The sequence below is a fragment of the Schistocerca piceifrons genome, chromosome 5, assembly GCF_021461385.2.
Source record: "Schistocerca piceifrons isolate TAMUIC-IGC-003096 chromosome 5, iqSchPice1.1, whole genome shotgun sequence".
NCBI lineage: Eukaryota > Metazoa > Arthropoda > Insecta > Orthoptera > Acrididae > Schistocerca > Schistocerca piceifrons.
The window spans coordinates 311156085-311732800 of NC_060142.1; the positions used below are offsets into that span (position 1 = coordinate 311156085).

At 40.9% G+C, this 576716-nt stretch overlaps 1 protein-coding gene across 1 annotated transcript; it reads left to right on the plus strand.

Moving 5' to 3' along the window:
- Positions 1 to 58666: 58666 nt before the first annotated feature.
- Positions 58667 to 406529, plus strand: LOC124798964 (neuronal acetylcholine receptor subunit alpha-7-like). Its single transcript, XM_047262499.1, has 12 exons — positions 58667 to 58754; positions 70359 to 70540; positions 71199 to 71243; positions 89523 to 89632; positions 95899 to 96079; positions 98464 to 98539; positions 101542 to 101736; positions 103801 to 103887; positions 106281 to 106364; positions 189599 to 189708; positions 406008 to 406212; positions 406354 to 406529. The coding sequence occupies exons 1-12, from the start codon at positions 58667 to 58669 to the stop codon at positions 406527 to 406529; spliced, it is 1539 nt and encodes a 512-aa protein (XP_047118455.1).
- Positions 406530 to 576716: the final 170187 nt, after the last annotated feature.

Consider the following 576716-nt stretch of genomic DNA (forward strand, 5'->3'; position numbering starts at 1 on the left):
ATGAAGCTGGGCATCTACGACGCCTTTTTGCCCACTGATGTACTGTGTTCATCATAAGAATAAACCCTATGTAAACATTACACCGTGTATTCCTCCGCGTTTGCTTGAATCTCACTGGATTTCGTTTCACGTGGAGCGGAAGCCAAGCTGTGTCCAGTACAGCCAAGTACGATCATAAATGTATGTTTTATGCAGTGTTACACGCACAAAGACTGTGTGGTAATGCGGGACAACAGCTTTACCGCCGCATTTAATTTGGACAGCACTGGCCAGCCAGCTGGTCCAACTATCCTGCAATGATGTGAGCAGCTGCAGTTCAGACGGAAAAAGACAAGAGCAGAGAAACAGTATAGCTTCGAATGTGTTTTAAATTTTATAGAGAATCAAATAATATTCAGCAGAACTCCTTCACTACCGCGCGCTTCTTAGGTGACAGACGGAAAGCATAAAATGCTCTCATTCTCACCTAACATGGTATTCTAATCAAAAACAAGAGTGACGAAAATTCCTAACAGGGTAATTTTTCTGAGCGAGCTATGTGCGATGCAAAAGCAGGAATTTCACCGTATTGTTGAATACTGAAACCACTGAAGTTATTGATTACAGTCAATCGTCTGGTAATCCGTTAGTCCTCTCTTATTCGAATCCGAGAAGTACGTTTCAGTTCTGGAACTGTCAGAATCCAGTCGCCGCATCATCTTCTTTTCTTTTATGACGTGCCGCTCTACATCCCGCCAGCGATCGGCGGTGACATGTGAAAAAGCTGCGTACTTTAGTTCCAGTACGTCTAACAGATTAACGGTCATGTTATTCTCGCGACAAATCCCTTAACTTGATTCCAATCAATTCTGTTGGGTTCATATTGTAATGGTACAGTGGCAAATGTAAAAATGCAGCATTTATATGGTGTGCTCGATGCTGTGAAAATAATTGATTTTCATGTTTCTACGACACTTATCACTCTGGTTCGTGTGAGACTACATCTGTGGTGTAAAACAGTGGACAGAGTCCAAATAAAGAGTATTTGGTCTTTCATGTATGCCCCAAAAATTAAATAGTTATGTTTTCTTACTTTAGGCAACCTTTATTAAAAATCTTTCATAATATATCGATGATTAAGAACGTATATTTGAAATGGAAACAGGAATTTCGCGTGCAGTACGTAGTTAGAAACAAGAAGTAGTGCATTATTCATAAAAAATGATGATGAATTTTACAAGTACGAGATGTAGGTATTTCAAATCGAACGAAAAATAAAGGATAACCAAGGTGAGACTTAAAACAGTGAACCATGAACTGCACCACCATCATCAGTCTGCTACGCTACCGATTCCGCTAAACACCCAGTATATATTTCTATCTCAACTGTATCAAATACAGTCCCTCGGAAAATTTAAAACTCGATTTTTTTCGGTAAATTTATGAAAAACATTAAGGACAACCTATTTCTCTGCAGTTTTTAACCGTGTCCCACACGCCTGTTTCTTTACTGAGGGGAAGCAGCCTCAACCATTTTCATGCTGCGTATTAACAGCGCGACAATCAGAGCGCAGCAGTACAGAGGCTATGAATGTACACGATTTTTGAAATAAAAACTACATATTGTAGCTAATGCGTGATTAAAAAAAACGTTGATGGCTGCTACTACATTAGAATATCTTAAAGTTTCATTTAATGTAACTTAGTAATAAGACATCTAAAACATAAACAGGACCTACTTCCAAGAGCGTAACAACACCAGTGCACGTGCACGGCTTCTGACCAATCGTCCAGTTTGTGTTTGTTTACATCACGTTTATTCTTAGTTATAAGTCTCTTTTATGTTGAAATTTTCCTCAAATCGTAATTTTAGCGCAAAACAGGTACGCAGTGTTAGACGCGGGTTAAAAAACCTTTATAAAGATACCGCGTTCATCGCTGTATAGTTTGTATGTGTTGAGGAAAAGGGATGTTGACTTGAGGCATAGTATATACTGAAGAGCTAAAGAAACTGGTACACCCGCCCTGTATCGTGTAGGACCCCTGCGAGCACGCAGAAGTGCCGCAACACGACGTGGCGTGGACTCGACTAACATCTGAAGTAGTGCTGGAGGAAACTGACACCATAAATCCCGCAGGGCTGTCCATAAATCCGGAAGAGTACGAGGGAGTGGAGATATCTTCTGAAAAGCACGTCGCAAGGCATCCCAGATATACTCAATAATGCTAATTATGGCTAGTTTGGTGACCAGTGAAATTGTTTAAACTCAGAAGAGTGTTCCTGGAGCCATTCTGTAGCAATTCTGGACGTGTGGGGTGTCGCATTGGAATTTCCCAAGTCCGTCGGAATGCGCAATGGACATGAATGGATGCATGAAATTACAATGAAATCCATACCTTTAGCTGCTGACAGGCGTTGATAAATATCAACGGGGACAGTTGAAAATATGTGCCCCGACCGGGACTCGAACCTCGGATCTCCTGCTTACTTGGCAGACGCTCTATCAGTCTGAGCCACCGAGGAGACAGAGGACAGTGCGACTGCAGGGATTTATCTCTGGCACGCTCCCCGTGAGACCCACATTTTCAACTTACTGTCCACACACTGCATTTGTAGTGCCCCTGCCCACTATACTCATCACTCGCGGCAGTGAATCTACCGATTTCCGTAAGAGTGAGGGCAATGTGAGTGCATTCGCAATGAAGAAGACCATTGGCCGGTAAGCCTTATCTATATGAAGATGGTATCAGTTCTTTCGGACATGTCCTGCTGACATGCATGGTCCGTGGTTTCATGAGGTAGCCCCACACTAGTGCACGTCCATCTGCTCGACACAATCTGAAACGAGACTCGTCCGAATGTTTCCAGTCATCAACAATCCAATGTCGGCGAGTGTGTACTGCAGCACATGCAATGATCGCCCTAAGAAATATATGGGACAAACTGGTGTGTCATGTCAAAAAAGATCGAAAGAGCAGATTAACTTAGAGAAACCGAATCTGCATCAACAACGCACTCCAAGCGGGTCACAGCATTACAAACCCGTCAAAAAATTTAAAAATACTCCATAAAAAGAAAAAAATGATGTATATATAAGGGAACTAAAAATCATAGATACAAAAAAGTAAATGCACAGTTCACGTTGAATAATTAGTTATCATTAAAGCACCATAGCTTTCTGGCTAATTTGTATTACTTACACGATTACGTACTAGCATGTAATAAAATTCAGTATTGTTCTGGTTCGCAATGGGGCTTCTAGCCATTGAGTACGTAACTTTGGACCGTCCACAAGGCAGTCTCCGTTCCGACAACCTGTGAGTCCATATAAGTCTCTTCTGCGGGCCGCTTCCACCCTTCCTAACACCGGCTTGCCCTGCCGTCACACTGGTAACAAAGTGCCACGTTATACCACTCCACACAGTAATTTGCATTGAGCCCCCACTAGTCGTGTGAGTAGTGAATATTTTTGATTGTTAATCCGGCCTTAACAATACAGCGTCGCCTCACCATAAAATATTTTTTCTTCTTTTACATGCAGTACACGTCCATCCGGTCAATACAATTTGAAACGAGACTCGTCCGACTAGGCAACATGTTTCCAGTCATCAACAGTCCAGTGTCGGTGACGATGGCCCTCACCATAAAATATTTTTTCTCCTTTTACATGCAGTGCACGTCCATCCGGTCAATACAATTTGAAACGAGACTCGTCCGACTACGCAACATGTTTCCAGTCATCAACAGTCCAGTGTCGGTGATGATGGTCCCAGGCGAGGTGTAAAGCTTTGTGTCGTGCAGTCATCGAGGGTACACGGGAAGGCCTTCAGCTCCGAAAGCCCATATCGATGATGTTTCGTTGAATGGTTCGCACGCTGACTGTTGACGGCCCAGCTCTGAGATCTGCAGCAATTTGCGAAAGGGATGCACTTCTGTCACGTTGATCGATTCTCTTCCGTCGTCATTGGTCCCGTTCTTGTAGGATCTTTTTCCGGCCGCAGCTATGTCGGAGATTTGATGTTCTACCGGATGGTCGTACGCGAAAATCGCCACTTCATCGCTACCTCGGAAATGCTGTGTCCCATCGCTCGTGCGACCACTATAACAGCATGCTCAAACTCTCTTAAATGTTGATATCCTGCCTTTGTAGCAGCAGTAACCGATCTAACAACTGCGCCAGACACTTGTTTTATGTAGGCGTTGCCGACCGCAGAGCCGTATTCTGCCTGTTTACACGTGACTGCATTTGAATACACATGCCTGTACCAATTATTAGGCGCTTCAGTATGTAATGTTCAGAAACAAGAAACGAATACTTTGTAACGGATGTATGTCACTACAGGACCGAATACATATGGTCTCTACAGTACTTTGAGAGCGCAACCCCTGGCCTCTGTCACCTCGCGCCGGCTGACGCGCCTGTCCTCCCCGCGCCGCAGTGCACGCACAGCCTGACTGTCGGGTGAAATGAGGCGCGCTTGAGCCAGATGGCCTGCGACGTGGCGCCGCGCTGCGCAGTGTTTACGATGGCCGCTGCGTCGCGTGTCCGCTTGGCTGCGCCGGCCAGCAGACGCGACGCGTAGCGGGGTGGGGCGAGCCCAGGGTGCGCGGCCGCCACTGGCAACTCACTGGACCGCGATCGGCCTTTGTTCTCCACTGCCAGGGCCGCCGCCTTTTCGTCCTTGATGTGGTCGCGCCCTAATGCAGCGCCCAACGCGAGCCTTTGCTCTCCTTCGGACCCGACTAGTGCTAGTGCAAAAAGACGTCTGTGTACAGACTTCTTCGTGGACAGTATGGCTTCAAAGGCGCAGTTACAAGGAAGGCTGAAGGGGCATAAACGTCTTGACCTCTGCCCCAAAAATAAAACACTTTAGTAGACGTTCACATTCTGAGCACGTATTTACACTACTGGCCATTAAAATTGCTACCCCAAGAAGAGATGCAGATGATAAACGGGTATTCATTGGACAAACATATTATACTAGAACTGACATGTGATTACATTTTCATGCAATTTGGGTGCATAGATCCTAAGAAATCAGTATCAAGAACCTCCACCTCTGGCCGTAATAACGGCCTTGATACGCCTGGGCATTGAGTCAAACAGAGCTTGGATGGCGTGTACATGTACAGCTGCCCATTCAGCTTCAACACGATACCACAGTTCATCAAGAGTAGTGACTGGCGTGCTGTGACGAGCCAGTTGCTCAGCCACCACTGACCAGACGTTTTCAATTGGTGAGAGATCTGGAGAATGTGCTGGCCAAAGCAGCAGTCGAACATTTTCCGTATCCAGAAAGGCCCGTACAGGACCTACAACATGCGGTCGCGCATTATCCTGCTGAAATGTAGGGTTTCGCAGGGATCGAATGAAAGGTAGAGCCACGGGTTGTAACACATCTTAAATGTAACGTCCACTGTTCAAAGTGCCGTCAATGCGAACAAGAGGTGACTGATCGTGTAACCAATGGCACCCCATACCATCACGCCGGGTGATACGCCAGTATGACGATGACGAGTACACCCTTCCAATGCGCGTTCACCGCGATGTCGCCAAGCACGGATGCGACCATTATGATGCTGTAAACAGAACCTGGATTCATCCGAAAAAATGACGTTTTGCTATTCGTGCACACAGGTTCGTTGTTGAGTACACCATCGCTGGCGCTCCTGTCTGTGATGCAGCGTCAAGGGTAACCGCAGCCATGGTCTCCGAGCTGATAGTCCATGGTGCCGCAAACGTCGTCGAACTGTTCGTGCAGATGGTTGTTGTCTTGCAAACGTACCCATATGTTGACTCAGGGATCGAGACGTGGCTGCACGATCCGTTACAGCTATGCAGATAAGATGCCTGTCATCTTGACTGCTAGTGATACGAGGCCGTTGGGATCCAGCACGGCGTTCCGTATTACCCTCCAGAACCCACCGATTCCTTATTCTGCTAACAGTCATTGGGTCTCGACCAACGCGAGCAGCAATGTGGCGATACGTTAAACCGCAATCGCGATAGACTACAATCCGACCTTTATCAAAGTCGGAAACGTGATGGTACGCATATCTCCTCCTTAAGCGAGGCATCACAACAACGTTTCACCAGCCAACGCCGGTCAAGTGCTGTTGTGTATCAGAAGTCGGCTGGAAACTTTCCTCATGTCAGCACGTTGTAGATGTCGCCATCGGCGCCAACCTTGTGTAAATGCTCTGAAAAGCTACTCAGTTACATATCACAGCGTCTTCTCCTGTCGGTTAAATTTCGCGTCTGTAGCACGTCATCTTCGTGGTGTAGCGATTTTAGTGGCCAGTAGTGTAGTAACAGGCTCGTCCACCATTGGAACGCGGGACAACAGCTAGTCTACGCGGTATGGATTCGACAAGTCCTTTCTACATTTACAGAGCGTGGTATCAGATATCTGTAAGCAAGTCTCACAAATTACAAGCCAACGCGGAGCTAGCATCCGACAGGGCCACAGATGTGTTCCATCGCGTTAAGATTTGTCGAATTTGGTAGCCAAGGCATCAAGGCATTTTACCATTAATAAAAAGCGTCAAAACGGTCACAGGGATTAGTTATCACAGGGTTGCTATATCGAGATTGAATACTGTAACCCCCAAATCCTCCAGAAATAAGCGAAAAATATATCTGTTCAAGAAACCGGGTAAAAATTCACTTGGCGCCTTCGTGAGAGATAATCTGCACTCCTTCTAAATTAACAATATAAATGGTTTTTACCAAATGAATTAACAAACGACCTAGGTGATCCTTGGAACAGAAAAGTGTCAGAACACTGTTGCAGAAACAACGAAAAAAAGCCAAATTTAAAAGGACACAAAATCTCCAAGATTGACGATATTTCACAGAACCTAGAAATTTAGCGCGGACTTCAATGCGAGGTGCTGGCAACAGTTTACACAACGAAACTTTGTCTCCAAACCTGGCAGAAAATCCAAAGACGTTCTGGTCGTATGTGAAGTATGCTAGCGGCAAGACACAATCAATGCCTTCTCTGCGCGATAACAGTGGGAATACTATCAATGACAGTGCTGTCAAAGCAGAGTTACTAAACAGAACCTTCAGAAATTCCTTCAGTACAGAAGACGAAGTGAATATTTCCGAATTCGAATCAAGGACTGCTGCTAACATGAGTGACTTAGAAGATGATATTCTCGGAGTAGGGAAGTTTCTTAATCACTTAACAAAAGCGAGTCTTCCGGTCCAGATTGTATACCAGTAAGGTCCCTTTCATAGTATGTTGATACAATAGCTCCATACTTAACAATCATATACAGCCGTTCGCTTGGCAAAAGATCCGTAGCCAAAGACTGGAAAGTTTCCCAGGTCACACTAATACTCAAAAAAGGTGGTAGAAGTAATCCACTTAATTACAGGCTCATATCAGTAACGTCGATATGCTGCAGGATTTTGGAACAGATATTGTGTTCGAACATGATGAATTACCTCGAAGAGAACGGTCTATCGACACATAGTCAACACAGATTTACAAAACATCGTTTCTGTGAAATGCCTTTTCAAATTGATTCCGTATTTCTAGATTGCCAGAAGGCTTTATGACACTGTACCACATAAGCGGCTTGTAGTGAAATTGCGTGCTTATGGAATATTGTCTCAGTAATGTGACTGGATTCGTGATTTCCTGTCAAAGAGGTCGCATTCGTAGTAATTGACGGAAAGTCATCGACTAAAACAGAAGTATTTTCTGGCGTTCCCCAAGGTAGTGTTATCGGCACTTTGACGTTCCTTATCTACAGAAAAGATATAGGAGACAATTTGAGCAACCCTCTTGAGTTGTTTACAGGTGATGCTGTCATTTAGTAGTTTCGACTGGTAAAGTCATCGCAAGATCAAACCAAATTGCAAAACGATTTAGAAAAGATATCTGTATGGTGCTAAAATTGGCAATTGACCCTAAATAACGAAAAGTGTGAGGTCATCCACATGAGTGCTAAAAGGATACACGATAACTCAGTCTAATCTTAAGGCAGTAAATCTAAAAATCGAAATAAAAACAGATTAGATGTAATGGAAATAGAATCTAAAAACTCAGATATAGACAGATTAGATTTTAGGTTTCATTTCCGATATGTATCCTAAATAAAACTAGAAAACAGAAGTCTAGACCGTTCCCGGAGTTTTATTCATAAAATATACTTGCTTTATTAGAAATGTTAAAGAATCTAGCCTTTCACCACGCCTTCCACCATGACGAGCGAAGTGTAAGACTTTAACCGTTGAAAGTGGCCTGATGATCTTTAGCAGCTCAGAAAAGCATTTCATGCCTGTTCTGAAATAATTCTGGTAAACGTTGGAGCCCAGCTCCTTCGGCAATGAAATATGGTTGCAATTATTTCCTTGAGAAAATCATTTCCAATAGCATTCTCTGATCATTACAGGCCTGTCCGCCCCCGGTAGCTGAATGGTCGGGGTGACGGATTGTCAATCCTCTGGGCCCGGGTTCGATACCCGGCTGGGTCGGGGAATTTTCTCCGCCCAGGGACTGGGTGTTGTGTTGTCCTCATCATCATCCTCATCGACTGCAGGCGCCGAAGTGGCGTCAGATTGAAAGACCGGCACTCTGCGAACGGCCTGCCCGTCGGGGGGCCCTAGCCATACGATTAAATAAATAAATAAAATAAAATAAACGGGCCTGTGCAGTTGTGAAACAGTCAAGTCAAATCCAAGGTTCTGCGTCTTTGTTAAACCAAGCGGCATCTCCAAGGACCTAGCAAACAGCTGCGAGCGATATGAAGAGGACGGTGTTGTGATCCCTGAGTGCAGTTGATCCGGCCGTGTGGAGTCTAATTGTAAATTGTAAGCTTTCACGGCCGGAATCGTCACAAATAATAAAATATTCCGGCCTGTTATGCCTTAGTCGAAGGGATTTCACTTTAAAACCCGACGATTCGTCCCCATCTGCGGAGGACAATTTCAAGGAGGATCGTAGCTTTGTTGAATGTCCGATTCACACCCCGGTTCGCTAATGAGCCAGTGAGCGAAGCTGTGAATCAGACATTCAACAAAACTACGATCCTCCTTAAAAATGTCCTCCGCAGATGGGGACGAAAAGTCGGGTTTTAAAATTAATCGTGTGGAGTTTGCATAAATAAACAGATATATTACATAGGCTAGATATTACGAACTGAGGCGTTTTCGTTGGTATATTCGACCTCTATGCACTGCAGCAGCTAATTAAAGCACTACCAACTTCTTTACCTCTCTACCAGATGTCAGAGGCAAGTAAATTCTTTGTTAGGAGACACTCAGCTATATTTCATATCAACTGTCTGTTACAGTGCTTCGAGAACAAATTCTTAACGCAAGGTTTTATAAATACAGTGTCATGAGTTGATGTGATGCAGGTTCAGATTCACTTGATTCATGCTAATATATATTTCCAATGATTTTCCTAAATCACTTATAGTGACCGCTAGGATGGCTTTTTCAAAAAGCCAATATGGCTTATTGTACTTTTCCACATCTTTTCACCTGGAAGAGCTGTATTTCTTTCGTCCTTTCTTACACCTCAGTAAGCCAGTGCTACTTCATGGACACATAATAACAGGGATTTGAACGAAACTGACCATAATTCAGCGGGGAAAGCTAAGGTACTGCACACTCCTTGGTCTCGACCTCCGTGCCATCCCTCGATTTCATTTCCTTGTGGCTAGCGGAGGCGGCTCTCCAGCCACGCCCGACGCCCCGTTGCACCCTTGCATCTAACATTGCCCGTCCAGCCAACGAAGGGCGGGCAATCAGTGGCTGCGTGCCCAAAGCTTTCGGGGCAGAGCGCGCTCAGTTCTGCCAAGAAAACAAACGGGACAGTTATCATAAACGTTTACGACGCCGGACATTACTGCGACGTCGCCCACTAGAATACGGAAGAGCCGAACGTCCGCTTTGGCCGGCTGGTCATTCGTTGCCCGGACTCCAGAGGGAGGGAAATCTGGGATGGCGCGGTCTCCCCAGCGACCGGCAGAGCAGCTCGATTTGGGAACAACAGTCGTACGAAATGGGCAGGAGAAAGAGCTTAGTATTTACGACAGTCATCAGGCCGAACGGACGTGCGTCGTTATCTACGAGCTGTCTGCACTGGGCAGGAAGTCGATGGATAGTTTACGAGAGCAGACAACAATACACTCTGGAAGAAGAGGTGAAGCAAAGCCTGTATTATAGCCCCAGGAAACATATTACTTTTATACTTTTTAGATTTATTTGTGTTGTTGGTGTTATAGTCTTCAACCTAGAGAATAGTTTGATGCAGCTCTTTGCGATAAAAAATGAAAGCCGCGCGGGATTAGCCGAGCGGTCAAGGCGCTGCAGTCACGGACTGTGCGGCTGGTCCCGGCGGAGGTTCGAGTCCTCCCTCGAGCATGTGTGTATGTGTTTGTCCTTAGGATAATTTATGTTAAGTAGTGTATAAGCTTGGGGACTGAAGGCCTTAACAGTTAAGTACCATAAGATTGCACACACATTTGAACATTTTTTGAAGAAATGAAAACAAAAACAATGTGTCCAAAATTTGTAAAGGTCAAAATTTGTATTTCATCACGGTTGTTACAAAGGCTTGTTTGCGGGGTGGGGGTTGGGAGGGTGGGGGCGAATGCCCCCTTGAAAAATTTTACTAAAAAGTTAAGACTTTATCATAAATTAGTTTAAAATCATGCTGCAAACTTTCTGAAAAACTACATGTTTCATTTAACACAAGACACTTTTCATTCGTTTTCCTAAGAATTTGCTCACGATGGCTGGCATCCGGCTTGACTGTAGAAAATATTCCAGCGTGGAAAATGCGCCATTCACAGCCTGACCGTAACAGCTTGCCAGTGACACTGTTCGTTGAATACACAGGAGGAATTGATGAGCCACAGCAATTTGAGAGAAGACGAGACCAAAGGAGGAAAATTCTTATTAAGAAAAATAACAGAAAGACTGGCTTTCTCGAAAGTAGGTGGACAGAACAGGAAGATATAACATTCCCCCATTTGTATAGTCGCATCACAGTCTCAGATATAAGTGAAATACAAATAATGTTCAGTGCACACTTCTGTACTATCTCACAAATCCGGCATTGCCCGGATATACATTTTGCCAATTCTCTGTTAGAAACGAAAAGCAAAGAACTGTGTTTGTAGTGTATTATCCCGGACAGTTTTTGTATGCTGAGCGCAGTCGTTTCGCGTGTCTTCAACACGATTTTGTATACGTCTCTACGTCAACGTCTCTTCATACACTGTGTGATCAAAAGTATCCGGACACATGGCTGAAAATGACTTACAAGTTCGTGGCGCCCTCCATCGGTAATGCCAGAATTTATTATGGTTTTGGCCCACCCTTATCCTTGATGACAGCTTCCACTCGCGCAGGCATGCGTTCAATCAGGCGCTGGAAGATTTCTTGGGGAACGGCAGCCCTTTCTTCAGGGAGTGCTGCACTGAGGAGATGTATCGATGTCGGTCGGTGAGGCCTGGCACGAAGACGGTGTTCCAAAACATCCCAAAGGTGTTCTAGAGGATTCAGATCAGGAATCTGTGCAGGACAGTCCATTACAGGGATGTTATTGTCGTGTAACCACTCTGCCATAGGCCGTGCACTATGAACAGGTGCTCGATCGTGTTGAAAGATGCTATCGCCTCCCCGAATTGCTCTTCAACAGTGGGAAGCAAGAAGATGCTTAAAACATCAATGTAGGCCTGTGCTGTGATAGCGCCACGCAAACCAACAAGGGGTGCAAGCCCCCTCCATGAAAAACAGGACCACACACCACAACATCACCTGCTCCGAATTTTACTGTTGGCCCTACACACGCTGGCAGATGACGTTCACTGGGCATTCGTCATACCCAACCCCTGTCATCGGATCGCCACATTGTGTATCGTGGTTCGTCACTCCACACAACGTTTTTCCACTGTTCAATCGTCCAATGCTTACGCTCCTTACACCAAGCGAGGCGTCGTTTGGCATTTACTGGCGTGATGTGTGGCTTATGAGCAGCCGCTCGACCATTAAATCCAAGTTTTCTCACCTCCCGACTAACTGTCATAGTACTTGCACAACTGCATGACGCAGTTTGGAATTCCTGTGTGATGGTCTAGATAGATGTCTACCTTTTACACATTATGACCCTCTTCAACTGTTGGCGGTCTCTGTCAGTCAGCAGATGAGGTCGACCTGTAGGCTTTTCTACTCTATGTCTCCCTTCACGTTTTGAATTCACTATCACATCGGAAACAGTGGACCTAGGGATGTTTAGGAGTGTGGAAATCTCGTGTGCAGGCGTATGACACAAGTCACCTAACCACGTTCGAAGTCCGTGAGTTCCGTGGAGCGCACTATTCTGCTCTCTCATGATGTCTAATGACTACTGAGGTCGCTGATATGGAGTCCTGGCAGTAGGTGGCAGCACAATGCATCCAATATGAAAAACGAATGTTTTTGGGTGCGTCCGGATACTTTCGATTACGTAGTGTAGCTGTATAGACGACGATTGTTTTCGCCTACAGCCGTTTGCACTACGCAGCTAAAAGCTGTGAAAAGGGCTACCGAGTGTAAGGAATTCAAGTTGAATGGACTGTAGTAGTATCGTAATAGTAAAGAATAAATGTATTAAAACTTCATGCCTGATCAACACTTTTTCATGCATCTCATTGTTTACGAAGTAATATCTCTTGAACAATGTGTCGTACAATAATATATTTGTGAAGATACATTCAGAGGCATATGTGGATACTGTCTGCAGACAAACTGCGACAATTTTTCACGCATTTTTTGTTTATGACGTCGATCTCCAGAACTAAGTGTGGTACCATGATATAATTTTGTAGGTGCATTTAGCTGCATATGAGGATACTGTACGCGAAATTTATCGCGAAAAGAGTTAGTATCATGGAAGTAATAAATTTTAACATCATACACGATGCGGCAGTTTTCGAAGTAACTGTGATACGTAAATGTTTCGTACCCCTACAGTGACTGTTGCCAGACAGTATGGGTTGTGTGTACCGAGTTTGGTTGAAATCGGTGTAAAGGTTTAGGAGGGGATGTGAAACACACACACACACACACACACACACACACACACACACACACAATGTCTAAGGCGCTGCGCGGCTGGTCCTGGCAGAGGTTCGAGTCCTCCCTTGGGCATGGGTGTGTATGTTTGTCCTTAGGGTAATTTAGGTTACATAGTGAGTAAGCTTATGGACTGATGACCTTAGCAGTTAAGTCCCATAAGATTTCACACACATTTGAAAAAATTTTGTTTGAACACCCACACACACACGCACACACCTACATTTTCCTAACATGTACGGATAATTTATGAAGCTGTCAAAGTTGTGGAAGTTTCTTACTGTTTAATTCTTAAAACTCAGATTATTATTATCTTTTTGAACAAATGCTTTTCATATGATGCATTTATCTGGAATGCAATTTCTTCGACGTTATGTTAAAGCGATGTACTAAGCACTGACGTGAGCAAATTACATGAAATGTTCTAATAATAGTAATAACAGTATCTTTTTATTATTTTTATACCTAAGGCTTGTTAAATGTGAAGAGTAGAGGAAGTTATAGTTGGAAGGGGTAGGGAGCAGTAACTGTGGAACTCCACCCCCCGCTCCCCTCCCCGGACCCATGTGTATTGTTATCAGTAATTTAAAAATATACTTTTGTTCGCTCCACACCTATTTCCACTGTTGTGCCGATGTCAAGGTTTATTATAGTCAGTACACATTCTTTCGAGTGCCGACAAGCAACGTAATCTGTTTTACCAACGCCTTTATTAGGTACTGTTAACAACAGCATTACTTCTGGACATACACCATTGAACCTAGCCAAAATGAATATGTTGGCTGTACTACAATGCTTCTAATGCACAACAGGCCTGTAGTGAATACAGCAAAGGTTAAAATTTTTGACGACAGCCCGCGTGGAATAACGGTTATACCGTACAGACAACTTACGGAAATGTAGCCGGGTGACGTCTGCATTTCCGTAAATTGTTTGAGCGTTTTATACGCTGATAGAAATTCATGTTTCACAATGACTTTTTAACCTTTATCAAATTCTTTATGACTGTGGAACCAACAGTACAGAAAATGAAATTTTATCAAAATGTTAATCTCCTGTCTACATCCATATGTCTGTAAATAGTAGACACTGTTGATAACAGACAGAAAGCGATGGAAATGTGGCGAACGAGGACCAGCCGCACAGGGGGAAAATCTAACGAAAATGTTTTGAAAGAGATCAGTGAGCAGGGAAAAATCATGGAAAATTATCCAAATAAAGAAATCGAAATATTTTTACATTTATTTAGATGCAACTAATTTTAACAACCTGTCGGAAGTGAAATAATTTGGGAAGGAAAACGAAGGGAAGGTCAGAAAAGACAACAGGCGAATATCAATTGGAAGTAACTAAGTGCCAAAATTATTACGTAATGAAGAAGACAATACTAAATTTAGAAGAGTGGTTGCGGCACTTTTGAAGATGTTTACAGCCCTATACTACCAAATTAACTATTCCTTGATGCCTCAGCATGTGTACAAGTAGTCAGGTCGGGCCATAACGCTGTTTCCTTCCGCAAACCATGCAGTACTCCACCTAACAGAATTCACTCAGAATTATTTGATCAATGTAATATTCACCATACATTTGTAGCATTACATTTCAAAAGCACTCCCGTCTGAATTGTTTACTGTCTACGTTTCAAGTCAATATGAAGCTGCACATAGTTTCAGAGAAAGACTTCGTAATACTTAGATATGTATGTTACGCTACTTTTAAAAGACATCAACGTCGCTTTCTGCTGATAAATTTATTTATATTGGGTACTAAGCCTCTAAATAAAAGATGAAAGAAACTGTGAGGCCACAGTCGGCGAACAATGACACACAACAAGGTTCCTTTCGGAGAATGCTGATGCATTAGCTCCATACTTAACAATCATATACAACCGTTCACTCGAGGAAAGATCCGTACTCAAATACTGGAAAGTTGCACAGGTCACACCAATATTCAAGAAAGGTAGTACGAGTAATCCACTAAATTACAGGCCCATATCGTTAACGTCGATATGCAGCAGGATTTCGGAACATATATTGTATTCGAACACTATGAATTATCTCGAAGAAAACGGTCTATTGACACAGTCGACCTGGGTTTAGAAAACATCGTTCCTGTAAAACACAACTCGCTCTTTATTCACATGAAGTGTTGAGTGCTGCTGACAAGGGATTTCAGATCGATTCCGTATTTCTGGATTTCCAGAAGGCTTTTGACTCTGTACCACACAAGCGGCTTACAGTGAAATTGCGTGCTCATGGAATATCGTCTCAGTTATGTGACTGGATTTGTGATTTCCTGTCAGAGAGGTTACAATTCGCAGTAATTGTCGAAAAGTCATCGAATAAAACAGAAGTGATTTCTGGCGTCCCCCAAGATAGTGTTATAGGCCCATTGCTGTTCCTTATCTATATAAACGATTTGGGAGACAATCTGAGCATCCGTCTTCGGTTGTTTGCAGATAACGCTGTCGTTTATCGACTAACAAAGTCACCAGATCATAACAAACTGCAAAACGATTTAGAAAAGATATCTGAATGGTGCGAAAAGTGGCAGTTAACCCTAAATAACGAAAAGTGTGAGTGCTAAAAGGAACACGTTCAACTTCGGTTACACGATAAATCAGTCTAATCTAAAAGCCGTAAACTCAACTAAATACCTAGGTATTACGATTACGAGCAACTTAAAATTGGAAGGAACACACAGAAAATGTTGTGGGGAAGGCTAACCAAAGACTGCGTTTTATTGGCAGGACACTTAGAAAATGTAACAGACCTGCTATGGAGACTGCCTACATTACGCTTGTCCGTCCTCTTTTAGAATACTGCTGCGCGGTGTGGGATCCTTACCAGACAGGACTGACGGAGTACCTCGAAAAAGTTCAAAGAAGGTCAGCACGTTTTGTATTATAGCAAAATATGGGAGAGAGTGTCACAGAAGTGATACAGGATTGGGGCTGAACATCTTTAAGGGAAAGGCCCTTATCGTTGCGACGGAATCTTCTCACGAAATTTCAATCACCAACTTTCTCCTCCGAATGCGAAAATATTTTGTTGACGCCGACCTACACAGGGTGGAACCATCACCACGATAAAATAAGGGAAATCAGAGCTCGAACAGAAAGATATAGGTGTTCATTCTTGCCGGCCGGAGTGGCCGAGCGGTTCTAGGCGCTTCAGTCTGGAACCGCGCGATCGCTACGGTCGCAGGTTCGAATCCTGCCTCGGGCATGGGTGTGTGTGATGTCCTTAGGTTAGTTAGGTTTAAGTAGTTCTAAGTTCTAGGGGACTGATGACCTCAGATGTTAAGTCCCATAGTGCTCAGAACCATTTGAACCAATTTTTGTTCATTCTCTCCGCGCGCTATACGAGATTGGAATAATAGAGAATTGTGAAGGTGGTTCGATGAACCCTCTGCCAGGCACTTAAATGTGATTTGCATAGTATCCATGTAGATGTAGATGACTGTCAAGCGTGCTGATACGGCAATATATTTCAGAGGGCGAGTAACACAGTTCATGGCCAGATGCCGGGCGGTAGAAAGCCAGGGGAAGCACAGCTTCCCAGATCCGTGTTGTCAGTAGACAGCATCAGAGTAACACCAGAGTCAGCCAGGGGTGCTCAGTGGCTACGAACATGGAGTAGTTGTAGATGTCATCTGAGTAACAAATCCATCAGGGACGCTCAACCTTTCAATAACTGGCTAAGTCGACTGTAGATGATTCGATTGTGGCGTGGAAACGTGAATGAACACCCACTCCAAACCTCAGGTAGACATTACGTGCTGACGGACAGGGACCGTCGGGCAATGCGGGGCGTGGTTGTAACAAATCGCATGAAATCAGCTTCCACTAGCCCAGCTACCACAAAGACTCTGCATAGAAAGGTCGGACAGTTCCTCGTAAGCCATACATTTCTGTTATTACTGCTAAGCGACGCTTGAGGTGACGTCAAGAGCGATGCCACTGGACAATGGATGATGGGAAACGATTGATTTGGAGTGTTGAATCACACTATACCCTGTGGCAACCCGATGGATGAGTTTGAGGTGGCGAATGCCTTGGCAACGTTACCTGCCATCTTCTGTAGTGCCAACAGGGAAGTAAGGAGGAGATGGTGTTACAGCATGCAGGTGTTTCTTTTTGTTGGTAGTGTGTGGTCCCCATTTTTGAGCTTAAGAAAATGCTGAATGTGGAAAGATGTGAACACACAGCACAGCTTTGTGTACTGCGACAGTCGAGGAGGAACAGTTCGGAGAAGATGGTTGTTTGTAGCAATATGACATTTGACCCTGACATAAAACAGTACCAGTGAGGCACCTATTTTTGGGCAATAACATTCCTGAAACGGACTGTCTGCCCTGAGTCTCTTTCAGAACTCAGTGAAACATGTTTGGGATGAATCTGAAAGTCGACTTCGCTCCAGACTCTAGATTACCTTCTATGTTTCGGCTCGTGAATATATATCCAGATCCTATTGGTCAGATAATACAGGATGACAATTATTCCACTATATGAAATAAAAGCGTCATAACTTCTGAACGGTTTGCGTTAGGACGTTCGAACTGCATGGTTGTCCGCGGAGCGTGATGGGAGTTAGTACGTGCAGGCATATGGTTTGGTTTAGCGTCGCAGCTCATTTTCATTTGTAGTGGTCCTTCAATAAGAAAGAATTGGCGCATTTGGCGGTCTGAGACTCCGTATTTCGCGATGCAGAAGTCTCTTCATCCTCAACGGATGACTGTGTGGTGTACAGCGTCAAGTCACGGAATAATCGGTGCGGTATTCCTTAATGGCACGGCGACTACCGAACGATACGTGAAGGTTTTGAAAGATGATTTCATCCCCATATCAAAAGTGACCCTGATTTCGAGACAATGTGGTTCATCAACGACGGAGCTCGACGCCACCGAAGCAGGAGAGTGTTTGATATCCTGGAGCAGTTTGGGGACCGGACTCTGGCTCTGGGTACACAGAAGCCGCTGGCATGGGTCTCGATTGGCCGCCATATTCTCCGGAATAGAATACATGCTACTCCTTTCAAGGAGACAAGGTGGACAAGGTGTACAGCAACAACCCCAAAGCCACTGCTGAACTGAAAACAGCCATTCATGAGGTCATCGACAGCACCGATGTTCCGACACTTTTTCGAAGCATGCAGAATTTCGATATTCGACTGCGCCACGTCATTGCCAATGATGGCAGACATATCGAACACGTCATAACCTAAATCCGAATATCTGTAGTGACGTTTACATGTTGGATAAAATGTGTGCATGCCGTAGTTTGTAACTAATTTACGTTTTTTTTTTGTATAGTTCAATAATCGTCACCTGCTACAATCAGCGCAGTATGGTTAATCGACGTGAAGACGTGACAGAATAGCATAATTATTGGGATGTTGCGTTTGGACGTGCCCATGACATCGTTAATGACGTTACCCGATTTGCTGGTGTACTACCCAACTGTCCAACCTGACCACACCGGAATGATGTACCACTCGCAGCCATATAATACGGCTTAAGAAATTAGTTGTAAAAAGACTCTTCCTCTCTCCTTCCTCGTATCTGTGTCCCGCACCCCGCAGAGTCGGCATGGTTATCGCCTGATTTGGCAAGCTGAAGCTGAATTGAAGGGGAGGCCGTATGCCCTTCCTGTCGCCTCCCCGGTGGATGAGATGATGATGAAGACAACACAACACAACACAATGACGAGGACAAAACAACATCCAGTCCCTGAGCGGAGAAAAGTCCCCGAGCCAGCAGGAAATCGAACCTGGGCCCCTTGGCGCGGCATTCCGTCGCTCAGCTATCGGGACGGACCGTAAAAAGACTCTTACTGACGGTGACCAAAGACAATTTCATCTCTTGTGAGTAACAATCGGTTTCAAACCCGAGAGGAATTTCTGTTGTTAGTGAACGCTGTCCCATCTCAGCCACGTTCTGAGTGAACGTTGCGAAGGAAACTGCATGAAATGGGCAGTTAGAATTGAGTATCTAGCAAAAAAGTTACTGCTCACGGCGCGACATAGCGCTGCACATCTTAAATCGACCAGCACACCAGAAGCTACACACTTTCTGCCTGGAGGCGTGTGGCATGGTCGGCCGAGTCGAAATTCCGCCTCTTTTCGAATAACGCAAGGTGTGAAGTGTGCCGATATCCCAATGAGCCATTTAAACAACAGTCTGTGGTATGTGTCGTTCATTCCGGAGGTGATTCTACGATATTTTGGGGGTGCTTCTTGTACCATAACTTGGGCCCACTTATTTTGTTTAGCATGAACATGAACTAAGATGTTTGTTCCAATCTTCTAGTGTCAAAGAGTTGTCGTTTCTTATACTCGTTCATGCGGAGCATGCTCTGCTTACTAGATTACAATAGTCGTATCCACAGGACTACACGCATACTATGGAAGTGCGACGGACACTCAAGCATTGTATTGCCCCTCGACTGGCCCACTGAAGTGTCAAATCTAAATCCTCTAGAGAATGGCTGGGGCTATACAGGACAACGGGTGAACTGTAACAGTCAGCATTCCCGGAATTCAGTAGATCTAACGAGATTCGGTTATCAGTGAGTGGCTTTAGATAGTTGTGGCAAACCCGTCAAGAAGCTTGTAGCGATCTCCCTTGCCGAAATAAGACCACTGGAAGAACAGAGATGATGTTACATGGAATTAATGTGATATCTTCTAATGTTAACTTTTTCCAGTGTGCTTACGAAATCGATCAAACTTTCGTTCAACGCCAAAATTTTAACAATTAATTTGCACGACGGCAGTGGTTGGCAACGAACGGTGTCAGCCATTTGGTAGCATGCCCTGTTACCTTGCTTGCTCTGCGCGGGTAGAGTCTCGGTCCCACGAAAGAATGTAGGGAAGTGCGCGTGAGAATAATCGATCGTCACGAGCCACTACTGTATACGGCGGAGCGTAGTGACGGTGAAAGCGAAGGACCGACCAATAAATAAGGGCAGTAAAGAGCCTCTGGCCCATCCCCCACGCTACTGCGCGCCAGGGGCTGCGCAGATCACTTCTCGGAATTACGTCACAAATCACCGCCAGCGCACGCGACCCCGCGACATTGCGGATGCTCGGCTATGAACGCCTGCGTGACAAAGTGCGCACAGCCGGAGTGAATTTTCTGATTGCACGGCCCTCTGACTGATACGACCGCGGAGACAACGCCGGCAGTAATAAATTCCGGAAGTGCTGCAAAGCGCTTTGGAGTGCCACTGCGAAAATCGGAGCAAGAAATCCTACCGCCAAGTTTACGAGTCTGAAGTGATACGTCTCCTAAACATATACGAAAAAGCAGGAAAATTTCTTAAATGGCGTTACTACTGGCAAGCCCTGTTCAAGCTTTCAACCAGATGCAAAGTGGAGACTGCATTTGGGACGGACGGTCCTCTAGGTCAGCGTTTGTCAATCGGCTTGTAGCTACACATGGGGATGTAGGTATACAGGATGGATGGTACGACGGTCATAATAATGGTAAGAACCCAAAATCTACTTCTTAATTGTACACGTTATCAATCACCAATTGACAAAAAAGTTAAATGAATGTAGCAAGGAAGTCCATATTAAGCTCAGATGGGCGAGAGAGAGTAAGGCCACCTCCACACGGAACCACTGAGAAACGCTTCTCAGTTCCGCGGCAAAGCAGTGGCGTAAAATGTCGCATGCTCACCCGGCAGTGGTGTGACCTGGAATTCTTACGTTAGTGGTGTATGTGTTTTAGTGCACTCATTGAAGTTTCTTATATATTTTGAATATCGAAATTAATGTTTTAGTCATTTGTAAGTTATTACTAATAGCTATGTTTAATGTTTATTGACATGCAGTGACAACAATAAAACCTAATTTTACTAATTATCCAAAGCTATTGTATCGAAATAACTGAGGTTACGATCAACAAAATATGTTTTATGTATAGACAGTACCACAACAGACTCAGTACGCAAAAAACGTTTTCATGATTCATCATCTGATTTCTCTTTACCAGAACAATTCTTTTCTGCATGTAGACATTTCATCTTTCCCCAGACAAAAGCTGTCATTCACCTCATCTTCATCGTCTTCATCTCTTTCTTGCTCTGATGTGTCGTGATCACTGACAATAACAGCATCTTTCTCATCTCCATCATCAGAATCAATTCGCCCCTCATCAAAGTACATCATCAATCAGTGGTCGCACTTGGTCTCCTTCTGGCTCATAAGGAACGACCCATAACAATATTTGTTATTATTTATACTATCAAATATCATATCTTACGCACAAAATGCAACGAAATAGCTACCTTGACTTCTGCTTCTTGTGTCGGACGAGAGTGCCATGTTGGGGTTTCACAACCCCCAACTTGTTTCAACAGCACATCACGATGTCCTATGCACAACCACAGTTACAAAATCACACTTGTACCACTCTACTGACATCTAGTAGCAGCCACCTGGAACTACAAAGTAGTGTGACATGTCATCTAGCAATTGATTACAGAAATTCGTCATAAGGTGTATACCACACCCCAATCTGCTCGTGACGTATTGGGATTGCTGAGTACTGTTATTTGGTAGTACAGTCGTGTAGGTCATACTGTTGGTTACAGATGGAAGTCAATGCAGAAGATCTATCTGTGAATCTGGAAAACATCCATCGATAAGCAACAGGGAGTATAAGGAATATTCAGATAAACTGTAGAAAATTAAAGTTTTCACCGAACGTTGGAGGTAAACGTTCTTCAGAAAAGATGACGATTGCTGGGCGTCATTTCTTCCCGTTTGTGTTGGATCTGTGGACATGTAATACACAGGTATTCAAACTGTCTTCTGTGTGTGTCTCGACTCACAGCAAGTTTTTGTAAAATCTGCAGCAAATTTTCGGGATACATTAAAGACCGACCAAAATTTCTGCGTTCTTTAACAATAATGCTAAAAATACATTACGCGTATCTTCTAGCTCTAAAGAGACTGTACCTGAAAGCTGTTTAAAAAAAAAATTGTCTCCGAACTAACGCCGTAAGAATGATGACATTCCTAAACCTTATTCACCAACGATTAAAAGAGGAAAGTATTCGGAGCATTGATACTACAGCTAGCTTTGAGGAAATTTTAGTTTTATTGTCAATTAACTTCTTCTGAAGCAATCAATTCTTGAACACAGATCAATCTGGCGATCGAAAATGTTTTTGTTGTAATAAAGCTACGCACAGTTACCCGCCTCGATGACACGTATATGTTTACCATTTCTAGCCGCCACACGCTTGGGTAAATTGATTACCTTTTTAGCAAACCTTAAACTACTCTTCCTCCGAGAAATGGTGGCACCTAGGATTTACGTCTAAATTTCCTCTTTTTAGTTTTCGTATTCAGTAAGAGAAGTAAAAGAGAAGTATCCTCCTCATCAGACTCCACGACGGAAAGGAAACACGGTGGCGTGGCAGCAGCGGCAGTTCAAAGCGACGACAAAGAGGCCGCTTCTCATTCCTGGAGCGCAGCCCTGTGAAGCGCCGTATGAGGACTCGTTGTGCTGCAGAGAAGCGCTTCTCTGTGACTAGTGTGAAGTGGCCCTAATCGTAGCAATAAAGAGTAACTTAGGAGGAGTTAGTCTTTTGTTGTCCGCGAGATCGTTTGGAATGCATACGAACAGTACCTGTGGACTGCTCGATGCCAACGACAAAAGTGAGTCTGATTATGAGTGAGCATTAGGTCATATCAAAAATTCATTGCTAACAAGAAAACAGCAGGTAGTCAGTGTACGCACTATCGTATTTTGCTACTATTATTGGCCTTTCGTTCAAAAAGCTACGCCCGTCATACCAGCGAGTTGTGAGGAAACTCTCCATATCTATTGATCTGCCATTACCTGCCTGGTCCTGGCCCCCGAATAATCTTCTGATCCACAAACGACGGCGGTTCGCGCAGGTCGAGGCCAGAACGGGAAATGCATTGTTGCCGCTTCCAAGCAACGGTTGCATTACAAGCATACGAATGCTTTGCGCTTGATGTAAGCGTGTATCCCGAAAATTATGATTCGCTTGCTTGTGCAGAATTTGTCCCTTTCCGCTAGCATCAGTCATGACAACTCGCAACAAATAGAATAAAAATGTATTAAGTAACTTGCTGCGATCACGTTAAATGGTCGCACGGCATACCATACTCACAGCACAGCGCTCAGAACACTGCTGTACGCTCAGTGGCTGTCGCAGAATGAGTGGCTTAGGTTCGCAGAACGACCCTAAACCCACCACCATCGTTCATGACTCCAACTATACCAACCATGAGTGATCTCTGGCTTCTGGCGTCTCCCTTCAAACCAAGGAGCTTCTTTAACGGGCACCGCCATCTCGCCGACCACACATAATTGTAGTTTGAAAGTCGTTGCCTTAAAATTAACCTGGTCCAAAATTACTCCCGTACAGACGGAATAATGTTGAGACTTTCCGCCGCGCTCTCGCCTCGATGTCGAGGACAACAGAGATTCGGGAGGCATGTGTTTGTATTTCAATTTATAGCTCAATTCCCTATTAAAATAACCGTAGGATCACAGCTCATGACTTTCTTAATATCAGGCGCCACACAAAAAAATTTCACCTGGGCTGTATTATGATTACAATAATTTACTTGACATAATCAGCTGCCGGCCGAAGTGGCCGAGCGGTTCTAGGCGCAACAGTCTGGAGCCGTGCGACCGCTACGGTGGCAGGTTCGAATCCTGCCCCGGGCATGGATGTGTGTGTTGTCCTTAGGTTCGTTAGGTTTAAGTAGTTTAAGTTCTAGGGGACTGATGACCTCAGCAGTTACGTCCCATGGTGCTCAGAGCCATCTGAACCGTAATCAGCTAACTCAGGCAACGTGTCATTTTTAAGTGCTTACTCATGACATGTTGATCTGCCACAGAAGACTCGAACGAGAACAATATTCCATATTTCTGTAAAATCTTTACGAGTAGGGACGTTGTTACTAGGCAATGGTTCGTGAACAGTAACATTCGTGAAATCGACTGGGCTGGCCAGAATCCAGACGTGAACCAAAAGAAACACCTTTCGGTTGAGTCAGAATGTCGACTGCGCTCCAGATTCCAGCGTCTAACATGACTGCTATCTCTGATTTCCGCTCTTGAGGAAAAATGGACTTGCATTCCTCCACAGAATTTGAGACACATCGTAAGTGTTCCAGCAGGGCCTAAGCCTTCGTGAAATCGAAAGGTAGACACACCCTTTATTAATGTACATTAATAGGTGTCCGGGTAGTTTTGATTAGATAGCGTAAGATCGTGCCCCGGAAAACTCACTACAAACAGATAATTATTGCCACTCTGGACCGTACTGTTGTTTTGATTCACTGCAGTGAAGCGACAGGAAATACGCTACGAGGAGCTTAAAATAAGCAACGTAGCTCTTTTTTCCTGAAATCAGGTTGGTTTTATTCAGGATTCCAATACACAAAACCCTATTTTTCAACATAATCTCCGTTCAATGCGATGGTCTCACACCATTTTACTGGGAGAGTCTGTACGCCCGTATGGTATCGTACTACTGGTCGACGTTGGAGCCAGTGTCTTGCTACATCAATAACCTCCCCGTCAGCCACGTATTGCTTTCCGCTGAGTGCATTCTTCATTGGCCCAAACAGATGGAAATAGGAAGCTGTGGGATCCTCGCTGCAGGGTGGACGAGAAAGAACAGTCCAGTGAGTTTTTGTGGTCTCGTCTCGCGCGCCGCAGACTTGTTTGAGGTCCTTGCGTTGTTATGGACGTGATTGCGATCCGTGAGCGGCCGGTCAGCACGCGGGAGATCGGACAACTTCAAGCCATTTTGTTGTGATGATGACAGACGCTTCGCCCAAAGACTCGCCGTGCTTTTGTTCGCTGCCACGTCTCCGTAGACGTTTCACAAGCGCCTATGAATATCTGCGACGCTCTGGGTTTCCGCCAAAAGAAACTCAGTGACAGGTCTGCTACGAACGCACCTCCTTTAAAGACTCTATTTTAATTGCTACGTAGAGCGCCGTTATCTATCGGAACTTCATGAAACTATACGGGTTGAAGTAAAAGTATTCCACTATGTCCCACAAGAAATTCCGCGTTTTTCTACCGAAAATGGCTGAAAAAAACATGTGTCTCGTTACTTGTTGAACGCTCCTCATAATGTCACAGCTCATGAGTTTCTACATATCAGGTGCCACACCCAAAAATTCGTTAAAGCACAATTCACCGTTTCAAATTAGCTGTATTATGACGACAGTAATTTACTTCACACGACCAGCTAACACCGGCGATGTGCCATTTCAAGTGCTTAGTCATAACATGCAGGCCCTTCATTTCAATATGTAACTGCTGCCGAAGCGGTTCTTGTCAGATACAAAATGTTGTCCGTTACAGCGTGACCGTTCTCAATTACATATCCTGTTTGAAGTAAGAACCTGGGGTCGGGGAACCCAGCTTACGGAGATGTGGAAGTAAACTTGTCTACCACTTTGTCTAGCATTATTAAGAAAAGGAAAGTTCCTACTCACCATATAGCGGAGATGCTGAGTCGCAGACAGACACAAGAAAAAGACTGTCTCTGTGGTTTCAGTTGCCTGAGACTGCGGTCGTGTGTGTGTGTGTGTGTGTGTGTGTGTGTGTGTGTGTTAGTGTGTCTACGTCTATTGTTGATGAAAGCCTTAATGGCCGAAAGTTTTATTTATTTGTGACAGTCTTTCTGTTGTGGCTATCTGCGACTCAGCGTCTCCGCTATATGGTGAGTAGCAACTTTCGTTTCCATAATATTATTACATTCCATCCTTCATTTTCCATTGTTTGGCTTTGTCTAGCAATGCTGTTCAGCTTATTGTCCGCCTCCGTAGCGTAGCGGTAGCTAACGTATTACCACGCAGGGGGCCCGGGTACGATTCCCGGCAGGGGACTGGGTGTTGTGTGTCCCTCATAAGCATTTTCATCATCATTGACTCGAAAGTCGCCGAAGTGGCGTCAACTAAAAAGGACTTGCAAAACGGCGGACGAACTCCCCGAATGGGGCCTCCCGGCCAATTATGCCACACGATCATTTCATTTCATTTCCAGCTTATTTACAACTAACATGCCTACAAGTTTACGCTATTGTGCCGTTTGTTTACTTGGATATTCTTCATTTCCTGCAAAGAAACGAGGAGGTAGAGTCTGATTACTAGGAAGTTCTTCCTGGTCGCTGGATTGGAATGAGAGATCCTACACCATGGCCTGCAAGGTCACCTGACCTGAATCCATTGATTACTTCCTATGGGGAGACCTAACGTCACTTGTGTATGAGACCCCAGTGGATACGGAGATGGAAGTAGTTGCCAGAATTGTAGCTGTCTGTGATGTGATTCGAAACACACCAGGGATATTTGTCAGGGTGTATCAGAATCTTGTTTGTCCGTTATAATTATCCGGGCTGTTATGCCGTGGTCGGTAGATGAATTCTGTGTGAATTCCCAAAGTTTCGTCCCCCTCTGCGGGAGACATCTTCAAGAGGGTCTGTAGCTCGATGGAAGGTCCAACACACCCACTGGCTCGTTATTGACTGCCGCTAAATGCAGTGTCCGCGCGCTCCCGTGCCACGGCGTGACGTCACGTGATTCGGCAACGTCAGTGCAATTGGCCGCTGTCCGTTGCCGTCGATCGCCGTTGCCATCACCCAACCATCTTGACGAAGCGGAATATTACCCTAATTTACAAGCCCACCAAGAAGATACAGGAATACCTTAAGCCTGCCAAGGACGCTCGCAAACCATTGGAAAAAAGCTGGGGTGTATAGGATCCCAAGCAGCTGTGGAGATGTTTATGTGGGTACCACAAAAAGAACTGTTTCAAAACTTTTGAAAGAGCACAAAGGCAATTGTAGAAGAGGAGAAACGGAACGATCAGCTGTTGCGGAGCATACCTTCCAGCCAGGGAATCACCATATTCGTTTCGAGGAGACGCAAGTACTAGCGGTCACAAGCAGATTTACGAAAGGCTCTGCAGGGAGGCAATCGAAATCGCTAAACACCCTAATAATTTCATTCGAAAGGAGGAGGGCGTGAAATTAAACGGTATATGGATGCCGGTGTTACAGAAGGTGTGTACCACCCGTCCTCTACTGGGTGATGGCAACGGCGATCGACGGCGACGGACAGCGGCCAATTGCACTGACGTTTCCAAAACACGTGACGTCACGCCGCGGCGCGGGAGCGAGCGGACACGGAATTTAGCGGCAATCAGTAGCGAGCCAGTGTGTGTGTTGGACCTTCCATCGAGCTACAGACCCCCTTGAAGATGTCTCCCGCAGAGGGGGACGAAACGTTGGGAATTGACACAGAATTCATCAACCGACCACGGCATAACAGCCCGGATAATTATAATGGACATGACATTTCCGGCCGTGAAACTCTACATTGTAGTATTAGAATCTTGTTTGTCATGTCATGCTTGCGTTGAGGTTGGTGGCCGTCAGTTTCAGCACATTTTATAAGATGCGGTACACAAGGTACGTTCATTGTGTCAGTGATGGAATGTGCACCTAACTGTAACTAATGTAATGAAAAAAGTACACAGTAATGTGATTTCGTTCATATTATCTCCTTAAGCTGGCATCTCCGATCCCTGGTTCCCTACCTCAAACTGTTCAGTGGAGCATCCTCTGCGTCCTGTTAAATTTTTGCACGGTTTCACGGAAACACCCTGTAGATATCTTGCAGCCTGCATCTTCGAATAGGACCACTGTTTGCTGAAGATAATACCCCTCCGAGTCGTCAGAAAACATAACAATTATTTCACGTAGTCGATGGTGGGCGAATGATTCACAACCACCCTGGGCGCTGCTAGCGATGCGGGTTGGCCCGTCAGGGTAGCAGCGGTTGCGGCGCAAGCCCAGCAAACTCGGCTGGAAATGGGATTGTCGGGGAAGGGAGAGGCCGGCCACACGTTTCTTTCCTCGCCAGGGAGCAGGAGAAGGCGACGGAGTGCGCTCCATTTGAAGGCCGAAGCTGGGCGGCGCGGCACAATGGGAGCGCCGACATTATGGCGGCGAGTCAACACTGGCCACAATGGGCCCTGTTTATTCCATTCTGCGTGGGCGCCAGATGAAGAGCTGCGGCCGCTGATATTGGGTCAGGCTGCAGCCTCAATACGGCGCTGCTGGAACAATACGCCGCCGCGGCCCGCGCCGGTAATTGTGTCCGGTGGCCGGGAGGAGGGGTGACCTCACGGAGCCGCGGAGGTCGTGGTTATAAGGCGGGACCAGCAGCTCAGCACACACGCACCCTGAGCCAGGCCGTCCCAGAAAAATCACGGTCACCTACTGCCGTCCATGCAGCCAGACGGAGGATGGGGGTGGGAGTGGCTGAGCACGGTTTGTTGCAATCCCCTTTCGTCCCTCCCTCTAAAGTTAACCTGCCGTTACCACCACTTTTAATGAGTCACAGATGACTACAAGTTTAAAAATACTGAATAACGATGACTAATGTTTTGTGAAACTATTTGTCTATAAGGAGAAAATACAACAGAGTAGAGAAACGTTTGATGCTCCTCATTTCCTAGCTGTAATTTCGAGCATCATTCAGAGGTGTGTCAGTTGTTTCTCTAATCTATTTTGGATCCCACTTTTAGACATATTATATCAAAGAATAATTGCCAGGAGTCCCTTGCAATTGCTAAATATAACGGAATTGCATATACATCCTGAACTCTTTATCCCTTCTTTCTCAGCCCACCTTCTTATCCCCCTCTCTCTTCATACATCTCCTCCTCCCATCTCCCTGTGCATAACGTACTGCCTCCTCTCTCTGTCCACTTCTTCCTCTTTCCGTCTGAATGTTCAGTAGACTATATGTAAAAATTTGAGGTAAGTCCATCAAGATCTTTTCGAGATTTTTGGTAAAAACGTTTCCCTTTTATATTTTACATACATATTTACATATATAATATATTACAAAAATGTATACCTGTCGGCTTTTGTCCGTCAGAATGTTAGAGTATCGTGTAAGAATATGAAGTAAGTCAGTCAGTCACTCAATATCTTGTGGTAACTACGTTTCCTCTTTTTTTATATGGCCTATGTCTGCCCAAACGTTCATTAGAGTGTCGAGTAAAAATTTGTAGTAACTCAGTCAAGAACTTTACGAAATTTTTGGTAACAGTGTTTTCCCTTTATTTATATATATTACATATGGATGTACATCTTATGTATATAACTGTCAAACTGTTTTTTCCTTACAAAAACATGTTATAGCAAGACCGTCAAATAGAACGCAAAAAGTTATTTATTTTTCACACCAAATTACTGTTCTCGTCCACAATTACGCACGCAACAAACAAAGTCAACTAAACCCATCGAACCGTTTTCAGTTAATGATCTTTCACAACTGATTCTGATTTCCGACTTTTCCGTTGGATTTTCCAAAATTTTCTTTCATACCAACCTTAAGAACACAACAAAGACAAAAATCAACCAAATCTGTTGCGAGGTTGTTAGATGGTGATATTTCATACGTGCGGCAACTGATAGTAATTTCCGACCTTTCCGTTCGATTATCCAAAAATTTTCTTTCGTACAAACCTTGCCCTGACAAAAACCACACAAAAAAATCTACCAAATCGGTCAAGCTACTCTCAGGTGATGATCTTTCATACAAGCGGCAACTGGTTTTTATTTACAAAGATTGTCACGTTTTGTTCAGAAAGCATTAGATTTTTGTCACGTGATTTGCTGTCCTAGCATCTTCTCGAAATGATCAGATTTTCTAATTTGCTTCGAGGGTACCCATTCTGACATTTAAATAACATTCCAAAGCAATTGTTTATGCGCGAAACGGCAAGGTCCTGAAACATGAACTTTTTGACACCTCATTCTCCTTTGTTGTCTTTTGTTCTCTTTGTTGTCTTTTGTTCTCGAAGTGTACTCAATTTAGTACTTGATTGAAGGTAAATGTCACACCAATAACTAGGCGTTGAGGAGAAGACCTCTTTGACACTACATTTACATAGCCAGCAGCAGCTGTTCATGAAATATTTCAGTTTGTGTATCAAAGGCCTTAGAGACATCCAACACTCATCTTTAGCGAGAGCATCAAGGACAACTTTTGAGAATTCCACTATGGCTGACTCCGTATTTTTACCACTTTGGAAACCAAACTGCGATTCGCTGAAAATATTGTATTTATTCAAGTAATTCATAAATCTGTCTTTCATAATTGCTTCTATTATTTTTGTGAAAGGTGACTGCAGGGAAATGGTCCGGTAATTTTCTGTCTTCTGCATTACCTTTCTTAAGCAAAGGTACAACTTGCGACGGATTTTTTTTTACGTGCGTGCGTGCGATGCACCAATTGCGACGGATTATACGTTGCTGCTGCTGCAATGCAATTTCTTTTATAATTTTTGTTCACCTACCTCTTTACAGCGGTAGATCTTCGCACGTAAACTCCTGACAGCAGCTACTTACGATATCACAGATAAGCAGTGTTGAGGAAACTGTAACCTTATAGCTACACGCCGGAGGCAGCTATAAGTAAAATTTGCTGAAAATTGTCTTTGTACTTTAAAGAAATGATTCGGAAAAGGGATGTCACTCGTACTTTAAACATGAAGTTCAAATTTAAACCTTCAATAGATCTTTATTGCCGTTAAGCAAGATCATCAGCCCACATTTACGAAAATTACTAAAGTTTCTGCTCACAGTTATCACCATACCTAAAACAGTCAGAACTTTTACCTTCCCAAAGTCCGAAACCAATTACTTGTAACACAGTCAATGATCGCCCAATTACTTCTGCACACGATATTCAGTGGTTGTCTTTAGTTAAAGTTTATGCTCGCCATAAAATACTCAGTAAGAATATACTCAGTACCGCCACGCTATATAATTCAAAGTTCACTCGCGATTTTCGTCGGAACGAATTATCACAACAATCTAAAGTTTTCATAAACAGTTTCTGGTCAAAACCAGATACCATTAACACTGGACCACAACGCGGAAATCATCCTAAGACTTCATCTTACACATAATGCGAAAAGTCACGCCAGCATAACCGCCTCCAATCAAAGCTAGCTCGCGACTACCCTCTCACTCTCCCACACTCAAAACTATATCTCATCGCTAGGCGGCCAACCGTCTCGCTTCTCATTGGCTGTCAGCACTTAGGACCAATGAGAACTCACTTCTAGGGCGCGGCTCGCGCCAAAATCTAGCAAGCACCAAACACTTCTCTAGGCTCATTGACGTCATCAAATTAAGTAACACAAAACTCTCTAATTAAATAAACAAAACAAAATGAACTATAAGCTTTACTTTACATTTGGAAATTTATTATGTAGTCACGAATGTTCTGGCTGTCTTATACATAAGCATACATACTTGGACATCCGACTTTCACTAGTAGGGCAACCACTAGTGGATTCGTTCCCACGTTACAGAGTTGGAACCCTTGCCAGTTCCTGTAGAGAATTACATGAATGCTTTTTAATAATGCCGAACGTCCCACATAGTCTCACGCACGCATTCTCATTCACACGCACCCTAACACACAATACACATATTTACTTAGAATTCTTGAAATTATTATTATAGAAAAGTTACAGAGGTTTTCTGAAACTAAAAACTTTCCAAATTTATATATGAACACTGAAAGTGTTATCAGATCATCGTACATTGTCACTGAAGGTGGACTATTACATCACTTTATTTATTTAAATTCTTGACTGTCGGACAATTACGTTTTTTTTTTTTTTTTTTTTAATTTTACTAACTTCCAAAATACAGCTATTTTTGATCTCAGACTTTGACATATTGTTTGTTTTCACAACAGAAGGATGTACATCAAATATGACGTTCCTCAGGTAATTCCTTTATTAGTTATTAATATTTTTAGTTTCGTATAATGTAAGTGGCCTGCCAGCGCTACTCCACTGCTTTCACACGCGCAGCTGCAACAGATGGTCGTGACGTCAGTCTGCAGGACACTACTAGTCCGTTACTGACCGTATAATACTCTAACGGCTTACATTGCAGCCCACATACATTCTTAAGTAAAGCTTTTAATAGACAAATGGGCGATCGCGCACTAGTTGCGACGCCACAAACTCTTGGGTGTTTAAACTGCTCTGGAAATGTCCCTGATGTGAAGGATTCATTTATTACATTTGTTAAGGGGCCTAGTAGAATATCTATGCATTGTTTCAGTACACACTGAAACTATCGTCTACACTATGAGAAAAACGGACACTAATTATATCTGGTGGGCCGTCTGAATATACGCGCGCTAACGTCAATGCTAATTAACTCTGGAACGGTGCAACGTATCAGCCTTTTTTTCCTAACAATTACATCCCAACACAAGCTACCCTGCAACATCCTTACAATCTTTTCAGACTGTTTATGACCACCCTGTATGTAACCGAAACACCGCTGACAGATTAGGCCTGCTCCGACTGGCCGACTGCTTCATACAAAGCAGTGCAAGGAGCATCTACAATCGTGAAATGTGTGATGAGCAAGTCGCCAATCCCTCCACCCATTATAGGCAATAAATGACTCATGATGAGGCCGCTGCTTCTTTATTCACGCATTCCTAATTTAGCCTAACAAGGCTGAGTGAAAACCATTCCAGACCTCCCTACCTCAGAACAGTCCGATGAATCGAACCCTTCAACCCTGGTCCTTCCGCACCGAAGGGCAGTGGCGCTAACCATTCGGCTACGGAGGCGGACCAAAAATTGATTGCAAAAATATAAAAGCTTTTACTAATGTTTTTCTTATCTTGGAGAGGGGTGGGGGGTTTATGACCCCATGATGCCCCCTCCGCCTCTTGGACCGCGTCTGTTTCCAGTCTCATTCCACTAATGTTGTACTTGCAGAACTCTTGAGAAATGACAAGACAGATTATTCAGTGTACATAGGCTGTCTACAAATGCGCGATGTAGGGAGACAGCTAGTACAGGACAATCAATAAAGCCAGGTTCCTACACCAATGAAGAAGGCTAAGCAAAAGTTTCTAAGGGTCAAAAGCATTTCCAACCATAGGCTGCCTACTTTATTGTATCTTCCAGTATTGCTTAAACCGCAGAGCGATAGCTTGAGAGACAGGGTTGAGGCCGTCCTGAGCAATTTCCGCGGGGTGCACTAACGACCGTTGGTCTGGTACATCAGCCAGTCATTGTGTGGTTTCTTCTTGGTTTTCCACGATCCTCCCCTACTTCCGACTTAACACACAGTATACAAAAAAAGAGTTAAAAACAAACTCACTCGACAAAATGTTGGTCACTGTCAAAGCACAATGGTCGATTTTGGAGCACTGTAGATGGTGTATAACTGGTACTGGATGGTCATGTGACCATCTACCCCGCACGTAATTCATATAAGTGGTGTAATATGCCAGCCAGTTGTATGGCATCAGCGCAGTAAGGCGGATCGACGTAAAGACGTGGCGGAGTGTCAGAAATGAGCTGTCGTGTTCCGATGGCCCATGATCACATCAAGAATGAAGTCGGCCGATTTGCTGCTGCAACTACGTGGACTGTACCACGTGTCTACAAGGAATGTTGTACATCTCGCACCAATGTAGCACGCTTAAGAGCAATGGTGCTAAAAAGAACATTGTAGTGCAACCTGCATCCTTTCATGCTTGCTGTCTTCCGCGATCCGTGTCGGGATTTTCTGCGACCGGGGACTGGGTGTTTGTGTTCTCCTCATCATTTTATCATCATTCGGGAAATGGCGAGACTGGACTGTGAAAATATTGGTAGTTTTTACAGGTTCTGATAACCGCGTCGTTGAGCACTCCACAAACCAGACATCGTGATCATATTACGCGAGGGCGATGGCATATTCCAGCACGATAGCTGTACGTGTATCAAGACCAGAATCCTGCTATAGACGTTTGAGGAACACGGTCGTGGACTCACGTTGAAGTCAGCCACCAAAATTCGCCTGATCTGAACCCGATGTAACACGCATGGGACGCTATCGGGCGCCAGATTCTCGCCCACAAACCCCCGGTCCGTAACGTACTAGAACTACGTGACCTGTGCGTAGACATCTGGTCCCATATTCCTCCGGAAACCTACCAAGGACATGTCGAATCCATGTCACGCAGAACTGCTGCTGTATTGCGTTTCAAATATGATCCAAGCTCATATTAAGTAGGTGATGGTAGCCCCTTGGCTTGTCAGTGTAACTTCCCTCCCGCATCTTATCCTTGCCAGCTTTCCTTAGGCACGTAATACAAAAAAAATAAAATTTTCGAGTGATTGAATGTCTGTCTTCAATAAAGTCTTGCTGTGGCTTTAAGGGAAGTTTTAAAGCAATAAAAAAAGTGGAAATAAAAACTTTTAAAGACTGACAACGTGGTATCTAAGCACGCAACCAGGTCAGATTTATTCATTGTCACTGATGTCTCCACCTACAAATTCCGTACACTACTACCATATGCTATTCCACGTAGTATGATTAGGGTAACACTATCAGTGGAGGTCCGTGCCTTACACTATCAGAAGGCGTGCTAACACAACCTAACGGTTGGCGCGACTGCTGGTGATAAGAAGGAAATCCGTGCCCAGCACAAATTTTCAATTGTCACGGCGGTACAACCTGTCAGCGTGATCGTCCCTGCCACCAACTCTCCACGTCAGTTTTGGTCATACGAACGCAGAGCGCCGTTGAATTTTGTGGCCACCGACGTGAGACTTCTCCTTTCTCTCATGAAGCTCAGCAGCAGCTTATGCCCCTTATGCCTGTCGGCGCTGCTATAAGCTGTGCCGTCGACGGCTCGCGAAGTGCTGAAACTAGAAGCTGCGAATCGGGCGTTATAAGGGTACGACCAAGGAGCTGAAGGCAGGCAGTAAATACGGCGATAAAAGCAGTGACCTTTCCTGCTAGGGGCGGCTTCAACCGATCCAGACTGTTATCGGCCAAGCAGCTAGCTGGCCCATTCCCGTGATTGTTACCTTTCAAACCGCCTTCTCGCCCGTCCTTGTTGTGAAGACTTCGATACCGACAGTGTTGTCATACATTGTTTTGGTATTCAGTTAGAAGAATGGTTCGACGCAGCTCCACCGCTGGTCTGTTCCACGCTACTCTATTCTGTGTGTCTTCATCTCTGAGCAACTACTGCAAGCTACATCCATTAGAAACTGTTTACTGCTGTGAAGCCTTAATTTTTCTCTACAATTTTTACTCCACACCTCCATCCATTACGAAACTGACCGTTTCTTGTTGCCACATCTTGATGTGTCCTATTAACCAACCCCTCCTTTTAGTCAGACTGTGCGATGAATCTATTTTATTTCCAATTCGGTTCAGTTTCTCTTATTTAGCTATTCGACCTGCTCACTTGATCTTCAGCGTTCTTCTGTATCATCACATTTCAAAACCTATTCTTCTATTCTCTTCTTTTCTGAACTCTTGATCATCCACACATCACTTATGTAAAAAACTGCACTCCGTCCAAATAGCTTCAGAAAAAGACTTCCATATGTTTAAATTTATATTCAGTGTTAACAAATTCCTCTTTTTTAGAAAAGCTCATAAAGTGCGCAGTGTTTTATGTGGAGTGGTCTGACGGTAGACCAGTGATCTTAATGTGTATTTGTGGTTGAAAAGAAATAAACATGTGACAGTAATACACTTAACCACTAATTCCTATGGTTCTTTTAACACATCCACTGATGATGGTGTTGTACTTTCTAGTTAATTAAAGTAGGACGAATTTCTTTAACCCAATGCAACGGGCGCAGGCAGCACAGTATGGCCTTGTGGAGATAGACACAAAGTTTAACCGTGTCTACTATACTTTTTAATCTGTTGCCTGATGCATCTGCAAATGTCCTGGGATGCTTGAAGTAAAATACTGGATTCAATCCTTTGAATTTATTGATTGTTACTTTTACACGAAGGAAATTTGATTTACGTATCAAATAATGTTCTTAAACGCTACTGCCCCTTATGAAATAAAGACTTGGCGATAAGTTAACAGAAAAAAGTGATCAGCGTGGGGATTCCTCTGTGGGAACAAGGGAAGGATTTTGCAAGCTTGTGCGTGATCCAACACGCTGCAATAGAGATAAACTTTGCTGAGGGCGAAGAACAAGAGAGGAAGTTCCTATTACTCAGTCACAGAGATTCGCTGGGCTGATAAACTTACAGTTACGTTAATCGATTTGCACGGGACAAAAGGAGAGCGAGCTAGAAATTTATGTAACAGTTGGAGTCATGAACGATGGCGGTCGAGTTTAGACTCGTCCTGTGCACGTACGTCACGCATTCTCCGACAGCCAATGAGCGATCAGTATTGTTTCGGGCGCTCTACTATGAATTCGTAGCCTCCACGGGCTTTCTTTCACTGTAGCACTTCATTTTGTCTTCTTTAATAAGACGCGTCTAACAGTATTGGCTTTCTTCAGGGCTGCTTCACATTTTTTAAGGCTACTTTCAAGCACGGCAGTTTTCTTATAAAGAACTTCTACTTCTGATTGCAGTCCTTTTATTTCTTCGTCCTTCACTTTCAAATCAGAGAGTTCTCAAATGGGCACTGTATTTGTGTCTTGGTCCCGTTTCCTTTCCCTTGGGGACACAGACGGCAAAGTATCAATTGCTCTCTTGCGCATATCTCTCTTCTGATGACGTAGAGCTCGCTCACGAACATCCTACAGGAACAAAAAAGCATGTTAATTGTTTCGTTTATGATTAATAATTAGTACTAAAATGATACTTTCTCACTAAAAAATAACTCATTTGAGAAGATAAAACTTAACTAGTTAGTACCTTAATCTAATTGATCAGTATAACACAGCAGCTTGCTTACCTCATTGTCAGGTTCATTGCTGTTTTCAGCTGTACGTTAACCTCCGTGCCAGTTGGGTAAATGTTGAGATGGAACTGCATCTGCTTTAAATTTCTTCTTTTGCGGCAACCCTAGGAGTCTGTTCTTTAAATCCCGCACGTAATCCTCAGGAAGAAAATAAATGTAGCAGATACTGGCATTAATAATTTCGTCAGCTCGCTTGCATCGAGATATCCATTCCCTTTGTAGGGAATTCTTGGGAAAACGATGATACACTATACCACTCGTCTTAGTTCCATAATTTTTACAGTTTGCAACTACACAATTACTCGTATTTCTATTCACAATTCGGTCTGCTCGCAACACGCGCCACTAATAAACACATTGCTGCCGTACTCAATGCTCTCTGCCCGGTGACCTCAGCGCGAAGGGTACTGTGGGTAAATTGTTCGCGGACACTGCCGGAATGGCCTACCTTATACGTCTAATTATGTTGTCCGTGAACATTACACGTTATCGCAGCGAATTATTTTGTGAATTTTTATTTCATGTTTTCTGAGTAGTCATCACTGATTGTGATGGTAAGCGACAAATTCTCCATAAGCAAGCGAGAGACATGATTTATACGATGTACAGCCCATGCCGCAACTGTCGCTTGGAACCGGCAACAATGCAATCTCGGTCCATGCCTCGACACGCGCAAACCACCAGCGTTCGTGGATCGCACTACAGTCACAGTTATTGAAGGAAGAGAACGAACATATTGGTCAACTTAAAACGGCGGCTTGAAGAATTTAGCTTACGACACACGTGGAAAAGATTTCAGGGATCTAGTTTAGCAGGGGATACAACCTGTCGGCTTTGACCAATGACGTCAGAATTGGCCAGAGAGCATGTATTACAAAGATGAAAGAGCTGAGAAGAATATTCAGAAACAAAGGAATGCGAGAGAGAAAAACTGTACTTCACATGTATAAGGGCCAGTAGTATTTTCACGTTATTTTGCCAACATGTTTAATAAAACATTTAAACGGGCAATATGTCCGCGGAATAGTTTGTCTCAACGAATACTCATCTAGGTGGCTTTGAAGAGTCGAAATCTGACGTTTACCTTTCCCTATAAGAGATTTTACCGCTGACCAGTACCCCTCTATACTGTTAGTGCAGGCGCCTGTGGATAATGATCTGAATTCAGTGTTCTGGTTTACTACAAGATGTTGATAACCCCTATCCCCTAAATTCCTATATGAAGAAAACCCGTCTGAAATAACAATAGAACCCTCTGCACCCTGATCTTCAATTAACCTAACCAAAACTTCCTTACTTCTATTTGGTACTACTCTGAACACTAGATCGTCATAATGCTGACCTGAAACTACTGCCCCCTACACCCATAATCCCACCGGAGGTTCCCCCCTGTTGTACTTCCTTTTCCCAAAATGCGACTCGTCAATTTCGACCATAACACCCCCCCCCCCCCCCCGAACGGGCCCCTATATTTCATATATTCCCCACAAACTTCCCTAAAAAACGAGTACCAGTCCACTACCGTACGCTTACTCACACGACATTCATGCACACAGAGCCACACACGATATCTTAAACACAAACAGTAAGTGATTTTCAGTGTGTCTCTCAGGGCGAGCTTAGATTTCTCGAACCACGTTCCCCTCCTAATAGATCGCCACAACAGGTCTCTGCTGCACCTCCGTACAAATAAGACCACACATTTGCAAGAAACAAATTGTGGTCAACATGTCTTCGCCCATAGCTTCTCTAAAATCGTCAAGATTCATTGTAACAGACAAATCCATTCCTATAAACGAAAATAAGACACTAAAAATTGTTCTACGATAAAAAAACTAATACTCCAAATTACCTCAATATCATTACGAATAAAATTATGTACCGTTTCAATCAGAAACAACCAATTAATTTAATTAAATCACACGATGAATAATCTAAGGAATACCAAGCGATCGCTTTTAGATTCACATTCAATTATTTTAATGTACAATGATAGCGCTTATCCGGAACAAAGAACTGTTTTGTTATCTATGCCTCGAAGTGAAGACACTACTATCTATGACTAATGTATGACGTCATTGGTCAAAGCCGACGGGTTGTGTCCCCTACTTCACTAGACACGATTTCAGCAATTCGGAAGGAGTTTTGCACACAGAACTGTGACTACAAACAAGCTCTGATTGCGACCTAACTAGCAGTACGCCAGCAAGCAGTCTCACCGTCGTTGCCTCGTGGTACAGCTGCTGCGCGTGTCCCCACCGGCCCACTGCATCTCCGTCGTTTCAAGACTGCAACTCGCCCCATCTTCAACTGTCCACTGTTCGCTCCTCAAGCACGTCGAGAGGATGCGCTTTTTGGCGCATACTCCCGCCAATCCCAGGCCTATACTCGAGGCAGCGTAACAATGTTGCCGACAGAAGCGCTGTTGCCAGCTTTCAATTGCGAAGCGCTAACGGCTATAGGCGAAAACAGTAGCAGTCTACAGATCTGTGACAGCACTGAGGCGTTTCCGTAGCGACGTTTAGGAAACTGCGTTACGTTCTTGTTTGACATAGGCCGCACCCAACCCATTGCAACTGTCAGGGATCAATTTACGCCGATTCAGCTGTACGCATGGGTCAGATCGGTTCGCGGCAAAAGCGCGCCCTACGGATCCCTTGTTCGTCCGTTTTCACTGACATATTTTCCACAAAGATCTCGAAGCTTCTACTGCGAAATTCCAGTAACCAATGAAAACACTCGTCTACGAATTCGACGGGAAAGATCGTTCCACCCACGCGCTCCAAGTCACATACGCCGAGACAGAGAATGTTGGGTTCCTCTCCTACCATTTTCTCCTTGTTCTTTTGATTCCCCCTCTCCTATAGTCCTAAGCATTCCAACAATTCAGACCGCCGTTTGCTCGGAGGAAGCAGAAAATTTGCAATAGCCCATAGCCAAAGTAACAGAGTGAATTTCAAGCAAGACAGAGAATGTTCAGGAAACAGAGGCAGCTGATCATAAACGGAAAGTAGGATTAAATAAAATATTACTTTCTATAGTCACTGGTGCGAGTAGAATATCTTTAGATGGCATATAAAAATGATAAAGTACCGTACCTGCTTGATGCGATACACACTAAAGAAAGACATACTTAAATAAATGTAAATCTTTCACTCTTTTCTTGCAGACATATCCTCACTACTTTGGTGATCGTCAGTTATTTCGCTGTGTAAATAGTAAAAGTCATCTACTATTATTAGATGCCATATTCCTAATGGCGGCAGGAAGGGCATCCGATGGTCCCTTAAATTAACGGTTTCGGAGTCCGACCCTGGTAGTTGAGTGGCCAGCGCGACGTCTCCGCTCAGGGACTAGGTGTTGTGTTGTCCTTACAATCATCATTTCATCCCCATCAAGTCGCCGAAGTGGCGTCAACTCGAAAGACATGCACCAGGCGAACGGTCTACCTGACGGGAGACCCTAGCCACACGGCATTTCTCTTACCGTTCCAGAACTGTAAATAACCATGTCGACTTTGCGCAGTTGCGGAACAAAGGCACGAGGAAAAGAAGAAGAAGCGTGTCAGACATCCTAGTGTGATTCTCCAGCAACGCCTCATGTAATTCAACTACATTTCATTACTTTTGTTTTATGTTTGCTGATGTTCATCTTGTGGCATTTTTGAAGACACTACCCATTCATCAATAATTCAGCTTGTTGCGGTGCGGTTTGTTGTTCGCTCATTAATGTTCACTCACCTTTCGATGATTTTCTGCAGCACACACACGTGCCCTGAAGCTACGAGCAACTGTTTGTCGGCCGGAAAAGCTGTAGTAGAAACCGGTCCGTTGCTCGTGTCAACGGGGTGCAAGAAATTTTCTTCTGGTTCCATGTTTGGCTAACTGCTAAATAAGAGGAAATCATTGAATGAAAATTCGCATACATTGCCGCTCTTTGAATGCACTTTCGACAGCCAAGCCCATACTATTTTCGGAGCTCGAAATACGACATTCACACGTAAGCTCAATCACTCTTTAATAGCCGGCTATCGTTTTACCAGAAAAATGCACACGTATTGCCTGTGGATTGAATGCTCGTTCACTACTCTACAACATTGTTCACTTTGAGTTATTAGCTCTTGGTTACACGTGGTACAGAACGCCACGCCAGGCGATTTTAAGTTATTCAAAAAAATGGTTCAAATGGCTCTGAGCACTATTCGACTTATCGTCTGAGGTCGTCACCTAGAACTTAGAACTAATTAAACCTAACTAACCTAAGGACATCACACACATCCATGCCCGAGGCAGGATTCGAACCTGTGACCCTAGCGGTCGCTCGGTTCCAGACTGTAGCGCCCAGAACCGCACGGCCACGGCGGCCGGCAAGTTATTCAAAGAAGGTGACAATATACACAGAAAATCCAGTAATCGCACATTCGTTTTTACCGTTCGTCCGTAAATACATTGTAACGCCGGAAATGCATATCCTCCTATTTCCATCTATTGTACTATTATTTTTTTCCTTGTTTTGTTACCTCAAGATATGCACTCATGTCGATGTATAATTGGTTTGTTTCGTAAATATTATTTGTATTTTTACGCTGGGTCTTGCCTAGGGAAAACTGCTATCGAACGATTACGTCGATAGGTCGTGTGAAGAATCAAAGTGTGTAGGATCTTTGGTAGTGTTAACTCTGCCGCGTGGAGCGCGGGCAGGACAGTGAGAGTCTGGCGGGAGTAGCGAGTGGAGCAGGTGTTGTGTGACGCTCCCGCGAGTTGCCGCGCTTTCGGGGTTTGGTAGCATGTAATTGCGCTCGACTCGCGATGGTAGTTTCTGACATGGTGTCGCGGACGGGAAGCATTAGCCGGCGCACATCAAGAGCCCGTTTCGCCTGGTGACCGTGTCGAGAAGAAGGCGCGCCAACATCCAGCTTCTGCAACAGCGACGGCCGACAATGAGTGACTGTCGCCACCTCCTCGATCGACGGCTTCAAACCTTCAATCAACCAACAAGGAAGACTAAATCACGTAAAGTTTCAGAACTGTATGGCAGACCTCAGCTTTTCAAATTGTTCCATTTGCCTCGCAAAATTACAGCAACTTAGCATGAACCTTTGTTGCTCATTCTCCCAATTGCATTGCCAAGCAGGGTCCCTTCCTTTTCCGAAATGAACCCGAGTGTCGTTGAAATTCAAACGCCAGCATTAAAATAATATAATTAGATTTCACTGCTTTAATTTCAAAGTTCAGTAGCTGGCTACAATATTTAGGTTACACGAGCACAAATTTAGAGTGCGAGTTTTGTTAGCATATTTTAGCTTACCTGTGACTGCAGCTCAGCTTGGTACGTACTAAATTTTACTATTGTTAATAGTTCAGAATCATTTAATTCAAGTTCAAAGTTAAATCTCTTGTTTCTAAATTGCGTAGAGTCAAGTTGCTTTTGAAATGATTGTTGAGGTAGTCCAAGACTAACCGTATTTTACTGGATTTCGATGTGCTTCAGAAAGAAAGCTCACTATTAACTTCAGTCACTAAATTAACTTTCGATTTTCCGGTTTTATTAATTCTTTTGCTAAATTAAGTCAGAGTGTAGCGAAATTTATTACTTCTGACAAACTTTCAGTTTTCACGCTACACGTGTCAACCTTCAGTTGCCACGCTTCTAGTGTTAATTATATGTGTAATAACCTTTCTTTTTCAGTTACTATAGTAATTTTCCTTAGGACGTGGCGACCGTGATTTCCCCCAAATCTCAAATATCTAATTACCGCTAGTTAATTGTTAACGTAACGGCCGCACATTTACTTTCTTTATTAACTTTACCCCTTTTCAAAATTAATTTCCACCAGTTTCATTTGCATTTTTCCTTTCATTTAGATGTAACCCTTTCCTCCCTCTTTACCGACAGGTTAACTTCGGTGACGATTGCTTTTCCCAAATTTCCATTAGGTACACGCGGTTTAATTTTTCACTGTCATTAAGGTCGATAAGTGAGGGGGGAGGTTACACGTGGCGACCTGGTGACAGGACAATCTTCAAATTTGAGGTTGTTCTGGACACGAATTTTGCATTGTGCAAATCTCGTAACAAAGTACTGGTTACGAAATGGTCGATACGTCAGCGAGAATATTCGTGTGAGGAATCCTAATTAGAGTTGAGATTTTGCATTTATATTGAAAATTATTAAAATGAGTGAAGGCAACAATTACCAAAATTTGGTAGACTTGGATAAGGAACAATCGGTCGAACAGTGGGAAACGCGCACAGCGGTACCCATTATTCCGGGGCAGGCGGCTAGCATGAAAGATGCGACCGCCGAAACGCAACAAAGAGCAGAAATGGAATTCCAGACTTTAGAAAATGTTTCGGAATCGGAAGTGAAAATCAAATCTGAATCCCTTGATGACGAATACGGGGGGACAATGAAAGAGGAAGCCGCTACGGAAGTAAAACCGGTGGTTTCCGAGAATTTAACTGATTTATTGAATGTTTTGATTAACGAAATCAAGAGTCAATCGGCAGAAATTAAAGATCAGGCTGCCAAGCAAGAAGCTCAGGCTGCCGAGCAAGCAGCTCAGGCTGCCAAGCAAGTAGCTCAGTCTGAAAAAATTGAACGAATGCTAGACAATCAGAACAAAGCTATTAATGTTGTTAACAACAATGTTGAAGTTGTTAACACAAAAGTTGATAAAATCAAAGACGATATTGTCGTGATTAATACCGAAATCGGTAACCTTAAACAGGAAATGATAGGCGTTCAGGCGGAAATTGCGAGCATAAATACTCGTTTTGATTCCGAAATTAGCAGAATCGAGAAAAGTGTAGGAGACGCAGTTGCTCCGATCATCGAGAATAAGGTGACGGAACAAATTCAATTAATGAGAAAAGAGGATCAACAGAAGGTGGAAACTTTAAAGGCTTTAGTATCCGAAGTAGATACCAAAGTGACGAAGCAGGCTAACACCTGCGAAGAGAAAAAGAGGGAAGTGGAAACGCTTGCGACAACCACTTGCCAAGTGATTACGAGGGTGTCGGAATTAGAAAGGAAACTTGACGAAAAACAGAGCTATGTGCCAATCTGTGCACATAGTTCGGAGTTGTTGACGAAAGAGGAGCGGTTCGACCCCTTGAAAAAAGGCGGTATACACCCGACGGATTTCATTAAAAATTGTGAAAGAGTTTTACCCAGATCATGGACTAATGAGAGAAAAATTAATGCGGTTATTGATGTGTTGGCTGGTGATGCCAAGCGTTGGGGCCTAAACCTCAACATTACGAACCTGACTTTTGACGAGTTTAAAAATTTGTTTCTGGCTGAATACTGGTCAGAGCAAAAACAGCAAAGTGTCTGGCGCGAATTTGTCGTATCGAGGCCTTTCGATGCGAATTCGCGCGGCACGATGAAGGAATTTTGTGAGGGCTGGATCCGCAAGTTGGAATATTTGCGTGATCGCCGCACGGAATCCGAAATAGTCTGGGAACTCTACATGAAGCTTCCAGATGATACAAAACGCTACGTAGGAAGCAATTACAGGACAATCAATGATTTCCTGGAAAGAGTTGAGGACGAGGACAATTGGCGCAATAATCGCGATACTGGTAGAGGCCGTGGTAACAACAACGGGTACCACAGCAACCACAACAATGATAACTATGGGAATAATGCATACCGCAATCTTGGCAGCAATAACAATAATGGTTCGGGCCGTAATGACAATCGGTACAATGCAAATAATAACAGGAATGACGGAAACCAGTATTATAATAGCGTGATACGGGCTGCGCAGAATAGTAATAACGTCAGAGGGTGTGACCAGCCGCCTCAGCAGTATCCGGGGAGCGTATCTGCTGGGACGAGACAGGGAAACCATTAGCCGCGCCGGTGAGGGGCCGACCGGGCGTGGAGAAATTTTGGCGGCCCAATAACAGGAGAAAACCCAGGTGTCGTCGTTATGAAAATTCCGTATGGAATAATCAACGGCGGGAGAGTGTGCCAGTGTTGGGAGAAAGGAGTGCGCCCACAAGTAGTAGATCAGCTGTAGACACGGCAGTAGGAAGTACATTCACTGTCAGTGAGAACAATTTAAGTAGTGTTCCGGAAATCGATTATAAAGTGGCAGCTGTAATACCCACAGCGGAACTGGAGATTGGGTTTAAGAATGATTCGCAAGTGTTGAAAGAAGATCAGATGTCGGATAAAACATCCGTCATCGAGCGAGGGGATGCAGAGAGGGGTGAGGTCTGGTTAAGGCAGTTCGGTCGCTTATACGACGAACTAAGAGATTATAGGGGCCTGTACGGGAGAAGTATTTATGGGGAGCGCGGGCAGGATTTGCCGCGTCTCGTTCCGCAGGAAGATAGTGATTGTGAAGTGATGGAAAGTTCTGCCCCTAACCGGCAGACTTTACTAGAAATAGTTTATGTTAATGGGGAGCACGAGCAAGATGCGTCGTGTTTCGTCCCGCAAGAGTTGAATGTTGAAGTAGTAACGGAAAGCTCTGGCCCTAACCGGCAGACTTTACCGAAAGTTGTAGTGGTAGAAGTAGCCGACCCATCCGACGCGAACATCCAGTTTAAACATTGCGAGAGTATTAAGGAGAAAGATTACGAAAATTTTAGTGATAGCCGGACACGAGTGGTAGAAAAGCACGTAGATTACAGCGTGTATGAGGTTAGAGCTGACGTTATGCGGTCAGACGGTAGCAGTGTAGGTTGCGCAGATCCAGAGGAAGTAATAGCAGATACTACTGGGTACATTCCTCCAGGTAGATTGGCAGATGAGATCGATCTGGCCAAAGAGGAATCAACGAAGGTGACAATTAGTGAATTGATAGCAAAGCAACACTCACTAGTTGACGAGTTACAGGAAAAGGGTTCGGTATTGGAGGTGAAGCTACAGACTAAGCCTCAGAACAAACGTGTTGAAATTAAAACTGTATGTGAACAGAGGCTGAAAAAGCCGCCAGATAAACCGGATTTAGGATCAAAGCCGGATGGTTTTTTCTGGAATGACCTGGATATAGACGAGGATTTACTGTGGGAAAATAATGAAACAGTCGAGGACAAGTGTAGACAGATAGTAGTGTCTGTTAATATGCACGACCTACAACTAAACGTGTTGATTGACACTGGTGCAGAATTGAGTGCTGTATCTGGGAAAATATTTGAGTTACTGAAAGACAGACCCGGCATCGTAGTTATGCCAGTAACAGGAGTGAAAATTATCGGTGTTACTGGGAAGGCCAGTAAACCGGTCACAAAACAGATTTTTGTCAACTTCGAGATATGTGGGGCACGATTTGAGCAAGAGTTTGTCGTCGTGCCAGACTTAACTACGGAAGTAATTATCGGGTTAGATTGGCTATTAAAGTACCGTGCAGTGATTAACTGCGAAAGCAAAACTTTGACATGTATGTCACTAGATAAAACGATAGTAGTTAGCCTTGACGAGGCAGGAGACGGTGTGCATAGGCAATACCAGCCTATACACATTGTTAACTGGCCGAATGGTATTGATGTAGGTATGAATTTGAACTACCGTAATGTGAGGAAGTTTGGCATTGACAAAAGTGTAGAAAGTGAATTGGAAGAGATAATCAAATTCCCTCCACGGATTGACATTAGTATTGGTGTGAAAAACGATCGTTTGCGAGAAGTAATGAAGCTAAAAGCCGATGCTCGCATACGACGTAATGACGCTAAAGTGCGTTTTGCTAAGTTTGCAATCGGAGACTTAGTACTTGTAAAAGCTCATGAGAAATCGAGCGAGATAGACAATGAAATCTCCAAATTTAAGTTTGTTTATAATGGACCATTGTAGACCTGAAATTGTACCAACCAAGGATTGATTAGTACCACAGATAGGGTAATTTGTACAGTATGTAGATATAGAGTGTAAGATTTAAGGATGTGCCATGTGGCGATGCTTTTGCCTGACCTAGAGGTCATTAAAGAAGTTGTAATTAATAAGTAATTTATGTTGATTAAATGATTTAAAAGTTACTGAATATTAATCAATTTAAAAATCCAAGCTGCTAGTTTAAGTTTCAGCTGAGTCACAGTAGATTAAGGAATGTAAATATGATTTTGTAAATAGCTGTAAGATTCCATAAATATGTGATTTACTAGTCATTGCCGATGTACTTAGACGCTGTTTTAAGTTTCAGGCTAGTACATGCGTGTGATGATGGACAGTGTTGAGTTATCCACTGTGATAGTATTAAGGGACTCCTTGAGATTACTCGGGAGTGAGTTTTTCCTAAAGATTTCAGTGAAACGGACGTTCTGGAAACGCCGTCACAAGGGCGAGTGAGATCAAGCGTGCCGCACACGCGGGCGCAACAATACTGGCGAGGCGAGCCGCTGTCGGCTCTTGTGCCGCTGTTGGCTCTTGTGCCGCTGTCGGCATTCTTTGTACTTGCGAGTACGGAAGGCGGAATTGTTTTTCTTCCTGGACAGCTGAAAGAATTCTACTGTCAATATTTATGTTTTTTTCGATCTGATGTGTGTTATTTTTCTTGTTTAGCGTTTAATGGACTCCCATGACGAGAATATTAATTATGAAAGGGTTATGTAAAAATGTGTATTCTATGTAATTAATAATTAATTTGCGTATTTTGATCTACCTGTTTTTATGACCATGTACTCTGATTAATTTTGTAAGTAGTATTCCATTTCATGATAGTGTTACGGATTTTGACGATTTTGGAATAGCCAAACCATTTTCTATGTCTTCTATGAATTTTAATATGTTGTCAACCTGTTTTATTTTGTGCAAGATGACAGAGTGGAATAAGATTAGGAGTTTCTCCACTCAATTATTATGGTCTAAAAATTGATTTATGGGTAATTAGACGAATGCTAAATTTTGTTGATGTTTTGAGCATATGCATTTCCGCTGTTTCTTTTTTGGGACATTTTCTGAGTCTGTTTACGTTACACGAACATCCTCAGACAATGTGGGGCACGTGTAACGCCGGAAATGCATATCCTCCTATTTCCATCTATTGTACTATTATTTTTTTCCTTGTTTTGTTACCTCAAGATATGCACTCATGTCGATGTATAATTGGTTTGTTTCGTAAATATTATTTGTATTTTTACGCTGGGTCTTGCCTAGGGAAAACTGCTATCGAACGATTACGTCGATAGGTCGTGTGAAGAATCAAAGTGTGTAGGATCTTTGGTAGTGTTAACTCTGCCGCGTGGAGCGCGGGCAGGACAGTGAGAGTCTGGCGGGAGTAGCGAGTGGAGCAGGTGTTGTGTGACGCTCCCGCGAGTTGCCGCGCTTTCGGGGTTTGGTAGCATGTAATTGCGCTCGACTCGCGATGGTAGTTTCTGACATGGTGTCGCGGACGGGAAGCATTAGCTGGCGCACATCAAGAGCCCGTTTCGCCTGGTGACCGTGTCGAGAAGAAGGCGCGCCAACATCCAGCTTCTGCAACAGCAACGGCCGACAATGAGTGACTGTCGCCACCTCCTCGATCGACGGCTTCAAACCTTCAATCAACCAACAAGGAAGACTAAATCACGTAAAGTTTCAGAACTGTATGGCAGACCTCAGCTTTTCAAATTGTTCCATTTGCCTCGCAAAATTACAGCAACTTAGCATGAACCTTTGTTGCTCATTCTCCCAATTGCATTGCCAAGCAGGGTCCCTTCCTTTTCCGAAATGAACCCGAGTGTCGTTGAAATTCAAACGCCAGCATTAAAATAATATAATTAGATTTCACTGCTTTAATTTCAAAGTTCAGTAGCTGGCTACAATATTTAGGTTACACGAGCACAAATTTAGAGTGCGAGTTTTGTTAGCATATTTTAGCTTACCTGTGACTGCAGCTCAGCTTGGTACGTACTAAATTTTACTATTGTTAATAGTTCAGAATCATTTAATTCAAGTTCAAAGTTAAATCTCTTGTTTCTAAATTGCGTAGAGTCAAGTTGCTTTTGAAATGATTGTTGAGGTAGTCCAAGACTAACCGTATTTTACTGGATTTCGATGTGCTTCAGAAAGAAAGCTCACTATTAACTTCAGTCACTAAATTAACTTTCGATTTTCCGGTTTTATTAATTCTTTTGCTAAATTAAGTCAGAGTGTAGCGAAATTTATTACTTCTGACAAACTTTCAGTTTTCACGCTACACGTGTCAACCTTCAGTTGCCACGCTTCTAGTGTTAATTATATGTGTAATAACCTTTCTTTTTCAGTTACTATAGTAATTTTCCTTAGGACGTGGCGACCGTGATTTCCCCCAAATCTCAAATATCTAATTACCGCTAGTTAATTGTTAACGTAACGGCCGCACATTTACTTTCTTTATTAACTTTACCCCTTTTCAAAATTAATTTCCACCAGTTTCATTTGCATTTTTCCTTTCATTTAGATGTAACCCTTTCCTCCCTCTTTACCGACAGGTTAACTTCGGTGACGATTGCTTTTCCCAAATTTCCATTAGGTACACGCGGTTTAATTTTTCACTGTCATTAAGGTCGATAAGTGAGGGGGGAGGTTACAACATGTAACATAATTTTAACGAAAATAAAAATTATTTAATGAAAATTAAGTAATTTACGACAAACTAATTTTCCTTGTTACACAAAAGCTTGATATACCGTCAAATCTTTTACGAATGGTTAGCTAACTCTCATGAGATTCTCAAGATGTTACTGACCCAAGTAAGGTTTAAATGCTGAGTTTTACTGATTTTTCGTATTTCTAAACGTATGGTACATTTTAGGCTGCAATTTACACTGTTGTTAGCTATACTGGATAGCGTTTTGCTCCACTTGCTATACGGCAAATGTCGGATTAATTTTACAATAGCGTACGTAAGCTGGTTCACATGAACGACATCTGCTACGAAGGAGCTATGATTCACCTTCTGTATGAAGCTAACTTCTGTTTGATTCTGTATGGGCGATGTATGGTTCTACGCCACAAGCTGTAACCTAATCCTCGCCTGTTGTGAAACCCAGAGGGTGGAAGAATAGCGCAACTGCCGGTTAAATTCTCAAGAGAGCAATGTGCGAACTGGGAAGCTGCAGCACAAACTTACTGTAACAAACGCGTATATACTGGTCAGGACGTGATAGTATAGAGGTAAAAAGGACTTAGAGGAACATTATAAGCAATGTTTACTCCCGAGTTAAACTGAAGCTGACGTGTGTACAGCCACCAAACGGCGGCATCGACCGCGAGGCACGACTCCCTGGTCTCCTGGGCCGGGCAGGCGTTGCGCGCCGCCTCAACCATCGGCTGGGCCGCTCTGTGTTTGGTCGGCCCTCGCGATCGATGGCGGAAGCCCGCCACAGAGAGGTTTGTGCCGCGACACCAGCTGTGCCTCTGACCCAGATTCTAGCAGCCGCCTGCGGGGGCGGGCTGCTGCCACATCACACGTTTATCCCACACGGGCGGGTCCCAGAATTGTTGGTACCGGAAAATTCTTCCACTAACGAGTAACATGTAGAGGTTTCTCCTCTCATTCCTTGCACGAACATCAAAATGGCAGATACTGAAATAAGTAATTTCTGAATAGAAAAATACCTGTAAGTGCTCAACAGAGGAAAGGCGACTGGACGTGGTAGTATACCTACAAAGGGTTGCCAGGTCTGTAAACTAGGAATTATACAGGGTGGCGCACGAAATGTGTTACCATTTTGGCTCAAATGGCTCTAAGCACTACGCGACTTAACTTCTGAGGTCATCAGTCGCCTAGAACTTAGAACTATTTAAACCTAACTAACCAAAGGACATCACACACATCCATGGCCGAGGCAGGATTCGAACCTGCGACCGTAGCGGTCGCTTGGTTCCAGACTGTAGCGCCTAGAACCGCACGGCCACCACGGCCGGCTGTTACCATTTTGTTTTTGAATATAAACTTTATTGTCAGTACAATCTGAAAGAAACATATACTACAATGAAGAGCCGTCCATGGAGATTTGTTCTAACTCAGCACATGCTCAATATGTCCACCATTTCGTTTCCTAACTTCCTTCAAACGAACAATGAAGTTAGTGATTACCCTACGGCACATGTTTTCCGTAATTTCACTGCAACCTTGAAGAGTAAGTCTTCTGAGCTCCGTTATATCACGTGGACGTTTCGGGAAAATTTTTTCCTTTAGGTATTGGGGGGCCAATTTTGACCGTCAATGAAGCGACCTGGAAACCTGAGTGAAATGATCCGCATGTCGAAATGCTCGTGTACAAACTCCAACACAGTGTTTGCAGTATGTGACATTTATCCATCTTGCATGAACCATTGCGTGTTGAAGGGCAAGGCAGTATCAAGAAGCTGTGGAATGAAGCTATTGCGAAGCATGCTCAAATAACGCTCGCTGTTCACAGTTTTTTCAAAGAAAAAGGGACCAATAAGTCCGTGACTGGAAATTTCTGCACACGCTGTAATCCTCGGAGCATAATGTTGTCGTTCAAGAAGCACTTGTGGGTTTTCAGTGGCTCAAAAACGTACATTTTGTTTGTTAACCACACCGTCTAAATGAAAATGCGCCTCGTCTGAAAACCAAACGTTGTTGAGAGTTTCTTCCCTATCCTCCGCCCACTGAGCAAACAGTAGTCTCTGCTGCTTCTGTTCTTCAGTGAGCTTCTGTGCACAGGTCATTTCGTATGGGTACATATGGGGGTCACTTTTAAGAATGCGTTGAACGAAGCGTCTGGATATTTCCAGTTGCACTGCTGCATTTCTACACGATTTCCCGGGACTTCTCTGTACAGCAACTCGTACCGCTTCAATATTCTCCGGCGAACAAACAGGCTTAGGCCGAGGTCACTTCGCTTCCAGTATTGTTCCTTCCTGTAAAAATTTATCGTACAACCTGTGGATGGTCTTCTTGCAAGGGACCCATTGTGTTTTAAACTGTTGTCGAAAACGCCTCTGAGTCACAACAAGGTTTTTCATATCATGAAAAAGTAACACAATTTCCGATCGTTGCTGTGTCGTCAGTCTTCCATTGCTGCTTACTATTCTCCTAGCGGCAGTATCGTGAATTACACGTCATTTCGTAACTCACTTGTTTTTGAAAACTCTGCTGGTACTGCTGCAGAGATCCCAGCGGGATACCTAATGTGCATCGTAAATTGTTAAAGAAACAATTGATAACACATTTCGTGCGCCACCCTGTATTTAGCAGGACATTTTGTCCTAAAAGTCGTTTTACTTATTTTAAATGGAGAGAGAGTCAGTTAGGTATTTTCAATACTTTATAAATAATCATTTGCAGTCTGTTTTTTGAAAAACCAACCTTAAAAGTGTTTAACCTAAAAAAAAAGGAGGAAACAGATTTATATGTTGGTGATATGATAGTAACTAAGTGCCCAGTGTTCTTAATTGATGTCATATTTCTAGTTCGATTTTATGTAAAAATAAACCAGAAGTTCTTCATTGAGCAAAATAAAAAATTAGTAGGCTATTATTCTCGGATGTAAAACGAAATGTAGTTTAATAACTTTGATCATTTTCTTTAGAATTACGATGAAATACCAATAATATGTAGTAAAGTATTCACATTTCTCGTTTGAACTCACTTTAACAAGAACGTTATTTTTCTTGGAAATAATTTCGTGGTATTCTTAACGGTACAGTTTTAAATTACACAGCAACACCATTATTTTTTTGATTGTGGGGATTTGAATTTAGTGCGTTTCTTTGTCCACTGAGTGTTTACGAAAGAGAATACCCTTAGTGTGGCTGTGGCGAGTGTCAGGTTCCTTCGGAGCACGAAATAATACATCGGACACTACATAAGACCAAAAACAGACACACACGTACATACACGCCTTTGTTGTGCATTCTCTAATTCAGTGCTAAAATCCTAACAAAGGCGAGACATGTCGGACTGGTTTATATTTGGCCAGACACGACGGTAAAAAGTGAAGCACGTCGGGCTAAAGCAAGACAGCTGGCAACCTCCTACCTATATGATTCTAGATGGAGCTGCGAAAGAATCTGCTCAGCTGACTATCGTAGGTAGTTGGAGGGACGAGGCACTGCGATTTGTGCCAGCTCGGACTGATGGAAGTGTGTGTGTGCGTGAGTGTGTGTGTGCGTGTGTCTGTGTGAGCGAGAGAGAGAGAGGGAGGGGGGGAGAAGACCCACCTAAGAGCGGCGCGTTTCGTCAGGGAATGCTTGCTTCAGTCGACGCGAGACCGTTACAGAGTTACCCAACAAACTCCATTGGTAGACGCTACAAGAGGGGCGTTGTGCATCACTGAGATGTTGTCCCCTCTCCCAAATCAACCAACAACCACGGAGAGGTTTGCTATCTAAGTTTCAAGATAGTACTTTCCAGAAAGGGTCAGACAACATGTTACTTCCTCCAACGAAATAGCCACGACGAGAAAATTCGAGAACGTAGAGCTAATGCGAAGGCTTACTGGTAATCATTCATCTCACGCACCATTCGCGAGTGCTGTAGGGAAGGGAAGATCAGTTAGTGGTACTAGACATGCACTCCACAACACGTCGTCAGATGGCTTGCGAAATATTGATGTAGATGAAGTATCCTAGTGACTGGAATAATGCACAGATCATTCCTGTTTTCAAGAAGATCGTTGAACAGACGTGTACAACTATATAATGACGATGCACGGTTATCAGCACCCGTACAAATTCTCAATCATTACTCAGTCCAATCTCGACACTTTCATGATCATGATGAAAGGATAAGGACAACACAAACACCCAGTCCCCGGGTGGAGAAAATCTCCATCCCGGCCCGGAATCGAACCCGGGGACTCTGTGATCCGGAGGCAGCACAACTATAGGCCTATAAGCGACGCAGGTTGGCTGTGGAACATTAGAAGTTTTATGCACGCTTATTACGATCTTTATGGAGGCAGAATATCTTCTCTGTAGGGATAAACATTGACTCCGGCAACTGCAATCATGTGGAACCCAGCTCTTTCAGTTGGCCTATGAAATCCGGAAGGCAGTATACACTGGCTCACAGCTTGGTGTCGTGTTCCTTGACACCCGAAAAGCGTTCGATGCGGTTTTTGCACTGTCAACTAATGAAGAAAATACGAGCTTATGGAGATGGCACCAGTTTTTTGATTGGAGTGAAGAGTTTGTAGCAAATAGAACAGCACTTCATTCTTAAAGGAGAGAAGTCTTGAGGCTTAAAGAGGAATTTCAGGCGTTTTCGAGGGGAGCGTTGTATTACTACTCGCTATTTATGCAGAGTATTTGAGTATTATAGACACAAACGAAAGTGGCGAGTAGGGGATAATGAAACAAACAAATAATCCTAATAAATGTACGTCCGAAAACCAATGGTTTCGCCTGTACGTCGTGTGCACAATTGCAGTCACGCCAATGTTACAACACTGTTAACGTCTAAGGCTACTTCTATTCCGAAGCACGGAAATTGAGACGCTGCTAAAAACCGTGGTCGGTTGATTTTGTGATCCTTCCGGATTCCTAAGTACTTCAACGTTTCAGCAACAAGTGTATCGCTTCTGGCTCGGCAATATCATGGTCTGACACGTCCCCTGATTTCAACTTGTCGGAATTTTTCTTAGGTGGGGACATTTAAAAGCTTCCAGCCCTGTTAACAGCGTCGGTGAACTTCGAAAATGCATTGTGGATCGCTGTCAATGAGTGCAGAACACGTCTGGACTTTTTGAACATGTGGGGGCATCGGCAGTGAGGCGTGCTGCGGCCTGCCTTCTCACGAACGGTGACTATGTGGAAGGCATGTAATGTGTTTGTCCTCAATGCATATCTGCAGTTTAAATCTTCTGAAACTCCGTTGCAAGGTGTTCATGTACTCTGCCGTAACACGTCGTATCGGGGTGACGATTGGTTCCCGCAGCTACGTTTATTGGGATTAGTTGCTTGCTTCAATGTCCTCTACTTGCCTTTTCAATTGTACCCATAACAGTGATACACGCTGTGTACGTGACATATTGTATAACGCCGGAAGCTGCATGAGGTCATAAGATGATGCAGTTGCATACACAGAAGTCACAACGCAGAGAATTGTAGCGAAATGCAAGACGAGCTGCAGAGGATCGGTGCATGGTGCAGGGATTGGCAACTGATCAAAAAAAAAAAAAAAAAAAAAAAAAAAAAAAAAAGTAACGTATAGCGGATAGACAGACAAAACGACCCGTATTGTAAGGCGACACGAATGCCGAACAAGCACTGGAAGCACCCCCATCCATTAAACATCTCGGCAAATGTCTGCGGAGCGATTTCAAGCGGGAAGACCACATAAAACTACCCATGAGATAATGCAGACATCAGACTGATTCTTTGGAAAAATCCCTACAAAGTGCAGTCCAGCCACTAAGGAGGTAGCTTGATTTGGATACTAGTTGTATGCGCTTCTCTGGTTCGGGTTTGAAACTTTGATGTCACTTCATGGCAAGAGTTGGCTAAGAGACAAATATAATTAGTTCTGAAATGTTTTATATACTGGAATTATTACTTTCAGAAAGCCATCTGTAAGAGTCTCTTAGCAGTGCCTAGTAAAAAAGCCAGGTTCTTGAGGTATGTCGGAAAAGCCATGAAATGGACTAACACTGCCAAGTAAACAGCAAACAGAGAAAAGAATTGCGTTGTTCAATCACATGCCTCAGTAGCGTTCGGTGTATCTGTAGAAAATATAATTGGACATTTGCAGATTTCGATACATGAAGGGTCTGCCGCAAAAAAATGGTAGCTCCCCTTTTCCAAATTTTCGGTGAGCAGAAGCAAAACTCAGAATTCTAAACTCATTTGAATCTTTTTTCCCTTTGTAATATCTTAATGGTTGTAATAAATACAGCAGGCTTAAAAAATGTTCAGCTTTCACGAATGGGAATGCGACTGGTGTTCACACAATTTTCACCACAAGTGATTTCTTCTCAGTGAGTGGGCTCGTATAGATCGCTAAACTCATAGCTAAATAGTCTTTCTTCTGCATAATCAAACATTATTCTCCAACAATATATACTCCTTACGATCATCAGAACGAAAAAAATCTGACATGATTGAAAAATAATTCGCTGCTGATAATACGCATTACGTTCTTGTAAACAAAACACAGTAGTCTTTGACGCTACATAGAGTACCGTATCAAATACAATACTAGGGAGTGGGGTTCCATTTTGTACCATGGGACCCATGCGAAATTTTCGCACTTATATAATTTTAAGTAATGACAGTATTTGTAACAAAGTGTAATCATTTGAATAAGTGAAGTGGTGTGAATAAAGAGAAAACATCTTTAAAAACTAACCGAAGCTCATGAAATAACAATCATGAATTTATGGTATATCCTTGTAGGGTATACATTTCCAGGCACATAATTTTGAACAATTTCTCTTTGCAGAGCATTACAATACGTCGATGTAAACAATTTTTGACGTAAGAATGTAATCTTCGTATACTTCTTATTTTTCATTTTCTTTGAGGTTTTACATGAATGTTTGTAGATTTAATTACAGTTGAAAAGGATACATACAGTTGTCCGTGTGTAAAGAAGGGATTTGATAAATTCAATCCTGCTCTTTCAAGCGTTTGTCCCTCCGACTTGGTTATAGTGATCGCAAATGCAATTTTAATGGGCAAGTGTCTTCTTGTCAACCGACAAGGCGTGCTTCGATCAGATGGAGTCAAGCTTATCTGTGGTATTACAACCGATTTCCCGGTGTCAGTCAGCTGAGCATTAATTACAAACAGGGGACCCGTGTAAAACTTTCGCAATTTTATAGTTGCAAATAATGAGTGTATTTGGAATAAGTGTACTCGTTGAGATAAGTTTAGTTGTGGGAATGAAAAGGTCTTTAAAAATAAACTGAACGTCGTGAAGTGATAATCACGAATTTCTGATACGTCCTTGTCTATATCAGTTGTGTGAGTAAAATAACGAGTCTGATTCTTTATCTACAAAAGGTTTTGTTCCTTTCAAATAAAAATATTGTCCCCTTCGAAGCTGTTTTCCTCGGCGGCTACACACTAGTGGAGTTGTACCCAGTTTTGGCAGCAATGCTGATAGGCTTCAACTGGTAGGGCCTGTAACATGTCTGTCACATTTTTCTGAATGTTCCCCAGAGTCCCAAAACAACTTCATTTTAAGACAATTTTCAATCTATGGAAAAGAAAGAAGTCACAAGGACTCAGATCAGGTGAATAAAGGTGCTGTGGAACAACAGGAATGCCTTTTGAGGTTAAAAATTCCCTGATGGAAGTGGCCACGTGACATGAGGCGTAGTTACGATACAGTATCCGCTTGTCTGCATGCCTGGTCTCCCTCGATTCACCTTGTTCCTTGGACTTTCATGGACATCTTTGTAAAACACTTGGTTGATGGTTTGTCCTGAAGGAAAAAATTCTTTATGCACTATACCCGCAATGTATGATTTGCTCATTCGAGCTTTTTTCGCTCCAGTAGATGCCTCAGTGTACCACTCCTCACACTGCCACTTTGAAGATTGTACTCAAAAGTCCAGGTTTCACCATCACCTGTGATCACAGGACTGAATCATTCGTGGTCATTGGCAGTCCTTTCAAGAAGATCAACGCACACGTTTCTTCAAGTGTCCTCCTGATCAGTTGTGAGGTTTGTCGGCAACATTTTGGCACAAACCTTTCACATGTGCTGAACTTGTTGAAGTTGAAGGTCTCCGTGAGCGAGGTTCATCTTCAACGTGTTCTCGGTCTTCCAAAAATGATTTTTGACAGCGAAAATCTTGTGCCCTTGATAAGGAATATTCCCCAAGCGCTTGTTTCAACTTTTCAAAGGTCACACTGGCGGATTATCCAAGTTTGACATAAAATTTGATGGCTTAACTTTGCTCAAGAATTCCATTGTGACATTTTCGTAACGCGTAACCAAAACACCACTTCACTGATGTCCCCTCAGAAATCACGTGTGGCTGTTCGGAGCTGAAACTCGGCTTGACCACCTAAATGCGTAAAAAAAAAAAAAAAAAAAAAAAATCAAATGGCGCTAAGCACTATGGGACTTACAATCTGAGGCCATCAGTGCCCTAGACTTTGAACTACTTAAACCTAACTAACCTAAGGACATCACACACATCCATGCCCCAGGCAGGATTCGAGCCTGCGACCGTAGCAGCTACGCGGTTCCAGACTGAAGCGCCTAGAGCCGCTCGGCCACAGCGGCTGGCTCGTCCGTCTCATTAGTTTTGACACACACCTCGTACATTTCAATGGACATGACTTTGAACAAAATTCCTTACAGAGCATTACAGTAACTAAGCGTAAACGGTGTTTGACGTAAGAATGAAATATTCGTATGCTTTTTGTTTTTAATTTAATTTAAGGGATAGGGGCAGAGATAATGGACTGCTGGAGTTATCACAATTATTTTCTGTGGCAATGCTGTGTACAAATCATGCAGTTAATAAGTACTTCAAAACGAATGAAATGTTATTTGTAATATGTTAATAAGAAAAAGGAGTCTCTTATTTGTGATTAATAAGTTAGCTTAGCCTATGATGGTTAAAACTCTCTTTTATGTTAAAATTTTCCATAGACTATAAGTTTTAGCTCAAAATCTGTAGGCAGTGTCAGAACCATTTAACAATCATTTCCAACGGTACCACAATCACACCTGTACGATTAGTATCTGTTGAGAAAAAGTCATGTTGACTTCAGAAATAATATACACGATCACGACAGCAGACATGAGCCTGCAAACAAACAAACAAATACACTGGTTGTTTCGAAGTGATAATTAAAACTCGTGCAGCCGAAAGTGTTGAAGATGTCGTCTAGCATGAAACGTCACCGGAGACAGCAAGCAATCCTGTTTGAATCCTCCCCGAATATGAGTAGTTCCGGAATATGAGTGATGTCGCACAGCCTCACAATGCGGCGTTTGCTCGTCTGTACACTGCCAGGTTGGAAAATGCGTTATCTCCCCCGTATGGAGGTAGAAGGCATTAGGCTCCACTAACAGTCAGCGTCTTGCGCTCATTAATCTGGGCGCATACTGCGCTGCACTACCCCCACCCCGGCACCCAGCTGCCCCCACCACTAGTGCAGCGCGCTCTTTGCACGCCATTACCTGCCCAATTATCCGCAGCGCGGCGCTGCGCGTGCGCGCTCTAGGAAACGCCGCGCCGACGTGGCGGGGCTTATAAATTACGCAAACAAGCCGCCGGGTCACAAGTAATTTCCGGCTTCAAGTTTAATTTACGCGGGGCCAGGCTGCGGCGTGCTCCCTGGACTGTGAGCCGGAGATAAGGTGACGAGCAGACAGCCGCGGGCGCCACTCGGCCTCGCAGGCTTAACGAGGTCCGCGCTTTGCCGTACCGTGGCGAGCGTGAGCGCCACCAGGCTCCCTGCGGCCGGCGAATGTACTAGCTGTGGCCACGGCAGGACTACCGGGATAGTCTGCTTGAACAAGACTCGAACAGTAGAGAAATTACGGGTTCTGCTTCATCTTTCAATTGCCTGGCGACCTCTGTTGATACTATCTACACGACATGATTATGATTAATCATGGAATTTAATAATAAATATAACTGTGAAACGTGTTTCCGATATCTTCTACAGTACAAGATCGAATGGGACAACTACCGACCGGCAAATCATGACAGTCGGCATCGCTGTGTTACGATCTACACATACCAGTCACTGAATGCTGGCCCCTGTTTTGATTGGAACAAAAGTGGAATTCTTCCTACGCGTCTGTCAGGGGGCCTGAACAAGACGTAATGTAGCGCTGAAACTGGTTACTCAAATAAAATAAGTGGAAATTTGGACGGCTGAAGGTGTTTTGGTTCGACGTTTTAAGTTGAACAGCCGAGGTCCCGCAACCATTTGTGTAAAGATGCACTTACGGATACTATCAGAGCTAAAGTTGGTAGCGATCGGAAGCAAGTGAATGTCGTTCCGATGAGATACACATCTTACGAGTTTTACTGGAACAGCGACTATCGACAGTCGCCGCGCTGTGGCTCTTTAGAAAAGAACAGACAGTACTTCGTCTGGTCGTGCCGCCGTAATTTATTCTAGAGATCGCACTCACAGTAAATAAATGTTACGTATCTCGTTTTTTAGGCATTTTGTTCTTGATTGATTTTCTTCCTTGTTTCATCTGAATGTTGCTACCTTGATTCCAAGCTAATTAGAAGCTGATAAATAATTTACCCGTTATTCTAATACGTTAACAAAGATCGAAGTGCACTGCAGGCAGCAGCGATCGATCTTACGCAATTCCCAAGAAATTTTATGAGACGTATGCGATAAATCGCTCGTGTGTGGCAGCATGACCGCCTGGCTGTAGTTACTAAGCGTGAATTGTGTAGTTCTGTTTCGTTTCGCTGTGCCCACGTAGTATTACGAATTTATGTTAAGATGTATACGTATTGGCCGCGTGGCAGCTGCCTTACCCCTTTCCAACAGGTACGGGGTGCTTCCTAGTGGTGATGACATCGTTTCCGAGCCACCACAGGATGCCTCGCCTGTTGGGCCTGTGGCCGACTCTCCGGCAAGGTCCCGACAGTCACAGAGGGCGGGCCTATTAGTTATAGGGAGCTCCAACGTTAGGCGGGTTATGGAGCCCCTCAGGAAAATAGCGGGTAGGTCGGGGAAGAATGCCAGTGTGCACTCGGTGTGCTTGCCGGGGGGTCTCGTCCGTAATGTGCAGGAGGCCCTTCCGGCAGCTATTGAACGCACTGGGTGTGACCGGCTGCAGATAGTAGCACATGTCGGAACGAATGACGCCTGCCGCTTGGGTTCTGAGGCCATCCTTGGTTCCTTCCGGCGGCTGGCTGATTTGGTGAAGACAACCAGCATCGCACGCGGAGTGCAAGCTGAGCTTAATATCTGCAGCATAGTGCCTAGAGTCGATCGCGGTCCTCTGGTTTGGAGCCGTGTGGAGGGCCTAAACCAGAGGCTCAGACGACTCTGCGACTATAATGGTTGCAAATTCATCGACCTCCGTTATTGGGTGGAGAACTGTAGGGCCCCCCTAGACAGGTCAGGCGTGCACTACACACCGGAAGCAGCTACTAGGGTAGCAGAGTACGTGTGGCGTGCACACGGGGGTTTTTTAGGTTAGAGGGACCCCCCCTTGGGCGAAACGATAAAATACCTGACGGCTTACCAGAGAGGACATTATCATCGTTGATAAAGAACGTCCGTCCTCAGAGACCAAAAACAGGAAAAGTTAACGTAATATTGGTAAACTGCAGGAGTATCCAGGGCAAGGTTCCTGAATTAGTATCTCTTATTGAAGGAAATAGTGCGCATATAGTATTAGGAACGGAAAGTTGGTTAAAACCGGAAGTGAACAGTAACGAAATCCTAGACACAGAATGGAATATATACCGCAAGGATAGGATAAACGCCAATGGTGGAGGAGTATTTATAGCAGTAAAGAATTCAATAATATCCAGTGAAGTTATTAGCGAATGCGAATGTGAAATAATCTGGGTTAAGTTAAGTATCAAAGGTGGGTCAGATATGATAGTCGGATGCTTCTATAGACCACCTGCATCAGCAACCGTAGTAGTTGAGCGCCTCAGAGAGAACCTGCAGAATGTCGTGAAGAAGTTTCGTGATCATACTATTGTAATAGGGGGAGACTTCAATCTACCAGGTATAGAATGGGATAGTCACACAATCAGAACTGGGGCCAGGGACAGAGACTCTTGTGACATTATCCTGACTGCCTTGTCCGAGAATTACTTCGAGCAGATAGTTAGAGAACCAACTCGTGAAGCTAACGTTTTAGACCTCATAGCAACAAATAGACCGGAACTTGTCGACTCCGTGAATGTAGAAGAGGGTATCAGTGATCATAAGTCAGTGGTTGCATCAATGACTACAAGTGTAATAAGAAATGCCAAGAAAGGAAGGAAAATATATTTGCTTAACAAGAGTGATAGGGCACAAATCGCAGAATATCTGAGTGACCACCATCAAACGTTCATTTCTGAGGAAGAGGATGTGGAACAAAAATGGAAAAAATTCAGAAACATCGTCCAGTACGCCTTAGATAAGTTCGTACCGACTAAGGTCCAAAGCGAGGGGAAAGATCCACCGTGGTATAACAATCATGTACGAAAGGTACTACGGAAACAAAGAAAGCTTCATCATAGGTTTAAGAGTAGTCGAATCATAGCTGATAAGGAAAAGCTGAACGAAGCGAAAAAGAGCGTAAAGAGAGCAATGAGAGAAGCATTCAACGAATTCGAACATAAAACATTGGCAAACAATCTAAACAAGAACCCTAAAAAGTTTTGGTCATATGTAAAATCGGTAAGCGGATCTAAATCCCCTATTCAGTCACTCGTTGACCACGATGGCACCGAAACAGAGGACGACCGAAGAAAGGCAGAAATACTGAATTCAGTGTTCCGAAACTGTTTCACTGCGGAAAATCGTAACACGGTCCCTGACTTCAGCCGTCGCACGGACGCCAAAATGGAAAATATTGAAATAAACGATATCGGAATTGAAAAACAACTGCTATCACTTAGTAGCGGAAAAGCATCCGGACCAGACGAGATACCCTTAAGATTCTACAGTGATTATGCTAAAGAACTTGCCCCCTTTCTATCAGCAATTTATCGTAGATCGCTGGAAGAACGTAAAGTACCTAGCGACTGGAAGAAAGCGCAGGTCGTTCCCATTTTCAAGAAGGGTCATAAATCAGATGCGAATAATTATAGGCCTATTTCGCTTACGTCAATCTGTTGTAGAATAATGGAACATGTTTTGTGTTCTCGTATTATGACGTTCTTAGATAATACAAATCTCCTTCATCATAACCAACATGGATTCCGCAAACAGAGATCATGTGAAACTCAGCTCGCCCTATTTGCCCAAGAAATTCACAGTGCCGTAGACACTGGCGAGCAGATTGATGCCGTATTCCTGGACTTCAGGAAGGCATTTGATACGGTTCCGCACTTACGTTTAGTGAAAAAAATACGAGCTTACGGAATATCGGACCAGGTTTGTGATTGGATTCAGGATTTCCTAGAAGAAAGAACACATCATGTCATTCTTAACGGTTCAAAATCTGCAGATGTAGAGGTAATTTCGGGAGTACCGCAGGGAAGCGTAATAGGACCTTTATTGTTTACAATATACATAAATGACTTAGTTGACAACATCGGTAGCTCCGTGAGGCTATTTGCAGATGACACGGTTGTCTACAAGAAAGTAGCAACATCAGAAGACTCGTACGTACTCCAGGAGGACCTGCAGAGGATTAATGCATGGTGCGACAGCTGGCAGCTTTCCCTAAACGTAGATAAATGTAATATAATGCGCATACATAGGGGCAGAAATCCATTCCAGTACGATTATGCCATAGGTGGTAAATCATTGGAAGCGGTAACGACCGTAAAATACTTAGGAGTTACTATCCGGAGCGATCTGAAGTGGAATGATCACATAAAACAAATAGTGGGAAAAGCAGGCGCCAGGTTGAGATTCATAGGAAGAATTCTAAGAAAATGTGACTCATCGACGAAAGAAGTAGCTTACAAAACGCTTGTTCGTCCGATTCTTGAGTATTGCTCATCAGTATGGGACCCTTACCAGGTTGGATTAATAGAAGAGATAGACATGATCCAGCGAAAAGCAGCGCGATTCGTCATGGGGACATTTAGTCAGCGCGAGAGCGTTACGGAGATGCTGAACAAGCTCCAGTGGCGGACACTTCAAGAAAGGCGTTACGCAATACGGAGAGGTTTATTATCGAAATTACGAGAGAGCACATTCCGGGAAGAGATGGGCAACATATTACTACCGCCCACATATATCTCGCGTAATGATCACAACGAAAAGATCCGAGAAATTAGAGCAAATACGGAGACTTACAAGCAGTCGTTCTTCCCACGCACAATTCGTGAATGGAACAGGGAAGGGGGGGATCAGATAGTGGTACAATAAGTACCCTCCGCCACACACCGTAAGGTGGCTCGCGGAGTATAGATGTAGATGTAGATGTATTCAAGGAGCACGGACCACACTGAAAACCGTAACTGATGGTGGGTTGCCACTTATATTATGAAGGAGTAAAAATCTAAATACATTGGCAGCCATAAATTTGTCAGTGAGCTGGTTTTGAAGTTAATGATAAAGAAGCAGAAAAAGTTCATAGTTATATTCACAAAACACTGAGCTACGCCTGGTGATTTTCACTAATTTATAAAACAAGTGAGCGCATTATTAATGTTTGTAATTTCTATTCGGAACGAGATAATATTAAATGGAGATTTCAATCTTATTGTTGAGGGCACGGCTACTGTAGAGTCCAACACCTCATATGATTTAACTCTCCATCAATTTGCAAGAGGCATGGACACGAAAAGTGCTGCTAATGGTAATATTTGTTACGGCATTGAGACTGCTAAACCACTGTGCAAATACTTGTAATTTAAGTAGAAGACTGTGACATTAAAAGAGAAGTGGAGATTCTGAAATGTATTTGCGAAGTACAAACCCGAAATTTTTACACAACGCATTTGCCGTCAATGAAAAGAGTGGTGTATTCTGTAACATAGCAGGCGGTTCCAAGGAAAAACGTCACAAACAAAGTTTAATGAATTTAAACGTTTTTGTTATCTATGCTTTTCGCCTTATTTGGTGGCAAATCTTCCAGAGCTTTGTTAAGCTCGATTCTAATATTGTATCCCCTATTATCTTTCACATCGACTTACAATTCGCCTTCAATTCCGTCATCAGATAGTTCCTTCCCCTCGTAGATGCCTATAAATGGGCTCTTTCTACCAGTCAGTTCTTTCCACTACTTTTAACAGTGTGAATCCTCTTGCAATCTTGACTGAAGCGTTTCATCTACATCTACATTCATACTTCGCAAGACATCGTATGGTGCGTGGCGGAGAGTACCTTGTACCTCTACTCATTTCTTATCCTGCCCCACCTGCAAATAGAGCGAGGGAAAAACAACTGTCTATGCGCATCCGTACGGGCCCCAATTTATAGTAGCTGATCTTCGTGGCCGTTACGCTGAATGTATGTTGTCGGCAGTAGAATCGTTCGGCCGTCAGCTTCAAATGCCGTTCTCGACATTTTCTCTGTAGTGTTTCGCCAAAAATATGTAGCCTTCCTTTCAGAGATTGCCACTTGATTTCACGAAGGGTCTCCATAAAACTTGCGTGTTGATCGAAGCTACTGGTAACAAATCTAGCAGCCCGCCTCTGACTTGCTTCGATGTCTTCCTTTAATCCGACCTGGTGGGGATACCATATACTCGAGCAGTACTCAAGAATGGGTCGCGCATATTGTATACGAGGTATTCTTGTGCACGAGGTATTCTCCCAATATACCAAAGCCTTCTCTACACCCATCCCTACATGCTCGTTCTATTTCATATCGCATTGCAATATTTTGCCTAGATAATTTATCGACGTGATTGTGTCAAGCGTTACACTACTTATGCCGTATTCTCATAGTACGGGATTGTTTTTCGTTCTCATCGGCATTAATTCACATTTTTCTGTATTTGGAGCGTACTGCTATTTATCAAACTATCTAGAAATTTTTTCTGTGTCATCTTGTATCCTCCTACAGTCTCTCAACGACGACACTTTCCCTTACACCACAGCATCATCAGCAAACAGCCGCAGATTGCTGCTCCCCCTGTTTGTCATTGCATTACGCCGGAGATTGTTTTGACCTTTCTGTTCCTGAATCTATCCTTTCTATGACCATTTCTGTTTCTATTTCACCACCTCGCCTGCAACCGCTTCCCTTTAGGCTCTTTTCACTTACTGTTTATTTCATTCCTAAGTGACTTACACGGTTGTATTTCCGCTTTTACATAGCATTTCTGCACTTCTTTGTTTCGATAAACAGTTGAAGTGTTTCTTCTGTTACCCAAGGTTTCTTCACAGTTACCTTCCTTTCATTAACGTGTGTCCAACAACTGCGATTGATCTTTTTCCTCTTCAGCTGAACCGCATACGTGGTGTCCATTACCACAGTATCAGTCTTCTGGTTGGTTCGATGTGGCCCACAACGAATTCCTCTCTTGTTTCAAACTCTTGATTTCAGGGCAGCACTTGCACTTTAAGCTCGCAATTACTTGTTGGATGCATTTAAATCCCTGTCTTCCCTTACACTTTTTACCCTCTACATCTCCCTCTAGCACCAAGGAAATTATTTTCTTCTGTTTTCACACATCTCATATCATCCCGTCCCTTTATCCTTCTAGTGTTGGCCGTATGTTCCTTTCTTCGCCGATTCTGCGGAAGACCTCATATCCTAACGGTCCATCTAATTTTCAACATTCTTCTGTAGCATCACGTCTCAGGCGCTTCAGTTCTCTTCGTTTCCGGTTTTCACACAGTCCACGTTTCACCACCACGAAATTCTGTGCTTCAAACATACATTCTGAGAAATTTCTTCCTCACATTAAAGCCTATGTGTGACAACAGTAGACATTTCGTGCCCTCGCTATCTGTCATAACCTACTTTTTATGTCCTGCTTGTTTCTTCCGTCGTTTCTGCTTTGGCTTCAAAGGTAGCAGAATTATTTAATGCCGTCAACTTCGTGGTTCCAAATTCGGAAGTTAACTTTATCGATAATCACAATTTTGCTGCTCCTCATTACTTTCGTTTTTCTTCGGCTCTCAACCATATTCGGAGACAGTTCTTTCTATTCAGTCCCGCAATTCTGCTTATTTTCAGTGAACCTTATGACTGATTTCATTTCACCCTCAAATTTAGTCCCACTCTTGATCCTTTGTTTCATTTCCAACATTAATTCTTCGATGTGTAGGCTAGAGAACTTCGCACGCACATCCTCTTCAGCAGTTCAGTATTGCACTTCTTTACGCATTGATTGTTCATCATTACTAAATTGTGATCGGCATCTATAACTTCTTCTGCATACGCCTTATAATCATATATCTCATACAAGAACAATTGTTTTTGGGGTCGGCTTGTTCTGTATTCTTCCGGTAGGAGATGTCACCCTAGTTCTGCCGACGGCCTTGGCAGAAGATGGTTCAAATGGCTCTGAGCACTATGGGACTCAACTGCTGAGGTCATTAGTCCCCTAGAACTTAGAACTAGTTAAACCTAACTAACCTAAGGACATCACACACATCCATGCCCGAGGCAGGATTCGAACCTGCGACCGTAGCGGTCTCGCGGTTCGAGACTGCAGCGCCAGAACCGCGCGGCCACTTCGGCCGGCTTGGCAGAAGAGGGCGGATAATAATTCTGTCACTGAACTGTTCAAAACAACTCACTATCTGCCTTGGGTTCCTGATTATGACGAATCCCACTCCCGTTGCAATATTTTCTGTTGTTGATGTGAACCAGTACTCATTTGACCATAAATTCTTCTTTCCATTTCATTTCACCGACATTCACTATAATTAGATCGAGCCTTTTCATTTCCCTTTTCCAGGTTTTGTAGCTTTCACATTCAAAGTTCTGACATTCCCTGTGCCGTGTTGTAGAATGACACTCCTTCGTTTGTCGTATCGTCTATTTCTCATGGCCACCTCCCCTTTGCCAGTCCCGTCTCGGATATCCGAATGGGAGACTAATCCGGCATCTTTTGGCAGTAGAGAAATCATCAAGACACTTTCATCAGTTACAGGCTACATGTCCTATGGACACACATTACTTGTCTTCATTGCAGTGGCTTCGATCGCCCTCTACATCCTCATGCCGTTGATCATTGCTGGTTCTTCCTCTATTTAGTGAAAGTTTCTTATCCCAACGGAAAGAAGACCGCTGCCACCTCTATCCGCTCCTCCGCCCTCTTCTGCCAAGGCCGTCGGAAGAGCTAGGGTGACATCTCCTACCGAAAGTTTTAAGATGCCACTGTTGATGATACCTCCTTAAAATTTAAGCAGTGGGTGGGATCGTACCCGACACGTAAGATGTTTTGGTTGACAGATTCACGTTTTTTTACATTTTCTTTTATTAATGTTGTTTTTTCTAACGTAATGAATTTTCACTTTCTGTTTGTGTGTTACCATGGTACAATTAGGGACTAACAATGAGAAGAAAATTTGGTGGGTCTGCAGAAAATTAGTAAAATGGCTTGCGCAACCTGGTACCACAAAACTTGCACAGACTAGTACATGGTGAAAGGGGAGAGCTCGTTGTGGAAGCGGATAAGGAATATAGTCATGGGCATACAATGTTCGCCATTGTTATGGAAGCAATAAAGCCAGTATATTATTTGGTAAATGTCTACATGGCCTCATTCAAAACCACAACGAATGTTTCGATAGTTGTGTATGGCAGCGGGTATAAAAAACGGTTGCGTGGAAAATTCTGAAAACAAAGATAATGGATGAAATATTACACACATCAAAAAACGTTTCGCGTCGCCCTGGTTCCCAGAACTCCTGAAGATAGACGTTGACTGTGCATATTGTATCACAGACACAGCCCTTGACTGTTCAGAGGCGTCACTAAATCCGCCCAAAGATGTAAACAACCATGCATGAGCAGCGCCTATTAGATGGAGGGGGTCCGATAGCCAATCATTTCCAGTCATTCCACCAGGAAGAAGGTACACGGCTCGTGTTGTCTGTAGTTCAACCATGCCTAGAAGGCCAATATCGCGGTTCGATCGCGTCCGCATTGTTACTTTGTGCCAGGAAGGGCTCTCAACAAGGGAAGTGTCCAGGCACCTCGGAGCGAACCAAAGTGATGTTTTTCGGAGTCGGAGGAGATACAGAGATACAGTAACTGCCTCGCTGAGGCCGCCCAAGGGCTACTACTGCAGTGGATGACCGCTACCTACGGATTATGTCTCGAAGGAACCATGAAAGCAACGCCATCAAGTTAAATAATGCTTTTCGTGCAGCTACCGGACGCCGTGTTACGACTCAAGCCGCGCGCAATAGGTTGCATGATGCGCAACTTCACTCCCGACGTCAATGGCGAGGTCCATCTTTGCAACAAGATACCATGCAGCGCGGTACAGATGGGAGCAAAAACATTCCGAACAGACCGCTCAGGATTGGTATCACGTTTCTTCACCGGTGAGTGCCGCATATGCCTTCAACCAGTCGTGTCTGGAGGCAACCCGGTCAGGCTGAACGCCTTAGACACACTGTCCGGCGAGGTTCCCCTTTTTTCTTTGGTGGCATTATGTGGGGCCGACTTACGCCGGTGGTGGCCATGGAAGGTGCTGTAATGGCTGTACGATACGTGAATGCCATCCTCCGACCGATAGTGCAACCATATCGGCAACATGTTGGCGAGGCATTCGTCTTCATGGACGACATTTCGCGCCCCCATCGTGCACACTTTGTGAATAACTTCCTTCAGCATAGCGACATCGCTCGACTAGAGTGGCCAGCATGTTCTCCAAACATGAACTATACCGAACATGCCTGGGAATGATTGAAAAGGGTTGTTTATGGATGACGTGATCCACCAACCACTCTGAAGGATCTACGCCGAATCGGCGTTGAAGAGTGGGACAATCTGGTCCAACAGTGCCTTGATGAACTTGCGGATGGTATGCCACGACGAATACAGGCATGCATCAATGGAAGAGGAAGTGCTACTGGGTATTAGAGGTACCGGTGTGTACAGCAATCTGGACCACCACCTCTGAAGCTCTCGCTGTATGGTGGTACAACATGCAATGTGTGGTTTTCATGAGCAATAAAAGGGGTGGAAATGATGTTTATCTTGATTTCTATTCCAATTTTCTGTAGAGGTTACGGAACTCTTGTAACCGGGGCGACTTAAAACTTTTTTTGATGTGTGTATGTTTCAATGTTGGTATGATTAGCAGAACTAAAATAATGGATAAATTAGGCATTCGGCCAGGGAGTAACATGATTAAACCCATGACCATCTTGGATTGTCGGCAGATGGCCAAAGTAGAAAGAGACTGAGGTCACTTTTGAGGACTCCAGAGAAAGAAAGAGACTTTAAAAAAAAGAGTACAGATGACAGAAAATCAGATAGTTAAGAAGAATAATCAGCTGTAGTGTACTGAAATGTGACAGTGACACATTCTTTTCTAACTTTCCGGAACTTACATTTCCCTATTCGCTACGTTTTCATCTATATTCACCAAACTTCTCCCAGTTAACGTTTACGTTAGTATAATTATATTATTCCTAATACTGCCTATAAATGTTCTGATGTGGGCACACAGCAGATCATTGAAGACAGAAATGTTTGTACCCCATCAGCTGCTGTATAAACTTTACTGACATGTGCTGCTGGTTTCTATTTATGTGCACCATCTTCTGGCACCTGATACTTGTAAACAGAACACTTAAGAACGTCAATGTATTGCAAAAATTCTAATACTACCACCGATATTTAGTTACTGAGCAAAGAGTCGATTTAGCACCTTGCTTTCCGTTGTTAACTAATTTTAACCACTTCGTCTGTATCTCAGAATTGCATCTTTTGCTTCGCTTGGCAGGTTGTGAAATATTTTTGCAAGGTGGTCCACCACAGCTGCGATTCATTTAATCAAAGAAATTTTTGTATACGCCATCAGCGTTATTGAGATGCGCTGCTGTTTCGATCTAATTGGTCTATTTCCCAGACGACTTGGGGCTAATTCGGCGCCTTGCTTGTTTATTTCCAGAGTCACTCCAGGGGCCCCACGAGAAACGATTGCTGCACACCCTGCTGGACCACTACAACGTCCTGGAGCGGCCCGTCGCCAATGAGTCCGATCCACTACAGCTAAGTTTTGGTTTGACCCTCATGCAGATCATCGACGTGGTGAGTGTCTGTTTCCCCAGTCCCAAAACTAATCCCACTTTCTGCAAGTCACGCTGTGTGATTTGTACTTATTATTTTGATGCCCAAAATATTATACTTTGCTTTGATTAAATTCGCTTGTGTATCTTTTCGTAGCCAATTGTACAACAGCACTTATTACGTTTTGTATCGAGTATACCCGAAATATTGAGTTTTTCTGTTATCATGTGTTCTTCTCAATTCCATAACATGATTTATTTCATAATATTACAAATAACTGATTTAGCACGTTAGTCCTGTTATTTAAATGTGTTACGATGTTTTCATGTTTTACAACTGAATTTTTGACAGTGAATAGAAGATCTGTGTTCTTAAATGCGTCGCTCTCGTGGTCTTTCGACAGACAACGAAACTGCACTGGTTACCAGATGAATCAGTTGTATATATTTTGTATTGATATATCCATGTTACTTAAGACATATTGTCTAAAACTAGTCTGAAAGAGTACTCGAGTTAAATAACAGAAAATTATAAATAAATTAATTTTTGGAAATAATGCTGTAATTTTTGCTGTTTAGAGTACTTCAGCAGACATCTGTCTGCCATCGTGGAGAAAAGAACTTTTCTCTTTTTGCATTTTTCAATATAACTTTAACGATATAATAATTTTCCTCTACAGGATGAAAAGAACCAAATCCTTACCACAAACGCTTGGTTAAATTTGGTAAGTTCTGTGTTGGTATAGGGATGTATGCGATAAGCCTCTATTACTCACGAAACTAGATGGTACAACTTAGTTAAATTGTGAACAAACTAAAATCCTATATTTCCTGTCTAAGCGAAGCAATAAACGTTAAAGCTTATGCTACTGTTAAATCCTTTCAGAGCTACCGTAATGGCAACAGTCACGATCTCCGATATTACTCCTCGAACATTCATGAAAATTCAACAATTCCTTAACAGCCTCTCTTTTTTCAAAATGAACAAAAGCTGAAAACTTATGTTTCATTTGCAAACAAGACAAAATTTAGTTTCGTGTGCATATGTGGCTATCTGTGCTATTGGCCGAACGATTTTTAAAACTGGCCTACAAGTTTTTTAATATGTTTATACAAAATTTTTGATCGACGCTGATCTTCCACGTGAAAGATTTGTTTCCCTGTCCACTTACGAAAACAATATTTGCAACAACAAAAAATTTGGAGGCTGGTAATGCAGGCTTGGCAATAGAAATTAATTTTTGTTGCCAAGTCTCAATGCTTCAGTGTTGTCGAGCTTGTGAGAGATGGTCTTAATCTCTGGAAGTTTTTCAAATTGAAATTCACAGACATTTCTCTCACAAGGTCTATGCGTATGGTTTTGGTGTTTGCATTGTAACAATTGTAAACTAACATAAGCACATTTTCTTCTCATTGCATGTTAATAGGATGAGAAGAATCAGCTTCTAATAACAAACATATGGTTAAAACTGGTAAGTCAATTAACTCAAAACGAAACTTTTTAAACAAGAGGATAAAAAAAGTTGAGGCAAAGCGAAAATTGTAATTCAATTCATATGTGCTGAACGTCAAAAACGCCTGACTTTTCATTAGTTTGTGTTCCGCTTATTCACAACTTTTTCTATCCTCGCTACCTAAATTATTCTTTTAACTTATTTGGGAGATATAACCGTTAGAATGAAGAAAGTCACTTGTTTGGCGTATGAAACCTGCATGGACATATTAAAAGAAACGCCAAGTATTCCACATACGTAGCTTGACATTCTTGTCCGATATTTGCAAATATAATTTCTGTGTCGTATTGTTAATATTTTGCTTCAACTTACGCCATTTTGTAATTATGTCTCGTTCGTTACAATTTCCTGTATACTTAGGCAATGTAGATGCACTTTTCTATTTATTACCATTTTAACGACAATCAGTGGTTAAATAACTTCGTGTAAACCATTAGTATGTGAATTCACTCACAAATTAGAGACTACACCGCAGAACCCGTTTATACCCCTCTTAGACAGTAAATTGGTGCATTAATATGTGTTTAATAAGAAAAAAATTCAATTTTCACACTGATTTCTGTAAAGTCGTAGAAAATATCCGTTGATGCGGTTTGATAAAAAAATGTAATAGGTCGTCAATTTAACTTTACTCAGGTGTTGGGAAGCCTTTTCGTGAACTGACAAACACTACGTTTCATGGGATGGGCGTTAAGAAAAATTCTGAACTGAAAGACAATTTTAAATATCCCTGTAAAAAATAAAGGGTTTCTAAAAGTCTTATTTTAAGAAAGACTTTAAAGAAGACTCGTGTATGCATCTAAGATGAAATGAGATAAACTAACTTTAAATACCTCTGCTATAAACCAAAGAACACAAAGCGATAAAAATAATCAATACATATCTGATTAAAACTGTAGATGTATATTTCTGTTTTGCAAGTTTATCTTTGTATATAGTATTGTAAATATCTGTAGTGTATTACCTGAGGTAAGTAGCAGCAATATGGCATGCATTTGTAGTTCAAGACTAGTCATACACCTACTGCATGGGAGTTAAGAAAGTAGTGTAACTATAGGCCTGTAGTTGCTTAGCCTGCAACGCTTAGTGAAGCTTCGAAGGAGGGACGACCTCTGTTTCCCGCGGTTTTCTGTCGGGAATTAATTAACGTCTTTTCTAAGTAAGATATCCTGCATGTCCGAAATTCCGTTTATAGAAATAACTATCCCCGAATGAACACACTACACCTATCTCAGCCAGCTTCATGTTTGAAGTTTTGGAGACGAGAGTCTACCCGCGTTGATTACATCTCTTGTTTCGGAACAGCGTCATGTTGTAAAATAAGCCTATGTTTCGAGTATCATTGACTATGTCTTTAATGACACTACGTCCGTGCAGCTCTTCATTCTCAACTGGGTCTCAATCTCTCATACAATCATGTAAATAGCGAGCCTTTGTAGTGCGCATTTCGAAGGCTTAGGTTCCTTTCCTCGAACTGTCCGAGGGAAAAAAAGTCTTATGCCGCCGTACGCATGAAAAAAAACATACTTTTGGGCGCTCGATATTGTGGTCTCCACCAAACACATGCGCACACACTCACTCACTAAAACACACACACACACACACACACACACACACACACACACAATATTATGGGGCAAGTATGACTGATAATGATAAAAAGATAAATTTTATTATTAAAATACACAACATAACTTGGATGCCCCTTATATTGCACATGTCTTTAAACGTATCTAAAAAGGTTTACGAATTTGTAATTAGGTTCTCTTAGTTCAGTCCCCGTCAGCCGAACATGACGGTTACGTATGATAACACCAATTTCCGCTGACAACAGAGATCGGTTTAATGTGAGAAACAGGTATATCATTGGTTCTAAATATTTATACGAAACTATTATCGGATTTCGGAGAGTCGACAAAAATCGGTGTTTTATTTGGAATACGAAGATTCATACCGCACTCTGCAATCTCAGTCGACATCATAGGCATGTGAAATCCTCCCGCCCTCGTCTGTCGCAATTCATGGGAGCGGTATTGATTTATGATTCAAGTTACACCATACGCTAACAGCACTTGAAGGGCTGATATTAGTCACGGACGGATATATGCAGTACGAAAAGTGCTGTGTGCACTGTGACTTCTCAAGCGCCTCAGAGGAATGCGAAGACATTGAACAATGAATGGCAGTACACTCGTCTTAGTCACCAATACATTTTTTTTAATTTATCATCTCATTACGCGTTTCGGAATAATCCCATCATCAAACCTGTGGTATAAACACACAATACAGATCACGATGTGGAGAGGTATATACGTACATTGCAACAATGTAGTGAAGCTGAGAAAGGGCGTGTCGTCCTCTGTGTCCTCCTACTCCACTCCGAAACACCGTCAGTACCCAAACTGACACAACCAGTTCGAAGTGGCACAATGTAAACAGTTTTACCAGTAGGTGACCTTAGCGGCAGTACGCGTATGACAATCGCAAACTTATACAACACTTGTTTCAAAGTACTTGCCTTTTTTAACATACATGCTATGCTGTTTATAAAAGGTGTGCTGCTAAATTAACCATCTTGAACAAGGCTGCAGTTATTACATTCCAAGCTGCTACATTCTGAACATAAGAAGTGACTTAAGTCGAAACAGCTCCGTACATAAATTTTATCCAAAACGTTAAAAGCAGTTTTAAGTGGCACATCAAAATTACAAACAGCTCAATAAATATGAGCCTTAAACTGTGGAAGGAAAGGAGAGCAGACAGTTCAGGTGTGCTTACAAGGCAGCACAACCAGTTATGCCCTGGTAACTGGTAATGCTTGTAACATCGATATCGCCCATTACAGTTACACTGCACAGACTGTCAGTAATTGTAGTTAAAACTTCTTACCAAAAAAAGCCGTATTTGCAATGCTTCAGGATGTTATGATTAAACCCACACATATAGCGAAGAAGGGGCTGTTAAATACCCCAAATTCAAACAACTATTTAAACAACAGTATATGACAGTGAAATTGTTAAAAAAACGTCTCTGCAGATTGGTTGAAATTTTGACTGGTATGCACTATTGTGTGCAGACAATTTAACTCGCACGTACTGTTACTTACATTTTTCATTGAAACTGGCGTAGTGAACATGTACAATATTTGTGGGTTTAGTCACAGCAGGCTGAAGCACTGCAGCTATGGCCTTGTAGAGAGGAATTTTCAACTATAATTGTTTTTGTGGAGAAATTGTAATGACCGATGTCGTTGCTGCAAGCATTACCTGGTAACAGGGTATCGCTGGCACTGCTGCCTTGTACACACACTAAGTGTAAGCGCTGCTTTCCTTCTAAGTTATAAGATTCATGTTTATTGAGTTGTTTGTCATTTTGACCTGCCACCTAACATTCCTTTTAACGTTTTGGAAGGAATTTATGTACTACGCGGTTTCACAATCTAGCAGCTTCGAATATAGTATCTGCAGCCTTCTTGCAATGTGGTTATTTTATTAATAAAACATTTATACACAGCATAGTATGGAAGTTAAATAATACATGTACTTGTTTTACAGGCGACAGCGTATTGTGCATTGACTTTGACTGGTACGTTTCTGACCTTCACTGGGTTTTTTAGTGTATGTCTGTTAATATCTTGTCTTGAATCGGATCTTTCATACCACAGTTCTGATGATGGGGTCATCCAGAAACACGAAATGAAGTTATGAATAAGAAAGTATATTGGTGACCAAGACCAGTGTATTACCAATCAGTGCTAAGGATACGCGCTGATCTCCTGAGAGACTGCTTGTTTAAAGTAACGAAACACGGAAATGCTCTCCACCTAATTTTCAAGTGGTAATACTTCAAATAAAAATTAAAAGCTGCTATCATTTGAGCACATCAGCCTTGAGTTCAACTTTTATCTGTTCAACGCAACACACAAAGCTATAAGATAATTAGAGTTTTGTGCAGCTAGTTCCAAAAAAATAGAACTGCACCGAAACACAGTGCGATAAATTGTGATGGAGACCACATACTATGATGGCAGAAAGATAGCACCATCTTGCAACACGATGTAGTCACCAGGGAGATTAAGCATATATTTAACCACAACTTCTACAATGAAGCAGTTACACGGTGAAGCAGAGCCACAATTTACAACCCAGTTTTAATCGCGAATGTATTCCTCCGTGCTGCGTTACTGAATTCTTCCTGCAGACTACGCCGCCGCGATTACAAGGTTGCTGCATCTTGGCGTATTTAACTGACAGCTATTAGGCTGCAGCTGCAGCAAGAGGTTATCCTTAGAGCCGAAAAACACAGCTTTGAAACCTTGTAACGCTAATCATGAACATCGGACGGACAAAACTTTTAATGCCATTTTGCACAATTTGTTTGCGATCGCTTTTCGATTCGAAGATACTCCACACATTTTTACAACACAAACCAAATACGTGACCACCCCGACACAGCCGAAGGGACAGAGAAAGCGACCTTCCGATGATAATCGAAACAGGAACTGCATGGGATAGCGTTTACTGCGGCGATAAACATCCAGTACTTTCATTCCAGTGTTTCAACATGCATCGGCGCACTATTGCCCCCCCCCCCCAAAAAAAAACCTTTATAGCACGCATCTCCGTTAGAAAAATTGTACACATAAGTCGCGTCTTTAGGAGAAAAGAGACGTAAATGAAGACAGTGGCCCTAATAACAGAACGTTTTTGAGTGTATTACATGTTCGAACTTCGGGAGTTACATATACCAAACCTGGAAATGGCATTCATTAATTAAATAGAACCTTTTGACACTCTGTTGATGACTGTGACAAGTATGTTAGGTTTCAAGCGATCCTTCAGTTGAAAGCTTATTCATGATCAGGACGACTGCAATAGGCGGTACAGGGAAGGAAATATCCTTCGTAAGTGCAATGCTGTTGAAAGTTGGGAAATTTTGTGAATTGCACGACTTACGGGAACACAACCAACAAGAAGGCCGAATATATTCGCAAGAACTGTGTTTTTAGCCAAAGAGATAAGGCAGGTTTTATAAGAAATTGAAGAGTCACTGGACCTTACGAAAGTAAATTCGTCACATTCATCAATTACTTAACACTGCATGTCAAATGGTGATAAAAGCATCATATGTACACTGAGATATGTTTTGTTCTTTGAACACTGTGTCCTGAAATTTCCTCTGGTTACTTTCTTGTAACCACGTAATACATACATGGACTGATAGGAGTGGGTCTGGTAAAATTTTACAAAATTACTTCTGCCTCTTCTTATTCAATTCACGGAGTAGATTTACAGTCTGATCCTTCTTCACTGACGCTATTTGTCCATCGGATATCCTAATCCGCTCTTTTATGTTAGTTTGTTTAACTGAGCTTTAACCTCATTCTCTTGATAAGTTGCTCTCATTTTATGCATCTTTGCTACATTTTTTTCATTTACACAGTGTATACGTACTTTGTTCTCTTATAATATTGTTTTTCATTTGATTTCTGATTGTACATCCTTCAATTTTCCTTAAAAATTTCATTTCAGCCGTCTGTTTTTTTTTTCTTAGTAAATGCCCAAGATTCGCTTCCTTATTGTCGTGCTGGGGTAGCCATCACTTCGTATCGTTCCTTATCTTGTCACTGTATGAAACATTCAGTTTATTAGTGGCGTCGTTTTCATATTCGTAACTATTAACACAACCTAATAGCTGAAAGTGTGCCATTCGTTTCACTGATCGTCCCGCCAGTACTATGTCGCACCGTGCTGCAAATTTCCTTTTGAATGCCATTACTTTAGTGTTATTTACTGAACACACAATGCTCACTCTTAATGAAGAAAAGGTGCCTACGGGTGTAAAAGAGCACACCTTTCCAGTTCAGGCGGCTGAACTGTCCTTCAGGGTATCCGAATCATGCCATACAACTTTACTTTACTTCAATGAAAATTTTAGGTGTTAGTTCCTACGTATTTCAGTTCGGATATGTACTGCAAACTGGAGGTCGTTATCTGCCTTGTAAATAACTGTTTGTTTTCTGAATAATTTTCTGTCATCTGAAGAATTATGTAATGAAAACAGCGGGTAATTCGTTAGACAAACTTACTACCCATAAGAGTTACCTGTAACGGTTTTCTTCGAACTATCAAACAGCTGCGGCTGTTTCTCGGACGTATGAGTGTCACGCACAGGTTAATTTCATTCAAAAATATTTATACAACTGCACTGATAAAAACTGAGCTGAAGGAAATTCGTAGATACAAACAGTCAGGCTCATGGATAGCTAGTCGAATTTTCTTGAAGGTTTCAACTTGTTTGAGGTCTCTTCCATCATTTACCATATGTGCTTTTCTAAAAATTCTAGTGTTTAAACGCCCATCATTTTTTCTCTTTCTCCATCTGCTGCTCTTTCCGGTGCCAACATAACTATTCATCGTTGTCGTCATCTGGTAAGGTAAACTTCTTCCCTCTCCATTTGGTTTTCGTACTTCTTCATTTCGTACATTATCCGTCCACTTGTGTTTTAACATACTTAGGTAACACCACATTTCAAATACCTCCCTTCGCCTTCTCTGCAAATTCTAGCAATCCAGTTCTCACTTTCTTGCTATTACTGTTTGATAAAAAGCATCCAGACGCCTCCCAGTGGATATTTAATATGGGGGTGTCCACCCTCAGCGTGTATGACTTGTTCAAATCTGCTGGGGACCCTTTCAGTAAAGTGTCTGAATGTCTATGGAGGAATGGCAGACCACGCTTCCTCAAGAGCCGAAATCAGAGGAGGTAATGAAGTTGGACGCTGGGGTCTGGAACGAAGCCGACCTCCTAACTAATCCTAAAGGTGTTCCATTAGGTTCACGTCAGGACTGTGTGCAGGTCAGTTCATTTCAGGAATGTTATTGCCTCACAGATGTGGGGGTGCTTTGTCATGCTCAGCAAACAGTCAACGCCTCCCAACCGTCCCTCTACTGTACGCAGTGCACATTGCTGAAATTTCTGTTCATGCCGTATTGCGTTTAGCGTCTTCGTAAGCGCAATAAGGCCATCAAATCCTAACCACGGAAAACACCTCCATACCTTAACACTGCCTCCCCCGTTCTTCACTGTTGCAGCAGACTGGGTCTGTCAGTAGAGCTCAGCGACTGTGGACGTTGACTAGCCATTGAATGCCACCTGAATAACTAATCTTTGAGGGTCATTTGAACACCGAGCGAGGTGGCGCAGTGGTTAGCACACTGGACTCGCATTCGGCAGGACGACGGTTCAAACCCGCATCCGGCCATCCTGATTTACGTATTCCGTGTTTTTCCTTAATCGCTTCAGCCTAATGCCTGCATTGTTCCTTTGAAACGGCACCCCCGACTTCCTTTCCCATTCTTCCTTAATCAGATGGGACCGGTGACCTCGCTATTTGGTCCCTTCCCCCAAATCAACCAACCAACCAACCAACATTTGAACACTACCCAAGTCGACTGTCGGTGATGTCACTGTAAAGTAGAATCGCGAACGAACAACTACAACTAAACCAAGATCAGGCAGGTCTCATGTACTGAGGGTCACTGATCGTTGAGCATTGTGGAGGCCAGTTGCAAAAATTCGCATGAAAGTCGGTAGAAGGAAACATTTGTGAGTTCCAAAGAGCTACTAGCAGTCCGGCCAGCACAGTAGCTATGCGCAGGGAATTATAAAGACTGGGTTATTATGGTCGAGCAGCTACTCAAAAGCAACGGTTTTTTGTGGTCAGTTTTAGCGACGGTTGAGGTGGTGTATGGTGGGAAGCCACTGGACAGTAGATGACTGGAAACGAGTGATTTAGAGGTGAATCAGGCTGTATTCTGTGGCAATCCGACATCGGAGTTTGGGTTCAGCGAATGTTTGGAGAACGATACCTACCATCATATCTAGTGTCAACAGTGGAGAACGGAGGAGGTAGCGTTAAGGTATGGAGTTGTTTTCCGTGGTTAGGGTGTGGTGCCCTTATTGCGCTTAGGAATACGCTAAATGCGGTGGGATGTGAACAAATTTTACAGCATTGGCACTGAGTACAGTAGAGGAACAATTGACGATGATCGTTCGCGTCAGCATGACGAAGCACCCCACATCTGTGAGGCAATAACATTCCTGAAATGGACTGGCCTACCCACAGTCCTGACTTAACCTAATGAAACTTATTTAGGATGAGTTACAAGGTCAGATTCGTTCCAGACGCCAATGTCCAGCTTCACTATCTCCTCTGGTTTCGGATCTTGAGGAAGAATGGTCTGCGATTCACCCACAGACATTCAGATACTTCACTGAAAAGGTCCCCATCAGATTTCAAGCAGTCATAAAGCAGTCATACATCCACTAACAGGTGGACCTATAACAGGACATCTGTTAAGACATCAGGGAATGACTTCCGTGGTACTAGAGGGAGCTGTAGAGTGCAAAAACTGTAGAGGAAGACAGAGATTGGAATACGTCCAGCAAATGATTGAGGATGTAGGTTGTAGGTGCTACTCTGAGATGAAGAGGTTGCCACAGGAGAGGAATTCATGGCGGGCCACATCAAACCAGTCACAAGACTGATGCCGCCCCCCCCCCTTTCAGCTCCCACCCCGCAAAAAAAAAAACAAAAAAAACTGCCTGTTGCTTTTTATCAAACAGTGTAATAGTAGGAAAGTGAGAAGCGGACCGCTAAAAATGGGGAGAACGCGAAACAGGAAGTATCAGAAATGTGGTTTTATCTCTACTGACAACCCAATAACACCCACCTTCTTTTATAAAGGCGGCGCGGCCTTTTCTGACTAGTCAGTTCTGCTTTACATACGGATGTCCGGATCTGTTATCAATAAAGTTCTTTTTATTGCAGAAAGCTATCTTTGTCTGCAGGAACCTACACAATTCTTCTTTTGTTTCTGCCATCTTATATAATCTTGTTTACTAGATAGTAGAATTCTTCCACCACTATGTCGTTGAAAATATTGATGTTACCTGAGTCCTCATTCTCCTTTTTACTGTTCTTCGTCACCTCCTTGAGCCATAATCTGTGCTACGTACGCTGTCGTTTCCTTCCTGAGTGATCCCTACATCGGATTAGGATGACTATTCCGATACACGAATCCCAACCCCACCGCAAGAGCGTCGAAGATTTATAAGGTTCTGGACGACTTTTTGGGGTTTCTTCCGAACAAATATTCCACAAAATTCAGGGAATCATGTTAAGTGATCATCGCATTAAAACCCATTAGACAGTCAAGACAATATTCTTTTTCCTGGGCTTACTCCGCATCTTCACGGGCCCAGCACGTTAGTCTGGATTTGGCAACGTTATTGGCAGAGCGTGGCCGGACACTCTTCCTGTCCCTCCCGCCCCCTACCCTTCTGAACGTGAATTGTACGATTATACTCCCATCTGTTTGCGTCTAGTAAGAGGCGCATTCAAGTTCTAAGGCCTCCGATTTTTTTTCTAATTAACTACTCACCTGAAATCGATGAAACTGGCGTTACTTCTCGACGTAATCGCCCTGCAGACGTACACATTTTTCACAACGCTGACGCCATGATTCCATGGCAGCGGCGAAGGCTTCTTTAGGAGTCTGTTTTGACCACTGGAAAATCGCTGAGGCAATAGCAGCACAGCTGGTGAATGTGCGGCCACGGAGAGTGTCTTTCATTGTTGGAAAAAGCCAAAAGTCACTAGGAGCCAGGTCAGGTGAGTAGGGAGCATGAGGAATCACTTCAAAGTTGTTATCACGAAGAAACTGTTGCGTAACGTTAGCTCGATGTGTGGGTGCGTTGTCTTGGTGAAACAGCACACGCGCAGCCCTCTCCTGACGTTTTTGTTGGAGTGCAGGAAGGAATTTGTTCTTCAAAACATTTTCGTAGGATGCACCTGTTACCGTAGTGCCCTTTGGAACGCAATGGGTAAGGATTACGCCCCAGAACATGGACACCATCATTTTTTCAGCACTGGCGGTTACCCGAAATTTTGTTGGTGGCGGTGAATCTGTGTGCTTCCATTGAGCTGACTGGCGCTTTGTTTCTGGATTGAAAAATGGCATCCACGTCTCATCCATTGTCACAACCGACGAAAAGAAAGTCCCATTCATGCTGTCGTTGCGCGTCAACATTGCTTGGCAACATGCCACATGGGCAGTCATGTGGTCGTCCGTCAGCATTCGTGGCACCCACCTGGATGACACTTTTCGCATTTTCAGGTCGTCATGCAGCATTGTGTGCACAGAACCCACAGAAATGCCAAGTCTGGAGGCGATCTGTTCAACAGTCATTCGGCGATCCCCCTAAACAATTCTCTCCACTTTCTCGATCATGTCGTCAGATCAGCTTGCGCGAGCCCGAGGTTGTTTTGGTTTGTTGTCACATGATGTTCTGCCTTCATTAAACTGTCGCACCCACGAACGCACTTTCGACACATCCACAACTCCATCACCACATGTCTCCTTCAACTGTCGATGAATTTCAATTGGTTTCACACCACGCAAATTCATAAAACGAATGATTGCACGCTGTTCAAGTAAGGAAAACGTCGCCATTTTAAGTATTTAAAACAGTTCTCATTCTCGCCGCTGGCGGTAAAATTCCATCTGCCGTACGGTGCTGCCATCTCTGGGACGTATTGACAATGAACGCGGCCTCATTTTAAAACAATGCGCATGTTTCTATCTCTTTCCAGTCCGGAGAAAAAAAATCGGAGGCCTTAGAACTTGAATGCACCTCATATTATCCACGCGAAAGTCTGAGGTTTTCGACTCGTGTACCTGATGTGGGACGTACGTAACAGCACAGTTTTCACCTACGCGGTTGTGGGAAACTGCCCAACCAGGTTGATCAGCACACCGACACACGTCATCGATATACCGGGCGGATTCGATTCGGGACCGTCGCTCCTCCCCGTATCATGGAAGCAGCTATGCGGACTGGCCTGACAGTTAAGTCAGTGGGTGCATAATATCCTAAATGATGTTCTGCCTACGGAGAATTCCCGTGTATGAGGCGTTCGCCTTTCATGGGTTCAGACCGAAAATGATCTAAAATGAATTTAATATCATATGGGCAAGAGCTAATGGACAAGCTCAAAGAATATATGGTGATTTCGTGTGGGTGTAAATTAAACGATTATTCCCAAGAGACAAAAGTGGCGTTAAAAGAACGAGTTGGCAACGGTCAGTCTGCTCAGAAAGAAAATGAAACTCATTTCTTCTACAGAAAAAGTGATGGCATGTGTTTTTTGAAAATCATGGGATATATATTTGAAGAAGTGTGAGAGTGACGATTCCTGATGATACTATGTTACGGATCATTTAAATAGCGAGTTAATACACAAAGGACCAACACTGGCAAGCAAAAACTTGTTTTTGTAATGGCAGTACATCACCCGCAAACGTAGAAAAAGCGCACGTGGAAAATTTTCTTTTCCCTTCTAGTCGAATCCTCGGCTTCATATGCCTTCTCTTTTATAATCTTGGAGTGAGGGATTTCACTTACGGCGAAGAATTTAGTTGTGCTGTAAGCTTGGATTACAGATACTCGGAAACCGATTTTTCTTCTGAAGAAGATAAAAGAAGCTGGAATGTCGGTGGATCCTATCCGTTAGATGCCGAGTAGATTGTATTGAGGAATATTTTTTTTCCAAAAAGAATATTAATTACTGCCAATCTTGATCTTGATGACTGTCACAGCTGACAAATTTTAATTATTATTGGAAACCAGTTCAGCTGCATAATTACACATTTATTGTGTAGGCTGCGCTCTTAGAATATTAGCAACTTGCCGAGGCGTACTAAAGACTTGACATAAATTGTCTGGTTGCCGAATGTAGAGTTGAAGCACAAAGCCAGAAAGTATGACCAGAAACATCCTTCCAATCGCTTCGCGGAATTTTGGCGAGCATACACAGTATGCTGCGTACATTCTGGGCAATTTACTGTACGCATGATGCCATGTCCGCTCGCCTTTCTTCCGCCAGGAGGTCGGAAGGATGTTTCTGATCATTGGTTCTGGTTCTGTGCTTCGACACTGCATACGATAAGCAGACCATTTATATCATGACTTTAGCACAACTCGGCAACCTGCAGATGTTTTAAGAGTGCAACCGGTTGTAGCACAATAAATTTGTAATTATACAGCTGCGTAGTTTTCATTAATCGTTAGATTGATAATTATTATGCCCACTTAAATATCAGATGTCATAAACGATGACTGGGCACAATGGAGTACCATACGAATGATTATATTACAGTGTTTTAATAAGTAACGTACTTTGAAGGCTGCTACCCACACAGAACATATGCATCCTAACATCCTGTCAGAAAATCAGATCCCCGTGCACGTCTCAGTCACTGCTTGAAAATACTGGAATTACTTGATATTCGCGGCGTGCAATGCTTTTTCAGTCTTCTGTTGTTCGGCAATATTTATTCACTATATTTCATTTTATGCTGCCTACATTGAGTTTAAGTCACTTGTTAGCTTATTTATTCAAGTCACTCTAATTTTTTACATGGTAACATTTTCACTACGGACTTCATTAAAAGTGTGCGCTGGACGTATTGATATATTCAGTCACAGAGAGATTAAGCTAACCGGATTTCTATTTTAGGAATTCCAACTTGTCCCCCACGGATAGGAACTGCAATCAAATTCAGTTTCGCTCACATCTTACGTCCAAATGGCATTCCATTTTAAAATTTGTTTCAGTAAGAACACATGAAGAAAGTAAATGCTTTGAAGGATACCCACATACGTAACTCATTCTCAGAATCGTAAATACTGCCGGCCGCAGCTGCTAAACGCTGGAATAGTGCCGGGCACCTTACAGCACTCTGATCTCAAAATGAAGAGTGTTTCAGGTTGAAACATAACCAGTTTTACGCTTACCATTTGCTCTTAAAGTATGCCATAACGTACTCTTCTTATTTGTCCATTTATTGAAATTCACAGTTAGACGCGCCATTTTTTCCTTCAGAATCGTAGTTACTTCGTCTTATTTCGCCGTCATCCAAGCCAACGACAGAGACTATGTTAAGAAATGAGTATATGAGGGCTGTCAGCAACTATATGTGATGATATACCTAGAAGACTTAATTTATCTGCAAAAATGACTACATTAATCTGATGATAAATTAATTGTCACTCCGTGACGCTTATGGTAGAGCTTATAAGCTGACCAATCGGTTTTGGTCCCCAGTTCTAGAACTTTTTCTGACTGTTTTTAGGTTCATTACTGTAGGGTGTTCGTCGATTTCCTGAAGTACATTAGTTTTAAACAAACCTTAGATTCAAGGCGGAAAGAAACAAGTTAACACACTGAAAACACACACATGTTGATCACAAAATGGAAAGTGGAAGTGATATATGCCATGCGACACATGTGGGAGAAAGAACGCCAGAAATCAGCCAGCTGGAGCATTGAAGCTAACGAATACATCTCCAGGGCCACAAGCATGAGTTACCAGCGCTGGAAATCGCCACTGAGGATGCTTCCCAAATAAAAGAAGCGAAACACATATGACAATAAACAAACTGCCTTCATTCAGCTGCATCGACGGAACACACCTCCACGAGTTAACATAAGCTGCAATACAAATACAGTGTTCCTACGAACAACATAAAAAAGTGTTACCACAAAAAGAACTGTTAAGGAACTATACTGGACGAATTTGCGATGCACATGCAACTTGTAAATTACACATGTAAACTCAGCAGTGCCAATTAATTTAAAAGACAACAGGCTTCCGATGATATTTACTGTAATGTGCCAGATAGGATGCTGCGTCCTTGAAACTTGAATAAAAGGAACGGTAAGCATGAAAGTATAAGTACATGTCGCGCCAATAGGTCAGGCTTCATGAAGTGACTGCTACACTCTTTCTTGTACATGAGACGTAAATATTCGTCAATAGCCAGTTCTTCGAAGAATCTTCTTAGAAGAACTGATTGGTATTCAAAGGCGCGGTAATTAGAGATCTTTCTAACACAATCTGAAGTAAATACTATTGAAAAAATAAAATACAATGCCGACATTACAAAACATTTGTCTCGAAATCGCGTTTCCCCTAAAATTGTTAACATACGCTATGTCCGGAACATTTAGAGTCAAAATTGTACAGGGATACGAAATTGGGTTCCTACGCCTAACATTGACGAGCCCATTCGTTATGACAACCTGGTTCACAAAGTAATAGTCCACCTTCTGAACGCAATACAGCAGCGATTCTACATGACATCCATTCGATAAATCCTCGGTAAGAGTCCACAGGCACGTGGCAGTAAATGTCTACGCACAGCTCACGCATCCCTCGTAAATTAGGGGCAGTAGTTTCTGGCAGAGTTGCTGGCGGCCAAATGTGTTCCATCGGGTTCAGATCAGGCAAATCTGGTGTCTAAGACATTAAAGTGAGTGTTCTATCGTGCTTCTCAAACCACTGTAACGCGATTCTGGCTCTGTAACATGCTGATGGAAGATGCCTTCGCCTTGGGAGTAGACGTCAGGCGTTAAGGAACGCATGTGGTTTGCACTGATATTCAAGTATCCCACAGTTGTCATGCTATCTGCCACAGAACTCAATGAAATCCAGATGAATAGCCCCATAGAATAACATTGCTTGCATCGACCTATGTCCGTGGGGCAGTGCGCGTATAGGGCAACCGTTCGTCTCGATGACGGCATATCGACCTTGTGGTGTACCCAGACACAAGATTCACGTGTCCCGGCGACACGTTTCCGTTGATCTACGGTCCAATTTCGATGATCATGTGGCCGTTGCAGTCGCAAATGGCGAAGTCGTTGGGTCAATATAAGAACTCGTAGCGGTCGTCTGGTGCGGAGCCTCACAGCAATATCCTATGATCAAGGCGTGCTCTCAAACACTTGTGCCTGCGCCAATGCTGTTTTCTGTCGTCAGATTTGCCACAAATTTGCGACTATTCCATTTTACAGGGCTTTCAACCCGCTCATCCCCACGTCCTGCGATGATGCATGGACGTCCAGAACACTGACCCCTACTTGTGGTTTCATCGCCCTTCAAGCACTACCCATAGATGCTCAAGACAGTAGCGCGCAAATTGCCAACAAGCATCGCCGTTCGCGTGATGTTCGTTCCCACCTGCTGGACTATAATAATCTGTCCTTTGTGAAAGTTGGTTGTGCCGGTGGATTTCCCAATTTGTGGAACTATTGTCATTACAACGGTTCCCCATTTGTCTCCGCTCCGCTTGTATACCTCCCTTGCGCGTTACGTAAGGATAACGATACTATACAGCATTTATTCTCGCGATGGGCAGTGGTAGTAATTTATATATGGGTGCTCTCAGTCTTTTCGGACATTTCATATGTGGAACATGTTTTGACTCATCAGTGTATAGCAACAACTTAATCTCATAGCAATTTTCAAAGTGACGACGTCAAATGTAAATGTCGTGTGACTAGGGCCTCCCGTCGGGTAGACCGTTCGCCGGGCGCGAGTCTTTCGATTTGACACCACTTCGGCGACTTGCACGTCGATTTGGATGAAAGGACGAGCGGAGAAAATCTCCGACCCAGCCGGGAATCGAACCCGGGCCCTTACGATTGACATTCTGTCGCGCTGACCACTCAGCTACCGGGGGCGGACAGTGACGACGTTTATTGTCTATGAATTAAATGCATTACAATACAATCAGCTGACCGAACTGAACGCTGGGTGGCAAGGAGAGGGAAGGAAGCGCATGCGTTCACGCAAAAGGGGAGAAAAAAATAATTCTGTGAATTTAGTTCATAGGCTGCTCAGCCACATATCATCTGAGGTGTAATTTCAAAACTATGGTAGGCCGCACCAACTTTGCAGCTGAAAAATACGAGATTCCTCCGCTTTCAAAAGGATTTCATTAGCATTGTTCCTCTAATTCGCGATTTTTATTCTTGTGTTATCACCTAACCTTAAAACCTACTACAAATTTGAAAGTCAAAATTATTCATTTGGATCTAAATGTCCGACAGGAAATTCGTATGTAGAAAATCTCTGGATAAAAAGTTCTCAGTTAACTTGCCGCGTCAAATTCACGGTGATTGAGGCAGTCATCGAAAGCTTGACATTTTATCCGTATTTGACGCGGCATGTTAGCTGGGAAATTTTTGTCCAAGGACTCCGTCGCGTGAGACTTCGTAGCCCAACTATACTCCCTCGTACATGGTAATTAGGAGTCTAAATGCTTGTGCACCCATCGGCTAAGACGTAATGCGGACTACTGGGAATGACGCAAGTGACGAAAACGGTTTAGGCAACGAACACTATAGCTATCAGCATTGACTGATAACGTCAGTAGTTATGCGTAACAAATAACTAAAGGCTTCCTATTGCAACTATTAAAGCAGACTTTAGGTGAAAGATTTCCACTAAGTTCCGTTACATCGAAGTTGAAATTTCAAATACAATGTAAAAAATGAATAGCTGGACAAAAGCTAAGATAACGTTTCTTGTAATGTGGCTGGCAAAATAAATCGAACAGCTAGATAGCTACGAAGGCATTAAAATCACGTAACTCACAATCAAAGAGCGTATCCTTTGTCTCTCATCGTTTAAGGTATGTTGCAGGAACATGAACCTACAATCCAGAAACTACCCTCCTGGCGAAATACAACAACTAATGTGCTACATAAACTGTACGCTGAAGCGGCCTTCGAAGTGCTCGTGTTACTGTTCGCCAATTTGCACACTTTGTTGTTTACAAAGGATAATTTACTCGTTCGTTCGTCGTGTACTTCTAGCTTCATTCACGTGATGGCGTCGTATGTTGTTACAGGATTGCGTTGCAAATCGAGGTTTTCTCTTTAATACTCTTTCTGGGCGGAATCTCTTTACGCCAGTGGGCTACCCGAAACCTATTAGTACTCCTCCGATCTTTTCTTCGGGAGTTACCTTGCCATTTCGTTCGCCAATGACTTGATGACCACGAGTAAACAAACATAACTTGTCTTGAAACGTCCTGGTAGATAAAAACTGTGCTGCACTGAGAATAGAACCCGGGGACTTTGTCTTTCTCGGGCAATGAATACGCCTAGATGGATGGTAAGAGTATTGCTTCAGAAAGGCCACGTTCTGGGCACGTTTCTGGTCCGGCACAACGTTTTAATCTGTCACCAAATTTCAAAACGCATACTCCGCCGAGTAGTGAGAGATTCATTCTACATAACTTGTTTAGTTTTCATTAGCCGTTGTTGCAATAGGTAAACTGTCTGTCCCACGTGCTCACCGCCCACCCCCCTTTCCCCGCGAGCAGCCTCCTTCGTTTGCGCTGTGTTTCCTTGCGTTGTTACGGTACCATCGGCTGTAGTAAATGTGTAGAGAAGTAGTTTCATTGCTGACAAGTAAGTTAGACGGGCCGGCGCGGGCCGCCTCGGGGTCACGGGGCCGCGTCGACGTGCGCGTCAGCGGCGCCGTGCTTCGGGCGGCCGGCCCCGGGCCGCCCCCAACCTCCTGCCCGCTCCCTCACCCGCAACCTTGTTTTGTTTCTCTTGTTGGTCCTCAGGAGTGGAACGACGTGAACCTCAGGTGGAACTCGTCAGAGTTCGGCGGCGTCAAGGACTTGAGGATACCGCCGCACCGCATCTGGAAGCCAGACGTGCTAATGTACAACAGGTATGGCAGCGGACGTGCACTCCTCTAGCCCTCGCGCACAACACTCACGACTCACTCGTAGTGATCGAGACTTCGCCGAACTCTGCCAGGACTTTCTTTCCGTTTTATGCTGCGCGCCACCAACACACCTTTTCCATCCATTCGTTTTGACCTGTGAAGAGTGCAAATGAGCTTGCCTCTTTACTCTCAAAATTTGCAAAATCCTGGAAGTGGATAGCTTTAAATATGTTTGTTGCCAAAATACGTTGACACTCAACTTATTCATACAATGAGGTTACCTTCGGGTAGAGTAAGCACACTGGGCTATATATTAATCAGACTGGTTAATCTGGTGCATTCGTAAGCCACGACACTGAAGTGGTGTACGCTTGTGTCAGTCAAGAATCATCGCTTAAGATAAGTCCATGTGGAGGCACGTCAGATTGGCACAAAGGAGCTATCGCGTGTTTGACGTGCCGGTGGCCACGCCCTGAATAAAATTGCTCGTTTTGTTTATGTATCTATGCGGACTTCCAATGTGTCTACAAGGAACGGTTACAATTCGCAGGCATGTAACACGGCGTAAGACGAGTTGTAAAACAGGTCGTCACCTAGAGGGACCAGAGACGAAGAATGTCACGTCTTGTCAGTCGCAATCGGTTTCAAACTCGGCAAAATTGCTGCCGTCAGTGAATGCAGCTCCATCTCAGCTAGTTGCCGACACTGCGAAGCATCCTTCATGCAGTGGATGTTTGAAACCACGTATTATGAACAATGCCGTTGCTCACGGCCGCACAAAAGACTACAAGTCTTCAGTGAAGCGCACAAGACAGAATCAGGACTTCAGATGACGTGTCCTGTAGTGTAATCTGAGGAGTCGCGATTTCGACTCTTTTCAGATGATGCACCGACAGTTGAATGAGACGCAAAGCCGCGGTATGTGAAAGGCGTATTTGTGGCCCGAGGTGGCTCTCTGGTAGTTTAGCGGTGTTTCACGTACCATGAAGTCGTTCCGCTCGTTCAGGTTACCGCAAACACGAAAAAGGATGTTTATTTCAATATTCTCGGTGACGAATTGTTGCCCTTTCTTCTGTATCTTCATGATGAGTATGCCGTGGACACTCCCTCATCCAAGATAACAACCGCCGTGGTCACATGCCTGCGCGCAAACGTTCCTGATAGACGAACGCTCCAACACCCTATGGCACCTCGGCTGGCCTACTAAATCACCCAATCGTAATCCTGCATAAAACGTATGGGACTATTTGGAAGAGAGGGTGGAACGTAGAAATCACCATTCCTGCTCTACAGGATCCGATTAGCGATGGCTTCAGCTGGATTGTCATATCTGACCCGAAATGGGGCCATTTTCAAGGCTAGAGCCTGATTTGGACAGTGAACTATTAGCATGATGTCTCTTAGCGAATTGGCTAATATTTGGCCTGGTGTGCTTAGCTACAAAGTCGAACTTCAGCAGATTTCAGCAGATTTCGAAAAATGAAATTTGGCGAATGCCGATTGTTGAACAAGGCGCATCGAAAACAGTGGGAATAGCTGGTGATTGGATTCCTCAGGTAAGAACCGGAAAGAAATTTTATACCCGCATGAATTTGGAATTGTTTAGTTTCATAGTTACGAGAATGCCATATTAAACCGGGTGCAACTCTTCTCTAAACTTGTCACTTGGTGAATGTTTCGAATGGTTCAATTTCTATCTTACAGATGAATAGTCCTCAGCGCGTTGGTATGGCTTCATCTTTGACAGATGTTGCTTCATATGTCGGTTTGACCGCAATACTATGTAAAGAAATTTGGTAGGTAAGGCGAGAGGGAGAGTTAATTTGTTCCCTATCTACCTATCCATCCACCATTATTATGAGCATTAAGATGCATTCGGATTCACACTGTCGAGTGTACTGCTGCGACATTATCCCTCTTGCCTGCTAAAATCATTCCATCCTAGTGAACATAAGAAATTTATTACAATAATTCATACATTTTTCAAGAACCAGATGAAAAACACTCATTTGCGACAGTAGCCATAAAGACTGTGTCATAACTCGGAAAATAATAATTTCCGGACACATGTTGTTACTGCTTTTCTGCTTATTATTGCATGAGGATTCCGATTCATCGCACTTGCTCACTATTTTCGATTTACCTTGTATATATTCCTAATATTTCGTTTATAGTAAAGAAGACGCAAATGATGTAGGGGAATGACTTATTTACAATTGCACACTTTTCCGATTGGATTAAGACGAAGACCAATGGCAAGATCTGACGTCAGTTGTAAAAATACTGTAAAAGTTAGAGACCTTAGCTATAGAATTTCAGTTTTCTGTTGAGTCAGACAACATTTCCGATCTCCTAGAAAAGTATCATGCTACCTACAATTGTCCTCTGCTTGTTTCATTTCAGTAATATTTAGAAAAAGTTAGATCCATAAAATGGAAGTGCCACAAATATTCAAACGAGGGTTTGCTAGCAACCATGTTTCTATCTGAAAAAGTAAAACGGAACGAAAGGAAAATGGCATGAATAGATAATCCACATGTATTGTCTTTAGAAATGTGAGAATTTAATATAAACGATGAACGTTGTTTTCAGGGTCAAGTTAAAAGAAAATACTACATAGTACTGTAAGGAACGAAACAAGTAAGTTTTGCATATACACATGTGAACTGAGGAGATGAGAAATTCAACTCAGGATGAAAAAAAATCGGTATTCAAGCCAATAGAGATATTCTGGAGAATCGATCAGTCAGCCGACTATCTAATATCGAGAGCAAATGTGTGGATAACTGTATAAAGCAACAAGTCCTTTCATTAAGGACGATTTATATATATATAGCATTTACCCGCTTAGACAAATAGCATCCTTGCTTAAATTCTGCCACCACACGCAATCAACTATATACAGGCTTCATATTAGCTGTAGCTATTAGCATGAGCTATTATTTGCACTTTTCTTGGTCTTTGGCTAAGGAGCAAAGATTTCAGCTGTAACTAGAAGGTTTATTTCATCTATTGTACATAAAACGGAGTTGCCTGTAACTTGTTCTCAATACTCATTTTGTGTCTTGATTTTAATTTCTTGCTGTCGCTGCGACGAACGGTGGAGAGAGAGAGAGAGAGAGAGAGAAAAAATCGGAAGGCGAGGGCCCCGAGAAGGGAAGTACCTTCTTTCCAGAATACCTCTATTGTGTCCTGAGCGAGCGAGAATGTGTGTGAGAGTATGGCTGTAGGATGGACACAGCACGTGCGATCAACAACGGCCACCGTCACCTCGTACCGGCACCTCTGCTTGCCTCTCTTGGGTTTCTATCTGTCTCTATCGGTAGGACTAGACAACAACAATCAGGGTATGTAACGCTTCCTCTCTCTCCCATTGTCATTTAAACGCCATTTCAATAAATTGAAAAGCAACCAGACTTAAATGGAATGTGATAGTGCCATTATTAAAAATAACTTACCTCCTTTTGTGCCCTGAGACAGAAAAAAAGAAGAGATGAAAACAATATGATAACACATTTAGCTGGCATGCATTCATTCACATTTCGAACTTGCTTAATTTCATATACGATCTGTCATTCTCTGAGCAAAATAGTAAACTAGAATGTATTGACTAAAAAAAAAAGGTTAACTTTAAAATTACGTTACCTTTCATTTGCCATTTTATAAATTTCGTGTTCTTCTCATAACAGACACAGTTAAATTAACTGTTGCAGTTGTGCTTAAGGAAAAATTAAGGTAAATCCACTAGAATTCTCTTTTCCATGAAACAAAAAACTACACATTAAAACGTACTTATCTACTTCTAACTAGCAGTTCTTAATCTGAAACAATATTAAAACGAAGTGTCTAAATATTTCGCAGGACTGGCAGGCTGACAGGCATTGAAGACGGTCAGGACGACCTCGTCTCTCACCAGATGGCTCTGCGGACGCTCGGCAGTGACGACTTTAACCTCTAACTAAAACATAACTCTAATACTTGGCTGGCTGACGGCCACCCTAAGTATACGTCACAACTTCTCTGCTTTCTGTCAGACTCCTTTTCTTGTTTTTTCTTTCTTTCTATGTTTTCTGTAAAATAAACATTATCATTTCGCCTGTACAGTGTAGCTCGTTCCACGGGAATCCACTTGCCCTGGTTCCGCACTCTCTGATTGTCGTCTCTTAGTTGATTAAAAGGATTACATTAACGTAGTAACCTGCAACATTGCGAATTGCGCGTCGCCGAATGAACAGACTGAGAATGCCGCGTTTGGCCACAAAGTAGTGTCTTTGAGAGTCCTGTATTACAGGAGATTTTATTCGTAAACTCGTAGAGCTACGAAGTGTTTGTAACTACTGAAAATACGATATGCTGCGTGTGACGAATGTCCATTGAGTAAATCACTACGCATAATTGAGTGGAATTTGAAATGAGCAGAAACACGATAGGTAAAACGGATCACCTCCGTTGAATTCATCCTTAAATTAAACGCCTATCTATGCGTCAAACTGACATTCGAAATGTGAGTCTTCGTCTGGGTTACAAATCCGTCAATCTGGAAGGTGGATGGATTTCTGTGGCTAATGTTTTCCTTTCCGCTGGTGTAGACATAGAGAATTCGACTAAAGTCGAGGTTTCCGGGAGCCAAGAGCGTTCTGCAGCAGTAATATCGTGTTTTTTCTTCTTTCTAGAGTTATAAATCGTAAAGTGTATGCATGAACATATTAAATACTATACAGCGATACGCATATCTATGAAGGGGTGCTCGTCACGATAATATGCTAGAAATGATGCACAAAACATATGAAGGCAGTCATAATGCATGAAGTGTTCATGGCATAGTAAATTATTGTCTGTATCTGATGGAAGTACATGATTATCTTAAACGGTATTTCCTCTACATCGCTATCAAATGAGTCTACATGACTAAAAACTCATGACCGTTAATATTACTTCATAGACAGGGTGCACCGATGTATAATATCGAAGCAGAGCTAGTGTTATTTATACCGAAAACTGCACTCGAGCTGCTAATTTCAACTTATTAATCAGAAATACAAAAAAAAAAAAAACATTTTCGTCTCGATGGCGAAGTATTTTTACTAACGTATGGCTGGTTACAATGCAGTATCCCCCATCACCAAAATGACTGCAGATAGCACGTCAGTGTCAACTGGAGTATCGTAAGTTTGCTCCTTAAAATACTGCGATCAACATTGGCGGTGCTATTCGTAGTCAAGCATTTTATATCTGATGACGGTACATAAGGCGTTGTAACCGATCTTATGTTAATAAAAAAGATTTACTATCCAGACGGTAATAGATTTTTACATTAATAAATAGTATTGGGATCGCAACATCCCAGTTATTAATTAAGGTTGAGATATGAAAGACGTACCCGCATCGGTAGATCAGCAAATCGCCATCCATCGTAAAGTACTTTCGGTGATTCCGTCTGACAGTTCAGGGTACGCTTGTATTCTCTACTTACCTTTCATCGACAGTTATTCTGGTGCCAAAACAAAGCGCGCTCAGTCTGCCATATTCAGCGATTCGCGAATGTCGGTATCAGCCGGCGATGCCTGCGGAATCTAACTGCAATATTCTGTGAAACAAAAAAAAATGTTTCCTGTAAACAACCACAATTATTTAAAAGAAAAAAAAACAAAAAAACCTAAAATAAATACCAGAGCATAACGTCCTTCAACGGGCTGCACTGTAACATGCTTTCTGTGTTAAAGTGTTTAAATTTAATTTAAAATAATTAATATTTACATACATGGAAGTAAAAAAAGAATATTTACTCTTTGTGTGACCTAATAAATAACTAAATCAATCAAAGGGGTAATCCCGAGCATTAGTGCCCGGTGCCAGGTACGGTCTGTCAGTTGCCGTTGTTGTGGGCCACTGTGCTCCCTGCGGGCTGGTGCGAGACACATTGCCGGCACACGCCGCCAGTGTATCTCCTCCCAGTCCGGCTTCTCGTGATACTCCCACATACCATTCTCCAAATTCTCATCTTTTCAACAACGACAAAAAAGTAGACACATTTAAAATACTTCAACTGTTCTGTTTAACAGTACTGCTACTATAAATTTTGCCTTTTTTCTCAAAGAAAGTATTTTTGATTTCTTTTTCTACTCTTTTAACTGTGACAATCTATGCAGAAAATCCTCTCTGAGTTTTTATTTTTATTTTTTTTTTTTGTAAATGAAATTTGAGATCACACTAGATTAACTTACTTTTCTTGCCTGTAACTCTGTTGTTTTCAACTTTTCCACCACAAGTGCTGATGAGGGTTTCGACGGGACGTATCCAACGAACGTTGTGGTCAGAAATAACGGTAGCTGCTTGTACGTTCCACCGGGCATCTTCAAGAGTACATGCAAGATAGACATTACGTGGTTCCCCTTTGATGATCAGCGGTGTGAGATGAAGTTCGGTAGCTGGACCTATGACGGCTTTCAGGTACCCCAACAGCATAGCAGAAATGCCATTTCATTGTTAATTCTGAAAACACTGTTAATAGAGATAATCCACTCACTCTCCATATAGTCACTGCATGTCACGTGTAGAATTTTCTCAGCCTGTACTAGTAAATGTGCAGTAATTCCTCCGCTCAACTTCGGGAAGTGTTGCACTCTGCAAAGAACACGGACACATAGACTAACTTTACAAAAGATATCGCAATGTGTATGAGGCAGAGTTTCATTAAAACTTGACCTCATCTACGGCGACGTACATGTAACCGTGTGTCACTAGATGTGGCTTTGTAGCGTTACGCCCTGAACTGAGAAATGTGTCGTTCTCAGCCGCAAATGCTTCAACAGTGGCCGTGGACGATAACATAAAACGTGGATAATTTTTTTTCGGTAAGAGTAAAACCCGAGATTTCGACGACTGCCAACGTCGTGACCGTAAGGGGCACGGAAGTCCCCTCTCCCCTTCCCCAACGATGAATACTAATGTCTCGCTATTGAATTTAATGACAATGATGAGTTTGCCACTGACAATAGTGAATATAGATTTTCCTCTAGGTGACGATGGCGAAGGCTATAACCCTGAAATTGATGACGATGGGACGGCTTTATTAGACATGGAGCACTAGGATTGGGGAATGTCAGGGCAGGAAGTATGACATGTGCTTTTCAAAGGAACCATTCTGGTGTTTACAATATGCGGTTTAGGGGAACCAGAGCAGACCGAAATTTCGTTCGCCTGACATTGATTTAAACAGTCCTCCGTGCTAACCACTGCATCAACTTATTTCTTGTGATGGTCATGATGATGATGTTTTTACCGGTAACGGTGATGACAAGAATAGAGACACATCAGGAGATATCGGCCAATATTCGCCCTTACTATCTTACATGCATTAACAGATACAGAAACACAAAAACTAGCCCTTCCTCATATTTTGTCTGTGACAGTGCTGTCGCAGGAACAAATATCAAATAGTTGAAGGCCTCCGGTTCCAAACAAGACATTCGGGCAGTTCCCCTCAGTTTGAGACAAATGCTGAAACTAGTACTCTTTGTCTAATATTTCCTATTGGGAGCCTCCTTATCCCAGTCAAAGCTGTCTTGGATTTGTCTGAAAAGAAACAAGAGTTCTACAGCTTAGGTAGGAAATGAATTTTGGGGAAAAATGAAAAAAAATCTGTGATGGTTAAATCACTGATGATTACGATGGTTAAGATCCCTGATATTTTGACGATTGTTTTATCACTGAGGATTATGACGATTTTTACAAGTGATGACAATGACACATATTTCATCCCTGGGGAAACTGTCGACGGTTTTAACAATGAGGATGAAGATTGTTTTGTCACTGACGTTAATAATTATCGTGAGAAGTTGCACTTCCACAATGTATTTGACCAAGCTTAACTGCAGATTGTATTTCATCTGTAAAATATGCCTTGAAAATTACAAACCCCATAATTCTCAAGAATCTTTCAAAATTTGCTATGCTTTTTGTGTCAGTCGAAGCCACATTTCAGATTTTCCGGTTGGCTTCGGGATACCGCTCTTCGGCACAATATTTCACAGACTTATTCGCTGATATTTCGACTTCGGGAGGAGCAGGATTCATACTTCGGTGCGGCCATCGAGATTTAGGTTTTCTACGTTTCCCTAGTTGGATTGAGACAAACATCGGAATACGACTGATTTTCTCTCCCATCCATGTCCGATCTGAGCTTATAATCCATCTCCAAACATACTCGAAGAGACCTTAACCACCGATCCTTCAGTTGTCAAAATATAGTGAACAGAAATATGAAATCGCCACACTGGATGCACACTGGGAAATAACGTCGCGAGAGCCCTAGAAATCACACCGATTTGTTTGTCCGAAACCAGCTATAAGAACTTTTTACAAGCCACCGCACAAATCCTCTGTTGATCCGTTATCTGTTGTAGATGGAGAGAACTAAGAAATGTTATTTGCCACCATCAATCACGACGTAATATCCGTTTCATATGCCACGTGTGTATCACGTGAGTAAAATGGACGAAAACTGTTATGGAGGAAGAAAAACACATTTACTATTTCAATGCAGAGAAAATTCTCGTAACTACATGCAACGTAGATTTTTACAGTAAAAATGAGAATGGTTAAGTGAAAAGGAACCGCACCTTTTACAAATTATTTTTTTTCGGATACCTTGAATGTCCTTAACATTTTGAAGAACACATAGCAAAATCGTGGTTTCTCAAATATCCGTTTTCATGTTTACTGGAAATAACTTCTCTCACACTCCTACTTGTACTTACTAGTAGATCATTTGTCTATAAGAAACCGATGACACCGCCTCTGTTCGAACTGACGCGTGGACTTGCTTTTCACAGCTGGATTTGCAGCTACAAGACGACACGGGCGGAGACATCAGCAGCTTCATAACGAACGGTGAATGGGATCTCCTAGGTATGTACCACTCGACAGTGCGGCTCCCCCACACAGCCAATGTTTTCATTACGAACACCGCTTTGTGAGTACAACCATTCTCTACGAAACAAGAAAACAAAAAAATTAAAAAAATAATTCAATTCAAATTCAGATTGCTTGCTCAGAAAACTTACTTCAAAGGCAGTTCGTACTTGCAGTACGTGAAACAATGTCTGTTCTAAGCTTTTTGATGATTTTTCAGTCCTCAGTTTCACTAACTTAAAATTCCAGACCTCATATTTCAATAATATCAGCAGAAGAGTTTTTTCATTCTCGCATATGTAGAACATACTAAAATTTACAATGCTTACGTTTCAGATAACGAACGAGCGAAAAAGGGGCCCCTCTCTATATATAGTAATGAAATCACTGTAACTGATGTGACCTGTCACTTTTTCACTCGTTCTATTGCTTGAAATCCTACTTAACCCGAACTCAGCGTGTAGTTAGATTCTAAACAGCACTTAGGGACCCATAATTGCAGAACTGTTCCAGAAGCAGGAATTTTTCTCCATCTTGTGGAAACTTGAGAAAGAAAATATGGATCGTTACGTAGTTTACTACGAGCTAAGTCTACTGCAGAAACGATTTTGAAGTTGCTGCCCGCTGAGAAACATGTTTTTTTCCTACTTACTTTCTGTCTCAGTGTCAGTAAGGTAACCGTGAAACCATGTTGTATGGTAGCGTCTATGAGCGAGAGTTGTAACTGCACAGTCTTCGTACTAAAAACAGGTTTACATTAATTTAGTGATGAATACGAAGATCGAGGCACGATACAACTAACTAATCTCTTCTTTTATTGTACTCACGACAAGTTTCGAAAATTCAAGTATGTGATAAAATTTGGTTTATATACCTTCTCTATCAGAAACATTTGGATTCTAGTAATTTTTCTTCGTTAAGTAACTGGAGAGCAGTATATTCTAAATAGTTGTTATTAATTTCACAAACATTATATTTACTGACGTTACCTACTGTATTCTAACGGTTACAACCTGAAATTATACTTTACTGTATTCTTTGCGCAGTACTATATAAAGTAGCCTCATATTTGTAGATAATTGCTAAAGAATCATTAAAAGTCGCAGTTTTGTACCTACTGAACTACTGAAAATAAAACAGTTGCGTATTCACAACAAAATGATGTGACGAATGTGTTGCATCATATTTTATTACACGTGCTTCGAGTCACAACTCGCAACTGAAAACATCTCTCGATCAGTGACACAGCAGTATCAGAGACTGTTTACTGTGTGTGTGTGTAATTTTTTTTCATATCGAGTCAACTATTTTAAAATACTCTTACTCAATTGTTCTATCAGGTTTTATGTGTTAGATACTGATGAATGGGATTTTACATTCGGTTGTCAGAAATATACAATCTACTAGAAACTAAGAATCAGAATCAGTGGCATGAAGACGGATCTGGCTCTGTTTTGTCGACCCTTGCATCGGCTTTCTTTGCCAGGTAAGTAAAAGCCCTCTACCCTCTCCTAGTTCAAAAGATCCTTCCGGAAGGTTCATGTACCAGATGACAACAATGATGATTGCGTTGAAATTCTACCTCTCGGTTATAACAAGGCGATAAAATAATCACGTGGCATCAGATCATTATAGTCTACCAGGTTGTATAATGTTTGCGAAAAAAGATATTGCGTGAGAACGGATTTAAAGCTAGTGACCACTAATTCGGCGTGACATTTGTTCTCTTGTTGTATATTCTTGCTGTGCTCCGTAACTACACATGCTGCGAACGGGTTGAGGAGGAGCTTCAAACAGGCACGTGGCGCCGCAAAGCGGCAGTCGCTCGAACTGCGACGAGTGTGCTGCGCACTGCTCATTTTACGCATGCGTCACGCCGCGAGCGCGCTAACGGGCCCTGTTGTATTTTCAACTTAACGTTTAAGTCATTCAGACAATGAAATTTCACTTACTTTTCTTCTTTAGTATTCTCTGATACTTTCAAGTCATTGCCAGTACATTAAAGAAATTAATTTTGTATGTCTTAATTGTGAGCTGTCACAAAATCAGTAATATCTTTTTCAAATGAATTAAATTTTTGTAGCAATTTTCACATCCATTATGAGAGGTAATATTGGATAGCAAATAGCTCTGTAAAGCGATACTGCTTTTGTTTGATTCAGTTGTTCGATGGCAGGTAAACGCTGGAGCAGTATTGAATGACAAAGCTGTTTGTAGTACAAGTGCGGTTAGGCGGGGCGGTGTCAAACTCCTAAAGCTGCGGGCACAGACAATGAAAAATTTTTCCATTGCCCTCTGTTGATGGCTACTCGCCCAAAACAGGTGCAACACGATGCCGTCCCATCTAGCCTCGCATATGTCTTGTGGTTTTTAATTTATGACTACATATATTGCTCAATCTGATTCTAAATCAAACGAGAAGTAGCTTAACAAATCTATATGGCAGCTCCATTGGTTTGAGGAAAGCCCTGGCCGAGGCAGCGCCAATGGTGTAGTGGTTCAGTATTGGACGCGAGAGAGCTCGTGGAAGGCGAGAAGTTTGAAAACTTGATCACAGACCGAACCCTTGTGAGTAGGAAAATTTTTCCTCCTTTCCCTCCTTACCTAACCTGCCAAAATGCTTCAAAACCTCCGTTATTTCCCTTTTCTATTCTTTCTCTAGTTTAAAAAAAGGCTATTACAAAATGAACAAGAACTTTCAAAGGCTTTCCTAAAACCATATATAAATAAACACATGATGGGGCAGCCCAGAGGTGTAGAAATGCTTGCCCCATTGCTTATCAAACTGTATTTTTTCCCATTATAAATCAAGTACATAAATAAAGAGCAGCATAAACTTTCAGTTATTAAATCAAGTGATTGGAATTGGAATGGATAACATATGAAGTTATACGATTAAAATATTTTGTTTTGATTTTGTTTGAATGCATCATTTATTTGTTCTTCTCTTTCCTAGAGAGCTTCCATCTTTGCTCCTGTCCTTTATTTCTTCATTCCAGGTGTTCCCGGGAAAAGGAACGAAATTTACTACAATTGCTGCCCCGAACCTTATATAGACATAACTTTTATCATTATCATACGGCGCCGGACCCTGTACTACTTTTTCAACCTTATTGTTCCATGTGTTCTCATCGCCTCCATGGCTGTTCTTGGCTTTACTCTGCCACCGGACTCAGGCGAAAAACTATCTTTAGGTAATATTTCTCGCTCAGGTATTCATTCATTTTGTTACGTATTTATATCCTTCTTCAGCCACTCTTTTTGTTTAAAGGTTGGCTTCTTTTTTCTTACCTATGATTTCTCAAAGTTTTTTGTATTCTATGCCCCCCTTTCCCTTGTTTGTGCTATATTTTCAGGCATGCCAGGGGAAAAGAACGTTAAAGAATATGCTTGCTGTCCAGAGCCCTACGTTGACATAACTTTCGTCGTTCATATCCGGCGACGGACCCTGTTTTACACGGTGAATTTGATCGTTCCTTGTGTAATGATCTCGTCTATGACACTCCTTGGGTTCACTCTACCACACGAGTGTGGAGAGAAACTAACATTAGGTACAGTAAAGTTCTCGCAGGAGCTTCCTTTTGTCTAGCATTTGTGAGCAACTGTAACATGGCAAAAAATTGTTGCACTTTTCACAGAGTAATTTTCTCGTATTAACTAAATGCAAACCAATTCATTCAATGCTAATACACATTGCTTGCAACATTTAAATCAACCGTTGTATGTAGCATACTGTACACAGTTCTGTAATGATTAAGGTGTCATAATTATGTTACAAACATTTGCCTGATATCGGCGGGAACATAATTGTTAATGAAAATGCTGACATACTGGAAGTTCCTCAGAATATGTTTCTTATAGTGCGGTTATGTTTCTGTTGAGTTGTATTGCCTGGACATTAGGACGGCACTTTGTTTTCATTTATATCCCATGCTTATATTTTCGTTTCGTTTTGTCCATTGCTTGCTTTGCATGCCCAGACTCTTGGTGGTTGGTTCCTTGTCGATCAGACTAAACAGAAACGATAATGCCGAATCCACAGATACACTGATACCATAACACATTTACACTTAATCGTATATACACTCATACTATGATGCAAGTTGTCTTTGTAAACATTTATCTGTTGCAATTGTATAGGTTCGTTTATTCCCAACAGAGGTTTGTGAAGATCTAAGTGACTTTAAGATGTTAAAAATTGTACTACATGTTGTTCTTTTACAGCGCAGGTGAATATTTTAGATTTTATGAGAATTCCTTTGATTAGACCTGTCCTACGAGTATCACTTTTATTAATTTGTGTAATGTTTAGGAACATCAGCCAAGTAAAGGTAATGTAATTGAGTGTCACTTCATAATAAAAAAAAAAAAACATGTAAGTAATCTGAGCTTAAAAATGTTTTTAACTTATGTTTATAATGTTACTGTAAACATTGTATAATCAACTAAGAAAACCTAAACATGTCATCTAAAACAAATGTAAATTCAATTTTTTAAGAAAAAGTACACTAGAATTAAAATAAAATGGATCTGTAAATGCCAGTATCTAAAAAAAATTGCATGAATGTGTCATTTTATCCCTTATTTTATTTTTGAAAGATTTTGTGCAGTACTTTCGAAGTGTTCAATTCCGACGCATTAATTGTTTAATTTCCGTCTTTTGTAAGGTTTAATTTTTTGTTTTGGTTTTTGCAAATTTGTTAACTATCTAGATGGGAACATTTTCAAGAACTTTCCTTCCGGAAGATCGGCAACTTGTTTTATTGGTAGATGTCATGTACGAAACATCACATATCCCACCGGAAGATAGTGGTTTCTCGTAAAACTGACAATACTAATACATTTTTCCTCTTAAAATAGCTTCGCTTTAAACGAGGGTAAGTTCTAGTACAGTGAATAGTTTTTTCATGTGTTTTCTGGATAGAACGTGTGGGTCGGTTACTATACCCGGCAGCAGTGGGAGACACACGGATAAAAGTCTCATTTTTAGTGATAACTTCTGTGGTACAAGAAGTAGTTATTTCTAATAAAAAAATATACCCTTAATCATCAAAATTAAATGTAGAAATTAATTTTACCTAAATATAAGCATATAGTTGTATTCGGAACAAGGTTACATGGGAAATGATAGCACCTAAAGGAGTGGATCGAGAGTGTCGAGATCTTTGAGCGTTTCAGTTTATTGTTGGGAAGGCACTGGCCTTAGCTTGTGTATGCCGGCCCCCCTTAACTGGTTGTGTTCTTTTCTCCCCTTACAGGTGTTACTATCCTCCTGTCTCTGACAGTATTCCTAAACATGGTGGCCGAGACGATGCCAGCCACCTCCGACGCTGTCCCCTTATTAGGTAAAGCAGGACAGCTGGCGCAGCTGGTGCTTGCGAGACAGAGGGGGGTGGCACTTTTCTTGTCTTGTTTTGCGCTCACTTGTCTTGCCTCTCCCGTACTGCCTTGCCTTGTCTTGGGGATGGCATAGTTCACCCTCGTTCGGTGATCCCTTCACTCCCCTATCCCGTGCGGTCCAACCTTCTCATCCTGTTCTTGCTCTGCTGTGTTCTTCCGGAACGTTTGCTACTACTCCCACTATTCCTCACTACTACTACTACTACTCCTACTACAACTACTATACTACTACTACTGTCTCTACTACTCTACGACTATTACTAGCTATTCTTGAAATGCTGCTGTTATGACCGTCAGCATTGTTTCTCTTCTTATGGCTCTATCCTCAGTGGTTCATTATATTCATTTATATGTGTATGTGTTTGTTTATTCTGTGTATATTTTCATTTTTTTTACACTGTGTGTTTTTTATCTACTCACTTGCTATGCAAACGTCGTTTGTGTGTTGCTCACAGCTTTTTCCAGGAGGAACGAAACATTTTGGTAATGCGTCCTGTGTATTGTTAACAATTAGATTTCTTGTGTGGTGAATGTTGAAAATTTTTCACCTGAATACCTGCAAAGACTGAATGATTTAGCGCACTAGGTGGTTCGATTTGTGCAGAGTTTTTTGAAAGCGTAGATTTGCATTGTCCAACTTTGATTGCCGCGTAGTTAGAGCTGCACACATTTAGTTGAGCGCGCACTCTCGAAGACACGCCCGGATTTAATTGTAAATGTGTGACACGCTAGCTGTAGTTCCCCGTGCCTTCAGTATGACGGGTGTACTCGGTAACGACTGTGCCAGGCCCGGTCTGTTACATGGTTCTGAGACCTCGACCACCAGGCTACACTAGCCTTTTCTCCATTATTTGCATCAGATTCTTTAACTGCAGTAATTCCCAGCATTCTGTGACTCTAACTGTATGCTTTTTATTGCCTTTTTAAAGTACCATCATGTAATTACAAGTTACTTGACTCAACTGCATTTCTAAATTTCAAACTAACAGGAAGATTAAAACAGAACTGTAAGATAAAAAGACTGCTTAATTATTTTGTACCTAAAAAAAACAAATGACAAAATATAAAGGAGCAACAATGGCTGTTGCTTCGAAAAGTGGCTGAAAATATGTTGATACTGTTAAATGTTTGTGAAAATATTTTCAGTCTGTCTTCGCGCTAGTTTTGAACGGAGCCAAAAGTAGTGAAACACGAGACAGTTGCTCCTGAATCACTCGAAATAGGCGCATCATATTTGTGTACATAAATGTTGACGAATTATTGCTACCACTATGGCTTGATCTGAGATAAGTAAAAGTAGTATATACATTAGTTTTCATAGTAGACCAACATAAGCACTCACAAAGAGCCATAGTTGAACGAGAAACATGAACATTAGTAACTCTTCACACCCTACCATAGGCTAAGAATAGCACACAGTTTAGAAGCCTTGAAGAATGTCCTAATTATAACCAGTGTATACAAGTTCCTTTAGAGCTCAACAAAAACCTCTACGGCAGAGCAGCAAGACGGTTAAAGGTAAAGATATGGTGCTGGCATATAATTGAGACATTCTTCTTTGCGCTCCCAGAAAAACAACGCTTTAAAACGTAACACAGACAGGAGCTGTATTTGTATGTTGCAGTCTGATGTATGTGGCTGCTACGGTTTGTCTCCTATCTATCATAGGCACCGGCTTTCTGTGTTTATCCTGCATGAGAATTCAGTATTTCCCTTTCTTGTACAAAATATCGAAAATGTATAACGTATTTGCATTAGCATATAAATAATACAGAAAATAAGATTATACTAATTTTAATGAAGAAATGAAATGTGTATGTAAATTTGGAAGACGTCGGTGCCTATGGCCCTGATCCGTCCGCTTATTTCCTTTTATTATTTACCTTACAATTTCTGTTTGCTTAAAAATACAATGGTAGATGCACTGTATTTAAGTTGTTTGATTTTGTTTTAACATGAAAATCTAACCACCTGAATATTTTGCAGAAATATCGACAAAGTACTTTTGTTTGTTTATTTGGAAAGAATAGTTCTAATTATGAACAGATTCAACTGAAAGATGTAATACATTCGTTGAAATCTGAATTTGGGTTCATTTTTCACGGTCGAAACTGTGTGTTGCTTTTTTATGAAGCAAACTCAGAGAGTTGCATTTCGACCTTTTATAATTATTTTCGACTGCAGTTATCAGTGATATAAGTAACCACCGTTTCAGACCAGTAATGCATTTATTTGGAACCTAGAAAGTTCAAAACAATTTTCAACATTGCCATATTCTTACAGTAGATTCTTGAACTTGGTAACGATGATGATTTTTAGTAGTGCTTTCTCCCCACAGATGTCACCGTTCTTCTCTCTCTAACGTTTTTCCTTAATATGGTTGCCGAGACCATGCCTCCGACTTCAGAAAGACCGTTAATAGGTAAAATAAAATAAACGTAGATATACCTATTTAGCTGTCTGTTTAGTTTTCTAATGTAAGTCCCTCATAGCATGTGATTTTTAGAAAATTTTGTTCTTGGACTGCAGAGGGACAATGGATATAACGTTATCATCGCTGGTGTTGGAAACGTATGACAGGCGTTTTCAAGCAAAGCGTGAATCTTCAGACGCCGATGCAAATCGCACAATTTTATGACGCTCTCATAAAAGTAGTTACCAAACCAAACCATTCCCAGACCTATCTCAAAGGATCTTGTCCGTTAACGGAAAGTTCTACTTGTTTATTTTTCTCTTGCGTTCGTTATAATAGTGCACATGGGATGTCGTACTATACGTTGTCTGTTGGGTATATAACGAACAAATATTTTAATTTTTCACAGGTCACAGTGAGCCTTAAATTTATTTTTCGACTTTAGGTTCTATTTTTTTTCTTTTTGTCGGAAGTTTTATTGTATATTTTTTGTAGCATTTTTATTTTTGTAAGCTCTGTGTTTCATTTATTTGCATAAAACAGCATGTAAAAACGATTGTTAAATACAAAAATCATTTGCTGTTAAGAGAATTTCTTAAAGTCGTCATTTTTAAAATTTTGTCCTAAAAACTATTACTTCAAACAAATGAAACGTCGATGTTTCATACATTAAAAGACGCAAAAAATTCATTGTCAACAGTCCTTGCGTTATTTAAGAAGAGGAAGTATAGTTTAAGTACACTCAGGTATTATTATAAAAAAAAATCAGTCATAATATAAGCTCTGGAAACCTTTAATAAGTGCGGTAGGTTGATTTCTAGATATAGTATTAGGCGTTAATCGTTTAAATTACCAGTTTACGTGCAGCTAAATAAGGATGAAACTTTCCCTCTTTTACGTTGTTTTCGAAAATGTAGTACCGCCGAAAAAACTCGCGACACGCATTAAATTTTGACCCTTATGTATAAACTGAAACAATGCTAGAAGTACTTCGGAGTATGAATAAAATCATACGAGAAGGAACTAAATACGAGTTTCACGTAAAAAAATACATCGTTACTGGACAATGTATTTTCCTAAACTTCCGAAAATAAAATGTGGTTACTGGTCTAAGTAGAAGTAAGCATGAACAAAGTGGCTACCTGCAGGTATCCCGGTACACGCAACAAGTAAAAAAATAGTAGGTCCTGAATTATAAATCGAAACAGGCAAATGTAGGCACCAAAAAGTCATGTTCATGTGAAAGAGAAGAAACTTGTTCCGTGGAAAACCATAGGTGAGAGACATAACTGGAGCTAGTTTCTTAGATGCGTTACATGAACACTGAACATTGTGGTCATAGTTTGATTTAAATTACCCGAAATCAGTTTGCACGTCATGGTCATTTGACCAAAGGTGGATTTCTCCGTCGTACGGGAAAACATCCAGCTACAATTTCACACACGAGACCATACTTCTTATAATAGGAGATCATTGTTTTCAGACAAATGAATTCGTGGGGCTTCCGCAATGTTATATACACGTTATCTCCATATTTAAAATACAATCTATTGAGCAAAAAATACACTTAGGAGAACCAAAAACGAAAGAGACCATTTGCAACTTTCAGTTTATGGTGAGAAAGAAGTGAAAGTTACAACTAAATATCCCGATGACGTCGAAGTCATTAGAGACGAAATACAACGTCGATGGGCTAATTATGGAATTAGGCTGTAGCCTTGCTTAAGTCACCATTCTATGATTAAGCGATTTAAGCAGGATATACCTACATCATAATGGTTTGTAGGGTTTGATATCCCTGGCATCAGAACACGAGTCCATTGTATCAAACGCTACACGGTCTTGCTAGGTGGCATCACGGATCAGTAGCATTCTTCTGTGTATACAGGGTGGTCCATTGATAGTGACCGGGCCAAATATCTCACGAAATAAGCATCAAACGAAAAAACTACAAAGAACGAAACTAGTCTAGCTTGAAGGGGGAAACCAGATGCCGGTAGGTTGGCCCGCTAGATGGCGCTGCCATAGGTCAAGCTGCGTTTTTTTAAATAGGAACGCCCATTTTTATCACATGTTCGTGTAGTACGTAAAGAAATATGAATGTTTTAGTTGGACCACTTTTTTCGCTTTGTGATAGATGGCGCTGTAATAGCCACAAACGTATTAGTACGTGGTATCACGGAACGTTCCGCCAGTGCGGACGGTATTTGCTTCGTGATACACTACCCGTGTTAAAATGGACCGTTTACAAATTGCGGAAAAGGTCGATATCGTGTTGATGTATGGCTATTGTGATCAAAATGCCCAACGGGCGTGTGCTATGTATGCTGCTCGGTATCCTGGACGACATCAAGTATCAGTACCGTTCGCCGAATAGTTAGGTTATTTAGGGATACAGGAAGTGTTCAGCCACATGTGAAACGTCAACCACGACCTGCAACAAATGATGATCCCCAGATAGTTGTTTTAGCTGCTGTCACGTCTAATCCGCACATCAGTAGCAGACAAATTGGGCGAGAATCTGGAATCTCAAAAATGTCGTTGTTGAGAATGGTACAACATCGATTGCACCCGTACCATATTTCTATGCACCAGGAATTGCATGGCGACGACTTTGAACATCGTGTACAGTTCTGACACGGGGCACAAGAGAAATTATGGGACGATGACAGATTTTTTGCATGCGTTGTATTTAGCGACGAAGCGTCATTCACCAACAGCGGTAACGTAAACCGGCATAATATGCACTATTGGGCAACGGAAAATCCACGATGGCAGCGACAAGTGAAACATCAGGGTTAATGTATGGTGGGGCTCCCATTTTATCGATGGCAATCTAAATGGTGCAATGTATGCTGATTTCATACGTAATGTTCTACCGATGTCACTATAAAATCTTTCACTGCATGACAGAATGGCAATGTATTTCCAACATGATGGATGTCCGTCACATAGCTCGCGTGCGGTTGAGGCGGTATTGAATAGCATATTTCATGACAGGTGACTGGTCGTCGAAGCCCCATACCATGGCCCGCACGTTCACCGGATCTGACGTCCCGGATTTCTTTCTGTGGGAAAAGTTGAAGGATATTTGCCATCGTGATCCACCGACAACGCCTGAGAACATGCGTTAGCGCATTGTCAATGCATGTGCGACCATTAGGGTAGGTGAACTACTCGCTGTTGAGAGGAATGTCGTTACGCGTATTGCCAAATGCATTGAGGTTGACGGACATCATTTTGAGCATTTATTGCATTAATGTGGTACTTACAGGTAATCACGCTGTAACAGCATGCGTTCTCAGAAATGATAAGTTCACAAAGGTACATGTATCACATTAGAACAACCGGAATAAAATGTTGAAACGTGAAACGTACCTACGTTCTGTATTTTAATTTAAAAAACCTACCTGTTAGCAACTGTTCGTCTAAAATTGTGACCCATATGTTTGTGACTATTACAGTGCCATCTATCACAAAGCGAAAAAAGTGGTCCAACTAAAACATTCATATTTCTTTACGTACTACACGAATATGTAATAAAAATGGGGGTTCCTATTGAAAAAAAACGCAGTTGATATCCGTTTGACCTATGGCAGTGCCATCTAGTGGGCCAACCATGGCGCCATCTAGTTTCCCCCCTCTAGCTTGACAAGTTTCGTTCTTTGTAGTTTTTTCGTTTGACGCTTATTTCGTGAGATATTTGGCCCGGTCACTATCAATGGACCACCGTGTATATACACGATCACGAAAGGATTTCACAGTATTTCAAACCTTTCTTGTGGGCAGAGTTGTCAGGTATAAAAAAATAATTATTTGAAGTGATAACTTACTCAAGCAAACTTACTGTTCTCACGTCCGAAGCATATCTTTGACTATTGCGAACCTGATATATCTTTGTAGACATTGCGGACTACAGTTAGTCATCCTCGATGGGAAGACATTCAGCTCGGTTAGTAGCTTATAAGCGAAGTGCGTCTCAAAGAAAAGCTTGCCTAGCTGAGAACTAACTTGTGAAAACAGTTTATAACTTTTTATCATAAAAGTTACGACGTTCATACACATACCAGCAAGCATCAAAATGTTATCTGACAGAAATAATACTGGTTTCTTTGAAAAGCAGAAAAAAACGCAAAACTAACATATCACTGATGAAAAATATTAAAGGTGCCGTACGGCTTACGCGGTGACCAACTTAAAAAATTGATTAATAAATTTACCAACAACTATGAACGATGTGTGATTACATCATTTGCATTTCAACTTTTAATTACTGTTAATAATCGCAAAAGAAAAATGTCGTCTACAAAGACAACAAAAACAGATGTAGGTTATTAAACGACTCTCATATAATTGTTGCTATCAAGAAACAATAAATTTGCCTCGGTTCAGAAAAATGAGAAATCAGTTAGATATCCTTTGACTTAATCATCTGAAGTAATTATTAACAGCTCAGAGAAAAATTAACCGGAAATAATTTCAGTATCGGAGAGAGAGAGACGATACGCGTGTTTAGGCATCACCTTCTTGTTTCTTTACTTTTTGTTTTCTTTTCACTAAGAGTTCTTTCACTTAAGTTAAATGGTTGTTTGGTTGAGTTTTGTTCAAATTTGTTGTTTTGTTTCACTGCTAAATGTGAACACACGTTAAAACCTGTAAATGAGAAGTTCCGTTCCGTTTGTTTTGAGTTGTTTGGTTTGCCTAGGTGTTCCCCTCGCACTCTCCAGTCCCAGCCCCGCCCCCACATTCGCACCGGCCCGGGTCCCCATCCCAGGCTACAAACTCTGACGTCTTGTTTGCTGGTGTTTCAGGGAGCGGCGACTGCAGCCGGGAAGCCAGATCCGCTGCCTGCCTGCTTGCGCCTCATCCTCCCATGCCACGACGAAAAGGACTAGCTGCGCTACACGCACACGCACATGCACGCACACACACACACACACACACACACACACACACACACACACACACGCATGGATGCATGCACACATATTGATATCACAAAGTCTCCTCTACAGCACACACGGTGAAATACAAAATTATAGCTACTCACGCATAATTCATTTGTTGTGAAGTGTACAATGCTTGTATGTCATGTAATGAAGTGTTTTAGTAGTACCAGACAGAAAAGTATTCGAAGATTCTAGACTGACGTGTTCACGTCTCTGATGTGTTTAGGGTCTGGTGCCTCCGTTGGCAAAAAAATAACCCTTATAGGATTACTTTGTTCTCCATCTGTCAGTCCGACTGTTAAAAACCGCTTCCCTCAGCAACGGGTAGACGTATGAAGTTAAAATTTGTGTCATATACTAAGGTCTACGGTCAGTTGGAGGTGTAAACAATTGGATCTTGTAAGTCAATGCAGTCTACGGCCATTTATGTCACATATGTCCATACTCCTAAAATCTCTCATCAAAACCTATATGGTGCTTTCCGTTCATCTAGACTCACGAAATTTTGAGAGAAGCAGGGTTTCACATGAAAACTGCCGAAAAAAAATCCGAAAATTGATAATTTCAATTTATACCACATGAAAAAAGTTGTTTTGTCATTTCTTATCCGACTGTCTGTCTGTCCGTCCGTCTATTATGATCCGTTTTTTTTCTGAGGAACGGGTAGACGTGTAAAGTTGAAAGTTCTGTCACATACTAATGTCCTTGGTCTCACAGTAGTGTAAAAAAGTTAAACTCCTAAGTCAAATCGAGTAAAAGATACAGGCATTTGTGACACATACTTTGATACTCGCAAACTCACTCATGAAATTTATGGTCTACGTCTCGTTGACATAGAAACATAAAATTTGGAGGAAGAGAAGTTTCAGAGAACAAGTAAATGAAACAATCAGAAAATGGTTTATATATATATATATATATATATATATATATATATATATATATATATATATATATATATCAGAAAATTATATATATTATAAAGAATATTTCTTTTGCAATTTGTACAAAATCCTCAGAGCGCGAGTCGCACGGGAGGTACCCAATTTTTGCACACTTGAAAACATTTTGGGCCATAGGGAAGTGTCAGCAACTGATACTCGGGACCGCTCATTCCGGCGGACTGTTTCTGTGCGCAACTACACTATTGTTCACTAAAATAGCATTATCAGGATGGATAGCAAATAAAGTAATTTTCCTTAGTGTAAGTATACAGCATAGTACGAGCAATTACTATTAAATTTGGGGGTATATGGGATGCGAAATGTTGTGTACAAGCTGCAGCAACAACTGCTGTAACTCTACTGAATGTCGAGTAGAAATAAGCTTACTTGTTGTCATTCCGTGCATCTACATCTCTATGGCAAAGTCCAACTGAGTTGATGGACAGTCATTTCGTCCCAGTTTCTCGGAAACCCACGACACGATGTTCTCAGTGGACGAATGATATGGAGAACATGGTGACCAGAACGACAGTCTATCGTCGTTTGTACCGAGGTAGGTCGGCACAGCACAGGCACCTTTTATAGGATGATTCTGTGATGAAGTCACAAACTTCCAGCGGTGATGAAAAGGGTAAACGTATCAATTTGAGCTGAGGGGCTCCGGTTGGGAAACTACCGGGTGGAAACCTATAAACGAAAATCGTTCTGATACCTTTGACAGTGGAATACATGTACTGGCACTGTTGTCACTAATACAGGATAGGCAACTTCCAGTGGTAGTATTAAGGCCAAAAACAAGAAAAAAATTGTAGTAAACATGGACTCTAAAATGCAGAATGGTTCAAATGGCTCTGAGCACTATGGGACTTACATTTGAGGTCATCAGACCCCTAGAACTTAGAACTACTTAAGCCTAACTAACCTAAGGACATCACACACGTCCATGCCCGAGGCAGGATTCGAACCTGCGACAGTAGCGGTCGTGCGGTTCCGGACTAATGCGCCTAGAACCGCTCGGCCACATCGGCCGGCCCCTACAGAACTGTTGAGTACCTTAATTAAATGAAACTATGGGTTCCACAGACCTTTTCAAGTCTCATTTATGATGTCTATATGCACACTGAAGTGACGAGTGAAAATTTGTACCAAGGTCGGGATTCAAACCCAAGTCTCCTCCTCACTAGGTCTATGCCCTAACCACTAGTGAGCAGTTTAGATATACGTGTTATTGAGCACCTTTTCATTGTCGATACTGAGAAAGACATATCTTCTACTGGTAGCTCTTAGGTTTCCATATATTTGGAGGAGATAGTATGGACTCTGAAATGCATACCTTAAGAGTTATGGACACTTGTTTAGTAGAAAAGATGTGTTTCACAGTATCGAAGGTGAACAAGTGTTCACTCCTCTTACGGTATGCATTTCGGAGCCCATGTTTACTAGCCTTTCTTCCGTTTTATTCCGTCACCTCGGCAAGTTTGCTGCCTTGCAGTCTTAGTATAACAGTACAGGTGCATGTAATCCACTGTCAGAGGTATCAAAACGATTTTCGCTTATTACTTTCGACTCGGTTGTTTCCAGACTGAGGTCCCTTACCTCAAACTGATAAATTTACTTTTCTCCATCATCCCTGAAAGTTTTTAACATCATCATGGAATCACCCTGTACAATGTCACAGGGACCTCGAACTTAGCTACAGCCACTAGCCTTAAAAAGTCAAAAATGTTGCGGCTTCTGCCTACCTTAGCAGCTGTGCGAACCAGAGATAATCATGTGTGTACTCAGTGGCACCCACGTGGATACATGCTGCAAACAAGCCCCTTTCCTCACTTAAGATACGGAGCGAAGCTCAACGATCTAGCAGGCCGAGCAGGCAGACCCTGTCCTCTCGGGTGCAAGTCGCACGGGGCGACTGAGATCCTGCATAGGTTTGAGTAAGGTTATCCTGAAGCCATCGATCATATTCTCATGATATTCGTAACAATATCGCGGAACGACAGACCACAGTCTCGATGGGACCCAATCTTACCGCTGTCGATTTCCAAGTGCTCCCTTCTAACCGTGGCGTAACACGATCTTCTCACGAGGAAACAAGATTCAAATGCGCTTCACCCATTAGAAACCTCCTACGCAATCTTTCCTCATATACAAAATTTTGATGCGCGTTACTCCATCCAGCTTTCTGTGGTTCCTCTGAAATGCTAATAATTTGCATATCCAAGCATGAAGCACACTTCATGCCAAAATTGCTTCATGGTGTAGCACTTGTAATGGCGTGCAGTGCATTTTGGGGGACTTCTTGCTACTGGCTGTTAATACAAGAAGGCAAAATTTTAGTTCGGTTTTTCCTTACGCATGACTAAGAAGGAAATGGTAATTCTGCGTGAAAAAACTGGTGAGCAGAATTCGCCGGTGCGGCGCGGTAGCTGTAATGTATCCAGGTGTATATTCAGCTCTGCTTGGAAGCACACATGATTTTCTATTGGCATCTTTCGAGTGTCTGCAATATGCAGATGCAGGGTGGGGGTTGCAGGGTGGGAGTAGCAACACGTCTCGGCCACTCCCCAGCCTATAGTGCTTTAAAACGGAAGTCACCATTCAAATGGGCACATTACTAACTCATATGAAGTCAGAAAATCGCAAAACAGAGACTGTGTACTATATGCAACCATCGCATGTAATACTGGAATAGAATTTACTTTCGTCGTAAAAATGATTTTACAGTCATCTGTAATCGAATCAGGAGTAAAACAGAAGTAACAGCCGAGTAAAGCAAAAGTGATACCTGGCGGTCCCAAATTAAGTATTATAGGCCCTGTGTTGTTCCTGATCTAGATAAACGTTTTGACAGACATCTATGAAGCCCTCTTTGACTGTTTGCAGATGATGCTGTCATTTACCGTCTTGTAAAGTCATCAGATGAACAAAATCAATCGAAAAATGCTTTAGACAAGATAGTAAACAGTGTGAGGTCATCCACATGAGTACTGAAAGGAATCCGCTAAATTTCGGTTATACAATACATCACGCAAAGCTGAAGGCTGTAAAGTCAACTAAATATTTCGGAGAACGAACAAACTTCATACGCCGCGATCACAGTGTAGACACTTTTATTGCTCCAAGATGAACGGTTCCCACAGTCTTATGCTGCCATCATATGATCTAAGGGGAACAAAAGATAATACGGGCGATGGAGGAAGAATATAGTTATACAGCGATTATATAAAAAATACAATATTACACGTACCTTTTGAAGCTTGCTATAAAATTGCCATGCTACATAACATGAAGTCAACGCATAAAAGGCGCTCCTCACGTGCACATGCCTGGATAAAAATGCAGTCGATGTAGTATACACAGTTGGTACAGTGGACACAACTGTGTGCTTTTTATTATTTGGGTTTACCAACTTTGTGTATTTTATCGACTGGATTTTTACCAAGACATGAATACGTGGGGAGTGCCTTTTTTGCTATGATTTCGTGTAATGTAACATGATAATTTTATAGCACGTTCCAGAAGGTAGTGGAATAATGTATATTTTATACATCCGTCATATGAATTGTAGTCTCCCTGCCCTCCCCCTCCCCCCCTTATTATCTTTGTTTTCCTCTTAGATCGGACGATGGCAGCTTAAGACTGTAGAAACTGGTCATCATGGTGCAGTAAAAGTGTCTACACAGCAATCGTGGCGTATAAAATGTGTTCATTCTCAACCATTCCGTTCGTCCCGCAGCACAGCATGTATACCTTAATAAATATTTATGGATTACAATTACGAGTAACTTATGTTGGAACGATCACATACATAATGTTATGGGGAAAGGTAACCAAAGACTGCTATTTACTGGTAGAACCCTTAGAAAATACAGCAGATCTATTAACTAAACAGTTGACGCGGCACTTGTCCGCCCTCTTCTGGAGTATTCTGTACGGCGTGGAATCCGCATCAGATAGGGTTGACAGGCAGGAGGACATCGAAAAAGTTCAAAGTAGGGCAACTTGTTTTACACTGTCATGAAATATGAGAGATATTGCCACGGATATGAGAATTGGGGTGGAAAACATTAAAGGAAAGGCATTTTTCGTTGCGGCAGGATCTTCTAGTGAAATTTCGATCACCAACTTTCTCCTGATAGTGTGCAAATATTTGATTGCCTCCCACCTATACAGGGAGAAATGATCACCACATCAAAAAGACAAATCAGAACCCCCACGGAAGGATTTCAGATTTCGATTTTCCCGCGCGCTGTTCGAGAGTGGAACGGCAGAGACATAGCTTGAATGTAGTTCGCCAAACCCTCTGTCAGGCACTTTATTGTGAATTGCGGGGTAATCATGCTGACAGACGCGAAGCTGTGCAGAGAAAGCTGCAAGATTCTTTTCCATTTTCAGTGATGTGTTATAGCTGACATCCCTCGAAACATGCGATGAAAAGCAATATAAGCCTCTATTATAATCTCCGAGCAGACTGGTTCGCTTTTAAACAAAAAACAGGGAGAGTACCAACACCAAACAATAGCGAGGCTCTGCACTTTCACCCTTACGGAGGCCTTGGGATTCAGTGAGTAAGTAAAAGGTAGTAATCGTTCCATTCCGCATCTTGATTTAAATATTGATTCGTACAAATCTCTAGCCGTAGTAGTCTAGTGTAACGTGTCTCCTAGTAAAGTTAGGCGGTCTTAGGATTTGCTGCCACTTACCTCCTCTTTCGACTCTGGAAACGATTTGTTGATGTGGAGAACCAGTGACTGCACCACTGTTCCGAGTCCACGTTAAACACTAGGCTCCCCCGTAACTGGCTGGGTTAGTCAGCTCAGCAGGCGGATAAAGACAAGAATCATACCGCCCCCAGTAGTAGAGCTATGCCTCACGAACCTTAGGGTTTAAGACATTTGTAATTAACTTACCATTTGGGTGTGTACATCTGTGTATATTATCATTACAAAAACGACATTAAAATAAAACAAGTTGTTGGGATCGTCAGTGCGACGTCTGCTTTGAAAGCGGTCTCCACGCTAATCCATCTTGTGCAAGCGCCTTCATACGTGCTTAATTACTGCAGTCTATGCCCTCTTGAACGTGACTGCTATTGTCAAATGTTGGTCTCCCTCTACAATTCCGCCCCATCCCCTTCTCATTTCCATTATCAAACTTACTGTTCCTAGATGCCTCAGGATGTGTCCTGTCAACATATGCCTTTTTTTTTAGCCAAGTTACGCCACAGATTTCCTTTTTTACCCAATTAAGTATCTCTTCGTTAGTTATCTGATCTCAGTCAAATTGTCAGAATTATTTTGTAACTCCACATTTCAAAAGCTCTTATTATTTTCTTGTCACAGCTGTCTATTGTACGCGCTTCACTTGTGTACAAGGCTACATTCCAGATAAATATCTTCAAAATGGCTCTGAGCACTATGGGACTTAACATCTGAGGTCATCAGTCCCCTAGACTTAGAACTACTTAAACCTAACTAACATAAGGAAATCACACATATCCATGCCCGAGGAAGGAGTCGAACCTGCGACCGTAGCAGCAGCGGGGTTCCGAACTGAAGCGCCTAGAACCGTTCGGCCACAGCGGCCCCTTCAAAAAGTCTCCCTAACTTTATATTTGATTTCGAGATTAACAAAATTCTCTTTGTCAGAAAGGATTTTCTTCAGTTTGCACTTTATATCCTCTCTACTTTTGTCACCGTCAGTTATTTTCCTGCCCCAATTGTGAAGCTCTGTTACTACTTTTAGTGTTGCATTTTCTAATTTCATTCTCTCAGCAACGCTTGATTGAATTCAGTTACACTGCACATTGACCTTGATTTACTTTTCTTTATGTTCACCTTATAACCTCTATTCAAGACACCATACATAAATGTTCCTTCCAAGTCCTTTGCCGTCCCTGACAGAATTTAAGTCTCATTGGCAAATTTTAATGTTTTTATTTCTTCTCCCTGAACTGTAATTTCCTTTCAAAATTCCCTTTGGTTTCTTGAACTGCAAGCTCACTGTCTTACTCTCTCCTCAATAACTCCCTTCCTTTAATGTAATTCGACTGTTAAACTTGTAGTCTAGCTTCCGCACAAGATGCAGATAACCTTTCGCTCCCTGTTACTTTCAGAATTTCAAAGAGTGTATTCCAGTCGACATTGTCAAACTATTTCTCTAAACCTACAAATACCATAAATGTATGTTTACGGTTTTCAAATCTCTCTCCCAAGATAGGTCGTAGCATCTACTAGTCTTCCCACTTTTTACTAAATAATTTGCAATTTTTTTTATTTTGCAATCGTAACATATTAGACTCGTCATTTGGTAATATTCCTTCTTTGGGATTGGGATTATTATGTCCTTACAGAAGTCTGAGGGTATTTTGTCTGCATACTTAACTGAACAGTTTTTTCATAGTTGGTTCTCAAAAGCATTTCAATAATTCGGAGGGAATGTAGACTACTCCCGGTGCCTTGTTCCGACTTGGGTCTTTCGTAGCTATGTCAATTCCTTCTCTTATTATCATATTTCTTAACTCATCTTCATTTACTTCTTAATCCCTTTTCATAATATTGTCTTCCATTTCATTTCCTTTGTACAGATTTTCTGTACTTTCCTTCTACCTTACAACATTCCTTTCTTTGCTTAGGGCTGCCTTTTCCACCTGAGCTCTTGATATTCATACATGTGCTTCTCTTTTCTCCACCTGTTTCATTAATTATCTTGTAGGAGGGTTTCTTTTTACAATTCCATAGTAGTCGAATGACTATAGGTGTTAACATTACAGCTTTACTTTTATCCTCTAGCCATCCCCGCATTTCCAGTTTTTTCTTCGAGTCAAACTAATTTTTCAGGCGTCTGCATTCCCTCTTGCCTTGTTCGTATGCTGCATTCGTACATGTTCTCCTTCCATCAGTTACATTCAATATCTTGTGCTCTTACTGGGTCTTGTCGTTTTGCCTGGATGTCCCTCTGATGCCATCACTATTTCACTCCTATCCATTATTTTTTATCGCAGTCCTTTCACCTATTTCAGTCATTCGTTGCCCAATGCTACCTTGGACGCTCTCAACAAGCTCTGGTTGTTAAGACTTACTTATACCCCACATCTTTAATTTCCCACTTTCCTGCAGTTTCAATGTGCAATTCATCACCAGTAAATTACAGTCAGAAATCATATATACTCATAGAAAAGTTTTGTTGTTTCTTTCGTGACATTTATCGAACGAAATGTGTAAGCGATTAAAGTGCGCTTTGTGCAAAATACCACCTTGGGGTTTTCGCTTTTATTCCTTTCTCGGAGTCTATCTTCTCCAACTATTTTTCATTTTCTTCCTCTTCCTACAACTGGATTCTAGTCGCTACTCAAAATTAAATTTTCGTCTCCCTTAATGAACTGAATAATTTCTTACAGCTCATTATTCATTGTTTAAATAACTTCATTATATTTGTCTTAATTATTCTTCTATGTATCTCGGCTACCGTAGTGCGTCCACTATTCTGTTCATAGTATTTGACTCTCATTCGTGTTTTCTTATTCATTATTAGTCCTATACCTGCATTGTCCCTATTCGTCCCTGTCATCTCGTTTCACTGATTATCAGTATGTGTAACTTCAACCTGTCAATTTTTTCAAGTTTCCTAATCTGCCTTTCCACCTAAGGGATTTAACATTTTAGACCCTGCCCATCAGAACACTTGATACGATTTTTTGAAGAAAAATTCCTCGTGGGTACTTTCCGTCCCAAGACAGATTATGGAAACAGTTTACCTGGAGAATATTTTATTAAAGACGGTGCCATCACAGTTATATCATGCAGCAGTGTTGTGCGTCATCGAGATAAAAAAATGAAACAAAACGCTGTTAAAATAAAAAAAACTGAGAAAAGGAAAACAGTCAAATATTTTCTGAAATGATTTGCCCCAAAGTAAGAAATAAAACAGATTAGAGAAACATTTGATGCGCATTTGAATGATGCTCGAAATCTCGAAATCATCTACAGATAATAAGGTGCATATGGAGAAATTAAAGTTCGATGTTTAACTTAGAATTTTGAAGAGTACTAGAGGTACTAGTGGTTTATGTAGGCCATGCAATCTGCTGTAGTGTGATTTTGAGTTCATTCAACGGTGCGTCATATGCGTGTCTAAACTATTTTATTCCTAGCTCTTAGACGTATCATTTCCCAGTTTTTAAACTTTTTTTTAATTTTCAAGTTTTGTTCATAATACATGATACCCATTTGTCCAATTAGCATTCTTCATATGGCTATGAAAACTCGGACAAAATTTTTCCCTCAAATTACTAATTAAAGTCTTCTTAGTTACCTTATTACCTTCAAGTAAATAAACCTTTTCTTTCCAATACTAGACATCACGCTGGTTTATTTGATACCCCATTTATTCACATTCCACTCTTCGTTTGGGTGTGAAATTACTATGATTGGTTCCAAGCGATAATATGTTTTTACAAACCTAGACCTTACGCTGGTAAATGTAATACCCCTTTTGTCCATTTCCTATTCTTAGTTTGGTTATGAAACTTCGGGCAAAAAACCAATGTGTTATTATTAGGCAGTCTCATTTTTGCCCTGCTCATGAAAATTCGGGACAAAATCCATTGTGTTATTACTAGGCAGTCTTGTTTTCGCTGTACTCATAACGATTTATGGAAAAATAATGGCGTAGATTCCCCTTGCTTCCAGTTGTTCTCAGTACCAACGTGGGTATTCCATATTGGCTAATGTTACAAGGACAGATCAGTAAATGAACCCCTTAGATGTGGTGACACCTTCGGTACAGCTACAAGTATCGATCAAGCATGCAAAGAATCCTAAAGCGGCAAAGTCCTTGGGTCGTGGGGACGCAATAAAAAATGTAACATTTATGTATCTTCACAAAGCACATTTAATATGGTTCAAACGTCAAAACTGGTGAGAAAGCTCTACGCCAATAGTCCAGTAGTCACAGTTTGTGAATAAATACTTCGAAGCTGCGACTTCTGACAGGAATTAAGAACGATGATTTCTTTTAGTGTCTAACATTCCTGCAGTCAATGAAAACTAAAACAGGCGAAGAAGGTGAATCCTTGAAAAAGCTGTAGACGTTATAAATGACTATGTGAGCAAGCAGAGCTATCTTCACTAGGCGGATAGTTTACAGGCGCCCTTTACACAACAGCAACTTGATGAAAGGGTGTGTTGTTTCATTAGAGATTCTCATAGGACTTAACGTTTCCGATAATAAGAAGTGAATGCTTATGTGGAAATGCTGCAATGTTTTGAGGCACCTACACTGCAAAATATTGCGCAAGTACACCAAAGCCAGTTTCAACACGCCGATGGACATCGCACAATGCAAACTTGTCAAAGACAGCTGTATGGGAATAATACAATAACCTTTTCTTATTAGTACCTGATGAATTTTCCGTCTTCCCTGAACACTATTGTGATCCTTTCTTAAGAAGCGGTGTCTGTTCTACGCAGATTGAAATAGAATAATAATTCTCACGAAATCTGTGGCATGTAATCTTATCAGGTGCACAAAGGATTTGGGGAGCATATTGTGAGATTACATGAATATTTGCGTAGAAAAGGATTCTGTCTAGAAGACGTAATTTTCTAAATCTGGTGATTCGGATTGTGTTGTGGTCTTCAGTCAGTAGACTGATTTGATGCCCATCTCCACACTAGTGTATACCGCGAAGAGCTTCATCTCGGAATAACTGCTACAACCTACATCTATTTTCATCTGATTAGTGTATTTATGCCTTGGTCTCCATCTGCAGTTTTTATCCCTCAAATTTCCCTCCGTTTCCAAGTTGGCAATTCCTTGATGCCTCAGGATGTATTCTGTCAACAGATCCGTTCTTCTGGTCAATTTAAGGTATAAATTATTTTCCGCAGTGCGTTTCGGTACCTCCTCATCAGGCACTCGACCTACCTATCTAATATTCAGCATTCTTATATAGTACCACATATCACAATCTTCTATTCAAATCTTGTCTAAACTACTAATTTTCCACCCTTCACTTCTGTACAGGGCTACTCTCTAGACCAATACTTTCAGGAAAGACTTTATAGCACTCAAATTTATACTAGGTGTTAAAAATTTCTTCCTTTTTGCAGAAATGTTTTTCTTACTACTTCCATTTCTGCATTTTATATCCTCTGTACTTCGCCCACCATCAGGTATTTTCCTTTGCAAATAACGAAACACATCTACTAATGCTAAAGTCTCATTTCCCCACCAGTTTCCCTCAGCATCGTTCGATTTCAATCTACTACATTCCGTTAGCCTGGTTTTACTGTTGTTGGCCATCATCTTATAACCTCAATTCAAGAGAAAATCCAAACCGTTCAGCTGCTCTTCCAAGTTCAATGCAGTCCCTTACAGAATTACAATGTTACCAGATAACCTCAACTTTTTATATCTCTAAGCTTTAATATCTTGATAACTTTAAGCTTTAATTCCCTTGCAAAATTTCTCGATTCTTTCCTTTACTGCTTGCTCAGAAAACAAACACATCTAAAATTATACTCTTCAAAGCACTGTGAAGTGCATGGCCGTGGGTAAGTCGCATTGTACCAGTTATTAGGTTTTTTCCGCTCATTTCACGTATCGAGCGCGGAAAGAACGATGGTTTAAATCCCTCAGTGCGTGTTGTAGTTAATCTAACCCTTGTCCTCACGATCCCTACGGGAACAATATGTCGTAAGTCGTAATATAATCCTACAGACATAATTTAAAACCATTTCTAAAACTATGTAAGTAGGCTTTCTTGGGACAGTTGACGCCTTTCTTCAAGAGTCTGCCAGTTCAGTTTCTTCGACATCTCCGTGACACTCTCCCACGGGTCAAACAAACTCATGACTATTCGCACTGCCCTTATCTGTATACTTTCAGTATCCCATGTTAGTCTTATTTGGTACAGATCCCACACACTTGACTAATAATCTATGATGGGTCACACTTGTGATCTGCTAAACAATCTCCCTTGGAGACTGACTGCAATTCCAGAACATTCTACCAATAAAGCGAAGTGTACAATCTGCTTTACCCACGACTGAGCCTATGTGATCATGCCATTTCATATGTCCACACAGCTCTACACCCATGAATTTGTATGAATAGGTTCATTCCAACTGTGACTCATTGTTATAGCTTTTCCGTTTTGTGTAGTGTAAAATTTTACGTTTCTGAACATCTAAAGCAAGTTGCTAACTTTTACACCACTTTGAAATATGAAAAACAACATCCAACTGAATATTTAAGCAGCTTCTCTAAGACGGCACTTCATTACAGATAACTGCGAAACCTACAATAAGCTTGAGGTTACTATTAATATTTTCCCCACGGTCAGTAATATACCAAATGAACAGCAAGGATTCTGATACATTTCTCTTGAGCACACCTGAAGTTACTTCTGCATCTGTCGCTGACAATATGCTGCGTCCTCCCTATCAAAATATCGCCGCTCCAGTTACAAAAATGGTTCAAATGGCTCTGAGCACTATGGGACTTAACATCTTAGGTCATCAGTCCCCTAGAACTTAGAACTAATTAAACTTAACTAACCTAAGGATATCACACACATCCATGCCCGAGGCAGGATTCGAACCTGCGACCGTAACAGTCCCGCGGTTCCAGACTGCAGCGCCAGAACCACACGGCCACCACGGCCGGCACTCCAGTTACAACCTTCTCTTGACTCCCCATAAATTGTACTTTTGATAATAAGCTTGCATGTCGTACCGAGTCAAATGTTTTTCGGAAATCGTGAAGTACTGCATCTACCTGAGTATCTTGATCCCATGCTTGCGCATGTCTTGTGAGAAAAAAAAGAGTTGGATTTCACTTAATCAGTGTTTCCGGAAGCCATGCAGGTTGGCATGAACGAGGTGATTCTGTTCGAAATACATCATTACGTTTGAGGTTAGAATATGTTCTAATATTCTACAACAGATCAGTGTCAAAAATTCTGGACGGTAGTTTTGTGGATCACTTCTACTACCCTTCTTGTAGACAGGTGTCACCTGTGCTTCCCTCCAAGTACTGAGTACGGTTTATTGTACGAGTTCTACGACACATTACAGTTAAAAGAGGAGCTAACTCAGCCGCAAATTCAGTGTAAAATCTGGCAAGTATTCCATCGTGCCCTGGAGCTTCGTTTAATTTTAGGTATTTCAGCTGTTTCTCTACGGCACTGACACTAATAGCTATTTCACTCATCTTCTCCGTGGTAGGAGGTTTAAATTGGAACAATTCTTCTGGGTTTCCCTTGTAAAGGGACATTTGAAAACAGAGATAAGTATTTCTGCTTTTGCTTCGCTATACTCAATTTCAGTTCCCCTCTCTTCTGTGACTGACTGGACACTAACTTTCTTGCCACTAACATCTTTTACATAGACGAATATCTCTTTGGGTTTTGTGAAATCACATTTGAAAATATTCTGCTACAGTAGCCATTAAGCGCTTCACGCATTGCTCTCTTGACAGACGAATACATTTCATTCAGCGCCTCTATCTACAGTTCTGTGCTTTGTTTTCACCCATTATCCAGTAGTCTCTGTTTCTTTAGAAGTTTGGTCTCAATAACAGTATACCATGGAGGTCCCTCCATTAATGAACTGTTCTACTGGGTACATATCTAACCAGTGCTTCGTCAAGTATTCTTTTAAACCAGCCACAGCTACTCTTTGCGCTCCTGTGCCACGCTATACGTTTCTAGTTCCTCATTGAGGTATGACTCTGCAGCCTTTTTATCCAATCTTATCAACGTGTAAATCCTTCTACTTTGTTCTTAGGTAATCACTGCTGCCATAGCTGCCCAATGGTCACTGACGCCAGTTCCAATGTGGACATAGTTTCCATCTGTACCTATTAGATCTAACATATTTTCATCATGACTGGGGTTCCGAACCATCTGCTCTAAGTAGTTTTCAGAGGGCGCACGCAATAATGCTTTCAGTATGTCTTGTTGTGGCCACCACTATAAAAACTATAATTTTCCCAGTTGACTGTTGTACGATTAAAGCCTCATCCAATGATACATGTTGAATAATATCGGGGATAAACTACAACCCCATCTCACACCCTTCTCAATCACTGCTTTCCTTTCGTGTCCTTCAACTCTTAAAACAGCAGTCTGATTTCTGCATAAACTATAATCTTTCCCTGCGACCTTTGCGAACTTCAGAATTTCAAAGAGTATATTCGAGTGAAAACCTTCTGGCTGTAAAACGAAAATTACTGTGTCCCTGCTCGTATTAATAAGCTTGTTCATTGATCCATTTCTGTTAGGATCTTCAAAAGCTCATCTATTGTCATTGTGAGATCTTTCGATATTTTTATGTTGATTATGATTCCGAAAGCACTGTTACATAACGCACAATCTCAAAGAGTTAAATGTTTATCCACATGTCTATTTGCATCCTCCCTGTCTTCTGCAAATCCGCGTTTGTCATGTAACTCATAATTACGTTATAGAAGTACTCTGTAGCACAGTACATTCCACCGCCTTTATTAATGCACCTGGGTACTGAATTTTCGGAGGTCAAAAACACTACACAAGTGAGCATTAGCACAGTAGTTTGTACCAATGCACAATGGCAATGGAGTGCCGGTTTTTACTTGTAAATTCCTGTACTTCTAATCTTTGAGCATAAAGTAATGTAACATATTTTTTCATAGTTTATTTATGAATTTCATTATTCTTCTGTTATCGTATAAACATATTTCAGTACAAGGTTATATATCTTTATAAAAACGATATTTGTACAGCTATAAGCTCTCCCTGATGTTTTTTGGACTACCTCTTTAGTCTCTGAGGATGGTCTGGAAATCCGAAATCAGTCACAACGATCTATAAAATAAATATTATTGTGGAGTATAAACACAATGTATTTCATATTTTAATATGTCTGTGCTCCTCCAAGTACTGACAGAATATTCTATAAATATGTCTTTGATCTCTGCTATAGTTTTATAGGTCGAAATTGCCTCTCGTTCCCACAGTTACTGAAACAGTAATTACTGAAGATATGTTCTAAAGTTATTTCCTGCATATGTCAGTTGTTTCCTGCTTATATCAATTGTTTAATAATTATATCTTTAGCACTATGAAAAATTCATCTTTGTTCACATCATGTACAAAAATATCTGTGAAGGGTTTACAAACATGTATTTGCGAATGTGCCTCTTGAATGAAGTGGTATGTCTGAAAACGTTGGAGGAAAAAACTTATGCTGTAGCTAAAACGTGAAAAACGCTTGTCTTGGATTATTTGGTAAGTTTACACTATTCATCTTTTCCACTATTTCGTACATAGTTTCCGCGTCTGACCTACGAAATTCGTAACCTAACATCAAACCTTTTCGTGACAGGAATATACATTTCATCTCATTCAAGAGAACAGATAAAGCACGTATTAGGACGAAGATGGGCCCACAGGGTCCGAAATGCATCGTGTACTGAAAAAAAACACGAAAAATTGTGACCTCAGGCCTTTTTTAAATTCATACCTCGAGTGTAAATCCTATGACTGTGTGTCGATTTTTCTTAAGTCTTGCTTCCATTATTCAACGCAGCGTCACGACTGACTCTCTGATGCCTGTACTTCTCTTAAATCCAGTCTGATAGTTATCTAACAGCTCCTCAGTTTTCTTTTCCATTCTTCTGTATATTATTCTTTTCACCAATCTGGATGCATGAGCTGTTAAGCTGATTGCTGTCTTTGGAGTTATATCAATGATATTTTTTTCGAAAGACTGATGTGGTGTCGATAGGCTCATAGATTCTACACACAGAATTCAACTTGCCACTTCACTTGCCCCAGTCATTTTAGAAATCTCTTCTGCTTTGTTTGAACTCAAGCCTCCCTCCCCCCACAGCCCTTTCAAATTCTGACCTCTACTACTGTGACCTATTTCTTCAACATCAACTCCAATTTTTTCTTCTATCACGTCGTCAGAAAATTCTTGCCGCCTTACAGAAGCTTCAATTAACTGTTTTCTTCTGTCTCTTCTCTCCATTGCGTTCAACAGTGGAATGCTCTTTCTAGAGAGATCCTCTCCTCTTCAACTGGATTAGCCGCTGTGGAATTCTTTATCCCAGTATCCCCATCTTTAACAAACTTCAAAGTGTCTTACCATTTTTCAGTACTTCAGTATCCCACTTCCTTCCACACTGATTCTTCTGGACAATTCTCTTAAATATCAGTTTATTCTTCTTAGTTACTAAATTGTTATCTGCGTCCATATATGGTCCTGCATGAGCCTTACAATCCAATAATTGATTTTGAAATCTCTGTGTGGCGGTGATGTAATGTAGCCGGAATCTGTCCGTATCTCTGGGTCTTTCCCAAATATGCCCCCTCCTCTTTTGAGTCTTGAAGAGAGTATCTGCTACAACTAGCTGACATTTATTTCAGAGCTCAGTTAGTCTTTCCCCTCTGTTATTTCTACTACCAAACCCATACACTTCCGTAACTCCTCCTTCTACTCCTTCTGTTACAAACACATTCCTATGCTCCCGATTATTAGATTTTCATCTCCCTTTACATAATGAATGACCCGTCCATCGTCGTCATAATTATAATATCTCTATCTCTTCATCTTCCGCTTTCGACGTCAGCATGTATACCTCAACTACTGTTGTCGGCGTTTGTTTGCTATCAACTTAACAGGTCGCAGTGACTCACTTTCTGTTCTGATTTCCTGTTCATAACGAATCCTCCTGCCGTTATACTATTTGCTGCTGCTGTTGGTATGACTCTATATTCGTCTGACTAGAAATCTTTATCATCTTTCCATTTCACTTCACTGACCGCTCTATATCTAAAACGAGTCCTTTTCAGATTTTCTAGCTTCCCTACCACGTTCAGATTTCTGACGTTTCACGCTCCGACGCCCAAAATTTTACCCTTTCGTTGTTGACTTCATCTTTTCCTCATGGTCATTCCCAGCTGGAAGTTCCCTCCCGTAATCAGAACTGGGGACTAAACCGGAATCTTTTGCCAATGTAGAGATCATCAAGACACTTTTCAGATTACAGGCCACATGTCCTGTGGATATACCATATGTGTCTTTAATGCAGCAATTTCCGTCGTCATCGTAATCCTCATGCTGTCATCATTGCTGACGTATATAGTATAAATTACGAAATAATTAGTTTCGTGTGTACAGTAGCGAAACATCACATATAGGGCAAGTAGGGTGCAACGTTTGTTACGCTGAATCATCCTTCTGCCATTGTTACACAATATTGTATAATTCTATAAATACACTCCTGGAAATTGAAATAAGAACACCGTGAATTCATTGTCCCAGGAAGGGGAAACTTTATTGACACATTCCTGGGGTCAGATACATCACATGATCACACTGACAGAACCACAGGCACATAGACACAGGCAACAGAGCATGCACAATGTCGGCACTAGTACAAATGGTTCAAATGGCTCTGAGCACTATGGGACTAAACTGCTGAGGTCATTAGTCTCCTAGAACTTAGAACTAGTTAAACCTAACTAACCTAAGGACATCACAAACATCCATGCCCGAGGCAGGATTCGAACCTGCGACCGTAGCGGTCTTGCGGTTCCAGACTGCAGCGCCTTTAACCGCACGGCCACTTCGGCCGGCTGCACTAGTACAGTGTATATCCACCTTTCGCAGCAATGCAGGCTGCTATTCTCCCATGGAGACGATCGTAGAGATGCTGGATGTAGTCCTGTGGAACGGCTTGCCATGCCATTTCCACCTGGCGCCTCAGTTGGACCAGCGTTCGTGCTGGACGTGCAGACCGCGTGAGACGACGCTTCATCCAGTCGCAAACAAGCTCAATGGGGGACAGATCCGGAGATCTTGCTGGCCAGGGTAGTTGACTTACACCTTCTAGAGCACGTTGGGTGGCACGGGATACATGCGGACGTGCATTGTCCTGTTGGAACAGCAAGTTCCCTTGCCGGTCTAGGAATGGTAGAACGATGGGTTCGATGACGGTTTGGATGTACCGTGCACTATTCAGTGTCCCCTCGACGATCACCAGTGGTGTACGGCCAGTGTAGGAGATCGCTCCCCACACCATGATGCCGGGTGTTGGCCCTGTGTGCCTCGGTCGTATGCAGTCCTGATTGTGGCGCTCACCTGCACGGCGCCAAACACGCATACGACCATCATTGGCACCAAGGCAGAAGCGACTCTCATCGCTGAAGACGACACGTCTCCATTCGTCCCTCCATTCACGCCTGTCGCGACACCACTGGAGGCGGGCTGCACGATGTTGGGGCGTGAGCGGAAGACGGCCTAACGGTGTGCGGGACCGTAGCCCAGCTTCATGGAGACGGTTGCGAATGGTCCTCACCGATACCCCAGGAGCAACAGTGTCCCTAATTTGCTGGGAAGTGGCGGTGCGGTCCCCTACGGCACTGCGTAGGATCCTACGGTCTTGGCGTGCATCCGTGCGTCGCTGCGGTCCGGTCCCAGGTCGACGGGCACGTGCACCTTCCGCCGACCACTGGCGACAACATCGATGTACTATGGAGACCTCAGGCCCCACGTGTTGAGCAATTCGGCGGTACGTCCACCCGGCCTCCCGCATGCCCACTATACGCCCTCGCTCAAAGTCCGTCAACTGCACATACGGTTCACGTCCACGCTGTCGCGGCATGCTACCAGTGTTAAAGACTGCGATGGAGCTCCGTATGCCACGGCAAACTGGCTGACACTGACGGCGGCGGTGCACAAATGCTGCGCAGCTAGCGCCATTCGACGGCCAACACCGCGGTTCCTGGTGTGTCCGCTGTGCCGTGCGTGTGATCATTGCTTGTACAGCCCTCTCGCAGTGTCCGGAGCAAGTATGGTGGGTCTGACACACCGGTGTCAATGTGTTCTTTTTTCCATTTCCAGGAGTGTATAACTTTTATGGTGCGCTGAAGGTAACATATACCATTGAACCCAGATTGAATCTACGCTTCGGTTCAACTATCACTCGACATTGTGTGTGTTTTAGCGATTCCTTACACTCAGACACCACATCAGAAATACAAAGCACAAACAATTAAAACAAAGAGGAGAAGGAAACTTACTGGCAGATCTAAACTATGTGCCGGACCGGGTCTCGAATTCGGGACCTTTGCCTTTAGTGGGAAAGTAAGTGCTCTACCAGCTGAGCTACCAGAGTACGAGTCATGAATCGTGTCCTGAAATACATACAAGTACATGACTAGCATTCCTGGAAGAAAGGAAACTTTGGAAATGTGACTTAGCCACAGCCCGAAGGACTGTTTCCAGAATGAATTTTCACTCTGCAGTGGCGTGTGCAGATTTCAGTCTGCCAGGAAGTTTCATATCTGCGCACGCTCCGCTGCAGAGTTAAAAATTCTGTCTGGAAAAAAGAGGACAATCGCAACCAACTGCTATTCCAGATATTCAAGTTTAAGTCATTTTGTGACACGATGGAAATCCGGGCACATAAATAATTGGGTCACAATTATCCAGTCAATAAGCACTCCTTGAAGATACAGTAGAAACTAATGGTCGGAAATGAACATTTAGATTTACACTGTCTACACAACATATATCTTACAAGAACAACTTAATCTCACAGTAACTGTTCAAAAAGACAATTACCAGTTCCAAAGCATTAATTATAAGACAACATACTGAAAGAACTGAACTCTTGGTTCAAAATCATATAGTTCCATTGTTTGCACATATGTTGTTTATGATAGGTATGTAACTTATGATGCACCGGTACTTGCCCCATTCTGTTCTTCGAAAGCTGCTTTTATGGATAAGTCAGCGGGAGCTTATTAATTATCTACTCCGACACGATTGAATCATCGTCTCGATTCCGGCCATACAAACAATTCTTCGTCGGAACATTCCGCCAGCTGTCTGTGATGTATAGACTCGTTTCTCAGAAGTTTCATACTTGGCTCCAAATTTCTACCAATTAGGACAATGAATGATGTGAAACTTTTCTGTATATATTGGTTTTGCTTACCGGGCACTGTACCCAGCCGAGCCGTACACTTAATACAAGCCCATGTAATGAGTACCGCTCCATCATCGTCAACCAGTTATAAAATATAAATTCTACAGTGGACACACCAAAACCCCATGTGTGTTGTTCTTCAAACAAGTGGCACCCTCCACGTTGATTGTTATGAATCAGTATACTCATTCGCGTCTGACAGGTGTCTCTCATTCAAAAGCTTGCATGCCTTAAACAGTCGTCTCTGACCATTAGTTCCTGATCGCAAAACACTTAGCTTAGGATTCACCGCCGTCTGAGTAGCTTTAACTGTAGAGGTTGAGACACGTTGTTGAAGTAATGCTAAGTACACGACATGTGAATGCTCAGTATGGTGTAGAGACTGAAAACCCGGGAATAGTTGGAGCAGAAACTTGTGGACTCTCTTCTCAACGAATTGTAGCCATTTTCAAAGCTAGAGTTGGCGGATGAATTTTTCGTCCAAAAAGAACGGCATCATGAGGCCTGTAACTGTTGAGAAATATAAATAAAACTTTCTGCTTCACTCATTTACTTTGTATCACTACTCGTTTCGATGGTTCACACCCACATTTCTAGCTGGAGAATTGTTTAGTTACAAAGCTCATGAAAAAAACTGTTTTTTACAAGAAGCACTTTAAAAATTAAAAAAACTTGAATTTGTGAGAGTAAATTTTACTTACAGAGGAACTATAATCGTAAAATGTCTGCGTACTGCTACTTGCAATATGTCCTTACCACTGTACATAATGTTTACATCTGCATTCAAAGATGTTATGAAATGTTCAAATGTGTGTGAAATCTTATGAGACTTAACTGATAAGGTCATCAGTGCCTAAGCTTACACACTACTTAACCTAAATTATCCTAAGAACAAACACCCATGCCCGAGGGAGGACTCGAACATCCGCCGGGACCAGCCGTACAGTCCATGACTGCAGCGCCCTAGACCTTTCGGCTAATCCCGAGCGGCAAAGATGTTATACATGTTAGAGATATAAGCTATATGACATCTTTGAAGTGACGCCGCTGAGGAGGAAAGGAGAAAGTTTGTGGCCTTTCCAATCTGTAGTTGATAGCTCGAGAAGATTTTCCGGCCTCTGAAGACGTATAACATCAAGTTAGTCTTCGGCCCCAGCTAAGTTACGCCGATTCGAGGTTCCTGTGAAAATGTAGGCCTCAGACCTCCATGTCTCTCAGTGCGGACATTGTTACGTCGGACAGACCGCGTGAGCAACAGAACAAGATAGTGTGTTCGACGACACACTTATATTATCACTAGGGATAACGGTTTCTAAGATAGTGCAACAAAAAAAGCCGCAGAGATCAAAATATGTAGTAATATTCTGAGATTAAAGCGGCTGTGACAGATACGGGATGAAAACATTTCCGTATACGGCGGTGAACTGAGCAGTACTGTCGTCACAATTGGTACCACAGCTCTAACAGACCAACGCCAACAACCACACGGTAGTCAGTTACCACGACTAAGGTCGACCTAAAACAAATGAAAACTAATGATTGGTTTACGTTGGTTCTCCTCCATTATCATTTTAAAATCAATAATCATGCTTATACATGCACTCAAGAACAACGTTCGAATTAAACATTTGTTTCTATAGTTTGCAACGATACACCTTCATACTACTAATGATGACGGATTCGATGAAAAGGTTTTACACGGATCGTAGCATCCTCAAGCACTCTATTTGGTAGTCAACCGGAGGAAAATGCTTTGTTACCGCAGTGAATGTTATTCAGCTGAGACAGACAAAGTATCAAGATGTCGCCAAAGAACGGAAAACGGAAATACAAAACTAACGCAAATGCGAAACTAAATCAAATGTCTGACAGAAAAGTGTGTGAAAGAGAGAGATCTGAGACGTGTTGGAAATTCTCTAAAGGCGCACAAACAAACTACAAATAAATTAGCAAAACTTGTAGCTGTGTATCATTGCAGATCCACTTGGCAGAATATTAGCAATGGAGGCTACAGATTAGTACTGTCAATGTAGTATGTAATATGGAAAAAATAACTCATCCGTTAATATTATCGACTCTACTTATCTGCTCAGAGTTCAACTTAAGTACAATAACGTACACCAAGGTAATGGTCGTATAAACCGAAGTGATTACACAGGTCTGCAAAAAAATATTTTTTTTAAAAGTTGTTTGAAATTTGATACTGACAATTATGTACTTTACAGAGCTGATTTCAAAAATACAATCCGTTTTTTCTATCACGTCAGGTTTCTCACAAAAAAGGGAGTATTATTGGGTATAATAACAAAATTTAAGCAATTTATCACATTTTTCCAACGTTATAAAATTTTATTTTATTTATAATTCATGTCCTAAACTACATTTCCACTACACTTCCCTTTCTCTTTAAGCTCATAAGTCCTTATAATAACGCTTTCGATTTCTGTTGAAGCTTCTTTTATTGCTTTTCCGGCTGTGGACTCGTTGAGGATCATCACTTTTTATCATCCAGCAGTAGTACGCTATCATGTTGACGTTCCATCTTGCTTAATATCTTCTTTCCATTTCTTTGATGTCTTGGTGGAATCTTTCGCCCTGCTCTTCACTTACATCTCCAAGGTTTGCAGGGAAGTAGTCAAGATGTGAGTGGAGAAAATGAACTTTAATGCTCTTGTTACAGCCCAGCTTCTTCAAGTTGTCGAGCATGTCTGCGACGATTGTCTTGTGGTTTGGATCTCTTTTGTTTCCTAGGAAACCGGTAACAACTAGTTTAAAAGATGTCCATGCTGCCTTTTCTTTTGTCCACAAAGTTGCTACCTGTCATTAGTTTTATAATGTCTGGTCCTACAAAGATTCCTTTCTTTAGCTTTGTCTCGGATAAACCAGGAAACTGTCCACGAAGATATCTGAAGCACTCCGCTTCTTTTGGCAATGCCTTAACAAATTGTTTCATCAACCCCAACTTGATGTGAATTGCTGGAAGTAACACCTCTTTGGGATCGACAAGGCTTTTTCTCTCAACATTTTTAACCCCTACATATAAGGTTTTTCTCAAGGGCCAAGCTTTTTTTATGCAGTGTTGCTTTCTGTCTCTACTGTCCTATTCACAGAGAAAGCAAGGGAACTTTGTATAGCAACTTTGTTGATCAAGCAACATTGAAATCACTTTTAAATCGCCACATAGTGTCCATTTGTGATCTGAATAGCAGAGTTTGCTTCAAACCAGTTCAAGGTTTTCGTAACATTCTTTTAAGTGAACCGAGTGTCCAACTGGTATAGAAGAATACTTATTACCATTGTGTAGAAGTTCTGCTTTAATGCTTCGTTTTGAAGAATCACCAAAAAGTCTCCACTCATCAGGAGCATATTATATTTTGAAACGTGCCGTAAGTCCAGGAACATCACTGCAAAATACCAGGTCACCTTCTTGAGAGAAGAAAGATACAAACTCCTTTTCCCTCGATCGATACCAAGAAAAGGATGTACCCGGAGCCAACATATGTTTATCTTTCAATCTAGATCCTAAAACCTCTGCCGATTCTTTAGAAAGGCCTAGGTCTCTAACTAAATCGTTCAGTTCAGATTGTGAGAATGGAATGGGATCGGTTGTGCCAGGATCGTAGCAATCTCTGTCTTCTTCACTATCACGTTGCTGAGCCAATGGTTCGTGATCATCTATATCATCCAAATAATCTGGAGGAGAGGGTACTGATACTTCAGGTCCATGAGGAACAGGGCGAATGGCTGATTGAATGTTAGGGTAAGAAATATCCTTTTTGTTTTTAAAATTGAAAGCTCGTACGTTGCAAGAACAAAACTAGCAGTCATCGCTATGATTTTGGGGCTCTCTCCAAACCTTTGGTATTCCAAAACGTAAGGACTGCTTTTTACGTTGAAACCATTGCCTCAGTTCTTCAACACGCACTGAACAAACTTTGAGTTGGGCCCAAGGCTTATCTTGATCGCCTAACTTTATACCAAAATAGAGCGAAATATAGTTTTTCGACAAAATCGGAAATGTTTCTTTGTTGCTTTTTGACGGAATAGTTACCACAAATGTAGCAGAAGCAATCTGGCGAGTTTATACATCCTCTGGTAGCCATTGTCCATTGTCCATAAAACAACAACACGTGAACGTGACAGAGTGAAGTGTTACTGTGAACAGAGGGACAATAGCAGAAGCTCACTGCTTGATGATGGCGAGGGAAGGGGCAGCCCGACAGACAGGCACTGACATGAAACTACTGCTGGTTTCTCCTAAGTACTCTTTATTTTACGTTTATCTAGTATAAAAAGGCTAAATAACGGTTTATGGAGATCCTAAAAACCAAATTTCAAATTCACTGGAGTGCTGAAATTTCGAAAAAAGCCAAAACTAGCAAGCAGTTTGTGAAAAAACTGTACGTGATGGAATTTTTTCACTATTTTTTCCGAAATCAGGGTTGAAAACACTGTAAAAATCACTTAATAAATTTGAAACTATTTTTATGTTGCTGATCTGTGTTACTGGTAAATGCAGAATCTTCGTAAGCAGCGTGCCACAAGCTTATTATCCCTATTCTCTACTAATGATTTAGAATGTGTTAGGTGAAACGATCGACTTCTTACATATTTGCAATGTTTCAATAAATCTGTTATAGGTAGGTTTATCAGTGTTATGCACAAGGTAATCCACTAGTCTTGGGACATCAAGTATCTGTGGAAACATATACTATACAGGAAAAAATGTCCAAAAAATGTACTCATATGAAAAGGACAAACAATATTATTCTGTCAGTTCGTTCCTAGATGAGCCCGTCGTCAACTTTATTTCTAAAAGTGGGGATCCTATATATTCCATTACAGCTTCGTATTCTACACACTACACACGCAACTAATTACTGTACTTTAATCTCAACAAACAATGAAAACTAGCCTCAGTCACACTTCGTCGTCGAGGAACAGTCAGATTTCAATCCAGAATGAGATCTGTGAAAATAAAACAATAATTTTTCTTTTAAGCGTTTTTTTCCATCGTGATATTAATGCTACGCTGATGGTCTCGTTCTGTAAGCATCCAAATAGTAGATGCAACAATATATAGATTGAGATGACAAAAGTAGCGGGAAAGAACTGGTGATATCATCGCGTACTCAATGTGTAAAAGGCCAGTGCGTTGGCGGAGATGTCATTTGTACTCAGGTTATTCATTTGACAAGGTTACCGACGTGATTATGGAGGCAAGACGGGAATTACCAGACTTTGAACGCAGAATGGTAGAGCTAGACGCTTGGGACACTCCATTTCGGAAATCGTTAGGGAATTCAATATTCTGCGATCCACAGTGTCAAGAGTGTGCCGAGAATACCAAATTTCAGGCATTACTCTTGCCACGGACAACACAGTGGCAGACGGTCTTCATTTAACGATCGGCAGCAACGGCGATTGCGTAGAGTCTTCAGTGATAACAGACAAGCAACAGTGCGTGAAATAATGACAGAAATCAATGACATATCTGTTAGCATAGTGCTTTGAAATTAAGCGTTAATGAGCTATGGCAGCAGACGACCGATGCGAATGCCTTTGCTAACAGCACGACATTGTCTGCGTCTACTATGCTGGACTCGTGAGTATATCGGTTGCACAGTAGACGACTGAGAAACTGTGGTCTGGTCAAATGAGTCCCGATATGGGTTGGTAAGAGCTGATGGTAGGGTCCGAGTGTGGTTCAGACCCCACGAACCTATAGATCCAAGTTTTAACAAGTCACTGTGCCAGCTGGTGGTGGCTCCATGATGGTGTGGGCTGTTCTTACATGGAATGGACTAGGTCTTCTGGACAAACTGAACCGATTACTGACTGGAAATGGTTACGTTCAACTACTTGGGGACCATTTTCAGCCATACATGGACTTCATCTTCCCAAGCAACAACTGATTTTTTATGGGTGGCAGTGCGCCATGTCACCGGGCCACAACAGTTCGCGACTTGTTTGAAGAACGTTCTAAACAATTCGAGGGAATGATTTGGCCATCAATATGGCCTGATGAATCCCATCGAACATTATTTATCTGACGTAATCGAGAGGCTGGCTCTGCACAAAATCCTTCACCGGCGACGCTGGTGCAATTCTGGACGGCTTATAGACGCAGCATGGATCAGTATTTCTGCAGGGGACTTCCAATGACTTACTGAGTCCATACCACATAGATTTGCTGCACTACACCTGGAAAAAGGAGGTCTGACTCGAAGTTAGGAGGTATCCCATGACTTATATTCTCTGATTAGTCAGAATATTATGACCACCTACGTGATGGCCGGTACGTCCAACTTTGGCACGGGTAATAGCGGCGGCGCGTCGTGGCACGGAATCAGTGAGACCTTAGTAGGTCGCTGGAAGGAGTTGGTACCACATTTGCGTACACAAGTCACCTAATTCCCGTAAATTCCTGGAAGGGGGCAATGAGCTCTGACGCCACGTTCAATCACATCCTAGATGTGTTCGATCGGGTTCAGATCCGGTGAGTTAGGGGCCCAGCAGATCATTTGGAACTCGCCACTGTGTTCCTCCAACCACTCCATCACGTACCTGGCCTCGTCAAATGGCGCATTATCTTGTTGAAATTGCCACTGTCGTCGGGAAACATTATAGTCATGAAGCGGTGAACTTGGTCTGCAACCTTGTATGATACTCCTTGGCTGTCATTGTGCCTTTCACGAACTCAACTGGACCCATGGATGTCGACATGAGTGTTTCCCAGAGCATAATAGAGCCGCCGCCAGCTTGTCTCTGTCCCGTAGTACGGATGTCAAGGAGCTGTTCCCCTATAATACGACTGACCACGGCCTCCCGTCGGCATGATGAAGAAGGTACCGGGATTCGTCGGATCATGCAGCGCTTTCCCACTGCGCCTACGTCCAGTGCCGATGGTGACGTGCCCATTCCAGTCGTAGGTCCGATGTCGTGGCGTTAACGTTGGCACATGTATGGTACGTCGGCTGCGGACGCCCCTCGTTAGGGGTTTTCGGTGCACTTTGTGTTCAGACACACTTGCACTCTGCCCGGAATTAAAGTCTGATGTTAGTTCCGCCACAGTTCGCCTCCTGTCCTGTTTTACCAGTCTGCTCAGCGTACAACGTCCGACATCGGTGACGAGGGGCTCTGCCCAACCCCACGGCGTCTCTACGTGGTTTCACCTTGGTTTCGTCACGTGCTGAAGACACTCACCACAGCACTTCTCGAACACCCGACAGGTCTTACAGTTTCAAAAATGTTTGTGCCAAGCCTTTGGGCTATCACAATCTGCCCTCGGTCAATTTCAGATAGATCTCGGGCTTTCCCTATTTCACACACGGGCAGCACGGTCCCCGATACTACACGCACCGTGCGTGTGTCTGACTAACAGTCGTCCCTCGCCTGGGCGGGTTTATATCGACAGTATTTCGGTGGTCATAATGTTCTGGCTGATCAACGTGAATATATATTAGCCGACAAACCCCGCGTTGCCTGGGTATTTATTTATAGAGATGCGTCCACGCTCGTACTGTACATCGCCTGGCCTTGTGCTTAATGATTATGGCGTCACATCTTCTGAACCATGTGATGTACAATGGCATTATTTTCTACGTACATTCAGCAGCTTATGTGAATACTGTCTGCAAAATTTCTTGCGAATTGAATTTGTGGAAAAGATGTGTTATATGTGCATACTGTCTATAAAATGTTCCGCGAATAATTTTAGTAGTAAAGAAGTGGTAAATTACAGCGCCATGCCTCATATGGTATTTTTACTGCATGAACAGCGGAAAAGTTATAAGTCATAGACATTTTTCCTTTCACTATTTTCCAGGTATGGGCAGCGAATAAAAATTTCGTTAATGTTTGTTGTAAATCGCTAAGTGCTCTCATTCTGAAATACTGGATGCATAAAATTTGGGCATTCATGGGTCGCGGGCTACACTTATTTTTCGCCGCCAGCCACGGCGATTGTCATCTGACAGTAAGGTACGTGTGTACCAAGTTTGGTTGAAATCGGTGAAGTGGTTTTGAAATGACTTCTCTTCCGATTGCCATCTTATCATTCCATAAAATTATTTAGCCTGTTGCCACCGATTTCAATACGTTTGATTGATTCCACACAGCATGTTAGCATATCGGTAGTAATATCCCAGCAAAATTTTCTAACCTGCTATATCATAATATTAATCAAGAATCAGTCAAGATATCGTGAAGTGAAATGGAAAGGAAATTAGTATTTCTGTACAGTTGGTTGTAGGTTAATATCAAAAGCAGCAGAAAATCATATAACGGGAGTAGGATTAGTTATGAATAGGAAAGTAGGACATTGATTGAGTTACTGCGAACAGTTTAGTGATAGGTTTGTTCTTATCAGGATGGACAGTGAACCAACGACAACAACATTGTTTCAGGTGTACATGCTGACGTCCCAGAAGATGAAAAGATAGAGAAAGCATATGAGAATATTGACCCGGTAAATCAGTGTGTAAAGGGAGATGATAATCTAATAATCATTGGGTATTGGATCGCGATAGTAGGGGGAGAAACAGGAGAAAGAGTTTCGAGAAAATACGGTTTGCTAGTAGGAATGAGAGAGGACAAAGGCCAAACTGAGTTATATAATGAATTTCAGTTGGTATTAGGGAGTATACTGTTCAAAAATCACAATTGTAGAAAGTATATTTGGGAAAGGCCTGGAGATACGGGAAGACTCCACCTGTAATACGTCATGGTCAGACAGGGATTCCGGATCCAATACTGTATTTCATGGCGCACGCTGGAGCAGATACAGACTCGGATTGAGACTCGCCGGATCAATGAGCAAAAGGGTGACGTACTGAAATAGTGAGGAATGGCAGGCTACGTTTGAAGATGTTTGACGATATAGGTACTCCGATACTGATTACCAGAGAAGGTCAGTTGAAGATAAATGGGCAGTTACTGAAGATGGATGGACAAACAACGGTACAAGGAAGGTAGCTCTGAAGATACATTGGAAAACGGGAGAAAAACTTCCGTTTTTCTACAAAAGAAAGAAGTCGTAAAAGTTTAGGGAAATTCAGGAATAAAGAAATATAAGTTAGCTAGGAACGAGATAAACTGGAAGTGCTGCGAACCCAAGGCGAAATGTTTCAAGAAAAATTCAAAGAAATTGAAAAATAAATAGTCGTCGCAAAGACTGATTCACCATATGGAGAAGTAAAAACAACCTTCGGTGAGGTTAAAAACAAGGGAATCAACGTTAACAATGCAATGGGAATCGCACAAAGGAGAGAGCAGATAGGTGGAAAGAGTACATTGAAGGTCTGTGAAAGGCGGAGGACTTGCCTGATGACTAGATAGAAGAGAAATGGGAGTCGATAAAGGAAATACAGGGGTCAATTATTGGAGTCAAAGTTAATTAGAGCTTTTATAAGTCTTGCGAACAAATAAGGCAGAATGGATAGATAAAATTCCTTCGGGACGTCTGAAATCGTAGGGAGGAAGTGGAAATGAAGCGATTATTTAAGTTGGTATATAGAATCTATGTATCTGGAGACATACCATCAGATATCTGGAAAAGTGTCATCCACGCAGTCTCGAAGATAGCAAGGGCAGAAAAATACGATCGCATTGTTGTAAAATCAGCTTAACATCTCAGGCATCAAAGCTGCTGACAACAATAATACACAAAAGAAAGGAAGACAGAGCTGAACATCTGTTAGATGACGGGCAGTCTGGCTTTCTAAAAGGTAAGGATACCAGACAGGCAGTTATGACGTGGCTGATAATAGAAACAAGACTTAAGAAAAATAAAGGCACATACGTAGGATTTGTCTACCTGGAAAAAGCGTTCGTCAATGTAGAGTGGTCCAAGATATTCGAAGTCTCAGAAAAACAAGAATAAACTGTACAGAAAGTCGGATGATTTGCAATATGTATTAAAACCAAGAGGGATTAATATGAACTGAAGTGGTCGGATTAAAAAGGGCTTAAGAGGGATGCAGTCTTTTGCCCGAACTGTTCACTCTGTACATCAAAGAAGCAATGACGGGAGGAGGTACAAGGGCGGGATTAAAATACATCGTGCAAGGACACCTACGATAACATTCGCTGATGACATTGCCACTGCTATCTTCAGTGAAAGTTAAGAATTACAGGACGTGTCAAAAGAAATGAGTAGTCTAATGCGTACAGAATATGGTTTGAGAGTACATCAAAGGAAGAAGGAAATAATGAGGAGTAACAGAAATGAGATTAGCTATAAACCTGGCACAAAAACTGAGGACGACGAAGTTGACGAATTCTGCTAACTTGAATGCAAAATAACACATGACGGACGAAGGAACGAAAGAACAAAGAGTAGATTAGCACAGCCAAAGTGTCCATTCCTGACAAAAGAAAGTCTGCTAGTATTAAACATTGGCCTTAATTTCACAAAGAAATTCCTTAGGATTAACGTTTGGAGCATATCATTGTGTGGTAGTGACTCATGGACTTCGAGAAATCCGTAAAAGAAAAGAACCGAAGCGTATCAGGTGCAGTGCTATAGGAGGATGTTGAAAATTAGATGGATTGAAAAAATAAGTAATGATGAGGTTCTCCGCAGAACCAAAGAAGGAAAGAATGTGTGAGAAACACAAGCAAGGAGAAGTGACAGGATGATACGATATGTGTTAAGATATTAAGCAATAACTTGCTTCCTACCTAATGGAACTGTAGACAATGAAAACTGTAGGGGAAGACAGAGACTGGATACATACAACAAATAAATGAAGACGTTGAGCGCAAGTACTAGTCGGAGATGAAGAGGTTGGAACAAGAAAAACGGTTCAAATGGCTCTGAGCACTATGGGACTTAACATCTATGGTCATCAGTCCTCTAGAACTTAAAACTACTTAAACCTAACTAACCTAAGGACATCACACAACACCCAGTCATCACGAGCCGTTGGAACAAGAGAGGAAAACATTTGTGGACGGGAGCAATGGGGTGCTCAGAAGCCCGATGACTAAAAGAATATTCTATGGCTACAGTTATATGAACAAAACTGTGTACAATAAGATTGTTCATTTTAGTGTTGATGACAAAGGGAAGTTTGAAAGCGAACGGATGGCTAAGGAAAACAAAAGTAATTTACCAGTGGTTGGTTGCCTGTCATTAAGTACAAACAGGAGAACTACACAGCTGCTTCAAAATCTCCCTCACTGTCAGCTCTGTGGCCATTCTTCGAATGTGTTACGTAGATGGATTTACAGAAAATCAGGGTGTCCTACTCTAGCTACAGTAGTACGAGAGAACAATATGAGTAACTATCTGATATTCTTGTCTTCAACATGACTATAGTGCAGGAAAAAACACAAATGGAATTGCATCGTGTGAGGCCCAGAGTACTTTACAACAGAATTTGTGAAACTGAGGTCTGTCAGTTAATAATCGTTGCATGAGTAAGTGATATGCGTTGTTGATGACATCAAATGCAATTATAAGGCGACAGTTAAGATATTTTTCCGTTGCAGTATGAATTATAGATGGCAGAGTACTGCTACAAAACGTTATACAGTCTCGGAAGCACATGGCTTTTGCAAAGCACGCCTCTTTATCAGATGGCTTCCACTAACAAGGGAAACGCGCCTCTTCGTCATCACCGATTTCGTCCAAATTTGTGCTGCATGCAAGGCTTGGCTAGAAAGAAAAGTGACAGAAGTAGGAGCTCCAGATGGCCAAGCGTTTAGAAGAAATAGCTTGTGCGGCGCGGGTTGCGCGTGACATAAGTGTTTTACATAGTGTGGTTTCCACGCAGCGGCGGGCATAGTGGAATAATTACAGGATAGTGGGCTCATGGCCCTGGGTTCGACACCCTCCGCAAAAACTTTTTTTTTTTTAATTTTTATATTACTTACACTACAAATAAACCGAAAAAACTCTCAGTATATTGTATTTATTAATACTGTCATAAAAGACATGAAGAGGAAAGGCAAAGGAAAATTTGGGATTGCAAATAGATTTCCAGAACGGAGTTGCAAGGCGTATACGAGAACTTTGTATACATATATCAAAAAGCTTTTTGCATCATCAAGGTTCCCAGAAATCCTGAAGGTAGACGTTGACTGTGGATATTGTATCACAGACACAGTCCCTTTTACTGTTCATAGACACAGTCCCTTTGACTGTTCAGAGATGTCACTAAACCCGCCCAAAGATGTAAACAACCAATTCATGAGCAGCCCATATTAGACGAAGGGGATCCGACAGCCGATCAGTTCCAGTCATTCCACCAGGAAGAAGGTACACGGCTCGTGTTGTCTGTAGTTCAACCTTGCCTAGACGGTCAATGCCGCGGTTCGATCGCGTCCGCATTGTTTCATTGCACCAGGAAGGGCTCTCAACAAGGGAAGTGTCCAGGTGTCTCGGAGTGAATGAAAGCGATGTGGTTCGGACATGGAGGAGATACAGAAAGACAGGAACTGTCGATGACATACCTCGGTCAGGCCACCCAAGAGCTACTACTGCAGTGGACGACCGCTACCTGCGGAACCCTGAAAGGAACGCCATCATGTTGAATAATGCTTTTCGTTATGCCACAGGACGTCGTGTTACAACTCAAACTGTGCGCAATAGGCTGCATGATGCACAACTTCACCCCCGACGCCCATGGCGAGGTCCATATTTGCAACCACGACAAAAAGCAGCGCGGTGCAGATGGGCCCGACAACATGCCGAATGTACCGCTCAGGACTGGCATCAAGTTCTCTTCACCAATGAGTGTCGCATATGCATTCAACCAGACAATCGTCGGAGATGTGTTTGGAGGCAACCCGGTCAGGCTGAACGCCTTAGAAACACTGTCCAGCGAGTGCAGTAAGGTGGAGGTTCCCTGCTGTTTTGTAGTGGCATTATGTGGGGCCGACATACGCCGCTGGTGGTCATGGAAGGAGCTGTAATGGCTGTACGATACGTGAATGCCATCGTTCGACCGATAGTGCAACCATATCGGCAGCATACTGGCGCACCCCCACCGTGCACATCTCGTGAATGAATTTCTTCAGGCTAACGACATAGTTCGACTAGAGTGGTCAGCATGTTCCCCAGACATGAACCCTATCGACCATGCCTGGGAAAGATTGGAAAGGGCTGTTTATGGACGACATGGCCGACCACCCACTCTGAGTGATCAATGCCGAATAGCCGTTGAGGAGTGGGACAATCTGGACCAGCAGTGCCTTGACGAAGTTGTGGATAGTACGCCACGACGCATACAGGCAAGCATCAACGCACGAGAACGTGCTACCGGGTATTAGAGGTATCGGCGTGTACAGCAATCTGGACCACCACCTCTGAAGGCCTCACTGTATGGTGGTACAACATGCAATGCGTGGTTTTCATGAACAATAAAAAGGGCGTAAATGATGTTTATGTTGATTTCTATTCCAATTTTCTGTACAGGTTCCGGAACTCTCGGAACGGAGGTGCTGCAAACCTTTTTTTGATGTGTGTATAAAATTAGATACTTTATTTTACAATCGTTGCTTTACACGTGCTGGGGTGATTTTGGTCATAAAAGCAGGGGAAACAGTAACTTTCCCGGCATCTTGCCGCATTTTTACAGGTTGTACAGAAAAACAATATTTTTACTGTGTTGTCACAATATTCTCGAAACATTCACGTTACTCGGTAGAGAACTACTAAGGAATGAGTTCGTAATGGTGGCTAACGTCATCCCCGTCGTTCGATGGGCCGAGTTTATCTCCGCAGTGGACCTATTCTTCGCGTGCAACTGTCGAAGGCTGCTCGCATATCAAAATTAAGCTAACAGGGTACGGATTCCTATATCAATTAATTAGGATCTCACCTTGTAAAATTATTTGCTGAGTCCTCGTGGACAGTGTAAGTACAATCCTTTCTTGCAAATTTATTTGCAACCCCAAATTTCCCATTGCCCCTTCTTTTCACGCTATTAATATTAGGTAATATTCACAAATATCATATATAGAGCATTATTTCGGTTTATTTGCGGTACGAGTAACTTAGGAATTGAAAATAAAAACGTTGTGGCGGAGAGACTCGTTCTGTACTGTTTCCGCTGCGCCAACAGCTACCGAGAAATGACACAATTGCTGACTACTCACCTGACCCGCTCCAAAAATGCTATTTTTCTGAAAGCGTTTGGATTTCCCACTTCTGTCACTTTCATTTCTGGCTAAGCCATGCGTATACTATGAATTTGGACGAAATCGTTGGTGACGAGTAGCTTTGGTCTCCTTGTAAGTTAAGGTCTTGTGCACGCTGCGGTATGTTCTATATACGAACTGGTCCATTATAGCGCCACCTATGGCATATATACAGTATCGTGATCGCCACCAGGACGCAGTAACAGGCAACAACAACAATAAAAAATTATTACAGTAAGTTAACACCGATAAAGGATGTGCAACCATGAATTCCTTACTCTGCCCCAGTGTCATGTAGAGTTTTACCTGTTGCGGTCGTCTTTTCTGATTTAGTTTAACAGGCAGCCTTAGCAACCGTTACTGGTGGGTGTATAACAAAATATAACTCTGTTAACAGTCAGAATTAGTATCAAGATTATAAATTTCAAACCTGGTCAGTATACTTTCTATCTACTAAATTATGGTACTCATAAGAAAAAACACACTCGCGATAATTACTATGTTTCACTTCGTCATACGTTTCATTATAAGCAGTTATTCCGCCCGGTTAAAAAAAGTTTTTTCTAACTATCGAACCGCGTAAAATTGTAAATAACTATCAAGGCACCCAATGTTTAGGCCAAGGTTGCAGTGGCCTTCTTTTGGGTCTACTGATAGAGAGGACAATGTCACTCTAACCGTGGACGAATCGTCATGGTAGATCCAGGAAAAGGCCACTATAGCCGTGGCCGAGGCGTTGGTTTCATTAGAGATAGCTTTTCCTAATGACGCGGTACCATTCGCAGGAAACATTCGTGTTAACTGACCCTGGCCGCGTAAACCTAAGCAGTTATAATTATATGATCGATTTAAAGTATTACAAGAGTGTCGCTGTCGTAAAGTGAAGCGCAGACGAGTATTTTTCAAGTCACTAAATGCTCTAAAAACGTAAATAGGATCACAAGTTTTAATACTACAGCAGGAAAGACGAGTACATTCATTTTAAGACGAGGCCATTAGCGACGTAACACAAGCTCCGACTTAGGAAAGAAAGAGTCTGTGTTCTTTTCAAAGGAACAATCACCGCATTTCAATAATGGTTTAGGGAAACAACGGAAAATCTAAATCTGGATGGTTGGATGTTGTTTGAAGAGCCGTCTTACGGAAAATCTAAATCTGGATGGTTGGATGTTGTTTGAAGAGCCGTCTTCCCGAACGCGAGCTCCTTGCATTACCACTACGCCACCTCACCCGATGTCATTGTAAAAGAAGTTTGTGTAGCTAGTATGTAACTGAAAGTGGAAGAACAAATGAGGAGATGGGCAGAACATTTTCGAAAACAGAATCGAAAAATCAACCCAATGAAATAAAAATTTCAGACCAAAAGAAAAACTAACACTTGCAGACCAAGGAGTGAAAAACTGACACAAGGAATGCGAAGAAGAAAGAGAATAATATTTTTAATTTCGTACCACAGTAATTCAACACATATTCTTTATTCCTTGTTTCATACCGACCATGCTCATTTGATCAATGAGGACGAGGCTAATTTTCACGCTCAACAGTTTACCAATTCGTTCTAGTGTCGTCTAGAATTACGTCTGAGAGAAGCCATTGTTCTGATCTCTGATATTACGTATGCCATCATGGCTGGCCCACTGGCTAGATGAATGGATTGCGGGTAATACAACTGCATTGCGGACGAATCCTTAGAAATTCAAAAGTATGTGTTGTATGTACAAGGCATGCTGCGAGACACTTATTCACTTGTAATCGGTTGGAAACATCTTCTTTTTCTAAAAATCAATCCGAACCGCTCGTAGAATGGATGTCACACGTGATTTTCTCTTATGTAACGTCCACATTTACAGGTAAATGGAATATTTTTAGATACTAATCATACGCATATAGCTTCAACTATTTTTGAAAAATCTTCGCTGATAAACTGGAGTTTACAGTCAATATGAAGTTAATGAAATTATCAAAGTTTTTTTATATAGGTTTGAAGGGGAACAGCATACCCCAGTTATGATTGTGGAAGGCTATAGGAGCGGCACGGAAAGAAAAAGCATTCCCTACCTCACACAGCGCAGCCAAAACACTCAAATATTTCGTCTAATTGACGCCTTAGACAATACTACACATATTGGGCGACTGCTGTCTGCTGAACAATAGGTTGCCGTGACCTCAAAAGGAAGTGTGTGCACTATATAAATTCTAGCCACACGTTATGTACACTAACGAGGCCTGAAAAAGAAATTAATTGAAACATAAAAGAGTTACATACGGAATATCACAACTGATTTTAGTGCTTAAGGGAAAGGAAATAGACAGGCAAAGAGAATATGTTTCATTTACAGCCTTCGTCTTCGTTATCTCCTTCTTCTAGGCGATCATTTCCAAGGGAGAGGTGATGTCTTAGCTGAGACGCTCCAGCCCTGCTCCAGCCTTTGCAACACTTCACGCCTTGGCAGGTCTTCTTTTAATCTACCCATCATTTCTTAGATATTCTTAAAAAAATTTTCAAATGGCTCTAAGCACCATGGGACTTAACATCTGAGGTCATCAGTCCCCTAGACTTAGAACTACTTAAACCTAACCAACCTAAGTACATCACACACATCCATGCCCGAGGCAGGATTCGAACCTGCGACCGTAGCAGGCGCACGGTTCCAGACTGAAGCGCCTATAACCGCTCGACCACAGCGGCCGGCTTAAATATTCTTAAGGATTTTCTGCTATCCGTTTCCATATCCACAGCAATCTTTAATTTTTCATTATAACCATGTGTTCCCCATATTCTAGAATCTAATTCTGAACCGGTTAGACAAATTTAGGCTGCTGGTACAGATTGCACTGCATTGGGAAGATCTTCATTACCCTGATTCACTTTCTCAAAGCGCTCCCGAGAAATTTACTTTCAAAAATGAGGGGCTGTTTCAGTCCTCGCTTTCTTGTGCCTCAAGTCTTGCAAGTGTACATTAACACCCAGAGGATGAAATGAAGATATTCTTTATGTTTAGTAAAACTAGTCTTTGAATGTCACCAAATGACAATGTGTAGCTGATAGCGCACTGAACTCATATTAAGAGGAGAGAGGTTCAAATAACCGTCCGGCCACCTGGATTTATGATTTCCTTGGTTTTCTTAAATCACTTAAAGCAAATCCCAAAATAGATCCTCCGAAAATACGGCCAAATTCCCTCCCCGTCATTCTCTTGATCCGAGTTTGTGATCCTTTTCTAAAGAACTCGTCGTTGACGGGACGTTAATCCATAATCTTTCATTTCTTTCTTCATTGTGTGAAGTTGTATAACTTCAGGAAACAGCAAATCTTCATCTTAAGTCGACCTCTACAACAGAGGAGTTCTTTGTGTCATTGTTTCGGTTCTTCATTCTTAATCTCATATTTTTCTGAGAATACTGTTGCAAGGAATGCTGTTATTTCGCGTCTGTTATTTTACGAAGCAATTTAAATCTAGATTATGCGAAATATATGAGCGTACGTTAGTCTCTATATTTCACATGTGCCCCGAACGAATAACAATACACGGAGCGTCTTGTCGTTATTAGGATATTTCATGATAAAGGTGCAACGTGTCTCCTCCTTCCACTTCGCTCTCCATAATAATGCGAAGTCTAGCTTTCTCTTTGTATTACCCACTTTGTAAACCGCAAGAGCCAGTGTGATAGTATGAAGACAGTAGCAGAAACTGATTCCAAGAGTGTGAGGTTACAACTAATATCTACTGAATGACTTTTCGATGTAGAAAATAGCCAAGGTTGTGGAATTCAGTTCATTTTGTGTAACTGGTGACTGGTTTCGCGTATCAGGAATACATTCTACAATAATCCAGACAGAAAGAATGGTGTATTCTTCGATAGCACGCCAACAATGTTAGTATTGTTCAGACAAATTTCGGGCTTACAGCCGGTCGTCGTTCAGCTGATCCCACGATATTTCGACTGGGCAACTGCCAGTCATCCTCAGGTGAGTGTCGTTTAATTCATCCCGCGATATTTCGACTGGGTATCTTCCAGCCGTGTGCAGGTGTTGGCTCACCTGAAAATAGCTGGCAGATCCCAGCCGAAATGTCGTGGGGTGAATTAAACGACGACCGGCTCAAGCCCTATATTTGTTTGAACATTCAGTTCATCGAGAAAATTTTAAAATGCACATGTTAATAGTGTCTAAGTCAAGCTTTTAGTGACCATTGGCCTGACAAACACATAAAATGTTTAAGACAAGTTGCTATCCTGTTATTAACCCAGTGTGCTGGAAATACTACTAAACGATTGTTAGCAAAAAGAGATAGCTCTGTGATTCACTCATTTGGGAGATTCTGTATCTATTGATGACGCCGTTCCCCGCAGACGTTGTAAACTTTGGTGCAGGTGTTCTACTCAAGCTCAGCTTTGTATCTAAATGCTTCAGCAGGCAGATATGAACAATAGCAGGCGCAGAATGTATCTAGTTACTTGCGTTGTACTTATTTAGAATGTTCGGTGTACATCGTTTTCCACCTTCCAAACCTCACAAATGAACAGCACATCACGATGGAAACCATGAGTAGTTGTACAAATTTTTGATGCAGTTTGGTAACGGAATTCTGGTTTTTATAAAGTCTCCGGAACTGCTCTTTGTTTTATTTCATATACGCATTTGTGGTACCACTGTCTCTCTAAATGAAACTTACATTCAAAACCTTACAATGCGGCGCTGATACTTTGTCTCACGCTATTGCTCCAGTATGAATACCACTGAGAGTATAGGTTCTCGATTCATTCTGCCGTTCTGGATTTCAAACGCCACTGTTTTGATTCTCACCGACCTTTGTTGACATGGTCGTCACCTGGAAAGTGTATTGCAATGAGCCGTAAGCATAAAATAAAAAGACATACATTTTAAGGTATCAGTATCTGTGCTAGCTGCTGTATCCGAAAGTACCGTATGCAGATTTTTCTTGATAATTTATCTTTAGTTCTCATCCGCAGGCATCGGTATGTTTGGTGCCAGTAGTGCTTGATCTTCCGTCGGTCCTTGAGATCAGACAATACGGTAGTAAATTATTATTTGTATAGGTTCTGCCTTGAGCGGAGCATGTTGCAATTGTTGTGAGTTGCTTAGTGTTGCAAGTGAGAGAGTACCTACACTTGTTTCTCTGGGTGCTTCTTTTTCATGAGTGTTTGTGTGTGTGCTTCTGTGTGTTTATATTTGTGTTCTGTGTGTTTATACTTGTGTTCTGTGTGTTTGTGATTAAATGCTGGTGATGAGCTATTTCGTTTTGTGTGCCAGGTGGGCCTTTCACTTTTGTTTTAATTTTGTGATTCATTTCATTTTAAAATGGTGGTGGCATATACATTCTCCACAGCTGTTGTCTGATTACCTGGAGTTTATTTCTGTAGTTGTCTCCACTGAGTCAGTCCGTGCAGCATGTACTGAAAACCAGCTTGTGCGGTTGTTATAGGGTAGTTTGGGTTTTTGTGTGGCTGTGCTGGTGGTGATGATTTTCCTGAGTATGGGGGACTGATGTTGGTTGTTCAGTCTGTGTATTGTGAGGGCAAGCATATTTAACTTCTTGTAATTTTGTCAGTTTCTATGGTGAATTTTATTTTTGGATTGACTGTGTTTATGTCATTGGCGACTTACAGGATGTAACAGTGTGTTTCATCTAGAAAACATTTTTTGATGCCAACCACACAGCAGTGTCAATATTCTATTCTGTATTGTTTGGGTTTATTAAGGTTTGAAATAGTTTGTTGTCAATGTGACTCAGGAAAATGTTGGCTAAGAAACCACTCACTGGTGACCCCATAGCAATCCATTGTTATTGTCAGTAGAGCTGGTTGTCAAATGAGAAAATAGTTTTGCCACGTGATCAAGTTTAGAGTACTCGTAAATTCTTTTCTATGCCATCTGGTAATGTCATACTGTTGTTCTAATTACTGTCAGATGATGATGGTTTCTCTGGTGGGAATATTGGTGCACGTAGACGTGATGTCAAATTATGTGCATGTGGCTGTTGTGGGTGTGTTGATGTGTTTGATATTATGAATCACCTCTTTGGTGTTGTGTACGCTTCCGTTGTTTGTACTACATCAACCTATTCAAGAACACAAGAGTGAGATTCAACCTCAAGACAGAACTGTGGTGCACTGCACCAATATATACCATTAATGAGCTCATCAACAGTATGTTCAGAAAAAGTGTTTAATATTCTGACCGGAGATACTTCCTGTCAAAAGTAGAAAAGAAGTGCAATAAACATTTGTACAGAAACAATTAATTACTTGTTGAGTTTTGAATCATTCTGTCCTAGGAGAGATAAGTTTTCCGACGGTAAAGGAGTTGCTCAATGTGGATACCACACATTCCTACACATACTTCAGCCCTCCTTCTCCAAAAATAACGGATTTGCACTAACACTTAACTTATTGTAATTTTTCCTCATATCTACGTAATTCTGTAGCTCTCAATTCGTTCGAGCAATCAATCATTCACGATAGGAAACACAGTCATAGCTCAGTCACTCAAAATGATTCTGAAATTTTACTTGTTAGAATGAAATCAGGCGATGATTCTTCTTCTCTGCAGGATCGTACTTCGCGGCAGTCTGCTAATCTGTACAAATAAAATGTCTCGTAATTTTGGGAGCGTTGTGTAACCAGTCGGGAAACCCCAGATCAAGCGGATATTTGGCTTTGGTGAAGTTTAACCTTCCGAAGAAGTAACGGAGCTCTTGGATTATTAAATGCAGGTTCGTATCCAGTCTTTCGGAAGTTCCCTTCTGATTAACAACCACGCAAAATATCGATAAATATCATTCATTCTCAAAAGTCAAATACAGACCTTTAGTATGAAGGAGTAATCTATATATATATTTCCTTTTTAATCGTACAGTTCGTATCAGTTATCTTCTGTGATAAATCTCAATAATCAGATTACAGTTCTTCCAAACCAAGCTCAGGCTAATCGGCACGAGGACAATCTCTGAAGTTTTTTTTTTAACAACCACCAGAGTGAGTGCTACAAAGAATACTTATGAGCTCATGGCATAGCTATTGTATGAACTATTTTTCGCATGGATTCTGTGAGTATGAAGATAGAAAATTAGTAAACGTCATTCAAGGGTAGAATTGTATCAGAATAATTCATCGAATATAAAGAGATATTACAATTGCCCCTCGCAGCGAGCAAAGTTAATGATAATACACTTTGGGAGCTAACAGAAAAAATTTGTTGGGTTGTTTATTCAAAAGAGAGATATTTGGAATTAGTAGAATTTTACTATAGAGAGTATGGGTAACATGTTAAGACAATAAGTTACGAGAATACCTAAGCTGTAGCTTTTACATGTACCGGGGTATACCCGCATCCCGAGTACATAACCAGGGAAGATGTAGATTGGTGTAGTTACGAAAAAGGTCTACCCATTTGGGAACTGACCTTCACAGGGAAACCCTGGAAAACCTGGAAGAATAGACCCCAGCTCAGGTATTAAAGAAGATAGGAAAGCCTAAATCCAGTAATTTTGAAATATATAGAAGCTCCATAGATTAGATCGAAGGAAAAGTGCCTCATAGCCAAAAAAAAATTTACAATATTGCTCAAAAAAATTTTTCGAAATTCTCCTTTCGACGATGTAGCCGGCGATCTCGTCGTGAAGTCGATGGAACAGGAACACTGGGTACGGACACCGGGTAGGCGACGTACAGCGTTTGGTGGAGGCGGCACGGAGGACAGGCGATGGCTTATGCTACAGGATAGAAGCTGGTAATGTGCCGTAGAAACAGGAAGATGATCTCAGGAACAGATGGTCAGGGACGTGAATATGAAACAGGTTTAAAGTGGAATAAGAAAAGGTTCTGACTGAATAAATCCCTGGAAGAGAGTGGATTAAGGCAACGAAGTCCATATTTCATCGTTGAACTCAAAATCGGAGTGGATCCTTATATTCTTCCATCTGTACTAGACTGGAACATCCATCAGTCCTGACAATCGCGAACTTTTTGTAGTCCTCAATACCAAAGTTGTTTTGCATTACAACTGCTGATTGTCCAAAACATTGCCAAATAGACTGTGGGCATTTAAATTTTGTTGTAGCTCATATCGAATGTATTCCTCTCAAAAAAATTTTTAATCTAATCTTCGTTTTGTTATAGTGCAGGTGGAAGTAGAACATTGAATCTGTCCGAGGTTTGCTTTCAATTACGAAATTATGGATAAAATTTAAGTTTACACCTGATGAAAAATTTTAAACGTAGGCATATGACACTGACTCCACAAAAGGAATAATTTGAAAAATTTTCATTATTCTTATAATTAATTGATTTATAGATCCACTTGCAAATAAATATCATTAATGATGACGTATGTTCATTTAACAAATCATCCACTCGCAGAATCTTCTTCATCCTCTTATGAACATTTATGGAAATATATTTCAACAATTATGTCCATAATATGAAACACACAAACTGTTATTCTTAAAATGTTAATTAAAATTCTTAAATTAATTCTCCTGGTAAAGAAGGCATAATGAAAAATCTAAAAATTATAATAATTTTCTCTCGCGCAACCAGAGAGTTTCTTCAATTGTTTGCAACAGTGACATTATCGACTGTTGCTTCATTTCACAGTTCATTTGTTTTCTTGCGCGAACAGCGCACATCATACACACAGCGTATTTACCTACATATCCCACACTGTTCAAGTTTTACACGCAATTCTCACATAAGTGCCGTGTCTTGAGGAAATGTAGATGCACTTTCATTGTATATCACTGTGGCTTCTGCTCATAGTCCACACTTACCAACACTAGTAATTAACAAATTCTTCTACCTATCTTAAATTTTTTGTGCTAAACTATCACAGGAGTAATCTCACTGTCTCTTAACCTATCACAGGAGTAATCTCACTGTCTCTTAACCTATCACAGAAGTAATCTCACTGTCTCTGAACCTATCACAGGAGTAGTCTCACTGTCTCTTAACCTCTAGACAACATAAACTTCTTGATATTTATATACACATTGGACTCATAGTCAAATTCCACTCTAAATTCTTCTCCATATTTGGTATCACAAATCTACGATCCTTCAAAAAATTTCTTAACAGCATTATGCGGGAATATTCCCTTTATTCTTTTCGATTCGGGATATGCCAACAACTATGATCCAGGATTTGGTATATTTACAATAACATATGGTCCGGTATAAATAAGATTCCATTTCTTTATGTTCTTCATCAGTTTCGAGGAATGGATGTGTCGCCTCAATAAAAACTTTTCTCCAAGATGAAACGTCTGAATCCGGTGAATCCGTTTATCATATGTCAATTTCCGTTGTATTGCCTTTTTAGTTAAATTGACAAGTGCGAGTCGAATCTTTTCCTCCCATTTTAAATTCTGGTCTTCATACTTTGGCAGATGGTTTATCCAGAAATTCTTTTCAATCTGACTAAACATAAGCCCTGTTGGAGTAAAGTTAGTTGAGGTATGTGTCAGATTATTAAATATTTGTTCAAATTCTGACAAATAATCAGCCCATGATGTTTGTTCACTGTGACAGTATGTACGCATAAATCGGTTTAATTCTCGGAAAACTCGTTCTATTGGACTACCTTGTGGATGGTAACATGATGTCAAAATTTGTCGAATACCAAGTTGTGTTAATGTTTGCTTCCATTTAAATCCAGTAAAAATTCTGACATTATCTGTAATTATGGATTTCGGTAAACCTACATGCGGAAGATAGTCACGCACCAATCTCACTACAACAGCTCTGGCAGTAGCACACTTTAATGGATATAGTTTTACATATTTTGTAAACACGTCAAAGAATCCAACAATGAATTTGACTCCTCCTCTTGATCGTGGGAGAGGGCCGCAGATATCACACGAAATTAACGCCCTTGGCTCTCGTGGAATAATTGAATGCAGAACATGCTTACTACCTCTACTATCCGGTTTTGCCTTTTGACAGCGTAAACAGTTTTGTATTGTTTGGTGCACTTTTCTCCGAATATTCGGAAAATAACAGTATGCTCCTATTTTATTGACACATTTAATTACACCAAAATGTCCTCATGATAAGTGGGTAAACCAAATTAATATTTCCTCATATTCCTTCGGGATACATACACACCACCGTGGATTGTTGTCCTTCCCGCATCTTAAGAATAATACTCCATTTACTAATTTATAATGATCTAAACTAGCCCTTGAATTTTGTTGTTCCCTTAGCTGAATTATCTTCTACCACCGAGGGTCTTTTCGTTGTAAATTTCCCATATCTCCACAAAGATGTACATAATAAGTCTTGTAGATATTGTCCTCCAACAGTAATACTGGAAAACCCGAAGTATTTACTGGTTCTATTTCCGGCGTTAAACCTTCTGGGGATCTTGACAGTGCATCCGCAATAATATTTTCTTTGCCAGACACATGAATAATTTTAAATTGGTACTGTTGTAGTGTCATTGTCCAACGTGACAGTCTAGGATGTAATAATTTGCATGTTTGCAAAAAGGTTAGTGATTGATGGTCACAATATACAATCGTTTTCGAACCATATAAATAATAGTTAAACTTCTTGAATGCTCAGATAACCGCAAGTGCTTCAAGTTCTGTGGTCGTATAGGCTCTTTCACAGGGCGATAACACTCGACTAGCAAATGCTATCGGACAGAATGTTGGTACCCCTTTTATTTTCCTTATTTGGAAGAGACAAGCACCTAATCGAACATCCGATGAATCCGTGGACAGACAGAACTCACAATTCAATATCAGGGTGATATAATAAGGATGCGTTAACGAGTTGGTCTTTAATGTCTCGGAAAGCTAGTTCACATTCTTCAGTCCATTGCCATGGCACATCCTTCCGTAGAATCCGGTTTAATGCCTCAGAATTCATGGCCCAAGTCTTTATGAAACGACGGAAGAACGATGTAATACCTATAAATCCCTTCAGCTGTCTTTTATTCAGTGGTGATGGAAAATTTCGAATTGCACTTATCTTCTTCTCGGTAGGCAGGATACCTTTCGCATCTATCATATGTCCTAAGAACTTAATCTGTGGTAAAACAAAATGAGACTTTTGTAAGTTTACTGTAATTCCGGTTTTCTTGAAAAGAGCAAAAATCCTTTCCAAAATATGCAAATGCTCTTCCCAAGTTTTCCTGGCTATTAATAAGTCGTCAACAAACACAGTTATACGACTACGTAATTCTGGTCCAAGAACATAATCCAACGCTGAAATAAATATTCCGGCACTAATATTAAGTCCGAACGGGACAACTCTAAATTGGTAACTTCTCCCAGCATAGATAAATGCGGTATATTTCCTAGATTCTTTATCCATTTGGACCTGCCAGTACGAACTTCTCGAATCAATACTAGTTAAGTACGAAACATCCTGCAAATTTTGAATTAATTCATCTATATTTTCCGGATGAGTTCTTACAGGTACTATTATTTTATTAATCTCTCTCGCATCCAGAGCTAATCTAACGTTACCTCCAGGTTTTGGGACGACTAAGAGCGGAGAACAGTATGTACTAGTTGATGGCTCAATCAAGTTCCATTCTAACATTCTATTTATCTCCCTTTGAACGGATTGTTTTAAACGCCAGGGGATGGGATAGTGCGTGTAACAGTAAGTCTCATGTGGCTTCACTTGTAGGTGACGAATATACCCTTTAATAATTCCTGGTTTCTCATCAAAAATCTCTTCATATGCCTCTAACAAATAATGAAGCTGCTGCCTTTGTTCTCCAGTAAGCTGATTTGATTCACTAGCTTTTATCATTGTTGTTTGGTTAAAGTCCTCCTGTTGTATCAAATCCTTTGAAAGCTCTTCCAACGACCGTTTGTAGTGTCAATTAATTGAATTATGGCACCGCGACAATATTTCTCATGCACCGTTTCCTTTCTATTTAAATCCAGTGCTATCTCTTCTCCATTTAATCTAAATTTAACTATTCCTTCCAAAAAATCAATCTGACAATCGTACTCCTGCATACTCCCAATACCAAGAATACAGTCCACTAATAACTTCTCCACTACAAGGAACGTGCATTTTATTGCTACATTTCCCATTTTCATCTCTAATTGTGTTTGTATTTTGACATTGGGAGAGCGTGCTCCAACAGCTCCGATGATTTTGCAGTTCTGTACTGGCAAAATTGGTACCTTCTTCTTCCTAATAATTCTCCGAAAAAGAGCGCCTCAGACGACTTTGGCGGAAGCGGCGGTGTCTAATATCACATTCGTTGGAACTTCCTCTATTTCAACAAATACTTCCGATACCGGAACATTCGATCTGTCATTATGACACGTTATTAAATCCTTTGTTAACTCTTCAGTCAACAGCTCACCATCATTATATCTTAACAATTGTAATTTTACTGTTTCACCCCTAACAGATGGCCTGACCGCTCCTCCTGGGCACGATGCGGTCATGTTTAGTTTCACTGATTGTTGGTCCGGTTGGTATTTGTCTCTTCAGCTACTTCAGTGATTATCGGTTGTTGTGGTGAATTCTGTCTATGTTGTCTTGCTTGATTCATGTAATTATTGTTGTTGTTCTGCTGGTGTTGGTAGAACTGTCCTCTGTTGCCATACATCGGATTATATCGATTAAAATTCCTACTGTTCCTAAAATAGCCCCTCGCTGCACCATTACTAAAGTTTCCATTATGGTAATAATTATTGTTTGCATTTTGTCCATTGCTAAGTCTCCTCGGAGAGTGTAGTTGGTTATGATTATTGTTACTGCTACCATTACTGCCATTCCCATTCGCGTTGCAGCTCGCATTCGCTTCTATTGCTCTTCTTTGATATGATATTTCTCTTGCCCTTTTATTGTTCTCCTCAATTATATCAATATGATCAAGTGTAGTCATAAATGAGTCTATATCCTTATCATTTATATATAACAGCTGATTCCTTATACTGGTGGGTAGTCTGGACTTGAGTATTCTAAGTATATCCGGCAAAGGAATCGGTACATCCCAATACAAAGATTTATTAATGTATTTCTCAAAATATCTCTTTAGAGATCCTCTAGAAAATGAGAAAGGCTCAGGATATAATACTTCTTGCCTAAGTCTTTCTTGTATTCCAGCAGACCAGTATTTTGCTAGAAAAGCCTGCTCAAATTCTTTGTAACATTTACAAGAAGATGTTTGTTCGGATGCCCACAATGCTCCTCATCCTTGTATATATCCAGATACAAAACTAATCTTTTGCCATTCTGTCCAAGATCGTGGAAATAGACCTCTGAAACTTCGAATAAAGACTACAGGATGAACATTCTTTTTGTCAGGGTTAAAGATTTGAAATTGTCTCTGTTTAATCATCTTTTCCTCAAAGGTACTACGATTCCAAAAACCATCCTGTTCGTACTTTTCCCTGTGGCTATCCGTTATATCGAATCTAACTTGTGACGTTCCACTTCTGTCTACATCGGATCTTGACGTGGACGGAATGTCACGCACAGATTGAGAGTTTTGTTTCCTACTTCTCGGTGTTTCTAAATACTCCTGCGAGAGATTTAGTGATCTTTCGATATTTTCTTTCCAACGCGAGAATTCTTCGCCAAGTTGTTCTCGAACTTCCTTTAACCCTTTGTTGAAAAACTTCTCCTCGGAACTCTCTGAAATTGACTGTAAAGCTACTTTCACAGTTTCTTCTACGGTTTCCGAAGGAAAATTTTGCCGCTCTAATGTCATTTCTAAAAACTTTCTCGCAAGTACATTCATTCTAAATGCCACTGTCTCCTGTTTTTCCTTCACTTCTTCAAATTGCTTCTTTAGATTATCTTGGGATTCTATAATTTCTGGTATCATAGCTACGGAACACTTTACGTCCTCTTCAGCTTGTATTACTTGAGGAAACAGTTCTACTTGTTTTTGTATCGTGTCAATTTTGACGGATATATATTCGGTTAGTTCCGCTTTTAATTTACTATTGTTTTCTTGGCATTGTTGGCGGACCTGCTCAATTTGAGCAATAAGATTCTGTTCGGTCCTTTCTGCCTGTTCTTTTATTTCCTGTGTCTGGATATTTAATCTCTGATCTAATTCGGTAAAGGTTGCTCTTAACTGATTTTGTAATTCTGTTTGATTTTCGGCTAATTGATTTTGGAGTTCATTTTGTATAACGGATAAGTCTCGTTTTACCTCCGCTTGGCCTTCGGCTAATAGAGACAACTGTTGCATAATAACAACTAATGTGTCAACAACAGTCTGATCAGCTGTTGTATGAATGTTTTCTGAACCAGCGGGATTATTTATATTGCTACCGCTAGCCACAACAGTCTCAGAATTGCTATCCGTGGCCTCTGCTCCTGCGCAAACAGCTGAAGGCTGTTGCACTTCTCGTTGCTGATTCAATGACATTTTAAATGCCGCTCTAGTCAATACCATTAAATAACTGTCAATATCAGGCTCTAATCACTAAATACAGTTTCAAATTTACTGTCGTAGACACACTTAACTTTCAAATTACTTCACAGATGGCATAAAGTTCAATATCCAGATACGAAAATCACACAATATACAGTTCTACAATCTAACTACTATCTGGAAAAAAGTTCTTTCTAAATTGATTTCAAACTATTTTAACTACAGGATAAAAAAATTAGATTTCTCTGGCCTTGTTCTGTAGTCTCGGTGTTGTCCAACAGTTGAAATCGTTTCTTGGTATCAGCAATCTTTTACTATGGGCACCGAATCTCTCTTCAGATTAGTTACCTCTCGTTCTCGTTGGTTTTCATGAAACAAAAAATACATATATTATATAACAATCCAAGAGAGTCCGGTCACACTGGCGCCACTGTAATTTTTCCTCATATCTACGTAATTCTGTAGCTCTCAATTCGTTCGAGCAATCAATCATTCATGATAGGAAACACAGTCATAGCTCAGTCACTCAAAATGATTCTGAAATTTTACTTGTTAGAATGAAATCAGTCGATGATTCTTCTTCTCTGCAGGCTCATGCTTCGCGGCAGTCTGCTAATCTGTACAAATAAAATGCCTCGTAATTTTGGGACCGTTGTATAACCAGTCGGGAAACCTCAGATCAAGCGGATATTTGGCTTCCGAAGAAGTAACGGAGCTCTTGGATTATTAAATGCAGGTTCGTATCCAGTCTTTCGGAAGTTCCCTTCTGATTAACAACTACGCAAAATATCGATAAATATCATTAATTCTCAAATGTCAAATACACAGCTTTAGTATGAAGGAGTAATCTATATATACATTTCCTTTTTAATCGTACAGTTCGTGTCAGTTATCTTCTGTGATAGATCTCAATAATCAGATTACAGTTCTTCTAAACCAAGCTCAGGCTAATCGGCAGGAAGACAATCTCGGAAGCTTTTTTTTTTTTAACAACCACCAGAGAGAGTACTACAAAGAATACTTATGCGCTCATGGCATAGCTATTGTATGAACTACTTTTCGCATGGATTCTGCGAGTATGAAGATAGAAAATTAGTAAACGTCATTCAGGGGTAGAATTGTATCAGAATAATTCATGGAATATAAAGAGATATTACATGATGATAAAATGGAAGTCCAATGAAATAAGTGAGATGTCAAAAAATACGTAATATTTGACATTTACGTTTTTTAGCGGAACATCTCGACGTGCAATATGTTTAGTTCTGCGAACAGAACCCCATTGTTTTGGTTATTCTACGCTTGCATGGTTAGATAGACGACCAGTAAATGGACATTCCAGTTTGAACAAATCTATTGCGGTACTTCAGGTGTTGCTGGAGAGCAGAATAGACAAATTTTTATTAGTAATATTTTGCCAGTATTGGATTTGAGTCGCTGAGTTGTGTAGTTACATCATTAAATGATACGAATAATCTTGCAGTAAACAACCACCAACCACGTTATACAATTATTTAGTGTCGAATACGTAGGTTGAAGTTTTCAGGCGCAGGCGTTGTTATATACGTCACATGTAACCTTAAGGAAAGTATTGGATTGGTTTCTTTGAACAGCGACGTGCAGCTGAATCGCTAACTTCAGTTAATGCTTTTCGATAGTGTGATGATCTGGTTAACTTGATGACACCGGTAACCGTTGCACCTTTGTCACCAAAAGTTACATGGTGCCCTGTGGACCATTCGTCGGTCGTTAGATGTTTGTGTTGTCGTACGAGACACAGAGATTTGGAAGTGCCCCGTCGTAAACAAACTTTAAACAGAGATTGGAGATAAATATGGAAACACCGCTAGAAAGGCATGCTTCAACATAACTGCAGATGCCAGAGAAGCCTGCAGGATATGCTGTTGTATCTAACCACGAACAGCCCCTGTGCAATGTCCCCTATATGCTGCAAGTGTTAATCGTGGTCAGAACACTGTTCTGTGCAGTTGTGAGTACATTATGTCGAAGCTAAGCAACTTCTAAAGTGGGCAAATTGTTGTTACAAAATACGTGGTGCTTCCGTAACCAAGCTAGCGGAAGTATTTCGTCTTTCAAGAGGAAGCATATAGAACATACAGGGAAAGCGGAATAACGTCACGAATGTGTTCGCTGTGTTCGTGAAAGACGTCACTGAAGTAGATTGTTACGACAAATAAGAGGCCGACAGGTGCAAAAGTCACTGCAGAAGTGAATCCCGCCCTCGCGAACCATATTATCACCAAAAAAAGGTGAAGGGAGCTCCATAAGAACGAATCTGCAGAGAGCTCTGGAATTCCAAAACCATTCATCAGCTATGCGAATGCTCATAACAGGAAAACATGGTACCGAAGCCGTAAAGCCTTGACTACGGAGCAATGGAAGAAAGTAATTTGGTTGAAAGAGTCTTGATTCACATTGTTTCCAATTCTGGTCTAGTTTAGATCCCAACAATGAAACGGCGGGGGTTGGGTGACGGATTTGCCAACTGTTTTACTTCCCCGTATTAGGTGTTTTTGTGTTTTTGGCGTTTCCATATTTTTGTCCACCTCGTGTACATTGTCTTTCTGTTAAGGTAACGTTGTTCAGTAGGTGATAAAAAGCAGAGAAGGATATGGTCCGAGAGTTAGTCACACCTACACTATGTGATCAAAATGCCCCCAAAAACATACGTTTTTCAAATTAGGTGCATTGTGCTGCCACCCACTGTCAGGTGCTCCATATCAGCGACCTCAGTAGTCATTGGACATCGTGAGAGAGTAGAATGGGCCCTCCGCGGAACTCACGGACTTCAAACGTGGTCATGTAATTGGGTGTCACTTCTGTCATACGCCTGTACGCGCTATTTCTACACTCCTAAACATTCCTAGCTCCACTGTTTCCGATGTGATAGTGAAGTGGAAACGCGAAGGGACACGTACAGCACAAAAGCGTACAGACCGACCTCGTCTGTTGACTGACAGAGACTGCCGACATTGGAAGAGATTCGTAATGTGTAATACGCAGACATCTATCCAGACCATCACAGAGGACTTACAAGCTCCATCAGGATCCACTGCAAGTACTACGACAGTCATGCGGGAAGTGAGAAAACTTGGATTTCATGGTCGAGCGGCTGCTCATAAGCCACACATCACGCCGGTAAATGCCAAACGACACCTCGCTTGGTGTAAGAAGCATAAACATTGGACGATTGAACAGTGGAAAAACTCTGTGTGCACTGATGAATCACGGTACACAATGTAGCGATACAATGGCAGGGTGTGGGTATGGCAAATGCGTGGTGAACGTCATCTGCCAGAGTGTGTAGTGCCAAAAGTAAAAAGTAAAATTCGGAGCCGGTGGTGTTATGATGTGTGGTCGTGTTTTTCATGGAAGGGGCTTGCATCCCTTGCTGTTTTGCGTGGCACTATTGCAGCAAAGGCTTACGTTGATATTTTAAGCACCTTCTTGCTTCCCACTGTTGAAGAGCAATTCGGGGATGGCGATTGCATCTTTCAGCATGATCGAGCACTTGTTCATAATGCACGGCCTGTGGCGGAGTGATTACACGTCAATATCATCCCTGTAATGGACTGGCCTGCACAGAGGTCTGACCGGAATCCTATAGAATATCTCTGGGATGTTTTGGAACGCCGACTTCGGGCCAGACCTCACCGACCGACATCGATACCTCTCCTTAGTGCAGCACTCCGTGAAGAATGGGCTGCCATTCCCCAAGAAACCTTCCAGCACCTGTCATCAAGGCTACGGTTGGGCAAACACCACACTGAATTCCAGCATTATCCACGGAGGACGCCACGAACTTGTAGGTCATTTTCAGCCAGGTGTCCGGATTCGTTTGATCACATAGCGTAATTGCTCCCCACACGTTAATACTAAAGGGAATCTGATGCCTTGCCTGCAATATCGCTCGAGGATTTGCATCCGCCGGCCGCTGTGGCCGAGCGGCTCTAGGCACTTCAGTCCGGAACTGCGCTGCTGCTACGGTCGCAGGTTCGAATCCTGCCTCGGGCATGGGTGTGTGTAATGTCCTTAGGTTAGTTAGGTTTAGTTAGTTCTAAGTCTAGGGGACTGATGACCTCAGGTGTTAAGACCCATACTGCTTAAAGCCATTTGAACCATTTTTTTGATTTGCATCCTCCCTCAAGTTATTGTGGTTATTAGAAAATGCTGCTTTGTCTGTATTCTGAGAATAAAATTCAAGCTGTGAACTGCGGATCTTAGAACAGATTCCAGGAATGTGTTCGTAATTGGTGGTCTCGTGGCCTGAGCACCACAGACAGCTCAGAGACAAATATATCCAGTAAGAAATAAGCAACGATTGTCAACAGGAAAACAGCCGACCTTGTAAAGTGGTCCATATTCCAGAAAATTATTTTTTATATTCACATCTTTATAGGATGTTTTGACCAGCACTATCTCCTGCAAGAATAAGGGACATTTTTTAAACATTTTGTATCGAAGCTACATTTACAACCATATTCTGAAAACCAGTGTGGAGAGCTTGGCAGAGGGTGTGTCGCACTGTACCAGTTATTACTGTTTCTTTCCGTTCCGTACACGTTTAGAGCGCGGAAGAATGACTGTTTAAATGCCTCTGTGCACTCTCTAATGAGTCTAATCTTATACTCAGAATCCGCACGGTAGCGATATGTAAAAGGTTATAGTGTATTCTTAGTCTCATTCAAAGCCGGTTCTGGACATTTTGTATGTATGCTTTCATGGGATAGTTTGTATCTATCTTCAATATGTGACACTGTCCTGCAGGCAAACGAACCCTTGAGAATTCATGCTGCCCATCTCTAAAACGCTCTCTAGCCTCTCTCACTCTTGTTTGGTACTGGTACAATATTTTTGAAATATGTTCTAGGAAGTGTTGCACGTGTGATTTGTGAGGAATCTCCTTTATAGGCTAATCGAATTTCCCCATTATCCTACCGATGAATCGAAATCTGTCACCTGTTTTACCTACGTTTTACCCCATGCCATCGATCCATTCCACGTCCTTACAAACTATGGCGCCCAGGTGTTTGTGTGAGTTGACGATTCCATTTTCGAGTCAGTAATTTGCAGCAACAGACTGTCAGGTTTATTTCGTTTTGTTAAGTGTACAGTTTTACATTACTGTACATTTAAAGCAAGTTGCCAGTCTTTGTATCACTTTGTAATCGTACCAAGACAGAATATTTGTGCAGCTTTTTTCAGACAGTATTTCATTACATATAACCGGACTATAGTCTGAGGTTACTATTAAAATTGTCTGCAAGTTCATTAATATACGAAATGAGAAACACGGGTCCGAACATAATTCTCTGGCACACACCTGAAGTTATTTCTGCATCTGTCGATGACTCTATATTCAAGATAAATGCTGCCTTCTGCGTACCAAGAAACCCTGGATCCAACCATAAATTTCATTTGATACCCAGTACCATCGAACTCCTGATAATAAGCATAAGTGTAGTGATTATGTGAAATGCAGGCACTAATCGCTACAAATGAAGATCTTAAACTGCCTCAAGATACTCAACCAGTACGGAAGTTCTCTGACAAAGGATATCCTTCTCCTCCACATTCTTCACAATATTCGTTTTCGCAACCAGGGACATACCAGTGTCAGATTAGGTCTGATATTTGGTATCAATGCAAATATCTGAAACTGTACCGACACCTTAGTAATAGCGAGGCATTAATTTAAAATACAAAGTGAAATATGGAAATATTTCAGTAGCTGTATTCAACTACTTGACTATAATATGAAATACAACCGTACGTAATTAAGCACAGATATTCCAGTCACAAAAATTGGCATTTGCAAAGATTATATGCTACCCATAAGTTCAATTATTAGCCTGTAATGAAACGTTAGAAGCATTTTTTTTAACAACATTAGAAGCATTTCTTTCAGACAAAAACACTGATTTACGATAAGCTTTTTTGGAAGAAAAATCCACTCGTTTTGAATATACGAGGGTAAGTCAATTATTATCCACAAAATAGTTATAAAATTTTATTGTGATCAAATAGGAAACTCACAAGAAAATCTTTTGTCTACATAGTCTCCTTGCGTTTCAACGCACTTGGCCCATCGTTGTACAAGCTTCCTGATGCCCCCATTAAAGAAGGTTCTCGGTTGAGCTGCGAGCCAGAAATGCAGCGCTTCTTTCACTGCTTCCTCCGAGGCAAATCGACGGCCCCGTAATGCCTGTTTGAGAGGATCAAACAAGTGACAGTCAGAAGGTAAAAAATGTTTTTGTTTATTTATAGACGCTGTCGTATTCTTATGACACAGTCATAACCGGTTTCGACAGTAAAATGACCATCTTCAGATTCTAAAGGCGGCATACACTGAACATAGGTTCATGCGTTGTCAGTTTGTCTAAAAACTTTTTTATAAAATGATCAATCACTCACTCCATTGACAAAATGTCATTTTTTTCCTTAGTCGGAAGGGGCAAGATTGGGACTATATGGAGGATGATGCAGTACTTCAAATTTGAGTTTCTGGAGCGCTTCAGCAGTGTGGGCAGCAGTATGCGGACGGGATTTGTCGTGCAAAAAGACAACATTTTTTGACAGCAATCCTCAGCATTTATTTCGAACTGCAGGCTTTAGCCTGGCTGTAAGAATCTCATTGTAACGTACACTGTTTATTGTTGTGCCCCTTTCCCCATAATGTTCCGGTACTGCACCTCGTACATGCCAAAAAACCGTAAGCATCAGTTTTCCTGCGGACGGTTGGGCCTTTACCTTTTTTCTTGCGCGGCGAATTTTGATGTTTCCATTCCATTCTCTGCCGTTTACTCCCGGCTCGTTATGATAGATCTATGTTTCGTCACCAGTAATAATCCTGTCTAAGAAGTTGTCCCCTTCGATAGCATAGCGATCCAAATGTTCTTTGCAGGTGTCTAAGCGCGTTTATTTATGCAACTGTTCAAAAATGGTTCTAAGCACTATGGGACTTAAGAACTGAGGTCATCAGCCCCCTAGACTTAAAACTACGTAAACCTAACTAACCTAAGGACATCACACACCTTCATGTCCGAGGGAGGCTCAAATGGCTCAAATGGCTCTGAGCACTATGGGACTTAACATCTGAGGTCATCAGTCCCCTACAACTTAGAACTACTGAAACCTAACTAACCTAAGGACATCACACACATCCATGCCCGAGGCAGGATTACAACCTGCGACCGTAGCAGCAGCGCGGTTACGAACTGAAGCGCCTAGAAGCTCTCGGACACAGCAGCCGGCTATGCAACTGTGTGAGTTGTTTTGGGACCCATCTTGCACAGACTTTATGAAACCTAAGTCTATTGTGGATGATTTCGTAGGCAGAACCGTGACTAATTTGTAGATGATGTGCCACTTTGTCAATAGTTAATCGTCTGTCTAAGAGAATCATTTCACGTGAACGCTCAATGGTTTCTCCATTTGTGGCGGTAAACGGTCGTCCGGCTCCTTCATCGTGCGTAACACTTGTGGGACCATTTCTGAATTTTTCAGTCCATTCGTAGACACTCCATTGTGGTAAAACACTATTCCCGTACTGTGCCGAAAGTCTTCGACGAATTTCGTCCCCTTATACGCCTTCCGACCACAAAAAACGGATCACTCAACGTTGCTCTTCTTTGGTGCAAATAGACAGCCGAGCAACCATAATTAACAGGACGGCAGCGAACGAAACTAACCTAGCAGCTTGAAAATTGCAAATATATAACAACAAATAAACAAATCATACGTCATCAGCGTTAAATGACAGTACTACCAGAATAATCAAAGATATAACTAAATTACGGATAATAATTGACATACCCTCGTACAACAAAATATGAGAATTAAGAGAAAACTACATGAACAAACTATACTCGAACCTCTTTTTCAAGGTAGTGGTTACGTGCTTCCTTGTAATATCTTGCTGAAAATTTATGTATACACTGAGCATGGTATGTAAATTTTACGCTCTACGTATGTACATTTGAACTTGAAGTAAAGCTAGTATTGAGGGGGTATTATTTTCCTCAACAGCATTCGATACATTCGATATCAATTCTCTGGTATATTTGACATTACAGTACACTTATCAATACAATTATCCAGTACTTGGCGTCGTCACACCTACTGTGGTATTTACTGATATCAGCAATATCGGACGCTCCTGCATACAACATAGCTTCAGTTCTTCTCATTATTCAGGAACTGAAATTTCAGATTCTACAGCATCCCCCACGTGGCACTTAATCCTTTCCTTCGGGTCATCCACTGTTTACACCCCTCCAAGAGCCTCTGTGGAGGTGGAGTGGAGCAGGGTATTTGATGAAATGGTGATCTAAATAGTGGTGCATTTTCTTAGTTCAACAAACAATCAAAACATTTTGTTACGTGCTACAGAACAGTTGGTGCAATGCCGTAAGAAATATAACGAAAACAAGAGTGATAATGATGAAAACTGACTATTTATATTTAGAACTGAAGTAAATACACCGCCAGCCGGAGTGGCCGAACGGTTCTAGGCGCTACAGTCTGGAACCGTGCGACCGCTACGGTTGCAGGTTCGAATCCTGCCTCGGGCATGGATGTGTGTGATGTCCTTGGGTTGGTTAGGTTTAAGTAGTTCTAAGTTCTAGGGGACTGATGACCTCAGAAGTTAAGTCCCATAGTGCTCAGAGCCATTTGAACCAAGTATATACACTGACTGACAAAAAGTGAAACACCTGAAGAGGAGGAAGAAACGAAATCAAACTTCACCGCGTGAGAGGGTATGTTATGTTAGTAAGGCGATTACAATGTCGAATCATACTTACAAAACCTGACAGTTTGAGCCCATTTAGAAGTATGACGTGGTACCCTCTCTGGTCTGGATACACGCATTGATTCTGTTGGAAAGCGTGTCACAAGGAAGCTGAATCCTCTCCTAAGGCAAGATGGTCCACATCTCTTGTAACTGGTCTTTGATGTACAAGCTGGTCCCAGATACGTTTTATCGGGGACAGATGTGGGGATGTTTCTGGCCACGGGAGTATCTCAACATCACGCAAACAGTTTATAGGGACAAGTGCCATGTGTGGAAAAGCACTGTCCTGTTGAAAGTGGTGCCAGATACAGTAGTATGAGAGGTAACACATGAGGACGCAGGATGTCTGCGACGTACAGTTTTGCCGTCAGAGTTCCCTTAATCACTAGCAGCCGTGACCGGAAGTCATACCCGTTAAACAGCTGTGCCTCACCAAAACATTGGAAGAACGGGACCTTTTCAGGTTGCCGTCATACACATCGAAGATGGTCGTCTGGGCTAATACATAACAACCATTCATTTGCCTCGTTAGGTTCCCAATAATAATCTCTTCTGTTACAGTACATAAACTGTAGCTATTACCAAGGCTTTATCTGATTTTAAATTCTTACCAGAGTCAAGCGGAAGAGATGCTGAGCGATATTTCTAGAATTAGACAATGGGTCTGCCAACTTAAATTCGTTTAGTGCTACGAGATAAACGTTATTGTCTAGTACCTTTCAAAACAAAATGTTACATACACAACGATTTTTCTTAGAATTTTTTCTGCTAGCTTTGTTGTTCAGCCATGTAAAACTAAAATAATGAAATTTTCGCAAAGGTGGTGTTTCTTTGCATCTTTCATAAGATCGCAGCGGTTAGGGCATAATTACACATTTCTCAGAACAGTCAACGAGATATTTATAATGTGCGCTTTGCTTCTAAATATCTGAATACAATATCGTTCGGCATGGCGTCTCCCCTACTAAAATTTTCACACAACCGACTTACACATTCCATGACCTTTGCTATCAACACGGTCATTTATATCTCCTCCTAATCGTGAAAGAATTTAGTGATATTAAGAGCAAACCAAGAAATTTTCAGCGATCGCTCTTCAAGCTTGCTTGCGGAAGTAACAGCGAAAGGAAATTTAAATGGAACATGGCCTTACCATCAGTCTGTGACCAAGTCAGTTCTATCTACAGCCTGGTCTACTATTCGTTTTCTCGAGTAGCAGCTATAGCCAAGTAAAACTGTCGGGAAAAAGTACATACCTTGCAAAACGTGAGGTAAAAGATTGTATTTTTGTAACTCGTTCACGTGATTGGAAAGATTGGAAAACCAAGGCTTGCCAACCAAATTTATGTGGCTAAAAATGCTGTAGTAAAATAACCTAGAATATTTCGGATATTTTTCAGCTTTTTTGAAAGAAATCTCAATTTCTTGTGCTCCTAGTGTTTTAAAGGAGCACGAAATTTTCTACAAATTTAACTACTACTAATTTTTCCTGCACCCAATGGGAGGGGCGCAGCAGTTCATCAAAAATTAACGCTTTATCAAAGTACGTGCAAAACGGCAAAACACCAAGATTTTGAGCTCTTTCATTTTCTGTTTATATAGTAGAAATATATGTTACGTTATACAATGGAAGTGAACAACTCACTCTGCGATATGGCCAGTACATATAGTATCGCTGGCATTACATTCAGTACCTACTAACCCAGTCAGGTCAGAATGCGAGAAGCTTTTTTTCGTGGAATAGGAGACTAACTAATTTGTATCAGTGCCGTTCATGTTTTATAGTTGAATAGTTGAATGACGTTCATAATCAGTTATAAGAAAAAGTGTGTAGGAATTGTTATTTATTGAGCAACATTGCAATTCCAGAATGAAATTTTGACTCTGCAGCTGAGCATTTGTTCCTGAAGGCAACGGTCCCAAGGTCGAGTCTCGGTCCGGCAAACAATATTAATTTGCCAGGAAATTTCAACATTGCATTGCATTTATTCCTTGGTGCGCGCAGAGCGATTTTATTTGGTGATTATTTTCACAGTACACTCACAGCTATTAGCATATAACAGTAAGGTTCGTACATTATGGTAGTGGTTTCTATTCAGTATATTTTTGGGGTAGTATGATGTTGAAAATGATTGCGGCTAAGATGAATTTTGTTTCATTTGAAAAAAGAAAGAAAGGACTGAACTTCTTTGGAAAGGCTCAGTGAAGAGTTGGCAGATGATACATGCTCCAACAAGTACGTTAATGAGAGAATGATAGTAGCTATCCATTGACCTCCTAACGAATCAACAGGCATGTCGGTCGCTGGAGAAATGTCTGTTCAGTTTCAAAGACAATTTCCTCTTCTGTGCAAAAGGAAATCCTAATGACTTTTGAACAAAGCAGTTAAAATTGCCGCATACCAAACGAATTATTGTTTACGAAGTAATGAAATAGCAAGTTGTGATGAATTTGGCCAATAAGTGGTGGTGGAACGGATCCAAAACGTAAATGATCTGGTAGTTACAGATGGGTGATATCAGAGCTTATGCTACATAAAGCTGTTTCAGCGTGATTCAGGTATTCAGGTACTAGAGAGAAACGAAGGTGGCGAACTGCAACAGAAATAGATGAAGGGTGGAGTCTATATTTGGCTACCTGAAAACCAATACGCGTCAGTTTCCTATAGGCGGTCTATTAGAGCAGTATCAAGATCTCAGCTTTATGTTCGATCTTTCAACGCTTGTCTTTTCCAGAAACAAGGTGACAATGTATTGATAGCTGAAACAGCTTCAGAGGCAGCAGTTCTTTGATTCAAAAACACTGGGCACCAAGTATTCAATGGAAATTTGTACAGTAAAAGAAATGCAGATTCTCGACAGGAAAGAAATTTAATTTACAAGCAACTGCAAATATCACATTACACAATATAAGATCAGTAGTGTAAGGTGTAAAACAGGAAACCCGCCCCCCCCGCCCCCCACCCTCTGATAACTTTTTATGTGATATGGAGTCTGTTATACCAGAATCTGTAAAAATGCCCTTTGAGACAATAATTTTGAAACACGAACAGTCTCCCAGAAAATGGAAGAAAAGGTGTGTTTCTCTTCTTCATGCGCTCACAAGTGCTTTAAGGAGACGTTCATTTACAGCAACCCTCCTGACCGCTATTGGTGGAAATTTGTACAGGAAGTTTTGCTTAAAACATCTCATTCAGATTTTGTCTGGCCTTGGTTTTACAGCGTGTTGTACTGAAGCTTCCCTATCGGAAATATTTTCATTCCTTCGGCTTAACAACAAAAGACAAAGGAGTGACGGATTTTGTCAGTTTGTGTTTGATAATGCAAATTTTTTATTTAATCACCCTTGACGGAACTGGTATTTTCCATGCAGTGGGAGTTATAATGTGCGTTATTCGTCGTGAACCATGGACCTTGCCGTTGGTGGGGAGGCTAGCGTGTCTCAGCGATACAGATGGCCGTACCGTAGGTGCAACCACAACGGAGGGGTATCTGTTGAGAGGCCAGACAAACATGTGGTTCCTGAAGAGGGGCAGCAGCCTTTTCAGTAGTTTCAGGGGTAACAGTCTGGATGATTGACTGATATGGCCTTGTAACATCAACCAAAACGGCCTTGCTGTGCTGGTACTGCGAACGGCTGAAAGCAAGGGGAAACTACAGCCGTAATTTTTCCCGAGGACATGCAGCTTTACTGTATGATTAAATGATGATGGCGTCCTCTTGGGTAAAATATTCTGGAGGTAAAATAGTCCCCCATTCGGATCTCCGGGCGGGGACTACTCAAGAGGACGTCGTTATCAGGAGAAAGAAAACTGGCATTCTACGGATCGGAGCGTGGAATGTCAGATTCCTTAATCGGGCAGGTAGGTTAGAAAATTTCAAAAGGGAAATGGATAGGTTAAAGTTAGATATAGTGGGAATTAGTGAAGTTCGGTGGCAGGAGGAACCAGGCCTTTGGTCAGGTGAATACAGGGTTATAAATACAAAATCAAATAGGGGTAATACAGGAGTAGGTTTAATAATGAATATAAAAATAGGAGTGCGGGTTAGCTACTACAAACAGCATAGTGAACGCATTATTGTGGCCAAGATAGACACAAAGCCCATGCCTACTACAGTAGTACAAGTTTATATGCCAACTAGCTCTGCAGATGATGAAGAAATTGATGAAAAGTATGACGAGATAAAAGAAATTATTCAGGTAGTGAAGGGAGACGAAAATTTAATAGTCATGGGTGACTGGAATTCGTCAGTAGGAAAAGGGAGAGAAGGAAACATAGTAGGTGAATATGGATTGGGGGGAAGAAATGAAAGAGGAAGCCGCCTTGTAGAATTTTGCACAGAGCATAACTTAATCATAGCTAACACTTGGTTCAAGAATCCTGAAAGTAGGCTGTATACCTGGAAGAATCCTGGAGATACTAAAAGGTATCAGATAGATTACATAACGGTAAGACAGAGCTTTAGGAACACGGTTTTAAATTGTAAGACATTTCCAGGGGCAGATGTGGATTCTGACCACAATCTATTGGTTATGAACTGCAGATTGAAACTGAAGAAACTGCAAAAAGGCGGGAATTGAAGGAGATGGGACCTGGATAAACTATAAGAACCAGAGGTTGTAGAGAGTTTCAGGGAGAGCATAAGGGAACAATTGACAGGAATGGGGCAAAGAAATATAGTAGAAGAAGAATGGGTAGCTCTGAGGGATGAAGTAGTGAAGGCAGCAGAGGATCAGAATTTGAAAGAGAGTATTCCAGTTAACGTTGTCAAAAGCTTTCTCTAAGTCTACAAATGCTAGAAACGTAGATATGCCTTTTCTTAATCTTTCTTCTAAGATAAGTCGTAAGGTTAGTATTGCCTCACGTGTTCCAACATTTCTATGGAATCCAAACTGATCTTCCCCGAGGTCCGCTTCTACCAGTTTTTCCATTCGTCTGTAAGGAATTCGCGTTAGTATTTTGCAGCTGTGACTTATTAAACTGATAGTTCGGTAATTTTCACATCTGTCAACACCTGCTTTCTTTGGGACTGGAATTATTATATTCTTCTTGAAGTCTGTGGGCATTTCGTCTGTCTCATACATCTTGCTCACCAGATGGTAGAGTTTTGTCATGACTGGTTCCCCCAAGGCCATCAGTAGTTCTAATGGAATGCTGTCTACTCCCGGGGCCTTGTTTCGACTCAGGTCTTTCAGTGCTCTGTCAAACTCTTCACGCAGTATGTTATCTCCCATTTCATCTTCATCTACATCCTCTTCCATTTCCATAATATTGTCCTCAAGTACATCGCCCTTGTATAAACCCTCTATACACTCCTTCCACCTTTCTGCCTTCCCTTCTTTGCTTAGAACTGGGTTGCCATCTGAGCTCTTGATATTCATACAAGTGGTTCTCTTCTCTCCAAAGGTCTCTTTAATTTTCCTGTAGGCAGTATCTATCTTACCCCTAGTGAGACAAGCCTCTACATCCGTACATTTGTCCTCTAGCCATCCCTGCTTAGCCATTTTGCACTTCCTGTCGATCTCATTTTTGAGACGTTTGTATTCCTTTTTGCCTGCTTCATTTACTGCATTTTTATATTTTCTCCTTTCATCAATTAAATTCAATATTTCTTCTGTTACCCAAGGTTTCTATTAGCCCTCGTCTTTTTACCTACTTGATCGTCTGCTGCCTTCACTACTTCATCCCTCAGAGCTATCCATTCTTCTTCTACTGTATTTCTTTGCCCCATTCCTGTCAGTTGTTCCCTTATGCTCTCCCTGAAACTCTCTACAACCTCTGGTTCTTGCAGTTTATCCAGGTCCCATCTCCTTAAATTCCCACCTTTTTGCAGTTTCTTCAGTTTCAATCTGCATTTCATAACCAATAGATTATGGTCAGATTTAGGAACCAGGTTTTAAATTGTAAGACATTTCCAGAGGCAGATGTGGATCTGCCCCTGGAAAAGTCTTACAGTTTAAAACCTGGTTCCTAAATCTCTGTCTTACCATTATATAATCTATCTGATACCTTCTAGTATCTCCAGGATTCTTCCAGGTATACAACCTTCTTTTATGATTCTTGAACCAAGTGTTAGCTATGATTAAGTTATGCTCTGTGCAAAATTCTACAAGGCGGCTTCCTCTTTCATTTCTTCCCCCCAATCCATATTTACCTACTATGTTTCCTTCTCTCCCTTTTCCTACTGACGAATTCCAGTCACCCATGACTATTAAATTTTCGTCTCCCTTCACTACCTGAATAATTTCTTTTATCTCGTCATACTTTTCATCAATTTCTTCATCATCTGCAGAGCTAGTTGGCATATAAACTTGTACTACTGTAGTAGGCATGGGCTTTGTGTCTATCTTGGCCACAATAATGCATTCACTATGCTGTTTGTAGTAGCTAACCCGCACTCCTATTTTTTTATTCATTATTAAACCTACTCCTGCGTTACTCCTATTTGATTTTGTATTTATAACCCTGTATTCACCTGACCAAAAGTCTGGTTCCTCCTGCCACCGAACTTCACTAATTCCCACTAAATCTAACATTAACCTATCCATTTCCCATTTTAAATTTTCTAACCTACCTTCCCGATTAAGGGATCTGACATTCCACGCTCCGATCCGTAGAACGCCAGTTTTCTTTCTCCTGATAACAACGTCCTCTTGAGTAGTCCCCGCCCGGAGATCCGAATGGGGGACTATTTTACCTCCGGAATATTTTACCCAAGAGGACGCCATCATCATTTAATCATACAGTAAAGCTGCATGTCCTCGGGAAAAATTACGGATGTAGTTTCCCCTTGCTTTCAGCCGTTCGCAGTACCAGCACAGAAAGGCCGTTTTGGTTAATATTACAAGGCCAGATCAGTCAATCATCCAGACTGTTGCCCCTGCAACTACTGAAAAGGCTGCTGCCCCTCTTCAGGAACCACATGTTTGTCTGGCCTCTCAACAGAAACCCCTCCGTTGTGGTTGCACCTACGGTACGGCCATCTGTATCACTGAGGCACGCAAGCCTCCCCACCAACGGCAAGGTCCATGGTTCTTTCTGAAGAAGAGAATTTTGTTAACATCGAGTATAGATTTAAGTGTCAGGAAATCGTTTCTGAAAGTATTTGTATGGAGTGTAGCCATGTATGGAAGTGAAACATGGACGATAACCAGTTTGGACAAGAAGAGAATAGAAGCTTTCGAAATGTGGTGCTACAGAAGAATGCTGAAGATAAGGTGGGTAGATCACGTAACTAATGAGGAGGTATTGAATAGGATTGGGGAGAAGAGAAGTTTGTGGCACAACTTGACTAGAAGCGTTCGGTTGGTAGGACATGTTTTGTGGCATCAAGGGATCACAAATTTAGCATTGGAGGGCAGCGTGGAGCGTAAAAATCGTAGAGGGAGACCAAGAGATCAATACACTAAGCAGATTCAGAAGGATGTAGGTTGCAGTAGGTACTGGGAGATGAAGAAGCTTGCACAGGATAGAGTAACATGGAGAGCTGCATCAAACCAGTCTCAGGACTGAAGACCACAACAACAACATTCGTCGTGACGTATCATTCCCTGAGAAAAACATTGAAAGGTTGAAACATCGTCCCTCAGCTCAAGTTGTTAGTGAAGGCGGAGCAGCTGACTTACAGGCATTCCACAGAACACTAATTAGAGGACTGAAGGCTATAAAAATGAAATATAGATACATAACTGCTTACAGTGTAGCTGAATGCCGCAAATTGAAACGTTCAATTCCACTATATAACGTAGTGTAACATATAGTTCTACTGCATAAACAGAAACTGAAAAAAGTGCTCAAAAATAGTTTTTTGCCACTTTGCACAAAATTTGAAAAATTGGTATTTTTTGACGAACTGTTGCGTTCTTGGTGCTGGGTGCAGAAAAAACGTAGTAATCAGACTTGTACAAGTTTTTGTTCTTTTAAATTGGAAATACACGTAAAATAAGGAGAAGAACAAGAAACTGAGATTTTCTTTAAAACAACTGATAAAAATGCGAATATTTTAAAAGCTTTTGACAACAGAAAGCTTAGCCGACATAAATTTTGTTGGAAAAACTGGGTTTTCCATTCTTTCAAACCATATAAACGAGTTAAAAAAGTAAAATCTTCTATCCCATCTTTTGAAAGGTATATCTACTTTTTGTCTGGACTATTCGGTGCGCAGTGTTGTGAGTGGTTTCCATAATTTTCGTTAATAAGTCAAGCCGGGGGGGGGGGGGCGGGGGTCGAATCGAAATGTGTAGGGAAGTATGGAACACTGCTGAATACGAGTTCTTATGAAGCCAGTGCCATATATAGTTCTTGACAACTTAAGTTTTAATCTTCATGTTGCTCCAGCGAGAGACTGAGAAGCCTTAGGAAAGTCTCAGGTTTCCCTCACATTACTGTCAGAAGTACTTCCCACGTTGTGCTCAACACCCGACGAGAATGCTGGCGTCTTACATGCGTTCATTTGAGCGTCTCTTACGAAATCTGCCGCAGCCGTTAGCACACTGGACTCCCTTTTTGGAGGATCACGGTTCAAACCCCGTCCGGCCATCGACACTTCGATTTTCCGTGATTTCCCTAAATCGGTTAAGGCAAATGCAGGGATGTTTCCTTTGAAACGGTGCGGCCGATATCCTCCCCTAAACCGCGTTTGTGAACCCTGGGTAATGATCTCGTTGTTGACGGGACGGTAAAGTCTAATCTTCCTTCCTTTATTCTTTCAAAGAAAGTTTGGTGAAAAACATATCAACGAATGACATTGTGGTCGCTAGAGATGGGGCATTTAGGCCTTCCTCTGTTTGACGTTTCTGGCGGAAGTAATCAGCTGTGGCCTGTAACAAGAATTACAATAGTTGTTATATTAAATTATTAGGGAAAACATGGAAATACTAGACAAGGTCCGGCAACAAGTATTTAAACATACCTGAAGCCTTAACTACTGCGTCACCGCGCTCTAATTGTATAATGATCTGGAGTAACTCACCGAGAAACATATACTTCTTAAATGACAACTGGAAAGAACACTTGTAATGTCACTGCAAATGACTACGACATTTTTACATTTACGTGCAAGCCTATTTAGTAACGCGATGTAAGTTATAGCTAATAATGAAATTCAGTTTCATATGCACAGGGATATTCGTAACTGCAACATGAGATGCAAAAACAGATTTGACATAGATTGCGCATCCTCACCTGCGTTTCAGAACATAGTTCTCGTTTTAGGAGTGCAGAAGTCATTACGAGATTTCCACGCGTATGGTAGAAAAAATTGACGTTGGAAATTCAGAAGTAGGCCTATATTTAAAACAGTACACAGTTCTCAGGAATTCAAATGCATGTGTAACAGTTATAGTCCTTCTAAGGAAAACCAACTCTCATACAGTAAAAAGACTAAGGGTTTCTTCTCATAATTATGTTGTTCACACTAGTAAATAAATTGCAGGTGCAGAGTACAATTGGGGAGAAGTAGTATACGTTTCTGATCCCCACCCTGCGAGATGGCCCAGTAACTGTTGATCGTAAATACCTGACCAGTAATTCAGGCTTTGGCTTTCAGTAATTTCTGTAAGTTGATTAAGGTGAATTCCATTATATATTGTCTCTCATGAGAATTTTAGTATTGTACTTTGTCTCTAATCTCCTCTTCGTCGAGACGCTAAATCCCAGCCTAGATTTTTTTTTTAAAAGAAAAAGATGGCAATTCAGTCGAAGATTAAGGAAGATTTAAGTGACATTTGTTTGATCAGTATTATTGCGCCATTATATTCTGCAGTATTACTGACGTGCTGAATAAAAAGCGCAATAATATTTTGCTGCATTTAGCTTGGTTCTAAGAGCTGAACGATCAGACGCTGCTCTAGTGACAACTGCTCTACTTTACTGCAAGCAAAACGTAAACAAAGGTGGTTGAAAATCTGACATAAGGAGTGTGATAAATTTACTCACGAGAAATTATTGAGCGAAATTGAGGTTGAACGAAAAAAAATAAATGATCATCACAATGTTTTTCGCGTTGATGGTCTAATTCGTTTTTGTTTGTTCGTAAAAAATTAAATTAAAAAAAAATCTTACTCTACAGCTGTAGGATACTGCTCTCTGTATTTAATGAGTAACAACCGTTGTGAATCATACTTAATTTGGTATTTAATATTCAGATTCCCTAACATTCCATGATACCGACAGCGACTTGTTCATTTCGATGCTCCCCAATATGAATGATATATTTTCTTGTTTTGAACATATTGTAGCAGATAAAGACACCATCGAACACGAAGAAGCCAGGAGACTGTACTTCAATGAAGCACCCGTAATTGTCGATAATGCCCACAGACAACAAACAGTTTCTCAGGTAGCGCAGCATGCATTATTTCAAACGTTATTGACCTGGATCAAAAAAAATGGCTCTGAGCACTATGCGACTTAACTTCTGAGGTCATCAGTCGCCTAGAACTTAGAACTAATTAAACCTAACTAACCTAAGGACATCACACACATCCATGCCCGAGGCAGGATTCGAACCTGCGACCGTATCGGTCACGCGGTTCCAGACTGAAGCGCCTAAACCGCACGGCCACACCGGCCGGCGTTATTGACCTGATCAAAAATATTGCACAACCTATCAACCAAAACCATAGTTGGTGCAGTCGGCAGTCGGACGCGACCGTAAACAAACGAGAACTTGGGCTGTCTAAGGGGTGGGGAGACGTGTGGGTAATAAGCCCCGCCTCTCTCTCCCAGGCCTGCCATCCTACGTCCCCATTCTGTGCTTCCACGAAGGCAGAACTGAGAAAACGTCGAAGGGATCTTTGGTTCCTTTTCTTGTGGCGAGAGTCACAGTCGAATCCCTTTATGCATCCAGTTTAGTCTCTTCAATCATTTCAAAATAGAAAAAAACAATCAATCAACAACGCGAGGGAAATTGGAGTACACAAGGCATTTTGTAGTAGCTACAGCTCAATTATTTGCTGCGGTTGGCAATGGTAGTTCAGGCCCGACCTCTAGCGGCATCTTACGCAACCATAGTTCAAAACATTCCCTACCTAAAACTGCCGCGATATGGTGTCCACAAAATAGTTGATGGTTGGAAACATAACATCGTTGTTACATGGAGTCTGCGGAAGCCATTTTGCAGATGTTGGCCACTGATGAACTTTGTATACGATTGCAGTTAACCCACTCAGAGTCAATTAAGGCCTGAAGATGGTGAACTGAAGCACAGAAATTGGTAGCCATGAAATAAAATAACATCGTAAGGACGGCTGTGACTGTTCCATTTTATTACATGAACCATACACATTCAGTATTACTGCACATCCGGAAATATAGATTAATAATATTGCCCACCCAGAGGACACTTAAGTGATTGGCGCTGCGTACTGGACTTTTCCCGCGGTTAATAAAACCCATATACATAATGAAAGCTTAAACTGTTTCTTGTGACCGAAACTGACGTCACTCTATACATTGCTTTGCACAGATGAAACGAAGTACAGCCTTCACCATCTGCAGGATTATTTAACCAGAAAAGTATATTGCTGAACTGTCTCGACTGGACTGATACTATTCGGAATATCACTGCAAAAGAGACTTCCTGTAACAATGAGGAAGAACCCGACAGTATCTGATTACAAGATTAGTGGGTACCTATTTGTAGAAGTCACATCGGATTAGTACTTAGCGGTAAATGTTACAAAGCGACATAAAATGGGTCTCTCACGCAAAATCAGAAGTAGGACGTAGGCCTAGATTCATATGAAGGGTTTTTGGGAAGTGCAGTATACCTGGAAAGGAAATCGCATACAAACCACTGCAACGACCAGTTCTGGTATTCCAGTGTTTAGAATCCATATATCAAACGAGCAAATAAAGAGGAATATTCGATATGAGTAGCCGGCTTTGACCAGTGACATAGGAGACATGCGACGAATGCCATAAACAACGTAACGACTATAATGTGATATAAGTCGCGATTTTTTTCACGGGGGTTGCGCATTTGCAGCACTTTTTTTTTTAGTTTCACATTTATTGGCTTAGCTAACTCACAACCAACTGTCATCTCCCAACCTAATCTACATCTTGGGCAAAGCCACAGGTCAGACTGTCATCACAATCATGGTTTTTTTTTTTTTTTTTTTTTTTTTTTTTTTTTTTTTTTTTTTTTCATATCCGTTGGCTCCGCTAACAGCAAAACTGAATATATGCACCAAACTGCGACGTCCCGTCAACCACTAGCATTATGTCGCCGAGGTGGCATCATAATAGGCGTAGAGCAAACTCGAAGACACTGCTAGGATCCTAAAAAGTCGTTATAGCCCATACGAAACTGTAATAGGAATGCTCCGAGAACTTAAATGTGAATCCTTGGAATAAAGATGATCAATTCTCATGAAACACTTAGGAATAAATCCGAAGAAGTCTGCGCGACCATTGTATTGGCACTACTATCCTACATCGAGTAGGGGTCTTGACAATAAGGTGAGAGATATTAAGGCACGTACGGAGTGATGCAGGCAATCTTCTCTCTCTCAATACACGAATGGAAAGGGAAAGAAAGTCGACAGTATTGGTACGATGAACTCTTCGCCGTGCTTTGTACAGTGGCTTGTGCAGCACATGAGTAGATGTAGATGTAGTCCGCAGCTTGTGGTCGTTCGGTAGCGTTCTCGCTTCCCACGCCAGGGTTCGATTCCCGGCGGGGTCAGGGATTTTCTCTGCCTCGTGATGACTGGGTGTTGTGTGCTGTCCTTAGGTTAGTTAGGTTTAAGTAGTACTAAGTTCTAGGGGACTGATGACCATAGATGTTAAGTCCCATAGTGCTCAGAGCCATTTGAACCATTTTTGATGTAGATGTAGACTCATATTGATTGGGTTCTAGGCAAAGGTGAAGACATGTCGTGATAAATATGATTATTAGCTGACATTCTAGTCGTAAAGAACGATTACTACTCAACAACTGTACTATCTGAAACATAAATATAGTAATCAAAGTTATAGCAAAGGTAGTTTATACTTACATTTTCCTTGGTCCGCTTCCACAACCCGTATCAAATCTCTCTTCGACAGCAAGTGTAATCGCAAACATTGCCAGAAATTTATCTGCTAATTGCAGCGCGTCTGCTGAGTGGATAGTGTATAAGAAAATTGAACGATGATTGTCAAACAGATAAAAGCGTTATACACAGCCGGGGTTTAGAAAAAGTACTACTCGTTTCGTTAATAAATATAACCGTATACAGCCTGCTTAATACGACAATGAATCATGGGACATAGCACAATACAAACCGGCGACAAAGAACTTAAATAATCCAGAGATATACGTCTACATTTCATTACGAAGGTCGATAACACTAAGTAAAACTCATTCAGGTTTGTGCGATGCGAAGCAGTACAGTCTGAAACATCGCTCGCTGTAGATTTTTAAACTATTGCACTCAGCGTAATATCTGTTGGTTCTTCTTCTTGTATACAGCGGAAGCAAATTTATAAGAAGGTATCTTGGAAGTAAATGCCAGACTGTCATAGTTTGTTGAAAGTTCTGTCCCGTGCGTGTTGGTAGTCACCTAAGATTGAACCATAACCAAAATTCTGCAAACACATCAGGATATTCTCTGTTCGTCAAAATATTCTACGACTTTCATTGCCAGGTATTTTAAAACGATCAGGTATAGCGTCACGACTGAAATGTCTCCCAAGTTAAGGACGAAAAAACATAGACTCTTTTTTTAAAAAAATAGAGCAGCTTTTCCTTTTTTCACAACTTTACGTACACGTCTTTGGAGTGCGCTCCGCTAACAACAGAACTATGAATATATGCACCGAACTGTCACGTCTCATCAGCTATTAACGTTACGTCGCTGAGGTGGCATCACAATAGACATCAAACAAATTGGAAGACACTGCTAGAATCCTAATATACTACAGAAAACTTTCATGGAACCTGTCTTTGTCGCTGGGGATAATTTCCAGTAGATGTCTTTCTTCAGCTGTGGTATTACACAACGGCGATTCTAATCTGTTTATACAACGGTTAAAACAGTTGTTTGGTGTTATCTATAGAGTTTTTTAAGTTATCTATAGACTGCGTAATGTAATTCACAAAACGGTGGCTGCTCTCATGCATTAACATCGCACACTTTTACTGTACCATTATAACTGAGTCCTCGCCTTATTATGTAAACTATTTCCTTTTCGGCTACCATACTCGGTTTTCACTAAACATATGATTTGCAACTATGTTTCAAGTACAGTATTACTTCCTAGACATAGGTACTGGTTGATGTGTCGGCAGATGGGCCAACACCTTGTAGATCGAGGTGGCTGAAAATGCACGCTAGACTAACGCAGACGGGCGTGAAGTACTGGAACAGGCTACGTAATTAAGGCTATGAAGAAAAGTACGTAGCTGGATTAATACTTATCTTTAATCAATCATTGTGGTACATCGCTCTTGACTATACACAGGAGACTTTAATTACAATCACTGTAAGGCTAATGGCGCCTTGCTAGTTCGTAGCCATTAACTTAGCTGAAGGCTATTCTGTCTCTTGGCTAATGAGAGAGAAAGGCTTGTACATCTAGTCGCTAGCTAGGTCTTCCGTACAACTGGGGCGAGTGCTTGTTCGTATCACGAGACCTGCCTTGTGGTGGCGCTAGGTCTGCGATCACACAGTGGCGACACGCGGGTCCAACATGTACTAAATGGACCGCGGCCGATTTAATCTACCACCTAGCAAGTGTGGTGTCTGGCGGTGACACCACACTGGTAAGTCTCGATTTCTGGCAACATTGACTAAGTCGTGAATTACCTCTTACATGACCAGTACGATCGCCCCGCGTAATTCCCTATTCCTGAAAAGGAATAGAGTGGGAGCAAGTGTGCGTTTCATGAGCATGTAGGACATTACGCCAGTTGCCACGATAGCTGATCTCATCGCGCTGATCAACGATGGGGGTTTCGACATGAAACAGAATATTCGAAAGTTCGACTGAGCTGCGCTATAATTGCTGTGAAGACATGAAGAACGCAATGATACTCAGGGCACAAGTGAAATATCTAAAACATGTATAGTAATCCAGTTACAGGCAAAGATAGTTTATACGTACATTTTCCTTGGTCCCCTCCCGTAATCCTCATGAGAGCTCTCAGCGACACCAGGTCAACTCTGCCACACTATCCTTTATTAAAGGTTATCGGCTTCAGTGGTTTAATCTTCTGTATTCAGACATTTTAATGCAACTGTCAGGGAGACACGACACGAATAGGTAACCTTATCCCTGTTATAGGATTCAATTGTTTACACCCGTCTTCATTCTCAGAATCTTGCAAATTTTTGTGAACGTTACTTACAAACGACGAGCTAACAAGTATGTGTTCCGTTGCAGAACAGTGTAGGTGCAACAACACATACCTGATGACATAACCAGGATGTCGGTGGTTTCTATGAACTTCTGGCACGAATGTGCGAGTACGCCCTATAAAATGGACACATCGTATTTCCTCGCGCATCCTTGTAGAATCCGAGATTCTGCTCTACCTGTAATGCCTCGGCCATCGTAAGTTCAACTCTAAAGTAACATTTCTCCTTTTTTTTGGGACGAGACAAACTGTAACCCTTATTTGCTCTTCCTAGTGTGTTTCTGTGTTTGGAATATTGTAATCCCTGCATACTTAGGGACTACGGATCTTGTGGTAACGTTGATGTTGGCTCAGATACCGAACACCCTGACAGACAAATTAAAAGCAACACCCTTTAGTCCGGGAGTACAGTATGCTGTGTTACAGAGTATAGGAGTAACTGTCGCATATGAGGCTGCTGAGTATCACAAACAGGAGCAAAGTAATACGGAACAAGGAGCTGATCACTACATTTGAGAGAAGTTTTAGCACACTAAATAGAAGATGAAACGCTTGACAATTATTGTTTCTTGTAAATTTTTAAAGTTACGCTGTTAGAACTCAGCTTCCTATTCAAAACATTCTATTATAATTGTGTGAAAGGAGAAGGGTAGAACTCGTGTGGTACTGATTAGGCTGCTGTACAGCTTAAGAAACATCATTTTGAGACCAGACCTCTGTAACGAAGTCCAGTCGCCTAAGAACATTTATAAACATAGATATTTTTCGATAAATAAAAGAGTCTATGGTGATAGATCTACGCGTATTTCGTCGACTTTCTCTAATATTTATGAAGAAGAAAAACAATATTAAATTTTAGAGCTGCTGCTTAAATATCTTTCCTTCTGTTGGTTACGTTTCCTCACAGTCCGCGTCACTATCTTTGGACAAGATACTACATTTGCATGAAGTCTGTCAAGATATAAATCCAATAGGAAGTTGACTAATATCATTGTCTAGATGTTTATAGTGCAAATATACAGCGTTGGTAGTGGTTTCGGTAGCGGCAGTCGCGTTCATACTCAGTTTCGGAATTTGCTGTCATTGTTAATATTGGTAACTGGCATGTTTGCAGTGATTATGAATATTTTGTGTTCTTGCTGTTTGCACTAAATACATTTAGCGAATTCATTCAGACGTGTGAGCTGATACTGCAGAATTATGCCCGTTAATTATAACCCTTCACGTTTCCGCAAACACTAGCAGCCACACACACACAAAACACACGCAACACGAACACACATACACACACACACAGTCACACAAACGCATGCATGTCACAAAATCACAACGTAGATACAGACACAGAGTAAAGAATAGGATCGCCTCATTACAAAGTTTCATTAACTACGTGCTTTCTCTTTTAGCCTTGCCAGCGTCCGTGAAGCGACGTGTACGACATCTGTTGGCCGATGCTGCTACTAATTTGTGTCTCCACCTGCCTCCCCTCACCGATCAGAGATGGCGAGAAAACCTATACTGTGCTAGCGCATTTATCTATTGCTCAGTAGTTGTGGTTGTATGTAGTAGACAGTCCAGCTGCAGCGATGTATGTTGTTTTGTTTCACCGCCACCATCACGGTACACAGAAGCATGCATGTAGAGCTGAAATCCCTTCCAGTACTCGCTATGTAATGCCTTGTGAATCACACCGTGAACACACACACACAGTTACTGTACCCTCCACAGCAACCGTTTCCTTTTTTGTTCTTATTTTGTGCTCGATGACGCAACCCAACCCTCGTTTTAGACTTATAGCTCCTTGTTTGTGCTTCCTTTTTGTGTTTGTCACTGGTAGAAGAAGCGCAGTGTTTGTGAATGTCGGTGTGCTGGCTGTTGGAGCGGCAGGTGGAATCTAATCACTGTTTTATCTGTTCCAGGCGTAACCATTCTCCTTTCCCTTACGGTGTTCCATAACCTGGTAGCCGAGACGCTACCCCAGGTGTCCGATGCTATGCCTGTGTTAGGTATTGCCTACCTGGGACCAATGACTTATTTTAGTGTTGTTGCCTGCATCAAACAAGCCAGCCAACACCCTTCTTTGCCTTTTCGGTGTTATTACGTATGGACAAAGCTGCCTTCACAACGTCCTTAACGTTTCAGGGTTTATGAGCTGTGAGAGTAAAAATGAGTTTTTTTAAAAGCATTTGGCTTTGCGAGAACGAAGACGTCAGACGACAGTTTAAGATTTTACAAAGTGTTACAATGTTGTGAGAGCAGCCGCTGAACTTTATTTGGCTTTTGTCAAATATTCAGCAAGAATCCACATTTAAACGCTTCTACCTTGTTTGTCAAATATGTAAACCCATTTTTGCATGTGAAACTAAACGGTCTGTGTGTTTCTATTCTATAAATTCTTTGCATTTGTACTTTGCCCTTAACTATGTTCCTAAAACTGTTTTCTTAAACATGAGTATTAACGATGAAATTAACAGCTAAAGACTTCGGCAGCAGGGGTTGATCTTTCTAGCCTCCACGAATGTACTGTTGTTAGTAAAGGGTAAAGCGCATTTTACGAAAATATGATTTAACTGCGAAATCTACACAGACATTTGTGATGTCGGTTAGGTTGAAAGCAACTTTAATAAAGCGTAGAAGCTGATATACAGTTTCATCCACCCATTCAAAACGCTCTCAAAATATGAATCAACAGTTCGGGAATCTATCATTTCTTTAATAAATCTGGGCCTGATGCTCAGTTACAGGATACTGTGAAAGCAACTTTGTCGTACATAATGTTATCCACAGATGCTCTTGTATACTGTTTCAGTAGAATGTTTGTGCGTATAAATGCCTGAAATCCTGAAGTTAATACTGAAACGAATGTAAGGCAATCCAGGAGTCGCTAGTATTAAACATTGAAATACTGTGAAATGTATACCATATATAACAAATATGTCTTTTCTTAAAGGTAGCCGCTTTTTCCATCAGGAATTGGAGTTCTGTGGCAAAGGGACACGTAATTTAGGAAATACAAAGAATAATTCTCAGCTTTGTTGAAAAGAAACGTCGATATTTGAACAACTTTTTTTTCGTTCCAGGGGTCACAATCCTCCTCTCTCTCTCTGTCTTTTCTCTCATGATCGCTGACGCTTTACCGCAGACGTCAGAAGCTATCCCCTTACTAGGTCAGCCCCTACTGCTCTTGGAATGAGACAAACTGTAACCCTTATTTGCTCTTCCTAGTGTGTTTCTGTGGTTGGAAGTATTGTAATCCCTGCTTACGTGGCGACTACGGATCTTGTGGTAACGTTGATATGTTGGGTCAAGTATACCGAACACCCTGATTGAAAAATTAAAACCAATTTGAATAATACCTAATTACCGAGGGACCTTCGCGATACAGAGCTATCTGGGAAGGTATTTATCATTGTTCTCTCACATCCGTCATTACAGAAGTAAATATAACTACTAGAGTTGTGACTGGCTGGTGAATGATAGTAGTCACATGCTGATAACTGTTGGTAACAATGTGTATGTCCTTCAGGGTTCAGTGTGTCCACAGGAATTGTTAGATGAATAAATATATACCGTGCTACACTGAAGACCGAGCGTAAGTTCAACCAGAACATATACTGGTGACCAAGACACTGGTGCCACTAACTTACAAGCGTAAGGCGTTAATGAACATAGCCAGTGTTAACTACGCTTCAAAACTAATGTAGCTGTAGTGTCCTCCGTCACTCCAACCGAAAACGGTCGCGCACTAATTATGTCAACAAATACCAGCGTATCATTGTTGAGTAATAAAGACTGCTCTGTTACTTTACTTCTGTTAGAGATATGTTCCCTGAGTTTTTAATGAAATACGAAAGACTGCTCTGTCGATTTACTTCTGTTAGAGATATGTTCCATGAGTTTTTAATGAAATACGAAAGCTATAGCTAAAATACAACACTATGATTCTAAAGCATTATTTCGATCGGTTAGCGCCATTCACTCGCATGAGTTCGGGCTACCGGCTCCACAAGGTCTGTACGTCACTAGAATACAGCTGATCCTGCACTGCCGAATGATAGTTGTGTACTATGTGGCTGCTATGCCTATGCATGACCCTAGTCCCTAAAGTGATAACAATTCTTTTCCATATTCATATATATGTTTTACCTCTGTATGATTGTACCAGCTCCTTTTTGCTTAAATGGAATGTTGTGTTTAATATGTTTATTAAAGCACAAACTCTTACCCCGCTCCTGACCGGGCCCTTAAAAAACTGTCATTTACAGCCTGCAACAAAATTAAACTACAAAAAGATAAATTCAAACGCTTACCTGTATCCTGATTGTACAATCAGTTAACTAATTCTAATTATAATGTGTTTAATAGACGAATTGTTTTACAGATTGAAGGAGTTGGCGAATTTGAGCTACTTTGGTTACAGCTGCCATTTCAACTGTGTGTCCTTATTCTTTCCTGACCTTCCTGCTTCCCGCTTGGCCTCAAACAAAAAAAAAAAAAAAAAAAAAACAAAAAAAAACTAAATTATCAAGAGATAACGAAGCACAGTAACCGCATGAAAAAGACAAAAAAATGACGAACCCCTCTGCCTCCAAGTAACAAACGGATATATTATAAACTAAACTAAATGATTAACTTTAAGTAAGAAAACTTAAATATTAACTGGCTTAAATGTGGCATGACTAGAGTAAAACGCAAGACGCGGCGGCTCCTCTGGACGCGCCACAAGTAAAACAAGGTAAATCAAGCTGAGCATAAATATCTCTATCATTTCATATTAAATCGCTCGTAGTTAAATTTATCTTTTTAAACTAACTTCTTCAAGAATCGTTTATTTAAAATTTTCAGTTATTCACCCATTTCTCTGCGAAGGAGGCGTGGTATCAGTTGGTTACTGGGTGTCAAATGTGAGCTCACTCTAACACACTAAAACAAAGAAATATTTACCATCTTTTTTTATTTCCTCAAATTTTTTTCTGTGAGGTAACTTTCACTGCTTACCACGCCTTTGCGAGGAAATTGGAGTCTTTCGGGAGATTCGTCGCAATTTATCCGGATCTGTTTAAAGTGCTTGAGCATGTGAACTTAAACCAGGACTCCAAGCTCTTCTTTCTCACTGTTTTTGGTATACGTACAAAATGAATGTTGCTAGTACAGCTGTACGTTGTGTACACGCCGCTGGAGACCACACATGTACACGTACACCTTTACTAGAACGAAATCAAGACTTTTGTACGACATACATCCCAATAAAGTGCACCAATCTCATGGTATAACATTCAGTTCACTTTATCTATTTATTGACGTCTTACTGTATACTTACGTATTATCTATCCATGCATGGCTTTACGTATATGGTGAAATAAGCTGTAATAAACCGGAGGCTCTGGAAGCCTTCCATTATCGTTCAATAAAATTTTTCTATTAATGCGACTTTGTTAGATAATTTCTGAAAGTAAAATGCACGTTATTCGAATAAAACATTTGAGAGAAGTGTGTAGGCATGACGTAAATGTACTGTCTTCTCCGAGTATATTTAAACTGCAGTCCTTAGTCTCTCAGTAGTTTGGCTTTTAAACTAGTGTCTAATTAAACAGACAAACCTTGACATTCTACTATTATTTGGAGTCAAGAAATACCAGAACGTATAATAACAGGAATTCCCATTTTACAGGTACATATTTCAACTGTATCATGTTCATGGTGGCGTCTTCCGTAGTTTCCACGATACTCATTTTAAACTATCACCATAGGAATGCGGACACACATGAAATGTCGCCGTGGGTAAGTTTTTCTGCGCAAAGACTTAAGGCACAGTATTTTGTGTAGGAAATATGTAATGTGATAGCTCTAAGTTGTATTTTTTAAATATGATTTCAAACAACAATTCACAAATTTATCTCATATATGTAAAAGAATAAGATTTTTGATGTCGTTGTTAATGTGTGTTGTACACTTTCTCACGACAGCCAACTACCAACGTAGTGTTCTCGGATGTTGAAAAGTGAGAGATTGTTTTTCATAGATGAGAATAGTGTTAAAGATCCTCTAAAGCTTGAATTCTAACTTTTGTATGACTCAACTTGTGAATATGTAGCGAAAACTTAATATCAATAGTTATTAACGTGTTAAAACGTAGTTATCTCTTTCACATGTCCTTTGCATGTATATATAAAACATTTGTTTCACATCTGGTGACGAAAGTAGTACATTAAAGTGTTTCCCACAAAAAATAGGAAAATATCTCTTTAGTACGACAATGAAAAATTCTTTGGTGAAATATGAGGAATGAGTAATAAATCAGAAGGAGAGCGCTCATTGTATTGATGACATGAGGCACTGAGCAATAAGTAAATCCACAAACACGAATTGAACGTAGCATCTAAGCTTCTACTACAGAACTACATATATTACTGGAACTGCAATCAGTTATATATATATATATATATATATATATATATATATATATATATATATATATATATATAGGGTGAGTCACCTAACGTCGCCGCTGGATATATTTCGTAAACCACATAAAATACTGACGAATCGATTCCACAGACCGAACGTGAGGAGAGGGGCTAGTGTAATTGGTTAATACAAACCATAAAAAAATGCACGGAAGTATGTTTTTTAACACAAACCTATGTTTTTTTTAAATGAAACCCCGTTAGTTTTGTTAGCACATCTGAACATATAAACAAATACGTAATCAGTGCCGTTTGTTGCATTGTAAAATGTTAATTACATCCGGAGATATTGTAACCTAAAGTTGACGCTTGAGTACCACTCCTCCGCTGTTACATCGTGTGTATCGGAGAGCACCGAATTACGTAGGAATCCAAAGGGAACGGTGATGGACCTTAGGTACACAAGAGACTGGAACAGCACATTACGTCCACATGCTAACACCTTTTTATTGGTCTTTTTCACAGACGCACATGTACATTACCATGAGGGGTGAGGTACACGTACACACGTGGTTTCCGTTTTCAATTACGGAGTGGAATAGAGTGTGTCCCGGAATGTCAGTCCAATAGATGTTCAATGTGGTGGCCATCATTTGCTGCACACAATTGCAGTCTTTTGCGTAATGAATGTCGTACACGCCGCAGTACATCTGGTGTAATGTCGCCGCAGGCTGCCACAATACGTTGTTTCATATCCTCTGGGGTTGTAGGCACATCACGGTACACATTCTCCTTTAACGTACCCCACAGAAAGAAGTACAGAGGTGTAAGATCAGGAGAACGGGCTGGCCAATTTATGCGTCCTCCACGTCCTATGAAACGCCCGTCCAACGTGTACCTCACCCCTCATGGTAATGTACATGTGCGTCAGTGAAAAAGACCAATAAAAAGGTGTTAGCATGTGGACGTAATGTGCTGTTCCAGTCTCTTCTGTACCTAAGGTCCATCACCGTTCCCTTTGGATCCCTACGTAATTCGGTGCTCTCCGATACACACGATCTAACAGCGGAGGAGTGGGACTCAAGCGTCAACTTTAGGTTACAATATCTCCGGATGTAATTAACATTTTACAATGCAACAAACGGCACTGATTACGTATTAGTTTATATATTCAGATGTGCTAACAAAACTAACGGGGTTCCATTTAAAAAAACGTAGGTTTGTGTTAAAAAACATACTTCCGTGCATTTTTTTTTGGTTTGTATTAACCAATTACACTAGCCCCTCTCCTCACGTCCGGTCTGTGGGATCGATTCGTCAGTATTTTATGTGGTTTACGAAATATATCCAGCGGTAACGTTAGGTGACTCACCCTGTATATATATATATATATATATATATAGGAGCTATACATATTACTGGAACTGCAGTCTCTCTCTCTCTGAGCCTGGCTCGCTCATGAGGTAAAATAAGTGCTACATCTTACGCAACTCATCCTGTATAGACAATGAAATTTTCATTCTGCAGCGGAGTGGGCGCTGAAATGAAACTTCCTGGCAGATTAAAACGGCATGCCGGAGCAAGACTCGAACTCGGAACCTCTGTCTTTCGCGGGCAAGTTCTCTACCGCATAAGCTATCCAAAAACGACTAACGACGCGTCCTCACAGCTTAACTTCCGCCAGTGCCTCGTCTCCTGCCTTCCAGGCTTCTGTAAGCTCTCCTGCGACACATGTAAGACTGGCAAAGACTGGCAAGGTTCCTGAGTTCGATATATATATATATATATATATATATATATATATATATATATATATATATATATATGTGTGTGTGTGCGTGTGTGTATGTGTGTGTGTGTGTGTGTGTGTGTGTGTGTGTGTGTGTGTGTGCTGAAATGAAACTGTCTGGCCGATTGAAACTGCATGGTGGACCGAGACTAGAAATCAGGACCCTTGACAGTCTTACAAGTGTTGCAGGAGAGCTTCTGTGAAGTCTGAATGGTAGGAGACGAGGCACTGGCGGAAGTTAAGCTGTGAAGATGCGTAGTGAGTCTTTTTCGAATAGCTCAGGTGTTAGAGCACTTGCCCGCGAAAGGCAGAGATCCCGCGTTCGAACCTCTCTCCGGCATGTGGTTTTAATTTGCCAGGAAGTTTCATTTCAGCACCCACTCCGCTGTAAAGTGAAAATTTCATTTTCTATACAGGGTGATTCGCTTAAGATATAGCACTTATTTTATTTCGTGAACGAGCCAGGTACAATATACCGAAACAAAGTTACCGGAGAATGATGGTACGAAGAACGGCAGTTAATTCTGTTCTACGTTTGCTCTTTTTATCAACAGCGATATTGAGGCAGCTATAGATTTTTTTAAATGGAACATTATACTTTTTACCAGCATTTGAAAGCTCTGGAAATGACCAGTAGAATGATATAATTTCTGTTAATGTTGGTCCTGAAACTTTTCGCAAAAATATCCTAGAAATGTGCTAAAATTGAGAGCAAGGCGGCCGCTATCACCTTTTACTGTTCGAACATCGCAAAGTGGGCTCTCTTGGAGCAGTCTGTTCAATTAAACATGAGCATGTACACACATTTAAAATAATTTTCCTAAGCTTCTTCTGGTGCTTTAGAAGTTAGTGTATAGTTCCACTTACAAAAAATCGTAATTGACCGAATGTCCACGTCATGTAGAGGGCCGAAAAGAAATACATTTTACAAAGATTGACGTAATGTCTTTGGGAAAAATGCGCCATCACTTCTTGAAACACATTTGTTATTGTTCGTCTTGATTGGATAGATTTTTTAAAACAAGATTTTAAATATATTTATAAATTTAAGTGTTATTTATATTTTAAATACATTTTTAATAGTATTTTAAGAAATTAATGCAATCACGATCGACAACAAGAAATCTGTTTTAAATAAACTCTGTGCTTATTGCATAAGCCAAACTTCTTCCTGCATATAAAGAGAGAGGCCCTACTTCGCACTGTTAAAACTGAAATAGCCGATTCTGACCCAGTTAGCATTCAGTTTTAACATATTTCTAGAACACTTCCGTAAAAAGTGTCACTGCCATCAGCAACAAGCACCATATCACTATACTAGTCTTTTAAAGGGCCTGCGAAAGGCGTTAATAAAAAGTATCTCGTTCCAGTTAAGAATACAATACTTGCTTCAGTACCTCGTTTGCTGTAACAGTTAAAAGTATTAACTATGAAAAAAATTGTGTGGCCCTCTGCATAGTGTCAATGTTGGAAATCTAGTTTAGATAATTTGAAACATTCGCGAAATAAGAGTTGGGTTACGAAAGCATGTGCGTATGTGTGTGTGTGTGTGTGTGTGTGTGTGTGTGTGTGTGTGTGTATGGCGTACGTGCGCGAGCACTCATTGGGTAGAGGAGTTCGAACGTTGAAATACAATGTTCATGTTCTTATTTATAAGCTTGTACACTGTTGAAACACTTCAGCCATGATATGAGTGGTTGTCTATTTTCAGTTCACATTATGTACTTATTGGATCATTTAAGATTTTAGTAATTTATAACGTTCAGGTCGTTGTTTACGTCAGACTAGACAGTCGTTTTTGCAATATAGTCATCCATATTTTCACATAATAGCTAATGGCAATGCTTAAGAGCATATTATCGATTTACGTTACAATCAGTCTGGTACAGTAACAAACCTTACGCTGCAATAAGAGTATGGGAGAACAGAAAGGTGAAAGACGAAAGAAAAGTGTAAAAGAAAGATATGAGTTACAACCTGTCTAAAGTTCAAGCAACGAACAATGTGGAATTTTATCGAATAATGTAAAGTGGCGGAATGAGATACGAAGAGTATTTGTTATAGTAGTTAAGCCAGTAATTCGGAGGTGAAAGTGGAAAAATATTTATATTTTGCTAGTATTTAGAAAAACAACCTCTTTTCTGTAATCTACTAAAAATTTACTATATACCATTTACTCACGTAATTATCTGTACCACTATACTTTTAATTAAGAGTATTTTAGGGTAGATGATATCTTATCAGATACAGGAATATAAAGAAATGAATTTCAAACGTATTTGTTACCATATTTGTTTTGAATGACACAGAGAACAAAGAATTCGAAATAAATGCGTAGTTCTTCTCCAACCGTCTCTTGTGGACAGCTTATAGAATATGAACATTAATACATCGTAATGAGGTCTAGCGTGCTGCGTATTTTAGAATCCGCTCGGTCCAAGGCGTTTTGTCACGATCCGTGGGGCTCCCTCCGCCGGGGTTCGAGTCCACCCTCGGGCATGGATGTGTGTTTTATCCTTAGCGTAAGTTAGTTTAAGTTAGATTAAGTAGTGCGTAAGCTTAGGGACCGATGACCTCAGCAATGTGGTTCCATAAGACCTTACAACAAATTTCCAAATTTCCAAATTTTAGATCTGTATTGGGTTCACTTCAAAGCAGATAATATTCGTAGAGCGATTCCTTCTTTGTGACAGTAGAGACAGAGTTCACATCAACCGTTATAGACCTATCTGAGGGCGCTAATTATAATGATTACAGTGGTTTTATGATATTCTTCCGCAATGCCCCATGCCTAATTTACGGGCAATATGAAGTGGCAGTAAAATCGTCTACCAATTCTGCCAAATACTATTGATCGATAGGCCTGACACACAGCAACAGCCATGGTAGGCACTCAGTAACTGTCACAACAATAAAAAAAGAAAAGCTCTTGCATTTATTGTGCGTGTAATCGTAAGTAATCAGACACACGCAGATTCAAGACTCGCGCAATCATGGTTAAATTGCATAAAATTATACTGATGTATGTCATTAATTTATGTGGGTTACTACCGTCTTTTGCGACTGTGTTAAAAATCTTATTAAGACCAAACACGTTTCACTCTAAAGCACCTTCAGTGCTCACTGTAACAATATGCCTTTTCTAATAATTTTGTTTGCTAGGATCATGCACAGTTGTCGTGCCTGAATTTACTACTATAAACAGTATTACATTAGTATCGTTACTCAAGGTTTTATTATTTCTTGCGTCATTCTTGAAGTTTTTTGCACATACTGTCAATAACACTAAAGTGTGTAGTGAAAATCCACTGCCATCTCGCCATTTCGCGTGCTATGTTTTAATATTGTGGGCTGCATTCGCCTTTTGTTTTATGTTGGTGGTAGTAAACGTTGAACGGCTGGTGGCATATTTCCATGCTCTTTCATGTTCTTTATACCTAATATAAAATATTCTGCTGGTCTGCCCTAAGTATAGAGTATCACAACAGTTACATTGGAGTTGATAAATACCAGATTTTTTATGGGTCTCAGTGTCATGTTAGTTATTTGGACATTTTTGTAGTGCGTTATTTCTTTGGTGCGCTGTTTTATTCCTTGTTTCTTTAGGACGTTCCCTGTTCCGCGTGTTTCCATATGTGCATGTGTACCTCTTTCCTGAGGCGTTTCTGTGTTGTGTCGTTGTTGTGGAGTGCTTTTGTTGTTGGTGTCTGCGCGTGTTTGTGGTGGGTGTTGTGTGTTTGTGGATTTGTGTGGTGTCTTTTTTTTTTTTTTTTTTGCTCCTATGATTTTCTGGATTTTTGAATTCAATTTTTAACTTGAAGTTCTTGCTATTGCTTATTTTCGCTATCGGAATTATTATATCCAACACCTTATTACAGCTGTGTTGTCATAGTGGCACTCTGTTTAGTCTCTGGAAATTATATCTGAGAGCTGTTTGTTTTTGGGATTCATGTAGTATTGTATCTGTTGTGGTGTTTTTCCTGTAAAAGCTGAATGAGTGTTGGTTTTGTCTTGCATATATCTGGGAAGATTACTTGACCTGCTCTTACTTTCTCGAAAGGGCACTTCACGTTTTTTTGTATTGTGTTAATGTCTCTGTGTAGTTGTTCCGTCCCATTTACTGATTTGTCTAACATTATAGTATATACTATTTTCCTGATATTATTTTCTGGAGTGTTCTTTCTTCTGTTCTGTCCATGAAGATATTTCCTAACTTTCCTGAAATGGGGATCCCACTCATAACCTTTCTTATTGTAAGAAGAATGCTTTATTGTATTCAAAGAAATTTTGGTCGGTAAAGAGATGTAGGAGTGTACTTATCTCTGTTTTTTAACTTTTGTAACTGGGTCTAAGTATTTAGGTCGTGTTCTACTATCCTGATTGTTTTTCTGACTGGAATTGAGAGTACACGTTGTCTATCTCAAATGAGACAATATAACTGTTTCTGAAATATATAAGCCTTTCCGCTACGGTCGCAGGTTCAAATCCTGCCTCGGGCGTGGATGTGTGTGATGTCCTTAGGTTAGTTAGGTTTAAGTAGCTGTAAGTTCTAGGGGACTGATGACCTCAGATGTTAAGTCCCATAGTGATCAGAGTCATTTGAACCGTATAAAAGCCTTTCATGTTGTTTATTAGATCTTGTGTGCTTTTCACCCTTACGTCGTTTTGTTTTTTATGCTGTTGTGTGAGTACCTCTAACATATATCGGGTGAGGATGTATGCATGAGGGTGCTTTTCTATAATGTACCGTCAGTACCACACGAGCATTTACTTTGTGAATTTTGGCTAGATCTGGAGTTTTGAAGCATTAGGTTACATACATCTCATATGAGCTTTTGTTCTGTCATCAAGTGTGTGTTCATTTGATGTAGAAAACATGTGCTCCACAACCCCAGTCAAAGGAACAATCAGTTAGCAAAGGAACTTATAAAAGAAACAAGCACATTCCTGCATTTCATTTCTGACCAAAACTACTTTTAATTCAATAACGAATTGTATTTGCAAGAAGAAGGATTGCCCGTTGGAGATAAGCATATTCCCACCGCTCGTTACCGACCAAAACTACTTTTAATTCAATAAAGTATTCTTCTTACAAGAAGAGGTTTGCCAGTGGGATCCCACATTTCACGACAGCTATGAATTCATCATTACAGAAGAGGGAATGTTTCAGAAATTAGTACCAGGAAAATACAATATACTATAGTTATGGAGGTTCATCGACGACATCCCCATCTTGGTAGATGAATCAGAATATGGGATAGAACAACTATCTACAAACATAAACACAAAAACATAAAGTTTGCTTTAGATAAAGAACAAGCAGGCTCAAAAAGCTTCCTAGACGTAGCCACCACAAAGAATAACCAACAATTACTCAGCATTTACAGGAAAAATACTACAGACGCATCATCTAACCACCCTCAGTCCCAAAAACAAGCAGCTCTCAGGTGTACGCACCTCAGACTGTACCACTTGACAAACACAGCCATAACAAAGAGCTAGACGTAATAAATCGGATAGCAAAAAATAACGGTTACCAAGAATCTCAGATTACAAAATTGAACAGGAAAAATCCAGAAAAACGTAAAAGAAACACCAGCACCACACAACACAGAAACTCAGCAGACAAGCTGGGGCACACTCAGATACATAAACAGACTGACACACGACATTAGGAAATCCACAAGAAATAAGGAGTAAAAATACAGGGCTATTACAAATCATTGAAGCGATTTCATAAATTCACTGTAGCTCCATTCATTGACATATGGTCACGACACACTACAGATACGTAGAAAAACTCATAAAGTTTTGTTCGGCTGAAGCCGCACTTCAGGTTTCTGCCGCCAGAGCGCTCGAGAGCGCAGTGAGACAAAATGGCGTCAGGAGCCGAGAAAGCGTATGTCGTGCTGGAAATGCACTCACATCAGTCAGTCATAACAATGCAACGACACTTCAGGACGAAGTTCAACAAAGATCCACCAACTGCTAACTCCATTCGGCGATGGTATGCGCAGTTTAAAGCTTCTGGATGCCTCTGTAAGGGGAAATCAACGGGTCGGCCTGCAGTGAGCGAAGAAACGGTTGAACGCGTGCGGGCAAGTTTCACGCCTAGCCCGCGGAAGTCGACGAATAAAGCAAGCAGGGAGCTAAACGTACCACAGCCGACGGTTTGGAAAATCTTACGGAAAATGCTAAAGCAGAAGCCTTACCGTTTACAATTGCTGCAAGCCCTGACACCCGATGACAAAGTCAAACGCTTTGAATTTTCGGCGCGGTTGCAACAGCTCATGGAAGAGGATGCGTTCAGTGCGAAACTTGTTTTCAGTGATGAAGCAACATTTTTTCTTAATGGTGAAGTGAACAGACACAATGTGCGAATCTGGGCGGTAGAGAATCCTCACGCATTCGTGCAGCAAATTCGCAATTCACCAAAAGTTAACGTGTTTTGTGCAATCTCACGGTTTAAAGTTTACGGCCCCTTTTTTCTTCTGCGAAAAAAACGTTACAGGACACGTGTATCTGGACATGCTGGAAAATTGGCTCATGCCACAACTGGAGACCGGCAGCGCCGACTTTATCTTTCAACAGGATGGTGCTCCACCGCACTTCCACCATGATGTTCGGCATTTCTTAAACAGGAGATTGGAAAACCGATGGATCGGTCGTGGTGGAGATCATGATCAGCAATTCATGTCATGGCCTCCACGCTCTTCCGACTTAACCCCATGCGATTTTTTTCTGTGGGGTTATGTGAAAGATTCAGTGTTTAAACCTCCTCTACCAAGAAACGTGCCAGAACTGCGAGCTCGCATCAACGATGCTTTCGAACTCATTGATGGGGACATGCTGCGCCGAGTGTGGGAGGAACTGGATTATCGGCTTGATGTCTGCTGAATCACTAAAGGGGCACATATCGAACATTTGTGAATGCCTAAATAAACTTTTTGAGTTTTTGTATGGGTGTGCAAAGCATTGTGAAAATATCTCAAATAATAAAGTTATTGTAGAGCTGTGAAATCGCTTCAATCATTTGTAATAACCGTGTAGAATACCAAAGCATTAACTCAATATAGAAGAGTCTGAAGAGGGACGATGGCCCAGATGTATACAAATATTTTGGCATTTACCAACTTCAGTGTAACAGTTGTGATGTTACATACTTAGAGCAGACCGACAGAACATTTGAAATAATGTACAAAGAACATGCTAGAACATGGAAATGTCGCAGAAGCCGTCAAATTTTTGCAGAACATCAACGACACGAAAATAATCACACTACCACAATAGAAACACACATGAAAGTAGTCAGATTCAAGAAAAAATATCTCCTACCCTATAAAACAACTTCCAAATTCAAAGAGCAGTATTACACTCTAAGGCACAAACAACGACACACACGAAGATGTTACCCTAATAGCACGAAAATCGGTAGATGTAACGATTTTTTCAAGAGAAAGAGCTTCACGAATTGAGCAAGTGAATAACGCACTTATGCAAGCAGGAATTCGGGCTGGAAGTGAATAATATAGTTGACGGATGTACCACTGTGACCTATCGTGCCAATTTGTGTTCAATTGGCGCATATCGTGCGAAATTCTATCCAAATGCTACGTTAAATAGTCAGAATGCCGATCCGCTTTTAGGGCCCTACCCATAATGCTCCAAACGTCCTCAATTGCGGAGAGATCCGGTAGCCATGCTGGCGTAGGTAGGCTTTCACAAGGACGAATACAAAAAGATAATCCCGCTGTGTGCGTGCAGGCATAATCTTGCTGAAATGTATACCTAGAATGGCTTTCCATGAAGAGCGACAAAACGGGGCGCAGAATAACGTCGATGTGCGACTGTGCTGAAAGGGTGCCTCAGATGGCACCCCAAGGGGACCCTGTAGTGAAAAGAAATGGCATCCCAGACAATCACTCCTCGTTATTGGGCTGTATGGCGGGCGACAGTCATGATGGTCTCCTACTGCTGTCCAGTGTGTCTCCAGGATACTTATTTGCTGGCCATCAGGGCACAGTTCGGAGCGGAACTCTTCACTTATGACCAATTCTACTCCAGTCAATGAGATTCCAGGAAGAAGATGTGTCTTAAGACACCCCAGACAGCGGTTGGATAGCAGCCTGACTATCACCCACCATAAGAGCTGACATCCAAGAGTGATGTTCGGCTGTGACATTTCTTTTAATAATATGAGTCCTTTGAGTGCCATCCACGGCACCCTTATAACTCAGCGGAACTTCGACAATGTTCTGTGCTTCGTTTTGTTGAACGCATGATAAGCCTTCCTGTGCTTACATTTCAGCTAGATAATGCCCGAGAGCATATGGCGAGAGTTTCTATTGCTTGTCTCCTTGATTGCCAAACCCTACCTTGGCCATTAAGGTCGCCGGATCTCTCCCCAACTGAGAATGTTTGGAGTATTATGGGGAAGGGCCCCCAACTACTTTGCGATTTTGACGATCTAACGCGTCAGTTGGACAAAATTTGTCACGACTTCCCTCAGGAGGACTCTATCAATCTGTGCCAAGCTGAATATTGCTTGCATAAGGGCCAGAGGTGGACAAAAGCTTAGCCGACTTGTTCAGTGGGTGAAGCGCTTTTTCCTGAATAAATAATCCAATCTCATGAAACTATACTGATTTGTTTCTCTGTAAATGTACATCACAGCTACCGATAACCGTCCCATTCGAATAATTACTTCGTAATAAGTCCTTTTTTTCGTCTTAGGTTGTAGAAAGGAAATACATAATAAGAAAAGACCGACACATTAAATGACCAAACAAACAGTAGCAACCAAACGTTATTTAAGCTAATAAAATACACGGTAAATAAATAAACACCCGCTAGATATCACACAGATAGTATCACATAAACTAGGCGTAAACCAATCCTAGATCATCCATCACTGAACCATAGTAAAGCAATAATTACACACGCAGAAGTTCAACAAAAACAAACTCTCTCTCTCTTTCTCTCTCTCTCTCTCTCTCTCTCTCTCTCTCTCTTTCTCTATCTCTCTCTCTCATACACACACACACACACACACACACACACACACAAGCAAGGATGCGTCATGCCCTTAAAATAATTATATATATTCGCAGGCGTGCGCACACACACACACACACGCGCGCGCGCGCGCGCGCGCGCACGCAGCAATAGCAAACGCTCCCGATATGGCCAAGACAAACCAAAACAGCGACGCAACCCGCAATACCAAAACGAAGCACACGAAATGAGGAGATGGCTGTGAACCTTTACAACTCGCAGCCAGGCGTGGTAGCCGTGACGTCAGAGGCGCCTTGCCATGTTTTGCGCTATTCCCCCCGTCGGAGGTTCGAGTCCTATATCGGCGGGCATGGGTGTGTCCTTAACGTAAGTTTGTTTAAGTTAGATTAAGTAGTGCGTAAGCCTACGGACCGATGACCTCTGCAGTTTGGTCCCATGGGACCTTACCACAAATTTCCAAATCACTAACGTGAATACATTTGGTGTTAGTGAAAGTGCTGCGTGCGACCACAGAACGTGAACGTGAGCGAAGTTAGAAACAAAAAAATTGTGCGTAACGCACAGATTTAATACTTTTATAGTAGTAAGAGAAAGCATGAGAACTGTTGGTGATCCTAGCAAACAAAATAGTAAAAAAAAAAATCGTGTTTTTACAGTGACCACTGAAGATGCCTTACAATTGAGCGAAATGCGTTTAGTATTAATAAGCCTTTTATTCCAGTCAAGAAAGTGCTATATAATTTGTATAACTGCGAAGAAAGGAGGCCATAAAACAAAGAAAACAACATATGTATGTTATGAACTGAAGCCAGTACATTTTATGGGATAATATAGTCGTTTATGTCAGAAGGACTCAAAACCTTGTGATTCTTCCATGGAGACCTTTAGTCTATGTGAGAAGTCTACATATAATGTGAGATTTTTAATTTACAGTCTATTTCGTGTGGGAGACTACATTATAACAAGCCACATGCATCTGGCACAACAACATCTTGTCCTAAGCCTGCTTTCTATCTTTTGCTTATTTTAAAAATCGTTGTTCTGTTCGATTTATGGGTGTGGGATAGTGTTGCCGCTAAGAGTACGTACGGAATAAAATAACGAACTCCACGTAAACTTGGATCAAGTTTATGACGAAACAAACTGTTTTAAGATATATCTAAAAATAAAACTACATCTTTAACCGTGGATCCTCTAAGTCTGTGCTAGGTGGTACATTTTTTGTACTGTAGACTAAGATTCCCTCTCTTACTACTTACAGTCAGTGTATGGGAATAATTATTTCTTATGCTCCTCTTTGTTAACTGGTGGTAGTCGAAATTTTATCTTCATAATCTGTAGTCAATGAATACGCAGAGAACAGAGGAATATTCATACTTTCTGCAGGTTATTAGTATTTTCCAAATACGTTTTTGCGCGATAAATAATGTTTTTCTTCGAGCATCTGGCAGATAAGGTTTTTCAACGTTTCCCACCTTTCTCTTTCTAGACAAAAAAAAGCTGGCAACAATATTCGAACTGTCCTCTTCATACGCTCGATATCATCTGCCAAGGGTCCTGATATACAGCCACCACGCGACTATTATGCTAGTATAGGTCGTCTTAGTGCTTTATTAACATTTTCTCTTGCAGTATTCTTGTGTTGGTCTTTTCGGTTTTTAATACGTTGTAACTTTCGCAAACAGACTACAGTACCAGTCAATCGTAGTCACTACCTGTTTCATCTAACACTTAGTTTATGAGGTACCTCCACTTCGTTTAGTTACATATTTGTACTAGAAATCTCTTGTATGAGATACCTGAATCTAGTTGTGAGTCAGTAATCGTCTGGTCAAGGATAATGCTTATTTACGGTTAGTGAACTACCGAACTACCGAAGGAGATAATTGCTTGTCTGTGCGAAAGGCTAATATTTTTTCACGATCTAACGGTACATTTCTACATTTTTTTAATCGGCTAACACTTCTTCATAGACAACAGTGTTATGTGTAGATGGTCTGAGACTGCAACTATTACTTTCAGCAGTATTACTAATATGTAACATAAACTATGGGCCTGTTACACTTATCTACGGTAGACCAGATATCAATTCTGTGTCCGTGCGTGGACATTTAAATAGTCTGCTAGACACAGAGTTAAGTTCTTCCGCATTTTTAAATAGGTAGGGTTGATCTGTACACTTTTACAGTGTCTGCAAACAGTTGTCTTCTCAAACAGAGCATTTAACTTGCAATTTCTGTCAGACTCATAGACCTTTCCGAGGTTTAGTGATTTCAACTGATAGCTTTATCAAAGATATTTTCTTGAATACGGCAGTTGATTTTTGGCAACGTCCATTGGGTTTTCTTTGTCGAGGAACATTGAGTTGCTATTCACTTTGCTGTTATCTGTTTGAATCCCTGTTCTGTTGAGTGTGGGGAATAATTTTCGTGGCACTGACAGCGCAAACATATGACCACAATATGTATAGATCTAAAAGAGGCCCATTCTTAACATTTTTCTACAGTAGCTTTTTGAAGGCATTCCGTAATGTTCTTCGTTAGCCAAGAGCGTTTCACTTGAGTTCTGTCTGTCTTCAGAGTTGGGCTTTGACGTATACCCATTGTGTGCTTTCTTAAACGATTTATGATAATTTATATAACAAAGTGTGCCTCTATGGGTTTTAATTTTTCTCTTCAGAACATATTCTCCAGAACCTTATCCGTCATACATTTGTAACTGAGAGACAGTTCATTTATTTATTTATTTACTGTTCGAAATGAATAATTCTATATTTGTCAGAGATTTGTAATCACTTTCTCCTAAATCATTTTACGAGCATGCAGATATTTCTTCCTATTTTTGTAGTGCTTCGTACCTGTCGGATCATTGTGGTTACATCTATTTAATGATTCCTGATTCTAGTATGTATGTGCAAATCCTTAAAGAGGCCAAACCTGTTTGTAGTCAACAAGCCTTATGTACATGCTTGATGTATAGGAATGCAAATCATCTGCTCCATCTACTTAACAGAGAAATCTAATATAGTAACTTTCCATCACCTATGAAATTTTCTCAGCGATTGTGAATTGATCAGAATCCCCTAACTATTATAGGAGAGGTACTTAGTAGTGAATAAAGGTTTTCTCAGGCATTCGGAGCTGTTTCTTACGTGAGTATAATGGATAGTAGAAGAAGCCAACTGGAACAGTTATCATTTCGATAGTTGTTCTTACCCATATCATGTATGCTGGCTTCATACCACAGCTATGTTAAATAATCTTGTTTTGGTAAACAATCAAGTGCCACCCTTTTTTTTGTGAGTAGTCATGTTTGATTTGAAAATCTTTCTGTTACCAGTTTCTACATTTAACCAAAACAAAGTGATTGGTGAGTTACAGACTTTTCCAAAACTGCTACAAATTGTTAACTTTTAAAAAAATTGTTTAACAATCTTCATCCACAAAATTATTCTTCGTTCTAAAGAGTATCGTGTTATAAAGTAATGAAGCCACATTTTGGCCACTTTTGTTTGTGTCCCACTTCAGGGTTTGCAATATTGAGTGTTTTAGGCCACTTACATGCGATGTGGACCAAAACGCTGGTTCATTGTCTAAAGCTTGAATTGTAATACGACCAGAAGAATTTGATCGAAAGTAATTGAGGCTGCAATAGCCCACGAGTTTGCTCCTACAGCTTATCGACAACATCTTAGTATTGTGATCTCTTGAGAACATTTCCTTAGGTATGATGTGATTGTGGTGTCACTGCCAGACACCACACTTGCTAGGTGGTAGCCTTTAAATCGGCCGCGGTCCGTTAGTATACGTCGGACCCGCGTGTCGCCACTATCAGTGATTGCAGACCGAGCGCCGCCACACGGCAGGTCTAGAGAGACTTCCTAGCACTCGCCCCAGTTGTACAACCGACTTTGCTAGCGATGGTTCACTGACAAAATACGCTCTCATTTGCCGAGACGATAGTTTAGCATAGCCTTCAGCTAGGTCATTTGCTACGACCTAGCAAGGCGCCATTATCAGTTACTATTGATATTGTGAATCATGTACCGTCAAGACCAACGTTCTTCATTAACGGATTAAAGTTAAGTATTCCACCAGCTACGTCCGTTTTTCTAAATTCTAATTTCCTTGTCCTGTTCCAGACCTCACGCCAGCCTGCGTGAGCTAAAACGCGTGCCTTTCGGCCTCCTCTAGTAACCCAGTGTTGGCTCTCCTGCCAACCAAAACAGTGATGATCGTGAACGCACCTGCAGTAACACTTATCCTGGTGGTGTGACTAGTAGCCTACAATAAAAGAAACTTCGCGTGCTTTCCATACACAGACAACTAAAATGGTGCTCCTCAGCAGTTAAATACATCTTTCAAACATTTAAAGTACCCTGCAGCTTGCAACCCGATGGCATAATTCTAGAAATCCACAATGTAAGTCATCACATGAATACCGAAGTTTCTATCTTATGCCTTTCAAATGAATTAAAATCGAAGGTCCTTAATCAATTCGAGGAAAAATTTTACAAATTATGGTCTGTGTCGAAACACCATAAGCAAATTACTGTTGTGTCCGCACTTTCCGACACTGTACCAAATAACACTGGTTCAAATCTTTCCTGGCTATTTTATCATTGAGATGGTCGCTTTTTGTTTCACTAATCAAAGTTTCTTAAAACGTAATAGAATTCGTATGACAAATCACCATTGCCATTTGACCTTTTGAAAGATCAAGACCTGTTCTTTTGTTTTAACATTTATGTCAATGTATTTGCACATTTAATTATAATAAATAGTGCGGAAACGAAAATGAATCAATTCCTGAAGGGATTGTTGTGCAAAGTAGGATAACTAAAATACATAAAATTCTTTGGACTCTTTTGATTTACATGAATACTTCAGTTACCAGACCTGTATTTCGTAGTAATATTATCCACGAGGAAAGAATAAAATTTAGGCAGTTTGCCAGCATGTTTACACAAACTAAAAGTACAATCTTGTCTCACCAGTTTTTCGCAGATCTCATTATGAATCCCACTGAGGGACTCGTTTACTGATTTGCTGTCGACTGTCTACAAATGTCTTCCCATTTTCAAATCATTTCGTTTACAACGCCGATTATCGAAATCTATTGTAACATGTTTGGCTTTTCTCGTCATATTCACTTACATAGCTCCATTACACAACCAAATTTGTATCTTTTGTATGTGATAAATTTCCCGAAATGGTCACATCCAGTGTCTGATTGGGTATATAGCTTACAAATAAAGCTTTTGTAAGTAAGAGACCTTTTATAATCATTGATTAGGCGAATCTGTAGGGCAGATTCCTTTCTTTGTTGCCTTATGCATGCACAACTTACTTTTCCTAATTACCGTAAATTTTATCAGAACTGTTATTTGCGACACAGCATAAATCAGGAATGCACTCTTGGCGTATTCCCAGAATTTATTCCATGGAAACGTTGGTATTTTGCTGATATTTCTATGTGTGTCAGTCACAGAAATTTTGATAAAATTTAATTTATCATTCTCTGTGAGTAATGGTTATCAGTTAGGACTACAGTTGTTTGCAATTTATTCAGTTTCACTTTATGTGTCACTATCATCTTTCAAATGTAACTGTAACCAGAAACATATGATTACCAACGATTCACAGAAAATGGAGATTAATGTCTTTTATTCTTGTTTCTTGTATAAATGCATTAGCTGAGAACCCAATGTTGCCATTGTATGCATTTATTCCACCTTCTGTCAGCCTTCTCCTTCTTCCTTTTCTGCTCAGCTCCTCACCTTCCTCTATCTGTTCATCTGCTCTTCCCGTCTCTGTCCATTTGCTACTTTTCCCTCTGTCCATCTCTTCCTCCCCCTCCAAGTCCATCTTCTCCTCCTTGTCTCCTTGTCCCCACTCTCTCTGTTCAATTTCTCCTCCCCCCATCACTGTCTATCTCGGTCTTTGCCTTTCTCTGTCCATCTTCTTCTCTACCTTCTCTCTGCCCATCTCCTCCCCTTTTCTTGTCCATTTCCTCCTCACTTCTCACTGTCCATCTCCTTCTGCACCTTCTCTCTGTCCATCTCCTCCTCCCCTTGTCTCTGTTCATCTCCTCCTCCTTCCTTCCTCCCTCTCCATCCATCAACTCCTCCCCCTCTAGGTCAGTCTCCTCCCCCTATTATTGTCCTCCTCCTATACCCATTAATTGTGCATCTCCTCTTCCTCTCTATCCACCCCTCTCTCTCTTTCTGTCCATCTCCTCTTCGCTACATCACCATCCATGTTCTCCTCTTCCATTTCTCTGTCCATCTTCTTCTCTCCCCTTTATCTGTTTCATCTCTTCGTCCTCCCTTTCCATTTCATCTTCCTCCTCTCTCTGTCCATCTTCTCCTCCACCCCCTCTGTGCACACCCCTTCCTCCCCTGTCTCTGTCCTTCTCTTTTCTCTCCCCATCCATTTGCTTCTCATCCTCTTTTCAACCCCCCCCCCCCCCATATCTCCTTCCCACTCCCTTTAAGCTAATCTTCTCCTTCCCATCTCTTCCTTCCCCATCTGTATGTATATCCTCTTCTCTTCCTCTCTCTGTCCATCTACCTCCCTCTGTACTTATGCCGCCCTCATTCCATTCTCTATCCATTTCCTCCTAGCCCCTCTCTCTAGCCATCTTCTCTTCCCATGTCTCCATCCCTCTCCTCCTCTCCCTCTGTCTATATCTTCCTCCCCTCTATCTCCTCCTCTCTCCCTGTAAGTCCACTCCCTCTCTGTTCATCTCCTCATCCACCACCTTTCTGCCCACCCCCTCCTTCCCCTCTATTTCTTTATCTCCCCCTCTTTTCTTCCTCTGCCCATCTTGTCCTCCCCTGTCTGTCCATTCCTTCTCCCTCTGTCTCCTCCTCTTTGCCCTCTATCTCCTCTTTCCCATTCTTCATTCATTTGCTACTCACCCTGTCCCTGTCCATCTCCTTCTTTCCCCCCCTCTCTGCCCACCATCTCCTTCCCTGTACCTCACCATCTCCTCCTTCCCCCTCTATCCTGTCCATGTTCGTCTACCTTTTCTCTCTCCATGCTATCACCACAACACCAGTAGGATATTCCTGGTTTTTACCCTCACAGCATTTCTTTCCAGATAGTAAATAATATGTGTACCACTTTTGGCTTAAATAAGTCCAAGATTTTGGAAGAGCGTTTTACCTATGGCTTTGCCTGTTTACACAAGTCACATATATTTCACATATATACCATAGATATTTCATACATTTCTCACATAATTGTACACTCTGCCAACCTGTATCGCTAGCGAATTTCACCCTGGAATTTCGTTTTTACTCGGCTCAATGTTTATGACATCATATCTCCTGAACTATGTGTCATAAAGCGATATAATTTTGTAGGTGTTTTCGATGGAAAATGTGGATACTGATTTCAAAATGTGTCATGAATGCTATTAGTAGTAGAGAACAATAAATTAAAACGTCATGCTTGATATGACAATTTTACAGCATGAACAACGAAAATGTAGTATGTGAAAAACTTTTTACCTTTCATCATTTTTGTGGGGATTATCAGGGAGAAAATTTTTGTAAAGGTTTGATATAATGTGTAAACTTCATTAATTGTTACTAAGTACTCTTATTCTCAGACATTGAATGAATAACATTGGGATATTCATACATTGTGAGCTACACTTCTTCTTCACCCCTAGCCCCTGAGGATTCTTTCTAGACAGTAACTGATACATTTACAGAGTTGTGTTGAAATCAGTCTTCTTGTTTAGGAGGAGGTGTGGAACATACGTACATATGCACATACATATATAAGTACATCTATTTTTATTATATGTTAGGATTGTAAAGTCCTATGTGTCAAATTTTCCTCAGACAAGAAAAAGCACTCAGTAAAAACATTTAAATTAAACATACAATGGTCTTTTATTCATATATCTTTGGCACATAATTCCCTCTCAATTTTTTACTGTGTGGGATCAGATGAAAAGAAGGCTGTATAAAACGAGAATGGAAACAGGTTTAAAAATACTAGCGGAATTTATTTTTAATTTTGTTGTTACTGATGTACCATTGTTAAATTATATAGTTAAAAGTGTCACTACAGTGTGTATATGGAATTTTGTGCAAGCACTGATGATTTTTATGTGAAGAATAGTTCCTAAATTCAATACATAATCCTTTATCTTAACTGTTGAGAAGTAGTAGAGGAATAGTGGGGAAGATAATTTCAAATACTGATGTTCATACCAGGTGGAAATCATTTCTTAATTTACGTACCATTTGCAGTGCATTGCTGCCACTTGTAAAGAACTTGCTCCATTTTGTTTGTTACACCACTTACTGACTTGAATAGTTTATGGTTCTGATAGAAGTATTATGATGTCTCATGCACATATAACACTCATCTTTGTAGATAGTCATCTACTACATATTAAGAAGATTTTTAATTTTTAGCTCTTCATCCATTCCTTTACTAAAGGATAGACCACATTGCTATACCATCTGCAAGTATTCAAATGTCCCAAAAACTTGCATCATGTCTTGATCTTGATGTCCTCGAACAACATTGTTCTCTAAGGTCCGTTTGATTTTTCCCTAACACTTCAATGTCAAACATATTTGTGTGTTTTTATGTCTATATATACATCCCACGAACTTGATCTCAAATATTCCACTCATTGGTGCATCAATCAATAAAGATGCTGGTTCCTTTTTTGCTCCCCTCTTTCAGATCCTTTTATCCCACTACAAGAATTTTTATAGGTTTACTGAATATGTTATTGTATTTTCAAAAATTAGCATTTTACAAAAGTTATGTAATACAATACTTTCTCTGCAATATAAATTCATGATACATATGTGCTGTTTATGGTCTCATTTATCCAAAATCCGAAAAAAATTTAAAGTTCTCATAGACAGAAGTTTATAGCAAGGACGTTTTCAGTAATTCTAGAAGAACTGTCAATGTTCTTTAAAATATAAGTATAAAGCAATAAATAGCAACAATACATTTAACAAATGTTGAACATGGTAGTGATTGTAAATACTAAACATATGATGCATTTCAGCAACTAAATAAACCTCCATTATTCAAAAATTCCAAGATGTTGTAGAAACCACAGAATTTCACATTTAATCACAAACATACAAATCATGATGTGGAACAAAGAATCCACAGTCAAAATTAGTCATATAAATGTTTTGCAGGGTACATAGTACTTAGATTCTTCAAAAAAGGAGACTGTATGTATGTAGTTAAAGATTATCATGCAGAAAAAAGTTTTACATGAAAGACTATTTTAAAATATTTTATAAGCTATTCCTTTTTCAAAAGGAGTAATACTATAGAAATTATAGCTACTGTTTCATGAGTATTCCATTTATTGTTGCCTTACATTGGCTGCCTGTACCTATAAACTTACAAAATTCCTACTGATGACAGTTTTCCTTAGAACCCAGCTGCATACAACAAATATCAAACTTGACTTCACACTGTTGTAGTGTGATCCTACTACATGTCTTCTGTCTCTAAAAGCTAATTATTTTTTAAACATTTGATGCTGTTGCTCATCTAGACAGTTACCAGTTCCTTTTCCCAGGAATAAATACCAGTTATCAATTCTAATACTGTTGGTCTATGTCCTTGCATTTTTATTGGGCTCCAAATATACTTTCAATTTATTTACATGCACCAAGTGGGTGATAAGTTGGATAGCAGTGTCTGTCTGTTTTATAAATGGAATTATCATTTTTATAATTCTGATGATTCACATCAATTAGTTTTCATTATTTTCCATAGCTATCATGGCTCAGTTTGTAGCTCCTTGCTTTTATCCTCAGCAAGTCACAGTTTGGTTTTCAGAAGGGTTTCTCTACTGAGAATGCCATTTATATGTTCACACACCAGATATTACAAACATTAAATAACAAAATAGCACTGGTAGGTATTTTCTATGACATATCCAAGGCATTTGATTCTGTGAATCATAGTATGCTTCTAGATAAATTGAAGTAATGTGGGATTGATGGTACAGCCAACCAATGGCTCATGTCATATCTAACCAAAAGAATGCAGAAAGTTGTGCTTAGTAGTAATTCAACAAATGGAATCCAGGGACATAATTCTGACTGGGAGAAATCATGTTTCTCATATACGTAAATGATCTACCATCTAATGAATATCAAGCAGAATTAGTTCTGTTTGCAGATGACACCAGTGTTGGTATCACTCCCAGTGTACACACAGAAATGGAAGAAATGGTGAACAAAGTTCTCAAAAGTATCATTGACTGGTTTTCTGCGAATAGTGTCACCCTGAATTTCACAAAGACACTTCTTATTCAGTTCTGCACCTCTATGGGTACTGTACTGGTGAAAAGGGTAGCAGGCTGTGATGAAAAAATACACAGGGTGGAAACTTCAGAATTCTTAGATGTTGATATTGATGAGAATTTAAATAGGAAAAAACACATTTTGGAATGCCTAGAACAACTTAGTTCAGCCACAGTTGCACTTACGAGCATAGCAAAGTTTGAAGAGAGAGACATCAGTAAGTTGACAAATAGTGATTATTATCACTCAGTAATCTCATATGAAATAATGTTCTGGGGTAATTTATCTTTCAGAAGGAAGGTCTTCATTGCCCAGAAACCTGCTGTAGGAATAATATGTGGTGCTAATCCACGATCATCTTGTAGACATCTGTTTAAGGAGTTGGGCATTCTGAGTATTGCTTCACACTATATTTGTTCCTTCATGAAGTTTGTTGTTAATAATCCACTACACTTCAAAAGGAGCAATGGGGTACATATTTTTAATACTAGATGAAAGAATAACATTCATTAGTCAACATTAAAGCCGTCTTTAGCACAGAAATGAGTGCACAACGCTGCAAAATAATCTTTTGACCACTTAACCTGTGATATAAAATGTTCAACAGGCAGCAATGTAAAATTTGAAAATAAATGGAAAAAGTTTCTCCTTGTCAACTCCTTCTATTCAACAGAAGAATTTCTGTGTTTGTAATGTGTAAAAGGTGGGGATAGGAATTGCTATCTCAACCTGTATCTTTTGTTTTCAGTTCAGGGAAAAAATAGTTACATGGCGATGTTTAGAGTACAAATAGATGCATAAATTAATTTGCAATATGAGTGTGAAAATGACTCATCCCACTCGTTGACAACTCCTTCTATTCTGTAGAAGAATTTTTATGTTTGAAAACCGTAAATGGCGGTGGGTAGGAATAGCTAACTCAATCTCCATATCTTGTTTTCATTTCGAGGGAAAAAAATAATTATATGGTGATGTGTAGGGTACAAATACATGTAAAAATTAATTTGCAATATGAATGTAAAGTGAATCATTCCACAGCATCACGATTTATCGAGCAAAGTGACTCATGGAACATGAATGTAACTAACTAACTCATTAAATTTTAATTTAGACAGTCCTAATAAGCTAATTTTCATATTGTAACACCTAATAACCCTTGTCTTTTCAAAAACCAGCACTTCAAATTATTTGATAAAATTTGGCAGTTCATTGTTCCAACCTGAATCAATCACTTAATGTTATTAGAATTAGAAAGAGTTTCACCAGCATTCCCTTCATTGAAACTGGGATGTGTCATAAATTTCTCTCCTTGTATTCTGGATCTATTAAGTCATACTGTACAGTCTTTGCTCACTTTATTTTTAAGATGTCATTTTCCAAAGACATTTTGTTGTAGGTAAGTTTACTTCTATTAGATGACAGCTATAGAAATACATTATCACAAACATTCTGATTTGTGATCGGTCAATATCTAGCTATTCCTCCAAATTTCTACCATTTACTGATACACTGTTAAAAGTTAATTTTCTCAGCTTAACACAGATTAAGTATAGAGTGGCATTTTGATACAACTTGCTGTCTTACAGTGAAGGTGAGGTCAGAATTGTTCGTCTAATGCCTTTGATAGCAATTTTTCTTCATTTTCTGTTCATCAGCTTCATTAACATTTGAGCCACTGGAATATCAAACAGATTCAGTAATAGATCTACATTCAGTCACAGAAGAGTTGTTTTGAAAATGAACAAACAAAAGTTTTGGAAAAAATAACTACAAGGGAATTTGTTTGGTATTCATTGATGCCACATATGCCTACAATTCTTCTTACATTCATGAATTATGCACAGTTTTCTACAATGCTAATCTCTTACTAACACTTACAAATATGAAAGCAGAACAGAATTCATAAATGTGTAAAGTATCTCTAATTATTATTATCATATTATTTAATATGTGTCAAGAGGGTCCAGCTGTATTCGTTGTATTAGAAACATATTCAAATGTCTTATGTTCACTTTATAACAGTTGAGTTTCTGATTTATATTATAGATGTTAACGATCTTCCTGAATTTTTCTTTGATTGCTGTTATCAATGTTTGTATTAAAAGGTTAAACTTGGTTTAAATCATTGTACACTCTTAGGCTGCTTCACATTCACATGTCTTACATGTGCATATTTTCCTCCATATTTCAGTGTTTGATGAAACTGCTAATCACTAGAGCGATATCAGCTGTATCTGAATGGTTGTGATGTGAATGTTGTTCTGTTAGGTCGTGAAAGAATTGTAGTTCTCATTGTTTCATTGAAAACGATTGGTTCACATGCATACATTTGCTTTACTGATAAATTATTTGCATACAGCTAGCCACAGCAATTCGAAATTTAGATTTTTGAAATATATGTTTCATGTGATGCATTTCTAGCTGTTTTATTCTTTATATTTATCAACAATACAGTTAACACCAAATAATGAGTGGATATCCTGATGTAAATTGCATGAATTTAAAAAAAAATGTAAGTTTCAAACTGTGACTAGTTCTGCCTTATCATATACCAGAGATTATTAATAGTTTTATGCACTTACTAATTAAATTATCCAATAAGACCTCCAGTAAGTGTATTGTCATTCCAGCAGCTTGATTCAAATGTGTGTGAGGTATAGAATATTTTTTTCTAATTGTGCTCATAAAACAAATAAAGGTGTTTGGTCTAAAGTTATACTTTCTGATCATAAATTAATTGCTGTTGTAATAAAGTTTACTTCACCAAGAATTGATGGTACACCTGCTAAGTGTAATGAAAAAATGTCTAGATCTACCTCCCCAGGTGTGTAGTTCACCTACTGTGGTCGTTGGTACCTAATATGAACCCACTTTTGAGTGTTAGTTTTTTTCTCTATGTCTAAGAGTCTTCCTTCAGATTCATCACGTTATTTACTACCTGATGTTTTCCGCACACACCTAATTGCGTTGTCTAGTGGACTATGCTTGCCAGTATAGACGTTTCAAAACCTGACCTTCTGCCTAGGGGAAAATAAACATTAACAGCTTACTTGTGCCTTGCATACTTGCAGATACTAAGAGACCTAAAAACATACTACTTGTAATAGCTATAATTATTAGCTTGCAAATGAAGTTAATACTGATGTAATGTTGTTCAGTACACAGTCATCAAACATCATGTAAAATATCTATACTTTACCCTTAACACTGTGTATGTTAAACAAACTTTATTTTATCATATTATCTCCACTTTGAGCAATTGAAATTTGGAGTCTCCTTTAGCGAAAATTTTTCCTGTACTTCTTTTTTTCACGGCGTCTATTTTGGCTTCTGTGTTGTCACAACATGTGGTTTACTGTCAAATGAAAACAGTGCCCCTTGCGTGTTTAGTTTGTTTCTGTTAGTCACTTCTATGATCAACAAAATGGCCCACAGATTATCTACTTTGGTCAGTGGCGACAATTTTTATGTCTCTCTTAAACATATACCAAATATGATAGATCCAGAGTACCATCGACACGGTCAATAAACAAAATGAGCTGAGTGTCGTCAAACATAAAATCGAAATGGTTCAAACGAGCTCACAGAGGCATAGTATGGACAGTGCCACTGTTCACAACACACTCAAACTCTTTGTTGTGGTTCTGTTTTACTGACTTTATGGGCTTCAGCAGGTTTTTCTTGTCTTAGGCTATTTTAGCCATTTCAAGAAAAATGGTTCTCAATAAGGATTTACAATACTGATTATACAACTAGTCTGCAGTAGAGTTCGCCATTTAATATACAGGAAACTATAAGCAAACTTACTGTCCTTCAACAGCATAAAATCATTTGTAATTTTCTTCTGCCCTTATTCTCATTCTTTTCCGCGATATAACGTGGTCTGTTGGGTATTTCACACTAAATATTTCATCTCACACTGTTGTAAATTTCTTGGATCATGTTTCAATGGATTGTTACACGTACTGAGCCGGTTAACACAGTGGAAAACTACATGTTGAAGGAGGATGGCACTGTAGCAGGTGTCAACATTACTGATTACACCTCTATCCAATAAATAACTCAATTCCATAACATTGTTCCCAGGAGCCTTTTCGAGATCAGAACATTCTACAGTTGATATTACAGTTTCCACTGCATCAACTTCTGTGGCAAGTTTTATGGTGCTGGTATGTACATGTTTTGACCAGTAGCCACAAAACGATACTAAATGTCATCACCCTATTTACAATATCATGACCAAAGTGTTAGAACAAGTTCAGTCTTTCTGATACATTTTTACGCAGCATCCACACATAAATGTAAGGAAAAGCCACAGACAGAAACACAGATCATTGGAAATCTTTATCTTTTGGATATAATTTTGCACCAGAGGAATATGAAGCCTGTACATTCCACATAATATAGGTAAGGGTAATGGAAATAGTTTCTCTCTCACACACAAGGAATCACATTTTCACAAAGAAAGACAAGTATCATAAAGAAAAAAATGGGACTCAAAGTCCTTGAGAGATTTACGATTTATGATCCCCACACAAACATGTATCAAAAGAGATAAGGATATCGATTGGGCGATTGTCACAACAATATATACAGGACGTCGCAGGGGGAATGATCAGTATTCCGGAATACCACATGAATGACCATTTGAAACAAAGAATTTCGGTAACGTGGCTCCAAAGTGCATACCTTAAGAGATATTACCACTTGTCATCTTCGTCACTGTGAAACACACCTTCGTCCATGCTACCTTTCCTTAATATATGAAAAGCAAAGAGCTGGCGGCAGAAGAGATTTGTTTTGCAGTATCGATGATGAAGTGCTCATAGCCCGTAAGGTAGGCATTTTATTGCCTGTGTTTACTATACCGTTTTGCTTCAAACAATCGTTGCTGTAACATCCCTGAATATTGATCGTTACTGCTAGGACATCCTATATTTGAACACATAAATTGTAATCGCTAGTGGTATCACTGAAAACTGCTTTAAGGATAATAACAACTATACCTCAAACCATCCCATATAGAAATATGGTCATGACTCTGAATAACTGTTAATAACATAACTACAACAAGCAAGCAATTTTACAGACTAATTGGCTGTTTCAGTGGATATTTCCCAACTCATGACACTACTATAACATGCACAACTGCTCACTACCTCTAGGGCCAGAAAAAACATTAGAATATCCCTGGCCTGCCTCAGTCTTGCTTACATGTAGGAAGGGCCAAACAGAATAGCGTCACAGAGGGGTTTCAGGTCATTCAAATATTTTAGAATGATTACCATTAGTAGTGAGAGGGAGTACAACCCTTCTAATTTCAATCCCAGTGATGAAAGTAGTAAAACATTCTACTTCAAAGTGTTGCTATATATTTACTGTAGATTTGGTTTCAATCTTTTACACCAGAAATTTGAGGGAGGTGGTCAACACCTGCAGTGTGCTAAAACCATGTGATTGTTGTTCACTCAGAGGGCTCAAACATCCTTGAACATTGTGATGACCCATATCAAATGCCCTCAACACTGTCATTTCAAACACAGAATTTTGTCTCCTACTTAAGGTCTTACTATTTGGTACACAGTCCCTCATGCAGCTGCACCACAAATTACTTTTTGAGGTCTAATTTTGTCGTTGATGTGTTTCATGTGTATTAAATTCATATATTGTTAAAAACATAGTGTCATTTATGATTTTTTTCATAAATGTGAGAGTGTTTCATAATGACATAACAGCAAAGACTAAACAGGTTGTTTCTAGTAACATCACCCTTTGCCATTTGACATTCACTTATGCCACTTCCTCATTTTTTAATGCATTACTATCAATCATACCAGGTTCGAGCAAGTGTTTTTCAAACATTGGATACCCATCTTCCATATGATCAGTGTTTTGGTATTTTTGTCATCTCCTGGAATCCACCAATCTTTGTAGTTGGATCACTCAGTTGTTGGACGATTTTATGTCCATCAAGTCTCACTGCCACACATTAAAATTTATAACTCGTTGGTTATCTTAACTTTACAAGTCCAATTTAGATTCATTCTGATAATCTACAGCTCCTATTTGATTTATATTCTGCTTTATGTCTATTGTCACTGTGTATTTGATTATTCTATGATCAATAGAAGTGTGAAAGTGCTATAGGGCTATCAAATCCTGTACAGCTCCTTTGTGACTTATTGAAGTATCTGAAAAATCCCTTCTTTGTTACATTTGCTCTTCTCCATTTTAATGGTATCTTTATTTATCCATGGAAGAACGTTCCAAGGGTGATCATGTTCTTCTTGGCAAATTCTGCAACTGTATGACTTGCATCACAACACTATTTCCAACTGAAGATAAGTACTGTAGTTTTATAATGTTCAAAGTATGATCTAATTTGTGGATTCAAATTTCATTAAAATATTTGAGGATATATAGTAAGAATGAATACAGGTTTTCGACCTGTGACTGATTAACTCATTAACAGTTTTTCTCACCAATCTTCTTGTTGACTGTACATTTACTAGAATAGCTGTCTTTAAACTAAAACAGATATATAAAAAACGAATTATTATTGGAAATACTTATCATGCAATATAAAATTTGGTATCCACATGGGTGTCATTGACATTTTTCCTGGAAGCTTCACTGTAGTACATGTATTTCCTAATTTCATCTGTCATTTACCCAACTAACTGGAAAGGATGGACTGGATGTCCAAAAATTATATTATTGGCTATTTTACATATCATTTAGATCGAAAAACAATCACAACTTACTCTTAACAATATCGAGTTCATCTTCACATATAACACACATTTTGATATTCAGCAGAAAGAAAAACAATAATCTGAATTCAAAAACTAAGTTAATCGTAAAATCATGTTCTTTGATGTGTGTAATATGTCTCTTTTCATATACAACAGCAAGTGCTCAAAGTTTGGATTGGTACATCTATAACTAAATCTCTATGGTGAAGATGTCTTGTACAAATTAATCTCATTTTTGTCTTGCTGATAGGTTATAACTGCCTCTGAAACTTGCAAATCTATGGATCAAAATATTAAAAATAACTGCATTTTTTTAAAGTAAAAACATCTAAAAAAATACAGTTGTGAATTAACTTCAATTGAAATCTATCAGATATGTACTAAGGGTCCAAACTAATATTTTGTAGATCACAGTTTTTCTATTTCTGATATTGCAGAAGTCTGCAAAATCACGGTAAAAAATTCCAAAGTGCTGTAAAAATATTGGAGAGCAGTTATACAGTTTCGATACTGGTTCCACATGTCATTATACAATACACCTGATATTCAGATTTTTATGAATTGTATATGGGATAATCTTTAAGGGCTTTGAAGCTCACACACTGTCCTATATGCCACAAGGTTAATTATTTGTGAAACAAAAGTGATTTTGATTCTTAATACAATAATATGAAACTGTATTGAAACATTACAATGCTTTGTAATCGCTACCCTGTCATCTTCTTAGAGAAATTAATGTGATCATAATAAAATATTTTGTCTCTATACTTGGAGCATCATTATTCAAAGATGTTACTTCTATAGTTTAAATAATTTTCGACCATTTCTAAAAGGAAAGGAAATTATTCCTTTTTTAAATGTGATACATTGAACTTTTCAAATAAAAATACTCACTTTACTTTTAATAATGTTAAGTTCAGTACATTCTTTTTCCTTTATCATCAAGCATACAACAAGAATAAGGGAAAACCTATCATGTATCAGTGATGTCAACACAAAACCAGATGTTACACGTTCTGATAATGACTTCCCTCTTTACCAAAGGCAGAAGTAGTTTGTTTTATGCTATTTTAATTTATTTTATATGGGTGCTGAAACAGACATACACTTACTATAGTGTGTTTAGCAATGTATGAAAATTTATAAGTGTTCCTTTCAGACAATTTTGGGAGTGCTATTTTTTACATGGAATGTGTGTATTAACATGTGAAACGAATATGGTCATGCTCTTTATTACAGTGTTCATATCTTTATTTGCTTGTAATTTGGAACATTTTGCACTAATTTCCCAATTTACTGCAGGCTCAAAATTATACAAAAATCATCTTCATTAACTCTACACCAGATATCTGTTCACCACAGCTGTTAATTAAGTGCTTAATGTGATTACTAGTTATAATAACATTATCAGCCTCAGTTGTTAGGCCTATACTGTAATATCTTACGACATTACAAGTACATGCAGTTAGCCAATTTATCTCTGAAGATGTCTCATGCAACCAGAGAGGAAACATTAGGTGAAACTTTCATGCAATAATCATGGCCTAGTAGCCTGGAAGTTTTAAGTGATGTCAGTACTGGCTGTGAAAGTTTACATTGTATGATCAATACATGCAAAGTTATTACATCACATTCACTATCATGTCAAGACGAAGTCTTGCTTACACTGTTGACGATAACCATAATGATTCCAGTGGCCATTTGCAACAGCTGGATTTTTCGACTTTTCACAAAATATTTTCATGTACTTTCCATTGTGCTTCAATACAGATATTGTTCTAGTTCAGTTAAATTATCTCAGAATATTTATAATGAATCTTATCCAAGATTTTGATATATATCTGCAATGACATACAACGATGCTACAATGTAAAACTTACATCTGGAAGTAGTTATATGGTTTCAAGACAATCAGGAACTGTGCTAGTTTACAGCAAATTTATTTATGAGTTACTGGGCACTTGTGGAAACCAATATGCTTATACAGCAATTCAGTTCCAAGTAATGTGGAAAACATATTTATTCCAAGAATTATATATGTAGTCAAGACATATACATTTTGGTGATAAATATGCATAAATACTTCTGATGTTTAGAAGGTGTAATTGTATTTTCACATCAATAATTAAGAGTAAATCTCGATGAGTGTTTTAGTAGGACAAGGCTGCCTCCTACCTCTCATTATGTTGCTATAAAAATAATCAAACTGTTTTGAACAGATATAAAATGGAGGAATTAACAAAAACCCAACCTTCAAAGTCTTCTCTATTGCAGCATATTTCACCAACGAAGACTTGGTATAACTTAGTATGCAGCAATATTATCATGAAGTGTAGCAAAAGTTATGTGAATATCTTATAAATTAATCTAGATTGGTTCTGCCAAAGAAGTATTATGAGTTTGATCTTTGAGTTCTCTACCTGTTTCTCAGCCAATGACTGTAACAACACAGTATAGCACAGTATAGCACAGACCTATCACACTTCACCTGTATCAAAAACTCTGTTTTATTTGATACTGTAACTGTGTCCACATAAGAAACAACAACTTTGTCGATTACTTGCTCCACTGAACCAATTTGAGTTTGGAATGAATGATATTACATCAGATAACATTATGAAAAATCATGAGACACTGTTCTATTGATTAAACTGCAGGTGATTTCTCAATTGCAGTGTTAAAAATGTAATGAAGGTTGTAATATGTCTTTTCATAGCCAAAACTGATCTTGAAGATAAGCAAATTTTTCAGATAAGTTTGACAATGAATTTATCGTAAGTGTCTCTGTTCCCTAATAAAAGCAACTTCTTCCTACTCTTTGATTAATAATTAATGAATATTTATTTTTGTTTAGAAATAATTTCTTTGTTTTACTTTTTATTCCCTTACATATTTCAATATAATTATTTTCATATCCCTCTCCCATTTCGTATTCTTCATTCTTTCCATGCTGCTGGTTACCTTTCTGTCTTTCTTACCTCCTCACTGGACATTTATGGGCACTTAGTAGTAGATATAGTTGAGTTATGTCCTTGTTGCCTTGTTACGAGCGGTATCTATCTGTACTTCCTTTTACCAGTTTTAATATGTCTAATCGTAGGTGCTGTGCTATTGGCCCTGTTACTGTTCTTGTCAATCTGAAGTGGGTGTAAAACATAACTGTAAGAGTTATTACCATAACTGTAATCACTTGACCTCTGCAGTCAGTCAGGCTGTCTATCATTTATATGTTACTTATCATCACCACCATCGAGTACTGATCAACTTTCAGCTAAATAGTGATTGTTAGCATATTAAAAATGAAGAGAAAAGGTCATACAGAAAAACAGTTCCTTTACAAATTACAAGTGTAGACCACGTGAGTTTAAATTATTTGACATGGAACTGAAAGCAGATTTGCTGGGAAATATCAATGAATATTTCACCAAAGTAACTTCGCTATAGAGAAACCGCATCCCCATAAGGTATTACGTTGCAGACTAAGCCTTGGGAATAAAGCTATTTGCTAGCTGATTTGAATTTTTAAGTGTGAAGTATGCCACAACAAACTTCGGCTATAGAGTATGCACATGTTCCAGAAAAGATCGATTACTGTAAAGTGTATTAACCATGACCTTCAAACTCAAGTTCATGTTAAGATCGTTATTGCTATTAATGAAGCTTATGACCATTATTATTTACCTTGCAGGTCTTATAAATAATAAAAGGCGTGAAAGGATTTTCAGAAGGACAGTTAAAATGGAGGTGTTCCATATAGCTAAATGATGATGATACATCACATTATTAATTCAAGTGCTTTTACGTTTTATGTGGCTTAGCATTGTGCATTTTGTACTTTTGGAGATCATCAGGGGCCTTATTTTCTTAAGTGTAACGCAATGTACATATGTAGTACAAAATAACACAACATAAAAGTTATCCCAGATTAACCTATTGTAGCAATCAGCTGGCTGTTTCTGATTATGGTTTTTGTTATCTAGCCGTTGGGTAGATCCAGCTAACGCAAATTCGATGTAATGACAATCAGGCAATTTTTTCAGCAGTTTCTGTAAAGTTGTCAAAAAGTGTGCGATTAGTCACAGACCACATTGAAGTGGCGTCTGTCATATGACTGAAAATTTTTCTTCTCATGTGATGGCGTAGCACAATACACACTTTGTGTCACTTCCACTGTTTCTGTAACCTTAAATAATACAGCCACTATTAGATACATCCAAACGAACATTAACTCTGTCGAAAAAAGATGAAGTACAATGCAGGTGAAAACAATCAGATACTTAGCAGCATATCGGAAAATAGCGTAAATAAATATGCAAGCATAGCATATTTGTCAAAATTGGAAACATTTTCGAGAACACTGATATCATAATAGCTTTCAACAGTAGCAAAACAGAAACACGCAACATCAAGCAGAAACAGAATGAATATGTAGTGTATAAAATTACCTTTTTACCAACACAGATCACTTCTCACAGGACAAACTGTGAGAACAAAAAGCGTTTCAAAGACCAAGTAGACTCCTGTAGATAAGATGCAATACTGAAATTTGCACTAGCTAGCTACATACGAAACACTGCCCACATCCTCAGCACTGAGTTTCGATAAACAATCACCAGCCATTCGTATTATTCCAAAAGGCGAAAAATACACCTGATAGAGTAATTGGAAATATGTATATACCAGTACATAATGACACTCAATGAGGGGAAATAATGAATGAAACATTCGACTTTGTGGCAGTAGTTCCTTCATCGATTTCAAGGGGTTTGTATGTGTAAAAATTAATCCACACAAGCTTTAATGCACGATATGAAAACCAGTCTCGAAATATTATTGAGTGAATGTAAACTAAAATGACCTAAATTGCACTGTTAAACGTTAGACCTTAGACAACCTTAGCTTAAAAAGGTAAGGATCTAGCACCAAAACATAAACTACATCATCTGGAAAGTATGCAAATGCGAAAACAGGAAGTGGTTTATATAGTGGAAGTGATGCAAAAATTGCATGCAGTGCTGCTACATCACGCGACAGGAAGGAAACAATGCCAGATGCTGCTTCTCCCTGATCTGTGTTGAGTTGCACTTTCTTCCAGCAACATTAACAGACAATTCTGAAAAACGTTTCTTCATTGTCATTTTAAACAATGAGATGCGTCTGTTGAAACTACCTAGCAGCAGTTTAACAACTGACATCAGAAGCAGCTACTGCTACAGTGGTTTAAGTTATATATACATAAAAGTTAAAAGGGGCATCCAAAAAGAAACAAGCCCGAGGCATAATTACAGAAATCAGTACCTGTATGTTGAAAGTACTGACCCTGGTTGCTGAGACACGTGTCCCACTGTGACACAAGGCGGTGAATGGCTGTCTCATAAAATTCCTGGGGTTGTGATGTTAACCAGTTCTGCACATACAGCTGGACATCGTTGTCCGAGATGAATCGTTTCCCCCTCAGAGCCTTTTCAAGGGGACCAACAATGATTCACTTCTGATTCACTTTTCTGAGCACAGGACAACAGTGCATGCCCAGCATTACTTGTAAACCTTGACCACCCCTCGCCAACTGATCAAATCAAAACGACCAGGCAATCTCACCCATGGGGTCGTTCTGCTCCACAACAATGCAAAGCCTCATATAGCGAACACAGTCGCATCACTCCATAGAAATTCAAATGGGTGGTTCTCGGCCACCTTCCATACAGTCCAGACCACTCTCCCTGTGATTACGCCATTTTGGGTCCCCTTAAGAAGACTCTGAGGGGCAAACGATTCACCTCAGACGACGACGTCCAGCTGTACGTGTCGAACTGGTTACATTGCAGCTCCGGGAATTTTATGAGACAGCCATTCACTGCCTTGTGTCACAGTGGGACATGTTTCTCAACAGCCAGGGTCAATACCTCTAACATACAGGTACTGTTTTCTGTAATTATGCCTCCAGCTCATTTCTTTTTTAACACCCATTATGTATAGAGTGTGTCAGGCTCCAGTATGTGTGTGTGTTTTGCATCAGACTTTACAGACTTTAGCAAATAAGGCAACAGTGGGTTGATAGCTGAGATGCAAGGTGCTATACTTACAATGGCAATTAAAACATTTGTTTAATAATGTCACAACCATACAGACACAGATTCTTTTGCATCACAGTCACTGATGAACCTGAGTCGATATGGCTCACGATATTTCTGATTCAACAGTCTTGCAACCAAAAGGAAGACAGCTATACTGTTATCAAATAGTGACTTGGATTTGAGTATTTAGTTTCTGAACGTGTACTTGTGAGTCCTGCCATTGTATAAAAGTGAAATGGGGACATTGGGAAGTTCAGAGGAGAAGAACATATGGGGATGTAGTACAAGGATCTTCAAAGTTATGAGAAATGATAATGCACAGAACAGAAGCATGTTACCAACAATACATGAGTAAAACTATCTAGTACAATCATAGCCAAGTAAGTGATTTGTACATCTGTTACAGCTCTCAGGAATAGACAACTTGGGATGTGAAGGACCAGATGAGAATATGCACCAAATATTAAGGAGAATGTTGGGTTTACTGTGTTCATTAAGATCAGTAGGAGATCTCTAGTGACACATATGGACTTAAGAAAACAAAAGACTGGCACCTTAAAACACCAATTAGGCAAACCATTAAAATTCAGATGAGAATGGCCAAAGTGGAGTTATAATTACTGTATTTACAAGACTAATGTTGTTTAATGCTTACACAAGATCACCCTTCTAGTCAACAGTTCCTAGCTATGGATCTCAGACTTGCAGTTGGTTTCATGTTCCATAGATCATTTGACTGATACTTTTATCAAAATGATGTGGAAGAGTCAGTATACATATATGTATAAATAATTAGTGTTAAGATTAATGAACACATTATTATTTTAGTCTTATTCATGTAAATACACTTAAAAACAAGATTTTTTACTGGCTAACAGTTTTGCACTCGACATTTGATGGTGGAATAAAGGATGAAATGGTTTTAAGTTAAATTTAAAACTTGCTTTGCTACCTGTCACATAAAGATTTTTATTGTTGCGTATTGTGCTCCTTTCTGAGCCCTGACAGCCGTAGTAACAAGTAGTAAAGGCCGTTTTTTCACCCTAGTTTTAAATTTATGGATATCATTGTTCTTCCCAAATTGTGTTGAATTTTTTTGATGTATTTCGGCAGTGGATATATGTTTTGTGATGGCAGAGTTAGAATGCCTAGCTCCTTGAAGAAGTATTTGAATGACATCTGAGGGTGAACATCAGATATTATTCTCACTGCTCGCTTTTGTGCAATGAGTACTTCCTTTCTAAGTTATAAGGTACCCAATAAAACTATTCTGTAAGGCATTATTGAGTGAAAATATGCAGAAGATAACACAATGTTGACATGTTTGTTTCAAATGTTAGCAATTATGGGAAGAGCAAACGTTGTTGTTGTTGTGGTCTTCAGTCCTGAGACTGGTTTGATGCAGCTCTCCATGCTACTCTATTCTGTGCAAGCTCCTTCATCTCCTAGTACCTACTGCAACATACATCCTTCTGAATCTGCTTGTGTATTGATCTCTTGGTCTCCCTCTACGATTTTTACCCTCCATGCTGCCCTCCAATGCTAAATTTGTGATCCCTTGATGCCTCAAAACATGTCCTACCAACCGATCCCTTCTTCTAGTCAAGTTGTGCCACAAACTTCTCTTCTCCCCAGTCCTGTTCAATACCTCCTCATTAGTTACATGACCTAACCACCTTATCTTCAGCATTCTTCTGTAGCACCACATTTCGAAAGCTTCTATTCTCTTCTTGTCCAAACTGGTTATCGTCCATGTTTCACTTCCATACATGGCTACACTCCATACAAATACTTTCAGAAACGACTTCCTGACACTTAAATCTATACTCGATGTTAACAAATTTCTCTTCTTCAGAAGCGATTTCCTTGCCATTGACAGTCTACATTTTATATCCTCTCTACTTCGACCATCATCAGTTATTTTACTCCCTAAATAGCAAAACTCCTTTACATTTCCTAATCTAATCCCCTCAGCATGACCCGATTTAATTTGACTACATTCCATTATCCTCGTTTTGCTTTTGTTGATGTTCATCTTATATCCTCCTTTCAAGATACTGTCCATTCCGTTCAACTGCTCTTCCAAGTCCTTTGCTGTCTATGACAGAATTACAATGTCATCGGCAAACCTCAAAGTTTTTACTTCTTCTCCATGAATTTTAATACCTACTCCGAATTTTTCTTTTGTTTCCTTTACTGCTTGCTCAATATACAGATTGAATAGCATCGGGGAGAGGCTACAACCCTGTCTCACTCCTTTCCCAACCACTGCTTCCCTTTCATGCCCCTCGAGTCTTATAACTGCCATCTGGTTTCTGTACAAATTGTAAATAGCCTTTGGTCCCTGTATTTTACCCCTGCCACCTTCAGAATTTGAAAGAGAGTATTCCAGTTAACGTTGTCAAAAGCTTTCTCTAAGTCTACAAATGCTAGAAACGTAGGTTTGCCTTTTCTTAATCTTTCTTCTGAGATAAGTCGTAAGGTTAGTATAGCCTCACATGTTCCAACATTTCTATGGAATCCAAACTGATCCTTCCCGAGGTCCGCTTCTACCAGTTTTTCCACTCGTCTATAAAGAATTCGCGTTGGTATTTTGCAGCTGTGACTTATTAAACTGATAGTTCGGTAATTTTCACATCTGTCAACACCTGATTTCTTTGGAATTGGAATTATTATATTCTTCTTGAAGTCTGTGGGTATTTCGCCTGTCTCATACATCTTGCTCACCAGATGGTAGAGTTTTGTCATGACTGGCTCTCCCAAGGCCATCAGTAGTTCTAATGGAATGTTGTCTACTCCCGGGGCCTTGTTTCGACTCAGGTCTTTCAGTGCTCTGTCAAACTCTTCACTCAGTATGTTATCTCCCATTTCATCTTCATCTACATCCTCTTCCATTTCCATAATATTGTCCTCAAGTACATCGCCCCTGTATAAACCCTCTATATACTCCTTCCACCTTTCTGCCTTCCCTTCTTTGCTTAGAACTGGGTTGCCATCTGAGCTCTTGATATTCATACAAAGGGTTCTCTTCTCTCCAAAGGTCTCTTTAATTTTCCTGTAGGCAGTATCTATCTTACCCCTAGTGAGACAAGCTTCTACATCCTTACATTTGTACTCTAGCCATCCCTGCTTAGCCATTTTGCACTTCCTGTCGATCTCATTTTTGAGACGTTTGTATTCCTTTTTGCCTGCTTCATTTACTGCATTTTTATATTTTCTCCTTTCATCAATTAAATTCAATATTTCTTCTGTTACCCAAGGATTTCTATTAGCCCTCGTCTTTTTACCTACTTGATCCACTGCTGCCTTCACTACTTCATCCCTCAGAGCTACCCATTCTTCTTCTACTGTATTTCTTTCCCCCATTCCTGTCAATTGTTCCCTTATGCTCTCCCTGAAACTCTCTACAACCTCTGGTTCTTTCAGTTTATCCAGGTCCCATCTCCTTAAATTCCCGCCTTTTTGCATTTTCTTCAGTTTCAATCTGCAGTTCATAACCACTAGATTGTCGTCAGAATCCACATCTGCCCCTGGAAATGTCTTACAATTTAAAACCTGGTTCCTAAATCTGAGAGCAAACGTAGCTCACATGAATTATTTGAGAAGCTCAGTAATATGTTTCTTCCAGTTCAGGTTTTCATCAATATGTATAGGCAAAAATTCCTGATTCCTATTCGTGTATTATATCAATTGTTGGTATGACTTTATTTGCCATACATAACTGAATGAAGTGTGATTTTTTCAAAATTTGGAGAGAGTCCATTTTCATTGCACCACTTAATAATTTTATTGAAAATATCATTTAGCAGATTTTCTGTTTCTTTCCCTGTAATGTAATTTAGTATAATGCTAGTATCATTGGCGAAAGGTAGCAATTTGGCTTCCTGAATGTTAAGTGGAAGCTCATTCTCATATATAAGAAATAGGAATTGACCCAAAATTGAACCCTATGGGACTCGCTTTGTGATTTCTTCCCACTCACTACAATTTTCTACACTTCTGAAATTGTTTGAATTATTCAACACAACATTTTGCAATGGGTTTGTTAAGTATGATTCAGACCAGTTCTGCATAAGGATATCAGTTCCAACAAACATGACTTTTTATAAGGGAGTAACATGATCTAGACAACCAAGTGCCTTAGGAAGATCACAAAAGAATCAACTGGTGATGGTTCGTCATTTAAAGCCTGTACCATTTGATGAGTGAATGTATGAATAGCATTCTCAATCGAGCAATTCATTCAAAATGTGATGTACTAAGTAAATTGTTTCTACCTCAGTTCAGACCACTCTTCAGTACATTACTTTTTTGAATCTTCTGGGAAAGGAAATTGGATGATAATTGTTTACATCTGTCGTGGCACTTTTTTCACAAAGGGATTTAAAAATTGCATATTTTAACCAGTCAGAAATTTTTTTTATGCAAGTGATGTATTGCATATATCACTATATTCCTCCCAAGGCAGTAGCATTGGGAGATACGTAGATCAGATGGTAAATGTCAAATTAGGAACAATGTATCAGGTCACAAGTATTGTGAAGCCAAATGCTAGCCTTGACCAGGTGACAGAGAACATAGAAAATTTTTTCAAAGCTTTTGGCAAAGAGAATCAGATTATTGTAGTAGGTGGAGTGGGGAACACCCTGGCTCAGAACAGTAACTACAGCATTAAGGGTCACCTGGCACCTACACACAGATATGTGTTTCATTGAGGTTGGGAGGAATTTGGATCCTTACTGTGCTGTATGTCAGACAGCAACAAGCAGTTAATAGTCATTTGTGACTTCAGTAAAGATTTTGTAAACGATTCTGATAGAAAGATGTTCTGGGAACCCTACTGGATCCTACAATATGATCTCTGTGATTAACTTTCCGGTATGGATGGATAAAGACAGTAGGACCCTTATTGATAACTTTTCTTTGGTGAGGCTCAAGGCAAGGAAACAATTATTTACCTAGTAACAAATGCACTCTCTGAATATGATGCTCAATTAATTAGGATGAATAGCATACTGCCTTACAGGATTGATACTCCTAATTGAAAATCAGTTAGATTAATTAATGCCTCCAGGACAAACGTTTTGAGCATAGTTTACAAGAGATAAATTTGAATGAAAGTTATAATAAACCAATGCAAACAGAAAATTTAATTTATTACACAATAAATTCATATAATTACATGAAAATAGATTTCCACGTAAGCTAATCAGAAAGGACACTAAACAGCCATATAAACAGCCACGGATCACTAGAGGAATTAAAGTATCTTTTGAAAGGAAAAGGGAAAGGTATGTCTTACCAAGAAGAAATAGAGATACTGCAGTAGTTGCACACTACAAAACCACTCGAAATTAATAAGAAAGTTCATGAAAAAATCAAGCAACATGCACACAATGTGAGAAATCAGTAATTCCGAAAACAAATTAAGGCCACATGGAATGCAGTGAAACGAGAGACAGGACAAGCAGCCAAAGAGCACGATAATATCATTTCTGAACTGAATGGAATAGCTATAAACGATGAGTCACAGGTAGCAAATATATTTAATAATTATTTTTCAAAGATAATAGAATGTGTAGGAACAAACTCTATAAGAGAAAAATCTTAGTAGTAAGTTGAAAAAATAACTGTCTTAAAATTCAGTCATATAGATATATCACCAACTTATCGATTTGTAATTAAGAAAATTATACATTATCTGAAATTATTGTAATTAAGAAAATTACATATCTTCTCAAACAAGAAAAAGCTCTTCAGGTTTTGACAGTGTTCCCAGCAGAGCACTAAAGATTTATTTACCTACCTAAGCTCTGTCTTGGCACATTAAAATTGTGTGTCGGACTGAGACTCGAACTCGGGACCTTTGCCTTTCACGGGAAAGTTGTCTACCGACTGAACTAACCAAGGACGACTCACGACCTGTCCTCACAGCTTTCATTCCTCTTTTATCTCGTCTCCTACCTCCCCAACTTAGCAGAATTTCTATTGCGAAACTTGTAAGGCTAACACTGTTGCTCATGACAGAAAAAGTCCCGAGTTCGAGTGTCGGTCTGACACACAGTTTTAATCTGCCAGGAAGTTTCATATCAGCGCACACTCCAATGTATTTAAGCGATCTTTCCTGTAATATACAACAAGCGGAATTAATTCTTTTTTCAGATGCCACTAGCATTGTAATCGTACCAAGTGTGTATACAGAAATGTAAGGAATTATAAACGATTTTCCTAAAAGTATTATTGACTGGTATTCTGAGAATGGTCTCTCCCAGATTTAAAAAGACACAGCTTATGAAGATTTGCACATGTAGAGGTACTACACTAATGACAGTTGCAACACATATTGAGGGACCAATAAATATCGTAGAAATACCAAAATTTTAGCTATCCATATTGACGGGAATTTAAATACGAAAAAACAAGTTGTGGAACTCCTAAAACAACTTAATTCAGCCACATTTGCATTTAGAATCATTGTAAACCTTAAGCAAAGACGAATCAGTAAATTGGCATATTTTGGATATTTTCATTTAGTAATGTCATGTGGAATACTGTTCTGGGGTAACCATCTTCAAGAAAGAAAGTCTTCATTGCTCAAAAACCTACTGTAAGAATAATATTTAGTGCTCAGTTATGATCATCTTGTAGTGGCCATAATGCTTTGGCTCATCTGTTTAAGGAGTTCAGCATTCTGACTATTCCTGCATGTTGCATTTGTTGCCTCACAAAGTTTGTTGTAAATAATCCACAGCAGTTCAAAAGGAACAATGATGTACATAATTACAACACCAGAAGGAAAAATTACATTCATTACTCCACATTACAGTTGTGTTCGGCACAAAAACGGGTGTGCAATGCTGCAACTAACGTTTTTGATAACATAGCCAGGAACAGCAAAGTGAAGTTTGGAAACAAACTGAAAAAGTTTCTGCTTGGCAACTCCTTCTATTCCACAGAGAATTTCTGTTATTGTAATATGTTCCCATAAAAGGTGGTGGGTAGAAATTGCTAACAGATGTATATTTATTTATTTCTTCCTTTTTACCCCTGCAGTGCACGCACCTGGAAACAGGATGGCAGTACACACAGCTGGTCTCACAGACCCTTGCAGTTGCTATCTTTCTGAATTTGCATTTAGATGTATATTATGGAGGGAAGCGTTATTAAATGAAGTAATATCATTAAAAATCAGTTTAGTAAATATATTTAAGGGATAAATTTAATATTTTTGTCAAATATATTTACACAAATGAAGATACATAAAATTTAGCTTTTATCAGAATAATGCATGTATTCAGTCAGATATTTTGTCGATAGAGTCTTGACACACAGTAACAGAATGTTCAAGGCAAATGTATTTCTTGCAGTTCTTACAAATATATTTTGTTTTTCTGTTTTTGCTTCTGCAGTCCATCCTTGTGAAGTTACAGTTAATTCCACCTCAGGAATTTTCACACTGCAGAGCTCTCCAATTCTCTCAGTTATCTTCGATGACAATATTTTTGACATTACTCTTTGCTGAAAATGATTGCTCAGAAGCGCAAGAGAAAGCTGCCTCAAAAACTCTCTTCTTCTCAATTGTTCTTTCTGATTTGAGTTGAAAATAATAGCAGCATTTATCGCAGCTGTGTTCATGATGGTATAAAAAACAACCATTGGCCATCTTCTTGTGTTTCTAGCTAGATTATACGTTGCACTCATTCCGCCTACAACGTCAACTCCACCCTTAAAAGGTTATAGAATGTGATAATTTCTGGTTTTTTGTCGTTCCCTGTAATTTCGTCAATATTTCCATTGTGGTGCGTCTTTGATAGTAGTAATACCACTCTATTTTGTTTCGGCACATAAGAGACTAAGGTACAATTTTTCTGAAACCCAAACATAGATGACTTTTCTTGTCGGTTTTTAGTGTTAATAAATCCCCTTGGGACTTGTCTCTTGTTCTTCCTCAGGGTACCAACGATGGTCGTCTTCTTCGGAATCAATGTGTTTGCAAGCTTGTAACTTGTAAAATAATTGTCGCAAGTTATGTTGCGGCCTGTATTCGGGATCGGTTGGCAAAGTCTCTAAACAAGTTCAACTAGTCTGTTGTCCTGTCTGTAAGGGCCTTCAGGCTGTTGCCCAACATACACCTGTTGAATGTGTAAAACATTCTGTCATCCACTGCTGTGAACATCTTTATTCCATACTTGTTTGGCTTATTTGGCATGTACTGTCGGAATCTGCATCTTCCACAGAACGCTTCTAGTTTTTCATCAACTGTCACGTATTCAGAAATTGTACAAGTCTTCTGAAAGTTTTCGACAACTAAACTTAACACCTGTCTTATCGCCGCCACGTGATCTGTTATCTCCCTTTCCATTCTCGTTTGCTTATCGTCGAATCTGAGGTATTGAAGGAGAAAACTAATTCTGTTTATGTCCATTGTGAGATGAAATATTTCAGCTCCTGTGCCATCTGTTCGCCACAAATCTTGTAGACTTAGTCGATGGGCACGCATTACACCAGCATAGTTAAATAATCCCAATAAGGCCTTTATTTCAGCTTTATTAGTTTGTTGTGCATCTCTTTTCCTTGAAAAGTTTCCCTGGATGCTTTGAATGTACCTGTTAGTGCAGTCAACGAGTGGGTGTATAATGGTTTCATCAAAAAACGGTTCCCAACACTGTAGAGGATTTGTAGCACTTTTCACAGCACCTTTCACACCTGGTAAATGAGTTAAGATGTTATGACAACGTGTGAGGGAGTTCTTTGGCGGGGCACATGAGTTCCATACTGTTCCGTCTTTACCGTCAAACACATCACTGTCAGCACCACAATCACTGTCTTCTCAGTCATCACTCGACGGTTTTTTGTTCTGTGCCGGAAACACTTTTCCACTCTGGGTCATGGATTTGTTCAAAGTCAATTTCTCAATCTTCAGAATCACCAGCGTCACTTTCAGCCATTATTTCTACAATCAAGTTCCTAATTCTCTCCTCCTGTGACTCGTAAGAATAAGCCATGATGCAGTTTTAACACTTAAAACACACTAAAATAAGGTAAAAAGCATGAAAAAATCTGTTCCACCACTAAACTAAGCAGATACCGCAAATATGCGTGCGCGTGAATAACCTTGGCGGAGCTAACAATAAATTGACATCAGTGCAAGCGGCTGGCCTGTGAGACCCCAGACCTCTTTGTTGTGAGCTAACCGGAAGTGCCATTGTTGAAATACCAGATACACCATACCAAACGACTCCTATTACACTCATTTAAAGGTACTGAGAAGATAGCTGCTTGGAAACAACTTTCAGACATTGCATTGATGTGAAAATATTCTCCTTGGTCTGACAGACAACTCAGATGTAGCCATGTTTTCAAATTACTTAATGATGTGAAAGTGACATGACTCGTTCAATATCATCACGATTTACCGTGAAACACGATCCATGGAACATGAAATTAACTAACTTAGGATATTACTTATTTAGCTTTTCATGGCATTTTTCCATCTATATTCACCAAATCTCTGACTTTATTCCCCCCAAAGGATCGCCATGCTATCACAGAACCCCCTCCACGTTTTACAGTTGGAATTACGCACTGAGGATTCAAGCGTTCATGGGGTAAACGGCGTACAAATTGACGTCGTTTACTTCCAAATATTTCGAACTTGGATTCATCAGTGAATAAGACTCTTTCCCAATCCCCCGCTGTCCAATGTTGGTGTGTCTTAGCTCACTGAAGCCTTTCATTCTTGTTAACAGGGCGCAACAGTGGTTTCCCTGTTGCTACATAACCTCAGAGGTTGTCTGCCAGGCGTCGTCTCACTGTTGACTCACTCATGGGTGCATCCCTCGCTGCGTTTAGTGCATCAACCAATTCACGGACAGTTTTTAATCTGTTACGTTTACTGGTCACTACCTAATACTTTTCCTGGCGTTCTGATATTTTCCTGGGTGCTCCTGAGCGAGGACGATCTCCATAGGAGCCTGTTTCTCGATGCCGGTGTATGGTTTGGACAACTTCACTGATAGAAATCATCAGTTCCTTTGCTATTTGTCGAACACTGCTGCCTTCTTGGTGCAAAGTGATTATCATTACCCGTGATTCATGAGGAATCTGGCACTTTGGGGCCGTTTTGAGTTACTTTCGCGGCGTATTATACCTTTATGCAAACGCAACTACAAGTGAACAGAAATGTAAACAGTGTACGTCTACATAGCCATGCGGTCTACTCGCGCCACCGGACGTGTTTAGTAGAACTGCATTGACAGGTAACGTCGGTTTACATAAAATGGAGCAATTCTATGTTCCAATATGTATGTATATGTACAATAATTAAGTGTACAACATTATACGTGTCATTATTAACCGTTATTTGAGCTTGCTAGTCTATATTCTAACCAATAACTCACATAGATCACTTCCATCTTGCTCCGTTGTAATACTCATCATGGTGTTTCCAAACTTATGGAAGGCAGTGTATAACCATAACATCATCAGGCAGCATTCTTTTTTATGGTGGGCAGTGGTCATAGTGATCTGGATCAGCTGTGTGTATGACATACTACAGTCACTCATTATGTATCTACATCTGGATATTCCTTGGCAAAAAGCAGGTTGCAGTCTTCTTGGTTAGCGGTATGAGCATATATAGGTCGCTGCGGATGCTGTATCAGCAACACACCAAGAAGCAACCTCATATGGAGAGAGGTGAGAACACACAATTGTCTTACATGAGCGTTTCATTGGTCTCCGTGTTATGGCGTGGAAAGGCATGTTTTTACATGGGCATACTGACCTTAAGATCTGTGAACACGGTACACTCGTCCATCAACCTTAATGTGACGCTGTACTCCTTCCCTATGTGCGTATTTTAAGAGGTGCTTTAAGTCCATTTTTATGGATAACAGTGAGCCACCGCATGCAACATCGCAGATGAAGAAGCTCTTGGAAATTGAGGATATACGGCGAATGGATGTCCTGCCCGCCACCCCGACTTAAGTGCGATTGAGAACGGGTGGGATACGTTGAGGAGCCGTAGATCAGTACGACCACGTGCACCAACTACCACTCAACAGTTGCCTGCCTAGCTGCTGGGGGAATGATACGGCTTACCGCAGGAACTTACCAACCTTGTGGCTAGCATGGGAGCGCGTCACTCACTGTATAAGAATCACTTTCCACCTTTTTTAATGTCCAGGGGACGATGATGGATCGTGTAGACTTCAGTCTAAATATTTTTTTGAGTAAATATGTCATTTCTGTCTCTGTAATTCCTTTAGTTATCTTCTCTGCTGTACTGTCGCAGTTCTGTCTACGTATTGCCCAAGTTTCGTTGAGCTATGTTACTTCGCAGTGACACATCATGTGAAAGTTACTATCGCCCTTACATTTTGCACGCCAGTTCATATTCTCTTTAATACTATGGAATAACATTTGTCTAGAAACTACGTAACAGTTAAAACAGTTCACCGACCGCGATTAGAACCTGAAACCTTTCCCTGTTGCAGCAGTTGCTCTACCAACTGATCTACCCGAGCTCGATTCACATACAGTCGTCACACGTGCATTTCGCCAGTTCCTTACCTCCCACCTTACAAACTTCACAGAAGCTCTCCTGTGAAACTTGGGGACCAACAGTTCTGGACGGAAGGTAATTGCGAAGACATGGTTTAGTCACAGCCTGGAGGATGTTTCCAAAATGAACTTTTCACTCTGCAGTGGAGTGTGCAGTGATATGAAACTTCCGTATTGTTTTTAGAACGAATTTTCTTTCCGCAGAGGAGTGTGTATTTTACTGGTCTGTTGACAAATGCTGTTCTTTGTTATCAGTCGATCCAGGATTTTCGCCGTTTGTTGATCCATTGCCAGTCTGGTATCAATATCTTTGTCTCAGGTGCCAAAGCCGGATACAATAACCCTAAATGTTTAAAATTAAGTTTAACTTAAAAATTAATGGGATCAGCTGCAACCTTACTTAAACTTTATAGTATCTAAAAAATGAGCCTGCGAGGGACATTGTCTACTGTTCAGACATGTGAACGCAGTGGTGGTTAGAGTAAGAGAGCATAAACTTTGTTACATCTAAAGCCACTATTTATACCTGTCTTAAGTCAAGTGTATACTGCTGCTGCTGATGTTTCTCCTACAATTTTAGCCCCTCACCATTAATTTTATCACTAAACTGACGTTTCTGTAATCCCTAATGGTGTGTCCTATCAACTGATTCCATCCTTCGGTGAAATTATGCCGCAAATTTAATTTCTCCTCAGTTTGATGCAGTAACCCTTCATTAGTTATCTGATCTGCATCTATAATCTTCATCATTCTTTAACATTTTATTTTAAATGTTTCTATTCTCTTCGTGTCTCCACTGATTACTGTTCGTATTGCACTTTCATGCAGGGCTACTCTCCAAATACCTTCACAAAATACTTAATAACACTTAAACTGATGATAATTGATCCTAACAAATTCGTCTTGTTTCAGAAACGCTTTTCTTGCGATTTGGTAGTCTGCATATTATATCCTCTCTGGTCGTTATGAGTTATTTTGCTGTGCAAGTAGCAAAACTCATGTACTAATTCAGATGTTGCATTTCCTAATCAAAACCCGTCTACATCGCCTGATTTAAGGAGACCTGTACGTCATTGCACATTTTACTAATATTTGGGAATACAATAACACAAAAGCTTTAAGAGATATTGAAATTAAACTATGTCTAAGTAATTAGTATACCTTGACCTCTACAAGACAAATATTTAAATACTGTGGAATTCATAATGGAGTGAAAATTGATTTTTATCTTACATACTGATTTATGTGCAATTTTTATTGTTTATGCAGTGTACTTCCACTCTATTCAAAATAAAAGCTCGAAACAAGTTTTATGTCTTTGGTTATTAACTTGTTAAAAAGCATAAAGCAGGAATATTTGCCAATTTCTTGTTCTGTGTATTTAAAAAAATTCTTAGAAGACTATTTCTTCTCTTATTAATTTAAGAACATATGAAGAGCTGCAGCTTACAATATTTAACACACTGTTGAATTATCTGGTTGACTTTCTGGGCAATATCAAATTATAATTAACACAAAATTCTGTTTTTGTGGGTTTAAAAATCGATGAGATAATGTTCCCTAACTATACAAAAACGGTGATTATAGGAAACTGAAGCTAAAGATTTACAGGCCATTTTCTTCAGTAATAAATGTCAAAACATTCCAGCTCCATATTCTTGTTGACTGTGAGTGTCATCTTCAGCTTCTCTAGTTTTCTTTCTTTTCATGTTGTTCTGGCCTCCTTTGTCAAGACTTGAGAAGCTTCTTCAGCTTCAGTGACATTTTGCCTGTCAATTCGCAGAAGCCCATTTCTCGAGTAGTTCCCAGTTTTGGTGCCTAATCTGCTTGTTAATCCATCATTACAACATGTGTCATGTCTGAGAGCAATCTGAAACAAAAGCGGTATAGGCAAGTGTTACCAAATGCAACTGTTGAAACTTTCATTTGAATTTTGCGTTTGGCTATGGAAACATTTTTCCAGATGCTTAGAATGTGAAAAATGTCTATCATATTGGCTTCAGTTTTACCATAACAGTTTGTTGATAGGGCCTGCATGTAAGTGTTTCTGTGCATTTGCTTAACATCTACTGTGCTTGCACACACCACATCCGGTTTAAAAAAGATATTTAAACAGGAAAATAGTGAGACAATATACATGAAGTGCATACTTTTAGAATCATAAAAAACCACATAATTTTATTAAATAAAGAAGCAAATTTCAATTTCATGAGCCCTCATTTCGTCAAGGTCTCCTTAATTCGACTACAATCCATTACTCTTGCTTTACTTTTGCTGTATTAAATTTATATCCATTCCTTTCAACTGGTCTTTGAAGTCCTTTGCCAGCTGCTTAATACACATTCACTATTAAACCATACATTGTCTTACAGTTCGATGGCGCCCCCACAAGTCAGGTACAATGATAAAAAGGTAGTGGTGACTTAATAAATGACAAAATGCTTATGATAAACCTAACACTGAAAAGGCGGCAGTGAATTCATTTCCTTGTAATCACGTCGATACACCTGCAGCGCTCTTCGTCGCCGCGAAACTCCTTGTTTTCAACTGAAATTCTTCCGCGTGATTTTTCTGCTTGTGGTTCCCTTTACGCTCACGCGATGTCGTGACGATCTGTACAGCTTCCAGGGGCTGCCGCTAGGTGAACGCACGATGCATTTTTTGCCACTTGCTCGGCGACATCCAGATATTGACTTAGGAACAGGAGATGCGCCAGTACTCAATGAAAGTTACTTTCTCGTATATTGCCTATGCATTATGCTGTCAGCTGTCACTGCAAAAAATTTCTTATCACACTTATATATCAGAACAGTTATTTCTTAGAACGATCTGTAATTATTTTTGGGACTAGAATCGGCGTGTTATAAAGCATTATTTTTTCTCCGCAACGTGAACTGCCTGTGATCGGAGGCGGAACAGGTGCACTGCACATATCAACTGTACACTGTATAAATGAAGAGTATCACCGTTTATGGGAGATTTCCGTCAGTTAGAGAACAAATGCCGAAACTAGAAATCCCCTCCAAAATATTCCCATTTGCGCCATCCTCTGCCTAACTAGCAATTCATCTGCTAGATTATATTAAATTAGATTAGATGTATTTTTCCTTCGAATAGGTATATGGTGAGGAGACCCTCCAGTATGTAGAACATGTCAGAAAAATAAGAATACACTACGAATATTTACAAAGAAAAATATGCTATAACTTCCACAGATCCTTGGTTAAATGGTCCTCATGAATGCGAAATAAGAAAAATAATCTCAAATGCATTTTTCCTTTAAAAGATAATAGCAATCATGTCACAAAACATGTAAATGTTCAGTCAGTGACGTGTATAATTTTTAGGCTATTTTAGTCATGATTCATCAAATACATAAATAATTTTATGACTCTTATTTACAATGATCTTATTAATACACTGACTTAAATGGAAGTCAGAATGTATTAACACTAGCATTCTTTGATATTATTAGTAACATACACAGATCAGTTGCTTGTACTAAGAAATTCATCAGTGAAGTATAATGAGTTTACCACCAATAAATCCTTTAGGCTCGTCTTAAACTAAAATTTATTAGTAGCTAAATTTTTGTAGCTGCTGACAAGTTATTGAAAATGCGTATTCTGAATAATGGACATCTTTCTGGACCAATGTAAGTGTCTATAAGTCTTTGGGAGAATTATTCATATTTCTACTACTGGCTCCACGGATTAAGCTTTTGGTTAGAAAAATAGGGTTCCGTTTTTATACATTGCAGTGCAGTAGTTAGTATCCCTAGTTCCCTAAAGATGTCTCTGCAGGACGTTATTGAGCTCACAGTGTAAATATTTATTGTTATACGTTTTTGGACCCAGAAAACTATAGCTTGGCTTGATGACTTAACCCAAAATTAAATTTTAATGCTATAGAACGAAATTAAGCACACTATGCTAGCTTCTTTAGTTTTATATAACCCATGTGTGACAAAATTTGCTTTACACATAGAGATTTGTTTGGGCACTTCGGCAGTTCTGTGATATCACCTCTCAGTTGAATTTATTATCAAGCGGCAATACTAAGAACTTAAAACTGTCAAGCACTATCTGTCTCTCAGAATACTTAAAGTCTATACTGAAGGGAAACCTCTTAAGAGTTCTATACTGCATATGGCATGTGTTTTCCTTTTTATTGTCAAATAACTATTTATTCATTATTTATTAATCTATACTGCATATGGTGTGTTTCCTCAGGGTTTTGTGAGAAATAATTATTTATATATTGTTTAATAATTTCCTTGAGCATTCCAGGAACCGATCTTTGTAAGACTATACTTTATTTGCTGTTTATTGGAATATACGTGTCATGTGCCAGAAAATGAACTTGGCGTCTGGTACTGAACAGAGAAAAGGTCATTGATACACTCATGAAAAAACCAAGAACCTTAAGATGGAATATTGTGGGAAGGCATCTGGTACTGTACAGAGTAAAGGTCATTGATACACCTATGAAAAAACCAAGGACCTTAAGATGGAACATTGTGTGAAACCACATGTGATTAGTTCCCAGGTGGATGACCCCTGACAGTTTAACGTCCATCCCTTTTGCAATGACATCCTTAGTTACCTGCCAGAGAACTTTGGCAGCTGGGCGACTAGCGCTAGTTTTGGTGTTCTCGGAGAGATAAGTCATTTTAGATTATAAAAACATTTAGTTTAGTACTGATTACGTGGTAAATAGGTGTATTAGTGTGCTTTTTAAGCGCACCATTAAAGGTTTCATTTTTCTTTGCGTAATGTAGCAGAAAACGTGAAAAAATCGTACAGTCGGGTTACAGTCTTTTTTTCTGTTTACGTTTTGCCGCAGCAGATCTAAAGAATTTCATTTAATTGTTCTTTGCTCTCTCCAGCAATTTAACTGTAGCGTATCTCTTCATTATTTAACTCACATTTCCGGAAGGTAGCGTAAAGTTTAAATTGGTGTTTCAGAAACTTCGCGCTGTTGTTTTTGTTTACATACAGTTGAGTATAGGCCAAATTTGTGCATTCATATTTTCATGTTTATCTGTAATTTAACTGACTTATTCATAATGAACTATTACGTTTATCATGAGTGAAAAGTGCTTAGAACTGTTAGGTCAGGGCTTTGGTGTGACGGGTGCTGTAGTTTGTTCAATGTGGGTGACTGTAGTGGCGTGGGAATAGGGAAAGTAAATGAGAATCATCAGTGGTTTTGTAGGATATGTAGTAGGGATAGGAAGATACTAGAACAGGAGGGGAAAATTGCTGCCCTTCAGGCTGAGTTAGACAGGGACAGGCGAGATCCTGACAGGTTAAGAAGGGAGAAGGGTAACGAGAGGTGGGAAGTGGCAACAGGTAACAGGAGGAACAGGCCTAGAACTTTGTCTGACAACTTCATGGTGAATGTGGAAAATAGATTTGACCTGTTGCTTCAGTCAGAAGCTGGTGAACCTCAAGCAGTTGCAGATGTAGACAGGGCACAACAAACTTTCAGCAGCATATTGAAGAGTAAGAATGTAGGGAAATCAGTAAAGAGAAAGAAAGTGTTGTTGTTAGGTAGTTCCCATGGAAGAGGTGTACGCTCAACTTTTACAGGATGAAGAAGGATCAGAATACCAGGCCACCAACTTTTCTAAGCCTAGTGCTGGTCTGGAGCAGGTGACAGAGGATTTAGGATCACTCTGCAAAGATTTCACTAAGGAAGACTGTGGTTATAGTGGGTAGGCCAGGTAATAATATTGACAGATATCCTGGGTACATTATAGAGTGTGACCTGGCAAAGATTGCATCAGCATCGAAGCATACAAATGTTGAGTTTGTATGTATCAATGGGAGCCATGACTGACTTCATTTGAACTCTTGTGTCAAGAGAGTTAATTTGGAGTTGGAATGGCTTCTTATGTTGGGTGCAGGGTCACACATTGGTGTGGTTCCTGTTGATTCTCTCAATTGGTGGGATTGTACTAGGTATAGCCTTCACCTCACACTGGAAAGGGAAGGGTAAAATGGCTGGGTAAATAGCAGGAAAGTTAAAGGGGAGAGGCACTGTAATGAGTTATAGGGTTCTGAAAAGACCATCTTTTACGATAGGGACGACAGAAGGAAAACAAGTTTTAAGAGAGGTTAGGATTGAGGCAAACCTTCAGTTTGAGAAAGAAACGAAAAAACACAATTCTAGCTTATTACATGAGCATAAACAGCTATTGGTTGAGAATTTTCAACTATCGGCAGGAATTTCAACTCTACCCAGTTTAACTCAATCAATATGAAATGTCAGCTATCTTTATTGAATCAAAATATTTGAGGACTGAGAAATAAATTTGCTGTGTTAATTATCTGCATAGATGAATTAGAATCCTCAAACCCAGCTGACATAATCTGCCTCTCTGAACATCATGTGATCACTGGTATAAAACTTTGCCACATTCATCAGGAGCTGTCATAAATTTAAGAACATAGACATTCATAAATTTTGCCTAGAACAGCATATGTAAGCATGTGTAACAGACCTAGAATTTTACAAAAAAACTTCATAATATGAAGTGGATATCGAGCACCTGCATGTAACTTTAATCTGTCCCATAAACCATCTTGAAGCTGTACTGGCCCATTTAACATCCAAAAACAAAGAAATAGTGACTGCTGGTGACTTAAATATAGATTTTCTTAAAGATTCTCCCAATAAGAACTTATTGGAATTATTAACACTATCATTCAACTTAATTCTCACTATACAGTTGCCCACTAGGATAGCCAATTGCTCACAAACAGCCATTGACAATATCTTTATAGAAAAATTCAATGAATAAAATTTGTATTACTAAACCAATAGCCAATGGCTTCTCAGGCCATGACATGCAGTTCCTTCTGTTAAATTTTAATACTGAACAGGATATAAAATCTGTTAAATCTGAGCTCAAGAGGGTAATCAATAAGCCAAAAATTGATTATTTTAGGACACTGCTCAGAGACATTCATTGGAGTGATGTTTACAGTGCTCAGGGCATGAATGAAAAATATAACACTTTTACTGATAGGGTGCAATGTTTGCCCCCAAAACTAACCAAGGTCAGAGAAAGTCTACAAAGAAGCAATGGATTACTCAAGGAATAGAGGTATCTTGTAAAACAAAAAGAATACTGAATCTGTCAATCCGAAACAGTTCTGATGTTGGTGCTATAGCACATTACAAGAAATAGTGCAAAATATTAAAGGGTGTAATACAGACATCAAAGCAAATATACTACAAGGAAAAGATATCAAAATAATTACAATATGGGATATAGCATTGGAGGAGACCGGTAGAACCCCACATGAAGAGGGACAAATCGCATTTAGAGTAAATGATACGTTGGTGACAGGTGTGTATAGTGTTGCAGAACTTTTTAACAAACATTTTACAGGTGTTACTGAAAAGATTCTGTAGATGCTGCTGTGGAATATCTCAGTCCAGATGTTTCAAGTAACTTCCATAATATGAATTTGACCCTCACTAGCCCAGCAGAAGTAATTTCCATCATAAAATCTTTAAAATCAAAAACATCTAATGGGTATGATGAAAATTCAACAAATTTAATTAAAGAATGTGATTATGAGTTAAGTAACATATTAAACTACCTGTGTAACTAATCGTTTATCAATGGAATATTTCCAGAATAGTTGAAATATGCTGAAGTTAAGCGACTGTTTAAGAACGGAGATGAAGAAATAGCATCAGATTTCTGTCCAATTTCACTTTTGCCAGCATACTCAAAAATTTTACAAAAGGTAATGCACAGTCTGCTTCATAACCATCTTATCACAAATAACATACTGTCAAAGTCGCAGCTCGGATTTCTAAAGGGTTGTGACATTCTGAAGGCTATCTACTCTTACAGTGAAAATGTACTTAATTCATTAAACAAAAAATTGCTGGCACCTGGTATATTTTGTGATCTGTCTAAGGCATTTGACGTGTAAATCACAATATCCTTTCATGTAAATTAGAAATTTATGGTGTAACAGGAAATGCTAAAAAATGGTTCAAATCTTATATCTAAAGGAAAATTAGGAAAGATACATATATTAAGCTATCAGGCATCATCCAACTGGGAACTAATTACATGTGTGGTCCCACAAGGTTCCATCTTAGGGCCCTTACTTTTTCTTGTGTATATCAATGTCCTTTCATCAGTAACATTACTACATGCCAAGTATGTTTTGTTTGTCAATGATACAAACATTGCAATAAATAGCATATCAAATGTAGTCTTCGAAAGATCAGCTAATAACATATTTGTAGACATTAATCACTGGTTCCTAGTCAATTCTTTGTCACTAAACTTCGAAAAAACACACCAGATGCAGTTCAAAACTTGTAATGGGTGTCCAACGAGTATGCCTAACATACAAAGACAGGCAGATAGAAGAAGTTGACAGTGTTAAATTCTTGGGATTACAACTTGATAATAAATTGAACTGGAAGTAGCACACTACAGAACTGCTGAAGCATCTTAACAAATCTGTATTAGCAATGATAAGCCGGCCGGTGTGGCCAAGCAGATCTAGGCACTTCAGTCTGGAACCATGCGACCACTACAGTCGCAGGTTCGAATCCTGCCTCGGGCATGGATGAGTGTCACGTCCTTAGGTTGGTTAGGTTTAAGTAGTTCTAAGTTCAAGGGACTGATGACCTTAGATGTTAAGTCCCATAGTGCTCAGAGCCATTTGCAATGCTAATTGTGTCGGACATAGGGATATAAAAATGAAAAAGCTGGCATACTATGCTTGTGTTCATTCTGTAATATCGTATGGGATTATTTTTTGGAGTAACTGATCAAGCCAAGCTAAAGTTTTCCTGGCACAAAAACGTGCAATGAGACTTAAATATGGTGTGAACTGAAGAACATCCTGCAGAAGCCTGTTTAGGGAACTATGGATACTAACTAGTGCTTCCCAATATATTTATTCCTTAATGAAATTTGTCATTAAAAATATATCACTTTTTCATACCAACAGCTCAATTCATGGAATCAATACCAGAAATAAGATTAATCTTCACAAGGATTTAAAGTCTCATACTCTTGTACAAAAAGGTGTACATTATTCAGGAACGCACATTTTTATTCAGGAACGCACATTTTCAATCATTTGCCAGCAGCCATAAAAAGCTTAACAACCGATGAAATTCAGGTTAAGAGAAGCCTAAAGCTTTTATTGGTGGCCAATTCCTCCTACTCCATTGATGAGTTTCCCAGTAGAACCAACTAATTTTAACTTCTGCACCATTTCAGTGCAGTAATGTGTTTATTGTAAATAAGTGCATGTGTGCATGTGTGTATATGTGTATGTGAGTGTGTGTGTGTGTGTGTGTGTGTGTGTGTACAATCTAACTTCTGCACCATTTCAGTGCTGTAATGTGTCCATTTTAAGTAAGTACTATAGAACTACTTATATGAATATCAAGAGCTCAGATGGTCACCCAGTTCTAAGCCAAGAATGGAAAGCAGAAAGGTGGAAGGAGTATATAGAGGGTGTATACAGGGGCAATGTTCTTGAGGACAATATTATGGAAATGGAAGAGGAGGTAGATGAAGATGAAGTGGGAGATATGATACTGCGTGAAGAGTTTGACAGAGCACTGAAAGACCTAACTCGAAACAAGACCCAGGGAGTAGACAACATTCCATTACAACTACTGACAGCCTTGGGAGAGCCAGTCCTGACAAAACTCTACCATCTGGTGAGCAAGATATATGAGACAGGCGAAATTCCCTCAGACTTATAGAAGAATATAATAATTCCAATCCCGAAGAAAGCGGCTGTTGACAGATGTGAAAATCACCGAACTATCAGTTTAATAAGTCACAGCTGCAAAATACTAACGCGAATTCCTTACAGACGAATGGAAAAACTGATAGAAGCCGACCTTGAGAAAGATCAGTTTGGATTCCATAGAAATGTTGGACCTACGACTTATCTTAGAAAATAGATTAAGGAAAGGCAAACCTACGTTTCTAGCATTTGTAGACTTAGAGAAATCTTTTGACAATGTTGACTGGAATACTCTCTTTCAAATTCTGAAGGTGGCAGGGGTAAAATACAGGGAGCGAAGTGCTATTTACAATTTGTACAGAAAGCAGATGGCAATTATAAGAGTCGAGAGACATGAAAGGGAAGCAGTGGTTGGGAAGGGAGTGAGACAGGGTTTTAGCCTCTCCCTGATGCTATTCAATCTGTATATTGAGCAAGCAGTAAAGGAAACAAAAGAAGAGTTTAGAGTAGGTATTAAAATCGGTGGAGTAGAAATAAAAACTTTGAGGTTCGCCGATGGCATTGTAGTTCTGTCAGAGACAGTATAGGACTTGGAAGAGCAGTTGAACGGAATGTACAGTGTCTTGAAAGGAGTGTATAAGATGGACATCAACAAAATCAAAACGAAGGTAATGGAATGTAGTCGAATTAAGTTGGGTGCTGCTGAGGGAATTAGATTAGGAAATGAGATACTTAAAGTAGTAAACGAGTTTTGCTATTTGGGGAGAAAAATAACTGATGATGGTCGAAGTAGAGAGGATATAAAATGTAGACTGGCAATGCCAAGGAAAGCGTTTCAGAAGATGAGAAATTTGTTAACATCGAGTACTGATTTAAGTGTCAGGAAGTCATTTCTGAAAGTATTTGTGTGGAGTGTAACCATGTATGGAAGTGAAACACGTGTGATAAATAGTTTGGACAAGAAGAGAATAGAAGCTTTCAAAATGTGGTGCTGCAGAAGAATGCTGAAGATTAGATGGGTAGATCACGTAACTAATGAGGAGGTATTGAATAGAATTGAGGAGAAGAGGAGTTTGTGGTACAACTTGACTAGAAGAAGGGAATGGTTGGTAGGACATGTTCTGAGGCATCAAGGGATCACCAATTTAGCACTGGAGGGCAGCGTGGAGGGTAAAAATCGTAGAGGGAGACCAAGAGATGAATACACTAAGCATATTCATAAGAATGTAGGTTGCAGTAGGTACTGGGAGATGAAGAAGCTTGCACAGGATAGAGTAGCATGGAGAGCTGCATCAAACCAGTCTGAGGACTGAAGACCACAACAACAACTATAGTAGTTATGTTGTATGTTTATTACATTATAAATAAAAATAACATTTTTAAAATTTTGAATTCAGTGCATTAATGTGATCTTAGTAAATCAGTATTTGTAGAATGATTCTTTCGTACAGTGTTCATTAAAAAATTGATGATCATTCTACTTGGGACCTGTGGAAGGTACATTAGCTTATTTGTTTCAGATGTAAATATTTGCCATGAATAATTGTTTTTCTGACATTTTCTACATCATGGAGGGCCTCGTCACTATGAATCAATTGGAATGAAAGTAAATCTAATCTAATCTAGGATTTGAACTACTATGCAGTATTTTCTGTTGTACAGTAATATTCTGAGTTACTTAAAATGATACTCTGATTTACTCAGTCAGATGCAGTTGACTGATAATAAAATATACGGCTAGTTTGTAATCATTTGTCTGATGAATTAATTACATTCTAATTTTAAATGTAAATAGTCTTCACAATATCAGAACACTTCAGAAATCCAAACTGTGACTTTGGCAATATGTTATTTGTTGTCAGACAGTTCAGAAGCTGATTTTATGTACCTCTTCTAAATATTCCAGAATGATGACAAAAGTGAAATTATGGAAATTTGATAGCATTTCTTTACCTCCTTTCTTAAACAACAGCTTATCTTTAGCATTTGCATGTTGCAAAAATAACTTAATATGTTACTAATATCTGTTGTACATTCTTTAATTAACTTTACTATATTTTTCAATAATCACTTGAATTTTTTGATTTTAAAAATTTTATGGTGTGGTGGACATTACTTACATTGATGTAATGAGGATTATATTCATATTACTGAAGTTATTTGTAATGGATGATTTGGGATATTCTGTGGCAGCATCTACTTAATATTACAAACACATCTCTTCAGTAATAGTTATGAAATACTTCTCAAAATGTTTTACAGTATGGTACACAGCTTTAACCAGTGTCTCACTTACACTTAATGCTATATACACCTCTTCATGTCTAGTTCTACCAATCTCATCCCTTAATATATCCCATATTGCCTTTATTTTGCTATCTGATGTATTAATGTTTTCTTATATTGCATTTGCTTTGATGTCCTGCTACTGTATTTAGTATCTTGCAGTATGTCTTGTAGTGACATTAGCATCTAAATCAGAGCTGTTCCTGACTGATGAATAAGTTTTTTTGTTTTAGAAGATACATTTATTTATTGAGTAATCCATGCACCTTTCATAGACTTTGGTCTGATCTGGCTTAGTTTTTGGGGCAAAACTGTAATTCAAATAAGGTAAAGATAATAATAAAGGAGGTGTATTTCTAATTCATGCAATGGGCACTGTATACATCATTCCAGTTGATGTGTTTGACGAATGTCCTAAATCAATTTTTGGCTTACTTACTACTCTCCTGAAATCAGATTGTATATCCGTTTGAGTATTAAGAGTTAACAAAAGAAAATGAGGCCTTTGATAGTTCATTTTTGAAGTATAATTTTGTTCATTAAACCTTTCTATAATGATACCATCAGTCACGGTTTTTGAGCAATTACCTGCTCTAGTTAGGAAGGTTACAATTTGAATTAAGTTGAATGATAGTGTTACTGTCTATAATACATTTGTATTACTGGCAATTTTCCTTGGGAAACTTTTGCTTGGCTTAATAATTATACAAAAAGAAATATTATACCACATTTGATTTTGATATCATACATGTCCAAAAACATTCACACTGAAAATGAATATATGTGTAGGCACTTCAGTTATGTTGTACACCCCTCAATTCAATTTTTTATCAAGTTTTAATTCCAAGAAATTAACAAAGTCAATCTCTGCTATCTGCTTTTTGGTTATTTTAGGCATCTAGTTGGGTGGAGGCAGGACATGGTGAAGCCTCTTACAAGCTATGAACTGCATGTACTGTCTTTAATGACAAAGAATTATCTACGAACAATTTATTAATATCCACGGAAATTTCCTTAACTTATCTTTCTAGAAATGTACTTCGTATGCTACTTGATTTCAAAATATCTTCTTAAGCAGAATAGGTTTGGAATCTGTTAATGTTACTGAGGAAAGGTCAAAAATATATATACCTGAAAAAATAAGAACCTCGTGGGACACCATATGTAATCAGTTCCCATTTCGGCAATGACTGTTAGCTTAATGCAGACCTTGTCCCATTTGCTGAAAATTCCTTCACACTTCTCTCTAACAGCTCTGTCCATGAAAAGTACTGACAAAAATAATACATCCTTGAAGGTAACCGTGATTTTGTGTCTTATCAAAATACAGCACATAACTTAAAAGTATTGTCTGTTTTACACGAAAAATCATTTAATGAGGCAATCACATACTGTTGCCACAGTCTCTGAAACATCCAGCAAAGGATAATAGCGTATTTTCAAATGTTATTTCATTTACATTAGGACATGTGTATGGCGGACAGATGCGAGTGACACTCCACTGGTAAATAACGTCTCTGAAATGCATAGGTCTAGCCTCGAAATTCGTGTTTGTCCTAGACTTTTCCTGCTAATGATCCTGACACTGAGTTATAAGAATGCTCTGTCGATGTGACAAAATAGTGTGGTACAAACTGTATATTCAACTTTTATCTCTAGATAACTGGCAAGATTTCTGGATCAGTAGACATGACAAAACATTTGGGTGTGTTTTGCTGTAGTAAACACAGAGCCCTCTGTGTTGAACGATGCTAAAATTTTTAGTTATTTTTGACTGTGAAAGCCTTACTCGCAAATTTCGTTTCTGTCCAAATAAATATTGAGCTGGAATGAAGCTCAACCTGAATATTTCACAATGAGTTCGGAAAGAATAATCATTTACCCGAGATTCCCAACGGTGGCGACAAAGCGAATTTACAATGAGTTCGCAAAAAGTAGTGATTTACCTGTGATTCCCAATGGTGGCGATAAAGCGAAGCTTTAGGTGCGTTTCAGATAAACTGTACACAAAATATACAAGACTCTATACATACAGCTGTAACCTAAGAACCTGAGACAGCATTTCAGATGTTGATCAGAGATATTTACTGGGAATTTTGGCTTCAAGGACCCTTCGGTTGCTGTTGCTGAGCACAGAGTAATTGAATTTAGTTTGATTTCTGGCCTTTATTTATCCTTGTATCTGTACTGTACTGAAGACATCTGCACGACTGTGTAAATACCGACTGTATGGGCTCTGTGTCTAGGTTTTATACGCCGGCCGATGTGGTCGAGCGGTTCTAGGCGCTTCAGTCTGGAACCGCGAGACCGCTACAGTCGCAGTTTCGAATCCTGCCTCGGGAATGGATGTGTGTGATGTCCTTAGGTTAGTTAGGTTTAACTAGTTCTAAGATCTGGGCCTGATGACCTCAGATGTTCAGTCCCATAGTGCTCAGAGCTATTTGAACCATTTCTAGGTTTTATAGAAACTTGTTGTTAACAGAAGCAATCCCTATTTTATTTCTCGTCCACAAGTTTGTCATCAGTACCGCTCACATCTGTCTCGTTTTTATCTTTGTTCCATAATGCTCTTAGTTGTACATTAGCCATGCTACACAGTAATATGGATAGGTTAAGTGACGAAGAGTTACAAAAGTTGCAGATGCGAAAATACCGTAGCATGAGTGTCGTCGCTATGGGAACATCTGACTGTATCGTCTTTGTGCAGCTCTTGCACTGCATTTACTGAACTCATATTCGATGTCCATACCAGCGAACTCATTGCCTGTAAATCTATACATACTCCTCTGTAACAACTCACGCGTATACCCTATACTGCCGGAAAAAGAAACACGAGAAGAACGGAGAAGTACTGAGTACAAGCTTGACGAAGAAAATTAGAGCGGGCATTACTGGTGTCAACAGCAGGCAGAACGTGAATAGATGGAATAATCACACAGCGTATACCGTCGACGTCTGCATTTTCGTACTGACATTTTCAGTCACTACGTTTACATGTGACACATCTTCCGAAAGACGAAAACCTATTTTCGGAAACAGCTTTTCGCTGCTGTGTTTACATGTTAAGGTCTGAAGTAGGTTTGCTAGAACAGTTAAATATAGCGTCTGAAAAACAGCTGTTCCAGTTCCTGAATTAGTTAACTAATTGCTATTTCTAGCCACTTAAATATTAGCGGTAGACAGTTTCATGCTCAGTCTAATATTTCTGCTTTTTATTCAGCGCGAAATAAGTCATTCCGCCCACATTAGTCGAATATTTTGAAACCACCATGGCAATTCAGGCACGTTTCGAAACTATCGTGCGTTTACACGGGAGCGATAATCTATTGTGAAAGTGGAAAACCGGTAGCTAGGAACGGTTTTCCAGAATCGATTTTGGAGTTTATACATGACCAGATAGAAACGGTATTGTGAAATCGGCGCGCGAAATTCGGTTGTGGAGCACCATGTAAACATAGTGTATGTAACACAAAGATATATGAGGGTAAGATATCAAATGAAATGCAGTTAATCTGAACGAGCCACTGGAGACCCTCCAATCTTTCGTCGGTGAATTTCAGGATTACTCTGTGTAATAAAACCGATGAATACGTTACAAATACTGCTTTTCCTAACTGAGGACAGCTATATGACACTTATTATGACCGCTCCTAAGAGGAAAACAGGATACGATTGCGACATTACAAAGTAGAAGGAAAATTTATCTCTAAACATATATCCTGATGCAAATTCGAATGAAAGTTGGCTAAATAACACGTTATAATATTCTTCCCACATTGTTTACAGCAAAAACTGCACTTTCTTGATTGCTGGAGTGGTAAAATTCAGATCTGAATAGAAAGGTACAACTGTACTCTATACCCACATTTATACTCTGGAAACCACTATGAAGTGCATGACAGAGAGAATTTCTCGTTATACCACAGATTCTCTGCTGCTTACATTCGCGTATAGTTCACGGGAAAAATGACTGCTTAAATGCCGTTGTTCACGTTGTAATTGGTGTCACCCTATATTCACCGTTCTTCTGGAGTGGCACGTAGGCACTATACTATATTCCTGGATTCCTCGTTCAGAGTTGCTTCTCGAAACCTTGTAGAGAGGTTATCGTGAGATAGGGGACGCCTGACTTCAAGCGTCTACCAGTTCAGGTTTGCTGCAAGGCTCTCCCGATTGTGAGCAATCATGTAGATCATCCTTGTACAAAGGGTGTATATAAACATGTGTCAGAAAAGTTAGGGATTTGTTCTTGACATCAAAACATTACAAAAATTTCAAATGAATATGCGCCCATGCGCCCAAAAGTCCTTCCTTAGTGAAGTATAAAAGGATTTACTACTCATGGCCAAAAATGACCCATTTACCAAACATATTTACATGAAAGGCACACGATGATACATTCACCATACATTTCCAGAACGGCTCCAGGTGACCACCTGCTGCTTCCATGCAATACCTGGGGCTGCATTTCATACTTGGCCGTATGCTGTGGAAAACTCCTGATGTGGTCCGTAATTCATCAAATCCAGTTTAGAGAGGTTCCCACAGAACATCCACACTAGGTACAGGACCTGAATACATCAACAATTCTAAGTGTCCCAAAGGAAAAAATACATTGGATTCAAATCTTTGGCTGGGGCAGATCATTCAGTGGATTCCCCTCGACCAATTCACTCTGTTTTTCGAGAAACTGGCGAACTATCCACATACACCACATTCGTTGGAGGGCATCTAGGGGTACATCATCAAATAAATGAAGCAACTTATATCTGAGAATCTGCAGATCTACACTCCTGGAAATTGAAATAAGAACACCGTGAATTCATTGTCCCAAATAGGGGAAACTTTATTGACACATTCCTGGGGTCAGATACATCACATGATCACACTGACAGAACCACAGGCACATAGACACAGGCAACAGAGCATGCACAATGTCGGCACTAGTACAGTGTATATCCACCTTTCGCAGCAATGTAGGCTGCTATTCTCCCATGGAGACGATCGTAGAGATGCTGGATGTAGTCCTGTGGAACGGCTTGCCATGCCATTTCCACCTGGCGCCTCAGTTGGACCAGCGTTCGTGCTGGACGTGCAGATCGCGTGAGACGACGCTTCATCCAGTCCCAAACATGCTCAATGGGGGACAGATCCGGAGATCTTGCTGGCCAGGGTAGTTGACTTACACCTTCTAGAGCACGTTGGGTGGCACGGGATACATGCGGACGTGCATTGTCTTGTTGGAACAGCAAGTTCCCTTGCCGGTCTAGGAATGGTAGAACGATGGGTTCGATGACGGTTTGGATGTACCGTGCACTATTCAGTGTCCCCTGTACGATCACCAGTGGTGTACGGCCAGTGTAGGAAATCGCTCCCCACACCATGATGCCGGGTGTTGGCCCTGTGTGCCTCGGTCGTATGCAGTCCTGATTGTGGCGCTCACCTGCACGGCGCCAAACACGCATACGACCATCATTGGCACCAAGGCAGAAGCGACTCTCATCGCTGAAGACGACACGTCTCCATTCGTCCCTCCATTCATGCCTGTCGCGACACCACTGGAGGCGGGCTGCACGATGTTGGGGCGTGAGCGGAAGACGGCCTAACGGTGTGCGGGACCGTAGCCCAGCTTCATGGAGATGGTTGCGAATGGTCCTCGCCGATACCCCAGGAGCAACAGTGTCCCTAATTTGCTGGGAAGTGGCGGTGCGGTCCCCTATGGCACTGCGTAGGATCCTACGGTCTTGGCGTGCATCCGTGCGTCGCTGCGGTCCGGTCCCAGGTCGACGGGCACGTGCACCTTCCGCCGACCACTGGCGACAACATCGATGTACTGTGGCGACCTCACGCCCCACGTGTTGAGCAATTCGGCGGTACGTCCACCCGGCCTCCCTCATGCCCACTATACGCCCTCGCTCAAAGTCCGTCAACTGCACATACGGTTCACGTCCACGCTGTCCCGGCATGCTACCAGTGTTAAAGACTGCGATGGAGCTCCGTATGCCACGGCAAACTGGCTGACACTGACGGCGGCGGTGCACAAATGCTGCGCAGCTAGCGCCATTCGACGGCCAACACCGCGGTTCCTGGTGTGTCCGCTGTGCCGTGCGTGTGATCATTGCTTGTACAGCCCTCTCGCAGTGTCCGGAGCAAGTATGGTGGGTCTGACACACCGGTGTCAATGTGTTCTTTTTTCCATTTCCAGGAGTGTATTTGTCCAGTTAGACGTTACGGGAAAAGAAGTGGTGAATCAGATGGTCATGAGTGATTCCACCTTACACACCTCTCTTGATGTCTGTCTTGTAGCACTTCATATCATAAGCTCAAACTTGATTTTTATGGTAACTGAAGTTCACATCGGGGGAATAAGGTAAATGCTATGAACTGCAGAAACGTAGCACACTGCTCAAATGTGCACTGACAGAACATTATTCTTGGCTGAAAGTTTGTGTGATTTAACGCTTTCTCCTGCTCAGTGTGATATGGCTATAGAAGATCTTTGTGCGGAATGTTCCATATCGTCTTATGATTAACGCCTTCCTGTATTGCAAGTCTCCTTGTGGTAGTTTATGGCCGTTGATTCACAGTACGAAGAAATCGTTCTCCAAGCTAATCTCTTCTACATTTGTAACATCTCTTCTTAAATGAACGTTTGTCTCGCAAGCGTTAATGGAATCCTGCAAAAGTTCTTGCACGAAGTGATTGCTCTCTAGAATAAAGTTCAGCATAAAATTGATGTATAGATTCCGCACAGTGGCGGGGCAATACCAGAATTTGGTGTGGGCCAGACATATTTTGCGACGCTTTATGGTGGTGCAAGAAGATAGATTTTATGTAGAGAAACTTTTTTTGTTTAGGAACTGTCGAATTTTCACCCATAAAAATGAAAACATTTTATTTTGATGTAATAACTAACAGTTAAACATTAATGAAACAAATGTTTCCTACTTTTAGCGTTACTAAACTAGTTCACAACTATCCAGTTTAGATTCTATATCGGCTTCAGTAGAGAAAGCTGCCAAGACTGAAAGTCTTTGCTGATTCATTGTACTTCTTAAATAACTTTTATTAGTTTTAGTATCGAAACTTTCTTTCTGCAGAGACTACACTTACTGGAAATTTTAACAACATTCGAATGACGCTATAAATATTCTGGCAAATTTGTTTTAAGTTACTTTCTGTTAAGTATTGCAGTAGCTGTTTCACATCTTTGATGAGGTTGGGTAAATTTGGAATCATCATTTGAAACTCTTCATATAATTTGTAAGATTGGAAGTTCCGAGTTCACACAAAGAATACTATGGTCCCCAGTAAGTCGCCGTATAACGAGTAAAATATTTTTTGCCGCTCAAGGTGTTAATAGTATTAGCTGAATATTTTTCATGAGTTAAAAACAGCTGCACAAATCTTCAAGGCGTAAGGTCCCTCTGACCGCGAGGCCTTGAGCGGTGGCCCACTTCCCCCAAGTCTTACGCTACTTCTGCTTATTCCCATACACTAGGCCACAGAAATAGTCTATATCCGTCATTTCAGACGCTGAATTCATCGTTGTGGCATTTTGTTATGGACATTACTCTAAAACAGAACAATCGGCAACGGATGAATGAGTCTAAATGAATGTTCGAAGTAATTGTACAACCAGTATTCACTACAGGGAATTCCTTCACTCGATCCTAGCGAACGGTTTTCGGAGCCGTGTTCACGGGAATTCTGTTATGTTCTTGTGTTAAGAATAAATTCCTTAAGTTTATTGTACGATTTTTTTATACAGCCTCTATTCACAGTATCCTCTATTGGTACTAGTTTATATGGGCCCCACTAACTTGGACAGTATTCGAGAGTAGCAATCTCCTTTCTAGGCTGATTGAATTTTTCTTCCATCCTACCAATAATGTGAAATATGCCATCTGATTTACCTAGGACTTAACCTTTGTGATCCATTTCATATGTATTTGTAAGAGTTAACTGATTCCTGTTTTGATTCTATGATATTATAGTCGTATGATATCACGTACATATTTTTTGTGAAACACACAATTTTACGTTGCTGGACAGTTAAGAAAACTGCTAATCTTTGCTCTGTTTTGTAATCTTATACCGATATCACAGATTATTTGTGGCATTTTTTCCAGTTAGTATTTCGTTACAGATAACTACATCACATGCAAATGCCTGAGATGTCTATAACTCGTGTCTGCCAAGACATTAACCCTTTCAGACCTGAATTTTTTTTGGAAGAAGGAAAATTTTTATTTATGTAGTATTGCTCTTAGGTGGTTTTTCAATTAATTTAGAGCAAAATTTATATGAAAATATGTACCCATTTTCCAAACATACTTTGTACACTTGTCTTCATTTTATGGACTAAAATAAATAATTACGAAACATTCTCTATTGTAATAAACAGTAAAATGATCTATCAATAATTACCATGCAAAAGGCAATAGCAATATTAAATTAGGCAATGGAATATAGCGAACCAACCACATCCATGTATTCTAGTGGTCACGAGCTGCAGCGCACTGATACAGTGACTTGCTGATATTTTTATAGTGATTCACAACAGCTGGCAGCACTTGTGCACAGTGAAAAGGTTGAACTTTTTTATAAATGTGTACCTCAGGTTTCCATTAGAAAGAAATACTTCTGTTGCAACTAAGACACAGTGAATGTTAATGTACACAATTTTAGCCAGAGGGCCTGAAAGAGTTAATGTTCAAAATGAACAGAAAGAATGGCAACACTGTCCCTTGGGATATGCCTGCATTAACTTCTGCATCTGTCGATGACATTTCATCCAAAGTAACAGGCTGTGTCTGCCCTATGAAGAAATTCTCAATGCAGTTACAAATTTTGTTTCCCAACTCATATGATCGTACTTTCGCTAAAATGTGCTGGTTGGGTACTGAGTTTAATAATGTTCTATGTAAAACAAACACGCATGTATGTAACTGCCGTCATTCAAGGTTGTAAAGATGTCATGTCAGGATTTAGCATTACAGATTCTTTCAGAACTGATGTCAGCTAACATCGAGAACTCATTCTGTTTGAGGTACCTCATTCGGTTTTCGCTCAGAATAGATTCTAAGATTCTGTAAGGGAATAAAGATAAAATCATTTCTCGTAAAGGAAATTCAGTAGATTATCTCCCATTTCGTTCGATGCTTATGTGCTATTCGAGTACAGTTGGATAGATTATTCGAGTGCTGTTGAAGTTTAAGGAGAACACGAAGTGGCCTGAGCCTTTAATGGGAATTTGGATTGAGCATGGCAGGATAGCCCATGGAGTTGTGCAAAGCCATTGTGCGGTGGTGGTGTAGTGGTTAGTGCTTCTGCCTAATGAACGGAAGAGACAGGTTCGAATCCTGGCCTTGGTACAAATTTTCATTTATCGCTGCAGTCTACATACATATTCATGATAGATGTTTGCGACTTGAAAATATCCGTGAAACATATAATTTAATTGAAACCGTTCTAACTACTATAGGCTGTCAGTTTTAATCCTTTAATGGATTCTGAACTTCATAATTAGTCATGCATTTATGCAGGATATTGCTAAACCCTTTCTAAATATTTCGGCTTAAAATCTCTCATCCACTGTCAATGTTAATGTCCAGTGACAGATTTACGAATGTGAAAGTATAGGCTACCTGCGTTTTTTGCATTTCATCTTTGTTATGAATTGATACAAGTTGGAAAATCTTAGGGTGGCAGTGTTTTGAGTACGACTATTTTCAACTGCAGCTCTGAAAGAATTCAGTGACCATTAAGTTCAGAGTAAAAGTAGTTGAATTTCCTTTTTGTTTCGCTGATTTGTATTTTGCAACAATTAATATCATTATTGAGAAATCCGTTATAATCTGCGACTTCTCTCTCAGTTTCGACAGTACAAACTAATTAATCGATTAAAACCTTTGTGCCTCACTTCTGCTTACAGAGACATTTAAAGGTGTGAAGCTTCCACTGAATGAGGGAGGCTTCGCTTGACTATCACTGTGGGAGACAATAAGTTGGCAGAGCTGCCTTCTTTAACGTCTTGAACCCTGATACCGGCTACCACCTATCATTTGTCATGTTAAATTGAGTGTATATTATTATAATACCATTCCTTAAGATGCTAAAACCACAACACCGAAAGGTACAGTGTGAAATTCAGAGCACAGATGTCACACTTATTTATTCATTCAATCACAAACCATGTAATGTATATCCCATCATGAACTAATTCCCTCAGGCAAGTAAAAAGACTAAAACTATGCAGTAATTGGCAGAAGCAGTAGCTACATGCCATTTTTGTGAAGTATATTCCAACAAACTGCAGTTAGAACTAACATAGAGGCATTCATAATTAGGGAAATTGCATTTAGATTACTTAAGTTCTCACCAGAAAAGATGCTATTTTTGAAAAAGGTCTCTGTATTTCCTCATAAAACATTCAGCTGTGTTTTTATCTGGTATTTAAAACTAAGCAGGTATACATAATTTTACACATTACAGCTGTTTTTTCTTGAAAAATTAAAAACCTGCTTAGTATAGATAATATTATTCAACAGCACTTGCAAAAAAAGGTTCAAATGGCTTTGAGCACTATGGGACTCAACTGCTGAGGTCATTAGTCCCCTAGAACTTAGAACTAGTTAAACCTAACTAACCTAAGGACATCACAAACATCCAGGCCCGAGGCAGGATTCGAACCTGCGACCGTAGCGGTCTTGCGGTTCCAGACTGCAGCGCCTTTAACCACACGGCCACTTTGGCCGGCAACAGCACTTGCATCCCCAAGCCCAAATATTAATGTAAATTACAGAGTGAGTGGTTAGTAAGGTATTCTTTGGCCTTAGTTTTGCGTGCTTGGCGTTTTCTACTCCCTGCCAGATATATAATGGCAGTCAATTAAAGACTTTTACGCTAGAATACAAACCTCCTTTCTGAACACTACAGTAGGGTACATATTCCACATGGAAATTACTTTTCCTTACAGTAAAGTAACTGGGAAGTTTACCCTTCATTCTAAATTCAAACCCATTATTAACGACAAATGCCAATAGGGAACAAATGTGTTGTCGTCTGAAACTAAGAATGGCAGGGCTCTCAATAGGCTTCTGCAATATGCTTGGTTATTAATTTAACATATGTTCTAACCCTCGTTTCTGTAAAATAAATGGTGAAATTTTCATGAAGTCGATACCTTTATGATGGCACAATGCACAACTTACAAAAGTAAAATGTTGCTACCCTATAGCCACCTCTATATACTTGGGACGTTATTGGTTTGCAGTTCCTAACTTCTTTCTATTTTGGTACTTAATATCGACGATACTAATAATTTTACTCCCATTACATGTATGAATTTTCTATATGCTAACCTCAGATTTCCTTATGTTGTTCACTATATGTCATTCTTGATCTGTTCCTGCTCAAAAATAACATAACAAAATGATGAAACTCATTCTGATGATCTAGAAAATCTCATACAGTGGGAGCATCCTTGTCGTTTGTTAGATGTATACTCGAAAAAGTCATGGTTTACTTCTTTGTAAAAGACATCATGTTGTCTGTTGGCTATAGGAATTATTTATTTCAGAATTACAGTTTCGGCCTTTGGGATATTTTCAAGTGGTACTACAAAAAGATTACGTTTCAGCACATGCTGGACTTTGAAGTCATCTGACATATATACATATCATCATCAAAACTAAGCCTTTAGACAACGTTAATATCATTCATGTAAGTAGCTACAAATCAGTTGTCAAGCACACAGTTTACATGTGAACTGAGGCTGTTGTAGAGAAAATTTTCGCATATCGTTTTTGAAATATGGATGACCTGTGGGGCACTAATTTCTTATGAGCTATAATAGTGTTTTCCAATTCACAGTTCTGTCAATTTACTCATCCATGCTCACTTGTTATGAACAATGGATTTATGGAATTGAGTGGAATAACATTAAGAAATTGCATATTTGCAGCAACTGATTTTCCCAAATATTGCTATGCACTTTTTTTGATTTTCTTGTATATTTCTCACACTGAGAATTATTAAAGCACCTTGCCATTTTCTTATTTGTGTGGACTACTTAGTGATTTTCTTGAAATTACCTATCACTTAGTCCTTGACAATTTCTAATTCCCCTTCTTACTACTCTTGATGCTGTTTTTGTACAATTACTTGTAATGAACAATCTTTTACACTTCTTGGCAGAACATCCTATACAGACTGACAATTTCTATAATATGAAAGTAATAGCAACTATATACTTAGTCGGAACGTTTTTATATTTACTTCTTACAGCTGTTTAAAAGTAAAAGATACATGATTTCTGTGAAAAAAATAAGTCTATATAAAAGTGTTTTGTGGTAATGGACAACAGAATGCTTTAATGTGCATTCTCTAATGTGGCATTAGAATAAACGGAAATTAAACAAATGAATTGTTGCACTGAAAATGGAATTATAGCACTTCAACTCTAGTGTCCAATACAGTTATTCAAACAGCTGTCTTTTACTTTAGTTTTCCATGCACATATTGTAAACAAGAAGTTAATAAGCCACATCATCTTTGGCACTGGAACACATTTCCTGTCATTACTCAAAACTGTTGTATCAAGAAAGATATCATTAATCCTAGTATAATTTTGGGTATATCAATACAAGCACATTACAAGTAACTCCTTCAGTTTTAACAGACAGGGCAATAGTGATACTAACTAATATGAAGTGGTTTAACAGCTATATTGAAGCATTAGTTAGGATATATATGATGTAATAAAGTCTTTAATTATCCATATTGAGTGGCTGGTTTATATGAATTACGTTTATTTATTATAAATAGTGCACATAGCAGCTATATTTATTATCCATAAAAACAAACTGTTAAGTTAGATCAGCTAGAGAGATTCGATAAATGTACTTCATTGTAGCTTTCACATTTACAAAATGTATCTTCTTTCCCCACAGATAAATAGATGGCACAAACTTATACAGCGATATTTATCAACCTGCTCTGAAGTGGTGGAAAGAAAACATGTACCATATTTCCATCTCATACTTAAAAAGTTCTAATGTGACTGCTCTGATAATCGTTAACTTCATAATCACTTTTCTTAGTGCTAGTCATTACTTTTAGACAAATGGAAAATTAGCAGGTATACTTTTACTGGGTGACTTATTTCATTAATATCAAAGCTTTTGCCATGGCATCATAATGTGTGCTTGAATCAGTATATAGCAACAGTTGTGAGCATGTTGATGACCTGGGTCTAATTAGACAAGGTCTGTTTCAGGAAAGACTCTAAAAGATTATCATGAACCATGGACCTTGCCGTTGGTGGGGAGGCTTGCGTGCCTCAGCGATACAGATAGCCGTACCGTAGGTGCAACCACAACGGAGGGGTATATGTTGAGAGGCCAGACAAACGTGTGGTTCCTGAAGAGGGGCAGCAGCCTTTTCAGTAGTTGCAAGGGCAACAGTCTGGATGATTGACTGATCTGGCCTTGTAACAATAAACAGAACGGCCTTGCTGTGCTGGTACTGCGAACGGCTGAAAGCAAGGGGAAACTACTGCCGTAAATTTTCCCGAGGGCATGCAGCTTTACTGTATGATTACATGATGATGACGTCCTCTTGGGTAAAATATTCCGGAGGTAAAATAGTCCCCCATTCGGATCTCCGGGTGGGGACTACTCAAGAGAAAGAAAACTGGCGTTCTACGGATCGGAGCGTGGAATGTCAGATCCCTTAATCGGGCAGGTAGGTTAGAAAATTTAAAAAGGGAAATGGATAGGTTGAAGTTAGATATAGTGGGAATTAGTGAAGTTCGGTGGCAGGAGGAACAAGACTTCTGGTCAGGTGACTACAGGGTTATAAACACAAAATCAAATAGGGGTAATGCAGGAGTAGGTTTAATAATGAATAGGAAAATAGGAATGCGGGTAAGCTACTACAAACAGCATAGTGAACGCATTATTGTGGCCAAGATAGATACGAAGCCCACGCCTACTACAGTAGTACAAGTTTGTATGCCAACTAGCTCTGCAGATGACGAAGAAATTGAAGAAATGTATGATGAAATAAAAGAAATTATTCAGATTGTGAAGGGAGACGAAAATTTAATAGTCATGGGTGACTGGAATTCGAGTGTAGGAAAAGGGAGAGAAGGAAACATAGAAGGTGAATATGGATTGGGGGACAGAAATGAAAGAGGAAGCCGCCTGGTCGAATTTTGCACAGAGCACAACATAATCATAACTAACACTTGGTTTAAGAATCATGAAAGAAGGTTGTATACATGGAAGAACCCTGGAGATACTAAAAGGTATCAGATAGATTATATAATGGTAAGACAGAGATTTAGGAACCAGGTTTTAAATTGTAAGACATTTCCAGGGGCAGATGTGGACTCTGACTACAATCTATTGGTTATGACCTGTAGATTAAAACTGAAGAAACTGCAAAAAGGTGGGAATTTAAGGAGATGGGACCTGGATAAACTAAAAGAACCAGAGGTTGTACAGAGATTCAGGGAGAGCATAAGGGAGCAATTGACAGGAATGGGGGAAATAAATACAGTAGAAGAAGAATGGGTAGCTTTGAGGGATGAAGTAGTGAAGGCAGCAGAGGATCAAGTAGGTAAAAAGACGAGGGCTAGTAGAAATCCTTGGGTAACAGAAGAAATATTGAATTTAATTGATGAAAGGAGAAAATATAAAAATGCAGTAAGTGAAACAGGCAAAAAGGAATACAAACGTCTCAAAAATGAGATCGACAGGAAGTGCAAAATGGCTAAGCAGGGATGGCTAGAGGACAAATGTAAGGATGTAGAGGCCTATCTCACTAGGGGTAAGATAGATACCGCCTACAGGAAAATTAAAGAGACCTTTGGAGATAAGAGAACGACTTGTATAAATATCAAGAGCTCAGATGGAAACCCAGTTCTAAGCAAAGAAGGGAAAGCAGAAAGGTGGAAGGAGTATATAGAGGGTCTATACAAGGGCGATGTACTTGAGGACAATATTATGGAAATGGAAGAGGATGTAGATGAAGATGAAATGGGAGATATGATACTGCGTGAAGAGTTTGACAGAGCACTGAAAGACCTGAGTCGAAACAAGGCCCCCGGAGTAGACAATATTCCATTGGAACTACTGACGGCCGTGGGAGAGCCAGTCCTGACAAAACTCTACCATCTGGTGAGCAAGATGTATGAAACAGGCGAAATACCCTCAGACTTCAAGAAGAATATAATAATTCCAATCCCAAAGAAAGCAGGTGTTGACAGATGTGAAAATTACCGAACTATCAGCTTAATAAGTCACAGCTGCAAAATACTAACACGAATTTTTTACAGACGAATGGAAAAACTAGTAGAAGCCAACCTCGGGGAAGATCAGTTCGGATTCCGTAGAAACACTGGAACACGTGAGGCAATACTGACCTTACGACTTATCTTAGAAGAAACATTAAGGAAAGGCAAACCTACGTTTCTAGCATTTGTAGACTTAGAGAAAGCTTTTGACAATGTTGACTGGAATACTCTCCTTCAAATTCTAAAGGTGGCAGGGGTAAAATATAGGGAGCGAAAGGCTATTTACAATTTGTACAGAAACCAAATGGCAGTTATAAGAGTCGAGGGACATGAAAGGGAAGCAGTGGTTGGGAAGGGAGTAAGACAGGGTTGTAGCCTCTCCCCGATGTTGTTCAATCTGTATATTGAGCAAGCAGTAAAGGAAACAAAAGAAAAATTCGGAGTAGGTATTAAAATTCATGGAGAAGAAATAAAAACTTTGAGGTTCGCCGATGACATTGTAATTCTGTCAGAGACAGCAAAGGACTTGGAAGAGCAGTTGAATGGAATGGACAGGGTCTTGAAAGGAGGATATAAGATGAACATCAACAAAAGCAAAACAAGGATAATGGAATGGAGTCTAATTAAGTCAGGTGATGCTGAGGGAATTAGATTAGGAAATGAGGCACTTAAAGTAGTAAAGGAGTTTTGCTATTTGGGGCGCAAAATAACTGATGATGGTCGAAGTAGAGAGGATATAAAATGCAGGCTGGCAATGGCAAGGAAAGCGTTTCTGAAGAAGAGAAATTTGTTAACATCCAGTATTGATTTAAGTGTCAGGAAGTCATTTCTGAAAGTATTCGTATGGAGTGTAGCCATGTATGGAAGTGAAACATGGACGATAAATAGTTTGGACAAGAAGAGAATAGAAGCTTTCGAAATGTGGTGCTACAGAAGAATGCTGAAGATTAGATGGGTAGATCACATAACTAATGAGGAAGTATTGAATAGGACTGGGGAGAAGAGAAGTTTGTGGCACAACTTGACCAGAAGAAGGGATCGGTTGGTAGGACATGTTCTGAGGCATCAAGGGATCACTAATTTAGTATTGGAGGGCAGCGTGGAGGGTAAAAATCGTAGAGGGAGACCAAGAGATGAATACACTAAGCAGATTCAGAAGGATGTAGGTTGCAGTAGGTACTGGGAGATGAAAAAGCTTGCACAGGATAGAGTAGCATGGAGAGCTGCATCAAACCAGTCTCAGGACTGAAGACCACAACAACAACAACAGCATGTACTACCTGAAAACTTCGTTTGTGTTGGACATTCTGGCGTACTGAGGTCATAAATCTACTGATCTCATCCTTACCAGAGATACCATTCGTGATCTCACTGAACAGTGGGAAGCCATGCACCCCTTTACCCTCCCCTCTCTTTAGATAATAAAAGTGCAGTGTTTAAAATGAAACAATATAAAAAATCTAAGATGGCGAAAATAGCGCTATTGCCTTAGTGGGAAATTTAAAACTCTCTCCCCCTCCCCTGCGCTTTTCCTATCTTTACCCAATCAAGAAACTCAAGATGGGGGAATGAGATCACTTTTACATTGTGCTCCATGACGTTCCTCTTATACCTGTATACATCACAATGAAGTACTAAAAATGAAAAAGCCAACAGTAGAGCTAGCTCATTTGTGCTTCATAACCTCATACCCCCTCCACTTTTCCCTTCTAACCAGTCACAATATAACACTAAACAGATGTGTAAAAACACCACCAAGTCGGATTATTTCTCTGATATTTATGTAAAATTATGTACAGGTATAGTGCACAATGTACCACCTCCCTCCCCTCTTCTACAATAATGTCCTGGTACTTTAATCTGTCATTAAAATGGTAGAGCCAGTTACAATATAGGCCCATTTGGGATGTGCTCAAAAGTATCCGAACGACCTGATTTATGCATCAAAAATGCATCTCACATCTCTCTCTCTTCTCTCCTTCTCCTGTCAGATGAAATGAAAGAGTCAATTGCAATATAGCCGCATCTGGGCTATACTCAAAGGAATCTGAATGATCTAAATTATTTATAAGAAAAATGCATCATGTGTCTCTCTCTCTCTGTCCTCTCCTTCAGTCAGAGTGTAGTATTAAAATGAAAGAATTACACTGTAGCCCATCTGGGCAACCCTCAAATGTATATAAAACATTTATTAAAAAGAATACTTCAAAATGTCTGAATTTGCAATAATAATTGTTGAACTATGTTCTTATCATCCGCTTCCAAAAATCGTTTCTGGACTGGCTCACCAGTAACATCAGTAAATTCCATTCAAAACTATATACAACCCACTATGGCGTACTGTAATTAGAATATAACATACTCTGTATATATAATTAAAAATAATATTCACTAACCAATATAATCAGTGAATTAGTGCATTGAAACTGTGTTCTGGACTGAGACTCGGTTTCGGACCTTGCGAACAAGTGCTCTCCCCAAGCATGACTCACACCCCATTCCTACAGCTTTACCTCTTGCAAATTTCGCAAAAGATCTTCAGTGAAGTTTTGAAGATAGGGAACGAGGTACTGACCGAAGTAATGCTGTGAGGACAGGTCGTGAGTCATCTTGAATAGCTCATTTTGTGCAGCACTTGTCCGTGAAAGACAAAGGACCTAAGTTCGAGTCTCAGTCTGACACAGTTTTAATCTGTGCCAAAGTTTCAAATTACTAGTACATAGTTGTCGAATATCAGTTAATTAAAATGCTATTCTGCAAACACTGAAAACGCGAAATAAAATCAAATGCTGCTTATGGCCCGTTGCTTACAACCACAAACAGATTGTTGCACTGGTAAATGTGTTAAAAGTTCGATCTTCACACCAGGAATTGCTTACTGTCACCAACAACAGCTACAATTACAAAAACATTAAAGATCAATAACTGTATCACGAGTTGCTTGCTGTCAACAACAAATGTCTGCAATGACAAAATACATGATGTGAAAATAAACATACATCCAGCACAGCCAAAAGGAAAGGAAACACCGTATCTGGAAAGAAGGAAGTAAGAAATTGTTCTGCAAAAGTTGTTTTTTCACCTCTTTTTTAGAAAGAACGTAGGTGTTTCATTGCTATGTATTTCTTAAGTTTCAGGAAGACAAGCTTTGTTTATACACAAAAGACGATCGAAGGCAGTAACTGAGAGATGTGACATGTCCAAAGACAATAACAAAGTCGATATATCGAAAGTAAATAAATTTATTTATCATTTATTGAAAATATGTAAAATTTTACATACTTTATGAGTTCAATGAGGGCGTGAAACTAAATATTTCTGGTTCTAAAGCGTCTGTATAAGTTATTAAAAAACGCACATGAAAAAAAGTTTTGCATCACCCATTCCCAGAACTCCTGAGGATAGACGTTGACTGTGGATATTGCACCACAGACACAGTGGCTTTGATTGTTCCGAAATGTCACTAAACACGCCCAAAGATATAAACAACCATGCATGAGCAGCGCCTATTAGACAGAGGGGGTCCGACAGCCGATCAGTTCTAGTCATTCCACCAGGAAGGAGGTACTCGGCTACGGCTAGTGTTGTCTGTAGTTCAAACATGCCTAGACGGTCAATACCGCGGTTCGGTCGCGTCCGCATTGTTACTTTGTGCCAGAAAGGGCTCTCAACAAGGGAAGTGTCCAGGTGTCTCGGAGTGAACCAAAGCGATATTGTTCGGACATGGAGGAGATACAGAGAGACAGGAGCTGTCGATGACATGCCTCGCTCAGGCCGCCCAAGGGCTACTACTGCAGTGGATGACCGCTAACTACGGGTTATGGCTCAGAGTAACCCTGACACCAACGCTACCATGATGAATAATGCTTTTCGTGTAGCCACAGGACGTCGTGTTACGACTGAAACTGTGCACAATGGGCTGCATGATGAGCAACTTCGGTGTCAACGTCCGTGGCGAGATCCACCTTTGCAGCGCGGTACAGATGGGCCCAACAACATGCCAAATGGACCGTTCAGGATTGGCATCACATTTTCTTCACCGATGAGTGTCGCAATTGCTCGCAACTAGACAATCGTCGGAGACGTATTTGGAGGCGACCCAATCAGGCTGAACGCCTTAGACACAATGTCCAGCGAGTGCAGCAAGGTGCAGGTTCCCTGCTGTTTTAAGGTGGCATTATTAGGGCCGACCTACGCCGCTGGTGGTCACGGAAAGCGCCGTAACGGCTGTACGATACGTGAATGCTGTCCTCCGACCGACAGTGCAATCATATCGGCAGCATATTGGCGAGGCATTCGTCTTCATGGACGACAATTCGCGCCCTCAACCTGCACATCTTGTGAATGACTTACTTCAGGATAACAATATCGTTCGACCAGAGTGGCCAGCATGTTCTCCAGACATGAACGCTATCGAACATGCCTGGGATATATTGAAAAGGTCTGTTTATGGACGACGTGACCCACCACCCACTCTGAGGGATCTACGTCAAATCGCCGTTGAGGAATGGGACAATCTGGACCAATAGTGCCTTGATGAACTTGTGGATAGTATACCATGACGAATACAGGCATCCATCTATGAAAGAAGACGTGCTACTGGGTATTAGAGGCATTGGTGTGTGCAGCAGTCTGGACCACCACCTCTGAAGGTCTCACTGCATGGTGGTACAACAAGCAATGTGTGGTTTTCATGAACAATAAAAAGGGCGGAATTGATGTTTATGTTGATCCCCATTCCAATTTTCTGTACAGGTTCCGGAACTCTCGGAACCGAGGTGATGCTAAACTTTTTTTGATGTGTGTACATACATGCTTATCATAGTAAACAAAATCTACGAAAATACGAACAAAATTAATGTTGTATCGTATCTAAGGTTTCGCACGCATTGCAAGCAAACTGAGGCATCAGATTAAATATTTCACAACAAGAATTTCACTATTATTTAAATAAATTATAGGTTAGCAGACGACAGTATTTCTGTCGCAGAACAGTCATCTAAATAGGTCAAAATTTTTTAAACAGCGGCACTCCTGGAGGTCTATATTACAGCTTAAAATGCACCATGTCTAAAAATCGCTGAAAGTTCCATTCTTTGCCAGCAAATCAAAAATTTTTGCAACTAAGTAGACAGTATACACCTACTTAAAACACACACAACATTAACATCATCTGAAACACAACTGCAGATGTCACTTACAGCTTCTAATGACACACGGTACTGTGTATGATACAGTAGCTAACATGAATCTGGTGGTAGAATCCTATTTAAAACTCAGGAATGCCTAACTCTTCCGCAAAGTTTTTCACCCAGTAACACCTAACAGCTAACACCTAAAACCTAACAGCTGACGCCTAATGGATAATGACTAACACCTAATGGTCAATGTTAAACAGCTAAAGGCAAATGTGAACACCATAAGCCTAATGCCTCATGGCTAGTACCTCACGCTGAATACTGGAAACTTCTCTTTAGAATCGAAGCTGCACAAATATCGTTTTCATACTGCAATTGAATGCTGATGGGCAGTGATAATACCACATATTATTCTCGAAAGCTGACAGTGTATATGTGCAGCAGATGTCATCTACCGGAGGGGAATACAGTATATTCTCTGTAGTGTGTTATAATACAGTTGCCTTGAGGCCATAGGTGATAGCATTTAGGTGTTAGATGTTATGTGGTATCCTTTGTGTGTTTGTTGTTAGATGTTCGACAATATGCATTAGGCGTTAGGAGTTACTGTATAGAAATATAGTGAGAGTGGTGGACACATAGGGAGGAGTTGTGGACATACAGGGTGAAAAGTATTTATGCTGACAAATTTTGGGAGGTTGTAGGTGAAATCAAAACAAACGTTTTTCCCTAATGTCATTTTTTCCTATGAGGATTATTTAAACCGGTGGAGGCCGTATTCCCCTCTTCAGTTGTTAGAGGCCGTATTACGCTCTTCAGTTGTAGGAAACTGCTATCCACCAGTGTAGAAGTGCATTGTCTCTGTTTACTAATGGAGCGATACACGTGGAGTGAGTACACTGATATGGTTTGTGCGTACTACGTAGCGCACCACAACGGACGAGCTGCACAGCGGGTTTATCAACAACAATATCGTAATCGCCGTATCCCGCATCATACGACCTTTGCTGCTGTGTACCAATGTCTACGTGAGACCGGATCATTTAGCAGATTACCTGGACAAGGACGCCCTCGCACGATAAGAACGCTGCATTTTGAGGGAGCTGTCTTGCACCACGTGGAGCGGGATCCTTCAATCAGAACTCGTGCAATTGCACGCAAAATTAGGACGAATAAGACGAGTGTATGAACAGTCCTTCGAGACCAATTATTACGTCCATTTCACATCCAGTGTGTCCACAACCTGGAACCAGTTGATTATCCACCCAGAGCACAATTTTCGCAGTGGTACTTGGAACAGTGTGAAATGTATCATACATTTCCATCCTCTGTGTTGTTTACCGATGAAGCAACGTTCAGGCGTGATGGAATCTCCAACATACACAATTCGCATGTTTGGAGTGAGGATAACCATCATGCCACAGTTACTAGCGCTCATCAAGTGCGGTTCTTCGTTAATGTGTGGGTCGGTATTGTTGGGGACTGTTTAATTGAGCTGTATCTGCTATCTAGGCCATTAAATGCCAGGCACTATTACAATTTTCTCGCTAGAGCATTGCCAGAATTGCCGGAAGACGTCCCGCTCGCTACAAGACAACGCATGTGGTTCCAACATGACGGGGCGCCGGCGCATTTCAGTCGTCGTGTGCGTCAATTCCTGGAGCGATGGTTCCCACAAACGTGGGTTGGCAGCTGTGGTCCTGTACCATGGCCTGCTCGATCCCCACTTTTTTGTGCGGGGAACAATTCAGGACACTCCTGATGTTTTTGCCCGTCTCAGACAGAACATGATCCGACAGTGCATCCTTTGTTTACGTGTCAATGGAGACATTTTTGAAAATCTACTGTAATTGAAATTGGGTTGTGTTAATGTGTTGTCTCTCGGTCATAAAAAATGGAAAAGTGTTTGTTGGTTTAATTAATTTGCCTCCAGAGAAATCTTCCTCTACTGGTTTAAGTACTCCTCATAGGAAAAAATGACGTTAGGAAAAAATATTTGTTTTGATGTCCCCTACAACCTCCCAGAGTTTGTCGGTTTAAATACTTTTCACCCTGTATAAGAAGTTGCGGCAGTGTGGGTCGGTCGTCTTCGTTTTCTCTCTGAATTGTCGGAAGTCCATCTACCTCGATATTCCTTCCTTCCGAAGTAGCTTCACTCTGTAGTAGAAGATACATGTTAGACAGTGTAAAGCAGCGTTGATGAAACCGCTACTTAATACCTACCGCACAGAGGCCGCGTAAGTCGAGTTGAAAGTCAGTTCCTGAAAGTTCACATTTAAAAAATTGGGCGTTCGGAGGATGCAGTCTACTTGCAGAAAGCATTTAAAATTTATACTGAATCTGCTTTTTATTCATACGGAAACTCATGAAATGGCTATCAAGTCCGTATTTAATATGGTAAACTTTATCCTTCTAAATTCACTGTCTGTACAACACATTTTCACTCGAAAAGCAACTAGAATTTTTGCGAGTCCCACCTGACTAATTTTCACCATCTAACAGTCACAGGTCCACCACTCTTCGCGAGTTAAACATTCGGTCGTTGCAGTGGTCTTCTTAGTAAAAAGTGCTCGCCAAAGTATTCCTTCAGAGGACGAAATACGCCACGTGGAATTGGTACTACGACCAGAAGGTTTACACGCCAATAAATTTCCAACTATTTAATTTAGAAACACCAAACATTCATTAAAATGTTCGTAACTCCAGTCGCTTCAGTCACGACACGATCTAGCCGAAATGAACTCACTAGTTCTTCATCTTATGGACTTTTTTTTACGGAGCCATCTACCATGGTGTTATTCTTAGGCCGGTTAGCTAGCGACTTTTCTCGAGCTCCTCTACTCTCTGCCCATCTCACTATATTCACGTGGGAACAGCTTCATTCTGATTGGCTGTTGATCTAAACGACCAATCAGAATGTCCCTTCCACATCATTCTCGCGCCAAAACTTACCTTATCCAATCACTAATCTGATAGTAATTAATGTCATTAAAACTTCAATTTCTAGTATTTCGTTCAATCAAAATAAAATGAAGTTCAAAATATTTTCCAAATTGATAAATAAACTTATTCCGCCTCTAACTTTAATTGTGGCTGCTTTTATACAAAAGGAAGCTCACACAGCCAATAGTGGTTGCACCATAACTTTCCCAAAGCTCATTTGTACAAGGGCTTACATAAAATGACGTATTAAGTTTTAATGTAAGTCCCACATACACTCTCTCAATCATTCTCATGCACTCACACAGCAAAATTACAAGCAAATAATAATTTTGAGCGATTTTTGTATTATGTAATATAAAGTAACTAAAGTTTTTAAAATAAAATTCTAATTAATTGATTTTATGCACTGGTAACTTTGTAATGGCTTCAGATAATAATGAAAGTCAATTTGTTATTGTTCCTAACAGGGTTTTAAAACATGAGCGTCTGTTTTAGGACTTTTAGGTAATTTTCATTGTCTCCATAACTATAATTAAAAATTTGAAATTTGGCACCATAATTCCATTAATAACAAAAGGCTGTTTACCAAATTTGAACAAAATCGAATTATAACTAATATGGATTATTTAGATTCGTAGAGGGTATGAATTTTGCATCGAACGAATGTTACTCTATGCAGTTCTCACAGCAGGCAGCGTCAGCTGCTCTGTGAGCAAAGTGAAAAAAAACGTAGCCGTCATACAGCCACCGTACCAAACGGCTGCGTGCCTTACTGCATCTCATAATAACTTGCTAGGTTACAAGGTGACTGGTGGACTCCTAGGAGGAGAATGGTGGGCGCCCAGGAGGGAAAGGTGGGCACCCTATACAATAACTACATTAAGCATTAGAAATAAGGCGTTACAGTGTCTTAAATAGTATTCCGACACGAGATGGATGTCAGCTTCCGAAGACAGAAAATTGTATTCCCTCTTAATGTATTATATAGATGTTAGGTATTGAACATTAAGGGTTAGTATTAGGTGTTACACTGATGGGTGCTCGCTCCTGGGTGGGGGGGAGGGAGGAGAACTGCATATTATAATGCTCTTGTCTGGAAGCGGTATGCTTTAGTCATTAGGCATTCAGTGTTAGTCAGTCTCAAATGTTATTCTAAAACTGTGAATTATAATGTTGTTGCCTGCTGGTGTTATACATTAATCTGTTATGTGTTAGCTGTCTGGTGTTACACATTAGACACTAGCTTTCATCTGCTAGTCATAATATATTAGGCATTAACTGTCAGCCATTTAGGTGTTAGATGTCAAGCGTTATCCACTAGGTGCTAGGCACTGGGTGCTACACATTAGGTATTACTGAGTAAAAACCTAGTTGGAATGACAGACTTCTGGGAGGGGAATGGTGGACACCTAGGAGGGGAATGATGGACACCTTATAACATAATTGCATTACGCTTTAGGAGTTAGGTGTTACTGCGTATTAAGTACTACTGTAAAATCACACAGATCTTAGATACTATATTGTTAATAATATTGTGTCACTAGACATGATATCTTGTATCTTCAGTAACACCCTACATAAATTTAATGTTGTGTCACTTTTAATGAACTTTGTACAGATATTTTAGGCACAGAAATATTTAATTTGCTTTCAATGGTTTTTAGGCATGGTGCATTCTAAGGACCAAGACCATGTGCAATTAGTTTTTAGGTATTTAGGTGAATGTGATGTGATTGAACTACTGTTGTCTAATAACACTATTCGACATGGGTTCTATTTCTGATATTAAATCATGTGCTTCTACACCATTTTACCGTGGGAAACTCAAATATGTAAACAAAATATCATTGTCAGGGATACTTTTTATGTAATATGTATATATATATATATATATATATATATATATATATATGTATGTATATTCACAATTCGTGGCAAACACAGAGACGTTATAGAGAAATACGGGTATGTTGCCGCATCCAGTAGTGATAGAACGTGATAATTTCTTGTGCAACAGCAGGTGGGAAGAAACAGACATCATTAGGCTATCCCCCGCCACACCTATCTCATTAAAACCACCTGAAACATCTCATTAACTCGAACGGCGACAGCCGGTCGCTGCCTCGGCAGTAAAGCCTCACGCCTCCTAGGGGCAGGTGCATCGAGTTTACAACAGTGGTGTTAGCAGCAATTTGTGTCAGTCTTAGTTAGTGGGTGTTTTGGCTGACAAGTAACTGTCTGTCATATTTCCGAGCACGGTTGAATTTTTTAGTTCCTGTGTGTAAATTGATTGAGCCTGGTGCTGAAGGTAAAACGACTGCTTGTTTTTACACATCGGCGTTCCTCTAGTTTCCTACTATTAATTTAATACAGGTGTATTACCAAAGTGGTATTTTTAAATTTGCAGAAATGCCACGTCGTCGTGGATGTCGATATAAGCCGGACAACTTCTGCTACATCTGTGGGAAGTTCACTTTTGCCAGAAATAGAAAGAAAATTTCTTCAGTCATAAAGAAAGCATACAAACATTACTTTGGAGTAGAGGTAGGAGACCAAGATAAAGAATGGGCACCACATTTCTGTTGTGCTACATGTTACTGCAGACTAATTCAGTGGTGGAAACGTAAAGAGAATGTGGCATTGTTTGCTGTTCCCATGGTGTGGAGGGAGTCTAAGGACTATGTTACTGATTGTTATTTCTGTCTAACAAAAATTCAGGGTTTTACAAACAAAAAGTCGAAGAGGCACATTGTTTACCCAGATCTGCCTTCAGCGAGAATGCCAGTGCAGCATTCCGACAACCTTCCAGTACTTTCAAGAGCTCGAGGTCAAATTCCGAGTGACAGTGAAATAAGTAGTACTGAAGAAATCACAGATGATGATTCTTTATGTCACTGCACAAGTGAGTCATCGCCACATTTGTTAACACAGGCGGATTTAAATGATTTAGTACGTGATCTAGGACTAAGTAAACAAAAGGCGCAGCTGCTTGGTTCAAGATTACAAGAGTACAATCTACTGCACCAAAGAACTAAAATCAGTGTGTTCAGGCACAGAGAACATGCCTTTATTTCTTGTTTTTCAACTGACGAAGCAATGACATTTTGCAATGGCGTTGCTGGCCTGATGAAAGTGCTGAACTTCAGTTATATTTCACAGAAGTGGAGACTTTTCATAGATGCATCGAAAACAAGTCTGAAGGGTGTTTTGCTCCATAACGGAAATAAAATACCCTCTGTTCCAGTAGCTTACGCTAGTTTGACAAAAGAGAATTACGAATTCGTACAAAGGATGCTAAATTCATTAAAATACAATGAACACAAATGGAAAACATGTGCAGATTTCAAGGTAATTGCTATGGTACTGGGAATGGAACAAGGCTACACGAAGTATGCCTGTTTTCTTTGCGAGTGGGATAGTCGGGACCGAAATTCTCACTATGTGAAAAAGAAATGGTCTAGGCGAAGATGGAAAGTTGGCGAAAAGAATGTACAACGTGAAAGTCTGGTAGCTCCTGAATATATACTACTGCCACCGCTTCTCATCTTACTTGGCCTGATGAAACAATTCGTGAAGGCCATGGACCCAACGGGCTGTGGGTTCGCATATCTAGCTACCAAATAAAGGAAGGTGTATTTGTGGGCCCCACAAATCAGGGAGCTGCAGAAAGATGCAAATTTTGATGCATGTTTAACTGATAAAGAAAAAACCGCATGGGACTGTTTCGAGATGGTGTCGGAAAACTTCCTCAGAAGAAGAAGAGCTACTAACTACAAAGCAATGGTGAAGGATATGATCAAAGCATATCAGTATTTGGGGTGCAATATATCTTTGAAGGTACATATGATGGACCCTCATCTGGACTACTTCACAGAGAGTTGTAGTGGCGTATCGGATGAACATGGGGAAAGATTCCATAAAGACATTTCTACCATAGAAAGGCGCTATGAAGGGAAGTGGGTACCTTCTATGTTAGCAGATTATTGCTGGAATATCATTCGAGAGAAGAAAGATTCACAATACAAGAGAAAAAAGTATGTGCATTACAAGGCAGTGGCTCATTGTTTGTCAATTTTCTGTAATTTCTCATGTCAAATAAATGCTTCAATGTGTATACACAAAGGTTACTGTGTTATATGTTAGATCCCACCCTCCATTAATGTGATGAACTTATAACATCATAAAAATGTGCATTTGTTTGTCGAATTTCACCTCACGTTTGCTGCACTATATCAGAAACTGAAAAGAGAAATAAAATTGCGATTACTCATAAACTATCCCTGACAGAAAAAAACCAAAAACAGTTTTCAATTCAGCACTCAAAATACAACTAGGATCACAATATTATTTATCAGAAATAGAAAAAAAGGTTTTTTTGTAGAACAGTGTAACCTATAATTTATTTAAGTACTACAGACAACTTAGGTACTGAAATATTTAATTAATATCTCGATTTTTTGCTAAGAGAGTGAAATGATGCATTTAATACAACATTATTTTTGATCAGGTTTTCATAAGGACTTTGGATAGTATGAGAAGCACCTGTGTAATTTGCTAAGTTTTACAGACACGTTAAACGACAGGAAATATTTTGTTTAAAGCTCCAGCAGGCCGGAAAATATTTGCAAAAGCTTACAAAAATACAATAAATAATAAACAATTTTATTTATTTTCGAGACATCGACTCTGCTATTGTTTCTGTCACTGTCTTTGGTCGTCTGATGGGTGTTTATTAACAACGCATGTCGATCTGCACTTTAAGCAATAAATCGTTATAAAAAACCATGTTCGTTCCCAGAAATCGAAGAGATAAAAACACTTCCTTCCTTCCTAGCATCGGTCGCTTTCTCAGTTCCGTTCTTCCTTCCTTTGGCTATGTTGTGTGTGTGTGTGTGTGTGTGTGTGTGTGTGTGTGTGTGTGTGTCTTCGAGTCACATATTTTCATTAGATGACGGTGTTATTTAACTCTTTCGCTACTACAGACGAGCTCTTCGTATTCCATGCTGAGATTTCTTTTATTATGGCTGTAGTGCTCGACTTATGCTGGTGCCAGTGCTGAGAGATGCCGTTTTGGGTGATATGATGTACTTATCCCCCGAATTTTCGAAAACTACAGGATGAATTTTTTTCATTTTTACAGTTCTTATAGTGTGATATCTTCACTCGATAAAACACTACATTTATTTGCCTTATCCTTCATACTTACTGTGCTGCATCAAATTAAGTAAAACATTGCACGAAATTTTAAAGAGTTCACAGAGGTAAAAACGCATGGTGTATGGTTGATTTCAGCTCATACATCATGTCGAACGAAATGTAGATAAGATATCGAAATTTTATTTGAAACTGAGACCATTAGGATATTTCATTCAGGTCTCGAGTTATTGGGTTTTATATCTGAAGAACGGCCGCGCGTGATGCGCCCGTCAATGTCTTTGTGTATCGTCAATCGCATCGTCATAACAGTAGTAATATCTCATTAACGGTTCATGATTCGGAGTCAAAGTTATCTGCAAATGATAGCACGCAGTGAGGAACTACTGGAAACTTTTTTATTCGCCGAGATATAGAAATAACTTGGCAGCAGCGAGAGGTGGCAGCTGACACATTCAGACGTCCATGGCATTGTAGGAAAATCCAAGATACGTGTGTGTAGATATCTAAAACACCTGGAGAATGGAGCAGTATGACGTGTATACACGCCCACAGCAGTAAAAAGGTTAATATCTGAGTATAAGAAATACAGTCCATAAACCTTTCAGAGAGCTTTGGCACCATAGTTCTGACTGCAAACAGCATTGAAACCTGTTATTGTATATAATCTGTAGTAGACCTGAGATATTTGAAATAAAAGCAATAATTTTTTGACAAATATCATCGATTTATTTTTCTAGGACCTAACATGATGCATTGTTATCTTTGTGTTGTTGTTGTTGTTGTTGTGGTCTTCAGTCCTGAGACTGGTTTGATGCAGCTCTCCATGCTACCCTATCCTGTGCAAGCTTCTTCATCTCCCAGTACTTACTGCAACCCACATGCTTCTGAATATGATTAGTGTATTCATCTCTTGGTCTCCCTCTACGATTTTTACCCTCCACGCTACCCTCCAATACTAAATTGGTGATCCCTCGACGCCTCAGAACATATCCTACCAACCGATCCCTTCTCCTAGTCAAGTTGTGCCACAAACTCCTCTTCTCACCAATTCTATTGAATGCTTCCTCATTAGTTATGTGATCTACCCATCTAATCTTCAGCATTCTCCTGTAGCACCACATTTCGAAAGCTTCTATTCTCTTCTTGTCCAAACTATTTATCGTCCATGTTTCACTTCCATACATGGTTACACTCCATACAAATACTTTCAGAAACGACTTCCTGACACTTAACTCTATAATCAATGTTAACAAATTTCTCTTCTTCAGAAACGCTTTCCTTGCCACTGACAGTCTACATTTTATATCCTCTCTACTTCGTCCATCATCACTTATTTCGCTCGCCAAATAGCAAACCTCCTTTACTACTTTAAGTGCCTCATTTCATAACCTAATTCCCTCAGCATCATCCGACTTAATTCGACTACATTCCATTATCCTCGTTTTGCTTTTGTTGATGTTCATCATATATTATCTTCATCCCTCCTAAAATAGTGTTTGAAAGCAATGTAGAGGCGAAAGTATATAACTCAATGGCGTATTGTGACTTATACAAAGAGTAGGCCTAATTAATTACTTTCACACTATCTACTTATTTTTCTACTTGCCTGCTTAGTGAAGTATTTTACCTAGCACATTCTTCCTGCATTTATAAGCCTGGTTAGGTTAATTTTACGATATTGATTCGTTGGGACTAACTTCTAATGTCAATTCTAAGTTTATCATCTTAATTGTAACTTTTAGGCGTGGAAATAGCTTTGGAGAACTTACTTCATAGTTGACAGTCATGTTTTACACACTAATTTTAATGATTGAGTTTATGTGGAAATCAATAATACAATACTTGATGATACCACTGCAGTTTCTTTTCATTGCAAATGTATCTTTGTAGACATTCTATATTGTCACACCTGACAAGCATCCTAAATGTGGAAAATGGTCAACTGTTATTTTAACTATTTAATTATGCAAATAGAATGCAGTACTTAATTTAGAGTTGACAAACATTTTTAGGCGCTAACTGACGACTGCGTGTGTATATAGAAATTAGCATTACGGTACCTGACGTAAGTACTGCACTTTGTTTGCTTTGCAGACGTATTTTTGTAGACATGTTAGACGTCGAAATGATGTTGTAACGTTTCACACGCATCATAGAGGTGTAAAATAATTAATTTTTAGGCTCTTCCATGTCTTAAACAAGCACTGAACTTAGATGGAACATTTACCAGTGTTTCCTTTGCTGACATGTGTTGGTGACTGTGAGCAACGCGGATGTAGTTAGTTAGTTGGTTGTGTGTTCCATTGATCAATCCCATGGCACAGTAGCCGTTATGATGTGGAATGTGTCAAATTCACAAGAAATGCACATATGAAACAAAATTTTTTAATATCTATATATATATATATATTGCAATACATAGTTAAAGATTAATATTTCTATTATTTACCCCATTCCCTTAAATGGCACAAAATGCATATACTATATATATAGATTTGTTTATTCCTATTCATGAATTCATCTATGGTATAGAAGGAGTTGTCAAGGAGATAAGATTTCAATTTATTTTTGAAGCTATTACTGCTGTCTGTCACACACCTTATTTCATTTGGTAATTTGTCGAAAATTTTTATAGCAGGATATTTTACCACTTTCTGTGGCAAAGAAAGGTTGAGCAAATGATAGTGTAAGTCTTTCTTTTTTTTCTGGTATTATAATCATGAATGTCGCTGTTGTTTTTAAACTGGTCAATGTTGTTGAGAACATGTTTCATTAGTGAGTAGATGTATTGTGAAGCTGTTGAAAGAGATCCCAATCTTTTAAAAAGATGCCTACAAGATGTGCAACCATGAACCCCACACATTATTCTAACCACTTTATTTTGAGCAGTGAATACTTTTTGTCTAAATGTTGAGTTACCCCAAAATATTATTCCGTATGACATCAGAGAGTGAAAGTATGCAAAGTATGTTAGCTTATAAATTTCTATATCCTCAAAACTGGTAATTATTCTGATCGCAAAAGTTTCTGAACCATGTCGCATTAGGAGATCCAAAATATAAATTTTCCAATCAAGATTCTCATCTATATGTACACTCAAAAACTTAGTATGCTCTTCCCTGTCTACTTACTTTTCTTGATGTGTTATATTTTTTGAAGGAACTGTACTTTTCCCATCAGAAAATTGGATGTACTGTGTTTTTTTTAAAGGTTTAGAGCAAGTCCATTTGCAGAAAACCAATTAATACCTTTTCCAAAGACCTTATTTGTATCATTTTCAATTGGAATTTCTTTTGCTGGATTAATAATTATGCTTGTATCATCAGCAAACAGTGTCAGTTCAGCTTCCGTTTCAGATAGCAAGGGAGGTCATTCACATATATCAAGAACAAAAGGGGTCCCATGATTGAACCCTGTGGAACACCTAATGTAATTTCACCCCAGTTAGATGAAATGCCAAACTTATTTAAATCACTTGACCCTTATAAGGAAAGGTTTTGCTTCCTGTTCTGTAGGTATGACTTAAACCACTCATATGCTATTCCATTTATACCATAGAATTGTAATTCTTGTAACATAATGTCATGGTTCACACAATCAGATGATTTGGGCAAGTCACAAAAAATTCCTATTGGTGACATTTTACTATTTAAAGACTCTATTATGTGGACAGTGAAATTCTATATTGCTCTCTCAGTAGAACAGCATTTCTGAAATCTGAACTGTAATTTACTAAGTATCCCGTTACTGTTGAGCTGGCTAACCACTCTTGAGAACATCACTTTCTAGAAGATTTTTGAGAATGCTGTAAGCAAGGATACTGACCGATAATTATTGACATCTGTGGTGTCCGCCTTTTTTGTAGAGAGGCCTGACAATTGCATGTTTTAACATGTCTGGGAAAATACTTTGAGTTAGTGATGCATTACATATGTGACTCAGAATATCAGATGTAACTTCTCCACATTGTTTTAATATCTTGTTAGAGATGTCATCTACTCCATCAGAACATTTATTTTTTTTAATAATTTTACTTATTTCACAAGAGGTTGTTAGAGTAAATTTAATCTGACAAAGTATTTTCAAAACGGACTCTTCCATGTATTGTCCAGCTTTTTCTTTTGAACTGTTATCACCAGTTTTTTCTCCTTCACTTAAGAAATGGTTGTTAAATACATTGGCTACCTGTGTACTGTTGGTTAGGATGGTCTCATTGTCTTTAACAGTAATACTACCTACCCCAGAGGTTACTTTTCCTGTCGCCCTTCTAACGCATTCCATATTGATTTTATTTTATTGCCAAAGTCGTTAATATTTTCTTTAACATACATTTTTCTTGATTTCCTTACAACTTTTCTCAGTATTTTACAATAATTTTTATAGTGTAAAACTACTTCTTGGCCTTTACTAGTTCTTGCTGTCTCATACAGCTTTCTCTTTCTTTCTGAAGACACTTTAACACCTGTAGTAATCCAAGGTTTCTTTGAAAAGTGTGTGGTACTACACTTATTATTTCTCTTTGGGAAACAATGTTCAAAGTGGGATATAAGTTTATCAAGAAATATGTTGAACTTACCATTAGCATTTGGCCCCTTATATACATCTACCCAATTAACATATCTTAAGCTTTCTCTGAAGTGCTTTATAGATACCGGGTTGAGTGACCTCATACTTTTACTTAATGAACTGTACATCCTGTTAGGTTTTGTAAGTTATTCAGTTGTGTATCACAGTCTGACAATCCATTTACCACAGGGAAAGCATGTGTTTGTTTTACATCCTCTTCCTGTACAAATACATTATCTATTAGAATGCTACTGTCCTGAGCTATATGTGTAGGGAAATTGATCACTGATTCTAAGTTATATGTTGTTAATAACACTTCTTGTTCACTTTTCCTATCAGAATCACTTAGAAAGTTTACATTGCAATCACCACAGAATAATTTCTTCTCTTTGTCTTACAGACAGCATAATAGGGAGTCAAACTTTTTTATGTACAGCTCCCAGTCTCCTAATGGGGACCTGTACAGTGTTGCTAATATCAATACTACATTATCTAGCTGAAGATCACATGCACAAACCTCAAAGTGCTGATCAACACAAAATTTGCTTACTTCTACAGTTTTGCATTTATACCCTTGTTTTATGAAAGTGGCAACTCCTCCTTTATCCATCCTAGATCTACAAGTGCAAGATGCTAAATTCTACCCACTAATACTGACACTATCCATGCCCACAGTTACATGGTGTTCAGACAGACAGAGTATATCAATCTCATTCTTATTTTTGAGATCATCTAAACACAATAATAGCTTATCTACTTTATTTTTTATTTCAGTGACATTTTGATGAAGTATGTTGATACTGCCCTTAGCTTTACCCCTATTAACTGTACGTGAAGTTTCTTTTATTCTATTTATCTTGATTGTCATCTGTCTGGACTTTGGCTTTAACTCAAGTAGTGTTTGATTTCACTCTGAGTTTTCAGGGTTTGCAGAATAGCATTTAAAGTAAAACTCGTCTTTAACAACTATGTATTACTATTTTGTTAGTTACATTTATACAGAAATGTTGGTTTATAATTATTTGTAGAAAATGTGTTATATACTTGTTTGAACATTCCATAGTGATTGAGGTATAGTTTCGAAGGAAATTTACTGATGCAGCTGGTGAGTCAGTCGATAAATTATTTTTTGGACTGCAGTAATGCAAACATAAGTCGTCGTTTTTTACACGATTCAGATATTTTGACATACTTTTTGATAAACCTTACGTACACATTCAAGGGCAGTTTGGATGGAGCTACATTGTAGTTGTCTCATTTTAATGCTAGGCTCTAGACGGAGGAGAGGAGAGGAGAGAGAAGTGTGTGATGTAGTTTTTACAATTAATCCAGAGTGTTTGGATACTTTTGACCACAGCCCATTTAGACTACACTCTAATGAGCTGTAATTGGAGAGGAGGTAAGGGGGCATGACCATTTTTAGATAAATAATTCAGTTTGATTTTTTGAACACAGCCCAAATGAGGCAACACGGTAATTGGCTGTCTCATTTTAATGGCAGCTAAAATACTAAATTATGAAGTGGAAGAGAGAGGAGGCAAGTGGTACACTATGCAGGTATATCATTTCTTTGAGACATTTTTTCGTAAATATCATGAAGATAATGAGACTTGGTGTAATTCTTATTCCATATTTTTTGTTGTGTTCTGACTGGCTGGGAAGGAGAGATGGAGGAGGTCGTGGAGATATAAAGCAGAATTGAAGTAGTTCCCCTATTGGTTGTTTCGTTTTTAATACTTCATTGTGATTCGTTGGGTCTAGGAGGACTGGGGTCATGGCATAATCTAAAATCGCGCTAGTTCCCTTCCCTTGGATGTTTTGATTTGGTGTAGATATGTAGAGAGGAGGGAAGGAGTGAGGGCTTCAAATTTCCTACTAATGTACTTGGACTACTTCTGCCATGTTAAATTTTTTGATTGGATCTTTCATTTTTGACACTGACTGGCGATAACGGGTATTTTGCAGAGATGGGAAAGGGGAGGGGATGATGAAATAGTTTTTAATTTTCCAGTAACACAGTATGGCTATTTACAACAGCTTGGATTTTTCGTAGGCTCTGTCAGTTTTAATATTCCACTATGATAGCCTGGAGATAGAAATGAGGAGGTGTGTGGCTTCATGACATCACCAAGGACAGCGATGACGTCACTCATGACATCACTGATAAGGACGATGTACTGACTAGATCAGTGACCTGAGTGTGCCAGAAGGTCCAAAGTAAATGGAGTGTGTCAGGTAGCACATACCTATACTTCTATTATCCTCTCTAATGGTTATTGTAACAGTCCTGAACAACCTTCCAGCAGCCAATAACATGTGTTACATCACATGTATCAGCTGAAGTACAGGAGGAGTATGTTTCTGTCTTATATTTTCTCTCATATTCAGCAAAATTTGCTCTGAGCATGTCTTTATTTTTGATTAGGAAGCTCAGATTCTTTGTATTACCAGTCGAAATATTTACCATCATCGTGGCCTTGAGTAATGCGTACTGTGCCAGTGCTAAAGGAAACTCACGTATATGCCAAAATTACTGAGAGTAGAAGTATTTCAGGTAGATGACTGATTTGATGACATCTCTCTCATTTTCTGAAAACTCCATATTCCATTCAGTCTTAAGTTTTAAGTCATCATATCTTCATACTTATCCATTGTTCACTATTACTGACCCTGCAGGCCATCGGAAACAGGAAGTCATTCCTACTTCTACAAGGACACTTATGTAGGCTACCCCAGTGCATCATTATCTGTCAAGATTTTTGTTTAGTATATTTAAATCCGACCATGTATCGACATTCGACACATTAAAATTATAATTTTTATTCTATACTATATCTCTTTCTAAAATATATTATTCTTTCCTTATAGCTAGAGAAATGAAGATGACTGACTTTTTGTGTATATTTAACACATAAATTGAACATCTGAAGGCAATGATTCTAATTTTTCATTGATATAGGAAATGATACCAACTTAAAAATCAGTACAGTTATCAGACACCAAGTTGAGTAGCAAATAATTGTAAAAGTATATGTGTGTGTCTTGCGCTGTTGCTTGTACTAGTACATTATTATTTACTGGAAGAATTAGCTTACTGGCTATTTTTGCTGCTAAGAGGTTGAACTTACTGTCATGGAAAAAGAATGTATGAACTACTTCCATATGATCTGGTAAAGAGTAAAGAGCAAGTATACAGAATTATAAATATGAAATTAATTTTTGTAGTGTTTTGTAAAAGTAGTATTGTTTCTAAATGTATTCTATAACATAGAATCTTAGGATGTTATCAGTGATCTGCAATGCATTGAGGTGAGAACTTACGATTTGAACATATATTTAAATACATGTATTGTTAACATAAGCCACTTATGTAGAAAGTGGTATCAGTTGTTTCAATAATAGTGATTAAATTGATTTTGTTTTGGTTGAAGATGTCTTTTTGGGACGATTATGATGGTATTAAGAACAATGAAAGATGGAGTGATGGTAGCTCAATCAAAACTGGGTGCTGTTTATAATTACTGTCCGTTTCTATTTGTAATGTTAACCTTGACTTTTCTGTAACATATTCTACGTGATCGGACCTGTGGGATCCTTATGTTTTTAGTTTGAGTTATGTAACAATTATTTTTACAATTATTGAAGTGAAACTGAAATAATTTGTGTTGATTTTATTGTGCGAAATAATGCCTGAAATATTTTACTTTCTATAGCACAAAATCACATACTTTTGTGCATTTTTTTAAATAGCACATGTAAATGAAGTCTCAGGGAACTGAATTTCACATTTGGAAACCTTGTAGTATCTTTGGAGCATTTGAGTATTCAAAGAACTGGGACTCACACCTGAGCAACAGGGACTTACACGCATTGACAGTAAAAATAGTGCATTAAGAATGACTAGCTATTAGCCGAAATCTGGATCCGCATAATAAAATCTAAAAAGGACAACTGATTGATGGAGTCTATAATTTATAAATCAATAGCAAGAACCTCAACATTTTCCTCGGGTCAATGTAGATCTTCAATGTATGTCAGTGGCTTGATCCAATATAATACACCTTGGCCTCCATTACAAAAATCGTCATTCCAACCAGAAATTTCCTTTGATACGCCAAATGCTAGCATTTTAGTTAATAATTTTGGTGAGGTACTGAATGAAATACTTTTCATAAATATCCACCTGCATGGTTCCATCTATGGCATTCAGGAAATAATGTGAGAAAAGAACGAATTGGGATTTATTAAGGACGAGAATATATTCTAAGATTCTACAACTCGATGAAAAAGATACTGGATAGTAGTTATGTAGATGAGTTATGTTACCTATCTTTTACACAGATGCGATCTGTGCTTTCTTCCGACTACAGTGCACAGATTTCTGTTAGAGAAGTTGCAGTAAGCTTAGATTAAAAGAGGGGTTGATTTGTATGCAAATCCGTTTTAGAATCCGACAGGATTTGCATTGGCCTTGGAATTTTTTTTCAGTTTTAGCGATTTCAGATGTTTCTCAATTCTACTGACACTAATATCTGTGTCATAAGTCTTTGCAGTAAGCAAAAGTTAAACTGCGGTAGTACTACTGCATTTTTCTTTGTACAGGAACAGTTGAAACGAATTTCGGATTTTCTGCTTGTCTTTTGATACTATTAATTTAAGTTCCTGTGTTATTCATGAGTTCCAGAACTATCACTTGGGTGCTTGTGACAGCACTTACATGTAACCACAATTTCCTTGGGTTTTGTAAGGAGTCTTTCAATGAGATTCTACTACAGCTGTCATTGAAGGCTTACATTGCCCTAATGGTAGCTAAAGTGTTTCCTTTAATATCTCTCTCTATATAGCCAAATGCATTGTTGTACACATGATGTGCAATGGTCGCTTTTTGTTAAGAAATTTCTTTGTACAGACTGTGTACCAACAAGGGTAGTAGGTACATACCTGTCCAGTGTGGTGCAACATATTCACCTAAAATCAAGACACAGTTCCTCTACATGTTCATGTCCAGAATTAAATGTTTCAAGCACTCCTCGAGATATGTCAGTGCTGCCTACTACTTTACTGTTTTGCGTTCTTTTTATGTCAAAATCTCTTGCTGACTGCAAAAGTATCGTTTTTAGGAATATAACTCTTATATGTATGTATAATTTTCATTATTGAAGATATTTTATGTACTGCTTAAATTAATTTTATATACCTTCATCTTCCTAAACTAATTCTCATATTGTATTCTGTATTTCTGACATCTTGCTTGATGACCCTGTTTCTGATTTTATTCTACATACTGTGAGTAGATGATCATCTATATTTCAGAAGTGGTTTCGGGCTATCATATTATGTATAATTTCTTTATTTTCTGATAAGATGGAGTCAGTCACTCTGTTGCCCATTACATCCTCTTCAGCTGATTTTCTATTTGCATTTTATGTAGTAATGGGGAAAAGACAATTATATACTTTTTCTCATTCTTGTATCATACCAGAAGTTTCCCACTGATTATTAGTTCATTAATTTTTGTCCTGCTTACAACTAAAAGTATTACAGAGTATTTAAATGTGTATAGAGTTAGCCATACCATCACTAAATCTGATTTATTTTTGTTTATTTCCTTTTATCTTATAGTCTAAATAATGTAAGTTTCCTGTTGTTTCACCATTAACAACAAATGTATTTTTTGTCTTGCGTTTCTATCCAAAGTCAAAGTATTTATTTCCTTTTATATGTTTTCAATCATGTTACATACAAACTTTGGTTAGAGAGGGATACGCTTCTGCTGATCATCTTTGTTCTATAACAGTAGGTTTGATGTACAAAGGCTTGAAATTTCTACTGACCTCTCTCCTTGAGTCTTAAGCATCTGTAAATCCTCAAACAAAATTTAACACTCATAAAACACTAACCTAAAGGTTTGAATTATAGTTTTAAAAATTCACAGTCAGTGTAGAGTATATGTCCCACACAGTAAATGTATTTACTAAGAAGCAGCTAACACCTGACATATTGTTAGGGAATGGTATCACAAAATCGCCAAAAGTTTCTGTAATGTGTTTTATTTATTTACAAAAGTTTCGGTCAAGTGACCATCTTCAAGTCAGAAGTATCATTACATCAGGTTATAGGAAGGTTCCTTGACATCAAGTACATAATTATTATCATTTTCACCATATTAATTATGTCACAGATGTCAACAAACCTGCCTTTAACTTGTTGTACTGATATTAGGAACTTGAATTTGGTTGCATGACTGAAAGTGGGTGTCGGAAATAGATACATGCTATAGCAGTTTTCAGTGGTTTCATGATGCCATTCCACATGTAAACTAAAGCTGTGATCAGCCATTTACAGGAAGTATTATTACAGAAGTTTGCAAATGAAATTGTTTGATATTTTTAACACCGCAGTCAGGTCCTTATGTTCTAACAGTATATTGGAAATTTTATTAACTATATGTCAAACTGGTTATTGGTTTATGTTCGACTACTATACTGAAAAATTACGATACAAAATGTTACTCAAATCCTGATAAATAGTATGTTTGTCAGTGATGTCAGCTATTCTAATAGTGTCATGCTTTTTACTTGAACACAGAAATGGATTTGTATCAAATATGTGTCGACTACTTCTGTGTGGTATACTTAGTCTTTCACACATGACAGTATAACTTGTCTAGATATGGGGAACTCAATAATTCAACTGAAATGTGGAGCAGTTTGATTCCAGTGTTTCTGTTCCTTAAGAATTATTTTAATTTCACTGATTCATTAAAGAAAAGGAATAGCATTATACTCACTCGTACTGTCTGATCTGTACTACTATAAAATTATTTCTTATTTTACCATCAGGAAGAACTATCTCGTAATGTTAATTTTCATTTTAAATAATCTGTAGATGTTTATAAAACACTACAATTCAAAAAAAAGTCAGTAACATTTTATTTATTTAAAGCTCTATTTTAACTGAGCTAGATAAGACATTGTAACTATCTTAAATCCTATTGAAGTCCCTGAGTTGCTAATATATATCAAAACATTCATCAAGTACATTATTTTATTGCATTTTTGTACATGCATTGTATTTGTAATTACAGACATGCATACATTGTCGAACTGTTTAGCAATGACACAATTAACAAATAATGTGGGTTAGAAATGGTTAATGTCATACGTATTTGTGACTCATCTTTTGCTTGGCTAAATCTCCATTGGTAACTTTAGATATAAAATGTACCATTTATAGACTGATACTGTATGATGTTACCATCTGCTTTGTTGGTAGTTACAGTCTGTCATCTTCCATGTCATGTTGCCCTATTTGTGACACAATGAGTTACAGCTCAATAAAATCAAATATCTTCTAGTATATTGTCGTCAATAAAACATTTTGTCCCTCTGAATCAAAACAATGACTGTCACAATAGCAACTCAATGACACACTTATTTTTAATTGTGTGAGGTTCGACAATGCATGCATGTCTGTAATTAGAAATCCAATACATGTACAAAAACGCAATAAAATAATGTACTTGATGAATATTTTGATATATATTAGCAACTCAGAGACTTCCACAGGATTTAAGATAGTTATAATGTCTTTTCTAGCTGAGTGAAAATAGAACTTTAAATAAATAAAATGTTATTAAATTTTTTTGAATTGTAGTGTTTTATAAATATCTACAGATTATTTAAATAGAAAATTAACATTACAAGATAGTTCTTCCTGATGGTAAAATAAGAAATAATTTTTAGTATTACAGAATAGACAGTACGAGTGAGTATAATGCTATTTCTTTTCTTTAATGGATCAGTGAAATTAAAATAATTCTTAAGGAATAGACACACTGGAATCAAACTGCTCCACATTTCAGTCGAATTATTGAGTTTCACATCTCTATACAAGTTACGCTGCCATATGTGAAGGACTAAGTATACCACACAGAAGATGTCGACACAAATTTGATACAAATCCATTTCTGTGGTCAAGTGAAAAGCATGTCACTATTGGAATAGCTGACATCACTGAGAAACATACTATTCATCAGGATTAGAGTAACATTTTGTGTCTTAATTTTGCAGTATAGTAGTCGAACATAAACCAATAATCAGTTTGACATATATTTAACAAAATTTCCAATATACTGTTAAATCATAAGGACCTGACTGCGATGTTAAAAAAATCATATAATTTCATTTGCAGACTTCTGTAATAATACTTCCTGTAAATGGCTGATCACAGCTTTAGTTTACTTGTGGAATGGCTTCATGAAATCACTGAAAACTGTTGTAGCATGTATCTATTTTTGACACCCACTTTCAGTCAGGCTACCAATTTCAAGTTTCTCATAGCAATACAACAATTTAAGGGAAGGTATGTTAACATCTAAGACATATTAATATGTTAAAATAATAAAAATTATGTACTGGATGTCAAAGAATCTTCCTGTAACCTGATGTAGTGATACTTGTGACTTGAAGATGGTCGCTTGACCGAAACATATTCTCCCTGAGTTGTCTGTTGATGTTTCTCTTAATATTTGCACATTTCCCACTTTACTCAGTGATGTAAATTTTAACATTCTTTATACAAAAAAGCACTCAAACGGTATATTGGTCTGTCAGCTAAATTATTTGTTACTCAATTGTTTCAGATGTTACAATGGGGATGGTTTTTGGGTCATAATTATTTTCCTTACTCGAACATAATAGTTTAAATCAATCCTTGACAAGCTTCTCTGACAGTCATCCTATGATATTTAGCATTCATATCCCACAGTTATGTGTGTTACAAAAAATTACATTTGATGTTTAAGCTTATAGTTCTTGCACTGATTTATTCTCAGTGGGTTGTATGTCTATGTTATTCTTCATACTTGTATATTTCCCACCTTACTCATTAATCCACGTTTTAACATCCCTAAAATACAAAGAAACTGGAACTCTTTTCTGTCTTCTTTCGAAAACCATGAAGACATATACATAAATTCACTTGATTAAAATACCAAGTTAAAAAACTTGCTGTAGACTGGAAACTAAAATAACTTGAAACAAGTATATACTGTTGATACAAACATAGAGTTATTAACACACTTACAAAGTTTTCTCACTTGTAATACTTCTAATATTGTTTGTAGCTTATGTGATATCTTTAATAAGGTAATGGTCTAGAGCACTCTAGATAGTACCTGTAATTCAGCTAAGTGTTTAAAATGAGTGCTCCCTAAATAATGAATGGGAAGTCCATTAAAAATTTTTGTCAAGTTGTTCAAGCGTGTTTTCCAAAAATTTTCTTTTTGGGGAACTGTGTTTTGGTGGTTTGCTACAGGGTAACAACTTTTTATTTTTATTTTTATTTGGTTCTTCATTCATCCATAGATAAATTTCTTCTAGGCTGTTGTCATTATACATACACCCACAAGTATTATTATAGCAGAGGTACATAATGTAAGAATATAGCAGAAAACAAGACATACATAAGAAGTCTGTGAGACAAACATATATACAGTATTTATCACTGAATTACATAGGGCAAAGAAACAAGAAGGATCTAATCCAAACAAGGGAAAAATCACAAAACTTCACTGATAATACACGTTAGTTTCCAGATTGCACATAACAATTTGCAAACTAAACTCGTATTGTATGGTTTACAAATTTGCGCGATACTCCTTGGCTATTTTGTTATTGGTGAACCTGATTATTAATCTGTAATAAGTATCATTGCATGAACTGTATACCTGAGTAAAATATTTCTTTTTAAATATACTTTTATATGTGTGTTCAATTAACACAGCTCCTTTATTTTTCATCTCTTCTGGCAGTTAATTATAAAGTTTGACTCCTTGTAAACTGTAGTGGTTTGGCTCTTAACTTCCTTCATCGTCTGTAGGTACAAGAGACCATTACATCTGGTTTGGTGATCACATATATAGCTTTTTGCTGCATACTGCACAGTGTTTTTCTGTATAAAATCTGTAGTTTGAAAAATGTATTCACCTGGAGCTCTCAGAACACCACATTAATTAAACAGTCCTTTCGTGACTTGCTCACTTACCTGATGGTTAGTTTTTACAGTATGAAAACATTTTCCACATTCTGAGCATTTGCACACTGAAATATTGTGCCATGTTTGATGAGAGACTGTGTATGTTCAAAGACTGTTGTTTTTAGGCATGAGATGTGTTTAATAATCATAGGACTTAGCATGATGTGCTAATTCTTTTTCTGAGTACTTTGGTATGCTCATCCAATTTCAGTTGCTAATCAACATACATACCTTGAAGTTTTGTGTTAGTTTAACACTCTATGATCTCATTATGTACCTTAAGTGTTGTTGTATTAAGTTCTTTTATTTACAAAGAAGTTAATGTTACTAGATTCTTTTATGTCAAGACTTCCACTAATGTTCACTGACCAGTTGCAGAACACACTAAGCACCATGTCAACTTTTACTTCTGACATTTCTGGTATCCTATGTGTAGTTATTGTGCTGCTGCCCTCAGCAAAAAATACTATTTTACATTGTGTAGTCCACAATGGGAAATCATTCATGGAAATGAAAAATAGTATTGAGACTAACAGACTCCCTTGACAGATTCCAGTGTTCAAGTATTTTGTATCTGACAGAAATTCCACCAAATATTTTGAGGTATGTGAGACCTGAGTTATCTCTAACCTCTGCACTCTGTTTGCTAAGACCTAAAGCATTTATTTATTACACCGCTTATTCACAGTGCTTCAAGTTTGCCTAGAAGTGTTTCATGACCAATTATGTCAAATGATCTACTGAGGTCTTGTAAAACACCTGTAACATGTTCTCCTTTGTCCAAGAATTCTAAAACTAGTTTTATCAATTTTGTCAGATTGACTTATGTCTGTTTCCAGACCTGAAAAAATTCTGTTCTTCACACAGAATTTAATATTTATTTAAACAACTCATAAGACTTTTTTCATAATAGTTTCTATTATTCTTGAAAAAGAAGACAGTAGCGAAACAGATAAGTAAGTCTCTATTTTTTCTGTATCACTGTTTTTGGAATGGGGAGAACTTCTGCATACTTTGGGTAACCAAGAATGCAATCGAATTGTGAATGACTGACCTTTAATGCCGGTTAGGGATGCTTTTGTGCTGCTAATGTAATATTTTAATAGTTACATATTTCCAACATCTAGACATATGGATGTTTTACCCTTAAATTTATTCGAGATGCCACTGATTTTATCCCCAGTGGTGGGTACCAGCAGCTTGTGTAAGTCACATAGTAAATTGTAACTATATGTTATATTTTTGGAAGCTTTTCTTCGTGATTATTCACATATTTGGCAAGGTTCTTATTGGGATCTGTTAAACTGTCTTTATTTCTAATTTGTAAGTTTCTTTCTTTAAACTTCATGTTACTAGTTTATTGTTTTTCTATATTTTTATTTCTGTGGTTTTATTTTTGAGCTCTGTATTGGCTTATCATTTTGGATTCTTTTTGTATCCTTCCTCAGATTCCTGTATGTGCTTTCTCCATCTGAGAAAAAACTGTAAGAAGGCTTGTTCTCTCTTATTGTCTTTGAAAGGTACGAGATATTTGAGTGTAGGACTGCTCAAGGATGAGTGTTTGGGTATTTTTATTGCACTTGTTACCTATCCTGAGATACCATAACTATACAAGGTATTCAAGAAACTTGCTGGTTCAAATGGCTCTGAGCACTATGGGACTTAACATCTGAGGTCATCAGTCCCCTAGAACTTAAAACTACTTAAACCTAACTAACCTAAGGACATCACACACATCCATACCCAAAGCAGGATTCGAACCTGCGACTGTAGCGGTCGCACGATTCCAGACTGAAGCGCCTAGAACCACTCAGCCACGAAACTGTTGCGGACTTCATGTAGATTCATCATAGTGATATTTAAATTTTATCAGAGTGAAATTTAAATTTTAGCTCAAAATTTATTTCTTTAGCCAGAGACGTCATATTGCTTATAAAAATGAGATTCTCTCTTAAAGTAAATACATTAGTCTCCATCTGTCCTTAAGTGGATTTACTCATGAATAGGTGAGATTTTCATCACACATTTTCAGAGTGCATTACTCTTGATCTGTATCACTTAGGGTGTTGCCGTTTTATGCCAACACTGATTAGCATTAGATTACACAGATGAATCTCCAACCAGCCACTTAAATGTGATATGCAGAGTATCCATGTAGATATAGTTTTGTACATCGTATTTATTTGTCTATAATTATTTAATTTCTACAATAATTTGTTTACACTGTGAGTTTTTAAGACAAATTTAGTTTTTGGTACCATTATCTAGGAATTCATGCTCCTAATATCACTCAAACTGCGTCAGATTTTTCTCAGAATCCGTAGACTTATGTTATTCCTCACATTATATAATGTAGAATATATTGCATATCGTTACTGATGATCATTCTTTACGAAAATAAAAATTAATGACACACATTTATTTTAATTTCTTGGACATACTTCAAGGTATAAAATGTGAGGTAGAAAATTATTTTATGAATGTTGAGAGAGACATTCCTCAATTTTAATGGTATTGGACACATGATATCCGAGATAATGGAACTGAAAACTAAATATGTCTTCAAAATTCATCGTGTAAACCAATTGTTGTAGCAATTAAACTATTATTGATGTAAGTAATTCATACTGTTATTTAACCTAATGTCATCCAGTGTTGGTATGAGATTCCAATGTCCTAACTACTATAGAAGAAGAACAGCGCACTTTGGAAGTATGTGACAAATACGCCACCTGTTCGTGAACATGATTTGCTACAATAACACGTTAATTCATAAAAAGGTAACACTGTGTATTCAGTTTCAGTTCATTTGCACCAGCATTCAGTAATGCAGGCAACAAAGCAACTATAGCTCCATGTTCATTTTCTGACTTTTGCACTGTGTTCCTTATTGATTGAATATTGCGGTGAAACACGGTTAAATTATAAAAATTACTTACCTTTGACGCTTCTGCTTCTTTCCTCCTATTAAAAAATATTTCAGAATGGAATGCGGCCTCTCCTTCTGTCATTATGATCCATTCGGTTTTTTACTTCAGTTACTTTACTTTCTATGAAAGTAACTTGATAACAATAAAAAATTCTGTGATACAGAATAGCCAAAATGCACTATACAAACCAGAGAGAATGTAACAACCTAAAGATGAAATATGTGCAATGTGATCAAGTTGCTGCCACTGCAACAGTGTGTTGTTCTACATCTACTTACATACTCCACAAGCCACCACACAGTGCGTGGTGGAGGATACTAAGTCGCACTACTAGTCATTTCCTTTTCTGTTCCATTCGTAAACAGAACTGGGTAAAAACGAATATCTGTATGTCCCCATATGAGCCATAATTCTTCTTATCTTTGTGGTCCTTACGCAAAAGGTACTTCGTTGGCAACAGAATCTTTTTACAGTCAGCACCAGCATTCATTGATAGTGCTTCGCGAAAAGAATGTCGTCTGCCCTCTAGGTATTCCTACTTGAGTTCACTTCATATCTTCATAATAATAGAGTGCTGATCGAACCTACTGGTAACAAATCTAGCAGCACACCTCTGAAGGACTTCGATGTCTTCCTTTGTGCAACTGTTCCACTGCATTAAGACAAACATTACTTAAGATACTTATTGTCGAGCTTCCATCAATGAACTTATTCACAGTGCTATGCATCAATGTCAATTTGCAACTAACACTGCTGGAGAAGCAAACCCAAGATGGAACTGGGGAGTACGGCATACAAGGTAGAGACCGAAGAGTAAAATCAGCATTACTGTTGACAACTGCAAGCCCCATGAGTGAATGGCAAAAATGCGTTTCTAATCAAAACACGCAGAGTGTGCCGTGGACGTTTGCACTATTCCACGTATATTTCCTGTGTTAGAAGACTATAAAATATTTCCTGTGTTAGAAGACTATAAAAGGTAAAAGGGCTTAAGAAATCAGTCGAGATGCATCTATGAGGAGCCACAAGAGACTACAGTTCCCGTGGAACAAAAATACACGGAAAATATCCCTGAACAACTTTTGAAATTCTGTTATGCGAATCACTACAACATTTTGTTTACATGAGGAATTTTGAAAACATATTTAGTTTTCAGTTCAGTTATCTCGGACACTGTACACAGTACTATTTTATAGTCTTCTAACACAGGAAATATATGCAGAATAGTGCAAACGTCCACGGCACACTCTGTGTGTTTTGATTAGAAACGCATTTTTGCCATTCACTCATGGGGCTTGCAGTTGTCAACAGTAATGCTGATTTTACTCTTCGGTCTCTACCTTGTATGCCATACTCCCCAGTTCCTTCGGTCTCTACCTTGTATGCCATACTCCCCAGTTCCATCTTGGGTTTGCTTCTCCAACAGTGTTATTTGCAAATTAACATTGATACATAGCACTGTGAATAAGTTTATTGATGGAAGCTCAACAATAAGTATCTCAAGTAATGTTTGACTTAATGCAGTGGAAGTAGTACTAGTCAGAGGAACTATTCCAGCAATTTCACTTAAGGTATTTACAGAATCAAAGGAAAACATTTATCTGGATAACCTAGTGAGCAACTGAACCATACTTCTCTCGCAGTTCCTTAAGCACTGCACCACATTACTCTGTCCCTCTATGTGGATATAACTGTAGACATTGTGGATGGATAGTGGAGATGGGCTACTATTGGTCAGGCAGGACTATAGCTCACCGCCCTAGATGTAGTTTCAGTGGTGTGGCTGGTAATTACCATGTGGTTGTGTGATGTTCCTTCGTGAGAAGAGCAATGTTAAATATTCTTTTTATTCCATTGCAAACAACAACAATCCTAACAGTACAAGAATGTGGCCGTCGCCTGCCAAAGTAAAGACGGGACTTGGACGATGGAACTAGCTTAGACAAGGACATGGCCTCATGCCACAGGCAGCATGCAGCACCTTTTGGGGCAGTAGACAGCGGCTCAGTGAGGTGGCCTGGTCAACAGTCCCCTCGTGACAGTGGTTCAGAGCCAGGAGAAGGGCAGCGAATGTAGGCAGCTGTCGTGGAAGCATGGCTTGATGTATTATGTGCTAGTCATATATAACCTAACTGTGGACCCCTAGAAGATGGAGGTGGCTCACAGTGGTGGCATGTGCCTGTAGAGGCCAAGACAGACAGGAACACCATTTGCCCACGCAGGTAGTGACAGAGAGGAACAACTCGAACGTTATACTTCTAGAGTTGGCTGCCACCAGCAGTTGGAAATTGACCAGCAAGTGGCCCACTTGTTGGTAAGCACCAAGTCATCAACATTTAGACTTAGTGCGGATCGCAGGCCCACAGTTAGTCCAGGCAGAGTCTTTTGGCAGCAGCTTGCTGACCCATATCGAATTGTTGACTGACATAGACTTCCCCGAATAGCTGGCTTCTGGCGATGGCTGCCTGATGCTTATCTAGAACTGGCGGCATATATGGCATATATGCAAGCTTGGCCTGTTATTGTTTCTGAAACTGCAGTGGTATTACCCTCTAAGTATGACAATATCGAGGCATGAGGTACGATTGTTGAGGAACCGTGACATCCTTAATCCAGCTTTCCCACTCAGTCATCAACTTCACAGCTCTGGTAGTGCTGTGATGGTGTAGTAACTTCTTTTGGAAGCCTGGGATAACGACTTCTGCAGTGACAGAGTACTGAATACATCATCTTGTCCAAGAATCGTAACTATTGAAGTTTTTTGCACCATCCTTCCTATGATATCTTCTTGCTGAGACGGTCACAAGGATCTGCTGCTTTGCCAATTGGAACTGTGATGCAACGTGCCTCCCCTCTTTGTTGTGAGATCTTATTCACCACATTATAGACTGTCTACGTCCCTGCAAAGGTCTTGACAAAAATTTCCATAGTTTGAGAAATAGGTACAATGTACTTAGTGTTTATTTATTCTTGTTGAGCTTAAAACACACTGTGCCTTAACCGAGTGCACAACTAATTCTTACTTTCTAAGGTTAATTAGTTCTAGTATCAGCTTTATTATGAAGCACTTTTTAGATCATATTGCAGAATGGATACCACAGGGCAGGTCGGGCAGCTGATAATATACACTACCGCTTCTGTCAAGGGTCCCAGGCTAACTGCTGGCACTAAAAAGCTGCGGACAGCCGAGGTCCCCCACACCACGCTCGTGTTTCCTTGTCCAGGTGGCTCTTGACAGTACTGCCTACATTATTCCTAAGCCGTTCCTCAGGGGCAACGCCGCCTAAAAACCTGTAACTTTTATCAGACAGAACAGCCCACAGGGCATATGATACGAAGGATCGATACTAGAGGACAAGTAGGACACAATTAAAAAATCATCTGCGTCTGAAACACAGAGTCTTATGGTCACATCCATAGTACACAACAAATAATTAAAAATGATACTTCTACAAACAACTGCCAATTCATGCACTAGATATTCAAGTGGGTGATTAGTTTTCCGCCTAAAATAATTGTAGATTGCACAAAGTAGAATTAGAACCATAACAGTACCAGAAATTTAAACACTGATCGTTACAACCCGTATACGCTGCTGTATCTGCTACGTAGTACTTCATCATTTGTGAGTTGCTATTAGTAGTGTATCTATGGTACTTCTGACCCACCAAGTCCTCAAGTTGTAAAATTTTAATTTATGTATGTCATGTGTCACAGGTTATTGATCTCAGAATCCAAAAGGCTGAGAACAAAACCTCATCTTATGTATCATGTAACAAGCCACACCCATGCCTTATCTATCACGTGACTCCTCCATGGATCCACAGCTGATGAGAAATCCAAGATGGTGGAACTAGCTCAATTGCGCTCAGTGCCCCATCCCCTCCCCTCTTTTGAACTATTCATACCCAAGTACAGAAATGATGCATCCAATTAGAACGTAGTTCGAATAAACACCTAAAATCAATTTAAAAAGTTGAAGATGGTGGAACTAGATTAGTTACACTTTTACATCTCATCCCATCACAGCAAATCACTGTGAAGTAACAAAATGATACATGAAAATGATGTCAAGTTACATTATTCATGTAAAATAGTGTACACATACATGCCTCTGGTGTAACTCAAAATTATGTGTGAAAATGACACTAAGATCAAAATTATGGCTAGCTTTCATGACATTTATATAAAATTATGTACATATATATATACCTGTGGCAAAATGCTGCTGAGGTTAGAGACATGCATTATTTCTGTGACAGTCGTGTAAAATTATGTGATACTAAAATTATGTGTGAAAATGATGCCAAGGACAAATATATGCATTATTTCCATCACATTTATGTAAAATTTCACACACATACATATATCTGTATTTAATAAGTGTAGTATTAAAATTATGTGTAAAACTATTTCGAATAGGAGCCTACCATTTTAGCAGCTGTTAAGATGAAAGAACCAATACTACATAGGCCCCACAATGCCTGATCTCAAATATACCCATGTAATTTGTTCAAAAACACGTTTCTAGCATTTCCAATCTAAAATATGTCACACAGTTAAAAAATATCTGAATTACATGAAATGGCACCAACAATACTGTCTAATATGTTTTCATGACTGACTTAAGTCGTTCTTGGACTGGCAACCCAGTCACATCAGTGAATTTCATTGGATGTTATATATAATTCACAGTGGAATATTAGAACGAGTACAAGAGATACACTCCATGTATGCTTCAATATGGGTTATCTAAGAAAAATAACAGGCAGTTGAGATTTAAAGTTAGCACTTAAAGATCGAAACTAACCAGACGAAAGTAAAATATTAGGGAAACACACAAATAAATAGGCATTATAAATATAATTATCTAGGCATGTGGTATGTATAACACCATTATATTAAATATGTAAAAGTTATGACAGTATCTAAGTATGCAAAGGTTGTTCGACCTGATACTGTGTACTGCCATCACCTCACGTTTTTCACAACCAGTTTAAGAGTTGTGACAATAATGTACCACTAGAAAAATGTAATCGGTGATATTGAGCAGCAGTTATTACAAATGATTGGGTCTAGTCGAGGTTGAGAACGAAACTAACTGCTGCAGTTGGAAGATGGCTCTCTAAAACGTTTACAAATCGGTAATACAGCTCTCTAAAACATTTACAGACTGTATTTCCTATAATCAACCTGTAAACAACGCAGTTTCATGGAGGAAGGAAGAAGCTATTGTTTACGATGTATTACTCAGACTGGAGAAGAAGTGCTTTGTTTGTACACACTCAAAACGATCATAGACGGTTACAGAGATGTAACATCTCAGAAGATCATGACAAGTCGATTTATCATAAGTTAATTCTTTAGATATAACATATCTAAAGATCATGACGAAGTCAATATCTCGATAGTTGGTTATCAGTATATGCAAGTATAATTACAGATATCTTAGAAAATTCGAGAAAAATTAGCTTATACTGTTTCTTGAAATATGAAGATTTTGGCACACTTTGTAAGAAAAATGAACCATGAACTCAAATAGTTCCACATATAAAATGACTGAATTATTTACTGAAATACACACAGGTGGCACATTGATACTACTGCTAAAGGCTGTTGGGTGAAGAAGCATTTGTTAATGGCAAATATTCCGTTGCTCTATCACACTTATCAAGCTTTATGAACGTTCAGGTTAAGTATTGTCACATATAAATTATCGGTATAACCTGCTAAAATACACATAGCTCCCTTAATGGCACTATTTCAATAAATTGTAGGTTGGTGAATGGCTGTAATTTGATGTTTGCACTGCCCGTTGAATTCAACTAAATACACCAAAATTTGTTGCAAAAACACCCACATGAGCACTACTGCAAATCTAACTGAAAAAGTATGAAATTCAGAGAGAATTACCAGTGTTAACCTCATGTTTACAATTTGTCTCTAAACCCGAAAGTTCGATATTCTCACCAGACTGCAAGAAAATTGCATCTTAAAATTAAATATTTCCACACATAAATTGTCTGTATAACTGATCAAAATACATGTACCGCACTTATAAGCTGGAGAAATTCCTATAGAGCGCTACTGCAGATCTAAGTCACAGCCTAAAGTACACTGAGGATTAGCAAGTTAACAGTGACAACATCGCAATAAACAATTCACATTACATCTTGTAATTCATTTAGCATAGCAATATTATTGGGAATGTTGTTATCTTCTGGTGTTACACAGTGGGAAGCTGTATTCTCTCCATAGCATATTATGATGTTGTTTAATTCTTAAAGTAAGCATTACAGGCTTTCATTCCCTCAGTAATATATACAACATATTATAATGCTGTTGCCTCATTTATGTAAACATTACAGAGATAAGAGAAAATGTATTGTGGTGTATAAATCAGGGGGATGATGATTACGAATAGGCAGAATTTTTTGATGAAAAGTAGTAATGCATTAGAGTAGCAGATGAGACAATTGTGAATGTATCTTATGACCATTAGGCTGCTTATTATTAAGTGGAGAGAATGATGGCCAGTGGAGAACGATGATCGATGGAGAGAATAATGGGCAGAAGAGAACAATGGTCAGTAGAGAATGATGGTCAGTGATCATTTAACATGGTGACCACGATCCTCCCTTGGGTGACTGCCTTTCTCTTCTAAATGGTTACGCATTACGGGTCTCCTTTTTTATGTATTCGTGTGACCTGAGCTACTTTCCAGTTTCTTGGTATGACTCTTCCATTCTGCAAACTACTCTATACGATTATTAAATACAGAGCTATTTCAACAGCACACTCTGAAAGAAACGTAATACTACATTACCTTGATCCAGAAGACTGGCCATTGTTAATTGACAATGATTTTATCATTTAAGTGCTATCTATCGCTAGGTGAGCAGTAAGAAATACACTGTTTTCACTGGAGAAGAGTAGACACACGCAACCACCTTAAAATGGACTTATTTTTTCATACTGCTGAAAGTATGTGGAAACAATTATAATGACTGGTTGGGTATTTCATACTAGAATTCGTTATTAACCACAACTGACGTTGTTTTCGAGTTTGTGTATCCAGTACACTTTTCTCCAACCCTGATCACTCTATTCAAGTCTCACTCTTAATTCGCTTCCAAATTTACTTCATGGTGTACATTATACTTCTAACGTTATAGAATGAACAACACAGATCGTGTGTTTCATTACCTGTTTCTTTCAAGGAAGTAAATTATGTGTTTATAGACTTCCGAAAGTCGTACTAACATCTTAAAAAGTATTATCACAGCTTACGATGCCAGTGATGAGCAGACTGATACACATGAAATTAATAATACGTTTTGTAACTTTGTTGATGGCTTTATTAGATGGTAAATGACAACTATTTTACCGTTTGACTATTTACCATTCAGCATTCACAGTTTACCTTTCGCAGATCAGCACTTACCAATCACCATTCAGCTGGCCCCATTCGTCTTTTATTGTTCAACATTTACTGTTCCATAATGTGTCCCATTGTTTAAAAGGTGACCTGCCCATTCGTTGAATGGTGACCCATTTGGGTTATTTAATTTGTGAAATACTATTTTCCTTAAAAGGGGATCCATTCCATTTCATGGCCACACAAAGGGATGATGCTCATCTACTAGGGTAACGGTGTCACCTATGGGGACTGGTCGTCCCTGCAGGTAATGATGGCCACATAGGAAGAATGGTGGAAATCGAAGAGGGAATGATGGTCGCCCTGTAAAGTGCCAATTATAATCTCCAGGTGAATGCTGACCACCAAGGGGGAACAGTTGTCACCCATAGGGGAATGGTGATTACACTGACAAATGAACACTGACTGTCGTTCTCCATTGTCCATATTTCTCCACTGACCATCATTCATGATTGACCACCATTCTGTCGACCTAATAGCAAGCAAGGTAAAGGTGGTTAGATATATCCACGTCTGCTTCATCTACGACACGACCTCGTTATTAATTTTCATCTCACATGTGTGCACACAGCATTTAAAATATTATGTATAGTATGTCCACGTGGCTCTCGTCACCATCAACATCTCTCTGGTTTATACAGCACAGTACATTTTCTCTTACTCTCTGTAATTCTTACTTAAATGAGGCAACCATATCATAATATATTTTACTAAGGGAATAAAACGCTTTAGTACTTACTTTAATGAGGAAACAATATTACAATATATTAGAGAGCGTTAATGGTGTCATATTGGCATCAAATTTCACTATAATTCTACCCAACACCATCGTGGATGAGTCACACATTGAGAAAGTGGCCACAGCGCTTCCTTTGGTGTTTTTGTGTTGGAGGTCAGAATCGTGACACCCAGTCTTGTAATCACACAGTTTTTCACTCTATAACACCGAAAGATGAGAAAGTTTTTCCTGTGCTGGTCTTAGGGATTGTGATCATATTCCATACTTAACGCTTTCTGAGATATCTGCTTTTTAATATGTTGTCATTGTTTACTTTCCTAATTTTTGGCATACTTTAGGCTGCAAGTTAGATTTGCGTAGTGTTCTATGTGAATCTGTGTAGTCAGTGAGTGAGGTGCTTGTATTTTAATAAGTTACACAGACAATTTAGGTGCAGACATATTTAATTTTAATGTCCATTTTACTTGCATAGTTTGGTAGCAATATCGAAATTCCGACTTTAGAGACGAGTTTTAGACAAAAGAATTACATTGTTAACTCCAAATACAGTTTGAGGTGTAAAATAAATCTGCAGTAGTTTTCATATGCGTGTTTTTGCAACATATTTTGGTGTATTTAGATGTATTTAACGTGTGGTGCAAAGATCGAACTGCAGCCATCCACTAATCAACAGTTTACTGTAGTAGTGCCATTAAGCAATCTGCATGCATTTCAATAGTGATACTGATAATTTAGATATGACAGTATTTAATTTGAACGTTAGTTAATTGATAATATTTTAGCAAGGTGACTTTTTACGCTATTCATCTACTTAAAGAACTGCATCTTTAACCATCAGCTGCACAAATAAACTTTCATTCTCTACTGGTTTCGGTTTCTCAGATCATCGTCTCAGTCCTGATATGAGTCTGGGCTGTAGTTTTCTATTTTGCTGACTTCTGGCCAACATATAGGTTTACTATTTTGTAATCATTTTCCACATCACATGATAAACATATTCAATTGGGTCAACATTGGAAACATAATGTTTCTCCAGTGATACTACACACACACACACACACACACACACACACACACACACACACACACATATATATATATATATATATATATATATATATATATATATATATATATATATATATGCTTAAATTTGTCTAATGTGTCTCTGATATTATTGTGAATTGATGTGCTAATCTTACGTGTGTCCTTACTTCTGGATTCTATATCACATACACAGTTCTGATATAACATTATCCTATTCTGATATAACTTTATCCTACTTTTTATGGTAACTCATGCTTTGTCACCTGTGTACCCAAGTTCTGGTTGGTTCTTATTTGTATCTATGTCAGTGCCTGACATCTATACAGTATGTCAGTTGATGAATATTTGAGTGTATCGTATGGTGGCTACTTTGACATTTTAACATACTTTTTCAATTTTGAGTGTGATATTATACTATATGTGTGGTTATGTCATCTACAGTGTATACTGAGGATTATGTCAGTTTCATATCTGTAATCTATTGGATGAGTGCCCAACGCTTAGATTTTGATTTGAACATTTGTAAAAGCAGATTGCAGTGATTCTATGAGGATTACATTGACATTTCACCATTTTTCCATGTTTTTGACATTACACAATACCACTGTGTATGTCATCCATATATCAAACTCTTAGTCATTGAGGAATAGAACTTTACTGAGGTGTCCCAGATCGAAGAACATAAAACACTAGGTGTTTACAATATCGCAATTTGTATAATAGATTTTGTATATTACACTTCTTATTATTTACTGTAACTCCAGGGACCAAGGGCATAGTTAATTAGAATGTTCCACTCAAATTGGTTACTACCCAAGGATTATACTAGGTAGTAGCGTTCGTGATATACATTGTATTATATACGTTGTATTATGATATACGTTGTATTATGATTCAATTTGTTCATATATGCTGTTTGTCCATGATATAGTTCCTTATGTATCAATGGGTATACGTTTATGTGTATTCACATAGTTCACTGTAGGTAACTTACATTGAATATGGTATGATATAATTTGGATTTTATTCCTGAGTTCTTTACTGAACATGCTGTGAACCAAGTCATTCTCTAGTCAACTGGGATCATTCTTCATGGTAGTTGTTTTACATTTGGTAGTGTATTATTGTAAGACCAATTTGATATTGTTTAAGGTTATAAAACATGCTAGATGGTCATGTATACTTATTTAATGTTGAGGTCTTTCGAAACATCTAAGAAAAATAGGATTTTGTTTTCCGTTTGATATTTTTACCTTTGTGAGTACTTTTATATTTCTCTTTAACCTTTGTGTTATCGTCATTTGCTACCCATAATGTGTACACTGTAGTTTTTAAATTATCTCTGAAGAGTGTTCCTGTGATGATGGTCTAAAAGACTGAAACAGGTACAGAATATATGTGTCTTTGTTCAGCTGAGGGTTAAAAATATGGTACAGTAACCAAACTGTCAGTGGTAAAGAGTGATACTTAACCAAAATGTTTTATCAGTTATATCAGTGCCCAAGCTTTGTACATTTCACTAAGTAATACAAAAATTTGTTATGTCGAAATTTTTCATTTGAAGGTCTATTGTGCTTGCAAATTGTGTTAAAATTTACTCAGTTCAAGAAATTTATTATAGTTGCATATTATCAGAAGCAACTTGCACTTGTGCATGTTTGTGTACTTGGTAAATGATTAATGAATTTATCAAACAATTTGCTTTCGAGATATCGAGTCAGTCATCGTCTTTGCAGATATCATGTCTCTGTTACTGTCTTTGGTCATTCGTAAATTGATACATCGTAAATAGCAACTTCTTCCTTCCTTCCTATAATCGGGTTTGCCTATGCTGTGTGTATGTTTATGGGATTTACATTGCGAATGTGTAGTACATGCTGGTGTTATTTAGGATTTGAATATAGGAAACGCATTCAGTTAATGTCTTAGAGAGCTGTAGTTCCGATTGGTTAACGTTGTAGAGCTATAGTTCCGATTGCAGCTGCTCCTTTCATACCTAACCTATACTAGGCTAAATTACATGTAATAATTGATGATCATTAACATCGATTATGTTTTTGTAATGGTACATTATCATAGTTCCTGCTAAATTAGCGCTGAGAAACGTAAGATGAGGAAAATATCTAATTTGAGGGTGTTATACCAAGTGTATGCATAAGTAATTACTTTCAGAATCCCTGTTTGTGTGTCTTTGTTTGCCAAGTATTTAAGCCTAGTCAGGCTATTTTCGGTCTTTTAGACCTAACTTTAGATGTTTACTACATGATATATTTTATTAATCTCCATGTGTTTAGGCACGGAAATAGCATACTTCGAAAGTACATCTACACCCATTTTGGTATCCTACAGCCAATGATACATAGATTCCAACGAAATTCACAGACGGGACTGGCATGCCAATCCATAAACGATTTTATGTAGTTAGTAATGAAAACATAGTTTATGATATTTTTGAAGCTATCTTATGCAGTTCAGGCATTTTTAAGTGTGTGACGTATTTTAGATTGGGAAGAACTCCTATCATAATTTTTGGGCAAAGACTGCAGATATTTTTCAGTACAGACAAGATAATGCTACATTGGAACTGACTCTTTCATTTTCGTAGCTGCTAAAATACTAGGCTCTGACTGGATTGGTTTTACACATCATTTTATTTATGTACTCAATAAATACAGAAGTATATGTGTGTACACTATTTAATGTAAATGTACAGATGTAACGCATATCTTTGACCTTGGTGTCACTTATACATATCATTTTTGGTTTTACCTGTGATTGGCTCAAAAGGAGGGTAGGGGTATAAAGCACAATTGATATAGCTCGACCATCTGGAACATTTGGAACTTCCTCTCATTTTTTACTAAAACTAAATTTTACTTACATGTCTCATTTTCATAATTTGCTGTGACTGGTAGGAAAGAGGGGAAGGGGGTGTGGCATAAAGCACAATTGATCTAGTTTTGCCATCCTGCATTCTTTGATTGGCTAGAGATAGAGGCAGGTAGGGGGAGGCGTGGGAGTGGAGGGTGCTCATTTGTCATGTGACAGGTAAGAGGTGTGTCTGGCTTGTCATGTGATAGATAAAAGAGGAATGCTACCGCCATCTTGTATTTTGAGGGCTGTGATTTATGTCAAATGATGTTAACAAATGAATATGTTATGGCTTGTAAATGAAGTGGTCACGTGATTGAATTTGCTAATTTTAAGAAGAGAGAAGGAGTGAGGATCAGCATGTGACTGGATAAGATTGGGTTCAAAATTGTTATTAAGGTATGGTAGGTTCCGGACTGTGAATACTTTCAGTGGTTTGTTTGGACTGTACAATCACAGTTGTGTCATATTCGCAATGATGTGATTCCCCGATATGGTAGCTGGGCGATGGAAAGTCGGTGCTGTGAAAACACAAGTTATGCTGTTAATTATCAAATCATTACCTTGTAGCTCTAGTCATATTGTGCCTGTGGGTTGGCGTTGCTCATAACAACTTGCAACCACTGCTTCAGGTTGTACATGTAAAATATCCAATGTACACGTACCCTTTGGAATAATATAGTTGGGCTAGGATATCCCTTCGTCATCCTGTCACTTTTGCTTTACCTAAGAACAATGGGACCCAACACACATCTGATTCAGTCTGGACTTAGCAATTCAGGCAAAACATATCCCACTATCATCCATCAATGTTGCCATTTAACTCACCCCTTCCTTTAAAAGTAACATCAGCACTGTCATTCTTACTCACATGTATATCCCGAAGGCTTCCCAATTTATTGAGTAGGGGTGGACTCTGAAACACTCATAAGGTTCGTTTGTACTAGTTATCGGAAGTCAGGCAATTGCGTAGAGTGGAGCATTGTCAGTTTGGCAATTGTGTAGTGACCACTCACTTACATTTGTGTTACTATCCGCTGTTAGTCTCAGCCAGAGTATCTTTCAGTTCCCATTTATGGTCGGCTCCGTGATCCTGAGTGCCATCATTGACAAATAACCCTTGCCCCCCATTACCGTGTCTTACATCGCTGCAAAACATGATACAAAGATCACTGCTTGATGCAACTGCTCACACGACTTTCACTGGAAAGACATAACTCTCTTACACCTTCTGCAGCGTCCCTTCTTCTTAGCCTCAAATTGTAGCTCTGACAATACTTCCTACAGCCTCCACACTTCGTTCCTCAGTTCCCCCAATGTCCAATGGCAGGTCGTTAGGACGATGTCTTCCTCCTTGAAGAACAGTACTCCTCCTTTTATTGTCGAGTCTACAATTTGTTTACACTTTCTTCAATGAAGAGATGCAGCGCTGCTAGAACTAAAACGCACATCATAATCATTGCAGATGGTGTAACTACCTGGAGAAAAGAATATGCGATCACTCTCTCTCACCTTTTTGGAAGACCCGATGTTTGTGATCCATACTCATGGATATACTATAAATCATATAATTTTCCCCCATGTCGTCATACACTCGCTTCATTCAATAAATTTGAACAACAAACTCAATTCCGTGTATAATGCTAACAAAATAAATCAAACTGAACAAGCCTACAACTTTCCATATTAACAGACCAAGATTCCCAGCCAAAACACATAATTTACGTGAACAAGGAACAACCATTAACAATGATTCCTATGAATCCTAGAGTTTCTATGAACATAACTGCAGACAGTGATCATCATAATGTAAAATTCCAAGCAAAATTCCAACATGCAAAAACAATGTAACCCTATTCACAAAAAATCCACTTAAAATGAAATGTTAATGTACCCTCTAATTCCACAATTTTACTACCTATGTTATTTCGTCTGCAGCATGTATGACTGTCTGTGGCTTTTTATTCTTCCTCTAATGACCGACTTGCTTCCAGATATTGGTGCTGCTATCTGTGGTAGTGAATCCAGGACACCTTTAAAATGATGAAGGAGCCCCACCTTGGGAACTGTAATTTGACATTCACACATGATGTAATTTCCACCACTTGGTATGGCAGCTGGTACAGTGCAACTAACTTCTTTGTCTTACCCTTTGAAATATAAAGGCTTGTTAACATAACTGAAGGACCTTTCTGTTCGCTTTTTGCACCCACCTCTGCACATACTTTACTGTTGTAATGAAATTCCATATCGGTTCCTCATTCCTTCCAATCCCCAGTTTGACCACATCAAATCGCAAAGACATTTCTCTCCCATACACGACCTCGTGAGGTGAAACACAAGTGCTATATTGGGTTTCCGAATTCCATGCTGCTACGACATTGGCAAATAAACATTCCTGTCATTATGGTGGCTATTGATGTTATAGTTCAGTAGCTTACCAATAATTTGATGAATGCATTCTGTTCTCCAATTATCTTACAGATGCAGTGGGCTCGTTCCTATGCATAACAAGTGACATAACTGCTTCATCAGCTCTGAAGTTCATGTCTTGTTGTCTGATCATCATCTTGGGAACAGCAAACCTCAACATTTATTTACCATCACAAGCACTACTGTGTTTGCCTGTAGATTTGGAATGGCGATCATCACAACATACTGTAAGAAATGGTGTGTGGCTAAATGGACCTAAAATATCCATTCCAGTCATTTCGAACTGTAGGAATGCTTCTGGTAACCTCTGTAATGGCACTTGCTGATGACATACATGTATCCCCACACAGTTTCTTATGTACTGATCCACATCTTACTTTTGCATCATCTACCAATAATACTCAGCTACTCTCTGGTCCATCGTCCTGCACCCTCTGTGCCTATATAAGACACAATCATTTGCTTTCTATAATACTTCTTCCTGCAGCACGGTAGACACTGCGATATGTGGTCCAAGTTTCATCGACTTATATACAAAACAACCATAAATGCAAATTGTGGCTGTGGTGTGTATAACCTGCAGTCCATATCAATGGCTTGCGCTGCCTGCCACTCAGCAAAGTTACAGCACAGCATCTCTCTTACACCAATGTTTCTGGTAAGCTCATGTGCCTTGCTATGCGTTTTACCTGGCTTTTGAACCACTTTGAAGTCAAACTAACTCAACTGGAATGCCCACTGTGTAAGTCTAAACAACGATAATTTTTGTCTGCTTTGTTCGATTTCTATGAAGTGTAATCAACTGGATTATCCTTACCCTGTACTTGTTGGCACTGAACACAAACTATCGCCTCGTTGCTGACATGATAAAATATATTCCTTGTCATAATGTAGAAACATCAATACAACGAAAGTTGTTAATGCCTCCCTCAGTTTTTCAAAAGTAACTTTACCTTGTGCTGTCCATTGTAACTCCCTACCCTTCTTCAACAAATGCATAAGTGGTTATGCAGTAACTGTAAACCGTATAACAAATTTTCTGTAATATCTAGCCAACCCTAAAAATGACTGTAACGCTTTATGTATCTCTGATGCCAGAAACTGTTGCTGTGCGCCTATCAATGTGGGATGTCTTTTGACACCATCATGTGTACTCACTTGTGCTAAGTAGTGCAGTTCCCTTAATGCAAACTGACACTTCTCGATGCTTATGTTCAGATAAATGGAATGCAGTCTCTTAAAAACTTCTTTCAATTGTTACACATGTTCCTCCATACCCTTCAAAATACGACAATGTCTTGAAGGTACACCAGACATTGCTACGGCTGTAAGTGCTTTACCAGTCCATGTAGCAACTGCTGAAATGTGGGTGGCGCATTTTTTAACCAAATGGTATTTGCTGATGTTGGTAATGCATCCCAGGGATTGTAAATGCAGTCCTCCAGCACTTCCGCACTTTCTCCAATTGATGATAATTACTTTCAAGTTGTATTGTGGTATACTTTTAACGTTTTTAAAGCTATCCAGGGTCGCAATAACATTTGGTATCAGACATGCATCTGTCATCATTCTAATGATCAAGTAGCGATAATTGCAGCAGACTATATATTTCTTTGTACCATCCAGTGGCTTCTCGTTCATGATAACATTTGTTTCTCCCCACGGTCAAGCATTTATGTGAATTATTGCAGGTTAATGAATTTTTCTATTCTCACTTGCAAATGATAACGTACCCTATACAGTTTCCGATACACAGGTGTGTTGCAAGGGTTGTGCCAATGAGTCAAGAGGACTCAATTAGTCCTCAAAGTCTAGCAATTTCTTTTCAATGGCTATCCTCTCTTTTCCATTTAAATGCTCCAATTTAGCAAGTAATGCAGTTTTACAGACAATTTGCTTATAATTAAGATCCACATTTGATTTGCATAGATCATCTGTATGCAGAAAATCTAAATTAGCAACTAACAACCCTTCTGCCACACTCACTTAATTGGTGCCAAAATTATCTGCGCTGGTGAAAACCACATGTTTACTATCTGCTTCCTGTACACGAACAGTACATTACGTATAAAACATCATGATGCATCTCATTCACCATTCTCCTTTAATGGTTCTGCCACACAGAAAATGTTATTAGTTAGTTACGTTCACTCGTTCACCGAAAGTAATTTTCCCTTTACCTTGCAGCTCTCAATCATGTAAATTGAGTGTTAATGACTTTATGTTCAGTTCAATCGGTTTCTCCTTCTTGAAAGGCGATTCTTGCAACAATACATCAATGACAGCAGCTACCCCCAACTCGGAACTGTGCCTCATCGAGTTCCGTCTTATGTTGCTGAAGATCGATTTTTGTATGATGTTCTCTGTGGCCTAACAGGTTGCACTGCAGCCACCTCACTGGATCCATGCCAGCGTTATCCTCCCTAATGTTTCAGCAGAATATTGGTGGAACATCAGGTTCTTCCTGCTTCAAAAACTCCATCTGCCGGCCGCTGTGGCCGAGCGACTCTTGGCGCTTCAGTGCGGATCCAAGCTGCTGCTACGGTCGCAGGTTCGAATCCTGCCTCGGGCACGGATGTGTGTGATGTCCTTAGGTTAGTTAGGTTTAAGTAGTTCTAAGTCTAGAAGATTGATGACCACAGATGTTAAGTCCCATAGTGCTTAGAGCCATTTGACCCATTTGAAACTCCATCTTAGATTCCTATGAAAACCTTGTTTCCCACCCATTCTCCTTTTGCACAAATCAGGAGAGCGAAAACTAAGTGCTCCACTCACGCCCCTGCATTTTGATACTGCAAGGTGGAGCTGGTGACGTCGTCATGGCAGTAGTACTTCTGACACCACCTGTAGAGGTCAGGGCTCAACAACTTCTACAGCACGCTATGGAGAAGGGCTGCTGGTGCTCGGGTAGGGATGTAGTTCACCTCCTTAGATGTGGTTACAGGGACGCAGCAAATGATTACCAGGTGGTTCTCTAACACTCCGTAACGGAAACAGCATTGTTAAATATCCTTTTTATTCCTTAAGAAACCACAACAGTCGTGCTGGTAATAGAAAGTGCCAACGATTCCCAAGGTGTAAGCTGGGTTTGGGTGGTTTGCCCTTGCAGCAGAGGGGACGGGAAGGGTGGTGTCATAAAGTCTCTGATCACCAGTCTTCGCGCCAATGTCGTGGATTAAATTCCAAACCATTCCACAGTATCTCATTAAATGAGAACATGCAACACTTTTGGTGATGATTTGTCCGTCAGATTGGGATGTTAAGCCTGGCAGCCTTCTTAGTGCTCTTCTAGAAGGGTAGGCCATGTGCTGATACTTTGTTTCACCCTCTCCCTTTCCTCAACATCTCCAAGGCGGACATGGCAATACACTTCAAATACGCCATTTAAGTCATCTACACGCAACAGCTACATTTACGTAGCAATTCTCATTCTTCATGATTTAAAGATACCTGTGGACGCAAAGGATAGCTCTCCCTGCCGCCGTTGGATAAGCAGCTGCCAGCAGCAAGTCGTATACTCTTAGCTCACTTATTTGTTACATAGTTTAATTCTTAATTTCTTTGCTTGTTTTTGGTACTTGCATTGTTTAATTCATAAATTTCGGGCGTCTTACAGTATTTGAGATTTGTAGCATCGCGTTTTAGTACCTGAATAGTGTAAAATCACGTAGTCTCCTTCCGCTGCCGAGCAGTGTGTCAGCAGTGCGCAAGTAGCAGCATTACTGCATTTACTAGGAAATCTTGTATTTTAATAACCGTTTAAATTTTATGTCGAATTGTTCGTGCTCTCTGTAGATTAGTTCAGACGTTCTTTGCACAAAAGTTTTTAGCATGGATAGGGACTGCAACTGCTGTGTTCGGATGCAGGCTGAGTTGGCATCCCTTCGCTCCCAGCTTCAGGCATTGTTGGCTTCGGTCACACAGCTTCAGGCTGTTGCCAATGGGTACCACTGTGGCGGTCCGGATGGGGGTTTGTCGGGGACGGCCAGCTCGTCCCACGCATCCCCCGATCGGACTACGACTGTGGTTGCCCGGGATACTGCCCACATAGAGACTGATCCCTCGCCTGTGGTAGAATGGGAGGTCGTCTCGAGGTGTGGCAGGGGGCGAAAGACATTCCGGAGAGCTGAACGGAAGGCCTCTCCAGTTTGTCTGACGAACCGGTTTCAGGCTCTGTCTCAGGCTGATACTGATCTTCGGCCGGACGTGGCTGCTTGTCCTGTTCCAGAGGTTGCCCCTCAGTCTGCAAGATCCGGGCGGTCGCAGAGGGTGGGATTACTGGTAGTTGGGAGCTCCAACGTCAGGCTCGTAATGGGGCCCCTTTGGGATATGGCAGCAAGAGAGGGGAAGAAAACCAATGTGCACTCCGTGTGCATACCGGGGGGAGTCATTCCAGATGTGGAAAGGGGCTTCCGGATGCCATGAAGGGTACGGGGTGCACCCATCTGCAGGTGGTCGCTCATGTCGGCCCCAATGATGTGTGTTGCTATGGCTCGGAGGAAATCCTCTCTGGCTTCCGGCGGCTATCTGATTTGGTGAAGACTGCCAGTCTCGCTAGTGGGATGAAAGCAGAGCTCACCATCTGCAGCATCGTCGACAGGACTGACTGCGGACCTTTGGTACAGAGCCGAGTGGAGGGTCTGAATCAGAGGCTGAGACGGTTCTGCGACCGTGTGGGCTGCAGATTCCTCGACTTGCGCCATAGGATGGTGGGGTTTCGGGTTCCGCTGGATAGGTAAGCAGTCCACTACACGCAGCAAGTGGCTACACAGGTAGCAGGGGTTGTGTGGCATGGACTTGGCGGTTTTTTAGGTTAGATGGCCTCGGGCAAGTACAGAAAGGGCAACAGCCTCAAAGGGTGTGGGCAAAGTCAGGACATGCGGGGACCAAGCAGAAATCGGTATTGTAATTGTAAACTGTCAAAGCTGCGTTGGTAAAGTACCGGAACTTCAAGCGCTGATAGAAAGCACCGAAGCTGAAATCGTTATAGGTACAGAAAGCTGACTGAAGCCAGAGATAAATTCTGCCGAAATTTTTACAAAGGCACAGACGGTGTTTAGAAAGGATAGATTGCATGCAACCGGTGGTGGCGTGTTTGTTGCTGTTAGTAGTAGTTTATCCTGTAGTGAAGTAGAAGTGGATAGTTCCTGTGAATTATTATGGGTGGAGGTTACACTCAACAACCGAGCTAGGTTAATAGTTGGCTCCTTTTACCGACCTCCCGACTCAGCAGCATTAGTGGCAGAATAACTGAGAGAAAATTTGAAATACATTTCACATAAATTTTCTCAGCATGTTATAGTCTTAGGTGGAGATTTCAATTTACCAGATATAGACTGGGACACTCAGATGTTTAGGACGGGTGGTAGGGACAGAGCATCGTGTGACATTATACTGAGTGCACTATCCGAGCAATTAAACAGAGAACCGACTCGTGGAGATAACATCTTGGACCTACTGATAACAAACAGACCCGAACTTTTCGACTCTGTAAGTGCAGAACAGGGAATCAGTGATCATAAGGCCATTGCAGCATCCCTGAATACGGGAGTTAATAGGAATATAAAAAAAGCGAGGAAGGTTTATCTGTTTAGCAAGAGTAATAAAAGGCAGATTTCAGACTACCTAACAGACCAAAACGAAAATTTCTGTTCCGACACTGACAATGTTGAGTGTTTATGGAAAAAGTTCAAGGCAATCGTAATGCATTTTAGACAGGTACGTGCCGAATAAAACCGTGAGGGACGGGAAAAACTCACCGTGGTTCAACAAAAAGTTAGGAAACTACTGCGAAAGCAAAGAGAGCTTCACTCCAAGTTTAAGCGCAGCCAAAATCTCTCAGACAAACAGAAACTAAACGATGTCAAAGTTAGCGTAAGGAGGGCTATGCGTGAAGCGTTCAGTGAATTCGAAAGTAAAATTCTATGTACCGACTTGACAGAAAATCCTAGGAAGTTCTGGTCTTACGTTAAATTAGTAAGTGGCTCGAAACAGCATATCCAGACACTCCGGGATGATGATGGCATTGAAACAGAGGATGACACGCGTAAAGCTGAAATACTAAACACCTTTTTCCAAAGCTGTTTGACAGAGGAAGACCGCACTGCAGTTCCTTCTCTAAATCCTCGCACAAACGAAAAAATGGCTGACATCGAAATTAGTGTCCAAGGAATAGAAAAGCAACTGGAATCACTCAACAGAGGAAAGTCCACTGGACCTGACGGGATACCAATTCGATTCTACAGAGAGTACGCGAAAGAACTTGCCCCCTTCTAACAGCCGTGTACCGCAAGCTCTACAGGAACGGAAGGTTCCAAATGATAGAAAAGAGCACAGGTAGTCCCAGTCTTCAAGAAGGGTAGTCGAGCAGATGCGCAAAACTATAGACCTATAACTCTGACGTCGATCTGTTGTAGAATTTTAGAACATGTTTTTTGCTCGCGTATCATGTCGTTTTTGGAAACCCAGAATCTACTCTGTAGGAATCAACATGGATTCCGGAAACAGCGATCGTGTGAGACCCAACTCGCTTTATTTGTTCATGAGACCCAGAAAATATTAGATACAGGCTCCCAGGTAGATGCTATTTTCCTTGACTTCCGGAAGGCGTTCGATGCAGTTCCGCACTGTCGCCTGATAAACGAAGTAAGAGCCTATGGAATATCAGACCAGCTGTGTGGCTGGATTGAAGAGTTTTTAGCAAACAGAACACAGCATGTTGTTATCAATGGAGAGACGTCTACAGACGTTAAAGTAACCTCTGGCGTTCCATAGGGGAGTGTTATGGGACCATTGCTTTTCACAATATATGTAAATGATCTAGTAGATAGTGTCGGATGATGCTGTAGTAAGTTGCAGCATTAGAAAATTGTAGCGAAATGCAGGAAGATCTGCAGCGGATAGGAACTTGGTGCAGGGAGTGGCAACTGACCCTTAACATAGACAAATGTAATGTCTCGCGAATACATAGATAGTAGGATCCTATATTGTATGATTATATGGTAGCGGAACAAACACTGGTAGCAGTTACTTCTGTAAAATATCTGGGTGTATGCGTGCGGGACGATTTGAAGTGGAATGGTCATATAAAATTAATTGTTGGTAAGGCGGGTACCAGGTTGAGATTCATTGGGAGAGTCCTTAGAAAATGTAGTCCATTAACAAAGGAGGAGGCTTTCAAAACACTCGTTCGACCTATACTTGAGTATTGCTCATCAGTGTGGGATCCGTACCAGATCGGGTTGACGGAGGAGATAGAGAAGATCCAAAGAAGAGCGGCGCGTTTCGTCACAGGGTTATTTGGTAACCGTGATAGCGTTACGGAGATGTTTAGCAAACTCAAGTGGCAGACTCTGCAAAAGTGGCGCTCTGCATCGCGGTGTAGCTCGCTCGCCAGGTTTCGAGAGGGTGCGTTTTTGGATGAGGTATCGAATATATTGCTTCCCCCTACTTAGACCTCCCGAGGAGATCACGGATATTAAATTAGAGAGATTCGAGCGCGCACGAAGGCTTTCAGACAGTCGTTCTTCCCGCGAACCATACGCGACTGGAACAGAAAAGGGAGGTAAAGTGCCCTCCGCCACACACCGTTGGATGGCTTGCGGAGTATAAATGTCGATGTAGAAGTAGATGTAGATGTAGAAAACCTTTCCAATTAGGCAGCTGAACCTGCTCTTTGGGGTCTTCCAGCCATTCATGTCACAAGACTTTACTTTAGAGTGGAACAAGCTTAGATAAGCAAGTAGTTTCTTGTTAAGGGCAGCATGCTGCATCGCCCTGAGCAGGGGGCGGTGGCTGGGTTGGGGTGGCCTGGCCAGTTGTCCCGTAGTGACCCTGACTCAGGGCCAGAAGCAGGGGAGCAGGAAGCTCATTGTGAGGTATTCCCGGCATCCAGAAGTAAACTGTGGAAAGCAGTGCAGACGGTGACAGCTCGCAGTGGTAACGTATGTTCACAGAGGCGGTGATGGACAGGAACAGGGTTTAGCTGAACAGCAGGTGTCTGACAGAAAGAGCTAGAGACCCACGGTAACTTGAATAACAGTAGTCGTCAGCCAACAGCCGTTGAAAGTTAGCCAGCGGGTGGCTCACGAATCGGTAGGCACCAAGTCAGCAGCGTTTACATTTTGTGCAAATGACTTGCTCACGTACAATGGAGGCAGAGTCTGGCGGTGGCAGCTTGCAGACCCATTTCTTAATTGTAGACTAGCATTGATCCCCCTTGTATCTGGATGCTGGTGATGACTATCTGATGCTTGTCTAGGTCGGATGGTATATATGCGATCCTTTTCCGCTACTGTTCCTGAAACGGTAGCGGTTTTGCCGTCCAAGTCACAACAAGATCGCGGCTCAAGTTGTGACCATTGAGGCACCATGACATCACTGTACCAGATTTCCCGTCTTGTCAACAAATTAACAACCCTGGCCGTGCTGCAGTGATGTAGCTTTCAGAAACCCTAGGGAGCGACTTTTGCAGTGTCGGCGTAATGAGTACATCATTTTGTGTAAGAATTCTAACTGCAGAAGTTTCTTGCAGCGCCCTTTCTCTGATGTCTTTTTGCTTAAATGATCACAGGAGTCTGTACTATGCCAGACGGTATCGTGGTGCAACACGATGAACAATACAGAACTGGAACGTCGACCACCTTCGTTTTTCGAAGCATGAGTAACTAAATTTTTCTTTGTGCATGTTCTCCGTAAAATATCGACAGAATTGCGCTTTGTTACCACGGTAAGAGTTATTTTTACTTCCTAGACTGTGTCCGCCTCCGTAGCGTAGCGGTAGCATTACCGCCTACCACACAGGGGGCTCGGGTTCGATTCCCGGCAGGGGGCTGGGTATTGGGTGTCCTTCATCATCATCATCATTGACTCGGAAGTCGCCGATGTGGCGTCACCTAAAAGGACTTACAATACGGCGGACGAACTCCCCTGAATGGGGCCTCCCGACCAACAATGCCATACGATCATTTCCATTTCACTTCCTAGTATGTGAATGAGCTGACAGTCTGCCACTAATTCTGACTAATAGCTTCTGTTGTAAGATCCTGCCGTCGCTACTTTTAAAGTGATTTTACAACACGTCTTCACTACACTACATTCTGATAAATGTGATCTTCCGATCACTACTGAGAATCGCGCTGTACGATTCCTTGCGTGTACTTCATATCCTGGATGTTAATTTCTTTTTATGAATTTGGTGAGTATGTGCAATAATATTAATGACAGTAGATTACATTCCTCTTTGGGAGGTTATGGCTTCATTACATATACCAAATGTTGTTATGTAAGAGTTGTATAGCAACATCTATTCTCTAATATGAAAAAAGACCTCCCTCAGCATTGCTGACGTGTCGTTCTTCTTCAGGTCTTCACATATCGTATTTCTCCACACTTCATCCCTCAATTTTAATGTCTTTCATATTTATCTACCAACTAACCTCCTTCACTTCGCTCAGATTTTTTTTTTTTCATTCTTTCATGTGTACCTCATCCTACTCACTCTACATTGCACATCGGCTACTGTAACCAGTCCCTAGTTTTGCAGTCTTTGTATTAGGTTGGTACATAAGTTCGTAGCGTTTTTCGATAAGTTTAATAAACGTAAGAATCACACACAGCAGATACTTAATCATGAATAAAATATTCTCCTTCACTATGTACAACAGTCTGCCAACGCTGGGACAGCTTTTCGATTCCGTGACTGTAGAAATCACGTGGTCTTGAGGCGAAGAACTCCCCAAGCCATTTTCGGAGCACATTTTCATCCGGAAAGAAAATTCCTTGGGAGTTGTTCGATAAAGAACGGAAACGGTGAAAGTCTAACGTGCAAGATCAGGTGAATAAGGTGAGTGTGTAGTCTCTTCCAAACCCAACGCCCTTATAGAATTTTTTGTCAGTCTAGCAGAATGCGGGAGGGCGTCACCGGGGAATAGCATCCCTTCATGTAGTCTTCCTGATCGATGTTCTTGGACTGTGTCTGCAAGACGTCTCAGCTGTTGACAACAAATATCGGGAGTGATGGTTACACCTTAGGGAACCAGTTCATAGTACACCACACCGTCACTGTTCTACCAGATACGTAATTAATTCCCTTATGTTAACTTAAAGACATCATTTATCGTCACCAGTAACAATACAGGCTAGGAATGGTTGGTGTTGTTCACAAGTCAATTAATGATGAGTAATCAGAGATGCACATTTGCGACCCGCTGATTTTTGTGATTTTGTGATGCATGAAAGTATCACACTATGGTGAAATGATCACAGTTCATCACATCTGCCCCTTGTCTACTGCACTAACGAGGATGGTTGTGGATTAATGCTTTTTAACGATCTTCATCGAACCACCGAAGGTTTTTCTGAACGTGGAGAGTCACTAATGTCGAAAAGATCCCCCTTAGAACGAGAAAACCATATTCTTGTGGTGCTCTGTCCAATGGCATTATCTCCATAAAAGGCGCAAATGTTCCTGGCTACCTCCGCTGCTGTTACCACTCTATCTAACTCAAACAGAAGGGAAAATGTTTCGAATTCTCCATTTGGACTCCATTTTCTAGTGTTCACAGTTCCACTCACTGTATCCAAATGACAAGATGACAATGTGTAAAGTCAAACAGCAACAGTGAACTACAAATAAAAATGACACCGCACTAATAGTTCTACTTGTTTGTGTCCTCAGAAATACACCTGCTTTTTACTCTGTCTGTCATAGAAATAAAATATTAAATTGTAAAGCATAAGGAAGTCTAAACAGAATGTCAGATCGTAATTTGTTAGTGATGTCGAACGTACTTGATAGACTAAATAGCACAAAAACGGAAAGTGATGCACAAATTAACTAGAAATTCCGAGAATTCAGGATTCAGTAGAGATACTAATGATGTAAAGACAAAAGCACTGAAGACACTCAGGCAACGAGTGAATGTGCATACTAAAGACAGATATAATTAGAACCGAAAAAATACAATTGAAAATAATTATCCTGCAATTCAGTTGGATGTGAGGAGGAATGTGTCTGTCTTGACTGATCGAAAATCTAAACGGTACGAATAGCTCATTAAGCCGGATTTAGACAAAGTACTGTAAAAATAAGTGTATGGTATTTGCATCTTCTACGAACTGAATCTTCAATAATGAAAAATAATATAATTGTATCCTTATGCGTTACGAGTGCTTTAATGCATTTTGTGACCAGTTGAAATGGAGAGTATCTGTCATCAGTAATTATTCTTTGCGTTGTAACTGTAAAGTCATGTTTAACCTGATCACCAAGATTTATGTATTCTATGGTTTCTCCTTTGTTAGAAAATAATTGCTCATCAATAATCAGATGATTATAGAGGGAATACTATCTCAGTGGGACAGTTTCCGGTGAATAAAATATCTGTGATCTGCTTTGAAAACCTGTCTTGATTTTCATCATGTTCCATTCCTTGAAAATGATTGTGCTCACGACCATATAATCCAGGGCAGAAAACAGACCAACACACGCCGTAACGTCATCTGTCTTTTTATTGCATTACAGATCTACGTTTCAGCTGACAGTGCAGCTATTCTCAGTGCGTTATAAGTAGCCACGCAGACTGAGCATAATTTCAACGTCACGTATTCCAATTTAAATCAGACGCATACAAGCGTTGAATGCTTCTACATGTCTGAGATAGATTAGGTTATGTACTGTTATAATTATGTTCAGCCACATGACTACTTATAATGCGCTGCTGATAGCTGCACTGTCGGTTGAAATCTGTATCTGCAGTCCAATAAAGAAGATACATGACATTACCATCGATGATTGATCTCCTTTCAGTCCTGTATATTGACTTTAGATTAAAGGAACTATGTTTCTATTGCTGCATAAGAGCCTCGAACCACCTCGCACCAAATACACGTTCCGAAAATATAGATGCTTCACCTCGTTTCTGATTAATCTGATGCTACGTATAAATATTTGTGCATTCATATACAGATTAGAGAAACCAAGTGACCATCTTGTGAAGAGTTTTCTTTTAATGTCAAGATAAAATCTCCTCAGGTCGCGTTTTATTTCATTTGTTACTAGTTTCACTTATCACATTCCAACATTTTAAAGTATTCATTGTATTGATGGTACAAAGCTCCGCTTGACACTGTCGTCACCACAAAGTGGTGTGAAATGGGTGTGCAATCATTCTCTAAAAACTATGAGACAACACAGTTCGCACAATATTTTGCTGCAGATCCCTCTATTTCGTTGCTGAATTCTGTAAAGCTAATAATGCGTTTGTCTGCTGAATCTGGTCCTGATTATGTATATTTTCTATTTTTCCATTTGTTGTTTTTACCCGACATTCATAATCGAAATGGTATTAATGATAGGAGTCATTTCTCAGGAATATGCAGAACTTCAAAATATCTACAATCAAAACATGTCCAGAGAGTTATAAGCGAGACAAGCAGACTGTGTTAGTCTCCGCTGGAGGTGCCTTGACAATGTTACGATCGACCACAAAACTCATCGAGAAACGCGTATACCTCAGATTGCAGCAATAGCAAAATTTTGCTCAACTTCATACAGTGTGGGAGTAAGAACCTTTGTGACTGCTGAAATAGTGTTCAAATATTCTCAGTTTTTATTGATGTATTTTCAGCTATTTTATTAATACCTTGTTATCTCCTGTTCTAGTTATCTGTATATTTCATAATTGTACTGTCTAACTTTACATTATCTGAATTATTTAATAATGTAAATACAAATTTTCCTTTATTATCTGGACCAGTAAGAGTATGAAACTTGCAAAATACAATCGGTACCTTTTATTTTAATAAAAAAGATTATAGCGTGTACTTAATATTCAAACAGCGTTACAAAAATTTTCTTTCAGCCTGATCACTGAACCTTTGTAGAAGGAACTTTTCTTCAGACATCTGTAACCACTACTAAAACCTTTAAATGTCCGCAACTTGTTTAGCTGATATTAGTTAATATTCCTCCCATTTGTTTCAGTACCTAACTGCTTGTAAAGGATTACCAAGGTTTATTACTTGCCTTGGTTATCATTTATTTGTCTTTCTTTCATTAGCTCAAAATCCTGCAAGTAGTTTTAATGTTAACTATTTTTGTAAACTTGCTTCAACATTAGCGTCAATATTACCAGCAGACTGAAGTATATTTGACTTCAACGTTTATCCCTATTCGTTTGTATTTGTTAGGAAAACAAACGAATAGGCACAAACACTGTAGCAGTGATGAGTGGCAAACGGTTAGAAAGTCAATTATAATTAGTGCAGCGCAGGAAATAACGCAAAATGCCAAAAACTGTAGATGTGAAATGAAGCCTGTCGACATCAGTCACTGCTAGCAAGCGGGGAAGGTGCAGACTATGTAAAGAAACACCAATGCCACAGAAGATGCTTTATAAATAAGAGCGAAACGCGTCTGGTGTAGTTCTTTTTAATTACATTGCAGTCAGTTCAAGACAGATAACCTATAATAAAGGATTTATTACAACCGCTGTAATAAAGAAAACAGAAATCATCATTAAAAAAATATTCACTGAATGCTTCACTATTTTTTCCAAGTCTCACTTTAGAAAGAGTGACGCGTTGATGATTCCGATCATTTTTAGCGTACTGTCAATATGATTCCATGCAATATAATTATTTTTCCGAAACAACTCACATAAAACTTACCATGATTTTGAAAAATGGGAATTTCATTAAAAGTGCCATGACATACGATCTAATCCAAGAACAGTAAAGGATTTCCAAATTTAATTTATTCCGTAATTTTCTGCCAGACGTAAGAAATATAAAAATCGCGTGTAATATAGTTTACCAGTTTTTATTTCCTACTTTCATCTTGTGAGAAGGATTACAACACTCAGACAACAAACGCCGTGGAGCATATCAAAACAATATAAAATACTAATCAAAGTAACGTATTCCATGAAATCCTTGTACAATTAAACAAGCTAGATATTAAGAGAAACTATGAAGGGTGAATTTTTAGAAATGAATGAAGGAAAAAGCGAACTTGTAATCAATAACCTTAATTGTTTTACTTGTACATTAATAAGATTTTACACAAATTTGATAGACGAACCGAAAACATGTTCATCTGCGAAATAAAAATCATATTATGACAATAGTGATGGGAGTAGATCAATTGCTTATACTGGATTAGGGAGACCATCAAAAAACGAATTTAACATGAGTCAGAAGCATGGTAACAACGTATAATTTCGAGATACTTACTACCAAATCGGAAAAATGGTTTGCATCAAACGTGAATGATAAAAGAACACCGTGTATACCTATTTGATAAGTTTTAATGGAACGCGACTGATTTCGTGGCCTTTAGTAACATCAGATGCGCTGTATGTGGCTGGCATGTTGGTACTGTTCGTGGGGACTGCTTGGGTGATGTACACATCTTCCAGCTCCTTTTCTATCTGCAGTTGGCCGGTTATGCCGTTTCACCAGTCAAGATTTGGTCTCTCTATCTCGATCTCATTGACTTAAATTATTATGCGCACCTGAGGATGTGGTAACAGGCCACAAAATCTGCCATTTTCCATTAAACATTATAATACGGCTCTAAATCTTATTCTTTTTGCAAAATGTATTACCAGAACTGTGGCTACCCAGAGCACAAAGGTGTTACTAATGAATGAAGGGAGCTAAAACACTGGTTAACGGTCAAGCAGTATTACATCAAATCTCTGGTTTCTTCTGTGTTTGTAAACATTGTGGATGCTATCGGAGAAAATAAAATCCGAGGTACAACAAACTTAATGGTTTCCATTAACAGACAAATATGGGAGGAGTGACCTTAATATTAGAATGTATACGAACATCATTCTTTTGTGAGAACCCAGCAGCGTAAGAGAAAAATAACAACACAAAATGATAAATCTTTATGATGTATTACGATGAAACTGATACTGATAGTGCAAATTATTATGTCTGAGCTTACTGAAATCTGACAACGTGGCTAAAGAAGGCAAGGATACAGCAAACAAATTTTCTCTCATCTAAGAAGGTCTACCACGTTCTGCTTCTATGAGAAGTTGTTTTCTACAACCACAAAGGAGGACACTGTCAATATGAAGTCTACAGCTTCTTTCACACTAATTAAACTATTCTGGGATATTATGCAGTAGCCAGATGGATTTTCTTATTGAAACCTAACGCTTTGTCCCAATCTGACGAGAAAATTTTCTTAAAAACAGCTAACGTTCTCTGCGGATGGGGATGATATACTGGATATCAATAAGAAAATTCGTTTGGCCATGGCATAATGACACGAAATATTTAAATAAGTGTGACGTTTTACAATTACAGTTCATTTACATTTAGAAACGATATTTGATTCAGTCTTCTGTAGAAAAAGATGAAGATAATGATGATCATGATGAAGAAGATTGAGGAAATTGTGACTATGAATTACTCCTGTGCTGACTGCCCCCTTTAGCTAGCCTTGGTTGTTTTTATTGTTTAGTGTCATAAGAACTGCTTATTCGCCTCCAAAATTATTAAAAATGTATGTTTCATGGATAGCATTAACACTATTTCCTGTCCGGTAACAGATTTTCACCTGTTTCCCGTAGTTTTACTCACTCTACCATCACACAAAACGTGACAAGATACTGATAACATTGACACATTGTTAGTTTTACCGTGTTACATTTATTGAAATACACTTTCAAATTCAAAGCTAGTAACGAAGCAGGTTTGCATCATTACTTCTTCTAAACGTTCGCTAAGTGTGATTCCATGTCAAATGGTCTAGTTTCATGATGTTCCCTATTCGAGTATCTCAGCTTTCATTCAAATTTTGTTTATAGATTTTCTAAACCATCAAAGGAAAATTTATTGACAGTTGCGCTTGGGAAAAAGAGAAAAAAAGAGAAACCATATTACGAAATTTTGCAGATTCACTACTATTACTCACTGGAAATCAGTACTGCCAACCTGACCACCGCTTTTGAAATTTAGAAGTATCATTTTGTCATCTTTGTGTCAAGAGGCTCCTGGTCACAAAGCATTGACATTTCTGGACTCAAACTTAATGTATCTTCCTTCAATCGTTTAGCAAATCTGCACACAAAATTTGAACAATATTGAAGATGGTCGTGTAACAACCTGTATACCAGTAGATATGGAATCACTACTAATGGTTTTATGCATACCTAACCCTGAAGTCTCTAAACCACGACTATCAGCTCCACTGTAGCACTCAAGTTAAAAACTGATATATATATATATATATATATATATATATATACACTCCTGGAAATGGAAAAAAGAACACATTGACACCGGTGTGTCAAACCCACCATACTTGCTCCGGACACTGCGAGAGGGCTGTACAAGCAATGATCACACGCACGGCACAGCGGACACACCAGGAACCGCGGTGTTGGCCGTCGAATGGCGCTAGCTGCGCAGCATTTGTGCACCGCAGCCGTCAGTGTCTGCCAGTTTGCCGTGGCATACGGACCTCCATCGCAGTCTTTAACACTGGTAGCATGCCGCGACAGCGTGGACGTGAACCGTATGTGCAGTTGACGGACCTTGAGCGAGGGCGTATAGTGGGCATGCGGGAGGCCGGGTGGACGTACCGCCGAACTGCTCAACACGTGGGGCGTGAGGTCTCCACAGTACATCGATGTTGTCGCCAGTAGTCGGCGGAAGGTGCACGTGCCCGTCGACCTGGGACCGGACCGCAGCGACGCACGGATGCACGCCAAGACCGTAGGATCCTACGCAGTGCCGTAGGGGACCGCACCGCCACTTCCCAGCAAATTAGGACACTGTTGCTCCTGGGGTATCGGCGAGGACCATTCGCAACGGTCTCCATGAAGCTGGGCTACGGTCCCGCACACGGTTAGGCCGTCTTCGGCTCACGCCCCAACATCGTGCAGCCCGTCTTCAGTGGTGTCGCGACAGGCGTGAATGGAGGGACGAATGGAGACGTGTCGTCTTCAGCGATGAGAGTCGCTTCTGCCTTGGTGCCAATGATGGTCGTATGCGTGTTTGGTGCCGCGCAGGTGAGCGCCACAATCAGGACAGCATACGACCGAGGCACACAGGGCCAACACCCGGCATCATGGTGTGGGGAGCGATCTCCTACACTGGCCGTACACCACTGGTGATCGTCGAGGGGACACTGAATAGTGCACGGTACATCCAAACCGTCATCGAACCCATCGTTCTATCATTCCTAGACCGGCAAGGGAACTTGCTGTTCCAACAGGACAATGCACGTCCGCATGTATCCCGTGCCACCCAACGTGCTCTAGAAGGTGTAAGTCAACTACCCTGGCCAGCAAGATCTCCGGATCTGTCCCCCATTGAGCATGTTTGGGACTGGATGAAGCGTCGTCTCACGCGGTCTGCACGTCCAGCACGAACGCTTGTCCAACTGAGGCGCCAGGTGGAAATGGCATGGCAAGCCGTTCCACAGGACTACATCCAGCATCTCTACGATCGTCTCCATGGGAGAATAGCAGCCTGCATTGCTGCGAAAGGTGGATATACACTGTGCTAGTGCCGACATTGTGCATGCTCTGTTGTCTGTGTCTATGTGCCTGTGGTTCTGTCAGTGTGATCATGTTATGTATCTGACCCCAGGAATGTGTCAATAAAGTTTCCCCTTCCTGGGACAATGAATTCACGGTGTTCTTATTTCAATTTCCAGGAGTGTATATATATATATATATATATATATATATATCAAAAGACTCACTGTACTATGGAATTATGAAGAAAGGGAGACTAACATCCAATGTCAGATCGACGCTGAGATCGTTAGAGGCAGAGCATAAGATCTGATTGGGGAACTATAGGACGTGCATTTTTCAAGAAGACAACCTTGATATTTTCCTTATGGTGAAAGAAAATAATTCTAAATCTAGGTGGCTGGGAGGAGAGTTGAATACAGATCCTGCTGAATCCAGTATCTTAGTTTCTTATCATTGCGCTTCTGTTTACAGTAAGAATTTTGAAAGTAGCCGAAGACGAAGGCTTAATTGGGGAAGACGTTATAAAAATTGGATTTGTGTCATCAAAAGCACCAGTTCCGTAGTCGAAATATGCCCTGATGAAAAGAAAAATCGCAGCATCAAGAAGGAGCTGTGCGACATAAACGAAAGGTGGTAGGCGTGTTTCACGTAAGAGTGGAGCTAGTAGCACCACTGTGAGGATGCAAATCAGATTTGCCTTAAATTAACGCTGTAAGTATCTTTAAGATTGGACGTGGTGAGTTGATGTTAATCGAGAATGCCTTCAAGGCGACAAAGACGCCATTATCAACACCTCACAAAGTTTGAACGAGGTCGTGCAATAGGGCTACGAGAAGCTGGATATTCTTTCTGCGATATTGAAGAAAGGCCTGGCAGGAATTAGCCACTGTAAATGACTGTGACAGCGGTGGTCACGAGAATGTACGGTCACAAAAAGACCGGGCTCCGGAGGCCACGTGGCATCACCGAGAGGGAAGACCGTCGTGTTCAGCAAATTGCTCTGAAGTATTACACTACATCTTCAGCAGCAATTTGAGCACAGTTGGCACCACAGTCACACAGAGAACTGTTACAAATTGGTTTCTCCAAGGACAGCTCCGAGCCATCCACATTGTAGCGTGCATTCCGCTGACCCCAAATCGCCGCCATTTTAAACTTTATTGGTGTCAAGCGAGAAGACATTGGTAGGTCGGGTGGAAGTCTCTTTTGTTTTCTGATGAAAGCTGGTTCTGCCTCGGCGCCAGTGATGGTTGTGTGTTGGACAGAAGGAGGCCAGTTAAGCTCCTGCAGCCAACCTGTCTGCTAGCTAGACACACTGGACCCACACCTGGAGTTATGATTTCGGGTGCGATTTCGTATGACAGTACGTTATCCGCAAGCACATTGACCAGAAATTTGAACGTCAGTCTGGTGATTCGACCTGTTGTGCTGCCATTCACGAGCAGCACTCCAATGTGTGGTTTCCAACAGGATAACGCTGACCATCATATCGCTGTTGTAAGCCAACATGCTCTACAGAGTGTAAGATGTTACACTGGCCTGCTGCATAATCAGATCTGTCTCCAACAGAGCACAAGAGGGACACCATCGGACGATAACTCCAGCATTAACCTTGCCTGTATTGACCGACCAAGTACAACAGGTCTGCAACTCCATCCCACAAACTGACATGCAGCACCTGTACAATGCAGTACATTAACGTTTGCATGCTTGCATTCAACATTCTGGCGGTTACACCGGTCATTAGTGTATCAACATTTCACATTTGCAGTTACTTATCTCGCGCTAGCATTAACCTGTAATCTTGCAATATTTTACCCATACAAATGTATATCAGAACTTTCAGTACTGTACATTAATTTTTTTTTTGTGTTACGAATTTTTTCTTTCTCCTTAACGAATATTTCCACTTGATATTTGATGCAACAAAGTTGCATGCTCTATTACTGTGACTATTACAGTTGCAGAAAAAAAGTGAAAACTAACGCAAATGATTCTTGTGACTGCGCATCTAGATTCCATAGATTGCCAATATCTCTGTTTCAGAATGTATCTGAGGTGGAAATGTTAAGAACCTAATACTGTGTATGACGGAAAGGTGTGGCGCTAGTATGAATATCTGATGAACAAACTAACAACCCCACCAAACACTTTCAGTTTCTGTTTTCCCACGGTCGAAGCAATTTATTGCTTATTACTGCTTGCGTCTTGGTGTGATGAATTTCCTCAAAATGTCATACCCTATGATCTCAAAGTGTGAAAACGTAGCAAAAAATATGTGTTTAGATGTTTTCACTTTTTTTTAATACGAATATGTCCCCATATACTTTTCTGGGTGGAGGGCATACAGCTATATGATGCTAACAGTTACACGCGTGGAATGCTAACTTGATAGTAAATTCAGTTGGACAAAGTTTTTGCGTACGTTCAGTAAACTGTTTTTGTTATGAATTTCCTTGCCTGCAGTAACCCTACAGTTATGCACTGTAGGTTTTGCTGTTGTTGTTGTTGCTGCTGTTGATACCTTCCGTTTTATGACCCGTTTGTTGTAGCGTTCCACCTCAGTTCATTGTATGTAAGTCTCTTTATCTCTACGCAAGTACTGTAATCGACATCCCCTTGAAACGTCTTAGTGTAGTCAAGCCTTGCTCTTTCTCTAACGTTTTTAAACTGCCACATTCCCCACCTTTACAAAATTATCTATTCCTTGAAGTATCAGCGTGTGTGTGGTCAATCAGTTCTTACTTTTACTCAAATTTTGCCGTACATTTCTTCTCTACCATTTAATTATCCGACTTATCTATCTGATCTTCAACTTTCTTCTATAACAGAGCATTTAAAAAGTTATATTCTTCTTGGGTCTCTATCGTTCGTTGTTCCCACTTCATTTGTTCACAGCGCTACACTTAAACAAAACTTTCAGAAAGGACTTTCCAACATCGAAATATATACCCATGTAAAAAAATTTCTCTTTTTCAAAAAATTCTTTTCGCTTTTGCTAGTGTGTATTTTATATACCATTCATTTTGGTCATCGTCGGTTAGTTTTCTGCCCAAACACCAAATCTCGTTTAAGATTTTTACTGTCTCGTTTCCTGAAGCAATTCTCTCAGCATCGCCTGAGTTAATTCAACTAGGTTCCACAACTTTAATGTTATTTTTATTGATGTTCTTTTGTACTCACTTTTCAAAACGTTATCCGTGCCATTCCACTAATCTTCCAAATATTTTGCCACCTGTAATATAACTACAATGCCATCGGCGGATATTATTGTTTTTCTTTCTTCTCATTGTTCTTTTCTTTTTCATTCTTCCTCAAGATTAATTCCCGGTCCAAATCACTCCTTAATTCCTTTTGCTGGTTATTCCGTTTAAAGATTGCTTGTCAGTTACTAAACGTGAAACCAATCTCATAAGGGTCTTTGGAGCTGTGTCGAATTCAAATACTGTATAGCACTCACCTTATGTGATTTAGTTAATAGCAGTTACATCAACTGATTCTGTCAAGTAATTCATTAATGGAGTAAAAGCAATCCATCATTAATAAATCATTTAGGTTTGTCTTAGGTGAGATCTTTATTACTAGTGGCAAGTTATTAAAATATATGCTCCTGAATAATGGATACCTTTCTTATACAAAGTGACTGACAAAATTTTTAAGAAGTTTGTTTTCATTCCTGATTAAGCTTCCACGAACGGAGTGGTTGCTTTGTAACTGAGATATTTTACTTTAGAAACAAATATTCTGTGAAAAATTCGGTGGCACACCTTACACAAAATACGTAATTCGTGTTACACACTGATTTTCACCTCCATTTGATGAGTTCCTTCAAAATGCGATACCACGTATTATAATGGAATCAAAATAAATAAAATTAGGCAATTATTTTTCTAATTCATAGCAAATAATTCTGTAGATGTTTCCATGGTGCTGTCGTATGTCCCCATATTTTATACATTTATTGCTCGGAAGAAACGTGTAAGGAAGAACCTAACAGCATTAAATTCTTTGGATGAAGAATTGACGGGACAGAATAGACTGCAATGACGTAGGAATTATCTTACGTACTTTAGTATGGACACATTTAGGTAGTAGTTTGTAGTAACTTCTTCAAGTAATGAGAAAAAGAAAAACGTAATAATTTTTTTAAAATATTTTCCTCGCCCCACTTTGTCACTGGAACGCAAATTATCAATCTGTTTTTTGCAATTATGATATATATTTTTGATTTTTTAAAAATTTTCTGTATCCTCGGTATCATTCTCATCAGGGGTCGAAGGAACAGTATATTTACTCTACGTCTTTTCTATGGTCTGATAAATTTATTTTAATTTAACTGTATGGCCAAATGCTCTTCCTGCCGCCATATTCGTCGATTAACTCAAAGGAAAGAAGTCGAGTGCACTTTCTGTCGGTCAATCGCCCAAATTTCTTCTATGTACTATCGTATTTTAACTGTTTGTGTATTGTATTTTCTGGGGTGCAGTGTATCCAACAGCCCAGCATTTATTTAAGCCAGCGCGGAAAACTACCTAAATACCACACTCGGGCTGACTGACTTACCAGTCTAACAGTCTTACGCTCGGATTCGATCCGGGTTTGGCTCATCTCCCCGTCAGATAGGCTGGCGTGCTCCGCTTTAAATTACACGAACAGGTTATTCCATTAGCGCGTTCAGCATAGGATAAATGACTGTCTGTGTATTTCTTACGCTCTATAATGTCTCTTATCTCATTCTCGTGATTCCCGCGAGAGATATGCCGTGGTGGAAGCAGAATGGTCGCACAGTCTTCCGCGAGTACCGCTTCTCCTCATTTACTAAACAGTATTTCGCAGGAACTGCTTCGCTTTACTTTCACGTATTCCCATTTACGTTCTGGGAGTTTTTCTGATGCACTTTTATATGGAATGTGGGACGAGTCAGTTTATAGAATATGTATAGATGATTAGTTTTAACATGAATTAACATATTATTTTTAGTACTGTTCATACACCTACACTTAAAAACATGTTGCTCTTTGTATAGGCTATAGGTTTTCAAGCAGAAATTGTTCCATGGAATAGGAGTTGTCCAGGAGAAATGATTGTTTCTTAGATTACGAAGTTGTTTTGCTACCTCACAGACATTTTATGTTGTTGGGCCAATGTTAAAAAAAATTTAATGCTACACATTGAACTCTTTTCTGAGCCACTGACATAATAAAAATTTAATAATGAGGGATAAAGCTCACTTTTCACTCCAGTGTGGTCTGTTAAAATTGTGACTGATTAGTTATGACGTATTTTATTAGTGAATATATATATTGTGACTGTACAATTAAAATACCTAGCTCTTTAAAGAAGTACCTATATGAGGTCCTCGCTAAACGCATATTATTCTTACTGCTCGCTTTTCTGCTATCATTACTTACTTCTTAAGTGGTGAAAACTATTCCATAAGACATTATTGAGTGAAAATATGCGGCATACGTCGTGAGGTAATTCGTTCTTTCTTTTTTTCCTAGATCAGCAATTATACAAAGAGCAACAGTAGTTGAACTTAGCTGTTTGAGAATCTCAGCAATATGCTTCTTCCAGTTCAGGTTTTCATGACTATGTACACCCACGCTACTTTCTGACTCCTGCTCATGTGCTACATCAATTGTTGGGATTTCTTGTACAGAACAGAATATAGTGCGTTTCCTCAAAATTTAGGGGTAGTCCTTTTTCAAAGAACTACTTCATATTTCTTTGTAAAATGTCATTAACAGTCTCTTGTGTTGCTTTCTCTCTAATGTGATTTATTATTACACAAATAGTACCTGCAGAAAGTACCCATCCTGTTTGTTGAATGTTAAATGGAAGGTCATTCAGATATACAAGAAATAAGACTGGATCCAAAAGTGAACTCTCTAGGACTCGCTTTGTTATTTCTACTCAGCCACTAAAATTTTCTATCCTCCCAACAGAGTTTGAATTACTCACCATAAATTTTTACATTCTGCTTCTTAAGTATGATTCAAACCAATTGTGTGTAAAGTTTTCAGCTTCATAAAACTTGAATTTTTATACACAATCCAACTCCTTAAAATGACGAATAATACCATCAAGCTATACTTTATTAGTGAAGGAGTGCAGTATACAACTTAATATATAAACAACATTCTTTGTCGAGCATATCTAAACCGTGATATGCTAAGTAAACTCTTTTTACTTAAATGTGAGACTACGCCTGAGCACATTTCTTTTTCGAATATTGTGGAAACATTATGTCAATAAGGAAATTGAGCGATAATTATTTAAATCCTTCTTGTCACATTTATTATGTAGAGATTTAACAGTTGTGTATTGTAATCTGTCAAGAAAATTGCCTGTGTCAGTGATGTATTACATATATCACTAAGGATGTTACTTATTAAGTTAGAACGATTTTTTAAAACTATGTTTGAAAATCCGACAATGCATATCAGTTTTCGTTTTTTTAGAATCTTTATAATTCTATAAATTTCAGTAAAGAATGTTGGTGCTAATTCTAGTTGATTAAAATTTTGTGGTGTGACGCTTTTAATCTATTCTGCTGCTTTTCCAACTGAGTCATGTAATTTTATTTTTACTGCCACATTTAGAAACTGACTATTAAAAGTACTCGCATGTTGTAAATTATGAGTCACCGCATTGTCATATAGCTTAATTGTTATGGTATCTTGTAAAATGACTGGCTCTTCTGTCTCCCCTTTCGCAGTATCATATATACCTTTGATCTTACTATCTACTTTATTAACTTTTGTCAGGACAGATGTCCTTCTTACCAGTTTAATGACATCCCTTAAAATATCACAGTATTATTTTGTAAGTATTAGTATGCAAGTAATGTCCGATCTTGACTTATTCTGACATTTATATAATGTTCCCTCTTCCTCTTATGTGAGATTTTCATTCCCTTAGTTATTCACGGCATATATGATTTTAATGGCTCTTCTGGATAACTTTTTAAGAAAGTAACTTTCATAAATTTTCAGAGTTTTCCACTCGTATCAGCTGTTTGAGCATTCTGTTAACAGCACTTCCTGAATTCTTTGTATAAATTTTCCCATAATGTTTCAGTTCTCCCTAATGGTCGGTCTTTTGCATTTATATTTGAGGTTTATCCTGAAAAACATGAATTTTTAAAATGTTTCTTGTTTGGCGTTACTAGCAACATCAGGCAGCGTTGGTAACCTATCGCTGATACCTTATCACTGTGTAGCATTGCTAGTAATTTTCCATCATGTGAGAAAAGCATCCTTATAAATCAGTCAAATCTAGTTAAAATAACTAAAAGTGCACGATACTCAAATTTAGTAACAACGATACCAGTAACTGGTGACTATTTGCCAAAAATTAATAAATATACATATTCACAGCTGGGGGGACCTTCAAAAATTAACACAGAAGAAGGAAAGATAAACAACAGACTATAATACAGCAGTTGGTACTCCTGTATTGGCGCCGCTCGTGCGGTTAGTTCAAGTAACTGATGCAAATGGGACGAAATCGGCTAAAGTGCCAATTGAATCAGAAAAACTGATTACTGGGACATATTCCGCGTAAGGGATACCCATCAGGGTAGCCGAGAGCGCTAACGCGCTGCTTCCTGGATTCAGGCAGGCGCGCTGGCCCTGGATCGAATCCGCCCTGCGGATTAACGACAAGCGCCGGTGTGCCGGCTATCCTAGATGTGGTTTTAAGGCGGTTTTCCACATCTTGCTAGGTGAATACCGGCCTGGTCCCCACGTTCTGTTCACTTACTCGGCTCGCAGACATCTGCACACATTCGCACTATTCCATGGATTACACTAGCCGCAGACAGTTGAGGTACGCGACAGGAAAGGCATCCAGCCATGCCTTAACGTGCCACTTCCGATTAACCAGCAGACTCTGAAAGTCGGGACAAATGCTTGGAATGAAAGATTGCTCACAAGGGAGTCATTCATGATCCTTATTTATCTAAAATAAGCTTATTTTCCTGTTTGTCGATCGCTTTTTTTTTTATTTCAAAATTACTGTCAGTGTCTTCCATCATCAGATCAAAAGTCGTAGTTACAGAGTATCCTGTTGCAATGGAGATACCAATTCAGTGTCATATGCATACACGGTGTTAGGAGTATAATTACAGATATTTCTATTGTGACTGACGACAGTGCACTGAGCAACATTAGATAAGTATTTTCTTCATACGAAGAATAATAATTTTAGCTGTTAGGAATATTGTGTTTTTTGGTTGGCTGCCCTGTACATGTGGCAAGAGCAAGCCATTAATGCTTACTGTCACTTGGGTGGCAGGTCAGATGTTGATGTATGGATGCGTGGACACAAAACGATTTGTCTATACGAACAAGTTTGTGGTAAGACTATTAGACGCAGAGAAAAACAGAAACACACTACAGTGGGTATGTACACTCCTGGAAATGGAAAAAAGAACACATTAACACCGGTGTGTCAGACCCACCATACTTGCTCCGGACACTGCGAGAGGGCTGTACAAGCAATGATCACACGCACGGCACAGCGGACACACCAGGAACCGCGGTGTTGGCCGTCGAATGGCGCTAGCTGCGCAGCATTTGTGCACCGCCGCCGTCAGTGTCAGCCAGTTTGCCGTCGCATACGGAGCTCCATCGCAGTCTTTAACACTGGTAGCATGCCGCGACAGCGTGGACGTGAACCGTATGTGCAGTTGACGGACTTTGAGCGAGGGCATATAGTGGGCATGCGGGAGGCCGGGTGGACGTACCGCCGAATTGCTCAACACGTGGGGCGTGAGGTCTCCACAGTACATCGATGTTGTCGCCAGTGGTCGGCGGAAGGTGCACGTGCCCGTCGACCTGGGACCGGACCGCAGCGACGCACGGATGCACGCCAAGACCGTAGGATCCTACGCAGTGCCGTAGGGGACCGCACCGCCACTTCCCAGCAAATTAGGGACACTGTTGCTCCTGGGGTATCGGCGAGGACCATTCGCAACCGTCTCCATGAAGCTGGGCTACGGTCCCGCACACCGTTAGGCCGTCTTCCACTCACGCCCCAACATCGTGCAGCCCGCCTCCAGTGGTGTCGCGACAGGCGTGAATGGAGGGACGAATGGAGACATGTCGTCTTCAGCGATGAGAGTCGCTTCTGCCTTGGTGCCAATGATGGTCGTATGCGTGTTTGGCGCCGTGCAGGTGAGCGCCACAATCAGGACTGCATACGACCGAGGCACACAGGGCCAACACCCGGCATCACGGTGTGGGGAGCGATCTCCTACACTGGCCGTACACCACTGGTGATCGTCGAGGGGACACTGAATAGTGCACGGTACATCCAAACCGTCATCGAACCCATCGTTCTACCATTCCTAGACCGGCAAGAGAACTTGCTGTTCCAACAGGACAATGCACGTCTGCATGTATCCCATGCCACCCAACGTGCTCTAGAAGGTGTAAGTCAACTACCCTGGCCAGCAAGATCTCCGGATCTGTCCCCCATTGAGCATGTTTGGGACTGGATGAAGCGTCGTCTCACGCGGTCTGCACGTCCAGCACGAACGCTGGTCCAACTGAGGCGCCAGGTGGAAATGGCATGGCAAGCCGTTCCACAGGACTACATCCAGCATCTCTACGATCGTCTCCATGGGAGAATAGCAGCCTGCATTGCTGCGAAAGGTGGATATACACTGTACTAGTGCCGACATTGTGCATGCTCTGTTGCCTGTGTCTATGTGCCTGTGGTTCTTTCAGTGTGATCATGTGATGTATCTGACCCCAGGAATGTGTCAATAAAGTTTCCCCTTCCTGGGACAATGAATTCACGGTGTTCTTATTTCAATTCCCAGGAGTGTATTAACGTACCAATGATCACAGTATCTGCATTTCTACCCTTAACATTCTGTGTATGGCAGTTAAGCCTCTACTTCCGGAAAGTGGGGGCACGAGCCAGCCCCAGATCGAATCCACCTGCAGGATTAGCGACGAGTCCTGGCGAGCTCGGTAGTTGGAAGTGGTTTTGAGGAGAATTTTTACATCCATCTAGGAAAATGTCGTGCTGGTACCCATATCTCACCTCAGATACGAGCTGCGGAAACAATTAGAAAACGTTCACAAACATGAACACAAAATTTACTCTAGATGTAAACAGATGGGGTACATAGATTCCGTCGCTGGCGGAGTGGTGGTGTGAGGCCTCCATGTACCACTAAAAATTCTTCAACCCATATAACAACGCCAGTCTTTTAGTGAAATGTGGAAAAGCAAAGTCCACAACATATTGTGAAAACCTTCCTCTAAATATAAAAAGGCTATAAACGTGGGTTTGCCTTTCTTGTCTTTAAGATTAGTCGTAGGGACAGAACTGTTTCATGTGTTCCTGTGTTTCTCTGGAAAACAAACTGATCTTTACGGAGGTCTGATTATACCACTGTTTTCAATATTCTACAAATAATTCGTGTTAGTATTCCGGAACGAAGACTTGCTAAACTAAATGTTCAGGAATATTCCATCCTGTAATCACCTGCCTTTTTTGAAATGGGAATTATTAAGTTCTTTTTGAAGACTGAGAGCATTTCACCTGTCTTATAGATCTCGCATAGTAGGTGGTATGGTTTCCTCGTGGGAGAACCAATCGTGAAGAAACTGTCCCATCTAGTATAGGAAATACACCGTCTGATCAGAAGTATCCGGAGACCCCTATGTAATGTCGAATTGACACTAGATGTCACGAGAGTATAAAAGGAGTCGGTGAGTCAATAGAGAAAAAGTAGCAACAAAGTGGATTGGTCACGAGAGCTCTGTCACCTCTAACGTGGGCCAATCATTGTACGTCACTCGAGTAACAAATTCACCAGGATCATTTCAACCCTTCAAAACCGCCAAAGTCGACTAATAGTATAGTGGATGTGAACCAATAACGCGAAGGAACAGCCTCAGCTATCCTGCAGTCCAGCTAGCACAATGACAGCAGGTTAAGAGGTGAAATTTCCCAGGAGCACCTCATAAGCAACACGTTTATGTAGGCAGTGCTAAGAGACACCTGAGGAGATGTAAGTAACGACGCCACATGACAGTGGATGATTGGAAACGAGTGATTCTTTCTTGTGTAGTGCCACCAATACAGAAAAGGTGGTATGGGGGTATTTGTCATCATTAGAGTGTAGTCCCCTTGTCGCGCTTCAGGAAATGCGGATGGTTATGGACACATTTTACAGCATAGTGTAATGCATATGGTAGAGGAGCAGTTCAGACGATGATTGTTTGTGTCAGCATGACAACACGCCTTGTCGTAAAGTAGTTTCCGTGAGGCAGCACTTTATGGACAATAACATTCTTGAAATACGAGGGAAGTTTTACAACTAATGCAACCCATTTTCTTTTGGAAATCAGGTTGGCTTTATTGAGGAAACCAGTGCAACATTTTATTCCCTACTCTTTTGACTACTAGACCCTATTTTTCAATATTATCTCCATTCAATGTGAACACCTTACGCCGCCTTATTGGGAGGGACTGTATGTTCGCATGCTACCACTCTACTGGTCGACGTCGCAGCCAACGTCTTGCTACGTCAGTAATCTCCCCATCACAGATGTACTGCTTCCCGTGGAGTGCTTCATTTATTGGAACAAACAGATGGAAGTCAGAATCTGCGAGATACGGCCTGTATGCTAGATGAGGAAGAACGGTCCAATGAAGGTTTGCCAGCTCCTCTCGGGTGTACAGATCTGTGTGGGGGATTGTGTTGTCATGGAGAAGGAGAAGTTTTTGTGCCCACGAACGCACTTAAGTCATTTCTCCAGTTTTCCGATTGTAGCACTATACACTTCCGAGTTGATCGGTACCCCCTGATGGATGACATTAAACAGAATAAGCAATTCGGAGCCTCAAAGATCTTCGACATGACTTATCGGCTGAGGGTGGGGCTTTGAAGGTTTTTTTTTTTTTTTTTTTTTTTTTTTTTTTTTTTTTTTTTTTTTTTTTTTTTTTGAGGAGAGGTAGTGTAGGGCCACCACAGCGGGCGCACACTCTTGAGTATCCCAACGGCTGGACAAGTGTGTCAGCACTATCAACAGAGACGACTAGTCTTGCAGCGATGTGCTTGACTGTTATGCGTCGATCACCTCGAATGAGAGTGTGCGCATCATCCCACTTTTCAGGAGTGACAGCCAGACGCAGCCGGCCGGCATGAGAGATCGGACAGGTTTGCGTGACGTTGTTGTGATGGTAACAGATACATCGCCCAACGACTCAACGCGCTTTTGTTCACAGCTAGGTCTCAGTAGAATTTCAGCAAGTCCCTATGAATATCTCTGATGCTCTGGTTTTCAGCCAAAAGACACTCAGTCACAGCTCTCCTCTTGGAACGCACCTCCGTTACAAACGCCACTATGATGGCTATGTATAGCGCCGCCACCTATCAGAACTTCATGAACCTACACTCACGCTCATAAATTAAGGATAATTGCAGAATGTGTGCCACACAACGTGGCACTACACAAAACTGGCGCTAATAGCATAGGCACATAGGGAACTCATACGACACAGATCTGTAAGTCCACGGTATTGGTGATAAGTTGAGAAAACCGTCCCAATACACATGTGCTACAAAACGTCACTGTTTCTTGCGCATGAACCCCGACATCAATACGGGATATGATCACCATGGACAAGTACACAGGCCGCACAGCGGGTTGACATACTCTGGATCAGGTGGTTGAGCAGCTGCTGGGGCATAGCCTCCCATTCTTACACGAATGCCTGTCAGAGCCCCTGAAGTGTCGTAGGGGTTTGAAGACGTGCAGCGATACGTCGACCGAGAGCATCCCAGACGTGCTCGATGGGGTTTAGGTCTGGAGAACAGGCAGACCACTCCATTAGCCTGATATCTTCTGTTTCAAGGTACTCCTAAACGACGGCAGCTCGGTGGGGCCGTGCGTCATCATCCATCAGGAGGAAGATAGGACCCACTGCACCCCTGAAAAGACTGACATACTGGTGGAAAGTGACTTCCCGATATACCTGACCTGTTACAGTTCCTCTGTCAAAGATATGCAGGGGTGTACGTGACCAGTCATAATCCCACCCCACACCTTCAAACACGACTTCCATACAGATCCCTTTCAAGGACATTAAGGGGTTGGAATCTGGTTTCTGGTTCACGCCAGATGAAAACCCGGCGAGAATTATTTTTCAGACAATACCTGGACTCGTCCGTGAACATAACCTGGGAGCACTGTTCCAATGACCATGTACTGTGTTCTTGACACTAGGCTTTACGAGCACTCCTCTGACCCTGGGTCAGTGGAATGCACCTTGCAGGTCTCCAGGCGAATGAATCATGTCTGTTCAGTCGTCTGTACACTGTGTGCCTGGAGACAACTATTCCATTGGCTGCTTAAGGTCCCGAGCAAGGCTACCCGCAGTACTCCGTGGCCGTCTGCGGGCACTGATGGTGTGATATCGGTCTTCTTGTGGTATTGTACACTGTGGACGTGTCGTACTGTAGCGCCTGGACACGTTTCCTGTTCTTGACATCACACTTTGTGGCACATGGAGGCCCGTGCTACGACCTGCTGTGTTCGACAGCCTCGAGTCGCCCTAGTATTCTACCCCTCATAACGTCATCAATATGTCTTCTTTGAGACATTTTCAACACACAGTCACCATTAGCCCGCCTGAAAACGTCTGCACACTTACTTGCTGCACCGTACTCTGACATGAACCAATTGTATGTGGATTGCTGCCAGCGCCACCGTGTGACGACCGCAGGTCAAATGCACCACATTATCATACCCCAAGGTGATTTAAACCCGCAAACTGCCCACCAGAGCATTGTTTCTCCATGTATCAACATTATCCTTAATTTATGAGCATATATGGGCTGAAACGAGAATATTCCACGATGTGCTACAACAAATTCCGCGTCGCGCTGGATTAATCGAGCTGTCTAAGGCGCTACAGTCATGGACTGTGCGGCTGGTCCCGGTGGAGGTTCGAGTCCTCCCTCGGGCATGGGTGTGTGTGTTTCTCCTTAGGATAATTTAGGTTAAGTAGTGTGTAAGCTTAGAGACTGATGACCTTAGCAGTTAAGTCCCATAAGATTTCACTCACACACACACACACACACAAAAAGAAACAAATTCCGCATTTTTCCAGCTGAACGTGGCCGAGAATAACAACGTGTTGCATTACATTTTGAGCACCCTGCAGATTGGACTGTCCATAGTCCCGACCGGAACCCACTGGAATACCCTTGCGATGAGTTTCGACGTCGACCTCCGTCCAAACTCCAGCGTCCAACATCACTCAGTTCTTTGGTTTCGACTCTTGAGGTAGAATGTGCTACTATTCAAATTGGTTCAAATGGCTCTGAGCACTATGGGACTTAACATCTGAGGTCATCAGTCCCCTAGAACTACCTAAACCCGACTAACCTAAGGACATCACAGACATCAATGCGCGAGGCAAGATTAGAATCTGTAACGATAGTGGTCGCGCGGTTCCAGACGGAAGCGCCTAGAAGCGCTCGGTCACAGCGGTCGGCGGCTACTATTCTTCCACAAACATTGAGACATCTTAATGAAAGCGCGCTCGGCAGAGGCGTACATGGGCACACCTGACATCATTACCCACTAATTGCGTGTGAATGATACTGATCAGATAGTGTATAGGAGTTAGGTGAAATGCTCTAACACTTACGACTGTAGTAAATTGAATTCCAAAGAATGCAGGTTGTGAAACTTCCTGGCAGATTGAAACTGTGTACCGTACCGAGACTCGAACTCGGAACCTTTGCCATTCGCGGCCAAGTGCTCTACCACAAGAGCTTCTGTAAAGTTTGGAAGGTAGGAGAAGAGGGACTGGCAGAAGTAAAGCTGTGAGGACGGGGCGTGAGTCGTGCTTGGGTAGCTCAGTTGGTAGAGCACTTGCCCGCGAAAGGCAAAGGTCCTGAGTTCGAGTCTCGGTCCGGCACACAGTTTCAATCTGCCAGAAAGTTTCATATCAGCGCACACTCCGCTGCAGAGTGAAAAATCTCATTCTGGAGTGCAGGTTGTGACAGGTGGACGGGTGTGTTGCGGAACCGTCAGTGGGTTTTCTTTTAACCGAGTCGTGTGACGAGGCGTAGGCTGCAGGCGAGAGCAGGCGTGGCGGGCCGGCCGGCCGCCGCTCCCCCGCGGCCCGCCTCTTGGTATCGCCGCAGCGTCGCTCCGCGCCGCGCCGCCGGCCTATCGATTACACGGGCACGCTGCCGCCGCCGCCGCCGCTGCCTCTGCCGCCCTGCCAGTGCCACACCCGAAACGCCAAAGTCCCCGCAGCGCGCTGCGCTCAGTGTTCCGCCCACGCATCGACCCGTCAGCAGCTCGCGGCGATCGCATTCACCAGTCAAATCTTTTATGAAGGGAGCTCACTTGACGGCGCTGATGAGCCAAAACATAATGATCACCTGCTTAATAACACGCTGGCCCACTTTTCGATCGCATGTAGCACAGAGTCTCCGTTACGTGGGCTCCACTGGTCCTCTGTAGGTTTGCGGACGCACGTGACACCGGCTGTGTACCGACAGGTCATGCAATTTCGGTAAATTACATTACGGTGGCTTGTGGGTGGGGAACTGGTGACGGACAGATTACCAGATGTATACCGTCGTGTTCAGATCAGACGAATTTCGTGGCCAAGACATCAGCGTGAGTTTATTCTCATGCTTCTGAAACCAGTGTAACACGATTTCGACTCTGCGTCGTGGGCTGTCGTCCCGCTCTTCAAATTTGGTCCAAATGGCTCTGAACACTATGGGACTTAACTTCTAAGGTCATCAGTCCCCTAGAACTTAGAACTACTTCAACCTAACTAACCTAAGGACATCACACACATCCATGCCCGAGGCACGATTTGAACCTGCGACCGTAGCGGTCGTGCGGCTCCAGACTGTAGCGCCTTCGACTACTATCGCAGGTCCCACGGAAACCCAGGTGAGTGCTCCCCATGCCCTGATACTGCATCCACCAGCCAACGCCCGTGGCGCGGTGCGTATTTCGAGCATCCGTTCGCCTTCATGACGGCGGATCTTTGGAACCCCTCTTTCAACATCGTGATCGGTGTGCTCTGACGAACTAATGCGTGCGCCAGCATTGTACTCTGTCGTCCCATCTCCCTGTGACCTTCGCCTGTCCTGTTGTACAGGGCGAGAAAGCCTCCGACCTTCACCCTCCGTGATGAGGTGTGACTGTCCAACAACTTCTGGTTTCACTAGTCTTTGAACCACTTTCCACAGATGCTCAAGACAGTAGTACGAGCAAAGCTGGTCCGATAAGCTTTGCCGTGTCTGAGACGCTCACTCCCAGGCGTCGGGCCGTTACAATCTGTCCTTTGTCAAAGTCGCATACGACAATGGATTTCGTGTTTTGTGACCAGTATCGACGGCCACTCCGGCCGGCCGTCCCGCTGTGAGATACCATCGGCGTCGGGTAAGACATTAAACACGACGCCATGCACATGGTCCGCAAAACACTAACATGCCAAAAGACATGGGATAGCGATAGGCACATATACAGATAGCGGTAGTACCGCGCTCATTTGGTATAAAAGGGCAGTGCAATGTTGGATTTGTCGTTTCTACTCAGATGATTCGTGTAAAGATGTGTTCAACGTCATTATGGTCACACGACGGGAACTAACAGACTCTGACCGTCGATTGGTAGCTGGAGGTAGACCACAGTGTCAACAGTGTGACGATAATACAAAATTTCATTCATTGCTTCTCACCATGGACAACGCAGTAACCAACGACCATCAATTAATGACCGCAGAGGCGCTCTGTGAAATGAGCGCAGCAATCAGTGTGGGACGTACTATGAAGGTATTCATTACAACAGTGCGGCGAAATTTGGCGTTAATGGGCTACGGCAGCAAACGACCGACGCCTTTGCTAATTGCACGATATCGCTTGTAGCACATCCCCTCAGCTCGTGCCCATATCGATTGGACCCTAGACGACTGAAGAACCGTGATCTGGTCAGATGAGTCTCGATTTCAGTTGGTATGTGCTGATCGTACGGTTCGAGTATGACGCAGACCCCATTAAGCCCCGTATCCAAGTTGTCAAGAACACAAGCTGGTAGTGGCTCCATAATTTTGTAGGCTGTATTTACGTAGAATCGACTGGGTCCTCTGGTCCCACTCAACCGATATTGACTGGAAATGGTCAAGTCCGGCTACTTGGAGACCACCTGCAGCTAATCGTGGACTTTATGTTTCCAAACAACGACGGAAATTTTATGGATGGCAATGCGTCATGTCACTATGCCACAATAGTTCCCGCCTGGTTCGCAGAACATTGTGGACAGTTCGAACGATTGATTTGACCACTCAGACCTCCCGACATGAATCCCATCGAACATTTTTGGGATGTGATCGAGAGGTCAGGTCGTGCACAAAATTTTGGACTGTGTAACGCAATTATGGACGGCTGCAGAGGCAGCATGACTCAATATTTCTGCAGAGGACCTCCAACGACTATTTGCGTCCCAGTCACGTCGAGTTACTGCACTACGCCAGGCAAAAGGAGGTCAGATTCAATGCTAGGAGGTGTCTCATGGCTTTTGTTACCTCAGTGTAATGTTCACATAGCCCGTACATGTCATGATGCCTTCTATCACTATCACTAGCCCCATGGAATCAGAGGTGGATGTCTTCCATGGCACAAAATTGCCCCAATCAGCTTGCATCCATGGCACGGTTCATGTTCCGAGCCTCCGGTCGCCGGAATGACTGCGTAAACGTACCTGACGTACCTGACCTCGACCTGGTGTAGCAAGAAACAACGTGCATCCGATCATGCCCAGTCTCGATACCCACTGCAGTCGTAATTGTTGATGTCTTTGATAAACAGTAGCCCGCTGTGACTGAGCGGTTCTAGGCCCTTCAGTCTGGAACCGCGCTGCTGCTACGGTCGCAGGTTCGAATCCTGCCTTGGGCATGGATGTATGTGGTGTACTTACGTCAGTTAGATTTAAGTAGTTCTAAGTCTAGGGGACTGATGACCTCAGATGTTAAGACCAATAGTGCTTAGAGCCATTTATTTTGTCTGAGTCAAGATGGAATCATGTAGGGTTAGTCTGCTGCGAAGACCGTTGTTCTATAATGTGAGCAGTGTGCGGATCACAAGCTCGAGCCTCAAAACAACTGATTTATTAGTTCACACAAGCGCCATTGGATTCATTTCAGCTCATAGCTCCTCAGTAGCATTAGGCGAAAAGGTTGCCTAACTCTTCCCAGGGTTTACTATCAAAGCTTAGTGGAGCCAAATGGTACCAAATCTGTCAGTTCGCTTCACTTCTCTGATGCGTTTCTTTAACTGACTTGGTGGGGAACTCAAACGTCGAGCATTACTCTAGAATGATACACACAATTGCTCTGTACGGCTTCTCCTGCTCTATATTTTGCTTCAACTCCTGCCTTTAGTATTCCCCTATGTGTTCCTCCTATTTTTTGTCGTTTCGCAACGTTACGCCTAAATCTTTAATCAATCTGAGTCAAACCCCTGAACGAATGCTATTTCTGAGATGCTGGACCACACTGCGCTGTCACACAGTTATACGTCTACCTACACAAGAGTGCACCATATTGCTAGAGTCAGAATTTGCCAACGGCCTCACTGCAGTGGTAACACCAGTTCCCGCCATATCACCGAAGTCGGGCTTGGCTAGCACTCGGATGGGTGACCATCCGGACCTGCTGAGCGTTGTCGACATGCGGAGTGCGCGCAGTCCTTGAGAGGCCAATCAACGAGCTCCTTGACTGAGATGTAACGGCTGTTGTCCCGAAAACTGTCAACAGTTGCGAGATCGGTGTGCTGACTACATGCCCCTCCATATCCGTACCCAGCGGCGCCTATCGGCTGAGGGTGACACGGCTGTCAGCTGATAACGTTGAGCCTTCAGCGGCCTATTCACACTGAGCTTTTTCGGAAGACAATCAGAATTTGTAGACGGTGTAGGGTCCTGAAATGTGTAGTGCGGGATACAGTATTCTTGGTAGAAAATGTGTATTTAGTTTGTATTGGCGTACGCAACTAACTCAATAATGGAACAAATTAAGCTGATAGCTAATGTTCGAGATGGCGACCTCTTATCTCAATCCGTTTATTACAAAATCAGCCGGCCCCGGTGGCCGAGCGGTTCTCGGCGCTTCAGTCCGGAAGCGCGGCTGCTACGGTCGCAGGTTCGAATCCTGCCTCGGGCATGGATGTGTGTGATGTCCTTAGGTTAGTTAGGTTTAAGGAGTTCTAAGTCTAAGGGACTGATGACCTCAGATTTTAAGTCCCATAGTGCTCAGAGCCATTTGAACCATTTGAACAAAATCATGTACTAAGCGAACAAAATAGCTTGGCCTCTTTGTCTGTCCACTTAATATCTGACGGGAATGGAATTGTTTCCCTATCCGTAGTCTCTACAAGTTTTCATTCGACTGTGCATCTCACGAGCGCTTTTTGATGTATCTTCACTCACGCTGATTCAACGTCGTCTCCCAATATCTACTGATCGAACCACTCTTCGATGATGGCTTTGGTCAGCTGTCTTTGCATAAGCCGGCCACTGTGGCCGAGCTGTTCTAGGAGCTTCAGTCCGGAACCTCGCTGCTGCTGCGGTCGCAGGCTCGAATCCTGCCTCGGGCATGGATGTGTGTGATGTCCTTAGGTTAAATGGTTCAAATGGTTCTGAGCACGATGGGACTTAACATCTATGGTCATCAGTCCGCTAGAACTTAAAACTACTTAAACCCAACTAACCTAAGGACATCACACAACACTCAGTCATCACGAGGCAGAGGAAATCCCTGACCCCGCCGGGAATCGAACCCGGGAACCTGGGTGCGGGAAGCGAGAACGCTACCGCACGACCATGAGCTGCAGACTGTCCTTAGGTTAGTTTGGTTTAAGTGGTTCTAAGTCTAAGGGACTGATGGCCTCAGATATTAAGTCCCATAGTGCTTAGAGCCATTTGAACCATTTGTCTTTGCATAGAACGATACAGTTTCTCGTAAGTGTACATCCATGGCGTTAATTTTATTACAATTACGGTGATTCCTGTTTCGAAAATTTTCTCTGAACGTTCGTTTGCCTTTCTGGAAATTTAGTTCTGGTACATGATACATATAAAGAACGTCTACAAGTTCCTGTGACGAGTAACACATTACATACGTCAGCCAGTCATCAGATACAAAGAGGGATAAACTATGAGTCATACCTCACATAATATTGTATGTGTTTTTTTCTAAGGAGGGCCAAAAACATGGTGTGACAAACTTGTTTCTTATGAAACATAAAGAGTCTACGAACACCTACAACAGACTCACGGTTAATTAAGAGATTTGTACCACTGAATCATTCATTTTTTATTATTGTTTCCTCTTTTGAAAATTACCCAGCTTTCTGTCCTCTACGTCTGCATAAATACAGTACAGTCCTCCAAATCTGGGATATTTTGCTTATTCCACAAATGACTGTGCAATATACGGCGCAGGCTACTACACTGATGAACCACAACATTATGCGGGCACATGACACAATAAGGAAACTACTGTACATAAGCGGAGTACGAACGAACGGAGAATTATTCTAGAGACGATACTAGTCACAAAACACGCAATCCACTGTCGAACGCGACTTTGACAAAAGACAGATTGTAATGGCCCGACGCCTGGGAGTGAGCGTCTCAGAAACGGCAAAGCTCATCGGACCAGCTTTTCTCGTACCACTGTCTTGAACATCTGTGGAAAGTGGTTCAAGGACTAGTGAAACCACCGGCAGGCGACAAGTTGTTGGACACTCACACCTCATCACGGAGCGTGGAGGCCGGAGGCTTTCTCCCCATGTACAACAGGACAGGCGAAGGTCACTGGGAGATGGGACGACAGGGCACAATGGTGGTGCACGCATTAGTTCTTCATAGCACACCGGTCATGATGTTGAAAGTGGGGTTCCAAGGATCCGCCGTCACGAAGGCGAACGGATGCTCTAAATATGCACTGGGCCACGGACGCTGGCTGGTGGATGCAGTATCAGGGCATGGGGAGCATTCACCTTGGTTTCCGTGGAAACTGCGATAGTAGTCGAAGGCCTCATGCCAGCTGTGGACTAAGTGAGCATAACTGAGGGCCACTTGCATCACTTCTTGCTTGGTGTGTTCCCGACGGCTTTAACGTCTTCCAGCATTACAAAAGTCCGTTTCGAAACGTCATACTAGTGCTACAGTGGTTTGAGAAATGTGATAGTGAGTCCATGTTGATCTTTTGGTTGCCAGATTCACCTGACCTGAATTCGACGGAGACGTCTGATGCTAAATCTAAACTAAACTCCGTCCAAACAGGACTTGGAAGGCCCAACGGCGTCACTGGATGCGGATATGGATGGGCATGTGGTCAGCACACCACTCTCCCGGCCGTATGTCAGTTTACGAGACCGGAGTCGCTACTTCTCAATCAAGTAGCTTCTCAGTTTCCCTCACAAGGGCTGAGTGCACCCCGCTTGCCAACAGCGCTCGGAAGACTGGGTGGTCACCCATCCAAGTGTTGGCCCAGTCCGACAGCGCTTAATTTCGGTGATCTGACGGGAACTGGTGTTACCAGTGCGACAAGGCCGTCGGCCCTGGTGCTAAATACCTCCGGAAAATGCAGTGCCTGCGTTATGAAGAAGCACAATGCAGTGTGGCGACTACGGGTGCTATGGAAGACATGAAATGTTATCAAGTAGAAAATGACTCCACTGTACGGGAGTAATATTAATGAGATGTACGAGTACAGGTGTGACTCATGGACGACCACATGTAGAAGTTTGGGTCTGGCTGTCAGTCGTGCTCGGATAGCTGCAACGGTTAAGGTGACAGTTCGCGTAAAGCGGGAAATCCGGCTTCGAGCCCTGGTCTGGTAAAAATTTTCATTGTCGTCATCACATTATACAGCTGGAGGTGGTTCATATTCTCAACTGCGAGAACGCTTCATACTACAGACTTGTCGAATCCATGTCACGCATAATCGCTACTGTACAGCGTTGCAAAGGCTGGGCAATGTTTAGCCTCATTAGTGTACGTCTTCTATTTTGAACACGTCACGAATGAAGTAAAATGGGTACAACGGTGCTGTTTCAATGTTTGCCGATAGAGATGTATGTCCACGGGTGTTGGAGACCTACCCCTCGTAGTCCATTCGAGGACGTGGTTTTAACTCGATGGACCACCATCTCAGTTTTATATTAATGTTCGTGAGTACTTGAACATCAATAGGAGGTCCTCTGCCATGCCCAGAGCGATCGCCAGACCTCACTGTTGTAGATTTTTTCCTATGACGTTACATAAAGTCGTTGATGTACGAAAAGCTAGGAGCGACGGAAGGGCAGCTAGGTAGTGGAGTCGTAGTTCTTAAGTTTTACTGAAGAACAGAGAACGGGGATCTTTGAGAGAGAGAGAGAGAGAGAGAGAGAGAGAGAGAGGGAGAGGGAGGAGGGAGGGAGACATACACTATGTGATCAAAAGTATCCAGATATCTTGCTGAAAGTAACTTACAAGTTCGTGGCGCCCTCAATCGGTAATGCTGCAATTCAATATGGTTTTGGCTCACCCTTAGCCTTGCTGACAGATTCCACTCTCGCAGGGATACGTTCAGTTAGGCGCTGGTACGAAATCGGCGTTCCAAAACGTCCCAAAGGTGTTCTATAGGATTCAGGTCGGGACTCTGTGCAGGCCAGTCCATTAGAGTATTGTTACTGTCGTGTAACTACTCCTCCACAGGCCGTGTATTATGAACAGGTGCTCGATCGTGTTGAGATGTGCGGTCGCTATCCCCGAATGGTTCTTCAACAGTGGGAAGCAAGAAGGTGCTTAAAACATCAATGTAGGCCTGTGCTGTGATAGTGCCACGCAAAACAAGTGGTGCAAGCCCCCTCCATGAAAAACACGACCACACCTTAATACCACCGCCTCCGAATTTTACTGCCGGCATTACACACGCTGGCAAATGACGTTCACCGGGCATTCGCCTTACCCACATCTTACCATCGGATCGCCACATCGTGTACCGTGGTTCGTCGCTCCACACAACGTTTTTCCACTGTTCAGTCGTCCAATGTTTACGCTCCTTACACCAAGCGAGGCGGCATTTGGCATTTACCGGCGTGTTGTGTGGCTTATGAGCAGCCGCTCGACCATGAAATCCAAGATTTCTCCTCTCCCGCCTAACTGTCATAGTACTTGCAATGGATCCTGATACAGTTTGGAATTCCTGCGTGATGGTCTGGATATATGTCTGCGTATTACACATTACGACCCCCTTCAACTATCGGCTGTCTCTGTCAGTCAACAGACGAGGTCGGCCTGTACGCTTTTGTGCTGTACGTGTCCTTTCACGTTTCCACTTCACTATCACATCGAAAACAGTGGAGTTAGGGATGTTTAGGAGTGTGGGAATCTCGCGTACAGACGTTTGACACAGGTGACACACAATCACTTGACCACATTCGAAGTCTGTGAGTTCTGCGGAGCACCCCTTACTGCTCTCTGACGATGTGTAATGATTACTGAGGTCACTGATATGGAGTACCTGGCAGTATGTGGCAGCACAATGCACCTAATACGAAAAACGTATGTTTTTTGTGGTGTCCGGATACTTTTGATCACATAGTGTAGTTTTATGTTCCGCTGTCGTGCATTCAGTGAGACTGGCGAACTGTGTACTTAAGTTTTTGCGATAAGCTGTAAGTTGGTGAGGTCAATAACAAAACACATAAGGCCAATTACTCTCTTATCGTAAAGTACGTTTTTCTTATGCGCTGCCATCTTGCAAACTTTTAGCAGAAATATGTGATGCACCCTGCTTGTTTCTGTGAACACACAGACCTTCGCTGCAGCTTCTTGACATACTGCGTGCAGGCGTCTGATTCGCATTCCTCAGTCGACGGCTGTTTGGTGATCTGCTGGTTAGTAAGCAAAGGTAACTGGCATTCTTAGAGAATTTATGCCCATTGCTTCTAGTCCAACAATTTCTATCTGCACGAGAACTTGTTGGCAAGCGATGTGACTCGCATCGCGTGGTTTTCGATGTAGTCGTACGATGTCTCTACGATATTGGCTTGGTGAGGTGTTGATCATAGCGCATCACGCGGTAGACACCCACTCCCAGTTTGATACCACGTTCCTTGACTTTCTGAAAGGCATACGACACCATTTCACATTGTCATTTGCTTAGCAAAATATAAGCTTACGGAAACTCACACGACGTTTTTGACGGTTTCAGGGCTTGGTAACATGCAAAAACCCAAAACGTCGTTCTTAACGAGACACAATCGACATGGATTATGCAAAAATAACTTCTGGGGTACCTCATGGGAGTGTTGTGGGGCATTATGTTCACAATATATGTAAATTGTGTTGTAGATAACGTCGAAATCTCTGGCCGACGGCGTTGTCTGTAGGAACGTTGCAAAGCCAGACGGCTATAGCGAAATGCAGGGAGACCTGCAGCGAATCGACGCTTGATTCACTGATTGGCGGCTGAATTTGACGTCAATAAATGTAATGTATTGTGGAGAAAAAGTTGAAGATTACTCGACCGTCAGATTACACCTATTGGCGATAAATCACTGGAAGCAGTAACAGACGTAAAATATCTACAACCATGGAAAAACGAATTCGTAAACCGGCGTTCATTATTTTATTTGTTAGAACTAAAAATCAAAACCAGATATGTTATTTGGTAAACTAACAGTAAGGGGCTTCCTCCCTAATCCGTACATGCAAAAGGATTAAGCAGACTAGCCTTCTGCAAAAAGTAAACAAAAGTTCTATACCAGCTGGCTTCACAACACAGCGTGGAAAAAGGTATTCATGGATACAAAGAAAACTGCAATGTGCATAAATATTATAAAAATGATATTACTTTGTACACACTTCTCTTATATGTATCCATTCTGTTAGTCACTTTGGTATGGAATGATTGAGTTATATGGTAGTTTCTGGGGTAATATCCTCCTATTCTTGTTGTTTACATTGTTTCAGAATAGTCTTATGTCGTATTTCATGTTTTTCTGGTCTTTCTTTATAACGTACTCCAAAGATATTCAGTTAGATTAAGCTCTGTACTCTGTGTTGGAAATTTGAGAACACGGGGAGTATGTTGCCATAATCACAGCCAAACAACTTCCGTTGTATGGCCCGGGTAATTGTCTTGCTGAAAGTCGTAATCTGAGGGTAAACGTAGGCTATCAACATTTTTTTTTGCATTATTCTGCAGGATATTTAAATAATTTTATGCAGGATATTCAAATACTGAACTGTATCCATGTTACATTCAATAAAGAGAAGTTGCCCAACGGCAGAAGTAGCCATTCATACCCATACATTAATTCCTCTAGCACCATGCTTTACTGTGGACTGAATGCGTTTGGGATTCAGTTCAGTATCTGATCATCTCCACACCATATATCAGCCTTCATTTACAAATAGGTTAAGATTGCTCTCATCTTTGAACAGTGCCTTATCCCAGAAACTTATGTTTTTCTTATACGTTCTAGACCAAATTCAACACTCGACCTCTGTTCTTCTTGCTGATGTATGGCCCTACCTCCATAACCCGCAGTACTTTCAATTTAGCGAACAAACCTTGGTGTGACTTCCTTCCCGAAGTGGTCATTAACAAGCACAGACAATGCAGGAGCTGTCAATTTAGGAACTTTTTATTAACATATTTCGTTCTCTTTGTGTCAGCTTCTGTGGTCGTCCTCTTCTTTCGCCACTGTTGAGAATATTGCTGCCTCTAAATCGTGACATTGTGAACTGCAGAGTTGTCCGATTGCTTCTAATAATATCAGCTATTTATGAAAATGATTTTACCTTTTGCACGTCACTAATCGCGTTTCGCCGGCCGCGGTGGCCGTGCGGTTCTGGCGCTGCAGTCCGGAACCGCGGGACTGCTACGGTCGCAGGTTCGAATCCTGCCCCAGGCATGGGTGTGTGTGATGTCCTTAGGTTAGTTAGGTTTAAGTAGTTCTAAGTTCTAGGGCACTTATGACATAAGATGTTGAGTCCCATAGTGTTCAGAGCCATTTGAACCATTTAATCGCGTTTCAGGACCAATATGCACGAGGTGCAGCTTGTCAATGTAGGTGTACCTTGCTGCAAGTGGTTCGTTAGTCGTTTGTATGTTAAGATTTCTAGAAGTTTATGAGTACCTTTTTCCCGAATGTATGAAGCTTGTGGCACGGATTTTTTATTTACTTTTTGCAGAAGGCTAATTTTGTTAACCTCTTTATATGTACAGATAAGGAAGGAAAACCCAAACTGTTAGCTTATCAAATACATCTCTGGTTGTGATCTTTAGTTCCTTTTTTCAGTGACTGTTGGTGTAACCGCCCGGAGCGGCTGTGTGTGGAATGACCATATCAAATATATTGTATGAAAATCATATACCAGGCTGAGATTCATCGAAAAAATCTTAAGGAAATGAAATTCATGTACGAAAGAAATGGCTTACATTTACATCGACGTATATACATCGCAAGCCACTGTGCAGTTCATGACGGAAGGTGCATGGTAGAAATATCATCGATTTTCTTTCCCGTTCCATTCGAGTGTTGTATACTGAGCGAGGGAAGAATGGCTCGCTATGTACTTCTCATTAAATCCATGGGATATTTAGTTTGGTGGCAGTATAATGCTCCTACATCCTTCCTCGAATACAGTTTTCTTTAAATTATTTTATAATTTTTCACAAGAACTAGATCGTGTTTCTTACATAGAATCCAATTTATATTCACCGAGCGTATCTACTATACATTCTTATGGGCTACACCGACGTTTTGCGATCCTTGCACTGCGTCTCTGGATTGGTTTGATATCTGTTGTGATGCTTACTTGATAAGGACCTCAAACACTGGAACAGTATTCTAGAATTTGCTGCACTAGCGTCCTGTATGCGATATCTTTTACATATGTATTGCATTTTGCTTGGATCTTTGCAAAAAGTCGAAATCTTCGATTCACCCTCCGTTATACTGATTTCAGTTAATCGTCCCAGTTCACATCACTTCTTAGTATTAACCTTAATTTCTTATCCGATGTACTCATGGTATTCACCCCTTGTCTTATAAGCAGATATTAATGGTTCGTTAGCTTCGTTATTGGCATTACAATGCATTTATAGACATCTGGAGAGACCTGCCATCCATCACACCAATTGGAAATTTTATTCAAGTCTTTATTCAATTCTTTAAGATCCTGTACGCAACATCATCGTCAGCGAACAGACTTATAATGCTGCCAATCTTATCTTATACATCTTGTACGTATATTGGAAGTATTAGGGGAATCATTATGCTCTCTTGGGTCACAGCCGATGTTTCTTCGTTTCTGTGGAACATTCGCCGTTCAGTACACCTTACATAAAATCACTAGTTCGACAGATTATTCACTGTGGCTCTGGAACTTTGACTGGACTGGATTAGTGAAAGAGATGGACAAGAGCTAATAAAAGGCGGCGCGATTTGTCACGGTTTCATTTAGGCGTCGCGAGATCGTTAAGGGGAAGCTCTGTGGCTGTAGTAGCAGACGCTACAAGAGAATCATTGTGCATCAATGGGAGGCTGCTTGTTAACATTCCCGGAGCTTACATTCCAAGAAGAGTGGGGGGCATGTTACTTCCATATTCGCACCGCGAAATTACCGCTACAAGGAAAGCAGAGTAGATTTTGTATGGAGGTTTCTCGATAGTCTTGTTTCCCACGCACCAGTTGCGAATGGAACGGGGAAAGGGTAAGTTGATCGTGGACCCAGAAGTATCTACCTCACATTGTAACATCGCTTGCGGAGTGTAGATGTAGATGGAGGACTATGAGAATGCCTGCCCCTGGTGCTGGAGGAATGTCAGATCATCACTGAAATATCCCTTAGACAAAGAACACGAAACAGACGCCGGCATACTGTATCTTGTTTACATGGGCCGTATTTTACGGCTATGGCTGGCGACAATACTTCGCCATCAACAATGTACAGTCAGGCTGCTATACATTTGCCATCAACATTGATACAATGTGGCTGCAATATATAGCGGTAATGTGGTACGGTCGAGCAATGTTGCTGATGGAATAGGCGTGTGCGGGAAGTTGGCAATATACGACCGAAGTGTTGTTGGTGGTGTTCTCCAAAAGTGGAAAATATTTCGTATGGCCGCTTCGTATCGACCTCTGTCATTGTTAATGTTTCCCACTCACTTTCAGTCTCACTTCCTCTTTCCACGCCGACAGCGATGCAGTGCCAAGTCACGTAATCTGAGCAATGAAACAATATTACCTCGTTTCAACTCGAAAGTGACACACGTACGAAGAAGCAGTCGACTTGTGTGTTGTCTGCATGAATGTGGAAGTAGGCGAACAACAGAACGATGAATTTCATTACCTAACAGAGCTGTGGTACTCAGTAATAAATGTACACAAAGACCGTATCCAAGAAAAGGATATTCTCGCTGCTACTGTCGTAGCATTAGAGCTGCGTAGTGTGCCATAATAGTATTCTACACAGATTCTTAAGACTTCTTAACTTTTGTGAAACTTCATCACGTGTTAATATTAATTTAGCTATTTTACGCGTTGTTTAGCTCTGTGCTATGAATTATATTGCTTCAAGAAATACAGCAATCACTCGTTTTTATACATTTTTATTCATATCTGTCGCCGGTTCGGATCCATCTTTGGTGGCGTGATACGTTTTTACATTCAATTAGCAGTTCTTTAAGATCATCGGCTGCAATTTGCTTGCTGCAGCTGTCACTTTATTCTGCTTTTATTGCTCTTATTTTCCACATTATTAGGCGTAGCACAAACACTTTTCCCTTACGTTATACACGGAAATTAGAGCAGCATTCACCATGTTACTGTGGCCTTAGATGCATGGAATTTGCGAACTTCATAGTTCTCTCACTGTATTACTGAAGAACAAAAATTATTAACATTAAAATTTGGTTATTTCAAACTGGATCAATGAATTCCTCCAGTCCTTCCACCAAAGCATTAGAAGCACATAGTATCAAGACACAATCGATGAGAATGGCCAATCGCATCAAATGAGCTGCAGCTGCCTCAAGTTGGTGTGGCATTTAGAATGTATGAGGAGTCACTATATGAATGCTTGTAGTTCAATTTCTAGCTAGTGAATGGCTGTTGAATGTTTTCTGAAACGAAGCACAGGGCATGTACGCCTCAAGGTAGCTGATCCTATTAAATGGCCAAAATCGCAAAGAAAGTAGTTCGTGGTGGTGATGTCGAGAATGGTGATATTGTTTTATACAGTTAAAATGAAGGTAGTGATTTGTCTTTCACTGATTCAGGTTCTGGAGTACTCATAAAAGTGACGATGAGTGGACACAAGCCCATTCAAAATAATGGGAACTGAATAAACTGACAGGAGCCCTGTTTTCTTTCTCTTCAATGTTTACACTCGGGTTTGTGAAGATTTGTTGAATAAATGTAAATCACAGCCAGCATATGAATTACATACATTTTTAAAAAATACAGGACAATAATTCGGACTATTTGTGACGACTCCTCACAGATAGTCCTTCATTGTTCTTTATGGTCTTTTGTTAGGCTGTGAGGAACGCAGGGGGCAAACACTTTTACCCCAAAGGGTGGGCGCGTTTGTCAGTACTACCAACAGAGAATTCCAGTTGTGCATCGATCCATCGATCGAAAGTGTCTATACGTTCCCATATTGCAGCAGCCTCAGCTGTATGAATTCAGCCGGCACGCGGCAAATCGGACACGTTTGCACGATCTCGTTGCGATGATGATAGAAGCCTCGTCCAACGACTCACCATGGTTTTGTTCATTGCCATGTTTCTGTAGACATTCAGCAAGCGCATATGAATATCTGTCACGCTCTGGTTTTCCGTTAAACGAAACTCTCTGCTTGCAATGCACCTCCGTTAAGACATCATTTTAAAGGCAACATATTGCGTCGCCACCTATAGAGAATGAAGCGGCAATATTCCACGATGTCCCGCAAAAACTGGCAGAGAAAACATAATGTGTCGCATTTCTTATTGAACGCCCCTCGTAAATACGATTACATCACGTGAAATAGGTACATCTGGTTTCTATATGAACCACCTGTAGTAAAAATTGAAGGATGATTGCCAGTGTGGTTGTAACTCGTATACTGTATTTCGTATTGGTATTGGTCTGACAAATCATCTGGCCGAACGGTTCTAGGCTCTACAGTCTGGAATCGCGCGACCGCTATGGTCGCAGGTTCGAATCCTGCCTCGGGCATGGATGTGTGTGATGTACTTAGGTTAGTTAGGTTTAAGTAGTTCTAAGTTCTAGGGGACTGATGACCTCAGAAGTTAAGTCCCATAGTGCTCAGAGCCATTTGAACCATTTTTTTGACAAATCATCAGCCAATTGCAGATTCATTTAGAATCATGCTTCAACATTCTGGAAACGGTGTAAAATGAGCCACAGTTCATGAGTTAAGGTTTCGAAAGTAACTCGCTTACTTGAACAAGAATGCAACCACAAAGTCCGATTTCCGCTTCTTTTGCTAACTTTTTTTGTGATGTAAATGCATGTGAGCTCTGTGGTCCATTTCGTGATCATACTATAGTTCGTGTAAATACTTCTGACCTGGAATTACTTTGTAACAAACACTGACGACTAACATTGGCCAGAAATGTTGCCGAACATGTGATGTGTAGCCGCCAATGTCACCACCCATCTCGTTGGGCTACGTTGTCGGAAGTATGCAGTTTGTATTGGTCTTAAAAACGCACCTTAACTTTCAGAAAAACAGCTAGTTGTCGCAGGATTTGAGCTTTGATTTGCGACGTGAGGCAGAAGCAGCTAGCTCTCCGCCTCCTGGGTGCTCGGCTCGCCGCCGAGTGGCTGGCATGGACCCAGAGCAGCCCCTGGCAGCTAGGCCAGCCCGCCCGTCACATTCTGCGGCCTGCCGCGACCGCGCTGCCAGGCACACCGACCACACGTAATCAAACCGCCGATGCCCGGCCGGCGCGCGGCTTGGCTAATAACGTGGGACCGCCGCTCCTTCCGCAGATACCGGCTCTCCAATGCACTCCCACTGCCCGCCGCTATCTGTCTGTTTATCGCTGTGAAACGTGTTGTTATGACGATACCAGAATTGACCAAAATTTATTAGCCTGACGAATTACGAATAAGGATAAAAATTCATTTTCAGTATTTCGTGAATAACAAATAAAAACTATTTATCCCAACCGCTATTAATTTACGCGAAGAAGAGCATTTTGTCATTATCCATGAATGAAAGAATTTACTAATGATAAATTAATTTCATATCCATAAAATAATTGCTGCTCCATTTCTTCCTCATTTATACACAAAACTTATCTTAACTGCAGATAACCTTGTAGGTGGGGCGACCACAGCTATAAGTATTCATCTTGGGTATTAATATCCGTCCCTATACCCGGAGCTTCGAGTCCTCCTTCAGGCATGAGTGTGTGTGTTGTTCTTAGCATAAGTTAGTTTAAGTAGTGTGTAAGACTAGGGACCGATGACCTTAGCAGTTTTGTCCCTTAGAAATTCACACACATATGAACATTAATAACCACTTGAGCTATATTTGGTTCTTTATTACTGTACCACCACTGGTTTCGTGGCGCTAAACGTCACATCTTCAGCTGACGCATGATTAAAACATTAGAGCGGAAAAACTCGGAATTTTTTTTCCCAACTTTCGTTGTCCGTCAAAACAAAACACCCCTGAAAACGGTTTTTCTTAATCCATGACATACCGTCTTTTAGCGGCGTTTTGTTTTGACGGACAACGAATGTTGGGAAAAAATATTCCGAGCCTTTACGCTCTTCATATGTCACCTGAATATGTGGCTTTTAGAGCTACGAAACCGCTATTGGTGCAGTAATAAAGGACCAAATACAGCTGAAACGGTTCTTAATACCCAAGATTATGTTAACTGATTCTTCCGTCCCTTGTTGATAGAACAACTTCATAATTACAAATGATAAGCACAAATACTGAGTACGTTCTACGTGATTAATTTGCTTTGCTAAGCAGTTTTCGGCTTACAAGACTGTAACCAACTATCGCTATCAAAGAAGATACAATATTTGTAAACAAATCTCAAATCGTTATTACACATCAAGAATGAGTTACGAACAAAGAGTAAAAGTCAATTTTGACAGTGCATTGCTAATTCAGTTAACATTGTTGAACAGTAAATATGAATGAAACAAAAAATATTAACACCAAAAATGATAAAACTTCGTACATAAAAATTTAATATATTAACTTTACTTTTTTCATTACAGCTTCATTTTCAGACCAGTTAATCGATTTTTTCTACTTCTGTTGGCTACTTCAAGCTATTGTAAATCACCCATGACCATGTATAGCAATACCAGTAAGAAATTTGTTTTCAAATCGTGAGAAAGTCAATTACCACTTTTTTTAATTGGAACAACCTTATGTATGAAACTCACACACTTAATCATAACACATTTTTGTGAATGCTAAAGACATTTTTGTGTTCACTGCTACTGTTCGAAATATTTTTATCCAGTTGATCTTCATCACATCATGTATTACATTACTTGGCACTTTCGGTCTGTGACCATTTTCAGATGCCTGCAGTATCAAATACCAACGAGTTAATATAAGATAAAAGGACCGAACGGTTCTTTCAACAACGTTACACTGTGCTAATTGCAATCGTCTTTACATTATTTTCACGTGGATCAATGGAATGTGCGTCGTTATATTAAAAAACTTTTTAGTCCTATTTGGGGAAAAGAGACATTTTTCTTTCTAAAGTTCGATTTGAAAATTTGTCATCGAGTAAGGTCAGGGCGATGGGGAATCGTTTTGAATGCACAATCTTGAGACCTTAGATTTAAACTAAGTTGATGTTAACTGTTACCAACCACAGAGCCCTTACTTTGTTCACATTTATGTAGTCCGGAGAATTGCTTAATGACATCAACGGGGCCCACACCCAATAACATAAGCGTGCGTCCGCATGTTGGCAGGACTGAGGAAAGGAAGGAAGTATCGGCAAATGCAGAGTATGCTGCAGTGGGCCAAGTCGGCTATGTAACTTCTAATGCCACTGGCCAATGAAACACTTTTAATTTTGATGTATTATACTGTTAAGCACGCATAAGGGTGCTCAACGTAACGGTTGATCTGAACACCACAGTGCATTATTAGTCCCGTACTTTTGAACCGATTTAGCCAAGCAGTTGTAGGGGGACCTACAGTTTAATGTGAACCATGAAACTGTATAGTTAAGCACTTACCAAATTAACAATTTATTGCCAGAGGTGCAAGAAGTCAAAGTGACAGAGAAAATCAATGAACCAATCGGGGAATGACTCCAGACTTCTCCACCTCTTGTGTGGCGCTGAGACAGACTTCTGTAAAAAAAAAAAAAAAAAAAAGAAATTACTAAATTATTTATCGAACAGCAACAGCTTTGAGCCTCAGGAACAACTAATGGTCATTCGTGGGAGAATGATGATCTAAAAGTAAGCAAAGAAAACGCAGTAGCTGTTCATGTTAATCGTTAGTTAAAATTACAAACAATAGATAACAAATAATCTTTTTGTATATGCACGGATGAATCCCTTTATTCACCAACAACTTATTGAATTCTGCTTTTATTCAGACAATATCTAAAGAGGAATTTATTCGAATAATGCCCGTCTCTGCCTGATACAAGATGTATACGAAAATATTTTTAATGTGTAGGTACTTACTTTCCTCCATTCGGTGCTACGAAAAAACTTTCATTTTGCTACCGAACTCGTTCATCATAAATCATAATCTCGTGCCTGGCATGCATGAATGAAAAGAACCTTAAAAAATGAAAGACTAAAGTTACACAGAACGGAAAACCTAATAAGAATATCAATTGTCTTTTCAGTAGAGCATTTACTTCTGCAGTGTAATTTATAAGCAAAGATTTATCGTAAGGACTTCAGTTGTTTACCGAAGAAGCTTCAATGTGACACCAAGATACCAGAAACGCGTGTTTCAGATGGGTTATTGCTATGAATTGAAATTGACTGAGTATTGGTGAAACAAAAATTGCAGAAGGATATATGCAGATTTTTGTTAAAAATTATAAATCTTAATTTTTGTGATTCCTGTAGTATATGACGTTACAATGAAGTATCTTCTACATGTTGTTTAGACACTTAAGTAAACATAATGTTTTCAAAGACGTACTTATATGTTTCAAAGAACATTTCAAATTGCGTAGACAGTTCAGTAGTAGACAAATAATAAATAATTTAAATTTTGTACAAGGCTATTCGAACTTTAAACACTTTTCACATATGCATTCCACGAAACAAGTAATTATCTCAGTAGCTGAAATTGAACATGACAATCTGTGTGAAGGCGTATGTGAGTCATTAAATATTAATGTTATTTCACAGAGGAATAAATTCTAGCATATTTTGTAGGTGTACAATATGTGGAAATCTTTTACACAGTACTTAATAATTGTTTATTGATGTGTCGAATGAATGGAGTTCATTAATATTGAACCCATAAATGTGGAAGTGTAAAAGCATCTTAGCTATAGTGTTGTGTGCGTGTGCCTGTGTGTGTGTATGTGTGCGCTTGCGTTAAATGGTTGATTCGTTAGCACTACATGGAATTTATATTCAGTCTTTTCATTCGAGATGGACTGTAGAGAACGGCCAACCTAGGGGTGTGGGCGACAGTTTAGACTGTGAACTTTGGGATGGGAAGGTAAAGGCATAACAGACATGAAAGTGATTTATTGGAAAGAAGTGATACAGAGGTAAGGTAGATGTGATATACAAAAAACGCAAACTTTCATTAGTGCAGAATAATGGGGAGCAGTAGACAAGATAATGCTAGCTTAAACTTCGCTCGTGTGAAGTATCCTGATCTCTCAAATAGGTGCCAAATAGCGCAGGATAGACCAAAGTAATGCTGCATGATCTGTCCCTTAGCAGAGATGTACGTACATTAGGAAATAAATCCGCAAAATAAACTACTCAGTGGAAATATATCTCTCAAATTTTACAGCTAACGTGCATGAAATAAACTGAAATGTGGAACCACGCTTTACGGACCTTTTACGTAGGCTCTAATAACATAAACAATATGTCTGAGTGATTTGCATTGATGTAAATATAAACAATACTACATTAATAATAAACAGTTATACAACAGTATCTGCTGATTCTTGGTGGCTATCATTTCATTCAGTATCTGAATTAGGCAGGTATCAGCAGGAAATGTGTTACCTTTCTACAATTATTCAAACATTCCCATGATTAAGAAAGGTGCGATTGTAAATGAGGTAAATTGGGTTAAGTATTTCGTCATGATAATAAAACTCTGCGGTACAAGGAATTGGTTTTTTCAACGAGCATTGCTCTTTCTGTTGTATAACAGTTCTTCCGAAAAGTATTCAATTAATCGTTAATAGAATTAAGCAGTTCCGGCAACAGGTCAGGCTGTTCTAAAATGAAAATGAAAGTGGGGCGATACAACGTAAATGTTAAATTGATGGAATACATGCGAAAATTAAATAAGGATTGGTGGCTGCTGGCGATTGCAGAAGACTGTGTAAGAACGGCAGAAGAGCTCAGCTGGGACAGGATACAGTAGCGCTACAGTGACACGCGACACCTGCGTATTTCTGTGCGGACTTTGCGCTGGGCCGTAATATTATACGATCGTTGTTACGTTGCTACTGTGCTCTGAAATCAGAGGCACGCACCTTTGGCAACTATATTTTGCTTATGCAGTGAGTACGTGTTTGCTGATAGTGTGTCCTGTGCACAGAACACGATATTATGCCATTTCCGCACACTTTTCTAGTCAAATAACCAACTAACAACCGTATTCGCCAACGCACCTGAGACATCAAAAGATTCTCTCATATAGTATTAAGTTGCCTGTACGTAGGGAGCGATGAAATGGAATTATCGTACAGTACTCATGACTGGGAGAAAATCTCCAGGCTAGCCCAGAATCGAACCCACACCCACTGTATTGCAGTCAGACGAGCTGAACACTCAACTAAGGAGGCGGACGAAGCGAGCGATAAAATGCAAGCAATATTTGATATTCCGTTGACTGATATCTGACTATGAAGTAAAGCAGGGAGTAAAACGGTAATCTCTCTCTTTACGTCTCTATACTGTAAGCTATAGGCTTCAGGCTTCCCCGTAATCTCGATTAATTCAAACTCGTTACGTAAAGACAATATTAGTGTTCACCACCAAATTTCTTGGACAATTAAATCGCATGTTTGCTTTACTAACACATTCCGAAGCTACAAGAGACTATGCATACATCGCTGGCTAGGCGAAACGATTCTGCCAATAGCTTGAAATTATCTATCTTCAGATATCTCTTCCTAAAGCTTACACAAGCCGCTGATCAGTTAATAACAACCTATCGATTATTTATTTATTTTTACTCACAATAAATATAAAGTAAAAATTCTCTAGTGCCTCAGTTAGCGATCGCGTCAATAGTCAGACATATGTTTTACTGCTAAGCCAGCGTTCTATCCGTATCCTGTGTTATTACATCTACCTTTGTTTCCTTTATATGACAGTACTATTATAAAGACTACCATTATCAGTCACATTACCATACTGGCAATATAATAACTTTCTTTTATTACTGGTTGAAGAAAAATACCTAATAAAATTATTTTGTCTTAACTGAAGTTCACCAAGCAAAGAATGTCTGTGACATTTTTCGCAAAAATCTAACACGCGATAACTACTACTACCTTTTCTTTCATATAATATTATATCTTTAGGTTTTACTATATTTCAGCGTCTCTTATGCTTCCTTCTTTTTTAGTTATGTTTCTTTCGAATTTTAAGTTATATTTCTTCTCTTGGGACTTCAATTAATGTTAAGAGGAAGTTCAATTTATTTCCAGTTGGAATTCGGGGACACTAAATTTATTTTTGAACACTTAGGCTTTATTGAGCTCTTTATTTCAACAGTACAATGACGAAACAACGATCGAGAGACATAAAAAATTAACCCTTCATGAATCAATAGTACTTAAAAAAAAGAGAACAAAAAGCCTATGTGCCACCGCATTTGCCCTTAACTTATATGATACAAATGAAATTTAGGCTCTTTAGGTGTACGCTCTGCCCTAACCCACAATCATGCCCAATTTTAATTGCCAACTTGTCGCTTAAAGTTAGCAGTAATAGTAGCCATACATTTACTCGAATGGCTCCAGTTTGGCGTGGTTTGCCTATTACTAGGAAAATACCAGCTATTAAAAGGTGGCTTCTGTTTTACGACCACAATTCTAGAATTCTTCTATCGCAAATACTGGAGTCTGTTTGCAAATTAAGTCAACAAATTTGAGTCCTATGCTCGATAATAATTCTAAGTCCACCTATCCAAAATTATGGCACTCAACTATTACTTCCCTGTGTTCCAATAAAACCAACAAAACTGCAACCATTCACGTTTGGAATGCGCTGACAACCGAATTACACACATATATACATGTATTATGAAAATGTAAATTCCTTGGAGTGCACAGACTAGATCACTAGTTAATATGCACAGAACCAATCAGTATGACGACTGATTGCAATGCAACCTAAGCATCAGTCATCATATGTCGTCTAGGTACAGCATTTATTATACACTGTAGTAAACTATCAATCCTTTCGTACATACTGTAAGACCTACAATTACCTGTAGAGATATCCCATTGATCATGACTTAATTACAACAATCAGAATTCGTTGCACCATCTGACGACTACTGGTAGTCAGTATTAATCTTCGACATACAATATCCTCCAAATAAAACCTTGAATTTATTCAGAAACTGTTCCTCTGAACAGACTGAATCGAGCAATTAAACGATGACCATCGACACGACAGCTGACCAGTCAATCTTCTGTGCCGTAACTCCACTGCCCTGTACAAGACCTGATATCCAACTGAACTGCTCAAGGTCCGATACTCCAAAGGCCATTAGCCCCAATTCTAAAACTATTCAGCAAATAAACATACAACGCTACCGTTACTTTTAACAATTAATTCATTACATTTTGCAGCTTTCGGTTCTTGCTTCTGTGACCAGCTCCCGATGGATGTAATTTTTACAGCAGGCTGATAACGCAAACGTAACTTGCACCATCTTTGGCCGCTCGCTCTGCTAGTACTAGCAGTAAGTCTCGCAGCATTCAGATTACAACATTTTTTCAGAAATCCACACGTACAGAAAAACCGTATACTAACATCCTTATCAGTTCTCCAACTTCTCTGTATGAAATGAGCCACTAATACAACAAGTTAAGACGCCTTAACTCCCATGACGACAATGAAAACTTTACCATTGCTTTTTGGCCCATCAAAAGGTTTACAGTCAGCTAATTTATGTGGTAGCATTGAGTTTACTACACTGCGAACCTTGCGTGTAAGAGCAGCATATGCACAACAAATGTATTCAACGCTGAAAAATCCAACGCGAAAAGGCTATTGCACACCGTTAGTAGTTTCTGCTATTTATTGCACTGCTGTTCAGCTCGTCAGTGGGAAACGAGGGAACATAGTGTAGAACTGTTATCAATGGTTGTAGAAGAACCTTAGTAATATTATTGCCTGGTCAGAGGGTTCTAAATGATAGTGGTCTCATTAGCTACATTGTACGTCTGATATTAATGAGTAAAGCGGAAATGGTCACAATATAAATATGAGAACTGTTGGTTCTGGTTTAGTGAAAACATTTTTAAAAGAGTGAAGACGTGCTATGTGAGGACGGTATCCAATACGTATGTGAAATCGCGACGGATTGAAGAAACAGTCTTTCTGGCAAATCAGGCTACTTTCCTCTCGTCGAGAACGCGAGATTGTACTGCTGCGTTAAGCAGTTATTTGGTTGTAATGAATGATTACGAGTTAAGTTTCGACTTCAAGGAGCACATGATCATAGGTCGTTTTATTATACCTATATGGTTTTGATATTATCCTGAAGTCCATAAAAATTGGAAAGAAGCGGATACATTAAGTCTATTTTAATATACGAGGCTTTGTCTCAGAGGTTATGAAGAAATCAAAAGAAATCAAAAAACTCAGATCAGAACCCAAACTGGATTATTTTTTCCATTTTACAAGCAAAAGAAAGAGGTGAGTCTGCTTGACTCTCATTTCTCAGCACTGCCACTACACAAGCTATAATTAAATACACTAGAAAGAATAGCTCTTCTGGCAGCTAGCAATAACTATCTTAATCGTGTTACTATTATATCTGGCATCAACCTGTCAAAGTGAACTACGACTGCCTGATGTCACAGTTGTAATTACGTATTTACTAGCGATGATAAGCAGATTATTCGATGGTAACATTCCCAGAGAGGTGTGAACTTTTATTCTGGCCGTTTTTTAAAGCCAGATTCTTGACTGAAACACATTGCACAGGCTGATAATTGGGAATTCTCGCATTCTTTTGACTTCATGTAACTTGGCTAGCGACAGCAGCGTCATTGTTTTTCTGTACCTGTTTCCAAGCAGTTCTCAAGCATCGGGATAGTTGTTTTTTCACTGTTTCATCAACTGCTAGGGGCAACTTAACTAGTCTGAATGGCGAACCCATTTTGCATCCGTATAACACCTGTAATGGAATGATGCCAATTGATTGATGTTTTCTTGTGTTATGCGAAGCAGCAATGAACTAGAGGTTTCTCACCCAACTCTCATCGGTCTGACTGATATTATACGACAGCATTTCAAGAACAGATTTGTGCACGTGCTCTACACTTTTTGGAAGGAAGAGAATAGTTCGTCACTTCTCGATTTTAATTACTTCGAAAGATGTGTAAAAAATACATCACAATTAGTTACTCCCTTGCTTTGTTATGATGGCTTCAAGTTATCCATGCAACAAAATTTGTCATGAAAGCTATGTGACTATTTCTGCAGTCATATCTGCCAGAGTCGCCATAATTAAAAAACAGAAAACTTGTCAGTAACTGGTAAAACTTATTTATTATTTTTAAATGAAGTCGAGAATGGTCCCACGAAGTCAAGGGCAACCCATTCAAGTGGTTTAGTGGCTTCTAGAAGAATCTCATGGAGAAGTTTTGGTTTTACATAATGAGCGCTTTGTGCAGATGGTAAGCAAGACCGTACATAACTTTCGACTTCCTTCTTACTAATAAGCCACCAGAATTCCTAGGCTGTTCATGCGTTGGTTGCCTCCTTACCACTGTTGCCTGATTGTGTACTATCATGTGATTGCAGGAAAATTTTTCTCTAAGACATTTCGGAATAACTTTCTGCTTGCATTGGGGTGTTTTTTATGACAGAGGAGTTTGTTTGGAAACACAGAGTCTGGAGAAGCTGCAGATTACTTGCATTCATCGTCCTCTTGTTGTTCTTTATCTAGTTCAGCAACTAGGACCTCGTTGGCCTTTATACACCGGCTTAAACCATTAGCAATAGGATTGGAGTTTTCCTGGCTTGTGCCTTACTGAGTAATCATAACTACTAAATTTAAGGCCCATCTACTCATTCTGCTGCTAGGGTCCTTGAGGCTCAACAAGCACGTTAAGGCAGTATGATAAGTCAAAACAGTAAATTATCTCCCGAATAAGTAAAGTTTATAAAAGTTCATTTCATCTGGTAGACCTATTAGCTCCTGCTCTGTTAAGCTATAGTTGAGCTCTGGTTGATTTAATTTCTTAGCTATATACCCAACAGGACCCTCAAATTCCCCATGTACTTTCCTAAGAACGCAACTAATTTCGAAATAGCTGGTGTCACTTCAGAATATAACTGATTTCTCAAAGTTAGGGTATGTCAAAACAGGTGACTGTGGTGGAATTTCTTTTAATACGAACACTGCTATTTCACAATCAGCAGTCCACACAAATATTACCTTTTTTTCACAATTTAGTAAAAGATTTTGTCAATAGCGGCATATTCTGGTACAAAATAGTTGTAACAGTTCCGCAGACCGAGAAAAGACTGTAATTCTTACACGTTACGAGGAGAGAGGATTGACTACATCAGATAACTATGGATCGAGTTCTACGCCAATAGCCGTAGTTATGTGGCCCAAATAATTGACTTGTTCTGCAAATTTGCATTTCCCTAATTAGGGCTGAAATTTTCATTACGTGTATGTAAAAGTACAGTTCTTAGTCATCGTGCTTGTACATCTAGACACTGAACAACACGATGATGTTGTCTAGATACACTAGATGCATGGATGGTTTCAGTCCCCTCAGCAATAAATCCCCACCACTGGAATGTTGAGGGGGTGTTTCATAATCCAAAATGCGTCCCCTGATAGTCACAGTGCCCTAATGGTACAACATATGCAGTCCTTCCATTATCTGCTGGGTTGAGGGGCGTTTGGAGATAGCCAGAATTCATTCTGAAATATTTGCGTTTGCCTAAATGGTCGAATGTTTTGTCTGTTCTGGGAGAGGGTATGATTCTGGAATTATTACTTAAGACGAAGCTTGCGTGATGACGCATTTTCAATCAGCTTTTACTCCATATACTGTCCATTTCATGAGGATGATAGGCAAAGACCAGAGACTGCATGCCGGACGTATTGTTCCCGCCCTCAGCTGTTTTCTAATGCTCTGTTCAACAACAGGCTGGAATTCTATATAGTTTTTCACTGATGGCCAAGCAACTCAATGGGAGTCTCATGTCGCTTCAATTTGTAGCAAGCAAATCCGGACGTTCTTCAGAACCTGCACAAATCCTCAATTAACGAATACAGCACATTTATATCCTTCTTAGGCAGATGCGGCAACTTTTCTTGAACTTTCCGGTTTAAGAGGAGTGTGACGTCCACATTATGTACATATACTCGTACATTAATTCTCTCACGCTCTTTCTTTTTCCCTTGTATTCCCATTTCAAGGTTTCTTGTTTACTTGCTAAAACTGTCCTCTTGGGTATCATGACATCTGTTCTGCCAAAACTGTCAATACTGACTGGCAAAAATATTTGTTCATTCAGTAAAACCAATGGACATATACTTCTTTTCACATGCTCTTGAAACTCATTGAGCAACTTCTTCCTGGGCATAGGAACCACCAGAGTAACTGTGTGCATGAGAAATTTAGATTTAACGTCCACCCAGAGAACCCTTCCCATTCCACCCCATATAGTTTCGCAATCAGCTGACTTAAGCACTGAAGTGCCTCAGTCTTCTCAGAATGGTAGGATGGATCCTTTCTCACTCTTCTCAGACACGAGCCAGTACTGTAGCTGCAAAATAATAATTCTGAGGTCTACTCTTTGGACAGTACGTGACCAAAAATGCAGGAAATCATTATTTAGAAGCACATCTAAATTATTCTCTAGAAGCACATTCAAAATGTAGATTGTCCAGTGATAGTTTCTCTACCTTAAATGCAAATAGTTCTTTACGAATCATCAAATCAATTTTTCTCAAGTCCTTTTTTTTAGTCTTCAGTCTCCTGACTGGCCTGATGTGGTCCACCACAAATTCCTCTCCTGCGCCAATCTTTTCGTCTCAGAGTAGCACATGAAACTTACGTCCTCAATTATTCACTGGATGTATCCCAGTCACTGTGTTTATCTACAGTTCTTCCACTCTACAATTCCCTCTAGTATCATGGAAGATTTTTCCTGAAGTCTTAAAAGGCATCCCATCACCCTTTCTTCTCGTCAGTATTTTCCAAATATTCATTTCCTAGTCGATTCTGCGGAGAACCTCCTCATTCTTTACCTTATCAGACCACTTAATTTTCAATATTATTGTGAAGCACCATATCTCAGATGTTTCGGTTCTCTTCTGTTCCCATTTTCCCACAACACATATCTCACTGTCATTCAGTGTCCTTCTCCAAAGGTAAATTTTCAGAAATGTCTTCCTCAAATTAGGACCTATTTTTGAAACTAGTATAAATGTCTTGTCCAGGAATACCCCTTTTGCCTGTGCTTTTTGTGTCCTCCTTGCCGTGTCCGTCATACGTTATGTTGTTGCTTACGTAGAAGAGTTCATATTCTTTGGGATCACCAGTCCTGATGTTAAGTTTCTCGCTGTTCTCATTTCTGCCACTTCTCATTACTTTCATTTTCCTTCAGTTTACTCTCAATCCATATTCTGTACTCGCCAAACTGTTCATTCCATTCAACAGACGAAGCAATTCACTGATGCTACACAAATCATCAGCGAATCTTAACACCTGCGTTAATCCCACTCATGAATCTCTTTTGTATTTCAGTCATTATTTGTTCGACGAATGGATTGAACAGCAGCGGCGAAAGAATACACCCCTGTCTTACACCGTTTTTAATCCATGCACTTTGTTCTTGGCGTCCACTCCTACTGTTCCCTCTCGGTTCTTGTACATTACCAGTCTTCCCTATGTTTTACCCGTATTCTTCTCAGGTTTTCTACGATTTTGCACCACTTTTCACTGCCGACCACTTTTTCCAGATCCACATATGCTATGAACGTGTCTGCTTCTATTATCAACCACAACGTCAGAACTGCCTTACTTTTCCTAAAGCCAAACTGATCGTCATCTAATACAGTCCGGTATATTATTCCTGTCGGCAACGTGGATGCGTGAGCTATTAAGCTGATTGTGCGATAATGCTCACAGTTGTCGGTTCTTGCAGTCTTGCAATTGTGTGGATGATGTTTTTCCTAAAGCCTCATGATATACCGCCAGTCTCATAGATTCTACACACCAACGTGTGTAATCATTTTGTTACCACTTTCCTCAAACATTTTCGAAATTTAGATGGAATGTTATCTATCCCTCCGGACTTTGATTTTATGTCTATCAAAGCTCTTCTACATTCTTAATCTAATACTGGATTCTATATCTTTTCTGTATCGACCTCTGTCTCTTCTTCTAATACGACAAATCTTTGCCATCAGAGAGTCCTTCAATGTACTCTTTCCACATGTACTCTCTCTCCTCTGCATCTTAATGCTACAGCTCTTGCTTTTAAATTCACCAAAAGTTATTTTTTGCTGTTCTATGTGCTGATCAGCTCTCCCGAGTCCGTAGCTCGTGGTCGTGCGGTAGCGTTCTCGCTTCCCGCGCCTGGGTTCCCGGGTTCGATTCCCGGCGAGGTCAGGGATTTTCTCTGCCTCGTGATGACTGGGTGTTGTGTGATGTCCTTAGGTTGGTTAGGTTTAAGTAGTTCTAAGTTCTAGGGGACTGATGACCATAGATGTTAAGTCCCATAGTGCTCAGATCCAACTGAACCATTTTTGAAGTTCTTCCGACAATCATTTGTTTTTCGACTTCTTCCCATTTTTGATATAGCCATGTCACCTTAGCTTCCCTGCACTTCCTGTTTATTTCATTCCTAAGTGACTTGTGTTTTTATGTACCTGAATTTCCCTGTACGTTTTGGTTATTCATTCTTTCGCATATCAAATTGAAGTATATCTTCTGTTACCGATGGTTTCTTAACAGTTACGGTCCATGTACCTACATTTTTCAGAGATGTCCTTCCCTCTTCAACTGAACTTCGTATTGAACCATTCATCACAGCAGTATCTATAGACTCAGAGAATTTCAAGCTTATCTCTTTATTCCTTAGTACTTCCGTATCCCATTTCTTTGCACGCTGATTCTTCCTTAGTTTTGTCAGAGACTTCAACCTACTGTTCATCATTACCAGATTGTCATCTAAGTCTATATCAGCCCCTGGTACGCCTCACAATCCAAAATCTGATTTAGGAATCTCTGTCAGAACATGATTTAATCTAGCTGAAAAATTCCTGTATATCACAGTCTTTTCCATCTATACCTACTCCTCTTGTGATTGTTAAACAGAGTATTCACTATTACCACTTGAAATGTACTACAGAACTCAATTAGTCTTTCTCCTCTCTCGTTCCTACTACCAAGCCCAAATACTCCCTTATCCCTTTGTTCTACTCCTTCCGCTACAACCACATTCCAATATTCCATGACTATCAAAGTTTCATCTCGCTTTATATACTTGTCTACCCGTTCAATATCCTCATATGCTTTCTCTATGTCTTAATCTTTTGCTTGCGTCGTCGGCATCTATACTTGAACTAATGTAGTGGGTTTTGGTTTGCTGTCGAATCTGATGAGAACAACCCTATCAGTGAACTGTTCACAGAAACTGACCCTCTGTCCTACCTGCCTAATCATAAGTAATCCTACTACCACTATACAATTTTCTGCTGCTGTTGATATTACCCTAAACTCGTCTGACCAGAAATTCTTGTCGTCTTTCCATTCCACTTCACTGCACTCTGATATATCTAGATTTAATCTTAGCGTTTCCCTTTTCAGCTTTTCCAGGTTTCCTACCACTTTCAAACTTCTGACCGTCCACGCCTCGACTGGTAGAACATTATGCTTTCGTCGGTTATTCACGGCAAGGCTACAGGGCGTAATGTTTCACTGTCTAATCCAATCAGATGACAGCGAGGCTACCACAAGAATAATAAACGCACCTGCACTACGGTATCTTCTTATGTAATTCTCTGATCAACTGTGTTAATCTGGGGGCAGGGCAGTGGAGTGGTCCAGCTCCCGATGCGTTCCCACAATTTCGGGTTGTTATTTCCTCTGCGGCCACCTCTAACACAAGGCATATTCCTCTTTTGCTAGTACTCAAGCCTAGGGCATGCTTTTTGCATATTACCTATTTCTCTGCCGTATGTGGAACACAGAGCTCAGCAGCCGTGTGCACACTGTCCCTGTCACTGGCAGTGACTACACTGGGCACTGCTTACGAAAACGTGGCAAGTATCAGTTGAACAGCTTGCAGCTGACACAAATTAGCTTGTCTTCTCCCTCAATACAGCAAACCGTACTACTTGTTGTAAGCTACTAGATCATGCAAATTTCATACTCATTCTTGAATCAATGGCTGTTACAATGACGTCAGTTTCCTGGGCTATTCCTTGCGAAGTAAGACCCATGTCCACAAAACATATTTCCTTCCTCTGTGTGTGAGGAATGTTTACTGAAAGTTTGGCTGTAACTTTCTGTTACAAGTTGTAAAATAAATTTTCTTTCATCTTTAGTTGTAATGACCGGAGAAATAAACTCGTTCTCCATTAATAATAACGCCAGTATAATCAAAGTACGATTATTTGTTTTCAAAGGAATCTCCATTGGTCAAATTACATGTTTGATAAGGTTTTTCAAGCTGCTGTCGGCAAATGGTTCATTTGAAATTGATGGAAGCGAAGAAGTCGCACGTATTTTAACGTTTGCCAGATGTGTGCTTTGAGAATTCCTTTGACGTCTTGGTGTCTGCAGGTGCCAGTTCTGGATTGTAAAGTGGACGTTCGAATAGTAGAAGATGAGACGCCACTTAATGATCATTCGTCTTGTACGATAATAGTGGACACATTTCAAAGTTCTCCTTAAACAGTCCGAAAAATTGTACGATTATCTAGTCAGAATCGAATTGGCCGACAAGCAGAACACTGTTGCTATCGCTGTTTCTCTTCTTTGTTATAAGAATATGGGGAAATACGGGTAAATATGCAGACGAAGCTCTGGTGTAACGAGCAGCAAAGATTCACGAACGAAAACTTCATGACACATTTGATTTAGAATGCAGTAAATAATTCATGATTCCACAAGTTAATTGTATTGTAATAAATCTTTGTCCTTCATTCTTTGATTTTATATTCCTGTGAGCGTGCTACTAAAAAAAACTGTAAACTGAACAATGAAACTGGAAACTAAGATCAAAGACGAACCATGTATCTTATAGCATCTCACGGAATATCGTAAGCAGCATTCAGGATAGCACGTAGTCGTGTTCAACGAGCCCATATTATTTCTCGTTAGTTCTTATTTACTGACACTATCAACGTTCTAAACTGGTTTTGTCTTGCAACTCTTATTTTGATTTTTGAACTTTGATTTCATCAGAATTTTGTCAGCCGTTTTTTTTTTACCTTCTGCACATACTTCCGTCTTAAGGAGTTCTGCGGAAATGTATTCGCGTCTATTAGCTCGTGCCTAGCTAGTAATCTTTCTCCAGTCTCACGTTGTATGCCAAAACTGAACTCTCCTGTATGTTTATTATATCTTTTAGATATGCACTCCATTTGTTGTTTGACCACAATTTTTTTCTTGCTGCATATAACGGCTGGTTCTTATCTAATATTATTTCTTTACTATTTCTATAATCATTTTTGTCAGTTAGTGTGATTTTATTCTACTACATCTGTACAAGAGAAGGCCGTCTGCTTAAATATATAATTACAACGAAAGGTTACGGCAGGTGCTCTAAAAGACTCCACGTAACTTTCGCTCTTCTTACACCTTTTATGCAATCAGTAGAACGTAGACGCTTATTTGTTTTAGTTTAAGACTAGTTCTCGTAAGTCTGTTAGTATTTAATATCTGAGTAATGTTGTCGACCAAGTACGAATATAGTGCATCGCTAGTTACGCACTATTCGTAACTTCTAAGATAAATTAAAGTAATTCCTCGACCTTGACAGAAAATTTCATTCTATCAAGTAGCTGTTCTGTGCGCTGATGGGAGAGCACGTTTAGTTACTTACGTGTTCCGTTCGTCATAGTCATGGAGAACTGGGAACATATCAACATCTGAGAAAATTTGCGGCTATTCAGGACCTTTTTTGAAGAATTCCTCTGTATTAAGTTAGGAACTGACAATGAGAAACAGCTCTACTCTGTATCTCGCAATACTTCCGCTCTCTCCCATTAGTCGCATTACGGAGGTAGATTCCCAAAGAGTTTTATAGCCGTGTATTAGTAGATTGCCAAAGAGTTTTATATCCAAAGTTAGATTCATTACAAGCTTGTTCAGATATTTTCTTTTTCTTCCAGTATCGCATTTCAGAGGATCTATATTTCTCTCAAATTCATATAAGTTGTTGATCAGTGAATGAATGGATTCTAAATTTGTCTGTAATATTCGCAAATGCTTAAATAGATACTTAAGTCATATACACGTATGAATCCCACAAGTATTTCTAATTACTCCCTTTTGTGCCACCGATGGAGTTACTTGAAAGTATTTCCAACCGTGAAAAAATGGAAAATTTAACTTACAATTTAAATGTAACAAATCTGGAAATTTAGGCTGTAGAAGAAGCAGCTAAAACTAAATGTTTTAGCAGAAGTGTTAAGATTTTTCATAACTTTCTATTTTGGAGAATATGTACGTCCAAGAAGGAAACCCTTGCTGTCTCTTGTCATTTATTATTTTTTAATTGAAAGTGTTGTGTTTTTGTCAGGATAAATATTGTTGAGTTGTGATTTTTTTTCTTTCCGTTAATTTAACTCGTTGACCACCTTCGCAACCATAACTTAAAAATTTCTTGAGGAAAATCTTCATTGCCATGTTTCTTTTTTTCTAACAAGGTGTCTCTTAATAAGCTGTTGTCATTTTTCAAGACCCATTTGGTCGCTTAAATTTGTTTCTTAATGGATACTGTACTTCTCTTGTATATGTTAATGAATTTCCTCAGTTTCAAAATTCATTTGCTAGCATTGGCATTGTATTTTCCTATCACCTTGTTTACTCTTACTTGTCTTTTCTAGCTATCTGCCATCATTAATCTAGTGTTGTTTGTGTTTATTTTCATTTTGTGGTGGGCTGGAGCTTCAGACCTGTGGAAGTCTATATTATCAGCAAATCGAATAAAATCCATTTGTACAGGACCGATACTGAGCACTGTCTTCGTTTCTCATTGTTGTATTGCACGTGCTACTAAAAAATTAAAAAATTAAATGTAGATAGCGAGGACTACATTCTCGGATTCTTCTTCTTATTCAGGCTTCTTTATTGACGGCAGTGATATCAATTTCTGTTCTGCATTTTTTGTATAGATAGAGATTAAAATTTTTAACTCTGCGAAGTATTCCAGTTTTATACAATTCTCTAAAGTGGCTTACGATAGTTAACATATAGTCAACGTTCAAACAGCGAAACACATTCACATTAGTATGTGTTTTATTAAGCCAACAAATATTGAGTCACTGGTGTGCCAGCGCACGTTGTAAGTAATGTCTGAAGTTCACTTGCTGCCTCTCTCTTATGTCCATTGCTACCATAGAGGAAAGTCTTCTTTCATACCAGCAGGTTGTATTGCATGGCAACGGTATTCTTAAGTTTTTGATTTCTATAAATATCGGCGCTAGACACCAACTATAGGATAAGTTGTAGGCTGGACCGAATTATTTCTTCGGTCTCTATTGCAAATAGAATTTATTAATGGCGACAACTTCTCACTACCAAATCTGGATGAGCAAAAAAACAAAAACAAAAAAAAAGAAGATGAAAAGGTAAAATTTTCCACGGATGCACTAGGGAAACAATATAATTTTTAAAACAGGTCTTGCAGTGCGTCTGAAACTGGAACTTTACAATCACTGTGTATAAACAGTCTTGCCATGTCACGTAACAAAGAGACTTCGGCATTACCTGCAGCAACCTTTTAAAACTGAGGATTGCATGACAGAAAACATTATGAAAGAGAGGAAAACAAAGAAACGAATCGCAGAAGTGTTCGAAGTGGAAGACATAACTACTATTGTGATGAAAAGGAAGTATTTAATCAGGCCAGTAGATAATATGTACTTAGAGATAATATATATTGCGATGGTAACAAAATGGGAAATGCGCAAGCCAACGACTGTAGAAATGTACTTGAGAGACATGTTAGCACACTGGTGAGGAGTGCACTGACCAGGAAATTCTAGAGCAGACCGTTAATTATGGATATGAAATGGCTGATAATTATGACAATGACGATGAAAAATATCTTTTAAATATTTCAATCTGATGATATATGATAGTGCAAATTATTTTTTAAATAATTTAGAGTCATGACTAAACTGTAAACAAATGTTTTATGTTTTCACCTCTCAGAAATTTTCATTTTACCTCCAAATGGATAGCTACCACGCTCACACCGGTTCTGAAACAGAGGTCTCCAGCCACGAAAAATTTTCTTATAGTCTGTCTGATACTCGATATTTATTCGAACGTAAGAGTCAGATATACCTAGCTGTTTCTGCAGTATGTGTTGACAACAGCCAGAACAAGCATGTGATCACTACTTGTACAGAATGGAAAAAGTGTGATCAAAAATCTTTATCTGAATGTAAATTTTAATATACTGGCAAAGCGGTCACATATCCAAATGAATCTTATAAACTGATAGTTATTAGGTTGATAATTTTTCGGATATATCTACATGCAATTGAATAAAACCAATCTTATCATGCCATTCACATTTCGCCTGTCGTTCAACATATACAAACAACCAACAGCCACAGACACAATAAAGCATTTCACATCAAACCATCTCTACGATCAGAAGCTCACTGCAGTAAGCTACTTGTTATATGGAATAAGGGAACTGATGAAAATGAAATGCATACAACCACACAAATAGTTTGAGACAATGGCTATGACACACGTTTGATACGCAGAATCAATCATAAATTTAAACACAGCCTCAAAGCAAACATATAAAAAATGTGTAGGAAAATTCACAGGCCCCCAACCCAAAAACACATACAACAAACAAATACAATGACAACACCAAATAGAAACATGGGAAATGCTATATTATGATTTACACACCTAAAACAACACAAAGAGCGGCCAACACACCAATCAAACAAGGTCTTCATTTACCTTTTAAAACTGTGGGAACTCCGCAAACCAAGTTTAGGCAACTAACAATCTAGAGGGACAAACACAAGAAGCAGGAATATGTTAAGTTGACCGCCAAAGTTTTGCTGCAATATGTAAGGGAATGACAAGCAGAAATTTCAAAACACTTACAAAGGACACGTCAGATGTTGAAAGTGTGAAAGTATTCATTCCACATTCGAAGAGCATAGAGAAAACTGTAACCGTTACCGGTAATGAAGAAATGGCTCTGAGCACTATGGGACTCAACGTCGTAGGTCATAAGTCCCCCAGAACTTAGAACTACTTAAACCTAACTAACCTAAGGACATCACATACACCCATCCCCGAGGCAGGATTCAAACCTGCGACCGTAGCAGTCCCGCGGTTCCGCACTGCAGCGCCAGAACCGCACTACCACCGCGGCCGGCGGCAATGAAGAAAGGAACAGCAATCCATGACTAGATCTGTCATTTTGTTACAGCAGATGTAGATTTCAAGTATTACATAGTCATCTTCAGTGCATATAACAACAGGCGACATTAGTTCAAAGTGTCACGAAATAACCAATATTTGTTACTGTAGAGCATACAAGAGTCTAACATGAACACATGCATTCATGTTAGATTCTAGTATGCTCTACAGTAACCAATATTAATTATTACGTGATACTTTGCATTAGCGTCGCCTATTGTTATATGCACTGTAAATGACCAAGTAATAGTTGAAATGTACATGTGCTGTAACAAAACGACGGATTTCGCTATCGATTGCTGTTCTTTCCTCCATTGTCTGTATTCAACGATCACTGCACACAAAGTGATCGTATGGATTCCAGTCTGATTAAAATCATTATTCCCCCTATGTAGAATATGACACGAATACAATCAGGAGAAAAAACAGCAACAAAATCCTTACCACAGCAGAAGAAAATTAACATATTCGTAATGCTGTTTCAGAGAACGAAGAAGTGATAAACGACTAGAGGAATATAGAAACTAACATTCTGTTAACAATGATGAAATGTATACTTTTATAAAATACATACCGGATATTTGCCAATAATTCAATTGTTAACAACGACACACGACACTTGGTAACAATATTCAAAACGGGATATGGAAAGAACATGTGTCCACACTCTCAGTGCAGCGATGAAATTTTGAAAGGATGGAGCCAGAAGAGCAGCCATACAACCAGCAAAGCAAGCATACATAATTATAGCGTGGCGTCTGCAAAACTTTTGTGCAAATTTGGATCATTATTTCCTTATACATAGTAAGTAACGCAAATTTGCAATTACCTAAACAATACGTACATATTTCAGGCCGCTGATGATCATTTTCGAAACATAAAAGATAAACGAATTTTCCATGATAAAATTGGTGTTATTCAGTCGCATATAAACATAACCAGAAAATAATCAACATAATATTATACGAGGCTGAGGACATTAGGGCCATAGAAGTTAAAAAGATTTGTACTTAGTTTCAAATAATGGAAGTTATCTTACCGAAGTGAAAACGCAGGCCAAAACTGGGGCGAAATACAAGAGTTAGGATATTAAAATGAAACTATATCTCAAATGCTAATGCGCACAGAACATAATTCTCCACATTCACGGTATATCGGCATAATGATACGTCATCTGAGACAAGACTCACGTGAAACGAGTATCGCTTATACACATGTACACTACCTGTTCAAAAGTATCCGAACACTAGGTTGTCCACGTCATCCAATCAATGTACCTGGATACATCTGATTAAAGTAATTTCTTTTTGCTATGGCATAGTGCGGCGGAGTTCCTTCTTGTTCTAGCCACATGTTTGCTCTTATTTCCAGAGGACCATCTTCAAGTAGCTCTGGCAGAACCCTCCTCAAAAAGACTGAGTATTTCTGTCTATTTACATTATCAAGTAAGAAGTCTAGTCCTAGTATTTGGTCTCGTAAAATTCCCACCCATACATTAACCGTAAATATGTCTTGACGAACATGCTCGTACATTTGATGAGAGTTAGCACTGGACTAATAAATGTTATTTTTGGTATTGAAGATCCCTTCTTCATTAAATATAGCTTCTTCGGTAAACATAACAACCGAAATAAAATTAGGGCCAAGTGACTATCCAGCACAAAAACATTGACAAATTTCAATATGACGCACATATTCTCTAACGGACAACTTGTGCACTTTAGCTTTGTGGTGCGCTTTGAGCGCTTCCCTGTTGCACACAAGACATTCCATTGACTGCTTAAGACCCAACTGGTCTATGGCAAAGTAACTTCCTCCATTTGGTCTCTTAAATGGGAACGAGAGCCAACATTACCTGTACATTCGATATCCTGGAAGGCTAAAATTAATTATAAACATCAACATGCGATGAGAAAATCATGAAATACTGTTATAGTGACTGTTACATTAAACACTCGAGAAAAAACAAGGTTGTAAGCTACTGTAAGTATTTACAAAACACGTTTCTTAAGGTTTAACATAAAAACTCATAAAACAAGAATGCACAAAGTAGAAATTGTTTCTTATGTTAGATCTTGTCTGACAGTTATCGTTGATTTCACAACACGACATGTCTGACCATTGTGTTACCTTCTCTCAATACAGCTTTGCTTCCAGTGTCTATTTATCCAAAGTATCCCAGTTTCACGCATTCGACAATCCACAGCGGCAAACGGTTCTTGAGAAGTTAAAACACGCTGTGGGAAACGTTCTGAGTAAGTGCGTCTTGTTGCTAGCGCATTGGAATTAGGAACACCATAACATAGTTGCATGCGTGCCAGCTCATGACATGTTAACCAGTTCATCATAGTCTTGTATTACCACTGCCACGAGCACTGCCGTACCACATCGGATAATGCAAGAACGAAAACAGCGTAGCCTAGCGGAGCAATGTGTAGCACTACCCTTAGCGGCGAGGGTAGAATCGACAAGCTCAATCGCTGCACGTGCGGCGACGTACGTCATCTGGTGACGTCATATGTTCAACATTTGTCATCCGCTATTGGGGTATTTCCGACAGTTAAAGTTCCGTGTGTCTTATATTAAATTACCAGTCTCACCACTTAATTCACTTAGTAGGTTTTTAAGCGTTAATGAAAATCGCACTGTATATGTCCCTAACGAGGATTGTACTGGATAAATTACCTACATTCATACTACATAGAACTCTTTAGTACATATGAAACACAATAGGTTTACAAGCATAATTAATGGTCATAAGGCCTCTCAGTCTTAGAGTGGCCCAGCAGATGAATCTGACAGTGTGTCCCACCACTCACGCCTCATCCTGTTCCCCTTAATCTTTCACACAACAATCCTACGTCACACCAACCCAGGTAGATTTCAGTAAGGTGGTTAGATACAGAAGGACAATCCTCCAAGCCGGATCAAAAATGGTGTGAGCAGTAATCGTCTGCACCCTTCTTGACAGACCATACTGCTTTCAATATTGGAGAACTGACTGACTGTCAATGACTCCACGTTAAAGTTGACCCTTTGTCGGCGCATTTCAGCTCGTGAACAGGTCACCATTCTCAGCCTTTAGAAGTGATGAGGGACTGGCTGAAACTGGACAGAGTTCTCCTTCACTGGATATGTATCTTGTGTACCATAACTGAAGTTATCGGACGACCTGCTCCTGTGTACAAATTCTTGGATTGTAGATATCCTGGCCTGAATGAATGCTTGTTGTAAGCAATAGACTGAGGGAAATCAAGCACTGTATTTGAAACATGGGGCACGACAGTTATGTCTGCACCCACATCTTACTGCAAGAAGTCATATTAATACAATTTATCTTGACTGATTTTACAACAGTTCATATGGACATCATAAAATGCAGTAAGACTGAAAATAGGCAGCTGGGGCTGGTAGCTGAACTAAATAATGTCAAGAGAGATATTATAGGAGTACCTGTGCTTTGGACAAAGGAAAATGATCAGATTAAGTTGCATTAACGGAGACACAGACCAAAGTGGGCACTAACGAGTAGGCTTTATCAATAACAAGAAAACCAGATATCGAACTGTTGATGTAGAAGAGTAAGAATAGCAGTGACAACATTTAAGAGACACAGTCTTGGTTGCTGCTGATACTTGTATTAACATCGCGTTTCGCCTTCGTGGGGTGTCTTCGGATTACCTTAAAATTTTACTTTTACAATATGTTGAAGCCCACATTACGGCTCTGTGCTAGACTGCAGCACGTGTTGAATCAGCTGGACCCGCAGACATCTTTCCCTTTTACAAAATTAAAAAAAAGGCATAAAACGGCTCTGTGATAGTTTGAAGCATGCATCGAACCAGATAAACACACAGAGATCTTAACAAAGTCGTACCAGCAGGCCAGAATGGTGGAACTGTAGGACCACCCTCACAAAGAAGTGTAAAGATTTAAACATAATAAAATGAGCTGCCACCCTGCCTAACAGGAACGTCAGTCGGGTATAAGGGTGAACAATGAATGCTCCCAACCTTCTGGTGACCTAAAAACATGTTTTTTGTAGCTGCTTCTATCACTGATACAAACTTTCTGCTTTCGGTACACTCTCAGGTTCTGCGACAGAGTGCGTTCATTTTCCCAACTAATCACTGCTTCCCATGCAGCTAGTGTAGAAATTTGACTAACAGTTAATATTTACGCCATCAAATTGTAAAAGAAAACGATTTACATTTATTTGACATGTAATTGTTGATTGCCAGGTATACCAGTTGACGAAAACAGTGGAGCACCCAAAGGAAGAGCAGGAAATTAAATGAAACTTCAAGGGTTCAAAGGATATGTGAAATTGTTTCAATGATTACAAAATCGAATAAAGTATACAGTTAACTTGGCAGTATGAGGCCACTTATCAGTGTGACGTAGCATCCATCTGGACTGGATAAATGTATTGACTGGGAAGGGCGTCATAACGCTGTAGCATCCTCTCCTGACATAAGCAACCCACACCTGTTGTGTGAGTAAATGGTCCTTAATGTCCTGATGCTGGCTCTGGATAGGACCTGACGTCTGCACCCGAACACGTTCTATCAGGGACAGACGTAGGGACTTGATGTCTGTGACATACAGTTGTTGTTGTCAGAGTTCTCTCAATCATTACATGATGACTCTATGCACCAAGATGCTGGGAGTAAAACTGCTGTGCCTCTCCGAAACAGGTAACCACCCAACTCGCTGACGATGGCAGTTCAAGCTAGTACGGAACTGTAATTCACTACTGAGCAAATTGCAACACCACTGATCAACAGTCAATGCTTCTCCATCATGGCACCACTCCTAATACAGCCATTTGTACTGTGAAGTAAGTGGTAGCCCATGTGTAAGTTGGTAATTATCTATTCTTGCTGCTAATGGTCTTTCACCAGTGGTGTGGAATGCCACAGAACATTGCAAGCACTTCATTACTGATTTGTGGTGGTCAAACCTGGTCTACGAAAATGTTGAAAACGAATAGATGTGACCTCATGTTCCCATGCAACCCAGCATCAGCCCACTGCCGCATCTAAATGCTCCAAGAATCTGGATAATCCACAATTCTTTACGTTAGTCAAATGGGGACACACAATTAGGCCCCTTTCACATTCTGAGGGTGCTGATAATGCTGCCTCAAATGAGTACACTTCATTTCTGGGAGTAGTATGGCTATGGACACTCTGGTACATGTTTCACGTGACTAATATGAGAGCAACAATGTGGCTGCCTACATGGTAGGGACAATGACATTATCAACGAACTAAAAAGTGTGAAACGAAGATGATAAATGGTGCGAAATCTAAATATCCATGATAGCAGATTGTAAGAAATTTAAAAGTCAAAGATGGCAGTGATTGCAAATTCACAAATCCAAGATGGAGAGTGATTATAAAACAGCAATCACAAATGCAAGATGGCGAAACTAGCCCTGTTGCACTCTGTAAACCCTCCCCTTCCCAACCCTCCCAATGCAATAGTGGGCATTCAAATGACACAGTCAGTCACAATTTATCCATCTTTCCTGTGCACAGCAGTACCTAAATGATCTGTACATTTTTTGCATCATTCTCAAAAGCATTTACCCAGAAAATTTTGTGCAGAATTTACTTGCAATATTTCCACATATAAAATACTTCAGTGAGGCAACAACCTACACACACAAACACACACACACACAAACACACACACACACACACACACACTCTGATACATCCACCTAAACTGATGCCTAAAAGATGCTTATGGATGCTCAGATTAAGTGCTACTATGCTACTTCTATGTCTTGACTACGTGTCTTATTTTTATATGGGAGTACAAACCAAATATGGGATGCTACGCAGGCAATGAACAGTTTCTCCTTAGCCTAAATGGGCGTATGTCATTGGTAGTACAAACACTATGTACTTTTTATCAAAAATACATGAACACATGTGCCATGCTTATGTCAATGTGATTACTATATCTCAGTTGTTCTATGAAACTCATTTTTAGTTAAAATAGTATGTAAACTACTAAAATAGTGCAATTAATTTGTGACACCTAAAATGATGAGTGTGAACTCTCAAATTAAGTACCAGAATGCTGTTGCAATGTATAAATTATAGTTACTACTCTTATATAACATGTAAAAATACATGAACTATGCTAAACAGGCAGTTATCACGTAATACAAGACCCAAATGAGAGTATGTTACTGGCAGAAAGACACGATATATCATCAAAAATATATAAGCACAGTGATTACCAAGACTAAATTGGTCTATAAAATTCATGTTTAGCCAAAATAAAGAGCCAACTATATGAAGAATGAAATCTGTGTGTCACATATATAAATGTGACTGTAGTCCCTCAAATTAATTGCCAGAATTATATTCAACATGCGAAATGTTCCATAACAGAACAAAACTCATAATGTGAAATTAGGAAATATTTGACAGCTATTATTGTTTTTTTTTTTTTGTATTACGTTTGCTCTAGAAAATACCTGGATAGTGAGACTATCAACAGACGTCACGTTTTGTGACACTTCAGGACAACAAACCAAACTAAAATGAATGTGTTTTGAAGCCACTGGCAATGTGTTGTATCGCTTAAACAACATATTTCTGAGATAGACAAAATATTTACCTTCAACATGAAACAACCAGAGATGATGCTGGGGGTGGAACAAGAACGAAAAACAAGGCCAAAGACAATGGTCAGTATCTCGAAAATAGAATATTTAGCATCTAAATAATAATAAGTCATGAATTTCCATGCAAATGAACTGCAGGTTTCTTATCATAATATGCAAGTATAATCACAGATCTCTCATCACATCTGAAAACTGCTACCAAAATTAATAAAAATGTGTTATGGAAAATTTCAAGAACAAATATAACATGGCGCTACTGCTATAAATTACTTATTTAACGTGATTAATAAGTGCACTTGGCTTGCATACTAGTACTACTGATAAAACGTTTTGACAACTAAAGTTTGATTTTTGGACTACACTTTGCAAGCACAATTGACCTTCAAATTAAACAATTCCACATCTAAATTGCCTGAATTGCTTAGTAAACTATGGCTCACTTATTGACACTCTTGAAATAAATTAGAGCCCAGGAAATGATTGTAATTCAATATGTGTACCACATAGAAATATCATGCATAAATTCATGAAAATACATAAAATTGGTACTACAGTACTGTAAAACTTACATGAACACTTCTGGTGACCTAACTTACAGAGTAAAGTGCACTTGTCACCAAGGTATTACATTCATACTGCAATACAAAACGATGTCATCATTCATGATGATACATAGTTGTGTACATAAGAAATGAGGTTAGCTGTGTTTCCAAAGTCACCTAAACATTACAGCATCTGCATGCAAGGCTATTATCCCTTTCTTGCAGCACAAAACTTTTGGCATCTTCTGCTGACATTATTAACCATTACAGCACACTATTAATCTAAGCTGCATTAGCTGACATTCACTAGACCTACACACTGTCAGCTTATGCTTATCCAGAAGTTAATACTTACTGCATAAACTCATTATCAGCTTCTAATGATATAAAACTACTCATATTCACTAGATCATGCACCAAGTAGCTGACATCACCAGCATCCGATGTCCCAAGTAGCTAACATCCTCGATAGATTATACTCCCCATTACCCTAATCATGGTGACTACAAATTCCCAAAAGCATGGTGGATACTATTCATGTGGTAATGAGTGTCAGTTAACATGGTGACTGCCATTACCGCGACTGTACAGTTGTCAGCAAGTCTCAGTTTGCCTGAGAAAGCACACATACATTTATGTCTGCCTATTGAAATATGACACCCTTGGAGATTGCATCAAATATATGTACACAGATGTCACCGAGTCTCAGCATAAGTTAGCAGTATCAGCAGTAGATTTCAAATGTATTTCATGGGAGGGTAAAGTTAATACCCTAACACAGGGTCACTAAATGTAAAACAAAGAAGAAAGATATGCACTACATTTTATTTTACTGTGTAAAAACAAGTAAACTCATTATAATTGATGTTGCTCTTCTGATTTCTTCAAAATATCTCTTTTCAACCTGTGTAATTCAGTTTGATTTTAGGTGGACTGTCAGTCTGACTCCTTGTATTCATTTGTCTCATAACAAAGTCCATAGTGAGTGCTAAGGTTTTAGCCTGTGCAATATCACATACATGTATATTAACTGTTCTGAGACAAATGGTAGTCAACAGCAGTCAATTTATGACATTCTTCTCAAACTTTCTTACAAATTTTAAAAAGTTATTTGCATACATGTAGGGATTTAATCCATTTGAACAAAAAAAATGCAGTGTAAAAATCTGCAGCAACTTCCTCTTTTCCATAACCACTGTTGAACCCATAGCGTTCCAGATGTAACATCTTAACATCTTCGTGGTTCATGCATTTCAGAATGCTGAAGACAGCAAGGTAATGTCTGAAGCAAAGATCAACGTTTTACAATAGACCTTTTCTTTTGACTAGACTTGAATGGAAGAGTTTGAGGTAAAGAAGATGCTTGTTACTTAAAAACTTGCAATGTTCTTGTGTTTCCGCTACTTTAATAATCAATTACTGCCTTCAATGCGCGTTTGTCAGAAGTAGCAGAAACTGTTAGGATTTTATTAATTTTTTCACACAGGATAACAACGATATCAATAACTTGCTATGAGTGAGAGCCTAACTTTTAAGATCTGTCTCACCACACAATGTGCAAGTGCTGACATCTGCAAAAGCACAATGATGCAATCTGTATGCATGTCATATTTCTGAGTCAACACAAATACATATATGCTTTGTCAGACAAGTCTAGACTTGTTGACACAATGGGCGTATCAGCCACTGTTGGTTCCAGCTACTGGGGATGTTTACTGCTGGGAGTGTCAGCTGCAGAGGCTGTCACCTTGTCTGGGTGCCAGCTACTCGATCTTCCATAGTATTCTGTGACAATATGCTGATACTGAGGAGGTAATGTGGGTGTCCACTATTGGATTTTAGTAGTATTCTAAAACCAAAAGCTGACACTGTATATGTGCAGTGGATGCCAGTGGCTATGGCTTAAATTACTACTGTACTGGAATGTCTGACACTGTCTGCAGGAGATGGCAAGATTTTTGCACAGCAAGATAAACTTAATACTCTGACATGGGACTGTGACAGTGCTTCGGTGACTTCGAAAGCACAGCTTTCCTGTGTATCTGCATGTGTTACTGAAACATCCTGGCAGATTAAAACTGTGTGCCAGACCAGAACTCGAAACTGGTACCTTTGTCTTTTGTAGGTATATGCTCTACCTACTGATCTTCGAAGCATGACACATGGCTCATCCTCATATCATTACTTCCTTTGGCAGCTAATCTCCTACCTTCCAACCTACGACGAAGTTCTCCTGCATATCTTACGGGACAAGCACTCCTGGCGGAAATGGTATAGCCAAGTAATGGTTTAACTGCAGCGTTGAGATTTCTTTCCAGAATGAATTTTCATTCCCGGCAGGGTGTGACTTCATACAAAACTCCCTGGTAGATTAAAATTGTATGCTGAACCAGGATTCAAACCTGTGATCTTTGCCCTTTGTGGAAAGTGCTATTGCAATTGAGGTACTCAAGCAAGGCAGTGTATTATTATTGTTCAATATGCTATTTCTTTGAACTGTCATGTAGCTTCTGTTGTGTGGCAGTAGAACATTACAATGAAGTGGACTGAAATCTGAAGTTCACATGGTGTCTTTTGGTTATTATAATGTTTGGCTTGCTTTGATATAGGTCTAAGAGACGATGTTTTGACGAATGTAGACGTGGGATTAACATTGTTTACACTGGTCATTCTCACTAACAAGTGCACTTTAATCAATATGTTGATGAACAGTAGTGCCAATGTGTGTTTTCCAATGTTATGAAACCATGTATTTCCATGATTATGTGCATTACGAAGATCGAACTAAGATCATTTAGTGACCAATGATTGATATCAGTAGTGCCAGTAGGTTAGCCTTGTGTAATACAGATACTGTATACATGAAAATGTTTAATTTGAAGGTGTGTTGTGCTTGCAAAGTGTGGTCCAATAATAAGACTTCGGTCTTCAACAAGTTTAATCAGTAGTACCAGTATGCAAGCCATGTGCACTTTTAAATCTTGTAAAATAAGTAATTTACAGCAGTAATGTCATGTGTATTTTGTGCTCAAAATCTTGTGCATTTTGAGAAATAATACAATTTTATTTATTTTGGTGCGAAGTTTGAATTTTGACACGTGATCAGAGACCTATAATTACACTTACGTATTACGATAAGAAATCTGCAGTTCTTTTGTACTCAGATACGCTACTTATTGTGATAAACAATTCTATTTCAATGTCAAAGATGCATTTTTTTATGATATCGACCACAGTATTTGGTAAAGTTTCATATCTGCCTTGTTCCACCACCACTGTGTTCTCTGGTCATGTAGTACTTTTTATAAAGATTTTGTATTATGAAGTTAAATTTGTTGAAGTGACTGAAAAGTAATGTCTGTAGATAACCTTCCTACCCAGGTATGTTGGAGATGAGAAGTGATAAAAACCAGTAATAGCCATGGAGTAAACTGCCTACTACATACGCTTTTTACTGCAATAGAAAAATTAAAATGTGGAAATGTCATTGTGGTATTTAATTTGAGAGTCTACACTCACGTTTTAGATGTCATATGATGATTTCACTTTTCCAATTTTTTACACAATTGTCTGAACACCAATTTTATAGAAAAATTTAGACATGGTACTCTTTATTGATATAAATACTGTGTGTGGGTTCATACATTTTTTGGATAAATAATACATCGTTTTTCTACTACTTCGTTTTTCTACTTCTGCATTCATTTAGGTCTGGAATGAACTTTTTAGTATGCTTTTTGTGTTTTTTGTTGTTATATAAAAATAATGCAGATAAATTAGGCACAGAAATAGCATTGTGGCATTTAATTTGACAGTTCACAGTAATGTTTGTGTAAGTCACATATTTCTCGCATTCTTCCAGTATCTGACATATTATGTTAGCTGAACATTTGTTTTATAGAACAATTTAGATATAGCAATGACACAGACAGTACCGCTGCAAGTGTGTTTACATACTTTTTATAAATGATACATCCTTTTTGTACTGCCAGTGACATATTCTCACATAGGGTTAGGAGGAACTGTAACTGCCTACTTCCATATGTTTTACACTGTTATACAAAAGTAACACAGATACTTTAGACTTGGAAATAGCAAGCAGTTACTTTAGTGAGCACTCCCAACCACACCTTACGCATCAGTTTTAGCGGAAATTCGTGTATGTGTGTATGTGTATGTGTGTGTGTGTGTGTGTGTGTGTGTGTGTGTGTGTGTGTGTGTGCGACGCACATGCTATTGTTTGGAAAATAACATTCTGAAATTCGTTGTACACGATTCTCTTCTTTTCTGATGACGTATTTTTAGAGACTTTTAGACTTGGAAAGAACGTTACGACACTTGACAAGTATATACAAACAATTTAGGTGCCAAAAACAATTAATCTGACGATTCGTTGTGGCTTACATCATATATGGCACAGATATTGAACTTTGCATTTAAAAATGCTACTTCACTTGTAAAATCATGATTTAAAGATTATATATATATATATGGCATTAAAATGAAACAGTCAATCACAATATAGACCTATAGTAATAATCTTGGTTGTGCTCAAAAGTATGATGAAGACTTGACCATTTTTTAAAAGATTTTCAGGGTGTAACTTGGAGTATTTCTACATCTAAAAACACACACGCCATTTATATAATTTTTTGGATGAGCACTTCTGAAAATTTTTCAAAAAATGGTCAAATCATTACGATACATTTCAGCATGGGCAAGATGATTACTATGGGCTATATTGTGACTGACTGTTTCATTTTAATGCCTGCTAGCATACTGCACTGTCACTGAAAGGAGAGAGGATGGGGAGGGGAATGGTTACAAAGCAAAACTGAGCTTGTTCCACCATGCTGAATGTATATTTTCTCTTTTCTTTAATTTTCCACCATTAATTTTTAAATTTCCCATCATCTACCAATCAGTTAAATAGATTGAAGTGAACAGTTTACTTGCGTTAAATAAAGAATGGAATTATAATGCAGATTTAGTTTTGTTATGATGATTTTTTCTGGATTTTCCGATTTTGAAGGGCAAAGGTCATATTTCCCACTATCCTACTCAGGCCAAATTTCACATAGTGCATACTTGGAATGGAAGCAAACTGGAAAGTAGCCTGTGAAAACTATCAAGAAATTTAAAAAGTACATAATAAGAACCACTCTAGTGTATTCATGACGAGATGAAATAGTGGGAGATGAAATAAGCAGATTCTGGGTTAGGTTTCTTGTGATAAGAAGAAGCCAAACGGGTGATCTAATGGAAATGGACTGTAGACACAAAGAAACAAACTTGGATGTGAGAAGCTGAATATTGTAATCAATGAAGGCTTCTGGAATGGGCCTATTTCCAGCAGTAATTGATAAATAGCTGAAATATACATAGCGAAAGCTGACATGGGTGAAAATATGCTGTGTTAGAAGCAACGAAATTAACGAAAGGATGGATCCGTAAACGAACTCTTTGAGAAATAATTGCAAATTTGTGAGCTCCTCTTGACCCTAGTATGGAACATTGTCCCATTTAGTACAAAGGTATTATAAATGTAAGCTTCTCGATTACGCCACTGTCTGAAAGAGCTTCAGCTGTTCCCCTGACTTATGTTAACAAGTTATACCATATTGCTTCAGCGCGTTAAATGTTATAATAATTTACTGTGCACTCAGACCGGTTCACAACTGCGTTCCACATGTCTTCAATGCATTTTTATGCAGTACTACTCTCTTCTCCACATTAAGTTTCGAATACTATGAAGCAGGCTTGAAAAATTCTAAACCTTAACAAAAATGTACAATTTGCAGCTCCGGTTCTTCACTTCTATCATTGGGAATATTCTGCACTTCACTTTTCGGACAGCTCAAGGCAGAAATAGCTGGAGGATTGAGTCAGGTGATCTCGGAGGTCTAGGCACAGGTTCCAATCTATCTAATTAGCCATCCTGAACCATACTGGCGCATTAAATGTCGTCTTACATCAACGGCTCAACAGTAAATCCCACACGGCGGCCATTGGTGTAATTTAACGCTAATTAGACGAAAATATAATCGCTGTGTTTAAATTTCAAATACACTGGTATCAAGTCAGGTCAATGAAGTCAGTTGCGACTTGTCACCACACGCTCACAACTATCTCGCAAACGGCTTTATCTGTGGACCAATGTTTCCTGGCATGTTGTCGCTTCTAATAGCGCACACATTCACTCTTGTCAGTTTTAGCTAGTAACTATGAAAAACCCTATATTAATCACTCATAATAAGAAGATCAAATGTTGAAATACACTCCTGGAAATGGAAAAAAGAACACATTGACACCGGTGTGTCAGACCCACCATACTTGCTCCGGACACTGCGAGAGGGCTGTACAAGCAATGATCACACGCACGGCACAGCGGACACACCAGGAACCGCGGTGTTGGCCGTCGAATGGCGCTAGCTGCGCAGCATTTGTGCACCGCCGCCGTCAGTGTCAGCCAGTTTGCCGTGGCATACGGAGCTCCATCGCAGTCTTTAACACTGGTAGCATGCCGCGACAGCGTGGACGTGAACCGTATGTGCAGTTTACGGACTTTGACCGAGGGCGTATAGTGGGCATGCGGGAGGCCGGGTGGACGTACCGCCGAATTGCCCAACACGTGGGGCCTGAGGTCTCCACAGTACATCGATGTTGTCGCCAGTGGTCGGCGGAAGGTGCACGTGCCCGTCGACCTGGAACCGGACCGCAGCGACGCACGGATGCACGCCAAGACCGTAGGATCCTACGCAGTGCCGTAGGGGACCGCACCGCCACTTCCCAGCAAATTAGGGACACTGTTGCTCCTGGGGTATCGGCGAGGACCATTCGCAACCGTCTCCATGAAGCTGGGCTACGGTCCCGCACACCGTTAGGCCGTCTTCCGCTCACGCCCCAACATCGTGCAGCCCGCCTCCAGTGGTGTCGCGACAGGCGTGAATGCAGGGACGAATGGAGACGTGTCGTCTTCAGCGATGAGAGTCGCTTCTCCCTTGGTGCCAACGATGGTCGTATGCGTGTTTGGCGCCGTGCAGGTGAGCGCCACAATCAGGACTGCATACGACCGAGGCACACAGGGCCAACACCCGGCATCATGGTGTGGGGAGCGATCTCCTACACTGGCCGTACACCACTGGTGATCGTCGAGGGGACACTGAATAGTGCACGGTACATCCAAACCGTCATCGAACCCATCGTTCTACCATTCCTAGACCGGCAAGGGAACTTGCTGTTCCAACAGGACAATGCACGTCCGCATGTATCCCGTGCCACCCAACGTGCTCTAGAAGGTGTAAGTCAACTACCCTGGCCAGCAAGATCTCCGGATCTGTCCCCCATTGAGCATGTTTGGGACTGGATGAAGCGTCGTCTCACGCGGTCTGCACGTCCAGCACGAACGCTGGTCCAACTGAGGCGCCAGGTGGAAATGGCATGGCAAGCCGTTCCACAGGACTACATCCAGCATCTCTACGATCGTCTCCATGGGAGAATAGCAGCCTGCATTGCTGCGAAAGGTGGATATACACTGTACTAGTGCCGACATTGTGCATGCTCTGTTGCCTGTGTCTATGTGCCTGTGGTTCTGTCAGTGTGATCATGTGATGTATCTGACCCCAGGAATGTGTCAATAAAGTTTCCCCTTCCTGGGACAATGAATTCACGGTGTTCTTATTTCAATTTCCAGGAGTGTACACTGATAGTTAATTCCGACGTCGTATCTAGGAAACTGAGGCAAAGATAATAAAAGTTTCAGTAAGACATAGTGTATGTTTTACTAGACTAATGCCAAATGAAGTAAGGGACGAGCTTGAGTACTGTCCCAAAATCGTCGTGACAAGGTACGGACTCAACCGTGCTAAATGAAGAGTGTGACCAAGAGGAATTGACACAGGCAGACAAAGCCAACTCGCAGCTAGATGCTACAGAAACAATTATCACAGTTAGAAATTACAGTTGTGGAGAGTGACAAAAATCAGAGCTACATGTAATTAAAATAGATAAATGCAAATACATACAGAAACACGATAAATAAAAGTGCAAGCATCAAGAAAATATATTTTCCTGTGGAAATGGAACCACAAAACCAAATTTCAGTGAAACAGAAATTTACGTAAGAGAAATTAGAGGCTGTCTTATCCTGTCTACAGTGTCACTGACGATAAAAAACTCGTCAGAAAAAAGTAAGAAGAACATCCAGTTAAAACTATAATTAGTACGATACAAAGTGACGTATGATGAAAGAGAGCTTTAATTCTAGAATGCTATGTCAGAAAATGGAAGAAATTACTACTTCATAATAGTTTGACCAAATGTCGATATGCAATAATCAGACTGGCTGATCTTTTTCTTTGTCTCACTTGATCGCGGGAACTGAAGAAAAGATTGGTGGTTTCATCAATGAAATTCTTCCATCATCTCTGGCTAAATAAGGTAAAGTAAATCCGCCACACTATCGCTACAACTTCCGGAAATATGCGTCTCGATGTATTTACTTGAGAAACCGTTCCAAGTGTGTCTAAAGCATAAGCTTCGGCTACCTCAGTATGTATAAGACAGACATAGCAACATGGAGACAAGTTAAGAATAGCACAGAGACGATAAAAAGAACTAAAAATAACCATGACAGTGCAAAGCTCACCAAGAAGTTCAAACATGTCTAACATTTCTTGTCCTCCCGCCCTCAGCTTCGTGTGATATTTGGAATTTTTAGGGCTAGTAGTTTTTCTAGATAAATCAGGTTGTACTGAGCTACAATGTGTGCTAAACAAGTTCTGCTGTTACACTTTATATAGCGAAACACGTTGGAATGTGATACTAGTATGCAACTGTTATGAGTGCTGTTCACTATTAAGAATTCACTGTTCTCTCATCAACGCCTGACTATAAGAAACACCTCAGTACAATTCATATTATAATTGGTAAGCACTTACTATGTTGCAGACTTTCCTTGGCTATGCTGTCCTTCAAACTGCTTCATACACATGCTCACTTGCTATGATCAAGCGCAACTTAATGCTGACGCCAGATGATATGTCAAAACGCAAGTCATTGTTCCGCAAGTGTGTTGTACGCAATAATGGCACATTATATCATACTAGGGAACCCGGTAACCTTTCACAATTGCTAAATGTGTTTGGGAACTGGATATTCCTCCTACGCTCCGCCCCCATTCTCTCTGTCTATTTTCTCCTACCCCTCTCTATGTCCATTTCTTTCTTCCTCCCTCCCCTGTCCACATAATCTCCTTCCCTCTCTGTGGCATTTGACCTGTTTTAATTAGTACTGGAAACAAAACCACGACTGGGAGTGGAATTCGCTTAAAATGAATAGGTAAACCTATTGGGATCATTGGTATGTGGGTCGTATGGGAGAGACCCCTCCAGCTGCTGGATGTGTGAGGATAGTAACTTCAACGACAGTATTCCACTTAGTTTTAATCTACGAGTTCGGAGGATCACAAAGTGTCAGACGATACATATTGTGGAGCTGGGTTCTAATGAGAAACCGCTAAGCCATAAAAACCACTTCCCTGTTTTCAAAAAATGGTTCAAATGGCTCTGAGCACTATGGGACTTAACATTTGAGGTCATCAGTTCCCTAGAACTTAGAACTACTTAAACCTAACTAACCTAAGGACATCACACACATCCATGCCCGAGGCAGGATTCGAACCTGCGACCGTAGTGGTCGCGCGGTTACAGACTGAAGCGCCTAGAACCGTTCGGCCACACCGGCCGGCTCCATGTGTTCTGTAGAACCAATGCAGAGGAAGAAAATAAAACAGTACATTGTTATGCACACTGTTTTTGTATAAAATTATGTATAAGGAGAAAGAATATATATGGGAGAAACAATTTGTCTAGTGGTTTATATAACTTGTTATCATACTTACGGCCGCATTTTCTTTCTAGCAGTTGATTTTGACAGAAAACCTATGCATTATGAATAAAAAGCAAATGTTAATTATGTCAGTATAGACTAGAGTTGCGAAAGTGTAGAAAAAATGTGTATCCGTATGTATTCGTTACTACAGACATCAATTCTCGATACAAACGTATCGTTATTCGTAACCTTTGTTACAGACGGTACCGTATAATTTTTATGGAGTCCAGTCGCACTCGTACGATTACATTTTGGTACTTTGGTGTATTTTTTTGTACTGAATGAAAACGAAAACCAGTAAATCGTGAATTATTTAATGTGACAGTTACAGACAATTTGTTGCAAATGCACTAGAAAGAAATAACGGTGCTAAAATCAACATAATATGTAGCCTATACAACAAACAGAAAATGTACAGAGAAATGTCTTACAGAAACCTTTGCTTCAAATTTAAAAATAAAATGTTTTCCATGGATTTCGTCTTCAGGGATCTCTGCCCATCAGAGAATATTTGGCCTGACTTCGAGAATGCTTTTTCTGACGGTACTGAAGTAGCAATGACATAAATATCTTTGTGCTAAGCGTGACAGCTCAGGACAGAGAAATGTTCGTGCTTGTCACCATATTAAAGAACACTCATGCCTGCTTAATAACTTTTCTTCGATATATTGCCACATCGAAATTATGCTGGTAACACCTGATGTAGAGCTTGACGTTGCCTTAGCATCAAATTCTTTCCAAATTGAGTCCTCTTTGTCAAAAGGAATGACCGATACAGACTCGGGCAACTCTGCTTCAAGTGGTGTTCTTGAATGAATATTTGTTTCGAATTCAGTTTTTAATGAGCTTTTGGCGAACTCGTAAGCATATTTGTCTATAAAACAAGCATCTTAAATATTGGATCTAATAGGGCCGCTTTCGAAAGGACTGGATGCCTAGCACAGTTCTTAAACCGGTTATTAAATTCTGTCTTCAACTTAAACAGAAAGTTCTTTGCTATTTCTGTACTTAAATCAATATGCAAACTGTCAAATATCCCAGCTACACCATCGGTGGCTGCTAGCTCTGTTTGAAATAGACACTTTCGTTCGCGTGGACATTTCTTCTATAAACTGTTTAAAAGGCTATAAAATTTTGATAACGTCTGGTAGAGCTAACCATTCAGTTTCAAGGAGACTTTCAACAGGATTGTGAAGAAGGCCAAGTGTCGCTTCGTGGGGTTCCTGTAGAATAGAATTCCTTTCCAGCATATTCAGTGTGCTGTTCCACCTAGCTGCAACGTCCATTTTCAGATTTAAAGGCTTTTGTGCAGGCCTGAGCTGCTCTTGTATTAATGTTAATTTTTTTGTAGACACTGGACTTCTATGGAAGTGTCGTACGATTGTTTTGGTTTTTTGTGTAATGCTTTCAATGCTCTTAAGTCCGGAACACACTAGTATATTAAGTGTATCCACGACACAAGGCAGATGTTCATAACTCACCAACCGAATTGCTGATTTCATGTTAGCGGCATTATCTGTAACACACACATATATTTTGTCTTGTACTTCCCACTTACATAATAAATTTACATAAATCCATTTTAATATAGTCAGCTGTTGCTGCTCATTACATTCAAAACATCCTAATAATTCAGACTTCAGTTCCCAGTTTACGATGTAGCGTAATGTAACTGCTAGAGGGGACGTTGTTCCCAAGAAGCTAAACCATCGGTCGTGATGGAAATGTGAGACGCAGCTCCCAGTTCGTTCTTTAGTTTATTATTCCCTCTTACATACTGAGCATCCAGTAATGTTGTGCTTAGTATGTACCTTAATGGTAATTTACAGCTGAGCTCGAAGTATTCAATTAAAGCTTCGAAGCCAGCATCTACAGTCACAGAAAAAGGATGCTAATCTTTAATTAGCATACTGAAAAATAGCTCAGTATTTTTTTTCTCTTGCACCACTAAGGTTTTTTTTATAGAGGTGGCAATGGTTGTTTGCTGTTGTCGAGGTTGAGGTTTTAATGAAGTGACTTCAGATGTTGATGTAAACGGTACTGGCATTTCAGAAGAAAATTCTCGACCTTGGGATCTGGTGAGCTCTAGTGGAGTTGGTGAAATTGTAATTATGGTCTCATATGATAATCGATGTTTTTTATAAGACTGTTTTTTTAAATTTGATGCAGAGCCACCTTTCACGGAATATAAGGTATGACAAAGATCACATTTTGCATTATCATCGGTAACTTTCGTGGAAAAGTTCCACAGTTTGCTTCTTTTCTTGTTCACTGTAAATTACACTGAAAAGAACAATACATAACTGTTAAACAATCGTCCTGATTGACGCAAGAGTCAGGAAACGAGTAAGAACGCTAAGTACTGTTCCCGCATTTTATCTTGAAGGCTTGGCCCGAAGTTCGCTCATGGAATTTCAGCAACAATCGGAATATTTCGTGACGAGTGTCGCCTGTTTGTCATTGCTACCAGTGTGACCGATCTTAGTTGTATGACTACATTTGCGAACCTCGGAACTGTTGTGCTGTGTTTTGTGACATTAACAATTAGAATAATATCGACGTTAGTGCAAAAGTATCGCATTTGAAAATGACAATCTGTATAATGCACATTCATGAATCCACTATATCATTGCAGTTATATGGTATAGGCGCACTTCCTAGCTTCTAGGTTGGCAGCTCTGATTCGGTGGTGTGTCAACACTCCCCCACCCACGACTTAACTTGCGGCTACCCACACTACAGCCACATCCGCCTCTGAAGGGATGTGAAGTAACAAATAATAAACATCTAAATCATTTAAAATTCGTCAATAATGCTTATATTAATTACTCAGCTCACAATAAATATTAACAGAGAATATTCCAAAAACAATATTTCAAATGAAGCAAAATTTACTCAATAAAGCTTGTACAGCAGGAACCATAATGTCGAAATAGCATCTACTGCACCGATGAGCGCGCATATCTTCCGAAAACGGCCGAGTGGAACCGACCGCAAAGCACGGTACGGCAACGAATAACGAAATTATGAGTAACGATTCGGTACTTCATGTCCGCCAAAGTAAACGTTACTCATTACCGTATACATGATCTTGGTACTATGATGTACTTTTTATACTTGAATACGTTAGAAGTGGGTGTAATAATGAAATTAAATAAATAGTAAGTTTTAAATTATTTAATGTGGAAGATAAAAACAATTTTTTACAAATGCAAGATATAACGTATGTATTTGAAATAACTGATCAGCGAAATGAAAATAATGTCAATGATTCAATCAACTAAATAGAATAAAAAACACACTGCGATTTATTTCAAAGTAGGACCCCAATTACAACGAGACCAAAAAACAAATTGTAACCATTAAACTGAAACATTTCCTGGAAAAAATAAATGAAATGTGTGTTTGTATTAAAGGTGGTGGACCTGAGATCATCGAGGATTAATCTGCAGATACGGATCAAGAAGTAAGATCGAAAATATTTTATAACAGTAACCATCTAAATCACAGAGCCACGAACGTCAAATTCGTCAAGAAGGTCTACACAAATTACTCACCTCTCAATAAGTATTAACACAGAATATTACAATCCCAAAAACTATATCAATGAAGTTAAATTTGCGCGACAACAAGGCTTGTGCAACAGTAACTATATTCTCTAAATTGTAACTACTGCGCCGACGGGCGTGCATCCTTAAATCTTCTGCAAAGGGGCGTGCAGAGCCGAGCGATACGAGCCGAACGCGGAGTACGGTAACGAGTAACGAAATGTATTGATGAGTAACGATTCGGTACTTCGAGTCAGTCAAAGTATTCGTTACTCAGTACCGAATACATACGGTTTGCTACAGCTCTGATACAGACGTCTATTAGTGTTTTATGTAAAAATTTGTAGTAAGTCGGTCAAGATATTTTTGAGGTTGCTGCCAATAACATTTCCTATTTGCTTATTGTATATTAGCGTTCCTCTATACCCATATGTCTATTGAACTTTTATTAGGCTATGTGAAAGAAATTTCAAGTAAATCGGTCAAGGTCTTCTCGAGATTTTTGCTAACAACGTTTCTCGTTTATCTTTACTGCTATACGAAGACAAGCTGTAGTTAAATGTTATCACCAAAACTCTCGGAAAAGTTCTTGTGCGATTTACTTCAAATTTTGCACGATACTTCAACAAACGTTCGGATGGACGTAGGCTACACATTTTAATATATGTGATACATAAATATATGTACATCCACCATGCAAGGGGAAATGTTGTTAGCGAAAATCTCGAGAATTATTTACCGATTAACTTCAGATATTTACACGATGCTATAACAAACGTTTGGACATACATAACCTATACATTTTAAATATATGTAATATATAAAAACCTAAGTTGTATCACTATATAAAGATAGGTCGTTGTAACATTGATCCAAAAATCTTGAAAATTTCTTGACTGATTCAATTCATATTTTCACACGGTTCTCGATTAAATGTGCAGACCGACCCAGGCTTTATGTTGTTATTACTTATTGTATATAGATATATGTCAAACACATGAAGGCGAATCGTTGTTAGCAGAAATTTCGAAAAGTTCATGACCGATTTAGTTCACACTTTTATATGATACACTGACATACTTTCGGATGGACATAGGAGACATGCTATATGGCATATAAATGTATGTGTAATACACAAAGGGGAAACCTTATTAGCAAAAATCTCATAAGATCTTAATCAATTTATTTGAAGTTGTATACAAAGCTCTAATAAGACATTGGACGGATACAGAATGTATATTTTTAATTATGTACATAATATATGTAACACACACACACACACACACACACACACACACACACACACACACACACACACACACACACTCACCCACCCACACACACACTCATCCACACACACAGACACACACACATGTATAGGTTAGCAAAAATCTCGAAAAGTTCTTGACTGATTTACTTCAAATGTTTACATGAGACTCTAATACAGGTACAGGTGGACATAGCCTTCATATTTCTTTAATATATGTAGTGCATAAATGAATAGTATGTAAAAGGTGAACATCATTAGGAAAAAACTAAAAAGTTCTTGGCCCATTTACTTCAAATTCTTACATGATTCTCAAATAAACGTTCTGATGGACATGGGCTACATATTTTTAATATATATGTTACATAAATAAGTATGTAATACATAAAGGGGAACGATGTTAGCCAAAATATCGGATATTTCTTGACCAGTTAATTTCGGACTTTCACATGACAGAGCCCAGGTTAGCACCCAGAACATATCTGTCTTCAGTCTGGACACACAGGACCTTCACCTGGAGTAAGGGTCTGGGGTGTGATTCGGTATGACAGCAGGAACAATCTCATGGCTATACCACGCACCCTCACTGCAAATTTGTACGTCAGTCTAGTGACTCCACCTGATGCGCTGCCATTCATGAACAACATTCCAGGGGGTGTTTTCCAATAGGAAAACTCTCATCTTCATAACGCTGTTGTAACAGAACATCCTCCAAAGCATGTCGAATATTTCCTTGGCTGCTCGATCACCACACCTGTCTCCACTCAAACACATATGGCATATCATCGGGCGACATCTTCAGCCTCCTCCACAACCAGCATTAACCTTCCCTGTATTCACCGGCTAAGGGCTACAGGCATGTAACTCCATCCCAAAAACTGACACCTGGCACCTGTACGACACAATGTATGCACATCTGCACCCTTCCATTCAATACCCCACCAGTTACGCCACTCATTAATTTACCAACATTTCACATTTACAGTGGCTTTTCTCGCGTTTACAGTAATCTGTGATTTTGCAGAATTAATTACTTGAATATGTTACCTAGACAAACGCATTCCAGAAATGTCATTACTCTACGTTAATTATTTGTTGGTGCTAGAATATTTTTCCGTCAGAATATACGCTGAAATACTATAAATATTTTTTAAAAAATATGTAGCCTATTTTCATCTCAACAATTATTAGAGAATCGTGTAAAAATTTGGAGTAAATCTCTGAAGACTTTTTCCAAAGTTTTCCTAACAATTTATCCATTTTATTTACTGTGTATATTTGTATATTAAAATATGTAGCCTTTGGAATAGTCGATAGAACAGTGACTTGTAATTTCGAATAGTTCTTCACCAATATATATTTATATATATACACACACACATATATATATATAGTTTATCTTTATTTGAATATACGTTATAATATTGTATAAAAATTTAAAGTACATTGGCCAAGAACTGACGCGATTTTTAGTAATATTGTTTTCCCTCTATATATTATGTACAGAAAATACAGATTATGTTGGTCTGAATCATCTTTAGAGGATCGTGTAGAAATATGAAATAAATCTGTTAAGTACTTCGTGAAATTTTTGGTAAGAAGATTAAACAACAACTTGTCTATATATAGCTGTATAGATTCGTGCCTGAAACACATCTTATTTGTTTATAGCTTGATTAATGATGTGTGCATTTAATATTTAGTTTTGATGTCGAAGTAAGTACTGGTTTCTTGAGAAATGTACGACCCTATAGAAAGCCATATATTATCATCATCATAACAGAAATCTCGATTTTTGTTTCCACACCACTGATTCACATATAGACTACTCGGTGTTCCAACATCCATATATATTTAATACCCTACCCAAATAAAATTTACTTTGTACTGATAACACGTTTTTAAATGAAGTGTACAGAATTTGAAGAGAAGTAGTTGCTTCTTTCTATATTGCTTGTTGTCTTGAGATTCTTAAACATAAAAAAAATTGTTTCATTAAGTACAAACTTTAATATATAAATTCATTGAGAAAGTAAGTTGTATTAATGTTTCTTTGCACTTAAATATGGGGTGTAGACATCTGTGAGTCTTCTGTGGACATTTAGGGAATACAGCAATTTTACATGAAACAATATGTAATTTGAGTTCTTGTGTCAAAGTTTCAGGGTTTTCATATACAGAATCAGATTAAAGTGATGATGCCATCTTAGTCTTTCGTTACAATGAAAATTCTGATTTGTAGTTCACATTATCATTATCACTGCTGTTACTGAAATTAAAGGTAATCATTGAAAGAAAAGACGTTTGCAATACTGTATGAGCAATATGTTGTGGAATTTTATTTATTTATAGGACAAGATAGTGAGGAACAATGATAAATCTTTGCCAAATGTGTAATTCTTGATGAAAAATACTTTTAGCTTACAATAAGAGATATAACTGGAAGGCATGATTTCGAAAACAAACTTGGAACATCAGTTTCCTAACGTATTTCCTGATAAAGTTTCTTGATTCTTTGATTTCGTCAGCCACCCTGACGCACCTTACCTAAACTAAAACCTTACAAGCGATTAGTTGATAAACAAATTTCAGAGGTACGTAATTTACATGAATAAACCATCTTAATTTTTGTGTCTTCTTATTGGTATACTGCCATTTATCAGAAATATTTTTATGTAGTTTGAGATACATTCTGTATTAACTGGAAACAGTCTAGTTCTTTGAGTGTGTTAGCATTAAATCATTTGAAAGTGAAGAATCTCTGAAGAAATCAGAATGAACATATACAACTATTGTAATACAGGGCACATATCAATTTCCACTCAATGGCATCACTTTAATTCAATATTTTTATACGCCTTTTCTACATATTAACCACAGGCGCTGAACAATTATGAAATGTTAATAAATTGACGGGTTCTATCACAGTTTTCTTCCTCTTAATAGTGAATTCGCTATGTTACATACTTTAATTTATCACATGATAAACAAAATACATGCTTTACTATTGTTTGCATACACTCTCATTTACGTACCTGTAACCATTTGATATTACGTAAATGCTACTTCAAAAGTACCATCAGTTTTTCAAGCATAGTATACATTTGTACTTATACACTATTGTTCATAGGTACTAAAGCTTGTGGAGCCACCATCTGTGCAGTATTCTAGTCATCATCTGATGCTACGTGCTTTAAATGTATGTTCAGAGATTATTAGTATAGTGCTCATTTGATCATATATAATTGAGCACATGACAACTGAAATGAACAATAAAAGAGAAGTGCATCACGTAACTTCTTACATTTCATTTATGTAACGTTTGTAACGGTTTTTAGATGGTATTACTTGCCACAGGACAGAATCCGCAGTTTCCTTGTCGAATGTTAACAGAAAAAGTGAGGCACATGTGACTAACATTAAAATGTATCACTGACAATGGGTCGGTTCGAGAAATTTTTCCACTCAAGTAACATAATATATGCTTCTCACTTCCACCCCACCAGCTCCTTCACGTAATAGTTGCCTTTTCTTGGATTTTTATATCTTTGATCATGTCAGAAATATGATGATCCCCTTAGCAGCTGAATAGTACCACTGACTTACATGGTGGACCTGAGTTCCACTATGGGAGAGCGCACCAATTTAAGCTGACCTTCCCGTTACTGAAATAGCATCGGTTGAAGATATTTGCACGGAGCTGGACTCACGTTTGATACTTATATATCTACAGATGTTATTAAATGCAATGGAGGCACATGTGAGGAAATAGTGAGCTTGCCCCATCTCTCAGAAGGAAAGGCAAATCGATATTATAACATTTGTAGACTTCGAGAAAGCTTTTGATAATGTGGCTTGAATACACCTTTGAAGTTCTGAAGATAGGAGCAAAATACAGGGAGCGAAAGTTGTATAAACATTAGTACAAAGTTTCCCCTTTATATATTATATATGTAAATATATGTAGCCTATGCCCGTCCGTATTTCTGATAGAGGATCGTGCAAAAATTTGAAGGAAATCTCTGAAGTACTTTCCGAGATTTTTGGTAACGACCTAATGACCTTAAGCAATGACCTGTCTTTATACCGGGTGTTCATTTTAACTGAAGACATTGAAATATCTCGAAAACTACACAATGGATCAAGAAACGTTACAATTCTAATTCGTTTGTCTCATCCAATGATACCACACTCGAGACGCCACCCCACCCAGTGCGTGGGTGGCACAGAGAAATTTTGGAATCCGCAGTGGCGGCCCGCGTTTTTATTGCATATTACGATTCTGTGGCAAAATCTACATACGTTTTGTCTGAAGCGTTTTCTTCGATTCGCCACAGATGGCGCTCTAATTGGAGTAATAGAAGTGGGTAACAACCGTAACTGACGACATGTTACTCAATGTCCCTTGAGTATCCAGTGGCTCATGGGACCCCAACTCTTTGCTGCGAGGGCAGGACACGCCAGTGTTTGATAACTTGTAATTGGAAACCCTATTCGCAACGTATTCCTCCGACATATCGAACATGGGACTACTCGACGCGTCACTGTGGTCTTGGTTCGAGGCGAACGCTACTCCACTTTCCCAATAAGAGTAAGAGTGTTCAAATGTAGTACCGCAGCTTCAGTACACTTAGTGATCTGCGTTTCAAATGACCATATGCAGGACAGAAGCAAATCTGCCGGAATATCGTCGCGAGCATTTCCGATACGGTCGACCATATTTTCACGCCCTGTGGCACTTGCTGGTACACCTTATCTTCCAAATATTCTCACAGAAATAAATTCGGCGGCGTCTAATCCGGCAACCTAGAGGGTCCAATTAATAGGGCCACATTATGCCGATCCACCGGGCTTTGAGTAATGCGCTGGCCAACCGTCATACTGAAACTAAATACATTGTCGAACGTCCTGGACAACATCATGCAGTAGTATGTGCAGTTCCTGTTCCATTCATCGTGCCGTCGCTAAAATACTGACCAATGAATTTGTTCCCCATGATGCCACACCGTATGTTAACCAACAAAGGACATCACTTTTCAACTTGCCGTAATCAGTGGAGTATCAACACTCCAGTAATGCATGTTATGCCGGTTAACGCTACCATGGTTTGTGAGTCTAGACTCATCGGAAAATAATACTTCAGCAAAGAACGTAGGGGTTATTTGGATTTGTTGACGTGCCCGTTCACAAAACACTGCCCTGTTATGAAAATCGGCGCCATCGAGTTCTTGATGCACTGACACGTGGCGTGGATGATATGTATAACGATGCAGTATTGTGACAATACTACTTGCGGATATACCGGAATCGCGGTGTAATTTCCGGGCGCTCATCCGTGAGTTGTGGTGCACTGCCGCTAGTACAGCTACTTCATTAGCTTCTCCTGCAACACGTTTGCTTCGTGATCTTTTGCCAGTCTGTATGCTGCCATCTGACGTAAACACAACCTTGTAAAAGAACGAACGAGAGCAACCTTTCTCCAGAAAACGCTCGGCATACAAGGCAACAGCAGCCCCAACTCTACGGTTGCAACATTCATCGACCACTTGCACGTCTTTTCTCCTAATGATAAGTGGGTGTGCAGCCAATAAACACTGCGCAAGTTTTGTGATGTTTAGAGCCGCTATCTTTTCTACGTCTACACCGTACGTGAGCTCCGGTCGCAGTGTACTGCCTGTTATGATACACCGTAGTTCGCTACACGGCCTCGTATTAATACAACGTTGCAAATGGGATTTCCAACCACATGTTATGAAATATTGACCTGTATATTGAACTGTCCTACCCTCGCAGCATGGAGCTGAGTTCCCACGTGCCCTCCGAATATAGAAGGGCCATTGAGTAGCATATCGTAAATTACGGTACTACACCCATTTCTATTCCTCCGATACAGCCGGCCGCGGTGGTCTAGTGGTTCAGGCGCTCAGTCCGGAACCGCGGGACTGCTACGGTCGCAGGTTCGAATCCTGCCTCGGGCATGGATGTGTGTGATGTCCTTAGGTTAGTTAGGTTTAAGTAGTTCTAAGTTCTAGGGGACTGATGACCACAGATGTTAAGTCCCATAGTGCTCAGAGCCATTTTTTTTATTCCTCCGATTACAACGCCATCTATGGCGAAACCAAGACAATGGTTCACACAAAACGTATGTAGATTTTGCCTTGAATTGCGATCTCCAATAAAAAATGTGGTTTCCCAACGAAGATTTCAAAGTTACCCCATCCACCCACGCTAGGGGTGGGGTGGCGGGTCGAGTGTGGTGTCACTGGGTGTCCCCTTCCGAGGCAAATTGGAATCATAACTTTCTTTGATCCGATGTGTAGCTTTCGAGGTATTTCAATGTCCTCAGTTAAAATGAACATCCTGTGTAGTAGTATAGATTTGTGCTTGATAATCTAAAATTTCATTACATCTTTGTTTTTATTACTCTGAATTAGGAAAGGATAGAGACAGGGCGGTGGCCTATCCCCGATGTTATTCTATCTGTACATTGAGAAAAGAGTAAAGGAAACCAGAGAAAAGAGAATAGACCAAATACGTCAGGAACGCTCCGATCTGAAGGCAGCGGCGTCCGCAGAAGATTGGATGCGACAAGACGACGCCACCACTCGTCTTACATACGTAAGAAGTTGAGCATAAAATTGTATGACGAGAGCTGTTATGCTCAACTTCTTACATATGTAAGTACATCTTTATATACGAATATTAATTATTACTGTTTTGTATTTTTGTTATTCATGACTAACTTTGTATCCTCCTTATTTAGGTAATATAGATTCTGATGAAGACTCCCTTAGTTTAAGAGTCGAAACCATGGTCAATTCGACTATAAAATCCATTGCAACCAGCGGACTGTCTTTACTATAACAAAAATTAGTTGATTTGTGCCCATCTCTTCTTAATCTCCCACGTATGGAGTCCTGCTCGAGATGTGACGTTTGGCGTGTCGGTGTTTCAGATCAAGACAATCTTCCTGCACTGGCTGCCGTGCGTGCTGCGCATGAGCCGGCCTGGCATGGAGGCGGAGGCGGCGGCCGGCGGCGCGCGCAACAAGACGCTGCAGCTGCGCGAGCTGGAGCTGAAGGAGCGCTCCTCCAAGAGCCTGCTAGCCAACGTGCTAGACATCGACGACGACTTCCGCCACCACGGCGGCTCCGCGGCCGGCACCTTCCTCCGCGGCGGCGGCGGCGGCGCGGGCGCCGGCGACGACTCCAGCAGCACCGGCGGCGGCACGCTGCTGCACGGGGCGGGCGCCGCCGGATCCTGCCTCGGCCCGCATCGCGAGCTCACGCTCATCCTCAAAGAGCTGCGCGTCATCACCGACAAGCTGCGCAAGGAGGACGAGGCGGCCGAGGTCACCAACGACTGGAAGTTCGCCGCCATGGTCGTCGACCGCCTGTGCCTAATCGTCTTCACGCTCTTCACCGTCATCGCGACTATAGCCGTGCTCTTCTCGGCGCCGCACATCATCGTCACGTAATGCGCCGGGGCCGCCTCCTCTCTTGTCTGTCTCTCTCTCTTCGCCTCCTCGCCATGTCTCTTTGTCTACCCGCCCTCGCTCCGCCGCTGGGCGGCAGACGGCGCGGGGGCTACCGGTCACGTTCGGCCTCGGCTGGACCGTCTCTCGTGACACCAAAGTGTACTTCGGCGCGCGGCGCTGCTGGGCGGTGACGTCAGTGGCGGGGCCGCTCCACCGCGCCCGGCAGCGACGCCTTTCTGACGCCCGTCGCCCTCCGACCCCGGACGGGGGCACCGGGTCGTCGCCGCTCTCGCACCCGGACCCAGCGGCCGCGCTGGCCGAGGTTGCCCCGGGTGTTCGACTGCGAGTGGAGTAGGCATCTCGAAACTTTCCGACAAGTCTTCCCAACAAATTCACAAATTGGTATAGGTAGTGGACTCTCGTGACATTGCAAGCCAGCCAGTAGGACATGAGAAAGTTAGGTACCACCGGTGCGCCAGCGTCCTTACAATCTAGAAGCGCTGCACTAATTTTAATCGCTATACGAACGATCGCGGGGCAGTAACATTCGCCGACCGCGACCGTTTCGTATGAACTCTGAAGCGTAAAGCTTCGATTCTAGATTTCGGTTGTGATTTTGACGCTGTATTGGGCCTCAATTTCTTTAGAAACACTAGCGAATTGACTTGGAGTAAACGTACGTTTAAAAAAATCGTGGGCTACTGTTGGAAGCTATTTCGTTTCTATTACCTTTTTCTTTTACTCAACCTTCGCTTCATGACGGGCTAAGTGATGAAGTAGTGTAATTTTTTCTTTCGCAGGACTGGCTGGAACAGTCATTTATATTAACAGACGTGAGAAAAAAGGGTGTCGAAGCCGCTAAGTGATCACTCGTGCGAAAAACTGAAGTGGTCGCCAACTGATAACTTGTAACCGAGTGACACTATCTGGGGAGCTTCATTCCAGAGCAGGTTCAGTTGCTCAGGACCTCCGAGTTTATTTTAAAATGCGAAGTACACTCAATACATCCGCCTAGGAGAGCAGTCGTCGAATTAAATCTTGTATTCCACTGTCAGTATTGTTTGTTTATAAAGATTACGCGAGTGCCTGTTGTAGAATCGACAAGTTCCCTGCATGTATGTACTCCATCAAACTAGAAACGCGTCGTGGATGTCTGCAACATACCGCGGTTCCACACTTTCTGTGAATGGCAAGCTACGTCATATCAGAGATAGTGATGTTTCTAGGGGAGACACTTTTTAAACCCAGTGAATTGCGTACAGGGATTAGCGACGCAAGACTTTCTGTAGAGGGCAGTCATATTTTTGAACAACAGTATTATTTTGTGACGACAGTTGTTGCAATTTATTCAAAATAGACGAAAAAATTTGTTGTGATAGGCGGATCCCCCACCCTCATGGACATAAACTACATGCGTGAGGATGGAATCTTTTAACGTTAGTAGAAGTGAATCAAAATATTGCTCTTTTTGTAAATATGCATTTACTGATAAGTATTCTGCGCTGTGGTCTTACTTCTGTGGCATGAAATCATTTGCGCGAATGTGTGCCAAAATGTTTGCCAAGTGTCCCATTTTGAGAACTGATGCCATGCAAAGTGATGTGATTGAGGCCATTAAATGCAGTAGAGCATTACTCCAGACCGTCGCTCAGTAGCTGTCGCTCAATAGTCATCTAGCTCAGTCTCCTCTAGTACCTTCCTACGCTCTAAAATTCTTCCGTGTAAAAGAGCAGCCGATTTCAGAACTATAGAATGTAGGTAGATTGCTTCTTTGATCACATGTGATAATTCGACAATTTCTGAACGGTATTTACACGTGGGAGTTTTGAGTTAATTTCCAGGCAGCTTGTTGAACGACTTACAAAACATTTTACGCACTTTTTTATTCTCTACGTTATGAAGTCACGAAGTGCTCGATACAAAGAAAAGTACTTGCAAATCTCCACTTTGCGGTTATCTGACACTGATTTACTATTCTTTAAAAACAAGAGAAGTGAAAACAAGACTTTCTGTATTTCTGATGTTATACTTTCTTATCAAGGTTTAAAAACAGGAGCTACGAAACACAAATTAACAAACTGTGGAAAGCTCTCTTCGCCTCAGTAGAAGCATTGTAGGAAAAAAAAGAACTTCTAGAGCTTGCTGTAAGTTGCGCGTATTTTGTACCCCTGAACATAAGTAATGAGGTTATGCCTTCTGCATGCCGTTCCATAGTAAAAGTAATTTAGATGGACATCCTTTAAATGATGCTAAATACATATTTTGCCATATCACTTTTGTAATTTAAATATGAAATTCTACATATCAGATTTCTGTCATTAAAAGATTAAAGCAAACAGATAAAAATCTAAAACTCTCTAGACAGTGAGACTTAATATGATTACTGTAAAAAAGTTTCTCTTGTCAACTTGCTAAAAAACAAGATTATACTTACTATTGCTCTATTAATCTAAACATTCATACATTTCTAACATAGTATTTAGGGCCTAGGAAAGCAAACAACGTGCTTGATAGGGTCGTGAAGCTCTAGAAGGACTTCCTTTCTTCGAACTGATACCATTAGCCTCTTTATGAGGACAAGAGATTAATCTATATACTTAGTTGAGAGCTGTAGCACTGAGAGCAATATATTTCTGTAAATCTCGTCCTAGTCACTTAAAAGTAAGTAGAGTAGAAATGATTTTTTAAAAAATGTTCTTATATTAATTAGTACTGGTGAACTCTCAAGAGGTTACAGTAATAGGGGCTGACACCACTTAACTCTAGTAGCGAATGAAGTTGCCAAGGGCTATGTGTGCAAACACCTGTTCTTATTCTTTAACATGTACAGTGACTGCCAGATAGATTTTCGTGTTAGTATATACCCTGAAAGAACAACTACCACAAAAAGCAGGAATTATACATTTCTGTGTATGCTACAATGCATAATATATGTGTTTATGCATATTGCACTCTGGCAACAGTAAAGCTACAGAGTTGTTTCATAAAACTATATGTAGTATACTAGTATCTGTTACATCTTTTAGAACCCTTGTGAATATAGAAGGGTGTTCGACGGTCTGGTGTGATGCTAAATGGGATTCAAAGTGTTGACTCAAGCCTCCATGTTAAATTTCATTTGACATAATGTTGAAATTACTATTACTTTTGAATACATCAGCACATTTCTGTGAAATTTTGTTTGTGAATTCTAAATTGGTTACGGTGAAAAGCTTTATGGTGAGACACAAATCATAATCATATTTATGAAATGCTATGCTTAATTTTAATTGTGTTAGTGTTAACAGATCTTTCCCAGGAACACAGAAGACAAATGAACTGATGAGAGACTAGATATTATAGGAACCGAAGTGTTAAACAGTTTCAATAATTTTTATACTTAAATAAATGCTCAACTTCGTAAATGGGAAAATGTAACAAATTGCCATGTAAAAATTGTTATTGAATTTAATAGAATGGAATTGCAATTTTACCTGAATTCTAATGGGGTTTTGTAATACTGTCAACTTATCTTCTTTCATCTCGTATGTTGTAGGAGCGTTTTAGCTCCAAAAATCCTGCTATCCTGCAAGAATTCATCGGTAAAATTGAACACTATGTCCATCACATATTTCATAACACCAGCTTTATTTCTGATGTAACATGATTCAGTACTTGAATTTGAAACTAAAGTATGTATAATACCAGAGCAGATAAGAAATAATTTCTCGATTTTATTCTTGATTGATGTTTAACACATTTGAAATTGTATTGTTGTTATGATAAGTTGATTTTACTCCACAGAATTTATAAAAAAAGTTGTTTGATGTAAAAATATAACACTGTTGGTATATATAGCTTTTTAGACTACAGCCAAAATAATTTACTGCAATAAACTGAAATGATGCAAGCAAACCTCACAATGGCACTGAAAATAGAGATTTTTACTTTTCTCAAAATTTATACAAATTTTTCAAAATAATATTGGTTATATCTGTTGCTATAAATTCTGCAATAATCTAAACTGGTTGTTTCCCTTTTGTATACCACAATCTACTGTAAAGAGTTTTGAGAGACAAATAATTTGGATATGCAATCTATGTTATCAGTTCATTTTCACACTGGGGTATCACATAATTTCTTCATAGATTATGTTATGAATTTCTTTATCTAAATGTGCCTGCAGTAGTTGTTCAGATGTTAAAATTTGTTTGGCATTACCCTGTAACTTGCAGCATAAGTTAAATGCTTTTTGTTCCATTCTGTGTTTTGAAGTCGAAATTTAAGTCTTCTTCTTGGTTTTGCCCAATACTGAGTTAATAATTTATGCACCACCACTAAAGCAAATTACTGTCCAGAAATCTGTTTTAGTAACTTCCAGCTGGGGTACTTTTCAGATACACAATTGAGCAGGGATACCTATAAATCATGAATCATTCCTAACACCTCTTTCTATTTCTCTATGACAATCTACAAAACTTCCCTTTGCATAAACACTGATGGTGCTTCAGCAGGTTACCGTTTTGACCTGTTGTTTGTATTGAGTTTAATAGTATAAAAGGTCATCAGGTGATCATAATGTTTGTCATTGTTAATGATGTAGTTGATATTACAGTTTAAAGAAAAATTGTTACATAGTTATAATAAGAATAAAATCACAAAGAAATACTGTAATTTACAGAAGTAAGTTCATGAAAGCTAAGTATGTACTTATATACTATAACATGATCTGCTTAGAAAAATAAAACATGTATATCTATATGATGCCTAGTATTTTTTGTTGCAATATACTAAACACAAATTTGTTGAAATGATACTGCCATCATCTAAAAATTCATTAGTGATCCTTCCATGAAACAAAAGGGAAATAGTGGCTGTAAATGAGATTTCTAATTGTGAGATGCTTCTTTTATGTACAATTTTATAATGACATAGACAATTTCTACATAGCTCTTCGTCATCTCACCAGTCTGCATGACAAATATCTGTAAGGTACTGTCTTTCATCATCCAATTGCTCATAGTGTTCTCCCTTGTACATATTTGGTGAAAGAATTGTTAATCAGAGAAGAGATGTAATGTAATCATAATGTACAATACTACGAAAATACACTTGAGACATATTATGTAAGAAGTAATATTTAATTATCTATCCTTGTCAGTAAAATACTGTTTTGTTATGATACTACGAATTTTATAAGAAGTTCATTTCTGGGTCCTGAACTGAAAACTTCGTCTGCATATTTTTTCCAAATGCTTTACAGTAATCAAAAATGTTATTTAAAAATTGGTCGGTGGTTCACGCTTGAAACTTCATGGAGTTTCTAGAAACATTAAACTGAAGGACTACACAAAATTCAAGTTCAACATACTTTGCTTTTTGTTATTAATTGTACTTAACACTCTGCCTCTATTCGCATAAGCAAAAAGTGAGTAGTCGTATTACAGTCACAAGAAAGACAAACGGGAAACCATTGACAAATACTGTTGAATGCTGACAGTGGTATACTAGGGACAATTAAGATTTAATATGATTTGGTAGCTAAGTAAAAGAAGTCACTTCAGTGTAATATTCTCATACACAGAAATAAACAAACTATATTCTAGCTTTCTCACCATCATCAAAAGTTAACTGTCTTCCAGAAAGCTATGACACATAGTTACTTTTGTTTCAGAGCAATATTTTCATGATTATAACTTGATACAATGTCACACGGAAATTGTGGTCTAGTAATTTTTTGCTGTTTCGCCAGGGTTTTTTGCCAGCAAACATGAGAGAGTTTTCCAAGATTCGAAGTTCGGACAGCACAAGAGAGGTACCAGAACTCGCTGAAGGAAAACTTCGAAGGTGGGTGGATGGGTCGCGAGTCGTGTTGGATAGCTCAGTGCGTAGATCATTCGCACAGGATAGGTGAACGTTACGGTTTCGTGTTCCAGTTTCGCACACACACTTAGTCTGCTAGAAAGTGAAAACAAATGAGACGTTCAAGTCTGTCTGGAACCAAGGAAGAATCTGGTACAAGTATTTAAGTTGAAATAATTTAAAGAACAGTCAGAAAAGCTAGTTAAGGTATAGTGAATCACCTTCTCAAAAATTACATTTTCTATTACTGGTAGCTGATATGATGCAACGATAAGTAATATGAAAATAGGTAATAAGTTGCATGACAGATTTTAACCGTAGTGCATGCTAGCTCTCCTCACCAGAATGTGGTAGGAATAATATTTTTCAGTTTTTCTTCGGTCATCTACAAGATAATGAAGGGTTACACCTTCACTGAGTTTATGACAGTTGAGAGAGCGCCAAAAAAGATTTAAACGTCTTCGGGAGCATATTTGAGAGTCTCAGAGAAACATTTATGAGATGCTGTAACTGGAAGAATAGAGGTGTTAAAAATGTTTCGATTCCTGTGCTTGGTAAGTTAGCGACCCACTTGCTGAACTGCATCCATTAACAATTTTAATTTTAAGACGTTAGCTAACCATTATTGCAGAAACTTCAACAAATATATAATATGTGTATGCCTCAAGAGTTCTTATAGAGCTAATATAAAAGTGCTGGAAGAGTCTGACAGTGGATTCTTCAACAATGTAGCGGCATTATATTTGTCCGTCTATTCAGTTCATGCAGTAACCCGAGCTAATTCGATCAGTATAACTGTAGTTGTTGCACCAGAAATTTAACCAGTGGTAGAAATTTTGTCAACAACTTTGATTAACATAGATAAGGTCTCAGAATGGGTCAGTGTACAAAGAAACTGATACCATTGTTGAATGTCTACACTGATCCCTAAAACTCATTAAATTCAGAAAGCTCCAGAATTAAAAATTCCATTCCCACGAATAATGTCAATCGCATGTAAACCTTCCTTAATAATCATCAAGGATAGTTTGGCCTCGGTAAGGGCAGAATTTTGAAAATGTGGTAGCCAAAATCACAGCAGGTAATACCAGCTCTCCAAACGGATTCTATGAGAACTAGATCCTAGTCCATTAACAAATAGTTCCCATTAAGTGAATTTGAGAATTCTGGGGGAGAGTGGGTATATTATTAAATAAGGAGGAGCTGGAACACAGTTACACACATAAATATCTGGAATTTAACTGGACCGAGCATTTACTTTTAAATCATTGTAATAAAAACTATCAAAACACTGCATCTTCTGGCAGTCATTTGAATGAGCTGCTTGGCTAGAAAAGCGGAGCCCATTCTCATGTGATAAAAATGGATCGCTCGTCAAATGAAACGTTGTGGATAACCAGTGGATGTCTAAAACTCACTCTCGTAGGTTTTTATCCAGCGCAAGTCTGCTCTAAAGAAAAGGGGAATTCTGCAGCTGAGACAGAAGTCAACGAAGTCATAAACATGGTCGCCATCCACTGTGCTGGCATCAGGAACTGAAAAACAGAAGTAGTCTTTTACTGAAATCTGTCGGAATTTACACTATTGGCCGTTAAAATTGCTACATCACGTAGATGAGGTGCTACAGACGCGAAATTTAACCGACAGGAAGAAGATGATGTGATTTACAAACTATTAGATTTTCAGAGCATTCACACAACGTTGGCGCAGATGGCGACACCTACAACGTGCTGACATGAGGAAAGTTTCCAGCCGATTTCCCACACACAAACAGCAGTTGACCGGCTTTGCCTGATGAAACGTTGTTGTGATGCCTCGTGTAAGGAGGAGAAATGCGTACCATCACGTTCCCTAGTCTGATAAAGGTCGGATTGTATACTATCGCGATTGCGGTTTATCGTATTTCGACATTGCTGCTCGCGTTGGTCGAGATCCAATGACTATTAGCAGAATATGGAATCGGTGGGTTCAGGAGGGTAACACGGAACGCCGTGCTGGATCCCAAAGGCCTCGTATCACTAACAGTCGAGATGACAGACATCTTATCCACATGGCTTGAACGGATCGTGCAACCACGTCTCGATCCCTGAGTCAACAGATGGGGACGTTTGCAAGACAACAACCATCTGCACGAACAGTTCGACGACGTTTGCAGCACCATGGACAATCAGCTCGGAGACCATGGCTGCGGTTACCCTTGACGCTGCATCACAGACAGGAGCGCCTGCGATGGTGTACTCAGCGACAAACCTGGGTACACGAATGGCAAAACGTCATTTTTTCGGATGAATCCAGGTTCTGTTTACAGCATCATGATGGTCGCATCCGTGTTTGGCGACATCGCTGTGAACGCACACTGAAAGCGTGTATTCGTCATCGCCATACTGGCGTATCACCCGGCGTGATGGTATGAAGTGCCATTGGTTACACGTCTCGGTCACTTCTTGTTCGCACTGACAGCACGTTGGACAGTGGACGTTACTTTTCAGATATGTTACGACCCGTGGCTCTACCCTTCATTCGATCCCTGCGAAACCCTACATTTCAGCAGGATAATGCACGACTGCATTTCTGGATACAGAAAATGTTCGACTGCTGCCCTGGCCAGGACATTCTCCAGATCTCTCACCAACTGGAAACGTCTGGTCAATGGTGGCCGAGCAACTGGCTCGTCACAATACGCCAGTCACTACTCTTGATGAACTGTGGTGTCGTGTTGAAGCTGCATGGGGAGCTGTACCTGTACACGCCGTCTAAGCTCTGTTTGACTCAATGCCCAGGCGCATCAAGGCCGTTATGACGGCCGGTGGTGGTTGTTCTGGGTACTGATTTCTCAGGATCTATGCACCCAAATTTCGTGAAAATGTAATCACATGTCAGTTCTAGTATAATATATTTGTCCAATGAATACCCGTTTATCATCTGCATTTCTTCTTGGTGTAGCAATTTTAATGACGAGTAGAGTAAATTGGAGACGGTTCAGGGGCATTTGCTGAAAACTAACTGTTTAGCATTCTGGATACTAGTTTGCGTGCACTACAGATAATTCACATTCTAGGACAGTACAGTGACTTGTAAGCTCTTCCTTCTCTGCCATACAAATGCTTATCCTGAAACATGCCCTAAATAAGGCTGTCCTCTTCTACATAAAGACCGAAGAATTGATATTTTTAATCCTATGTAACAGTGATATTTTAAAAGGAAACAAAGTAAGAGAAACATAGAAACAAGGTACTTTGCGCAAAGTAATCTAGAAGGTTATAAAGGAACATTTGACTGAGTCTTATAGAGGTACAAACACGTAAATCCTTTACCAGGCAATGTGAGTTAGTACGTATTGGCACTTGATAATATTAAATGTCAAGAAATGCTCAGAGTGCTGAACAAGCAGGACTAAAGTACAAAGACATGGGCGTGATAGCTTCCATAAGAAATACTTAAGGTTGATTAGCAATTTTCATCAAGAACAAGAAGCAAAATTTTCTAAAGGCATGAACAAGGTTATGCTCTCTCACCACTTATACTCAATGCATGTATCCTGGAATGTATAAACCTAGTGTACAAAACTACTGAGGTATGTATCGAAATTAATGAGTAGGTGATAGAAATGCTACGTTTCACAGACCTTGTATCTGTTTTCGCAGAGATGAAAGGAGATCTGCAGAAGATACTCAGCCGAATGGAAAGCATTGTCTGTAATCAGAGTGATATGAAAGTCAACAATCGAAAGACTAGGTTGATGGTGCCAATGCTGAAGAAGAGGACGAAACTTTAAGTATAAGAATTGTAAGAGAGGAGGTAGAAGCGGCAGAGGACTTGACATATGTGGAAATCAGCATCGCAGCGGATAGTAGAAGCCAGTAAGAAATTGTGAGCATAATACAGCAGGCTAAAATTCCATTCAATTTGTGGAATAATTTACTCTCTAGAAAGAACATCAACCTGGAAATCAGAAAATTGATAATGAAAGGATTTGTTTGGAGTGTAGTCCTATACGGATGCGAAACTCAGACCACTGGAAAACACGAGAGAAGACAGCTAGAAGCCCTGAAGGTATGTTGTTACTGCAGGATGAGCATATGGAGAAATAGAATTTCAAGAGCTCAGTAAACGAGATCACTATGAAGATACATCCAAATAAGGAGAGACAAACCAGCAGAACACATTTAAGCCACAACAAAGTCACTGGAACAACAGTAAAAAGGATCTGTTGAGGGAAGGAATCGTCAGAGACGCTCCAGGATGTCAAACATGCTCAAGATTATGAATGATGGGATACATTACATGCGCGTAAATGAAGAGGAAGGGACACAGAACCGAGGATCGGAGTACCACTGCAAACCAACATCAGGCTTGAAAACTAGTGAGAGAAAAGAGAAACTTACTAAAGAAAAACTCATGACCTGGCGAGAGCACCAGCAGCAGCGAGTACTGTTTGTATAAAGCGTTTATTTTGCATTTTGTTTACGACCTTCCACTAAGGAAGGGATTCTATTTGTGTTTATCTGCTCTGCATAGTAACTAACAGTTCTTGATAAAACTTTACGTAGTTTTCGTGTTAGATTTCTTAGTGTTTTCTTGATCGTTTAGAACAGAAAGCGCCCTAAAACCGTCTTTTGTTTGTTTCGCGGCCGTTAGCCACTAGTCACTTGAATCAGCAGTTTTCTTGTGACAGCCAGAGCGAGAGCACCAGCAGCAGCGAGTACTGTTTGTATAAAGCGTTTTTGTACTTATTTGCTGCGCTTAGCTTTTAAATAGTTTTTCTGGGAAAACCTAGCGTAGTTTTCGCGTCTCGTATTTCAGTGAGTGTTTCTTGATTATCAGAGTAGCTCATCAGAAGATTATCTTGGGAATTTGTCACCGTATAGAGTAGGGTAAACATAGTCATGTGTAGGGACTGTAGTTGTTGTGAGCGGACGCAAGGAGAATTGGCCACTCTTCGGGGGCAGGTGGAGGCTTTGTCTGTTAGGCTCATCGAGCTCGAGGCGCAGGCGTCGGCTCGTAGTGGCGTTGGGGCAACTGTGGTGAGACCTATGCCTACTTCGGTGGCCTTGGAATCACATGGAACCCCTGATGTCGCTGCGTCTTCCGGCAGTGAGCATCTTACCGGTCAGCCATCACTCCAGGGTGAATGGCGGACAGTGGTGGGCTCGCGCGTGCCTGGCCGAAAGGCGAAGGTGGGATCTGGCCGCGTGGCAGCTGCCTTACCCCTTTCCAACAGGTACGGGGTGCTTCCTAGTGGTGATGACATCGTTTCCGAGCCACCACAGGATGCCTCGCCTGTTGAGCCAGTGGCCGATTCTCCGGCAAGGTCCCGACAGTCACAGAGGGCGGGCCTATTAGTTATTGGGAGCTCCAACGTTAGGCGGGTTATGGAGCCCCTCAGGAAAATAGCGGGTAGGTCGGGGAAGAATGCCAGTGTGCACTCGGTGTGCTTGCCGGGGGGTCTCGTCCGTAATGTGGAGGAGGCCCTTCCGGCAGCTATTGAACGCACTGGGTGTGACCGGCTGCAGATAGTAGCACATGTCGGAACGAATGACGCCTGCCGCTTGGGTTCTGAGGCCATCCTTGGTTCCTTCCGGCGGCTGGCTGATTTGGTGAAGACAACCAGCATCGCACGCGGAGTGCAAGCTGAGCTTAATATCTGCAGCATAGTGCCCAGAGTCGATCGCGGTCCTCTGGTTTGGAGCCGTGTGGAGGGTCTAAACCAGAGGCTCAGACGACTCTGCGACTATAATGGTTGCAAATTCATCGACCTCCGTTATTGGGTGGAGAACTGTAGGGCCCCCCTAGACAGGTCAGGCGTGCACTACACACCGGAAGCAGCTACTAAGGTAGCAGAGTACGTGTGGCGTGCACACGGGGGTTTTTTAGGTTAGAGGGACCCCACCCTTGGGCGAAACGATAAAATACCTGACGGCTTACCAGAGAGGACATTATCATCGTTGTTAAAGAACGTCCGTCCTCAGAGACCAAAAACAGGAAAAGTTAACGTAATATTGGTAAACTGCAGGAGTATCCAGGGCAAGGTTCCTGAATTAGTATCTCTTATTGAAGGAAATAGTGCGCATATAGTATTAGGAACGGAAAGTTGGTTAAAACCGGAAGTGAACAGTAACGAAATCCTAGACACAGAACGGAATATATACCGCAAGGATAGGATAAACGCCAATGGTGGAGGAGTATTTATAGCAGTAAAGAATTCAATAATATCCAGTGAAGTTATTAGCGAATGCGAATGTGAAATAATCTGGGTTAAGCTAAGTATCAAAGGTGGGTCAGATATGATGGATGCTTCTATAGACCACCTGCATCAGCAACCGTAGTAGTTGAGCGCCTCAGAGAGAACCTGCAGAACGTCGTGAAGAAGTTTCGTGATCATACTATTGTAATAGGGGGAGACTTCAATCTACCAGGTATAGAATGGGATAGTCACACAATCAGAACTGGAGCCAGGGACAGAGACTCTTGTGACATTATCCTGACTGCCTTGTCCGAGAATTACTTCGAGCAGATAGTTAGAGAACCAACTCGTGAAGCTAACGTTTTAGACCTCATAGCAACAAATAGACCGGAACTTTTCGACTCCGTGAATGTAGAAGAGGGTATCAGTGATCATAAGTCAGTGGTTGCATCAATGACTACAAGTGTAATAAGAAATGCCAAGAAAGGAAGGAAAATATATTTGCTTAACAAGAGTGATAGGGCACAAATCGCAGAATATCTGAGTGACCACCATCAAACGTTCATTTCTGAGGAAGAGGATGTGGAACAAAAATGGAAAAAATTCAGAAACATCGTCCAGTACGCCTTAGATAAGTTCGTACCGACTAAGGTCCAAAGCGAGGGGAAAGATCCACCGTGGTATAACAATCATGTACGAAAGGTACTACGGAAACAAAGAAAGCTTCATCATAGGTTTAAGAGTAGTCGAATCATAGCTGATAAGGAAAAGCTGAACGAAGCGAAAAAGAGCGTAAAGAGAGCAATGAGAGAAGCATTCAACGAATTCGAACGTAAAACATTGGCAAACAATCTAAACAAGAACCCTAAAAAGTTTTGGTCATATGTAAAATCGGTAAGCGGATCTAAATCCCCTATTCAATCACTCGTTGACCACGATGGCACCGAAACAGAGGACGACCGAAGAAAGGCAGAAATACTGAATTCAGTGTTCCGAAACTGTTTCACTGCGGAAAATCGTAACACGGTCCCTGACTTCAGCCGTCGCACGGACGCCAAAATGGAAAATATTGAAATAAACGATATCGGAATTGAAAAACAACTGCTATCACTTAGTAGCGGAAAAGCATCCGGACCAGACGAGATACTCTTAAGATTCTACAGTGATTATGCTAAAGAACTTGCCCCCTTTCTATCAGCAATTTATCGTAGATCGCTGGAAGAACGTAAAGTACCTAGCGACTGGAAGAAAGCGCAGGTCGTTCCCATTTTCAAGAAGGGTCATAAATCAGATGCGAATAATTATAGGCCTATTTCGCTTACGTCAATCTGTTGTAGAATAATGGAACATGTTTTGTGTTCTCGTATTATGACGTTCTTAGATAATACAAATCTCCTTCATCATAACCAACATGGATTCCGCAAACAGAGATCATGTGAAACTCAGCTCGCCCTGTTTGCCCAAGAAATTCACAGTGCCGTAGACACTGGCAAGCAGATTGATGCCGTATTCCTGGACTTCAGGAAGGCATTTGATACGGTTCCGCACTTACGTTTAGTGAAAAAAATACGAGCTTACGGAATATCGGACCAGGTTTGTGATTGGATTCAGGATTTCCTAGAAGAAAGAACACAACATGTCATTCTTAACGGTTCAAAATCTGCAGATGTAGAGGTAATTTCGGGAGTACCGCAAGGAAGCGTGATAGGACCTTTATTGTTTACAATATACATAAATGACTTAGTTGACAACATCGGTAGCTCCGTGAGGCTATTTGCAGATGACACGGTTGTCTACAAGAAAGTAGCAACATCAGAAGAGTCGTACGTACTCCAGGAAGACCTGCAGAGGATTAATGCATGGTGCGACAGCTGGCAGCTTTCCCTAAACGTAGATAAATGTAATATAATGCGCATACATAGGGGCAGAAATCCATTCCAGTACGATTATGCCATAGGTGGTAAATCATTGGAAGCGGTAACGACCGTAAAATACTTAGGAGTTACTATCCGGAGCGATCTGAAGTGGAATGATCACATAAAACAAATAGTGGGAAAAGCAGGCGCCAGGTTGAGATTCATAGGAAGAATTCTAAGAAAATGTGACTCATCGACGAAAGAAGTAGCTTACAAAACGCTTGTTCGTCCGATTCTTGAGTATTGCTCATCAGTATGGGACCCTTACCAGGTTGGATTAATAGAAGAGATAGACATGATCCAGCGAAAAGCAGCGCGATTCGTCATGGGGACATTTAGTCAGCGCGAGAGCGTTACGGAGATGCTGAACAAGCTCCAGTGGCGGACACTTCAAGAAAGGCGTTACGCAATACGAAGAGGTTTATTATCGAAATTACGAGAGAGCACATTCCGGGAAGAGATGGGCAACATATTACTACCGCCCACATATATCTCGCGTAATGATCACAACGAAAAGATCCGAGAAATTAGAGCAAATACGGAGACTTACAAGCAGTCGTTCTTCCCACGCACAATTCGTGAATGGAACAGGGAAGGGGGGATCAGATAGTGGTACAATAAGTACCCTCCGCCACACACCGTAAGGTGGCTCGCGCAGTATAGATGTAGATGTAGATGTAGAACCACCTGTAAACAGCCCTGTTTATAGTCAAGCTACGTGCAGTGAGCATGCTTGGCTTAGTCTGTTCTTTTCTTTTTATGAATCTGAAATTTAAAGACATGTAGAATTCACGGTATGTATACCATAAAGGGATGAACCTCTAGCTCTCTAGATCTCTAGCTGATTTACACTCTCGTCCGAAAAGTATGCAAAGGAATAATCATAGTGTACTGCTGACTGTAGCTTTCAAAACGTGTATACTTATGGTAATGTTGGTTCAGGAAGATGTGTATCTCTAGTGAAGGAAGAAAATCAGTAACATTACGTATGACAGATCGGTGAATATTTCAGAGTGCACACTCTATCGAAAATATAACAGAATCGTATAACAGAGACAAGGGATGAAAGCATACTTTCAGTGACCATGACTCACAACATCCCTGTGTGACACCTATGGCACAATAAATGATCACAACAGGAATGATATTCAATTTCATTTAACATCTCACTCAACCATAGCAGTGTCTCTGCACACCAACCTACACAGACCGACAGCATCGAAGTAGAACACTCTATTTCGTGTAAACTAAATATTCGCAGTGAACGCAACGCTCTCGCCCCTGATTGGCTGCTGCTACAGCAAGCCAAAGTGTTTCCACATATATTCCTATTGAGTGTATCAAAGACAATTATGCTTTCAGAGATCAATGCTCGGAACAGAGAACACTTTTGGATGGCGTCTACAATTTAGCATATACGGAATAAAATTCAGACAGCTTTAAAAGTTATGATGAAAATATGAAATTACTTATCCTAACATTATTAGACCTGTTGAAAGAGTGGTCGGTTATTTTGATCAGAGCATTGCAGTTATAAACGCTCCAGAAATTACTGCATCATCATCATCATCATTATAATCGTCATAATCAATAGCAGGTACTTCATATTCAGTGTTATACAAGTGCTGATATTTCTATGCATCATGGTCTCATTCATGTTGCTTCTGCATGCTTCCTGATGTCGCCTACTTAACTTCCATCAAGTGTTTATCTCAGTCTTTCATTGTCCCTTTTAATCCAGAAAAGGGTTTCTTGATTAAATTTGGCTGGATATTGCGACCACCTCCATTTCAGCTTCATTTCGGATACGACTAATTACATCTTTCAATACACTCTGTTCTCTGATCCATTTCTTTGTTTTTCTCTCGTGGTAATCCCCAAGGCTTATGCCCTGAGCATCACTCTGTTTTGAATAGTTTTCGAAATGTTTGATTGTCATAAGCCAAAGTTAGTAAGCCACACTCTCACAGATTTGTAGGCTTTGTTTTTCTGACGCATGATTTTGACAATCCTGTTTAGTTTATCGAAAGTGCTTTAAGCCATTTTTACTGTTACGTTTACTTATGTCTCTGTCAATTTAGACGGTGCCTTCAGCTGGCCAGAACACAAAAAGTCATCTACTTTTATGACTTCATTGTTATAATACTAAGTTCCTTTAAATGCATATGTCACAAAGCATTTTCGTCTTATTCTTGTTGTTGTTGTTGTCTTCAATCCTAACACCGAAGCAACTCTACACTTTGGTCTATCTTGTGCAAACCTCATAACTTCCGGACAACTACCGCGTACTAAATCTGTCTTAGCCTACTCGCTATATTCAAATCTTCGTCATCCTACAGAATTTTCAGCCCACTTCCCTCCAGTACTTAACTGACGATTCACTGGTATCTGAGAATGTGTGCTACCAACTGATCCGCTCTTTCGGTCAAGCTGTGCCACAAATTTCTTTTCTTCCCACTTCTATTCAGTGCCTCCTCATTAGTTACGCGATGTACGCATCGTGACTTCAATATACTTGTTTAGCACCGAATTTCAAGAGATTCTAGCCCCTTCTTGTTTGAACTGCTTATCGCCCTCTTATCATTTTGTACAGGGCTACGCTCCAGACAAGTACCTACCAATAAGACTTCAGAACAAGTAAATTTATATTCCATTTTAACGAAATCACACTTTTCAAAAATGGTTTCCCTTCCATAGTTACCAGTCCGCGTCTTATATCCTGTCTACTTCTTACATCATTATTTATTTCCGAAACAGCATAACTCATCTACTGCCTTTAGTGACTAATTTTATAATCTAATTCCCTCTGCATTACCTGACTTAATTTGACTACGTTCCATTATATTCGTTTTGCTCAGATTCAGTTTATGACATTTTTTTTGCAACTCTATCCAATCCGTTCAAGTAGTCTCTCAAGTCCTTTGGTATCTTCCACAGAGTTCCAGTATCATCGGCAATTCTCAAAGTTTTTATATCTTCTGCGTGTTTATTTCCCTTACAAAAATTTCTCCTTGGTATCCTTCACTGCTTGGTCAACGCACAGACTGAATAACACAGGGGATAGACTACAAACCTGTCTCAATCTCTTTTCAACTATTTTTAACTACTGCTTCCATTAAATGTTCTTCGACTATTAACTGTTGTCTGGTTTCTATACATACTATTTGTAGCTTTCCGCTGGCATGTATTTTATTCCTGCTATCTTTAGAATTTCAGAAAGTGTGTTCCAGTCAACATTGTCAAAAGTCTCCGCTACGTATAAAAGTGCTATAAATGGTGGTTTGACTTTCTTTAAACGATTTTCTAAGTTAGATCGTAGGTTCAGTACTGCCTGCCGTGTTTCCGCATTTCTCCAGAACCTACATTCATATTCCACACGATCGGCTTCTAGAAGTTTTTCTATTATTCCGTAAAAAATTCGTGTCAATATTTTGCCGCCATGAGTTACTAAACTGATAGTTCGTTGATATTCACATCTGTCAGCACATGCCATCTTTGGAGTTGGAATTATTACACTGATTTTGAAGTCTGACGGTATTTCATCTCTCTCGGTCGTCTTGCATACCAGATGAAATACTTTTGTCATAGAATGTTCTCTCTAGGACCTCAATGATTCCCACAGCATATCGTCTAGTCCATGAACCCTGTTAAATTTTGGCTTCTTAGTGCTTTGTCCATTTATTTTCTCAGTATAATACATCTCCTCTGCATCTAATTCCTCTTCACTTTAAATTATATTGTCTTCACGACTATTTCCTTTGGGTAGCCCACCTATTGGTATAATGCTTGCCACCTCTGAGCCGTCCCTTCCCTGCTTGGTACTGGTTTGCCACCTAGCTTTTAATACAGCTTATTTTCTTTTTTCACAGGCTTCCTTTGATTGTCTTATGTGCGGTATCTATGTTTCTCATAATCTGGTCTTTTGCAGCTTTGAATTTCTCGTCAAGGCATTCCTGGTTTGCTATTTTGAACTACGTGTCAATCTCTTTTCTTAGAAACCTGTACAATATGTACTTACATTCTTAATGGATTGCTATCGGGTCTGATTTTACGTTTCCTTTCACGTTAGTATTATTCACATTTGTATTCCTACTTCTTTCTCTCAAAAATATGAATAAATGAAATGAGTGATTCGATATTACCGAAAACCGATTCAGGAAAAACTGGCGTGTCACATAACTAAAGACAAAGCAGTTCTTGCGGTCTGAACTTCTTCTGCCTCATCACATTTGAGAAAATGTGCTGTCTTCTCCGTGGGCTCGGCCTTCTTTGGCGACTGCTACGATTTCGAACTGATGTATACATCACTATGATAATTACTATGTTATTCCAGGCGAATGGCTCAGCATAAATTGATGTTTGAAGGGGAGCTGCATTAGCATTTACAATCATTGACCAATACAGCTCAATACAGTATTCTTACATAACGGCAATATGCCACGCCCCTGACAGACGTCTGTACTGACAGTTAAGTTAAAAACGACTTCAGATCCTTGAAACACCTCCGCAAACGTCAGAAAAGGACCCGAAGATACGTTACCTTGTTTTTACAATTAATCTCATCTGAAAGTGAAAACCGTTGGGGAAACGTTGTAGGTGAACGGCTGTGACTTGCACTAACACAAGTCATTGTATCAGACGAATTATGGTGGGGATTAGCTTAATTTCATTCACAAAAATAATTGATAAAACAAGAAAGAATTTTAATATAGCACGTTTTCAAAACGGGTAAAAAGAATAAAGTAATTCCTCGTAGACCCATACAGATTACTAACTTCAACAAATCGTCCTAAAAATTTGTAATTGTGAACTTTGAATAGCTATGATAATACTTTTAAAATTTAGAAAGAAAAACGTGGGGCGTATGCAATAAATACTCATACATGGATTGTTCACCAGAGTCATTAACAATTTTATTGCACTGCAACCGAATGAACCGTTACGTGATATTTTCTCAGTGGCAGTACCTCTGTACATTCCTTACTATTATAGGTCGCGTAGGTCCATATTTTTCGTTTTAATTTTTAAAAGCATCGTCATAGCTAGTAAAAATCGACAAACAGTTTCAGGACTGTACATATGGGGTTAGGAATCTGTATAAGATTAGGGAACCTATTTTATAATTTTTAATCCATTTTAAAAACACGTTACATCAAAAGTTTTTATTCAAATAATTATATTCTGTTTTTTAGTCTCGTGTATGTGGGATTTTTCAATCGATTTCTAGCATTTTGGAGAGATTACACCAGACACATGTGGTAAATATGGAGTTTATTTCTGTTTCTCTATATCTATGTCAAGCAATGTACTTCTCCCTTCTACGTATATCTCGCAAAAAGTCCATGAAGGTAGAAATTAGATAGATTCGAGCTCACATGGAGGCTTACCAGCAAAATATTCGCGACTTGTACAGGAAAATTGGAAAATAGCAATGGTGCACGAAGTACATTCGCCACACACCAGAAAAGAAAGCAAGTTAATATTACATTGTCATCTAGTTCTGAGCTATGTTGAAATTTTTGTCTTAGCTCATTTAAGTAATATACATATTGTATAAGGGGCCTTCAAAATGAAACGAGCCGGAGGCATAATTACAGAAATCAGTACTTGTATGTTAGAAGTATTGACCCTGGCTGTTGAGGCACTTGTACCACTGTGACACAAGGCAGTGAATGGGTGTCTCATAAAATTCTCGGTGCTCCGATGTTAACTAGTTCCGCACGTACAGCTGGACGTTGTCGCCCGAGGTGTATCGTTTTCCCCTCAGAGCCTTTTTAAGGGGACCAAAAATGGCGTAATCATAGGGAGAGAGGTCCGAAATGTATGGAGGGTGGCCGAGAACCTCCCATCTGAACTTCTGCAGCAGTGCCGCGACTGTGTTGGCCTTATCAGGCCTTGAATTGTCGTGGAGCAGAATGACCCCACGGGTGAGATTTCATGGTCGTTTTTATTTGATCGCTTGGCGAAGGATGGTCAAGGTTGGCGAGTAACGCTGGGCATTCACTGTACGTCCCGTGCTGCAGGAAATGAATCCGAAGGGGGCTGTCTTGGTCAAAGAAGAACGTCGGCATAACCTTTACTGCACTCGTGTGGACGACGACGTCCAGCTGTACGTGCGGTACTGGTTAACATCGCAGTCCCGGGAATTTTATGAGGCAGCCATTCACCGGCTCGTGTCACAGTGGGAGTGTCTTAACAGCCAGGGTGAATACTTCCAACATACAGGTACTGGTTTCTGTAATTATGCCTCCGGCTTGTTTCTTTTTGAACGCCCCTTATACCTGTTAGGGTTTTCATGCTTAGTACATACCATCTAGAACATTATGAATCCCATTTGCGAGTGCTGTGGGAATTTACGTAAGTTTTGTATATAATGTTCATGTGCATCATCTTATGATATTTTAAGCCCTTTATCATGCACGAATTCACGTACATGGACGATATAGTATTATAATATAAATTACAGCACATAAGAGACATTTTATTCAAAAGCAATGTAAAGTCATATTCCGAGCACACTGTCGGTGGGAACAGTAACCAACACAAACAGAAAAAAATATTTGTTTAGTCTATAGTCGCGACAACAGACTGAAGCAATTTTTTCTGGTGTAAACTCTCATAGTATTCGAAAATTGGTATTTATTCTAGGAGTGCATTACGCTACGCATGAAAACCGTCACTGGTGTAGTAACTTCATTATTCAAATCACTGTGAGAAGAAAACAATGAAGAGGGAACGACGTAAAATAATATGAGTAAAAACGCGTTAGAAACAAGAAATCATGCGGGAAAAGCCGGAAGGCCGTGTTCGAATCTCAGTTTGGCTCAAATTGTCGTTAGCCACTGCATACTCATTACACTGTTGGTTCAGCATTTATAACCAGTTTGCTAATTATATCTTACTTTCTGTTAATAAATTATAAGGACAGCTGATAGAAAGACGTTTCTGTTGACGTCGTTGAACACATTTAGTTGCATACATACATATATGTGTACATACTGAATCCATGGTGTCACAAGCCAAGCCCTATTTCTATATCATCACGCCACAGTCGTTTTCTTGGAAACAGGCCAGTCAGAAGCTTTTAAAAAAACGTTCCCATACTTAGATGCTCCAACCACAGCCCAATATTTCAGCAGTAAATCACATTTTTTAACTCCATCTTATAACTCTAGCAATATGCATTTTCCATAACGTGCAATACCAAAGTGGGGGAGTACTTTGCACTTACCACAACAAATTTCTTTAAATGTGTTTAATTTTTATTAACAACATACTTTTTAAATAAGTCTAATGTATAGGTAGGGTACAGAACCTGAAAATACATTTTACAACACCTTAGCAACACCAACACATTTTCCTTAATATTTACATTGAGTGGAGGGGTACATCGTGGCCACCATCACATTTTTTTAGAAAATGCGAAATTAATTCATTGTCACTAATTTTCACAAACAACATACTCTTTAAATTATATAGATGTGTAAAAAGGGCCATGAATCTGAAAATATGAATACGATATTTTTGCAAAAAGTGATATTCACTACTAAGAATTAAATTTCGGGGTTAAGCTTTAGTGAAAAATTAAAAATAAAACTTACGGAATCTGGTATAAGAAATCATCGAAAGCAATAATGTTTTTTTCAAAATTTAAAAATATAAAGTACCAGACTAGATTACGATATTTTCAAAAGGTGGGCACAAAGTTGGGGCTTAAATGGAGTAAAGAAAAGGTGAAAGACTGGGTTTTATTGAAAGATGTAAATATTTGTGTTTTTTCCTAAAATCTCTCTGACTGATCAAGGGATGTGACTTAAGAAAAAAAACTGATAAAAGGAATGTGATTGGTAGCAAAATTACCGGGATGTGATGGTGATATCGAAATATGGTAGCGCTTTTGTAAAATGTCTAAAATGTCTCTGTGGTTTTGTCTTAATAACGCTGAGCCAAAGCATAGTTGGTACGTCGCAACGCAACCACAGAGGATACAGCCGCTGGAAGGTGCATCAACGAATATGTAACATCAGTGTAGTCTCACCCGCAAGACATTCGCTACGCCATCGCAACTGTGCTTCTACTTATGGCCGAAGCACTGCTAAATCCCAGTCCGCTATCATCAGTTAAGATGACAGAATCTTCTTCTAGCGGTCCATCTGGCAGAAGTCTACGTGTAAGTTATAGTTAAATGTACTATGAGTGAGAGACTATTTCGTCTGTATAAGTGATTTCTTAGTATTCAGAGACACTTGTAAAGACCCATGACATTCCTGTGGAAATGGACTATACAAAGTCAAGTAATTCCTCTATCTATGTTATAATAAAGTGAACGAGTATTTTATGTGTGGTATAGCATCCACTCGGTCTCCTCCTGGAGCAATGTAAAAAACCCACCATTGTGCAAATGAAGGTATTTTCACCTGACGCAACAAGCTCTGATGGGTCAAGGTTAGTGGATTAATGTTTTTAAATGCTCTCTAATTGTCCTATTTCCAAGAAAACGGAAGTGGCATGACGACGCTCTAAACAAGTGGTATGGCTTGCAATGTATGAGAACAGTATGTACATATGCACTGACTAATGTTTCAGGTTTCCTATAGTTATACTATTGCGATGATTTTTTTTTAAACCGAACTGTGAAAAAATAGCATATAATCAGATAACAGGTAACGTGGACGAATATATACTGTAATTTCAACATTCATGTTACGCTTCCGATGAAGTGAGCGTTCCTTATCAGGCTTTCAAATCTTAATTACCGGTACTAAGAGGCAAACAACAAACAACAGACTGATCACTCAGTGATGTCAACAAAGTTTGAACTTGAGTGGATAGATAATGGAATCAGAAGTAGGTGAAACTACCACTAAAATCCAGCAGGATGTTTCCTTCTTAATTCTATCTTACTTGTCTTTCAGCTTTATGTATGGGGATTTGGTCACTAGTGTGGTTCAGTTGAATTAATTATTATATTCTGAATCAGGAAAGGAATGAATTCCGTGGGCTGCGTGTCATAACCTCACAGGTGACGAAATTACTTTAAGACAACAAATGGGAAAGTGGATTTCTGCAATCGATGGACTGAATTTAAAAAAAGAAAACAAAGTGACACACCTGCAACTGTCATTTTGATGTTAGTATGCTGTATGACAACCACTTCGTGGGACTCAGTAGCTCATCCTCAGGCTTTCTGTCTGACGGGTTCCTCTTATTCTTCATTGGGAGTAGTTGGGAGTGGCACCATCAGAGACAAATCTCTTGTTGAAGCTGATGGCTGATGCTGTCTTCATTAGCTTGATCTTGTTACTAACAAATCTGCGTGACTGGCCCTTTACCTGGTACGGTACGTGAAGCTTTTGTATGTCCATCCTTGTGATCCATAGTCACTGGTACTTTGGCTGTTCACTTGTGTAAAAAATGAAACACCTGCAGCCGTAGTTCTTATATTATTTTATTATATGGCAACCAGTTTCAGTGACTCAGAACACCATCTTTTTGATTGATGGTCTTGTCTACTCGTATTCTCACTTGGGCATAGTTGCAAATGAAGCTGTCAGAGACACATCTCATGTAGATGTTGATCGCTGATGGTCTCATCATAGCTTCACCTTGTTACTAATAAATCTGCGGGACTGTCCCATTACTTGCTAAGTTCATCAGTTTCTTGTATGTACATTTTTATGTTATAACTTGATGGTGGATGTCAGCTACTACATCACAAATTTCCCAATTCATCGCCATGTTATAGCAGCATTGTAACAAATCGCCCCTTCCATCAACAGAGTATAGAAAAATCGTAACAAATTGTCTCCATGCATCATCATTGCTAGAAATAAAATTGCAACTAATCGGTCCATATATCTTGCCCCACACATTACCGTGTTACATCAAACTGTTTGTAAGTCGCAACTGAATATAAAATAGGGCAATTTGTTAGAATTTCATTTCATGCTTATCTGTAATCAAATCAAAAATGGAACCATCATGTTACAATTTTTTTTGCTGCTTATTTTCATTTCAACCATATGTTCAGGGTAATGGTAGTCACAGTGATTAATGGGAGTCTCCATGCCAACAGATTATTATGCCTCGTCGCAGGGTACATCGTGTCTTCCGATGGAGGCCTACTACCTACAAATTTATTTTGGATGTGGAGACTGATTATAACTGAAGGTCAGTTCGTCAGTTTTGATTGATGTCTTGAAAGGACAGACTGTTTTACATCACCGTATCAGTTGACACTCATTACTCTCTAATAGCATCCATATTTACACTATCGTAAATGTTTATAGTATCACAGCATCAAATTTAAGAGAATGTGCAAATAAACGAGCAGAAAAAAGAATTGATAGTAAAATAGTTGCATATTGGGGAACTAGTCTCAATTTTTTAAGCTGCTAGTTTTTTTTATGTAGTGTTCGCTCTTATTAGTTGTTCAGTCGTTATTTATTATGAAAACAGTTTAAATGAAACGCAAGATTTCACACCACTAGACGCAGTGCATGGCGGCTTAGGGTGACGTGAAACCATGATGTGGCAGCTTCTCAAACGCTCTTGCTGAGTGATATTTTTGCTGAGATGAAGCTACTGCGTAGAAATTAGTGAACACCCATACTGGAAGAACGGCTTCGACCAAAAGTAATAAGAGGTAGGAAAGAAAACAGAGTATAAAAATCTGTTTCATGCCGCAGTGGCGGACGGTTACAGTAATCTTAAAGTAAGTTGATTGTAAAAACAGTCGTATGTTTAAGATTTGTCGTCGTACCAGAGTACACTCAGTTATGGTGTAACTATCCATGTGACTTATGTTGTTGGTATTAATTTTAACGTGATACCCGCCGCTTTAATTAATTTTAATATTATCTGATAGAGCCCCACCACAGCAAAAAATGTAACAAACAAATTAAAAATCCGCAACCTACAACTGCTTTTACAATCAAAACAGAATGTTCTTCAAAACGGGTTTTCTTTCCTTGGTTTTATGCCTGAAGGCCATACAAGCATAAAACGCGTTTTCTAGCACATATCATAAAGATACAGCACTGCAGATAACGCATTTTGGCTCTGGAGGACGAGTGGTTGGCATTCTCAATATCAGTCGCGCTGGTAGAGTCAGACAAATCGTTAAATAAAGGCCGCCCGCGGGTTTCAAGACGAAAGCCAAAACACAATAGATCAGAGTGGCCACGAAAGCCTCAACATTTTTCTTTTGTTACAAGTATTATATTGTTTTTATCAACAGTAAAAATAAAGAAAGTAATTAAGAGGCAGCCAAATAAAAAGTAAACAAGAAAGTATTATGTTGCTAAACAGAGTACAGGTGATCCTGCTCTGAAGCGCCAAAGAAACTGATATAGGCATGTGTATTCAATTACAGTGATATGTAAACAAACAGAATACGGCGCTGTGATCGCGCAGTTACACTACTTGCCATTAAACTTGCCACACCAAGAAGAAATGCAGATGTTAAACAGGTATTTAGTGGACAAATATATTATACTAGAACTGATATGTGATTACATTTTCATGCAATTTGGGTGCATAGATCCTGAGAAATCAGTACCCAGAACAACCAACTCTGGCAGTAATAACGGCCTTGATATGCCTGGTCATTCAGTCAGAGCTTCGATGGCGTGTACAGGTACAGCTGCCCATGCAGCTTCAACACTATACCACAGTTCATCAAGAGTAGTGACTGGCGTATTGCGACGAGCCAGTTGCTCGGCCACCATTGACCAGATGCTTTCAGTTGGTGAGAGATCTGGAGATTGTACTGGCCAGGGCAGCAATCGAACATTTTCTGTATCCAGAAAGGCCGGCACAGGACCTGCAACATGCGGTCGTGCATTATCCTGCTGAAATGTAGGGTTTCGCAGGGATCGAATGAAGGGTAGAGCCACGGGTCGTAACACATCTGAAAAGTAACGTCCACTGTTCAAAGTGCCGTCAATGCGAACAAGAGGTGATCAGACATGAAACCACACCGGGTCCTTCTGACAACATTTCTTCTTCGATTTCTTCGCATTTTTCATGCAGACATTTCGCCTTAGCTTCCCTCCCCTTCATATTTATTTCATTTCTAAGTGACTTCTATTTTTGTTTTCCCACATTTCCTTGAACATTTTTGCCACTTTCTGTCACTGCTCTTTTTACAGATGTCCATTCCTCTTTAACCAAACTGCCTGCTGTGCTATTCCTTACCGCAGTATCCAGCAACTGTAGAGGAAGACAGAGATTACAGTACATGCAGCAAATAAATGAGATCGTAGGTTGTAATTGCTACTCTCAGATGAAATGTTGCACAGGAGAGGAATTTGTGGCGGGCTGCATGGAACCATTCTGAAAAAAAGAAAAAAAAGCCTGCTCTCATACTTCGAAAATTTATACTGTTTGCCTTCGTGCTTGCCAAATCCTACATTCACTATCAGCGTCGTCAAATCTCTCCCCAGTTAAGAATGTTTCGAGTATGGTGGGGAGGACCTTCCAGTCAGCTCGGGATTTGGACGATGTACGGTATCAGTTGCACAAATTTGGCCCAATATTCCCCAGGACGACATCCAACAGCTCTTATCAATACCGACCGAATAAATGCATACATATGGGCCTGAGGTGAACCATTGCGTTTTGACTTGCTCAATTTTTGAAGCTCTCTATCTTGAATACATCATCCAATTTTTCTGAGACTGTAATAATTTTTTTCTCTTTACATGTATGTCACATCTAGCGATTGCCGTCACATTCGCGAAATTCCTTCGTGGTGCGTCGGTTTTATTTTATTTTTTTCAGTGTGTAAAATACAGGAACATCGGCTTCATCACATCATTGGAGGTACGTGAAGGATCTAAACACAGAGATCATAACGTCATAATCGCAAAATTTGGCACAGGTACTACACAACAAACATACAACAAGCGGTTTCTCTTTAGTAAAGTGGGCTGGTAGGAATTGCAGTAATTTCTGGCGGCGTGTAAGGTTTCACAGATTGAAGGCAGAACTGACTGTAAGATACGTAGACTGAAAGAGATATTGCAAGAGGCACAAGATAAAGCCACCAGAACAGTATAAGATAAGAACAGAAGTAGAATACCCTACTCGAACAGACTTAACGTGGTCAAAGTGGATTGGAGAACTGAGGACAGTAACTGCTAGTTAGAGAGAGAGAGAGAGAGAGATAGGGAGAGATAGAGAAACACAATTCGAACAATATTTTGCAACTGTCAGTGCCAACGTAGTTGCCGCAGACAACCGACCGCGTGGTGAAGAGATGCCGGGGCTGGACTTCAGTTAAGTAGTTTTAATTCGACATGGTACCACGGTGCTATAGGTTTTAATTTTAATGTTGACTGTGCGTTACTTTGGCATGTTATAGTAATTTTATGCTTCTGAAGAAGGCTAGATTAATTTAGCCGAAACATGGTAAAGACCAGAAAATTTGCGCAACTGAGGCTGATTCTTCAAAATATTAGTCTATCACAGTTGCTGACGGGGCTGCAATATGCTAAAAATTCTACGATTCGAAGAGTTTAGGGAGGCGAAGCGACAGTACAAAGACCTGACGCTGCAAACGAAGAGACACCATTGTCATGAATATGTTTAGACACTGTTAAGCGACAGCTTATGCAGAAAACTGTACAAACTGATCACCGAGAGGGTAAAAACATCGTTTGTACTAGCCACACGTAGGCTGGATTATAGAACCTTTACGCAGGGTGGAAACGTACAGGGGAATTTCTGCTTTGTAAGCTTCTTCCCGATGACACGCACAACACAATTCTCACAACAGTTTAAGAACTCTGACACAGACAGAATACAAAACGGAGACCATCAGCTGCCCCTTCCCACGGGAAGAGGTGGCGCTATCCATAGTAAAAGTTAAAAAAACACCATGATCGGACGGCATTCACTAGAAATCCTTATAAGAATAGCACCTCTCACTACCCCATTTCAAATGAGATAATAAATGTAGCCGTAACACTGAGAAGAGTGCCTGCAGCTTGGAAGTTGGCAAGTACATTAAACAACTAGAAAGACAGAGACAAATACCCGGCTAGTCCGAAGTTGTATAGGGCATTTTACTGGATCAACGCTTTGGCGTAGGTCCAGGAGCGGACTCTGGGTAGCCAGTTTCAGGATCACAGACGGCTCCTGACTATCATCTCTAACTATTATGGGTCGATAGAAAATGCAACTAACCGAGCATTCGATTTAGCATACAAGGTCAAACACAAGTATATTGCCAGGAAATTTGATAACCTCTCTTTACCCAGGATGTTCACGAGGCTACTGGAACTGCAGGTACTGGCAAATTTATACAGTAGACTATTAACTACAGCAATAATAGAGAAGTTGAATGGTGGCTGGGTAAACTGGAAGTGATGTAGAGAATCGCAAAGGAGGATCCCAGAGGGTTCAATCCATGGGCCCATGTTCCATTGAGAGCCTTCTAACAGAAACAGTCGGGGATACACAGACTGATGCGATTGTTGCTTACACTGACGACCTGTTAGCTGTGGTGTCAGACAACTCAAGAAGAGAACTGGTAACCAAAGCCAGTGCCTCTCTACACAGGGTGGGCACGTGGTGCCTGAAACACAAGCTCACTGCCGTCTCCGAAAAGACACTCTACGTGAAATGACCAGTGAGCTAGGTAACTTGGGAGTGGTATGGCGAGGCTGTCAAATAAAAATAATCCGCAGAATAACAGTTGTATTAAAATAAACCAACACAGAGTTCATTAAGTAGCAAGTTACAAATGGTTACCCAAAAGTTTGCAATAGAATTACTAATGCCAGTAGGTGTCCAGTTAGCTTCCTTTTACAATCAGATGAATGAGGGCAGGGCGTACACATTCGCTAACACTAGTTCTCATCCCACCGTTAATTTCACATGTACTTTCATGAGAGAGAGAGCTCCTCCTTATCACCAGATGAATTGGCGCCGCACTATAAAGCATTCAGCTTCATTTGCAATTCCATAACTCTTCTGCAAACTTTGAGGTGCGCCGATGACATTGCAATTCTGTCAGAGACAGCAAAGTACCTGTAAGAGCAGTTGAACGGAATGGACCGTGTCCTGAAAGGAGGATATAAGATCAACATCAACAAAAGAAAAATAATGGAAGGATAATGGAATGTAGTCGAATTAAATCGGGTGATGCTGAGGGTATTGGATTAGGAAATGAGACGCTTAAAGTAGTAAATGAGTTTTGCTATTTGGGGAGCAAAATAACTAATGATGGTCGAAGTAGAGAGGATATAAAATGTAGACTGGCAATGGCAAGGAAAGCGTTTCTGAAGAAGAGAAATTTGTTAACATCGAGTATAGATTTAAGTATCAGGTAGTCTTTTCTGAAAGTATTTATATGGAGCTTAGCCATGTATGGAAGTGAAACATGGACGATAACTAGTTTGGACAAGAAGAGAATAGAAGCTTTCGTAATGTGGTGCTACAGAAGGATGCTGAAGATTAGATGGATAGATCACATAACTAATGAGGAATTATTGAATAGAATTGGGGAGAAGAGAAACTTGTGGCACAACATGACTAGAAGAAGGGATCGATTGGTAGGACATGTTCTGAGGCATCAAGGGATCACCAATTTAGTACTGGAGGGCAGCGTGGAGGGCAAAAATCATAGAGGGAGACCAAGAGATGAATACAATAAACAGATTCAGAAGGATGTAGGTTGCAGCAGATACTGGGAGATGAAGAAACTTACACAGGATAGAGTAGCACGGCGAGCTGTATCAAACCAGTCTCTGGACTGAAGATCACAACAACAACAACTCTTCTGCAATCCATTAATCATGGCAGCCTATTCCTCATAATAACTACTCCCAAGTGATGAATATGAATATACCAACGACTACACTTGCACTCGATTTACCTGCACACAGGACGATGGATTACTACACTCCTAGAACCGACTATTTTCCCCAACACTTTAGACAGAGCCGGAAGAAAAACATAGAGCGGCACCCACCTCACCAACATTGCCCGCAGTGACTTCCACTGACATGCCCCTACACCACATCGCCGTGCACCTAGGTTAGCAATGCTACCCTCTCCCTGTTGGCTATGTACCTGAAACAAAAATTTGTGTCATTTGCACAAAAATGTTGTCAAAAATGATGCTTAATTGATACTGTTAACTTGCTTAGCTCCTAGAGAACCACACTCTGCTACCATTGAAATGGCTGTGAACTTGGTACTTGGGGAGTGTAGGCCTGGACCATCAAATAAACATAATTTGTACAATAACAGTTTTATTGAAATATGCCACTACTCTGCTAGTTAAGTAAAAAGATAAAAATAGTTGCCCAAGTGCTTACAATACTTATATAAATAGCAGCAACTGTCCAATTAGCCTCCTTTGACAATCAAGCAAATGTGGGAACGTATCAAACCTAGCACCAGTTTACAGTAATGGGTGCGGCGTTCTACAGGATGCTGGTGAAATAGCGCAGTGGTTGATACTTGTAAAACATATAAATAGAATACATGATAACCATTTCACAAAGGTGGACCAATCTAAAGGTACATCAAATAATGTTTAATTACACCCCGTGATAACAAGCACTAATTAAAGCACAGAATCAATTTGAAAGTTTAATGTTCTATTTCTAAACTCGTATTTGCAAGTGTCTGGTTGGTAATTGAAAAATTGGTGTGAAACTTATTTTTATATCGAAATACGTAATTCTCAGTGCCGGGAGACAGAACTGTGTTGAAATTGAAATTTGCCCAGAAATATGTGACACTCACGTTACACGATGCGAAATTCAGACTAGCCACTACATTAAACAATTCGTCTGCGACAGAGTAAGTCGTTTTCTATAAAATTTACCTATGCTGACTCACTGCAAAACAAAAGACTCAGATAAAAATGTTGGCCCTGAATATTGCTAATTTCTATCTTTAGTCTAGTAAACAATGACTTGTACCAGCACTGTTAATTTAATCATACAGCAAATGAACATAAATCGTAATGCATCTATCCTCTGATAAAATTACAAGATACCACGTTTCTGAAACCTTTAACTCATTTCAAACACCAGAAATGATATGTTATTTTTACAAATACTTTCCGACAATCACTGTAACTTACAGTGGACACGAATTTTTCTGATAATTAAATTTGTTTGCCTACCTGCGCTCACGGAAAGCTCGACTGTTATGCAACCTGTTACTACATTATGCCAGAACACCAAAATATCCTTTCATAAAGTTCTCACAGCGAGACAAGTTAACAAAATACATCTTAACAGTTTTCCTGTGTGCAATTACTTCCCTTTACAGTTGTTTCGATTATAAGACAAAACTATATTTTGCATTATAAAATTTCACACCAAACTTCAATCATATGCAATGTTCTAACAATAATAAACTACACAACCACAAATATAAAAAAAATTGTATTACCTTACACATTGGCCTACACAATTCCTTCATTAACACAATCCTGTTTAATATTTTTTCATCAAAATATGTTATTAGAAAACTCTTTCTAATTAATACTCCCTCCAACGTACGGCAGGCGGGCTTCTATCCATTTCAAACCAAGTACATTGCCAGACTTTCTAAGACACACTGACTGGAACTCTGACAGAGTAAAACTAACCTCTCTGACCAATCTCTGTAGTCTCAGAAATACACTTACAAAAAATACATTTATATCGATATTACAGATGTTGGGTGCATTTATCAGATTCGCAACTTCGATATGCTAAATAGGAGAGTTCCCTTTCAAATCTAACACAAAACAATGACTTATCAACTCATGTCAATTCTGTTGGCACCAATAACAGACTGCACGTACCAAACCGAATGCAGACCAACAGAGAGAGAAGTTCTGATAACTAGCAATAAACAGACCGAACTGCAAGTTAAAGTCAGATCCGCAACCCAAGCGCAAAGCAACAGGAAATGTTCTGGAACATGAAACTTCCTGGCAGATTAAAACTGTGTGCTGGACCGAGACTCGAACTCGGGACATTTGCCTTTCGCGGGCAAGTTTCATATCAGCGCACACTCCGCTGCAGAGTGAAAATCTCATTCTGGAAACATCCCCCAGGCTGTGGCTAAGCCATCCCTCTGCAATATACTTTCTTTCAGGAGTGTTAGTTCTGCAAGGTTCGCAGGAGAGCTTCTGTAAAGTTTGGAGGGTAGGAGACGAGATACTGGCAGAAGTAAAGCTGTGAGTACGAGGCGTGAGTCGTGTTTGGTAGCACAGTCGGTAGAGCACTTGCCCGCGAAAGGCAAAGGTCCCGAGTTCGAGTCTAGGTCCGGCACACAGTTTTTATGTGCCAGGAAGTTTCATATCGGCGCACACTTCGGTGCAGAGTGAAAATCTCATTCTATTCTGGAACATGCTCGTCAGGTTCACCTCTTTCTTGTTAATCACGAGTTGTTTCAGGTGGCAAGTGGTGCACCAACCAATCCTTCGGTCATGCCGCATGAGCTGACAATTCCCTCACTCGATGAACAGCCAGTCACTTTGCCTCCTGTCTGCACACTCGCGAGACCACTGCACTGGCTTCATGGCTATGTGTGGCTAAGGACGCGTCCACTCATGTTTCCCCCTGAGAGTAGGGTCTGCCCTCCTGTTGCCGGCTGGAACCTGCAGCCTTCACCACCAGCCAGAGATTCCTCTCCGGGAGCCTGATACGCCTGTAAACGGCTCGGATGCATGCCCTCTCAGGCGCCACACATGAAGCCATTGTTGGGTAACAACCAAATAACAAATCGTGCGCAATATTGATAAGAACTGGCACAGGTCACAACATACAGGGTGGCGCACGAAATGTGTTAGCAACTGTTTCTTTCACAATTTACGACGCACATTAGATATCCCACTGGGATCTCTACAGCAGTACCAGCAGAGCTTGGAAAACAGATGAATTACGAAATGACGTGTAATTCACGATACTGCCGCTCGGAGACTAGCAAGCAGCAATGGCTGACAATGGAAGACTGACGAAACAGCAACGATCGGCAATTGTGTTACTTTTTCATGGAACGAAAAAAGCCTTCTTGTGGCTCAGAGGCGTTTTCGACAACAATCCCTTGCAAGAAGACGATCCACAGGTTGTACGATAAATTTGTAGAGGAAGGAACAGTATTGGAAGCGAAGCGACCTCGGCCTAACCCTGTTTGTTCGCCGGAGAATATTGAAGCGGTACGAGTTGCTGTACAGAGAAGTCACAGGAAATCGTGTAGAAAGGCTTCAGTGCAATGGGGATATCCAGACGCTCCGTTCAACTCATTCTTAAACGTGACCTGTGCACAGAAGCTCACTGAAGAACACAAGCAGTAGAGACTACTGTTTGCTCAGTGGGTGGAGGATAGGGAAGAAACTCTCAACAACGTTTGGTTTTCAGACGAGGCGCATTTTAATTTAGACGGTGTGGTTAACAAACAAAATGTACGCTTTTGGGCCACTGAAAATCCACAAGTGCTTTATGAACGACAGCATTACGCTCCGAGGGTTACAGCGTGGGTAGCAATTTCCAGTCACGGACTTATTGGACCCTTTTTCTCTGAAGAAACTGTGAACAGCGAACGCTATTTGAGCGTGCTTCGCAATAGCTTCATTCTACAGCTTCTTGCTACTGCCTTGCCCTGCAACACGCAGTGGTTCATGCAAGATGAAGCAAGGCCACATACTGTACATACTGTGTTGGAGTTTTTACACGAGCATTTCGACATGCGGATCATCTCTCTCAGGTTTCCAAGTTGCTTCAATGACGGACAAAAAGGGAATCAGCGATCATAAAGCGGTTACTGCATCGATGATTTCAGCCGTAAATAGAAATATTAAAAAAGGTAGGAAGATTTTTCTGTTTAGCAAAAGTGACAAAAAGCAAATTACAGAGTACCTGACGGCTCAACACAAAAGTTTTCTCTCAAGTACAGATAGTGTTGAGGATCAGTGCACAAAGTTCAAAACCATCGTACAATATGCGTTAAATGAGTATGTGCCAAGCAAGGTCGTAAGAGATGGAAAAGAGTCACCGTGGTACAACAACCGAGTTAGAAAACTGCTGCGGAAGCAAAGGGAACTTCACAGCAAACATAAACATAGCCAAAGCCTTGCAGACAAACAAAAATTACGCGAAGCGAAATGTAGTGTGAGGAGGGCTGTGCGAGGGGCGTTCAGTGAATTCGAAAGTAAAGTTCTATGTACTGACTGGGCAGAAAATCCTAAGAAATTTTGGTCTTATGTCAAAGCGGTAGGTGGATCAAAACAAAATGTGCAGACACTCTGTGACCAAAATGGTACTGAAACAGAGGATGACAGACTAAAGACAGAGGATGACAGACTAAAGGCCGAAATACTAAACGTCTTTTTCCAAAGCTGTTTCACAGAGGAAGACTGCACTGTAGTTCCTTCTCCAGATTTTCGCACAGATGTCAAAATGGTAAATATCGAAATAGACGACAGAGGGATAGAGAAACAATTAAAATCGCTCAAAAGGGGAAAGGCCGCTGGACCAGTTCGATTTTACACAGAGTACGCGAAGGAACTTGCCCCCCTCCTTGTAGCGGTGTACCGTAGGCCTCTAGAAGAGCGTAGCGTTCGAAAGGATTGGAAAATGGCACAGGTCATCCCCGTTTTCAAGAAGGGACGTCGAACAGATGTGCAGCACTATAGACCTATATCTCTAACGTCGGTCAGTTGTAGAATTTTGGAACACGTATTATGTTCGAGTATAATGACTTTTCTGGAGCCTAGAAATCTACTCTGTAGGAATCAGCATGGGTTTCGAAAAAGACGGTCGTGTGAAACCCAGCTCGCGCTATTCGTCCACGAGACTCAGAGGGACACAGACACGGGTTCCCGGGTAGATGCCGTGTTTCTTGACTTCCGCAAGGCTTTCGATACAGTTCCCCACAGTCGTTTAATGAACAAAGTAAAAGCAATGGACTATCAGACCAATTATGTGATTGGATTGAAGAGTTCCTAAATAACAGAACGCAGCATGTCATTCTCAATGGAGAGAAGTCTTCCGAAGTAAGAGTGATTTCAGGTGTGCCGCAGTGAGGTGTCATAGGACCGTTGCTATTCACAATATACATAAATGACCTTGTGGATGACATCGGAAGTTCACTGAGGCTTTTTGAAGATGATGTTGTGGTGTATCGAGAGGTTGTAACAATGGAAAATTGTACTGAAATGCAGGTGGATCTGCTGCGAATTGACGCGTGGTGCAGGGAATGGCAATTGAATCTCAATGTAGACAAGTGTAATGTGCTGCGAATACATAGAAAGATAGATCCCTTATCATTTAGCTACAAAATAGCAGGTCAGCAACTGGAAGCAGTTAATTCCATAAATTATCTGGGAGTACGCATTAGGAGTGATTTAAAATGGAATGATCATATAAAGTTCATCGTCGGTAAAGCAGGTGCCAGACTGAGATTCATTGGAAAAATCCTAAGGAAATGCAATCCGAAAACAAAGGAAGTAGGTTACAGTACGCTTGTTCGCCCACTGCTTGAATACTGCTCAGCAGTGTGGGATCCGTACCAGATAGGGTTGATAGAAGAGATAGAGAAGATCCAAAGAAGAGCAGCGCGCTTCGTTACAGGATCATTTAGTAATCGCGAAAGCGTTACGGAGATGACAGATAAACTCTAGTGGAAGACTCTTCAGGAGAGACGCTCAGTAGCTCGGTACGGGCTTTTGTTAAAGTTTCGAGAACATACCTTGCATGGGGTCATAATTAAATAATGAATGCAAATACTTTTTAATTTTTTAGTACCTGTATGTCCGGCTACGAAGTCTCGTAACCGGTTGGCCCTGACTAGTAATAGTACGCAATCTGACTGCATAGAACAACAACAAAGAATGAAACGAAATTTCCGTTAACACAATTAATTAATTAATTAAGTCCCCAGCAACTATAAAACCTAGGAAACAACAAAAGACAAGTGTAGCTGTTCTGTGTGTGGAAGTGTGATTCAACGTACACATCTGCCACGGTTCTTCCTCAATACGACAAGATATTTTAAACACCATTTATACGGAAGTAATTAAAAAAATAAACAGAAATACTATAATTGCACATAGAAACCAGAAATACAGTCTAATACAAGAACACGAGCCAGATGCTTTGTTGCCTGAACCTGTGACCAAGAGGCATTATTGTTTAAGACATTGAAATAATGAAAAAAAAGGAATTTTTTACCTTCATATATATTGTGATTCTTGAGTTTCTCCCGACGTATTTGATAATCAAAATATCCACGGGTATGCTGCCGGTCTATAGTGTCCAACGGGCACAATATTTCGGCGATCATACATGTCGCCATCATCAGGTGAACTGACGGACTGAGCTCCTGTGAACGTGGCGGCACGGAGATCCGTACGCTATGGCTGCTCAGAGGGAACTGGGTTCGGTCGCGTCGGCGGCCGATTTAAATGCCCTCCGCCCGCGGAACGCGCTCCCTTCGCCTTCCGCGCCCCGCGCCACGGTCGCGCGTCGGAACAGATTGCGACGTCGTCTGAGATGACGTCGGTGTGATGGCTCTGTCCGCCGTGATCGTCACAACGATACGTTTGCTCGATTTACTCTTGATTAACCCGATCGCTGGTTCCCAAGCCTTGCTAAGATTATAGCCACAGTCACGGTTTATTTCGAACACCAGAGGCACACTCGACTGATGTATCCGAGCAAGTCGGCGGTCGCTGAACATTGTTTGTCGGAAAATCACGCCATGGTGTATGACCGCACGAGGATTCTGGTACAGACGTCGAGATACTGGGACAGCGTTGTTAGAGAGGCCATCGAAATTCGCACCAATGACAACCTCATAAACCGCGACTGTGGCTATAATCATAGCAAGGCTTGGGAACCAGCGATCGGGTTAATCAAGAGTAAATCGAGCAAACGTATAGTTGTGACGACCACAGCGGACAGAGCCATCACACCGACGTCCTCTCAGACGCAGTCGCAATCTGTTCCACCGCGCGACCGTGGCGCGGACGGCGGAGGGAGCGCGCCGCGGGCGGAGGGTATTTAAATCGGCAGCCGCCGCGACCGAACCCAGTTCCATCTGAGCAGCCGTAGCGTACGGATCTCCGTCCCGGCACGTTCACAGGAGCTCTGTCCGTCAGTTCACCTGATGATGGCGACATGTATGATCGCCGAAATATTGTGCCCGTTGGACACTATAGACCGGCAGCATGCCCGTGGATATTTTGATTTCATATATATTGACGAAAAGCACACTCTGATCATTACAGCATCCCCAATCCAACAACATCTGGTGTCTAGCCCATCAAAACAATACTACAAGTTCTGAGCAAGCACTCACTACCGCAACTTCTCAACTACGACTCGCTACTGCCACATCTCAACAAGCACTGCCTACTGCTACTTCACAATAAGCACTGCCCACTATCACATCTCAACAAACACTGCCCACTACGACTTCTCGACAAGAACTGCCAGAGGAGACGGCTGAATAAAACTCTTTGGCGCAATCTCTGGCGCTGTGGCTCAGTGTAGCCACTGTTCATATGCCCCTCCTCCACGGGCCAGAATTTGATGGTATTTTTGCCAGCATTGGTGGTGAAAATACCACCAAATTCGTCCAAAAAAAAACACACAAACAAAAATAAAAGATAATATTAATAATTAAATATCATATAACTGAATAAATTTTGGCTTTGCACTGATCCTTCAATAAATTAATATATAAAATACAGTAAGGAATACAAATGCTTTCATACATATGATTTTACATATCATTCAATCAATGGCACCAGCAATGTCAAATATGTGTAAGTAAGAGTCTCATAACATTTCATAAACAGTAAATACACAAAAAATCAGTTTATACAAATATTCACATAAAATCTTGTCAATATATCAATAAAAAAGTAGTTGACAGTTCCAGCAGTAGCACCCAGCAATGATCAACAGGTGCAAATAGCAGTCTCATAACATTTCATCAGCAGTATTTAAACAGCTTCAACAGTGATACCCAAAAATGGCGAGCAGGTGCAGACACCAACAAGTGACATCATTTCAGCAGAAGCAGTCCATCAGTGGCACCCAGTACTGTTGAACAGGTGCAGACACCAACAAGGGACATTATGTCAGTAGCAGTAGTTCCATCAGTGGCACCCAGCAATGTTGAACACGTGCAGACACCAACAAGTGACATCATTTCAATAGAACCAGTTCCATCAGTGGCACCCAGCAATGTTGAACAGGTGCAGACACCAACAAGTGACATCATTTCAGTAGAAGCAGTCCATCAGTGGCATCCAGTAATGTTGAGCAGGTGCAGACACCAACAAGTGACATCATTTCAGTAGAAGCAGTCCATCAGTGGCACCCAGTAATGTTGAACAGGCACAAGCACGAACAACAGTTTGAAGGCACACACAATTGCTTTTACAAAATTATTATCAGTGCTCTTACACTAAACATACAAATTATAATAAACGCACAAATGATATCAGATAATTGTCATATTAAATATTACAAACACACAAATATCAGTAAACCTATAATATTTATGGGTGTCAGTGCAGGCCACAACAAACAAGTAAAATAATATTTAGGAGATAGGTCGGTACCAATTATTTGGGATTAGGAAAGGAAAACACAAAAACACACTCACTCATCTTTCATCCACATTAAGTACTACTGTGTAATTGAATAGTGTTAACTGTGTAAATGCAATTCTGTCAAAGATTTGATGTGCGACATATGTATCAAGTAGTAGTGGCAGCAGTGTATAACAGTCAATAATAGTTAGTCAACGTCATAGTCATCATGTCAAGAGCAATGTTTGCCAAGCCAAATCAAAATGTACTGTTGCTGAACAACTGTCAGTGTGCCAAGATATGCAAATACTTCCTCTCTCCAAAAAAAAAAGTATATAGTGCTTAGTGATTTAACAAAGTGTGTGTGTAGACAATCTTCCTTCCAGTTGAGTGTTCTAGTCTGCCATCTTCTTCCTCCTTGATCCATATAAACGAACAAAAAAAAAATATGCTCCTCACTTACTTCACCTCTTATCCACCAAAACTCCAATAATCATCAGGATCACATAATCTTAATACTTCAATAATACATCTTACGTCGATACGTATAAACATCATCAATATCATTTACCTTGCCTCTTGTCCACCAAAACTCCAATAATCATCAACTTCACACAATCTCAATACCTCAATAATACCTCTTCAACACGTCGATACATATAAACCCTATCGCCAATATCATTTCACTTCCATAAGAACTCCTTCCTCTAGTCAGTCTCCTCGAACAAGTACAGCTAAACTTCTAGTGCAAACTTCAGTACATAATCCCATACAATCCGAAGACACAATGTCTACACACAACCTCTGTGTAATCCATCTGACCCAAATCTTCTACTCAATTTGAATTATAAAATACATTTTCGTTACCTTGTCCATCATTAAATAAAAGAAATGCATACATGACCTCTAACAGCCTTTACTTCGAATAACTTTCAGTAAGTAAGTACGAGTATGGAGTGTGGATGACCATAATATTTCAAAGTGTGTACACCACTTCAAGAATCATGGCAAAACAGAAGCAAACATGTGGAGTATTTCTTGTGTCAACTGTCACTTGTTATTTCAATTGCTCACGAAGAATGCAGTGTAATAACTGTCAATGGTCTAAACCTAGTGTTGGTATGTCATGTCGTTAGCTTCCTTCCTATTAGCATAAATCTATACAGCTTCCATAAAAGATCCAGCTCATGGCAGTTCATTTCCTTATCTTAAAATATAAAGCACTGAGCGTAAGCAAAACATGCAATAGCGAGTAAATATACCAGTAGAGAACACAATGTCAACAAATGGATGTAGCACAATCCCTACAACGAGGCTCTGTCAAGCGAACAATCTATAATTAATACCATAGTGTGACCTAAACTCTATGTTTGTACACAGTATATCAGCATTTCTATATACCAAATTAAAGAGTAGTTATGACAACAAACGGAAATGTATAAATATGCAATCCATTCGCAAAGCAGCAAATATGTATCTTACATAATAAACAGGTCATTAGCATCGTATCAGCATAAGCAAATAAATGTTCATATGTAATCTTAATAAGTAAACATGAAGGCACAAGCAGATAAATCACAAAGTATAACTTACATACATAACCATATCAGCACAATTAATCAAGTGACAATTATAATTTAAATAAATAAGCACAGCAGGCACATAAAAAAATTGATGTGACATCAGCGAAAAAGCATAGCAGCCAAGCGATGCATAATATACATAAGTAACAACCCTGTTCATTAATCAATCATTGTCAAAATCAGTTAATGAAATTTAGCACAAAGTATGAATCACGTAATCGCGAGCAGCAAACTACGTCTAAAGTATGTACCTAAGTGGAAATATGTTACCTGAAAAATAAACTCAATTAATAGTTACCTTTTTAGTTTATTAGTTTCTTCTTCGAAATTACATTCTTCCTGAAAATTTCTCGATAGCAAGTCCTCTTAACGTCGGACACACAGAATTTACCTGAAGTTCTTAAATATATTATACAACTGTATCCTGAAAAATACTGAAAGTTAATAACATAATTTATCAAGTCACTATAGCTTTATACTGAATTTAATCAGAGAAATTAGACTGTGTATTTGTTTACGGCTGTCAGTGGTGGAAGGAGTATATAGAGGGTCTATACAAGGGCGATGTACTTGAGGACAATATTATGGAAATGGAAGAGGATGTAGATGAAGATGAAATGGGAGATACGATACTGCGTGAAGAGTTTGACAGAGCACTGAAAGACCTGAGTCGAAACAAGGCCCCCGGAGTAGACAATATTCCATTGGAAATACTGACGGCCGTGGGAGAGCCAGTCCTGACAAAACTCTACCATCTGGTGAGCAAGATGTATGAAACAGGCGAAATACCCTCAGACTTCAAGAAGAATATAGTAATTCCAATCCCAAAGAAAGCAGGTGTTGACAGATGTGAAAATTACCGAACTATCAGCTTAATAAGTCACAGCTGCAAAATACTAACACGAATTCTTTACAGACGAATGGAAAAACTAGTAGAAGCCAACCTCGGGGAAGATCAGTTTGGATTCCGTAGAAACTCTGGAACACGTGAGGCAATACTGACCTTACGACTTATCTTAGAAGAAACATTAAGGAAAGGCAAACCTACGTTTCTAGCATTTGTAGACTTAGAGAAAGCTTTTGACAATGTTGACTGGAATACTCTCTTTCAAATTCTAAAGGTGGCAGGGGTAAAATACAGGGAGCGAAAGGCTATTTACAATTTGTACAGAAACCAGATGGCAGTTATAAGAGTCGAGGGACATGAAAGGGAAGCAGTTGTTGGGAAGGGAGTAAGACAGGGTTGTAGCCTCTCCCCGATGTTGTTCAATCTGTATATTGAGCAAGCAGTAAAGGAAGCAAAAGAAAAATTCGGAGTAGGTATTAAAATTCATGGAGAAGAAATAAAAACTTTGAGGTTCGCCGATGACATTGTAATTCTGTCAGAGACAGCAAAGGACTTGGAAGAGCAGTTGAATGGAATGGACAGTATCTTGAAAGGAGGATATAAGATGAACATCAACAAAAGCAAAACAAGGATAATGGAATGTAGTCTAATTAAGTCGGGTGATGCTGAGGGAATTAGATTAGGAAATGAGGCACTTAAAGTAGTAAAGGAGTTTTGCTATTTGGGGAGCAAAATAACTGATGATGGCCGAAGTAGAGAGGATATAAAATGTAGGCTGGCAATGGCAAGGAAAGCATTTCTGAAAAAGAGAAATTTGTTAACATCCAGTATTGATTTAAGTGTCAGGAAGTCATTTCTGAAAGTATTCGTATGGAGTGTAGCCATGTATGGAAGTGAAACATGGACGATAAATAGTTTGGACAAGAAGAGAATAGAAGCTTTCGAAATGTGGTGCTACAGAAGAATGCTGAAGATTAGATGGGTAGATCACATAACTAATGAGGAAGTATTGAATAGGATTGGGGAGAAGAGAAGTTTGTGGCACAACTTGACCAGAAGAAGGGATCGGTTGGTAGGACATGTTCTGAGGCATCAAGGGATCACCAATTTAGTATTGGAGGGCAGCGTGGAGGGTAAAAATCGTGGAGGGAGACCAAGAGATGAATACACTAAGCAGATTCAGAAGGATGTAGGTTGCAGTAGGTACTGGGAGATGAAAAAGCTTGCACAGGATAGAGTAGCATGGAGAGCTGCATCAAACCAGTCTCAGGACTGAAGACCACAACAACAACAACAGTGGATTCACACTGAGCGCTCGATCAGCTGTAGGCGCGTGACGTAGGAAGTGATTGTTTGCGGTCAACGACTGCCTTATGCGCCGCGCAGACTTGACAGTTGCTTTGAGTATGTGCCGCCTCCAAAACACAGCGCGGTATCCTTGTATTCTCTGCATGTTTACATGTAGTTGTTAATTTCTCAAAAGTATGTCATTCCACAAAAATTTTAACGTTCGATATATGATGTACTCCCTTAGAGCGCCGAGATTTAAGAGTTTCTACTTCGACAGTGTTATCATGAATAATTTTGCGAACTCTATATGGACCGTTATAAAGCAGAAAAAATTTGCGACACAAGCCTTTTCCTTTGTGAGACAAACGATGAGACTTAATTAACACCTTTTGACCAACTGACAAAATTTTTAAACGACCAGGACGCTTAGCTGATTTCTCTCTTCTAGCAGCCGCAGACGCAATATTTTGTAGAGCCAGGTTGACAACTTCAGAATGCCGCAGTTTCCATGAATGCAGAAAAGGAACGATTTCAGAAATGCGATTTGTTGGTGCTTTGTTTTTTAATAGCAATATAGGCGATAAAGAAGTTGAATCATTAGGGAGTTCATTCAGAATGTTTTGAAAAATATGAAGATACTGATCCCAAGTTCTGTGATTCTGATGACAATAAAGTCGACACAATTTATTGATTTCCGTCATCCATCTCTCTGAAGCGTTAGATTGAGGGTGAAAAAGTGAAATGAAAATTGGTTTAATCTTACGACGTCTTAGAGTACGAAGCCAAATTTTAGAACGAAACTGTGATCCATTATCTGATATAACCTTATCAACATGAAAGCATTAGATACTGAACGAGCTGTAGCTTTGTGTAAAGGTGAAAAACACACATATTTTGATCTCAATTCCACTGCTACCAAAATATACGCAAAACCATTAGTAGAACGAACCACTGGACCGAACAAATCGACTGCAGCCATCTCCTTTAATTTCGCTGGAATGATAGGAAACAACGGTGCTCTGTGAAAAATAGTTGGTGGCTTAGCCTTTTGACATAATTTGCATTTGGCAAGAACAGATCGAATACGTTTTTCCATGTTACTGAAGTAGCAATTTTCTTGTAATTTATGAAAGCATTTTCTGGGACCAAAGTGTGCATAACTAAAATGTGTGTACCAAATCAATTTATTGACCCACTCATCAGGAATACAAACTATCCAAACAGAGTTGTCGACCGATTTTCGTTTAAAAAGAATATCATTGCGAACTAAATAATACTGTCTAATCGCTACGCTTTCCTTTCTCCTCCACTTCTCCTTAATGTTCTTCCAGATTGGATCCATATTTTGCTCCTTAGCGATGTCCTGGAGTGAAGACGAAATAAAATTCTCAAACGCAACACCTTGAATATACATCAAACAATAATGGTTTTCTTTGCAGTCCTCTTCAGCACTTTGTTTCAAACCCATAGGTGCACGTGGTAAAGCATCAGCAATAATATTTGAAGAACCCTGTATGTAAACAATACTAAAATCAAATTCCTGTAGGTACAGCGCCCATCGTGACAATCTTCCATGAGTTAATTTTGTTGACATAAGAAATTCCAGAGCTCGATGATCGGTGTAAACCTTAGTATGTCTGCCAAACAAAAATGTCCGAAATTTTGTGAAAACCCAAATAACAGCCAAAGCCTCAAGTTCCATAATCGAAAAATTCTTTTCTGATTTAGAGAGAACACGACTTCCAAATGCAATAGTTTTCTGTACTACAACGCCGTTTTCCTCTACCTCTTGAAATAAGTGTGCACCTAGGCCTTTGTATGACGAGTCCGTCGCCAAACAAAAATCTTTAGATAAATCCGGATGTGAAAGAAGTGGAGCAGCAACTAAAGCATCACGAAGTTGTTCAAATTCTGACTGAGCTTCCTCATCCCAACACCAATTAGAATTCTTTCCGGATAGTTCACATAAACGAGGTGTGGCCAAATTGTCCAATCTAACAAAGCGTCTAAGAAAATTACAGACACCAAGGAAACTACGAACATCACGTTTTGTGGTAGGAACAGCATAATTACGAATAGCGTCTAGTTTCTCTGGATCAGGAAGAATACCTTCTGTAGAAATAATATGACCAAGAAATTTCACCTGAGAACGACCAAATTCAGATTTTTCCAAGTTCACTGTAATGCCAACTCTTGCAAAAATACGTAATAATGAATCCAAAACTTTGTTATGCTCACTCCAAGAACGTTTAGCAATAAAAATATCGTCAACATACGAAATAATATTGTCACAAAGATAAACAGGTAAAATTTCGTTTAAACTACGAATGAATGCTGCAGAAGATGTAGTAAGTCCAAACGGTAATTTCCGAAATCACTTTTGGGTAAAATAGTCATATCCGGTTATTGTTTACCGACTCTCTGTATAGATTGATAGTTGAAGAGTTGTTTTTGATAGATGCAAAGAATAGTAAAAGAGTAGGCAGCGGTGCAGAAAACTAAAAGGGAAATAGCACCACTACAGCTCGGGGCCCTGTGCATGCTACGGCACATATTCACTTAGTGTAGCGAATCCCCTGAGGACATTAATAGCCGCACATAAATTCCAGTTTATCACTTAGAGGCGAATTTGGTGGAAGTGCGTACATAAATTGATCTAACCATGAACATGGATGTATGTCGTTCTTAGAATTGCGAAAGATCTTAAATTTCCGAACAGTTAAGAAGTGTTTATAGTCAAAGTTTTCTCCTCGTGGCGACAAAGACCTACCGCGTCTGTCACACTCCCAATGTCGACTATTGTCAAGTTCGCGCGCCTGGCGCTCTCTTATTGCATCTCGTAAATGAAGCAAATTATTTTCTTCAAGCCCCTCTGCTATCTGTGATTCTAAATTTCTTCTGCTGTCTTTTCCTACGATTTCGCCTTCAATTTGTTTGACTTGCTTTCGTAATGCCTCAAATTCCCTTTTGACGCGTTCATTAAATTTTCCCTGATTTTCAACATGCATATTTATGTTCTGGTACTCTTCGGTTTCTGCAAAGGGCAATGGGGCTGTATCATCTGAATCTCTGTCCCCATTTGAACTAAGACTTGTCAATTTATCTGCAATCTCCTCAACTCTTTCCGATAATTCACCTATTTTTTCTTTCTGTTTATTTACGTCTTCCGTAAGTGTCGCGACTCGGGTTTCAGTATTAACACATTTAGTAGTTAACTGTTCATACTATTGTGTTACGTTATTTAATCTGTCATTTGGTACGGATTCCTCGATTCTTTCAAATATTTCTTCCTTATCGTGTGCACGTTGTAAATTTAACTCTGAAAATTTTTGTGCTATCACGCGATCTCTTTCTTCCTGTTCTCTATCCTGTTCCTTTTGTCTGATTTCTATTGAAATTAATCTATTATTGTGAGCATTCAAAATCGATTGTACTTCTCTAATTTCTTTCTATCATGTTTTTGAAACATGTTCTTATTTGTGAGCCTAACCGTGTCGCCATTGCTTCCATCTCGGTTTTAATTGTTCCTATCTCTGTTTTAATTTCAGATCGTAACTGTGATCCCACTGTTTTTAATTCAGATCCCAACTGTGATCCCAGATTTAATATTGCACCCATCAACTGCTCCACATTGACTGGTTCGAAATTCCTTTCGCCTCTAACATTTCCCGCAAAACCAGCTTCCTTCGTCATAGCTGTAAAGCTATCTGTCTTCGATACAATTCCAGAATCTTCTGTCGTTAATCTCGTATTCTGAAAATTTTTTGATTGTGAAAAATTTTGAACTGGTTCCGGACTATTTTCCCGACTTATTAAATTGTTTTCCACTTCACTATTCATCATCCTGTTCTCCTGTGTTGGCGAGTTCGCCATGTCAACAATTTCGTTATTCTGACTATCCATCATTTTTGCCTTTTTCATCGATCGCGTAATCATTTACAAAACATACAAAACTCGTCACTATACGAAAATTACACACAATGACACTTTATCTCCAACAATACCATTCACACGAAATGCTTCCCTCAAACACGATTAACGAGCAATTGAAATCTTCATAATTGCACAAAATTGTCAAAAATTAAATTCTGCATAAAAAACCATTAGAAGAATGACAATTACCAAATCTACACACGCAATATAGACTACAATTACTAAACTACAAATTACTTCAACAATACTACTGTCTGCTATTTTTACAATCAGAAGAATTCCAAGGGACGATCCGAAGCAGCGGTCGCCACGTGCATGGGGGCTTAATTATATAAAACACAAATAATTTTAATTTTTTGGTGCTGTCTGCCCGGTTACGCAATCTCGTAACCGGTTGGCCCTGACTGGTATTAGTACGCAATCTGACTGCATAGAACAACAACAAAGAATGAAACGAAATTTCCGTTAACACAATTAATTAATTAATTAAGTCCCCAGCAACTATAAAACCTAGGAAACAACAAAACACAAGTGTAGCTGTTCTGTGTGTGGAAGTGTGATTCAACGTACACATCTGGCACGGTTCTTCCTCAATACGACAAGATATTTTAAACACCATTTATACTGAAGTAATTAAAAAAAATAAACAGAAATACTATAATTGCACATAGAAACCAGAAATACAGTCTAATACAAGAACACGAGCCAGATGCTTTGTTGCCTGAACCTGTGACCAAGAGGCATTATTGTATAAGACATTGAAATAATGAAAAAAAAGGAATTTTTTACCTTCATATATATTGACGAAAAGCACACTCTGATCATTACAGCATCCCCAATCCAACAACATCTGGTGTCTAGCCCATCAAAACAATACTATAAGTTCTGAACAAGCACTCACTACCGCAACTTCTCAACTACGACTCGCTACTACCACATCTCAACAAGCACTGCCTACTGCTACCTCACAATAAGCACTGCCCACTATCACATCTCAACAAACACTGCCCACTACGACTTCTCGACAAGAACTGCCAGAGGAGGCGGCTGAATAAAACTCTTTGGCGCAATCTCTGGCGCTGTGGCTCAGTGTAGCCACCTTTGAACCTTCACCGAAGAGTCAAGCAGTATATTGCTGCCTCCTACGTATCTCTAGCGAAGAGACCATGAGGATAAAATCAGAAAGATTAGAGCCCACACAGAAGCATACCGACAATCCTTCTTTCCACGAACAATACGAGACTGGAATAGAATGGCTCTGAACGCTATGGGACTTAACATCTATGGTCATCAGTCCCCTAGAACTTAGAACTACTTAAACCTAACTAACCTAAGGACATCACACAACACCCAGTCATCACGAGGCAGGGAAAATCCCTGACCCCGCCGGGAATCGAACCCGGGAACCCGGGCGCGGGAAGCCAGAACGCTACCGCACGACCACGAGCTGCGGAGAGACTGGAATAGAAGGGAGAACCGATAGAGGTACTCAGGGTACCCTAGCCACACAACGTCAGGTGGCTTGCGGAGTATGGATATAGATGTAGATGTAGAAATTGGTCCCCCAATAGTCCGGACCTCAATCCATGTGACAATTTTCTTTGGGGGTACCTAAAGAAAAAAATTTGCCCGAAACGTCCACGTAATTTAATGGTGCTCACAAGACTTATTCTTCACGCTTGCAGTGAAATTACGGAAGACACCCTAATGTCAGCGTCAGAGAAGTTGCTGCTGTACAAGGTAACGTTGACCACGTCACTGTATGGAGAGTGCTACGGGAGAACCAGTTGTTTCCGTACCATGTACAGCGTGTGCAGGTACTATCAGCAGCTGATTGGCCTACACGGGTACACTTCTGCGAATGGTTCATCCAACAATATTTCAATCCTCATTTCAGTGCAAATGTTCTCTTTACGGATGAGGTTTCATTCCAACGTGATAAAATTGTAAATTTTCACAATCAACATGTGTGGGATGACGAGAATGCGCACGCAATTGTGCAGTCACGTCATCAACACAGGTGTTCTGTGAACGTTAGGGCAGGCATTGTTGGTGATGTCGTGATTGGGCCCCATGTTCTTCCACCTACGCTCAATGGAGCACGTTATCATGATTTCATACGGAATACTCTACCTGTGCTGCTAGAACATGTGCCTTTACAAGTACGACACAACATGTGGTTCATGCACGATGGAGCTCCTGCACATTTCAGTCGAAGTGTTCGTACGCTTCTGAACAACAGATTCGGTGACCGATGGATTGGTAGAGGCGGACCAGTTCCATGGCCTCCACGCTCTCCTGACCTCAACCCTCTTGACTTTCATTTATGGGCGCATTTGAAAGCTCTTGTCTACGCAACTCCGGTACCAAATGTAGAGACTCTTCGTGCTCGTATTGTGGACAGCTGTGATACAATACGCCATTCTCCAGGGCTGCATCAGCGCATCAGGGATTCCATGCGACGGAGGGTGGATGCATGTATCCTCACTAACGGAGGACATTTTGAACATTTTCTGTAACAAAGTGTTTAAAGTCACGCTGGTACGTTCTGTTGCTGTGTGTTTCCATTCCATGATTAATGTGATTTGAAGAGAAGTAATAAAATGAGCTCTAACATGGAAAGTAAGCGTTTCAGGACACATGTACACATAACATATTTTCTTTCTTTGTGTGTGAGGAATGTTTCCTGAAAGTTTGGTCGTACCTTTTTGTAACACCCTGTATTATTCAAATACTGGGAATAGCATACAAAAAGGGGAGATAAAAGGAAAGGATTATCATAGATTCTTTATCACACACCTATAGAATAAATTCAAATTCAAGTGAACGAAGATTAAATCCAAGAAAATAATTCAGTCAAAGATAACATTTATCATGGAAGAGAGTTGTAGCCGCATCGAAAAGGAAATTGAATGCAACTACAATGCAACTCGGATGTGGAAATGTTTAGATAGTTAGTTGCTCTTGAGTAGCTCGAGAGTAGTTTTGCGATAGTTGTCTGGACGCATACGCTATTGGATTGTTTCAGTTTTGGAAGTTTGGTAGTTCGTGAGGTAGAGACTGAAGTATTGCTCAGTCATTCGACTGATGAAAGTTAATATTTACCCTTCTCAATGCGACGGTGTAGTAAGACGAGTGTTAGACTTCAATTGAGTGATATTGTTGTATCGGACTTAGCCTTCGTACTGATGAACAGTTACAAACCTTGAGAGCAATGGATCAACGACAGAAAAACAATTCGCAGTCTTGAGTAGGACACAATAAAACGAAGACACGAAGAAAGACAAGTACGACGATTAGTCAAAAGTTGTCGTCAGCGTCACGATTACTGAGCTAAACAGAATTTAATCTTGAATGACACATCGGTGTGAGTGTGTTGTGGGGACAAACAATTAATTACAGAAAGAACAATAAAATCTGAGTCAAAAGATAAACTTTACGTGTCGCCTAACTCTTTCAACATTTAAAGTGACTAAATGAGTACATGAATAATGGACAGTGAAGAATGGTTAGTTTGAACCAGTATTACGGCGTATTAAAAAAAAAAAAATCATTTACTCCTACATTAGTTATCTCTGGAGTTACGTCGGACCGTTGTTAATAACTGGACGTAGCAACGGCATAGCAACGGAACAGTAGACAGAAAAATTTCATCCTCGCTAACTAAGATGTGAAAAACGACCGTCATGATGAAATCAAGAATCAAGATTTTATTTCATCACGGAACTAACCGGGCATAAAAATAAAAATAAACGAATACAGTTTACAGCTTCACACAAACAGAAAAGACTGTTGCGGACAGATAACACAATATTTCTAAACCACGCGAGGAGCTGTGTTCTTACGAGAGTTACAGGTGCTGTTCCACGTCATAACGACGGGGACGAACATCGTTACCGAGTCGCGTCTCCTCCGGGCGAATGAAGAAGGAGGGAAGTGGCGTCGTATAACCAAACACATAGAACACGATACAAGGACCTAGATTACAAAAGAGTAGAATAGTAATTAGGGTTTCGTGGAAGACAGATATAAAACAGACAACACATTCATCCTGAGATGCTTTCTTGGAGCCAGTCCATCACTAGGAATGGAAAACAATAGGCCATGCAGAGTTGAGTGGCTCGAAGTGTAATACTAATGTCCTCGCATTTGGAATGACATTGCTGGTTAAATTTTACAATTTTATTACTACCTTTTTTTCCTTTCTAACCATACGATCTTAAGTTATATCCTCGTAATTTCTCAGTGTAACATCATTTTTTTTTGTTTAGTTGAGAAATCGTAGGCACAGTAGGATACAATAAAAGTATATTTTGTACAACACAAAAAAGTTTAAGACAAAAAATTTTCCATATAGTTAGCTACTGATGGATCATCATAAAGACGAACAAAAATGTAAATGTTAATTGTTACTGTTACTAAATGCATCGCGGAACTGCAACACTCTCGGTCGTAAGTCAATGTTGATCACAGAGAGTCAGTCACGCGCTGCCTCTGACTGCGAAAGGGACTTACGTTTGTTATAAAAGAGGGCAAAACTGTAACTGGAGCCGGCCAATGAGAAAGCTAAGCGACAGAATCCATCGGGCTCCGAAGCAGAAGGCACTCTCGCCTCATCCCCCGCCGTGAACAGCACACTGAAGCAAGCAGAGCTTCAGACATTTATCTTGTGGCTGAGACACTGAAGAGCCAAAGAAACTGGTACACTTGCCTACTATCGTGTAGGGCCCCCGCGAGCACGCAGAAGTGCCGCAACACGACGTCGCATGGCCTCGACTAACGTCTGAAGTAGAGCTGGAGGGAATTGACACCATTAATCCTGAGGACTGTCCGTAAGTCTGTACTAGGGGATGGAGATCTCTCCTGAACAGCGCGTTGCAAGGCATACCACATAAGCTCAATAATGTTCGTGTCTGAGGAGTTTGGTCACCGGCGGAAGAGTTTTAAGCAAGTGTTTTAAACTTTGTGTCGAGCAGTCATCAAGGATACACGAGAGGCCCCTCGGCTCCGAAAGTCCACATCGATGATGTTTCGTTGAATCGTTCACATGCTGACACTTGTTGATGGCCCAGCGTTGAAATCTGCAGCAATTTGCGGACTACGTTCTGTCGTCGCTAGTCCCGTTCCTCCAGGATCTTTTTCCGGCCGCAGCGGTGTCTTCGATTTGATGTTTTACCAGATTCCTCATATTCACAGCACGCTCTGTATTTGAATACACATGCCTATACCAGTTCCTTCGGAGCTTCAGTGTATTAACGCATTCGATCAGCGACTTTGTGTGTAATGGTGAGACGTAGCAAGCCGCGAGTTTAGCGATTATCATCCAAATTAGGTAAAGTCACGTCTTTTCGCGTTCTTTCTTACATGCGGATTTTTCGTGACGAGTACTGGGTGTTTGTCCGTGTTTGCGTCTGTTTCAGAACACTTGTTGGTCTAAACCCTTCTCCGCCGGCCGCGGTGGCCGAGCGGTTCTAGGCGCTTCAAAAAATGGTTCTGAGCACTATGGGACTCAACATCTGTGGTCATCAGTCCCCTAGAACTTAGAACTACTTAAACCTAACTAACCTAAGGACATCACACACATCCATGCCCGAGGCAGGATTCGAACCTGCGACCGTAGCAGGTTCGCGGTTCCGGACTGAAGCGCCTAGAACCGCTCGGTCACAGGGCCGGCTTCCTTGTACAAATAGGACCTATAAAGAACAGTTCAATATATTCTGAAGCCGTATAATATGTAGTCTGCAGTTCACAAACGTGTTCATTATTCAATTCTGTTACTTACTCAATTGTGTTACTTCCGAGAACTTCTCCCTTTTTCGTCGCTGTTCGCGTAACTTTCCATCTCCAATTGCTAGCTAAAACTCAGATCGTATTATCAGTAGGTGATATTGACTGTCTGGGGCTGTACTTGAGAACGTAAACTGTGTTCATAATCTTGTATGAACACTAGTGCGTAGTTACGAAGGGGATGGTAGCTCATAATGTAAAGTTTAATAGTCAGACGGATTTCAAATACCCTAAGAATTTGTACAGCGACTAGAACACCATGCTAACACAAATAAAAAATTCTAGCGCTTGTAAGTTTTGAAAAAATAAATGTTCAAGTAACGCAGAAATTGAACGCTACATCGATGTAAATCCCTGGTAACAGCAGAAGTAGTACAAAATCGGTTTCATTTTGTCAAGACTGTTTTGACTCTTGTCTGTTCTGTAACTGTGACAACTTCGTGTAGTGTTGTGTAAGGAATAGATTCCACTGTAGTGTCATTGTTGATTCCTTATCTTTGTTTCTCAAGTGCGAGGCATAATGTACAATAATAATTTTCAATAGTAAGAAAATATGAGTTGGAGGTGTTCTGGCAAATAATGTCAAAATAATGTTAGAGGCGAACCATCACAACCCATTTTCTGCCCCATGCGACTCTTGCGACACATTATGCCAAAAGAAAGGGTCTCTCAAGGATTTCCATGCTTTAACGGTAAAGTGAAACGGAACGACAATTGTTTTCCAGCGCGGCAGTCTATCTCAGGGTAAGTGCTCGCCTATGTACGCCAGTGTCGTGACTGTGCCGTAACTTCACTCTTTTTCCGCATCAGTAGAGTTGGTCAATGAGCTGTCTTCGAGACGCTGCAGACGACAGTGAACGAAGTATAATTCTCTTTCCTCTGCTGACGATGGAGATTGTTATAGTACACAACTGGACAATATTATGCAGTATTCTGTTCACACTTTGCCCTTTCCACCATTTTCTATCTGTCGAGGATTACCGTCGCCTTCATTAAAGCCCTGAAGTCTGACGCACACGTTAATGGAGAGTGAGCAAAAAGAATTTCCCTAATTACAAAAAATGTATATCTAAGGAACGACGGCATCTCAACTTATAGCATTTTCGTAGATACACCGCAACTGTGAACGGTTTTAGCAAATTTTACCTAAACTGTCGAAACTTTTATTGAAGCACTTTAAAGTGTGCTCTGAAAGCATCTGATTTCTTTTCTAGTGTTTCAACAAGCTGGTGAACCGCCATAACGGGTGGGGGAGGGGTTATTTGTTCACAGATTCTTGATAAAACCTTTCCCACCATAAACATTTGTTTCCTACAGAAACTGGATGTCGAAGTCGATATGTTTCAGTGTGTGTACCAGTGTTACACAATATCTGATTTGTAGAAGATAGCCGCGCGGAGTGGCCGCGCGGTTTAGGGCGTCGTGTTACGGACTGCGCGGCTCCTCCCACCGGAGGTTCGAGTCCTCCCTCGGGAATGGGTGTGTGTGTTGTTCTTAGCGTAAGTTAGTTTAAGTTAGTTTGAGTAGTGTGTAAGTCTAGGGACCAATGACCTAAGCAGTTTGGTCCCTTAGGAATTAACACACATTTGAACATTTTTTTGTAGAAGATCCCTTGTGCTCTGGATTATAGACCTTCGCCGGAACCAGTAGAAGATGTGTGCAGATCGACTGCTCTCCTATCGTATGGTGGAAGAGTGTCTCCAAAGACAGGATAGATTTTAAAGAGCTGTAAAATAGAAATGTGTTTCGTCGGATAGCCAACATTTGAGCACTGCATGGCTGTGTTAAAGACGATCTAGGGCTGAGGAAGTCCTGTGTTTACAAAATCACTTGCTTGTGTATTGGCCAGATAAACCGCATCATCTACGACAAATCTATTGAGCAACACCATCACACACAGTAACTACACCCTGAGAAATCTCTAGTGGTGAAGTATTACTGTCTAAATAAGAGACACAGAATGATGTACGATGAGACACAGATAGAGGTTCCTGCGTCCCGCTAGTGCGACTGGTCTTAAAGGAATCGATTGAAATCGGAGTAACAGCTAATACTGTAAGTAGAGACAAAGGCTACCCTGTATAGTAAATGTGGAATCCTGTTTTCGCCTGATGTTCAAAAATTTGGCCGGCAGAATGCATTGACCCACATAGCCAGTAACACTTCATCATCTCTGCCAGCTTTCACAAGTGCAGCGCTGTACCGTCACTTTGTGTTAGGGGGCAGCACGCGTTGTTGGTATTCAAGGCGTGTTAAAAAATGGCTGAGAGCACTATGGCACTTAACTTCTGAGGTCATCGGTCCCCTAGAACATCGAACTACTTAAACCTAACTAACCTAAGGACATCACACACATCAATACCCGAAGCAGGATTCGAACCTGCGACTGTAGCGGTCGCGCGGTTCCAGACTGTAGCGCCACTCTGGCCGGCGGCGTGTTAAAGGACCGCCGTTCATGGTAGATATTAGACCCGGCAGTACTTAGAATACAGTGTTCACTCCTGATGCTTGCGACCAGATGAAACCCTGAAATATCGTATCAAGGTGTTTGTATTCTGCGGCTGGAAAAAGATTATAATCAGACACAGAAACTAATTGAGTACCTTTTATTTCTGTACTATAACGTCTGAAGTTGTATCTTTTACATGAATTAATCTTTACTTGATAGGAGTCTTTATACATCGAATATAGTAGTGATCTGATAGTTATCCACTTCAGGCTGGTTTCCAGTAGATGACATCTCTATTACAAGCAGAAATAAATAAGAAGATGCAAATATTTGTAGTTTTTCGACCCTTAGTTTTACAGGACTATCGTTTAAGGTGAAGCAAAGAAAACTACAACAAAGGAGAAGAAACGTTGATAGAAAACATCGAAGAAGACTACAATTTTACGCCGCTTAACGCAGTAGGAAGCCGGGCAGGAAATTATCACTTCCAGTTATCCTTAAACACAAGGCTGGATGACTCAAAATGTCTTCATAACTCCAAGCATGCCGAAGTTCTGCTCTCAGAGACCAGGATTCCACACCCCGGTAGTATAGCGTCCGGTGTACCTACACTACTGGCCATTAAAATTGCTACACCAAGAAGAAATGCAGATGATAAACGGACATTCATTGGACAAATATATTATACTAGAACTGACATGTGATTACATATTCACGCAATCTGGGTGCATAGATCCTGAGAAATCAGTACCCAGAACACCCACCTCTGGGTGTGATAACGGCCTTTGTACGCCTGGGTATCGAGTCAAACAGAGATTGGATGGCGTGTACAGGTTCATCAAGAGTGGTGACTGGCGTATTGTGACGAGCCAGTTGCTCTGCCACCCTTGACCAGACGTGTTCAACTGGTGAGAGATCTGGAGAATGTACTGGACGGGGCAGCAGTCGAACATTTTCTGTATCCAGAAAGGCCCGCACAGGACCTGCAACATGCGGTCGTGCATTATCCTGCTGAAATGTAGGGTTTCGCAGGGATCGAAAGAAGGGTACAGCCACGAGTCGTAACACATCTGAAATGTAACGTCCACTGTTGAAAGTGCCGTCAATGCGAACAAGAGGTGACCGAGACGTGTAACCAATGGCAAACGATACCATCACGCCGGATGATACACCAGGATGGCGATGACGAATACACGCTTCCAATGTGCGTTCACAGCGATGTCTCCAAACACGGATGCGACCATCATGATGCTGTAAACAGAACCTGGATTCATCCGAAAAAATGAGGTTTTGCCATTCGTGCACCCAGGTTCGTCGTTGAGTACACCATCGCAGGCGCTCCTGTCTGTGATGCAGCGTCAAGGGTAACCGCAGCCACGGTCTCCCAGCTGATAGTCCGTGCTGCTGCAAACGTCGTCGAACTGTTCGTGTAGATGGTTGTTGTCTTGAAAACGTCCCCATCTGTTGATTGAAGGATCGAGACGTGGCTGCACGATCCTTTACAGCCATCCGGATAAGAGGCCTCTCACCTCGACTGCTAGTGATACGAGATCATTGTGATCCAGCACGGCGTTCCGTATTACCCTCCTGAAGCCACCTATTCCATATTCTGCTAACAGTCAATGGATCTCGACCAACGCGAGCAGCAATGTCGCGATACCGGTAAACCACAATCGCGATAGGCTACAATCCGACCTTTATCAAAGTCGGAAACGTGATGGTACGCATTTCTCCTCCTTACACAAGGCATCACAACAACTTTTCATCAAGCAACGCCGGTCAACTGCTGTTTGTGTATGAGAAATCGGTTGGAAACTTTTCTCATATCAGCACGTTGTAGGTGTCGCCACCGGCGCCAACCTTGTGTGAATGCTCTGAAAAGCTACTCATTTGCATATCATAGCATCTTCTTCCTGTCGGTTAAATTTCGCGTCTGTAGCACGTCATCTTCGTGGTGTAGCAGTTTTAATGGCCAGTAGTGTAATTATCAAGTGCAGGTCTGTGGACCGTTGCAGCAAGCACCTCTTGCCCAGTAGGGAGCATACCAAATTAAAATGTTGTAAGCTAAGGGTGTCGGGCCACCGAAGTCACAGACAATCATACAAGACAGCAGACATACTTCCTTTGTCAGAAAAGTTTCACTACCTATTTTTATTTTTATTTCTGAGTTTGCAGTATTAAAAAGGAAAAAAATGTTATTTTTATATTACCTGGTACCTATGTGCGAATCCTTTGCAGGACCTTGGTCATGTTTCCGCGCAAATTCACAAAGTGGCAGGGCTGTCCTTAACAACACACTACTCAGGTTCTTGGTACATTTGTTACGGTGATACAACGGATGCAGTTGTGAGCAAAGAGTGAACACTAAATTTTGCGTTAAGCTCGTGAAGATACCTAGCGAAACGTGAGCAATGATTAAGCAATATGTGCAAGGGAGACACTTCCTGGAAGTGTTTTCGAGTGGCGCAAAAGATTTCGTGAAGGCACAGATTCAGTGCAAGGGGTCACAGAGCTGGTCGTCTGTCTATGGTACATACCGATGCAAACGTGGAGGGTGTAAGGAAGTTATTGCAAGAAGACCTTCATGTAACTGTGCGTGCGATATTAAAAGAACTTAAGTTGAATAGTGATGTGTGTCATAAGACTTTAAACCAGGATTTAGGGAAACGCAAACTTACTGCAAAACTCGTCCCTCATACACTAACAGACGAACAGAAAGAGGAAAGACGAAGAATCTCTGCTGAACTACTGGATACAGCCAGATGTGATCCCACATTTCTGTCAAATATTATTGCTGGAGCGAAAGTTGGTGTTACCTATATGATTTTCTCTTGAAGTGTCAAAGCACTGAACGGCGGAGTCATGGATCACCAACCACGAAAAAAGCCAAACAACAACCTTAGAGAACAAAGGCAATGTTCATCGCATTCTTTGATAGTAAAGGATCAGTTCCCAATGAGCATGTTCCTCCAGGTCAAACAGTGAACTGAACACTTTACACTGAAGACTTGAAACGTTTGCGACAAGCAATTCGACGCCACCGCCTGATTTGTGGAATTCTCAGGACTGGTTCTTACCGCATGACAACGCAAGTCCGCGTACTGCTTTATCTTTCACCGACTATCTGGCCAGACAGTTTGTTATTGCCATCACACATTCGTCATACTCTCCCGATCTCTTGCCTTGTGATTTTTTCTTGTTTCCACGAGTGAGAAAACAACTGAAAGGAAAGTTTCATCGAAATACCGCAGACATTAAATGGGCGGTGACAAATGTGCTTACAAGCATGGAAGTGAAAAATTTCCCTGCTTGCCTCCAAGACCTCCGAAAACGTTGGCAACTGTGTATAGACAGCCAAGGTGACAACTTCGATAGGAGCTAAGTTCTTTACTTGGTAAGTGCGGCAAACGCGGTCCGAAAAAGCTACCATATGGAATCGCTGCGACGTCAGGTTATACGCTAGTAGCCAAAATGTTGTGACACTGCTCACAGCGTGACTGAATGCCACCTGGTGGCGTTTCGAGCTCGTGACGTGATGAAAGCATCCAAGGGGAGCAGAGACGAGTAGAGGCTCAATCGAGAGGCGATACGGGCCTTATACGGGCAAATCCACTTACGTAAACGCTTTTGTCAAGGTGCAGGTTCCTAAGGTCTGACGTCTGGGAAGAAGCGTATCGGAAATGGGGAAGTTGGTCGTCTGTTCGCGTACTGCTGACGTGAACATCTACGGAAATTGGATGTAGAACGGTGAAATCACTTTAACGAGGAGAACACGGCAAGCGCCAAACCCGATTTTCCTAAAACTTTGTTCAGCGGAAGAGGGGCCAAAATAAGCGAAAACCTGTCTCGACTTTATCCATGGATTCGCGACCATTTTTGAAAAAAATTACCGTCAAAATTTTCGAGGTATTTAGAGGTATTTCCCGTGACTTTTACGGCGCGGTGTATTCAGACGAACGATGGCACAATGGTTAACGTCGCAGCTTCTTTTTAATTTTGTGACTTGTGTTCGAAACCCTAGTATCACTTTTATTTTTGTTTTTCATTTAATAATCCCGGTCTGTAGAAGTTTATATTGATATAACGTTGTCCGGAATCGTCTTCTCGTTCTATGTCAGATGAATGAATTAAAAAAAGTAGGAAAGTTATATCAAATTGTTTCCGGTGAAATCCCTGTAGTGATATCGATTCACAATCTGTTGCAAGCCGCAGTTTTCGTGAAAGTGATCCGTGGTGCATCGTTTTCCGCGAAATCAAGGCCAACACGCGAAATCTTCACTAATGTTAACGACATTTCTTTCCCGAGTGAGAATCATACTAAGAAATATCACTGTGCCAAACATGCCTTCACGCGATGCAAGTGTTCGAAATATATGATTAGAATGGGTCTAAGATCAGTATCATCCACGGAAATGCAACAAATCTTCCTGAAGAATACACATATGAATAAAATGTAAGAATTAATAGCCCTACAAGAATTTATATGAGAATGAAATATCAGAACATGAAAATTTAAAAAGATTGTAGCCCCTTAATTGTGAAATTAATTTTGCAATTAATACAATTAATTTGCAATTAATATAACGCCTTTGTATCCCCAAATTTGATAAGAAACATTCGTGTAGTAACCTCCTTCGGACTTTCGTAGGTAACTGAAAACAATAAAAATAGAGTAAAACAAATGAAACAATAATCAGGTTTCGAACATTGAGCGCAAGGCCTAAAAAAAAAGGTAAAGAAGGAAACCTCTCAGTGCTAAGCACTGAACTGCCATTTCGTTTGAGTGTATTACGCGGTAAAAGACACGTAAAGTTCCTCGATAAATACCACGAAAAGTTTGAGCGCCGTTTTCTCAGAAACGGTCGAGTATCTACGGATAAGCCGAGACACGTGTTCTTTCTCTGAGCGAAATACCTAAGAAAACGGGTGACGGCACTTTCTGCGTTTTCTTCATAAATGACAAGATGACGGACGTCCGCGCCCATCACAGAACGCTCAAGTCGGAGCCTTGCAGGGTCTGTAAAGCAGCATAGGCAACCATCTGCGTCAGATCTAAAGACAGAATATAACGTTGGTGCAGTCACTAGTATTCGGAGCGCACCGATAAGAGCACATGTTGAACATCGGGCTCCGCAGCGGACGACCGCTACATTTTTCTATGTTTTCTCAAAGACGTTGTCAATTACGTTAGCTGCGGGTGCTGAATTACAAAAGAAAAAATGGTCCAAATGGCTCTGAGCACCAAGGGGCTTAACATCTGAGGTCATCAGTCCCCTAGAACTTAGAACTACTTAAACCTAACTAACCTAAGGACATCACACACACATCCATGCCAGTGGCAGTATTCGAACCTGCGACCGTAGCGGTCGCGCGGTTCCAGACTGAAGCTCCTAGAACCGCTCGGCCACACAGGCCGGCCGCTGAATCACAGACCGGACTCTAGATCAATGGTAACTTGTCACCTGTTTGGATGAAACACGACTTAGTTACACGTGGTCGATGATCGTGACCATATAATCCCTCAGCCAGGCGAACGGCTGTTGGAGACGTGGATCGCGGTAAGCACATAGAGTTGTGGTTGCAGTATTATGTTATCGAAGACATTCCTTTAGGGTTCAATGGGACATGTGGTAGTAATCGAAGGCACCACGATAGCTATAGACTACCTGAACATTACTGTGGACAACTTGTGTCCCTTTGTGCTTTATGGCATCATCCAGCAGGATAACTTTCGGTCTCACAATACTAGAATCGTGCTACAGTGGTTTGAGAATCATCATACTGAACTCACGTTGTTGTTTGACTACCAATTTGACTACCATCTTCGCCTGATCTGAACACGCAACCGGGACGCTATTCGACGCCAGCTCCACGCCTGCAAGCAATCGGTTCATAATTTTTGGTATGGCATGACCTGTGTGTAAACATATGGCGCCACATACTTCCGAAAACCTACCAAGAACTTTTCGAAACCATGTGACGCAGTATCGCTGTTGTATTGTTCCAAAAGTGGACTAACGCGGGCTTAAGCAATTTATTATAATTGGATGGGCCGGGCCGCCTGTCGAACATACATCCAACGCTGCGTACCGACCTCCACCACTCTACAGCAGGCACGGTAGCTCAGCGTGTTCGGTCAGAGAGCCGGTTGGTCTCTGTAATAAAAAAACTGAGTGGAAGGATCAACAAAAAACGAACTTTAACGGATGTCATGTGACGTCCGCAACGACCAAACCCAACGATCAACAACGATTAAAATAAAATAGACGTGCTGTTACCTCGCCTCAGTCGGGGATTTTCCTAGGTACCTTGAAACTGTTTACACAAAACTGATGTTGCCGAAATATTTTTCTTTGTTAAAAGAAATTTATTTTACACGATGCATAGGAAATAAAAGCTAAATAACACATTCGAAGTATATTTTTGAAATGCTGTTTACTTCTAAAATGTACACAGGCATTTGCTAATACATCTGCTCAGATACGTTTTCTCACACTTTGAATATCTTCATTTAAAGCAAAATGGCGGGTAGTATTTCTATAGATTTCTTGGTCATTATACCGGGTGATCAAAAAGTCAGTATAAATTTGAAAACGTAATAAACCACGGAATAATGTAGAGAGAGAGGTAAAAATTGACACACATGCTTGGAATGACATGGGGTTTTATTAGAACAAAAAAAAAAAAGTTCACAAGATGTCAGACAGATGGAGCTGAACAGCAAAACGTCAGTGACTGCGCATGACAATCGTGTTACAGAATCGCATCATCCCCAGCCTGACTGATAAACACCTGCTGGAACGTACGATGTTTATGCCGGATGGCGCTCCAACCCATATTGCTAGACGCGTGAAAGATCTCTTGGCGCGCATCGTTTGGTGATGATTGTGTGCTCAGCCGCCACTTTCGTCATGCTTGGCCTCCCAGGTCCCCAGAACTCAGTCCGTGCGATTATTGGCTTTGGGGTTACCTGAAGTCGCAAGTGTATCGCGATCGACCGACATCTCTAGGGATGCTGAAAGACAACATCCGACACCAATGCCTCACCACAACTCCGGTCATTCTTTACAGTGCTGTTCACAACATTATTCCTCGACTACAGCTATTGTTGAGGAATGATGGGGGACATATTGAGCATTTCCTGTAAAGAACATCATATTTGCTTTGTCTTACTTTGTTATCCTAATTATTGCTATTCTGATCAGATGAAGCGCCATCTGTCGGACATTTTCTGAACCTTTGTATTTTTTTGGTTTTAATAAAACCCCATGTCATTCCAAGCGTGTGTGTCAAGTTGTACCTCTCTATCTACATTATTCCGTGATTTATTCAGTTTTCAAATTTATACTGACTTTTTGATCACCCGGTATATATCAATTACGTTTCGACACATCCAGAACCGAATTCGAAAACTAACCATCTAACTAATAAAATGAAATGTGCTGACTCTTGCGGTACCTGAACTTCCCCAAAACCAGCATTGTTTGTTCAGTACCATCGAACAAATGGCCAAAAATAAGACCAAAACTTCTGGGTTAAGTAGTTATTGAATATCTAGCTTTCCAGAGAAGGTGATTATTGTAGTGTCAGAACTTTTTGTTTCATGCTAAAGAAAAACTGAGTATGGCATTGTGCTGTGTCCTCGGTACTATTTCATGTCAACAGCTTACACAAATTAAATTTCTTCAAAATAGTTCAAATGGCTCTGAGCGCTATGGGACTTAACATCTGTGGTCATCAGTCCCCTAGAACTTAGAACTACTTAAACCGAACTAACCTAAGGACATCACACACATCCATGCCCGAAGCAGGATTCGAACCTGCGACCGTAGCGGTCGCGCTAATTTCTTCATGTGAAGCGATTGTCATGTCACTAACTTCAAAACATGTTGTCTTGGGCTGCGATAAAATTTTCAACATATTGTCTACAGTGAAATAATAATACACAAAGAAACAGGTTAGTCTTCTGGTTGCAATAAATCAACACTAATTTTAAAGGAGTTTACATAAATGAAAGCTACAAACAGATGAAATGATCGACAACCAATTTAGAGACAACATAAAACAAAATGTGGTGTGAAAAAGGAGGAAGGATAGGGGGAGATTAGTGTTTAACATTAGAGATGGAAACAAAGCTCGTATTATGGAAGGAAGGAAAATGAAAGCGGCTATGCACTTTCGAGCGAACCATCCTGGCATTCGCTGTAAACAATTTACAGAAATCACGGAAAACCTAAGTCAGGATGGCCGTACACGGGAACCGTCGTCCATCCGAATACGAGTCCAGTGTGCTAACCACGCCACTACCCCTCTCGGTTCGTATGAGAAACAATTTTTGTAATGTATTCCTTCGCCATTTTGATATTGGAGTTGCTTTGAAAAAATGGAAGAATATCAACATTCTCCGGGCCAAAAAAGACTGTCGTGCACTTAGAATGAAACCTGCAGAAGTAAAATTTATGCAAAGCTGGATGTGTGGTGTCACCGCCAGACACCACATTTGCTAGGTGGTAGCCTTCAAATCGGCCGCGTGCCGCCACTGTCAGTGATTGCAGACCGAGCGCCACCACACGGCAGGTCTAAAGAGACGTCCTAGCACTCGCCCCAGTTGTACAGCCGACGTGAATAGCAATGGTTCACTGACAAATACGCTCTCATTTACGAGACGATAGTTAGCATAGCCTTCAGCTACGTCATTTGCTACGACCTAGCAAGGCGCCATTACCAGTTAATATTGAAATTATAAAACATGTAGCATCAAGACCGATGTACACCACTTATGGATTAAAGTTAAGTATTACATCAACTACGTACTTTATTTGCTACTATTAATTCCCTTAACTGTTCCAGACCTCGCGCCAGCCTGCGTGAGCTGAAGCGCGTGCCTTTCGGCTTCCTCTCATTGTGACTTGGCAGTCTTGCCAAGTCACAACAGTTCTTCCCTCCCCACGCCAGCCTGCGTGAGCTAAAACGCGTGCGTTTCGGCCTCCTCTAGTAACACGGTGTTGGCTCTTCTGCCAATACAACAGGATGACCGTACTCAGAAAATTTTTCTGGCAATCTTCTGGAGAGTCGAAAACATTTGTGCGTTTTCATTCCAATAAGAAGCCACATTTTCGATCAATTTACAATTCTGGTTTAAGTGCCTATATAATTCATGTGTGGAAGTCGACTTGTCGTCAATATCTGACACCAAAACAAATTTCTATACTTTTGTTCATAGTGGCAAAACAAAGACTGTTTGTATAGAATTGGCAGATCAAGCAGAATGTAAAAGTACTACTGAAAACAAAATCAAATGTTCCGTTCTTAAAAATACTTGAATTATTTTCTAGTGTTTCAGTACTTCTCCCAAGTTGCTCTCACATTATACTTGGACAATCTGACAAACAGTTCACATTTATATTTGACTATTCTTTAGGTGAGAATATACCTAAGATAGCCGTCTTTTGTGTAGCCGAATTTAACTTTTGTTCGGTTGACGGCACTTGACGAGGGAGCGACTTTTGTGACTGGTCACTTGGAATTATTGATTTGGTAGTTAGTAAACCGTATGCTTTACCCCTCCCTTGACTTCACGCCTTTAAGATTCAGATATCATTTTCAGATGGCGAAATGGTAACCATAGGAATGTAACTAACTCATGCTGTCATTCCCACTACATAAATTTTCAGGTGGATTCGCAAGGCTTAAACACTTAAGTATTTCTGGAATCTCATGTTCCATGGGAACTGGAGAGGCAGTGTAGGCGATTTTTACGTTTCCAGTTGTTGTTGCGTCTCCTTGAAGAATGTCAGAAAAATCCCTGTTTTATAAAAAAAAAAAAAATGGTTCAAATGGCTCTGAGCACTATGGGACTTAACTTCTGCCGTCATCAGTCCCCTAGAACTTAGAACTACTTAAACCTAACTAACCTAAGGACATTACACACATCCATGCCCGAGGCAGGATTCGAACCTGCGACTGTAGAGGTCGCGCAGCTCCAGACTGTAGCGCCTAGAACCACTCGGCCACTCCATCCGGCCCTGCTTTATAGTTTCTGAAATAATTTACGGCTAATGTATACCAGTTTAATATAAATTCACATCAGCATATATGCCGTCGTAATAGAAATCATCTCGTCTATCAACGTGATGTCAATTCCTTTTTTTCTCTTTGTTTATCATTCCTCAGAGAACTTTTTAAGCAATACAGAATACTGCCTTTTCACCGATTCAAATATGGTCAATCGTGTGCCTCAGCGACAGAGTCATCTGCTCCAGTGTTCTCTCTAGGCTAGCAACTTTGTTTTGCAATTGTCACAAGTTCCTTCACTGTAGTCAGAATAAAATGAAATAGTAGGCAATTGGATGACATATACTGCATATTAAACGCATTTCCTATCACTGTGTTTAGCATCTGGCGGGAACAATTGAGTCTAGAATATCTACGAAGAGCAGCGATAATGTTGACATCTTGGTCAGTCATCTTCGAGACTCTCTCTCTCTCTCTTCTGAGCGATCATAGGCCCTGTAGACCACGCGCTGCATCAATGATCTGCTTCCACCGCCTTCTGTCTCTCGCAGCCTCTCTCCACCCTGTTGACATTCCTAAAGCTGCGATGTCCTTCTCTATGTCACCTTTCCGCCTTGTACGAGGTCGGCCCAATGGTCTTGTTGCCTGGAGAGTTCCTTCAAATGCTTTCTTCGTGACTCTGTTGTTTTCTATTCTGGCCACATGTCCAGCCCATTGCAGTCTCCTACTTTTGAATTTCTGGATGATAGTGGGTTGCTTCATTAACTGATAAATTTCATTGTTCTTTCGAATTCTCCATACGCCATTCTCCAACACAGGTCCCCAGATTTTTCTCATTACTTTTCTTTCAAAAACATTCAGTTTTTCTCTTTCATTCTTTTTAAGCGTCCAGCTTTCTGAACCGTACAGTACTTTGGGGCAGATAATAGTGTTGTATATCTTCATCTTTGTGGTGATTGACAAAGATTTACTTTTGAGTGGGTTGATTGGTTAGTACAGACATCTTGACCCTGAGGCTATTCTTTCATGTATAACCATTGCTATGATATTGAAACGTGATCGACGGTATTTAAACTGCAGAACTTTTCTGAATTTAGACTGCTGGTCAATTTCAAAGTAAGGATTTGGTTTTATGACTCGACCTATTTCCATATAGTAGATTTTCTCTTGGTTAATCAAAAGCCCGATTTTGCTGGCACTGTGCCTGAGAGATCTGTACATCTCTTTCAGTTCTTCTTCAGTTTCACTCAGCAACACTATATCATCTGCATTATCCAGGAGTTTTACTTCACTGTGTTCGAATTGTATAGATGTAAATTACTCTCCCTAACCACTTTCTCTCACGCAAGGTTGAAGAGGACTCATCAGACTATTCTCGTGAATACCAAAGGAAATAATTAGTCCCAGCAATTCCTTTCTAATATTTCAGGCTCGTCTGGAAACCGGATCGTGAACAAGAAGGGTGATCTGAGGTCCCAGTTAACAAAATAACAAACTAAACGTGTCAGGTAATTATTCATCCTTCCGCTACAAGTCCTCATATCTGTCGTCGCTGAGCATTCACCTTCGTTCAAGTAACGATTTACTTCAAGTATAATTTTATTTCTAAGGTTTATCGCTTTTTCCGTGGTGTGTCGTGAGACAAATATGGGGTGAGGCATAGTGCGTTTGGCGGACACTTTTCCACAAGTCGCCTCAGTGTCGAATAACCTCTGAGCCAGATCCAAAAATCCTTCACCTTCAATAGCTTCATAAGATCTCAAATCTCGAGCACATACAGCCACGCACTTAACAGTAATCTTGCTCTGAGCAGAATTGGGGAAGGTGTTTTTAGTCAATACATGTCACTTGTTTTTTAAAGAGACACAAATAGCGTGAAATATGCGTTGCCATCACCATCTGTTACAGGCTTAAAACTGACCAAGTTGAACTTTTGAGATTTGGATCAGGCTCTACGGTTCTGCATTCACCAGCCATTAGTTTTTATTTCCCGTTTTCTCGATATACTTTCATTTCTTTTCGAACCACTTGTAGCTTCTGCACTTATCTTCTATATAGTAAGAAAAACATGCACAGATAATAACACATTGTTTATTCGCAAAAAATTAAACACGAACTTTTGTAAACAATTTTCTAGAATTTATTAACTATTCGCGCGTCATTTATTGCCCCATCGCTGCTAATTTTGTTGGGGCAGCTGTGTCACAAAGCATCTATTTTAGAAGTATGAAGACGTTACAATGTTGTACAACTGACGGCATCGTAGTTATAAAAATTTAAATAAATTTAAATCGTGTGCTTGAAAATAGCCCAGGCGATTACTGTCATAAGGGAGGCAATAAGGCAGCCAATGTGAAGAAATACGGCAACGATCTAAGAAGTACGAAGTTGCAAAATACAGAATGACAGTTTTCTACGAGTGCTTCTGCGTAAATTAATAGAAACAGTCGTGTAGTCCTTTGAATTAAACTCTAAAGTAAGATTCCACTATTTGAGACAGAATACTTATCTTGTAAGAACACAAAGATCGCAATAAGTTGAGAAGGGAAGATAGTCTGTATCTGATAACGATCTAGATTCACGTGAAATAATAAGAATGTATATGGGAGGAAAGTGGGCTCAGAAAAAAATAACGATACTCTAGAAAAGAGAGGGGACGTGTTATAGTATGACTGTGTATATCTAAACAATAAAACAGTTAATTTCCAATTGAATGACGGCTGCAGATGCATCAGATGAAACTGATAATAGTTCTACGCTGTACCAGGAAGATAACTAGACACACATCCGGGTATGTTTGTTGATATTTTGACGCAGGGTCATTAGTAAAAATAGTTTCCTTTGATAATTACCGACACAAATTTTAGGCACTCTCTCAGCTCGCAAATAAAGCGAAAATAATATCTTTGACTCTTCAGTAGTGAATTCCTCGACGTACTTTCCTGACCGAACTAAATTGTCTCTATTTTTCTTTAAACAAACGATTTTTAACATTTATCGATTTGGCTTCCTTTAACAGTACCCATGGCAAACTTTTGCTACCTAATCGTGTCAAAATTATCTTTCTTTTACATTCCATGCGATATTTCATACGTTATATATTTGATCACATGTATTGAGTTCTACGATTTTTTTCTTTTGCTACAATGCATACAGTTTTGTAAAAATGATGGTTATTTAAAGCATTAGCGTACATGGAGCCAAACTTATACCTTTTTCCAAGAGCAGCAAATATTTGCTAAAGCTACCAAATATGAAAATAGTCTACTGGATTTTTTGCAATCCAAATACACGTAACACGACACAGTAGGATTTCTTACAACTGACTTCATCTTATTTCAGCTTCAGACACTACATAAACTATACAAAGTTTCAGAAACCTTGGAATAGTAAAATTAACAAAAAATCTAATAGATAACTATAATAAGAATTAAACTGAGCGTTACGATATGGTAGCGAGCCGTAATTGTTGTTGTTACATAAACGAGTTGCATATATTAACTGAACCGCTCTTTCCATCAGAGCTCTAATTATACTACGTTAGGCGACGTTCACGACGTGTAGTTTTTATTAAATTGCTATTCCTGAAATACACTGAAGTGCCAGAGAAAGTCGTGTATTCAAATACAGAGATATGTTAACAGGCAGAATGCACTGCTGCTGTTGGCAACACCTATATAAGACAACAAGTGTCTGGTGCAGTTGTCAGGTCAGTTACTGCTGCTACAATGGCAGGTTATCAAGATTTAAGTCAGTCTGACGGTGGTGTTATAATCGGTGCAGGAGCGATGAGACACAGCAGTAAAACATAAAATCTCCAACATCTCTGCGGCCGGTAAAAAATCCTGCAAGAGCGAGACCAACGACAACTGAAGAGAATCGTTCAACACGACAGCGATGAGACACAGCATATCTGAGGTAGCAATGAAGTGAGGACTTTCCCGTACAACCATTTCAGGAGTGTACCGCGAATATCAGGAATCCGGTAAAACATAAAATCTCCAACATCTCTGCGGCCGGTAAAAAATCCTGCAAGAGCGAGACCAACGACGACTGAAGAGAATCGTTCAACACGACAGAAGGCAATCCTTCCACAAATTGCTGCAGATTTCAGTGCTGGGCCATCAACAAGTGTCAGCGCGCGAACCATTCAACAAAACATCATCTATATGGGCTTTCGGCGCCGAAGGCCCACTCGTGTACCCTCGATGACTGCAGGACGCAAAGCTGTACGCCTCGCCTGGGCCCATCAACACCGACATTGGACTGTTGATGACTGAAAACATGTTGCCTGGTCGGAAGAGTCTCGTTTCAAATTGTATCGAGCGGGTGGACGTGTACGGGCATGGAGAAAATGACTCTGAGCACTAGCCGACTTAACTTCTGGGGTCATCAGTGCCCTAGAACTTATAACTACTTTAACCTAACTAATCTAAGGACATCACACACATCCATTCCCGAGGCAGGATTCGAAGCTGCGACCGTAGCGGTCGCGCGGTTCCGGACTGTAGAACCTAGAACCGCTCGGCCACCCCGGCCGGCTATGGGCATGGAGACAACCTCATGAATCCATAGACCCTGCCTGTCAGCTGGGGACTGTTGAAGCTGGTGGAGGCTCTGTAATGGTTTGGGGCGTGTGCAATTGAAGTGATATGACACATCTGATACTCCTAGATGCGACTCTGACAGGTGTCACGTATGTAAGCATTCTGTCTGATCATCTGGGTCCATTAATATCCATTGTGCATTCCGACGGACTTGCGCAATTCTAGCAGGACAATTCGACACCTCACAGGTACAGAATTGCTACAGAGTGGCTCCAGGAGCACTCTTCCGGTTTTAAACGCTCCCACTGGCCACCAAACTCCAGATACATGAACATGAGTGTATCTGGGATGCCTTGCAACGTGCTATTCAGAAGAGATCTACACACACTCTTGCTCATAGGGATCTATAGACAGCCCTGCAGGATTCATGGTGTCAGTTCCCTCCAACACTAGTTCAGACGTAAGTCGAGTCCATGCCACGCCGTGTTGCCGCACTTCCGCGTGCTCGCAGGTGCCCCACACGATATTAGGCAAGTGTACCAGTTTCTTTGGTTCTTCAGTGTAGAATTATATAAACTAACTAGAAAATGAAGTATGAGTTCCCAGTTGTGAGACTAAAAGGTAAAATTATTGAGAACATTTTAAAAAACTGTGCGGAGCAGCCCGGCCCACGCACTGTCGCCATTGTCTCGCTTCGTCCGATAGTCTATTGCCCAGTGCGGAGCAGTGCGGTCTCACCCCGTGGGCCGGACTGATTTGAACGATTGAGAGGGCAACGCCGGCCCGCCGCACTCCGGTAACAAGCAGATGGCCTAGTCCGGCCCGTACGGTGACGTCACGGGCTAGATTCGTCCGAGACTGCTGAAGCCCAGAGCGGAGCAGCTCGGCAACCAACCGTGTGATGGGCCGCTTTGCAGTACTCTGGTTTCTGGTACTAACCACTACGCCATCTCCGCACAATGACTTTGCACAATTGCACGTACCATCCTATCATGCCATCCTCCTTAATCCACATTCCATTCACGCCTTAGACTGAGGAGGGAGACGTGATAGGGCAGTCCGTGCAGTTGTGCAAACTCAGTATGGCAGGGTGGTGTAGCGATTAGCACATCTGCCTAGTGAGCAGGAGACCTGGGTTCTAATCCTGGCGTCGGACAAATTTTCAGCCTGCATATATTCATTACAGATGTTTGAGACCTGAAACATAGTTCCATTTGAATAATGATGTAGTAAGACTGAATTTTCAAGATGGTGCTCCTGCCTAGAAGACACAGGTCACAAAATGTCGTCATTTGTTTGTGAAGGAAGGATAAGGTTTTGTGAATTGCTACGTACTTATACGCTATGTGGGACACAGAATAGGGGCATATGAACTTGAGTGCTGTTAGGAGTTTACCTGAAGTTTCAACCTATGTTTGGCTCAAACCATTATATTCTGTCAAATTGCAAAATGGTTACATGTGCTAGCGAAAACTTTGTTGAACATGAAATGGCCAGTTGAAATGGTATGATTCTAACATTCTGCGTGGTGTCTGTTGTTGTATATCGTGTCTCCCTACCACTTTCGCAGACGACGCTCTGAGCGTGTTTGTTAGGGAATTGACTAGTTAACCTGGGACCTGTTGCTGGTAAGGAGACGCCAGACCACACATGACATGTAGAGTTCAGAAGAGTTCAGTGAGACTAGCGATGAGATAACCAAATACTTAATGATTTCAGCGTCAGCTCCACTGCACTCCCTGTAAAAGAATCTTAATACTAACTAAATTTAGTGGAAGGGGTTCAAGGCTTTCCTATTTTTAGTTAGCTGGTAAAATAACGTCGAAAAAGCAGTTAAGTTTACCATTGCAAATTTTATTCTACTCACAAAACATTGTTTATAAATTGCACTATTGATAAAAGGAAATGTTTTAATACAGGATGGTAAAAACCAACTGCGTTCAACAAAAATGTGAACGAATATTCTCTGAATGGGTTTCCAAGTTCTACAATGGATCTAAGGATGACCTATGCCATATCACATCTATAATCTAGGTTTAAATCAAGTTTCACAAAAGAGAAAACTATCAAAATGGTCTACACTGACCCTCAATTATCTTTAATTACTTATCTAACTTGTCGTAAATTACAGTGGCTGATGTGGCTTCTCAATAACTATATAACAGAAAAATCATCGCGTTTCAGATTTTTACTTCAAGTGGCAAAGGTGAACACCATGAGGTTTAATTGACAATCGACACTAGTATTACGCAAAAAGGGGGTGTAACAGATGAGACTTCTGCAGTTCTGAGTGAAGCTTTGTACGCTGTTATGCGGCATCTCGTGCGTTCATTACCTTGTCGGTGTTCGTCAGGGGGCGGCGGACAGCACAGCTCCGCTCACCTCGCCGTCTCGGAAGCAACTCTCTCCTAACTTCTCCTTACTACAATTTACCGAAGATGGTTTAAAAAAAATTATCTGGCTGTGTTTTCATCTGACCAATCAGGGTCTCAATGTTAACCTTAAGCTCCGCCTACAAAAATTCTGTCCATCCAATAAGAAACGTTGTACTTTTCGTGGTGGGGCAATGTTTTTAAAGTTTGCAACATAACAGAGATGCGAAAAAGTCTCACGCTAAAACTTGAAGCTGGTGTGGTCCTTTTAGTGTTATCATAAGACCTATACTGTTCTTCTGGAGGGCTCTATCTTTTAACATGGGCTGGGGGGTGGTCCTGACGTAACAGAGACACGAAAACGTCTCACACTAAAACTTGCAGCTCGGGTAGCCCCTTTTTGTGTTATCGTAAGATCTATACTCTTCTTCTGGAGGGCTCTATCTTTTAACATGGACTGGGGGGTGGTCCTGACGTAACAGAGACGTGAAAAAGTCTCACGCTAAAACTTGCAGCTGGGATGTGGTCCTAGTGGTTAGCTGGCGACGTGGGTGTCTGTCCCTTATCGTAGGGCCTACCAGCTTAACACAGTTCTGCTCTCGGCTTCTGTTCTCGTTTCTCCCCTCGGAACTGTGTCTGTCTCATGGTGGGAAGGTATGACATGCATTTAGGCATTCTTGTGTTAGTCTGTGGTATTCCATTTGCTCACTCGTTACTCGTATTACTTCGGTAAATTTTTTTTTTTTTTTTTTATTTTGGTCATCAGTCTACTGACTGGTTTGATGCGGCCCGCCACGAATTCCGTTCCTGTGCTACCCTCTTCATCTCAGAGTAGCACTTGCAACCTACGTCCTCAATTATTTGCTTGATGTATTCCGTCTTCCTCTACAGTTTTTGCCCTCTACAGCTCCCTCTAGTACTATGGAAGTCATTCCCTCATGTCTTAGCAGATGTCCTATCATCCTGTCCCTTCTCCTTATCAGTGTTTTCCACATATTCCTTTCCTCTCCGATTCTGCATAGAACCTCCTCATTCCTTACCTTATCAGTCCACTTAATTTTCAACATTCGTCTATAGCACCACATCTCAAATGCTTCGATTCTCTTCTGTTCTGGTTTTCCCACAGTCCATGTTTCACTACCATACAATGCTGTACTCCACGCATACATCCTCAGAAATTTCTTCCTCAAATTAAGGCCAGTATTTGATATTAGTAGACCTCTCTTGGCCAGAAATGCCTTTTTTGCCGTAGCGAGTCTGCTTTTGATGTCCTCCTTGCTCTGTCCGTCATTGGTTATTTTACTGCCTAGGTAGCAGAATTCCTTAACTTCATTGACTTCGTGACCATCAATCCTGATGTCAAGTTTATCGCTTTTCTCATTTCTACTACTTCTTATTACCTTCGTCTTTCTCCGATTTACTCTCAACCCATACTGTGTACTCATTAGACTGTTCATTCCGTTCAGCAGATCATTTAATTCTTCTTCACTTTCACTCAGGATAGCAATGTCATCAGCGAATCGTATCATTGATATCCTTTCACCTTGTATTTTAATTCCACTCCTGAACTTCTCTTTTATTTCCATCATTGCTTCCTCGATGTACAGATTGAAGAGTAGGGGCGAATGGCTACAGCCTTGTTTTACACCCTTCTTAATACGAGCAGTTCGTTCTTGATCGTCCACTCTTATTATTCCCTCTTGGTTGTTGTACATATTGTATATGACCCGTCTCTCCCTATAGCTTACGCCTACTTTTTTCAGAATCTCGAACAGCTTGCACCATTTTATATTGTCGAACGCTTTTTCCAGGTCGACAAATCCTATGAAAGTGTCTTGATTTTTCTTTAGCCTTGCTTCCATTATTAGCCGTAACGTCAGAATTGCCTCTCTCGTCCCTTTACTTTTCCTAAAGCCAAACTGATCGTCACCTAGCGCATTCTCAATTTTCTTTTCCATTCTTCTGTATATTATTCTTGTAAGCAGCTTCGGTGCATGAGCTGTTAAGCTGATTGTGCGATAATTCTCGCACTTGTCAGCTCTTGCCGTCTTCGGAATTGTGTGGATGATGCTTTTCCGAAAGTCAGATGGTATATCGCCAGACTCATATATTCTACACACCAACGTGAATAGTCGTTTTGTTGCCGCTTCCCCCAATGATTTTAGAAATTCTGATGGAATGTTATCGATCCCTTCTGCCTTATTTGACTGTAAGTCCTCCAAAGCTCTTTTAAATTCCGATTCTAATACTGGATCCCCTATCTCTTCTAAATCGACTCCTGTCTCTTCTTCTATCACATCAGACAAATCTTCACCCTGATAGAGGCTTTCAATGTATTCTTTCCACCTATCTGCTCTCTCCTCTGCATTTAACAGTGGAATTCCCGTTGCACTCTTAATGTTACCACTGTTGCTTTTAATGTCACCAAAGGTTGTTTTGACTTTCCTGTATGCTGAGTCTGTCCTTCCGACAATCATATCTTTTTCGATGTCTTCACATTTTTCCTGCAGCCATTTCGTCTTAGCTTCCCTGCACTTCCTATTTATTTCATTCCTGATTTTGCAGGAACATGTTTGTACTTCCTCCTTTCATCAATCAACTGAAGTATTTCTTCTGTTACCCATGGTTTCTTCGCAGCTACCTTCTTTGTACCTATGTTTTCCTTCCCAACTTCTGTGATGGCCCTTTTTAGAGATGTCCATTCCTCTTCAACTGTACTGCTTACTGCACTATTCCTTATTGCTGTATCTATAGCGTTAGAGAACTTCAAACGTATCTCGTCTTTCCTTAGTACTTCCGCATCCTACTTCTTTGCGTATTGATTCTTCCTGACTAATGTCTTGAACTTCAGCCTACTCTTCATCACTACTATATTGTGATCTGAGTCTATATCTGCTCCTGGGTACGCCTTACAATCCAGTATCTGATTTCGGAATCTCTGTCTGACCATGATGTAATCTAATTGAAATCTTCCCGTACCTCCTGGCCTTTTCCAGGTATACCTCCTCCTCTTGTGATTCTTGAACAGGTATTCGCTATTACTAACTGAAACTTGTTACAGAACTCAATTAGTCTTTCTCCTCTTTCATTCCTTGTCCCAAGCCCATATTCTCCTGTAACCTTTTCTTCTACTCCTTCCCCTACAACTGCATTCCAGTCGCCCATGACTATTAGATTTTCGTCCCCCTTTACATACTGCATTACCCTTTCAATATCCTCATACACTTTCTCTATCTGTTCATCTTCAGCTTGAGACGTCGGCATGTATACCTGAACTATCGTTGTCGGTGTTGGTCTGCTGTCGATTCTGATTAGAACAACCCGGTCACTGAACTGTTCACAGTAACACACCCTCTGCCCTACCTTCCTATTCATAACGAATCCTACACGTGTTATACCATTTTCTGCTGCTGTTGATATTACCCGATACTCATCTGACCAGAAATCCTTGTCTTCCCTCCACTTCACTTCACTGACCCCTACTATATCTAGATTGAGCCTTTGCATTTCCCTTTTCAGATTTCCTAGTTTCCCTACCACGTTCAAGCTTCTGCCATTCCACGCCTCGACTCGTAGAACGTTATCCTTTCGTTGATTATTGAATATTTTTCTCATGGTAACCTCCCCCTTGGCAGTCCCCTCCCGGAGATCCGAATGGGGGACTATTCTGGAATCTTTTGCCAATGGAGAGATCATCATGACACTTCTTCAATTACAGGCCACATGTCCTGTGGATACACGTTATGTGTCTTTAATGCAGTGGTTTCCATTGCCTTCTGCATCCTCATGTCATTGATCATTGCTGATTCTTCCGCCTTTAGGGGAAATTTCCCACCCCTAGGACAAGAGAGTGCCCTGAACCTCTATCCGCTCCTCCGCCCTCTTTGACAAGGCTGTTGGCAAAATGAGGCTGACTTCTTATGCTGGAAGTCTTCGGCCGCCAATGCTGATTATTTTTCAAAATTTAGGCAGTGGCGGGGATCGAAGCCAGGACTGAAGACGTTTTTTTGATTATGAATCAAAGAAGCTACCCCTAGACCATGGGTCACGATTTATTCAGCGCTATGTGACATACTACTGGATTTGCTTATCATGTCAGGGTTTTCATGGAAGGTGTTGGATTTGCCTGACACCTTACATATCACCACCCTTCGAACTTAATTTTTGCACTGAAGTTACAAAATGATTGACTCGCTGTCTAAGTCAGTCAGAAATTATTTCGTTATCTAACTTTTGTTGCCTACTGTTCAGCCATGTTATTCTGTTCTATGCTAGTTTGTATTACTATATTTTTATATTCTTCCACATTATTATCAAAATATGTTTATATTGACAAGGGAAGAATATTTTTATTCTATTAGAATCATTATTTTTTAATTATTTTCTTTCTTTATTTAATTGTGATATTTGTTTTTTAAGAAGTTTGTTATCGAAAGTGAGGAGTCTTTCACATCGATTTTCTTAGAAATATTGTTTTTATAAATGTGGTAATTAAGTAAAATCTATTCCTAACACATTTTGTTAATATCATGTACAAGTAAAATGTTTTTGTTTCTAGACACTCATTTCAACATTTTTACACTAACAAATAAGAATTATTTCCAAGAATTGCTTTGACAAAAAGTATACATACACAAGTATTGAGATATTATCCTAACAAATGGTACAAATGTTAAAAAAAGGAAAACATCCAACAAGATAATTTTTTATTTTTTGTTTTTATAAGGAGAAAATAAGTAAAATGTAGTTATTCTTTTATTTTTTATGAGGAGAAAATAAGTGGCATATAGTTTTTGTGTTTATTATGCCTTACTTTTGTTTTTTATATACTGTCCATTTAAGAACTAATGACTTATTTTTGTCGATAGTCTATTTTTTACTTAAGTCCATAGTCCATGATTGTTATTTTGTAGTTTATTAGCCATCTGGTGTGCTTAACTTATTTAGTTTTTCACACGTTTCTTTTGCACAGTTCCTACATCACATAATTTGATTTCACACATTCACACTATCCTATGAATGCTTAAGCATTAGGTTGGCGAATGTTTTTGCACAAAGGTGATGGACTTGAGCGAGATGGATGTGGGCAAGTATTTGATGTACACATCGTTTGTCGTTCCTTGTTGGCTTTGCAAGTGTGTGTTGCTGTTGTGGAGGTCCCATAATGAAATGGAGCTGTGAGTGCAGAATCTCATGGTTTACTGGCTTTGTATGCGTGAAATCATCGTTTTGTGTCGCTGAAAGCGGTCGTTTTTCGTTGTAATACTTTGCAGATGACTAGTTTACAATAGGATAGGGATTTGGGAAGGTATGTCGTCTATTCTTCACCTATCTTCTTTCTTGGTCTCAATCTTGCGAATCTTCAACTTCTGTTCTTCCTGATTTTTCTCTGCTTCTTACTTGCTTCTTGGTTCTTCTCTGGGCAGGATATGGAAATATTTATTGATAACTAGTCGTTTTGAAGTTCTTCTCTTAGTAACAGTCTGATAAATTGTTTGGTCATGTCATTTTTACTTTGTGGAAGTTTTCTTCAGTTTTGTGCATCAGCATGCTGTTTAATAGCAGTAGTATGACTTTTACACATATTTTTTTGCCAGTGGTGGCTTGCCCAATCGGTCTCCTCGTCGGGCTGTTTTTTGCTTGCTCCGCTGAGTAGGGGGCGTCCTGGGGTTTACGAGCGGTGAAAGTCCGGTGTTTGCTTGTCGGTCCCTGCACCGGTCCCTTCTGGTGTTTGGTGTCTTGTCATGTCTCTGCAGGGTTCCGCCACTGTGTGGTTCCATGTTCTGTCCCAGCAGGGTTCTGCTTAGCAGGCAGATTTACGGCCCACTTCTGATACAAGGGCCTTCTGTTGGTCTTGCTGTCCTTCCCTTCTCTCGACGCTTCTGCCTTGTAGGAATCGTGTCTTGCTAATTACGTCCTTTTCTTTCTTGATACTTCTCTCATTGCAACTTGTGGGTCGTTGCATCTCGTCCTTGCTGGAGTTTTTACAATGGTTCTTACAAAAAGTTTACTTATAATCATCTAACATACGTGTAGTACCTACATTGTTACACACCTTCTTAAAAGCTTTACAAATTTCGGCGCCCTTTCCATGTTACAATTCTAAGATATTTTGAGTCTTAACTTCTACAAAAATCCTCAAATTCTTTTTTTTTTAATTTTTTGTGTAGTGTCGTGGTGTATAGCATTTTAGTATTTCATGCTGTTAGACTATCTACGCTTTATCCCTTCACCCTAATCTATGGTACTATTGGTGTTATTTTAGTTTTTGTTTTTACTGAAACTACTTTCTTTTTCCCACCTTCCTCTCTCTTCATTCTTCTTTCTCCTGACGATCTTATCTGCGACATAATCTTGAAATATTGTGCTGATTATTTACCAGTAATAAAATTAATCTTCAAACTTGTACTGAAAGTGTTTAATACTGCCAGTCTTAGGTAAAAATACCTCTGCTTTATCTCGTAAAATACCCTCTAATTCTCTTTTACTGTGTTCCGAAATACATTGAACTTCTTGCAATTTTTCGTCGATTTCTTTATGAACTTCTAACATGAGTTGAGGCGATTCCCCCTTTTGTGCATACCATTCTAATTCTTCATCCTCTTTATCTTGTGTCATTCTTAATTGTTTGTTTATAACTGGTATTTCTTCTAATTTTAGCTTTTGCTCAAAGAGAAGTGTGACATTCCCGAATGTTACGCTACCTTTCCCCATATCTATTATCGCTCGTCTCTCATTTAAAAAATCTGCACCTATAATCAAATCTACAGTTAGTTTAGGTATAATCACGAAGTTGGTTTCGATCTTTTGACCTTGGCACGAAAGAGTTAACCTTGTTTGTCTCGTAACTTCCGCAGCATTGTTTCTAATAGGACCCCTTACCTTAATCTTACGTGTTTTCAGAACTGGGAATTCCTCATTCGCATTACACTGCATGAATAAATTTTCTGAGATCGCAGTCCACTTCCGCTATCAATTACAATATTGACTGGGATATGCTTTACCATGGCCTTCACAATTGATTGAATTTGAAAGGGTTGGTTCTTTTCTTCTTCTTCTTGCATCAACGAATCCTCCACTCAATCATACATGAGTCTTTTTAGGAATTTCCCTTGTGAATTCGAACTTTCTGTAGGATAAGCTTCGACTACTACTTCTCTCTCTTTTATTTCCTCTTCTCTATTTCTTCCTTCATTACGTTTTCATCAACATCCTCTACTTTTTCCTCATCCTCGTCTATCTGCTCCTTCTTCGTCGCTACTTCCACATAATCACATCTAAATGCTCTAATTATCGCTTCATAACTTCCTTCATTATATACGTTGGGTTGTGTGCCCACTCGTAACTTATTTTCAACTTCTGTTGACTACGCATTATCCTCATTGAATTCGCTTTGCCTGGTTTCCATCTCAAATAGCTCTGCAATACCCATCACTTCGTCCTTTCCTCCTACATTCGTTGTGCATTCCTCTGGTAATTCATCTTCCTCGTCAGTATTTTCCCAATTAATTTCGTCCCAACACGATATTGTTATTCTCTTGTCTTCGTTTTCATCTGGTACGTGCGGATTTGCTTCTTCCTTCTTCTCTTCTCGTGATAAGATTTTTACTTCTCTGTTCCAGGTGCTGCAATTGTCCTGGGTCGGTGCGTCATTCTCTTTGGCATGGGCGCTTAGCTGTCAATTCGAACGTTTATCGGGGTTTGGTGGTCTTACCTCCACCTCTTCTATCTGTATTCTCTTTTCTTGTTCAGCTTGTTGATACTGGTTTCTTTGTTGATAATTTGTCGGTCTATTGGTTCTCCAGTACCCGTTCCGGTTGTCGTTATTCTCTTCTAAAACCATAACCGGTTCTTTGTTGAAATCTATTGTCGTTTCTTAGTGCAAAGTTATCACATGTTTCGTAATTATTGTTTCTTCGTACTGTGTCTTGTGGATTCCACTGCTTTTTGCTTTCGTTTTCACATGCGCTTCGTCTTTTTCTTGCGTCATCTTCCGAAAATATGAACTCTAGTTTCCTTAGAATACCTCTAAATGCTTCGACGTCATTGCCTCCGCGACCTACTAATGATTGCTGGTATTTCAATGGTAGCTTCATCGCGCGTAATTTAATCAACTCTCCGTCACTGTATGGTACATCTAAGCATTGATTTTTCTTTGCTATTAATTCGAAAAATTTCACGGGACTTTTCTTTCCTGAATTTTCAAAATATGGGTTCTGTAATAATTCGTACTTCACTCTGTTCTGTGCTTCGGTGGACCAATATCGTGAGAGAAACTTCTCTCTGAAATCTTCGTACGATCGGCATGTCGCTGCAACATTCTGCATGTTTCTGCGACTGTTCCTGACATGTGTGCACATATAAAGTCTCATTTGTGTGCTAGCGTCCAGTGTTCTGGTAATCCTACTCGGAATTGATCAATAAAAGTTCGAGTATGTAATGAGTTTCCTCCTCGAAAGTGTTGAAATTTTCTGACTGTGAGGAAATGATCGTTGTCGTACTTCGTCATAGTTCCATATTAAATTCGCGATTCTTCGTCACTTTTGTTTCTGATCATTTCTCCCGTCGTTCTTTCCGGTTGTGGTAGATCCATTGGATATTGTCCACACTTTCGCCTTCCCTTGCGTAGTATCGTTGGAGTGGTACGCAAAAATTTTCTTCCATCGGTTGTGAACGTGTAGCTGAATGCATTGCACTGTACTCTTCGCGACCTGGCTTTCCATTATCACGTATTGGTTGGGTATCTTGTCTGGCTAACCCTGCCGCTTCATTGCACGATCCAAGCTGTCTTGAAATATATATTTGTGGTTCTGCATGTGTTTGTGATGACGTTTGTTCATCAAGAATTTCGAAACGTGTTTGTTGCTGTGCAGGCTGTCTGATTTCACGTATGATACTTTCCACCTGTGATTGGAATCGCAAATGCGTAATATCTTCGTTAATTGGTTGTTTTTTCGGTGCTGTTACAGATACGGATGTGGTTGCAGACTCTGTGCTTGTTCGATCCTGTTCACTACGCTCTTCAATGGGTTGGAACAACTCTGTTCGCAATTTCTGAAATTGTCGCTTCGTTTGCGCTTCTATTTTGACTATGCGGTTATCATATCTTTTCAGCGCTGCTTTTGTGATACGTTTGTGTAACACACTGTTTTCAACAACTTCACGCGCTGTACCTGCTGCTTGTCTAGTAATTTCGTTTATCTGTTTCTCTAGTTTCTTGACTTCTCCCTGGGTGTTGTTACGTAATGTTTTGATCTCGTCCTGAATGTCATTACGCAATGTTTGTACGTCCGCTTGTACCTTGTCAATGTCTGTTCTCAATTGATTGTGACCTGTTATTAAGCTTCCTATCACTTCTCGAGATTCTTTTGCCTCGTCTTCAATATGACTTAGGTGTAACTGAATTTTTTTGTTTTCTTCTTTAATCTCACGCATTTGTCTCGTGGTTTCTGCATTCTGAATTTTAATTTGGTTCGCAATTTCTTTATTTCGTCTTGTCATGGTTTTCGTTATTAATTGTAATAAATCTGCCAGATTGGTGGGTCCTATTGCGTTTTCTTCCGACGTCCTACGCTCTGTGTTTACGCCCAAGTGTTGGTTCGCAACCGATTGCATTGAACTGTGCTGTGACACGTTTCTGCTCGCATTCCTTGTAATCTGTGGTGAGGGAGCTCTGTTTACTTGTACTATGGGTTCTACGTATTCAAGACGCACGTTAGAATCCTCATCGACTGTCTCTCTACTTGCCTGCTCCTCTGTCGTATGCTGATTTACGTTTTCTATGCCTTGACTACATTATCCTCGTTATCGTGCGTTATGTGTCCTATTTCTCGCGATACTGCATCGTCTGTTGTACTGTCCTCTATTCTCTGTCCATTTTCATGCTGGGTCTCTACCTCAATTCGGTCAAGGTCTCGATCTGCCATTGCTAATCTTTCCGAATCCCTTATTTTCTGTTTTAAAAGCAATTCACGCGCCCTACTTCGAGTCAACATACGCTCATACGATCTCAAGCGTTTCATAAACTTTTTGTTCACACGACTTGACAATCAATTCACTTACTTGTTGGGTCAGAACCAACTTGTCAACGATGTATCCGCCACCTGTGCGCTTGCATTGGAGAGAAAACTTAATTCTAACAATATTAAAATTCATAACTTAATTATGCTATTCTCTCTAAAGAATGTCTCACTTTTATTGAATACTTTCTTACTATCCATCGCTGCAGCTACTGTTTTCGACTATGTATAACTTTAAGAAAAAATTTTTTACTACGAATATTTTTCAGCAGGATATTTTTCTGACCTAGTTAGGCATGTGGTCGACCTTCAATCACGGTATTTTACCATCCTGGCAGGGTCGCCATTTTCTAACATTCTGCGTGGTGTCTGTTGTTCAATATCGTGTCTCCCTACCACTTTCGCGTAATGACGCTCTGAGTGTGTTTTTTAGGGAATTGACTAGTTTTAACCTGGGACCTGTTGCTGGGAAGGAGAACCCAGACTACACATGACATGTAGAATTCAGAAGAGTTCAGCGAGACTAGCGATGAGATAACCAAATACTTAATGATTTCAGCGTCAGCTCCACTGCACTCCCTGTAAAAGAATCTTAATACTAACTAAATTTAGTGGAAGGGGTTCAAGGCTTTCCTATTTTTAGTTAGCTGGTAAAATAACGTCGAAAAAGCAGTTAAGTTTACCATTGCAAATTTTATTCTACTCACAAAACATTGTTTATAAATTGCACTATTGATAAAAGGAAATGTTTTAATACAGGATGGTAAAAACCAACTGCGTTCAACAAAAATGTGAACGAATATTCCCTGAATGGGTTTCCAAGTTCTACAATGGATCTAAGGATGACCTATGCCATATCACATCTATAATCTAGGTTTAAATCAAGTTTCACAAAAGAGAAAACTATCAAAATGGTCTACAGTGACCGTCAATTATCTTTAATTACTTATGTAACTTGTCGTAAATTACAGTGGCTAATGTGGCTTCTCAATAACTATGTAACAGAAAAATCATCGCGTTTCAGATTTTTGCTTCAAGTGGCAAATGTAAACACCATGAGCTTTAATTGACTATCGACACTAGTATTACGCAAAAAGGGGGTGTAACAGATGAGACTTCTGCAGTTCTGAGTGAAGCTTTATACGCTGTTATGTGGCATCGCCTGCGTTCATTACCTTGTCGGTGTTCGTCAGGGGGCGGCTGGCAGCACAGCTCCGCTCACCTCGCCGTCTCGGAAGCAACTCTCTCCTAATTTCTCCTTACTACAATTTACCGAAGTTGGTTTAAAAAAAACTATCTGGCTGTGTTTTCATCTGACCAATCAGGGTCTCAATGTTAACCTTAAGCTCCGCCTACAAAAATTCTGTCCATCCAATGAGAAACGTTATACTTCTCGTGGTGGGGCAATGTTTTTAAAGTTTGCAACATAGCAAAGACGCGAAAAAGTCTCACGCTAAAACTTGCAGCTGGTGTGGTCCTTTTAGTGTTATCGTAAGATCTATACTGTTCTTCTGGAGGGCTCTATCTTTTAACATTGGCTGGGGGGTGGTCCTAACGTAACAGAGACGCGAAAAAGTCTCATGCTAAAACTTGCAGCTGGTGTAGCCCTTTTTGTGTTATCGTAAGATCTATACTGTTCTTCTGGAGGGCTCCATCTTTTAACATGGGCTGGGGGGTGGTCCTGACGTAACAGAGATGTGAAAAAGTCTCACGCTAAAACTTGCGGCTGGGGTGTGGTCCTAGTGGTTAGCTGGCACGTGGGTGTCTGTCCCTTATCGTAGGGCCTTCCAGCTTAACACAGTTCTGCTCTCGGCTTCTGTTCTCGTTTCTCCCCTCGGAACTGCGTCTGTCTCACGGTGAGAAGGTATGACATGCATTTAGGCATTCTTGTGTTAGTCTGTGGTATTCCATTTGCTCACTCGTTACTCATGTTACTTTGGTTAATTTAATGTCACGATTTATTCGGAGCTATCTGACATACTACTGGATTTGCTTATCATGTCAGGGTTTTCATGGAAGGTGTTGGATTTTCCTGACACCTTACATGATAACTGTTGACACTGAAGAACCATTGCTTCATTCTTCGTAGAAATCCAGGTGAATGAGCCGTGCTGCAGCTCGCCTTATTGTCGTGTGTAGGCTTCTGTCAGACTTTATCGTTTAGTTGGCATGATTGCGTTGTTTGTCTTCTCATGTTCACTGGCGCCACTCTGTTTCGTAAGCGTTGCCTTTCCGCTAGTGGCAGCAGCGGCGCTTATCGATATGTAGTTGTGCTGCCCTATCTTTGGGGCGACCTCGTTCTTTTTCAGTGTGGTGTGAGTGTGGAGTTCGGTTGGTGACGCAGAAGCAGCGAGGTCCACACAGAGCAACAACACGCCGGGACCGCTGGCGGCGTGTATGGACTGCCGGATCGAAGGGCAGTGGTCACGAGGGGGCACGACTTCGTCGAAACCGGATCCTGCATGTTTAAGTTAAGTGCATTGTAATTCGCTTAGAGAAACCTCCGCCATTGTGAAATCTCGCGATTCTCCAGTGCCTTGGGTTTGTGTTGCTACTCGTAGTGTCGCCGATGAGAGAAGCAGCTACTGGAGTACCTGGGGAACGTGGATGTGAATAGCCTTCCTGAGCTTCTAATTACTATTTTCAGCTTCTTACATTGTTAAGTTCAACCAGCGCTATTTTTCTGTCTTGTCGCCGCTAACGCCCCAGTTACCTGCCCTGGGGATTAGTGTATGTAACAGCAGTGTACATATCCTCGCCTTTCCGCCGCTGTCCGGTGAGGCGTGTAAGTTTGACAGATTCTTGATTGTAGGTTGGGTGGCGTTCTTTTACCTTAGTGGGAGTTGTGGTGTCACCGCCAGACACCACACTTGCTAGGTGGTAGCCTTTAAATCGGCCGCGGTCCGTTAGTATACGTCGGACCCGCGTGTCGCCACTATCAGTGATTGCAGACCGAGCGCCGCCCCACGGCAGGTCTAGAGAGACTTCCTAGCACTCGCCCCAGTTGTACAGCCGACTTTGCTAGCGATGGTTCACTGACAAATTACGCTCTCATTTGCCGAGACGATAGTTAGCATAGCCTTCAGCTACGTCATTTGCTACGACCTAGCAAGGCGCCATTATCATTTGCTATTTATCTTGTGATGCATGTACCGTCAGACCGATGTTTACCAATTATGGATTGAAGTTAAGTATTCCAGAAGCTACGTACTATTTTTGCTACTATAAGACCTTTACCTGTTCCAGACCTCACGCCAGCCTGCGTGAGCTTAAACGCGTGCCTTTCGGCTATCTCATAGTGGCTTGGCTGTCTTGCCAAGTCACAACAGGAGTCATTCCGTCTTGTTCCGGACGCTCTAAGCACAGTATTCTGTGGGCGGAGTCCAGACCACCGGTTCCAGCTTTGGCGTAATTTTACATCTTGCGTTTGTTTTGTTGGATTTCAGGTAGCCTCACCAAGATCGATTCCTGGAGCACCGTCTTTGACTGCCCCTTGTGTTTTATTTTATTATTGTATTATTTACCATCATTTGTCTCACCTGTTTGGTGATGTGTTGCTTTTTTTTAAATTAACATTTGCTATGCCATTCACCGTTTGACAGTATATTTGTTAAATTTTTTACAATTGCCATTTTGGTGTTGAAGGCCTTCAGCCTTTATTGTGGTTACGTGCCTTAAAAGTCTGATTGCGACCTCATTGGCTTGTTTTAAAAAAATACTTATTAAAATAAATGAGTGAAATTGCAAAGCAAACAAATAGTAATTGATTCGGGCCCCATCCACAATTGTAACCCAGTCCTGCCTTTCCTAATTACCAGGTTTCAGTGAATTTGTTTGTTCTTTCAGAGTTTCGGAACCGAGCGAGGTGGCGCAGTGGTTAGCACACTGGACTCGCATTCGGGAGGACGACGGTTCAATCCCGTCTCCGGCCATCCTGATTTAGGTTTTCCGTGATTTCCCTAAATCGCTTCAGGCAAATGCCGGGATGGTTCCTCTGAAAGGGCACGGCCGATTTCCTTCCCCATCCTTCCCTCACCCGAGCTTGCGCTCCGTCTCTAATGACCACGTTGTCGACGGGACGTTAAACACTAATCTCCTCCTCCTCCTCCTCCTCCTCCTCAGCGTTTCGACCTGCATCCCTTCGACTCTCGTGAGTCTGAACTAAAACAACCGCTGTGTGCTCGATCGCTTCACTCAGAAATATCTGTTCAGGAGAAATGGAAACAAAATCAGCAGTCCCCGAAATTCCGCCAGTACAACAGCAAAATTCTGCAGGACAACGAAAGTGTACACCCACCTTTTGTTCGTCAGTCACTCTCACTGTCATAGTTACCTTCACCAAGAATGGGTTGGATATGTCAATATAGATTTTGGGTAGGACTGCATTAGCTGCAGCGTTACTTGGCCAAGTGCGACATGCAGTATTGCACCTAATAAACTATCGATCACATACGCAATGACTTTTCGATATGTATGGAAACTTCGACTGTAGAAAGCACGGTTAACTTCAACATGAACACGCTTTTGTCATTGCTTTGGTCGGCCAAAGGTTTAAGCGATAATTAATGTCAAAATCACTCTTTTGTTTATAGAAACTTCGATCAGCACCTACGGCCGAACAGGCAACCGTGGGCAGATAATGGTACAAGCAGCCGTCCACGAGACTTCCTGGTTCGTGTTGGCAAAACGGGGCGGATTCATTCAAGGAATAGTATGCTACATTCACTGGAAGACATTCGCCCAGTAGCGCTACAAACTATGCCAGGAGCAAGTACAATTTTCGTCAGTTACTATTTTTTTTCATTTGGTTTAGTGCTAAAACTTTTCGTATATTTTGCACCCCACGTGCTTCGTTTCAGTGTAACAACTCGTTGAAGTTTCCATAATGTGATCATTTTATTTATAAATTACATCTTGTCGTATGAGAACTACCGAAACGTTATAAGTAGGAAATACAGGTTTAGCTGAAAAATGGTGCAAAACATTTCGATACCGTTTAGCATCCTCTATACGATATATGATTTCCTGTACACACTGAAAGTGCAGTTTATCTGATGTTATAGCGGATTGGGCACCACCTGAGTCTTGTTACCTTGCTGATTCAGGTTGTCACCCTGCACGCAAGAGTCTGCAGGTCAAGCCCATAAGGATAAGATGAAGTTACGTAGGACCTCCGATCTATTGTGAAATTCTGCAATCCTATTTTCCGGGAACCTAACTGCAAAAAAGAAGTGGAAGACAAGAGGTATATTATAAACAAGGAAATAACTAAGGCTATACAGGACACTAGATGTATAGGCAAAGTAGAAACAAAGAAACCACAGATGACTCAGGAAATACTCGAGCTAATGGATAGACGACGAAAATGTAAAAATTTTTAGACGGAGATTGCATGGCGGCAATGTAAGTTGCACAGCAACAGATTAACAGGCCATGTAAGTAAGATAAATAAAATGTATGAGAGAAACATTTCAAGAAATGATTTTAAGGATTATTGATTAAACTTTCAATAAAATAAGGATCACTATTGATGAATAAACTGAGTTCATCCTCAACCTAAATAAACTATTAATGGAAAGCCATTGGCTATTGCAGGGAACTGTCCTGGCGCATAGAATTTACTATTGTAAAGATGTTATGCACTTATGCAAGGACTGGGTGCATATTGAATTAAGTAAATACGATTGTTATGTTTAAATTTCTGCTGAGTGAAAAGCATATTTTGTGCGAACACGTATGCCACCACGAAACGTGTACTGTTAAGGCTAAGGAGTCGCCCTTCGATCATTTGTACAGAGAACAGCCCTGGTCTCTGCTGGAGATTTCGGGACAATATCTGGAGGTACTGTCTGACAGATAGGGAGTGTCTGATAAGATTCAGTATAAAATTCTGCTTATGGATGAGGTTTTGGTTCACCAGTCTCTTTGTCACTTGTCGCCTTCCACGAAGAAGAAACAGTGCAAAATTATCCACCAACTTGTGGCTGATGACTTAGTCAGGCCTTTAGTGTCCTCCTACACATCACCATTGTTTTTCGTACCCAACCCCAATAGGGACTAAAGGACATTGCTACATTCATCAGGATGGCTAATTTCTTTCGAAAATTCATCCCCAATTTTTCCCACCTGGTTACAGGATGTCTGCTGTTGGGGTTAGAGTAGATAATGAGTGCACCAGTTTCATTCACCTGTTCTAGCAGCCAAACGACTAAAAGGACATTGCCAGATTAACCAGGATGGTGAATTTCTTTCGAAAATTCATCTCCAATTTTGCCTTACTGGTTACAGGTGTCTGCTGATGGAGTAGAGAATGAGTGTATCAAGGGCATTCACTGTACGAGCAGCCAAAGGGCTAAAAGGAGGCTGCCAGATTCATCAGGATGGTGAATTTCTTTCGAAAATTGATCCCCAATTTTGCCCTTCTGACAGCTTCTCTTCAGTAGTCGCAGTTGAATGGAGATGGATACCAATGTGACACAGTAGGTGTCCTTCAATGCTTTGAAGGCAGCCTTGGCTAGAGCACCTCTGGTAGCCATGTCTGATTTTGATGGCGAATTTGTCCTGCAGATGCACAAGTCTAATTGTGGTACTGCTTCAGTGTTCCTCCAAGAGAGTGAAAGGGAGAGGAGCCCCACCAGGTATGCATTCACGTCCTTGTTGGCTGCAGAGAGTAAATAGCACGTCTACCAGTTGGAGAAACTGGTCGTGCTATTAGGTTTCGAGCAATTTTTACATTAAGCACAAGTTGTTTCATTTCGAAACGGATAACCAGCCGTTAACCTGGCTGTTAACGAGTCTCCGTAAGATGGGGAGAAGTTTTCAAGTGCGACAAGTAAGAGATAAGAGTAACCGGGTTGCTGATGCTCTCAGTCGCATGTTACAGCATGAGGACTAAGTGGACGAGTCCTCTCGAAACATATAAGAGCCGATTTGTATGGGAGCACTTCTCGGTGAGATCCCACAACTGTTTGGGAACATAGCTGCGAAGCAGCAAGATGGGATGGTGAGCCTTGTTTACAGGACGCAAAACAACAACTCAAAGAGGGTAAACAACTGCCAGGATACTCGCTAAAAAGAGGAATGCTGTGCCACCAAACCCACTTCGATGGGAAGGACAAACTATATCTGCCCAAGAAATTAGTTTCCCCAGTATTCAAGTACTTCTCCCGTTCTCTGTATGGGAGCGATCTGGGGATACACAATACAGTCATGAAAATTAAAGAACGTCTTACCTGGTCCACCTTAAATTGCAATATAGGAAATTAGTTGTCCAGTGTGAGAAATGTGTGAGAACTAAGCTCAACTCCAATACCTCGGTTCGTGAATATAGCTCCAATTGGGCGGAGCACTCGATGGACAAAACATTCATCAACCATCCTGTACCAGGCAACTCAGCCGGTATTTGTTAAGGTGGTTGACACTTTCTCGCGGTTTGTCTGAGCGAGTCAGGTGCCACTGACGTTACTGTTAAGCATTTAACCAATATTTTCAGTGTTGGGGACTCTGAGGTTTCTGGTCAGCGACAATGCTCCAGCATTCTTGGCCGGGGTGGTTAAGAAGCTTTGTTTCACTAGTGCCATGTGTCGTGTCGTAACCACCCCTTATTACCCACAACCCTCGTTTGCTCAGCACGTTAACTGGAATTTAAACTCAGCCCTGATTTTCTTTACGTGTCAGGTCTTAGACTAAGTGGAATCAATCCCTGTTGAAAAATGCCACTACCATAGGGACACATGACTGTCATGAAGAAATGTCTGTGGTCTGCAACCATCGTACGATACTTCTTGGCCGTCATGGTACCTTGAGTGAGCTCCACTGGACCCATGGATACCCAGGTGAATCTTCCCCAAACCATAACGGAGCCGCCGGCAGCTTGTCTCTGTCCTGCAGTACAGGAGTCAAGGAGGTGTTCGTCTGAAAGACGACGGATTCGCGCCCTCCCATCGACATGATGAAGAAGGTATTGGGATTCATCAGACCAAGCAAGATGCTGCCACAGCGCCAACGTCCGGTGCCGATGGTCACGTGTCCATTTCAGTCATAGTTGCTGATGTCGTGGTGTTAACATTGGATCACTTAGGGGTCGTCGGCAACAGAGACCCATCGTTAGGAATGTTCAGCGCACTGTGTGTTCAGACACATTTGTACTCTGCCCAGCATAGTCTGATGTTACTTCCGCCACAGTTCACCGCCTGTCCTGTTTTACCAGTCTGCCAAGCCTACGGGGTCCGACATGTGTAATGGGTGCGGCAACCCAACCCCACGAAGTCTGGATGCGATTTCGCTTTGGTTTCGCCACGTGTTGAAGACAGTCACCACAGCACTCCTCGAGCATCCGACAAGTGCAGTTTCCGAAATTCTCACTCCTAGCCTCCAGGACAACACAATCTGCTCTCGGTCAAACTCAGACAGATCGCGCGCCTTCCACATGCTATACACGGACAGCACGGTCCCCGAGAAAGGTAGCGCAGTGATTAGCGCACGGGACTCGCATTCGGTTGGACAATGGTTCAAACTGGCGTCCGACCATCCTGATTTAGGTTTTCCGTGATTTCCCTAAATCACTTCAGGTAAATGCCAGGATGGTTGCCTAATCCGATGGGACTGAGGACCTCGCTGTCTGGTCGCGTCCCCCGAATCAACCTACCAAACAACAGCACGCTCGCTGATACTACATGCATCGTGCGTGTGTCTGCCTTACAGTCGTTCCCCGCTAGGTGACGCTGCCCGGACGCTTTTATATCGGTAGTAGGGCGGTGGTCATAATGTTATGACTGATCAGTGTGTGTTGTTACACTTTTAGTGATCTGAGGACTACAGAGACTTGTTTTAAAACTTCCTTACTGGTTGTTTTTATGTCCTTTTCTATGCTATGAAGTTGATTTTTGCTGGTATGCCTGTGTGGGTAGGAACTTTATTAATATAATTTCCTATGTAGCAGGGGGCATAGGATTATTATTATTATTATTATTGTTATTATTTCTTTCTTGTCTCAGACGATATGTCTGGTTAAAAATGGAAGGTGATGCGGATCTTGATCAAGCGTGACTTCCTTTTAACTGTACGGTATACGTTACATTGCATTTAGGAACTTTCGGGTAGTTGAACAAGTGTCAATAATTACAGATTTCTGTAGTTGTATATATAAGTTTGGATGTAGCTGTATTGCATTGATGTACTGGTGGATATTGTGTGGTATGACTCCTGTAGTTGATAGTATAATTGGTATAATGTCAACTTTATCCTGATGCCACATGTCCTTGACTTCCTCAGCCAGTTGGATGTATTTTTCAATTTTTTCTCCTGTTTTCTTTTGTATATTTGTTGTATTGGGTATGGATATTTCGATTAGTTGTGTTAATTTCTTCTTTTTATTGGTGAGTATGATGTCAGGTTTGTTATGTGGTGTTGTTTTATCTGTTATAATGGTTCTGTTCCAGTATAATTTGTATTCATCGTTCTCCAGTACATTTTGTGGTGCATACTTGTATGTGGGAACATGTTGTTTTATAAGTTTATGTTGTAAGGCAAGCTGTTGATGTATTATTTTTGGTACATTGTCATGTCTTCTGGGGTATTCTGTATTTGCTAGTATTGTACATCCACTTGTGATGTGATCTACTGTTTCTATTTGTTATTTGCGATTATTATTATTATTATTATTATTATTATTATTATTTGTGTACGTACACGATATAGAAGGCCGGAAGCAGGCCTCGTTATTATATCTTCCTCCTGTTTTTAAAGCAGCTGAAATTTGAGTGGTTCTACTGAGCTCGTTCCATCGTGATGTTTCCATTATTTTCTATTCTTATCTGTTGTTCTGTCCCCCTGTGCTCCCCCAAAGGGTGAAAGTTAATTTATGGATTCTGTATTTACTGTTTTCGCCATTCAATTGCGTTAATTGCTAATCTATTTTTTAAATTATTCATAAATATCTTTCATTTTTCGAAAATTTTAAATTGTTGCTGTCCCAATGAGTTTACCCTGTCGCATTAATTCTGTGTCAGAGGGCGTTTAACCTAAATATCTAGGGTGTAACCGGTATGTATTTGCTGCTCCAGTTTTGCCTATTATTGCCCTGAGACGCTTTTTCTGAGCGTAATCGTTCGTGGCCATTGATGCCGATTGCTTTCGATTAAAGAAACTGAAATAAATCATTACTAATACGCTACGAGGTAGTTTTCAAACTCTAACTTGTGACTTGCCGTTGCAGGCGAATTGTGACTTAACATTACACTTTTTGTTCTCAGTGGGCCTCGCTTGTACTCCAGTCTAGCATTCTTTCTGGAAAGTTATAATTGCCCGTTGGCCGTAAATATTGCTTTTGTGTAATTAATATTTATTCAGTTTTAAAATTTTGGAATTCTGTGGTTTGTTTTAAAGATAGCCGCGAGTTGTTATTAATCTTGTATTCGTCTATGATGCTGAAACAGCAGATACCAACTGTCTTTTTACATTACTTTCTGTGTGGAGAATGGTAATACTTCTTTATTCCGCCTTGCAAGGCGTTTTCTCGTGACCAATAATAGCTTTGACATTAAGTGTTTACTATTTGTTTATTTGGTGATTAGTAAATTGTTGTTAAAATTTTATATGCTTTTATTGGAGCACCACCTTGCCACTTGCTCTACCACTTGTAGCTCAATTCTGTCGCTCAGGAATATTTTTTCACAGCGTCCTTGTCTTATCTTTTAGGTAAAGGAAATAAATAAAAGAATATGAACGGCCACACGTCACAAGCATTTCAATTTCTCTAATGCTGTAGGTATTACGATAGTGAATACCACAGTAATCAGTTCAGCTGAAGAGGAGTGAACATCTGTCATAAAGTCAATCATTGAAGTTGGACTGACAAATGTAACTGGGAAGAAAAGTTGGGTAACTTCCTTTCCTTACTTCAATTGATGGACGACAGAAGAAATAAAAATTTGTTCAAGGAAATATAGGAATACAACAGTACAAGTCGCTGGGAAAATAAATAAATAAGAAGGTCCCGAAAGTAAATATCAGATGGCTGCAGGACACATATGGAGAAATCTAAAATGAAATGGTCTCCAGGGAGACGGATTCATCATACAGAAAGCTCAAAACAATTTTGTGTGAAATTAATTACAAAAATGGTAACGTTAAGAGTGTAATGGTAACTTCACTGCTAAACATGGATGAGGGAGCGGAAAGTTGAAAAGAGTACACTGAAGTTCTCTATGAGGGGGAAAACTTATCTGATGTGATTAAAGAAGAAATTGGAGCCGATATCGGAAGCATGTGGATGCAGTAAAAGAGTGTTATAGAGCTCTGGGAGATATGAGATCAAATAAAGCAGAAGGGATGGATAACAATCCATAGAAATTTCTTAAGTCATGGGGGTAGTGACAACTAAACGACTGTTCAGGTTGGTGTGTACAATCTACGAGATCGGAAACGTACATCACAGTTTCAGGAAAAAAATCAATCACAGCTTTCCGAAGACAGCAAGGGCATAATGAACTTGGCAGCTCATGCATCCTAGTTGCTGATAAGAGTAATATACAGAAAAATAGAGACTTTCGCACCACCTGTAATTTGCAGATAGGTACAAATTTATTACACCAGCCCAAATCAATTTCTGATATCTTGCTTCCTGAATATAAAAAGGCGAAAAACGGCCCACGGTCATGGTAGTGCAAACGAAAGCCGATTAGTCTGCGAAAGGGGCTTGATCTTACTACAATTTTTTTTTGTTAATTCACGAAGACTCCTGCAGCGAGCTGCACTCCTATGGCGACGGGTCAGCCGCCTGACTCCTGGATTGCGGGTCTGCACTAAGTACCCAACCTCTTTACACCGAAAACAAATATTGTGATTGACTGACTTAGGACGAGTGTGACTACACAGACCAGTAGACCTGTCCACCCATATGTCAGAATCAAATGGTGCAGGGTCGTGCTTCTCTTCACTGAAACACACGTTGTCAATACTACCTCGTCGAATGTCTGAGACTTGCTAGAGAACAGAATATGTGGCCATTCTTCCCCTCTACTATATTATTCACTGCCCCTACCTCCAAAATGCCGAGGCACAAGGCTGGCATGGCGATCCGGATATCTTCAGTATAGTGCATTTGGCTCTTTTTGTCCATGGACACAGTAAAAGTATCGATTTTCAGGGCCACTGAAAAATCATCGGGATAACCTTCCTTCCAGCAGTCTTTTGTAAAACCTACTTAATAACTCGCCTAAATCGAGGGCTTCAATAAACTTACCACTTAGTTTAAATCTAGTGGAGGGAAAAATCACCTAACAATCACAGAATCAATAATTTGCAAAGCTGCTGCTTGGTTCTGCGATTTCACCGTTAGCCACAACAAATCAACTACTTATTCAGTGGTAGCGACAGGCTGGATCATAATGCCTTGCACCACAGATCAGAGTCGGTAAAGCAACTTACTAAATAACTCCAAAGTTCCTGCCTGGTCCCAATCCCATGACTCAGCTGCTTGCAGATGGTTAACCTGCTCAGAAACCAAACTCTATTCTCCTTCCGAATTCTACTGCCATTTCAAAAGGCTTCAAGTTGTAATCAAATAGCCCTATCACACAGTTCCTCAACGGGGAACTTCTGTATAGTATGGGTCTTCATTATATTGAGATCCTGAACACGATTAACTAGGTGATTCATCTGAACTTGGATCCTAAATACCTGGACCCACGCAGGAACAATCCCCTACAGAAGCTCAATGTTGGTCTGCAAGCCTCACCAAGATGCTGCTGCAAACAGAGCAAGTGTCACATAGCATTGGCTCAGATTCGCCATGCTCCCTTCTTCCTATGTCCTAAATGCCTAACTCAATTTCAGCTGGTTCTTAGTCAGGCATGAGACTCTTAAGGCACCTCTCCAATCCACGACCGACTAGGGTTTATCAGTTACCTGAAAATAGCATAAAATACAGAGTGCACAGCAAAATTTATCTTTCACTACCACTACATTAGATCAGTACCTTGCCGCTATATTCTAACAAAACTCTGTTAGCATTGAAGTGGCAGTAACCTGTTAGGGTGAATGGTAAGGTGCTGCGCCAATAAAAGGATGTAAATGACAACAAACATTAAGAGTCACTGAATAAACAAACAATAACCACTTAAAGTGGAAGATATTATGGTCCCAAGAAAGATCTTCGAAAGAGAGAATAAGTAAATACTACAGTTCTCCACCAAGAAGATTTAGAAAGAAATTTGGATACTGTTCTTTTAGCACCACAGACAAATAAAAACTTAATAACAACTTGAGCGCCTTATGGTAATATTTAAAAAAAAAAACAATTTTAAGTCAGGACTCGGCACAACAACCAGTTACAAGTAAGAGACTGGAAAGAGCTTCACAACAGTAAGCGAAAGAAAACACCTTCAATGATCACATACAATTACAAATGGTAGAAGTTCCTTAGGGCAACAACAAGCAAAAATGGAATAGCAAATACATAATGGGAATTTACTACCTAGATATTTAATTAATATGCCTTCTGGCACCAAATGAATAAAGCAGGCAAAATGGCTCATGGCAACAAGCAAATTAAAAGTTTTGAATATTAAAGAAATTCTTGGCAATCAATTTGAAAAAGTAAATTAACAATTAATGTTCTTTAACAGCCAGAACCATTAAATACAGAATCCCTAAATTAACTTTTGCCCACTGGGGAGGCAACAGGATACAGAACAACAGATAACAACAGAAAATGCTGACAATATAACAAAGGCTCGAGCTCATCCTAACTGTGGCTGAAGCGTTCAAAAAGTATAAGAGAAACACACATATTTAACTAGATGGCCAGCAGCTTTAGGAAAAAGAGAGGCCCTATCCCGACAATGTTAAATTTAGTGACTTGGCTTCCCTGTATTTCAGAAACCACTGTAGCCATTGACTTGAAATTTTTTCAAGACATTAAACTGTATGTTCTGAGTCTACTGAACTACAGTAACTGTATTTCAGCCACTGCTTTCGGAAATACAATTTTTAATTACACAGTTAAAATTTTGTGTACTTTTTGTACGTTACCCTAAATAATTTTAATTATACTTAACATTATGTTCTTCTCGTAGTTCATTAGAATCAGGATATGTATGTTATTGCTCACTGAAAATTTGCGTACTCTAATCGAAGTGGTTTCTGTGATTTAGGGAAAAATGCAACAGAAAATGTAAATTTTCAGGAACGGCTTCTAAAGTTTCAGAAGACTGTGACTCACTTAATATATGCTTAATTTTTTTTATTTTTAGTCACTCAGAAACACCCTGAACCATACTGTATATCATCCTCTTGATATTTATCCAAGTTTTTTCATCTTTTCTTCTTTACGGCCTCCTTAGTGGCCAGCTGCGCTGCATACTCTGCTTTTATCAATGCAAACCTTGTTCATCTGATCAAGTTCTCTGATGCAGTATGCTCCAGAATTAATTCCCATGTGCTGTAGCACTTTCATCCTACCACTGTTGCCATCATTAAAAGCAATAACAGCATCACTGGCCCAAACTTTAGTGTTTTCATTCCAACAAAAACAGTTTTTGGAAAGCGAGTCCATATAAGATTATTGAATGACTCAATGGGATTTTGAGTCTGACAACGCAGACACTTCTTCAGTAATTCAGGATTTGCCATGTCTCTGTAAATAGGTTTCATTATATTCATGACTGCTACTGGGATAGAATGTTTATGGCTGCACGAACTGTTTAAGTACCGGGCACTGCAGTAATTGCACCATGAATCAGGTCCAGGAGGGCAAAGGTGGTACTGGTTTTTCATCAGTTGACAGTTTGTGGAAGAAGGTAGCCCATACTGCCTGCTTCATTTTTAACAAATCCTCAGTATTATTTCTAATGGCCATCCCATAATACCGCTGTATTTCATCAACCATTTTGTCTGTCAGACTGCCTCTTATAGTTTTTCCATCAGAAATATTCTTGTCTCTCAAACTTTGTTTCAACTTCCTCAACCCGGTGCCCATCCTCTTCTGGACACGACCGACACATTCCAGTTTTGTCATAATCTTCCCACCGTTAGGCTGAGCAGCTACTACACTGCTATATGCTTCTGAGTCTCCATTACCTAATGCTCATTGTAACATCCTCCCCTTTCGTTCACAGATCGACTAAAAATTTCAATAGCTGCAGAGGCCTGCATATCACCACTTGTTCCTTTATAATTTCTCTCACAGATATGCCTTCTTTCATTCCGTGATTTACACTTGGGTTAAAATCTGGAAATCTAATACCTTTCCAATATCCACACTGGTCACCGTAGCACACACTGGTCTTAGAACTATAGCTGCGTTTCCGCCAAGTGCTATCAAAAGCTACTGGTATGTCAGTCATATCACCATTTATTTCAACAACTTCGTTAGCAGCACCCTAAATTGACTGGCATGCAATAGATTCCACAGCAGCTCCAAGAAATCCTGCATAATTGTCGATTTTACAAGGTGGGCGCGCATATTCATCACGGCACACCTTGTTTCTGCTGTGGTGTGTCCTTTGCCAATAGCTCTCAATCCATAAAACCACCTAACATTTACTTCAAAATAATTATCTTTACATTTATCAGAATTCCAAAATGTATGAGTATATTTACATTAGGCACAATTAATGATAATTTTCCTAGCTAGTCCATTTGATACCTCACTGTCTTCACGGAAACTAACTGGCCCTCCACATATTTTACAGCACACGCATTGACCTAACACCCTTGTTAGGATGTTTAAATCTATCAGAATATAACCTAACCTACCATTTACATCAGTTTCGTTTTGAGAAAATTGTATATCACAACGTTTTGTTTTAAACTTCGAAGCACTAATGGGTGTTTCTCTAGATACTGACAAGTCTGCCTGTATTTCATTGTAACTTCACACACCACATGTTGAACACAGTGAGGGTCACTTCTTATGCCGAAAGTCTTTGGCTATTGCAGACAAGTGAAGGATACTAGTAACCAGTGCATAGCATAAGTGCATATTTACCTTTATTCGAAATCTATTACCATGAAACCCATGTTTCTTAAAAACACTTCGTTTTTGCGTCATATACTTTACTTTTTGAGGGATTTACCAACATATTCGTCACTTTTCCTCGGAAATACGTTACCACTTTGTCATTCAATGCATTATACTATGAAATGATACGACACTGCTACCAATACAAACACGTAATTTAACCTTTATAACACAGCAATCCACAGCCTTCTATATAAAAATATTACCGATTTTATTAGATCTTTAAATAATGCACGTAAAAATTTTAACGTTTTTAGCCAGTGTAGATTAAATTTAAAATAATAAAATAAAATACTTACCATGTGAGTTTATAAGTGATACATATACATCATTTTGTTCGCATTCAGAAATTAAATAGTGCACGAAGGTGGCTCTTTTCTTAAAATTAGTTGTCAGTTCGGGCTCCCAACGCATGGCATTTACGACCACGCAGCAAAGCCACCTTCCAGGCTTCTTTACCACGTATTTACAGTAACAATAATAAAAATCCTATTCTCCCCGACAACGTAAGAAGTTATGTTAATAAAGTACCTATTAACATGCATTAATCAACTTGACAGCATGGACAAGAACATAAAATGAAAACCAGACTGGAAGTTTTAAAACAAATCTCTTAAGAGCACAGCTCACTAAAAGAGTAAAAATGTAACATGCAAAGCTTGCGTGAGCACCGCGCTATATATCTTCGGTAAGTATGGTATCCACTCATCTGGTGCAGTTAACAAGGAAAGTCAACAAACAAAACACACACACACCCACACACACACACACACACAGCAGTTCATGGTGCATACTTAAAACGACCACGAACAGCCCAATACAACTAACTGACAAGCCCACTCTCATCTAGGAATAGGCAAGGCACAGAAAATACCCTTTCATTGTGCGACGTAACCAGGATGACGGGGCTCAGTACGCGTGCAAAATAAGTTCAGATTGCTGCCCAATGACGGCCACTAACAGTTTTGAGATGAGGAGAAATTCCAGGCCAGGTTACCATCCAACAAATGGTTGAGTGGTCACGGGGTCAAATTGAGGTAGGTGTCTCAGTAGTCTTCAGGCCTCGCTGCTGCTTCTGCCGCAAGGATCATCTCCACTGGGAAGGTAAATACGTCCGCAGCAACAGAAGACCCCAAATAGTACACTGTACCTCCAATACACCAACTCTTACAATGCATGCCCGGCACGCCCATATATTTCTGCTCTGTGTTACATTGTTACCTCCTTTGCGAAAGTACGTCCATGAGTTACCCTGCAATTGGGCAAAGACATTCCCACAGAATGGCTGCGTGGCTCAATATGGGTTGCATATGGTTCACTAGTAAAGTAACACACTGGCACTCGGCAGTTCAAATCGTTCGGGAATGAAGTAACTGGACATAGCAATGTATAAGGTTGCAGCAGCCAGACAATGGGTTTTTATTAGGGGTGAGTGGGATGTGTGGGCTGGACATTACCACACAGCCACCAAGCACACAGCAGAGAGCTGCAGGTTGCCACCCTGTAAAACGCCCTCAACTCAACCACAGCTCACTCTGAGTGCAACAGCCACTGCCGTATCAGCGCCACTGTTGAAGCCACTAGCTTGTCTCTGTACACCACATGATACGAAAACGACACCCCAGTATTCCTCCACTGGACGGTGCTATAAGATGCCTCCGAGCAAATCGCCTGTCAGTCTGCAAATGTGCGAGCTCCATTTCTGGTTCACGAGCTCAATGAGTGCCATTCGTCAGAGCGCAGCACATTCCAGTCGGAACCAAGATATCGATTGTGTAGTGGATATGGTCTTGCCTCTAGCAGTTGTCCTTGCTCTGATACACTGTGTTCTCAAAGAGTACTTTCAAGAACTGTTATCTAGCGGTCCTGTTTCTCATCAGATCAGGATGATCCTTCATTTGCATTCAACTAGAAGCTGTTTGGTTGTCGTTCAGAACATAACATTAGGATGTCTTCTCTGTGTCAATAACAGAGTTCCATTGTTCTTGGTTACCTGAATAAATCTCTGTTCTTGTGGCACACATCACTCGCATCATGAGATACAATACAATTCAGCTGGCCCAGTAGGTGGCAGGCACTACCTTTTCTGGTGGTGTCACCCAAAAGCTAGAAGACGTCATTTACAATGATGTACTGGTGAACATCAAAGATAGCGACTCTTCACAGTAGCAGTTGTGCAGAGTTATGTCATAGCTTGAATGGTACTTTCTCAAACACTTCTTGGTTTCACCTTTAGATATACGACGGTTTGTTACTAGCACCCACTGACGAATTCTGTACTGTAGCAGATTCCTACATGTTGGCCCATCTGTTTCTGAAGTTCTAAGGCTTTCATGTTGGCATTCTTACCCATTTTCCAAACTTCATTCGTACATTTTCAAATTCCGTTACTGACTCACTATTAACCCCAATTTGATTCTTTATCATGTCAACGGGAATTCGAAGCTTTCTGTCATAAACTATTTTGCGTAGTGAAGGACCAGCACTGATATGCATTAAAGTTGTATGCAGGGACTGTGAACTGAAGGTACGTGCCCAATTATCTTGCTGTTTGTTTATGTACTGGGCTAAATTTTAGAAATGGTTTCATGAGTCCACTCTGTTTGCCCATTTACTCGTAGAACAAAAGGACTTTTTCAGGCTTTTCAGATGCGAAGGAGACAAAACAACTGTTTCGTTTCATCTCACATCAAATATGTATACTCGTAATTAACTAAGGTATCCAGTATGCTGAACCTGAGTACCCAACTATTCACCATTGTTCATGCCACTGTGTTAGCTTGTTAATCAGGAATTGCTCCCATTGTTATGAGCAACAAAAATGGTATATTATCGTTAATGCGTACTTATTCCCCATCAATGTTCTGTTAAATGGTTCTAAAATACCTAGACCAATTATTTCGAAAGACTTAAATACGTCTTGCTATCTGGGTAAAGATGTATTCTGATGATGAAAGTCAACCCCACAACCATGGTCTAGGGGAGGCTGGGAGTTGTGATATACTAGTGTAATCGAGAGGCTTTCTCCAACCAGTGAATCAGTCTCCTAATTTTAGTTTTAGTAAAGAACTAAGTCACGTGTTATGCTCCTTGCACTTATGCTATGCACTGGTTATTAGTATCCTTCACTTGTCTGCAGTAGCCAAAGACTTTCGGCATACGAAGTGATCCTCATTCTACCAACATTGTGGTCGAAGAGGGCGGATAAACGAACTAAGGTTCAAGGCAGTCTCTTGTCCTTGAGGTAAATGGAACTACCCCTAAAAGGGGGAAGCATCAGCAATGATCAACGGCATGAGGATGCAGATGGCAACGGAAACCACTGCATTAAAGACATATAATGTGTATCCACAAAACACGTGGCCTGTAATTGAAAATCGGTCATGATGATCTCTCCGTTGGCAAAAGACTTCAGACGAGCACCCTATCTGGATCTCCAGAGAGGGACTGGCAAGGGGAATGTGATAATGAGAAAAATATTGAATAACCAACGAAACGAAAAAGTTCTGCGAGTCGGAGCATGGAATATCAGAAGTTTGAACGTTGCAGGAAGGCTAGAAAATCTGGAAAGGGAAATGCTGAGGGTCAATCCAGATGTAGTGGAAATCAGTGAAGTGAAATGGAAAGAAGACAAGGATTTCTGGTCAGATGAGTAAAGGGCAATATCAACGACAGCAGATAATGGGATTCGTATAGAGTAGGAAAGTAGGGCTGAGAGTGAGTTTCAGTGAACAGTTCAGTGATAGGCTTGTTCTCATCAGAATTGATAGCAAACCAACATCGACAACGATAGTACAGGTATACATGCCGTCATCGCAAGCTGAATGTGAAGAGAGAGAAAAAGTATATGAGAATAATAAATGCCTAATTCAGTATACAGGGTGTTACAAAAAGGCACGGCCAAACTTTCAGGAAACATTCCTCACACACAAAGAAAGAAAATATTTTATGTGGACTTGTGTCCGGAAACGCTTACTTTCCATGTTAGAGCTCATTTTATTACTTCTCTTCAAATCACATTAATCATGGAATGAAAACACACAGCAACAGAACCTACCAGAGTGACTTCAAAAACTTCGTTACAGGAAATGTTCAAAATGTCCTCCGTTAGCGAGGATACATGCATCCACCCTCCGTCGCATGGAATCCTTAATGCGCTGATGCAGCCCTGGAGAATGGCGTATTGTATCACAGCCGTCCACAATACGAGCACGAAGAGTCTCTACATTTGGTACCGGGGTTGCGTAGACAAGAGCTTTCAAAAGCCCCCATAAATGAAAGTCAAGAGGGTTGAGGTCAGGAGAGCATGGAGGCCATGGAATTGGTCCGCCTCTACCAATCCATCGGTCACCGAATCTGTTGTTCAGAAGCGTACGAACACTTCGACCGAAATGTGCAGGAGCTCCATCGTGCATGAACCACATGTTGTGTCGTACTTGTAAAGGCACATGTTCTAGCAGCACAGGTAGAGTATCCCGTATGAAATAATGATAACGTGCTCCATTGAGCGTAGGTGGAAGAACATGGGGCCCGATCAAGACATCACCAACAATGCCTGCCCAAACGTTCACAGAAAATCTGTGTTGATGACGTGATTGCACAATTGCGTGCGGATTCTCGGCAGCCCACACATGTTTATTATGAAAATTTACAATTTGGTCACGTTGGAATGAAACCTCATCCGTAAAGAGATTTGCACTGAAATGAGGATTGACACATTGTTGGATGAACCATTCGCAGAAGTGTACATGTGAAGGCCAATCAGCTGCTGATAGTGCCTGCACACGCTGTACATGGTACGGAAACAACTGGTTCTCCCGTAGCACTCTCCATATAGTGACGTGGTCAACGTTACCTTGTACAGCAGCAACTACTCTGACGCTGACATTAGGGTTATCGTCAACTGCACGAAGAATTGCCTCGTCCATTGCAGGTGTCCTCGTCGTTCTAGGTCTTCCCCAGTCGCGAGTCATAGGCTGGAATGTTCCGTGCTCCCTAAGACGCCGATCAATTGCTACGAACGTCTTCCTGTCGGAACATCTTCTTTCTGGAAATCTGTTTCGATACAAACGTACCGCGCCACGGCTATTGCCCCGTGCTAATCCATACATCAAATGGGCATCTGCCAACTCCGCATTTGTAAACATTGCACTGACTGCAAAACCACGTTCGTGATGAACACTAACCTGTTGATGCTACGTACTGATGTGTTTGATGCTAGTACTGTAGAGCAATGAGTCGCATGTCAACACAAGCACCAAAGTCAACATTACCTTCCTTCAATTGGACCAACTGGCGGTGAATCGAGGAAGTACAGTACATACTGACGAAACTAAAATGAGCTCTAACATGGAAATTAAGCGTTTCCGGACACATGTCCACATAACATCTTTTCTTTATTTCTGTGTGAGGAATGTTTCCTGAAAGTTTGGCAGTACCTTTTTGTAACACCCTGTATAAATGGAGATGAAAATGTAATAGTTATGGGGAACTGGAATGCAGTTGTAGGAAAAGGAATAGAAGAAACGGTTACAAGTTTGGTAGTCGGAATAAGACAGGAGACACTCATACAGAGTTCTGCAATAAATTTCAGCTCGAAACAGCAAATACTTTATTCAAGAATCACAAGACGAGTAGGTATACTTGGCTGGGTGATACGGGACGAGTCCATTTAGATTATATTAAGATCAGGCAGAGATTCCGAAATCCGATATTGGATATCAAGTCGTACCGAGGAGCACATATAGACTCATATCACAATGTAGTAGTGATGAAGAGCAGTCTGCAGTTTAAGAGTTTAGTCAGGAAGAATCAGTGAGTAAAGAGGTGGGATACGGAAGTACTAAGGAATAAAGTGGTATGCTTGAACATCTCTGAGGCTATAGATACTGTAATAATAAGCCAATCAGTAGGCAGTTCAGTTGAAAATGGATGGAGATACCTAAAAAGGGGAAACCACAGAAATACAAAGAAAAACATATATACAAGGAAGGTAACTGTGGGTAACAGAAGAAATATTTCAGTGGATCGACGAAAGAAGGAAGCACAAAAATGATCAGGGAAGGATAGAAATACGGCAGTATAAATCTTTTATGAATGAAATAAACATCGAATAAAGGGCTTCCAAGGCGAAATGAAAGCTGGAAAGATACCGAAATCGAATAAGAAAAGCTTAAACAGCCTTCGATGAAATTAAAAGTAAGGGTGATAACATTAATAGTGCAATTGGAATTGCACTGTTAAATTCTGAGAACAGGACGGCTAGATGTAAAGAGTACATTGAAGGCTTCTAATAGGCGAGGGCTTGTGTGATGACGTGATAGAAGAAGAAACTGTAGTCTACATCTACATCTACATTTATACTCCGCAAGCCACCCTACGGTGTGTGGCGGAGGGCACTTTACGTGCCACTGTCATTACCTCCCTTTCCTGTTCCTATGGTTCGCGGGAAGATCGACTGCCGGAAAGCCTCCGTGCACGCTCGAATCTCTCTAATTTTACATTCGTGATCTCCTCGGGAGGTATAAGTAGGGGGAAACATATATTCGATACCTCATCCAGATACGCAGCCTCTCTAAACCTTGACAGCAAGCTACACCGCGATGCAGAGCGCCGCTATTGCAGAGTCTGCCACTTGAGTTTGCTAAACATCTCCGTAACGCTATCACGCTTACCAAATAACCCTGTGACGAAACGCGCCGCTCTTCTTTGGATCTTCTCTATCCTCTCTGTCAACCCGACCTGGTACGGATCCCACACTGATGAGCAATACTCAATTATAGATCGAACGAGTTTTTGTAAACCACCTCCTTTGATGATGGATATGGATGACGCAGGGGATCTAGTATTAGAGCCAACTTTCAAAAAGCTGTGGATGACTTGACATTAAATAAGGCATCATCCATGGAATCTCTAAAATCATTGGGGAAGTGGTAACAAAACGACTATTCAAGTTGGTGTGTAGAATCTATGAGGCTGGCGACCTACTACCAGTGTTACAGAAAAATATCGTTCACTCAGGTCTGAAGATAGAAAGGGCAGACAAGTGCGAAAGCTATTGCACAATCAGCTTAACAGATCATGCGCTCAAGCTGCTGTCAAAAACAATATACAGGAAAAAAGAAATGAAGATTGTATATTAATAAGATGACGACGAGTTTGATTTAGGAAACGTAAAGGCACCAGAGATGCAGTTCTCACGTTTCGCTTGATAATGGAAACAAGGCTAAAGGAAAATCAAGACGCACTCGTAGGACACTTCTACCTAGGAAAAACGCTCGACAGTGTAAAATGGAGCACGACGATCGAATTTCTGAGAAAAATAGGAGCAAGTTACAGGGAAAGACTTGTTATATGTACTATGTACAAGAACCAAGAAGGAACAATAAGACAGGAAGACCAAGAACAGAGTAATCGAATTGAAAAAGGTGTAAGACTGGCATGTAGTCTTTTTCACCTACTGTTCAATTTATGTGAATACTTCAAAGAAGCAATAACGGAAATAAAAGAGTAATTCAAGAGCGAGGATGAAATTCAAGGTGAAAGTACGTCAATTATAAGTTTTGCTGATGACATTGCTATTCTAACTTAAAGTGAAGAAGAATTACAAGATCTATTGAGTGGAATGAACAGTCTAACGAGTACAGAATATGGTTTGAAGTTAAATCGGTGAAAGATGAAAGTAATGAGAAGATGCAGAAATGTGAGCAGAGAGAAACTTAACGTCAGGATTGGTGGTCACGAAAAACATGACTTAAGGAGTTTTGCAACCTAGGCAGCCAAATAACCAATGACAGACGGAGCAAGGAGGACACAAAAAGCAGCCAGAATCTCATTCTTCGCCCAGAGAAATCTGATAGTAGCAATCATAGGCCTTAATTTGAGGAAGAAATTTCTGGGAATGTGCGTTTGGTGCCCAGCATTGTAAAGTAACGAAACATGGACTACGGGAAAACTGAACAGAAGGCAACCGATGCTTTTAAGATGTGATGCTACAGAAGAATTTTGAAAATTAGGTGGACTGATAGTGTAAGAAATGAGGAGTTTCTCCACAGAATCGGCAAGGAAAGGAGTATATGAAAAATATTGGCATGAAAAAGGGACAGAATGATAGGACATCTGTTATGGTGTCAGTGGGTAACATCCATGAGAGCTATGTAGGGTAAAAACTGTAGAGAACGACAGATTAGAATACATTGAGCAAATAATTGACGACATTGTTTGCCGGTGCTAGATGGAAAGGTTGACATAGAAGAGGAATTCGTGGTGGTTCACATCAGACTAGTCAAAAGGCTGATAACAAAAAAATAGCCCTCTCCACATAACGTATGAAGTATTTAATATGTTTTACCACAATGTGTTTCCCTATTTCCCACCAAAATATCTGTCTGTTGATTTCTGTGCACTGCTATGACACGTCAACGCGTGGTCATGCCCTACTCTTAAAACCTCATACTTGAAATCAGCCAGAACCATCAAGCGAGGTCAGAGTAAGCCATCACAAACTGCAGCTGCATCATGAATGCCCTACCGTATATGTCAGACGCTTGCACCATTCAGCCACGCTTTTATGCAGTGCTAGCATTATTATGATTTTCATACTTGAAGTTTCTGCATTCATATGCTTTCTACTTGGCTTATATGAAAATTCATAGTCACATTCCCTCTGTTTGAGTGAATATCTCGTTAATCTACTAATCCCAACAATCCGTTTTACAGATGAGTGATCTGTTATTACCCTAAATTTCTGGCCGTACAAACAGCAGCGATTCTGTAAGTAACTGCTTGCTTACCTTGATGTGTAAGCTACTGGACGTCCTTTGCCATCTACACTTTGACTCAAAATACGGCCTTCTGCTGGCATCATATGACAATATGAAATATTTTTCAAAGTCAGAAAATTCTGGCACTGGTTCTGATATTAATATCTTTCTCGATGTCTCAAATGCTGTTGGACGCTCTGTCGCGCATTCAAATTTTGCCTATTACCGTAATAAATAATACACTAGTTCTGTGATTCCTGCAAAATTTCTGATGAATATTCCGTAGTATTTAAACAGTCCTATGACTAGGTGTTTCACTGTTTGTGATCATGAGAAATCACAGAATGCTAATAATAATTGGCAATCATGTTTCACAACTTTTCCACTGATCACATGTCCTAGATAGAACATTTCTGGCTGCAAAATGGCATCTTGATAGTTCTCTATAAATAATAGAAACATGGGTGACGCAGTCTGTTTTGAATAATAAGAGCTGTGCAGAAGTAATAATAAGCTGTAATAGAAAATCGAACTGTTGTAATGAGAAGGCAAGACTTTAATACTGATAAGATGAATAATCTGACAGCAAGAATTTTGAACGGTATAAACTACCTGAATAAGGAACTTAGTTTTGCAAAACTGATCACATATCCTTGCACTAAAACTGATACAGAACACAGAAAAATGTAACTGTCTCTGAATGACATAAGTTGGCCCTGATTGAACAAAAAAAAATCTGCGTAAATATGGATAACGCGTTGCAGTACTGCTCTGTCTTGCGCGCCGCTTTGCTAAAGCTGCAAATTACTACATCTACACAGAGTCACTCGTGAGGTGCAATGAGTTATCTTTTGGTTGCAAATCGAAGTATTTACGGAACACAGTTGGTTCCTTTCCTACCTTTGAAAAAACCGTGATCAAGTGAAAATTGTAAGAGAAAGGTAGGTGAAAAACGGCGTTCCAATAATAAAAGAGAGACATAGAAAAATACCTCATAATACCTCTTCACGTAAATAAAAGATTTCATTACACCTCCTCCTTCTGAGATCAGTTACCATTACACAATCATCTTAATTAAACACATCGATAAACTGAGACTTTACATTTGAAACATAACATTACAACTGTTTCCTCACTTTAACACGGCTAACCACTATCTGCCACTGCGCATATATGCACACCAAAGGTGATAACTTAACCCTGCGATACAGCTTACAACATCACTGCTCACTAACATGTAACAGGTCGAGAGCGAAGATATGACATTATTGAACAATCGATTAATACTCAAATGACACCCATCAATCTATTGACTCTAAGTGTCAGATATGCTGTCTGAAGTCTGTTCAGTACTTCTTCTAAATTTCCTCACTTTAACACAGCTAACCACTATCTGCTACTGTGCATACACCCACACCAAAGATGATAACCTAACACTGCGATACAGCTTACAACATCGCGGCACGCTCACATGTAACAGCTCGAGAGCGAGGATATGACATTATTGAACAATCGATTAATACTCAAATGACAACTATCAATCTATTCACTCTAAGCGTCGAATATGCTGTCTGAAGTCTGATCAGTACTTCTTCTAAACGTATCACGTCTTCTTCCATATTTTAGAGAATACTATGATGTCATGCAAGTGGACCATACAGCTCCTGGGTATTAATCCATGAAGTACTCTTTCTACCGATCTCTGAAACGTATCTGGTGAGATCGTGAATCTAAATGCCATTCTGCGGTACTGTTTCTGTTCCCATGGTATTGGGAAGGCAATTTTAGATATTCTGAGATAACTTCTAGCTGATGATATCTGCTCCTTAGTTTCATCGAAAAATACTTGCATTGGGCTAAGTTTTCCAATGTCTCAGATATATTGGAGAAGGGACATGGATGAGTCACAGTTTTTGTGTTCAGATAATGATAATCACAGCAGAAAATGTATTTTTAGTACCATCTGGTGATTTTTTCAGGACTATGTTTACTGTTGCATCCTTTGGGCTATCACTATGTTCTATTACTCTCTCTGTTACTTTCAGAACAATGAATTTCTCCATTAATGGCTGCAGAAGCCTTGGTACATGGTATAGCTTGCTATAGATAGGAGTATTATTACCCGTGAGTCTCCTTTGTTGTGTAACAGGCGTTGCTGGTAATGGACTGTATGTATTAAACAGATCCGTAAATCACAGCTGTAAAACTTCCATTACTTTCGGGTAACTACCCTGTAAATGATTTGCCTTTTTGCTCACTGCATAGGCACTAACGGTTTCCTTGTGGCTCTGTTCATCAAATGACCAATCGATATCGTATTCATGCAAAACATCTAAAGCGTCAATTATTAAACCCTTTGATAGACTAGTCTTGTCAGTGTCAAAATTGTCCAGACTAACAGTAATCATTAACTCCATCGATATTACTAATGCACACTACACTCCCTTCGCACAAAGTAATGTTTTATCAATCCGTCATTGTTTTCTAACGGTTCTACGACACAAATACTTCTTGTGGTAAGGATCTATATTAACCCAGACTAACCTTCCTGTCCCCAAAGGTATGTTAGCTGCAAAACATTCCTTAGTGTATGTGTTCGCAGTTCAATTGACAACACCTCCAGGAGAGGCGCATCTTGCGACATTGCTTGCTGTTGTTGCTCCCAGCATAAAAAACTTCCACTGAGATGAAATGTATACGGTTAATGATCGATTTCAGCATGACATTTGTGAAGGAAGTCAAGTCTGAGAGCTGCAAAATACCCTTCATTAATGGGTGGCAACATTTCCATGTGATCACGAAAATTTTTATCTCCAGTGCTAAAGTCAAGTAGTATTGTCCCTAATGACATTACATCATTGGTACCTACCCTACATAACCCTGAAACCTGGAGATGTGAGCGTCTTCCTGCCTAAGAGGTGCAGACTAACGACTGACATGTGTGCTCCTGTGTGTCCGAAAAGTTATGTTACTTGCCCTGACTAATTCTAATAGGCAGCCGTCCATCTCTGCGTATGTCTGTGCAGTGTCGTGTCCTGCTGGGCATGTTTTCCAAAGGATGTTGCATTCTCATTTGCCTTTAATGGACGCTTCTGCTTGTACTGTTTTTCCTTCTTCTTATTTCTAGACTCCTGTGTTCTATGGTTGACTCAGCTACCCTCATAGCACTCTGGTTGCTGATATTGCTTGTGCACATGTCCATTATGTCCGCATGTGTAAATTTTGTTTCAGCGGAGAAGGACTGGTGGTCACTACGTCCTTTTATAGCAATATCTATTTCCTCTAACTGGTTGGCGATACTAATATATGTGGTCAGATCAGACGGATTCCACATCCTGATTCTGCATGACACGTCACCAGGGATACCCCAAAAGAAGAGATCAAGCGCCCTACTTTCCGTTTCATGCAGGATAACTCAGTCAGCCTCTGCACTCCCCACCAGCTCGTATATTTGTGCATTAATGTTTCGGTTTTTCCCCGAAGAATCACATACCAGTCAGTCAGTTTTTTTTTTATATTTTTAATTGCGGGAGATTAGTGATACGTTGATTTAAAACATGTGTGGATAAAAATCCCACATCAAGATCGAGAACGGTTTTGGCTCATTACCTAGCCATCTTCATATCAACCTAAAATGTTATTCAGTGTGTGACACTCATTACACATCTTCATATTTTATAGAGCTAAGTGCCCTAGTTAAAGTAAAACTCCTAAAGTGAGAATCTTAGTTGGTTATTTAAATTGACAATGTTAATCAGTGATTGACAATATAAGTTTCCATAACTAATAGAGATTTTCACTTCAGGATTTTTTTATTTAACTTAGCTCTAAAAATACAACAATGTTTGAAGACTGTCATACACCGAACAATATTAGATTGATCTCAAGATGGCTTGGTAATGAGCCAAAACCAGTAATCAGTAAAGAAACTTTGCGATCTTGACTGAGGACGTTTATCCACATGCTTCGTACTATTCTATTTCTGGTAGCGCTTGCACAGGCCAAGACCTAAATGCTCAAACATCTCTGTCTTAGTAAGTGTTTCATGATACATAATGTTTATCTTAACCTCACAAATGCTTCAAATGGCTCTGAGCACTATGGGACTTAACTTCTGAGGTCATCAGTCCCCTAGAACTTAGAACTACTTAAACTTAACTAACCTAAGGACATCACACACATCCATGCCCGAGGCAGGATTCGAACCTGAGACCGTAGCGGTCGCGTGGTTCCAGACTGTAGCACCAAGAACCGCTCGGCCGCCCCGGCCGACTGTCTTACCCTCACCTACTACTTGTAAATTAGCCACGTGTAGACATTTCTCAACTGACAAATTACTCTGTTCCCATAGTAGGTGCATGATGTGTCTGGCATTTTGTGTATTCTACAGCCACCGTTGCAATAAAAGAACTACCATAACTTACAACACACATGAAAATTAAACTAAATTAGTTTGTACCTCATATCATGGCCCACATGCAGATCAATCCTGTGCCAAATGACCAAATCGTCTGCAAATGGCACATGCAGCTGGCATTGCCTTTGTCCATGACAAATTACAGAATTTACGCCTCACTGGCGTCAAATACGTTTCCCTGTAATTGACAGGGAACTGCGACAAGTCTGCAGGCTCCTGCAGTTCAACAAATGATACTTTGAAAGTGCTATGATTTTGGCTATGACTATTTGTCTCCACAACCAAATGTTCGTAAAAGAAGGTCAACTTGAAAATGATCACTCAGTATACTGCATTGTATCAGACTGCAAGTCTTCCAGTGTCGCCGAAGTCCTGAACCTACAACCAGTTCTTGCATCAGTATACAGGGATCAGTGGGATGCCGGGTGATGAAGTGTGGTGTATAATGGTAAGGGTCTCCAAGGCGCCCTGGGGAGCTAATGACACAGCATTGTGGTTTCACACATGCACTAGTTTTGGTTTTACAATTGAATCATCTTCTCTGCCACAGTGGCGACAGCAGCAGTAGCAGCATGTGGAACTGGAGTATGTTAATGCATTCTCCTCAGCAGTCTCGAGGGCATTGGCATGGTCACGGTCTCCAGCACAGCAGAAGCGTCGCCATGCAAGATAGCGAGCCCAGCTGGTGTCCGATGTTGCCACTTCTAGAGCATACTCTTGAATTTAGCGCCTCAGTAAGCTTCCTCTACACAAGAAGGCAGTGGTTTTGCAGCGTTACATCGTAGCCTTTCCACCAGAGGAAGGGCTTGGATGCTGGTGTCCACTCACAGATTCACATACGGATGCAGCAGTGGTTCGTGTGCCTTCCCAGAAGAGTGACAGTTTGACAATGTGCTGGACACTGTCACTATGGTGTCGAGTGAGCACGTGGTATAAAGCACACATCAGCACAGTAGACGACAGCAGCTAACAACAGCTAAGTCCAGAAGGCCAGACAGGCTACTGTCTCGAAGGTACTGATCAACTGGTGAATGATTACCAGTGCACCACAGCTGCTGCCTGGAAACTGGCTCACTGCAAGTGAATAGAGGAAACACTTGGAAACCCAAGTATTTGTAGCTGTCTGTTGGAAGTGATGGCGTTATCCATTGGCGAGGATGGCTAAATGGCGCCCGGTTTTCTGGATCTATCATATTCATCACCACACACAATTTTTCGTTTCAGTCTTTAAGCTCGTTACTTTCTGCAGCGTCAGTGGGCTGAAAGTCCTTCTTGCATTTGATTTAGGGTGCTCTTACTCCACTATGCATGGCTCGCAGAATGAAGTAATGCTCCCTTCACAGTGAGTTCATAATGTTGAACTGGCAAGTCAGAGAACTTGCTCGAGCCAAACTCTGCATGGTCATGATGTAATGCAGCTGGATTTTTCACATGTCTCTGGGCCTGTTCCAAACATATCTCCTTCTCTTGTGATTCTTGAATAGAGTATTCGCTATTACTAGCTAAATTTATTCCAAGTAGTACCACACAAAGGTAATGAGTGTAGGAGAGCAAATGAAGGATTATTGCATCTCCATTCTGGGCAAGGTCGTAGTGGCGGTGGTTTCTCATTGCCTTCCTCCAACCTGTTATAGAGTGTGAAGTGTATATCTATATCACGTGGATGGTTGTGATGAGTGCTTGCGAACTGCAGTGTGTGGTCTGTGTTGTTACAGGTGAAAAGAATGGAGAGCCAGCACATAGCCTACTCCTCCCAAATAGTACCAAGGTGGCTGCCGAGCTTAAAGTTCCCATTCAATGCATGGAACGCCATCAACAGTGTCCCACGCATCATTTCATAAGACACTGCGGAGAGGTTTGCTATTTTATTCAGGATATTGGTGATCAGGAACTTCATGTCATCACCTATCTGCCGATTGCCGACCGAATACTGGCAATGAAAGTTTTCCACCTGCAGAATTCGAACTGACATACCTCTGAGTCCAGCACCACTGCACGTGTGAGCATTAGTGACCTCAGTTACGGCGTCGGCTTGGAATCTATAGTCTGTATCCTCTCTTACTCCTTACAACAGACCAGTATTGCCCTGAAACACTTTCTTCTTTTCCGTCCCCTAATTCCGCGTTACAATATCCCGTGGGTATTAGATTTGCATCTCCCTTTAGATACTGAATTTTCCATTCTTTATACTCAGATACCTTGGGATGGCGCTCGTAGACGTTTACAAGGAATTTTAATCTGGGTGGCATAAAGCCTTGTGTACACTAGTTACTGAAATAGCACAGTCACTTGTGATGTGCCTCCAAAATTCATCTACTTTGTTGGTGAGAACAACAGGCACGAAATACAGCTTCTCACTACGTCCTTGTAAAGAGGTTTGAGACAGCTGCTGTCTAAAAGTTACCTGACTGTATCGAGAATGTAGTAACATCATAAGGATCTTTGTAGGAACATACATCCAAGTTCCTCAGAATGTCACCCTGATTAGGTACAACATAAGTACAGAAATATCTACCCTTAATGTAGCCTAAGTCCACAGAGAAAAGATGATGAAAGCCGAGAACAGCGGCGTTGGTCCTTACGATGGGCTTCAAGAGTGCACTGAGACAGCGAGGTCAGGAGCATCTACCCAGAGGCGAGGAGAACCTCTTGAAGGTGAAATAACTGCCTCGTGTGGTCTGTGCACTGGCCTATATAGCTACCAGCGGCTGAATATTCGTGGCACTTTGTCACGTGTTGTGCAGACGTAAATAAGTCCCTCTAAAGTCGCGGCCTTCTCCAGGGCAGTCCTGATTGTGACGGTGGACAGCTCATGATCCCGAGCCGTGCTGAGGCCATGGGGACTGCACGCATGCCCGAGATGCCCGAGGGGTCAATGCTTCCTTTTTCGTGAATCTCCTATATATTTGCAGCTGGCTTCTCCCACCTCTCTGGAAGAACATGATGATGATAGGAAGTCGTAGGAGCAGCCAATGCGTGAAGTGCACCAAAAGTCGGTGCTTACTGTAATTCCTCTACACATCCGATTTTCCGAGGATGGTGCATATACATTGGCTCTTACACCAACGATGCAGCCTTATACACCTGTAGCATGAACACTGCGATGCTACCCTACTGGCCATTAAAATTGCTACACCAAGAAGAAATGCAGATGATAAACGGGTATTCATTGGACAAACGTATTATACTAGAACTGACATGTGATTACATTTTCACGCAATTTGGGTGCATAGATCCTGAGAAATCATTACCCAGAACAACCACCTCTAGCAATAATAACGGCCTTGATACGCCTGGGCATTCAGTCAAACAGAGCGTGGATGGCGTGTACAGGTACAGCTGCCCATGCAGCTTCAACACGATACCACACTTCATCAAGAGTAGTGACTGGCGTATTGTGACGAGCCAGTTGCTCGGCCACCATTGACCAGACGTTTTCAGTTGGTGAGAGATCTGGAGAGTGTGCTGTCCAGGGCAGCAGTCGAACATTTTCTGTATCCAGAAAGGCCCGCACAGGACCTGCAACATGCGGTCGTGCATTATCCTGCTAAAATGTAGGGTTTCGCAGGGATCGAATGAAGGTTAGAGCCACGGGTCGTAACACATCTGAAATGTAACGTCCACTGTTCAAAGTGCCGTCATTGCGAACAAGAGGTGACCGAGACGTGTAACCAATGGCACCCCATACCATCACTCTGGGTAATACCCCAGTATGGCGATGACGAATACACGCTTCCAATGTGCGTTCACCGTGATGTCGCCAAACACGAATGCGACCATCATGATACTGTAAACAGAACCTGGATTCATCCGAAGAAATGACGTTCTGCCATTCGTGCACCCAGGTTCGTCGTTGAGTACACCATCGCAGGCGCTCCTGTCTGTGATGCAGCGTCAATGGTAACCGCAGCCATGGTTTCCGAGCTGATAGTCCATGCTACTACAAAAGTCGTCGAACTGTTCGTGCAGATGGTTGTTGTCTTGCAAACGTCTTCATCTGTAGACTCAGGGATCGAGACGTGGCTGCACAATCCGTTACAGTCATGCGGATAAAAAGCCCATCATCTCGACTGCTAGTGATATGAGGTCATTGGGATCCAGCACGGCGTGCCGTATTACCCTCCTGAACCCACCGATTCCATGTTCTGCTAACAGTTATTGGAACACGACCAACGCGGGCAGCAGTGTCGCGATACGATTAACCGCAATCGCGACAGGCTAGAATCCGACCTTTATCAAAGTCAGAAAAGTGATGATACGCATTTCTCCTCGTTACGCAAGGCATCACAACAACGTTTCACCAGGCAACGCCAGTCAACTTCTGTTTTTATATGAGAAATCGATTGGAAACTTTCCTCATGTCAGCACGTTGTAGGTGTCGCCACCGGCGCCAACCTTGTGTGAATGCTCTGGAAAGCTAATCATTTGAATATCACAGCATCTTCTTTCTGTCTGTTAAATTTAGCATTTCTAGCACGTTATCTTCGTGGTGTAGCAATTTTAATGGCCAGTAGTGTACATCACCGTCTGTAGCTCAGCTGCAACGCCATTGGCTCATGCTCCACGAAATGGTAGCTCATGCAAAAGCAGCGCATCCCATGGTTGAGGATGGGATGACAAGTTCAATACAATACCCGCATTTGAAACATCAAGAGTAGGGATCTGGGATGCCTCCATGTCCTGCACAACCTACTCTGCCAAGAGACAACACTGCCTCCACACTATGGCATCACGCTCTACCTGCCGCTAGTCAGAACAATGCTGGAATATAAAGATGTGGTTTGTGGAAATGCCGATGTCATGCACATGAGAGGTCCAAAAAAGTGCAAAATATAGCCCTGATGCTCACATTACAACTTCTGCAGCAGTAACGAACATGGCAATTACGTTATGAGATAACTTCCAAGAGATTGCACATCATGTCAATGGAAAGGGGCAACAGTCAGCAAACCTGGGACAGCAGTCACACTTCCGGCCAACAAAAAGATGACCAGATTAGCTGCGAGTGGCATCACCCTCACAGCATCAGATGAAGAAGAAAGGATGTCTCAACCCAGAGGATAATTCAAAATGTCAGGTACCACCACCGTCTGATAAACAAATCTGCAAGATCAGGACTTGGCTCGAACTCAGTCATATTCATGTGGGCCTTTTATTTAGAGCGTCGAAAAGAGCTGCAACGGGACAAAACCATTGACAGTTTCGACCTTGACAAGGGGAATTATTATAGTACGGTGGTTAGGAATAAGCAGTTCGAAAACGTTGAAAGGTTGAATGATGATGAAACCATCCGTAGGGGACCAAGTGTTGGACGTACACAACACTTCACAAAATGTGGGCGATGGAGAATTGCACAAATTGTAAAGCAGAGGATGACTCTACGTGTTCCCAGGTAGATCAAACGATGCCATCAATTTATGCTTTAGTGCGCTCTCGATCACTGAACTGCATCGTGGATCAATGAAAACGGGATGCCTGATAGAATGAATCACGTTTCTTGTCACACAGGTCCAACAGTTGTGTCCAGATACGCTGTCGGCCCGGCAAACGGCTACTCATTGCATACAAAGTGCTATGGAGCAGGCTCGTGGTGTCACTACTGATGGTTCGAATGCCATGTGACAAGTACGGGCTACGTCTATATTATTGTGAACCACCTGCATGCTACACTACAGGCAATCAAAATTGCTACACCACGAAGATGAAGTGCTACAGACGCGAAATTTAACCCACAAGAAGAAGATGCTGTGATATGCAAATGATTAGCTTTTCAGAGCATTCACACGAGGTTGGCGCCGGTGACGACACCTACGACGTGCTGACATGAGGAAAGTTTCCAACCGACTTCTCATACTCAAACAGCGGGTGACCGGCGTTGCCTGGTGAAACGTTGTTGTGATGCTTCGTGAAAGGAGGAGAAATGCGTGCCATCACGTTTCCGACTTTGATAAAGGTCGGATTGTAGCCTATCGCTATTGCATTTTATCGTATCGCGACACTGCTGCTCGCGTTGGTCGAGATGCAATGACTGTTAGCAGAATGCGGAATCGGAAGGGTTAAAGAGGATAATACGGAAAGCCATCCTGGATCCCAACGACCTCGTATCACTAGCAGTCGAGATGACAGGCATCTTATCCGGATGGCTGTAACGGATCGTGCAGCCACGTCGCGACGTCTCGATCCGTGAGTCAACAGATGGGGACGTTTGCAAGACAACAACCATCTGCACGAACAGTTCGACGACGTTTGCAGCAGCATTGAGTGTCAGCTCGGAGACCATGGCTGCGGTTACCTTTGGCATTGCCTCACAGACAGGAGCGCCAGCGATGGTGTACTCAACGAAGAACTTGGGTGCACGAATGGCAAAACGTCACTTTTTGGGATGAATTCAGGTTCTGTTTACAGCATCATGATGGTCGCATCCGTGTTTGGTGACATCACGGTGAACGCACATTGGAAGCGTGTATTCGTCAGTGCCATACTGGCGTATTACCCGGCGTAATGGTATGGGGTGCCATGGATTACACGTCTCGGTCACCTCTTGTTCGCATTGACGGCACTCTGAACAGTGGACGTTGCATTTCAGATGTGTTACGACCCATGGCTCTACCCTTCATTCGATCCCTTCGAAACCCTACATTTTAGCAGGATAATGCACGACCGCAAGTTGCACGTCCTGTATGGGCCTTTCTGGATACAGAAAATGTTCGACTGCTGCCCTGATCAGCACCTTCTCCAGATCTCTCACCAACTGAAAACATCTGGTCAATGGTGGCTAAGCAACTGGCTCGTCACAATACGCCAGTCACTACTCTTGATGTACTGTGGTATCGTGTTTAAGCTGCATGGGCAGCTGTACCTGTACACGCCATCTAAGCTCTGTTTGACTGAATGCCCAGGCGTATCAAGGCCTTTATTACGGCCAGAGGTGGTTGTTCGGTACTGATTTCTCAGGATCTATGCACTCAAATTGCGTGAAAATGTAATCACATGTCAGTTCTAGTATAATGTATTTGTCCAATGAATACCCGTCTATCATCTACATTTCTTCTTGGTGTAGCAATTTTAATGGCCAGTAGTGTAGATATTTTTCCCGAAGGTGATGGCATCTTCCAGGAGGATAACTGTCTACATATCTCAAGGGCAGACTCGTGCTACCATGGTTTGGGGAACATTCAGTTCCATACCCACAAACTGTCGGCCCCTGGCGTTGGGGAATGGCGTGACTCATTCATAGACATCTGGTGCTCCATACCTTGAGTACCATACCATGGACTTGTCGAATACAAACCACGTAGAACCACTGCTGCTTTGTGTTCCAAAGTGGACCAACACGGTATTAAACAGCTGGACATATCCGTATGACTAATCTGTGTGTGTTCTTGACTATGGGGCGATCGTGAGACGCACGTTCTGAGCCATCCAGCTAAAGTAGTGACCAGTTCATTGAGGAGTTCCTTCTTTTTGCACCAGAGCAGCATACAGCTGCCACTCGTAGATGGCTCTGTTCTGAGGGAATGCCGTGGTTTAATAAGCGAGACTTCCTCCGAGTCGGGGCCGAAGGCTGGTGGGCTGGTAGTGGGCGCAGAATCCGATAAGACGTGAGCAGCTTTGTTTCGCCGAGGCACGCTCACTAGCATTGGCCTTTCCTTGTTCGTCGGGATGCCTGTGATGTCGCCGCCACAAAGGAAGGCTTTGGCCACGAGGTCGGCGGTGACGCGGCAGAGGCGGGCTCTGGGGCCGGAGTGGGGTGGATGGAAGCAGAAGAAGCAGGAGGTGGCATACCTGGCGCCGCTGCGGCTCTTTGAAGTCACAGGCACGCGACTGCCGAAATATGCAGTAGCCAGCTGCCTGCTGCCTGCTGCCTGCTGCCGGTGGCTGCAGCGGGACACTCCCGCCTAGGTGACGCCATTTCTGTCGCTGGGATGGTGGCGAGCGCCAACCATTGCTCTTCCCTTGGCAAGGCTGTAATGAACTTTTGCAGGAAACGTACGCACTGTGAGTAGTTTTTCTAGCGATTAATATAGTGCTACACACAATAACCAGGACATCTTGCAATTTATAATGTGTCACCTATTTTCTAATCGCATACAGAATTACGTGTAAAAGGAGTGCGTTAAAAATGATGCAGTGATGAATGTAACATGTTAAATAGTGCAACGTCCCAAGGACATAAAACCCCAGTTAACAAACTTTGTGAAAACTTAAAGTAGGGAAGTGAGTCACCTTGACAGTGACACTGATAATGTTTTGATTAACAATTCTAACACTTAAATACTGGGAATAACATACAAAAAGAGCAGATGAAAGGAAAGGGTTGTCATGCATTATCATTTAAACATATACAGAATAAATTTAAATTCATATGAACGAAGGTTAAATCCAAGGAGGTAATTCGGTCGAAGATAACATTTACTGGTGGTGGTGGTGTTTGTTGTCTTCAGTCCAGAGACTGGTTTGATGCAGCTCTCCATGCTACTCTAGCCTGTGCAAGCTTCTTCATCTCCCAGTACTTACTGCAACCTACATCCTTCTGAATCTGCTTAGTGTATTCATCTCTTGGTCTCCCTCTACGATTTTTACCCTCCACGCTGCCCTCCAATGCTAAATTTGTGATCCCTTGATGCCTCAGAACATGTCCTACCAACCGGTCCCTTCTTCTTGTCAAGTTGTGCCACAAACTCCTCTTCTCCCCAATTCTATTCAATACCTCCTCATTAGTTATGTGATCTACCGATCTAATCTTCAGCATTCTTCTGTGGCACCACATTTCGAAAGCTTCTATTCTCTTCTTGTCCAAACTATTTATCGTCCGTGTTTCACTTCCATACATGGCCACACTCCATACAAATACTTTCAGAAACGACTTCCTGGCACTTAAATCTATACTCGATGTTAACAAATATCTCTTCTTCGGAAACGCTTTCCTTGCCATTTACTATGGGAGAGAATTGTAGCCGTATCGAAAAGGAAACTCATTCCGCCTACAATGCAACTGGGATATGGAAATATTTAGTTAGTTGCTCTTGAGTCGTTCTAGAGTACATTTGCGATAGTCTTCTGGAAGCAACCAGTTGTGAAAGTTCGATAGTTCGGGAGAGAGAGACTAAAGCCATACTCAGTCATTCGACTGAATAAAGTAATCTTTACCGTTATCAACGCGACGGTGATTTTAATTGGTGATACTGATTTACTGGACTTCACATTAGGACTGAAGAAGAGTTGCGAACTTGACAGTAATGGATCAGGGACAAGAAAATTATTCGTAGTCTTGAGTACGACACAATAATACACAGTCGTGAAGAAAATCCAACACGCCGTTCAATCAAAAGTTGTTGTCAACGTCTCGATTACTGGACTGATGAGAAGTTAATCTCGAATGACATATCGGTGTCTGTGCGTGATAGCGACAAACAATTAATTACAACAGATTGATAAACTATTAGTCAAGAGATAAATCACATGTGTCGCCTGCACGATTCAAGGAAAAATATTACGTATGTTCACGCTAGTAATTGAGTCTTTTAAACATTTTAAGTGACTGTGTGAAGACAGGAATAACAGACAGTGAAGGGTGAATAATGTAAAAATCAGCATTACGGCGTGTTACAAGGACGTTACTTCAACATAAGTGATCTCTGGAGTTACGTTGGACTGTTGTTATCAGTCTGTCGTAGCAACGGCATAGCAACGGAATTACGAACAGCAATTATTAATCCTCGCTAAGGATGATGTAAAAAACCACCGTAATGATAGGATTAAGAATCAAGATTTCACTGCTCAACGAAACTAACCGAGCATAAGATAAAAGATAAACAATTGATCAGTTAACACAAACTGATAAGACTGTTACCGACGAACAATAGAATATTTCTTAATTACGCGAGGAGCTGTGTTTTACGAGAGTTACAGGTGCTGTTCCACGTCACGGACGGGGACATACATCATTACGAGTCGCGTCTCCTCCCGACGAGTGCAGAAGGAAGGAAGGGACGTCACATTAGCCATTTTCAGTTGCATTATCACTTTATTTCATGAACTTGTCATTGCGGAAGTTACGCAAAGGTGACTACAGACAATATATTTGAAGTATCACTCTCTGTTAGGTTTGCTGAAAACACTGTCGCGTGTTTGCGGCTGTTTGGCCAGGGAATGCTGTAACCGGTATGTGAGGAAGCGGTATCGAAGCATGTGCAAACTAATCATATTCCTTTTTCTGAATGGCGTCTATGTTTGTGGCGTCGCAGGATGGCGGATGTAGTGCTACGGACCAGATTTTTGGAGTTATCTGTAAGTTATTAGAAAAGTGATTTCATTAGGTTCGCGGGTATTTCTATTATATTTTCAGCTTTTCACAAATTTAACTGGCGAAGTTGCTATGTTTGCTGCGAGCGAAAGCATGCTCGGCATGCCATTACTACACTATCCAGCCACATTAACGTGAGCATTTGTCAGAAACATGAATGACTATTTTTTGCAGCTTAAGAAGTGCAGGAAGACAGTCAGTGAGGTTCTGGAAGGTACCAACAAGGATGTGGAGCCATGTTGACTTCAGTGCCATGGCGAACTGCACTGGCTTTCTCGGTTGAGGATCCATGGTGCTAATTGCCCGATCAGGGTGATCCATAGATTCTACATTGGGTTTTAATCAGGGAGTTTGGTGTTCAGGGGAATGTGGTAAATGCATCCTGCTGCTCATGGAATCACGCTCGTACACTGCGAGCTGTGTGACATTGCATTGTCATGCTGATAGATGCCATCGTGCCGCTGAAAAACAAACTGCATATAGTGCATATCTTGGTGGACGTGGTTCCCATGGACAGATGCATACCTGTGTTAATCTATTGTGCCTTCCAGAATGACGAGATCATCCAGGGAATGCCACGAAAGCATTCCATAAACTACAGGGTGTCCGAAAAGTCTTGCCCTAATTACATAAATTGATAACTCAAGCTAGAAGTAAGATGCAAATATGAAACTGGTGTCTAATTGTGTACAAATTATCAAAGTTTTTTTCACACATCAGTAAACTTCCACATCAGCACCCTTGGTAGCACGTAGCACATCTAGGCGATATTCAATTTCCGTCCACACATTAGCCAACATCACTGGAGGGATCGATTCAACGACTGTGGTTATCCGTTGCCACAGGGTTTCAAGATCTGGTACACGTGTTCGGTAGACCTCGTCCTTGACATGACCCCATAAAAAGAAGTGTAATGGGGTTATGTCAGGAGAGCGTGGAGGCCAAACAGTTGGCCCATCACGACCAATCCATCGCCCAGGAAAGGTCATATCGAGATAGGTACGGACGTCCAAACCCCAATGAGGCGGTGCACCGTCCTGCTGAAACAAGACATCGGGGTAATACTGAAGCAGCTGAGGAACAGCATGCAGTTGCAACATGTCCAGATACACTGCAGATGTGATGGTAGCCTCAGCGAAGAAGAATGGCCCGATAATTCGATCGCGCAATAGCGCGCACCAAACATTCACCTGTGCTACGTGCCACCAAGGGTGCTCATGTGGGAGTTTACTGATGTGTGAAAAACTTTGATAGTTTGTAAACAATTACACGCCAGTTTCATATTTGTATCTTACTTCTAGCCTGAGTTATCAATTTACGTAATCAGGGAAAGACTTTTCGGACACCCTGTATAACGCTCCCTCGACGTCGCAGGGTGTTTACTTGCAGAGGTTTTACGTCTTAGACACACACAGACGTCTGTCTCGTGGAACGTAAAACGTGATTCATCTGATAAGGCCACCTGTCGCCACTCAATGGATGTCCATTTGCGGTTTTGACTTGGAAATTCCTTCCTTCAGTGGCGATGGACAGCAGTCAGCATGGATGCATGAACCAGGCGTCTGATGAAGAGGGTCCATACGCAGGAACGTTCATTGTTGCCGTTCACGCTTGTCATCTATGACCCCATGGTACACTACAGGTGCCTCGGCGCCGGTTTTGATTAGGGCCATTTTGCCATGCACGGTATACTTTAACCACAGTGGCACCTGAACATGTAATACTATTATCAGTATTACCTACAGTGAAATTATGTAACTTCTTTGTCTGTTTTTTACTGTGACTTCTGTATAACCATGCTCTTGATATAACATTCATGTAAACGATTATTCATTATTTATGATATTTCATTTAATTGTAATTAATCTATGGATGCAATTTCAAAAGCAATGTGCTGTAAAAGAATGTAATAATGAAAACTTTTTATTGTAATACTGGTTCATGCATAGGGACAGTAGGTTTGTAATTACGTAAAACTTGGAGGGAAATCCCTCCGCAACGAAACAAGCTAGGTGGTAACAGAGAAAGGTGATGGTCGAACTGCAAAGCTCCTTTTCGGAATGAGTCAGTCGGTGGCCATCAGGCAAAGGGTAAGCAACTCGTGAGCTGAACGAGAAGAACTGCAAGATTACATAGTAGAGGCTCGGATGTGGAAGTAATTCGGCTTCTTACTCATGGCGTACTTTGGTTAGCTCTGTACTGTGAAAATCCAACGCTAAGAAGAGAATTTTCGGAGCTTGCTGCACAGGAGGAGCCATGGATACTTTGGCATCCTTTTTTGAATATCAGAGGAGATCGACACTGCCACCATCTTCATCTCAAATTGTCAGGTGAGTACAATATAACTGCATGTACCAAATACGTGGTCTCGTTTTCAATAATATTTTTTTGTTCTGTAAACGTTTGACTGAAGAATGGCAGGATGATTTCGAAAAGTTGAAAATTGAACTAATGAGGAAGGTTAAAACATCCCATATTAATGGAACCCTTTCACATGAATGCAGATAGCAGTGCGCATGGACCCCGGACTGAGATTTTCCAAGAAACTGAAGAATCATGTCACAAAACAATAGGATTCACAAATAGGACGTTAGCTAAACAGGAAAGGAATGTCAGAAAATGGAACCTTAACGGCCACATGGGGTTTGAAAAAATTTATGATAATTAATGTAATTGTAATTAATCTATGGACGTAATCTCAAAAATAATGTGCTGTATAAGAATGCAAAAGTTCAAACTGTAACTGTAATACTGGTTCACATATAGGGAAAGAAGGTTTGTAATAAAGTAAAACTTGGAGGTAGTGCGTCCGCAACGAAACTAGCTAGGTGGGAATGGAAAAGGTGGATCTGGCGGTCGTATTGCAAAGTTCCTCACTGGCATGAGTCAGTCGGTGGCTAGCAGGCAAAGGGTATGCATCTTGTGAACTGATAACGGCGAGAGGAACTGCAAGTCTTGGATGTGAAAATACTTCGGCATATTATTTATGGCATACTTTGGTTAGCTCTGTATATTGAAAATGGGACGCTAAGAAAAGAATTTCCAGAGCTTGTTGCCCAAGAAGAGCCATGGATACTTTTGCCACCTTTTTTGAATACCATAGTAGATCGACGCTGCCACCACGTTCACCTCAAATTATCAGTTGGATATTGTATAACTGAACGGGTCAGTTACGTGATGTCGTTTTCAGCAATAATTTTGTGTTCTGTAAGTGTTGTGTTGGTTGGTTGGTTAAGGGGAGGGGAGCAAACGGCGAGGCCTTTGGTCCCATCGGATTAGGGAAGGATGGGGAAGATAGTCGGCCGTCCCCTTTGTAAGGAACCATTCCGGTATTTGCCTGAAGGGATTTAGAAAAATCATGGGAAACCTAAATCAAGGTGGCCAGACGCGGGTTTGAACAGTCGTCCTCTCGAATGCGAGGCCAGTGTGCTAACCACTGCGCCGCCTCACTCGGTAACGTTGTGTTGAGCTACCTATCTTGTTCTTAGTCATTTACCTAGACGGGTTCCTACCCCAAATGCTAATCCAAGTATCCCATTTTACTGAATTGAAGAGCAATTATGTTCCTTAACAAAAGTTAGTAAACCTTGTGAAGTTATAAAATATGTAATTATTTAGTGAGCATAAGTTTTGAAATACTCCACGTAGTTTCCATAAATGAACAGATAGAGTTTTATCAAAGTACATTCACTAAGAGAAGATTTAATGTGTTGAGATCAAATATTTTTTATCATTGAAATAATAGTGTTTGAATTTCATGTGTTACGCAGTTAACAGTATTTCCCATATTGTGTTGTGATTAAAGGATTCAGTCTCTATCTCAGTCTACCGACAGATTAGTTTCTGAGAGCCCATGATAATAGTTGAGCCAAATTTAAATGACATGTTACAATTATAGCAGTCAAGAATAAGCAACTAGCTCCTAATATTCAAACTATGCTAGATACTGGTATTACATTTTCCACCTCAGCTAAATAATATAAGGAAGTGTATGTATTCTTCAGAATGAAAATAATAGTACAAAAGATACAATTACTTCATAACTACACTTCTGGAAATGGAAAAAAGAACACATTGACACCGGTGTGTCAGACCCACCATACTTGCTCCGGACACTGCGAGAGGGCTGTACAAGCAATGATCACACGCACGGCACAGCGGACACACCAGGAACCGCGGTGTTGGCCGTCGAATGGCGCTAGCTGCGCAGCATTTGTGCTCCGCCGCCGTCAGTGTCAGCCAGTTTGCCGTGGCATACGGAGCTCCATCGCAGTCTTTAACACTGGTAGCATGCCGCGACAGCGTGAACGTGAACCGTATGTGCAGTTGACGGACTTTGAGCGAGGGCGTATAGTGGGCATGCGGGAGGCCGGGTGGACGTACCACCGAATTGCTCAACACGTGGGGCGTGAGGTCTCCACAGTACATCGATGTTGTCGCCAGTGGTCGGCGGAAGGTGCATGTGCCCGTCGACCTGGGACCGGACCGCAGCGACGCATGGATGCACGCCAAGACCGTAGGATCCTACGCAGTGCCGTAGGGGACCGCACCGCCACTTCCCAGCAAATTAGGGACACTGTTGCTCCTGGGGTATCGGCGAGGACCATTCGCAACCGTCTCCATGAAGCTGGGCTACGGTCCCGCACACCGTTAGGCCGTCTTCCGCTCACGCCCCAACATCGTGCAGCCCGCCTCCAGTGGTGTCGCGACAGGCGTGAATGGAGGGACGAATGGAGACGTGTCGTCTTCAGCGATGAGAGTCGCTTCTGCCTTGGTGCCAATGATGGTCGTATGCGTGTTTGGCGCCGTGCAGGTGAGCGCCACAATCAGGACTGCATACGACCGAGGCACACAGGGCCAACACCCGGCATCATGGTGTGGGGAGCGATCTCCTACACTGGCCGTACACCACTGGTGATCGTCGAGGGGACACTGAATAGTGCACGGTACATCCAAACCGTCATCGAACCCATCGTTCTACCATTCCTAGACCGGCAAGGGAACTTGCTGTTCCAACAGGACAATGCACGTCCGCATGTATCCCGTGCCACCCAACGTGCTCTAGAAGGTGTAAGTCAACTACCCTGGCCAGCAAGATCTCCGGATCTGTCCCCCATTGAGCATGTTTGGGACTGGATGAAGTGTCGTCTCGCGCGGTCTGCACGTCCAGCACGAACGCTGGTCCAACTGAGGCGCCAGGTGGAAATGGCATGGCAAGCCGTTCCACAGGACTACATCCAGCATCTCTACGATCGTCTCCATGGGAGAATAGCAGCCTGCATTGCTGCGAAAGGTGGATATACACTGTACTAGTGCCGACATTGTGCATGCTCTGTTGCCTGTGTCTATGTGCCTGTGGTTCTGTCAGTGTGATCATGTAATGTATCTGACCCCAGGAATGTGTCAATAAAGTTTCCCCTTCCTGGGACAATGAATTCACGGTGTTCTTATTTCAATTTCCAGGAGTGTATTTCAATAGTAATAATGTCCCATAATTAAACTGACAAAAGATCATCTTGTCCAAGTCAGTAGTACTCTACCATTAATAATCATTTACTTATAATTATCATTATCTTCCTACTGTAATGTACAGATTGTGTTATTGAGACTCAGTTGTTGTGTAAACGCACTAATACTCGTCCTGTGTAGTTCAAGTAAATCAAATCACTAGTACTTCACTTGCTAAAATGTGCTACTGTCTAGTATCTTGTTAGCAAAAATTGAGTCCTGTGTCAAGTAAAGTCAATCCTAATAGTTACCTTATGAACCATTATAGCACTGGGTACATCTTTGCCTACTTAGACTGCCGACTGTTCCTTTTTATGTAATTACGGTTTCCTTGGTTACTGGTACTATGTTGGTACAATTCCCATTTACCTTGCTACTGCCTTCTTTCAATAGAAATCTTTAGGGAAGCAAATTAGTCCGATCCCTTACCACTACGTACAGTCACGGTCACACAAAATAAAAATCATTGGATAGTATTACATGCATATTACTGTTTTAATAGTAGCTGGTAGTGTTATACGTGGCTTTTCCTGTGGCAGGACTGTTTCTGTTAGGAGAAGAGTCTTATAAACAGATTAAAGAAAGCCGTTTTGGAAATGCTTGCACCTTTGCCCTAAAAGCCAATGGTTATGCCTGTCTGGGCATCAGATAAATCGGTGCATTTCCGCATTATGACATCGACTACACCGTTCCCACATCCCCTCAATAGGCTTCATATACCCTCCTCTGTTAGTACTGTTGTGTGCATTCCTTGAATGGTTCCTGCACACTGACGTCAGTGGTCACAATAATGTGACGTGACCGTATATTTTATTAACTGACGAGGTCTGTAGTTATGACTTGTGGTAAGAATCCGAATTCCATAATTAATTGTGGGAAATAGAGCAGTCATCTGAATCACTCTCCCATTAGATCTCATTTATTAATTTTTTTGCAGAGCCTTTGGACTTCGGTGTACTTGCAGTTTATATATCTGGGTCATACACAACGTACCTACGTGTTATCATGTTCAGATGCTTTCGATTTAATTATATGAGAGTGAAACTACACTGAGAAGACAGAAGTCATATACACATATACAGATGGTGGTAGTATCACGTACACGAGGTATAAAAGATGAGAAGAAACTCGGAAATGTCATTTGTACTCAGATGATTCATGTGAAAAGGATTCCGTTGTGGTTATGTACGCTCGAGGGAATTAACAGACTTTTAACACGGAATGGTAGTTGGAGGTACAGTAGATGCATGGGACGTTACATTTCGGAAGTCGTTAGGGAATTCAGTATTCCAAGACCCACAGTGTGAAGTATGTGCAGAGAATACCAAATTTCAGGGATTAGCTCTCATCATGGACAGCGCAGCGGCCAACGGCCATCACTTAACGACGAGAGCAGCGGCGTTTGCTTAGAGTTATCAGTGCTAATAGACAAGCAGCACGGAGTGAAATAACCGCAGAAACCAATGTGGAACATACGGCGAATGTCTCTGTTAGGGCAATGTGGCGAAGTCTGGCATTAATGGGCTATGTGAGCAGGCGACCGACGCGAGTGCCTGTGCTGGTAGCACGACATCGCCTGCAGCTCCTCTCCTGGACTGCTGACCATATCGGTTGGACCTTAGACGACTGGAAAATCGTGGCATGTTAGATGAGGGCAGATCTCAGATAGTAAGAGCTGAAGGTAGGGTTCGAGTGTGATGCAGATCCCACAGAGCCATGGACCCAGGCCGCCAGCAAGGCACAGTGCAAACTGGTGGTGGCTCCATGATGGCCGGGGCTGTGTTTACATGGAATGGATTAATCATTGACTGCAAATGACTCTGTTCGGCTACTTGGAGAACATATGCACCATTCATGGATTTCATGTTCCCCAACAACGATGGAACGTTTTTGGATGACATTGCGCCGTGTCACCGGTCCAAAACTGCTCACGACTGGTTTGAAGAACATTTTGGACATTTTGAGCGAATGGTGTGGCCACTCAGACCGCGCTTCGTGGATCCCACAGAAAATTTATTCGACATAATCGAGAGGTCATTTCCTGCGCAAAATCCTGCACCGGCAACATTTCTACAATTGTGGACAACTATAGATGCAGCTTGGCTTGGTATTTCTGCAGTGCGCTTCCAATGATTTCCATGCCACGCCGAGTTGCTGGATTATGTCGGGCAAAAGAAAGTCAGATATGGTAAGAGGAGGTATCTCATGACTTTTGTTACCTTAGTTTACATACTTCTTTGGCCATTGAATTAATATTTACTGAATGAGGATAACTTTAATTAGGACACCATTACATGTGACCTATTGCAAAGAGAAGCCTTATCTCAAAACAATTTTTTTAAGTATGACACTTTTCAAGAATATCTGGAGTCCCAAATTTCTGTTATAATTGCTCGCTAATAGGTTTTTAAACTGAAAGGTGGAAAGCCACTCTCTAACTTTAACTACTGTGTCGGTCAATTAATTTTCATATCTTAGGTCGTGATCTCCGTGTTCCCCAATACTACATTTGGTATGTAAGGTTTATGACTTCTTACATGAGGAAATTGAGAGCAGATATTCTTATAACTGCATGTGTAGTCAGAAGTGAACTTGTACACGAGGGGTTGTTGTGAAGGCAACAGACACAGTGAGAAAGACTGATTGTGGGCCATAAATGTTGTGTCCAGCGACCTCACTGTGCAAGTGAATCAGGGAAGCAGCACTCTGTGAATTGCACTTGCATAGGGACCTCCGACTGTGGCTCTCCACCCTTCCCACTTTGGGTCAGAGCAGGAGGGTAACGGCTCACGAGTTTACCTGGGCCAGGCAACAGTCTGTCACGAAGGTGGTCAGATGGCGGAAAGTGGGTGGAAGTAGCCATTTAAGAGAAACTGCTGTAATCTGAGATTTTGTGCAGAACTATAAGCATTCTCACGTTAGAAGCTGGCACGATAAAATCAGCATTTCTGGTGCACATGTTTAGTGGAGGCAAGATTGTAACTCCCCTGGAGCCAGGAAGACTCCAGTTTCTTTAAGCAAGAGGAAAAAAGACATACTTCGCAGACACGACTGTCTGGGAAGCTAAGCAGCCTTCTATTAAAAATTGGAAATGATCAGCCTGGAAAGATTTGATCTCTTCATAAATGAGGGACCGTGGTGCTATATAGATAGAAGTTTTTTGCCTAAATATGACAATACTTACTGTGAGAACACCGTCTCCCTAGTCTGAAACCTTATTTTCTTCAGACAAGAGATATTTTGGGTCGCTGATGGACTCCCCTCGGGATATGTAAAGCAGAGGCTTGCTTCACCCGTGTGGGAACCACGATGCTGTGTCTGTATTGCCTAGCAGGCCAGCAGAACAGTCAGGAGGAGAGATTCAATGATATTTCGATTAGTTTGCACAACGCGGAGGCGGAGTTTTGCTGCTAATTCTGTTCCTGTACGAGGCCCGGTGGAAGGTGATTGTGATTTTTTAGCTTCTTCATTTTCGGGTCCTCCCCTGGTGGGGAACTTCAGGTCTTTCCCTAGAAGGTGACACGTGTGACATGCAACTTGTGGTGGACCAAGAGCCACTGGTAGTTTTTAACTTTACTGACAGTGGGACTGCATATCACCTTGGACATATCGTGTGTCACAAGGGTGAACTTATTCATCATGAGTCGGTCGTTTGACGTTTGACAATTCCAGCATGCCTGTGAGTCAAATTGGTCTCGTCAGACCAGTGGACGGATGCATCTCAAACTGAAATCTGTTGAAATTTCAGTGCTTTGATAGGGAAATTTCCCGCGTTCTTATAATTAGAACACTAGTCCGTGTAGTTTGCTAGTTTTCGTGAACGCGTCGGAACATTACAGCTGTCGCCACGCTCGGCCCTTCACCCACAGCGTGCCGTTTTCTGCTGCTGTCTGAATCACGATGAAATGGTAAAGTATTGTTGCAATGGCGTAGGGTTGTTAAATGATATTCACAGCTCCCTGTTCTCTGTGAACCATAGTTTGTGGTGTACCTGGTCGTAGTTGATTCCATTTGAGTAGAATTTGGCACACATAAACGAAATGTGCTTGCGTTGTAAAAGGGGAAGAACTTCTATAATTTCCACCCCAATGAATACTTTGCCAATCAAGGACCAATTCTTGCGTGATATTTGTTTGTCATTTTTTTGTAAGATTTATCAGTTCGATAAAAACTTGTCATTTTTTTGTAAACTTAAGTACGCCACTGTTCTCCTTCATACTCCCCCAGCCATTGCTGTTTTTATTTTATTGTGGTGATTCGTTGATACACCATCAATTCAGAATGCAATCTTACTAAATTAGTTAATTTGATGATTAATTTGTGTTGTGAAAGTAACCGCACACAAAGGCAACAAAGGTGCCATGAGTAAAATTACTAATTCCATTTATAAAAATAATGGTGTATCTCACGATCTGAAGGTTGTTGAGAAGATAATACTTTACTGTACGTAAAGATAACAACATTTAGCATCACTTGGACATATGTTTATGATAAATCAAGCGACCGTTTGAAACTGGCGACTCTTGGCCAGGATCGCGGTTCATGACACTATCGTGAGGTAGTTAGTGTGTTACATTGAGGAACAGACGATTTTCTGATTTTTTTTTTTTTCAAAGTGAGATTATGGTGCACTGAGGACATTTAGTCTCGGTTTTGGCACTATGTGTTGGATCTCAGTAATTTGAAGTATGATGTAGTCAGTTTCTTTCATTGTATGTAATGTCTGTGTCATCTATTTTGTTCTCGATTTTGTCTTGTCTGTGACTTCTGTGTCACTTCTGTGTCAGTTTTTTCAGCGAGAAAAAAAAGCCACATATATTGCACAGGCACGACTGTCTGGCAAGCTTAACAGCCTTTTTTCAGAAATTGAAAATGGTCAGCCTGGAAAGATTAGATCTCTTCATAAATGAGGGACTGTGATCTGATGATTACATTGAGTTCTGAACGTAATGGCAGGCAAAGGCAACAGTGGGGCCATGAGTAAACGCATTAATTTCATATATAAAAATTAAGGGTGTAGCTCAGGATTTGCAGACTGTTGAGAGGATAATTGTATTTTATTTTATTGTACGTTAGCCTGGGGCCTAGAAACGACGGAGAGGCTCCGTCCCCGCCGCGGCCGCAGCTGTCCACAATCCCACGACGACTACCGCAGTCCACTGCACCCCTTCGCCGCCCCATACCGAACCACTCTTTCAGGGTTATTGTGCGGTTCGGCCCCTGGTTGACCCCTCCAGGGAACGTTTCACACCAGACGAGTGTAACCCCTATGTTTGCGTGGTAGAGTAATGGTGGCGTACGCGTAAGAGGAGAACTACACTCCTGGAAATTGAAATAAGAACACCGTGAATTCATTGTCCCAGGAAGGGGAAACTTTATTGACACATTCCTGGGGTCAGATACATCACATGATCACACTGACAGAACCACAGGCACATAGACACAGGCAACAGAGCATGCACAATGTCGGCTCTAGTACAGTGTATATCCACCTTTCGCAGCAATGCAGGCTGCTATTCTCCCATGGAGACGATCGTAGAGATGCTGGATGTAGTCCTGTGGAACGGCTTGCCATGCCATTTCGACCTGGCGCCTCAGTTGGACCAGCGTTCGTGCTGGACGTGCAGACCGCGTGAGACGACGCTTCATCCAGTCCCAAACATGCTCAATGGGGTACAGATCCGGAGATCTTGCTGGCCAGGGTAGTTGACTTACACCTTCTAGAGCACGTTGGGTGGCACGGGATACATGCGGACGTGCATCGTCCTGTTGGAACAGCAAGTTCCCTTGCCGGTCTAGGAATGGTAGAACGATGGGTTCGATGACGGTTTGGATGTACCGTGCACTATTCAGTGTCCCCTCGACGATCACCAGTGGTGTACGGCCAGTGTAGGAGATCGCTCCCCACACGATGATGCCGGGTGTTGGCCCTGTGTGCCTCGGTCGTGCAGTCCTGATTGTGGCGCTCACCTGCACGGCGCCAAACACGCATACGACCATCATTGGCACCAAGGCAGAAGCGACTCTCATCGCTGAAGACGACACGTCTCCATTCGTCCCTCCATTCACGCCTGTCGCGACACCACTGGAGGCGGGCTGCACGATGTTGGGGCGTGAGCGGAAGACGGCCTAACGGTGTGCGGGACCGTAGCCCAGCTTCATGGAGACGGTTGCGAATGGTCCTCGCCGATACCCCAGGAGCAACAGTGTCCCTAATTTGCTGGGAAGTGGCGGTGCGGTCCCCTACGGCACTGCGTAGGATCCTACGGTCTTGGCGTGCATCCGTGCGTCGCTGCGGTGCGGTCCCAGGTCGACGGGCACGTGCACCTTCCGCCGACCACTGGCGACAACATCGATGTACTGTGGAGACCTCACGCCCCACGTGTTGAGCAATTCGGCGGTACGTCCACCCGGCCTCCCGCATGCCCACTATACGCCCTCGCTCAAAGTCCGTCAACTGCACATACGGTTCACGTCCACGCTGTCGCGGCATGCTACCAGTGTTAAAGACTGCAATGGAGCTCCGTATGCCACGGAAAACTGGCTGACACTGACGGCGGCGGTGCACAAATGCTGCGCAGCTAGCGCCATTCGACGGCCAACACCGCGGTTCCTGGTGTGTCCGCTGTGCCGTGCGTGTGATCATTGCTTGTACAGCCCTCTCGCAGTGTCCGGAGCCAGTATGGTGGGTCTGACACACCGGTGTCAATGTGTTCTTTTTCCCATTTCCAGGAGTGTAGTTTGCGCAGCAATTGCCTACATAGTGTAGCCGAGGCGGAATAAGGGGAACCAGCCAGCAACCGCCTGAAAACCATCCACAAACTGGCCGGCTCACCGGACCTCGACACAAGTCTGCCGGACGGATTCGTCCCCGGGACCAGGCGCTCCTTCCCAATCCGGAATGTGAAGATAGTAACATTTAGCATCACTTGGAGATTTATTTATTATAAAATAAGCGGCGTCTTTCAGAACCATCCGAGAACAGTTGTTCGCTTGGCGTGTGTTGTGTAAACCGGTCAATGAACTAACCAGCCAGAAAAAACCGCGATAAACAGCAAAAAGCACCCTACGCTAAGCTCACCACCTACAGCGTATCACTGTATTCACGATGACACGTATATATATCTGCAGTCCGAAAGTCTCGTATCCTCTTATTACCTAAAACAAAATGACATTTAAAACAAAGTTACTCCCAGAAATTAGTTGCACACATGTTTGGACTTAAAATGGCATGACGAACTGCTGTTTTCTGCATATGGATTCAAACCCAGCACCTATACGCAATGCCAGGTACAATAATTTTCGTCCATGACCGAGATTCGAACATAGCCGTGATCCTCTTTATCGTCTGGACATCAAAAGACGTAATACACGTAATTTTTACCCAGTACCCTTTAGAAAATCTGAAATCGAGATTACACGAAGAAAAATTTTGTATTGGGATGAGCCTCCTAGTTTAGGCAAGAAATAACATTGAATACAGATTTCTCTTATCAGTAGCGAGATATGTGCATGTGCATTCACGTGTATAAGTGTTACGGAACAGGAAGTGCAGGTCACATGAAGTTTGGAACATAATTTACTTACTACTTAATTTAAGGTCTTCGCAATTGAATACAAGTCTATGGCTCTTAGATAAGTGCCACATGCTTCAAACAAAATCAACGAAAGTATTCGGCGTGTATAGCATTCTTTAAATTTTCAATTTTGTCTATGAGCAGTAAACATACAGTTTCATTCAACATGTTTCGACTGAGAACAAATAAGAGTATTCTGTAAAGTTGTTTAAATAATAGTTTCTACAAAAACGGTATGCACACATGTAACGCAAAAGGAAAATATTTCCCTGATTTGTAGAAAAGACGAGTTCAATTTTTATAAGAATTACGCAGTTTTGTTATCGTATGGAAAAGAAAAACATACGTTATCTTGTATGTTAGACAATCAGTTTGAGAAGTATGGACGTTTTGGATGGTAGCTGTCGACGTATGGTCTTTCAAGTTGAGATGAGATGAACTGGAGCCCAGGTTACTAAAACCGTTATGGAAGAGTAGATATTCGGACAGACGGGCCAGTTAAGTGGAAGATGGTCACGGACTTCAGGATAGCTTAGTTTCATTTCAGGGAGATGTCAGGCTGGTCGCCAGATACGGATTACATGAAACAGTTATCCATTTGTATCAATAACAAGTAACATAAGACTTACATTATCCTGTTCTAAAATGAAAACCATATGAAGACACACATAAAATTTACATATGAACATAAAGAACTTGATAACCATTTCAATCCATTAAATAGATCTGTTGTCTCCTTGGGGACCCATTCTCTAGTCTTTTAAGCTTGCGGTTCTGTTCACCGTCCATCATCCTGTGTGTTTTGTGTATTGATTTAATTATTGTCTCTTATTCACTACCAGTACTACGTTTCAGAGGAAAAATTTTTAAATATCAAAGTCCACTACGTGCACCAGATGAATGTTTTTGTAGGGATAAGTTTAAAAATTGGCACTGCACAGCTTGAGTCAATAACGGTTATTCGCCCAGCTTACACTTCGACAGCAGGTTAACCACACGTATTGTGGCTTACAGGGGGCCTGGACATAACCGCTGTTTTTGGTTCACTGACAGTAACCCTGCGTGTACTTGCTTACATAAAATAGTTCATCTAACTGATTGTGGAGTTGAGGTCTCTGACTGGATCAAGCATGTGAATACATTGTCATGAGTGAGAAATCACGCTTTACTTATTTATGCACTACACTTGGTGTCCACGTCAGCACTTGCGAGCGTCACTCACGCGAGTGTCTTTAACTGTTCATTTTGCGAAGCTTAAACACAAGCAGGTCCAAATAGTGTTCTTAGTACCACAGTGCGAATTTATTTCCGTTGTATTTACACGTTTTATAGTAAACAAGAACTTTAATCCTCAACGATCATATAGATTTATAACAGTATTCCGTTTGACGTAACTATTCACATATGTACACTGTCATGGACTTATTATCCTTGGTGTTGCTGTATGACATAATTGTTTATTTTGCAACTCACGTAACACGAAAGTAAAAGCCATATCTAATACCGAAAACTGTCTAAAATAAAACTTTTCTAGCTACAAACAAATGCCAATCTTCAACAGATTATTCGAAGCCAATATGCATCTAAAATTAATACCATTAGGTCTATGAACATCCACACATAAGCACTTGGAAATTGTTCTTACACTACAGTTGCAAGTTACCGTACATTTACCTATACTATTACATATAGACAAGCTGTTGTTTAGTGTTGTTACCAAAAATCTCAGAAATTGTTTGACAGATTTGTTTCAGAGTTTTATATGATAAAATATGTTCTGGAGGCATATATATATATATATATATATATATATATATATATATATATAATGTTTCTTTTCTTCAAAACAGAAAACAGTCCGCAGTGGAAATCGCCACTGATTTTATCAAATACTCGCATATCAAATGATGAAGGCGTGGAGAGCACGAGCACGAGGGTGCACGTGGACAGCTCGGATATGGGTGGAGTCTGAGAGTATAGGAGCGAAACACGAATGCTATAGGTCAGAAGAAAAATTGTTTCCACCCCCAGTACGCTTCTCAAGCTTCATTGGGCCAAGAAACAACGCAAGTCGTACCACAATCGGCATCGGCAGCTACGACATGTGGTGGGGGATGAACACAAGGTACAGTGGGAGGGAGGGGGGGGGGGATAAAAACGATTTACAGACCGGGGCCATGAGTAGAAGGGGAGAGAGATCTCTTCTGACTAGGGCCCTCTTCAGACCAGGACTGTGTGTAAACAGAACACTTCCTGTTCTGTCGGTCTACAAGAGCTTGTTAGTGAACACTTGCGTTCACAGGGTTTGAAAATCTTGTAACAACTCTGGAGTGGAGATTATGGATTTCGACCCGAGTTAGTCACGTTCTGCAGAACAGTTAAAGAGGGCAGAGCTGTACACGTCGCTAAGCTAAAGGGAGTGGACATTGCCATTAGGTTACGTATGAAGAAACACAGTTTTTCGCCTCACGAAAGCTCAGGGCAGTTTCCGACTGCTGATACAGTCAAGGCCACGGTAGTATTGAGGTTTACAGGTCCGCACAGCGTCGACGCGCCGCCGTCATCATATGCCACTGCTGAGCACATCAGCTGCCAATAAAGCACGTTAAATATCGCGTTTGCTCAGGCACTCAGTAAGGGAGTCACTAGGTTGTGTGTGCACTTCAGTTCCACTGGACATTAGAGTTTGTAAGATAACAGTTACCGTTTAGCCAGAAAATGGTTCAAATGGCTCTGAGCTCTATGGGACTACACTTCTGAGGTCATAAGCCCCTAGAACTTAGAACTAATTAAACCTAACTAACCTAAGGACACCAAACACATTCATGCCCGAGGCAGGAGTCGAACCTGCAACCGTAGCGTTCGCGCGGTTCCAGACTGTAGCGCCTAGAACAGCTCGGCCACCCCGTTTAGCTAGACAAGGGAACGGTTATTATACGTGTAGGAAAAATAAGTCGTGTGATACTTAATCAGTTCTGGGACTTAATCGTCGTGATCTATGATAGTCATGAACATTGAAGTATACAACAACATACCAACCCCCGACACAAACTCTAAAAATAGCCTTGAGCAGGAAACATCTACACGCGATCATGAAGAATTCACAGGTACGCCGAGTTGTCGGAAGCTGTAGTCAATGTCAGAATTGCTGATGGAAATAGCTTCATTTCCTTGAATGACAGATTGGTGTGCTTTCAAGTGCAGTGGTTAAATAATTCAGAAGTTCAATAAACTCATATATAACTTTAATGCTTCCTGTCATCTACATCATTTAATGGAACTTTACTGTGTAACTGTGACATAAGTATTTCTTGAGAGAACGTCGACGTTAAAGGTGATTTAGTGACGTTATTAACAGGGAACCATAAGTTTACATCGAAATACGACGCGTCCTGTACGTTGTTTATACCTTATCTCTGGATTTACGACGTAGAAATTGTTGAATTAGCACCGTAGCGACGCCTTAACGGCGCTATAATACTTCACAAATGAACATCCTCGCAAGACTATAATGTGGCATCGGCTTGAGTGGTGGAACTTATAATTAGAGATATCATATTATTTACGTTTGAACATTCACTTGCAAAACGGGCATAAAGAACTACTGTTACCAAGTTTCACGTAAGCTTATAAGCCCATCGCGAACTGGCGAAGGATATTTGATTTATTGTTTCAGATAAAGGGAGTTGTTGCGGTACGGAGTGGTGCAGTCACTGTTTGTAGCAGTATCGAAGACAGACATCCTTCGAACACCATTGCTTCAATTATAAGTGAGGGTCGTTTATACATTCCGGCGTGCTGTTCCATCGATACGTGGATAACTGTTAAAGGGAGATAGTATCTGAAACTAATCAAAGCGAGGAGTTTGTTTCAGCAGTTACAGATCGGAGTTGTCGCGATCGACGGACGCCGACCTGTGACAACCAACGAACCACCATCGCCATCGAGCCGACACACATACACACACGCCACATTATCTGGCGCCCAGTGTGGGGTATGAAACAATCTAGTAGCGGTCAATAGGGGTACTGTTATCGCAACGTCTACGAGAGAGGGAATTAATATTTCCTCTGAAGTTCTACATTGTAGTCACAGCGAACTTACAGCTCGAGGCGGCTACAACTTTCTTCTTGGATAAATGTTATCTCTGATCGCTTTATCTGGTCTGGGTGTTAATCTTCTTAAGGCATATACTTTCCATTCTGTTAGTCATACTTTCAGTAGGGTTAATATTTTGTTGCCAGTAGCTCCCTTCAAGGTCAGAATAACTAATTTTTTAAAATATATTTTGCCACCAAAGGGATGTCATTAGGCGCTCTAGATATTTGGGGTGTTGTGTTACGTATTTTCTTCTCATTCCCTCGTGTCCATGGTAACCAGACACCGCGTGTGTTATCATAGTACTTAAAAGTCGAGAAATGTCTCGGTAAGTATACATTATTGTTCAGCTAAAATATCATAGACAATAGGGCATATTAAAGTGTTGTGAGTGTAATATTTTGGAGGGTAAATTGTTTTGTGATCATTGTATTGTGAGTTACGCCAGGGGCTCTTTTCTCATGTAGGAACGCTTTTGGAAGTTTGTTATGTGTTCATGTTTATCACGATTAATTTCATTTAGTTTGTGACTTCATTGTCAGATTTCCTAATTATAGAGGATTTTCCAACGTCGCCAACTACGCTCTTGAACCCAGTGTGTATGGTGATTCTGTAATAAAAAATTTAGTACAAGTAACAGCTGGTTGTGTGTTCCAGAGTAGGGGCTGCCTCTTCCTCACTGAAATATTTTAGGGCATGTATGATGGCTGTCATTGTGATGTCTAATCGTGACTTGACTCAGGATCTCGTTACCTTGCAGGGCTAGGGTTCACAGGCACTTTAATTCTGTCAGATATCTCCGTGCATGGCATGTGGTAAGGACAGGTTGTAACGACTAGGCAACGTGCCATAGTTAGAATTCGATAGCGCAGTCGTGTTGCTGCTGGAAATACTTTAAAAGAATTTTATTCTATGTGATAACTTACTGATATATATATATATATATATATATATATATAGAATACCACCTGAGTCAGTGCTTAGGAAATCAGAAAGGCATGAGTGAATAACCCGACTTACCCAAATCCTGAGGAAGGGCAGCTCCCGGGAAGAGAAAATTAGACAAACAGAAATTACCTTAATAGAAAATGCTTACCTAAGCAAGTCATAGCGTGATAAAAATTTAACACGTGTACAAGAACGTCATGTGGGTGACAAAATCACTTTGAAGGCACACCCAACGCCATCCATTTTAAAGAAGAAAAATCTAAAATGTAAACTGATTTTTTCACATCCATTTAAAATCATTAGGATACCTCATGAAGGGAGCTAGCTATTTTCCTACCCTGAGTCAAACAAGATAAGAGACTATACCCTCAAGAGGACTTAAAGGAATAAACACAGTCACTTTAATTTTTCAACACTTACTGTTTTGTGTATATGCGTAGAAGCTCTGAGCTACATGCAACTAATTGATTTATTGACATTGACAGAAAGATTAATTACATCATTTATGTAAAAGTGCAGGGGTATGAGTAGGCTGCAGTAATTAATGTACCCTGTAATCATGTGCAGATTATTCATAACATATGTGTGTGTTGCATAGTTATTTAGAATGTAGTTCAAAGAATACCCAGAAACAGAAATTGTCTTCTGTCAATTAAGTAACTGACACAAACATAGCTAAGCGATGAAACAGGGTGCTGTATATACTACTGTTCATTCTACTTTGATTGTTAGAATCATTACCTGATGAAGTGGATTGCCGATGCTGTTACCATCATTTATTTTAGAATCTTCATGTGTCAAGTCAATCGAGTCCATTATGGACATAAAATGTTGCAAGTTTGCTGCAAGAACATGTACGAATTTTTATCTGATATTTAGTGGCAGTTTAGCATTAAGAATCCACACCACATCGCAGTGTCAGATCACTTCATCTCACTATCGTGTTTAGTTCAGCTATTTTTCGAAGTATTTGTGTAAACTATTTGTCACTATGGAAGGGCTCCGGATTAAAAACTTGTTTCCTGGGCACAGGTAAATCAATATTTGGACAAGAAAGCCTTTTAAAATCGTTCCTATGACACAACATTTGGCAGCCTCTGCTGTTCATAGTGTTGCTTCATCTAGTACAGACCCTGTAACGACATGTAGTTTTACGCAAATCAGTCCATGGGCTAAGCTCCTTTAAACGATTTTATAAAACAGAGTGGGTGCGTGCACTTTTTCTCAGGTTAAAATACTTGCAACTGCACATGCAGCAGATCTTCCTCTACAAGAACGGATGACAAAGTATGAGCTACCCCCATCTTGCACAATACACAGTTAGGTGATGGGCTGCAACCATCTAATTTATCTCTATGTATTCTTTCAGACTGACCTGGAGTGCCATAGGCATTACCTCCCCTAGCACCAAGTGATGGTGCGTCATGCAAGTTTCCTCTGACGGTGGACAGGTCTCTCCTTATACGAGGGTTGGAACTAAATAGTGGCAACTATTTATTCACAACCGATACAAAAGATTTGCACCTGTTACTGTCCTTCAAAGTAGTCACCAGCTTTGTGTAGAGCCCGTTGCCAGCAATGTGGAAGTCGTAGTATACCATTAGCAGAGCCTGTTCTGTTCATGGTGTGAATGGAGCGGTCTACTACCTGTCGAATCTCTGGAAAAGTTCTGAAGCGAATGCCACGAAGTGGTTCCTTCATCTTCGGAATCAAATCGATGTCACAATGACTTAAGTCTGGGGAGTACGGCGGATGGTACAGTACTTCCCAGTCCCATCGACCAAACACAGCAGCCACAGCTTGCGATGTATGCGCCCGCGCATTCTCGTGCAAAATGATGGGTGGGTTGCACAGAAAGTGTCGCCGCTTCTTTTGCAAAGCTGATCGCAGGTGATACACCAAAAACGAACAGTAATACTGTGCATTGACGGTCTGCCGTGGAGGAACGTAATGCGTAAGGATAACACCTTCAAAGTCGTACACGAGAATCTCCATAACTTTAGACCGCTCCATTCACACCATCAACAGAACAGGCTCTGCTAACTGTATACTACGCCTTCCACATCGCTGGCAACGGGTTCTAGACAACGCTGGTGATTACTTTGAAGGACAGTAACAGGTGCAAACATGTAAATCTGTTGTATCGTTTGTGAATAAATAGTTGCCACCATTTAAGTTCCAACACTCGTATAATTAATTTGTGCAACTACACTGCTACACAACACAAGTAAGTCGTTACCCAGTTTTGTTTTAATTTGCCGCCGGCCGGAGTGGCCGAGCGGTTCTAGGCGCTACAGTCTGGAACCGCGCGACCGCTACTGTCGCAGGTTCGAATCCTGCCTCGGGCATGGATGTGTGTGATGTCCTTAGGTTAGTTACGTTTAATTAGTTCTAGGTTCTAGGGGACTGATGACCTCAGACGTTAAGTCCTATAGCGCTCAGAGCCATTTAATTTGACACAATTAATTTCCCAGAACAATATCGTTCCGATGATGATCCAGCACTAAGCTATTGTGTGGCAACTTCTAACGGTCCAGCTTTTCGTTAATCTGTCCATCTTTTCAGGCATCAATTTCGTAAATTCATAAGAAAAATTCTGGCTCTGTTCATTAAATTGTTCTCTTATCTCTTGTTCAGCAGCTAAGTTATTTACTCTGTGCATTAGGTGCTGAACAGTTCCTTTTAGATTTGATTGTTCTAATTGCAAAAAAAAAACCATTAATCTTTTTATCATCAGGAATACTGCGGTAAGCAGCCTTTAATGCCGAGATTTGGGATCTGTGCGGACTGCATGGCGTTGATTTTGGACAGGTTGGGTTCCTGTATGGACTGAAAGGCGAACTGCTTGGACTCAGTGTCATATACACTCCTGGAAATGGAAAAAAGAACACATTGACACCGGTGTGTCAGACCCACCATACTCGTTCCGGACACTGCGAGAGGGCTGTACAAGCAATGATCACACGCACGGCACAGCGGACACACCAGGAACCGCGGTGTTGGCCGTCAAATGGCGCTACCTGCGCAGCATTTGTGCACCGCCGCCGTCAGTGTCAGCCAGTTTGCCGTGGCATACGGAACTCCATCGCAGTCTTTAACACTGGTAGCATGCCGCGACAGCGTGGGCGTGAACCGTATGTGCAGTTGACGGACTTTGAGCGAGGGCGTATAATGGGCATGCGGGAGGCCGGGTGGACGTACCGCCGAATTGCTCAATACGTGGGGCGTGAGGTCTCCACAGTACATCGATGTTGTCGCCAGTGGTCGGCGGAAGGTGCACGTGCCCGTCGACCTGGGACCGGACCGCAGCGACGCACGGATGCACGCCAAGACCGTAGGATCCTACGCAGTGCCGTAGGGGACCGCACCGCCACTTCCCAGCAAATTAGGGACACTGTTGCTCCTGGGGTATCGGCGAGGACCATTCGCAACCGTCTCCATGAAGCTGGGCTACGGTCCCGCACACCGTTAGGCCATCTTCCGCTCACGCCCCAACATCGTGCAGCCCGCCTCCAGTGGTGTCGCGACAGGCGTAAATGGAGGGACGAATGGAGACGTGTCGTCTTCAGCGATGAGAGTCGCTTCTGCCTTGGTGCCAATGATGGTCGTATGCGTGTTTGGCGCCGTGCAGGTGAGCGCCACAATCAGGACTGCATACGACCGAGGCACACAGGGCCAACACCCGGCATCATGGTGTGGGGAGCGATCTCCTACACTGGCCGTACACCACTGGTGATCGTCGAGGGGACACTGAATAGTGCACGGTACATCCAAACCGTCATCGAACCCATCGTTCTACCATTCCTAGACCGGCAAGGGAACTTGCTGTTCTAACAGGACAGTGCAAGTCCGCATGTATCCCGTGCCACCCAACGTGCTCTAGAAGGTGTAAGTCATCTACCCTGGCCGGCAAGATCTCCGGATCTGTCCCCCATTGAGCATGTTTGGGACTGGATGAAGCGTCGTCTCACGCGGTCTGCACGTCCAGCACGAACGCTGGTCCAACTGAGGCGCCAGGTGGAAATGGCATGGCAAGCCGTTCCACAGGACTACATCCAGCATCTCTACGATCGTCTCCATGGGAGAATAGCAGCCTGCATTGCTGCGAAAGGTGGATATACACTGTACTAGTGCCGACATTGTGCATGCTCTGTTGCCTGTGTCTATGTGCCTGTGGCTCTGTCAGTGTGACCATGTGATGTATCTGACCCCAGGAATGTGTCAATAAAGTTTCCCCTTCCTGGGACAATGAATTCACGGTGTTCTTATTTCAATTTCCAGGAGTGTAGTTTCAACGTAAAGGACTCTTCAGTGAATTTATAACTGTCCTGTTTTAATGATAAGCGCTCAAAACAAGCATTGACGATTCCTCCCACTTTAATTCGATCCGATCTAGATACGTATTCATCATTGCTTCTACTATTTTATACATATCCACGAAACAATCTACAATGTGGCTCGCTTGTGGAACAAACTCCTCACCTTCAGCTTGTGATTCCATCTCGCCAGCTGTAGGTTCAACATTATCGATTGCTGGATCAGCAAATTCGGTGCCAGTGGCATGGGATTCATGACCACTGTTTCCAAAAGATTACATATTTATAATTTTACCTGTTTTACCATGCCTCGTGAAGCGCAGCTGCTAAACATCACGCCTATAGCAAATAATAAGAGTGAGAAGCTTCATGCGGAGATGAGTCATGATTCTAGGGTAACAGACTGTAGCTTATTATAGAGCAGAGCTCTTAGTTCCTAGTAGTAACGGCTGTGGCCGAACTACAGGCTAACCTGCAACTATGAAGTCTATAGCAGTCAAAACAATGTACACTACTGGCCATTAAAATTGCTACATCACGAAGATGAAGTGCTACAGACGCGAAATTTAACCGACAGGAAGAAGATGCTGTGATATCCAAATGATTAGCTTTCCAGAGTATTCACACAAGGTTGGCGCCGGTGGCGACACCTGCAAAGTGTTGACATGAGGAAGTTTCCAACCGATTTCTCATACACAAACAGCAATTGACCGGCGTTGCCTGGTGAAACGTTGTTGTGATGCCTTGCGTAACGAGGAGAAACGCATACCATCACGTTTCCGACTTTGATAAAGGTCTGATTGTAGCCTATCGAGATTGCGGTTTACCGTATCGTGACATTTCTGCTCGCGTTGGTCGACATTCAATGACTGTTAGCAGAATATGGAGTCGGTGGGTTCAGGAGGGTAATATGAAACGCCGTGCTAGATCGCAACGGCCTCGTATCACTAGCAGTCTAGATGGCAGGCATCTTAAACGCATGGCTGTAACGGATCGTGCAGCCACGTCTCGATCGCTGAGTCAACAGATGGTGACGTTTGCAAGACAACAACCGTCTGCACGAACAGTTCGACGACGTTTGCAGCAGCATGGACTATCAGCTCGGAGATCATGGCTGCGGTTACCCTTGACGCTGCATCACAGACAGAAGCGCCTGCGATGGTGTACTCAACGAAGGACCTGGGTGCACGAATGGCAAAACGTCATTTTTTCGGATGAATCCAGGTTCTGTTTACAGCATCTTGATGGTCGCATCCGTGTTCGGCGACATCGCGGTGTACGCTCGTTGGAAGCGTGTATTCGTCATCGCCATACTGGCGTATCACCCGGCGTGATGGTATGGGGTGCCATTGGTTACACCTCTCGGTCACCTCTTGTTCGCATTGACGGCACTTTGAACAGTGGACGTTACATTTCAGATGTGTTACGACCCGTGGTTCTACCCTTCATTCGATCCCTGCGAAACCCTACATATCAGCTGGATAATGCACGACCGCATGTTGCAGGTCCTGTACGGGCCTTTCTGGATACATTCTCCAGATCTCTCATCAATTGAAAATGTCTGGTCAATGGTGGCCGAGCAACTGGCTCATCACAATACGCCAGTCACTACTCTTGATGAAGTGTGGTATCGTGTTGAAGCTGCATGGACAGCTGTACCTGTACACGTCATCCAAGCTCTGTTTGACTCAATGCCCAGGCGTATCAAGGCCGTTATTACGGCCAGAGGTGGTTGTTCTTGGTACTGATTTCTCACTATCTATGCACCCAAATTGCTTGAAAATGTAATCACATGTTAGTTCTAGTATAATATATTTGTCCAATGAATACCTTTTTATCATTTGAATTTCTTCTTGGTGTAGCAATTTTAATGTCCAGTAGTGTATTTCGCAAACAAAATTTTATCTTTTGTTTCTATTATGTCTTTTATTAATTATTACTGATGATTTAATGTGTTTAGTTACTAGTGTGAATGAAGATGTGAATTCCAAGTAGAATGGTGAACGAATACTTTTATGTTTATTAACTGAGTAAATGTTAGGGTGAGAAGTTTTTCTGAACAGCGGGAGTGATTCATAGACTCAGGGGAAACTTTCAATGTATAATTCACCAGTTTATGGTACAGGGGAAACACGAAACATACTACGATAATTCATTTAGTTAAAAAGGAGAGTATTTTGGTATTTGTGGGTTTTCTAAATTTATTCATTTCATAAATTGCTCATAAAAGATATTATGTTGTGGTTGGTTAATGGGAGAAGACGGCGGATAGCGTGGTTTAATGCTCTGTAACGTTTCTCAGCCAATGAAAAGAGAATACGTTCGCACGTATGTTGTGGACTAGAGAAATACTTTGTAGATGCTAGAAGGAATCCGGAATTCAGCCACCACGACGGTAGAATGTGTGTATTAGCAGCTCTGAAAAGTGATTGTAATTTTGAAGGATTTTGAGTTAAACTTGACCGTGGAGTGCCACAAAGTAAACGCGAACGAGAGAGAATACGAACGCCCAAAATTTCTGTTTTTTTTTTTTGTAGAAACTGCGACTTTAGCATGTTATAAAAATTGTGACCGAGAATTAACTGCTCGAAGGGACTGACTGGGATAATATTGAGGTAGAATTCTAAAACACAGAACCACTTTGTAAACTTTACACTTACAGGATCAGATGGGTACATGAACTGGCTATTACGATTGACTATGACTCCGTGTGTGTAGAAACTGTAACTTGAGACTACCACGCACTTGGTGGTGTTTTTTATAATAGAAGTGGCAATATATCGGAGTTTGTAAACGCTGTCCCTCATTCAGTAATCCAGAATCCGTACAAATTTTAATGCGACTTTTAGATACAGGTAGTGCGGCTGGTTGTCCAATCGTGCAAAACTGATTTGTTTGCTAAAAAGGAAGGCGTGTGAGACCTACAGAAGACAAGATAATCATTGAAAGGTGAGTGGAACCGTTTTCTGTGGGCAAAAAGAAACAGCACCGTCACACACAGAAGACTGAACTTGATTTACTAAATTTTGTATATTCGTTTTAAATAGCAATATGCAAATAATCTGCATCAAATCAGTCTCAGACTGAAGACAACAACGACAACAACAACAACAACAACAACAATGCAAATAATATTAATTCAGTGCGTGAATTTTCACACGAGGTGTTATCGATCTGCAGAAACAAAATAGTAGCACTATTTCATATTGTCCACGCTGCGCACCAAGTCAGCCGTTTTTTTGTGCTAATTTAATCAATAATGTAATTAACAAGCAAATCTCAACAGTAGATCTGAAATAGATTATGGGCTACGAATTATTTTCCTGATTGACAAAATTTTACAAGACGTATATGCAGAGGAGTTAACACTGATATCCTTACCTTATGAGTCGTGACTTGTTTTAGATCGTCACTACAAGTATATGTATCGGAAAGTTTTATTTTGGCAATTTTATGATTGTTTTGTTTGCCTCCTTTTTAAGCTTTCGTTTCACGTATATTCTTTATTTAATCTGTTTTTCTTTACATCAGGTTGTGTCATCGTACATTTACAGGAATAATGAAAAGAAGAATGTAAGTTGTAGTTATGCAATGATAGAATTTGTGTAAATATAAATTAATTCCCATAAATCATGTATCCATATTATGTGTATCATAAAATCTCAAACAAAAGGATCCTCTTTGGAAATGGAAATTTGTGGTAAGGTTTTATGGGACCAAACTGCTGAGGTCATCGGTCCCTAAGCTTACACAGTAGTTAATCTAACTTAAACTAACTTACGCTGAGGACGACACACACACTCATGCCCGAGGGAGGACTTGAACCTCCTCCTGGAGCAGCCGCGCGGACCGTGATAAGACGCTCTAGACCGCGCGGCTACCCCTCGCGGCGATCCTCTTCCACGGCGGTAAGAAAAAGAGAGGAGTGAAACTGGAAACTGTTGTAAACAGCGACTATTTTTCAGTTTAAAAGGAGTCGTATTCATTGACTTGGACAGAAAGAATAAAATTTAGTTTCAAGTCAAAAAGTCCTTGATGGTTAACGGCGTTTTTGGTGACGGGTTACCCCACACTTAATTAATGTTATACAAAGTAAGTTATTTTGTAAAATGTTAATCGCATATCGAATTAAAATGTAGGTTCGACTTTCTAGTAACAAAGTAACTAATGATAGTGTGCTTGACGCTCTCGTTCGCTGCGTGACCTTATAATTCGCTCCCGACTTAATTTAAATGCCCAGAAGTTAATTACATGGTTTGATTAATACGGGCTAACTGGGAGGTTTAATCTTTAACAAAATGAAACATTGTAAAATGGCCGGAGTTGTCAGAATTAATCAAAAATATTCCGGGCTATTATGCCGTGGCCGAAGGGATTTTACTTTATAAGCAGACGTTCTTTAAACACTCCAGGTATTTCACTAGAAAGGAGGAAGGCGTGAAACTGAATGAAATTTGGATTCCGTTGCTGAAGGACATGTGTACCAGTGTTCGACCATGGGATGATAGTAACAGCGGACGACGGCAGTCGGGAACGGCCAGTTGCGCTGGCGTATTCAAAACACATGACTGCACTCCACTGCCCGGGAGCTCGGGGAAGCGGAATTTTGCTGCAGTCAGCAGCGAACCAGGGTGTGAATCGGACGTCCAAGAAAGCTACGATACCCTCTGAAAATGTCCTCCACAGTTGCGGACGGAACGTCGGGTTTTAAAGTGAAATTCCTTCGACCACGGCATAATAGCCCGGAGTATTTTATTAATTGTGAAAATGAAACTGTTTTCAATAATATGAGTCAATTATTATTAGCAAAAGCTACAGCGAGTCTTGCATCTGCATCATGGAGATACAACAAAACGAAGAAAGAAACAATCTCATGTCACTTATTTCACAGACAGAATAATTACAACTTCGTAGAGCAAAGATTGGTATCATATCTGTGGATTACAGGCATTAATTCTTCCAAGACTTTGTTTTTATGTAAGTAAAACCAATAGAAATAGTTTCTTGCTGTTCATTTAGTGGAACTGATACGTGGGAGTCAATAAGCAAGAACAATACCTGACATTATTATTATTGCGTTGTCCCTGTGAGACCATTCGATAAGGCACAACAGTTCATACTTGCGTTTTTTTCCTCAGAGGATGTGTTATAACTGGTGGCGGGAAACTTGACATTTCACATCAGTAAATTCTTGGAGTACACATTCGCAGACCCTGATCTGGCATGAATTCACACACGAGAAGAAATTCCTCTTTACCACTTGGTGACTCAGCAGGAAGGCTTGGAACTGCTCTGAGACGTTTGGACCTATTCAGCTGGGGATTTGATTTATAAAATCAAACTTCAACTCAACGAAAACAATCATAACTGCCATCGTTTTACTTTCAAGAGCTCGTGTGCAACTAAAAACATAAATGTGACAAATAAATATCTTGCTGTTAAAAATTTTGCATCTTTAACCTATTGATGACTAATACATGATTTTGTTTTCTAATTCAGAGTTGGAGTTTCTACAAGCAGAAAAGTACAAAATATTTTGGCAAATGTGGCAACTCTGTACAAAAAGAATATGAAAATCTAAGTTCGTTCATTCACCAATTCTTCTGCTTACGGAGTCTATCGTTCTTGCCTCGTTATACGTATGAATGCAACCGAATTTGCCTACATCTTTCTCATTCAGTATTACAGAATCTGCAAGCAGCACTAGTATCCTCCTAATACAGCAGTGCAGAATTTGCAAATAACAGCAAAGAATGAACAGTAGTCAAGAAGACTAACACGAAGCGTAAGTCACTCAGTAGGCAGAAATTCGTCCTGCAAGCAACTGGAGAGAGCACTGATCGGTAGTAATTTCCTTTAAAAATACACTGAAATTTGACATGTATGAAAACTCCTAAAAAAGTGCATTTTTTTTCTCCTTGTGAAGTCTATTACTGAAGCATGTTGCAGTCCACGTCGCATCTCTGAATGCTCTATTACCCTCTGATAGAGCGGTGAAGAATCTGCCTCGGTTCAAGGTGAAGAAGACTTCAGCAGTCTTAATTTTCCCGATGAATCTAGTAATATTATTATATCAACAGAAATTGGTGAAAAGACAGCAAAACAAATTAAATTACATGATCTTGAATGGGTTACTGTTGACCCTGAACTTAGAAGTTGAATACATACAAGGTTTTAGTTTAGAGGTCCTAGATATTCCCTGGATGCTGGTTTTCACATTTCTGAGAACAGATTTCGTCTAATTAAGCAACCTCTTAAAACACGTTTTTGACTAGTATCCAAATGTCTCTCGCCCAAATCATGCGAGGGAAAACAAATATATCCCATTACAAAGAATTCGATTTTAGCGCCATCTGAGATTAGTAATGACGGGTAGACGATTAATGCCATTGATAAGTTATTAAGGAAACTTCAGACTTTACAAGAAACAGATTCTTGGTGTACCTTGAAGAAGATAGTTCAGCTATGACTTAATAAATAAAATGAAATAAGTTGTTTTATTTATGACTGTACATGAAATTCCCAAAGCGATAGTAAGTAAAAACACAGCATTCAACGTCCAATAACCATAGGATGGCTCTTTCAAGAGGTCAATGCTGGTAGCTTTATATCCTGTAAATAAGTATGCAGACGGCATGTCTAAATATTTTCTGGATGGAAACAAATTAAACTTTCCCAACATAGTGATCCCTGTAGAACTGAAATATATTCACATTTTCGGAAAGTAGAATGAACACGCCTCTGTAAAAGTCCACAGCTTCTAATGTTCTGATTATTACTGGATAGTTGTCGATATCAAGAGAGATGAGAAAGAATTCCTAGTTGCACCACCATATATACAAAGCACCAAAACAAGAAACTTGTAAAACAGTTGATGTCGCAGGTTAGCAATACAGATACACACCATTTCTACTGGACAAGAGACTTGTTGAGACTTACGTGAACTAGTGTTACTGTTCATTGAAGATCCATTAAAGTACTGTATGTCAACGTTAACTGTGTTACTTTCATTGCAAGGAAAAAATATAAACATACTTTGTTGAGAAAGAGGTGTGTAAAATTCTAAATTGTAAGTTTAACTTGAGGTCACTCCCACCTTTGTAAATCATGAGATTTCTCAGATTCCTTTCTGATTAAACTCATGTTCTCGTTATCATAGTCCGTCTGGGTGGTAACATGCCTGCCTCCCGTGCAAGTGGGCCCGGGTTCGTTTCCCGGCCAGGTTGGAGATTTCCTCCGCTCGTGGACTGGGCGTTGTCCTCATCATTTCATCATCGGCGCGCAAGTCACCCAATGTGACGTCGACTGCAATATGCCTTGCACTTGGCCGCCGAACGTCCCCAAATGGGACCTCCCGGCCAACATTGGCATACACTCGTTTCATTTCATTTCATTAAGTTCCTCTGATGAATGCTTTTAGATGGAAATTTAGTTGACAATCCATCATAATTGCTCCAATCGTGAATGTGTAAAACAATGTCAAAGGGTGAAAATGTAAACAATAAATTAAAGAATTAAGTGTAAAAACACCGTAAAATTAATTTATTTGCCAAACTTTATATCTAGGGCAATTTTTCTTTTCTTTTCCTATTCCATTTGTGCCACATTATAGAATTGTTACCTCACTAAAATCAGCATTAAAGAAAGATAAAGATAGGAAATATTTTGTGCACACTTGTGAGAAGAAATTTAATCCTGATACAAAAAGTTGTCACCTAGCAGGTCAATACTTTTTCCCACAGTGCAGTGGGTATCAGCTATTGTGGGTGGGGGTTGAGGGGGGGGGGGGGTGACAGCTACCGGGAGTGTAATCTACTACAGGAAACGTAGCCGACCAACAAAAGCTGACTGTCACGGAAAAGAGCGTAAGGAGAGCAATGAGAGAAGCGTATAGTAACTTTGAAAGTACACTTTTGTCAGTCGGTCTGAGTGAAAACCGTAAGAAGTTTTGATCTTATGTAAGCCGTTAGAAATCATCTTTTTGTTCAGAGACCATCCTGGCACCGAAACGAAAGACAACGAAGAGAACGCCGAAGTCTGCTAATAGAGATCTTGCGATACCCAGCTCACTCTTTTCCTCCATGAGATCCACAGCACTGTAGGCAACGGCACGTAGGCTGATGACATGTTCCTTGACTCCAGGAAGGCATGTAACGCCGTCCTGTACTGCAGTCTAGAGAAAAATACCAGCTTATAGAGTAGCGGAGCAGATTTTCGACTGGATTCGAGACTTTCTTTAAGACAGAGCTCAACACGTCGCTCATAACGAAAAAAATCGTCGATTTACAAGATATTTTCCGGAGTACCCCGAGGAACTATGATGGGACCATTACTGTTTACAATGTATATAATTATCTAATAGAAAATGTCGGCTGCTCTTCAAGACTTATCGCAGATGATGCAGTTGTTTATGACAAATTAGCAACGCCAGAAGAGAACATCTGTTTGCAGAATAACCTGTAGAGGATTGATGAATGGTAAAGGCTCTTGCAGTTAACCCTGAACATAAGTAAATGTGACATATTGCGCATTCATCAAAAAAGAAAGCCCTCCTTTAAAATGACACTATTGATGAGAAAGTGCTGCAGACAGTATCTACCGTAAATTATCTAGGAGTAACTGTCCACAGTGATCTTAAGTAGAATAACCTCATAAAACAAACAGCAGGAAAAGCAGAGGCCAGAGTGAGATTCATAGGAAGAATCTTAAGGAAATGTAACTTGTCCACGAAGAAGTGGCTTACAAGGCGCTTGTTCAACAGATTCAGGTAGGACTGATAGAACAAATAGAGAAGGTCCAACGAAGAGCAGCACGTTTTGTCACGGGATCGTTTAGTCGACGCGAGAGCGTTACAGAGATGATCAACAAACTCCCTTGGAAGATGTTACAATAGAAACGTTGTGCATCACGGAGAGATTTACAATTGAAATTTCGAGAGACGACTTCCCGGGAAGAGTCGGACAATATGTTATTCTTCCCATATACATATCGCGTAATGACAACAGCAAGAAAACTGGAGAAATTCGTGCCAATACAGAGGTCTACCGACTATCATTTTTCCCACGCACCAGTCGCGAATGGAACAGAGTAGGTGGTGATCAATTAGAGGTACTGAAAGTACTTTCCGCCACCATGAGGTGGCTTGTGGAGTACGATGTAGATTGGCGAACGGCGTTCAGTATCTAACGTACTATTTGTTGTTTCAGATAATTTCCACGGAAAAAATGCGGAATTTCTTGTCAGACACCGTGGAATATTCCCGCTACAGTCCATATAGTTTCAAAATTTCCGGTAAGTGGCGTTTGCAATGGAGATGCGTTCGAGGCAGAGATCTGTCATTAAGTTCCTTTTGGTGGAAAACTAGAACATCACAGATATTCATAGGGGCTTGGAGGATGTCTACAGAGACCAGGCAATGAACAAAAGCACGGTGAGTAGCTGGTTGCGGCGTTTATTATCGGAACAAGGTCATTCAAACCTATCCTATTTCCCGAGTGCCAGCCAGCCACCCAAAGCTGTGACTCCTGGAATGTTGGAACGTGCGGACACTCTCATTCCAGGTCATCAACGGATCGGAGTCAGACACTTCACGCTGAACTGGACGTTTCTGTTGACTGCGGCACTGACCAGTGAAGTGATACCATGTGGGCATACAGGCTCTCCCAGTAAGTTGGCGTAAGACCGACGCGTTGAACTGAGATTAACTTGAGAAATACGGTTTTTTAGCCAAAAGAGTGAGTCGTAAGATGATGAACTTGAAACCTGGAACAAAACAAATCTGCTTACAAGAAAGTATGTTACAGTACTTGTTGAACGCGCCCATAAATGTAGAAACTTCAGCTACTGGAGAAAGCTGTATTCCTTTCATTCCATCTGTAACATATTTTTATGTTGTTGCCTCATTAAAATAAGCGTTGAAGAGAAACAGAGGGCTTTTACATCGGAAAAATGGGTAAAACTGGTAAAATGGCTCGGGAATAATGGTCATTTTATAGAGTGGAAAATAGTGGTCAGATAGAGAATAATGATCAGTGGAGAATGTTGGTCATTGGAGGATGACGATGGATTTACTGAGTGGACAAAGTGAGTTAAGACTGCTATTACACTGAAGAGCCAAAGAACCTGGTCCACCTGCCTAATATCTTGTAGGGCTCCTGCGAGCATGCAGAAGTGCCGTAACACGACGTGGCATGGACTTGACTTTTCTCTGAAGTAGTGCTGGAGGGAACTGACACCATGAATCCTGAAAGGCTATCCATAAATCCGTAAGAGTACGACTGGATGGAGATTTCTTCTGAACAGCACGTTGAAAGGCATCCCAGATATGGTCAATAATGTTCATGTCTGAGGCATTTGGTGGCCAGCGGAACTTAGAAGGGTGTTCCTGGATCCACCCTGTAGCAATTCTGGACGTGTGGGGTGTAGCATTGTCCTGCTGGAATTGCCCAAGTCCGTTGAAATGCACAACGGACATGAATGGATGCAGGTGGTCAGAGAGGATGCTTACATATGTGTCACCTGTCAGAGTCGAATCTAGGCGTATCAGGAGTCTCATAGCACTCCAACTTAGCATGCCCCACAGCATTACAAAGCCTTCACCAGCTTGAACAGTACCCTGCTGACATACAGGGTCCATGAATACATAAAGTTGTCCCATACCCGTACACGTCCATCCGCTCGATACAATTTGAAACGAGACTCGTCCGACCAAGCAACATGTTTCCAAACGTCAAGAGTCCATTGGTCCTGGCGAAGCGTAAAGCTTTGTGTCGTGCAGTCATCAAGGGTACACGAGTGGGCCTTCGGCTACGCATGTTGATGATGTTTCATTGAATGGTTCGCACGCTGACACTTGTTGATGGCCTAGTATTGAAATCCGCAGCAATTCGCAGAGCGGTTGCATTTCTGTCACGTTGAACGATACTCTTCAGCAGTCGTTGGTGCCGTTCTTGCAGGATCTTTCTCCGGCCGGAATGATGTCGGATATTTGACATTTTACCGGATTCCTAATATTCACAGTACACTCGTGAAATAGTCCTGCAGGAAAATCCCTACCTCATCGCCACCTCGGAGACGCAGTGTTCCACCGCTCGTGCGCCGACTATAACAACACGTTCAAACTCAGTTAAATCTTGATAACCTGCCATCGTAGCAGCAGTAACCGGTATAACAACTGCGCCAGACACTTGTTGCCTTATATAGGCGTTGTCGACCGTAGTGTCGTATTGTGCCTGCTTACATATCTCTGTATTTGAACACGCTTGCCTATACCAGTTTCTTTGATGCTTCAGTGTATTTCCCTTGTCACTTTCTGGTGTGACAATGATGGTACATTGTCTATGTGCTTGTCATTATGGCACATACATTTATCTCTACTTGACAGAATATGTCGTCCTTGGAGATTGTCGTGACGTCGACTGAGCAAGATGAGACATGTTTCGGCAATATTTTTTAATCCTGTGTGGCCACACTACGGAGACTGAATTTAATGACGAGGCAGAGATGGAATATGAAATTTACTTTGGTATATAAGTCATAGAAATGAGGAGGCGGATATGGAAATATTGTGGGTGCACAAATGGGGGATGAAATTTGATGACAAGACAGACGTGGGAACAGGTATAGTAAATATTTAGTGCACACATGTGAGATGATTATAGGGCACTACAGTATTTACAGAAGTGCAAAATTATGCAGCGCGCGCGCACGCGCGTGTGTGTGTGTGTGTGTGTGTGTGTGTGTGTGTGTGTGTGTGTGTGTGTGTGTGCGCCCGCGCGCGTACAGAATTGAGCGAGATGCAAATATCTTTGAAAATAATCCCGTTTTTACATTACTGAATTATTTATCTGCCTCATTTTAATACTACACTCATGAAATATCAGTGTAAGTATGTATGCGTACGCTATTCTGAGGTGAATACACTTTTAACATAACACTGTGTGACGCAAATACAAGAACCAGGCAATACAACGTGGGGCAGTGGGTAATGGTCACTAGTTCCTATACGTCAAAGGGGAAACCGAAGAAATTTTTAACAAAATACCAGGGACCGTACGAGATGGTGCCAACGGCCTTGCCACAGCGTTAACACCGGTTCTCGTCAGATCACCGAAGTTAATCGCTGTCGGGCTGGGCTAGCACTTGGAATGGGTACCATCCAGTCTGGAGAGTGCTGTTGACAAGCGGGGTGAACGCAGCCCTTGTGAGGCAAACTGAGGAGATACTTCATGGAGAAGCAGCGACTCCGGGCTCATAAACTGACTTGAGGCAGTGAGAGCGGTGTGCTGACCACATACCCCTTTCATATCTGCATCCAGTGACGCCTATTGGCTGAGGATGATACGGTGGCCGGTCTGTACCATTGGACCTTGATGACCCGTTTGGGTGGAGTTTCGTTTTATACCAGGTCGTGAAAATGACCACACGGGTCAACATGAAGATATAGTTCCCTGCAAAAACGTCTGTTATACAAGTCAATTGCAAAGAACTCTTTAAAGGATTGGTAAAGAGAAAACCACAATTATCGACGTCCAGTCAGGAGATGAAAGTTGCAAACGGTAAAATGAAGGAACCTGCAATTGGTGAGCAACATAAGGTCATGATGTGCCGTATAGGTTACGGCCGCGTAAGTAAGTTGTATGATTGTTATTTGTTGGGTTTTTATTTTTATTTTTGTTTAGTATATCAGGGAGTATGTATTTATTTTTGCCGTTGGGGTATGTGCTGTTTTTCTTCTTTTTTTTTTTTTTTGCGGAGTGGTTAGTCCTTCATGTCATTATTGCTGATATTATTTATGTGGATTGTGGATTCTAGGAAGAAGTTAGGGGTGATAGAGTAATTTGCGGCAAAGTACAGACTGATATGCGGACTTGTGAAACGAGTTTGTTTCTGGGGGTAGTAAATGGGACGAGTTGTGGAAAGGAGCTTCTGCAAGGCAAACGTACTTCCACAGAATAGTTACATTGGGTTATACTCCCTATTCACGAAGGAAAATGTATGTTTGAATTGCTACGAAGGAGGCAGACCGGTAGGGTTGAAAAAACTCGAACTTTTGGAAAGCAGAATAAGTATTAATGGCGCGACCTACGAGTTAGTTGGGACTGATTTTCGTCTTCCGGCTAGGCTCACTGGCTCCATTCTAATGACAGTGGCAGGAAATACATTGTAATGGCCAGAAGGATCTCTGAGGGTATTCCCACTGAAAATTAAACGTTTTTAAATGACACACGCAATCCAGAGCTTTGGTAGTCCTTGGACAGATTATTAATCCCAGCAAGCGGGAATTTCGATGGAACAAATGTGGTAGCATGTACAGCATTTCCGGGAAGAAAGTATTTGTGGTGAGCGTATCAGCCATCAGCTGTGGCGTGTTTCTAGCAGGCTTCGACGTGCCGCATTTCTGGGTAAGAGGCAAGAGGGCACTGGCTGAGGACGTGCCAACACACCAATTACTAGTAGAGTGGTTGACCGGCACTGGCCGGTGAAGCAATTAGTATTTAGGTCTTCATTTGTGTATTAGGCTATGATAAGGGGTACATGGTAGTAATAAAATGCGAGCGGAAGTCCTATATGGTGCATTCGGGAGATTGTCCTCATTGTGTAAATGACTGTAGGTAAGTACACTACAGGACATTAAAATTGCTACACCACGAAGACGACGTGCTAATGACGCGAAATTTAACCGAAATGAAGAAGATGCTGTGATATGCAAATGATTAGCTTTTCAGAGCATTCACACAAGGTTGGCGCCAGTGGTGACAGCTACAACGTGCTGACATGAGGAAGGTTTCCAACCGAGTTCTTATACACAAACAACAGCTGACCGGCGTTGCCTGGTGAAACGTTATTGTGATGCCTCGTGTAAGGAGCAGAAATGCATACCATCACGTTTCCGACTTTGATAAAGGTCGGATTGTAGCCTATGGCGATTGCAGTTTATCGTATCGCGACACTGCTGCTAGCGTTCGTCGAGATCCAATGACTGTTAGCAGAATATGAAATCGGTGGGTTCAGGAGGGTAATACGGAACGCCGTGCTGGATCTTAACGGCCTCGTATCACCAGCAGTCGAGATGACAGGCATCTTATCCGGATGGCTGTAACGGATCGTACAGCTACGTCTCGATCCCTGAGTCAACAAATGGGGACGTTTGCAAGACAACAACCGTGTGCACGAACAGTTCGACGACGTTTGCAACAGCATGGACTATCAGCTCGGAGACTATGGCTGCGGTTACCCTTGACGCTGCATGACAGACAGGAGCGCCTGTGATGGCGTACTCAACGACGAACCTAGGTGCATGAATGGCAAAACGCCATTTTTTCGGATGAATCCAGGTCCTGTTTACAGCATCATGATGGTCGCATCCGTGTTTGGCGACATCGCGGTGAACACACATTGGAAGCCTGTATTCGACATCGCCATACCGGTGTATCACCCGGCGTGATGGTATGGGATGTCATTAGTTACACGCCTCGGTCACCTCTTGTTCGCATTGACGGCACTTTGAACAGTGGACGTCACATTTCAGATGTGTTAGGACCCGTGGCTCCACCCTTCATTCGATCCCTGCGAAACCCTAAATTTCAGCAGGATAATGGACGACAGCGTGTTACATGTCCTGTACGGTCCTTTCTGGATACAGAAAATATTCGACTGCTGCCCTGGCAGCACATTCTCCAGATCTCTCACCAATTGAAAACGTCTGGTCATTGGTGGCCGAGCAACTGGCTCGTCACAATAGTCTTGATAAAGTGTGGTATCGTGTTGAAGCTGCATGGGCAGCTGTACCCGTACACGCCATCCAAGCTTTGTTTGACTCAATGCCCAGGCGTATCAAGGCCGTTATTACTTCCAGAGGTGGTTGTTCTGGGTAGTGTTTTCTCAGGATCTATGCATCCAAATTGCTTGAAAATGTAATCACATGTCAGTTCTAGTATAATATATTTGCCCAATGAATTCCCGTTTATCATCTGCATTTCTTATTGGTGTAGCAATTTTAATGGCCAGTAGTGTAGCTGAGTGGGAGGACGATGTCAAAGATTCGGACAAATCTTCTCGGACGAGAGAAGGTATGGTGCGCTACGAACAAGTGCAGGCTTGGATTGTAAATCTCGCGCAGCTACGGATGGAAGGTAATAGTTAAGGGACCGATTGGCACATCGGATGGCAGTTGATATTTTGCAAACGATTCTGGCAGTCAGGTTTATGGCACAACTCGTAGGCTAGAAGGCACGCCCGGCCGGCAGTGCATGTAAATGTGAAGTAATCAGGCAGCACAGGGCACCGACGTGTCGTGAGGAGCCCACACAACAGTTACAACAGCGCCTGGTGTCCTGTGTTATAGCCGAAGCGATGTTTTAATTATCAAAGAGCGCTCCACTTGCGCACTCCAGAGGAACTATGTACGTCAGAGGTGCAGGGAAAAGTCGTGTAAGTAAGCGAGCCCGGAGGCTTAAAGGAGGCAGTCGTGTCGCCATTTTGTTCGCTTTTAGAACCGGAGAAAAAGATTGTTTCAGTTGCAGGCCAACCACGACGACCTTTTGGTGATGGATATCGGTGGCCCGGTGAAACTACAACCATCCTCCGCCGCACGGACGCATCATCGCTGTGGCGAGGCGCTTAGCAGTTTGGAGCCGCACCGGCACGAGGAGAGAGAAGGCTATTGGCCTTCAGTCTCTGCGTGGCATCGTCCGGCGGACTGCAAGTTTCCGTCCGCAGGGGTGAGGCTGGTTCGCGAACTAGCGGCCTCCAAGGTGGAGAGCTGTCTGTGGGCACCGAACGGGGTGCTCTGGGAGGACGGCCGAAGCTGCTAGGGCTCACTACAACGACGGCGATCGGCTGCTTCCCTTCAACATTCTACATGGGATCCACGAATCGCGCTTGAGGGAGCAGTCAGCTGGGTTCCGGGACGCGGGCACAGTTAACGCACGCGGCGGCCACGTAAGCCGTCGGCACACGGAGCGTGCTGTCGAACGTTAACGTTGAGCGTGCCAAGTTCAACCTGCTGCTGAACGCTCAGGAACGATGCCACTTATGCATACAGTACGTGGGCCCCAAGGTGGTAAACGCGATCGCAATGCACTCCAGCGGCAGTTGAGGGATGCTTCTAGTTCGTAAATCACGCTGTTTACTCAACGGGCGCGCGTAAGATTCCTACGCTAGCTCTATTGAAACGCATATTTCCTTCATCGTCCACGAAAAGGAAAGTACCATGTACAATCGATAAGGTCACAGACTTATAAAAGTTCCATTACAAACAGGGCATCAAAAATTTGGAATACTTCTCCGCATAAGATAAACATTATTTCATCATTTCCTCATCTTTGTAAAATCCCAAGGTCAGTCTTACTTGATCACTGTTCCTACCCAGTAGCAGAATATTTGCAACATGTGAATTACGAAGCGTAAAAGCAAAAGGAGCGAAATATCTTTATACAAGTAGCGCAAGCTGTGCTGTAGACTAAGCCAATCGAACAAAGTAACCCCCCCCCCCAAAAAAAGGTTTACGTAACATCAAATATTACAGTATATACTTATATTATACCAATAATAAAGTATCAGAACCTAATAAGAAGGCGAATGTCAGGACAAAAAATTTGGGGTGTCAGGACGCGAACCACCGCCCCTATAAACAGATCAGTGACGCTGCTCACTCATGCTAAACCAACCTCACAGCCTTTGTGTCTAGTCATATTATCTTACCCTTCCTGAAAACCTTAATCGTAGATATGTTACTAATTGAAATTTAATTATAACAAATTGTACCAATAACATTGTGTTTTGTATGGCTCTTCAGTGTGTCGCTGCCTTCAGATAGCCTAATCTCATAACACGCAAGTTTCAGTAGTTCTTTTGCCACGAATATGATGTTTCTCATTATTTTATTGGAACGAATCACACAGTTAACAACGGGTTTTCCAGTGATTCTCAATTTGCTGGTGCTCTGGAACGACATATGAAATGAATGCCAATATGGCGCCTAACAACTCTGTACTGAAGGGAGACAGCGTGCTTGTGGCGTAGGTGGCGTTGTGCCATCTCATTGGTCTACGCTCAGACGCACGCTCAGAATATCTGACATGCCAGATATTGCTCTGCACGTTCGGAAAGACTCCCGAGCGTGCTATTCCACGTTATGACGTCAGAAATTCGGCACGCTCAACGCTCAACGTTAGGAAGCACGGTCCGTGTGCGGACGGCTTTAGCGATGGCGGGAATAGGAGCGCTACGTCCGCAAGGCTTGGCAACCGGACGTCCACGCTGCATGTTCTGGCATTCGCGATTGGTGCTGACCCGCGCACGCTGCGCAGCACCATCGCCGAGTTCAGTGCAAGGCCCGCTGTGTACCTACGATATAGTGATGACACACTCTGGCGTGAGGTCGGTCGCTTGACGGTGCGCTTGATGCGGCCCTGTCCGTCGCCGGCGCGCCGTAAGACACGGAGGCTGGCTCTAGGGCGTATCGCTTCTAGTTGGGCGTGCCGCGACAGGCCTCACAGGGGAAGTGACGCGTCTCTCACAGCCTCTCCTTCTCAAGAGGATCTTTCCGCCTTCCCGTGGTGCCAGACGTCAAGCTCGGTATTTTTCGGGTTCACCCTAACGCTCCCTTGCAATAAAAGAGAGAGCTGCGACCCAACCCGATGCGAAAGCGAAGGGTGCGTGGCACAGGGGGAGATATCTGAGGGACCGAAGATCCGTCATTTTCTCTTTTCGCAGGGCACAGACCAGCAGGTGCTCTGCATGCCGGCGACCTCGTTTGTCGGCGTGGGATCACGGCACGAATCGGCAAGGACGCTTCGCCGCGTCCCTGGGTAACTGGGGCGTGTGCTGCCAAATCGCCTGGGACAGGATAGCTGGGTCCAGACCGCTGAATGACTGTGTGACCGGCCCACCACCTGAGAAGGATTGGCTCCTTGGCCGAGAGGTGGAAGCTCGGGCTAGTAAGCGGCGAATGGCGAGAGGTGCATCCGCCTCTCCGGAGTGCGGGGCGCACTTCACGAGGAGCGTCGGGTGAAATCGTCGATGACGGAGCCACCGATGGGGACCAGTGCGCTGGCCACGGCGCGTTGAGCCCAGCAGCTCGCGAGTGCCCTTGGCCTTGCGTGGATGTCGGTGGGCGAACTACGTTCTTTGACCCCCCCCCCCCCCCCCTCGCCCGTGCCAGAGGAGCCGGTCAGAAGCAAGAGATGGGCTCCCACTTTTTTATCACTCGTTACTAATAATGGCTGAAATTGAAACGAGTGATTCGAGTGCGCCTAAACGGGCCTCACTGGTGTCTGCTACCTCTCCACAGGACCTGATGGGACAGGCAAAGGATGAAACTGTAACACAGAGACACGCGAGAATTACAAGGCTCTTGGAGCAACATATTAAAAATGGCAAAATAAGTCAAGCGGCTTTGTCTGTTATCCGAAACGAGTTATCTGCATGGGCTATAGCCAGTGCAAAACTTTATGGCCGCGTCATAGAGTTGGAGAAAGAAAATGACAGATTAAGGAGGCAACCCACTAAGACCTGGGCGGATGTGGCTGCGCATGCGCCAACCAAGCCACAAACGGCAAAAGACACTATCGAAAGAGTTTCCAAACGGCCGGACATGGCAGCCTTTCTCAGGACCCTGCCTGGCCAAGACACCAGTGTTAAGAAAATTCAAGAACTGTTAACAACTACAGTTGATCCCATCAATGACAAAATTAAAATTAAAAGGGTTAAACTTAGTAGGAACTCGGTGATCGTAGAACTTGCCACCGAGGAGGATAAAGAAAAAAATATTAAACAATCAAAAGTTGAATTCGGTGGCCAAATGCGAACCACCTAGGAAAAGGAACCCCTTACTCATTTTGTACGATGTACCGACAGTAATGACATATGACGAATTATACGAGACAATAAGGGCACAAAACTTCGAAGAAATTGGTGACGAGGAGTTTAATAATTCTTTCAAGTTGAGATTTAAAACGGGGCCTCGGGACCATGATGTTGTACACCACGTCGCATAGGTCCCCACACAAATGTGGAAAAGAATCAGGACAATGTTGAGACTATATGTAGGTTTCCATGCGGTAAACAGGACGGATTATATCGTGGTAGCTCGTTGCCACAACTGTGGTGATCTGGACCACATTCTCAGGCACTACACCAGGGGAAGGCATGCTCCAAGTGTGGTCAGAGTGGTCACACTCGAAAAGAATGTAGGGCAGCAGGAATTTGCATTCCGTACAAAAGTCGCGGCAAGAAATCCTATGGTGCCACTGATCGGAATTGCCCCACCTACCGGATGCTTGAACAAATGTTAATCTCAAGAATTGATTATGGCTGGGCAGGGTACAGTGAACAGGATGCCTAAGCTAAAATCCCCGAGCAAAAGGAGGAGGGATGCCATGAGGGCAAACAGATTTAAAGAATTTATAAGGTCGCTTTCGGGCGCCGCTAAAGTTGAAACAGTAGAGAAAGGAATTCAGATTTCCCTATGATGGACATAGGTACTCAAACAGATTTCCCCTTGAATATCACAGCTCCCTCCTCCCAAAACCAGGGAATGAAGCCGATTAAAGACCAGCAGCGACAAGAGCATCCTGTGGTGGTGGTCCCGCCTTTGGCAATTTCCAAAGACGAACAAAGCAAAGTAGAGAGAGAGCCACTCGAAGAATGCATAGTCACAAGTGCACACGCAACCGCATCAGACACCCCCGTAATCAGTCTACCGCCTGTAGACCGGGTTAGGATGTATCCCAACATAGAGAATACTATGCACCTGGCAAGGTTGGAGCAGCCGACTATCCTGACCATTGCCTTACGACATGTGGTCCGGGTGAGACATGAGAACGGCAGAAAGGTCACCTTCTCGGCAATGGAGGCTGTAGACAGAATACAGCTTAAGTCACTGAACCTTCCCACCGACTTCGGAGCCCTGCGGGACTTACTTAAGAAAGCTTTTGAAAGACGTGGCGAGTAATTTTACCTCAATGACATCTACACTCAGTCAGTCCTATCAAATGGTCGTATCGCCTTCGATTGGAGCAAGACCTGGCCTGACGATAGAATACATAGTTACTTCCCATAATGACTAAAATAACTGTTGGCCAACTGAACGCACACAACAGCAGACTGGTGATGCAGGAGCTTCGAAGAGAGGTGGAGGAGAGGAGGCTTCATGTGCTCTGCCTACAGGAGACGGACTCTGAAGCGGGGAAACTATCTTTCGCAGCCGCTACATGGCAGATTGTCTGTAGTGGGGATGCCCCCAGAGCGGCAATGGTAATCACAATTAAAGCTCTACGGGTAACGACACTTTCGCAACACTGTAATAGTCACTGAAACGTCGTGGAGATACAATCCCCTGCGGGGGTTATAACTCTCGTCAACATGTATGGAGACAACATTGAACAACACTTAGATCACTTAACAAGAGTAGCTACAGCGCTGCGGGGGCGAGAAATGGTTGTTACAGCTGATATAAATGCATAATCCCCCCTATAGTACAGTGGTACAAGAGATGAAAATGGTGGTAAAGTGGCGGAGATGATCATAGCTCTACAACTTGTGGTGGCTAACAAACCTGGCAATCCTCCCACCTATGCGGCGGGAGGGGGCAAGGTACCAACATCGATGTGACTTTAGTCACGCTGAATGCTGTAAACATGCCACAAAATTGGAAAGTTGAAGAGAATGCCACCACAAGCGATCACAGTCTTATTACCTTTACCTTAGGAGACAGAGAGTGCCACTGGGCCATGGGGTGGGAGCTGCAATTGAACTACAAAAGAGCAGATAGAGAGCGACTAGCGAGAGAGTGCAACATTCCTACATTGCGAGAAGGTGACGCGCAACAGGACCTTGACGTAGACAAGAGGGCAGCAACCAGAGCGTGCAGTAACCGGAGCGGTGAAGGCAGCGGTACCAACCAGGAGGAGGGCCATGGCGGCGTCCCCGTCACCATGCTCATCTGAGCTAGAGAGATTGCGTCAGTCAGTCAGAAGGCTGAGGAGGCACTACCAGCGCAGTGACGTCTGGTGGGAAAAGCAAAGATGGCTATTGCATTACCGGGAGGAGAAAGAAAAGTTTCAAAACGAACTTCGGCAGTCAGGATCCAAAGTTGGGAAAGCTTTGTGTTAAATCAATTAGCTTTGAACCCTATCAGCTAGTTGATCCGCTCCCCAATGACGATATCAACGATCAGGCATAGGGACGGGATGATGCAATCCTGGCAGGAGACTGCCGAGGTCCTTCTCTGGTCCCTGTTGCCTGATGACGATATGGATGGAGATACTGAAGATTAGCACCAACTACGGAATGGAGATCTTGACAGACTCGTAAACGACAGGGCAGTCTACCCCTTTTCTGAAGAGGAGGTGGCTGCCCACATCAAATCTCGAAAGAGAGGGAAAGCCCCCTGGCCAGACGGCATTGTGGCGGAGGTGGTGCAGTTCTTAGCACCCCAGCTGCTAGCTCCAGTTACCGACCTATTTAATAAATGCCTTAGACAAGAAAATTCCCTAAAATCTGGAAAGTAGCTGATGTAGTAATTATTAAGAAAGGCCCTGATAAAGACCCAGCTGAAGCTAAATCCTATAGACCTATTTGCCTATTAGACGTTTTTGGAAAACTACACTACTGGCCATTAAAATTGCTACACCACGAAGATGACGTGCTAATGACGCGAAGTTTAACCGACAGAAAGAAGATGCTGTGATATGCAAATGCAAATGATTAGCTTTTTAGAGCATTCACATAAGGTAGGCGCCGGTGGCGACACCTACAACGTGCTGACATGAGGAAAGTTTCCAACCGATTTCTCATATACAAACAGCAGTTGACCGGCGTTGCCTGGTGACACGTTGTTGTGATGCCTCGTGTAAGGAGCAGAAATGCGTACTGTCACGTTTCTGACTTTGATAAAGGTCGGATTGTAGCCTATCGCTATTGCGGTTTATCGTATCGCGACATTGCTGCTCGCGTTGTTCGAGATCCAATGACTGTTAGCAGACTATGAAATCGGTGGGTTTAGGAGGGTAATACGGAACGCCGTGCTGGATCCCAACGGCCTCGTATCACTAGCAGTCGAGATGACAGGCATCTTATCCGCATGGCTGTAACGGATCGTGCAGCCACGTCTCGATCCCCGAGTCAACAGATGGGGACATTTGTAAGACAACAACCATCTGCACAAACAGTTCGACGACGTCTGAAGCAGCAGCAGCAGCATGGACTACCCTTGACGCTGCATCACAGACAGGGGCGCCTGCGATGATGTACTCAACGACGAACCTGGGTGCACGAATGGCAAAACGTCATTTTTTCGGATGAATCCAGGTTCTGTTTACAGCATCATGATGGTCGCATCCGTGTTTGGCGACATCGCGGTGAACGCACATTGGAAGCGTGTATTCGACATCGCCATACTGGCGTATCACCCGGCGTGATGATATGGGGTGCCATTGGTTACACGTCTCGGTCAACTCTTGTTCGCACTGAAGGCACTTTGAACAGTGGACGTTACATTTCAGATGTGTTACGACCCGTGGCTCTACCCTGCGAAACCATACATTTCAGCTGGATAATGCACAACCGCATCTTGCAGGTCCTGTACGGGCCTTTCTGGATACAGAAAATGTTCGACTGCTGCTCTGGCCGGCACATTCTCCAGGTCTCTCACCAATTGAAAACGTCTGGTCAATGGTGGCCGAGCAACTGGCTCGTCAAAGTACGCCACTCTTGATGAACTGTGGTATCGTGTTGAAGCTGCATGGGCAGCTGTGCCTGAACACGCCATCCAAGCTCTGTTTGACTCAATGCCCAGGTGTATCAAGGCCGTTATTACGGCCAGAGGTGGTTGTTCTGGGTGCTGATTTCTCAGGATCTATGCATCCAAATTGCTTGAAAATGTAATCACCTGTCAGTTCTAGTATAATATAGTAGTCCAATAAATAACTGCTTATCATGTGCATTTCTTCTTGGTGTAGCAATTTTAATGGCCAGTAGTGTACTTGAAAAATTGCTAGCTGACAGACTGATTGCACACCGAGTGCTGTACGGGATGAGCAGCAGGCAGTTCGGCTTCAGGCTGGGGCGATCGGCAACTGATGCAATCGCCCTGGCGGCTGAGGTCTGTGCCTCTACACCGCACATGTACGTTTTGGCATCATGGTCGACGTCAGTGGCGTCTTTGACAACCTGTGGTGGCTTTCGCTCTTCTCATGCTTGCGGGAGAAAGAGTGTCCAGGGTCGCTACATGGTTGCCTGAGGAGCTATTGTGAGGGTCGGGAGGTCTGGCTATCATTCCCTAGCGGTTAACTTGGAAAAACCTTAACAAAGGGATGTCCCCAGGGTTCCGTTTTAGGTCCCCTATTCAGGGATATCCATATGGAACCACTTCTAGACAACTTGAAACAGAGCGAAGAGTTGCTAGAGGTGATAGCCTACGCCGATGACCTCCTCCTGTTGGTTGGCTGCCGGAGCCGTGAAGACATTGAACCGAAACTAGAGGGGGCCATGGCAAAATTGCAACTGTGGTGCCGAAACACTAAGCTGACTATTTCACCAACTAAATCACCCAACCTTTTGCTGAAAGGACAGCTAGTAAGAAATCCTACAGTGAGAATTGGGAGATCACCAGTTCGTAGGTGACGTGAGACACGCTATTTGGGACTTATCATCGATGAAAGGTGGAACTTCGGAAAGCACATTGAATCCGTAACCCAAAGAGCATTACAAGTTCTCGATAACCTCATCTCTATAGGACACAAAATAGTTCACCTTCCCCCCCCCCCCCATAATAGTATAGTAACTTCAATATTGGGTTACGGCTCGGGAGTCTGGGAACACGGGCTCACAAGGGTGTTGCCCGCCATGACAATGAGAAGAGTACAGTGAAACATGTTGTTAAGATCTGTGGGGGCTCATAGGACATCTCCGGGGGGGGGGGGGGGCTATTAGTGATAATGGGGCTCTGTCCTCTGGACATCAAAATTAGGGAGCAAGCAGCATGGAACTGGGCTAAGAAAGGTAATGATATGAAAATAGAAAACATTCTGGGAGTTCGGGCTAGGGACAAGGGTGAGATAAGGAAAAAGGGCGAAGATCTATGGGACGAATTATGGGAAATGGATGAATCTGGTAGAAGAACCTTCAGGCATGAGGTATTTCGAGCCAACCCGGGGTTTAATTCATTTTCTCACTGCTCATGGGCCGTATCCGACATATCTATGGCGGTTTCGGAGTAGGGCTACGCCCGAGTGTGACTGTGGCGCATCGGAGGGTGCTCCCGACCATAAGGTTTACGAGTGTCCCCTTTTCGATTAAGTAGCAGCTACATTACAACAGCAAATACCAAACAATGACACATACGACTTGCTGAGACACTATGAGACTTTCGAAACCTTGAAGAATCTGTCTAACGAGGTAAAGTTCTGACAGCATACCTGAGGGACATTCATGATTAATAACAAACTACTGAACGTGTCCTAGTACCCTAATCCTGTACCACCTGTGCGAGGATAGGTCGACCCGTAAGTTGGAATCCGCCATGTGCAGGGCTATGGGGACTGGCGTTCATTGACTTCACGATAATGACAGCACCGGACTGACGTATGTTAGTTAGTAGTTAGCAGTATTTAGAAGTAGATACCGAAATAGGAACCTGCAGCGATTAGTAGTTTTGGCCTACCTAGTGTCAGGAGCACGCTGATCGGGATTAGCCCGATGAACAAGGCATTGCAGTAGGTTTATATCCACACTGACACACCTGTAACGCTGCAGGCAGTTAAGATTACTTACAAGCAGGTAGTAGTGTGTATAGCTCAACGTAAATCATAATTTTTCCCATTAACCTGTACTGCCTATACTGTCTGTGGTTTACAAGTTAAATGTAATTAGCTGCAAATAACAACATTGTATCACTTAGTACCCACTAATTATTAAGGTGTTGGGTTATATTTGCATAATTATAATGTATTGTAAATAAAGATTTTTTTTTTTTTCGTGAGTCGCCCTCTCTCTCAAACCGTGCCTCTCGGTCGTCGGTCGGTCGTTCTGACATATTACAGCCCCTGAGCTCGGGAGGCTGGGTGGGTTTGGGGGGAGGCAGCGGGGGGGAAGGTTGAAACACTTCTTATACTCCTTGGAGCATGGCGATTTATCACAAAGATAAATGCAGGCTGGATTCTGGGCTCAGCTCAGTCAACGTGCAAATGTTATCGTATCACAAAGAGGTGTCAGTTATTACGAAAAGCTGTCACTTACTATGAATTCCTATTTAATTCCGACTATGATTTTCAAGCATTCGGTGAATGCTTTGATTTCGTGATGTAATAGCTACGCTGTTTGTTTGACCACGTTCCTCAAGGAGTCTTACCGTAAGCCAATAAATGACAGTTACACATACGTCAATTTCAAAGTTTCTATAAACGAATAATGTAGACCGGGCTACACAACACCACCTAGAATTGGCTAATCTACTGAAGGTCCATGTACAAATTGATTCAAACCTAACTGAACTTCTGTAAATACCTATTCTATAAATGGTTTCACATGGTGAATGGTTTCATATGGTGAATATCCGGAGATTTTCTTGATTTCAAGGTTTCGAGTTCCAGTGCATTCATGTGAGCCATCCTACAGATTAGGACAAGTGTACTGTAGACAGGGTAGAATTTATGGGACAACTGTTTCTCTTTGTTGGACAGAGGTAAGATTTTAACTAACACCACTTGACCAATTCGGAATTCTCTTATGCGTGCTTTTCTATCCCATATCTCTTCTCTTTCACTACCGCTGCATGCAGCCTCCTGAGTGCCAGATCAAAAATTTGCTTGTGACATAGTCGGGTTCTCGGGGGGAGGTTTACGACTTCGCGGATTAGACCTCTGAGTTGCCTGTTCTTCATAACAGTCACTGGTGCTATCTTAGTGACTCCATGTGGCAACCCGTTCATTATGTCCTGGAAGTCGCATAGGAAGACATACCAGGTGGCGTATCGTTTTGCGCAGTATATACCCAAAGGGTTTTGTAGAATTTTTCATTATCCTTCCTGCCATGGACGATTGGGGATGCTGTATGGAAGCGTATATCGGTTTAACCCTGTGTTTCCTTCCCATAGCGTTCTCTTTCTCTGACCTGAACTGGGGTCCGTTGGCGGAGATGCTCCTGTGTCTGTGGCGTACCTGAGTGAGGAAATCTTTCCTGAAGACTTTGCACACTGTGCTGTTGCCTTTTCCGAGGGTATTAAGGTGACATATCTGGATGTCAGCTCCACGACTACCAGGATGTAACTATATCCTCTACCTGTGCCCCCAAGCGGACCCATTAAATCGGTTGCAGCGAGATATTTTAATTTGGTTGTAATTACGGGATGCAAAGGTGCCTGCATTGTCACCATATCATCCTTGACTTCTGACAGGCTTTACGCACCGCCAAAACCCTTCGAATTCATCTATCCATATTTTTAAAGTGGCACAGTATGCGTAATTTCAGGTACACTTCCTGGCCCCAAAATGTGCATAGCTGAGGTGAGTGTGTTAGCTAACCTTGTTCCCAAGCTCATCTGGAATGCAAACACGCCAGGGCGCTCCTTCTCCTCCACTGAGGAAGAGCAAGATTTCCCTCCGCAATAGAAAAAACTGCCTGAGCTTAGTTTTTGTCCTGTCATTTAACCTTTTCTTCAGAGCAAGCAGTGTTTGGTTCTTGTCTTGTTCCCTGCTGATGTCCTTTAGGCTTGTGGTGACGTAAGTTTCAAACGCCACCTTTTTAATATAAGACAGGCTGTAGTGTTCTTCTTCTAGTGGGTTTGCACAATTTCTTTCCAATTCGCGATGATGTTCTCCACCCCTGGTATGTGCGTAATAGTAAACTCGTACTCCGGTAGCACGAGTGCCCATCTCGTGAGTCTCTT

Coding starts and splice junctions, on each gene's coding strand:
- LOC124798964 (XM_047262499.1), top strand. CDS start 58,667: ATGAGTGATGTCGCACAGCCTCACAATGCGGCGTTTGCTCGTCTGTAC. Junction 58,755..70,358: donor GTTATCTCCCCCGTATGGAG/GTAGAAGGCATT, acceptor TCTATTTCCCAG/ACGACTTGGGGCTAATTCGG. Junction 70,541..71,198: donor TCATGCAGATCATCGACGTG/GTGAGTGTCTGT, acceptor TTTCCTCTACAG/GATGAAAAGAACCAAATCCT.